At 42.5% G+C, this 576,716-nt stretch overlaps 7 protein-coding genes and 1 pseudogene across 30 annotated transcripts; 4 read left to right on the top strand and 4 right to left on the bottom strand.

Moving 5' to 3' along the window:
* The first annotated feature begins 245,705 nt into the window (after positions 1 to 245,705).
* Positions 245,706 to 299,459, top strand: Fgfr1 (fibroblast growth factor receptor 1). 9 transcript variants are annotated; one of them, XM_042679390.1, is made up of 18 exons: positions 245,706 to 246,092; positions 256,477 to 256,655; positions 284,198 to 284,464; positions 285,759 to 285,848; positions 286,100 to 286,272; positions 287,985 to 288,108; positions 289,261 to 289,451; positions 291,337 to 291,481; positions 293,262 to 293,464; positions 294,217 to 294,362; positions 294,582 to 294,703; positions 295,372 to 295,482; positions 295,864 to 296,054; positions 297,282 to 297,404; positions 297,573 to 297,643; positions 297,922 to 298,059; positions 298,226 to 298,331; positions 298,428 to 299,459. In XM_042679390.1, the coding sequence occupies exons 2-18, from the start codon at positions 256,565 to 256,567 to the stop codon at positions 298,602 to 298,604; spliced, it is 2,469 nt and encodes an 822-aa protein (XP_042535324.1). In that variant the 5' UTR covers positions 245,706 to 246,092; positions 256,477 to 256,564; the 3' UTR covers positions 298,605 to 299,459. The 9 variants fall into 9 exon arrangements, with proteins under 9 accessions (XP_042535324.1, XP_042535325.1, XP_042535323.1 ...); XM_042679391.1 differs by having other exon boundaries at positions 245,707 to 246,092; positions 285,759 to 285,842; XM_042679389.1 differs by lacking the exon at positions 245,706 to 246,092 and adding an exon at positions 246,321 to 246,391 and having other exon boundaries at positions 285,759 to 285,842; positions 293,262 to 293,458.
* A 2,815-nt stretch (positions 299,460 to 302,274) lies between these two features.
* Letm2 (leucine zipper and EF-hand containing transmembrane protein 2) lies at positions 302,275 to 324,947 on the bottom strand. 9 transcript variants are annotated; one of them, XM_042679397.1, is made up of 11 exons: positions 324,869 to 324,916; positions 322,733 to 322,810; positions 320,364 to 320,817; positions 318,460 to 318,603; positions 316,322 to 316,459; positions 315,702 to 315,902; positions 313,454 to 313,573; positions 308,774 to 308,887; positions 304,822 to 304,914; positions 304,455 to 304,556; positions 302,275 to 303,726 (listed from the first exon to the last, which is right to left on the bottom strand). In XM_042679397.1, exons 2-11 carry the CDS (start codon positions 322,777 to 322,779, stop codon positions 303,667 to 303,669), a joined length of 1,473 nt encoding a protein of 490 aa, XP_042535331.1. In that variant the 5' UTR covers positions 322,780 to 322,810; positions 324,869 to 324,916; the 3' UTR covers positions 302,275 to 303,666. The 9 variants fall into 9 exon arrangements, with proteins under 9 accessions (XP_042535331.1, XP_042535329.1, XP_042535330.1 ...); XM_042679395.1 differs by lacking the exon at positions 324,869 to 324,916 and adding an exon at positions 324,403 to 324,499; XM_042679396.1 differs by lacking the exon at positions 324,869 to 324,916 and adding an exon at positions 324,414 to 324,499.
* Positions 324,948 to 330,920: 5,973 nt separating this feature from the next.
* Nsd3 (nuclear receptor binding SET domain protein 3) lies at positions 330,921 to 448,577 on the top strand. Of its 5 annotated transcripts, none has more exons than XM_042679484.1 (24): positions 330,921 to 331,375; positions 366,969 to 367,687; positions 376,180 to 376,251; positions 376,696 to 376,858; positions 385,532 to 385,686; positions 387,286 to 387,801; positions 389,452 to 389,578; positions 397,389 to 397,489; positions 399,607 to 399,652; positions 402,569 to 402,699; positions 403,482 to 403,607; positions 404,194 to 404,320; positions 413,688 to 413,885; positions 414,440 to 414,613; positions 418,087 to 418,233; positions 422,290 to 422,446; positions 425,664 to 425,866; positions 426,408 to 426,520; positions 427,082 to 427,351; positions 436,813 to 436,896; positions 438,636 to 438,777; positions 440,906 to 441,012; positions 441,693 to 441,897; positions 442,737 to 448,577. In XM_042679484.1, the coding sequence occupies exons 2-24, from the start codon at positions 367,013 to 367,015 to the stop codon at positions 442,976 to 442,978; spliced, it is 4,281 nt and encodes a 1,426-aa protein (XP_042535418.1). In that variant the 5' UTR covers positions 330,921 to 331,375; positions 366,969 to 367,012; the 3' UTR covers positions 442,979 to 448,577. The 5 variants fall into 5 exon arrangements, with proteins under 5 accessions (XP_042535418.1, XP_042535417.1, XP_042535419.1 ...); XM_042679483.1 differs by having other exon boundaries at positions 436,813 to 436,929; XM_042679485.1 differs by lacking the exon at positions 418,087 to 418,233 and having other exon boundaries at positions 436,813 to 436,929.
* A 362-nt stretch (positions 448,578 to 448,939) lies between these two features.
* On the top strand, positions 448,940 to 454,733 carry Plpp5 (phospholipid phosphatase 5). Its single transcript, XM_042679419.1, has 7 exons — positions 448,940 to 449,110; positions 449,188 to 449,296; positions 449,539 to 449,629; positions 449,948 to 450,011; positions 450,603 to 450,727; positions 451,321 to 451,491; positions 452,908 to 454,733. The coding sequence occupies exons 1-7, from the start codon at positions 449,013 to 449,015 to the stop codon at positions 453,069 to 453,071; spliced, it is 822 nt and encodes a 273-aa protein (XP_042535353.1). The 5' UTR covers positions 448,940 to 449,012; the 3' UTR covers positions 453,072 to 454,733.
* Ddhd2 (DDHD domain containing 2) lies at positions 454,266 to 487,896 on the bottom strand. Of its 3 annotated transcripts, none has more exons than XM_042679415.1 (18): positions 487,819 to 487,896; positions 486,664 to 486,891; positions 484,460 to 484,650; positions 483,011 to 483,100; positions 482,381 to 482,501; positions 480,054 to 480,143; positions 478,548 to 478,683; positions 476,423 to 476,631; positions 475,849 to 475,916; positions 466,811 to 466,933; positions 464,869 to 464,964; positions 462,568 to 462,681; positions 462,308 to 462,463; positions 461,832 to 461,934; positions 461,541 to 461,711; positions 460,738 to 460,897; positions 457,100 to 457,206; positions 454,266 to 456,481 (listed from the first exon to the last, which is right to left on the bottom strand). In XM_042679415.1, the coding sequence occupies exons 2-17, from the start codon at positions 486,881 to 486,883 to the stop codon at positions 457,125 to 457,127; spliced, it is 2,130 nt and encodes a 709-aa protein (XP_042535349.1). In that variant the 5' UTR covers positions 486,884 to 486,891; positions 487,819 to 487,896; the 3' UTR covers positions 454,266 to 456,481; positions 457,100 to 457,124. The 3 variants fall into 3 exon arrangements, with proteins under 3 accessions (XP_042535349.1, XP_042535351.1, XP_042535350.1); XM_042679417.1 differs by having other exon boundaries at positions 454,266 to 456,418; XM_042679416.1 differs by lacking the exon at positions 487,819 to 487,896 and having other exon boundaries at positions 486,664 to 486,909.
* A 14,823-nt stretch (positions 487,897 to 502,719) lies between these two features.
* Bag4 (BAG cochaperone 4) lies at positions 502,720 to 531,121 on the bottom strand. The gene is made up of 5 exons (XM_042679440.1): positions 530,643 to 531,121; positions 512,550 to 512,654; positions 506,533 to 506,787; positions 505,444 to 505,698; positions 502,720 to 503,839 (listed from the first exon to the last, which is right to left on the bottom strand). The coding sequence occupies exons 1-5, from the start codon at positions 530,913 to 530,915 to the stop codon at positions 503,357 to 503,359; spliced, it is 1,371 nt and encodes a 456-aa protein (XP_042535374.1). The 5' UTR covers positions 530,916 to 531,121; the 3' UTR covers positions 502,720 to 503,356.
* LOC122107627 lies at positions 518,390 to 518,941 on the bottom strand (annotated as a pseudogene).
* Positions 526,342 to 547,111, top strand: Lsm1 (LSM1 homolog, mRNA degradation associated). Of its 2 annotated transcripts, XM_042679442.1 has the most exons (5): positions 526,342 to 526,347; positions 531,385 to 531,497; positions 536,893 to 536,961; positions 540,106 to 540,221; positions 546,589 to 547,111. In XM_042679442.1, the coding sequence occupies exons 2-5, from the start codon at positions 531,452 to 531,454 to the stop codon at positions 546,757 to 546,759; spliced, it is 402 nt and encodes a 133-aa protein (XP_042535376.1). In that variant the 5' UTR covers positions 526,342 to 526,347; positions 531,385 to 531,451; the 3' UTR covers positions 546,760 to 547,111. The 2 variants fall into 2 exon arrangements, with proteins under 2 accessions (XP_042535376.1, XP_042535375.1); XM_042679441.1 differs by lacking the exon at positions 526,342 to 526,347 and having other exon boundaries at positions 531,273 to 531,497.
* The last annotated feature ends 29,605 nt before the right edge of the window (positions 547,112 to 576,716 follow it).

The raw sequence follows: 576,716 nt of genomic DNA, 5'->3' as shown, positions 1-576,716 counted from the left end.
TGGGTTTGATTCCACATAAGAAGAAAAAGCCAGAAATAGCTCTGTGGCTCAAGTGGCTTAAGTGGCTCAAGTGGTAGAGCACTAGCCTTGAGCTGAAGAGCTGAGGGACAGTACACCCAGGCCCAGAGTTCAGGCCCCATGACTGACCAAAAACAGAAAATGTGTTGTCTAAAGGGTAAACAAGTGCAGCCATGATACTCACTGGACACCATGTTAAAAAGAACTATAGAACTTATGGGACGGGATGGGAGAAAAAAACTGGGAGAGATTAAGGGAATGGGTGACATTGTCCAAAAGAAATGTACTCTTTACCTGACTTATGTAACTGTAACTGCTCTGTACATCACCTTTATAATAACAATAAAAATTTTTAATGTTTTATCCAAACCTATAATATGAAGAGCTAATTTGAACTGTTACTCATTGGAGCTGGAATATACTACTTCTGTTCTATCATTGTACCCTTTTTATTCCCCAGTAGTTTAAGCACTGAAAGTTCAGCTTTATCAAAATGCCTGGATCAAGCCATAAGGACATGTTGTTGATGCAAGATGATATCATGAGCTGTAGAGTAACTTGGCAGCTTCTAAGGAAAGTTAACTAACTGCCTGTTAGTTTCACAGTCAGGATGCTTGTGTACAAGTAGGAAATCATCCTATGAAACTGTGCCTATGACCAATGGAAAATTGCCTAACAAAATAAAAACAAAAACAGACAAGACAATGAGAAGAAAAAAAGTCGATCAGAAAAGAAGTGTATAATCCCATACAGTAATGCTAAATATCAATATTCATCAGATAAATGAAAAGTGAAATCCAAATAAGAGGACACTACAGTAGTCACCCACCCACTAACCTGTCATTTAGTTTCTATAGATTCAGACACTTGTGGTCAACTGACATCTAAATACATTACATACAAAACTCCAAAGACAAATAATACATGCCATTATAACTGCATGATGAAAATTTGCCTGTCTTGCTCTGTCAGGCCAAAGATATAAGGCATTCCTTTCTTTAGCATAGTGATACTGCAAAAGCTAACTATCTAGTAGTCAGTGCCTCTCTCATTACTATATCGATTAACCCTACAGTTGTGCTAACACTGGCTTTTAGATGCAAAAGCAGTGTTGTTATTAATGCAGGTATGCTAAAGGGATACCATAATATTCTGTAATGGAAAGGTTCTTACCATGATAAGGAAAAACATCATACGCTGTTGTTGCTCAGTTGTAAAGTAAGAATGAACAAGAAAAACAGTAGCAGATGCAGTTGCAGGCATCCATGGGAAGGTGGGGCAGCATCATAGAACGGACAAACTTAAGGAGCAGAAACTCTATATGCACATTAGAATAAAATTAAAATGACTGACCATACCATGTGATGGTGAGAATCTGGAACAACTTGAACTCGTCCACTACTGGCACAGTTTAAAATGGCTCTAAACTCTTTGGAAAACATATTTTCATTGTTCTAAACTTTTATATACTTATCTGTGAAGTATTCTAGTTTTAGGAATCCACCCAAGAGAAATAAGAGCATATATTCAAAGACTTAAAGGTGAGTGTTTTTAGTTACTTTGGGTACACACACACACACACACACACACACACACACACACACACACACATACACCATAAAGAGCCCAGTCAGAAAGTGATCCGCGCCCACACTTTGCATGGCGGTGTGTCAGCCAGGCCAGCCCGCTGGCGCTGAGCGCAGAGCCGGCAGAAGGACGGGTCCAGTGCGGCCTGGAATCCTGTGGGTCCGGAGGGGCCCCGTGGCCCGCGACCGGGCCGGTTTCCGTTGAACGGCCCCAGGCTCAGGCCGTTCCCGCCCGCGAGCCGGCTGGGTGTCACCGGAGCTCGGGCAGCGTCCCGTCTGGAGCCGATTCTGGGAGGAAACCCAGAGAGCCGAGAAGGCGGCTGAGGAAGGGCGCCGGGGAGGCTCTGGGAAGAGACCCTGCGCGGACCATGGGCGCCGGGGATGCGGGCTGCCCAGCCCCGGTGCCGGGGCGGCGGGAAGATCCACCTGGAGTGGCTGATGCCCGAGGCGCAGGTCTGCCGGCCTGCTGGGGACGCCGCCGTCCGAGGAGCAGGAGGACAAGGCAGACAGCGGCGGAAGCAGAGCCGGAGCGGGCGCAGCGGGCAGAGGCCGCGGGCACGGGCGCGCAGCTCCGCAGGGGCCCGGGCCAGGCCCAGGCTTGGCCTAGGCCATAGCTGGACAGCTCGCCCCATCCCGCTCCCACGACACCCACGACTCCCGCCACGCCAGCTCTGCCAGCCACGCTATAGCACCCGGCTGCAAAGGCCGTGCTCACGAGGCACCTGGGTTGTCAGCTTGACGCTGGCCCCGCGTGCCAGAAAGGCTGAATGGCATCACCCACAGCGGCTCGCTGCTCTGATGATAACAAGAACCACAGCCGGGCGCCAGTGGCTCACGCCTGTAATCCTGGCTACTCGGGAGGCTGAGATCTGAGGATCAAGGTTCCAGCCAGCCCAGGAAGGAAAGTCCACGAGATTCTTATCTCCAACTAACTACCAAAAAGCCGGATGTGGAGCCGTGGCTATGGCTCTAGTGGGTTAGTGGTAGAGTGCTAGCCTTGAGCAGAAAAGCTCAGAGATAGTGCCCAGGCCCTGGGTTCAAGCTTGAGGACCAGCAAAAGACAGAAAGATAAAAAGGTGCACACAGATAAAAGTGCACACAGATTGACTTTGGTTGGTTTAGTGGACAGAACTTTTAAGTAATCAAAGCACCTGGATAATTGAACTTTTTAATTATTTCCCCATGAGCCACAGTGGTTTTTTTTAAAAAAAATATTTTAATAGAAAAGAATATTTTTAAAAGTGTTTTTTAATTTGTAGCTTTTTAGGGATAATTTTGTGTGCCAGACACTTTTTACCTTTCCAGTACTGCAGGACAAAATAGCTGTATTAATAAAAACAATTGCACATGTTTTTCTTTATTCGGAGTACTGTGTATAAAAGATAGTTTATAAATGTCTTTAGATTGTTCTTATAAAGTGTCTTGTAAGTTTCATGTGACTATTCTGTTAAAAATTATACTTTAGGGGCTGAGAATGTGGCTTTAGTGGTAAAGTGCTTGCCTAGCATTCATGAAACCCTGGGTTCTATTCCTCAGTACCATATAAACAGAAATATATATATGTATATATATATATATATATATATATATATATACTTTAGATGTGAATATATAATTATATCTAGATATCTAAAATACCCCAAATGTCTATTAACAGTAAATGAATAACAACATTGTAGTATGTCAATATAATGGAATACTGGTCAAAGGCAAAATGTTTTAAATCTATAAACACATAAAATGTATATGGATATTTTCACAAACTCACTATGTTAAGTGAAATAGGCTGTAATGTTTTTAATTGTATAATGTCATATGTGTAGTTTGGGTTAAGGATAAGCGGCCTAAGAAGTTCAGGAATGGTAGTATTATTGCTATCAATCTTCTGGTGATATATCAAAACTTATATGTACATTTAGTAAAATAATAAAAATTATATTAAGTATAAAGAAAAGGAACATATTTTGAAGGGGAAATGGTGGATTTGTAGATAAGGTCCTATATTGATCATTAGATTCACAAGCACAGTAGTTTTAGAAAAACCACAGCTTAGTAAGATTGTTTTCCAAGGTTTTTGAAATTTTTTATTGGATTATAAACATGATGTACAGAGGGGTTACAGTTACATAAGTCAGGTAAAGAGTACATTCCTTTTTGGACAATGCCACCCTTCCCTTATTCTTTCCCAGTTTTTTCCTCTTCTGAGTTTTTTTTTTTGTTTGTTTGTTTTTTTTTTGCTTGCTTGCTTGTTTGTTTTGGTGGCATCAAGTATTACTAGGCTTGGGCTTGCTTGGCCAGTTGGCCTTGTACCACTTGATTCATGCCTCTACTCCTACTTTTTCCTGGTTAATTGGAGTTGGAACTTCAGAATATTTTCTTCCTCAGGCTGACTTAGACTCTCAGCTTCAATTCTCTAGATCTCAGTCTTCTGAGAAGCTAAAATAATAGGTATGAACCACTACGTTCTACTTCATCATATGTTTTGATGATACATATAGTTTTGCAAATTTTTCTGTCATACTTTTCAAACATCAGTCACAGAGCAAATGACAGACTATGTTGGCTACTAATCTCTAAATCAACCAGGTTTAAGAGAATGATTTCTGTTTGTTTTCCTCTTTCAGGTGTTAGGGTACTTCATGACAGAAGACATCAGTGGTACACTGAAGCACTAAAGTAGCTTCTTCTTCTTCTTTTTTTTTGCCGGTCATGGGGCTTGAACTCTGGGCCTGGGAGCTCTCCCGCAGCTCTTCATCTCAAGGCTAGCACTCTACCACTTGAGCCACAGTGCCACTTCCAGTTTTATGGTGGCTTATTGGAGATAAGAGTCTCACAGACTTTCCTGCCTGGTCTGGCTTTGAACCTCAATCCTCAGATCTCAGCCTCCGAGTAGCTAGGATTACAGGTGTGAGCCACCTGCGCCTGGCTTAAAGTAGCTTCTTGCTGGAAAATTGAATGAAGCGAGAGAAAAAATAGTCCCTTGAGATGCTGGAGAAGGTAAGCACATCTGGACATCTTTGCGCATAACTAACGGTTTAAAATTCATTCTGCTTAAGGTTTTTTAATACATCTCAGGAACTTATAATGATGACAATGGGTATACATTTTTATCATTTTTAAAATTTTGAACTTAAGAAAATTTATCTCCCCAAATACATTTATAAATTACTGATACTTCTGAATATTATTATTATTATGTAGTGGAACCAATGAGTTGCCATTTAACAAAGCAGTTTATGAGTACAATGCATCTCCATCAATGTCACCCCTTATATCTGCAATTAATACTCTCCTTGGTCATGTCTACTTCCCAAACCTCTCTTACAGCTCTCTTCATGTTCTTATTCCTTCAATTAGTCTCCCTCACCTAGTAAAAATACCTATTATTTTCTCTGAAGCTTTTCACTTGGGATTTTTTTTGTCTTCCTTTGCAGGTGTACAAATGAAAATTTTTTTATCAGTATTAATATTTGCTTCCTTCTGTTGTCAGTTTGATGTTGGTTCCTTCTGAATAATCAATTCTGCACTTCCTAGATGCTTATAGAATTTTTTATTTACCAAAAAGTAAAAAAAATTCAGTGAGAAATATCTTAGTTCTTAAAAGACTCCCCATTCATAGTTTTTGATGTTGTTTATCAAGTATCTACTTCTTCAATTGTTACTGCATGAAAATCAGAGTAGTAGTGTGACATGCTTTGGCTGATGAGATTAAGACAATTGTTGACATGCCATTTTTCAGTAGAAGACTTATGAATCACTATATGATTTACAGTTTCTTCTTTTAGTGATTTGTCCATCGTAACAGTGCATAATGGAGCCTCCAGCAGTTGAGCCATGAGAAAGGATAACAGTAGAGCTCTCCAGAGTTTTGGCATTGGGCAAGAAATTACTTTTACGGTGGTGGCAATTTTTTTTTCTACCATTGGTCATTTTGGATGTTTATGTCACTTTCATAGGTCCTATATGGTTATCAATACAGGTAGATGGATCTTGAATAGTCAATAAGATGCATAGCTGTCTGTCCCACGGTGTAACGAATGATTTTGCAGGCTATCTAAGTACCTTGGACCAGCCAGATATTCCCACTGGAATTTAGAGATGAATTTTTGACTCCAGTGTAACTATTCTAACCTTAATGATGACTGGAGATGTACTGTGTTAGTCTTTTTATTTAAAAAGTAGTCCAACAGGCCAAGAATAAAACAAGACAAATATATTTGTATACTACTAGCTCAAAAAAGTTCATTAGTAATATTACTACCAAGCCTCCTTATGCTAGTTGTTAGTCCACAGAAAAATATAATTGGAATCTCCAATCATTTTTCTGAAGTCTTGTATATTTTCTTTACTATTCTATGCTTCCTCACTAGATCAACAAGGTATTTCTCAAGCTAGTCCTCTAGATCAAATATTTGTCTATTCGCATGATTTACAAGATATTAATTTTGAACAATCTTTCCCTACTTGCCTTAAGTGAGATTTTTCTTCTAAGCCAGACACCTGGAATATAATTTTTTAGGAATAAATCATTTGTTTTTAAAGATGTTATCCAATGTCTCCCTAAAACTATTCAATTGATAATTCCTCTTGAGAATTGATGGAAACCAATTCTGTAAGTTACTAAGCATTTTTAGTCATGATATGCTTTTTCAATTTAGTCCAAAGATATTCTGAGGGTGTATTTTTTTCTCTCGTGATTTTAATTTACATTTCTACTTCCAAACTCTCATCTGTGTAATTTTTATAAGACATTTCCTGTATATAAAGATCTCCTTTGATATGTATGTCAAATTTCAGTTTATCAAGTGAACTTCTTCCACTCTTAGCGCTCCTCCTAGCTGTGGTCTTTTGTGTGGTCATGTGATTGAATGGAAGCTACTTCTGATGGGACTGGTCTGGTGCTGGGGCTAGGGCAGAGAGCTTGACACTTAGGACTCCTGGAGTAGGATTATTGCTAGAGTTCATGGAGACCATCTGACCTTTGAGTGCTTCTAGAGTGATTCTGCAAGGAACATCCTGGAATCAGGAGCCAGAGTCTAGTCAGTTGGCAGGGTTCCCTGAATCAGCCTAGTACTGCTGGAGTGCATTGCTAAATCGGGTGTCCATTTATCTTCCCTCTCCCATTATGAAAGTACTCTTTGCACGCTGCCTGCCTCTTGGGGTTGATCCAGCTAAAGTGAGCCTCTACTTCTTGTTTTGCTTCAATGCATCTTCTTACTTTGGTGACATAATCTCATGCCACAATCTTTTACTCTTGTGAAGGTATTTTTGAGTGTAGATAGCTTATGAAATTGATAACTTCATGTGAAGATTAACACTAAATCATTTTATTTTGTCATCTTGAGAACTTTACTCCTAGAGCTAAGATTTTAGCATATACTTGTCTTATTTTTAATCATATTGTGGCATTTATTTTAAAATATTGTTGCAGAGTAGCCATTCAAAATGTATTTAATTTTTCAAGGAACCTTTCAAATGCATCAATTTTAATAACTACAAACCTATCAATTAAATGGCTAAAGCAAGTATTTCTGGATCTTAGATGGTCTTGGTCTTTTAAATTTTTTTTTTGTTGTTGTTGTTGTAATCATAGGAAGTACCTGGTTCCCTAGGCAGACACTGAAAAGAGAAATCAATAGAGCATGAAATAGTATTTTTTATTTGCCCATTAGGCTAACAAATGATGTGTAAAATGCCACCTTACCAATTGCCACTCTTGTATTTGTATAGACATCTGCCTTTGAAAAGCAAAAAAAAAAAAAAAAAGAGTACATAACAGACTTGATTGTATAATTTAGAAATGAGGAAAGGGGTTAAGTCTCACTTTGTCACCCTGTGTAAGGAGTTGCAGTAAAATTCTGGGAGCCAGAAGTGCTTCCTCTTTGTGTCTCTTTGTTCAGTATGAACAGTGAGAAACAGGGAGCTGTCAGAATCACATTAAATCAGGTTGCTTAACAGTACAAATATCACCATAAAGTACTTCTCTGATTATTTTCCAAAGAAAACACAGCCTGGTGGAAAGGACTAAGATTCAGAATTTTATTTTTGTCTTTGAAATGAACTCAACAGAACTTATACCACTTAAAAAAATGGTTTTATATCAGTTAAATAAAAATGCCCTCTAATGTTAAGGAACTTTTGTTTTATATAGAAGTGAGATTTAGTATGCAGCGGCTTTGAAAACTACTGTAGCCTGACATCTATACTAGAACTACATTTCAACAAACTTCCATACTTTCAGATTAGAGATCTTCTAAAATATATTTCAGATATTTAAAACTATAAAAATAATGAAAGTTTATTTGGTACCAAGAATATTCATTAGTATCAGAGAAATATGAAAGTACATATGACACAAAATTAAGAAAAGCAAGGGAAGGAGGAAGGTAAAAGGGGGGGTGAGAATGTTGAAGGGGTTACCCTGATCAAAATGTACTGTATTCATAAATTGCTTTGTTATATGGTACTTTGTACAAGATAATAAAAGATAATAACAGTTGAGAACAAATAAATAACATTGAAATTCTACAGTTTTTCTAATATGAATTGTATCTATTTTGATCTAAAAGGTTGTTTTCTCGGCGGGGGGGGGGGGGGACAGGCAATTCTGATATCAAAGCTTGACCTGAGTCTTTCGAGAATTTTTTAAAAATGAAATCAAGTAAAAAGGATTATCTCTTCTCTCAGAAAATATAAATAGCAGTTTCAAAAGTTGAAGATTAATGAGAAAAGAACAAATTGCATGTAGATGCTTTAATTATGTATCCTGAGTATATGAAATCACCTGAGATGCTGGTAAGCAAAATTTAAATTTTTCACTTTAATTTTGAGTTAATTTTTATACAGAAATCTAAATAACAGGACCGTGAATTACTCTCTTTGATTACATTATTGATCTTAATTATATGAGTCTTTGCAATATAGTCACAATCATGAATGCTGTAACTAAGGATAATTAGTCAAATAGTAAACATGGAGCTTGTAAACTAAAGTTTTTGAAAACCACAATGGAAGAGAAGCCCAATATAAAGTCAAGTAACAAGCAAGATACCATCTCATTTATTCTTTTTTTTTTTGGTCCAGTTGTGGGGCCTGAACTCTGGGCCTGGGCACTGTCCCTCAGCTCTTCAGCTCAAGGCTAGCGCTCTACCACTTGAGCCACAGCGCCACTTCTGGCTTTTTTTTTTTCTTTTTGCTTATGTGGTGCTGAGGAATCGAACCCAGGGCCTCAGGCATGCAAGGCAAGCTCTCTACCACTGAGCCATCTTCCCAGTCCCTCATATATTCTTTAAATCTAGCTTTGTTCACATAGTGTTCAAGTAACAGATTCTTAAGAAGAGCACATTTTATTTATTTATTTATTTATTTATTTATTTATTTATTTATTTATTTATTTATGCCAGTTGTGGGCCTGAACTCTGGGCTTTTTAGCTCAAGGCTAGCACTCTACCACGTGAGCTACAGTGCCACTTTCGGCTTTTTTTTTCCTACTTATATGGTGCTGAGGAATCAAACCCAGGGCCTCATGCATGCAAGGCAAGCACTCTACCACTGAGCCACCTTCCCAGCCCCAGGGTACATTTTATTGATATAGGAAAATCAACAAGATGGTCCCAGAGGCTTTATTAGAAGCAAAATCTCTTGTTCTGAAGTATACTTTTTCTAATATTAATAAGTTCACCCAATTTTTCCTTTAATAATTGTAAGCATGACCATGACACATCTTTCTCTAAATGAACTTATAATTTTTACATACATTGAAATTCTTCATTCATTCTCTTTTTTCATCTCACAGCTGGGGTGCTATCTCTGAGCTTTTTGCCCAAGGCTAGTGGTCTATCATTTGAGCCATAGCTCCATATCTGACTTTTGGGTGGTTAAATGGAGGTAAGAGTCTCCTGGACTTTCCTACCCAGGCTGGCTTTAAACCATAATACTCTATCTCAGCCTCCTGAGTAGCTAGGATTACAGATGTGAGCCACCAGTACCAGACTTGTCCATTAAAAAATGTAATGTTCTATAGCATTAAGTAAAAACCTATTGTTACATCTTTTCCTATTTGTTTCTCATCTTTTTAAAATTTTCAACTTCAAGTAGATGTACAAGAGGGTTACAATTTAACACATACACTTAGGCATCCAGCACATTTTGATCAGTCAACTTCCATCACTCTCTCTCTCTCTTTCTTTTTCTCCCAAAGTCATATCACATTTTCAACTTCCCTTTTCAAATTCATATTAAATGTTATGCATTCCTCATCCCTTTCCATTAATCTTGACCCCCTCCTACTAGCCATTCCTCTCCAGGATAAGGAAGCTTGGCTACAAAAAATATTACACCTTGTATTTATAGTGATCCTTAATGAAGAGTAGCCACCCCTATTGATCCAATGTCTTTTCAATGTCTTTAGGTGAATGCAGACATGAGATGGGTCTTCATGATCTTGGAAGACCTTGGCTAACCAGGGTAGTATAGTACTGGGTGTTTGGCTATAGAAATGGAAAAGGCAAGTAGGATTATTGAGACAGTAGTATAGTTAAAATAAGAATATGACTATGTATAGGGAAAGAGTGTAGTGATACGTAGAGATTTGAATAAGTAAACATCACTCACACACATACTCAATGAAAGAAGAGAGAACTGTCAGAAGGAGAAAGAAACCTCAACTGGAACCTAAACAATAGCCACAAAGAAGGATCAGAATAGGTGGAAAGCAAACAGAGCAGAGCTCAGATCACCTAGCACAAGGGAGCAAAACTGTTGAATCATATAATGTTAGACAGTGGAGTTACCTAGAAAGACTGTAGGCAATGAGGAATAGTTGGGGATATGGGAACACAAGAAGAAAGAAGATGGGCAAGGAAATCTTTCTGCCTGGATTTGGAAGGTGGAGTATATGTGTATGGAGAGAGACAAAGGAGGAGGAGTATAGGAAAGGGATAGAGTATGTTTGAAATTGGTGTGGAATGAAAGGAAATGGATTGGGAGAAGGTGGATAAGGAGGTAAACAGTGCACACTCAAAGAAGCAAATTGCAGAATTCTGTTTCCCTCCCCCAATCAGAAGAGCTGTCACCAGACATAGCTCTGCCCTTCATTGTTTTCTCCCCAGTATTCTGGCTCCCTGTCACTGCTTTTGTTGATTTCCATTTTCTTCTACCCTTTCTTGTTCTAAGATCTAGTCTCATCAATGACCTCAGATGGTTCTTAATAATAAGGTGAGAGTGCGACTTCTAGCTGTTCACCCTTTTACACTCCCTCTCCTTTTAGTTTTAAAAGAAGATGTATGATCATTGCTCCCCAAACCAAAAGAAACTGATGCAGCATATCTATATTTGGATGAATTGTATGCCGCCCTAAATTCATATGCTAAAAGTTATTGAAAACTATTTGACATTAGTGTGAATTTTGGCTTCTATTAATATATACTGATAGAGAAATACATTATTGAAAACTATTAGATTTAGTATGAATTTTGGCTTCTGTTAATATATACAGATAGAAAATACACATGGTTACAGCACTTAGTATATTTGCATTTTTTTAAAAATAAAAAGCATTCTACTATTTGTGGAGATGCCCTAGAGGCAGTGACACTCCAATAGCAATGAGCATTGACAGTACCCAGAATTCCTTGGAGAATCAAATTACTCCAGATTTGGGATAGAGAATTAGAAATGAGCTTGTAGCATTGTGTAATATCAAAAGATAGAGGCAGAGGGGCTGGGAAGGTGGCTCAGTGGTAGAGCGCTTGCCTTGCATGCATGAGGCCCTGGGTTCGATTCCTCAGCACCATATAAGCAAAAAGAAAAAAAGCTGGAAGTGGTACTGTGGCTCAAGTGGTAGAGTGCTAGCCTTGAGCTGAAGAACTGAGGGACAGCGCCCAAGCCCAGAGTTCAGGCCCCACAACTGGACCCCCGCCAACCCCCCCAAAAAAAAGATAGAGGCAGAATAGAAACAGATGTGGAGAGGTTTGCCAGGAGGGTATGAGAATAAATATGAAATAACTATCAGAGACCAAAGCTAGAATGATTTACTTTGATGCTCACAAAAAAAGTAAAAAAAGAATGAAACAACTGTGCATAAATACAAACCAATATTAAGAATTGACTGGACAAGAAAGTTAGTGGAAACAATATTTGATAGGAAATGTAGTCATTACCTTGCTCATGTAACTGTAACCCCTCTATACGGTATTTTTACAATAAAAACGTATTTAAAAAAAAAAAGTTAATGGAGAGAGAGGAGCAAGTCTCCTATGCAGGAGAGAAGATCCATGGAGTAAATCCTTTGAACAATGAACAGACAAGAAGCTGAAATGTAGTTTGGATGGGGGAGAGGCTAGAATGAATGGAAAAGGGATCATGGAGACAAAAATATTTGTAATAATCCATATCTGTGAAAATGGAAGTGGGAAACTTGATATGAATTGAGCAGGAGGGGGACAGAAGATGGAGGAGAATGTTGATGGGGTGACTCTGACCCAGACACATTGGATGCATAAATAAGCATGTGAACTTGTAACCCTTTTGTGTATCAATTTTGAGATTAAAAAAACAAAAATAGACTTTAAAATGATAAATGTAACAATAATGAGAAAAATGGTTATGATTAAAGCACCAGTTCTAACTGCAGCAGGCAAGATCCACTGATGAATGCTAAAATTACGAGGTGAAACTTTTTAAAGAATAGGATATTTGGGTACTTCTAGGATAAGTTTACCAGCAAAATCAAATGTCCAGTGGCAGCTGGACTAACAGAGAGGGTCCAGAGGAGCATGAACAAATCAACAGCATCGCTGCAAGGTCCAGTGGCATCCAGCCGGATCAAGAGGACTGATCTACTCCATGCCAGACCTTTAACACAGTGTTTTCTGAGGGATAGGGTTCCATGGATTAGATGGCAAGCATTAGTATCTTGCTCCCTTGCTCCATTCTTACATAAGCAACTTACAAAGAACAGCTCATTCACTAAGTTCTAGATTAGAGGAGTTTGCTGCAGTTTCCAGTGAATGATTCAGGAGCCCTTCAGCTGTCCCTGATTTGAACCTTAAGGTCTCTATGAGCTGTCAGCCACCCTTTCCCTTGGTGAGAGTCTTAGGAATTTAAAGAGGCATTTCAAAGACATGGGATTAAATGGTATTTTCTTCATAATCATACTGGTATCTATTGTTCAAATCATCCCCAGGTTCTGGATTTTATTCAAGGGTCTGAACTGTACCTCCCAAGGTGATTCTGGTGGGAAGTCAGAAGACTAGAATGTTGATAGGAATGATGATGGTGACAACTATGTTCATTAGGTTTCAGGGACTTCCTTGAGAATTGAACCAGAGGTCATGTGTGGTATCCTCTGGAAAGTACTTGTCTACATTTGGTCCTTTGTTTTTGAGATTTTGTGTGAGACTGAGTTCAAAGATCGTAGGCTGCTTAATGTGGAAAAGCGTGTTTCCAGTTCGTTCGATTTTCTGACTGTGCCATTATTGTCTCTGACCAAAACCAAGTTTGCAGTGAGACTTGTGAGCAAGAAGCTGGGCAGAAAGGTTTGAAACATGTAATTCTCCAGGAAAAGGAGGGCTTTCAAAATTCTGTCAAGAAGAATGTGGCTACTAAGAGATCAAGGTCATTCAAAAGAATCTAGGTATTTTATATCAACTCAATGCTGAAGTTGGATATCTCAGAAATTGACCAGAACCCATCCATCTAAGGCTCAAACGTGCAAAAATCAACAAAACTGAAAGGCTTTGCTTCCAGAAGAGAGCTCTAGGATGCAGTGCTCACTGAGGGTTGTTAGGAAGACAGCTACAGCCCTGGCTGCAGACTTTACCATTGTCCATGTGATACTGGCTTTGCACGCAGAATTCAAGAGCTACATGCCACTTGGGTTTTAAAGGAAAGCCTGGGAGCCAGGCAATGTGTGGCACAATCAGAATACCTGCAGGCAGCACTGCAGTAGGTCATGTGTGAAGGCATGAGGTTGAAGCTGAAGACACAATGGACTCTAGGAACTCCAAATGCTAGGACTATGGAATAGCTGTCAAGAGGAATGATAGGCAACAAGTGTTACAAACTGAAGGGGAAGACCACATAGGCTACAGCAGGCAAGTCCGAGGGAACAGAGTGCCCAGGCCCTTTGGAACTTACATCACATACATCACACACCCTTTGCGTACTGCATCTTATTTGTCCTTTCTAGGCCACAATCCTTCACTTTTGGAACAGTAATCATTATTGTGTTCATTTGTATGTTGTAATGTACGTTACTCCTTGATTTTCCAGGGCCTCCCAACTAGGAACCTGTCTTGAGTGTCAAAAGACTGTGGACGTGGACTTTCAAGCAGAACTGGAAGCATAGAATTGTGAGGATCCTTGAAATGAACTGAATGCATTCTGCATTGAGATAAACATGGGCTGGTGGGGACTGGTAGAAAGACTCCTAAGTGTAAACTAGATGTGGTCACGTGCATAGTTGACAAGAATTGGATTGTGATTGTTAGCTTGGTCAACTGGTTGGATTGAGAAGTGGTGAGAAGATTAGGAAAGTACACCTCTGGAAATGTCTATGAAGACATTTGCAATGAGCTAAGCTGGGAGGATGTGTCCCAAATGGGGGTGATGCCATCTCATAGACTGGGGCTGGATGAAATCAAAGGGGAAGATCAGTACAAAGAATGTGCTGATACCCTTTCTCTTATCTCCTCTCCTTCTGCTGTCTCATTTCTCCTGTGTTTTTGCTTCCTTCTCCCATCTCTCCTCTCTCTTCTGTTGGAATCAAGATGAAATGAAAGGGAGAAAAGCCAGTAAGAAGAACGTTCTCATGTACCTCTTACTCTCTCCTTTTTCACTTTCATCTTTTCTCCTCTTTCCTCTCTGTCTTTTTTCTTCTCTTCTCTGTTTCTCCACTTTTCTCTGTCTCTCTGTCCCTGCCATAATTGACTAAAACTGTGAGCAGATCAAACTTTATTTTCCTTAAGCTCTTTTCTCAGATATTTGTCATAGCAATGAAAAATGGATTAGCATAGTTTCTATACTTCATCTCACCCCACAAACTCCTGAGTCTACTTCAATGCCTATTTCAAGTCCTACCACACATGATACCTTTGTATAGAAATTTTGTTAGTATGCTTTGTTTTGTGAAAACTGCTCCACTCCCTGCAGACCTCATACTTACATGGTTTCCATCCCTCCTTCCTGCGCACCCATATAGCCATTCAGTCCCTCTCACATTCAGGTAACTTTTTTGTTTTAAAATTCTAATCACAAGGACGTTTTTATTTTTATTAATACATACTTTTAACAGAAGAGCCCCTATTTTACGAATATGCATGCTATGCATCTTGATCAGTGTGTTTAAGTTCCTGTCACTGCTGCCCAGGTGAGAGCTGGGTATGGTGTTTGAAGCACTTTATCATGGACACTGGGGTGCTGTTATTGCTCACATTCTGCCTTTGATGATGAGTTCCCTGGGACTGAAATTTCTTGATTCTACTCCTCAAATACTCCTTCCACTTTACAAAAGTGCCTTCTTATGACCTCTAACTTGCGATACTGCTGTCAGTATTTTAAATACATTCCATTGATATGCATCTATCTTCATTTTAATATTATGACCTGAGAGTGAAGCACTCCATCTAGGCATGGTTAAAGGTGACAAAAGAATTTATTTACACTATTTATTTACACTAGAAAAGGGGCCTACAACTACTTTTTCCTGGGCTAGCTACCCAGAACCAAGAGCAGCCTCCACCACCCAACCTAAACTTTCATTAGTTGGTCTGCAAACCTTGGACCTTCAAACCCCAGACCTTCAAACCTCCAAAGCTCTAAACCTCCAAAGGGGAAAGCTTTTTTTTTTTTCCTTTTCCTTCCTTCCTTCTTCTCTGCAGGCCTTTCCCCAGGCCTCTCCTCTTTGCAGGCCTCTTTGCAGGCCTGTCTGCAGATCTTAGGCCTCTCCACAGGCCTCTTTGAGGCCTCTCCACAGGCCTTTTTGCAGGCTTGTCTGCAGATCTTAGGCCTCTCCACAGGCCTGCCCTGCTCTGCTCTGGTAGGCACCTCTTGCTGTCTTTCGCCCCACTGTCTCTCCACTCTCTCCCTCCCTTTCCCCCCAACCCTTGGAAAACGCAGCATATGTATAGGCTCTAAAGGTTTCAACAGCCACTCGTGCCCCTGCCCCAAGCTGCCCACTGTCCCACCACTTAAAAAAAAAAACTTTAATTATAAAGATGCTGTACAGAGGGGTTACGGTTACATGAGTAAGGTAATGAGTATATTTTGTGTTAAACATTGTTACCCCCCTCCTCCTTTGTTTTTTTTCTACTATCCCTTCCCTCTCCCATTTCTACTCCTCTCCCCTGCCTTACCACACACACCACTTCTTGTCACCTCTTGACAACCGGGCCTATGGGGTAGTGATGTCAGCTGGACACCCTGAGCCCTCCAGCGACCCACTTTTTTTTTTATTGTATTAAAATACTTTATATTTTCAAGTGAAAATTACATAGTCATCTCAGTGTTACTTCTTCAAAATTTCATCTTCTATAGAATCAACGTCTTTCAGCGCCAGCTTATTATTTGCATCTTTTCATCTTGCTTTTTGTCAGCCTCTTGTCTTGCTCATTCATTTTTCCAGCTTTTCAATGTTTTACAATGTTCTCCTCGGTCTTCACCAATTCTTCTTTCTCTACAGGTGAAGGTAGAGCCCTTGCTTCCTGATCCTCTTGCTCTTGGGACTCTGAATGCAAGACTCTTGGAGCAAGTTCTGTTTCTTTCTTTGGAGAGGACTTAGGCAGATGACTAGAATGTATTTTTTTTATTTCCAGTTCTCTCTTCTTTTCCTTTAGTTTGCAGTTCACCTGTTCTAGCTTCTTTTGTAGGACTTTGTTTTCTTCCTGAGCCTCATGAACGTTTTCCTTCTCAGCAAGCATTTGATGTTTGAATCTTATAGCACTCAGGTCAAAGTTTTCTATAAATTAAGTCTTCTCTCGGTGTCATATAGTTTTATCTCGGCTGATGCTAGCTTCTTCACCAAATTATCTTGTTTAGACAGGTGTTTGGCTTTTGGGATCCATTTCAGTTTCTGTGAGAAAATTTCTGTCATACACAGTTCATCTTCTATGTCTTTCACTCTGTTCTCCATGGCCTGCATTTTCTCTTGAGATTTTGTTAATTTTTCCTTGAGTACTTTAATCTCATCTTCATGATGAAATACAAATCCTCAAGCATTTTCATTTTTATCTTCAGACTTACTCAGGGCTTTCTCCTGAAGCTTTTTCGAGGCTTTATTTTCTTTTAGCAGTTTAGCTAAATTGACCTGGAGTTCACAAACTTCATTCTGCAGTTCTTGTTGATGCACTTGGTTATCTGATACTTGTTTTTTAGCAGTTGTTTCCCTAGAATCTGTACGTGAAGGACTGACCAGAGAGTACTGGCCAGAAAAGTGTGATGTAGTCCCAAAGTCAGATATGTATCGGAGTGATGTTTACTAATTTGTATATCTTAGTTGGTTTTTGAACTTCTGCACTTTGTGATGCCTCACTCCTGGAAGTGGAGAGCCAGGTTTACCGTTGCTCTCCTCCCTGGGCTGATACAGGCTTTGCCACCCAGCTGTGCTCCAGAGGCCTTCCTCTTGACACCCCTCCCCCTCCAGCGGGCCAGGCCTTGGGTGATGATAACAGCGCAGGGCAGGTTTGGCATCGCTTGGTTATTCCTTTAATACTAAGGAACAAGTCAACATGAGACTTGCAGGCTATCTTCTCAGATGGCTGAGTCTGTATGACAAGCTTGTTTACATCTACTTTAGTTCCTTGCTTTTTTAGAAAGACTTTCTGTAAAATTGGCTGTGGTGAATTCCAATCCCTGACAGTGTTTGGCATTTCAATTTTCCTCCTAGCCTGTGAAGCTCATAGTTTTTGCATCCTGTTCATTCTCTATTGGCAAAAGTTGTCTAAGTTCTTTCAACTGTCATTTTGATTTCAGCTGAATCTTCCTGCCCATCCACAGCTGTTGTTGATGGTCTTCCTTTTCTTTGGTGTTTGTGGGAGTTTGTTCATCCTTTTGGTCTCTCCCCTCACCATTGAAAATCCCCTGGTTATTTGATTTTGTTTACTTCTTTGGTTCATGTATCCCTGGAAGGATTTGTTTTCATCATTTACGTACAACTTTCCCTTTTATAGAGGATGGTCTTGTTACTCTGCCTACCAATGGGCGGAGTCTCAGGGATGGATACTCACTCTGTGAGTCAGTAAGGAGTTAGTGAGGAGGCCCAGCACAGATTACCCTCCTCCACAGCATTGGGAGTGACCCCAGAAGATGATCTTCTGGTAGCCCTGGCCTCCACTGCATTGGGGATGGTGATCACATGCTTATGACTGATGGTCACAGAAAAGCTCTGTGTATTTTCACCTATCCTTCAGGAGCCAAAGTCCCAGAGGATGGCAGCCTGGTGGCTAAGCCTTGGCTCTCTGTACACTCAGTTCACACATGCTCTTGTTGGTGGTTGAATTGTGTTTATCTTGCCCTTTGAGCCCATTTCTCTGTCCCTCTCCTTGGGGGTCAGTCCTTCATCTTGTTAAATTCTACTCTATGTGACGGCTTTCCTGTCCTGGCCTCCCATTGGGAGAAAGGGGGTTTTCTTCAGTCCTATTCTACACAATGGTCTGCGTTGTTCTCTTATTTAAAATAAAAAACTCTCAAGTCACTATGCAAACTTACTAAATCCTAGACCACTGAGCTCATGCTGGTGCTGTCACTCTAGGAACAGGATTCAAAACTAAGTAAATCCTTTGAGGTAAGCTGGGAGGCAAATGTGGGGGGGATGACTCTAGCCACCAGTGGTGCTGTGGGTGGGTTTAGAGCCCCAACTGTGCTGAACCACGTAGCCCTTGCTTTTCCTCCCTGTTCCCCTGTACTTCTCTGCTGCTGCTGGCAATGGCTACAGTTTGGGAAATCACTAGCCTACAAGTGACTAACTTGCAGGGAGTAGTCATAGGAGCTGTACAGGATAAGTTGTCTGTGACTGGCAGGCTGGCAGAAGAATACTGTAGGGTTGTCTTTTGGCAATTGTAGATTCCAGCATTTGACCTCTAGGGTTTTTGGTCAGTAACTCCTGTCCTTTGAAATGCTTCTAATTCTTCTCTGTGACAATTGAAGATGTCTATTACACTCTTAGTTCATGTTTGGTACAGCTGAACACATTGTCTAGCTAATATAATTCTAGCTGGTGAAGGTCAAGGCATATGAGGAGCTGTGGCAGAGAATGCATTGCAAGAAAAAGTTTGCCATGAAGAGTTACCAAAGAAGTATTTCTTGTGTGCCTAACCTTGTTGAAGAGCTGGAATTTTACAAAGTTCCTGAAATCTTCAAATTAATGTGTTAGCTTATATGGAACCTGTTTATATATATCCCGAGAAGCAAAGCTTTTCTACTGGAGGTGTTGGGTTTCTTTTTCCTGCTTGATTGCCTTAGTCCCATCACTGTTCTTCCTCTGACATAGCTTCCAGTGTGGGTAACTACTCTGAGTAGGAATACATATTTTAAACAGCAAAATATGGTCCCTAGTATGTGAGTGTTCATATGGATGCTTATGTATTTTGCTAAGGTTGAATGCCACAGAGTGACCCCTGGAATTAGAGGTCTTACATTCAATCCAAATTTGGGCATTCTTAATATTTCTCCATTGGTTGGTTGGTGTGATTGACCCTACACATATTCTCAGGTTGGCTATGATGGTCCTGGGTGTTTTCAAGGTGGTCAATGAAGCCCTGTGTTTCATAGGTTGCCCAAGCAATACTTGGGGATTCATAGTGATTAACACGGTTGGCCATCTTCAAGATCATCTTGGGACGTTTGCAATCATAGTTGTGGACCTGCCTAGAGCAGCATGGACTGCTGACTGACCACCCACACTTTGGATGCTTTGAGAGCTGGGACAACCCTGTTGGAAGTCTTCTAGAAAGGCCTGGGGATTTTAACCTCTTTGACTGTGGAATTGTCCCTCAGCGCATGGTGTACAACTCAGCCATTCAGCTTAGGAGGGCTCGCAGTGACAAGGAGGCTGTGGAAGGTACTGTTGAGTTGGACCTGTGCAGTTTCACTTTTTTTCCGCTGCCAAATAAGTCCTGGTTGCTAGGAGTCTAAGGTTGGACCTTTCCTTCTTGGATGACTCGCAAGGAGATATTTCCTGACAGTGGTTAATAAGGATATTCTGTCCAGATTTACTTCATCATCTTTAAAAGTAGCACAGCAAAAAAAAAGTAGCACAGTCATCTGACCATTTCTTTGTCCATTATTTGGGGACTCTGAGTGACATACATTTTTATTTGTTATTGGAGAGATCCTATACAATTCTTCTCTTCATCTTGGGAAATAGGACCTGAGGATGGTTATCTGGTGACTGCCTGGGGGCTGATGACAGGATGCTTATGCGTGGTGGTCAGAGAAGTGAATTTATCTAATTTTTTCTGCCCCCGTTGGTGGTTGTCTCATGCCACTCCACTCCAATACTTGACAGTTCAAGGTGAATAACTCATTGCTCGTGGTACACAAGGAGCCTTCACCCCGTTATCAGTACAAGTATCCCTGGAAAATGGTCTGCAGGCTCTCCAGTTCTTGAAAGCTGAAGGTCCAATGTTCTGTGTTGGTGTTAATTATGAAGGTCCTGTGCAGTTCTAGAAGATGGTCCTTTAGTTCCTCTACCCTCCACTACCTGGGAGCTAATGTTCCTTTGCTCCTTCTTGATGTTCACATAGATTCTGTTGTTCCTGGGTTGAAGTCATAGCCCAATGTTCTAGTGGTTTTGTCCTCTCTGGATGGGGCATGATGGTGGGATGCTTACTCTTAATGTTGATTGAGGGAGTCCTGTGCACTTTCACCCCTCTACAGGAGTGGAAATAGCTCCAGAAATGCCCATCTGGTAGTCCTGCCCTCCACTACTTGGAATTTCAGGGAAGGATACTCATTCTTGTGGGTCATTGAAGATTTCCTTGCTCTTCATGAGTGGAAGTAGCCCCAGAAGATGATCCTCTGGCAGCCTTGGCCTCCACCGTATACAAACTGATGGTCACATGTTCTGGACTGGTGGTTTCAGAAGCAGCTTAGTGCATTTTCACCTCCTATCAGGAGTCAAAATAGCCAAGGGGATGATAGTCCAGTAGATAAGGTTTTGGCTCCCAATGTGCTCAGGTCCTGCACACTCTTAGTGGTAGTTGAGTAGTGATTGCCTTGCCCTTTGGGCCCATTTCCCTGTCCTCATCCTTGGGCCCCAAGTTCTTGTTCCTCTTAAGTTTTACTCTATACAGTGGTCTGCATTCTGTTTCTTGTTAAAAAAAAAATCTCTAAGTCTCAAAATAAGTCACAATTCAAACCCACTGAATCCTAGATTGCTAGGCTCATGCTCCAGGGTCACTCTAGCCAAAGGTTCTGAAGCCAAGTGAATTATTGAACCTGTCAGAGCCTAGGAGCCAAACTTATGGGGCTGTCTCTCTAGTCATTTTCTTTGTAGTGCTGTTGGTGGGGCTAAAAGAAATATGGTGGCCCTGACTGGGGCTGAGCCCTATGTCCTTTGCTTGTCTTCCCTTGTTCTCCTGTACTTCTGTGTTGCTGGGAATGACAGTGTAAGTCATCTGTCTACAGGTGACTGCAGGCATGGTCATAATCACTGTACAGGAGAAGTTGTCTGTGGCTGGCAGAAAAGCAGAAAAAAAAAAACTGGAGGAGTGTCTGCAGAGTTCTATATGGCAGGTTCTTGGTCTCTATGGGTCTTGTCACAAATGTTTCTTGTGTCAATTAGAGTTATTTTGTATACCCTCAGTCCACACTTGGTACAGCTGAACACATTGTCTGACTAATATAATTCTAGTTTTGTGACCGTCAAGGCATTGTAGGAACTATAATACAGATTACATTGCAAGCACACTAGTTTGTTTGTTTGTTTTTTTCCCCTTAGGTTTGAGACCAGGACTCAAACTCAGTACCTGATGCTTTCATTCATTGGCTAGGACTTTACTGAGTTATGCCTCCAAACTCTGCCCCCTCCCCCTCTCTCCCCCCCCTCCCCCGCCCCGCCACACACGTTTTCCATGAAGAGTTGTTAAAGAAATATTTCTTGTGTTCCTAGCCATATTCTAAGTACAGGAATTTGACAAAGTTCCTGTTTTGGTTTTTTTTTTGTTTTTTGTTTTTTTTTTTGATCATGTGAGTTGAACTCAGAGCCTTAGCACTGGTTAGCATTCTACTACTTTTGAGCCACAGCTCCACTTCTGGTTTTCTGGTGGTTAATTAGAGATAAGAGTCTCATGGACTTTTCTTTCCTGGCTTAGAACCATGATCCTCAGACCTCTGCTTTCCTGCGTATCTAAGATCATAGACATGAGCCCCCAGAGCCTGGCCCTGTAATGTTAGTTAATTTTTTAGTGAAGGATATAGAACCTGTATTAAAGATTCAAATTAAAGAAGCTATACAAAGTAGGGAAGGCACTTTGGACCTCTTCTAGGGAAGGTATTTGCTTTAGCTCTCTCATGGCTATGTCAATACATCATAAATAACTTAAGGAAAGGAAAGCCTCATTGAGCTCACAGCTTCTAGTGTTTCTATCACTCTAGAGAGTCTTTGGCAGAGTGGTAGCTTACCTTATGGCAGCCAGGAAGCAGAGAGAGAAAATGCCTGTGCTTATGGCAAATCTTTCTCTGCATAGCAGCCATATTTAAATTGATATCCATTTAAGGAAGCATGGATACTAACTCTGGAGCTAGACTAACTTGCTTCAAGTCTTCACCCTCATTAATTCTGCATCTTTTAACCCAGCTTTGTCTACTCTTTAGTTTCTTTCTCTTATCAAGTGAAGGTACTATCAGTGTCAATGAACTGTTGTGATCCGTGCCAATGGATTGTTGTGAATGTAACATAATATTATCACTTTGTACTCAATAAACAATCCCCCAAAACATTAGAGAATGTCACCAACTAGAGGCTCATGGAGACTGAATGACAAGCCTCCCATCTTCACTTCATCAGAATCTGCAAGCAAACTCCTCAGCTGGTTCATCTACATTTTAAAGTTAAAGTAGCAAATTAGTGGATGTGAGGTAATTAGGAATATCTCATGTAAATTAGCATTACTGTCTTCATTTGGTTTTATTCCTAACCTTCAATGTATCCAATATTTTATTTTTATTAATTTGTCAAACTTGGTACTTCCAGTTTTATTATATTTGTGATATTTTGTATTAAATATTTATTTAAAATCAGAGTTTGCCATTTGATTATATGCTCTGCCTCATGGTACACAGTTTCAGTATCATATTTATGGTCCTCATTTTTGTTTAGTAAATAGTAAGCACTCATTTAATCTCAGTCATATTAACAATCCCTACATTTGACACATCTGTAATGGGAGAATGCTGGTCAAAATTAATGTCTTTTCTGGGCTTAGAGAATTTGTATACCTTCTCAGCCAATGTTTCAGCTTGTACTCCATTTCAATCTGTTCTATTTCCTTAGATTTACTATTCATGTAGTGACTTGGGATTAGTCATTTCCACCCCAGTAAGAAAGGTGAACAACATTCTCAAATAAAATAAAATAAAATTTAAAAAAAAAAAAAGAAAGGTGAACAACATCATCTTACCACCTTTAGCAACACTGCAACACAGAGGAAGTACCTTATATAAAAGGGGCATAGTTGTTATGTGAAGAAATCACACAAAAAAAGTCCAGCCTTCGCCTCATTATCTACATACCGAGAAATCCACTACTCACTCTAAATAGACTGAATTAGCATTCTAAAACACAAACGAAATTGGGGGCATACATGGCAATCAGGCACTGCTCCTTTCTCAAATGAAAAACAGTCCATCTCCACAAAGTATGAGTGACAGGGCCAGCTTAGGGTCAAGCAGAAGATGTATGCAGAAGTTTCATGGGCTTCTGGGAACCTACAGAGATGCACAGATGCACCTGATGTGGATGGCTCTTTATAGTTTCTAAGCTTTTTTTTTTTTAGAAGTAATGAGTGTGAGATAAGAAGCTATAATCTATTATTTCCAAATGGTACCCATCACCTAAGATGGCAAATCCATCTTCCCACAGGATAGGAAGAGAGGAAGGGACAGGAAGTGCCACATGCATTTTCCAATTAGAGACTCACTGATGGTAAGTCAATGGTTACTCTAAATTACAAAATTGGTAGTGATAAAAGTGACACAAGAGGAATGGGACTGAATATTTTTACTCTTAAATTATGTGGCATTAAAGTAACTTGTTCTTCACAAATCACTGAACTAGAATAAACATCTTAGAGGCAGCAAATACTAACAAGTGAGCTCTAACCTTTACATTTCCTCCCTCCATATCCTCAACTCTAGAGTTTGGAATTGTAAGGAAGTTACAGAACCATATTGATTGAAACATTTTTGAGACTTATGTGAGGTATACTAGGCATTTGGCAGGCAAAGCTGGAAAACAAATTGTACAGGTAGCTCAGTGGTGTATGTGAATACCAAGTGGGAACAAAGGCCTGCAGTACAGATGTCTCAACCAGGTTCTAGGCTTCTGTAATGGAAAGTGCTGGAAAGTTTGAGGCAGGAGAGTTGTAGAAGGGATGTTCTCTGAGACTAGAAATGGAGAAATTGGTACTTTCCCTACAGAATTTCTGGCAGGAGGACTTACTGTTTTTCAGTGGGAGTGTGTGCACATGCACACGCGTGCGTGCGCGCGCACGCACACACACATACACACACACACACACACACACACACACACACGGCCAGAGGGAAGTAGGGGGGAGCTTGAACTCAGAACCTTCTGGATCAAGGCTTGTGCTCTACCACCTGAGACACAGCTCCACTTCCAGCTTTTTGGTGGTTAGAGATGAGTCTCATGGGCTTTTCTGCCTGAGTTGGCTTCAAACCATTATCCTCAGATCTCAGCCTCCTGAGTAGCTAGGATTACAGACATGAGTCACTGGTGTTCTGGGTTCTGTTTCAATATTTTGAAACAGATTATGTAGGAGCAACTTACTAGTCACTTCTTGGCCCTTGAAATGCCATTTGCAGGTCACAGAAAAGAAGGAGAACTCAGCTGTCCTTGAGAGTTTTATACTAGGATCATCCAGGCTGTTTCTTGGCAGTGGATGGATGTCATGTCCACATTTGTCCAGTAGATGAAGATATTGCTGTTTCAGAAACTTCTTCCACCAATGTTTTCTTGTTGCTGTTGTTTTAAACTGAGTTGATCCTCTGGAGGTTTACATCCTTTGTGTGTGACATATTTCTGAAATGGAGAACATTTGAAGCTCTGAAGCACACCTACTTCAGGTATGAGACTGTAGGTGCGAGACAGTGTGAGGGACATTTTGAGGATGAGAGGTGACTTACCCAATGGTCCAAACACAGTGCCTGGCCTCACCCCATGTCCACACCCAGACAGATTTGGGATCTAACCTATCAGAGGAAGCCCAGAGGAGGAAAAAAATAATCCCCAGGAGCACAGCCCTACCCTTCATTCCTTCAACACATCTGTGTGAAACCTGGATGGGCCAGGTGCTTTGGCTCAACTCTTCTGCTGTGTCTGTGCTGTCTTTGGGTCATAAGCTAAGTGGTCCAAGCCTTAAGGAAGAAGATACAGGAGGAGGTGGTTGCTGCATTCACAGCTAAGAGGAAGCAAAAGGCGCCTTTCACACTCACCTAACATTGGGACCTCATTTCCCACCCAGACCCAAGCTTCCAACACTGTGGAGGAGGGATGTTGGTGGAAGCCCTGAAGGGGGTTAGAACAGAGCTCATACCTAGACAATTCTTTTTTTTTTTTTTGCAATTTTTTTATTGTGATTAAGTGATTACCTAAATTTCTCAACTTTCATGGTATTATGGGATAGGGATACTTAGTTAAAGTCACAAACACATTCCAACCTTCATGGGGTAAATTGTCTTTATATGGTGGTCTATAAAGTTTATGAGTTCTATGAGCTTTGACAATACAATTATTTCTTCCACATCGGGTGATATGTACCTTGCTTTCCTTTGGCTTAGTGTCAGCTGTTCCCTCGTTCCCTCCCTCCCATCGCTGCCATTGAGTTGCTTAGTTCGTTTTGATCAATGTCCAGTGTTGTTGTATGTTTTCCCCTGTTTCTGTGTCCTCCTAGCTTTCCTCCAATGTGCACATGATTAGCATGAAGCCTTGGGACTCCCCTCCGCTGCCTTCACATCCATTTGACATCTGCTGAGTACTGGTCCTGCCCACGTCAGCCCTCTCTTTCTCACTCTCTCCATCCTTTATGCTGTAGTTACATCCAAGCCTCCCATTCTTCACATGTGTCAGATTCCTCTTTTCTCCTTGGCCTTTGCACATGCTGCTTCCTGTTCCTGAAGATGACTTCTCCTCTTCCCCTCTCTTACTTCCTCTGGTTCACTTATTTTCCTGTTAGTTCCTTTATTTGCTCCAGTTTGCCATTGCTGCAGATTTCCTTTTTGCCCTCCCCTTTCTATCGATGCTTGCCCCTCTCACTCCTAGTGGCGCCCTGCACGCTTCCATCACTGCTCCAAACACTCCATCCACCACGTACTCTGGGAATATTCTGAGGGCTAGCCCTTCCTTTCATACCCTTAGCACCATGGGGCTCCCTACAAAATAGACACTCAATTTATGTTGGCCAACTGAATGAGTAATAATGATCAATATTACATTTGTGAAAGAACTTTGAATTCTTGGAGCATAAGATTCTGCATAGCAGAAAACAAGCAAATCTTAGCCACTTCTGGAAGAAATCAGAGGTCTAGTTCAATGTCAAGTTCTTACCCTGTAGGGCCCAGGACTTTACCCCTGGGACACAGGATGCATGTGGGAAGCACGCAGAGCTGGAAGTCTGAATGCCTGGGCTCCAGTTTATGGTCCACATCTATCACTAGCCAGCCATGAGACCTTCACTGATCACAACCCTCAACATTGACAGCAGCTGATCTGTAAGGTTTTTTCCTTATTCTAATGTTATTTAGTTTCATTATGAGTGCACAGAAATGCACACAGAGCATCTAACAAACTTGTGAATTCCAAAAATAGGATATAGAGTCAGCTGCTGGTGGCTCACACTTTTAATCCTAGCTACTCTTGAGGCTGAGGTCCATAGGATTGTGTTTAGAGGCCAGCCCAAGCAGAAACGTCTGCAAGACTGAAATAATCAGTAAAAAGCTGAGTTGGAGGCATGGCTCAAGTGGTAGCATGGCAGCCAAGGAAGCAAGATGAGCAAGTGAGTTCAAACCCCAGCATGGGCAAAAGGGAAAAAAAGAATATAGATGGGAATGTACACCTAAGGCACATGTTTGAACATAGTCAGTTGAAAAATGATCACTTTACTTTTAGACTTCAAGAAATCTTTTTTGAAAATCCAGATTTTTCTGACCCTATGCCAGGATTTGATGGTTCACACCTGTAATCCTAGTTACTTGGGAGGCTGAAATCTGAGGATTCTTGTGGGAAGCCAGCCCTGGCAGTAAGTCTGTGAGACTCTTGCCTCCAATTAGCCACCAAAAAGCCAGAAGTGGAAGGGTGACTCAAGTGGTAGAGTGCTAGCTTTGAGCCAATCAAGAATGTGAAGCCCTGATTTCAAACCCCTGGACTGACACACACACACACACACACACATACACACACACACACACACACACACACACACACACACACACACACTTCCTGAATCTCATTTGTTACCTTGCCATCTGAAAGCTCAATGGAGCAGGTGAGATTTTAGTCATTCTGTGAGCACACTGTGGCTGTAGTGGACAGTCTCCACTGACACGTGGCTGAAGCCCCAGTGGGTCATGCAGGGATGCAGGAAGGCACCATAGGGAAACTCCTGCCCTGTTTGCTTTTCCTCTAGCCACGATCAACAACTCCCATCCTGCTCCAAAAGCAGAGTGCTTCCTAATACCATCAGACCATCCCTCATATCCAGGAGTTGTGTGTCTGGATTCAACCAGCTGCGGATAAAAAATATTCAAGCAATTTGCTCTGTGCCCGTCAGGTACACACTTGGTACACCATTATTTCCTGAACAAGATGGTAACCATTTACATTGTATTGACATCATATTTGGTATGATAAGTCATCTAGAGATTATTTAAAATCCACAGGAGAATCACATAGGTTAAGGACAAACACTACATTGGCTGCAGACTGGGGATCTCTGGGGGGTCCTGGGATCGCTGCCCACAGATGGGTATTTACAGGAGCCATTGCACATTGCCCATTTCTCCACCATCTGTTTAGCGGCACAAACCAATGACCTGGACCTCGTTCTCTCCTCCCCTGTAACACTCAATCTTTCAGCAAACCCTATCCTCTCTTCTCCAAGTGCATTCCCACTCTGACTGTGTCTCACCACCTCCAGGGCCAAAACTCCAGTGAAAGTCATTGTCCTCGCCTCAGAACAAATGCAACCGCCTTGTTCTCCTCCATGTCATTTCCCTGCAGCAGACACATCCAAGTTCTTTGGCTTAACCCTTCAGATTCCTATTGCCATCACAGGAACATCTGAGTGAGGGTATAGCCATCACAGGAACATCTGAGTGAGGGTATCGCTCAAATGGTAGAATGTCAGCCTTCAGCAAGAAAGCCAAATGAAAGCCTGAGGTCCCAAATTCAAGCCCCAGTACCAATGTGCATGCGTACACACACACACACACACACACACACACACACACACACACACACACACACACTTTTTTTCTCTGTGTCTTTCTCTTGCTATCTTTGCCTCTTTCTGTCTCTATAAACAGCTGGGCACCCAAGGGCTCATACCTGTCATCCTAGCTACTTAAAAGACTGAGATCTGAGAATCAGCAGTGAAAGCCAGACTGGGCAGCAAAGTCCATGAGACTTTTTACTTAACCATTAGAAAGTCAGAAGTGGAGCTGTGGCTCAAGTGGTAGAGTACTACCTTTGAGTCAAAAAAGCTGAGGGAGAGTGCCCAGGCCTTGAGTTGAAGCCCTCATACAGACACAAAAACAAGAAGAAAAGAAAAAGAAGCTCCGAACTCCTTACCATGTTGACTAGGTCCTGTCTGTCAGCCAGCCTCACCTGCCAGGCCCTGCACACCAGCCCTTCGGTCCCTCAAACATGCCCTGTGCTTTGTTGTTACAAAGCTTTTTAACTTGCTATGGTCTCTTCTCCCCAACTTCATACTTCAACTTATATTATTGTGGACAGCAGTGCAAATTTGGGCCATATATGCCACATCTCCAAGCACTTAAAACTTGTAAGTCACATGGAAAACAGTTACATAAAATATGTGCAGTCTTCCTACTGTAACAAATCCTTCATCATGGCCACATTAAAAAGTGTGCATTAGACGTATGGTTTTTATGACTGACAACAAAATAGAAAGGACAATTGAATTTAATCAGTACCCAGGCATGTTTGAGGGGTCTGGTTTCTTGTTAGTGACATATGAGTGAGTAATAAAATGGTTCTTTTTCTTCTTCTTCTTTATTGTCTGTCCTAGAGCTGAATTCAGGGCCTGGATGCTGTCCTTGAGCTTCTTTTGCTCAAGACTAGCCCTCTACCACTTGAGCCACAGCTCCATTTCTGACTTTTTCTGCATAGTTTTTTGGAGATAGGAGTCTCCCAGATTTTCCTGGACAGGATGGTTTTGAACCACAATCCTCAGATGTCAGCGTCCTGAGTGACTAGGATTATAGGTGTGAGCCACCAACACCCAGCTGAGACACACATTCTTTATAAATTATTATAGGTTTGTTTCACTGAGCTTACTTTGTGCTTTCATTTAAGTAAAATTGCTATCATCTTCAATTATTTATGTTCTATTAAGATGAGTGATAAGAAAGATGTTTTTAAATGTTATCGTCCTCAAAGTATATGAAATTTAAATAAATTACCCTTCCAAATATAACTGAATTATGAAAATTAGAAAATGATTTTATGGCTTGACATGAAGGTTCAAGTCTACAATCCCAGCTACTCTGGATGCAGAAATGGAGAGGATCACAGCTCAAGGCCAGCCAGGACAAAAAGTTATTGAGATTCCTCCATCTCAACAAACAACCTAAGTATAGTGATGGATGTTTGTAATTCCGGTATGTGGAAGGCATAGGTAGGAGGAAGTCTAGGATGGATCCAGGCCAGTGATATGGCACAAATGGTAGAGTACCTGCCTAGTAATCGTGTAGTCTTGAGTTCAAATCCTATAATGGGAAAAAAATTAAGGGTTTTCATCAAGTTGCTTTTCTCAAGTACTCAAATTTATTTACAATAAGACAAATGCATATTCAAATGAGCACATATGAAAATTGTAATTTGAATTTTAAAATAAAGCTGAAAACATTTTTTGGAACATTGAACTAAGTTATATTAAATGCGCCTTTTAATTAATTCATCTATTGGTGCCAAGAATTGAACCCAGGTCCTTAGGTATGCTAGGCACGCTCTGCCACTGAGCTATCACCCTAGCCCCTTCAATGGTCTCAGTTTTGGTGTTCAATGTCCATCCGAACTGGTAAAGAACTGGTATGCCTGGGCCTTGTAGAGTGATTCAATATGCATACAGACTTGAGAGAAGCATGCATTACTTAGCACTGCAAAATGCCACTCCTATACTGTGAGCACATGTTGTAGATCCCACTCTAATCCTTGAGCATCTCCAGAATACAAAGCAGAGGAGAACAATAACAAAAAGGATGCTCAGAACTCTGGGAAACAATTCTTCTTTGTGCAATCTCTTGCGTAGATGCTGCTGGAGGAGTGAACAAATGAATTAGTTTCCCTTTCTCTTAGCTAAGCCCTTTGGCTGTCCAGCCCAGAAGGAGCTGCCTTAGACTTTGAATGCACTCCCACAACTTTGACGGCATTTGCTTGACCTAGTTGAGAAGTATTTGTCTAATTTGAGTGGATTAAGTAGCAAAGATGCAGGAAGCTAGGGGAGGAAGTAGGAATCTGAATCCCAGGGTAGAGGAGAGGACACTGGGAAAGGTAGCTCTGTTCACAAGGTTACTTCCTCCATGTCTCCCTTGGACCCTCCTCATGGAAAGACTTTCCTGAAAGTTGTGGCTATCCCCATCATTCTCTATCATTCTTTATGTGCTTCTTCAGAGCAACAGACTCCACATGAACTTCCATTATATGCTAGGCCTTGATTGTCTGTTATCTACTCATGTCCATAGGCTCTAAGTAACTCTTTGGTAATGCTTTAAACATCTCTGGTGGTAAAATCCTAAAGTGCAACTGCTACTGAGGAGCATTTGTTTATGTGGTGCTCTCGCATGCCTCCCTATGCACACATTGGTGAGAGTCCCAGGGCCCACAGAGCACAAAAGGCGAGACTAAGGAGAGAGAGGTGTGAGGCTGGGCTCGGGGAGCAAGTGGTGAGGTGGGAACCTGAACTGTCTAAATGTTTCCTCACCTTGAAACTCTCCCCTACTTCACCAGAACACAGGAGGACCTCTGGATCTGCCTGTGAACGCTACACTCTGGTGGGCAGTCCTCATTTCTTCCTCTAGAGGGTGCCAGCTGCACACACATGGGTGCCTTACTCTCCCCGCCTTTATCTAGATTTCAGCCTGACCACCCCAAGGCATAAATTTTATTATTAGCTCTGTATTTTTCTGGAACCTTCTGAATGGACCTCCTGCTTTCTGCTTTTTCAGTCAGATTTCTAATTGCTCCTCTTTCTCAATCTTGACACAACTTTTCTTTTTTTAATTGTCGGTCATGGGGCTTATACTCAAGTCCTGAGCACTGTTTGAGTCACAGAGCCACGTCTGGTTTTCTGGTGATTAACTGGAGATAAGAGTCTCACAGACTTTCCACTCTGGGCTGACTTCGAACTGTGATCTTTTGATCTCAGCCTCCAGAGTAGGATTATAGGCATGAGCCACCGGAGCTCAGTTTACAACTGACATTTTAGAAAAAGTGTGTGTGTGTGTGTGTGTGTGTGTGTGTGTGTGTGTGTGTGTGTGTGTGTGTGTGTGTGTGTATAGGGGATTTGGGGTGAGGGAGGGTTTGTCTTGTGCCCTGTAGCTACATCCCTGACCTCATCACACACTAGCTGTTAGTAATACTCACTGTTCCCTTCAGTTGTGACAACCAACATTGTCACCAGACATCACCAAGTTTTGTGGGATGGGTGGAAAAACGGAGGCAGAACAGGCTTGGTTTGGCAACCACCATGACACATGCTAGAACACAAAGCAACTAAAACCTGCCCAGGGAACCAGGCACTGGTGCCTGACACCTACAATCCTAGCTGCTCAGGAGGCTGAGATCTGTGGATCAAGGTCAGGAGCCAACCAGAGCAGGAAAGCCAGGAGACTCTTATCTCCAACTAACCAGCTAATAGCCAGAAGTGGAGGTGTGGTTCAAGCAGTAGAGAGCTAGCCTTGAGTGTCAATGTCAAGCCAGAGTGTGAGACCCTGAGTTCAAGCTCTGTACTAACAATAAGTAAATATACATAAATAGCTGTACAGGGAGGAGATTTCATGGTGTCTAGATCTGAACTGGACTCCAGAGCATGAAGAGCCATTCTCAAATGTTCTCAGCACAGCACATTGCGCTTTCTGTGGAAACTTTTCTTCCAGTGACATTTAATTTTTTTTCCTATCATCTCCAAATGGTAATTGTTTGCAAATTAAGTGGTGTTTATCCTCCTGGCTATGAACTTAAATGAGTGCAGGGATTTTTCCCCCCTTCTGGTCTGCACAGTTCTCAGTCCCTGGAGCCATTTATCTTTTTTATTGTTGTGTGCTCCTTTGGCTTCCCCTTCCACCAGACAGGCTTAATGATTGGCCATCACTGAATCGCTGGCAGAGTGGTAGCAGCCAACCCCCCTAAGAGCCACAGACATTTCCCAGAGCCTCTGTGCTCTGAGGCCTGGGCTGCTTTTGTTTTGTGTCTTGGTGATCCCTGAATGAAGAAAGTCTTAAGACATGAGTTGCTGCAAAAGGCTTTGCATAAGAAGCAGCAGTAAACAGGAAGTAGACAGCAAATGAGGAATAAAAGTGATCAATCAATCAGCCTGTTAGAATGACTTTAACCCCAGCTCCCTGGGCACCCTGGGGAAAGCCAGGCTGCCTTTACCAGGCAGAGGGAGAGCTTCCAGCCAGGGCTGCAAAGGCCAAGCCACTCAGAGAGCCAAAAATCTGCCAGGCACAGCAGAACAATGGGGCTCCACATGTGTGCGTGGACATCATCACTGCCAAGTTGCAGAGTGCAATGACAATCTTTTACAGCTGTGGCACAGTTGGATAGGGGCCGTGCTGAGAATAAAGGGCACAGTCCCCAGGCATGCAGCCCCACATTCGGCAGCTCCTATTGTACTCTGGACCCTGACAGTCAGAGACATCCACAGTGGACTTGGGACAGCGTGGGCTCTGAGACTCTCACTGTGCCTCAGTGCCAGCTTCTCAGGAACCTGCTGTCCCTCTCAGCCACCTCCTAGTGCTTACAGCTTGAGTGCCAGGGTCTCCTGACCCAGTGCTGCTGCACACAGTACCTGGGCGCTGTCCCTGAACTTTTATACTCAAGGCTAGTGCTCTACCACTTTGAGCCACAGCTTTACTACTGGTTTTTTGTTTGTTTCTTGTTTGCTTGTTTGCTTTTCCCTTTGGTGGTTAATAGCAGATAAGAGTATTGGGCTGGGAAGGTGGCTCAGTGGTAGAGTGCTTGCCTCTCATGCATAAGGCCCCAGGTTCGATTCCTCAGCACCACATAAGTAGAAAAAGCCAGAAGTGGCATTGTGGTTCAAGTGGTAGAGCGCTAGCCTCGAGCCGAAGAGCTGAGGGACAGCACCCAGGCCAAGAGTTCAAGTCCCACAACCAACAAGAACAAACAAACAAAAGAAACCCAGAGTCTCATAGATTTTCTTGCCCAAGCTGGCTTTGAACCATGATCCTCAGATCATGGTAATCCTCAGCTTGTGAGGATTACAGGTGTAAGCTACCAGCACCCAGATTTTATGTTGTCATTTGTGGTCATGGGGCTTGAACTAGGGCCTGAGGTTTTTTTTTGTGTGTGTGCTTTTTTTTTTTTTGGTTGGTCATGGGGCTTGAACTCTGGGTTTGAATGCTGTCCCTCAGCTCTTTAGCTCAAGGTGAGCACTCTACTGCTTGAGCTACAGTGCCACTTCTGGTTTTCTAGTGGTTTATTGGAGATAAGAGTCTCATAGAATTTCCTGCCCAGGCTGGATTTGAACTACAGTCCTCAGATCTCAGCCTCCTGAGTAGCTAGGATTACAGGCATGAGCCACCAGCACCTGGCTTACAGATTACTTTTAAGATAGGGTTTCACCTCCCACCTGGGTGAACCTCATCCACTTCCTTTAGGCTGCCTATCATTGCTAGGAACACAGGCATGTGCCACTTCATGCAGCTTCCCTGTGTAGATATGGCCTCCATAATGCCTCCATAAATTTGAGATGACAGTCATGAGCCAGTGCACCCAGCTACATGCTGAGAATGGATCTCTCAAACTTTTCTGACCAGGCTGGGCTAAAACTTCAATCCTCTTGATCTCACTCTCCAGAGTAGCTAGGACTACAGTTGTGAGCCACTGGTTCTTGGCTTCCTAGACTCTTCTTTCATTTCTTGTATCATCTATACAGTCATTTAGAGTAGAAAAAGCAGTTTTCCCTTCTTAGGGTTCCATCATACACATACACACATATACACATACATTCACACACACGAGCATGTATATACAGGTGCTCATTCCACTGCTACTCAACGTTACAGTAAAAAAGAGGACATGAAAGAAAACTTGTCTGTGACAGGAGTGTGCAGGAGCAATGGGTGGGTGGGGCAGTTGGAGGAGAGACATTTCCATGAAAGTGCAAGAAAGAATGCACGTGAAAATATGGGGATTCTCTTTTTTCTCTTCTTTTGTGAAAATAGTGATTAAAGATACTATTTTTGAAATTATGAATGTATATATTCATGATCGGAAATAAAATTAAAATCCCAGGTAATTTGACTCCCAGTCATTAGCACACAGAATACATAATCATTACTTGTAACCACACAGGGAGGAGCACAGAAGAGATGGACCAATCAGAATGCAGGAGGTGTCTCCTAGGATGTGACACTTAAGCTGAGACCTGAAGGATGGACAGATGTGAACCACCGCTGCCTGGCCTGGATGTATCTTTTTTTTTTTTTTTTTAATGTAACTCATGTTTCTTACTCTATCTGCCAAAGACTTCTCTTTAACTGATCAATGAATAAGAGAAGCAGTATGAAATTACAACTGGAATGTACAGTATCAAATGTGCTGGGTGTGTCATTTTGTACTCAGAGTCTGAGGCAGAAAGACCTCAAGTTCAAGGCCAGTCTGAGCCACAAAGAAGTCTGGAAACAAAACTTAGCTACAAAGAAGACTTAAAAATAAACAAAGCTTGGTGCTCGCAGATGATGCCTGTAATCCTAGGTACTTAGGATCTGAGGATTGAAGTTTAAAGCCAGCCTGGGCAGGAAAGTCCAGGATTGGATAAGAATTGGATTCTTAGCTCCAATTAATCACCAACAAGCTAGAAGTGGAGCAGTGGCTCAAATGGTAGAACACAAGCCTTGATAAGAAAAGCTCAGGGACAGTGCCCCACTCTGAGTTCAAGCCCTAGGACTGGCACTAAACAAACACCACTTACTTATTCAGGGCTACCAGGAAGACTACAGTGATTATGGAAGTGGATACCAAGCTAGAAGAAGAGCAGTTGCCCTTCTACAGGACAAAACTGCCATCTGTAAAGTAATGATTGTTTAGTCTCTATTATCTGCAGCTTACAGAGCTCAGAGGAAGAAAAACATGGAGGTAACCAAGAGGGGTCAGCTTAACAGGTTCTCCAAATCTCTCCCATTTCAAGGCTTCTACTGTTTCCCCTGACATGTACAAATGTCCTGAGGAAGGAAAAGCTAAACAGAACTGAAAGAATAAGAATGTGCACAGCCAGGAAGAGAGGAGTCGTGCGAGAGAAATGAGGTCCATTGCAATTTGAAACTGCTTTGTTTTTCTCTTTTTCTTTTTCATTATCATCTTTTCTTTGTTGGTCAAGGGTAAAGTCTTTTTTAAATGCATTTTTTAAGTGCAGGCATATATTATTGCCAAACAGAGGCAAGGTGCACAGATTTCCCATCAGCTCCCTATCCCCGTCTGTGCCCAGCCTCCTAGAGAGGGGTGCTAGTTACAACTGAGGAGCCCGCTTGACACTTCAGAATTTCCTAGTGTGCATATTTTATGTGAGAGTTCAGCCTCAGATTTTTAGGGCTCACTCTTAGATTTGTACATTTTTTGGGTTTGAAATTCTACATTTTACCTATCCATGTCTCTCTTTTCTTCGTTTCCTCTTCCTCCTTCTCTTTCTTTTTGTAGCAGTAATTCAGGGCCTGGGTGCTGTCCCTGAGGTTTACCATTCAAGGCTGACTTTCTACCACTTGAGCCACAACTTCCCACTTCTGGCTTTTTGGTGGTTAACTGGAGAGAAGAGTTTCACACTTTTCTGCCCAGGTTGACTTCAAACTGTGATCCTCAGATCTTAGACTATGGAATAGCTAGGTTTACAGGCATGAACCATTGGCACCTGGTTTTCTTTTTCCCTTACATTCTTCACTGAGCACTAGAGAAGGAACATTCTTGCATCATCAACCATCTTTTGTGAAGCATCAGTTTGAAGGGTGTTTCTCTGTGGACGCACCATGATGCATTAACTAATCCTCCATTCTTGTCCATTTCAGTTGTTCTCAATTAAGAGTCTTGTACATGAGTCTTTGATCTACATATATCTCTGTTTCCTTAGGATAGATCTCTACAAGTGGAATGTCCAGATCAAAGATTACCCTACAAATGTTAATTAACAAAAAATTGCTTTCAAGAAAACAAATGGAAAGGCAGACAGTTAGAGGCTTGTGTTGCACCATCAACCATGTGACAAGGGAGATTGGAGGCCCAGGCACATGGGCTGGAGGGCTGAAGGGAGAGGCATTTGGGGAGGGTTGGGTATGGAGTGTGCGTGTGTGTGTGTGTGTGTGTGTGTGTGTGTGTGTGTGTGTGTGTGTTGAAAGAAATGGAAAACGACTCTAGGGCATTGAGCTTGTATTTCCTTTCCTGACACTGGTAAATGGGCATGTGCAGAAGAAGTTCTAATTTGAGAGAGAAGACCTCCCCCCTTCCCTTGCTAGTACTAGAGCTTAAACTCAAGCCCGGGTGCTATCCCTTAGCTATTCTCACCCAGAGCTGGTGCTCTACCACTTGAACCACAGCTCCACTTCTGGTGTTTTGGTGGTTAAGTAGAGATAATAGTCTCAGACTTTTCTGCCTGGGCTGGCTTCAAACTGTGATCCTCAGATCTCAGCCTCCTGAGTAGCTCAGATTACATTACAGATGTGAGCCACCAGTGGCATGCAGTTTGTTTGACACTTGTTTAGAGAGCTGTGGGCTGATGCCCCAGGAGCGCTGGGGAAGATCTGGTCTGGAGAGGTAAATTTAAGGGTCACTGCAGAGATAAGACAGTAAAAGCTGGGAGTGGAAGTCTTCCTCAGCATCACAGTGGTCCCAGCACCCTGCACACATGCACACAGGGACTTATGTGGAGGCACAGGAGAGACAAGGGAGGGCTGGCTGTTCCACAGCTCTGTGGAGTCAGGATGAGGAAGGAGGGAAAACCCATTGTGTTTGGCTGGAAGAAAGTAATAGCAATGTGGTGGAAGCACAGTCTGGGGAGAATTGTGGGGGTGGAAGTCAGCGGTTAGGGAAATGGGAGAGAGGACTCTGAGAGTCAGTCACAGTGGGGAGGATTTGGGAGCCAAAGGAGGCAAGTTTGGAAATGAGCTGCAAAGGAAGAGAGCAGGGCATTGTTTGGGTTCCAGCCCAGCAGCTTCTTTCTGTCTTTCCACACCCCAGCCACAGTTTCTTCTTAGTTCTCAATCTAGAGATTATTGTGTTGCTTCATTGAACAAATACTGAGCACAAGACACTGGCACATACTAAATGCCCATTAAGCATTAGCTAGTATTATTATTTTTACTAATTATGAGTCCTTAGGCACAGGATATAGGAAGGAAAAGGACACAGGTAGGTTAGTGGGAACACAGGAAGGAGGGCACTGTCATTGGCAGGGGATGATTAGAAACACAACAGGCCATTTCATCTTTCTTGGCCTGCATTCTAGACCTGCTGAGACACATTCAGCCTGTGTTATGGCAACTTGTCTCTTTAAGACAAAATCCCTTTTGCTCTGCCATCTCCTCGTTGCTTCTCAGGCAGTCTGAATTCTAAAACTCAGCCCTTGGGACCAACGCACAAAAAGGACAGTGAGGACTGGGCAATGAGAAAGATTTGGAGAGAGTGATTCAAAAGAGGAGTCGCAGGACTGGGAATGTGGCTCAGTGGTATTGTGCTTGCCTAGCATGCATGAAGCCTTGGGTTCGATTCCTCAGTACCACATAAGCAGAAGACGCCAGAGGTAGCGCTGTAGCTCAAGTGGTAGAACACTAGTCTTGAGCAAAAGAAGCACAGGGCCAGTGTCCAGGCCCTGAGTTCAAGCCCCAGGACTGGGGAGAGAGGGGAGTAGGGAGGGGGAAGAAAGAGAGGGGGGAGGAAGGGAGCGTGGGAGGGAGGAAGAAAGGAAGAGAGAGGAATCATAGAGGCGGGGGGGGGGGGGGGGGGATAAGCTAATGCCAATGGAGTCACTGTCCCAGATGCAAGCACAGGACGGGAAAACCTAAAAGTCCAGTTTAACAGTCTAGTTTTTCAGGAAGGGATTGGAAGTTAATCTCAGCCATTCAGCAGCAGACAGGATCTAGAGCTGAGCAAAACCCAGAACAAAACCTATGAGACTCTTATCTCCAATAAACTACTCAGAAAAAAAAACAGAACTGGGGCTGTGGCTCAAGTGGTAGAGCTCTAGCTTTGAGCACAAAGAGGCTTAGGACAGCGCCCAGGCCCCGAGTTACAACTCAGGCTAGAGCCCAGGACATGCAAAAAAATCTTAGCTACTCAGGAGGTTGAGATCTGAGGATTGCAGTTTGAAGCCAGCACAGGCAGGACAGTCCATGAGACTCTTATTTCCAATTAACCACCAGAAAACTGGAAATGGAGCTGTGGCCCAAAGTGGCAGAATGCAAACCTTGAGCAAAAGAGCTCAGAGACAGTGCCCAGTCCCTGAGTTCAGGCCCCATAACTGACAAAAAATGAAGGAAAAAAGGAAGGAAGGAAGAAAGGAAGGAAGGAAGGAAGGAAGCAAGGAAGGGAGGGAGGGAGGGAGGGAGGGAAAGAAGAAGGAAAGAAGGAAAAAGGGAGGGAAGGAGGGAAGGAAGAGGGAGGGAGAGAAGGAAGAAAGGAAGGAAGGAAGGAAGGAAGGAAGGAAGGAAGGAAGGAAGGAAGGAAGGAAGGAAGGAAGGAAGGAAGGAAGGAAGGAAAGAAGGAAAGATATGCTGAGAACAGGTAGAATTACTCCCCAGTACTGTGCAGAGAGGTGCAATCTGTTTATTTTGTCTCTCCTCACCCACTGGTTAGAACACCAAAAAGTTCAAACTGTCCAGCCTAGTTTAGAAGATTCTATAAGGTCCAGAGTTGTGGCTTGTGCCTACAGTTTTGGCTACTAAGAAGACTGAGATCTGGAGGATCACAGTTAAGTCACCCAAGGCAGAAAAATTCAGGGGATTTCAGCTCCAAAATAACCAAAGCTAGAACATCCATGTGTTTATTGGTAAACATTTTCTACTGAGAAGGTACGTGCTAGGTCCTGTAATGCCACCATGTTCACTTTAAGTCCTTACAGGGGTTGGTGCAGAGCTTTTTCACGTAGTTAGCCTTGTTCCTAATCAGCATTGGCAGGGGAGGTCATTGTGAGGCTCCTAGAGCTATATTCTCTAAGCAGGCTGTTCTATTTGGAAGCAGGGAAGGACTGGACTGAGACCCAGCCAGAGGTGGTACAAGATAACACTGTGTCCAGTTTGGAGGGTAAATTTTTTCACAACACCTACTTAATTTCTAGAAGCATCAACTTAATTTCGTTAAGGCAAATGGACCATTCTACTTTAAAAACAAACAACTAGGTTACTAACTTATTTATTAACTATCAGAACTGGTTGAACTATTTCTTTTTAATTCCAGTCTTAACACATTAAGAACAAATGTATTAGCCAGGTACCAGTGGCTGACACCTGTAATCCTAGCTCTCAGAAGGCTGAGATCTGAGGATTACAGTTCAAAGTCAGCCATGGCAAGAAAGTAATTAAGCACCCAAAAGCTGGAAGTGGAGCTGTAATTCAAGTGGTAATGTTCTAGCCTTGAACAAAAAGCTCAGAGACAGCACCAGGCCCTGAGTTCAAGCCCAAGTGATACATCGTAATAGTAGGATTACATATTCCTTGGCTGAGAATCTCAAGTACTGTGATTCTACTATTTAGTGGAAAACTCTGGAAGTTAAAACATTGAATATAAGAAAGGGTTTTTTAAAAGGATGGTTAACATTATGTGCAAGGTGACCCATGCAAATACAGATACTGAGTAGTTCTGGAATTTTGGTTTATATCTGGAGCTTGGATCAAATTTTAAAGAGGAAGATGAGATTTGTATGCGAAAAGTAATAAATATAAGGCTGGTGAGAAGTGAGGCAGAATGGAACTTGTCTATAAATTTTCTGATAACAATGATAAGAAATACACTTTATAGACCTAAGATTTATGATATATAAATATGTAGTAATGCTGTAATATATTTAGAGTTCTTAAGTCCATATAGTAACAGAAGGACTGTTGTACTGAGAGGAAACAAATCCATGTTCAATCAAGCTATAAACTCTTCTGCTATGAGGTTAAAAACAGTGAAAGAGAGGCTGGAGGTGTGGTTCAAGTGGTAGAGCACCAGTTAAGCAAGCAAGCAAACAATATCCTGAGTTCAAACTCTGGTACCACCAAAAAATCAAACCAAACCAAAACCCAGGAATCCTTTTGCGTAGAGTTCAGTCTCTGAAGGAAAATAATGCCCGCAAGCCTCTCCCTCCCCTGTCTCTCACATTAAGAGTCAGATTTTCCCCTGCCTGGGCCCTTGCAGAAAGAGGTGTGTGTTGAGAAAGAGTGCATGCTCACATCATGAAGGGCTCCAGACACACCTGGGTGCTCAGGCACATTGCTGTATCTCCTTGGTCACTACTTGCCCAATGGCATTCTCAGGGGGAAAGGCTGTTTCCTCCCTGATCCAGCCTTCCTTGGTTTGACCAAACTCAAAGCACTGCCAAAGGGGTCAACCTGACCCCTGTCCAGTCCCCAGTGGCTGGTGTGTTCCCTCCACCACCTCTCCCCTGCCCCAGGGCTGCTGGTCCCAGTGCAGACTCCACTCCACAGCCCCACTATCCAGCCTCCCTTCCATGTGGTGATTCTGGTTTTCCTCCTCACTGCGGGATGCATTTTCTTCCACAGTAAAAACTTGGGGCTCCTCTGCACACTGATTGCCAGACCAGACTGTCTGAGGTGACCAGCTGTTTTAGTATCCCACAGAGATGACTTTTTGGACCAACCCTGATAATCTTGAGAGGCCTTTTATTTCAAACCCTCCAACTCTAAACACAATGAGTGTAAAAAGTGTCCCACGTGGAAATTGCTTAGGCCAGTTGGGGAATGATGCCAAAAGAGAAACTTTCCATTTCTTTGCTCTCCAAAGTGGACTCCGTGCCATGCATTTGTCATGAGGCCCTACAGATTCTCTAAACAAGGTGCCAAGGCGCTGAATTCAGAAACTCGACAAACAGCAAACACGATTCTAGTTGCTCATCTCAGGCCAGAGAATTGCTAGGAAGGAGCAAAAGAGACCCCACTGCTCAGACCCTACACAGCTCCAAGTGCAGGGACACGAACAGTTCTCCTGCTCAGAGCTCCATCAGATTCCAAGGAGAAAATGAGCTTGGGAATGCTCCCATTAACAGATGTGTGTGGACACCAAGAAATTCAGGTTTTGTTTTAACAGAGTTGTATTGAAAATCAGCTCTAGCCAAGACCTTCCCACCTCAGAAGCCTCCAGCAGGGCACTAAGAGGTAAACAAGCAGTCAGCAAAATCTCCAGTTGAAATGACAGGTGAAAGCTGGTGTCGTGTTCTTTGTTTAAATCAAGAGATGAGGTCAGTTGTGACTGTGTAAGTAGAGATGACAGAGTCTGTTGTGGTGCATTTTAAGTACCATTTAACACAATAAGGCCAGTCAGGAAGGGACAAACTTTATCTTCAAAAGACTCTTCATTGCCCTTAAGTATCTACTATCTTCATTCTGGTCCCCAATTTCTTCCTGTCCTGTGCCCATCCTTGCCAATTACTAAGTAATAATGGCTCATAAGAGATAATGATTTAATGGGTTAATTATCCTCCTTGAACCCCAGATACCCAGTCATCTCCCCATGTTGCTTCTTTTCTAACTTTTTTGCTTCTTTTCAAACAGTATTAGAGTTTGAACTCAGAGCCTGGGTAGGGGGTTTGACTACTTGAGCCACAGCTCCACTCCCAGCTTTTGGTGAATAATTGGAGATAAGCGTTCTAGATTTTTCTGCCTGGGCTGGCTTGGAACCTCAATCCTCAGACATCAGCCTCCTGAGCTGCTAGGATCACAGGGATGTACCACAGTGTCCAATCATATTGGCATTTTAAGTGGGTTTCAGGTACTAATACCTGTAAAGGAATTGTGTGGATTGTGGGACTCCAAATAACAGCTTGGTAGGCAGGCTGTGGGGAGATGGAGGGTAGCTTTTGGGGCAGTGTTACACCTACAGGCAAGCACTTCTACCCCAGGTCCCTGCTTGGACTCTTGTCTTCATCTCTTACCATGTCCTGGAAGGCTTGCTTTCCTGTTCAGTGGAGAGCACTGCTACTTGTTGTTGGCTGAGAACAATTAGCGCTGGCTTTCCTGGGTAAAGGAGAAAAATAGCGCCCCTCTTCCCCACCCCACCCCCAACCCTCACCACTTCTCTGTGCTTGGTCCCTGCCTTTGTAGGACTATTTGCAAACAAATTTCCCAACCAGAAGACCTCGGCTTTTCAGAGGGCCTCCATTCTTGGCTTCTTTCTCCAACATCTCCTGAACTGAGCAGGATTGCAATTCCTTCCAGGTGCATGCTCTCTGGTGGTCTCTGTTGCTCCCCTTTGGACTGATGGTTATTTGCAGGTTAAGGAAGGCCACCAGCTTGTTAATTAGCTAGAAATCAACGTCAGACATGATACAAATGTTCCTGGAAAGAAATTAGCCCAGAGATGTCAATACTATTCTAACTTATAGTAGCAGTCATGGCTACTCCCTTTTCTTTCTTCCTGAGTACAAGGGTTCAACCTGCAACACAAAGGGAACTGTGCCCAACAAAGCCAAACTTGGAGAGTTATAGGCTTCAGAGCCAGAGGCACCAATGTTTTTAATTTGACTTCTCAAGGAGGATCTCATGCAATGCAGCAGTTGAAACACAGTTTTGCATTTATTTTTATTTCTATGCAACATATGTTTATGTAATACTTTAGCAAATACTTCTGCATACACATTTTCATTGGAGTCTTACTAGAATTATTTAAGTAGGAAAGGTGGAGATCAATCTTTCTCTTTTATCTGAAGCTTAGAGAGCCACTCCAGGCAACAAAGGTGATTTCTAAACTCTTGTTCTATTGCTTCAAATCCCTCCTTTTTAAATTTCTATTTTCCAGCACGAGGGTTTGAACTCAAGGCCTTGCGGTTGGTTGGCTTGCTTGTTCAGCCAAGGCTCTACCATTTGAGCCACACCTCCAGACCAGTTTTTTGCTGGGTATTTTGTAGATGGGGGTTTCATGGACTTTTCTGCTCAGGCTGACTTCAAACCACAATCCACCAGACCTCAGCCTTCTGAGTAGCTATGATTGCAGCAGTGAGTCCCCAACATCCAGCAAAAGAAATGCAATGCAGTTCTAGGATTTGAACTCAGAGCCTCACACTTGTTAGAAAGAAGGTCCTAGCCCTGCAAATCATCTTTCATCAGTTCAAATTGACATAGATATTTTTTAGAAATCTGTTGAGTACTGCTTTTTTTGAGGATTATTCAGCCCCTATTTCTGTGATAGTCATTTACTTTGGTTGTGGTGAAATCCATGTCTCTTAACTGGAGGTAAGGAACCAAGATCTAGCCAATCAGTGATTGGTCCATGTATGGGCACATGACCTATGTTAGCCAATCACAGCCTTTTCTGGGCTTTTGCTAAAGATCTTGGAAAGAAGCAATCTCTTTTCCAAGCTTTTGCTGACATGAAGCAAGACACTGCCTGGGAGAAAAGACAAGTTGAAAAAACCAAAACTGAAATGGAGAAGGAGAAAGAATCCTGTAGTTATTATTTGAACCATGGGTACAGCTGTGACTAAAACTCTTCAATGACCCAACAAATTCCTTTTCTGCTTGAGCCAGTTGGAGTCATATTTGTGATTTTGCAAATGAAGGAGGTAATGTCTAATAAAACTTCCATTTCTGTCTCTTCCAGAATTAGAAAATACCTCTCTAAAATTGTTTATTTGCAGTATGCTTTATTCCTGTCTACAAAAGAGGCAGCTTATAAAAATAAATACAAAAGAGGGAAAAAGCCAAAGAAATCAAATGGTACACACACACACACACACACACACACACACACGCACGCACGCACACACACACACACACACAAAGTTTGTTATATATGCACATATAGCAAAACCTTTATATTAAATTTGCAAAATTATTTTTTAATTATAATACCAGCTATTGAAGAGGATGCTGCAAAGTGGGTACTGTTAGAGAAATTATAAGTTGAGGCAATCTTTCTTATTCATATCCAGTACTTTTAGGAGCACATCTGAAAATATAAATAAGGATGTACACAGTGATTTAGGTAGGATTCATAATCATGAAAAATGTTGGAAAACAGCTTGAATAGCTAATAAGATCTATAAGTTTGAATAGCCAATAGGAGCTATAAGTTAAAAATGGTATGTCCAGCCAGGCGCTAGTGGCTCATGCCTATAATCCTAGCTACTCAGGAGGCTGAGATCTGAGGATCATGGTTCAAAGCCAGCCAGGGCAGGAAAAGTCAAGGAGACTCTTATCTCCAATAAACAACTCAGAAAACCGGAAATGACTCTGTGGCTCAAGCTCTCTTCTTGAGCTGAAGAACTGAGGGACAGCGCCCAGGCCCAGAGTTCAAGCCCCGTGAACTCTAGTATGTCCAATGGTGCCGTTGGCTCCTATCTGTAAAGCTTAGTACTCAGGAGGCCGAGATCTGAGGATTGCAATTTGAAGCCAGCCCATGCAGGAAATTCCATGATACTCTTATCACTGATTAACTAATACAAATGAGGGAGTGGAGCTGTGGCTCAACTAGTAGAGTGTCAGCCTTGAGGAAAAAAGTTAAAGGACAATACTCAGGCCCTGAATTCAGGACTCAGTACTGGCACATACACATACACACAAAATTAATAAGTCTACATTATTAAAATAATGACATTGTTAATTTCTCAACCAAGTAATATCCATTTATATGAAATTGTTTTGGAGTAGCATGCTTAAATTCTTTCTAGACTGCAGCAAAATTCAAATGAATTGATCACTCTTACCTCATGCTCTTAAAAAAGCAAACAAACTGGTGTACTGGTTGTATTTAAAAAAGAAAATATAGAAGTGACTAAAATTCTTCCTCTACTCTTACAGTTTGGATGCTCTTACTTAGGTCAAATTTGGCTGTTTCAGATGTGAGGTTAATTGCCACCTATTGGACTGTATAGTGATACACACTGGAGTTTTTAAACAATTGACTAGTATTTGGAGATTATTCTTTGGGACTAAGTTGAATCTCGAAGCATCCTTTATTCTAGACCAATGATCGCCAAAATGTACACCAAAATAAAGTGCTGGCCTATGAGAAGGAAAGTTTAGAACTTCTATTTACACTTATAATATTTCTCTATTTTTTATTTCTCTTCTGTTTTATATTGTACATAATAGGATAATCTGTAACAAATCAATATACAATAATCACTGTAATGTTTCTGACAGTAAAGATATGTTCTTGTTTTTCTATATTTTGTAACAAACTGACAACTTAGTGGCTTAAAATACCATTTTATCGCATTCTCAGTAATGGTGTGATCAGGATTTCATGAAGAACTCTCTCAGGAAGTTTATCTTCACAGCTAGAGTAGTTTCTTTAGGTCTAGTAGACCTACTTTCTAGATGGCTCATTCACCTGATGGGCAAGTTAATGCTGCTATCAGATCTAAGCTCAGCCTGGGCTGTTAGCAGGGATAATCCTGCTTCTTTTCCATATGACATCTCCATGGGGCCACTTGGGCTTCCTCACAGTTAGATTCCAAGAGATCAAAAATAGAAAAGGCCAGTTTCTCAGGACTGCAGGAAGAATATGCTCTAGCATCGTGTGCAGCATGCTTTATTAGTCACAGCAACCCAAGGGCTCATTTAAGATGCAAGGGGCTGAGGTATAGGCCTTTACCTGTCACTGAGTAGTGTGCCATCTTTAATCTATTGCATTCTATGGGATCCCAAATGTCTAAAGATCACTAAGTATGTACCAGCTCCCCACATCCCTCCCCCAGCCTGAGGCTCCCTTACATAAAAAGGAAACATCAGCACCTGTGCTATTCCCATGAATGCAGCTCCGAGAGCTGTTTCATCAGAAATGAGGCTCAGAGTTTTCTTCTAATAGCTTCTTTTCACTACAGTTAGAACAGCTTTAAGAAAACTTGGAGAATGAAACACTAGTGTTGGTGCCACTGCTGGCTTTATCTTCACAAAAAAAAACAAAAAACAAACAGTTTGTCCCAGGTGCCAGTATACCTGTATCTTACTTCATAAAACAGTATGCACAAGTGGCTCACATCTGTACTCTCAGCTACTCAGGAGGCTGAGACCTAAGGATCAAGTTTCAAAGCCAGCCCAGGGAGGAAAGTCTGTGAGATTCTTACCTCCAATTAACTGTTAAAAAGCAGAAGCACCTTACTTCATTGTTGGTGGGAATGTAAACTTGTTCAACCACTTTGGAAAGCAGTATGGAGGTTCCTCAAAAGACTTCACATAGAGCTCCCCTATGACCCAACAATCCCACTTTTGGGCATTTACCCTAATGTTTACAAACAAGACCACACTAAAGCTACCAGCACAACTATGTTTATTGCAGCATTATTTACCATAGCTAAGATATGGAACCAACCAAGATGCCCCTCAGTAGATGAATGGATCAAGAAAATGTGGTATATATACACAATGGAATTCTATGCCTCCATCAGAAAGAATGACATTGCCCCATTTGTTTGGAAATGGAAAAACTTGGAAAAAATTATATTAAGTGAAGTAAGCCAGGCCCAAAGAAACGTAGGTCCCATGGTTTCCCTTATTTGTAATATCTAGTATATGTACGAGTCAAGCGGAAAAGGTCAGATAATGTGATGTCAGGAAAATGAACCCTTAGATGTGTATTTTAATGTTTTTTTCTTTCATGCATGTGTTTCTAACACATTTATAAGATTATCTCTTTGTTGCTTTGTATGTCCCTCCCCCACAGTATAACCCCTGCTTTCACTATATTTGATGTCAGTATAACTTGTGGAGGAGATGGGGAAAAACCAGTTGTTTAAGGATACAGGTGGACCTGTTGCAACAATGAGAAGTACAAGTTGTCATGTCCAAAACGAGCTTTACAACGTTAGTGCGGGGGGGGGGGGGGGGGGAAGGGGGGGAAGGAGAAGGATTGGGATTAGGGGGAGAGGGGGGAGGCTGGGAAGGGATGTGAAGGGTAAACAAAGGAGGAGGCTGCAATGCTTGGTAAGAAATGTACGCATTATCCTGCCCAAGTAACTGTAACCCCTCTGTACAGTATGTTCACAAATAAAATTAAATTAAATTTTAAAAAAAAGAAAAAAGAAAAAGAAAAAAGCAGAAGCAAAGTTATAGCTCAAGTGATAGAATGCTAGCTTTGAATGAAGTAGTCAGGGCCTGGGCCTGCATTCAAGCCCCAGTAATGGCACTAAAAAACAAAGCACAAATGAACAAACAAAAAAACATGTTTGACTAATTATAGAAAGAAATCATTTAGCTATCCAAGTCTTGGTAATTTGTACAACATTTTCTCTTTTACATAGTATACTTTAAACCAAAACATATTGAATACCAACCTAAATAGGATCTAAACATTTTTATGACTGAAAGATGATTGAAACAGTACTCTAACAGAAATGTCCCAGTGTATAAGGGGATACCTGCTTTTCCTTTTTGTAAAATAATCACAAACAGAACTTTTGAGATTTCTCCTATACCACAGAATTTCTCTGGAGAAAGAGAGTGAAGGTAAATTAATTAATCATCTATGACCCTGCTCCCTGCCATTAAGCAGAGAGAATCCTGAGGAAAATCTGGTTGTATGCCAGAGGAGGGTGAAGAGACAGGGGGTAGATTAGAAAAAGTACGATGATATAAGATCATTTTTCATGAGAAAAGAAGGTGATATCTGAAGGAAATAGAAGGGTGGAAAGAAACTGTTTAAATGTGAGTAGGGTGAGGAGAATTCAATATGTAGCCACAAACCTATGAGTTAAGTCTTCATTCAGTAGTTCTCTCCTTTGGGGGGGGGAGGGGGCCTGTACTGGTCTTGAACTCAGGGCTTAGGCACTGTCCCTTAGCTTTTTCACTCAAGGCTAGAGCATTACCATTTGAGCCACAGCTCCATTTTTGGCTTTTTTGGTGGTTAATTAGTATAAGAATCTCTCAGATTTGTCTACCCAGGCAGACTTTGAAAGGCAGTCCTTAGATTTCAGTCCTATGAGTAGCTTGGAGTTGAGGCCAGTAGTTGTTTGTAGTGTAGGTGCATGATTCTGGAGAATGCCAATGTGCACTGAAGATGGACACAGGTTAAGAATCAGTCACTGTCTGTGACACTTGAATAGAAAATGTCCAAGAAATACATATGCCAAACACCATACAGAATGACCATCTTTGAGATGTGAATTCCAAATGTTGTTGTTGTATTTCCTTTTTTCAAAGGGAAACTTTGAACCTACATGGATTTTGCTATTGGATAGACTTGTGTTAGAACTCATTCCACTACTTTGGTAAATTTTTTGTGGATTTATAATTTTGGACAAATTCCTTAAACTTTTATTAATTTTTTTATAGAACTCAGAGCCTCATGTCCCATTCTCGCACTGCCTGCTTGCCTACTGCCAGTGTTCTATTACTTGGGCTCTACCTCCAACCCTGGTTTTTGCTGGTTATTTTGGAGATGAACTCTTGCTGCCTTTTCTATCCAAGGTGGCTTTTTACTATGATCTTCAGGATGTCAGCATCTTGAGTAGGACCATAGGCATGAAGTACCAATACCTAGCTTAGATTTGTTTTTAACTGGTTTACATAAAAACATACAAATTACACATATTAATAAGATGTCATTAAATGTTTCAATAGATGTGTACATAAGTTCCTTAAACTTGTTAAGCTCAGTCTTTTTGTGGGTATAAAGAGAATAAATAGCTGGAAGGATTAAATGAATTAGTCTGGGAAGAACTTTTTGAACAGAGCCTTAGAACTGAATAGGCATGAAATAAATGATTATTGTTGTTATGGTCAATAATAAGGTTTAGTGGATGTCTGATCCTGAAAACAACCATCTTTTCCTACTCACTGCCAGAAACACAAGGCAGTTCCTGTCTGTCTATCTCTCCAACTATACTGTCATAAGCTGGGTTTCCTCTCTATCTCCAAAAATCACACTCATATCATCATCATAAGGAAAGCCCTTTTTGAGTGCCTACTGTGTGTGAGTCACTTAAGTTCTCTGAAAGTGTGATGGAGTAAATGTGACCTTTATGTTGTAGCTGGTCCCTTAAAGCCCAAGGCTCTCAATCCTTAATAAAAAGCACATTAGGGTGGGCTATAATTAGAACGAGGTCCACATGTTCTTAATTCCCAGTGGAGAACACACATTATTCTTCAGGATTTCCATACTAGCCAAAGGTTCTGATGTGGGGTTTGGGTTCCTCAGTGCTGTCATGTGACAGGGCTTTTGATGTGGTTTTTTGTTCCAGTAAGTTAAACTCTGGCATCTCAGAACAGGCCCAGCCTGTCATGCTGAAGATGAATTCTGAGGGCAGACAAGGCAGGATCTGCGTGCCTGCGGGCAGATGGGACCATAGGCTGCAATGGCTTCAATTGCTGGAGGCTGTTCCAGCCTCCACTCACTATTCAAGACTTCCTAGCTGCTGCCCTGCAGCTTGGTTATCTAAAGAAGACATTTTTGGTCTTTGCCCTTTTTAGTGAACAAAACCTCCAAGTCCTCTAAGTCCTGTGTGTTCCAGTGAAGGCAACAGAGGCAAACTTGCGAGAATTAGTGAAGTATCTGTTGGTTCTGGAGTTCTGAAATTGATTGATACATTCTATTAACTACAGAAATAATTCATACTTGACCCAAAAACATGACACTGTGGTAGATATTGGTAGTACTTACCAAAATGCTGTGCTTTTCTCTTTCCAGGTACGTAGGAGACCACCTGCTACAGTTAGGATAAGTCTCATCCTTCAAAGGCCCCTGGGCAGGAGGCTTGGCCCTGATGTGGAATAGTGTGGGATCTTTAAGAGGTGGGACATGCTGCGTGCTGGTGGTTCACACCCCTAATACTAGCTACTCAGGAGACTGAGGTCTGAAGATTACAGCTTGAAGTCAGCCCAAGCCGAAAATTCTTGAGACTCTTCAAGTAAGCACCCAAAACACCAGAAGTAGAGTTGTGTCCCAAGTGGTACAGTGCTATCTTTGAGCAAAATAAGCTCAAGGACAGTGCCCAGGCCCTGATGAAGTCCCAAGATGGGCACAAAAACAAACAACAGTAATAACAAAAGGTGTAGGGCATGATAGAAAGTAGTTAGGTCATGGAGGCAAAGGGAGCACTATTTGAAGGGACCAGTGCCCATGCCTGAACACACATGACTGGTCATAGGAAGGGATTGACCATTGATATACTAGGTGGTTGCATATTCCTGCTTCACCTCCTACTTTTCTGTCAGCTTTTCACACAGCCAGGGGACCCTTGTCAGAAAATGCCATTATTCTGTTTGAACTCTCCAGCCATCATCATTATAAACTATGGTTTTTCTTTTAAAATACTTTTTTTTTTTCAAGCCCTCAGCCACTGGTATTTTCATATAGTAGCACAAAATAGACTAGGACATTAGGCCTTTCCAATCCTCTTGCAGTTAGGCGGATAATGGGTAACTCCACAGCAATGGGAAGTGAGTAGACATGACATCTATCACTCTCAGGTTGAATCACTAAAGCATTGAAAAGCAAGCGAGAGGTCTCATCCCTCTGCTCCCCTGAGGAGTCCAAGAGAACCATGTTGCAGTGTGGGTGGCTCAGCTTTTATCAGCTGGATCCTGAGTGACAGAGGAAACAAAATTCCTTCAACACACATGTCCATACTAGATTTGCAATGGACATACAGCACAGGCATGAAATCAATTTTTTGGTGCCCAGTTTTGGGACCTGTGGTTAACTTATTCTCCCCAGCACAGACTAGCCCATTGCAACTATGACAAACATCTTGAAAACATTAATGATACAGATACTGGTTTGAGAGTCACCTGCAGGACTGGTCTCTGGGAGTAGGCCAATGCTGTCTGCAATGAAAGAAAAGAAAGGAGCAACAATCCAGATTTCTATGTTCTGGGAATCTAGAACATGGAGATCCACCCTGGGATAGCTGCAGACAGAGAAAAATTCCCAGGTGACACTGGAGGTGCTCATACCAGGTACACCAGACTTTAGACTCAGTCTACACAACCCTAAGGCCAGAAAGCAATTCCAGAAGGCTTTCCACACTGGTATTATTGGCACAGATCAGACTGGTGTTGCGTTGGAACCATTAGTCACATTGGCTCAGATATGGTGCCAGCTCGTGGCATCAGTGCCCCACAAAGTGAAAGAATGTTTATAGGTTGCTTCAAATATACTAGATATTGAACAGTGATAATAGTTTCTTAACAGTTTTTTTCTCTTTTTCTTTTTTCCTTCTTTCCTTCTTGTTCCCTTTCTTGCTTTTTATCCTTTCCCTTCCTTCCTTCCTTCCTTCCTTCCTTCCTTCCTTCCTTCCTTCCTTCCTTCCTTCCTCCCTCCCTCCCTCCTTCCCTCCTTCACTCCTTCCTTCCTTCCTTCCTTCGTCTTTTTTTTTTTTTTTTTGGTGCTTTTCTGGGCCTGAACTCAGGGCCTGGTCACTGCCCCTTAGCCTTTTCACTCAAGACTAGTACTCTACCACTTGAGTTACAGCTCTGCTTCTGGATTTTTGCTGATTAACTGGAGATAACAGTCTCACAGTCTTTACTGTCTGAGCTGGCTTTGAACCTCCATCATCAGATTCAGCCTCCTGAGCAGCTAGGATTAAAGGCACGAGGCACTAGCACCAGGTGGTTTTATTTCTCTTTGTAGATCCTTGAGTGTCAATCATGCAGATGAGAGTGAATGGCTGCTCAGTCTGCATCCGATGAACTTGCTATGACAGGTAAGTAATAAACTGAAAGCCACAGTGAAAGGAGTAAGGCCGCTGTCCCATTTGGAAATTCAAAACCACCAAACTACTCAACTTGAAGTCATGCATGTTTATACAAACTGGCCAGCCTGCAATAGGTGGGATTCAGCTGAGTGACTCTCACAGCCAAGTTCCTCCAGAGCTAGTTCTACCTGACTAGAAGAAAGAAGAGAGGGTGGTCAGGTAATCTCATGACTCTGAGCAGGAGTTGCCAAAGAACTCAGACTTTTGTATAAGACTGTCTTTATAATGCTGGGCACCAGTATCTTATGCCTAAAATCTATCTACTCAGGAGGATTCCAGAGGATCGTGGTTTGAGGCCATTTTTGCTTGTAGGTCTGGCTCCAGTGGTACAGCATCTGTTTAGCAAGCAGGCCACATGAACAAATTGTAGACGCTGAGTATAGACTCTAGGAGCAGCAAAAAAGCAAATTAACAACCTCCAAACAAAAACAGACAAAAACCCCACAACACTTGTCTTTGCAGCCATCTATTCTTCTGAACTAGAAAGGATGGAAACACCCAGAAGGGCCTTTTTCAATGCTGATATGAAAGAATTCACTGGGACCAAACTGTATTTTACTGCTTCATGGGCAATTTTGCTAAGGTCAGTAAGAGTATTTATTAAATAAATAATAAATTACTTTCAAAGTATTAAAAAAAAAGTGTCACTGTATTTGATTCCGGTGTCTTGCATCTTGTGTATACACTTTTCTAGTTGGAGAGGGGAAGGAAAATAAGAAAATGCTGAAATAAGGATACAGGATGACCCTTTGTAACAATGAGATGTACTAAACAGTATGTTGAAAATGGATTTTACAACTTTGCTGGTGGGGAAGGAGAGAGAGGAGTTGGAGAGGTAGGGAAGAAAGGGATGGTAGGGGAAAAAATAAAGGAGTGTGTAAACAATGAAAAACAAGGTACCCTTTCTTACTGACTGAAACCTTCCTGAGAAAAGGGATCTTACTACAAATGACTTAAAAGATTGCATCCTCTGTCCAAATGGACTTCCAGGAACCAAGACCTCTGCTTTCATTCGCAGGTATATAGATATAAAAATAATTAAATCAGATGTCAATAATATGAATCCATGTAAACAGAGAAACTTAAAATACAAATATATTTTTACTTTGAAGGATAGTACACTTAAAAAAAAAAAAAGAGAATACCTCACCGGGGTGGCTCCCGCCTATAATCCCAGCTACTCAGAAGTCTGAGGACTGTGGTTCAAAGTCAGCCAGGCAGGAAAGTCCATGAGACTCTTATCTCCAATTAAACACGAAACTAGCTGGAATTGGGGCTGTGATTCAATGGGTATAACAATATCCTTGAACAAAAAAGCTCAGAGACAGTGCCCAGTCCCTGCCTGAATTCAGGCCCCAGGACAGACACAAAAAAGCAGACCGAAAGCCTGTGTTTTAAAAGATAAGACTTCCAACCCTCTCCTCTTCCCTTGATGATTAAATAAAGAATTTGGAGAAGGAAAATAGTATTTGCTGAAAATTCATTAGCTAGAAAAAACCTACGGGTTCTCTACCTTTTAAGTCCATGTAAATAGTGCGGGGATTGGTGGTATATGTCAACATCACAACTATATAGGAGACATACATGGATCAAGGCTTGGCCTAGCTCCTGACAAAAATGCAGCATTCTACCCTCCAAAATAACCAAAGCAAAAAGGCTAGGATCAGGGACATGTGGTAGGGAGCCTACCTAGGAAGCACAACGTCCTAAACTCAAACTACTGTAGAGTCCCAAAACAACAAAATAAATCTGTATTCGTAGTACTGAAAGTATACTTTAATTAATATCCATGAGATAAACACAAAAGCCTGTAGTATGAAATGTGGCACAGTTACATATCTTCCCAGGTTCTATTCTCTAAGGCTGCTCCATTGGGAATATTGGGAACCAGAAGTGGCAGGTGAAGTCCCTCAGGCAGAGCTTCCAGGGAATCCATGATTGAAGCCAGTTCCATCTAGTATTACCACAGACCAGAAGGGAGCCTTGCTTTGAGGAGCTGTAAGTTGCATCTGGTGACTTCACACCAGGTTATTCAAGAAGAAGCAATGGATAGTGCTTGATTTCTGAAAGCAAGAACTAGAATCTTCAAAACCTCAATTGAGCTTATAAAGAAATGAGTGGCTGGGGGCTAGGGGCTCATACCTGTAATTCTAGCTACTCAGGAGGCTGAGATCGAGAACTGTGGTTTGAAGCCAGCCCAGGTAGAAAAGTCTATATATTCTTATCTTCAACTAACCAGCAAAAAGCCAGAAGGGGAGCTGTGGCTCAAGTGATAGAGCACTAGCCATAAGCAAAAAAGCCAAGTCAGAAAGAAAGGCCCTGAGTTCAAGCCCTAATACTCTCACATACAGACAAACCAAAAGAATTAGGTGTAGTCTTAAAAAAGTAAAACTGGGGGTTGGGAAGGTGGCTCAGTGGTAGAGCGCTTGCCTTGCATGCCTGAGGCCCTCGGTTTGATTCCTCAGCACCACATAAGCAAAAAGAAAAAAGCCGGAAGTGGCGCTGTGGCTCAAGTGGTAGAGCGCTAGCCTTGAGCTGAAGAGCTGAGGGACAGCGCCCAGGCCCAGAGTTCAGGCCCCACGACTGGACCCAAAAAAACAAAAAGTAAAACTGTACAAATTAACAATGGAATGGAAGATGAGAGGAGTTTGTGAGCTTCTCGTTTGCTGTGTGAAGGTGATGTTGACTTAATCTTTGTTCCATTCTGGCCCAAGTTGGTGAGAGAATTGTGTTCAGAAACATGAAGAGACTAAAGAAAGAGATTGGATGAGCTCGTGTTCCAAATAGCTTGCCCTTGCTGCCTGAAACATCACACCTGATTGAAGAGCGCCATGAACTCTGCTCCCACGGGACCAGCCCCCAGCCTCCATCCCAGGGCTGAGATTGATGGGCAGTGAGGGAACGTGAACCCTGGGCTTCAGAAGCAGCCTGAGGTCAAGTTGGGATTTGTTTCTGTCCTGCCTTTCAAAGCTGTTTTCTTATAAATGATCCATACTAATGACTTGGGGCTGCTAAGCAGAAGGAGACAGGGAGTAGATGAGTTTCCAATGAACACTCTTTAAAAATGAAGAGGAAGCAGGGACTGGTGGCTCACATCTATAATCCTGGATATTCAGGAGAATCTGAGGATTGTGGTTCAAAGCCAGCCCTGGCAGGAAAGTCTGTGAGACTCTTGTCTCCAGTTAACTACCAAAAATCTAGAAGTGGACTTGTGACTCAAATGGTAGAGCACTAGTCTTTAGCAAAAATGTTCAGGGACAATATCCAGGCCCTGAGTTCTTGATCAATACAAACACACACAAAATCTCTTATGACTTTCACAACCCCACCACATGCAGGTAAAACATGCCTTATTATTTACATTAATTACATGAGGAAAATGGACTTACTGGAGAATAAGAAACCTGCCTAGGGTAATTACTGATGTTAGATTAGATCTAACACTCCAAGTGCAATACTTTTTCCATTCTATTGTGTCTACGAATAAAACATCCTATTGAAATTTTTGTAATTTTACATTAGTAGACTACTTACTAATTTATTTGATGGAAGTTATAAGGAACTAATATTTGTGGAATCATTCATGACTAAGTTGAGTCATTGTATTGAATATCAAGGGCTTAACACAACTTTTCTTATTTATGAGGTAGCTATAATCAATCCCATTTCTATGGATGAGAAAATCCAGACACAGAGAAGTTTTGTAATTGTCCAAAACACTCAGTTAATAAGGAGTGAAGCAGAGATTTGAGACCAGTCAGCACAGCTCCAGAATTGTACTCCCTCTCAACCTTACCTCCATCTGAACCAGGCAGTTTATGTCTTGTGTGTGTGTGTGTGTGTGTGTGTGTGTGTGTGTGTGTGTGTGGGTGTGTGTGTGAGAGGGATATTTTGATGTTGCCTAGGTTAGCCTTGAACTTGCAATCCTCCTGCTGCAACCTCCCAATGGGATCACAGACATATAACATGACCTCTGACCCATGAGTTCTTTAAATGATGACTGATGAACGATAAGTCCAGCTACCAGTATACAGATCCAGTTACAAGGCCAAGAAGCTTAGCATTGTTCAGGTTCGTGTTGACTATGCCAGCCGAGAAGTAAAGTTTCAAATTACCCAAAGAATTTGCTCTTCTCTTGGATGGGATTCTTCTCCTGTTACCTCTCCCCCACCATAGCCCTCCTTACCAACTAAATGATTATTTACTCACAACAGCATCATTCTTCTCTCCATCTCTGCAACCCAACACCATTACAATCTTTCTCCCTCGTTTCCCATCATCCAATCAATTGTCAGGAATTCTTATTTCTTTGTTGTATGATCTCTAGAACCTGCTCTCTCTCTTTTTTTTTTTTTGGTCAGTGATGGGGCTTGAACTCTGGGCTTGGGCACTGTCCCTGCACTCTTCAGCTCAAGGCGAGTGCTCTACCACTTGAGCCACAGCGCCACTTCCAGTTTTCTAGTGGTTTTTATTGGAGATAAGAGTCTTACAGACTTTCCTCCTGGGCTGGCTATGAACCACGATCCTCAGATCTCAGCCTCCTGAGTAGCTAGGATTACAGGCGTGAGCCACCGGCGCCATGGCTACTACCATAGACTAGTCAAATAACCACACAATGTTCTCTCTGGCTTCAGACAAGCTCTGCATTATAGTTCATCTTGTCTGAAAGGCACAGCAATGCTCATCACATTACCTGCTGTGCACTGCTATGGCTAGTGAGCGCTCCATATATCCTCCTTCCTCTCATTTCTCTCCTCAAACCAGGCTCCTCACAGTCCCTACACTGTCCTCTTTTCATCAGTCTATCTTCTGTATGTCCTCTGCTATGTTATCTCTTCCCTCATTCCCATTCTCTGTCCCAGTAACCCTCTAGTCTTCTATGAAACATTATTTCTGTCACTGTGGCAAAGGACCTAAGGCACAGGTTTTCAGAGGTTGCAGTCTCTGATCACTTAGTCCTATCTTCTTGGGCAAGTGATGGCACCATAAATCATGTTGTGAGCACAGGGTAGAGTTGGAGGTCTCGATGTCCCCTTCAAAGGCACAAGCTCAATAACTTAACTTCCTCTGCTAGATCGCCTTCTAAAGGGTCCATCATCTCCCAGTAGTGCAGCAGGTTGCTAATCAAGTTTTAGCACATTGGCCTTTGGAAGACACTTCAGATCTAAACCATAGCATCACCTTTCTTGTATTGTCATTGGTTATATAGAATATGCCAAGAGCTTAGTTTTCATTTCTAGTTTTCTTGGTATCTTATCTCCTTTGTTAGAAGGAAGGCTGTGGTGAGTTCTATCTCCCTATCTGCTTGAGCAGCTAAGGAAGTCATTTCTCTGGTTCCTTACTCATGCCATGGCACATGATTTTCTTAGAAGGTAAGATAAGGAGGGAGAAGAGAAGAGCCATCCCTGGGAAGAACCACAGCAGCTGATCTTTCATATCTGAAGCAATCTACTGGAGTGGAAAGTAGCTCAAGGCAGACCCCTCAGAATACCTCACAAAACAACTTCACCATCAGAGAAGCTGCTGGGTGCTACAAGGCATCTTCCAATACAAGCATGGAGAAAGGCCATTTAAGAAAGGTAAATTTGCCCCAGGCCAAATTTCTGGGGGACTAGCACTCTGGAACCATAATAATGATAATAATAAAGTTAGCATCTAAGTCCGCATTAGAAAAGTGTATCAGACTTTCCAAAGTACATTCCCAAGTGTGAATTCAATCATTATTTCTTTCTCTTCCTCTCCCTCCCCCTCCTCCTCTTCCTCCTCCTCCTCTTCCTTCTTCTTCTTCTTTTGGTGCCAGTACTATAGTTTGAACTCAGCCTTGTCATTTAAAGTGGGCATTCTGCCAGTTGAACCACTGCTCTACTTCTTTTTTGTTTGTTCATTAATTGGTGGTAAGAATCTCTAGGACTGGCTTTGAACCTTGATCCTCAGATCTCACCCTCCTGAGTAGTGTGAGCCACCAGCATCTGGCTCCAATCCTTTTAAATTGGAAGAAGTTTCAAAATCCATCTGCTGGACATAGAGATAACATCTCCTGAGTAATATTGATGTGCTTTACTGACCCACTCCTGCATTCATTGTGCTAGAGACATATTTTAGATTAGGATTTTTGTAGAAATTAATAGTTGCAACAGTTAAGCTGTGTCAAGAAAGATTATTTCCTAGCTACCCTTCTAGTGGGTCACACCTGTAATCCTAGCTACTCAGAAGGCTGAGATCTGAGGATTGCAGTTAGAAGCCAGCTTAGGCAAAAAGTCTGTGGCACTCATCTCCAATTAACTACCAAAAAGCCAGAAGTAAAGCTGTGGTTCAAGTGAGTGAAAAAGCTAAGAAGCATTTCCCAGGCCCTGTGTTCAAGCCCAAGTACCAACACACACACACACACACACACACACACACACACACACACACACACACACACACACACACAGAGAGATGATTTTTCTATACTTCTTTAGCTCTTATGCAACATATGGAGAAACAAGTCTATAGGGAGGCAGGCCACAGTTGTTTCCATGCTTGTAAGTCCTGGCTCTATCTGTAACAACTAGGCCAGCAGGATAAGAAGAGAATGATAAATTGTAGAGGCAGGAAGTTTGTTCACTCCTGGCCTCAAAGGACCATGAGGAGGAGAAGGGAGGCCCATGCCAGAGGGACACATTGATCTTGATATTCCATCTGTGCTGCCTCAGAGGGGAAGATGTGTGAGATACGTTTAAGTCACCAGTGGCCTTTCTCTTCATCTCATCTTTAGGGCTCTGCGTTTCCACGTAGGCTTTCCACACCAGCCTGGGAAGTGGCCACATCACAGTCAACGCAGCAGCACAGTGAGGTTAGGTAGTAGAAGGGCTCAAGTTATCTTGGGAAAGTTACCCTCTGTTCCTGTGTGGTGTGGAAAGAAGTTGGGTCTCCTGAAGATCCTTCAAAGGGTGGAGCATGGATGCTGGTTGAGTTTGGCTGGAGAACTTACCAGAGAGGGATGCCTGTGGTAGGGGCAAATGGTGCTATGGCCAAGGGCTATAAAACAAATTTCCAGAGTCCTGACCTCACTGGAGTCATAACCAGAGTCAAGGAACCCACAATCCGGGGAGCAGGGGGTGGTGGCAGGAGGGAGAGAGGGAAAAGAGGGTAGGATAAAAGGAGGCTGGGCTCTGACTCAGCCAGGAGAGAGAAAATGCACCACCACAAACCACCCAACCCATAATCTTCAGCAAACATGGGCAGAGTGCCAGGAATAGGCCACATGTACATCAGTGGTCACTAGTCCAGGGAGCAGCTCAGATGAACTACCCTTCAACAGACACGGAGACAATCCAGAAAATTCCATCTGGAATGAAGCCTGGCTCTCTCCTTGTATGTACAGGACTATCTTGGTGAGAGAAGGGGAGAGGGGCCTTGAAACCCTGGACATTTGCTACAAAAGAGCCTGAGTTATGGAAAGAAAACTCTGTCAGAACACAAGATTGACTGAGGGTTGGGTTAAACCCCACATCACAGTGAAATGGGGGTAATAGGACTACCAGACGATGTCTCTTAGCCCTCTGTGCTCCACTTTTACAATGGAATGCCTGCTTTGGCGGTCCTGTCATCTAATCTATCATCTAATCCATCTGGGGTTTCTGTTTGTTTATTTTGTTCTGTATGATACTGTGGCTTGAACTCAGGGCCTGAGTACTGGCCGTTAGCTTTTTTGCTCAAGGCAAACACTCTACCACTTAAGCCATTACTCCACTTCTGGCATTTTGATGGTTAACTGGAGATAAGAATTGCATGGACTTTTTTGTCCCAGGATGGCTTGGAAACTTGATCCTCAAGTCTCAGCCTCCTGAATAGCTGGGATTATGGGTATGAGCCAACAACATCCACCCTGATCTTCCTAAGTGCAGGAAAGAACTCATCTGGACCATGGGCCAGCATGGAAGACTAGTGGGATGAGTAGATCTGCAAAAATCAAGTTTCAGCATGAGTTCCATCCATGGGCAAAGGCACCTGAGTAATAAAAACCCAACAGGGGCCAAAGCTTCCCAGCCCAGCTACAGTGTTCTCATCCTCCTGCAGATCTGCAGAGGTGCCCAGGGAACCTGGGTGGAGGTGTCGTAGCTCAGAGCTTCTGGTGTTCCATAGCTCCAGTCATTTCTTCCAGCCTTCATGCAGGAAAATTCTGCGGTGCAACCACATCTGGGGGTGGCATGACTCTGTGTTCCTTTCATTATGCCAAATATTCTCCATGGAACAGAGCTCATTGGATCACGATGGAACAAGGTGTTTCTTTTCTGTTGGTTTTTCTCCCAAGTATCACCTAAGACTGCAACCTTTACTGGCTGCAGTTCCCACTCATCTGTGAAACCACATTCAAAAGAGAAAGACGTTGGCAACCTACTTAAGGTTTTTCCCCCAGAGTGTTCCTTACCTGACTTTAACCAGATGCTGAGCTTCAACTTATCTCTCTCCCTGACTTTCTCGGCATGTAAAAGACACAAGAAATACAAGGAATGCTTGTTATGCTAAGGACTCTCTCCCCCTCTTCCCCCTCCCCTGCGTTTTTTTTTCATTCCAGTACCGGATATACAAGTTCCAGAAGAGGAATATACATCCCCAGAGTCTGAAATCAAATCTGGAATTCATATCCTCTGAAAATGTACTTTATTAAAAGCAGAATCAAGAAAGATTTTAGAATGATTTTATTGGAGAAGTTGATTGTGTAGAGAATGCTTGGAATTAGAGATAATTTTGGGCATGGTTTACAGGCAGCTAACTGTGGACAAATGGAAAAATTGGGCATTTTGTTAACCTTCCTTTGCAAAGATTTAAAACCTTGCCTTTGAACTGGGTTCTCAAGTCAGAAAAGAAAACAAGAAGGTGCAGTAAAGCTCATTCATCTATAATCCCCACAAACCAGAGACCTGATAGCAGTTAAAACTTCATGCACTTTATCATTTTGAGGCTAATCTTTGCAAAAATTTGCATGTGGACACTTAGGATATTTAGTGCAATCCTCACCTGTTGTCAAGGGTGGACAAACATGGTAGGCTGCATGTGTGCAGGCGTGCCTAAGTGTGCTTGTGTGTAAACTCCTATTGGTTGAATTTAAGAGCTAGAAGCACTTGAATCTAAAGAGATGGAATGTGAGCAAGGCGCAGCAACTACACTGGGACACGCCTACAGGCTTGTATTATTGGGGGTCCTCTGAATGGGGGAGTCAGGTACTGATCCATTATCCCTTTGGGGCTCAGTTGATTTTAAATTAGTTGTACCCTCCCCCTGCCACATCATCCTAAATTCCATTAAAGCTCAAGGTATTTCTCTGACATACACCATCATTTCGAGGGGGTCAGCCAACTCAACAAGAGTGAAGTGATTATAGGATTCACATTCTGGTAATAAAAGAAGAGCTAAGCCCTTTAGCCTGTCAGAGGAGAAAGCAAGGACCTGCTGTGACCCAGAAAAAGCCCCCTAGATTCTGAAAGCTCCCAGGACAAAGAGGAGTCAATATTTCTGAGCTAATTCAAAGGGTTGCTGTTACATTGTTTGTGAGGAGGCCTAGAGGAAAAGCCTTGGAATGTCAAAAGTGACTTTCCTGGTGGGGCCATAAGCTGGCTTTCTGCCACAATCAAATTTGAGCTCCATTATCTGTTCTGCCTGTCCTCCATTCACTGGCAATGTTTTCTGAGATTGCTTTATCTAAACAGCTCTCTTTCTTTCTTTGTCAGGATACGTGGGAAGGCACTGTGAATACTCAGATGGCTGAGGTCCTTGACTTCTCATGCCAACTGCTTTTCTAAAGCATTTGAGTTATTGTCTTAATTATAGCAACCATAAAGGAGAATTTAAAATTCCCCCTCCAGTGGCTCTCAGGAGAGACAGCAGTAGGATCATTTTCCAGGTTCCTGTTTTCTGGAGAAAGCTGAATTCTCTCTCCCCTCACTTTCTGTTGCCCTCCACAGGGTTCTGTACCACCCAGCCCCAAGATAGGTGGAAATGAGCATCTGCCTCCAGGGTTCTTTGTAGAAAGAGTGGTTGCTGAGGTTCCAAGCTCCTTGCCTGGGCCCTTCGGGGAAGAGGTTTGTAGTATCTGTCCTGTAAACTGGGATAACAGTATTCTAGTCTACCATGTCATATGGCCTAGAAGGAAACTATGTTTTTTGTGCCTCCCCTTTCCCGCCGGGGGGCAGTTGAGATCACTGAGACATGGCCACCTTGACCCCACCCGTCTCTGAAGAGAGAATACTGTCCAGGGAGCTGGCTGGAAATGACGTTGGTTGTCAAGGGTGAGTCAGTGCTATCCGGAGAGTCCTGGATACAGGCCTGAGACCCTGGCACAGATGTTTGGCCACAGAAGCAGCTCTGCAGATCCACCAATCAGCGCACAACTTCCCAGAAGCATCGCTGCAGACACACCAATTGGTGCACGGCTTCCCAGCTTGTGGCAAACTGCTTTCCAGATTCTCAGGTCTCCAGGAACAACCAGAGACTATCCTCCACATTTGCTCAGGACTGTGTTTTCCATCATTATTCAGCATAGTTTTAAGGCTCCTCTGACTCTCAGCTCAGGTCTTCCTGTTTGCTTCTGAAAGCCAAAAAAAAAAAAAAAAAAAATTGTTCCCCCAAATGCATTGAAACCAGCAGATCCTGAAGAATTAGAGAGGACTATACTAGCTTCCAAGAAGGAACATGAGAAAGGCCTTCTGATGCAGGATCCCCTGGGCCCTAGGCTTGGCCCTGATCAGTGGCTTTTTCATGGTCTTGTCTACCTCTATGTACCACAAACCCAAACACAGCTGACCACTCTCTGCTTATATATTTTAATCTTCTTTTTAAAAAATTGTAGAATAATTTACATGACATGAAATGCACAAACTTTAGACATATGGCTCAATGAAGTTTGACACATATATTTAACTACATTCCAGGTCAAGGCTGGAGTTCCTGCCTGAGGCTCCAGGAGCCTCCACTGGCCTTTCTGTTGTCTACTATTTAAAGGATCATGCATAAGAAATAATACTAAGATTTGCAGCTTCTTGTTGTAACATCCTTGTCACTCTGAGCTTTTCAGCCATGCTATAAACTTTCCTTCCCCAGAATACATTCTCCATAGCCAATTTGAAGCTCTGGGTGTTTAAGCAATTTGCTCCTGTCTACCCAACAGCGAGGAATGGATCAGAGGCTGCTAGTTCGCAGTCCTTCCAGTTTGTTCAGGACACACCCCCACTGTCTTCCTCTTCCTCATCCTTCTCTTTAGTGCTGGTACTTGGACTTAAACCTAGTATTTCGGCTCTGTCCCTTAGCTTGTATCCACTCAAGGCCATACTTGACCCACAGCTTCACTTTCAGCTTTCTGGTACTTCTTTGGAGGTACGTGTCTCACAGACTTTCCTTTCTGGGGCTGGCTTCCAGTCATGACCCTCAGATCTCAGCTTCCTGAGTAGGTAGGATTGTAATGAGCCACCAGTGCCCGGCTTCTCAGTGCACTGTCCTCTGCCTGGCTTTGATAGCAACCCAAACATTGACATTTTCAGAACACAGAGCTCAACGCTAGGGGAAGGCTGAGTAGGATGCAACTATACACCAGTCAGAGGAACAGATGCTTGGAGACCACCTTTGTCCAGGATCCAATTCCAAACTGGTTTCTCATCTGGAGTTACCTCTGCCCAGCGAGTTGTGACATCTGTTCTTACCAAAGCACTGTCACTTCCCGACTTTGTGCCCAAACACAAACGATTGGTGCACATCCTCCTCTCACTTGTGCCTAAGGACCATCTGTGGAGTTCACTGTACACACCCATGCTCAAACCAAGTGCACTTTGACCAAGGATCAAGGAAGTTGTTAACACTAGGCTATTTCCACCCTGTCAACCCCAGACCCTGCCTGCCTAAAACACCTCCTTCCTTAACTTCTTCCTTATCTCCACCATCTGCCTAGACCACAGATTATTGGTTCCTTTGGATTATGAATCTATTATCCAATCTGTTCCCTGTAATCTCTTATCCATTCCAAGATTGACCATTAATCTGTAGATAGCCTTAATGTCTGTGCTTCGCCTGGATCTCCTAGTAAATACTCAACCAAATACTATCAAAAAGTCTCTTTTCCAGCCCCATTGCAGATGGTCCAGACTCAAAGTGGCACTTCCAACTGTTCAGTATTTGACTCCCACTTCCTTTCCAGTCAGTCCACTCCTCTGAAGACCACACCTTCTCCTGCCATCATTTCCCAAATGTTCTCACACCTTTATGTTTATCCACACAGCACTCTGCCTAAGAAATCCCTTGGACCCTTGTTTCCCTCTGGTGACTGCCTTCCCTTCCTTCAGGACACAGCTCAGCATCTCTCCACTTTCTACCCACTAAAATTATGTTGTTTCCTCATTTTTGTTTGTTTGTTTTTGCCATGTCTTTTCTCACTAAGCAAACCATGAGCTATGAATCCTCGGGCCACTGGCAGTGGCTACCCAGAGCACTGGCCCTCATCCAATACTTTCCTGCTAAAATAATATGCCAATAAAAATGTCTATTCAATGGTTTGTTCCTGTACCAGGTACTGTATTAGGAGTTAGTTTTATCTGTCAGGTTTGTTTGTAAAAATGTCTCTAATACTGATTGCTTAGTGTGTCCTCATGACTGAATACAGTGGTGTCTTAGGTTTCAGAAGGGGCAACATGACTTGGTTTGGTAGCTTTCTTTGGTGTGATTTTGTAGTACTAAGGATGATCCCAGGGCATTGCACATGCTACTCAAGTGCCCTATCTCTGAGGCATATCCCCAGCTCAAAATAGAACTTTTACTCAGGTACCAGTGGCTTACACCTGTAATCCTAGATACTCAGGAAGCTGAGATCTGAGGATCAAGGTTTGAAGCAAACCTGAGCAGGAAAGTCTGTGAGAATCTTATCTTCAATTAATTATAAAAAAAAGACCCAGAAGTTGAACTATGGATCAAGTGGTAGAGCACTAGGGTGCCCAGGCCCTGAATTCAAGCCTCAGCACAAACAAAACAACCCCCACACACAACTGTCTTACATTGAGCAGAGTGATCCTTTTCCATGGCAGACAAACTAGGTGTGGATACCTCGGCTTCATTCATCTGAGTGGGATTCTTTTTCATAGTTATCTTTGTGTTGAGTTTTTAAAACATTAATGGAAGCATTTGAATGGTGACTTTGTTTGGTCAATCCTATCCTCATTATGTCTGAAAATGTAAATTAAATTAGATGGTGGGGAATTACCCAAGATATACAGATAATTCACTTTTTCATTTATTTTCCAAGCGACCTCTCATGAGCTTATCTACTCATTTCCAGGCATTTACTTGCCATGAGGAAAGGTACCCTGATTGTGGGGAAAGGACTCAAGCTTGCCCAGATGTATGATGTAGGACAGAGAAGAGACAGCTTTGTACAGAAAGGAGAGGCTATACTTGTGCCTGCAGATTCCCAGTGATGGCTGGGATGTGCTGGCATTTTTCAGGAGACAGGCAGCTTCCAGCCACCACAAATATACTTCTCCATTCATCAATCTCTTTGTGTTGTGCAAGTGCAGACAGAAGAATTTGCTCTAAAGGGCACAAAGCACAATATGATTTTGCCTTCTTAGAGCCATCCTTCAACCTTTCAGAGCATTAAATGCTACAAGACAGACAGCACCTGGTTCAAACACCAGCAAATCAAAGGAGGTAACAATCCACAGTATGGGGAATGACAGCGAGACTTCCAGTACCCAGGGGAGGCCAACAGTAGAAGGGAAAAGAAACCTGGGGGGTGGGGGGGAGGCGGGGGAGAAAGAGGGACAGTAACACCTTTGCTCTGGGGTGAACCAGAGGTCACAGCCTGCTCTTTCAGGGTGCAGAACACAGCAATTCTTGACACACAGACCAGAAGAAAGAGAACCCACTTTTCCTTCCTTTCCTCCCTTCCTTTCCTCCCTCCCTGTATATCTGTTTCTCTCTCTGCTTTCTCTCTGTGTCTTTCTCTCTCCATCTCTTTATTTCTGCTTTGCTACTTTTTGAGACTGGGTTTTACAATGTAACCCAGGCTGGCCTTTATCTGTCAATCTACTTCCTTAGCCTCCTGAGGGCTGAGACTATGAGTTTTTACCACCATGCTCCTCACATTTAGCTTTTCTCAAAAATGAATAGAGGGAGATGATATTTGTCTTTGATTATATTAAAAGTATTTGAAACTGGGTACTAGTGATTCAGGAGGCTGAGATCTGAGGATCTGCTGTTCAAAGCCAGCCTGGACAGTAAAGCCTATGAGACTCTTATCTCCAATTAATCACAAAAAAAGCCAGAAGTGTAGCTGTGGTTCAAGTGATTGAGTGCTAGCCTTGAGCAAAAAAGCCCAGGGACAGCATGTAGGCCCTGAGTTCAAGCCCAGGATCAGCACATACACACACACACACACACACACACACACACACACACACACACACACACACAAGTGAACAGAGATATGTGGCTCAAGTGGTAGAGTACCAACCCTGACAGTGAGCCAAGGGAACACAAAGTTCTGAGTTCAAACCCTGGTACTGAGAGAAAAAAAAGTAGTTAAATTTGACATGTTTACTTCAACTGTCTGCTCTCTTGTCTCCCCTGTCTCAGGTCTCCTCCCTTTCTTCCTCATTTCAGGGTCTTAGTACTCTTATGACCTCTGCCCTTTGACCTCCTAAGTGAGAGTCTGATGCACGCCACTCACATGTCCTCTGGCATCTCCCAAGAATCCCCAAATGACAGGCTCTTCTCTACCTAAGACATTTCAGGTTGACAGAAGTGTGACTTTTTTGGTGGATAAGGATCAAACTCTGAAGGCTTAAATGGGGAAGAGCGCTGCCTTGAGCAGCAAGGGCATTCTTCCAGAGCTCTTTTCAGCCCTCATGAGGAGTTTTAACATCTATGGACAGAGGGCCAGAACCAGCCATTGTGTCTTATTTCTATATGGTTATTTCTCAAAGTAAGTCTATTTCTATCGAAGTTGTTCTCAAACATGCCAGAATTTACATTCATCTGGAAAAAATATTTTAAAATCCTGAAGCTGAGACTTCACACTAACCATTTTAAGACAGCTGGAGCTGTGGCCCTAGCCTTCTGTTTCTGAGGTCCCAGGATATACTCCCCTGAGGGCACAAAAGGAGGCTTGAAAGAGACAATTCTACAAAGCACATTTAGTGATCTATTTACTGATTTGTGTGTATGTGGTGCTAGGGATGAAACTGTGCCCACACTTTACCAGTGAGTTAGCCTTCCTCCCTGCAAAGCATGTTTAAAACCATGATCAACCAAACACTGACTCCCAGTGTCTTATTTCTTATTACTTCCCTTCCCCTTCCCCTTCCCTGTCCCCTTCCCCTTCCCTTCCCTTCCCTTCCCTTCCTCTCCCTTCCCTTCCCTTCCCTTCTCTTCCCTTCCCTTCCCTTCCCTTCCCTTCCTCTCCCTTCCCTTCCCTTCCCTTCCTTCCCCTTCCCTTCCCTTCCCTTGCCTTCCCTTCCTTCCCCTTCCCTTCCCTTCCCTTCCCTTCCTTCCCCTTCCCTTCCCTTCCCTTCCCTCCCTTCCCCTTCCCTTCCCTTCCCTTGCCTTTCCCTTTCCTTCCCTTTCACTTCCTTTCCCTTCCCTTCCTTCCCCTTCCCTTCCCCTTCCTCTTCCCCTTCCCCTTCCCCTTCCACTTCCACTTCCACTTCCCTTTCCCTCCTCCGTCTCCTCCTTCTTTTTCTAACGGCGATTGAACTCAGGGACTTACGCTCTTGCTTGACTTTTTCACTCTTGCTTAACTCTACCACTTGACCCACACACCTCCACTTCCTAGTGTTTTTTTTTTATTATTACTTCCCAGAAACCATAGATTCAAGACTTGATGCTGGTTCATATGATATTTATCCTCATGCTTCTAAATTTTCCTCCACTGCATCTTGATTTGATTCACTACATATTGATATCCACCATGAATAATAAGATTTCCCTCTTTCACTTCACCATCACTGAGCCCCTAAAAATCACACTTCCAAGCCACCTCGTCTTCCCAGTGCAATTATAATTTGGCTATACCAGCATAAATATGATTAGTTTCTTTCGATTATCTTTGTTATTATTTTTATCATTGTTATTATTTGCAGGGTTGGAGCACACTAAGCATGTGCTCTACCACTGAGCTACGCCTCCAGCCCCAACTATCTTCTTTTCATTTCCTTCATTTTTAAGTGCTTATCACTAATTCAAGCCCAAATAATCCCCAAATTATTGTTCTCCTCACAATAGTTGAAATCTCTCAATGAAATGGTTATTACCACCTGTGGCATCCAACCTGGACTAGCTCCTCCTCACCCTGCCCTATCATTTTGGAGGTTTCCACTCTTACATTGGATTTAATGTCTTGGGGTGTGTGTGTGTGTGTGTGTGTGTGTGTGTGTGTGTGTGTTGATCCTAGAACTTGAACTCAGGGCCTGAGTGCTGTCCTGGAGGTTTTTTGCTCAATATTAACACTTTACCTCTTGAGTCACAGTGCCACTTCTTGCTTTGTTATTTTTTGTTGTTGTTTGTTTGTTTTTGTAATCAATTGGAGATAACAGTCTCATGGACTTTTCTGCCCAGGCTGGCTTTGAACCATGATTCTCAGATTTCAGCCTTTTGAGTAGCTAGGGTAACAGGTGTGAACCATCAGTGCTTGATTTTTCCCTCCGAAATGTAAAGGTATTGCTTCTGTATATTCAAACTTTCTAAGTTAGAAAGCTATATTGATGCTTTATAAAATTCAGGAATATTTCTTTCTCTTTCTCTTTCTCTCATACCCCCCCCCCTTGTGAGATATTGTTCTTAATCCCAATATCATGGCAATACACTTGGTGAAGCTCCTATTCTTTGCTGTGTCCAGCACACAGTAGGATTTTCTTTAGGAAACACAAGCCCTAGAGTTGGAGAAACTGAGTTATTTCATCTGTGATTTCTGTATTCTATTAGCTTTGTTCTCTCCTTTTAGATCTACTCTTGTTCGAATATTGAGCCCTAGCATTTGTCCTCTGATTTTCTTTCCCTTTTTTTCCTCTTTCAAAAATTTCTTCTATTTTCCATTTTTATTTTTGCTTTATTTTGCAGGTGATTTCTTCACCTTCTGACTTTTGGTTAAAATTTCATCTCCATTATATTGTTTTGTAACTCCTGTGATCTTTTCTGTTCCAGAACATCGCTTGAGAGAGCAGTGGGCTGTTATTTTCACAGTGCCCACCTTATCTCCTCAGGGACTCCCGCAGTGAGGACGTCTTGGTGAGGCCCATGTCTGGGGCTTGCACACAGAGTGAGTCCCTTGGAAGGTGGATAGAGGATCAGCTCCAAGGAATGAGGAGAGACTCTCACCTGTTGGCCTCAAGCACCACCGAGTAAAAGGCTGAGACCTTTTCTGATGTTTTGGGGACAACAGCAGATATACTTGCAGTAATTTATAACCTTGTTTGTTAAAAATGGAAGTTAAGTAGTGACTGACATGTCAATAATAATTCCTCTCCTCTCTGGGCAGCTTCTCGTTTTACCAAGGGTCCTCCTAAAGCTCCAGTAGAGGAACAGGTTAACACTCCATCCTCTACCCATGCTGCCTCCTGAAACAACTCTTCTCAGGCTGGTCCCACCTGCTAGTCATGTACATTAGTATGGTGCGATGGGAGCATGGTGGAGTGGGGATCAAGAAGTCTGGATTTTAATCTAGGCTCTGCCACCAATTAGTTAAATGACCTTGGACAATTCCATTCCAACTCATTAACATTTATTGAGTACTTCCTATGTAGTAAACATGGTCCTGGGTGTTGAAGTACTGAATTGGATGAGTCATAGTTCCTAGCCCTCGATTGTTTATGATTAGCTAGGAAGAGATATAAAACAAAGCAGGATTTTCTAGACTCACTTATGAAAGTAGTATATGGACAAGTGCCCCGACAGACTATCAGAGGATATAATTAATTCCTGGAAAGCAAACAAAGTTTTCAGTAGTGTTTCAGTAAAGTCCTCATAGAGAAGGTGTCAAGGCCATTTTTATTGTATGTTGGTTTTTAAAATTGTAACAATGTATTATTTCTAGAAAATTCAAACACAATATGATTCAATAAAGAATGAAAAAAGAGTCACTGAAGCTCCTTTCCCATCAAGACATGAATAAAACAAGGTATGATGGAGTATAACTGCAATCCCAGCACCTGGAAAGTTGAGATAGGAGGATTGAGTTCAAGGCCAGCCTGGGCTACATAGCAAAACACTGTCTCAAGAAACAAAAACAAAAGACATGAGTGACTCTATTTTGATGCTTTCTAGATGACACTGGATCTGTGTTATAAAGGACTATTGAGGGTCCTTTGATAGAAAAGTCACAAGACTTAGAAGAAAAATATGGGGCAGGAGAAACACCATATTAAAAGGGAAGACAAGTGCTGGTGGTTCACACCTGTAATCCTAGCTAATCAGGAGGCTAAGACTTGAGGATCTGAGTTCAGTGTTCGCCTATGCAGCAAAGTCTCCAAATAACTAGTAAAAAATTAGAAATGGAACTATGCCTCAACTGGTAGAGCACTAGCCTTGAGCAAAATAAGCTCAGGGCCAACTCCCAGGCCCTGAGTTCAAGCACCAGAACAAGCACACATCACACACACACACACACACACACACACACACACACATCTTAGTTGATTTTGTGTTGCTAAACAAAATTTCTGAGGTTGGAGGTATAAAAAGAATGGAGGTTTACTTGCTCCAATTTCTGGAGGTCCAAGGACATGAAGCATCATCCTTCTAGATTTTAGATGAGTTCTTCATGCTGTGTCACCTCATGGAGGAGAGCATCATGTGGCAAGAGTACATGTGAGAGAAGTGAGCGGACAAGTTTATCTACCCTGCAGAAACAGTGGTGCTAGCCAGCTCCCATGAGACGAAACACCCTGCTAAGAGACATGAGCAATCTTAAGAGGCCTAACCAGGCCTCCTGAGAAAGACAGTAATGTGTTCATGAGGTTGGAGCCCCATAACCCAGTCCTCCCTCCCCTTCCCTCTCCCTCTCCCTCTCCCTCTTCCTTTCCTTCTTCCTCTCTCCCTCTCTCTCTCTCCCTCCTCTTGCTCTCTCTCTCTCTCTCTCTCTCTCTCTCTCTCTCTCTGTCTCTCTCATCAGTTGTGGGGCTTGAACTCTGGGTCTCGGTGCTGTCCCTCAGCTCTTCAGCTCAAAGTTAGTGCTCTACCACTTTAAGCCATAGCACCACTTCTGTTTTTTTGGTGATTAATTGGAGATAAGAGTCTCACAGACTTTTCCACCTGGGCAAGCTTTGAATCTCAGATTTCAGCCTTCTGGGAAGGAATACAGGCATGAGCCACGGGCACCAGTCATCTCTTAAAGGTCCCACTGCCACAGTTGGCATTGGCCTGAGATGCCAAGGTAACCACAGCAAAGGGCTGGATAGACTGGTGCCCAAGTTATAGAAAATTGCAGGGGAATGAGGCCAGAGTGTAAAGTGGCCATCAGAGCAAGATAGATCTCCATAATCAAAGGCTTTTGGCCTGCACTTCACAGCAATTAGGGATTTATTTAAATAGTTCCAGTGAGGAAATAGAGTCAAGTGTGCATTTTGGATTCCATGCAGGTGGCGATATAAAAACTGCACTAAGGGCTGGATGAAATAAGACAGACATCAGAGACACTAAGAATAAAAAAGCAATAGTCTGGGTGAAATGATAATTCTGAACTAAGACACAGCATGAGGCCAGAAAGGGCAGAACAGATTCCATAGACTAGAGGATATAGCTTAGGACTGTGTCAACATTTTGTTAAAATGAACTGAAATCAGGAATGAAAGCAAAGAAGAGTTTCTGAACCAAGAGAAGGGATTCAGGTTAAGGAGCAGGTCTGGAGGAGAGAATAGTGCCAGGAAGAATGGCCGTGTGTGGACCCCATCATCCATAGGCAACTCCCAGGAGGGCACTGGCTAGGGGGACTGTGCTAGACCAGGGAAATACTTATGTGAGACAGTAGAAGCAGAGTACTTTGTCCTAGGAGACTAATAGAAAGCATCTGTACCAAGTAGTAGATATGGAACCCCGAGAGGAAGTCCACGAGCCAAGCACCAAGGGAAGGAGAAATAGCAGATCGTATGTGAATGAAGACAGACACATGTAACTGGTGCTTTAAAAAAAGATGGTTGGTGGTAGGTACTACAGTGGCTCACACCCGTAATCCTAGCTACTAAGAAGGCTGAGTAGATTGTGGTTCAAGGCCAGACCATGTAAGAAAATTCTAGAGATGCATATCAATAATTAACTACCAAAAATCTGGACGAGGAGGTATGGTTCAACTGGTAGAAGGCCAGTCTTGAGCAAGAAAGCTAAGGGAGAGCAGGGCATGGGTGGCTCACGCCTGTAATCCTAGTTACTCAGGAAGCTGAGATCTGAGAGTTGAGTCATACTTACTGCATACAACATGTGTGGGGGCTTAGGGCAGCCACGTTCAAAGGTCTCAAAGCACAAGTCACCTTCCCGATGGGTCTATGCTAATAGTGTGGATGCTTCAGGAGAGCCCTGGGCTCCTATGGGACCAAGTCCAGGAAGAATACACTATGGACCTTCTCATCATTTGTGAAAATGTGAGAAGTTCCTCCCAGCTACCTTCTGAGACACTAGTCAGATTACAAGTGGTCCAGGAAGTTCTAAGTATCCTAAGAAAGCAATAGCATCATCTGGTCAATGGTATCATCTGCTATCTGTGGCCTGCCACCTGGTTTAGTGAGACACTGTGCCCTACCCACTCCCCACAGCAAGAACCAAGTGCGTGTTCTCTTCTCTCCTTAGCTGGTTCTGACTCAGGGCTGCATTGGTAGTTATGTTGACTAAATAGAGACAAATCTGCCCTTTCCACTGTCCCAGGGCCCCCACAATCAATATTGGATCCCTCCACCTTCTCTCACTTATTGCACTCCTTATCCAACCCAACTCACATGCGAAAGAAAGCAATAAAAATAAAAAGAAGAAGGAGCCAGGATGCCAGCACCTCATGCCTGTATTTCCAGCTACTTGGGAGGCTGAAATCAGGAGCATTGGGGATAGAAAAGAAGGAGGAAGGGGAAGGGAAAAGAAGGAAAGGAAAGGGAAGGGAAGAAAGAAGGAAAGGAAAGGAAAGGAAGGGAAAGGGAAAGGAAGGGAAAGAGAGAGGGGCAAAGCAGATTCCATAGGAGTAGAAGGTAGACATGGTAGAAGGCAGGTGTGGTAGGCCAAGCAATAGACCCTCAAAAGATGCCCACATCTAATCCTTGAAACCTTGCCAATGCTTCATTATATACTAGAGAAATTAAGGACCTGGTGATGTATTAGGAGAGATGCCCTGGACCACCCAGATTGGTCCTAAGTGCCATGTTTTGTCCTTACTGAAAGAGATCAGATACGAGAAATGCAGACAAGGTAGCCACAGAGGCAGCCACTAGAGGATGTGTCCCTAAGCTAAAGTGGGGTGAGGAAGGAAGAGAGAGAATGAGAGGAGAGAGATCATATTTCATGCCACCAAGTCTGTAGTGATTTGTGACAGCTGCCTAGAAAATGGACACATTGGAGGAAGGAATTGCAGAGCTCCATGTACCAGAAGGACAGGAGGCCCAAGCCAGAATTAAGCCTGATTTGTAGCACAGTGAAAGTGGAGGGCAGGGGAGGGAAATTGATTGACAGAGACACTAATTGGCTAGGCATCTAAAACATATTCTCTCATTTGATTCCTATAGTCACCTAACAGGAAGAAATTTTTTAATATATAGGCAAGGAGATTAAATTTATAGGCATCTTATTTTTTATAGGCAAGGAGATTAAAGTACAGAGTATTTGGGAATCACAGTGGCCATGAAAATGGACTTCTGGAATATGGAAGGTACATGCATCCCTCTGTGAAATTCTGTTCACACCTCAGTGAGCTCCTGAGGCTCAGGAGGTTGAAGTATTCAGTTTGGGGACTAGAGGAGATGACAGATGATGTTGGAGAAGAGAGGAATACTGATTATCTAAAATAAATGCTTATCTGAGCCTGAGACCAGTGTGTGTGCTCTGAAAGGGTGAGGAATGCCATGTCATTCACTTTAAAGACTTTTGGGACAGTGATCTCAGGGTGGCAAAAACCTCAATGAGGCAGAAAGGGGGAGAAGGGGAAGTTCCTTCAGTGTGATCCTGGAATCTTCATAGAGTATAGTAAAAGGCACAAGAAACAGCATAGAAACCCTTAGCACAAGAGCTTTTTCTTTGTTGTTTTTAATGTATTATGTGATTTTTTTGTTTCTTTTGTATGTTCTTCCCTCTATATCCCCTGTTGTCACTGTTTTGATTTTGGTACACTGCATCTTGTATATATATATATATATATATATATGTACATTTATCTAATTTGGGGAGGGGAATGGGAAAAACAAAATGCTGAAACAAAGACACAGGAATGGCTACTGCCATAACAATGAAACAAAACAAAACCAAAAATCAACAGAAATTAACAAGTATTGGTGAGAAAATAGAGAAACTGGAATGCTTGTGCACTGGTAGGAATATGAAGTGGTAAGGCTGTATCCATCGATTAATATATACAATGGAATTAGTGGAATATACACAATGGAATATTACTCATCCATAAAGAAGAATGAAATGTCATTTTTAGGAAAAGTGGATGAAGCTGGAGATCATCATGTTATACCAAATAAGATAGACTGAGAAAAAAAACATTGCATGTTTTCTTCTCAAATGTACAATCTAGACTTTTTAAAAAAAAAAAAAAAAAGAAGGGACAAAGAAGGCAAAGAAAGGGAATGTATAATATGAATATAACTCAAGTATTTCAATACATGCATGAAAATGTCTTAATAAAACCTGATAAGTGTGCGTGCATGTGCGCATGTGCACCTGTCCTTGGGCTTGAATTCAAGGCCTGGGCACTATTCCTGAGCTGTTTTTTGTTTGTTTGTTTGTTTTGTTTTTTGCTCAAGTCTAGTGCTCTACTACTTGAGCCACAGCTCCATTTCCAGCTTTTTGGTAGCTAATTAGAGATAAGAGTCTCCTGAAGCTGGGCACTGGTGGCTCATACCTGTAATCCTAGCTACTCAGGAGGCTGAGATCTAAGGATCTAAGGATCTAAGGATCTAAGGATCATGGTTCAAGGTAAGCCCGGGCAGGAAAGTCTGTGAGATTCTTATCTCCAATAAATCACCAGAAAACTAGAAGTAGCTGAAGAACTGAGGGACAATGCCCAGACCACATTTGTTATTCATTCATCTGTGGATAGGCACTTAGGTTGCCTCTACCTTTTGGCTATAGTGAATAATGTTGGTGTATTACATGGTGTCCAGATATCTCTGTACATCCCTGGTTTTAAGTCTTTTGGACATATACTAGAAATAGTATTGTTGGATTTTATAGTAATTCATTTTTAATTTTTTTATGGTGGTATTAGGGTTTGAACTTAAGCCCTTGTGCTTGCTAGCAGATACTCTGCTGTAAGCTATGCCTCAAGCCTTTTTTGTACTGAGGATCTTTTACTCTTGTTTGGCTTAATCACAGCTTCATTTCTGTCTTTGTTGATCAAAGTCTCATAGATTTTCTTGCCTGGGCTGGTATCTGACCTGGATTCTAAGATGCTCCATCTTGAGTTCACCATCTTCGCCATCTCGTAGATTAAGGGTTTTGGCCTGTTTCTCCACCATGCATGGCAAGGGCAGCAGTTTGGTAAATCAACTTCTTTTCCTGCCTGAATACCGCGTGGTGTTCTCTTCATCAGCTACCTAATGAAACCTACCTATTTAATATACCTTACAGAATATACTTAATACCATGTAACTATACATCTTAAAATGACTGAAGTTGGAGATAGGGATTTAGCTCACTTGCTTAGCAAGTGTGAGGCCCTGGTTCAGTGCCCCTCCTCCCCTCAACACAAAAAAAGCTTAGATCTAGAGAAGCAGACTGTGGAATCCATGAATCCATGCTGCTGTGGTCCTGGGAAACTAACACATACTTGAGTGTCAGCACCCATGTGAGCACAAAAGAGAGATACTTCCAACTTGGGTGAGATGAGGGGTTAAAACTGAGTTCTCCACATACACCACAGCTGCACTAAGAAAAGCCAGACAGTGAACAGGAAGATATCAAACAAAACTTCACCCTTGGGGAAAAGTCAACCCCCATGTAAACTGCAAACCCAGGTCATGTGCTTCATATAAGTTTGGGGCCAAAATGTCCACTGTCTACTTCAGAAGGGATCTTCAAGTCAAAAAAGTAACAAAAATCGGGCTGGGAAGGTGGCTCAGTGGTGGAGCACTTGCCTTGCATGCATGAGGCCCTGGGTTCAATTCCTCAGCAGCACATAAGCAAAAAGAAAAAAGCCAGAAGTGGCACTGTGGCTCAAGTGGTGGCGCACTAGCCTTGAGCTGAAGAGCTGAGGGACAGCGCCCAGGCCCAGAGTTCAGGCCCCATGACCGGACCTCCCAAAAAAAGTAACAAAATTCAAATCTTAGCCAATGATAGCCCTAGAATGCCTGGATAAGAAAATATAAAACTTCTCTAAAGCATCAACACTGCAGGTCCCAGAGCATTCCCACAGGAAAAAATAAAGCCCAGCTTACAGTTCCAAACTATAAACAGAGAGCTATAATCTACCACCTATAATATAGTCAGCAGTCAAAATAAACAGCAGGATTAAACTCTCTAAATCTTTCCATAGTAGAAAATTAAAGGTCAGGTCTAACTTAATGCCCAGGCTAGCCTGGGCTGCAGTCATTCTACTTCTATTTCTCCATGTTGCTTGGAATGATAGGCGTATTCCATTGTGCCCAGCTTTTGTGCTTCCCCAGTAGCTGGGACAACAGACACACCTCACCACACCCACCCATGGGTTGAAATGGAGTCTCCTGAACCTTTATGTCTGAACTGGCCTTGAATAGTGATCTCCTGACCTCTGCCTCCCAAGTAGCTAGGATTATAGTTCAAAATTTGTGAGTCTCTTTCTTGTTTTGTTTTGTTTTTGTGCCAGTCCTGGGGCTTGAGCTCAAGGCCTGAGTGATACCCTTGAGTGTTTTGCTGAAGGTTACCACTCTACCACATGAGTCACAGCTCTACTTCCAAGTTTTTACTGGTTAATTGGAGATGAGTCTTAGGGACTTCCCTGCCCAGGTAGGCTTCAAACTATGATCCTCAGATCTCAGACTCATGAGTAGCTAGGATTACAGGTATGAGCCACTGGTGCCTGGCCAAAGTTAGTATTTTTAAATGATTTTTAAAAACAAAAAGATATTCTTTTTTTTTTTTGTCGGTTGTGGGGCTTGAACTCTGGGCTTGGGCGCTGTCCCTCAGCTCTTCAGCTCAAGGCCAGCGCTCTACCACTTGAGCTACAGCGCCACTTCTGGTTTTCTGGTGGTTTATTGGAGATAGGAGTCTCACTGTCTCTCCTGCCCGGGCTGGCTTTGAACCACGATCTTCAGATCTCAGCCTCCTGAGTAGCTAGGATTACAGGCGTGAGCCACCAGCGCCCAGCTCAAAAAGATATTCTTAAGAATAGTACAAGACATTATTTTTAAAGAATAGATAAAAATGAGCACGAGACAATATGTAAACATAAAAAATACAGTTTCTGACATTGAAAGCCCAGTGGATTAAATAGCAGATTCAACACACTGATGACAGAATTGGTGAAATGGAAGAGACTAAAGAAATTGTCCAGAATGCTCCATAAGACAGTAGACAGGGTGACTTTTGTGAAGACAGGTTATCAAAGACAGATGAAACAAGCCAGTAGTTATTTCACAGGGCTGCCAGAAGGAGAAAGTAGAAAAGATGTTCTTAAAGCCACCAATATATAGAAATCTCAAATACGGATTCAAATCCCAGCTTCTCCAATTACTGTGTGACCTTGGAAAAATAACAGTTGTAGAATGACATCACAGGCAAATCCCCTGCAATATGTATGTAGTAGTAGTAACAGGAATTATACCCTAACGGTAAAAGATTCAAAGACTCAATGAATCAAAAGTCCCATAAAAGTTCATGCTGAGATAGCTATATGATAATAAGCTATAAAACACTAAAGGTCAAGCTAAAGGTCTTTAAAGTAGCCAGAAAGTGAAGCAAGATAGATTACCTACAAAAGGTCAGGAATTGGAGTTACAACAAAGATCCTTCTCAACAGTAATGAAAGATACCAGGTGAAAAGGAAAAATATCTTCAAAGTACTGACAATTATTATGCAGTAACTGTCCTCAGATTCAGTACTCAGATAATCTACCCTTACCCCTGAGAGTGAATGCTGATATTTTCCAAAGTAGAAGACCTATTTACCCAAAGAACCACCAAATAATATGTTCAGGCAAAGTGAGGGCTGGGCAGGTAGCTCAGTGGTAGAGTATGCGTGTATCATGCATGAGGCCCTAGGTTCAATCTCCTGAACCTGAGACAGAAAATAAGAAAACTGCTTATGGAGCGAAGAGAAGGTAGGCAAAAAGCAGTAGTGTGGAGGATGGGGAGGAGGGGATTGAGGGGAAGAGAAGAACTGAACCTAATGGGAATGGGCTGTGGGGTTGTCATGAACTACAGAAAACTTTAAAGGAAGGAAGAATGATGGTGGGAAGAATAACATGAAGAAAATAAGCTTTGGAGAGCAAAGTAGAATTTTGGAGACATGGGGTATTGAGGAGCTGAGTGGCTTTGGGGCATAGAAACATAGAGACGAACTTGATCGTTTCTGAAGTTCCTTCCAGCACCCACATTCTCCAGCACACTTGGACTCAATGTGCAGAGACTTCCAAAACTTTGAATGATGGACTCAATCTGCAAGGCCACACAAGGCTTAGCTGAAGTCCCGTCAAGAAGGAGAAGGGGCCACTGAGGAGACTGAGCACAGACCAACATAAATGAGACAGACAGCGGACAAGGGCAAGTCCTAAAAAGCCACATCCTGCCTTCTGAACTGCTTTCCAAAGGCTCAGAGTTGAACAGAAATCCAAACATGTCTTGTCTGAGGCACTTTCCCCTTTAATTTTCAAATTGATGTATATTTTAAGAGAAATTTAATCCATGTGGTTCTGAATTCTGTACAACAAACTCCATGCCGGAGGAGCTTTTCCTGAACTTGGAACAACTTGTTACAAGATGATCTTTTGAAAAACAAAAACTTGATTTTCTTTTTTTTTTTTTGAACTTTGTGTCCAGTTTCTATTTCTCCACCCAAGATCCCAGTCTTTTGACAGATGCTAGAACTTGCTGGAGAACCAGGGTGGATTCTTTCTCTTTCTGGGTGTCCAAGGGGAGCCCATTTGAGACATGGGGGTAGGGATAGGGGATTAGTTTTGGTTCAGTCAAAGAAACAATGTGGTCCTTCATGCTAGCCCTTGTAGGACCTTCATTCATTTCGGCAGCACAATGGCAGCATTTGAATTTGAGTTGGCAAAAAGCTCTCCAGTTTCCAAGCTGTTTCCTGAGGTGGGAAGAAGTTCTCCACCCAACCTCATTATACAGTGGCAAACCTCACACTCCTGTTAACCGGAGCCTGGCCCCAAAAGACTCCAGGAAGGGGAAGGGATGCAGCCAGGAGGGACTGCACTGAATTTTTCCTTCAATCGTTCTCAAGTTCTGCTGGCTGAGAGCACACATGGTGCTGGTTGGCCCCTGGCTTCAGCGGTCTGTGGTCTACCTCATTTCCAGGAATCTCGGCCAGCCTAGGGGGGAGCATTGTCACGTATTCACCCACAGACTGCTTTCCAGATGTGGACCCCTGGGAAGAATATCCAGCCTGTTCCTATGGACGCCACAGCTTCTACATATTCTTTCTGCCTGCTAATCATGAAGGCATCCCTTCTAGGCCTATCTTGTTTCAAATTTTCACACTCTCACTTTTGGCATTTTTAAACTGAGTTTGCCCCCGGACTATGTAGACTAGTCCAAAGGAGGAGTCAAAGGTTGTCACTTAAAAAGTACCGTGGAAGCTAAGCCTGACCTCTAAGTCCTTAGACTTCAACCTTGTCTTCCTCCTTCAGGGTTAGAATGGCTCAAATCTCTGTTTACATGTTTGTTGTTGTTGCTGTTGTTTTGTGCCAGCACTAGAGCTGGAACTCAGGGCCTCAAGTCTCTCACTTAGTTTTTTTTCACCCAAGGTTAATGCTCTACCACTTGAGCCACAGCTCCACTTCTAGCTTTATGGTGTTTAATAGGAGTTAAGAATCTCATAAACTTTCCCTGGTTCGGCTTCACATCTCAGCCTCCTGAGTGGTAGGATTACAGGAATGAGCTAACAGCACTTGGCAATCCTAATAGGTTTTTTTTTTTTTTTTTTTTTTTAAACGAAGAACATACTTTAGGTATAACTTTTACTAGCTCCTGGGAAGGGAGGTGCCCACCACTGCTTGGGACTCCTTACCTCTGGATTCATCAAAAATTGCTTATAAACCCAGGTCCAAATCCAAATTGTAAAACATTACAAGCAAGTGCTGATGGCTGTGGAAGACTCCAGTCCATTCAATAAGCCAATTCCCTGCCGCTCCTGGGTCTTCAGCCTTGTGGTTCACCCTGTGATGTATTTTTCTATTCATTTCGGCAGATTCTCCACAGAGCAGGCCACAGAGCTCCAGGGCTGGGAATGGGGTGAAACACAGGCTCCTTGTGAGCCCCAAGCTGCAGCAGCAGGAGATCGGTTTCACCTCCAGGCTGAACTCACAGCCTGATTTTTGGGAAGGAGCCTAATTGATTCTCCTGGTGCAGGCATGGTGGGGGAGCCCTGGAAAGAATGATGGTTGAGGGCTGGCTAGCAGCGCCTGGGGCTCACAGGCACACACTTCCGTTCATTAACACCAGCGCAGTGCCAGCACACACATGACAGATGGGAAGTGAGGGCGACCGAGAGCCAGGCTTCCTGACTTCCTCAGGGGTGCCCTGCCAACCTGGATAATTCCTTGTTCTGTTTACACACACATATCCACCACCTCCACTCGATTAAGGGACCACTTCAGGTGCTGGCAGACCCCCAGTCTGGCTGCCCTGCCTTTTCAAGGGGAAGCTTCTGAGACCCTGGTCTAAAGCATTCAGAAAAGCTAGGCCCTTCCTGAGCATTTCCTGACCTTACAAGATCAGCTTACCCCTTCCCCTCCTCCTCTTTAACTTCTTCCCGTTTCCCCTCCCTTTTTCTTCTTCCCCTCCGCCCTCCTTGTCTCTGACAGTATTTCACGACTTGGGTTATTCCTGTTGATAATAAACCCAGGACTCTTATAGTCACAACCCATCCCAGGATCTGAGGGTCTCCAGCACCCTGGAAGCCCAGCCAGGCCTGGGGCACGATATGCTGACTCTGCCTCTCATTTCAGTGTAGGCTGATCTACAAATACAATGCTCCATGACTGTGGGCAACTGCAACACAGCTAAAAGACAGCAATTCATTCAATAAGCATATATGAAAGGGTATTATGAAAACCAGGCTTGGACACACACACCTGTAATCCCAGGTACTATGGAGCTGGAGGTAGGAGGATTGAAGTCTGTTCAGCTGAGCAACAGCAGAAGACCATATCTGAAAAACAAACTATAAAACAACAACAACAACAACAAAAAAGCAGATAGCAAGGGAAGGAGTGACATTATCCAAAAAGAAATGTACTCTTTCCCTGACTTATATAACTGTAACTCCTCTGTACATCACCTTTATAATAGCAATAATGAAATAAAATAAAATAAAGGCCAAAGGACAAGGCCCCAAGTCTAACTCCCTGTACCACCAAAAAAGAAAACTAACTCAATAGAAAGCTATTCATTGTTAGGCCCAGGGCTGGATGCTGAGGGTACTAAGCACCTGTGGTTGGATCCTTTCTGTGTAAGGAGTTTAGAAGCAAGAGGCCAGAGCAGGTACAGGAAGGGCCCTAAGGGAAATGCTCATGGTCGAAGGGTACATGGCAAAGGGACCATCCGAAAACCTAAGAAGCAGACTCATACATGTTAAAAGTGGATATTCCACTGATGCCGGTGGCTCACACCTGTAATCTCAGCTACTCAAGAGACTGAGATCTGAGGATCAAGATTCAAAGTCAGCCCAGGCAGGAAATCCATTGAGATGCTTATCACCAGTTAACTACCAAAAAGTTGAAAGTAGAACTGTGGCTCAAATGGTAGTATAATCTTGAGCAAAAAGCTTAGGGACAGCACCCAATCCCTGAATTCAAGCCCAAGACCTGCGCGCACACACACACACACACACACACACACACAATCTAGACTCCTGCCAGGTGCAGTGGCTCAAGCCTGTAATCCTGGATGCTTGGGAGGCAGAAAATGGAGTGTGGAGGTTCAAGCCCCTCCCACTCCAAGAAAGGAGTTGGTGAAAGTCCATCTCAACCAATAGCTAGGCAGCATGGTGTCAGGTGTCCTGGACAGTTCTGGGATGTGTAAGTAGCAGGATTGCAGTCCAGCTTAGAAGGGCATAAATACTAGACCCTACCTCAAAATTAACCAATGCAAAAAGGGGCTGACAGTGTAGCTCAAGTGGTAGAGACCTAATGAGAATCTCAGGGATGCCAGGCACTGATGGCTCACTCACACCTGTAATCCTAGCTACTCAGGAGGATCTGAGGATTAGGGTTCAGAACCAACCCTGGCAAGAGAGTCTGTGAAACTCTTACTTCCAATTAACCACCAAAAAGCTGAAAGTGGAGTTGTGTCTCAAGTGGTAGAACATGCAGCCTTGAGCAAAAAAGCTAAGAGACTACAGCCAGGCCCTGAGTTCAAGCCCCAATAGATAAATATTTATATCTATACATCTATCTATATCAGGGAACAAAGACTAGGAAAGGGCATTTTAATCTTCTTGGATGATTCTTATTTATTGGGAGTACTGAGATATACATCATCAATTTATACCAATTGTTTTAACATATAATTTTATTGTTATTAATAAGGCATTATACGAAGGGTTAGTTACCATTTTACACCAAATTTTGATCATTACTTTCAGGTGAAGAGTACACAGAAGATATGACACCTTAGAGGGGATCTGTTTGTTTACTGTTTAAGTTCTGGTTAAATATGCTTGACATAAATTGTGCCATCTTAACCACTCAATTATCTGGCTTAGTGGCATTAAGAACACTGGTAGCAACAAGCAATGTCTCTACCGCCATCCAAAGAACTCCTTTATGTAAGGTTCACCAAAAGGAGACCATTACATGGTTCAGGGAGATAAGACTTTATTAGGGGGAGAGCAAACTGGCAGCGCATGAGATGGAGGTGTGCAGAGCGACGAGAAGAAATAAAGATGGGGAGGGAGAAACAGTGGTTGAGAGGGATTATATATGAAAAGGCAGGGAGGGGTAACCACAGTGGATGTGGAAGTGAGCTCTGAGCCTGAGGAACCTCTCACGATCTGAGAGAGGTGTGACTGGGGCAGTTCAGGAAGAGACTTTAGCGGATGAGGAAGTAACTTCAGAGCCTTCCATCCTTTGCTGACACACTGCTAGGTGATTGACAGGTAATTACTGGTTTCAGGCAGGTGATTTCTGATAAGTCTAGATGCTGTCTTTCATGAAGAGGAAGGAGGAGGGGGCTGTTCTCCCAGGCAGACCTAACATTTTATATTTTGCAAAGCTCAAGCTCTGTACCCATTAATTGATGGCAGGAGGTGGAGGCGCTTGAACTCAAGGCCTTGAATTCTAACTTGGTTTTTTTCTGCCTAAGGCTGGCACTCTACAACTTGAGCCATGCCTCCATTTTCAACATTTTGTTGGTTAATTAAAGATAAGAATCTCATAGCCTTTTTTTTTTTTTTACCTGAGTTGGCATTGAATTATCATCCTCCAGATCTCAGCGCCTGAATAGCTAGGATTACAGGTGTGAGCTACCAATGCCTGGCTGTATATCACTTTGAAGTAGGACACATACACACCCCTACACACATACATACTACTTTTAGAGTACATTCATTCCAGCATAATAGCTGGTCAAAATCTCTCTACTACATCCCTTTTCTTTTAGTTACTTGCAGTAGTAAAATCCTATTGTCTGAATAATGAAAGGGTGACATTGATCAAGATTCATATTCTTTTAAACTGATTTGTTGAATAGGAACCCCTTTGTACAACTATTTAAAGGTAATAAAATGTTGTTTAAATACTGTTGTACGCAATCAGAAAAAACATACGTTAGTTTGATTCATTTTCTTCCTGCTCCCTATTTTACTGACATAATATTTGTCTTAGAGTTCTTAAATAACTTCTTCTCTTCTTCATCTTGGTGTTTCTAGAATCAGGAGAGAGACACTGTTCATCTAAAGCTTGGCTGAGCTGATTATTTTGCTTGTCTAATGACTGAGACAGAATTGGAAAAAGTTTCCAGTTGCTGAGGCTCACACCTGTGATCCTAGCTACTCAGAAGGCTCTGAAGATTGTGGCTATAGAAGGAAGCTAGCCTTGACAGGGAAGTCTATGAGATTCTTACTTCCAATGAACTCCACTAGACCTAGTGATCTACCACTTTGAGCTACAGCTCCATTTCTAGTTTTATGGTGGTTAATTGGAGATAAAAGTCTCACAGAGACTTTCCTACTTGGGCTGGCTTTGAACTACGATCCTCAGATCTCAGCCTCATGAGTAGCTACAATTACAGGTGTGAGTCACCAGCTACCAGATAGTCTTTATTCTTTCTGAGCTGAGAGAATACACATAGTCTTGGAAGTTTATCAACACCTAATCCATGATTTGGGTTGGGTAAGATGGGTGAAGCTCACCCTAAATCTAGGTGGCATTCAGGACTTCCTCTTGCCTGAGATACCTTTTAGTCTTTCTGTTTTTACTCTACCAAGAAGGGTCCTCAGATTTTCTTACTTATTTCAGTGAATAGACAGGTTTAGATAGCCCTTCCTACATCTCCTAATCTTGTAATTTAACATTTACAAAGGAGGTATAGTAGGAAGGAAGTGAATCTGCTTTTTCCGTTGATTTCCTGGATTCACCTTCTGATATTTTTTAAAAAATAATGTAATTTCTGCCTCCTCACCATCTAGCTTGCCTCAGGCTGGGGGGTGTAGCACAAAGATAAGTGACTGTCTAGTGAACACGAGGCACTGAGTTCATCTTAAAACCATGAAATAGCAATACATAGCTTGATGTGGTGATGCCCATCCCAGGACTCACAGAGAGCTGAGGCAGGAGGATCAAGAGTTCCAGGTCAAGCTAATCACTGGTGGCTGAAGCCTGTGCTCCTAGCTGTTCAGTACTCTGAGTCTGAAGATTCCAGTTCAAAACCAGCCATGGAAGAAAAGTCCATGAGATTCTCATCTCTAATTAATCACCAAAAAGCCGTAAGTGGAGCTGTGGCTTCAGTGGTATAGCGCTAGCCTGGAGCAAAAAAGTTCAAAAGCAGCTCCCAAGCACTGAGTTCAAAAATTCAAAAGCAGCTCCCAAGCACTGAGTTCAAGCCTTAGGACACACACACACACACACACACACACACACACACACACACACACACACACACACACACACACACACACACACACACGTGCAAGGTCAGCTTGGGCTATATAGTTAGACTTTTACTTAAAAACAAATAAACAGGGCTGGGAAGGTGGCTCAGTGGTAGAGCACTTGCCTTCCATGCATGAGGCCCTGGGTTCGATTCCTCAGCACCACATAAGCAAAAAAGAAAAAAGCCGGAAGTGGCGCTGTGGCTCAAGTGGTAGAGCGCTAGCCTTGAGCTGAAGAGCTGAGGGACAGCACGCAGGTCCAGAGTCAGGCCCCACAAACTGGACCCCCCCCCCCCCCCCCCGCAAAAAAAACCCAAATAAACAAACAAGCCAGGCGCTGGTGGCTATGCCTGTAATCTTAGATACTCAGGAGGTTGAGGCTGAGATTTGAGGATCACCATTCAAAGCGAGCTTGGGCAGTTAAGTCCGTGAGATTCTTATCTCAATTAACTGGAAGTGGTTCTATAGCTCAAGTGGTAGAGTGCTCACCTTGAGCTGAAGAGCTCAGGGACAGTGCCCAAGCACAGAGTTCAAGGATCACGACCAACAACAACAAAAAAGTCTGGCTGGCTATCAGTAGCTTACACCTATAATCATAGCTACTCAGGAGGCTGAGATCAGGGGATTGTGGTTCAAAACCAGCCTGGGAAGAGAAGTCTATGAAACTCTTATCTCCAATTAACTACCAAAAGGCTGAAAGAAGCAGAGCACTAGCCTTGAGCTCAAAAATTCAGGGACAGCACCCAGACACTGAGTTCAAATACAAGACTACCACAACGAACAAAACAAAACAAGTAATAAAGACGCAGTCCAGTGATAAAGCATTCACCTAGCATGCATGAGGCCTTGGGTTTGATTAGTACCACATAGACAATACTACTACTACTACTAATAATAATAATAATAAATAATTCACTAATTCATTTTCTCCAACACCACTACCACATATAAGATATACTTATATGTTTATATATGATACATTTGTTGAAAAATTATATATGTCATTTTTACTACATGCCAGATATTATAATAGGCAAGCATTTTATCTAATTTTATTAGAAAGATCATGGAAGCTTAGAGAATTCAAAATATGGTGGAACCAAGATTCAAGTGAAGGTCTTTACATATGCATGTGTGTAAAGTGCATTTTGAGCTTTCAATACTGGAACCAGGAGAACTCCACCCACTGTTTAAAGGGCTTAGATTTGATTCTGTAGACAATGATTGTTTTTTGTTTTGACAGTCCTATGGTTTAAACTCAGAGCCTAGGGGCACTATCCTTTAGCCACCAATGTTCTGCTAGGTGATGTTTATGAGCAAAGGTATTTAATGATCACATTTTGGTCTTAGATATTTTGACCACTATTATAATCTAGGCAAGATGTGACAAAGGCCAAAACTAAGGCAATTGCATTGGGAAGTAGTGGAAGAGAGGATGAGGGCTGGAAAACTAGAAAGTTCTCTACCAGACAGGACTGGAGATGCAATTTTGGTGGGGGAATTCTCAACTGATCCCCTGCCCCCCTTCGCAGCTTTGGAATCTGAGTGGTGTCTTACCTCTCACCAAAGCAGAGAATCCTGGGAGAAGAAGGTAAACTGACTGTACTGATGGTGAAGGCAGTGTCTGGGATAATAAACCATTGTATTTCTCTTTCTTCCCTGGTCCACTGGCATCTCAGCCTGCTTCCTCCTGTGACAAACTCTGATACAGTCTAGTCACTTTAACACCACCATCAGCTCTCAGCTGTGTTGAGCAAGTGCTTTGCTAATGGCCACATTTCACCATAATGTCTGTGGGTGACTTCATGGCTTCTGATTCAGACTATTGTCTGGGCTGCAAATGCCACTGCGGGCCATGAGCATGAGCTTCTCATGCTCCTACAGGCACTGCTGTGAAAAGATAGGGATGTCATTCCTTTGCATGTGTTTTCCCAGCTGATTTATTTTTAATTTTGTGCCTGTCCTGGGGCTTGAACTCAGAGTCTGAGCCCTGTCCCAGAACTTTTGAGCTCAAGGCTAACACTCTTTCATATTGAGCCACAACTCCATTTCTGGCTTTCCAGTAGTTAATTAGAGATAAGAGACTCACAGACTTTCCTGCCTGGCTTTGAACCATGATTCTCAGATCTCAGCTTCCTGAGTAGCCTCCAGCACCCAGCCAGCTGGCATTTTTTCACAAACCACACAGAAGACTATGGGTCATATCCAACCAGCAGTCTGAAGACCCCAAGTTTTCACATTGTGACACTCTTTGGAGCTTTCACCCACCACCAGGGAAAATCCATGACTACTAAAAACCCTGAGTGCAGGACAGATGTCATTACTTAAAGAAATTTCCACAACCTGAATGCAAAAGAGTTGGCATGAGTTCAACCCCAGGTAGAAGAGCATTGCGATGAGATTCCCTGGTTCCACTGAGCCTGACACACTACCTTGTGCTTAAAACTAGTGGAGAGGAGGGCTGACCCAGAGTGGAACCGTGCTCCGTGAGAGTGGCTTAAAACCACCCATGTGAATTGTTTCACAGAATTCTCAGGGTGGAGAGTGGCATAGGCACAGTGCTGGCTCATGTTCTCTCAAGAAGGTTCAGGCAAGCTGTTGGCAAGGCCTTCAGTCATCTGAAAGCTTGCCTGCCCTGGATGTCCAACCTTATTCACACAGCCAATGATAGGAAATGATAGACTCCTTGTCATGTGGTCCTTTCCATATGGCTACTCTATCTAGGTCTGGCATGACAGTATCTGAGAGAGGGACAAGTAAAGAGACAGAGACACTCAAGTAGAAACCACAGTCGTGTGTGTGTGTGTGTGTGTGTGTGTGTGTGTGTGTGTGTGTGTGTGTGTGTGCTTGCCAGTACTGAGACTGGAACTTACAGCTTCATATGCTTGCTTGGCTTTTTTCTCTCAATGGGCCCTGGAGGGACATCAGCCTTTTGCTGCTTAATTGAAGAGTCTCAAGACCTTTCTGCCTGCACTGGCTTTGAACCATGATCCTCAGATGTCAGCCCCCTGAGTAGCTAGACTTACAGGCATAAGCCACCAGCACCCAGCTCACAGTACGTTTTATAACATAACATCAGAAGTAGTATACTCCTGTCTCTGCCATATACTATTGGTCACACAGCCCAAGCTTGGTAATGACACAGAGTTTGAAAACAAGGTGTCAATGGGTCTTCTTGGAGCACAGACATCTATTGCACTATGAAAGTTCTGCTCTGTTGAACTTGCCATCTCACAGTATGTCCATAACATAGCTAGAAGAAAAGACAGATCAACCCATGAGCCTTTCTCTTCATTTGTTCTTCCCAACCTTATCACAGTGAAGGAAACATGGTAAATATGTGAAGTTTGTATTTTGATCTCCAGAGGCCCAGCCTCTTCATCCCACTCTGAACATTTCATGCATACTCTAGCCCTCTAAATACTGCTTCAATTGCAATGAGAATCAACATTATACAGCTTAGTACTGTATCGTTTAAAACTATTTTCCATATACTTATATGGCTTCCCAACTCAACTTATGAGAGGGGACCATTTATGAGAGGAGACCATATGTCTTCCTTTGATTTGTAAAGGATCACAGCAGCAGGCCTGATGCTAGACACATGGTTGTTGTTTAATCATGAGTTATTTACTGACTGCCTAACTTAGAGGCCTTCCTCAAATCCTTTTCTTTAGTCTGGGAATTTGAAGAGTATGCAAGGAAAAAACTTGGTCAGATGACTCATTGGTCAAATCCAGAACAGTTGCTTATCCCCCAGCAGGGAGAGAAGGCCAGCTCTTAGAGTCTCAGAAATTCAGAAATTGCTTTCATATATATGTATTTACCTTCAGGCATTGGTGCTTGAACTAAGGTCAGTGTGCTGTCTATTAGCTGCTTTCACTCAAGGATGGTTTTCTACCACTTGAGCCACAGCTCCACCTCTGACTTCTTGGTAGTTAATTGGAGATAATAGTCTCATAAACTTTCCTGCCTGAGCTGGCTTCAAACCATGATCCCAGGATCTCAACCTCCTGAGTCACTAGGATTACAGATGTGAGCCACTGGGGCCTACAAGTGAGCTTTTCTTACACCAAACTGCCCATGAACTCATGAGGCTGTGGAAACTTCTTTCTTGTACAGCCTGGGCCAGTTAAGGTGCAGTTTTCCAGGCAAGTACTCCAAGAAGACATGGTTCTTAATAAGCAGAACTTTCTGAAATCTCTCCATGATTCACATACTGGTTCTGAAATTGGAAGCGTGTCTGTACTACAGAGCTGAAAAGCTACTTGCTTTGTACAATGTTACCAGCAAACACCAGTGTACTGTGTGGATCTAATTGTAATCTGCTCCCTACTACAAGATCATAGAACCGTCTCATTTGGGAAGCTGTATTTAGTCCAGTGCTAGTGAAATTCAGTTGCCTATCAACTGCACTGAGCAACTGACATGGCTAAGTAGCAGCATCGATATCTCAGATGGAAATCTCACCTCCCCCTGTTCTTCTCTTGTCTGGGTTTTCCTGGACTGGTGGGCCTGCTATTTCAAGTTACTCGAAGTGACAGTTAGAAGGCTATACCTTTTGTTCTTTAAGTTGTCTGAGCCCAGCTATTCCTATCTGGTTCTGTATTTGTGTCAACTAGAGAGCCACAAGAGAGTCTGTGAGAAAACACTCTGTCATATCCCATTGCACTCTGGCTCCAATGAATTGCTCTGTAAATCATGCTATTGTTAAAGTGCCCTGGGAAAATGGAGCCACTTTCTGGATTTCACAGCGCACAAGGATATTAATCAGAAGCGAGCACTGCAAGAGGAACATTTATTTTTTTTAAAAATGAAAGAAATAAGAATTACAGTTTTTCGTGTGTTAAGATTGGAGGGATTGGGACCAAACTAGAATATCTTTACTCCTTCATAAATATTCTGATACAGGAACACGTTATCTCCAAACACTTTAAGCTCATTTAGTTTTATAGCTGAATAATATTGAACACCTGCTACATCTTAATGATCTGGTTCGGGCATTCTGGGTAGGATCAGGGCTGGGGATGGGGTAGAGTGTATAAATCAGGTGGAGCCTTTAATTGGATTCCATATTGATCACTGAGAAGATGACAGATAGAAAAGCATCTCACACATATTCCTGAGTCCCACTTCCTCAGTGCTACTTGAGACATTGGATCTAGCTCCACTAGGCTCTAAGCATAAACCTTAGGGAGATTTTTCAGCTTTTTGCTGGGGATAGTGACTGAGAACTGATAATCCATTCTTCACAAAGAAGAGAAGGAAAGGAAGGCCAAATCCTACCATAACAAACTCAATTCTGAAACTTCAGTTAAGTTTGCTCAAAAGATGTTGGACTTGCCTGTCTTTTTGTTGTTCTGATTTCTTGGGTTTGGTTTCTAATGAAATCAGACTTAAAAGTAGAAAGTTTGAGGTCTTCCATGGCCTATCTAATGATATGTGACAAGCACAAAAATAGTACTGTCCTTAAACTCTGATTAGAGAGGAATTGTTTAAATGCAGACATCCAAAACAAAACAACATGTGAAGAGAGTGGCAGCGTTTAACTGATTAATTGCAAAGACAACATTGTCACAAAGGTCAATTTCATCTTAGCCTTGCTATTTTCTCACTTTCTAAACACACAAGGAAATTATAGGTCACTTTAGGCAAAGTGACCTTTTAATATTTTGGTGTAGAATCATTTTGATTTAGCAAATAGACTGTGGGGGATTGGCAGGCTTGGGTGAGAATCAGGGCTCGCTATGTGTTCTTGGGCGATCTACAATTTGTAGAAATGGAAATAATGATGGCATCAGTGTTAGCCCAATGTGCTCCTTTCCTGTAGCTTAGCATGTTCCTTCCCCTTTACACAGCTTAGCATGTTCCTTTCTTAGGCAAAACGAGGCCCACTTAGTAAAGACAGTAAATAATTAGCCTCCAACCCCCTTTACCTTGAGATGGCACTCCTCTGGGGCAGCTACCACTATATAAGGCAGCAAGAGCCCCTTAGAATGACCTTCAGGTCAGGGCAACTTATCTACTACTTGGGCAACAGCCATAAATCCTAGTCTGCCATGATGAAGCCCTTGCCCTTCACATCCACACCAAGGTCTCCTCCTCTTAGCCCCTTCTAGCCCCTCCTAGCCTCGGTAGGTTATATAGGTCACCCCATACAACAGCCACACTTCTCATTTCTCTCATGTGAGAAGGGGTCTGACAGGTCCCTTTACCGTCAATAAACCTTTTCTTTGTTCTTTGTATCTGAATGTCTGCATGGTTTTCTGGCAAAGACTAATATACTCTACTAATTGGTTTCATGAATGTTTTGAGAATCAGTTGAGAAATGTCCAATAGTATTCATATCATAAGCATAATAATGTATGCAGAAGTCACTGCCATGTTATTTCTGTGTGCATACATTTATATAATTGACAGTATGGGATTTGAACTTTGGGCCTCACACTTGCTCAGCTTGCTTGTTTGGCTGGTGATCTATCACCTGAGGCATGCCTCCAATCTAGCTTTTTGCTGGTTATTTCAGAGACAGAGTCTCATAGACTATTCCACTCTGGCTGGTTTCAGATCTTGATCCTCTCAGCCTCCTGACTAGCTAGCTAGGGTGAAGGATAAAAATGAGCTACCAGGGCCTGGCTGCACATTCACACACTTTTGTTTTTAAACTACCATACTTGACATATGGTTTTAGTCATTTTTAGAATCACAATGTATTGTGAATGTTTTGCACATCACTAGTCTACAACATTAATTTCTGTGCTGTGGGGAATGCTTTTAAATTAATGTAGTTAACCAACCTCCTATTGTTAAACAATTCCATTATTTCCAGTACTGTACTCGATAGCATATGAACTGCTATGAGCTGCTGCCCTGTGGAAGTTTCTTGCATACATACTTGGCTATTGCCTTAGAATGACTTCCCAGAACTTGAACCAGTGAATCAAAAGAAGCGCAATTTAAATACTCTAAAAAGAGTAAACACATTTTAGAGAAATAGGGAAAAGAAAAAAGACAGCCTCACCACACTAATACAACTGCTAATGTAATTTGGGTGATTTAGCCATTCCCATGTTTTCATTTTCACTTAGAAGACATAAAAGCTTCAAGCAAAGAATGGACAGATGTTTCTTATTTCTTGCCCCTTTTGGAACTCACTACAATGACAATAAAGCACTAAAGCATCGAGTCACTGTGGAGGAGAATAAAATAGGAGATGGCGGCAGCCAGAGATGTGAAGGAAATGTTGAGAGCTGAAAACAGACCAGATGAGGGATCGCCGCCTCCAAGGATCAGAGGAAAGGAAATCCACCTCATGACTTCAAACCCTCAATGGATTGAAAAGAAGCAGCTCAACTCTTTATGGCCCTGAAAGAAAATGTAAAACTTGCCCTCTGGAGAAACTGAACAGACAGCTCTGGACCAGGAACATGAGGATCACCGGTGCTGTGCTGCTGGGCTAGGATGGGGCATCTTTAGCAGAAGGAGAGTATTTAAAGGACAGTGGCATGCCTAATGGGAGCTGGGGATATATATCCCCAGCTATAGCCCTCCTTTCCCAGCCCAGGGCCCAGACTGCTGGCAGCCAGGCATAGACACCTTTTTCCTGGACTGAAGGTTGAGAACTTGTGTATGAGATATTAATGGTCCCAGAGAAAAGATCAGGCAAGAAGTGTCCTCCAATGGAGCCTTCCCCACATACACACATAGACAATGGGGAAGACAAACAAAGGAAAAATTACCCCATTATTGTATGTAGAGTACTGAGAAAGCCCCTAAGATGAAACACATCAAAACAAATCAAACTATCAAAAAGGAGGGACTCAAATGAAAAAGAAAGGAAGAAATGAAGGAAAGAAAGGAAGAAAGAAGGGAGGGAGGGATGGAAGGAGGGAGGGAGGGAGGGAAAGAAGGAAGGAAGGAAAGAAGAAAGATCAGGGAAACCATTAAAAATTACTAAAGAATCTTGGATTTGGTTGGGCACCGGTGACTCATACCTGTAATCCTAGCTACTCAGGAGGCTGAGATCTGAGAGTCATGGTTCAAAGCCAGCCCAGGCAGGAAAGTCTGTGAGACTCTTATCTCCAATAAACCAATAGAAAACCGAAAATGATGCTGTGGCTCAAGCGATAGAGTGCTAGCCTTGAGCTGAGGAGCTGAGGAACAGCGCCCAGGCCCAGAGTCCAAGCCCCATGACTGACAAAAAATAAAAAATAATCTTGGATCTGAACTGAAGGAGAGTGATGCATGATACAGTCAATGAGAAAAGGCAAACTCCATACATGTCATTCTGCAATTGCAAATAACTATCAGGAGAAAGATCACAACATTTATAAGGAGGAATTTAAATATAAAATATAGGTCATGTATAAAAGACTGAGTTGTAATGGCAAACAAAGATAAAGACGCAATTCTGAGGAAAATTATTATCACACAAATGTTATACCCAGCCAAACTATCAGCCAAGTGTTACCAATATAACCAACACAGTTTCAGAGATCCAAGGTTTCAAGAAACTTGTCCTCTTTTCTCAAGGAAACTATTAGTTGAGTGATTAGCCAAAACAGGGGAGTAAGAGAGATAGATGTGATGGCACAGGCCTGTAACCCCAGCATTTGGAAGGATGAGGCAGGATTATGGGGGTCAAGACTAGCCTGGTCTACATAGTGAAACCCTGTACATACATACATGCATACATACATACATACATACATACGATAAGAAAAAAAGAAATGGTGATGAGAAAGCTGACTACTGTACTTTAGAAATCTTCCAAATTAATAGCTAATGAAGTTAGTAGCTAATGAAGATGTAAATTTCTTTTTTCATACAGCCCTCCAAAGTAAGTATTTCAGGAAGCAGGGAAACTTCATTGTATTCAATTGTTCAAAGACACTCGAGTGACTTTTATCTTGTTGCTCTGGTCAGTGGTCTGTGATTCCCAAACCAGGGCCACCAGCAACATTGGGGAACTTGTTAGGAACATGAACTGTAAAGTTCCAACATCAGACCTAATGAATCTGATACGCTAGGGGCAAAGCCCAGAAGTCTTGTGTTTTAACCTGACTTCCATGAAGTGAGTTTGATTCTTGCTAACATTCAAGAACAGCATTAACCTTTTCTGCATGGTCCAAGTTTAACTGCAGGAACTTTCATGTTCCTGCTTAGCAGAGGGAAAAAGTGTGCAGGTTTGTATGGGCTGAGCCAGGGAGCAGTACATATTGCTCCCACTTGCAGCCATTTTGCAAAGCCTGATCATGTATTAACCCTTAGCTTTAAGGATAAGCTTGGAATGTTGTCTTTAGTTTCACAGACACATATAAGCTACTGTCCTATTACAGTGGAAGATGGAAAGAGCACCACCAGTTTCTGCCCCATGTACCAGGGACTCCAATACAAGAGAGCAACAGACATAAATCCCAAGAAGAGTTTAAACAGACTCTCAGCATGTCTTACTCATCCAGCCCCACAGCCACCAGTCCAGGTGGAAAGAAGAAAGGTGAAAAGCTCCAGAAAGGATCACCAAAGAAAATAACAAACAAGAGAATACCCATGTTTAAATGCATTACAAGAGATGTTGTGAATAAATTAATAGGTACCTAGAAAACAGTCAAATATTATTCTGGGTATGTGGGGGAGGGCGGATGAATGGGAAAGGAAATATAATTATAGGTTTCTATGTGGCTTAGTGGGAATAATATTTATATATAGTCATGATGTAATTATTTAATATTGACCTAACAAAAAATGTGTGTGCAGGGCATTTTAATAATGATAGTTGACAATGGTCATACATCACTTACAATGGGCCAGTCATTATTCTAAGCTCATTATAGAGTCAAATTTTAATCTTCATAATCACTGTGAGGTAGATACTGCTAGATTCTATTTACATATGAGGAAATATAGACTCATGGAAGTTAAGCAAACTTGTAGATTTCTCTGTGTGAGTGTGTGTGTGTGTGTGTGTGTGTGTGTGTGTGTGTGTGTGTGTGAATCAAACCCAAGGCTTTATGCCTGCCAGGCATGCATTTTACCATGGAGCTACACCCTCAGCTCTGGATCTAGAACTTAAGGTCAGATAATTTCTCTCTAGAGTCCAGGTTCTCATTGACTACATTATATAGTCTGTCCGTGGTAGGAAGTTGAAATACAAAACTTAAAATCAATTAAACAGGGCTGGACGCTGGGGGCTCACACTTCTAATCCTAGCTACTCAGGAGACTGAGATCTGAAGATTGCAGTTCAAAGCCAGCCTAGGCAAGAAAGTCCGTGAGACTTCTCCAATTAACCACCAGAAAACTGGAAGTGACACTGTGGCTCCAGTGGTAGAGTGCTCTCTTTGAGCTGAAGAGCTGAGGGACAGCACCCAGGCCCAGAGTTCAAGCCCCACAATTGACAAAAACAAACAAACAAAAAAACCAATTAAACAAGAAACAAAGAAAAGTATGTTATTAACCAAAAAAAGCACAAACATACCAAGAGCAAACAGGTCAAAGAAATGGTCGTGGTGGGCCATACTAATAATTCCAACACTTGAGAGACTGAGGCAGGGGCAAGTTTGAGGCCAGGCCTGAGTTATTCAGAGAGTCCCTGAGAGGAAAGAAGAGAGAAAAGAATAAAAGAAGGATGGAGTGCGTGAAGGAGGAAGAAAGGGAAGGCAGGAAAGAAGGAAGGAAGGAAGGAAAGAAGGAAGAAGTAAAAGAGCTGAAAGTGGTTACTTCTAGTTAGGGGTTAATTGAAAGTTGTCAAGGGACTGATGTTTTTCTTGCTATTATTGTTGTGGTCCCAGCAGTAATGTGTGGCTTTTTAAACCTTTTAAATATTACTTTGATCAAAACTAAATTTTAAGGGGCTGGGAAGGTGGCTCAGTGGTAGAGCACTTGCCTTGCATGCTCAAGGCCCTGGGTTCGATTCCTCAGCACCACATAAGAAAAAAAAAAGCCGGAAGTGGAGCTGTGGCTCAAGTGATAGAGCACTAGCCTTGAGCTGAAGAGCTGAGGGACAGCGCCCAGGCCCAGAGTTCAGGCCCCACGACCAGACCCAAAAAAACAAAAAACAAAAAAAAAACTAAATTTTAAAAAGGAAGATGAAGGAAAGTGTCTAAACTAACTTAAAGCATGGATAAAAAGTGCTCCAGAAGAGAAAGTTAAAAAGACTCTACTATGTCCTGGACATATATTTGAAGGAATGCAAATCAACATACAAGAGAGATATCTGCATAGTTACATTTACTACAATTCTGTTCACAACAATTGAATCAATAGAAATGAATGAAACCAACATTAATAAAGAAAATATAATATGCATGTAAATATATGTATATATGTATGTAAATATATATACATGTATGTATAAACCATGAATATTACTCAGCCATAAAGAAAAATAAAATTCTGTGTGAAAGCCTCAGCCCAGAAGGCCACATGGACACCAAGTCATGTACAGCAAAGCTTATTGTCAGCAAGCTGACAGTCTGACCCTCTTGGGAAGGAACAGCACTTGTCCTTGAGCAAGGTGGTTTATAGGGCTAGGGGGCGGGAGGTGGAGAATTTCACTAGGAGTGGAGAGTACTCTGCAGTCTGGTTTGTGTAAGACGTAGAGTTTGTGAGGTACGTGAGAGTGGGGATTTTTTTGTGGCAGGGCAAAGGGTTACAGTTGCAGCTGCTGCCTGTGTCACCCAGTGAGGCCTGAGTCAGATAATTTTGGGGAAGGGCCTGTGTTACCAGATTTCAGGGAAAGGCCATGCTTTATATCAGGGCCTAAGGTAGCAGAGTGGCTCCTGCGATGGAAGAGGTTAGGCTAACAATATATTTTTCAGGAATGTGGATAAATCTGGAGGCCATCATGTTAAGCAAGACAAACCAAACAACAACAACAAAAGCCAAATCCTGCATGTTAGCTCATTTGTGGAATATAGACCAAAAATGATGATTATGATGATGATGATGATGATGATGATAGAAATGGTAATGAGACATGAATGTAAAAAGGGACTGTCTAGGAGGAGATTGTTGAGAAGGGGTAGGGGAAAGGAGAAGGCATTGAGGGGTGAAGAGGATAAAGGAACATTATATATACACATTATAATATAATCTATAAAATATCTATAATAATCTATATAACATATTATATAAAGATGTATGTATATATATCTTTATCTACATATATGTAGATATATACATGTAGATATAGATATATATATACATATATATATACATATATATGTATATATATATCCTAGCAAATGCTATAAAGAAGGGGAGGAGGAAGGAGAGGTAAAGAAACATGGTGGAGGGATGAATTTGTTCAAAAAAAAAACCCTGCATACATGTATAACAATATCACAATGAAACTCCCTCTTATTACAAAAATAAAATTAAAATAATTTTTAAATATTTCACTGGGCACTGGTAATCCTAGCTACTCATGAAACTGAGATCTGAAGATCTTGGTTTAAAGCCAGTCCAGGCAGGAAATCCATGAAACTCTTTTTTCCAATTAACCATGAAAGAGAAGCCAGAAGTAGAGCTGTGACTGAAGTGGTAGAGCATTAGCCTTGAGCATTAAGCCAAGTGATAGTATAAGGTGATGAGTTCTAAGCCCCAGTACAGGCACACACACACACACACACACAAAATTTTAAGACCCTGTTGGGTAAGTTGTGTGTGGGGAGCAGCAGAGAAAATAGATATAAAAATAGGAATTTCTAGAAAACATGGAAAATTTTCAAGGATATTCTTAAAGAAATGACAAGTAGAAAATAAGACAGCCAAGAGAGAAGGAAGATTGAGTAAGACGGAAACACTACTGCTCCTGATCATGTGTCCTGAGCTGGACACCCAGAAATGAACAACTTCTTCATGGAAATCCTGTAACCCTGTAGTTACAATCCAAGGGGGCATTCCAGTGGCTTCAAGCACTGTTGTTTATATTCTATTTATTCTTTCATTCATTCATTTTGAGAGAAGGTCTTACAATGTAGCCCAGGTTAGCCTCAAACTCACAATCCTGCCTCACTCTGAGGACTACTAGAATTATAGACTGCACCAGCATGCCTGGCTTAGAATGGTTTTAATCTGGGCCTTAAACATGAGACTTCTTCCTCAGTAACCAAGTCAGCCAAGAAAGAAACAACTGATCTTAAACCAGAGGGAGAGGAGAGGCAAAGTCATACTGCATTGACAGTCGAAAACCCTGATTATGTGACAAGGACAGTCAAAGCAAAGCAAGTACCAACACCTGTCAATTATGTGACCTTGGGGCAAGTCAATTTCTCTAAACCAGTTTTCTCTGCTGCAAAGAATAAATATAGCAAAGCATGCATATGTAAAACACATGACACCTTTTAGGGCTGTTTGTCATTTTCCATTTCCTGGGCTGGTTTCTCAGGCAATAAAGCTGAAACCCAAGGAAATAAAGCTAAAACTTTCACAGGCCAGTTCATGATGGAACAAGAATTCGAATCCCATACTTAAGTGACTTTATAGCTATTCTGTCAACTAGGCCTCAAAGAACTCTATGAAATTAGATAGATAGATAGATAGATAGATAGATAGACAGACAGACAGACAGATAGAGGCAAGTGTGTGTGTGTGTGTGTGTGTGTGTGTGTGTGTGTGTGTGTGTGTGTGTGTGTGGCTTGTAATGGGGAAGAAAAACAAGAAATACCCACCCACCCCAACTCCAAGCTCAGTGGCATTAGAAACAAGACCCAAATCTAAGCATTTTAATGTTTAGGTAGGGGCTGGCTCAAATACACATCTGCTGCATGTGAATAGGACAGTGTGGTACAGGAAGTGCAGCTCATGCCTGCAGTGCCAGCTCCCCCTTGCAGCTGTGGACCAGCCCATGTAGGTAAGATCATCACCCCTCTAGGAAGCCCAGGTTCCACTTCCCAGGTGACTCCACAGGCCATACGATCAGAAATGAAAACTAGGATTTCCTTATGACATCACTGGGGGTTGGAGGGTGGGCATGTGCTTGTGACTCCAAGTGAGGAAGACGAACTGATAAAGACCTTCTCCAAGAAGTAATTAAACCAGGAGCAAACCAAGAGGACAGGCAGAGCCAAGGAGCGCCAAGTGGTGACCCCAATACCTCCCGACTACGCTGGGTCGAGGGTGGAGTGGGATGGCGTGGAGTGGAGTGGGGGAGTTGTGCGCCAAAGCCCCTCCCCCGCCCACTTGGGATGTCTTTAAACACAACAGCCCCCCCCCACCTCCACGACCTGGCCCTACTCCTCCCACCCCACGTCCCTCTCACAGCTGGGAGCCAACACCCAACAGGACATCAACCCAGACCCAGGACCCCACAGGCCAACCACACGGTCCCTGTGGCCCCAGAGTCCCTCCATCTCCACTGTCTGCCACACCCTTGAACTAGGACTGGAGACGCTGACAGGTCGAACGCAGCCAGAATAACAGCCATTTGTTCTGCCTATCGCTGCTGGTATTGAAGCCAGATGTGTGTGTTGCCAGCACTGACGGGGTCCATCTGGCTGGGGTTTGGGTTTCCATCGCGGACTTTACCACATCCACCCTGGTCTGCTAGGAGACAGGAGGCGAACATCTGGAAGCCATTGCAGCTGTCACGCTTCAAGGGGATCCTGTACCACAGAGAAGAGAATTCAATACGGAGCTGAGCAAAATTACCCAGCTCGTCTTGTCAGCCTATAGTCCAAACACACACAGGGCCTTGCTAGCACTGAGCACCCAGGCTTCAGGGTCCTGTCCCGACCCCAGAAGGACCTGGTGACCACACAGAGGCTCTGGCCCAAGGTCACATTTGCCACCCAGTGCCAGGATCTTTTGTTGATCCGGGGTAGCTGGAGCTCAAAGGCTGTTCTTTTGATCTGTTTGCTGGGAGTTGTAAATGAAACCTTGCCCAGTCTTTCCCCCACTTCCGTTCACACCCCTTCCTCTCCTTGGCATTCAATTCTCTAGCTCACCCTATCTATTGCATTTTGTCTCCTAGTCCTTTCCCAAGCCCAAAACGAATCCTGATCAAGGATTACAAGAAATCACAATGCTTGTTCTGACCTGGGTCTGTCTTCTCCCTCCAACCCTCTCTTCTAGTTTGTTAATCTCTATCTTTCCAACCCTTTGTGGTCTACCTCAAGTTTATTCCATCTATGAAGCCCTTCCTGACTCACAAGCCTCCACTGGTCTCTCTTTTGTCTTTCCCTTAATTAAGTGTAAGCTCGGAAGAGGAAATACTGGCTTACATATTTCTATCTCCTTCAGCTGTAGCATTGCCCGCTGAGGTACAGAAGCCCTGCCTCTAAGCCCTGGTTGGATACAAACATCAATTAGTATGCTTTAATTACCTTTCCTTTTAACATAATTATCTTTTATCTACTTTACAAATGTTGACAGTACTACATAGAATGTGCCCTGGACTGGACTAATTAATTTGCTATAAAACATCTAGTAAATTAAATGATAATACTGGAAGCCTCCAGTCTTCCATTATGACCATTGACCTTGAGTTTGTGAGAGAAAGAACTAAAAAGGAAGAGAGTTATTTGGGCTTACAATTGGCTGAAGAGCAAGCAGCAGAAGATTACATCTCATAGTGGCTGAAGCAAAAAAAGAAAAAAGAACCAGGGTCCCAGAATCTACTTTCAGAGTTTCTCTTCTTCCCTTATGATCAAACTTCCTTCTACTTGGGCTCTACTTCAGAAGTCCACTACCAAGCTGGGGACCAAACCACTAACACCCAGCTTTGGGGAGACATTTAAGATCTAGTCCATCTTAGACCTCTTCCTGGCAGCAGACAGTGCTGGAGTACTTTTATTAGAATGGAGATTCCCAGTAGAGCAGTTTTATCTTCTATTTTTAGGCCTGTTCTGTGATTAGAGAGCAAGAGTCTCCAGCATTTAGTGTTGCGTACCCAGCACCAGAACAACATGATACATAATGACTTGCAGGAAGCGCTGAGGAAGAAGGCACAGCATTAGTAGCTACAAGATGCAGCTGTGGTGAGAGGGCAGCGTTTTCACTATCAGGACAGATCATGGCTGTAAGCACTGAGAAAGAGTAGGTGTCAAGCCATACACAGAATCTCCTAGCTATTGTCTTTCCTTTGTGCCTTGGTATGTACAGTGCCCTGGTCTAGTCTTGCTGTGTAGGAGGGACAAGAAGGCAGGAACATCCAGACATAAACGAGAGAAAGAGAGAAGATGGAAGGAGATGCTGGCCAATGAAAACAGAAGTGTGTCTCCTACATGTGCCATGTAGGATGTTTGATTTCCATGGGGCTGAGACCAGGAAACAAGAAGGGGATGGGATTCAGTAGACTCAGGGTTCCAGAGGGGCTCTGCTATTCTGTGGGGTGGGAAGGTGCCTTTTCTTCTCTGACCCTCATCTGTAGAAGAAGCACTTGGGGGAGATGCTCTCTGATGTCTGTAATCTCTTACATGAAGAGACCACCTTGGAACCCATATCAGCATATAATTTCAGACGAAACTCCAAGTGCCAGCCCTTGTCTGCCCTGAAGTTGTCCATTCTCTCTCCAGAAAGGAACTTCAGCCATCAAAATCCTGAAATCTCTGCTTCTTTGTAATGGAAGAAGAAACCCTCTGTTCTCTCAGAGAGGACTGCATTGAAATAGGAAGATTGCAGATTAATGACCAAGAAAATCTTTCTCAAGTGGGAATGCGACTTAATTAAACTCCATTAAATCATAACTCCTGACTTCAGTTTCTGGCCTCTTGATACTGAGTCCAGAACTGAATCATTCCTCTATCCCTGTGGCTGTTGAATTCCTCTATCCTTGTGGCTGTGTGAGCATAGGGAATAACCTGCTCCACAGCCACCCTCGAGGGAGTTTCAAGAGATCAGCACTAGACATGAAGAGAAAAGAGCATGGTCATTTCTAATTTCTCTTGGTTTATGAGCAACTTGACAATTTGACTAACTAGTAAACATCCAGGACTGTACCATCCTCTCATAAAAAGCTATTAATGTATTAGTGGGCTAAAAGGAGAGGTTATGTAATCATTGCCTGAGCTGTTAAAGTTCAATCTTCACCCAGAGACACATGGAAAGGAATTCTCTATGCTTTCATTTACAGGACCTGGGTATTTAAGCATCTTACCCCTTTGCTCCTTTCCTGAATCATCTCTGTCTCAAGTCATCAGTCACTTGCTCTGTAAAATGTTTCTCTCCAAACTCCTTCTTTCTCCACCACACTTTACATGCATTTCTCTGTACTAGAAGCTTCTATTCTCACAGAGAACCAAATGCTCAGAGCTGTAGGCTAGGTACCCTCAGGCCAACTCTTCATATAATTAAGCATTTTGAAGGGCCGTAGGAAAGGCCTACTTTCTCAAGAGAAGTTCCCCTCTCCTTAATTCTGCTGTTAGATTCTTTGGGGACCATCACACACACACATACACACACACACACACACACACACACACACACACTTTTTTTTGGGGGGGGGTGGTAAACCAGTACTGGGGCTTGAACTCAGGACTATGATACTCTCCCTTACCTGTTTCACTCAAAGCTAGTACTCTAGTAGTTGAGCCACAATCTACTTCCACCCTTTTGCTGGTTGATTGGAGATAAGAGTTTCTGCTTAGGCCAGCTTCAAATTGTAATCCTGAAATCTCAGCTTCCTGAGTAACCAGGTTACAAGTATGAACCACCAGTGCCCAGCTTACCAGGTCCCTTTTAAACCTTCCTTGAGAGAGATTGGATATAACCCATCTTATTGTCTCATACAAAGGATCTTCTTTTTCGTTGAAGTCCCAGAGTTCTACAAGGTTTATGTGTCACTTGTCATCCAAGGACCTGCTTTGTGATCTTGAGCACATTCTACCCTAGACCACAACTTCCCCATGTTATAGGGAACTAAGAGAAGTTTCATCTTATTGCAGGACATCTGGCTAGATCCAAGAGCAAGCTATGCCTGAAAGGACAGGGAAGAACAGAGTGAACTGTTTTCTTTCTAGCCCTGACCACCTGGTAACAAAGCACCAGAAGTTCTCAGCTTTGTGAATCCTGTCTGTTTGTATAGAGAGGATGACCATGTACCATTCTCTTCTTTGGGTCTCATTAACTTGCTTAGCATGGTCCAGAGCATGGAAGTTAAGGTATAATTGATTTAGTCCTATGCTTACTCTCCTTTAGCAGGACACCAAGTGACTCTGGACATGGTTATATACCTCTCCAGAGGCAGAGAGGAGAATCATGGTTCAAGGTCAACTTGGGAATAAAACTCATTGAGAACCCATCTCAATAAATAGGAGACCAACGCAGGCTGGTCTGGGCAAAAGAATGCAAATCTATGTGAAGAATTAACTAGAGTAGAAAGGAATAGAGTGTTTGCCTAGCAAGAGTAAGGCCTTGAGTTTAAATACCAGCACTGCCAAATAGAAAAAAGGAAAAGAAAGAAAGAGAAAGGTAGAGTTGACACAGGAAAGGAGATGTTTAAATGGATCCATCCAAAGAAATAAGAAGAAATTGGTGGTCTTAAGTACAAAAGATGTCCTGCTTCTGATATTTTAGCAACAAATTTGCCCAGTACTTTTCTGGCAGCTATGGGATAGAGGTGACATGCAACGCTCCTGTTTCTTAGATGAATAGATAAAAATGTTGGCTTTTTTTCTCTGACAGTCACCCCTTGGTGTAGAAGGCAAAACACTGACAGGAAGTCCCCAGTGAATGGGGAAGAGCTGGTGGCTAAGAAGGCTTTGGGAAAAGAGAAAACCTTCAACCTTCCCTGCTTCAACTCTCCAGAGATGCTTCTATAAAATTCCTCTAGGTGCTCAGGCAAGCTGGGCCCAGGCCATGAGCGTGGCTCAGGGTAGGAGGCATGCCTTGTCACTACAGGCCCCTAAGCCTACGTGCTAGTAAGCTCCCAAACTATCCCAGAAAACCCCTCCTTCGACAAAGCAAGCAGAGGTGGAGGTAGCTCAGCGGTGGAGTGCTTGCTGAGCTTATGTGAGATCTTGTGGTTCCATCACCCCAGCACTAGAAAATAATGCATCCACAGCTGGCATCCACAACTCTTGGTCCTCAGATGCTCAAACTGTACAGACAGGATTTATTTAGTCAAGCCTAAGATCAACCCAAATGCCCTTAAGTATTAGTCAGCTTTCCATCAGTATAATGAAATACCTGTGGCAATTAAGTTATAAAGAAAAAAGGTGTCAGTTTGTAGGTTTCTAGTTCATGACTGGTTGGTTCTTCTGCTTTGAGCCTGTGTAAGGGCAGCACATCATGGTAGACAGCACATGGCAGAGCAAAGCTACTCACATCATAACCAGAAAGCAAAAGAGAAGACAAGGAAGGGCCAAGAATCCCACATTCACCTTCAAGGGCACGCCCCTAATGACCTAAAGACCTCCCATGGACTCCACCTCTTAAAGCTTCCACCACCTTCAAACATCCCCTCTCTGGGGATCTAGTAGTTAATACAAAGGCCTTGGGGGCAGGGGGGCGGGGAATTAAGGTCCAAACCACAGTACCTGGCATTAAAGATGGCTCAGCTTGGGCTGAGTCTATGACTTAAGTGGCAGAGAGACTGCCTAGAAAGCTTGAGGCCTTGATTTAAACCCCAGTGCCTGCCACCGAAACATATCAAATAAACATCACTAGTTTGACCCTAAAAATTCTCCCTGTTTCTAGGCTGATGAAATTCTCTTCCTCCCCATTGTTCTTCAGCTTCCCCATTCCCTCCCATTGCTACTTTACAGAGTCTTTTCTCTGTTGCTGCTTCCTCAGATTCAAGCTTTTTCTACCATGGTCCTTAAAGTTGTATCTGTTCCCATAGGAGACCTAGATAGAAAAGTCCCAATGACCCATGCTGCCACTTCACATGGAAACCTAATAATATACCTTACTCCAGACTGCCCAGATTATTTTCTCTCTCCCTCTTTCTCTCTCCCTTATCCTCTCCCTCCTCCTCCTTCCCTTTCTCCCTCCCTCTCTCTCCCCCCTCCTCCCTCCAACCCCTTTTCCAACAACCTTTCTCCTTGTGCCAGTAGTGGGGCTTGAATTCAGAAACTGGTCACTATCCCTTAGCTTTTTCACTCAAGGCTGGCACTTTGCCAATTGGGCCACAGCTCCACTTCCAGGTTTTGGGTGGTTAATTGGAGATAAGTCTCACAGACTTCCCTGCCCAGATCTCAGCCTCTTGAGTGGCTAAGATTACAGGTCTGAGCTACTAGTGCCAGGTTTCCTGCCCTTATTTAGGCCCCAGTTCTTGCTCCATCCTTTGTATTTGGGAGCAGTGACAGATGAGTGTTTTCTTTGTCTTTAGCCTTCTCTTCCACAGAGAACTTTTCTCCAGAAATAAAACTCTGACTGTTCCACTGCATCCTTTGTGGTGCTTCCTCTAAGCACCCTCTACATCAGATCCAAGGCTCCAGTGGGAGCTATAGCCTTTCTTGTGCAGCTGGTCTGAGTTTTGCCGTCTGGGAGACAGGGCTTAGAAGGGCTTGAAGTTAGAACTGAGGCGAATAAAGCTTTAAATCTCCAGCACTTAACAGCTTCTCTGCAGCCTCAGCAGCAACCACATTTGCTTGCTCGCTTCATCTGCACTCTCTATATATCTATGTAATCTCTGTTCGCTGGAGCCCGACTCCAGCCCTGTCTGCACTGCCCTGGTGGTGCTGAGAGAGGGAAGGTTGGACTTCTACCCATAAAAATAGCAGCTCTCCGGAGCACACATGAAGAAATAATTAAAGAGATTAAAGCTGGGGGATAGAGAGAGGTGGGCGGGGGAGGGGCTTAGCCGACAAGACTGGAGTCTCTGGTTTTGCATCTAGAGGGGCTCAGCAGGGAGGATTTTCTTGCTCTTTTCTTCTGTTGGATTCATAGCTAAAAACTGTTGACTCTAAGCTCTATAAAGGCTGAGATGGTACCCTGGAGTTCTTTGTATCCCCCAAAGGATCCTCAAACCAGGCTGCGCCCTAGTGAGTGAAGGAAATTTGATATTTATTGAGGGTTTATGACATGCAGGTACACTGTTAGATACCTCTTGTCCTCACTGGTTATCTATCGGGTATGTTTCCAACTTGAGAAATGACAGCAATGTCTTTCCTATGCCCAGGAGAACCACTGAGTCCAGAGCTGGGATTCTTAGGCTGAGAAATATATTCTAGAACTTTGCCATGTACAGGTCAGTGGATATAGATAGCTCATGCCTGTAATCCTAGCTACCAGAAGGCTGAGATCTGAGGATGGACATTTGACGTGGGGAGGGAGGGTGAGAAAGGGAGGGGAAAGGATGAGAGAGATGTGAAGGGAGGGAGAGAAGGGAAGTGTGAGAGAGAAGAGGAGGGAGAGGGAGAGGAGGGAAGGGAGGGAGGGGGAGATGGTCAGATTCCCACCCATCCTTCCCATCCCATCCTTCCACTCCACTGTGGAACCCAGAGCATGTTCCCTGAACATCTTCAATTCCTCTCAGTAATGTTGTGTCATTTTGGGTTTTTTGTTTTTTGTTTTCTGTTTTGTTGGGGGTTTTTTTGGTGGCCGTGGGGCCTGAACTCTGGGCCTGAGCGCTGTCCCTCAGCTCTTCAGCTCAAGGTGAGTGCTCTACCACTTGAGCTACAGCGCCACTAGTGTTGCGTCATTTTGGGTGAAGCCATCTTGCATATCTTTTGTTAGATTTGTTACAAATTATTTAATTTGTGTGTGTGTATGCGTGCGCATGCACGTGCGTGCACAAGCATGCTGTCAAAATAGGCATAAATTTCTTTTCTTATTTGGAGTCTTGGGGATTGACCTCAGGGGGCTATACATGCAAAGCAAGAACTCCAACACTGAGCTACCCTTTAGCCCTTATAAATAGTGACATTATTAAATTCATATCTAAATTCTGAGTTTATATGAGGAGTCTTTCAGGTACCCATTGTTATCTGTGAAACTAATTTTATTTCTTCCTGTATAGTTTTATTGTTTTTCTTTTTTAATTTATATATTTTTAAATTAGCATTAGGTAGGTAGGGTTTCAGTTCAACATGTCAGTTTATGAGCATAATGCATCTCAATCAATGCCACCCCTTCCATCATTCTCCTCCACCTCTCCCAACCCCATCTATCACCCTAAGCTACTTGGTTCCATTCTTATTTATTTGTCTTGATGCCTTTTGAAAGAGATAATTCAAAGAAGCAATTTTTAAAATGCCTAATATTGTACATAGTTCTGAGTTAATTGAACCAGTCAATAAATGAATAAAGGAGCTATCCCTAGACAAAGAATAAAATCAAAATGTTTGTAAGTATGTAATTCATTTACTTTATGTCCTCCTCTGCTTCAATAGGAAGAAACATGGGGGAGATGAAAGAGAGACAGAAGCCCATACCACTCACTCATTCTCTCACAAGAACTCTCACTGGCTCACTCTTCTGAATGAACATTGGCTACGTGCCCACCCAGTGCCAGACTCCCAAGTGAAAAATCCAAAGCAAGATGATTTCATTTTCTGATTCATCTATGAAGGAAATGGGAGCCCCAGCTCTTCCACCTTCCATGCGCTCTGGCCATCTTGGGACATTGTCCTTGTGGCATTAGGGATAACTGGCCTTGAGAGTGCCCTGACTTTGAAACTCTGCCCCTTTGGCTTTTTCTGGAAATTCAGTAAAGGGTGCTCCTATTCCTAAATGTGAGTTCTCTTCCATTGTGCCTCTAAAGGTAACTTCTAGAGTTAATGCTACTGTAGCCAAGCCTCCAAACAAGGCCAGGGCATAGAGTTGGTCTATTAAGGGCCAACCTAAGATGTTCTAGTCAGTATTTTCCATGGGAAAACTGCATAAACTTCAGAAGTGGGGGCTGCGAAGGTGGCTCAGTGGTAGAGCACTTACCTTGCATGCCTGAGGCCCTGGGTTCGATTCCTCAGCACCACATAAGCAAAAAGAAAAAAGCCAGAAGTGGCGCTGTGGCTCAAGTGGTAGAGCACTAGTCTTGAGCTGAAGAGCTGAGGGACAGCGCCCAGGCCCAGAGTTCAGGCCCCATGACCAGACCCCCCCCCCCCCAAAAAAAAAAATAAGCTTCAGAAACGCATGAAGTTTACTAGACAGTCTTCTTTGTCAGCTGCCCTTCCCCCACTGGGGGAGCTGCCTGATCCCAGCAGGCAGCTGGGCCAGCACAAGCCTGCTCCCCCACACAGACCCAACCAGCAGCCCCAAAGGCAACTTCTCCACTTGTGTCACATGGTCCTAGAGAGTCCTAAAATAGTCCTGGTAGCCAGATTCAACTGGCCACATTGTAGGAGGCTCCCACTGTGAAACTCACAGTTTGTGTGTGTGTGTGTGAGTGTGTGTGTGTATGTGTGTGTGTGTGTGTGCTCACACTGGGGCTTGAACTCAGAACATCTCTCTCTGTCTCTCACACTCTCTGTCTCTTTCACTCTCTCTGCATTTTTACTGGTTAATTAGAGATAAAAGTTATCTAGGATTACAAGAGTACAAAAACTCACTAATCTTGAATTCTACCCACAATACATCTGCATCCTTATCCTAACAATCACAATATAGATATGGTGGAAATAAATGCTCAGGAAAGCTCACTTAGCTTTCCTGTAGTCAAGCTTTTGATAAAGAGTCAAAGCATAATTATCCAGGGAGAAATCTTTCCCATGGGGAGATGGGGTGGTAGGAGGGTGAAGCCAGCAGCCATGTTTGCAGTGAAGGACTTCCCAGATCCCAGTGAGATCATTCTCACCCTCCTGTGTGAACACAATCATTTTCTAGGCTCTTGTTCTTGTCCAGGGGATCAGAGTCCCCTGAGCCCCTGCCAGCCAGGCCTCTTCCATCTCCATTTTCTCTGCTTTTCCACTGCCTAGCTGGAAGCCGAGAGTATGAAAATTGGAGGCATTTCAGAACCCACGTGGCCTCTGTCCCCATGAACAACTGGCTCCAGGTCTGTGAGGCCGGACAAGTGGCCAGCGGCCAAGCAAGCCAGGCTGTAGACACCCTACCCACTTGGCAGCAGAGCAAGGCACCCCCTACCTAGGGTGTGAGGCAGGCTGTCTGCACCAAAGCATTGAACTTGAGCTAATGAGCTGTTGGCATGAATGGGCAATTACTTTACCTCTTTCAAAACCTGCCAAATGTGCTTTTATAGCCATGGAATTGCCTTAAAGACTCGGGCCTGAAATCAAATCCTCTGTGCAGAAAGCAGAATGACTGAAGGGTGCTCCTGGTTCCTGCCACAATCTGGAGCTCTGGACCCAAGGTCTCAGCAGTGCCTAATAACTCAGAGCAGTGGGGCTATCTCATCCTCCAGGCCTCCAAGCAGTGTCTGCAGGAGGGGTTCAGGAGGCTCCCCCAGGGCAGGAACCCCAGGCATTCCTGGGCCAGTGGGCTGGCACAGTGGCTAAGCCTGTCACCTAGACCTGATGCTTTGGCCTGCAGTGTGGCAGGCCAGGCCATTGGTGTCCTAATGGCCTTTGCCCAGCCACAAGCTGTTGTTAAGCCAAGGCTCTGCCTCCTGCCTGGCTCCCGTCAACTTGTGGGCCTGTATGCAGTGGATCACACATCCTGGGATGAAATCCACCCAGAGAAGGCCAAGCAGGCACATAGCTCAAGTACCAAACAGGCTTTCCAGCTGAGCTCCATTCCCCCAGAGCGTCCCTTCAAACGGAGTCTGTCCTCTTCCTCTGCTGACTTTTAAACGTTATTACTTTGCCAGGTGTTTGTAGTGCACCCCTGTGCTCCTAGCTACTCAGGAGGCTGAGATATGAGCATCACCATTCAAAGCCAGCCCAGGAAGATAAATCAGAGAGACTCTTATTTCCAATTAACCACCAAAAATCTGGAAGTGGAGGTGCAGCCTCAAGTGGTCGAACACCCGCTTTCAGCCAAAAAGGCTAAGGGAGAGCACCTTGGCCCTGAGTTCAAACCCTAGTACCAGCACAAAAGAAAAAAAAATCAGTTAAGTAGCTAGCTAATTAGGTAGTGAACTAGTGGTTAGTTGTGTGGCACTAAGGGTTGAGCTAGGGCCTTACACATGCTACAGAAATGTTCCACCTGTTGTAATCCATCTTCTGTTGTTACAGCTGAGCACCACAGGCATGGAATTTATAGGATGTAATTTTTATAAATTAGCTCCTGGTTCTGTAGTCTGAGGAGATGGCGAGGACATTGGCATCTATGTACCTCCTAGAGAGAGCCTTCTCCCTGCCACATGAAAATATGGCAGAGGAGACCAGGTGAGAGGACTGAGCAAATGTGCTCTGTAGTTGTGCTGCCTCTTCTTAGAAAGCCACTAAGGCCATCCTGGGCATCCATCCTTAAGACCCTACCTGCCACAGGATCCATGACCTCATGGAGGCCCCGCATACAGGAACCATGAGCCTGTTGGCTGTGGGGATCACGTTTAAACCTGGGAACTTTTGGGGTAGACATTCAAACTGTAACACCCACTCTGCCCTTCTCTCCAGTCCATCCTTCTTCACCCATTTCCTCTCCATGTTTTCCTATTCTCCTTTCTTTCTTCCCTTCTCCTCCCTTTTCCTCTCCCTCTTCCTTCCTTCCTTTTTTATGACCATTCTGGGAGTTGAACTCAGAGCCTTGACCTTTCTAGGCAGGTGAGCAACCACTTGAGCCTCACTTTCAGCCCTCTTGATGCTTTTTTAAATGGAGGTTGCATTTTTTCCTGAGGCTGAACCTCAGACTGGGATCCTCCTACCAGCCAGCTCCTTTTCACCAGGAGCATTTGTGTTTCATCATGTAGACTTCCAAAGTTGAACTCAGTACCCCATCTCATGGTCCCCCTTCTCCTCATGATCTTTGTGGAGCCCACAAACGCTCACAGCAAGACCTTGGACCCTGTGAGTGCAACAAGCCAGGTCAGGGTGTCTTGCTCTTTCTATGTTTTAAAGCTAGCATGAAGATAACAGGAGGAGGAAATTCCATCTGTGGAATTACCCATTCCGGGCAGGATTTCTCCGGATCTGTCTGCATGTTGAGGAGCCCTGAGCCATGGGTGATGAGCAAAGACTACGGTAGAGTCACCCAGACCTCTATGAATTGTCTTCTATCTCTGTGACTCATATACACACAAACCAGCTCAAGCTTCCCCACACTCTGGCAATTCACCCTTCCTGGCTAGTGTTCTTAACCATTCATCTTTCCCATAGCTTTCACATCCATTTCCAAATAGGCTACAATTTCCCCAAGCATCAGGTACAACTAGGCTAGGCCTCTATTCCCCAGCCCCGGTGTGGGACAAAGTGATACGCACTGTCTCCCATCCCTGCCGCCCCCCCCCCCCCAGCCTGTCTCAGCCTTTCTGCCCCATATTCTTTGAGACCCATTTCCTGTCTAGGCCACTGGTGAACTCTCCCTGCAGCCCAGGGTTCACCTTGTGCCGCGGACCGGGTTCTGTCGGGACGACGGAGGATACCTAGGGGAGGAACCTGGAATAGGATGGGGAGATGGCAAACAGACAACTCACACACATTAGGAGTGGATGCTGAGTGCTGAGTGCTGAGTGCGATTTAATGCAGAGGATAACAAACTTTTATAACAGAAGTCTTCATAAGAAAGGGGCAAAAGGTTACACAATCTTGCTGCAAGGCTTCGTTCTTGGATGGTCACCAGCTGGTCACCTGAAAGGGCAAAAGTTTACACAATCTTGCTGCAGGGCTTCATTCTTAGGTGGTCACCAAGCTGGTCACCTGAAAGGCACTTGTTTCCAGCTTATCTCTAAGAAATATAATGGGTTTCCACGTTTGTCACCAACTAACCATTACCTTATTTCTATAGAGGCCTTAATTATCCCATAAGATTTTTCCTGTTCCTTCTTTAATAGTAAGGTCACGGAGGCCTAGATCTAGCAAGTCTCAGTAAATGAGAGTACCAGGAAGTTCTTTCTCCTAAGTAGTTATCTCAGCAATTGCCATACATTCCTTCTGTTCTAGCCGCGCCTACAGCTTCTTGTAAATTTCTTACAATTCCTTCTGCTGAAGTGACTTTGTGAAACCCCCAATACTTTTATATTTGCTTATGACTTGTCTATTAGCCTCCATAAGAGGGGTTTTAGGTTAGCACTTAACTCTGGTGAGTTAGTCATATTTTTAAGACACTCGTCAGATATTGGAGTCGTCAACACTCTTAAGAAAGAGCTTTGAATAAGGGAACGTTGACAATGAGTAAATACAATGAACAGCAGAAACAGTAAAAGATTAATAGGCACTCTTATGAGGAAAAGAAAGGCAGAAACACATCTTTCCCAGGGGCTTGCCAGCCTTTTTCCAGGAGTAGGCCTCTTAGAAGCTTTATTCTCCAAGGTAGACTTCAGTGAAGTCCCAAAACTTGGAGATAGGTTTCTGTAAAGCCCCATTCTCTGAGGTAGACTTCGGTGAAGTCCCAGAACTCAGAGATAGGTCTCTGAAGCCCCTATCTTGGTCTGATAGATGGTTTCCCATGCTAAGCAGACTCCACTGGAGTCGGCGTGGCAACCTTGTACTGTGTCTGCCCTTTGTTTCCAGACCCCTGGCTCTCCTGGTACATTCCATCCTATCTGACAGCTGCTCCTTGTCCTCAACCTTTGCTGATGACTCTTTGTACCACCACCACCCACCCACCCCCATCCTCTTAGGGTATTCCAGGGCACCGGTCAGGCTATTTCACATCACTATGATTTCTCATCCAGGGTTTGCTTATTTCAACTCTTTTTTGCATTAAATGGCTTCTGAGTGTGGTAAAATATACACAACACAATTTTTCCATTGAGGGCTAGGGTTGCACCTCAATGCTTGCCTAGCATGTGCAAGGCCCTGGGTTTGAACTCCACAAAGAAAAGCAACATCCAGCCATTTTTAAATGTATACATGTTGTGTATAAATGTATAACAACATGTTCATATTGGGACTTTTGCTTAATTGAGTGGTACTTGGTTTTTGTTTTTTGAGACAGAGTCTCACAATGTAATCAAGGCTGACTTTGAACTCACTGTTCTCCTGCTTCCAACCTCTCAAGTGCTGGGATTACAAGCATGTACCACCACACCTGGTATTCACATCGAAAAAGATCTCCAGGACCCTTTTATCTTAAAAAAATAGAAACTATGTACCCATTAGCCAACAGTTCCCTTCTCAGTTTCCCTCAAACACTGCTAGACACTATTCTACGCCCTGTTCCAATAAATCTATGGCGTCCAGGTACTTTATATAATTGGACTCATACAGCATTTGTTGTTTTGTGTTTACATAACAGGTTCATCCATGTGGTAGCAAGTGACAGGAGTCCCTTCTATTGTATCCTTACATCTTTGTTTACTCAACTTATTTTTCTTTTTGTTTGGGATTGTGTGTGTATCTGTGTGTGTGTGTGTGTGTGTGTGTGTGTGTGTGTGTGTGTGTGTGTGTGTGTGCATGCACATATGCACAGTGGTACCAGGGCTTGAACTCAAGACCTGAATTCTGTCCCTTAGACTTTTTTGCTCAAGGCTGGCATTCTATCACTTGAGCAAACCTCTGGCTTCTTGCTGGTTAGTCAGAGATAAGAGTGTCTTGGATTTTTCTTCTTGGCCTGAGATCCTCAGTTCTTACCCTCCCGAGTAGCTAGGATTAAGGTGTGAGTCACTGGTGCTTGTCTGTTTCGGATTCTTTTTAGCTCAGGGCTTTGCATTCACTAGGTAGACACTTTATATTTGTACCAGATCCCCAACCCTTCTTGTTTCTGTTATTTTTCAAATAGAGTCTCATGCTTTTGCCTGCTTTGAACCAAAAGTCTGCCTATCTCTGCCTCCCAAGTAGCTGGGATTACAGGCATGAGCCACCACACCATTCCTCTTTGATGGACATTTGAGTTGATTCTATCTCTTGGCTATTGTAAATAGTGCTGCTGTGAATGCACACATACAGGTATGCCTTTGAGGCCTGCTTTTAGGTCTTTGAGGCCTATGGCCAAAGGGTGGAATTTCAGGATCTTCTGGTGGATTTCGTCACACTTCTCTCATTCAGTGTCATATCTTGAGATATATCTCTGATGACTTCCAAGTTTACATTTCCAGTTCAGACCAGGCCCTGGTTCTTAACATTCACATTCAACTTCCCATATGTACACTTAGATATTATCTAGAAGCACACAGTCACCTAGAACTGCTGTTTTCTCCCCCAAGCCTGCAAATTCCCAGTCCTCGCCATGACATTCAGCGGCAACAGCATCCTTCCATCTGCCCATTGTGACACTGAAACTCATCCTTGATCTTCTCTTTCTGTCACACTTAGCCCCAGGGTGCCAGGAAGTCCTGCTCACTCTGCTTCCCAGCTGTTCAGGCTCTGACCACTTCCATTCACTTGCCTTCTCCATTGCCCCACCCACCATCACCTTCATCTGGTCCTTGCCATAGCCGATTGGTCTCATGTTTGTCCCCATTTCTATCTCTTCTCCATGCAACAGCCCATGCTCTCTTTTTAAAAATTTTAAATCAAATTATATCTACCCTCTCCTTCAAACATTCCAATGAGGCTAGATGTGGTGGCATATGTCTGTAATCGGCTACTCAGGAGGCATAGATCAGTAGGATCCTGGTTCAAGACCAACCTTGGGCAATAAGTTAATAAGACTCCATTTCAATAAACAAACTGGATGTGTGGAATACACTGTAATTCCACTACTCAGTAGACAGAAATCAGGAGGATCAAGGCTTAATGATAGCCTACGTTAAAAAGGTATTGAGATCCCCATCTCCAAAAATAAGCCAGGAAGCCAGGTGTGGGTGGCTCACATCTATATCCTAACTACTCAGGAGTCTGAGAACTGAGGGCCACATTTCAAAGCCAGCCCAGGAAAGAAAGTCCATGAGACTCTTATCTCCAATTAACCATCAGAAAAAAAGCTAGAAGTGAAGCTGTGGCTCAAGCAGCAGAGCACTAGCCTTGAGCAAAAATGGGACAGCACCAAGGCCCTGAGTTCAAGTCCTGGCACACACACACACACACACACACACACACACACACACACACACACACACACCACCAACACCACCACCACCACCACCACCACACTACACCACACACAAGCACACATGTGGTTCCAGCTTCATGGGTGGAATGAGTAGGAGAAGTGCTGATTCTTCAGACAAAAACAGAAGAGCCTATTTGAAAAATAATGAAAGCAGAAAAAGGCAAAAGTAAGGCCCTGAGTTCAAATTCCCATATCACCAGCAAAATTTAAAGCATCACTCCTCCAACAGGGAAATACCACAGGGCTTGAATAAGCAGAGGACCCCTCATGACCTGGCTCCCACGAGCCATGACCTCATCTCTTACTAATGTCCCCTGGTATACCAGTCATCTATGACTGCAGGACAAACTGCTCAAAACAGCAAACACCCACTGTGTCATGGGAGGCCACGCGCTTCACGCCCTCCTCCGGCTCTGGCTGTGTCCATTCAGGGCTCACCTGGGAGTCAATCTCCTCCCAGTGGGCCAGGGGCTGGGGATGGGCTTAGGTCTTCATTACTCTCTGGCTGTTGACCCTGGTGCCTCCTCCAGTTTCTGGTCAGGTAAGTCTTCCCATGACGTGGCTCACCACAGAGCAGGTGGCTTCCATTGAATGAGCAAGGCAAGATAGAAGTCCTTTAGAAGTGGCACTGGTAATATGCTGGGTAACATCTGCTTCTTTTTTATTTTTTTTTTTGGTCGGTCGTGGGGCTTGAACTCTGGGCCTGGGCGCTGTCCTTCAGCTCTTCAGCTCAAGGCGAGCACTCTACCACTTGAGCTACAGCGCCACTTCTGGTTTTCTGGTGGTTTATTGGAGATAGGAATCTCACAGTCTTTCCTGCCCTGGCTGGCTTTGAACCGTGATCCTCAGATCTCAACCTCCTGAGTAGCTAGGATTACAGGCGTGAGCCACCAGCGCCCAGCATCACATCTGCTTCTTTATCTGCATCAGCTCCTGCGCTCATTGACCCTGCCAGGCCTGTGCTGCCTCAGTGCCTTTGCTCATGATAGCCTTGTGTCTGGACAGCTCTTCCCGCAAGGCTTGCTCTCCTCTTCAAGCCTTTGCTCAAATGTGATCAGATGAATGAGGATTTCTCTGATTCTTTCAAATTACAACGGCCCCGCCTCCACTGATTTTCTTGCTTTATTTTTCTCCAGAACAAAATCCCCATCTAACATCCTGTGGGTTACTATCATCTTTGTCTGCCTCCTCCCATCAGGGTACAAGCCCATGAGAGTGGAGATTTTGTTTGTTTACTATATCCCCAGTACCTAGAATCATGTCTTGTATACAACAAGCACTCAATAAACTAACTTTTAAAAAATATTTTTATTGTTATTATAAATGTATAAAGAGATTACGGTTTCTTTCTTTCCTTTTTTTTTGTCTCCATCAATTGTGGGGCTTGAACTCAGGGCCTTGGCACTGTTCCTGAGCCTCACTGTGCTCAAGGCTAGTGGTGCTCTACCACTTGAGCCACAGAGTCACTTCTGGGTTTTTGTTGTTGTTGTTGTTTTGTCAGTAGTGGAGCTTGAATTCTGGGCCTGAGCGCTGACCCTGGGCTCTTCCAATTTTCTGATGGTTAATTGGAGATAAGAGTCTCACAGACTTTCCTGCCTCAGCTGGCTTTGAACTGCAATCCTCAGATCTCAGTCTCCTGAGTAGCTAGGATTACAAATATGAGCCTCTGGCATCAGGCTCACTTCTAGTTTTTGAGTGATTAACTGGAGATCCTCAGATCTCAACCTCCTGAGTAGCTAGGATTACAGGTGTGAGCTGTTGCTGGTGCCCAGCAACAAATAACTTATAGGACAGACATTTTTAACTCTTCAGGTTCAACACTAATTAAAAAATATTATAAAGCCAGGCATCAGCGTCTCACCCCTGTAATCCTAGTTACTCAAGAGGTGAGATCTGGAAGATGGCAGTTTCAGGCAAGCAGAAAAGTCCATGAGACTCCATCTCCAAAATAATCAACAAAAAATTGGGCCAGAAACATGACTCAAGTAGTAGATCACCAGCTAAGCAATCAAACGAAGTGAGCCCAAGCCTCTGAGTTCAACCCTCAGTCCTGACAAAAGATAGTAAGGAGTACAAATGTATAAGGCCAATGAGTGTGGAATGCTTCTGCTAGAACTGGAGGTAGAATCCCAAAGTCCTGCTCCATTCTCTCCTATTCCTTTTTTGAGGGACGCTCTGGCCTGTAAGCCTTAGCTCCTCAGGAGGCTGAGGTCTGAGGATTGCAGTTTGAAGTCAGCTCAGGCAGGAAAGTCCTTGAGACTCATCTCCAATTAGCTACTAAAAAGCTGGAAATGGAGCTCAAGTGATAGAATGCCAGCCTTGATCCAAAAAGCTAAGTGGAAAACGTGCCGGCCTTGAGTTCAAGCTCCAGTACTGGCACTCACACAAAAAGCAAAAACCTTGTTCCATTCCTTTGTTCATTCCATTCGTTCCATTCAGAGAAGTGAGGAAATATTCAGAGGCTCAGAGTCATTATTGTTGTAAAAGACCTTGTTATCACTTAATGAGACCCTTGACCCTACAGTTTTCAGCCATTAAGTCATTCAACAAACATAGTCCCTGCCACATGCAGTGTCAGGCACTGTGCATAGACAGGAAGAGCAGAATGCCTGTCCTCCAAAAGTAGGTGATGTTGAGCTGTGTGTAGCCAAATTCTCCTGAGGACCTCTGAGTGCTGAGGAGTCAGGACTGTCAGGACTGTTTTCTTACGGCTTCACTTCATCCTCTGGCTCCCCCCGGAACAAATCCATTCCCTTCCCAAATGACAGCCTGGTAAGAATTGGAAAACAGTAATTAAGTCGCAGAGAGCGCGCCCTGTAGACTGGTGGGACGCAGGGGACCCCGTGGGCTGCGGCCGGGCACCACTAGGGACTTGGGGTCGGGTCCAGGCCGCGGCAGGGGCGGGGCCGCGGCAGGGGCGGGGCCGCGGCAGGGGCGGGGCCGGGCGGGGAGGGGGCGGGGCCGGGCGGGGAGGGGCGGGGCCGGGCGGGGAGGGGGCGGGGCGAGCCCGGCAGGGGCGGGGCACTGCGGCCTGGCGGCGGGAGTTTTGTGTGTTCTTCGTGTGTTCTTTGTTTCAGACCAATGCAGTCTTCCAAGTAATTGCTTGCCTGGCGCAACGGGGCCCGCCGGGCCTCCCCGCGTAAATCTTCCCGTCAGGGGCAGGTTTTGGCTGTGTTCTGCATGGCCAGGCCCAGCCCAGCAGGTCTTGAATTCATTAAAGTTGAGGCCACTTGGCCGCGGGCTCTGCGCTCCTGCCAGCGCCGGGCTGGGGCACGGGCGGGCCGCTCTCCGCAGAAGGCGCCCGGGGGAGGTGCTGGAGAGGTCACACTGGGGCGGGGGGGGGGGGGGGGGTGTTAGAGGGGTTCCTAGGGAGGGGAGCCGAGGGGAGGGGCAGGACTGAGGGAAGGGGAGGACTTGGGAGAAAAGGAGACTGGAGGGGAGAGAGGAGAGGACCGTCTTCCCTATTTACTGGGCAGCCTCGGACCAAAGAAGAAAGACTTCAAGGAATCTGGGTCTCAGAAGGGCCAGGACTCCTGGGATGGTCAGGCCCAGCTGGAGGAGGAAGCCGATTCTCAAAACACATCTTGAATCCTGGCCGCAGGAGAGAGCAGGGAATGAAAACCTAACCAGAGTGTTGGAAAATTCTCTGCACTGCATGTCTCTGCTTCTCTCTCTCTCTTTCCTCCTCTGCTTCTCCATGTATTTGTTTTCATTTGAAGTGAAAAGTACCTGGGTGCTGGTGGCTCACACCTGTAATCCTAGCTATTCAGGAGGCTGAGATCTGAGGATTAAGGTTCCAGGCCTGCCGTGGCAGAAAACCCCTTGAAGACACTTATCTCCAATTAACCACAAACAAAAAAGCCCTAGAAGTAGAGCTGTGGCTCAAGTGGTAGAGTGCCAGCCTTGAACGTAAGAGCCAAGCCAGAGCACATGGACCTAAGCTCAAGCCCCACTAACAGCACAAAATCACCTCAGTGAGTCATTCACACTCAAGTATGAATTCCACATCCTGCTTTGGATCAGCCTACAGATACTGGTCTTACAAATGTCCCTAATTGCAGGATTGAAGATGAGATAAATGTGGGTAGCATGACTAAGGGCAGACCCTGGGGGAGAGGGAATAAGGGACTAAGTGTTTTTGTCCATCTCCATGTAGACTCCATGGGCAGCTGAAATTTGATTCTGGGCGGGGGCCCTAGCCTGCACCCCCAATCCCATGACAGCATGTGGAAAAGCTTCTGTCTTTCTTTCCAGAGTTGGGAAAGGGGTAGAAAAGGCCACCCTCAGGCACAAAGGACTGACATCTTCCCTCACCCCAACAGAACTGAGCACTCAGTGCAGTACAATGACCTGGACACATTCCCGCCATGACCCAGAAGCCTGGGCCCAGCCTGTGCTTTGCACACATGCTGGAAACAAGAAGTCCCACCTTTCACAGAGGGCCAGGAGGTGAGACCCCCAGCAAGCCTGGTGAATGGCCAGCACCCAAGGAATGTATCTTTTGGACTGTGATGTGTATCTCCCCTGAGAGTTCTTTAGGGTCCTTGTCATCACCATCATCAGCATCAAATGTCCAGATGTGGCCAGGCACTGAGGGCTCAGGTCTGTAATTGTCCCTACTCAGGCTCAGAATGCTGAGAACTGAGGACCATACACCAAAGGTAGCCTGGACAGGAAAGTCTGTGAGACTCTTCTTGTTGTTATTGTTGTTGGTCGTGGGATTTGAACTCTGGGCCTGGATGCTATCCCTGAGCTCTTCAGCTGAAGGCAAGTGCTCTACCACTTGAGCCACAGTGCCACTTCTGGTTTTCTGGTGGTAAATTGGAGATAAGAGTCTCATGGACTTTCCTGCCTGGGCTGGCTTTGAACTGTAATCCTCAGATCTCAGCCTCCTGAGTGACTAGGATTACAGGCGTGAGCCACCAGCTCCTAGCTGTGAGACTCTTATCTCTGATTAGCCACCAAAATGCCAGAAGTGGAGGTGTGGCTCAAGAGGTAGAGCACCAGCCTTGAATGAAACAACTAGGGGACAGTGCCCAGGCCCTGAGTGACAACAGCAGCCTCTCTCTCTCTCTCTCTCTCACACACACACACACACACACACACACACACACACACACATAGAGATGAGCACAGCTCTGGGGTGAGCTGTCATACTGGTGGGTTTGTGACTTACTCTCTGGCCCTGCAGAGTCTGCACAATTGTATTCTACTCCAGCCTCCCTTACTGCCAGGGGTAGTCTACAAACTACTGCTCCAGTAACCCTGTGCAGAGATCTTTGGAGCAATCTAGTAAAGGCTGAGCCAGAATTGGTTGGTGTTCTTTTCTCCAGAGCTTGGCATACTCCCCTTCAAAAAGGAAAGGCTGGCTTTGAAGCCTCCACAGAGCCGCCTAGAACACCACAGCCTGTAGCCCTCAGCTCCTCTCAGTGGGCCTGGAGAATTCCCCCTCCTCCCCCTTCCTGGGTGGGAATCAGAGAGTGTGTCCCATGCAGAGAGCAGGGTAGAGCCAGCCAGCCCTCTGGTGCAGGCCCAGCCCAGGTCTCCTCTCTAAAAGAGGGCAATGGTTTGCCTTGTACCCTACATTTTATGTATGACAGAAAGAGCTGATAATCAATACCATTTGCTGAGCAATGGTTTCTCTGTTGGTCCCTGCGCTGAGCCCTGAATGGATAGCATCACCTTCACTGCTCTTTTAAACCTTATTGCAAAGATAACGGAAATGTGGATGCAGAGAGGTTGTGCAGTTAGGCCAAAATCACACAGCTGGAAGGTGGCATCACTGAGACTCCACTCCAGGTCACAGTGACATCCAAGACCACACATTTCCACATATGGCAAATTAATTTCATTTCTAAAAAACCTTGGAAGCAAGCCTTCATCCACATGTGTACAGGATCAGTCTAAAATAGGGCCAATGAATGTCTCTGGGAGAATTTGGAAAAGAAGTCCTCTGTCCCCTACCCCCTCCCCCAGTCACACATCTGTTTGCTGGGTTTTCTGATTATACACACTGTCAACTTCTAGAAAACAAAGAACCCTAAGGACTGTGGGTGGTTTAAGGCTACCAGTTAAGACTTCTGTGTCCACTAAGCAGTCCTAAAAAGAAGTAAGTTGTAGCATAAGAGAAAGAGTAAGAATGATCCACCAAGACTGGACTAGCTATGTACCTAGTGCTCAGAACTCACAGGCGTGGGACAGTGTGAAAATGGGTACACATGTCTCTATTTGTCCTTTTTCTCTTGCTATAACAAAGTATCTGCCATTAGGTGCTTTATAAAGAAAGGAGGTTAGTGCATATCTTTGGAGGTCTGGATGGCATGGACATCTGATGACTTGTTGAGGGATTCCTGGCTGCAGCACTACATGGAAGACGGCATAAGGTGGGAGTGTTTGTGAGAAGTCTCATGACAACACAGGAAGCCAGAGAGATTCAGGAGTCAGGTGTGCTCTTTTCTAACAACCCACTGTCCCAGGAACGAACTAGGACCCTACAAGAGCTACATGAATCCATTCTGAGGGCAGCGCCCCTCATGAACTAACTGCCTTCTGCCTGGTGCCACCTCTTAAAGGTTCCATCAGGACATCAGAGACCAAGTTTCCACCAAGAACCTTTGAGATCATCCTCAAACCATATCCAAGCCACCATAGCTCTGTGTGTGTGTGTGTGTGTGTGTGTGTGTGTGTGTGTGTGTGCGCGTGCACGTGCGCGCGTGTGACTGAGTGAGAAAGAGAGTATATGTATGTGTCCCCCAGAACAGGGAGGTTAGGAAATAGAAGACCCTCAAGACTCTATTAAAATAGTTAAGGGGGAGAAAAGGAGCATATTATATATTCAATCATTTGCACTGTGCAGTTGATAAATTCAGTAGATCCTGTGCCTGCAGCAGGAGTTCAGATGAGGAGGACGTAGGACAGGAAGAAGGGACTTCATGCAGAGTGAAGGGTCTTTGAAGGCTTTGGGGTGCATTAGGGTGCTGAGGAGGTGCTGACTACGGATACCACACAATAGTCTGTCTTGTTCTAAACACACAGACACAACTTGTTGTCAGGGATGGGAGGAGAATGCTGGGGAAAGCAAAGGCAGGGAACATTGTCCAACAAGAATTGTACTCATTACCTGACTTACGAAATGGTAACCCTTGTGTCCAATACCTTAGTAATAACAATAAAATTATATTTTAAAAGACTTTACAGACAGCTAGGACTCAAAGAATCCTTGGGGATTGGGGACTTTATTCGGCCCTTCCCTGTGCGGACAAGACAGCAGAGCTCAAGAGAAATGAAGTTGCTGTGGAGAAGCCACGTGGCTTCCCTGGGCTTAGTGGTCATTTGTCTCCATGCACCTGAGATTGCTTTGTAGACAAGATCTCGGCTAACCTAGTCACATCCTTGGGTCTTGGCCAGGAAGCCAGGGACAGTGACAACAGCAGTAGTGGTGATCTGGTCCTCAGAATTGTCATTGTTGGAAAGGGACCAGATTCCCCGGTCCTGCTCTGAGATGCTCCAGCTGTGAGGGGAGACCTTGGCCCCCACCTGGCCTCCCAGAGCCACCCTGCCATAGGACTTTGCATCTCAAAACTCGCCCATTTTAAGTGTGTTGTTTGATGAAATCTTAGTAACCATCTTCAGTCCTGTGTGCAGGACCACCTGAAAACAGACATTCTCCCATCCCCACAGAATTTCTGTCCTGTGACATTCACTATAGATACCCTGATCCTTGCCCAGGGAGCTCTCTGTTTGCTGTCACTGCAGCTTCGCCTTTTCTAAATTTCCTGTGATTGAGCTGGGCACGGTAGTGCACACATATAATCTCAGTTTTTGGTGGCAGAGGCAGAAGTGGGCTGCATAGCAAGACCCTTTCTCAAAGAATGAAAAGAAAAAATTTATATAAATGGAATCAGAGGACATGGAGTCTAATGTTTTGATTCCCTTCACTTAGGATATAATTTTTATATTTGTTCATGCTGTATGTACTTTCTGTTATTTCTCTGTCCATCTACTCAGCAGTAAGTATAGTCTGGTGGCTTCTCTTCTGGGCTATATGAATATGATCTATAAAACTTATGCAGGAGGCTGAGATCTAAGGATTATGGTTTTAAGCCAGCAAATGCAGGAAAGTCTATGAGACTCTTATCTGAATAAACTATTCAAAAGAAGCCAGAAATGGAGCTGTGGCTCAAATGGTAGAGCATTTGCCTTGAGCAAAAGAAGCTCAGAGACAGTGCCCATGCCCTAAGTTCAAGCCCCAGGACTGGTACATGTAACAAAAAGCAAAGAAACATCTATGTACAAGGCTTTGTGAGGACACAAATGGTTTTTGCCTTGTCAAAGACCCAAAGTGATCTGACTGAGGTACCATGGACTGAAAATTCTTTTTATTTTGTGCTAGTACTGGGGCTTGAATTCAGGGCCTGGGCTCTGTACCTTAGTTTTTTCAAGACTAGTACTCTACTACTTGACCCACACTTCCACTTCTGGCTTTGTGTTGCTTAATTGAAGAGTCGCATGGATGTTCCTGCCTGAGCAGGCTTCTGTGATCCACAGATCTCATCTTCCAGGCATGAGCTACTGGCACACAACAAACTTAGTTATTTTCAGTACCTAGTTTGTGATAAATCAGTACTGCAACCCAAGAAAACTAATGCCCATAGGAAATTTCTTGAACTCTATTAGCTCTGTCTAAAGAGGTCTGAGATGACATGAACTAAGAGTCTCTGATTGGGTGTTGGGATCTAGGCCACATACTACTTACAGAGCTTGAGTGTATCTACTCCTCCATTTCCCTAAACTGTTCAGAAAGGGTGTTCCAGGAACCCATGTTTCAAAAGTGTGGCATGGATGGACCCAGATAAGGATTACAGTGATTTTTCCATGAGTTATGAGCAAGCTTTCTTTAAGTTGTTTTTATGTTGTATTTTGTTTTTGTTTTTGTTGGTTCAAAACCATCCTCAGCAGGAAAGTCTGTGAAACTCTTATCTCCAATAAACCACCAGAAAACCGGAAGTGGTGCTGTAGCTCAAGTGGTAGAGCACTTGCCTTGAGCTGAAGAGCTGAGGGACAGCGCCCAGGCCCAGAGTTCAAGCCCCATTACCAACAAAGACAAAAATAAAGTCTCATGGGACTTTTCTGCCCAGGCTGGCTTTGAATCACAATCCTCAGATCTCAGGCTCCTCAGTAGCTAGAATTATAGGTGTGAACCATTAGCACCCGGCTTACATTTAATGTTTAGCATCAGTACTGATTATCTTCAGTGTATAGCAATGAGGGCTGGATTCCTAAGTTGGCAAGATGAAAACAAGCAGCACTTCCAGAAATCCCCATTGAAATAGAACTTGTAGTACACAGAGAACAGTTTGCATATGGAGACAGCAAAACTGTGAAAGTGTTTTTGTGACACACTGACATCCATGTAAACACTGAACTCTATATTCTACAAAAATTCTTCCAGATCAGCCAGGCGCCGGTGGCTCATGCCTATAATCTAGCTACTCAGGAGGCTGAGATCTGAGGATCGCGGTTCAAAACCAACCCGGGCAGGAAAGTCTGTGAAACTCTTATCTCCAATAAACCACTAGAAAACTGGAAGTGGCACTGTAGCTCAAGGGGTAGAGCGCTCGCCTTGAGCTGAAGAGCTGAGGAACAGCACTCAGGCCCAGAGTTCAAGCCCCACGACCGACAAAAAAAAAAAAATAATTCTTCCAGATCAAAAATACTAGGATTGTGTAGATCCGTTAAGATGTCACAAATTGTGGCAAATGAGGCTCTGGAGGAAGACCAAGCTGGTAAGGAGAGATGAAAGAAGCTCCTGAACCCAGGAGGGACAGAGAGTCCTTAGCCCTCTCCCAAAGTGAATCAGTAGATATCAGCTCTGTAACTCACCTTATTTCCTTACCTTCATCAGCCACCCTCTTACTTTCTGACTTTGCTGAATATGTCTCACCTTCCTTCTGCTCCTGGGTCCTAGGACATGCACTACCTCTCCCATTCAACCAGAAATGGTGATTGCTGTCAAGTTGGGAATCTGGAGATTCTTCCAGTCAGATTTGGCTCACACTGTGCTCCAGTTTTCACACTAATAATTTCACTGTAAGTGGCTAAGGGGTAGCTGCAAAAAGGGCAAAGAGCACAAAGATGAGCAAGTCAGGTTTCACAGAAAACCCTCAGTGCTGGATGAGCCCAGAGCACAGCCAACATCTAATACCTCCAGGGTTGGATGTCTCAGTTCCTATGGAAGCAAGTCCATGAGTGGAGCTCTTTCATCGTCACAGGACTCTTAGGCTTGTAAATGTTCTCTGTAATGGGCTGCAGTCTCCCTCCTTCTAATTGAGGGTCTTGGATCCACATGCAGTCATCTACTTTGGTCCCTGTCTTTGAACAGGGCAGGTGTAGTCCACATCTGCATAGGAAATAACTAGAAGCCAGATAAATGAATTGACAGAAATACGATTTCTAGCTTCCAGCTGATGTCCCACTGTGTGCAGTGTTTCTGATGGACCTTACAGATGACTGAACCCAAGGGCCTTCGGTCCTCACCTCTCCTAATTGCAGGCTTTGCTTCTACAGCATGTATGTAGGTCAACTTTCCAGGAGTGTAATGATCACCTGAAGGAAATCAACTTATAAAATCTTAGGTGGAAACATTGCATTTAGGTGTGTGGAAAGGGGCCAGAGTGGCAACACATCATGTCAGGAGTGCCTGGCCAAGCACAGCCATTTACCTCATGGTTAGAAGGCAAAGGAGAAGAAGAGGATGAGACCATAGCCCCACCATCCCCTTCCAGGCCCTTCCTCAATGGGCAGAAGGACTCTTTCAAGTCCCTACTTCTTACAATTTCATCATCCTGCAGTAGCACCAAGCTCCTGAGACTAAGACCTTAATACCTGGGACTTTGATAGTGGATATGATAGGTGACCTAGCTTATCACCTTCCCCCAACTCCCAGTGCTGGCCTGTACCCTCCTCCATCCAGCCAGGAGGAAAGGCTAGTTATCAAGTACAGCATGTGGTTTCTGTTATGCCATCAGCACTGACTGGCTGAGGTGTGAATTACAACCCACTGGCTGATGTTCTGCGTTCAGCATCTCCACACCCCAGGCCCCTCTTACTGCTAGCAAAAGAAGGTATTGCTCCTAGCATTTAAGCTGGGCCTCTTGACTAAATACTGTCAGTTCCTTCTGTTGCTCCCCAAGGACACAGTTCCCAAATCATGTCTTCTGACATGGTTTTATGAGTTACTTAGGACTGATAGAGAGAGCACTGTTTCATAGACATATCTACAGCTATACTATAGTGCTCTGTTCATTAATTAATACTTCTATGAATGTGACATTAACCTCCTAAGCAGCCACAGGACACTTAGGAATCTTGGTGAACTTGCAGTCAACTAAATTTGAAAGTTATGAACTTCAGTTTTATACTTTTTCCTGAGTCCAAGGAATGTTTTTTTTAACCTGTTTAAAATCTCAGGGGTTGAATATGGTAGTATATTCCTATAATCCACCTACAGAAGAAGTAAAGATAGGAGGATCATGGTTTAAGATAGCCCAGGCAAAAAATGAAAGCAAAATCCTATCTTGATTTTAAAAACAAAAACAAGTTTCACTGCTTCCATAGGAGGTGGAGGTAGGAAGATGACAGTCTGAGACTATGCCCATACAAAAAAAAAAAATGCAAGACCCTATCTGAAAAACAACTAAAGCATATAGAGTTTGGGGAGTGGCTCAAGAGACTGAGTATCTGTTTAGCAAGTGAAAAGCCCTGAGATCAAACTTCCTTGCCACCACAAAAAAATAGATAAATAAAAAGGAAAATCTCAGACATGCATATGGATTACCTGCTTACCAACTTGAGGCCTTTGCCTAACTACGCCCTGGTGAGATCTTTTTACAACCCTCTGGGAACCTAAGCCTTTCAGTAAACAGCCTTCTGTAGCGTTCTTTATTCCATTCTCATCTTAATTTTTTTCTCTATTGTATTATTACCATTGGATATACTAGCATTTTATTTGTTTTTAAATTCTGTCTTCCTTGATTATAACGTAAACTCCATTAAGGATGGACATTTTTTTTAATCAATTTTTTCACTCTTATTATTGGTGTTTCAGAAATAGGCTCTGTGTAGCTCATGGTGGCCTCAAACTCCCAATTCTATCACTTTGGTCTCCTGCGTGCAGAGATTACAACACCACATTCTGCTTTACTATTAGAACCTCAGTACAGATAAGAGCTCCTAGTGTATAATAACCAGATTAAAATTTGTTGAATTAATAAGTGAATAAAACATAATTTATTTTCTTGCAGTTCTGGAAGCTGGCAAGTAGAAAACAAAGATCCAGGAGATTTGGTGTTTTGTTTCACACAGCTGCCTTACCTTTCACTGTGTACTCACATAGTTTAACCTTGGTGAGTGTGCTCAGAGAGAATGGGAGATTTCTTATAAGGCCATCAAACCTATCAAAGTAAGGCCCCATCCTTATTACTTTATTTCATCTTAATTATTTTTTAAAAAAACCTGATCTCTGCTGGGTGGTGGTGGCTTATGCCTGTAATCCTAGCTACTCAGGAAGCTGTGATCTGAGGATTGCGGTTCAAAGCCAGCCAGGGCAGAAAGTTCATGAGACTCTAATCTCCAATAAACTACCAGAAAAATGAAAGTGGCACTGTGGCTCAAGTGGCAGAGTACTCACCTTGAGGTGAAGAGCTGAGGGACAGCACCCAGGGCCAGGGTTCAAGCCTCACAATCAACAAAACAAAAAACAAACAAAAAAAAGATCTTCAAATACAGTCATGTGGGTGTGCACTAGTCAGATTTCTGTCACTGTGACAAAATATCTGAGGTAATCAACTTAATAAAGAGAATCATTGATTTTAGCTCCTGTTTGCAGAGATTTCCCTCTATGGTCTCTTATCCCTGTGGCCTTGAGCCTATGGCAGCACAGATCATCATGGTGGTTGTATATGATAAAGGAGACCCAATTACCTCATAGCAGCCAAGAAACAAAGAGGCAGGGAAAGGAGCCAATATCCTCTTTAAAGGCACACCACCAGTGACCTAACTTCCTTCCACTAGGCCCCTCCTCTTAAAGGTTCCACCACCTCCCAATAGTAACTCAAGCTAATGATCAAGGCATCAACGCTTGGGCCTTTTGGGGAACATTCAAGATTCAGAAAATAGCAGAACATTAGGGCTTCAATGTATGAATTTGGGGAAAACAGTTCATTCCATACAGTAGAACATTGAAATTCACCTACTCAGATTATTCACACAGATGAAATTGTAGGCTTGGAGTGGTGACCATGTCTTGTACACTTGCCTCCTGAGAAGGGTTACAGACAGTGCCTAGGGATCAGTGAGGAGCCCCATGATCCACCAAACCAGGCTCTGTCCAGAAAACACACAGAGATCCTCTCCATTCTCCTTCCTGCTGAGGCCTCACCCCAAATTTCAGCACCAAACATCCTCCTTGCAATCATCCCAGTGATCTGGTAGGGCCTGGAAGATGGGCACAGTAGCCAGTTCTCAGACAACAGAAGAATTTGTCAGCATTCCAGGAATCCATTGTCAACCTGTGCATCACAAGCCCATCTCTTAGTGATGACAACCGGTGGCTAGGATGGAGCTTTATTTCCATACAACATTAGAGAAAATTCAGGTGCTCACAGTGTGTGGGGGATGGGGTCCTAGCTACGTAGGAAGCTGAGTTCTGAGGATTGAAGTTTGAAGCCAACCTGGGCAGGAGAGAGGAGAAGGAGGAGGAGGAAAGGCAGAGTGAGTGGAAGACATGTTTGTGGAAGTGGCGGCACTTGGGTCAGGTCCAGAAGGATGTGTGTGATGGGAGAGGGGAGGACACTGGATGTGACAGGATGAGGAGGACAGTATGTGACAGACAAGGACTGGGTGAGAGTGAGGCAGGTGTGGAGCTGGGCGGATGGCGAGGAGCAGTGTTTGTGGAGGACCATGAGAAAGAAGTGTGTGCACCAGCACGCTGTCCTCTGCCCAGCTGAACGACTCTGTTCTTTCTTGTTCCCTCCTCACTGAGCCTCCCTCACTGCATTTACAGGAATCTTCCCAAGACTGTGTGCTAACAGCAGGCCTTTTATTCTCCCCCACAGAGCAGGCAGCTCCTCAGATTTTTCTTCCTGTCCTTTCTACCCAGGCTTTTCCTCTCAGCAGCTGCCAATTCTGTGGGGACAGGGAACCCCCACCTACTAATTGAGCCGAGTCCAGGCTTCTTGGGCTCGGTGGTCCGATGGATGGGAGGAGGTTTGGCCAGCAGGTCCCTTCCTTCTTGGATCTGACAAGAAGTGGGCAGGTCCCAGGCAGCTGTGCTGAGCATGGACATTGCGCAAAAGGCCGACTCAGCCCTCCTTCCTGCCAAGGTCAGCAAGCCCCGTTTGTTCCCAGTGGTGTGGGTGTGGGTGTGTCTCCTGGACTCACAGCAAAGTCTGCCAGGAACCTGGGTTCAAGCCTGTGCAGTCTCTCAGGAGCGAGGCAGCCCCTGAGGCCCCTCTGATCTTCAAGCCTGTCCTCCCAGAGCACTTCGTTAGCCACTGAGCAGGAAGACTTAGTAGACAGCATGACTATGTAGACAGATCTAGACTGAGGTAGGGGAGGGGAGGCCAAGGAAAGGAGTTCCTGAGGAGGAAGGAGAAGCATGCAGTGACAGCCACACTTTGGTTGGCACAGCCTCTGAGGGGTTCTGCTCACTCCCATCTCAGCACTGCCAGCACCCGCCACATCACACACACTCTCATTTTATGCTGCTGTTCACACTACTCAAAGACAGCAGCCAGCAGGATGCCCCGAAAGGAGAGCAGAAGCACCCCAGCTTTCTGCTCTCAGAGTCATGGAAGATGATTCTCAGGTTCATTAACATCTCATTATTATTGTCTTCTTTCCTTCCTTCCTTCCATCTTTCCTTCCTTCCTTCCTTCCTTTTTTTCCTTCTTTCTTTCTTTCTTCCTTTCTTTCCTTTCTTTCTTTCTTTCTGTCTCTCTGTCTCTCTGTCTTTCTGTCTTTCTTTCTGCCAGTCCTGGGGCTTGAACTCAGGGCTTGCTCTGTCCCTGAGCTTCTTTTGTTCAAGGCTAGCACTCTACCACTTAAACCACCATACCACTTCTGGCTTTTTCTGAGTGATTTATTGGAGATAAGAGTCTCATGGACTTTCCTGCCTAGGCTGGCTTTGAACCATGATCCTCAGATCTAGCCTCCTGAGTAGCTAGGATTACAGGAGTAAGTCACTGGCACCCACCTCCATTATTATTTTCTTATTCCTTTGGCTTCCTCTCTGCCTGTACAAACCATACCCAGCCCTCTGTGTAGCTCAGGAAGCACTCTAGCCCTGTCTACCTCAGAAGTAGGCATCCTAGGTGAAAGCTGGGAAAAGGATTCTATCCTTTGATTTCCCCAAGTCCCTAAACCCCTAAAGCAATTTGTTATGAGGAAATGAGATAAACCAAAAAAAAATTACAGAAGTGGTGTGGGCAGCCAGAACCGTTGGAGGTGTTTGCTCTGTGCATCTGCTTGAATCAGATGTCTGGACATGCTCCCACAGAGCAGCAATGGTCCCTGCCCTTTGGAGCACCCTCGAGAGTGAAGCCAGGCATCCCTAGCTCTCTGCGGGTGGCACTGAAGAGTATGACCAGCTGGGTGGGGGTCTGAAAGGAAGGGTCTACTGCCGAGCTCTTTGTAAGTGAGACCCGGGAGTCCCATTTAATTAGAATTCCTGCCTAGGATGAAGGCTGTGGCTGCCAGCCCAGGCCTTGAGCCATTGGTCACGGCCCATAAAGGCCACACACAAGTTCCAAGCCTAAATGGGGCCTGTATCCCTTGGGAAGGGACTCTCAGCATTCCCTCTGATCCCCTTCTGCAGTTCTGAGCTCCCCAGGACTCCACCAGAGGCCCATTCTTTGCAGATCACATGCATCATGACACCTGGTGGTAAGGGCCCATTTCGGGGAGACAGAGGTGTCTCCGTTCTCTCCCCTTCCCTTCTGAGAAGCTGAAAAGCCAGAGTGCCTCCACCCATCTTTGATTCCAGTTGCAGGCACCAGCATTCCAACTTTCATCGTGGGGGTTGGCAGGAAAGCCAAACCAAGCTGTCCCACAAGAGCCAGTAGTTTGGGAAGATTTATATCAAATGAATACTTTTAAATTTTGTAATGTTACCAGATACCAATGGCTCATAACTAGAATCCTAGCTACTCAGGAGGTTGAGATGTGAGGATTGTGCTTCAAAATCAGCCCTGACAGGAAGGTCCAGGATACTCTTATCTCCACTTACCCAACCAAAAAGCCAGAAGTGGAGCTGTGGCTCAGGTAGTAGAGTATCAGCCTTGAGTGAAACAGCTTAGAGACAGTGCCTGAGTTCAAGCCCCAGTTCTAGAAAACAAAAACAAAAAGCAAAGTGTGAAATGTGGCCATGTACTGGTGATTCACAACTGTATTGCTACTTGAGAGGCTAAGATTTGAGAATTAAGGTTGGGAGCCGATCTGGGCAGACAATTACAAGATGGTTATCTCCCATTGACCATTGAAAGTTGAAATCAGAAATGTGAGTTGAATGGTAGAGTACCAGACATAAGAGAAAGAGATGGGGGGCGGGGCAAATAAGAGCATAAGATTTTGAGTTTGAAGCCTTGAGTGCAAGTCCCAGTATGGGCACAAACAAAACCAAACAAAAACCTGCAACACACTATAAGTCCATAGCAGGTTTTCTGGCAGCTCAGTGCCCCCATGATGTCTCCTCAGATGCCAGCAGAGACCAGGAACGGTGAAGGGGGAAAGCAGAGGCCCCACAATCCCAGCATCTCAGAGCTGTATCCCCAGAAAAAAATGTGCCTGCCTGCAAATCAGCATGGTGTGACCAAATACTCCCCACCGACCTCTCAGAAGCTGTCTCACTCTTTCAGTTTAACTTCCTAGATTCTGCTAACAGGTTTTCCTGGGAGCTTAGGACATCATAGATTCCCAGTCATTTACACTTTAGAGTGAAGGATTTAAGACTAGATTAATTTAGAGATTTAGGAGGCCTGGGGTTCTGTGAGGAAGGGAAAATGGAAAGTCTGAGCCAAAGGCAAACTAAATCATTTAAGTCCGAAGGAAATTATACTGTGCATTGGTGACAGAATGATTAAGGGCAGGTTGCTGAGTGAGGTTGCAGGGATCTGATGTCTAGAGCTGCCACTTCCTAAACACTAACCAAGATCTTTCTTTTTTTTTCAATCGGTCATGGAGTTTGAACTCTGGGCTTAGCCAAGATCTTTAACTGCCAATGTGCCTTGCTTTCCTTTCATCTGTCAAGAAGGGAATTCTTAGCACCTTTGTCCACTGTTGTAAGGACCATGTCAAGTCAGCCAATGTGAGCATAAGCAAGCACCACACAAACACTGCTATTACACCTACAAATGGAGGCAGGAGTTGGGCAGCCTTGGTCCTCTCTGGACACAAGTTAGCCTTTGGGGGTCCAGTCTTTGAGAGGAGCCTCCTGATAAAGGAAGAACTTCTTTGCTTCCCCAGAAAAAGCTTGTGGAGTGGGTAGGCCCCAAAAGTCCAAAAAAAAAAAAAACCCTCCAGAGAGATGGGGCCCCAAGCTCTCCATTCATCTACCTGCAAAAATTCATTATGTCTGATTACAAACCTCCCATCTCACATGCAAATGTGCTACCGTGCTAATAAATCAATTTCCAACTATTAGGAGTCTGTAACAATCCCTCTCTCCCGGTTCTTCAAGCTTGTTGTACACAACATCTAATTAACTAATAGGTGGGATTTGGGATTTCTATCTCCAGGGAAACTCACCAAATCCCTTTCCCCGAGAGTCTCCTTGGTTATCTTACTGATAGGATCAGCAAGGCCAGGAAATGGCCAGACAATTCGAATGTGGGAATACAGGGCCACTATACTAATGGAAATGAGTGATAAATAAACACATTCAATTTAATTAACTAAAACAATCCATCATTACTCTAACTTAATGTCTAAGCTCTGTAAGGTCTAAGTTTAATGCTACTATTAAGAAAGATCAGTTACAGATAATGTTAATTGAGAGAGGCTCTCCATTTATTCTAGTGCCTCTTCCACTCATATTCTTCAAGATCTAACTCTAACTCATTCATTTATTATCCATCCTTTCCTCAAAACCATTTACTGAATACCTGCCACAGGCCAAGCCCAGAGCTAGGCAAAAGATTAAAATGTGAACTTGTCTTTACTCTCAGGAAGGGTATCAGGTGATCTGTTAGAAGTAAAAAAAATATCAGAAGTTCTAGCCAGGTATGCTGGTGTACAACTGTAATCCCAGCACTCAGAAGGCTGAGAAAGGAAGATGGAGAATTTTTAAACATCCTGGGCTACATGGAAACTGTCTCAAAAAAGCAAAATACAACCTGGGAGCTGGTATCTCATATTTGTAATCCTAGATACTCAGGAGGCTGAGATCTGAGGATGATGGTTTACAACCAGCTCAGACAAAAGTCAGTGAGACTCTTATCTCCAGTTAACCAGAAAAAAGCTGGAAGTGGAGGTGTGGCTCAAGTGCTAGAGTAATAGCCTTGAGTGAAAGTTTGTGGTAGCACCGGGGCCCTGAGTTCAAGCCTCAGCAGCAACACACACACACACACACACACACACACACACACACACACACACGCAACAACTAAAAAAGGAAGGAAGGAAGGAAGAAAGGAAGGATTAAATGTTCTATATATTTTTAAGCTTAACCCCATTAATTTCTATTCTTGTGTTTCCTTTACGATGACTAATGAATGCTGAAGTACAGTATATTTTTTTAAATAAATACCAAAATATTGAGGATAAGTCAAATAGGTTTAGTTATGGGGTGCCTTACCAAAAGTTCAGCCAACCTGGGCGCTGGTGGCTCATGCCAGTAATCCTAGCTACTCAGGAGGCTGAGATCTGAGGATTGAGGTTCAAAGCCAGCCTGGGCAGGAAAGTCCATTAACCACCAGAAAACCGGAAGTAGCACTGTGACTCAAGTGGTAGAGCACTCGCCTTGAGCTGAAGAGCTAAGGGACAGCGCCTAGGCCCAGAGTTCAAGCCCCTCAACCAACAAACAAAAAAACCTTAGCAAGTGCTGCTGCAGGCCAGTGGCTCTCAAAGACATTTGTAGAGGAGAATTCCTTGGGGAGCCAAAACATATTTGTCACCCCCCTGCCCGAAACCTGCAGAATCTCTAGGAAAGACATGGAAACCACACATAGTTTTCAAAAGCTCTAGGCATCTATACACTAAGTCTATTCCTCATTAATGCCTAGTGGAAATTGCCATTCTCTGCCTTCTTCTGGAAGCCCTCCTTAGCCCCTTCCCCTGCGCTCACAGTAACACTGAGGGGCTATGCCATACCACTCAGAACATGTTATAACCACCTTCATTGTGCAGTACTTCAGACATGACTGGAGTGTGAGTTACACTGGAAGCTTCCTGGGACACATTTCACTTGTCCATCCTGAGTAGCTGCGGTAGACACATGCCAGCACCTCCATGCCTGGATCCTCCTGTGTCTTGGTTACCGGATTTGCTGCCACTTCTAGTATTCAGCACCTCTGGGCTTTTCAACTTGGTGCCTCTATTCAACAGGGTGGGAAAAGGGACTGGGAGCTCAGGAGCTAAGCCAGGAAGTTCAATGGTGGCTTTTACACACTGCCTCTGTAGCCATGGTCCAGCCCCTCGCCTCACTGGGCAGGAGTAGGGCTCACTGGGACTTTATACCCTGAATGAGTCTAGGGTCTCACCTCTCCAGACAAGACAAGTAAAGCTAGATTGGGGCCTGAAAAAATGACTCCCACAAAGAAGGATGTCAAGAAGGGACATTATGTCATCAACCAGGTGGTGACCAAGAATGCACTATCAACACTCACTAGCATGTCTGTGGATGGGCTTTAGAAAGCATACCTGGAGTACTCAAAGGCTCTGGAAACTTGCCATGAAGGAGATGGGGTCCCTGGACGTATGCCTCAGTCTCAAAGGACTTAAGGATATCTCACGCTATATCTGTGTGGTTGTCCAGAAAACATAATGAGAACAGAGATTCACCAAGCAAGTGCTGTACTTTAGAAATCTATGTTCCCATCACCACTTTCAAAACTCTAGACACCCAATGAGGACTAGAACTAACAACTGATGGTCAAATGATGTCATTTGACATCTTCCTTATGATCTTTCTGCAACAATGGCTCACCAGGGTAAGAACAGGCTCAGCCCTCATCAATCCAAAGCCATATACCAAGTGACAACAGCAGCTGGCCCCAGAGGAGATCACTATCCCTCCCTTTAGATCACAAATCTCAGCAATCAGGGCTTGGAGAAAGTCTCCAAGGAAAGGCTAAGTGTGGGCTAGAGCTTATCCTGCAGCCAGCGCTAACATGTCTTCTGCAGGACCAAACCTGGAGTGACAGAGACCAGGGAATAGCTTGCTATGTGTGCTTGTCTTCTTGAGCTCCTGGCCTTCATGGTGGGGAGCAATATGAGGGAACCTGAACATTGCTGACAGTAAACAACAATAAAATTCACTGAAGCATGAGGTCAACAAGATTATTCAATTAGAAACAACTCACAGTATATGGAGATCCTGCTACATGTAAGGCACAGTTAGGTCCATTTTGGAACATAAAGCTGAGTAGCTTACAACTCCAAAGGTCTGGCTCCTGATGGGTTTGTTCTATTTGGTTTTGGTTTTGTTCAAGGTAGATGCAGCCTTGCAGTCTTAGATTACATTTCTCTTGCTACCAGTCATAGCTTAACTCTCCTTGGATGATGGAATTTGAAGAGTCCATAAAAAGTAGAAGTCCAGAAAAAAAAAAGAGTAGGGCAGGACTTTTTAAAAACATGACTAGGATTTTTATATTTGAATATTAATATACACATATAAATATATTTATGAAAATATAAGATATATTTGTGTGTATATATATATATATAACTTGTATTTTCAATTTTTTTTTCAGTACTGAGAATTGAATGCTAAGCATACTACCACTGAACTACATCCCCAGGACTTTGCATTTTTGAGACTAGGTCTCAATAAGTTATGCAGGCTGACTTTGAACTTGTGGTCCTCCTGCCTCAACTTCCTAAGTAGCTAGGATTGCAGGTGTGAACCTCTATGCAGGTAGGGTGAGAGCAACAGGTCAATCATCTGCCATTCATCTGATTGTTCCTTACAGTTCCCAAGAGGACAAGTCACTGCACAGTACTGCACAGGACACCAGGGTCTAAGTGAAGGTAGAAGGGACAAGAGGGAATGTGGGTGACTGTCTTTGTTCTGATTTTTGAAAAGGGACAGGCAAGGCAGAGTAAATAGCTGAGGAAGTTTAGATCATTTGAATACTTTTGGCAGGCACTGAGCTGCAGGGGTGGTGTCTACTTGTGCAGTGCCTGACCCTGGAGTGATTTAGGATGCTGTAGAATCATTCTGTTTTGGCACTGATGCTCAAAATAGAGTAGCTTAAGGTCAAAACGGTTGCTTTATAAAGGCAGTTAGTCAAGACTAGGCTCAGCCTTAAAGCGGCAGCCTGCACAACAGTCATCTAGAGCAGGCCCAGCCTCCTCACTGCTGTTGGGGGGTTGATAGTTTTTGATAGTTTTTGTTTTGTTTTTGGTTAGTTTTTGCCAGCACTTGGGCTTTTACTTGGGGCCTGGCATTCTCCTTGGCTTTTCCTCTCAAGGCTGGCACTCTACCACTTGAGTCACACTGCCACACTCAGATTTTTCTGGTGGTTAATTAGAAATAAACATTTCTTAGATTTGTCTACCTGGGCTGGCTTTGAACCTTGATCCTCAGGTCTCAGCCTCCTGAGTAGCTAGGATTATACGCGTGGGCCACAGGCACCTGGCAAGTATTGGACTTTGCACTCAAGGTCTTGCAAATGCTAAGCAAGTACTCTACCTCTTAAGCCATACCCCCAGTCCTTTTTGCTTTTTAGCTAGAATCTCTGTTGCCTGAGGCTGGCCTTAGACTGTGATCCTCTACCTATGCTGTCTATGTAGATAGGATCACAGGCATTCACCTGTGCCTGGCTTATTGGTTAAAATGAAGTGTTGCTGAATTTTTGCCTGGGTTGTCATTGAACCATGATCTTTCTAATCTCTACCTCTCAAGTAGCTAGGATTACAAGCACAAGCCACTGTGCCCAGCCAAGTGTTAGCTTTTATGTAGTCAAATGCATTAATTAGTTTTGTGGGGTTTGTGTCATATTTAGAATGGTCTTTCCTACTAAATAACTTTTGTGATCCTTTAGCAGATGAAGAAATTATGGTAGAATGGGTTCAGGGCTCTATATGTTGGTTAGATCATGTTTACTAATTGTATTAAAATCTTCTGTACTCTAATTTTTGGTGTGGTTCATCTGATAATGACCTAGAATGACATGAAAAAGATCTATTGTTGTAAGGTAACTCAGTCGCAAGAAAACAGAGAGGTCACATTTTGAGAGGTCAAATTGGGAATCTTTTTGGAGAGCCAGAAGCTACAGGTGGACTCCTGTCTCAAAGATCCACAACCCACCATCAAACTTGAACAAAGCTTTTAAAGACAAAAACCATGTTTTGGTGAAGCACTCAAGCCCAATAAAAGCAGAACAAATTAGGAAGTAGCTCCTTTCCATAGAAGGGGGATACGCATCAACCTTTCCATATAGAGGTATACACAGAGGCCAGCAAATCAAATCATAGGTAGGTAATCAAGGATGGGCATTAGCAAAAGCTCTTCTAAGGCTAAACAGTATGACATCTATTCAGTGGATGGCCTCTCTCACTTTGGCTTTTCTGAACTTTGTGGAAAGCCCCCCTCCACCCAGCAAGATGCCAGGATGGCTGTGAAGGGTTACTTAGATGCAGCTTCCTTACTTCACTACCACTGTGACCAGAAAATTAATAAATTTTCCTTCAAAGTCTGTCTCTGATTGTCTGCTGCTTTTAGTTGTTGGTGTGTTTTTTGAGTCAGTGTTTTACTATGTAGCACAGCTAATCTTAAACTTGAGATCCTCAGCTTCCAAGTGCTTGGATTACAAATGTACACCATCATACCCAAAAATGGATATATGTTTTAAAATTATATTACTCATGCATACAAAATGGTCCCTGCTCTCAAACTTGAAATCCAAGAGGAAATACCTAGTAAAAACAAAACAAGACAGTACGTGGTCCATAGAAGATAAAAATAAAAGATATAGGATTTCCAAGGAAAGAAGAAATGTTCTGTGCCTGCTGTGTATTTTCTTTTTTTGGGGGGGGGGTCCAGTCATGGGGCCTGAACTCTGGGCCTGGGCGCTGTCCCTCAGCTCTTCAGCTCAAGGCTAGCGCTCTACCACTTGAGCCACAGCGCCACTTCCGGCTTTTTTCTTTTTGCTTATGTGGTGCTGAGGAATCGAACCCAGAGCCTCTGGCATGCAAGGCAAGCGCTCTACCACTGAGCCACCTTCCCAGCCCCCCTGCTGTGTATTTTTATCCTTCTTAAATCCTAGTGTTTCAGTCATCAGCATGGATACACCAGCTATTCATACAGCTCTGCTGTTTTCATTCAATTCTTCCTGGACATTAATATTTTAGATGTGCTTCTTTCTAGCAGTGTATTTGTGTATATTTTGTCTTTTTCCTCCTATTACAATCTAACAATCTAAATTTCTTATTTTTTTGTTAAATTTTTACTATATTATTATACATATATTTGTGAAGTGTAAGTATGTTGGTAGATGTATATGTTCTGGAATGATTATATCATATCAATTCACATAGCTATCACTTCATATACTAACTTTTGGTAATAAGAATCTATTGTTTTGACAATTTTGAGACATACAATGCATCATTAACAACTGTGGTCACCATGTTGTACTATAAGCCTCGAAAGTGTCTCCCTCCCATACCACTGAAGCTTTTGTATCTTAGGGTCAAACTCTTCCCATTCTCCTCTCCTCCTCTTCTCCCAGTTTCCAGGAGAGGCCTCCTAGCCTCTACTCCTACAAATTCAACTTTTTACAGTGTGAGATAGTGTGGTATTTGAAAATCGGTTTATAGCTGTTGCAAAATATTTACATGTTTTTCTACCATATTTTACTTATGTTCTTATTTACATTCTAATTCAATTTTCTCTATATTATTTTATAAATGTATACTTGCTTTTGCTTTTCTGACTATTGGGTCCCTAGCACCTCTAGCATCTTTAGCATATGTTACAAATTTGGTTTTGAAGTCAGACACTAGTTGGAATTTGGTGTGAAAAAGTACTTTGAGGGAGTAACACTGTAGAGAGAAAAAGGAAATTGAGGTAGCAGAGATGGTCTGGTGGAGGCTCAGAAAGGATTACAGGTCCCATAGTGTCTGCTGGACCAATAGGAAGCCAGGGCCTTGTACATCTGGCCCAACTTCCACTACCTTAGCTGCTAGGAGAATAGCAGGGCCTGGGCTCCAAAGCTGGCACAGATCCTTATGAAACCAGAAGCCAAAAGCTGGCAGGCACCCTCATAGCCAAGCCTGGAGTCCCTTCTAGAAGTGAGAATTAGAAAATCAAATCATTTCTGTGTCTACCATAGCATGAGTGTTTGGCCTCATCCAAGTCCATAATGTCTTCTGAAATTTTACCAATCTCATTCCAATAATCTCAGCTCCCATCTCATGCAGGTATCACACCTTTTGTTACGTCCCCCAATTAGTCATCATTATAATTATTTTATTCAGTCAATGCTTAATCAGATTTTTATATTTTTTAACTTGTAATGCATATATAGGTGATGTTGAATCCAAGGCCTCATGCATGCTAAGCCACACCCTACTGTTGAGCTACTTCCCCAGACCTGTCCATCATTTTGTCTTTCATCTTCATCTTTCTCTTTTCAGTTCTTTAGTTGTTTCAGTGAATGTGCTAGTATTTCCCAAACGTTATACCAGAAAATGTTTTGATTTTGCCTCACACTAGAATAATAATTTAGTCAGGCATAATTTATGCCAACCAGGGCCGGTGGCTCATGCCTTATTCTACCTACTCAGGAGGCTGAGATCTGAGGATCATGGCTCAAACCCAGCCCAGGCCAGAAAGTCTGTCAGACTCCCATCTCCAATTAACCAACAACAACAACAACAACAACAACAAAGCAGGAAGTAGAGCTGTGGCTCAAATAGTAGAGTGCAAGCCTTGAAAAAAAAAAAAAAAAGCTTAAGCACAGTGTCCAGGCTCTGAGTTCAAGCTTCAGGACCGACACACACAAAAAAATGTTTTATCAGCATTCTAAATAATTTACTACATGATATTCAGGTTTCTATTATTACTAATGAGAAATCCGGTAATAGTCTAACTGCTGAAGATTGCTCTGATTGCTTCTAGACTCCCTTCTCATCTCTGAGGTCCTGCCTTTCCACCACAATGTGGCCATGTGGATTGAGTTTCATTTATTCTGCTTGGGACCCATGTGACTTTTAAATCACAACGAGAGCCTCTCATCAACTCTGGCAAACTATCATCAGCCATTATTCCTTTACATATTAGCTTTCCTTCTTCTCTACTGAAGCGAGGCGCTGGTGGCTCACACCTGTAACCCTAGCTACTCAGGAGGCTGAGTTGTAAGGGTGGCGGTTCAAAGCCAGCTCAGGTTAGAAAGTTCATAAGACTCCAATTAACCTCCAGAAAACCAAAATTGGTGCTGTGGCTCAAAGTGGTAGAGCACTAGCCTTGAGCAACAGAGCTCAGGGACAACGCCCCACAACTGACCAAAAAAAAAAAAGATTTCTACCAAATGGTTCTACTTTCTGAAGTCTTAGTCATGTCCACTAACATAGCTTTATGATCAAATGTTTCCACATGAGTTTATTTGGAGCCCATGTTCAGGGAACTCCATCTTTGGGACTCCTGTAAAGCCAGGACCTTTCAGAGGGACCTTGTGTTGCTCTTGCCCATCTCCCCAGGCTGTTGGGATCATCAGCTTTGGCCCACTTTAATGCTAATGTTTTAGCATGAAGATTCATAGACCACCAGGTGATATAAATTAGAGCCAAACTCCACTAAGGTGCAGGCTGTGACTACAAATCCTCAGGGGTACTGTTTTCCTCCAGACCCAAGCCAGAGCAGACAATTATCTTTGCTGGCTTCTCCACCCGGTGAGTAGATATGTTTCAGTCCTTGATTTTACTCACCTCCTAGCTTTAGCAAGGGCCTCAGTGCCAGCCCCAAACAGACCAAAGCTGTATGTCCACAGAGGTGGAGCCCCAACCCACTGTCACCAGGTGTGATCACAAGCCCCACAGTGACCAGAGCTGTCTCAGACTCAGATCACATACTTAGAAGTCTGGAATTCAGACAAATCTTGAATTTGGGCCCTGGAGACTTCTACTATTTTATAAGCTCAGATTTTGTGTTTAAAAGGATGTTTGTTACATCATATTCAGAATATCTAGGTGTTCTGTAACAGAAGAGCTTCCAAATTAAACTAGTTCATTGTACTAGAAAACTAGTTTCTCCTGGTAGCTATTGTTTCCTCCTACTTCACAGCCACATTAATAAAGTCACTGCTTCTTTAGGCAACATGTTAGCTCAGCATCTTCCTTGGCCTCTTAGTCTTTCAAGCCTCTGGGAACGAGTACTTGCCTGGTAGGGCCTAACCTCAAGACCTGGACGCCCATGAATTGACTGATTTGGAGTCAGATCCAGACAGATGCATCTAGAGGAGAAAAGGGTCTCAAAGTATATCATTGGGGGGGGGGGGGGGGGCTGGGAAGGTGACTCAGCAGTAGAGTGCTTGCCTTGCATGCATGAGGCCCTGGGTTCGATTCCTCAACACCACATAAACAGAAAAAAGTCAGAAATGGCACTGTGGCTCAAGTGGTAGAGCGCTAGCCTTGAGCTGAAGAGCTGAGGGACAGAGCCCAGGCCCAGAATTCAGGCCCATGACCGACAAAAAAAAAAAAAAAAGTATATCATTATGACTCAATGCTCCCTCAAAGAGGAAAACTTCTGTTCAGATGAGAGCCCCACAATGGATGTCACTATTGGGAATTGGTAAACATTTGAGGAAGGAGGGAGGCCTAGGGAGAGATCTTGAGATCATTAGAGAGGTGATCTTAAATGGAATGATGATCTCAGTGTCATCCTCTTTGGCTTCCTGGCTGATGAAGTGAGTCATTCTGCTCTACCACAGGCTCTGACCATGATGTGCCTGTGAGAAGCCCAAGGCATGGAGCCTATTGATCATGGACTGAAACCTCCAAAAACGGAAACAAAACCAACCTCTTCTCCCTCTATGTTAAGTATCTCAGGTACTTTGTTATGGTGATGGGAAGAATGCTGACTAATACAATTACCTTAGAAGGGCCAATGGATGCATAAGACACTGCCAGAGACACAGCCTTCTTCCCAGCACCTTCAGAACAACATGCCACCATGACCTAATAGCATGTTAGCCGTGAGCAAATGAACAAACAGCTAGTTGAACAATCCGTAGCCAATCCTGAGGCTTAATAAAGGCTTCAGTTTGAAAGGCAGGCTCTAATGAGCTGCTGCTCAACATTTTTGTCAATGATTTAGACAGCTCAAAGGGAGGTTAGAAACTTGACACATGACACAGTTGAAAGGAACGGGGAACACATTCCAGAAAAGAGCTTCAGGTGACCATTTAGAATAAACCAGATTAAATTTAATAAGGATTAGGGAAAGCCCTAAAGTTGTGCCTAATATACCAATTGTGCATTACACAAGAGTCATGCCCTAAGTTGAGAGCTACTCATTCACCAAGGACCTAGAGGGTTTACCAACCATAATTTTATCCTGACCCTGATTAGTTCTATTTAACAGCGACTCAAATCCTCCCAGCTGAAGGACTTTGCAGTGATTGCTGCCATCGTGGGTTAGATCCTGTCCTACTTAGCCCCATCAATACCTTTTCTCTTGTTACACGAGCTTAGCCCTTTAAGTCTAGGCACACTAGACTTGGTTTCCTGAGCCCTTTCCTCCTGTCTCTCTGCTCCCTGGTCATTTTATACTTCGTGTAACTCTGAAAACCAGGGCATACTAGGGATTCCTCCTGAGAACAGTCTGTGGAGCAGCATGAACATCTGCAAGTGGAGGGAGCGGAAGATAGGTCCTGCATTGCTGCAGCGAGGGTATTAGCTCTAGAGAGGAGAGTGTGGAAAGGGTCAGATGTCTGTCCAACATAATTAATATGCATGAGTACTTACTGTACACTGGGTGATAAGTATTTGGGGCCATACAAAAAGACTTTTCAACAAATGGAGTATATTTCATCCAGCTGTGGTATTAGAGGGGTCCCGGATCTCTTGGGAATGCTGCAGACTTGGTTGCTACTTTGGGTAAGAGGACTAGGCTCATCCAATGGCAAATTCTGGTTTCATAATGCCATGTCCAACTCTCTCTGGCACTAACAAAAAAAAATCCTTACAAAGATGATAGACCACCAGCTACAATTCCAAAATATGACCTGTAAAAACACCTACCTGGGAAAATGATGGAAGGGGTGACATTGGTCAAGATACATTGTTGAATCAATCCCCTTGTACAACTACTTGATGATAATAAATTAAAAGAAAGAGCTGGCCATCAATAGCTCATACCTGTAATCCTAGCTACTTAGGAGGAAGGAAGGAAGGAAGGAAGGAAGGAAGGAAAGAAAGAAAGAAAGAAAGAAAAAGAAAGAAAGAAAGAAAGAAAGAAAGAAAGAAAGAAAGAAAGAAAGAAAGAAAGAAAGAAAGAAAGAAAGAAGGAAAGAAAGAAAGAAAAGAAAGAAAGAAAGGAAGAAAGAAAGAAAGAAAGAAAGAAAGAAAGAAAGAAAGAAAGAAAGAAAGAAAGAAAGAAAGAAAGAAAGAAAGAGAGAAAGAAAGAAAGAAAAGAAAGAAAGAAATCTACCTCATCTGCCTGTCTACTTGCTTCTGGCCCTTTAAACTGACCCAGCCCACTCAGGCTGCACCTGTAAAAGATAAAGACCAGCTGAAAATAACCAGTGTTGAGAGCAATTTCCCAGAATCTCCATCCTCTAACTCGGCTCCAATTCCATCTCCTCCCCTGACACCCCCCCTTGGGCTCTGACATTGCTTTTGGTTATTTGAATCTATTTGTTTAAAGCCTATTTGGCTTTACAGATCATATAGACTAGAGAGGTTTTTTTTAAACCTTCTGGAGCCTCAAAATCGCTTAGAGCATCTCTTTCTATTGTCCATTCATGTATATTTTCTATCTCCTTCTCTTTTCCTCCCTCCTTCCCTCTCTCCCTCCCTCCCTCCCTCTCTCCCTTCCTTCCTTCTTTCCTTCCTTCCTTCCTCTCTCTCTTCTTCCCTCCCTCTTTCTCTCCCTCCCTCCCTCCTCTTTCTTTCCCTCTTTCTTTCCTTCTCTCCCTCCCTTCCTCGTTCTCTCTTTCTTTCCCTCTTTCTTTCTTTCTTTTTCCTTCCTTCCTTCTTTCATTCCTTTCTTTCTCTCTCCTTCCTTTCTTTCTTTTTCTTTCTCTCTCCTTCCTTCCTTCCTACCTTCCTTCCTTTCTTTCTCTTTCTCTCTTTCTTTCTTTTCTTTCTTTCTCTTTCTTTCTTTCTGTGCCAGTATTGGGGTTTGAACGTAGGGCCTGGCTACTGTCCCTTAGCTTTGCCACTCAAGGCTGGTGTTCTACCACTTAAGCCATACCTCTACTCCTAGATTTTTGCTAATAAATTGCAGATAAGAATCAGATGGGCTTTCTTTCCCAGGCTAGCTTCAAACCTTCATCCTTAGATCTCAGCTTCTGAGTAGCTAGGATTACAGGCATGAGCCACTGGCACACAGATGCCTAGAAGATTTTTGAAAGTAAAAATTGTGGCCCCAGAGTTTTAAATTAAGTAGGTCTGTGATGGGACCAGGAATTTGCATCTGACATTCCTGAGTGTCTCTGGGCTGCTGGGCTGTGGCTCACACTGTAGGAACCCCTGCTCTACTCTGTATTTTGCTTTCTCTTTGACAAGACCCTCCAGTTTTACTCAGTCACAGAATGCTACCTTCATATCCCTAGCTGTTGCAGCCTAGCCCCAGCCATCAGGGTCTTTGGATACTATCAATAGAAGCATGCCTAAAATTCCCAGCAATTGATTCCTAGATCCCAAGCTTCCTTGCTCTGCTAAAATACAAGTGTGGCACAGAAATGGAGGGACAAATGATGAACAGTGGTACTCACTGGACACTATGTCAAAAATGAACTATACAACTTGTGAGTGGGGATGAAAGGGAAAAATTGGGAGAGAGAGAGAGAGGGAAGGGGTGACATTGTCCAAAAAGAAATGTACTCATTACCTGACTTATGTAGCTGTAACCCCATTGTACATTCTCTTTATAATAACAATTAAAAAATAAAACAGGCCTCAGGTCTGTTACCATAGATTTACAGGTAATTATTGTGGGGGGTGTTGGTATGTACTAGTACTATGGCTTGAACTCAGGGCCTCACTCTTGCTTTGTTTTTTCCCTCATGACTGGCACTCTACCACTTGAGCCACCTCCAGTGCAAATTTTTGGTGATTAATTGGAGAGTCTCATGAACTTTCTTGCCTGGACTGGTTTCAAACCTCAATCTTCAGATCTCAGATTTCTGCATAGCTAGGATTAAAGGTGTGAGCCACCAATACCCTGCTGTGTGTGTGTGTGTGTGTGTGTGTGTGTGTGTGTGTGTGTGTGTGTATGCCAGTACTGTGGCCGGTGCTCTCATTCAGCTTTTTCTCTCTTGCCTGGAGCTCTACCACTTAAGCCATGCTTCCAGCTGAAGGGACCATTAATTTAAAAGCCCTAGGAATAGTATTCCTTCAAACAGGAAACAAACAACCAAACAAAAAACAGACATAATTTCCCCAGATCTTCTCATATCACATGAGAACTTGACCTAGACCTTAGAGTTGGCCTTATAGTTGGAACTACAGAGCCCGATCAGCTGCTGAAGGTGAACAATAGAAATCAAATATGGATAGGTAACTGACATAAGTCTTATCTAGTGCTAGTCTTGAGCAAAAAAAAGTTAAGGGATAGTAGTAACCAGGTCTTGAGTTCAAGCCCCAGGTCCAGCACAAAATAAATAAGATCCTCCTGGAGACAGATATCACATAAATCCCTCAGAAAGAAAGTAGGGATATAATCAAGAAGTCTTAAATAAACTGTAACAATGAGGTAGCTCTGCCCTGCAGAGAAATAGCTTCATGCAAAAAACAAACAAAAAAACACTTTTAATAAAAACAATTTTTATCAAAAACATTCACCAGAAGATTTTAGTCAAATGATGCAATGCCTTTGAGGTAATAATGACCTTACTTCTGAGCTAGTTCTGATGACCAGATCTTTTAAAAATGACCTTGAGAAAAATCTCTGCCCAAACATTTTCATTTCATTTCATTTCAAAGACAAAAGAGAAAAGGAGAATGTGAGAGTAAAGTAATGATCATTTGCACCTGGACAGACCAGGTTTCATCCCAGAATCTGGAGCGTCTTGTGCACAGATGGGAGAGCCATGGGGCAAAGAAGGGACATAGCAGAGAAACAAGGTAGTATGGTGCAGCTCCCAAGGTCACGCGGAAGCACAGGTGGACTTGCTTCTGCCTGAATGCCTTCCGTTACCCAGCCTCCCTCCCTAGAAGTAGGCTGAGATCATTCTATGCTAGCTTCAGGATCAAAGTCTCTGCTTTTGAAGAGGTTCCAGTAGGGCCATGGCCAAATTTACTGAGCTCCTGCTAGCTACAGGCATAGTACCATCCGGCACCTAGGAGAAGACGACAAGCAAACACCCAGACTCTGATCCTGCCAACATGCATGAGACTGGCTTCTGCAAACAGTATTGGCTTATGACTGACTCTCTTTGTGTAGAGACAGGGTCTGTTAGCCAGGAGCTGAGGGAATGTGGAGAGAGGCCTTTCTCTGAGTCTCTAAGTATAGAAGAGATTTAGAAAAAGCAAAGCATTTTACCAGACATAGTAGATCATGTCCGCCTATAATCTTAGCTGAGACGTGGAGGATCACAGTTCAAGGCCAGCCCAGGGAGAAGAGTTTGATAAACTACTTTTTTCAAAATAACAACAACAACAGTGTCAATGGCTCATGCTTATAATTCTAGTTACTCAAGAGGCTGAGATCTGAGGATCACAGTTCAAAGGCAGCCCAGGCAGGAAAGTCTGTGAGACTCTTATCTCCAATAAACCACTAAAAAACCAGAAGTGGCGCTGTGGCTCAAGCGGTAGAGTGCTGGCCTTGAGCTGAAGAGCGCAGGGACAGCCACCAAGCCCAGAGTTCAAGCCACATGACCGACCAAAAAAAAAAAAAAGTAAAATCAGCTACAGACTAGCCCCAGGCTGTTTTCTGAAATCAAGTCCTGTGTGGTTTCCTCTAAGAAGGTCAGAGGGATTTGGTCACTGGGTTCCCTTTTTCATCTCACCTGGGCCTTTTTTCTAAACCCTCTTCCCTCAGAAGAATTCTCCATCAGCCCTCCAGACAAGGAGAACAAAGCAACTCCTGGATTCTCACCCACACAGCTGAGCTTCTGGGGCAGACCCAGAGGGAGAAGGGTCCCATGAGACAGGTCAGGAGTTCACCTCCATCCACCAGATGTTCATAGGATAAGAGGTTAGACAGAAGTCCACAGAGAATCGCTACCCAAGGGCTCCATGTCTCATAGCATAGTGATGGCCAGCCAGCCTGTGTTCTACAGCAGTCCCCGTGAACATGGCATGTCGAAGCCGGGCGCCGGTGGCTCACGCCTGTAATCCTAGCTACTCAGGAGGCTGAGATCTGAGGATTGTGGTTCAAACCCAGCCCGGGCAGGAAAGTCTGTGAAACTCTTATCTCCAATAAACACTCAGAAAACCGTAAGTGGTGCTGTAGCTCAAGTGGTAGAGCGCTGGCCTTGAGCTGAAAAGCTGAGGGACAGTGCTCAGGCCCAGAGTTCAAGCCCTACGACTGACAAAAACAAAAAAACAAAAAACATGGCATGTTGACCCCCCACACACACACATACTAGCCAAATGACCTGGAAATTGCTACACTTCAGTGCCCAAACTAATTTCAAAAATGCCCTTTAACATTAGAATTGGTGCAAATATCCTGTATTAGCCTGCTAGCTAGAAGGAGGCTAGAGGGCAGATGCGTTGGGTCCTCGTGATATCCACACCTCTTTTCTCCACTTGCTCTTCTTGGGGCCCACTTCCCCCTCCTCCTGTCTGATGGCAGCCAGCCTGTGTAAGGATCTGGTCAATGCACACCGACACTAGATGACTAAAGATGTTAGATACTCAGGAGAGAGAGATTAGAAGGATCGAGGTTCCAGAACAGCCAAAGCGAGGATGTTCCTGAGACTATCATCTTAATGGAAAACAAAACAAAATGGAAAACAACAACAACAGCATGTTGTTATATCATGGTACACACCTGTCACCCCAGAGAAGTAATGATAGGAGGATTTCTGTCCAGATCAGCTTAAGGAACAAATGAGACCCTATCTCAAAGTGGCTGAAAGCTTAACACAAGCAACAGAATGCCTGACTAGCAAGTGTGAATCCTTGAGTCCAAAACCCAGTATTGCAAAAGAACAAGTACTTTTTAATTAAAAGAAAATGGTAGGGTACTTGCATCCTTTTAAGAGACAGTGTCTTGAGATAGAGATGAAATTCTAATAATTTGAGAGGACAAAGCAAAGTGTAAGAGAACACACTGACAGGAACGCAAGGAATCTCTGTGGAGCCCTTGAGGCTTGGGACCACTGACTGCTCTGCCCCTTTGCTACGCCTCCTGCTTCCAAGTAGGGGTGGAGGACATTGCAACGGTCACTGTTACTGAAGAGTAGATGTCAAGTAGTTCTGAAAGGCCCTCGATGTGTGCTCAAGCTGAACACTCTGCCAGGGTCTGCAAGCGTTTCTGTAGGAGAGGCCACAGACAAGAATATGCTAGGCCTTTGATGGCCTGACCCAAGGACCACTATGTGCTAGCTGGCAATCTAAGGTGAATCAATCCAATTTTCTTGTTTTGTACTTTTGTTCCAGGGATCTCCTGAGCTCTGCCTCCCAGCAACCACGGAAAGAACTTGTGGACAGCCACTGTTGATCATCTCTATGCCCCAGGAGTCAGGCTCTGGAGAGAACAGGTCACATCTTGGAACATGAGTCCTGCCCTTCCCTGGCAATCTCAGCCACCAGGTGGAGGCTGCCCAGGGTTGCTGACCCTGCTCATGATCGAACTGCTTCCCGTGGATTCACTTCGCTTTGTTCTGCTTCACGGTGACAATTAGCCCCTCTGCTCTTCCTGTGACACCCCCCCACCCTGGATTCTCGGTGCAGCTTCCTGACTGCCTTATTTCTTATGTCCTGGCTTTTTGCTGTGGTCCCTTCACAGATCGAATCATAAGAACCCCACCTCCCCCATGTCCTGTGTCGAAGCCACAGGGAAGCGTATGGAATGAACCCAGAGAGAAAGCAAGCTTGACAATGCTCTCCTGTCTTTGTCCTTTCTGCCTCCAGAAGATGGGCAATGGTGGCCCCTTCCTAATCCTCCAAGAAAAGAGAATGCACCAACGGTCTTTGAAAAAAGTCTCCATACAAGGTTCTCTCTCCCCTCAGATTTTTCTTTTCTCTTCTCCTATGGCCTGAAGTTTCCACAGTTAGAAATTAACTCCTTTGATTTTCCATTCAAATACAAAATAAGCCTAGGGAAGAAGATAACAGCAGTGGTATTTCAAGGAGAATGTACTTCTTCTGTGAGCATATTTTGATAGGCAGAGAAAGCATTTGAGAGGTCCTGGGAATGAGGACATTGAGAGCTAGTAAGAGAAATCCCTAACGAAAAGAATAACATCTTCGGGTGGAAAGATTCCATTGGGAAGGGCCCAAAGCAAACTTTCTTCTCTCAGAGCTTTATACAAGCCAAACGGATGTGAGACAGGTCTTAAGTCAGCAGAAGGTGGGGGAACAGGGGTATGGTATATCGGGGCAAGCTCTTCTTGGTCCAGAAACCATGGAAGCATCAAAGACACAAAGCAAGAGAAGACCCAGCTCCTGCCTCCAACGAGCTCACAATGTGGATGGAAAAAAAACCCAACTCATCACATGGTCTCACTGTGCTTCTGCTGAGTGATGTCCAAGATGATCTGGCCACCTGACCCCCTGGGGAGGGGACAGAAGAGGACACGTATGCTGGCTGAAGAGAAGTAGCCACCAGGCGAAAGGGGGTGGGGGGTAAGGGGGAAGAGAAATACTCAGCAAGGAAATTGCATGAACAAAGGCCCAGGAAGAAAAAAAAGCAAAGCTCCTTGTGGTTGGAAGGTCATCTGAGGTTGTCAGGATGTTGTGGACTGTGAGGCTGCAGAAGTGTTTGGAAATCAGGACACCTAAAGTTATACTAAGAAGTGTAAATTTGCCAGGCACTGGTGGCTCATGCTTGTAATCCTAACTACTCAGAAGGCTGAGATTTGAGGATCATGGTTCCATGCCAGCTAAGGGAGGAAAGTCTGTCAGACTCTTATCTCCCAGCAAAATGTCAGAAGAGGAGTTGTAGCTCAACTGGAAGAATGTCAGCCTTGAACGACAAAGCTAAGACACAGAGCCTAGGGCCTGAATTCAAACCACAGTACTGGCATACACACACACACACACACACACACACACACACACACACACACACACACACACACACACACACACACACACACACACACACAGAGTTTAACTTTAATAGGACAGCACTGAAGAACCGGGAACATTAAGCAGGGGCTGGCATAGGCAATAGGTATCTGGATTGTTCTCTCTGAAGGCAGGCAGATGGTAGAACAGAGTGGAACAGACTGGAGCCAGAGAGCCAGGAGGAGTGATGGCAATAGATTGGAGATGCAGAGCTGTTTCAAAGCAGGGGCAGAGCGCACAGGGTGAGTGGAAGATAGCATCAGCAGGATCTGGGGACAATACAGGGGAATGCAAAGGAGGAAAATGATACCTTAATTTCTTTTTTTTTGGGGGGGGTCCGGTCGTAGGGCCTGAACTCTAGGCCTGGGCGCTGTCCCTCAGCTCTTCAGCTCAAGGCCAGCGCTCTACCACTTGAACCACATCGCCACTTCCGGCTTTTTTCTTTTTGCTTATGTGGTGCTGAGGAATCGAACCCAGGGCCTCAGGCATGCAAGGTAAGCACTCTACCACTGAGCCACCTTCCCAGCCCTGATACCTTAATTTCTTGCAGGTCCCATGGTGGGTGATGAACCATCCATAAAGATAATATAGGGGTGTGGTGCAGGACTTAGGTTTGACAATTTGGGTGAAAATGAATCTGGTATAGCCAGGATTGCACTTGAAAAATTCTCAACTTAAGCATAAAGTACAGTAGCAAAAATACTTAGGTTGAGTCACATAAAGTTCCTTGGTTTTTTGTTTGTTTGTTTTTGTTTTGTTTGTTTGTCGTTGGGGCTTGAATTCAGGCCCTCTGCAATGTCTCTTAGCTGCCACTCTACCATAGCTTCACTTCTGGCTTTTTGGTGGTTAATTGGAGATAAGAGTCTCATGGACTTTCTTGTCCTGGCTGGCTTTGAACCATAATCCAGGATCTCAGTCTTTTTTTTTTTTTTTTGCCAATCTTGGAGCTTGAACGCAGGACGTAGGCCCTGTCTGTAAGCTTTTTGTTGTTGTTGTTCAAGGCTAGTGCTCTACCAACTTAAGCCACAGCGCCATTTCCAACTTCTTGATGGTTAATTGGAGATGAGTGTCACAGACTTTCCTGCCTGGGCTGGCCTCAAACCATGATTCTCAGATCTCAGACTCCTGAGTAACTAGGATTATAGATGTGAGCTCAGATTTCAGCCTTTTGAGCAGCTAGGATTTTATAGATGTGAGCCACTGGCAACTGGCAAAGTTCTCTGTTATTTATGAAATGCAAATCTACAAATCTCCACATCACACTTGGCATGGGGAAATGTTCACTAACAGAGAAAATAAAGGAACTAGCTAACCCCACAGAAATAAAAGAATTATATCCACCATCTCTTCCTTACCCTGGGATTTCAGCATCTGTAGAATGGCAGGCAGAAATCCCAAGAGCCACTTAAGCCAGTGCTTCTCCAGCCTGGTTTCACACCAGAATCACCAATGTGATTGGAAAAACACAGGCATCTGGGTTGCATGGCCTAAGCATCTTGAATTGTTCAAGTTTTTCAGTGATCTCAGGTGCAGACTGATTTAAACCGTCTCTGTCTTTGTCCCTGCCGCATCACTTGAGCCCCTATAAGAGGAAGGGCAAACACAGGATGACCCATTGCAACAATGAGACTCACAAGACACTATGTTGGAAGTGAACTTTACAACCTGGGGGAGGGGGGAGGGATGGGGGAGGGAAGAAAGGGATGGTAGGAGAAAAACAAAGAGGAGGATAACAATGCTCAATAAGAAATGTACTCCTTACCTTACTCATGTAACTGTAACTTCTCTGTACAGTATCTTTACAATAAAAAGAGAGAAAGGGCAAAGACTGCGTTCCATTTGGGATTTATGGACTGTCAGAGATTCAAACAGCCCAGCACCAGCAGCTCCTGCCTATAATCCTAGCTGCTAAAAAGGCTGAGATCTGGGAATCATGATTCAAAGCCAGTCTGGGCAGAAAACTCCATATCCAATTAGCCAGCAAAAGTCAGAAGTGGAGCTGTGACTCCAGTGGTAGAGCACCAACCTTGAGTAAGAAAGCCAAGTGTTACAGGAAGGCCCTGAGTTCAAGCTCCAGAACTGACACAAAAGAGAGAGAGGGAAAGTGTGCATGTTGGGGTAGGAGAGAGAGAGAGAGACAGAGACAGAGAGAGATTCAAATAAAGATGTTCTCTCCCTTCAGCTAATGACCGCTACATGTGTGTCCAGGCAGCCCTGGGTTCAGCAATGACTCCTGATTGCTGGGTACAGTTGCTGGGATAAGGAAGAAGCTCTTTCAGACAGTGATTCCAGACAGCTTGGCTCTGAAACACAAACAGAAAACAGTCATTCAGCCTCCCAATGTACTCAGCACTGGGGAATCGTTAGGTAGGGATCCCAGGGAGATTTCAAACAAGGGCCACATTTACTAGGCTCCTCCAACCTGCGCTAGAATAGTTATTACTGCAAATAGCTGTTTGGGCTGCCAAGAGCGTATAATTTCAGCTTCTGAAGGAACATGTTCTCAGAGCCTCTGGTATCTCATTTTGTTGAGGCAAATGAGGAAAATCCAGGGCCAAAACTTCAGGCAAATTCTCCCTCCCCACCTCCAGCTGCCAGTTCTTCAGAATCAGGCTTCAAGGTTGTGATAACGGCCTAAGTTAGGATTTGTTCTTTTTCATATATATATATATATATATTTGTAATCTGCACACCCTGTCTTGAAGTAATTAATGATTTTCTGGACAATTTCCCTGGAGCATCTGTGAAACTTACCCCAGGGAATTCTGACCACTCTAGGGCAAAGGAAGCTTTTGGTTCTTATAAGAAAATAAACCTACAAAGAAGAAAGTTTAGTTTTAGCTCACAGTTTTGAAGGTTCCAATTAGTATTGGCTGGCTCCATTGCTTTAGGACAAGTAGTGAGGTAGCAAGCATATCATGGCAGAAGCACATAGAAGAGCAAAGCTGCTGACCAGGATGAGGAGGGAGCAGCTGGGTCCCAGCATTCCCATCAACATTTCACCCCTCAATGACCTAAGCCTTTACACTAGGTTCTACTGCTTACAAGTTTCTACCACCCTATCTGGGCATCAATGGCTCACGCCTGTAATCCTAGCTACTCAGAGGGCTGAGATCTGAGGATCATGGTTCGAAGGCCAGCCCAGACAAGAAAGTCTGTGAGCCTCTTATCTCCAGTTAATCACAAAGAGACAGAGAGATACTCAGAGACACACAGAGACACATTAGAGACTAAGTCAGTTTATATGTGGGCCTATAAAATGGGTTTTCAGGGGCTGGGAAGTTGGCTCAGCGGTAGAGTGCTTGCCTGTCATGCATGAGGCCCTGGGTTCGATTCCTCAGCACCACAAAAGTAGAAAAGGCTGGAAGTGGTGCTGTGACTAAAGTGGTAGAGTACTTCCTTGAGCTGAAGAGCTGAGGGACAGCACTCGGGCCCAGAGTTCAGCCCCTACAATTGACCAAAAAAAAAAGGGAGGGTTTCCAGCTAAGCAACAGTAACAGAATTGCCATCCAAGTCCAAAGTGGAGGCTTCTAAGTATATAGAAAACTTGCCCTGAAGCCGGGCACCAGTGGCTCACACCTATAATCCTAGTTGCGCAGGAGGCTGAGATCTGAGGGTGGCAGTTCAAAGCCAGCCTGAACAGGAAAGTCCATGAGACTCTTTTTTTTGGGGGGGGAAGGAGGGGAGTCCGGTCGTGGGGCCTGAACATCGCACTTGCCAAGCAAGTGCTTTGCCACTGAGCTCCATCCCAGCCCTGATTTTTTTTTTTACAATGTAGCTTTTTTATTTTTATTTTTTTTGGGGGGGGGGGGCGGGTCAAGGACCTGAGCTCTGGACCTGGGCGCTGCCCTCAGCTCTTCAGCTCAAGGCCAGCGCTCTACCGCTTGAGCCACAGTGCCACTTCCAGCTTTTTCTGTTTATGTGGTGCTGAGGAATCAAACCCAGGGCTTCATGCATGCAAGGCAAGCACTCTACCACTAAGCCACCTTCCCAGCCCCCAGCCCTGATTTTTATTTAAAAGGAAATTAATTCAAAGCCTAGAGCCCTTTGTGGAGGCTAAGGAGAAGGGAAGTTGTCACAAAACTTAAACGTTTATATAATTTATTCATTTCTCAGTATCTATGATCTGCCACGTACTGCGCATATTCTGGAATGATAAATAGGAATAAGGCAGCCCTGCCCTCCAGGGTCTTGTGTGGTGTGAGAGGGAGGTGACTGTGGTAGTACACACTCACACAGGTGACGGACAAGCTACATGTGGTGTCGCACACTGCCTGAAGACGTCAAGAAAAGGTTAGGGAAAATGGGCAAGAGTTCACTTCACCAAGACTTCCTGGAATAAGACACTGGGTGTAAGGGATGTCTACTTCATTTTCTGTTGCTAGAACAGAATACCATATATATAATGCACACACACACACACACACACAATGAAAGAGTCATATTTAGCTTACAGTTCTGGGAGTTGAAGTGTGTTGCAGCACATCTGCTCACCTGGGATGGATAGGAGCTCATGGCAGAAGAGTAACAGGCACATTTAGGAGAAAAGCAGGTGTGCAGCAGAGGTGGGGTGAGGGCTTCCAGGCTTGCTTTACCACCCTGTTCTGTGGTAACCAAATCCAGTCACCAGAGTGCAAAAGCTCACTCCCTAGAGACAGCATTAATCCATCTTAATGACTTAATAATCTGTTTTTGTGTATGTCTGTAATGGGACTTGAACTCAGGGCTTGGGCTCTGTCCTTTAGATTTTTTGCTCAAGGCTGGCACTCTACTCTTTGAGTTACAGCTCCATATCTGGTTTTTGGTGGTTATTTGGACGGTCCTGCCCAGGCTAGCTTAGAATGGCAATCCTCAGATTCAGTGTCCTGAGAAGTGAGGATTTCAGAGATGAGCCAGTGGCATCCAGCTTGAATCATGGCTTAAAGACTTGGTTAGGGATGTGGTTTAGTGGTATGGCTCACACTTGGCTAGTATGTATGAGAACCTGGATTCATCCAGATCCTGACTTCATTGCCAGTAACACACACACACACACACACACACACACACACAAAGATGGGATGGGGAGGGGCCAATATGTCTCACCAAGCCTTGACAGGAGTTTTGGTGGGAATGCAAGCAGAGGGATGGCGCGTGCAAAGCATAAGAATCATGCTTTGAGAATCAACTTCTATAGCCTGTGCCCTTAACCTGTGTGTTTGGCTCAGCACACTGCAGAGCCCTTGTGCTTTGCCTCACCTGAGAGGAGGCGCTTTCCTGATGTTACCCTATTGATATTTCCTGTTCATTACACAGTGGGGCCGTGTGCATGTGCCTGAGAAGCTCTGATCCAGGTATGTAGCCTTGGTGTCATCCTCTAAAAATAACTCACCTATCTACTGCCTGCCATCTCACCTGCCCAGACAGACACACATTAGCCAGGTGGCCTTACCAGCAAGCAGAGACAACAGGGGAGGCCTCTGGCCCTGACTGAGTACCCTACGGCCAGGTGTGTCAGGAGCACACAGAGTCACTGGCCTTTGAATCTTCCAAAGATTCCCGGTGCGGAAACTGCGCCGAGTCACACTGTGGCTCAGCTGCTAAAGGAAGAAACTGAAGCTGTCACCGGAACAGTTAGAGGGGGGGAGGGGTGATGCGTGTGCAGGGGCACACACACACACACACACACACACACACACACACTCCATCTTCCTTCAGTAAGTTTACCCTTCTCCTGCTAAAATGAAGACTTGAGCTCATCCTTTGCCCCTCACTCTGGCTGCTGAGTTCTGAAGGGCCCTCTCATGCACTATGGCTTTTCTTTAACAATTCCATCAGTGAATTGTCAACTACAATACATGCAGGAGTTTCAAGGAAGCTATTGCCAAACTGTATACATTGTTATTTAAAAAAAAAAAAAAAAAGGCTAGGAGTCGGTAGCTCATGCCTATAATCCTGGCTACTCAGGAGGTTGAGAACTGAGAATCTCAGTTTTAAGCCAGCTAAAGCAAGAAAGTCCATGAGACTCTTATGTCCAATTAACCACCAAAAAGCTGGAAGTGGATGTGTGACTCATGTAGTAGAGTGCCACACTTGAGCAAAAACTTAGAGATAATGCCCAGGCCCTGATTTTAAGGCCAGAATCAGCAAAATAAAAGGGGGCACTGGGGCTAGGCTATAGCTCAGTGATAGAGCCCCGTCTGTCAGGCACAAGGCCCTGGGGTCCATCCAGGCTTGTACGTGGACAGATGAGGTCCTAAACAGATAGGAAATGTGGTATTCTCCTCCCAGAAAGGTTTTTACTTGCATGAAATCAGAGAAAATTATATGTGACAGAAGAAATCAAAAGAGTCAAGCATAGAAACAAAAGCCTTATGAGTTTAAAAATATAAAAAAAAAAAACATAAATTGGTAACTCCTTGTTCCTCATGAAAATACCACCACTTAATCCTAGAGTTTGAGGTCTCCCAATGATAAGGACCTGATGTCCTTAAACACCACCTTGTCCCCCTTTCTTGAGTACTTCTGATATCCATGGGTCTGTTGCCCTTCACCTCCCCATCCCCAATCCCATCTTCTCAGCACAGCCAGGCCCTCATGAGTTGTTTGGTTTGTTTTTTTGTGCTGGTCCTGGGGCTTGAACTCAGAGTCTAGGTGCTATCCCTATGTTTATTTTGCTCATGGCTAACACTGTAACACTTGATCTACAGCTCCACTCATGGTTTTCTTGCCCCTGCTGACTTGGAACATGGTTCTCAGATCTCAGCCTCCTGAGTAGCTAGGACTACAGGCATGAATCACCAGTGCCAATCCCTCAAGGTTCTGTAGGTATCTGATTCCCTTCTCCACTTTTAGCCTACTCATCCCCAATTATTTCCTGTTGCCCAGCCACTTCCCTTAGTGCTACAGTTATGCAGAGTCAAGGGCATAGGAGTGCAAGCTTGTCTCTTTCATGGAGCAAGAAGGCAATGAGACAATGCTACAATACTGGGAAGAGAGGAGTCAGGGTAGAGGGGAAGGGCAGGCAGCATGATGTATAAAGAGGGGGATATGCGAATGCTCAAACTTTGGAATTGGACTTCTCTTTTAAAATCCTAAACTTCAATTGGCACTGGTGGTTCATGCCTGTCATCTTAGCTATGCAGGAGCCTGAGATCTAAGGATCACAGTTCAAAGCCATAGGCAGAAAATTCTGGGGGATTCTTATCTCCAACTGACCAGTAAAAAAATAAATAAATAAGTAAAACAGAAGAGGAACGTGGTTCAAGTGGTAAAGCACCAACCTTTGCAAAGAAGCCAAGTGGGGGCATGAGGCCTTGAATTCAAGCCCCAGTACCAGCACAAAAGATAAAATCCTAAGCTTCGGTTTCCCCTTCTGTAGAGATGGGCGTGGTAATAATGTCTAACTGAAAAAGTTATTGAAAGGACTAACTTGATGTGAAATGCTTGATATCTATGACCTGGTACTATGATTCTTTGTTGTTGTTTTGTGGTTTGTCTGTCTTAATGAAGGAAGAAATTTGAGCTTAATGGTTCAAGTAGCCTGTCTAAAGCCACACCATTGTCAACAGCAGCAGAGTCAAGATGCAAACCCAAATTGTTCTTTCTCCACCAACCCTGTTTTTTGTTAATTACCACACGATGCTCCTTCACACTTGACCAGACAGTTCAGTTCTTGGTGACATCACATCCTCACCTCTGAAATCCCAGCTCTGGCACTTCAAACACGGAGCTAGGTGAGTGAGACACCTCAACATCTTAATCATCTCCAGGAGTCATCCTTCCTACCCAACCCCTGGGACCCTAATGTTTGGATTGGTCAGCACGTGCTAAGTGAATTAATTGCTGCTCTAATAATGCCAGTGGCTGGCAGGCCTTGGAAGGGAGAGGTTGCAGCCTGCATGAGGTCCACTTCCTCTGCTCCTTCCAGTTCTATGTCTTCAGCTCTGTGGGTGACAATGTCTGCTTCTGCCAAGAAAAGGATCTGGCAAAAGTTTAAGTTCATCACATGAGGTCAGCTGATGACCCACAAGCCTCTGCCGTTAACAGTGATATCCTGTCCTTCCAGTATAGATGGCAGACAGAGGCAGCGTACTCTTGTGTTAGCTTCAGATTGTCTAATCCGAATTCTCAGAGGCCCCCCAGAGCCAGGGGAAGAAGGGAACCGTTAGTGGGTGGTAGAGGGAGGAGCCTCAGAAATCATCCTCACAAAGTTTGTGTGTATCTTACCAGCTTAGCTTTATTCACAAGCTATAGGCTTCACAGAAACCATATTTAAAAATCATTCGCAGTGCATAAAATTGTTTTCTTACAGTTGATATTGATTTTTATGATGCCAACCATCAAGGAATCTTCTCTTCTATAGTAGCTCTTTGGCACATTTTTTAATCTCAAATCAACTACTTTGCAAGTTATTTGCTGATTTTTCCTTTGAAGTCCACAAAAAAATGCAAAGATTTTTGTAAATTGGAAAAAAATTTTTTTCTTGGGATAAAAGTGATACATTGTTTAAAAAATCATCTAAGGTAAAATATTACAGTGACTATGGATATCTCAAAATTCCTTTCCCAATGATGACTACTGTAATAGATGGGTTGTAGCTTCCTTGAGTTCTGATGCACATGTTCAAGTGAATGGGATAGGATATGTGTAGAGCCTTGCTAACCATACAAGTGCACATGTACCATCCTTTTTAGTAGCTACTTAGTATTCCTGTGTGTATCTGTATGTCTGTGTTTGTGTGTGTGTATATGTGTGACAATTCTGGGGCTTGAATGCAAGGTTTGCTCTGTCCCTTAGCTTTTTGGGGTGCTCTACCACTTGAGCAACAGCTTTACTTCTAGCTTTTCACTGGTCTACTGGAGATGAGTCTCTTGGATTTGTCTCTCTGGGCTGGCTTCAATCTGTGATCTTTGGATTCAGTCTCCTGAGTAGCTAGCCAGCTTAGTATTCTATTGAACAAATCAACCTTCTTAAAAAAAAAAAAAAAACTGGTGCCAAAAAAATGGTGCCATAATAACAGATATTTGAGCTATTTTCATGTCTTGCTATGCTAGACAAGGCAAAAAATGGACATCCATTTTGGATTGTTTCCTTAAAATAAATTCTGAGAAGTTCAGAGGTTAGGCCAAAAGAATTGCATGTTTTTCATTTGATGTCCATTTCTAGGTTCACCTTCCTGCAAGGCCTGTTAGGAATATTCACCATAAAGGGCTCTCTTTCCTACATGGTTATCACAACCCTCTGGAGCATGGACCTGGCCAGTGGTTCTGCTGACACCAATGGCGCACTGACTTCTGGGAGCAGCATGTCTTTCCACAGCAGCTGTGCCTTACCACAGCCAAAAGCCAGGCAAATCCTCATCTGCCAAAGCTTCCCCCTTTCCGTTTCTAATCATCTCTTTGCTCATAGAGTCAAAATGTTTCCTGGTTTTTTTTTTCAAAATTAGATGATCTTCATCACATCTGAAAAGAATAAAGACATAATTGGAAAAACTGTATGGCACACACATAGATATATAATATTCCAGTTCCAATATGGGAATGACTTGATAGAATAAGTTACAATATGAGGAATAACTCTCCACAATCCTAAATGGCCACTTCATTCTTTTCATTCTTTTTCTCTTTTTATTGATCCATTGTGTGTATGTGTGCCAGTATTAGTACTTGAATCAGGACTTGGGCGCTGTCCCTTAGCTTTTTCACTTAAAACTTGAATTCTACCACTTTCGTCACAGCTCTACACCTGGATGTTTGTTGGTTAATGGGAAATAAGCGTCTCGTGGACTTTCCTGCCCAGGCTGACTTCAAACCACGATCTTCAGATCTCAGCCTTCTGAGTAGCTAAGATTACAGGTATGAGCCCCAGCACCAAATGGGTCACTTAATTCTTATTTTTAAATTTAAATTAAACTTAAAGCTACCCCCTAAATAAATTCATTTTTCTCAAGTGAGACAGGAGTTTTTTTGCCTTTCCACATGCTATGCTTCTCTGCTCTGTATTTTTGTTGTTAATAGTACAAAGCTGATAGTATTTACTGAGCATCTACTCTGTTCCTTGAACAATGCTTTATAGGGGATATTTTAGGTGGTCTTCACAACAATTCCATGAGAGAGGTGCCATTTGTCCCCATCTTGCATATGGAGAAATGAAGCTCAGGAAAGTTAAGTAACTTCCCCAAAGCCACCATTGACAACCATGCCATCCTAACACCAGCAGTCCCGTGCTGTCTCTCCCCCATGTTTCCTGACCTCCCCTTCCCCACCTTCTCCAGCTTCCAACCACCCCGAAGTGCCCTTTCATCATCCTGAATGCTGTGTGAACTCTGAAGAGCTGGGTATCCTCTTAACTCATGTGATGCCACGTTCTTTTGGTTCCTCAGTCAGTAGAATTTCTTCAGCCCCTTTCACAGATGAAGTCCTGCCAAGTAACAAACCCATAGACCAGCCATTAAGAAGGTGAGGCCAAGTGTATCTTCCACCTAGACTGTGAACTCACTTAAGACAGGGACCTCTGGGTTCTCCACGGCCACCCAGAGCTGCAAGCATGTCTAGATTAATCTATGCCTGCACAGAAAGAGCTGCTTCCTCCCACCACCCTCTCCCAAGTCAAGACCACTGAGTCCTACCTTCCCCCTAGTCCTTACACAACCCCTTCATGCCCTGAAGCATTCTCTTCTCCCCAGGAGGCAGTTCTGGCCAGGTAATTTATCTCTGTCTCCTGTCTTCTTGGGAGGACATGTTGTCCAGCAGGTACCTGATAAAAGCCCATTAGAGCTCCATTCATATGCTCAGCTCTGTGAGCGCTCCATCTCAGCAGATCCATGGGTGGGTGCTTTGGTGTTTTTCTTCTTTCCTAGCAGCAGGGTGGACAGCTAGGCTGTGATTCCAGGTGCTGAAAGCAGCAGAAAGGTTAAACCTGGAGCCCTCTTACTGGGACAAGAACTGCACACAGTTCTTTTCTCCTGCCCAAAGTCTGTAAGACTATTACCTCCAATTAACCACTTTAAAAAGAAGCCAGAGGTGGAGCTGTAGCTCAAGTGGTAGAGTTCCAGCTTTGAGCAAGAAAGGCTAAGGGACAGTGCCCAGGTCTGAGTTCCAGCCCCAGTACTGGAATATAAAAGTCAATTAAATAACTAATTAATGTTTAAAAGGGAGGGGGAAGACTAAGTCCAAAAGAACTGCCACTATTTTCTAGATGCCTCCAGCCATAGGAAGAACAGGCTGGGAGCCCCCAGATCACCAGCACTAAATCCACTTGAGAATGAGCCCATTAGGCATGAGAATGCTGCCACCCTCATTCCCAGCAGAAGACTACTACCTCCCCTGGCTGGGAAAGCCAGCACTTGGGCCAAAATAGCAACAAGTGAGGCCTTCCTTAAGACAGGGGTCATCCCTTCTGCCTGCCAGGGTCAACTCCAGGACCTAGCCCAGAGCAGCAAGCCAGGAAGGAGGGGAGGGAGGGAATAGGCCACTCAGAAGGCTCCTGGAATACTCTCTCCCTTCCTCCTGGCCTCCAGCAGGCCCCAGGCCCCAACGCCCCTGCAGCCAGTTAGGGAGGACTTAACAGCCTTCATCTTGGAGCTACAGAGCAGACCACAGCTACTTGGAATGATTCTGAGCTCCTGCTCGCTGACTTCTGCTTCTCCCAAGCACCTTTTCATCCCTGCTGCCCTGAGCCAGGGTTCCTCCTCTTCCCATGTAGTCAAAGATACGACCTCCCCTTATGGAAAAGAGAACCAAATTATACAGTGAGTGGCATATGGGGCAACAATGGCTCTGCTGCAAAATGTCAGCCCTTGTTTGGGCACCGTGCATCCCTCAAAGCTGTGAAATCTATAAACTGCTATGTCTGTGAAATCAGGTAGGATGACAGGTCTGGCTGAGGAGCGTGGGGTCCAGGGGTTCTAGACACTCTGGAAAGCTCATGGCTCTGCACAGGATGGGATCTCATTAAGAAAGCTGCTGGAAAGAGAACCGGCTCACAGTGAGTTCTTGCCACTCAGTGGTCATCACCAGTGTTCATCTAATTCAGAAATCATAGCTCAAAGCTATGTCCTCTTGGGAGTACCAGCTGCCCAGGTCCACCAATCAGCATCTGACCCTGGAACCCCATCCCACCTCCTCACCTACACTCCCACTACCCAGATTTCCAGACTGGCCACAGATTGACAAAGGGCCCCAGTCCCGGGTAATTGGTGCCAATTCTGCACCAGGAAGGGCTACAGAAGGAGGTGAGCAGGATGGGAAAGGGCACCTGATTGAAGAGAAGGAACAGAAAGAACAGTTTCTTTGCCCTTCATTCTCCCTGGTCTTTGCTATCCTGCCGGGTGCTTTTAGCCTAGAACTCTGCCTGTATTCACCCTAAAGCAGAAAAAGGCATTCTCCTGGTATTTCTTCAAAGCCCCTCAAGTGCCCTAGAATCCCAAGGTAGTTTTGGGACACTCAAGGTAGATAGGAGCAGTATTACAGGAAGTGGAATTCTTGAGGACAAGTATCTAGTTCATTCACTCATTCATAGGTCCACTCATTCACTTGGTTGAACTGCCTAGCACTTGCTACAGGCCTTGGGCCAGGCTGGGGACTGAGGACAGAGAGGTAAGAGGTCATTCTTCTCACTGAGCTAAGAGGCTTCGGTGTGGATACAGAGCAGAGAGTGGCTGCGCTGTGGAGTGGGCTGTGGCTCTGTGCCCTTGGGTCAAAAGCTGACACAACATGACAGGGCTATGTGAGGGTCAATGGAAACATATCCACCGATCTTGAAATGCATGGTCAACCAGGTCAGCAGCTAAGCCTGAACTCAGAAGCAGCTTGTCTGGACAGCGGAGGGAAGGGAGGGTGAGCCCCAAAGTCAGCAGAAGCTGGATAAAGATGGGAGAGAGGCTTAGAAACCTCCAGAAAAACAGAAGACCTGCAAGTGATCGTTCTGAGAATGATTGCTTTGGGGGCAAAAGTAACAAACAGGAAAGGGTCCTAGGCAGGGGCCATGAGTTCAGATATTAGAGATGACATAGCTATGAGAAAGCCAAATTGGAGGGATGACGGACAATTAAGTAAATGCAGAGAAGGTAAAGCAGAACAAAGGAGCAGAGTCAATTGGCTTAAGAGGGAGAAGTGATAGGATGAGTTGTGATGGACCAGCTCGGCCGGAGCACTGGGACCACCCGGACAGGGATCTCGGGATAGGAGTCGGTGAAGTGACAAACAGACACAGCCTCAAAAGAGTTGCATCTGAGGGGCTGGGAAGGTGGCTCAGTGGTAGAGCTCTTGCCTTGCATACCTGAGGCCCTGGGTTTGATTCCTCAGCACCACATAAGCAAAAAGTGGTAGAGTGCTAGCCTTGAGCTGAAGAACTGAGGGACAGCACAGCACCCAGGCCCAAAGTTCAGGCCCCATGACTGGACCAAAAAAAAAAAAAAAAGAGTTGCATCTGAGTGTATCTTTATTGAGGAGAATTAACGTTTTTATACAGTGTGCAATTGTGACATAGATTCTTTATTTAAGCACATAATCAATTTTTAAGAAAAGCAAAGCATCGATGGATTACGTAAAAATTGATGACTATCCCACCACCTGTTTAAGCTAAGTGGTGTGAAACAAGTCTAGCATAATGTTTAATAGAATGCATCATCTATTCTGCCTTTTTATGTTTAATAATTAACAAACCTAAGACATGGCTGTACTTATACTCTTTTTATTTTTTCCATATATTTTCAAGTTCCTTTGAAACCATCCTAAAAACCACTTCCAGGTTGAGTCAGGCATTCTCCGTTTCTTTTGATTTTAATCCCAATATTTGTTCACATAAATTTCTAATTGTTATTTTAAACTATCTTATTGTTGTTTTAATAATAAACACCATAATGGTCTAGATCTACCTAATTTTTGCATAAAATCTAACGAGTTCCAAAATACCCTTTTTCCTTTTACATTAATCCATTTATTTTCATCTTTATAAGCTCCTGTATAAGGCAATGGCTCATTGGTCGGTTCAGGAAATGTGATGTCACTAACTTTATATTTTGTTGGAAACCACCATCTATTTCCTATAACGTAAGCTGGACTAAACTTAATCATAACTGTTGAGGGAATCTTTCTTTTCCTTATATTACCGGGGTCCCTTTTTCTAGAACTCTCTGAGCTTCTGGGATAACTCCTTCTAGCTTAGTTTAATTAATTAATTTTGCCTGTTGTAACATATCTGGAAATTTTAAGTTTCTATATTTACTATGAATGAGCCGCAAAACTGCTTGTGAAGTTGTAGAAGTTTCTGGAGGCAGCGTCACATCAGATGATAGATTAATTGGGGCATTGCCCACATTTAATCTTTGGTCTTAGTCTTTATTACTTAGAGAAGCCATCTCTATTGGACTGGAAAGATACAACATGCTCTGTTCGTGGATCAATAGAAAAATAGCCAAAATGAGAATAAAGGCAACGAATGTACAGCCAAGAAGAATATAGTAAGAATAAAGGTAGAGGCTATAAAGGCGCAGCCAAGGTATGGGAAGCCTTGAACCAACACCCCCTTCCTGCAGGCATGCTTCCTTGAAGCTCTTTGTCTAACAGGATCTCTCACGCAGACTCCTCAGGAGGTGGTGTAGCAATGAGTGGAGAACTGGATACGGGGGCTATTCCAGAAGGCAAGGATACCCAGATCTGGATCAAACAGCAGCAGCATGGATGAGCCATTAACAAAGATAGGGAATACAGGATGAGGAACAGGTTGGTGAGGAATGATAAAAGGCTCAATTTTGAACTTGCTGAGTTTGTGGTACACACAAGACTTTAGAAAACTCTTAGGGCTGTATAGATCTTGGACACCTCACATTTGGAAAACAAAAGCAAAATTGAAGTCAGAAATGAGGCCATCCAGTTTGTGAATGACAGCAAAGATGAATTACAGCAGAACACCATGCTGTCTCTGAAAGGGAAAAGAAGAGGAAGAGGAAACTGGAGAGAGCTGAAAGGAGTCACCCAAGAAAGAGAAGACCAAGTTGGAGAAGGAAGAAAAAAAAGTCTGTGCATTAAGACTTCTCTACATGTAACTAACAAGTCAATTCAAACTGGTCCCAAAAATAGAAGTGAAGTGACTTGAAGGTACATGTGCTAAGAAACACAGAGCCAGAGTTGGCTTCGGGTTCAATTCAATTCAGCTGCTTTCCAATAACATCAAGGACCCAGGTGTTTTTGTTTGTTTGTTTGTTAGGTTTTTTTTTCTGTCCTTTGGCTGTGCCTTTTCCAGGATTAGATCAGTCCAGATTCCCAGGTGTGTTACTTCCTCTCTAAATCCAGGAAAAGAGGCCATCATACCCAGAGATCATCAGAGATACCAGGAAACTTCTTACCCAGAAACTACTAACAAATACTTTGCCTAAGACTCTTGGCCAGAGTTTGGAGGCCCCATCGCAGAACAAATTTCAGTGGCTGTGCTTAGTTTATGCCAAAGTCATTTCCCCAGACTTACAACATGGGATATAGCTGATTTCCCAAAAGGGGATAGATTTCTCAGAGAACAACAAAGAGCAAAGAGGTTGCTGGTCATTCGTGGCTCAGGTCTATAATCCTAGCTATCAGGAGGCTGAGATCTAAGGATCAAAACTCCAAGCCAGTCCAGGCAGTCAAAACCTTGAAAAGTGTGTAAAAAAAAAATCTGCATAAGAACTCAAGGCCCTAAGTTCAAGACCTAGTATGAGCACAGGAGAAAGACAAAAACAAACAAATCTGAGGTGGAATCTAGCTGTATCAATGGTTCATAACTGCCATCCAAACTACAGGGGAGACTGAGACTAAAAGGACCATAGTTTCCTGCCAGCCTAGGCAGAAAATCCACACCACCATCACCTCAACTGAAGATGCTGGATGTGGTGGCATGTGCCTGTTATATCTACTACCAGAAGCCTAAAATACATAGACCATGATCCAAACACAGCCTGGGCAGGAAACAAGACCCTATCTCAAAAATAACCACTGTAACCAGTGCATAAAAAAGCTGGAAGCATGTCTCAGAGCACCTACTTAGTAAATACTAAGCCCTGAGCTTAACAATAACAAAAACTAGAGGCCATAGGACATGCAAATTGAAGATGTGTTTGGAATGGGGGATATAGGAGAGTCCATCAGGGAATTCCTTCTGGAAACTTTAATCGCTGGAAGCAATCAAACTGACTTTAGATAACATGTGTGTGTGTGAGTGGGTGGGTGGATGGGTTCAAGCATGCATGCAGGTGTGCAGTGTGTGCGAACCCATTCCTACCCCAGGCACACAGGATGGAAAAATCCTGGCAGAGAGCTGGAGGCCAAGTTAGCATACTCCTTGGAGAAAAAATAGGAGTCCAATGTATGAAATAGAAGAACAGGAGATCAGAAACTGGAACCTTACTGAGCCTAATGTGTGTCACCATAAAGGCTGGGAATGGCCAGGGGGCTCCAAGAATTGAGTGGCCCTGAGATGGCATTGAGGTTGAGCCCGTCAATGTGGAGTTGTAATGAAGGAACACAGTGAAGGGGAAGCTATGGCCTGAGTCTGGGCAGCCTTCGCAAAGGCTATAGCAGTGACTGCCAATGCGGAGGAAAAATTAGAGCAAGTTTTTAAAGGGAACAAGCTCAGTAGAATGGCTCACACCTTTAATTCCAACTACTTGGGAGGCAGAGGTCCAAAGGATTTTCAGTTTGAGGCCATCCTAGAGTAAAAAGTTCATGAGATCACCACCTCAACAGAAAAAAGCTGAGTACAGTAATACATGCCCAATATCCTAACTAGAATGAGAAAACTAAGAAGGAAGATCCAGGCCAGCCCTAGGAAAAAGTGAGACCCTATCTCAGAAAGAACCAGAGCAGCTGGGTGTTGATGGCTCATACGGGTAATCCTAGCTACTCAGGAGCCTGAGAGATGAGGATCATGGTTCAAAGCCAGGCCAGCAGGAAAATCCATGAGACTCTTATCTCCAATAAACTACTCAAAAAAAAAAAAAAAGCTAGAAGTGGCACTGTGGCTCAAATTGTAGAGTGCTAACCTTGAGCAAAAGCTCAGGACAGTGCCCAAGCCCAGAGTTCAAGCCCCAGGACTAGAATAACAAATAGTAATAATAACAACAACCAGGGCAGACTGGGCCCCTGTGGCTCACAACTATAACCCTAGCTACTCAGGAGGCTGAGATCTGAGGATCGCCGTTCAAAGCCAGCCCCAGCAGGAAAGTCTATGAGACTCTTACCTCGAATTCACCACCAGAAAACCGGAAGTGGTGCTGTGGCTCAAGCGATAGAGCACTTGGCTTAACCTGAAGAGCGCAGGGACAGCGTCCAAGCCCAGAGTTCAAGCCCCATGACTCACTCACGCACACACATACACACACACACACACACACACACACACAAAGCTAGGAGTGGAGCCATGGCTCAAGTGGCTTGAACAAAAAAGCTCAAGAATAGTATCCAGGCCCTAAGTTTAAGCCTCAGAACCAGCACAACAAAATAAAATAAAATAATCAGAGCAGATAGGGCTAGAGGTATTGCCTAACAAGCCTAAACTACTGAATTCAAACCCCTAATCCTACAAAAATTAATTAGTTAACAGCATGAGACAACATAGCTGGAGTGCGGGTAATGCGGAGGCTTCAACAGACAATGGTGTAACCTATTCCAGAACCCTCGTCCTGCCCCATCCTCTTCTGAGGTGCCCAGGGCCTCCCACTGCTGCCCCACTCAGGATGACTAGCTATCAACTGTGGAAGGAAATCGCATCCACACATGTAGGAAACCCTGTGGGCTCCAGCTGCGTCTGCAGGTGGAATGGGGGAAGCTCACAGAGGAAGGAACGGAAGGGAAGGGACACCCCCCAATGAAATGGAGCTTAGCTTTTTATAAGACACAAGTGAAAGAGAATGGAGCCCCAAGGAGTAGCTGAGCAGAAGAACAGGATCTGGAGTCTTCATTTTGGAAGCAGTTCTACAGTAAATGGTCATTTTTCTTCTTGAAGGTGAAGTGTCTGCAGTCTCTGCTCCAAGAACTTGAACCCTACGTCCCATTCCTCATAGACTTTGGCTTTGGTTGAATGGAGAGGCCGGAATCTTTTCTGCAGGAGACCAGACCAACTTTCACTCTTGGCTGTGCTTCCTTGGCCCTGGCTCTGGTCTTGGGGGCGGGGGGAAAAGGAGAGGGCTGAGGGACTGATGGAGTAGGGGGATGAGGCAGGGGGAATAAACAGCTCTTCCTAAGGGACCCTAGAAGAAAGGACTGGAAGGAGGGGTGCTGTGAAACAGCTAAGCCTCTGCCTCTGGTTTCTCCATCATGTCCTCCAGCCTGGAGTTTGGGCTGTGGTCTTACTCCAGGGGAGAAAGAAAAGGAGGAGAAGCTGGTAGAACTCTGTGCTTCCAAGACCTGCTCAGCCAAAATGCAGGCCACCTGTTTGGACAACACGAGCCCCTTGCTACTGATCACATCCACACCTGCCTCTTCCCACAAGTAGAATTTCTCCACTCATCTAGCTGTCCACATCCAACCCTGATGTCCAACAAAAGAGGACAGGCAGCAGAGTGGACAGGTTCAGCCAGCAAATGCTGATGTGACATGCTTTGGTCTTCTCTCTGCCACAGGAGCTGTAAAATCTGCAAAGAACTAAGCTAAACATTCTGGTCCCACAGGGTTGGGGATAGAACTCAGTGGAAGAGCATTTGCCTAGCAAGTACAAGGCCCTGGGTTTGGTCCTCATGATGGCAAAAGAAAAATAAAATTCTCATCCTTATTTTTTAAAAATGCTCAAAGAAATCTCTTCCTCAATCCCAAAACCTCTCTACCCAATCACCAGCAAGGCCAGAAGGTCAAAAGCAGACTTTTTGTTCATACCTTATCCCTCTTCCCCCTCACTGAGCACCAAGAATAAACCTCCTGCTGGGATGAGGGCAGGTAAAAAAAGACTTAATTACAGTTTCTGTTTCTGACCTGCTTCCCACCCCCAGGAGCTATGGTGTTGCCCTATTGGGCTGTGGTAGGGAGAGGACACTGGCTGGATGACAGCACACCACAGGCCAGGTGCCAACCCAGAGAAAGAGTTGGAGCTGTCTCCACAATCAAGCTCACTCATTCTCACAGCATTCCCTGAGCCACAACCAGTAGTGCTTCAAATTCAGTCTTGGAATATTGTGATATCTTTTTTTTTTTTTCTGTATGTGTGCCAATACTGGGCTTTAAAGTCCAGACCTTGTGATCTTGTTTGGCTTTTTTGCAGAAGGCTGGCATTCTTGAGCTACCCCTCCTTTCTGGCTTTTTGCTTGTTAATTGGAGAAAAGAGTCTATCGCAAATTTGTCTGTGTAGACTGGCTTCCATCTGTGATCCTCAGATCTCAGGCTCCTGAATAGCTAGGTATTATAGCTATGAGCACCATGCCTAGCTTGGGATACCTTCTTATCTTCCATTCCCAGGAGTACCCCACCACATTTTCACTGCTCTGTGGCTGCTGGCCAGAACTGCTCTGCACTTACTGCTTCTCCCAGCTATAGCATCTGTGGCCTTGCCTCATGTGGCCTGCCCTTCATGATAGATAAGCCTAGACACACCCCTGGTCTCGCCCCTGGGTCGCCCACCACTGTGACTCACCCAACCTTCTCTCCAGCTTCCAGGGGCAAATGTAAAACTCTGTTCTGGGTGCTGGTGGCCCATGCCAGTCAGTCTAACTACTCAGGAGGCTACCAAAAATCAAAGCTGTGGCACAAGTGATAGAGCATCAGTCTTGAGCAAAAAGAGCTAAGGGACAGTATTCAGGCCCTGAGCTCAAGTCCTAGTACTGTACCAACAGAAGAGCAATAGTTGCTGAGCATTTAGTAGATTTGTCTCTGGGCACAGCTAGCCCTTGGCTATGCTCTTAAACTTTGCAAAGCAGGTGAGGTAGGCCTTTCTTCCCACAAAACCTCTTAATCTCCCCAGAGGTCCGTTAATCCAGCCATCAGATGTTTCTGGAAGCCAGCACAGAGACAGGAGGCAGCATCTACAGAACCATGTGAAAAGTCTTTCTTGTGTGGGGCCTCACCCACCAGAATTCCGTTAGCTGCCTTTGTTGGCCAAGAATCTGGGTTTCCGAATCCCTCCAGGAGGTGGGAGGGGTGATTAAAATGGAGAAGAGAATAAAAGCTTTCACACAAGGTCTAGGATGCCAAGAACAGCTTCAGAGGCCTACAAGTGCTTACAGGACCATCAAAGAGAAGCTGGCGCCAATACCTCTGCTTGTTGACTCATTGAAATACTCTATCTTAGAGTTACTGCCTTTGAAAACAGGTCCTCCATCTGCATCTTCTCTACACAAGGGGCACAACTGCTCCATTCATCTCTTCAGGGAAATCTGTCACTAAATCCATAAGCTGCCTCTGCCAGCAGGCCAGGCAGGACGAGAGCATGCCTGGCCTTGCCCACTGGGATGTTTTAAGAACAGGGCTCCTGTGTTAGCAAAGTCTCAGGCACCTCCTCCCCCTCACACTCTCCCCTCCCTTCTCTTCCCCTTAGCCCCACCCTCTGGCTCCTCTCCCTCAAATGAATTAAGTTAGGGGAGAGGGATGAAACAGGATTTCCTGTTGCTCCTTTGCAACATGTGCATTCAATCATTTTTATTTTGGTGGAGCTTGAACTCAGGACCTGGCCACTGTCCTTTAGTTTTTTGCTCAAAGGCCCACACTCTAGGCCCACACCTCCATTCCTGTCTTTTGGGTGGTTAAGTGGAGATAAAAGTCTCACCAACTTTATAAGCTTCCTGGGCTGGCTTTGAACTGGGAATCCTTACATCTCAGCTTCCTGAGTAGCTAGGAATACAGGAGTGAGCCACTGGCACCTGACTTGTGCATTCAGTCTTGCGAGAGAAAATTGACCAAAGTCACAGTGGCAGGAATAAGGGCACACATGAAGATTCTGACTTTGGGATCACCTGTGTCTACATTGGGATTAGCAACAGCACCTAGTTCACCCACCTCTGAGGACTGTGGGACTGAAGTCAAGCACAAATGTAAGTCTAAGTGCTAAGTGTAAGTCAACTATGCTAATATTAATGGCTGTGAGCTCTGGGGCACAGGCGATTCACTTTAACCTGTGTCCTCGCACCTAGATCAGTCCCTGGAACTACTTAAGTCTTCTGATGCTAGAGCTAAATGACACAGTACCTACAGCACATCCCATGAGAAGCAGAGGAGAGATCTTCCCATGGTATGGACAGTCAGGGACATGGGCTGGGAACGATGATGGAGAAGCAAGGCAAGACTGAGCACACAGGGATGTCTAGCCTGCTCAGTTCAACCAGGAAAATCAATCACAGGTTTATGCTGGGTGAGCCTTAGGACTCTCTCACAAGTGGTAAGAATTGAACTGGTACCCAAAGCTTGGCACATTTTATCCAGAGTAGGGCAAATCAATCCTTGACAGGAGACTGAGGGGAGAGGAGTCAATGCTTTCCTGCTGCCAGGAAATAAAAATAAAACCGCATAGCTCATGGCACATGTGAATGAGCACATGGGACCCTGACATCTGGACTTGGCTGATCTAAGAGTAAGAAGCAGAGATCAGGCAGGCTGCAGGTGGAAATGAGTTGGCTAGAAGACAGAGACCCAGAGAAGTAAATCTGCCTGGTACCAGAGCATCTCTGCTGTCTTGACCCGCATTACTGCCACCTGCTCTGGGTAGCCTACTCTGACCTTTGCTGACCAGAGCTTTGAATTCCCAAGGCACTTATCTTACCTATTTCCTGCTTTTCTATTCCTACTAACATCTGCTACTGAACTAAGTAAGGGCCAGAGAATTAGCATACTGTGTCTCTCTCAGCAGCTACCACAGTAGTTGACAGATACACATTGACCAAATAAAGACAGGAACAAGGGGACAGAGGAGTATCAGAAAAGCCCTGCTGATGCTAAGTCTTGGAAGCCATTTGCCTTGTGTTCTGCACATTCCAAGTCAACCCCAGAACCCAACATGGTCTGGGGGTGGGGGTAAGGGGGCCCCAAGGCATCAGGCCATCCTTGAAGCAGGAAGGAGTTTTTTCCCTAAGCTACTACTGTGCCTGAGCCAATCAGCCCTCTCCACCCAGGCAGGAAAAGATCCTGCCACAACCATCTGCAGAACCACAAATGAGCCTCACTCTCTCCTGCGATTTGTGTGTCAAAAACTCGCCAAGGCTGTAAGTCAGGTGGTAGGAAGCTGTTTCCTGGATTCCTGCTCAAGCAGACACAGAATGTCCTGCCGTGGGCTCACAAATCTGGAAAACCAAGTCTGGTTGAAGATGAGTTGTTTTTTTTTTTTTCACAGACATTAACATAGGGGGCAAGAAGCAGGAAACAGGGAGCAGACTCTTTGGGCTGGCTTCTGAAGGACAGAGGAGCAGCCACCTCTTCCCAGCTAGGGACTAAACAGTGGGGACTTGAAGGCCAGGTGCTTAGTGGGCCTGGTATTCACCATGTGGGGAGAGGGGGATGGATTTTTCCAGTCCAATTTGGCTGAGCTCAACCGGCCACTACCTGTTTTTTGTGCCTGTCCTGGGGCTTGAATTCAGGGCCTGGGCGCTGTCCCTGAGGGTTTTATTGTTGTTGTTTGCTTTCTGTTTGTTTTTTGTTTTGCTTTTCTCAAGGGTAGCACTCTACCACTTGAGCCACAGTTTCATTTATGGCTTTTTCTGTGAGTAATTAGTGTCTATATATAGAGACTTTTTCACCTGGGCTGGCTTTGAACTGTGATCTTCAGATCTCAGCTTTCTGAGTAGCTGGGATTACAGGTGTGAATCACCAGCACCCGTTGCCTCGATTTTTTTTATAGTGAGGAAAACAGAAAGGTGAGGTGAGGGGTATCCCAGGAATGGCAGGATGTAGGTGGAGGCTACTGGTGCTAATCTTGGGAGTGCCACAATTGCCTAGGTTTACCTTTCCCCACAGCTGCACCAGGAGTGATGGTGCAGCACTCCCCTGAGGTGCTGTGGGGTGTAGGCAGGAGAAGAGCAGGGCCTTGGTTGGGGCAGTTGAGGGACAGAAGCTGTTGAATTGATTCCCCCCCCCCCCCCAGCTTTCATTTTTAGGAAGAATGAGAGATGCCCTGTGTGGGTGAGCCAGCCCTCCCTTCCTCCCTGGCACTGAGCCTCTCTCTTCCGGAACTGCCACCCCCTCAGCCCCAGGCTGCCATGGCCTCTGGCTCCTGTTTTCATTCCAGGCTGTGTATCCGGTCGTGGGAAGCAGGTAGGAAGCCATGATTCTGGGGGTTAAATGAAGAAATATATTTAGTCCTCACAGAAAGCCAAATATTAGGTTAGGAGCCAGAAATGGAGAGGGAAAAAAACCAAAGCAAACAGCGGAGGAAAGAAATTCCGACCAAACAAGGTCCCTATTCATTCCTTCAGTCCCAGGTGCTGGGCCTTCAGGGGAAAGCCAGGCTGAACGTAGGACTTTGATGAGACCCCCAGACTCAGATCTATGCCACCTATGAGACCAAGGAACTCTCTGCACTCTTTCCTAAGGGCTGCCAGCAAGGGCCCTGGACAGGTGCCTAAGATGGTCCTAATGCTCTGAAGGAGCCAGATGGGAATGGGAAGGAAGAACAGCTTATTATGTTCCTGGTTTGACCTTGAATAAGTGGCTGGACTTCCTGGGGCCTCACTGGTGGAATGTAGGGTTTGGATTATGATTTCACAGGTCATAACATCCTATTCATTTCTGCCTAAAACAAGCAATAGCATGAGCAAGACTAGCACAGCAGTGCCCTAGAATGAATCCCAGGGAGACACTGTGCTGTGTTGCAACATGGTGCCCACCTTCAGCTTGCTGTGTGTCTTGGCTGTCCATGGTCAGAGGGGACTCCTCTAGAAACCCCAGACTCCCGTGATATACTTCTAGAACATACTCAGACTGCTACTGAGTCATCACTGCCTGATCTGGAGGGATGGGGGGGAACCACAGAACTCAGCCTGGCCAATGGGCAAGCTGAGATCTTTGATGATTGGGGAAGGCTTAAGGGGTAGGTGGAGAGAGGGAAGGGACATCATAGACTTCCTAGACACTTCTGTTCTAGCAGTTGGGGGATATTTACAAAGAGGAGTCCAGATCTCAGGTAACAAAAAAGTTGTTTATCATACCTTTTTTTTATCAGCAGCAGCAGAGGTTAGTAAAAGGGATTAGGGATTGCATTCTGATCAACTTGAACAAAAAGATTGGCTTTCCTTTCTTTTGTGTCTCTCTTCTCTGGGTCTCTATTTCTCATGAACTTGACTTCCTCCACTGCTTCCTCCTAGTTTTCTCAAGAGGGTACAAGGTCTGGGTAGAATCTGGACATTCCTACACCTTGTAAGTGAGAAACATCAACCTGAGGACTGCTGCGTCCTGCACACGAGTTTTCATGTCCACTCCAGAGACCCCTAGCCTAAAGGTGGCCCTGCCTGCTAATTATTCCCTATCCACTCCTGCCTCCCTGGTGCCAACCACACCAGAGACTCACCTGTATCTATCAGGTCCTCATAAGTCCAGAGTCTTGGGAAAGGACATGCACAGCCAATCCCTGGCAATATTATCATATAAAATAAACGCTTAGAAACCTGCTTCTCCCCTACATCCCTTTTAAGCTCTGTGAATTGGACTATCTTCCACCAGTGTGCCAGATATTAAAAAATCATTTATATACATCCAGTCTTATCATTAATCTCTCTGTGTGTGTCATACTGAATGATAATTACAACAATGGGAAGGAAACAAACCAAAAGGCAGCCATGAAACACAAAAAGCCAAACCTAAAATGAGAGGAGGTACCATGGTAATGACTAAACAACAAACAACAGACCTAGATTAGAGCAGAGCTGAAGGTTCCAGGTAAGGTTTCCATAAGAAGATAAAATTGATAGACTATATAATTTTAGGATGTGTTGAGAGAACCTTTACATGACTTGGGCTCGTTAGAAATCAAATAACAGAAAAGTTGGCAAATTAAACAGGAAGGCAATTGTGACCTCCAGGTAAATGTAAAGCTGTGCAGAAAAGAAAAATAATCATAGTATATACTACATTGATCACCTATGGTAGTGTTATAGTAGTCAAAATAACATATGTATATTTGATATTAATCTAATATGGTGCTGGAAAGAGTGAGTGACAAACCCGTGTCTGTGTGTGGTGAAGGAAGGAATGGAAAGAGCTAAAGCTTTATTGTCCAAAGTCTAAATAACAGATGCAGCAGAGAACTGCAGAAGCAGAAATATAAGGATATAATTTAGAAGTAGAGTGGAATGATATAAGAACAAAAGAGTTGAAAAATGTTGCCTCTGAAGTAAAAGAAATTAAGAAATGGAGAGTATGGTACTGATGCTTTTTGCTATTGCTATTGCTTCTTCTTTCTGAGTCAGGGTCTTATTGTACAGCCCAGGCAGTAGCTTGCTCCAGCCTCAGCCTCCTGAGTTCTGGGAGTCACCATGCCTGATGGTATTGATGGTTTTTATAATAAATCTTACAGAAAACTCTAACTCATTAACTCTTTAATAATGTCAATATATAATTTCAAATAAAGATAAAATTTGTAAAATAAAATCAGAAGTTAATGAAACACCTCTCTGCCAAGAAACACAGAAGTGATCAATGGGAAAGTACTGGTCTGGAAAAAAATTTATTGGTCTATGAGTCTAAGCAATAAAATAGGAAAGAGACAATATGAAGGATTAAACCCAGGAACCAGTGGTTCCTTCTGTAATCCTAGCTAGGCTGATCTGAGAATTGCAGTTTAAAGCAAGCCCAAAGAGATAAATCTGGAGACCTACCTCCAATTAACTAGCAAAAAGCTGAAAGTGCAGATGTGACTCAAATGGCCAGCCTTGAGCAAAAAAAGCCAGGCAAGAGCAAAAGGTCCTGCATTCAAATCCCAATACCAGCACACAAAATAATTAAATAATATACATATACAAAAGATTTTTTTTTTGTCAGTTGTGGGTCTTGACCTCTGGGCTTGGGCGCTATTCCTCAGCTCTTTAGCTCAAGGCTAGCGCTCTACCGCTTGAACCACAGCACCACTTCCATTTTTCTAGTGGTTAACTGGAGATAAGAGTCTCATGGACTTTCCTGCCTGGGCTGGCTTTGAACTGTGATCCTCAGCTCTCAGTCTCCTGAGTAGCTAGGATTACAGGCGTGAGCCACCGGCACCCGGCTCATACAAAAGATTTTTAAACACAGGATTATCCATTTGAACAGACTTATTTTAACACATAAATGGACAAATTTCTAGACATAAATCACCAAGACTGACACAGAAATAAGTAGTCTAACTAAATAGCTATGAAGATTTCTGAGTAGACAATCAAATTTCTCTTACCCTGAAAGATATGTGGTTTCAGAAACTTGTTTTCTTGAATTTCTGAAGTACAAATAAACATGCTCTTAAATGTTTTCAGTTCCTGTGTCAGTTATCCTCCTAAATAAATCCTTCTGGTAAGATCTTCTGCAGGACACAGGAAGCTCAGCTACAGTTTACAGTTTCCAGCTTCCCTTGTCTCTAGCTGCACCTGTGTGTTAAACTCTCCCCTGTCTGCCTAACTGGTGATGCTGGGGATCAAACCCACGGCCTCACAGGGGGACAAGCACTCTATCTCTAAGCTACATTCTCAGCTTCCATGTGACTACATTCTTGCATTTGATTGTGAGCATCCATATCTGTTGTATCTGTCTTCAAGTGCTATTGTAACAAAGTACTATAGGCTGGGAGAGGGGGAAGGCTTAAACAATAAAAATTTACTCTCATGGTTCTGGAGCCCAGCAATCCACAATTATGGTGTCAAAGGGAAATCTGTTCATGTTCCTCTTTGCTCACATCATTACCTGGCTGTCATTGCCACTGGCATTCCTTGGCCAATCTCTGTGTTCAAATTCAAATGGGTTCTCCCTAAAAAGAGCCTGAATCCAATCTCCCTTTTTATAAAGACACTAGTTACCTTGGATCAAAAGCCATCCTCATTTAGTGGCACTTCATCTAGCCAATTGCATCTACAACAACCCTATTTTCAAAAAAGGTCAACTACTGAGTTGCTGGGAATTAGGTCTTGCATATACCCTCCACTTTCTGTAGAGTAGGAGACTCTGAGTTCAAGCTTTAGCACTGGCACTCACCAAAAAAAGCAAAATTCTAACAGATTAAAAGGAAAGCTATTTCACACAACTGATAAAGAAAACGCACCTGCTAAAATTCAACAGCTCAGTATGTAAACACGAAGTATATGGTTAAGGTGTAGGAATTATTGTTTATGCTGGATCATGGTACTAGAATTATTCTCCCCTCCCCCCCCCCCACACACACCCTTGCACCGCTGGTACTGGGGCTTAAACTCAGGGCCTAATCACTATCCCTGCCACTTGAGCCACAGCTCCACTTTCCACTTTTTTGTGGTTAATAGGAGATAAGAGTCTCAGAGACTTTCCTGCCCAAGCTGGCTGGGAACCTCGATGCTCAGATCTCAGCCTCCTGAGTAACTAAGATTACAGGCATAAGCCAGCAACATCCAGCTTTTATTTTGCCTTTTTAAAGAATTCTTAGGCTGGTAATGTGGCTTAGTGGTAGAGTGACTGCCTAGCATGCATGAAGCCCTGAATTCAATTCCTCAGTACCACCTAAACACAAAAAGCCAGAAGTGGCACTGTGGCACAAGTGGTAGAGTGCTAGCCTTGAGCAAAATGCTCAGGGACAGTGCCCAAGCCCTGAGTTCAAGCCCTAGGACTGGCAAAAAAGAAAAGAAGAAAAAAACAAACAATTTTTAGATACTGGTAATCCCAGCTATTTAAGAGGCTCTACTCAAGGTTCTACACTAGCCTGGCCAGAAAAGCTCATGAGACTCTTTTCTCCAATAAACCACCAGAAAAAAAAAGCAGAAGTGGAGCTTAGCAAAAAAGCTCAGGGACAGCGCCCAGGCCCTGACCATAAAAACAAACAACAACAAAAAGAATTCTTATCTTCCAAAGTTGAGTAATAAAATATTGGCATAACATGACGTAATGTCTGGGCCTGGCTTTAAATAGCACAGAGGGTGAGAAATGAACAGAGGCAGAGATTAAAAAACAAGGATTGGCCTCAGGCCAACAGTGACTGTGACTGTGAAATGGGCAGACTAGTGTTTTTATCCTCATCTGCCTACTTTTGAATATGTTTAAATTTTTCCACAATGCAAGGTAACTAAATACAAATTCCTTCGTGACTTTAAAAGAAGTAGGAGGGGCTGGGAAAGGTGGCTCAGTGGTAGAGCGCTTGCCTTGCATGCATGAGGCCCTGGGTTCGATTCCTCAGCACCACATAAGCAGAAAAGAAAAGCCGGAAGTGGGGCTGTGGCTCAAGTGGTAGAGCTCTAGCCTTGAGCTGAAGAGCTGAGGGACAGAGCTCAGGCCCAGAGTTCAGGCCCCACGACCGGACCCAAAAAAAAAAAAAAAAAAGAAGTAGGAACAAACCAGGTGCCAGTGGCTCACACCTGTAATCCTAGCTGTTCAGGAAGCTGAGACCCAGAGGATTAAAGTTGGACGCCAGCCTGGTCAAAAAAAAAAAAAAAAGTAAGAACAAACAGTGATCTTCACTGAGAAAATCCCACTATCAAACTTAAAGGGAAAATCACTTTATTTTATATACCAGGACTTGAACTCAGGGCTTCACATTCTTGCTCAGCTGGCACTCTATCACTTGATCCAGGCCTCTAATTTGGCATTTAACTGGAGATGGAATTTTGTAGGCTTTCTGCATGGGCTATCTTTGAACCACGATCCTCCTAGTCTCAGCCTCCTAAATAGCTAGGATTACAGGTCTGAGTCACACCTTGCTTAAAATCACTTCGCTATTAACACTTAAAAGCACTGGCACACTGGCACTGCTGGCTCACACCTACAATCCTAGCTATTCAGGAGGCTGAGACTTAAGGATTGCAGTTAGAAGCCAGCCCAGGCAGGAAAGTAAAATTTTTATCTCCAGTTAACCCCCAGAAAACCAGAAATGGTGCTGTGGCTCAAAGTGGTAGAGTGCTAGCCTTGTGCAAAAAAGCTCAAGGACAGTGCCCAGGCCTGAGTTCAAGACCCATGACCTACGAGAAGATAAAAAGCAGTGTCAAGTGCGAGAGCTGGACAAACAGGCAGGTTATCATGGCTTCCAAAAGTCCTCACTAATGTGACATAAATAATATGAAGGCACAAAGAAAATATCTCCTCAAACACTCAAACCAAGGGCTGGGAAGGTGGCTCAGTGGTAGAGCGCTTGCCTTGCATGCATGAGGCCCTGGGTTCGATTCCTCAGCATTATATAAGAAAAAAGAAAAAAGCCGGAAGGGGTGCTGTGGCTCAAGGGGTAGAGCGCTAGCCTTGAGCTGAAGAGCTGAGGGACAGCGCCCAGGCCCAGAGTTCAGGCCCCACAACTGGACCCAAAAAAAAAAAAAAAAAAACCTCAAACCAATACAATATTAAATCTAATAGGCAAGCTCAGCAAGGAAACCTACCAGAGAAACACTGTAGTCACAGTGACACCAAAAATAACCCACTTTCCAGGAACAATTCTAATAAAAGATGGACAGCTGAAAAAAGTAACAAAATATTACAATGAAAGTAAAGAGACTTGTCGAAGGCAGTTGTTTGTTTTCTGATGCTAGAGACCTATGCTGCCACAAAGCTATAGCCCCATTACTTTCCAAGGAGATCTGAATGCATATACCATGTTATGAACAGGCAGAGACATCTTTTGTAATCACATCAAGGTTAGTATATTAATTCAATATAATCTCAATCAAAATTCCCAACTGGATTATTCTTGCAACTCATCCTAAAATTCACATGCAAGATCAAAGGTCAGGCTGTGGGGGTGGGGCTCAGTGCTGAGGGGAAAGGAGAGGAGAGGAGTGGAGGACAAGGGAAGGAAGAGGAGGGAGAGGGAGAAGAAGAGAAGAGAGGGATTGAATAGAGTCAGATATAGTGTCAAACATACAAGTCACAAAATAAAAAATACAGGACAAAATTAAAGTAAAAGAGGAGAGGAGAGGTGAGAAAAAGAAAAGGAAAAGTGCTGGGCGTTGGTGGCTCACGCCTGTAATCCTAGCTACTCAGGAGGCTGAGATCTGAGGATCGTGGTTCAAAGCCATCCCAGGCAGGAATGTCCGTGAGACTCTTATTTCCAATAAATCACTAGAAAATCAGAAGTGGCGCTGTGGCTCAAGCAGTAGAGCACTCGCCTTGAGCTGAAGAGCTGAGGGACAGCGCCCAGGCCCAGAGTTTAAGCCCCACGACCAAAAAAAAAAAAAAAGGAAGAAAGAAAGAAAAGGGAAGGAAAGGAAAGGGGAGAGGGGAAGAGAGAAGGTATTTATAAATCATAAATCTAGTACTTAGGATATATAATAAACAACAGAAAGGAAAGCAATATAATTCAAAAGACTTGGTTAGACATTTCTCCAAAGAAGATGTATGAGTGACCAATTCACACATGAAAAGATGCTCGGCATCATTATTTATTAAGCATATGTAAACAAAATACACAATGACAATCATTGTTTATTAAACAAATGTAAATATAAACACAATGATAATTATTAAGCAAATGCAAATAGAAAGCAGTAACGATAATCATTATTTATTAAGCAAATGTAAATAGAAAGCACAATGACAATAATCTCTTTTTAAACCATCCATATACAGAAAACACCAAGTGTTGGTAAAATTGGAGCGGTCACACATTGATGATGGGAATATAAATTGGTGCAGCTGTTGTGGAAAACTGCTTGGTGGTTTGTTCAAAAAGTTAAACATCAAATGTCTGAAAACTTAAATATAATGTAACCTTGGAATTCTACTACAAATGCACCTAGTAGAATGGAAAACAGTTGTTCAAACAAAATGTGTACCCAAATGTTCACAGCCGTATTATTTATAATAACCAGAAAAGTATAAACCACCCAAACGTCCATCAACTAATGAATAGACAAAATAAATGTGACTTTTTCATACAACGGAGTATTAGTCATAGAAAAAGAATAGAACACTGACTCATGCTGAAGGGATGGACCTTGAAAATCTTACACAGAATGAACTAAGTCAATCACATACTGATTCAATTTATATAAAATGGCCAGAATAGGAAAACCTGTAGAAATGAAAAGCACACCAGGGGTTGCAAAGGCCAGAGGGATGGGAAACGAACAACTGTCTAATGGGCATGAAGTTTGTCTCTGAGTTAATGGAAATGATCTGGATGAGAATGCTCTGGAGTGTACAACATCATGAATGTACTACTGAATGGAAGCCAGGTATAGTTATTCATCCCTATCATCCTAGCACTCAGAAGACTGAATCAAAAGGATCACAAGTGCAAGCCAACCTGACGTACATAGAAATATCCTGTCTCAAAACACCAAAAATTGGTTTAAAATAATATATGAATTGTAATTCGATTTTTTTAAAGAAAATGATTCTATATCCCATGACAGTATTCTTTGAAAATGAGATTGAAGTAGAGGTATTCTCAAATGTAGGAGAAGTAACAGAATTTGTCATCTGGGACATCTTATAAAATAAAAGCTAAATAAAGTGTTCCAAAGTAGGTTCAGTGGCACCACCTGTAATCTCAGCTTTTCAAGAGGCAGAAATCAGAGAATTATAATTTCAGGCAAAAAGTTAACAAAATCAAGCCAAGCCTGGTAATGTTTGCCTGTCATTCCAATACTAGGAGCATGGATAGGAGCAACATAGCTAAAGGCCAACTCTGGCAAAAATTGAAGACCCTATCTGAAACATAACTAAAGAAGCTTAGTGTATGGCTCAAGAGGTTTAGTGCCTGCCTGGATATCTTGTGGCCCTGAATTCAAACCCCAGTACCACCAAAAAGTCTAGAAAGAGAAAAACAGTAAGCGAATGAAATTGAGAACAACAAGAAGAGAGTAAAAGAGACGAAAAGAGTTTTAAAAAATTAGTTATATAATAGACTGTTTTCTCCTTTATAGGGTTCTTTAAAACATTTTAAATATACATAATCAAATTAAAAGAAAAGCATACGATGTGTTCACGGTGCTTAGAGGATGTGTGATAGAAAATGATGAAAAGATGCACACAGTGGGGCGAAGAGGCCTACACAAGGAGGAAGAACGATCAGAGAGTGACCTTCTTACTGGCTCTTTTTTATTTCATCTAGGCCCCAATCTATGGAATGGCGTCACCTCCATTAGGATACTTCAGTTAATTTTCATTGGAAAGGAGGAGATAATAATGTAGATAATAATTTTTTAAGTATGAATGTTCATAGATTGCTTGGTAAGTTTCTTTGAACTGCATTTAATTTTTCAATAAAGAAACAGTCAATGTTGGCATTTAGAAAAGGTATGTTTTTCTCTTCAGGTTGCAGGAGAGTGAACTCAGGCCTCTTGTACTGGCTTACATACTACTCTTACCACTTGAACCACCCCCTAGTTCTGATTTTGGCTGATTAGTTTGAAGATGGAGTCAGGCAAACGTTTTTGGCATGGACTGGCTTCACAATGTCAACCTCTACCTTTCTACCCACTGAGTACTGCTAATACTATAGACATGAGCCACTGTTTGGGAGCTGAAGAAGATAGTTTTCAATTTGACAGACATAATGGCAGTCATTTCAGATATTGATACGGTGAATTTAAACAGAGGGAGTGAATATAAATGAAAATAAGTAAGCATATTTCCACATAAGGTAGATAGATAGATATCAACAAATGTATACAATAACTTTGTTTCTAATAATTTCCTACTTAAATCAAAGATCACAAACTGTAACATAAATTATAGAACTTCCTTAAAGTGGATTTTTACTCCATAATAACAGAACTATGGCTATTTTAAGCATTATTGACTCTCAAAATCACTATTCTGAGAAAAAGAGACAAGAGAAAGGAAAATGAAATGTAGAAACACTTTTATGATTTATGAACAATTCAACAGGGGAAAGCAGAATTAGAACAGTACCCAAAGACTCTCAGAGATAGGGCTAGACACAGTAGCTCATATCTGTAATCCTCCTTGCTCAGGCAGTGAACATTAGAGAAATATGCTTCAAGGCAAATCCAGGAAAAAGGTTATGGACAAAACAGCTACCTCAAAAATCAGTTGTATGCAGGGCGCTAGTGGCTCACACTTGTAATCCTAGCTATTCAAGAGGCTGAGATCTAAGGATTGCAGTTCAAGACTCTTATCTCCAATTAACTACCAGAAAACTGGAAGTAGAGCTGTGGCTCAAAGTAAGTAGTAGGGCACTAGCCTTAACAGAAGAGCTCAGGAACAGCACCCAGCCCTTCCTTCAAGCCCCAAGACTAAAACAAAAAACAACAAAAGAAGTTGTGTGTAGTGATGGACACCTATCACCCCAGTTACATGGGAATAAGTAGGCAGGAAGACTGTGGTCCTTATTAGCCCTGGAGAAAATGCAACTTTCTACCTGAAGATACTAAATAAATAAAACTAAATAAACAAAAAATACTCTTGAGGATGATGGAAATGTGATTATTGTGATTGCAGTAGCACTTTTAAAAAGTGAGCATTGTGAGAAAAGCATCATTTCTAGCAAAGCAGGTTGCCTCCTTTCGGTTAATCTTGTGAGATTGTTTTTCTGAAAAGTGCCTGTTTTGGCCAGGTGGCTTGGTCCTTGTTAATTACGTTTTAGTTACATACTTGCTTTTCCTGCGGCACTTTCATTAAGACATCCTTGAATTTTAGTTATACTGTAATTAAGCTGCAGGCTTTTGCAGAGTGTGTCCCGGAGTTCAGCCAATGTGAACGGAGGGGCGGGGCCTGCGGGGTTACGGATTAAAAAGGGAGTGGTCTGCCAGTTCTGTGTGCCTGCTTGCGGGATTTTTGGCTGATGGCCCAACCCCTCCGCAGAAGTAAACGTGTTTGCCATGCCGAGTTCCTTTCAAATAAGTGTCCTTATTCCTATGCAACACCCCAGCATCCTGAGCTATTCCTAACAGGCATCCAAAACTCATTAATGTGTATCAATGTGCACCCTGTGTTTCAAGTGGAGCTACATAAAGTGGTTGAAACTAAATCAAAACTTTATTATTGTCCTAGATTTTCAATTTAACACAGCCTTTCAAATGTACAATGCCTTTTTATCAGTGTAATTCTTCTGCAGTGAGGGTGCAGAAGACAGCCTTGGGCTAGGACTGGAAGCATTTCAGAGGACAGGAGTTCATGACAAGACACCCAGGGCCAAAGAGCCTGCATCCTACCACTCCCTAAGACAATCCTCCAGCTTGTTTCTGGGTTATTTTTCTTCTTCTTCTTCTTCTTTTTTTTTTTTTTTTTTGGGGGGGGGGGGTGTTGTTGTTCTGGTATCCTGCTAACAACAGGCAATTTCTTCTGTGTAAGGTACTATGACTATGCCTGGTAAGGTACCTGTAGACAGGTGATTTCCGCGGATGCAGCCATTCCCAAGTTCCCAAGAGCAACAGAGAAGTACAGGCAAAGAAGGGAAGACAGACAAGGGGCTCAGCCCCAGTCAAGGCCATGACACATTTCCAGCAGCCACACTCACAGCACCACAGAGACTATGGGGGGATAGAGAGACCACCCCGGACCCACTTCCCATTGTTCACAGAATTCTGGCTTCAGATCCTAGCAAGAGAGTGAAGGCACGTGCCAGCGCTCGTATACCTAGGATCTTACAGCTGCGGATTGTGAGTATTGTACAGAGTTAGAAGGCGCTTTTCCATCCAGAAAGCCGACGCCTACCACCGCGGACACCGAGGCTCAGGAAGAGCAAGCGCCCGGTCCCCGCGGGGGCCAGGGCGATGGGGCCCAAAGGGCAAGGCAAGCGCCACTCCAGTGCCACCAGGAGCATGCGTGAGCCCAGTGCCCGCAGAGCCGAAGGCCAGGCCACCAGGCCTCCCCCCGCTGGGCCCGCCTCCACGGCGGAGGAGGTGACCCTGCGCGCGGCCTCCTCCACGGGTTCCACCCACAGGGAGCATTTTTCCATCGGCTCCCTAGTGGAGGGCAGGGCCACCAGACCACCATCTTCTGGTAGGCCCTCCACGACTCAGGAGGAGGCCCGACTGCGCAGGCCCTCCTCAGTGACCAGCAAGAGCCCCGGGATCATGGAAGGCGGGGACCCCCGACCTCCATCTCGTGGGGTCCCTGGCACTGCCGTGGAGGTGCAACAGTCCAGCGCCTCCAGTTCCACCAGCAGTGCAGATCACTCCTTCTCTTCCGAGGTAGTGGAGTGGGGAGGCCTCCGAAGATCACCGCCCGGAGCTGCGTCCACTACCGAGGTCGAGGAGTTAGGCCTGGGCTGGGTCCCCTACAACACCATCAAGAGAGACCCTTCCCGCGCCATCCACCCGCGGAGGGCCCAGGACTGGGTGACCAGGCCACACTTCATTGGGCCTTGGCCCATCATTGAGGAGAGGTCAGAACTGCACACAATGTTCCCCGTTATCACCCACCCTGTGCAAGTCTCTGAGAGGCCCCCAAAGGGAGAGCCCCTCAGCCGATCACCTTCTGGGGTTATCCCCAAAGAGGAGGAAGTCACCCAGGGCCAGGACCGCACCATCTCCATGACCCCCGCAATTCAATGTCTCCTCAAGGAGTATCAGGGAGGAGATCGCCCCACCTCTAAACTCCTGCCTGCCAGAGCCAATCGGCCAGCCCAGGACAGGACAAAACGTACGGTCACCAATAGTGTGGTCACCACGCTCAGTCCCCTAAAGCTGGGGGGCCAGGGAGGAGGTCATGTTCCCCAGGCCAAGTCTAAAGCCCGGGAAGTTCAACTTCCCAGCCCTACATCTACCCCAGTGGCTTCCTACACCGTCCATCTAGTGGGAAGCCCCCTGGCGGCAGTCCACACTGCCGGGGCCAATTTCAAATGGGCAGATACCAAACTGCACCAGCCCACCATGAAGAACGCCGACACCCCACAACCCACCAAGAGCGCCCAAACCATCCATGGCTGGCGCATTAAACAAAACGCTGCCTTGGCCAAACTGGCAGCTGAGAAGGCAAAACTACGCAGGAAGGACTTGGCCAAGGCGGAGAACACCTGCTCTCTTGCAGTTACTGGGGTCAATTCCTCTGATATCAAGCAAGAAGCAGGGGCACTGCAAGATCTTCCGCAGTCTGCTTTCCCTCACCATCACACCCCTGAACCCTGCCCCAGCTCTGCCGAGTTCAGGTTGAGTGAACTGTTTCCATCTCCAGATGGACACTTGCACGCCAGGGGCCACCCCAGCAGCTGTGCAAGACGATCGCATGCACACCCGCCGCCAGAAACATCCCCAAAACCTGAACCCAGTTTCAGGGCAAAGTCTGTCCTGGCATTAAGGAAGTCCAGCCAGCAGGAGAGAAAAGTCCAAGTGCACCAGGTCAACAAGGAAATGTTGTTTGTAAAGGGTGTAAACATAGCGGGATACACCCATAGTCCAATTCAGGAGAATCAGGAGAATCAGGAGAAGAAAAGGGGAGACAGCCAAAGGTGCAATACCCAGCTCCCACCAACAGAAAAGAATGGGAGGCCCGTCAACCCCAGCCACCAGTTCCCAGAAAGATCCAGGGGCAAGTGAAGCCAGAGGAAACGCCGAGGCAGCCAGTGAGTACAGGCCACACAAGCACCTGAGAGTACAGGCCACACAAGCACGCCTGAAAGCTGAAACGGAAAACATCATCCGGATAGAGCGCAAGGCACACAGCCAAATGATTCGACAAAGGTGTTGCCGGGAAAGCAAAACACTAGAGCAAAGGAAGAGCCTCAAGCATGGGAGAATCAGAGTTGAGTGAACATGAGGGCTAAACTGGAGAAACTGACCGAAAAATATGAAAACTCAAAGATAACATGAAGACAATTTCTCAAAGAAAAGAGTGTTTAGAAGACAGATGGGATCAACTGAGTTTATCCACAAGGAGGTGCCCAAGACAAAGGGTACAGACAGCGAAATGAACCACCTAGGAACCAGAGACCAAAGCGCAATGACATTCCTAAACAAACTGGAGGAGATGCAAGAACCTTGAAAATATATGAGGAAGTTTTTGCTTGTAGATCATTGGATCCACACATTCCTCTGTCATGAATGCACAAATCGTTTTGGATTCATGACAGATCAAGGCTCTACCAATAGCCATTTGTGGGACTCAAAATCCCTGCTGGGCATAGAATGCCAATGTTTCAGCAAAGCTCCCTCTTAGAAAAGGGTGATCACCTTTGTTTCCCCAAAATTAAGTCATGGCAAATTTCAAATATGAGTTAATAAATTTTCCCTTTCATTGATCTAAAATGAATTTATTTTAAATTAGACTAAAAATGAATACTTCACTGTGACTGGAAGGGCCAACTTTACACTTTTTGAAAGGTATGTATTTTTATGGTTTTTCAAGAAGAATATTCATACTTTTCAAGAATACAATACAAAATTTCTGAAATTAAAAAAAAATTGTATGATGGAAATGGCACTGTGGCTCAAGTGGTAAAGCACTCTCCTTGAGCTGAAGAGCTCAGGGCCTCCGGCCAGACCCAGAGTTCAAGCCCCATGACGAACAACAACAAAAAATTTTTATGAGAAATGACTATGAAAAATAGCATTGAAAATAAAATGCTAATTTAATGTATGCTGTCATGATTTTTTAAATGTTTTATATTTTAAAAAATTATAAACAATGAACTTTATAAATTTGAAAAGTATCTTATTTTTTCATGTAAAATGAATGTATGTAGAATAGGATGACAGATATGAATTTCTTTTAATATGCTTAGTTACAGCATTAACGTTTCTACTATGTAAATATTTTGCTATGCTTTTGTGGAATTGTAAACCATGCAAAATTTCAAAAGTAATTGTTACTTCTATACATGTAAAATTACTTCAGATAAAATTGAATTACAATCTAATTCTCACTGTAAATTTAAATGCTTTGTGAAATGTTGATGTTGCCTTTAAAAATATATTAGTACAAATAATTTAAAGCCTACTTGTGCTTACAATTTTCAAATAAAAAAGTTTGTCTTAGTGTGACAGAACATGTAGAAGAGATGGGATGCAGGGGTGAGGAGAGACAGCCTAGAGGAAGACCAAGTAAGTATGAGGGACTGGAGCAAGTTTCACCAAACAAAGCATAATAAGGACTGTTGAGGAGTCAGACTTTTTAGATAATCTGATGTGTGCTAGGGCTTTCACAAGCTAGAGAAAGGCACAGAAGTAAACTTAGAAGTGTGTTGGGATGTAGTGTAGTATTCAATACTATGACAAATATCTGAGAAAACAGCTTAGGTAGTTTGAGCTGGCTCTGAGTTTTAGTCAACCTTGGTGGAGTGAGAAAACAGCAGAGTAGGGAAAAGAAGAGAGAGGAGAAAGGGAAAAAGAGAGGAGCAAAAATGAGAGGAGAGAGGAGAGATGGGAGCAAAAAACATAGAAGAAAGAGAGAGGGAGAAGAGATAAGAGAAAAGGGATCATACTATTTTTCTTTTTCTTTTTTTTTTTTTTGGTTGATCGTGAGACTTGAACTCAGGTCCTGGGCAGTATCCCTGAGCTCTTTTGCTCAAGGCTAGCACTCTACCACTTTGAGCCCCAGCTCCAGTTTTTGAGAGGTTAATTGAATATAAGGATCTACAGGGATTTTTCTGCCTCGGCTGGCTTTGAACCACACTCCTCAGGTCCCAGTCTCCTGAGTAGCTAGGATTATAGACAATGAGCCATGGGTGCCCAGCTAAGAATATTATTCTTATTGGCTATTCCCATTTAATTTCATCCAGCCCCAGTCTATGGGGTGGTGTCACCCCCTTTGGGACAGGTCTTCCAGGCTTAGTCACTCCTCATTGGGAATGACTTCATAGACGTGCCCAGAGGTGTACTTTCCTAATCTTTTCACCACTTCCCAATCCAACCAACTTGACTAGAGTAAACCATCACAATTCGCCCCTTTCAACTATGTACCTGAACACATCTTATTTAGCCTTAGGAGCCATTTGACCCCTATTCCCCAACAAAGTCTCACATGCAACTCAAAACAGAATCTATTCAGTTCATTTCAAGGGTCCCCACAGTTAGATGCTTCCAGCATTGCTTGAAAGTTCAAGACTAAAGTTTCTTCTGAAATTCAGAGCAGGCTCCTAGTTATGAGGCCCTGTAGAAACAAAAAGCAAGAATTATGTATTACAACATACAATTGTACATAGTAAAAATGACCATTTTTTAAATGAAGAAGGGTGACATAGAAAGAATTGAACTAGCAGGACAAACACTAAATACCTTAGCTTCATAACCACCATCCAGGACATGTGGTATGTGATGTAAGTTCCAAAGGGCCTTGGCTCTCTTCCCTCAGACTTGCCTGCTGTAGCCTATGTAGTCTTTCCCTTCCATTTGTGCCATTCAATGCCTGTGGCTTTCCTTAACAGATAATCCTTATTCTTAGCAGCTCTAGCTTCCCAGAGCCCACTGAAACTTTATCCACCCTCATAGTTTCACATATCACCTACTACAGTGCTGTCTGCAGGTGTTCTGATTCTGCCACACATTGCCTAGTCTCCAGGCTTTCCTTTAAAATCTAAGTGGAGTTGGGTGCTGGTGGCTTATGCCTGTAAGCCAAGCTGAGATGTGGTGATGGTGGTTTGAAGCCAGCCCATGCAAGAAAGTCCATGGGACTCTTATCTCCAATTAACCACCAGAAGACCAGAGTGGAGCTGTGGATCAAAGTAGAACATTAGCCTTGAAGATGGTGCCCAGGCCCTTACTTGAAGCTCTAGGACTGGTACCAAAAAAAATGAGAGCAAAGTAACAAGAAATAATCAAAAAGAAGAAAATAGTCATAATAAGAAATCAATGAAATTGAGTAAGGAACAAATGGCAGACACCAATAACACTAAATACTAAGTTGTTTTTTTTTTTTAACTTTTTAATAAAATTGAAACCTCTAGACAGGATAACCAGAAAGGAAGGGGTAAGGAAGGTGGCAAGACACAAATGATCAATAACTAGAGGGAAATGCTCTACTCATAGGGCCAGATACTGGTGGTTTGTGCCTATCATCCTAGCTACTCATGAAGCTGAGATCTGAGAATCGTAGTCAAAAGTCAGCTCAGGCAGGAAAATCCAGGAGATTCTTGTCTCCAATAATTTACCACACACACACACACACACACACACACACACACACACACACACACACACACACACCATACAAGCACACACAGAGCCAAAAGTAAGAGCTGTAGCTCAAGCAGTGGAATGCTGTCTGTGTGCAAAAACCTCAGGAATAGTATCCAGGCTCCAAGTTCAAGCCCCGGAACTGGTACATGTGTACATTCATGTACATGCGCATACACACACACAATTAAGAATAATCACAAACTGACATGTACTTGTCCTCCCAGCTACCAAGAAGGCTGAGACAGAAGGCTCACTTGAGCCAGGCATTCTAGGCTAGCCTAGGAAATACAGCAAGTTTTCTGCCTCCAAAATAATGATGAAGACACTATAACACTCTACACAATTATATTTCATCTTGAGTAAAATAAACCAGATTTTTTTTTGGGGGGGGGAGGGTCCGGTTGTGGGGCCTGAACTCTGGGCCTGGACGCTGTCCCTCAGCTCTTCAGCTCAAGGCTAGCGCTCTACTACTTGAGCCACAATGCCACTTCCAGCTTTTTGCTTATGTGGTGCTGAGGAATCGAACCCAGGGCCTCATGCATGCAAGGCAAGCACTCTACCACTGAGCCACCTTCCCAGCCCCTAAACCAGATTCTTATAAGCCATAAAGTTTACTTACAGATAGATGAACCAAATCATTTCACATCTATTTAAGAAAGTGAATTCACAGTTTAAAATACTCTGAAAATACCTGATAGTATCCTAGGGCTGCAGAACCATTATAGTATCCTTCATAGGCTGACAGAGCTATCCTGCACTCCAACTGCTATTTCAGTTACATAAATCTTCACGTTAGAACTCAGAAGTGTATAGAGCCTGTCATTTAAAAGGGTTTATCATTTTTGACGGGGGTGGGGGGAGATGTTGAGGTACTCAGAGCCTATATTCTCCCTTAGATTTTTTGCTCAAGGCTGGCACTGTATCACTTGAGCCACAGGTCCATTTCCATAAAAGATTAGTTTTAGTAGTGCAAGTGATAGAGCACAAGTTTAGCAAGTAAGCCAAGCAACTGTGAGGCCTTAAGTTCAAAGTCCTGGTACCAGCAAAAGACAGAAAAAATAATTTTTAAAAAATTGGGACAAGGTCTCTTACCATGTAGCCCAAACTTGCCTTGACCAACTGATTCTTCTGCCTCTGCCTCCCAAATGCTAGGATTATAAGAATGCGCCACCAAACCTGTTTCTCTGTCAAATTTTTAAATTTGAAAAATCAGGGGGCGGGGGGAGGCTTGGAAGGGATGGGAAGGGTAAACAAAGGAGGAGGCAACAATGCTTGATAAGAAATGTACTCACTATCTTGCCCATGTAATTGTAACCTCTCTGTAAGTATTTTCACAATAAAAAAGAAAAAAAAAGAAAAATCAGTGAAGAAGAGGATGAATGAATAAAGGGATGCTGTAATTTAGATCAGAAATGTCCCTCCGAAGCCAATACTTGAAAGGCTTGATCTCAAGAATAGGTGGGAGGTGGCAGAAACTTTAAGAGATGGAGCCTGGTTGGAGATCTTTAGATCACTGGGAGCCTGCCCTGGAATGGACCTGAGGAACCCTGGTCTTGTCTTCCTTCTCTTTGATACATCTTCTCCATGAGATATGTAGTTTTGCTCACCTGTGCTCCTGCTATGATGTGCAGTCTCCCCTCTCCCCAATCCAATAGAATTTACAGTAAGAAAACATTTCATATCTGAAAATGTGTTAAGAGAAAAGGTACAGTGAGGACATAGAGCAGCAAGACTCCTACATACTGCTAGTAGAAGTTCATCTGGTCGACCTTTTTGGAATGGGATTTGAGGCATTGAAGCTGACAGTGAGCCTGGTCTCCAGCAGCAGTGCCCTCCTGAAAGCTTCTGTGCAAGCACAGAAAAGTACATGGTGAAGAAAATCTCTTGCAGCCTTGTCTATATCAGCAAAAGATTTCTTTTTAAGGTACTAACATATTTATACAATAGGATTTTGAATGATTTTGCCTGACACTTTATGCATTTTAAACAAATGAACTTAGAACTATGTAGGGTCCAGCAAGGTATAAGTGGCTCACATATGCAACCCTGCTTCTTTGGAGGTAGAGATCAGAAAGATCATATTTCAAGGCCAGCCAGAAAGTTAGCAAGACCCCATCCCAACCAGTAGGCTGGCTGTGGTGTATTATGCCTGTCAAGTATATGAGAAGTATAAATAGGAGGATCGAGGTCCATGCTGATGCAGGCAAACATGTGAGACCTTATTCCAAAAATAAAGGCTCAAGTGGTAGAGCACCTGCCTAGCAAACTTAAATTCCTGGCATCAAACCCCTATTTCAAGGAAAGCAGAGAGACTATGTAGGATCAAAATTAAATCTCAATAATGTTGAATACAGAAGTAGCCTATGAAATGATACTAGTTGTATAAACTTGAAACTATGCAGAAACATTTTATATTGTTGGTAAATATCCACAGTTGGTTTAATAGTATAAAACATGCTTTGGAAAAATACACACAAGGCAGGATCACCACTAGCTGCGAGAAAGGAGAGCAGCTCAGCAGAGTACACAGGGGCTTCAGTTGCATCTGTCATTTCTTTCCTCTCCTGTCTTTCTAACAAAAACCAAGCAAAGCAACACATTGGAGTTTAATGGAGATGAATGGTAGATTACATTATTCTTTGTATTTTTCTTGGTACTTTATTTCATAATCAAAATAACATTTACACAATAATAACTATCACAGAGGTTAAGAGCCATTAGCCATGAATACCAGAACTAGATTGCCAGGGCTCTAGCCCCATTTCTATCTCTCATTAGCTATAAGATTTTGGCAAATGCATTCTCTTAATTATAGGAAGCCTCAATCTCCTATCTATAAAATAAGGATAAAAGTAGTAGTTTTATTGTTCATCAGCTTCCCATTACTAAAACAAAATACCTTAGGCAATTAGTATATAATGAGAAAAGGTTCATTCAGTTCTCACTTGTAAACAGTCTAATCTAAGATGAACTAGCTTTAATGCATTGGAGCCCATGGCAAAAACAAGTCACATTGTGAGCCAGGAAGGAGAGACAGACAATGGACCAGGATCCCACAACCCCAAACAAAGGCGCATTACCCAAAGACCTTCCACTAGTCCCTCCTCCTAAAGGTTCTACAACCTCCCAACAGTAGCACTTGAGACGAAGTCTTTGAGGCATAGGCCTTTGGGTGACATTTAACATCCAAACCATAATAGTTTTCCTTGTGGTATTTCTGTGAAGATCATATAAATTCAGATGGAAGATGTTAGCTGAGCCTGGTGGTACACAAAGCACTTAAGAGGATGAGACAGAAAAATTGCAAGTACAAAGCTAGCCTGGTAAGGCCCACAGTCTCAAAAACATATTTAAAAAAAACTAATTTTAATATAATTCCAGAAACAAAGCAAATGCAATGGAAGTAATGGGTTTTTGAAACTCAATTGTTAGAGCTTTCCTCAACAGTGTCTTCACATGTCATCTATCAACTCTGGACTAGGAAAATTGGACAGTCCATGCTGACCTTTAACCTTGCTTAACTGTATTGCTTATTTATTTGTCTGCTTTCCTGACTCCTACTTTTTTACTTATCTTTGTATTGCATATGTCTGGCAACAGTAGGAATGGGAGAATCTTTCTGGATAACTGAAAGATCAAACATGGGTGAGGAAATGAATATCTCTTCTTTCCCCAGTAAATCCATTCCCCATCCTCTCTCCTTTTCCCAACACCTCTGAACCCCCACAGACTGGCAAAGATCCAATTAGTCACAGAAGTCCTGACTCTGAACAAACATTCTTCTTACACAATAAAAGTTCAGCTGTAGAAAAATCAAGCTTAAACAAAGGAAAGCAGCCTGGGGTACCAGAGGCTCATGCTCACACCTGTAATCCTAGCTACTAGTACCAGCAAGAAAAATATAAAATAAATTAAGGGAAAGCATTTTCTTTTCTTTCTTTCTTTTTCTTCTTTCGTTCCTTTCTTTCTTTCTTTCTTTTTGTGTCTTTCTTTTTGTTGTTGTTGTTGGTAGTAGGGCTTGAACTCAGGGTCTGGATGCTGCTCCTGGATTATTTTACTCAAGTCTAGTACTCTACCACTTTGAGCCACAACTCTAGTTCCAGTTTTCTTGTGGTTAATTGGAGATAAGAATCTCCACAGACTTTCCTGCCTAAGCTGGCTTCAAACCACCATCCTCAGATCTCAGCCTTCTGAATAGCTAGGGTCACAGGTAGGAGCCACCAGTGCCTGGCCAAGGAAAGCATTTTCAATGGTTTCAGATCCTCCTGCTCTCTCCCTTCACTCCTGGCTCTATTACTAAAGTGAGAAATACTGATGGATGAGGCAAGAACAGAACTCTCCAAAAAGGAATTACATTTCTCAAAAACACAAATCACATTTTCAACCCGTAAAAGATTGTTTTTAATTTACTACAGAAGCTGTTTTGTTAAACCCTATTGTAATTTTTTTTCTTAAGTCGAGAATTCTTTTGTTAAGTAAATATTCAGGTCTTTCTTGCCAAAAGCTTTTGGAATCTTAGCTCTAACTATGCTAATGTTTTGTGGGTTTATATGTTAGATGTCTAGAGCTTAGTTGTTAGTGGGTAAATAAGAGAAGGCACTATCCCTTTGCCAAGAGAGAAGAGGAGGAGCTGGGCTCTGCAGGACAGGGTAGAGAGCGTGGAGAAGAGCTGCAGTCTCACCTCTTAGCTGACTTGGGTGGATGCTGCTAGGGAGGAACCAAGGAGACAACTAGGAGTGAGAACAGGACCTGTCAGTAGAGCCAGGCCTGAATAAAGGTGCAGAGATCTAGCCCATTTCATGATTCCATATGCCAATAGCCAGCGATTCCTGCTGCTCTTGGAAAAGCCATGGAAAACAGCACTGCAGTTGTGGTTATCACCAGAGGACCAACCAGGGCTGGTGGTATAAGTCCATGCCTAGCACTTTGGAGTAAGCTGTGCCACCAGCTCATGCCATTTGACTACATTTCCTGGGATCCTCAACAGCAACATAGGATAAGAGGGCCTATCTCAGCCAGGTGCACGTGGCTCATGCAGGTCATTCTAGCTACTCAGGAGGCTGAGATCAGAAGATCCCAGTTCAAAGCCAGCCTACACAAGAAAAGAGTCCATAAGACTCTTACCTCCAATTAACCATCTGGTAGAGTACCAGCTTTGAGTAAAAAAGCTAAGGGATAGCACTCAGGCCCCGAGTTCAAACCCTAAAACCAGAAAAAAAATCTAAAATAAAAAACAAAGTCTGTCTCAAAAGGGTTTTATGAAAAAAATAAATTAATGTAAAAGACAAAAGATGCTTTTGCTGAGGCCTGTGAATTAAATGTTTTCCAACTTTGTATCTGTGGGCCTTTGATCTGAGCTATTCTCCTGGGAAAATACCTTGAAACCTTGGGTTCCAAGAAAGAGATTCACTGATAAAGGTAAACTGCCCCTCAGTCAATGTCTCCTCCTTATCATCTTAAAGGAAACAGTCAAAAACTCAGGAGATCACCTTGTTCCCATTCTGTTCTAGTAATAAAGTGGTGACAATTCTCCAGAACTCCACCCAGGACAAAGACTGAGATAATGGTCACCCAGGCCACACCTATGACTTGAAACTGTTTTGAACTATGCTGACCTTTGTCACCCCCTGTCCCCAATTCTTCCTATTTAACCTGAAGCCCATGTGTGCACCTCTGAAGATGGCTAAAAATTTACTGAAGACAGTTACCATGTTTTTTATCTGGTATATGAGGGAGAGTGGTTGGACCTAACATGGGACTGCTAGACTTTGAGACTGGGGTCTAAAAACCTAGTTTCATTAATATTGCAGAAAAGTGCTTAGAAGTCAAGTATGGTGATACATACCTGTAATCCTAGAAGTGAAAAGGCTCAGGCAAGAGGGTGAAAAGGTCAAGACTGCAGTTGCTGAGCTTGTCTCAGAAAACAAACAACAAAATACTTAGAACTATGTTTAGAACAGAGTAAATACTATGTAAGTTAAATATTTAACTGAGAGCTAAATAAAGATTATGTTAGATTTCCATGTATCAAATTTATCTGGAACAGGGACACAAATATTATCTTATAAGAGCTGAGAATGTAGCTAAGTGGTAGAGACTTGCCTAGCATGCCCCAGGCCATCCCCAGCACCACAAATAAACAACAAAGTTGCTATCTTATACCTGCAGGTGGTAGGCTAGTTTACCATGCATATTGTATATGTTACAAGTTTGCCATAGATAATGTAGTGGGCCCTCCCTATCTATGCAATACATCTTTTGGTAGAACTGGCATGGGGCAGGTCCTTGTCTAGAACTCTTGAATGTTATAGTCAGAGAGGCCCTAGACCAACTGCAGAGCTCTGGCAGAGATTTGCTGGGGACCCAGAGATGAATTGGAATATCTCCTTGAAGAATCGTTAGGCTGAACCCTTGGGCAGCAATTCCTGTGGTTGGAATTCTGGAGTCTGTGTCTGTGTCAATGTGTGTGACTTTAATTTGCCATAGCACAGCCACTCTGGTCTCAACTCACCCCCACAACTGTCTTCAGAGGAGACAGTCAAAGAAGTAGTGGAATCTCCTGGGTTTGTGACACTCCCAGGGCCAGGAGGCTGCTAACAATTAAGACAGTTAAGACAGGATCAACTAGGAATGGAGCTCAGTGATAGAAGAAAGGTCTAGTGTACATAAAGGTCTAGAGTTGCTTAAGGCCCTGGATTCAATCCTCAGCTCTGGGGAGGGGGGGGGAGGGAGGGGGGTAAAAAAGGGAGGAGAGAAGAAAAGAAAAAAAGGAAGTAAGCCTGTAATCTTAACTACTAACAGGCTGAGATAGGAGGATTGAGGGTCAAAGCTTGCCCAGGCAGGAAAGTCCTTGAGACTTTTTTTTTTTTTTTTGGTCAGTCGTGGGGCTTGAACTCACGGGCTTTCCTGCCCAGGCCAGGCTGGCTTTGAACCATGATCCTCAGATCTCAACCTCCAGAGTTCAGCTAGGATTACAGGCGGGAGCCACCAGCGCCAGGCTTCCTTGAGATTTTTATCTCCAATTAATCAACAAAAACAACAGAGCCAGACCCCTGGTGGCTCAAGTCTATGATCTAGCTACTCAGGAGGCTGAGAGCTGAGGATCATGGTTCAAAGCCAGCCCGGGTAGGAAAGACTGTGAGACTCCTATCTCCCATAAACAACTAGAAAACCAGAAGTGGCGCTGTGGCTCAAGTGGAAGAGCACTCGCCTTGAGCTCAGGGACATCACCCAGGCCTAGGATTCAAGCCTCACGACCAACAAAAAAAACCCTGGAAGTGAAGCTGTGGTTCAAGAGGTAGAGCACCAGCCTTGAGTGCAATAGCTAAGGTCAACACTCAGGCCCTAATTCTAACCCCATAGTGACACCAGGATCAACTAGGATGGAGCTCAGTGATAGAAGAAAGGTCTAGTGTACATAAAGGTCTAGAGTTGCTTAAGGCCCTGGATTCAATCCTCAGCTCTGGGGGGAGAGAAAGTTGAGCTAAATGCTTAGTGATCTGACCCTGCTTTCCATGTTACTCTAATTTTTGAGGGACCTCTCCCCCAGAAAGAGCAGAAAGTAGGTATCCTAGGCATACCGCACCATAACTTGTCCCTATCTTCTTACCAAAACTACATCCAGAAGCCACAAGCAGGCAAAAAAAGAAAAGCAAGGCAGTGGCACACAGACCTTGGTGATCAGAGCCCCTCCCCTCTCCCTTCCTCCTCAGCTTGATACCCATTCTGGAGTGGGTCCCAGTAAGAGCCAAGGCCCACAGCTGTCACACTGGAACATCCAGTGCCTTCTTTTCTATGGCCTTCAGACACAGCTGGTCCTCTCAATCCCAACTCCAATACTCCCATCTGCCTGGACTGATGGCAACTTCAGATCTGCCGATACTGGGCCTCCACTTCCCATCTGGGACCACCCTTGGTTCCCTCATCCCCTGAAAGTGACTGGCTCAAATGGCACAAATATTGAAGAGCTTCCTGCCAGGATCTTGTAGAAGCCAGAAAGAGAAGTCCAGGCCTGGGTGGAACCAGACCCTGAGGGAGACAAAGCAGCTCCAAGCTAGAGGGGGAGGAGATGGAGATGGCCTGCTAAAGACAGAAGTTTGGACAGAAGACACCAAAACCAGCCAAGGAGGGGACAGAAGGAAAGAAAAGGGTGAACAGAAAGACAAAGAACAGGCTGATGAGAAGAGCCAAGAATGCAAATCATTTGCAGATGCTGGTGAGATGCTCAGCCATGATCCTTGGGAGGTCCTGCCACCTTGGGTCTGGTTGTGAGCCAGTGTATGAGAATCCCTGCTGAATCATCAGTGTGTGCCATGGTCTCATCGGCTGTGAGTCATCCGAGTTTGTGTGTCACTCCATTGGTGTACAAGTGTGTGTTTAGGTGTTCAAGCACATGAGGGCTGCCTGTGCCCCAGCCACAATGGAATGTGAATGGGAGCCAGTGCGCTGTCACTGGGGGGGAGGGGACATTGTTTATAGGGCACCACGCTTCGTTCACACCATATATCACACATCACATTTCTGAACACGTTCCAGAGACAGCCATCTGTCCCCTCTTCTGAAACTACAGAACAACAGTGCTGCATTCTTCAGGCTCACAGGGTTGTTCTCCCAGTCAGAGAGGACCACAGTGGGAATTTGTGTTTCAACCCTGCAGTTGACAGGGGCAGAGAAAGCAGAAGCCAACACCTAGGGTTTCAGAGCTAGTTCCTAGCAAAGCCAGGTGTGGATCCAGGTGTCCCAACTTCCCTGATCACGAATTCCCTTGCCAGCACAGAGTGGATCCTCTCTTCCTTCCCAGCAGGGATTTGATGACATCACTTCTTCCAACTAAAATACTCCTGGGCCCTCCCACGGTCTTGCTCTTGTTATAAGCCAAAATGGATGAATAACCCAAACGGCAAAGGTGGGTCCACTCCATGTAGACAGCCAGAAAGGAGAGTCACTAGAGCCTTTCCCAGAGCCTTGCTCTGCCCACCCCATTCAGAGGGAGGCCTGGCAGCCACATGCTTTATTTAGAGCCCCAATTCCTTGTAGGGGGTGTCTCACCACTCAAGTTTCTTGACCTTACCTCTCGACCTTCCTGGTGGCCATTTCATTGCTCAATTTCACTTGTACCCCTGAATATAAAAAGTAATAAAATGAGGTTTGGAGATTGTCTATGCATTTCTATCGCCCATGCCATTCATTCTTCTCAAATGCTGCCATCTTGACCCTAAACTTCAAAGAGATCATGCCAGCCCCAGGATTGATTGTTCTTATTTCATATTAATTAAGTAGCTACTATACCCTCAGCACTGCAAAGAGCCATTCAGTAGGCACAAACACTGCCTGGCATCCCTGGAGAGCAGAGATTTATTATCTCATTTATTTGGACTTCAAAGGCTTTCACTTGGAAAAATAACACCTGTCACTGGCTATGAGGCAGCAGGGATGTTCAGGGCAGGGAGAGGGAGGGAACAGAGGAAATACAGCTCCAGGTCAGATTTGGAGCCAGGATACTCTTATTGTGTTCTGCCTTCAACAGAAAAAACACATCCTGGGGAGAGATAGTTAGGAAGTGTCATCTTCTTAAGGGAAAAAATATGTGATATAGTAAGTGTCCTTTCTCTATAAGCACCTGACCGAAAGGGTAGAACAGCCAAATGTTCCCTTGAACATAGATAAGTATATTCACAGTATTTGATACAATAAAGTGCACAAAGCTCTCTATTTCATGTTAACTACCTGAAAAATGCTTTTTTTTTTTGGTCGATCGTGGGGCTTGAACTCTGGGCTTGGGCACTGTCCCTCAGCTCTTCAGCTCAAGGCTAGCACTCTACCGCTTGAGTCACAGCACCACTTCCAGTTTTCTAGTGGTTTACTGGAGATAAGAGTCTCACAGACTTTCCTGCCCCAGCTGGCTTTGAATTATGATCCTCAGATCTCAGCCTCCTAAGTAGCTAGGATTACAGGTGTGAGCCACCAGCTCCCAGCAAAATTCTTTCTTGATTGACTAAATAGTGGTGTATCCATATAATGGAAGATAATGAGTTATAGCCACTTACAATGATCTAGAGTGCTACATTGTTTTTAGGTTAAGAGGAAAAAGAAAAAAACTACACACACACTGGTGGCTTACTTTTGTTATCTCAACTACTCAAGAGGAGATCCAGAGGATCAAGATTCAAAGCCAACCAGGGCAGAAAAGTCTATAAGCCTCTATCTCCAAAATAATCAGCAAAAAGCAGGGCTGGAGGCATGGCTCAACTGTTAAAGTGCCAGTCAACCAAACAAGCTCAGGAAGCAGGAATCTCAGAGTTCAAACTCCAGTACAGTAAAATATCAATTAACTAATTAATTCAAGTACAAAATATGATCTTATTTTATACTTTAAATGAAAATGGATAGCCTTTTACTATACATACACATATTTCATACTTAAAAGTAGATACATATGTTTGTGTATGTTTTAAAATGTGCATCTGTGTGAGAAATTTTGTATATGAGAAAAATATAGAAGGATCCTCATGACTCTAGTTTTCCAAGAATGGAATAGAAATGGATGAGAAAATTCTACACTGACTAAATTTTTATAACTTTTAATACAGAATAAATGACATTACAAAATAAAGAAAAGTAGTAAAAATGGGCTTGTAGATGCTTCTTGACCACACTCAACATGGGTGCTTGCCCACCTAGTACAACATGTGGGGAGCGAACAGCCATAACTTGGCCTCAACTGCAGTGTCAAAGAACAAAGCAAGGACTATGGCTGTCAGCCCTAAAGACAAATACTCGTTTGCATAAACAAACATGACATAAATGTATTCAACAACTTTGAAATATCTCACTCTGAACAGATAATTAAAACGGCACATATTTCTGGAGACTGTACCCTAACACATTAACCACTGCCCCCCATCCCATCATTTATTCAGGATGTTGAGAATTGGAAGGGATCACAGATCCTTAAATCACACACTGAATCAGGAAGAAAGAAGGAGAAGGCTAGGGCTATGTGCCAGGCAGTAAGCTAAAAGGTCTCCCACCTGTATGTGTGCTCTCGCTCTCGCTCTCACTCTCTCTCATTTTCTCTCTCAGCATGAACTAGAAACACACCAACAAAGCAAGAAGAGACCAGACAAGAGTTGACAGAGTTGGAGCTTAGGGACTCAGGGAAACAGTAGCCCAAAGCCCTACAGAGAGCATCAAGTTAGGGCAGCAGCAATGTTAAGATCTCTCTGGCCCATCTTGGGTCACATGTCCATTTCTGAGTTAATTACCTGGTAACCTGTTCAGTCAGGCTGGGTCAGCTTTTCCCAGATTCACATGGTCAACTCTCTATCACTGTAACATAATACTGAATAAGAAGAAAAGGTTGGTTTTGGTGTTCCGCTCCAAAATCAGGCAGACCCATTGTTTTGGGCTGCTGGTAGGTGCATGAGAGGGCAGTGGCAAAAAGTATAACCGCTTATACCATCAGCCAGTAATAGTATCTACTCAGGAGGCTAAGATATGAGGATTGGGGTTCAAAGCCAGTCCATGCAGGAATGTCTGTGAGATTTCCAATTAACTACCAAAAAAACTGGAAGTGGTGCTATGGCTCAAAGTGGTAGAGTGCTAGTCTTGAGCAAAAAGAGCTCAGGGACAGTGCCCAGGCAAGTTCAAGCTCCACAACTGCCAAAAAAGAGAAAGAAAGAGAGAAAGAAAGAAAGGAAGGAAGGAAGGAAGGAAGGAAGGAAGGAAGGAAGGAAGGAAGGAAGGAAGGAAGGAAGGAAGGAAGGAAGGGAGAGAGAGAGAGAGAAAGAAAGAAAGGAAAGAAGGAAGGAAGGAAGAAAGAAAGAAAGAAAAAAAGGAAGGAAGGAAGGAAGGAGGAAGGAAGAAGGAAGGAAGACAATACAGATCAAAATCCACACTAAAAGGTGGGTGTCAGTGGCTCACACCTATAATCCTAGCTATTCAGGAGGCTGAGATCTGAGGATCACAAATCAAAGCCAGTATGGACAGAAAAGTTTGTGAGACTTTTATCGGAGCTGTGGCTCAAGTGCTATGGAGTATTGTCCTTGAGCATAAAAGCTTAAGGACAGTACCCAGGCCCTGAGTTCAAAGACAGGCACCAAAAAACAACAAAACAAAAAAAACCCACTAAGAGTCCATCTTACTAAGTATAATCACAATGGAAATAATCAGTCTGGGGGTTCCTCAGGAAACTAAAATATGCCTAGCTACCTTATGATTCTACTACTGGGCATATACCTGAAGGTATACAAATCAATATATGAGAAAGATAGCTACATATCCATGTTGTTGCCACACTGTTCACCAATGATGAATCAGCTAAAGTGTCCAACAACAGATGAACAGATAAAGATATGGTTACATATATTCTATGGAGTATTATATAGCCATAAAGAAAAATGAAATTGTGTCATTTTCAGGAAAGTGGATGGAATTGGAGAATATCATGTTGAGCAAGATGACCCAGCTCAAAAAGCCAAATATATAAAGTTTTCACTCATTTGAGAGCTAAACCTGAAAGTACCTATATATATGAACACATGTGTGTTCATACACACACACATACACACACACACAGAACATAGGAGTAGGTAGGGGAGGAGGTGAAGAAGGGAAAAGAAATATGGAAGACAAATAATTTCAAAATACAATGGAACTACATATAAAGATGGCATAAGGAACCTCAATGAAAGCTGTTGATGGATTGGGTTTAGGAATGGAGGGAAAGAAAGCAACAGAGAAAGTTATTCTGAGTTAAACATGTAAACACCCCAGTCTGTAGTCATTTTATTTGTTTTCTCATTTCCATTACATTTAGATCTATGTTAGGTATTTAGAAAGTAATGTGTTTTACAATGTCAGTCATCTTTTCCTTTTTCTTTTCTTTCTTTTTTTTTTTGTCGGTCATGGGGCTTGAACTCTGGAGTCATCTGTTTTTTTGAGGGAGTCTAGAGAATGTGATGGTAGTAGAGTCCTCAGTAGGTTCTTCCATGGTGGTAAGATAGAAACCATCTTAGTCCTCTTGTAAGCCAAGCACTCACTCTACTACTGAGCCTCAACCCTGGCCTTTCAGTAAGACTTGATCCAGCAGGCCTTGCCTTCCTTGCTTCTCCCATAGGGCCTCTCACAGGTGTTTGTCAGCTGTTTTTTGGGTGTCCCTGCCTCTCATATCTGTATTAAAATGAAAATGCTTCTAAGAGAGAAGGAGGGAAGTAATATAGAAACAATGTCACATAGTACTTGGTATATGATAGCCATTGAGACATATGGCTTTCCATTTACTCCCCTTCCCATGCAGAAAGAATAGGAAGGCATTTGAAGACATTAATTCATTTAAGGCATGTAATTCTAATTAGCCTAGGGCTGAGGGTTCATGTCTATAGCCCTAGCTACTCAGGGGACTGAGACCTCACTCACTTTGAAGCTAGCATGGTCAGGAAAAGTCCATGGGACTCATCTCCTATTAACCACCAAAAAGCCAGAAGTGGAGCTGTGGCTTAAGTGGTAGAGCACCAGCCTTCAATGAACAAAGCTATGGAAGAGCTCTTAGAGACTGAGGTTAAGCCCAGTAGCAGCATACACAAAAAAATAATAAAAAGAAAAGAAAGATATACTTCCAGGTATTGTTGGCTCACTAATCCTAACTACTCCTAATCCTAGCTACTCACTAATCCTAGCTACTCACTAATCCTAGCTACTCAGCAGGCTGAGATCACAGTTCAAAGCCAGCAGGGGCAGCAAAGTCCATGAGACTTTGATCTCCAGTTAACCACCCAAAAGCCACAAGTGGAGCTGTGGCTCACTAGTGGAGTGCTAGCCTTGAGCACAAAGGCTTATAGAACAGCACCCAAGCTGGAATTCAAGCCCCAGAACCAGCACAAAGAAAAAAATTCAAGGCCAGGCATGCTGAATATTGGGGGTACAATGATACATAGAATATTTTCATTGTTGTTATTGGAAGTACTGGAGATTGAACCCTAGAACCTTGAATTTGCTAAGTAAGTGCCCTACTACAAAGCTGCATCCCCAATTCTTTTGTTTTGATTTTGTTTTTGAAATAGGGTTTCACTAATTTTCCCAGGGTTGGACACAAACACACAATCCTCCTGCCTCCACTTCCTGAGTACCTGGGATTACAGGTGTGTACCGCCACACAGGGCTTGAGACTTTCTTGAGTCAAGTAGAAGTAACTGAGTGAGTAAAGACACTTTTAAGTAAGTCAGGTATTGGAGCTAAGGCAGGAAGATCTGGAGACAGCCTTGGCTATGCAATGAGACCCTGTGTCAAAAACAAACAACAGATAAACAAAATTAGCCTGAAAATAAGCCACTTCTTGAACAGAACAAATCTCACACCTCTGTCAGTAAAACTTCCTCAAATCAAAGTCAGAAGAGAAAGAAAAGTGCTTTAGAAAGTGGACACTTGTGCCAGGCACAGAGGCTCATGCCTATAATCTTAACTAATCAGGAGGCAGATTTCAGGAGGATTGTGATTCTTGGTTCAAAGCCACTCCTGGCAAGAAGTTCTTGAGACCACCCCCTCCCCCTAGCTCAACCAGTAAAACTGGGTGGGGTTGCTTCCATCTGTCATCCTAGCTATACAGGAATCATGGCTGAGGCTAACAGAGGGGGGAAACAAAACCATACTTGAGAAAGTAACCAGAGTAAAAAGGGCTGGAAACATGGATTGAGTAAAAGGACCTGTCTAGGAAGTTGTGAGGCTTTGAGATCAAACCCCAGTAATACCAAAACAAGAGAAAAGTGGGCACTTTACTTTCATCTTACCCTCAGGATCCAGCACAAGGCTGGAGATGCTTTTAGTTTAAATACTATTAGTTTAGATACTTTTAGTTTAAAAGTACTCTGAACTTTTTCTATTGTGCATCTTACTCTGCTGTGTTATAGAAAAGAACTGTTTCTAAAGTGAAAGCCCAAAAATCACAAGCACCATACACATTCATTTCGAACCTGGGAATTTCTCGAGGCCTGGCATGTGGTATCAGGAATTCAGATTTGGGAGTAATTGTGGGGCTCCTCTTCGCTCCTGCCCAGCCCTAGGACCATCTGTTCAGCAGGACAAGGCTTCCCAAAGGTCAGCCTTCCCCTGGGAACTCTTCCTGTGCAGAAAAAGTAGCTCTGATGACCCTCTCCATCGGAGATAAAGCCCTAAGTGTTTACAGTGTCTGCTTTCTATCCCTGGGGGGGAGGACTGTACCTCTCTGTGCCTGTGTGGCTTTGTGAATGGCTGGCCCTGTTGGCACCTTGAGGCCCAGGAGCCCAGCTGCTGCCCAGCCCCTCGGGGAGGGAGGGAGGCTGTGGACAGGACACCCACCACCAAACAAAGCTATCGGCCCATCTCTGTAGGGCGGCAGCCTCGCCCTCACACCTGCCAGGCAGGCCCTTCTCCTCCTTGCTTCACTTCTTTGTCTGCCTAGTTCTGCCCAGCCCACAGGAGACTCTCCATTCAGGTTTGTGGTTTGTTACCAGACCATGTTTGTGACAAGCCTGGTATCAGGTCAACACTCTTCTTCCAGCTTTAGTTTTCAGGTCCTTTGAATGACAATAAGGGATTGAGGGTGGAGCTCAGTGGTAGAGCATTTGCCTGGCATGCAAGCCCAGGGCCCTGAATTCAGTCTCCAGCGCAGCAAGAAAAAGAGAAAGAGATGGCCGCCAATACAATCTTGTCTGTCTTCTGGATGTTCCTCAGGCATGAGAAAGCAGAAGCAGTATGGGGTGGAGGTTTAGACCTAAGCCTCTGGCACAGGACACACCAGTGATGAAACCTCTCTAATGCTCCAGTGTTCCTTATCAGTGAATTGGGGTCATAACAAACCATACTTGGAAGATTAAATGAGATAATGCTTATAAGAGCTCAGAACTCTGGTAAGTAATGAAGATAGCTCTGCAACCATTCTGTGGAAGACACTGGAATTGGAGGGATTTGGAAGATGGAGCTACCAGGGGCTATGGCGCATACCTAGAATCCAGTACTCAGGAGGCTGGGGTAGGAGAGTGGTTTTGGGCCCAGCCTGGGTAACACACTGAGACACTGTCTACAAAAACAAACCACAAGCTGGGCACTGGTGCCTCATGCCTGTAATCCCAGCTACTCAAGAGGCTGAGATCAGAGGATTGAAGTTAGTAGTCAGCCCAGGCAGGAAGTCCACAAGATTCTAATCTCCAATTAACCACCAAAAACCCAGAAGTGGAACTGTGGCTCAAGTAGTAGAGCACTAGCCTTAGGCAAAAAAGCTCAAAGATGACACCCAGGCCCTAGTTCAAACCTCAGAACTGGAACAAAGGAGGAGGAGGAGGAGGAAGAAGAAGAGGAGGAAGGGGGAGGAAGAAGAGATAAAGGCCATAGAGCTCACAGTGTACTAAGCAAGAATCAAATGAAATAAAATAACAGTAGCAAAAAGCAGATCAGTCAAATTAATAATTCTGGCCCCCCCCCCCAAATACATGTCTTCCCACTGCATGAGTGACTCCTGTTCCTTTCCAGGAGCCATGCCTCCCCTCTAAGCCCTCCCCTCCCCTTCTCTTCTCCAAGCTGGGGATGGAACCCATGGCCTAGTATACATACTCTACCACTGAGCTGCATACCTTGGCCCTCCTTTCTTAACCCCAACCCCACCCCAGCTCCTTCCCTAAGTCAAGGTCAGGCCCTCTACATCATTTTTGCCATGACTAGTGGGTCTCTCACAAGACCATCAATACCTCCAGGGGACTTTGCTAAAAATGTAAAACACTCTGTCCTACCCAGACTTCAGGAACTCTGGGAGTTGACCATGTGCTATGTGTCTTCAGATATGGTTGAAGTTTATGAACCACTGGCCTAGAAAACTTCTCTCAGATCATCCTGTGGTGACTCTTCCTTCAGGGAAGAATTCTTCTTTATCCTTCTCAGAAGTGCACCTGTTGCCAGATTTGTGAGACGACCCACATTTTCCTTGTTGACTTATCCTGTGGTTTGTAAGCAATCAGAAGTTCCTTTAAGAGGCCAGCTTGGAACATCTATCCCATGGGAGCAGTTCCAAACTGAGGAAATCAGATGATCTGGGAGAGCTGTGGGGAGATTTTTTGCCTAGTGCAGAAAGAGAAAGCAGAAATGGAAGAGGTCTGCAGCAAGCAAACTGGCTTCAATAAAGCAGCTAAGTCACCTGGGCATGCTTCACAGCTAGCTTAAAAACCGCAATATTAAAGATACAATTAACACCTGTATTTTAATCTCAATAGTAGCTAAGTACAAATTTAAACAGAAGTCCAAATACAACAAAAAATAGCCCTGGCAGAAAGGACAAACAATAATCTAGAAAGATGTAACAAAGGCAGTTATTGATACCTGGGATGCTCATGATGATGGCTGTTGTCTAAATAATTTGTAAATACATAGACCCTTATAAGCATGATATTGAATCATGATGTTGAATGAGCATCAGCCAGGCAGACACCTCCATGCTCTCCTAAAAAGCAGGAGCTTCCTTCCCAGGGAAGCAAAGAATCTGGAAGGAAGGTGAAAGGCTTGACAAGTGCTTTTTATCTAGAGGAATGATGCTGGAGAGCAGCTCAAGCCCCTGGACCACAGAGAAGGGCCCATGCTGCTGCCTCCAGCCTAGTTCCGAAGGAATAATGCAATTGTGAAGGGCCAGAGAGCCATACATAGAACAAAGGGAGGAGAAGAAAAATCAGTACACAGAACAGGAGGAGGGAGGCTCCTGTGATGTCTGAATCCTGCAGAATGAAAGGAAGAAGGCAGCCTAAATTGGTGGACCTTCACACCCATGGTGGACTAGGTTCAGAAATCTGTCCTGAATCCTATTTCCTAAAACACCCCAAAGTGAAAGCCATTTTCCACTTTCCACCTAGTGGGAGATAGAGAGGCAGGAATGTTACATCACTTACTGGCATTTGTTATAAATGAAAGCATTGGGATTTGAGTCTAGGGTCCCCAAACCCTATGTCCCTTTCAACCACTACAACTGTAGATAGAGGGTATTTCCTAAATAGGAACTCAAGCAGGCTTGGGAGCAGACTAGACCACTTTACCTGGGCTGATGGAGCTGGCTTCCCAAGCCCATTCCCTTGGGAAATAGCCCCTGGAGAAACTTGACTCCTCTCCTCCTCCCCTGAGAAGCGGAGGCTGATGTGTATCTCGAAAGCAATCAGTGAGCCCAGCCAGTGGCCTCCACATACTCAGAAAAGGGACATCCTCAGCAGACAGTGGCAGAAAATGACAACCATGGGCCTCCCCATGCTGAAATCTAGTGTCTTTCCTACTCTTGGTGTGTGGGGTAAGAACTCCCCTTTATTGAGCTACACTTTGAGCCCCTGAGATCCTGGATCACCCCTTTCCCTCTCTCCTTCCCACACTAGATCAATTTTGTTGGAGAATATAAGAGGAGAACTCCATAAATCAAAGTGGTTTCCCCAGCAACAGTGCGAGAAACAGGTTTACTTATGCCAGGTAAATAATGCATGAGCTCAGGCTGAGAAATACAGCAACCAAGTTCATGTTACTAACAGGTTCACTGAACTGACTGGCCAGGCTTCTGAGCAAGAGTCCCAGGGGGTAAGGTTGCAATTCCCCTCTAGCCCCTCCTCTCTGAAGGAATCCTGTCTGCATTCTGGTATTTTCCCAGGTCTGCATTCAGATTTTTTCTTATTTTGTTTTTTAAGCCTCCTCTTCCTCCTCTTTCACCCTTCTTCTCCTCCTCCCCCTCTTTCTTTTTTTCCCCATCTCCATCTACTTCTTCTTTCCTGGTCTCATTGTGCTATTGCCTCCTCCCTAAATCAAGCAGCCTTGAGAACAGAGGGACTAGGCACCCACTCTCCACATGGCCTCTCTCATCCTTAGAGAAAAGGTGTGCTGAGGGGCTCTATTTGTAAAGTCAGGTAATAGAATAGAGACCAGATACTGGTCTGCCAGAAGATAGCTTGCTTCCAAATACAACAGGTATATCTGACAGGCCAGCCAGGTCTCCAGGCTCCCTGACACAGAAGGACTCTGCCAAGAAGAAATGTAAACTGAACCCAAATTGTAAAAGAACAACTTGTGATAAAGACTGTGGGGCTCCTCCCATGCCCTTGAGAATAACTGATACTCAATCTACGTCTTTCTAGTCTCCCCGTAGATGTTTTAACTTGCTCTGATTTGTACCTCCAAAGTCGTAAGTTCTTTTTCTTTTAATTTTGTAAATACTAAATTATAATATAGAAAACCCTTTTTCAAGCTGTGCAGCAACCTTCAATTTTCCACAACCCCTATGCTCCCACCCGAAAGCAAATCACTCATTTTAATGGCTGAAAATTCAGTACAAGGAGAAACTTTAAAACAGTAATTGTAAGCAACTAGAAGATCTTGTTGAGGGGAAAAGTAAAAATTTGGTCCAAGCCCCCAAAGCCCTGTAACCCTCCAGGCTTCTCAGATGCAGTTCCCCACCAACCTTTCCCACTCCAAAGAAATCCTTTGTTTAATTTTGTTAGATGGGTTTTTTTTGTTTGTTTGTGTTGAAGTTAGGTACCCAAAACTAAGTGAGATGAAACCTTTTCAGACCTGTGTAGTAACTGACTGTAATAACAGTGTCCTATCCAACTGTCCCAGCACATGTGGAGAAAGCAATTGGGACTCTATTTACCTTATATCCCCACACTATCTTGTATCCAATAAAAACCATCTAGAGGAATTAGAGAATAAAGGAAAGGTGATGGAAACATTCAGTTCCATGGGGAAAAAAAAATATAAGAAGTTGCCTTGGGCTGGGAAGGTGGCTCAGTGGTAGAGCACTTGCCTTGCATGCATGAGGCCCTGGGTTCGATTCCTCAGCACCACATATGCAAAAAGAGAAAAGCCAAAAGTGGCGCTGTGGCTCAAAGTGGTAGAGCGCTAACCTTGAGCTGAAGAGCTGAGGGACAGCGCCCAGGCCCAGAGTTCAGGCCCCACCACCAGAACCAAAAAAAAAAAGAAGTTGTCTTAATATAGGCAATGAGATGTAGGCAACCATTTCTACTTGTCATGTCTCTGTCAACACAGTTATGGTGTTATAAAATGGTCTGACAGCAGATAAGAGTATAGAACATCTAACTGCCTATGAAAATGCTCCTATTAATAAAGCCAGGTACCAGTCAAACACCAGTGGCTCAAGCTGTAATCCGAGCTACTCAGAAAGCTGAGATTTGAGATTTTCAATTCAAAGCCAGCCTCAGAATGAAAGTCTGCGAGACTCCTATCTCCAGTTAACTACCAAAAATCTGGGACAGGAGGTATGGCTTAATTGTTAGAGCTCCAGTCTTGAGTGGAAAAAAATAAAACAGGAAACTAAGGGATAGCACCCAGACCATGAGTTTAAACCTCACGACTCACATTCTCCCTCTCTCTCCCCCCCCTCTCTTTTTCACACACACACACACACACACACACACACACACACACACACACACACACACACAGAGCCACGCTGTTTGTCAGGAAGAAAGAAAGTTAATTCTCATTGACAACAGAGAAACAGCTCCATAACTGCAAAATAAGGCAAGTCTATGCTGAGTATCATAGCAACTTAGTTGGTCTGAGAAAATTATAGTGATTCTGCATTAAAACCTGAAATCTGAACAGCCAAATCTGTTAGAAAAACTGTGGAAAGGGTTTGGAGTAAGACCCAGAAGCAAATTCAGTCAGGACAACTAAAATATCTCAGCTACCTGTTGAAGCAGCTTAGGTACAAACCTAAGGGTAAAGCAATATTTAGCCTGAGGCAGAAAGAAAGTGGTCAGGGCTGCACATTTGTTTCATAGTCCAAGATCATACATTCACTGCTACACATGATGATGAGCTTATAAGAAATGAAAACACACTCTCTAACAACCAACTGATGAAATCATTGAAGGTATAATTGGAGGGCATGCCACCCTGTCTGCTGGGGATCATGCAAATAAGTATATAATGATTACCCAGCAGGAGTTAGCCCTCAAATGTGGGCTGATAAATGGATGCAAACAATATGATAGCACACACCAAAGAATGCTTTAGAAAATAACCACCACAAAATGTCCTAAGATTGAGCTGTGACAGCAGATCAACAAATCCTGTCCAACTGAGCAAACAATCTGTTACAGAGGATGAATAACTACTGTGGAGGTTATTGACAGAGCACAAAAGTCTTGTTGGAAACATCACCCAATCTATTTAGAACAATGAAACAATGTACATCCCTGGCAAGATAGCTCTAAGAGTTCACTATGGAACCTGAGAAAGTCTGATAGCAAAATCTAATAGTACTCTGGAAGCTTGACAAGTTTTCAGATGCTCATGGCCCATCTGCTGGGTATCAGAACCTGGAACATGTTGGCAACAGTTGAAAAGTCAGGACATCTAGATGATTGCCATATCAATATGACATTCTTGGCCTGACAACAGATTTTTTCACATTGTTGACTAGTATGACAGGGACCTTTATAAAATGTTACAAAAATAAAATTATATTATAAGCCAGGTGCTGGAGGCTCACACCTGTAATCCTAGTTATTCATGAGGCTGAGATCTAAGGATCCTGTTTTGAAGCCAGCTCAGGCAAGAAAGTCCATGAGACTCCTATCTCCAGCCAAAAGCTAGAAGTGAAGTTGTAGCTCAAATGTAGAACAACAGCCTTGAGTAAAAAAGGCATATAAGAACCTGAGGCCCTCAGTTCAAGCCCCAGTAAGCAAGCAAGTAAATACGTAACATTATACTTTAACGTTTCACGATATGCACAATATTTTCAAAGTACTAAGGGAACTAGGAACTAGGGGCATAACTCAATGGTATAGTATGCTTACTGTTTAGAAAGTCCTTGGTTCAATTCCTAATTCCCTCTCCTTCCCAACCAAAAAATGAAAGAAAAAAAAAACCCTATTGTACCTTTTATTAAACTTCTCTGCTTTCTCCCATTTTACTATTCCAAGAAAATGATGGTGCTCTGAGTAGCATTTTTTTTTTTGGGGGGGGGTCCGGTCGTGGGGCCTGAACTCTGGGCCTGGGTGCTGTCCCTCAGCTCTTCAGCTCAAGGCTAGTGCTCTACCACTTGAGCCACAGCGTCACTTTCGGCTTTTTTCTTTTTTTGCTTATGTGGTGCTGAGGAATCGAACCCAGGGCCTCAGGCATGCAAGGCAAGCGCTCTACCACTGAGCCACCTTCCCAGCCCCTGAGTAGCATTTTATAAGAAGCAAAACTAAAGTCCAGCTGGTCCTACTAGCTGGGCCTTCAGCAATTTCAGGCCTACCTTTGTGGTATGGTCTATCCAAGCCCCTTGTGGATGCATCCTACAGACCAGGTAGGTTATCCCAAATGCTTACCTCCACCCCTTCCTGGGCTGTCCCCTATGTTGCCCTGATAATTGAGAAGACTAACTGGAAATTTTGGAGACCTAAGTTCCTGGATACTTGAAAACTTATACTTCCCTTAGTCTCATGTAAAATGTGCAATCCAAGGCCTGGGAGAGACAAGACACTCTGCCCTGCCCCAGGGCAATGCACATCCCACAGGGCTGGCTCTGCCATGGGCTGACTCATCTGACCACAGTTCTGTGCTTCTTCATGAACTGGAGGGTAATTGATGGGTCTGAGGGTGCCAATCAACTTGCCCTCTGAGGCCTGTCTGGGGCCTTGGGTCAGGTCAGCAGCTACTCCAAAACCTGAGGGAAAGCTGAGTGGCCAGAGGGGCAGTGGACCACACAGGAATTGGATGGTACTCACAAGGGGGCTTGATTCTGAGGCACAGAGACCCTCACCCCACAAGCACAGCTTTGTCCCAGAACCAGGAAGAGCTAGTGATGTAACTCAGTGGTAGAGCACCTGCATAGCAGGCCTGAGGCACACCGCATGGCAAAAGAAAAGGAAGAAAACCCAGGCAGACTTCCTTAGAGAGCAAAGGGTATGGAGGGGTATGGACTGTGTCCTGAGCCTCTAATATTCCTCCACTACCATTATCCAGTGGTGTTCTGGACCTGATGGCATTCTACTCACCCCTGCCCCTGGCATATCTCCCAGTTCTTCCTGAATTTTTTCTGCTCTTAAGATATCAAAGTGTTCTAGTTTGAGGGCACGGACCCCCTGCTCAGGCCCCTCCTCCCCAGAGTTTCTCTGCCCTGAAAAACACAGGACACTCTCAAGATTAAACCTCCACAAATCTCACTCCAATTGCCAAGCACCCAACTTGCCCCACAGCTTGAGGAGAAGCCTGAAGGTAGGATGAAGGTGAAGGGATGGAAGCTAAAACTCTGGCCTCTGTCTCCCCTACTCCACCCTGCAGGCCAAGGTACTACCTTTTGCCACCTTTGGGAGCATTCTTCTTGGTACTACATGGCTGTGAAGTTTCCATGGCTCTTTCCCAGACTCCCAAAGGCTCTGTAGAAGTCAGGTGTCAGGGGCTCACACCTGTGATCCTAGTTATTTCAGAGGCTGAGATCTGAGGATCCCGGTTTGGAGTTAACCCAAGAAGACAAATCCATTAGCCACCAAAAAGAAGCCAGAAGTGGAGCAGTGGTTCAAGTGGTAGAGCACCAGCCTTGAGTAAAAAAGTTAAGGGACAGAAAGATCTAATTAGGTGTTTGGGGTACAAAAATGGTTGGTGCCACCTGCTGAGCAGGAATTCAGCCCAGCACTCTGCAACAGTCTCACACCTGTTCTGTTCTGCAGTACCTAGTCCTCGCCAGGAAGGGCCCTTTCCTTTCCAGGCTCAAATTCATGACTTTGGAAACTGAGGTGCACACTATTTTCCCTATTTCATGTGTGTGTGTGTGTGTGTGTGTGTGTGAGAGAGAGAGAGAGAGAGAGAGAGAGAGAGAGAGAGAGAGAGAGAGTGTGTGTGCTGGTCTTGGAGCTTGAACTCAGAGACTAGAAGCTGTCCCTAAGCTTTTGTGCTTAAGGCTAGCACTCTACTACTTGGACTATGGCTCTACGTTCAGCTTTTTGGCGAATAATTGGAGGTAAGAGTCTCATAGGCTTTCTTACTCAAACTGACTTAAAACTGCAATCCTCGGCCAGGCACCGGTGGCTCACGCCTGTAATCCTAGGATTGCAGTTCAAAGCCAACCCAGGCAGAAAGTCCATGAGACTCTTATTTATCTCTAATAAAGCAGTAGAAAACTGGAAGTGGCACTGTGGCTCAAGCGCTAGAGTGCTCACCTTGAGCTGAAGAGCTCAAGGACAGCGCCCAAGCCCAGAATTCAAGCCCCAAGACCGACAAAAAACAAAACAACACAACAACAAAACAGCAATCCTCTCTGGGCATCGGTGGCTCACACCTATAATCCTAGCTACTCAGGAGGCTGAGATCTGAAGATTGCGGTTCAAAGCCAGCCCGAGCAAGGAAAGTCCATGAGATTCTTATCTCCAATAAACCACCAGAAAACTGGAAGTGACACTGTGGCTCAAGTGGTAGAGAGCTCTCCTTGAGCCGAAGAGCTCAGAGACAATGCCCAGGCCCAGAGTTCAAGCCCCACAACCAACAAAAAACAACAAAAAACAACAACAAAACTGCAATCCTCTGATCTCAGCCTCCTGAGTAGCTAGCCACCAGTGCCCAGCTCCTCCCTATTCTTGACCTACAACAAGGCAATGACTATATATACATTATATCAGCCACAGGAAGCCAGGGATGTCCTTTGATCTTGATTTGAAGGGCCTCTGAAGGCATGGAACAAGAGCCACCCAGAGTCAAGCTAGGGCTCCTGAGAGGGCCCTGTATGTGGGACCACAGCTCTGCCCACAACTAGGGCAGCCATCTTGCTTTGGGAGCCTAGCTCTGCCAGCACAGGTGCTCCATGTTCTAGGTTTCCTTTGAAGAAAAGCTTGAGCTGAATGCTGTGCAGCTGAGACTTAAGCCACTTAATGGGATGCAAATAGGCATTTGCTCCCATAAAAATGTATTATGCATGGACTTTCTACTTGATTCACTTGGAAACATCCATCACCTCGACAGAGCCTGCACAACTTTGAGCCTGTGTCAGCAGTTTTTGTCATTTGATGTCTGCTGCCAAACTCATCTCCCTTGGCTGTGGAGTTCTGGGGACTCCAAAGGTTTGGATTGTGGTCTGGATGGTACAGGAAACTACTTCCAGCATCCTCTGAGGTCATCCTGCTCTTAGTATTGAAGGCAGGGCCAAGATGAGGAGGAATGCATTAGGAGTAGACCTGCTCAATTGGGATATCTTCAGAGGGAGCTGGAGCAACTTGATCTCTTGGTAAGATGCCCCAGTGCCCACTGAAGCAAGGAGGTCATACTGGTGAGGGAGAGGGGCAGGGCAGTTTGAATCAGGAAAGGAGGAATGGGTGAAAACTTTCACTTTGGCCCTCCCTCTCAACACATCAGTAAGGGTCAGGATATGGACCCCACATACCCATAACACCTGTAACACTACAACATACACACACAATCACATCAATACTCACATATATACAATATATACGCATTCATGCATTCATTCATGCATGCACACATTCATGTTCCAGAATTATTTCAGAGGCTGCCGATGGAAGCTTGTCTTCATTCGAAGAAGAAGAAGAAAATGATGAAGGAGGAGGAGGAGAAGGAGAAGGAGAAGAAGAAGAAGAAGAAAGAAGGAGAAGAAGGAGAAGGAGGAGAAGAAGGAGGAGGAGGAGGAGGAGGAGGAGGAGGAGGAAGAAAGAAGAAGAGGAGGAAGAAGAGAAGAAGTTGACAACAATGACAGGGATGCGTCTTTCCAGAGTCGCTAGGATACAGACTCTGTGGGTGTCTGGAGATCATTGAGAGACAAATGCCAAAGCTCTGTGGGAGTTATATTCCCTTCTACAATATCTTCTCTTCAATGGAAAGGGGGTTAGGCAAGAAACCTAACAGGAAGAATCAATTAGGCATTGGAGAGATGATGAACTACAAGGCAGGAAAGATTGCTTCTGTCCTTGAAGACTGGGAGCCAAGAAATCATCAGTCACTGTTGATTACATCCACTGTGTGCCACGGCTGAGCCAAGGGCATGAGCTAGGGGGCTGGGAAGAGACACAGAGCCGATCCATATAAGATAGCTCATAAGATAGCTGGGGCAAGATAAGAGCTGCTGGCCTGGGCAGTCCGAGAAGGCCAGAGTCACTGTGGGCTGCAATCAGTAGGGAGAGAAGAAGAAAGAACTTCCAGATGGGAAGATTAGTGTTAGTTAAAGCTGATACAAGGTAAGATTATAGAAGGTGTGAAGAGCTGGCCTTAACTTATTGGGTATTAAGGTTCTGGTCCCTGAACTGCATAGAGATTAGAAGCCTAGTTTGGAATTCACTCTTCCCTCCATCTCTACTTCAACCATACTTCTAAGCTCACTTTCTCCAGATTCCCCCACCCCCTCAGGCTTAGTCAGTGCATAGTCAGTTTTCAATAACTCTGACAAGCAGCAGAATCTCCATGGGCCAGAGGAAGTAATATACACTGAAAGCTATAGCAGTCCGGAAGAGGAAGAAAAAGTATCCACAATTAGGAACAGCTTTGTGGAGTAGCAAATATTGGAGATGGGCTTACAAAATCAAGCTGTTTCACCATCATTGGCTTAGACACAAACGGCTTATACCTCTCTTCACCCCTTAAAAATGCCAAGAACAGAACTAGGCATTAATGACTTCTCAGTTTATTATTTTTGCTCATTCATACTACACTACTGGTTTGCTTGTGTGCTCATTGGAGTTTCTAGAAGGCTTTGCCTTCATAAAAGTGGGAACTCAGCTGGGTACTGATGGCGCACCCATGCAATCTTAGCTACTCAGGAGGCTGAAAGCTGAGGATTGTAGTTTGAAGACAGCCAGGGCATAAAAGTCCCTGAGATTCTTATCTCCAATTAACCAGCAAAAAGCTGGAAGTGGCAGTATAGCTCGAATGGTAGAATGCTAGCCTTGAGCGAAAAAGCCAAGTGAGAGTGTGAGGACCCTGAGTTCAAGCCCCAGTACAAGAAAAAAAGAAAGGACGAAAGAAAGAAAGAAAGGAAGAAGGAAGGAAGAAAGGAAGGAAGGAAGGAAGGAGAGAAAGAGAAAGAGAGAAAGAGAAAGACAGAAAGAAAGAAAGAAAGACAGACAGACAGACAGACACAGACAGACAGACAGACACAGACAGACAGACAGACAGAAAGAAAGAAAGAAAGAAAGAAAGAAAGAAAGAAAGAAAGAAAGAAAAAGAGAGAGAGAGAGGGAGGGAGGGAGGGAGGGAGGGGAGGAAAGAAAGAAAAGAGAGGGCTGGGAAGGTGGCTCAGTGGTAGAGCGCTTCCCTTGCATGCCTGAAGCCCAGCAAAAAGAAAAAAGCCGGAAGTGGCGCTGTGGCTCAAGTGGTAGAGTGCTAGCCTTGAGCTGAAGAGCTGAGGGACAGTGCCCAGGCCCAGAGCACAGGCCCTACAACCGGACCCAAAAAAAAAAGAAAGAAAGAAAAGAGAGCGAGTGAGCAAAGTGGGAGCTCACATCTAGCCCCTCCAAGGAGAGATCACTGGGTGACATCTTTGCACTGTAGATCAGGCTGTAAATGGAGCACAACTTAGAATCGTAGAACTACAGAGACATCATTCTATATATTTCCTTTTACTGCTGGAGAGGTTGAAGATACTATGTGACTATACAAAGTCACAAAGATGATTCAATAAGATGAAATCGAATCCTACATTAAAAGTATGCTTTCGCTGGATGCTGATGACTGATGCCTGAAATCCTAATCAGGACACTGAGATCTGAAGACTGAGGTTCAAAGCCAACCTGGGTAGAAAAGTCTGTGAGACTCTTATCTCAAATTAAACACTAAAAAACCAGAAGTGGAGCTGTGGTTCAAGTGGTAAAATACTAGCCTTGAATAAAAATGCTCGGGGACAAAGTCTAGGCCCTGAGTTCAAGTCCTAGCTGGCACGTGCACACATATACAATATGCTCTCCGCTGGGCCTATTGGTACACACCTGAAGTTTCAGCATTCTGAAACAGAAGAATCATAAGTTCAAGACCAGTCTGGACTACATAGTGAGACCTTGCCTCAAAAAAAAAAATATGTTCAACTAACTTGATAGTGGATAATCATAACAAACACTACCTCAGCCAGGTGATCAACCTCAACAACAACTTTAAATCGTGTTGACATCAGGCCCTCTTGATGCAACGTGATGAGAATTGCCCTTTCCTTCTGTGGTCTCTTCTACAAACCCATAACTCTAGTCTAATCATGGGGGGGAACAGAGCCATAAACCAATATCCCTCAAAACTGTCAAGGTAATAAAAAATAAAGACAGAGAAGTGGTCACAGCCAAGAAAAGCCCAATAAAACATGATGACCAAGGGCAATATGACATTCTACACAGGATCTTGAGAAAGAAAAGATACTTTCAGCAAAAAATATACTGAAGGGGCTGGGAAGGAGTGCTTGCCTTGCATGCATATGGCCCTGGGTTCGGTTCTTCAGCACCACATAAGCAGAAAAAGAAGTGGGGTAAAGGGGGTCATGTGAGAGGGAGATTAGATATTCCGAGAATTAGTCTCTACTCCCATGGCTCTAGAGCCAATCTGAAGGATAGCCTCCCTTGTTCACAGCCAGCTACTGTCACCCATGGGGACCTGAACACACCTGGGGCCTTTAGAAGTTGCCTTGACAACCTATCCTCCCAGGTATGGGGGTGGGAAGGGGGGGACCCTACATGTTCTGAAAAGGACAGGATTCTATGATGCAGAGCTGCCTCCCAGGGTGTTGTCATCTTTATGCTCCCCTGGGTCCCTTTATTATCCAATTTCCTAAGCTCAGTGCTTGGTGGCCAGCCCCTCCTTCTAGAACTGGGCCCTAGTGAGGGGGAGGCAGCCGCTGGGCACTGAACTGTGTGGGCTTGACAGAGCTGGCAAGCAAGCTCAGCATGCTAAATCCAGTGGACCATTGGAGATGTCTAGACAGGAAGCCAGGCTGGGAGAAAAGCAAGGACACTCCCCTAATGAGAGCCCAGGCAGCCTGTGTCACTGCTTCAACAGACCAGGGATGGCTCCCCTGGGGTGGGTCTGAATGCTAGCTCACAATATGCCTTCATGGGTCTACAGAGTGTGTGCCCTGATCCAGCCTAAGTGTGAGCCAAATGCCCCTTCAGTGGTAAGATTCAGGTGAATCTGGCCTAGCGTGACCTTGAGGCTGAGGCTGGGATGATAAACCTGGCACCAAGGCTTCAGAGCCAGGATGATACTAAGAATGTCACTTAATAGCTAAGCAGGGAGTAAGCAGGGAGAGCTTGCTCTGACTGGCCAATGTTGAGTGCAGGGACTTCAATCACATTAGCCTGCCTCTCAGTTTCCCTACTTGTAAAGTGGGCTAATAACATAGGTACCCTACCTGCCTCAAGGGTAACTATGGGATGCAGGTGAAATGACCTGTGATAAAGACCTGTTTCTAGTGTTTGGCAGTCTGTTCTATGAATGCTGTTTCTCCTGAGCAGCTTTGAGGCTGCTCAGTTTGCTGAATTGGGAAATTTGGGTTCTTTAGGCTGCTAATAACTGAATTCCTCAGACTAGAAGGAGGTTTTGGGAGTTTTATTTTTTTTTTTTATTGCTTGTTTTCTGGTTGAGACAGAGTCTCCCTATGTAGCCCAGGCTGGCTTTCAATTTGAGATCTTGCTCCTTCAGTGTTGGGATTATAAATATGTACCATCATTCTCTTCCAGAGCATGATGAAAACCCATCTGACCCTTCTGAAAACCCAGAAACAGGCAGGCTCCGATTCCCACACAGAGCTCAGTGCCTCTTGCCATACTGCTTCTGTTTTGCCAGGGCTGATTTGTCTAGCACTGTTCAGTGCTTGCATCTTAGCTCTTATACCAAGAACCCAGCACCATTTATATTTTAGCACACAGCTATTCCCTGTCAGCTTATCATATCACCAAACCCTCATGCCAGATTCTGAGATCTTTAAGGAAATACAAAAGAGTGAAAGACACAACAGAAAGATGATAAGCAAGCAATCCTTTGGAGCATTGCCAGTGTAGATCGGCAGTGTGCCTCATTCACAGCCCCCTCAGTCTGTTCACCAGACTGTTCCTCTCTCTCATTCAAGCTGCTAGGAGAGCCTGTCTCCTCTGGGAAGCCTTCCCAGCTAAGCTACTGGCAGCTCTTGTAATGGGCCCTGTCTCAACCTCATCCTTGCCTAGGTATAGCTCCTCTGCTTTCCACCTGGAAGGCACTGTGCCATGACCTCACATCTGGCCTTCTGGCTTCTGGACCAGCAGCAACTTCCCCTCCGTGTCTTCCCTGCTTTCCAGTCTGCCCTGATTCCATCATGCACTGGACATGTATTTGATGTTAATACTTTTACTATCACTTGATGTATTTACCTTTCGCTTTCATTTGGTCACAAGCATGAACTCTCTCTACTTCTTTTACTCTGTATAGTTTGTCTGAGGTACTTAGAACTCAGGGGGTCTTGTTATCAAGAAGGAAGAATTGCTTGCCTCGGCCCGTTTGTGGGATCAATCCTGAGGTGACTAGACTCCAAGCCCTAGGGCTTTAGTTCCAGTTCCAAGTTTTATCATCTTTAGCCACCAAACTGAATTCTTGCTTTCCAACTCTTTTACCAACAAATGGCAACTTTTTTTGTTGTTTTTTTAAATTCAAACTATTAGACAGATATGCAGACAAGCCCATTTTTTCTTTCTTAAGACTTTCTACCATCCCTGACATTTTATTATCAGATGATAATATTGTTTAAAAGGAGTCTACAGCCAGGTACTGGTGGCTTATGCCTATAATCCTAGCTACTTAGGTGGCTGAGATCTGAGGATCATGGTTCAAAGCCATCTCAGGTAGGGAAGTCTGTAGGACTCATTTCCAATTAACTATTAAAAAGACAGAAGTGGATTGTGGCTCAAATGATAGAATACTAGCATGAGCAAAGAAGCTCCCAGGCTCTAAGTTCAAGCCTGAAGACTGGCACAAAAAAAGAAAGAAAGAGGGTCTGGGAAGGTGGCTTAGTGGTAGAGTGCTTGCCTTGCAGGTATGAGGTCCTGGGTTTGATTCCTCAGCACCACAAAAGAAGAAAAAGCTGGAAGTGGTGCTGTGGCTCAAATGGTAGAGTGTTAGCCTTGATCTGAAGAGCTGAAGGACAGTGCCCAGGCTCAGAGTTCAGGCCCCATGACTGACAAAAAAAAAAAAAAAAGAAACAAAGAAAGAGAGAGAGAGAGAAAGGAATCTACTGAAATGGTACCATTTGTATAAAAAGGAAAATAAGAAGAGACCTACATAATATCTATATGTATGTATATATAAACACACACACATATGGTTTTGCTGTCCAGTATAACATATCTCTAAAAAAAATACAAATCTTTGTAATTATATGCTCTCTCTGAATGATATATATAAAGATCTGAGAATATAAATTGCTCTTAGAGAAATTATTTCACTACATACATTTCCAATTTTTATTTTATTTTATTTTTATGGCCAGTACCAGGGCTTGAACCCTAGAGTTAAGGGTTTGTTCAATTGGCTTACTTATGGCAACTCTAGTACTTGAGCTATGACTTCAGGCTAGCTTTTTGCAAGTAAATTGGGGTTGGAATCTCAAGGTCTTTTCTGCCTGGACTGGTTTTGAACATTGATCCTTCAGTTCTCTGCATCCTGGGTAGGATTATAGGTATGTGCTACTAGCACCCAGCAAAAACATTTTTATGACTTACTTGATGTATACGAAAACTACCTGAAATAAATATATTTACTGAAATACAATGATAAGTACAGCACCAGTGGTTCATGCCTGTAATCCTAGATATTCAGGAGGCTGAGATCTGAGGATCTTAGTTCAAAGCCAGCCCAGGCAGAAAAGTCCCCATGAGACTCTTATCTCCAATTAACCACCCAAAAACCAGAAGTGGTGCTGTGGTTCAAGTAGTAAAGCATTAGCCTTGAGCACAGAGAGGATAGGGGCAAAACTCAGGCCAAGTTCAAGCCTCACAACCAGGAGTGGAGAGTGGAGTGGGGAGTGAGGGGGAGCTGTAGCTAGAGCTGTGGCTCAGTGGTAGAACACTAATCTTGAACACAAAAGCTAAGAACAGTGTCCCAGTCTTAAATTCAAGCCTCAGGAATGGCATACACACACAAAAAAGTCATGCTTCTAAGATCCAGGCTGACAGAAGTAATTTCAGTGCGTGTATTTTTGTTGTTACTCAAAATTCCATTGAGTAAACACACCTGCTTTGTTGATCCTTTCTCTTAGAAACAAACATTTGCTTATCTCCATCTTGAACTTCCTTGTGGCTACCCCTTGGAGCACAAGGTACAAAAGTTCTCCAACGCTTGTTTTTGGCAGAAGAAACTGCTGGACCAGTAGGAAGACATACTTCTAGCTCAATGACCATTTGCTAAATGGCTTCTTATGAAGTGGTTCATTCTCACCAGTAGCATTCAGGCCTTTTATCCTTTTACATTCTCCCTAGTGCTTGATATTAATAGACTAAATTTTTGCCAATGCAAGTGGTATAGAATGGTATCATATTAACCATAATTAATATCATAAATTGTTATTAATAATAAAATGATATGAGTTTAATTTCTATTTCTTTGGTGCTTGGTAATGTTGGAAGTTATCTTCATATATTATTATTATATATATTATAATTTGTTTTTCCTCCTTTGTGATGATATTCGTCAGCTTTCCATCATGAAAAGGTTTGCTGGCTCACACCTGTAATCCTAGCTACTCAGAAGGCTGAGCTCTAAGGATCAAGGTTAGAAGTCAGTGTGGGCAGAAAAAATCCCTGAGCCTCTTATCTCAATCAACCAACAAAAAGCCAGAAGTGGTATGGCTCAAGTGGTAAAGTGCTAACTTTGAGGGAAAAACACCAAGCATGAATGTGAGGCCTTGAGTTCTTGCCACAGTACTGATATGTGCATTTGCATGCATGTGCATGTGCACACCACACACACACACTTTATTTTGGCTCACAGCTTTGGAGGCTTCAGTTCATGATCAGTTGGCCTCATTACTTTGGGTCTGTGTTGAGGCCACACATCATTGGGGGAACACATAGAGCAAAATTACTCACCTCATGGCCAGAAAGCAAAAGGCAAGAGTCTGGGTCCACTGGTCCCCTTTATGGTTACACTCATCACCCAATGGCCTAAAGACCTCCCACTATGCTCCAACCCTCTCTAAAATTTTGTCACTTCTCAATTCTGCCACCCAGGGAACAAGTCTTTGTTAAGGTTTTGAGAGGCAATAGGCCTTTGAATTTTGAGCCATGTGAACGAACAGACACAGACACATATACACATGTAAACATCTAGGGACAGTACTGTGGTTTGAACTTGGGGCTTTCATGCTTGCTAAGCTGATGTTCTTACACTTGGGAGGCCATCCTCCTGTCCTATTTTTTACTAGTTATTTTGGAGATCAGAGTCTAGTGAACTCTTCTACCTGAGCTGGTTTCAAATTGCAATCCTCCAAGATCAGCCTCCTGAGGAACCTAAGATTATAAACATGAGCCACTGGCACTTGGCCAAAGTATATATTTATTAATACTAGCCTGCAATATCTTATTTCTCATAAACAAAGGGCCCATATTTCCCAAAGCATGCAAGTACCACCTCTGAATAATGTTATGATCAATAAAATTGCTAACAACACATTAGCGAGTGTTGTGAACTGAATTGTGAGTTTCCAATATTGATTTGTTAAAGCCTTAACCCTCAGAATGTAACTGTTTTTGCAGATATGGTTTTTAAAGATGTAATTAAGGTAAAGTGAGGTCCTTAGGGGTGAGTATAGTCCAATTTGAACAGTGTCCTTATAAGAAAAGATAGAGTCAGGCACTGGTAGCTCACACCTGTAATCCTTACTACTGAGGAGGCTGAGATCTGAGGATCAAGGTTTGAAGCCAGCCTGGGAGGAAAGTCCATGAGACTCTTATCTCCAATTAAGCAACAAAAAAGCTAGAACTGGAGCTCTAGCCCAAGTGGTAGAATACTAGCCTTGAACAAAAATCTCATCCACAGGGAGGAAGAGGGAGAAGAAAAGAAGAAGGAGGAAGAGGAAAAGGAGGAGGACAACGAAGATAGAACTAAAGACAACACTATGAGAAAGCCCCATCCACAAGCCCGAGAAAGAGACCAGAAAAGAAGAGAAAAACCAGTCCTAAAAATACCTTGATCATGGACTTTGAGCCTCTAAAATTGTAACACAACCAATTTCTGTTGTTTAATCCCTCCAGTCTGTGTATTGGTAGAGCAGCTCGAGCTGACGAAGTTAGGAAGCAAGGGATCGTCTAGGCAGTGCTTCCACACAACTATTTCACCTATTCTTTCAACATCGAGCACATTCTGGACATTTCATTGTTGGATCCTCACTGCAAGGCAAGAATATCCCTAGTTTTTGTTGTTGTTTTATTTGGCAGCACTGGCATTTGAACTTGGTAGGCAGGTACTGGAGTCACACCTTTGGCCCTTTTTTGCTTTAGTTATTTCTTTTCTTTTTTTTTAGTATATATTTTTATTGTAAAGATACTGTACAGAGGGGTTACAGTGACATGAGTAAGGTAATGAGTACACTTCCTATGGAGCATTGTTATCTCTTCCTTTGTTTTTCCCCTACCATTCCTTCCCTCCCCACCTCCCCAACTCCTCCCTCCCCCACCCTCACCCCCAAAGTTGTAAAGTTCATTTTCAACATATTGTCTTGTACATCTCATTGTTACAATGGGTCAACCTGTATCCTTATTTCAGTATTTTGTTATTTCCCTTCCCCTCCCCAAATTAGAAGAATGTATATACAAGATGCAGGGCACCAGAATCAAATACAGTGGAAACAGGGGTTGCACCGTGGGAGAAGAACATACAAAAGAAACAAAAAAAAAATCACATAGTACATTATAAATATATTAGAAACAACATCAAAAAAGATAAAACCTCTTGTGTCCCTATCTTGGCTTTAGTTATTTCTTGAATAGGATCTCATATTTATGTTGGGCTGCCCTGAATCACAATTCTCCTATTTATGCTTCCTGCATAGCTGGAATACAGGCATATGTCACCATACCTAGCCTTTACTGATTGAGATGATGATGGTCTTACCAGCCATCATGCCTGGTACTATTCTTGGGGAATGCTGGGGCTTACTGTATTTAGATGGAAGCAGAGAATAGCCAGAATGACAAAGAAACTGAAAGCAGCTATTGGGAGGGGAGGGAGGGGAGGCACAGAGAGATTCAGAAGACAAAGCAGACATGACCATCACCTTTAAATGGAATTATGTAGGAGAGGGAATCAATTTTTCCTCCATGGCCTAAGGAGGTACAAGACTATGGTCCAAAGGAAGAAATACCAGGAAGATAGATTTCACTTGAAATCAAATCAGAGTTCTCTAAAGATGGAGCAATATAATTGCGATTTTGTTCTATAGAAGTGAACAACCACTTAAAGCACATGCTGGATGGCATAACTCATGTCTGAAGTCAGGTGCTTACCAAATGGAGCCAGGAACAAAGGCTGTCCTCTGGACTCTAATTCTTTTTTTTTTTTTTTTTTTTTTGGTTGGTCGTGGGGCTTGAACTCTGGGCCTGGGCACTGTCCCTGCGCTCTTCAGCTCAAGGCAAGCATTCTACCACTTGAGCCACAGCACCACTTCCGGTTTTCTAGTGGTTTATTGGAGATAAGAGTCTTACAGACTTTCCTGCGGGACTGGCTTTGAACCACAATCCTCAGATCTCAGTCTCCTGAGTAGCTAGGATTATAGGCATGAGCCACTGGCGTCCGGCTTTGGACTCTAATTCTTTTGTCTTTTTAACAAGTCAAGCTTCCAAAGACGTGGTAGAAAGTGGCTGGACAAGTGATTTCTAATGATGGTAACCTTCATTCAGCTGCTTGGGGACAGAACACAGTGACAAAGAGTCTCTATATAACCTGTGAAATTAAAGAATTGAATAACTCACTTTCCCTTTTCATTTATTTATTTTTTCCTCTGCAATGCTAAGGATGGAACCCAAAACCTTACACAGGCTACCAAGAGCTCCACCACAGAGCCACACTCAGCTTTTCCCTTTCCCTTTTTAGAAGTCTGAAGTCTTACCTCATACATTTCAGAAGCAAGGTGGAAACAATATGGAACCAGTAATTTGTAGAACCTGTTGACCACTGCATCTTACACACGCTTTATCTTTAATCTTTTAAGCTGAGATTCAAACTCCAGTTTACGGAGCTGTCACAGCGATGGCCTTAACTCAATTCCTTATGTGAACATGTGATCCCTAAGTGTGTTGGCTTACTGGGTTTCTAAGTATAATAACAATTACTATTTTTATTTGTTAATCTAGCCTACTGTTTTTCAGTAATTAGCCCAGAATAAAGGATGCTTCTAAAAGAGGCTTTATATGCCTGGTGGGGATACAGAGAGGTCCTTCTCTCCTATTTTCTGATTCAGACAATTAACAGGTGAAGTGGTAAGTTTCTGACTAGATTACTATCTTTCTCCTGCACAATGACAATTTTCACTAGTGCAACTGAGACTTTCTCTGTTCTGTCTTCTCTCTCTAACCACTTCTAGTCCAACCACTTGGGCAGCATGGCTCAGGAGACCAGGGCAGTGCCTTCTGGCCACAACACAAAAGTCTGAATGGGCTCATTTCAAGCTGAAGGATCTATTTGGTCTTCATTGATCAGCATGTACACTGGGCTGAGATCTCTTAAGCTAGCCAGGAAAACAGACGCAAGAGCAGGGAGTACTCTGTTCCCCTGCCCCCCCCCCTTTTTTTTTAAATATTTAATGTGTATGTGCCCAAGGCTAACTTAACCTCTGTTTAAGTCTGAGCTCCACCCTCCTGGGTTGGGACAGAAAACACCAGTCAGCCAGCCTCTGAGACATTAACAGTGCTGAGGGAGAAAACATGAACAGTGCTTTTGCTCAGGGGCTGGAAAACTAGGAGAATCTTTTCCCTGCTGGAGAAAAGAAGTAGAAGAGGGTTCCAGCACAGGAAGAAATTACCCTCTACCTTGACTTTCAGGAGCTTCAAACTCTCCCCTTCTTGTCCTGAAGTGTCAGAACTTAGGTCTTTTCCAATACAATCATGTTCCACAATTCAAGAAGGGAACATCTTTAAGCTTGAAGGTTTGCTAGAGCAAGTTGTCCTCTGTCATCTGAAACCTGGCCTCAAAAATGTCCCCTCCAGGGGCTGGAGGTTTAGCCCAGCGGAAGGGCGCCTGCCCGGTGCATGCAAGGCCCTGGGTTCGGTCCTCAGCCCTGGAAAAAAAAAAAAAAAAATCTAATAAAAATGTCCCCTCCACCATCTGCTCCTACTCTTTGTGGCCACCTCTCAGTTTCAGTTGGCCACTTATGTTTAATCCATCCAACCATCGTAGAAACCATATAGTCAATCGCATGGTTTGAGATAATAGGCCTAATAGGTGGGGAGCTACAGAACAAACAGAAGAAATGCCCCCCCACCCCGGAAGCTAATTTAGATCAGGTGAGCACAATGCGAAGCTGATTAAATACAAAATTTATAAGCAAATATAAAACACAAAGCACATCTAAGATGGAGCAGACCTGGGCACCCTGCTGAGCAAATTGCATTCCTGCTTTTTAGGAGTGTGTGCAGAGGGGGACACAGCCTGCTATAAAGGAACATACATCTCTCAAAGGTTTATAAAGGGAAACCAGTTTTTTTCTGTTTGTTTGTTTTGTTGGTCGTGGGGCTTGAATTCTGGGCCTGAACACTGTCCCTCAGCTCTTCAGCTCAAGGCGAGCGTTCTACCACTTGAGCTACAGCGTCACTTCTGGTTTTCTGGTGGTTTATTGGAGATAAGATTTTCACGGATGTTCCTGGCCGGGCTAGCTTTGAACCCAGATCCTCAGATCTCAGCCTCCTAAATAGCTAGAATTACAGGCATGAGCCACCGGCACCCAGCTGGGAAACAGGGTGTATGGTAATACAGCTGGTTAGAAATGAGGACCTAACACAGTATACAGGAGAGACAGACACAGAGACCGATGGATCACAGAGAGGTCTTTCAATTTCAGGGAACCTGTAGTGTTTTCACACATTCCATTGGTCCTGATGCACAAAATCTCCAGCTACAGAATTCAATGAAAATAGACACAGTGTAGCAGATGTTGCTGAACCTCCTCTATGACCTAGGACACATCCCTGGGCTTGTTAGGCCTGTTTTCTCCTTGATCTAATTGATCAATGGTTTTTAAATTTCAGACCTGTGCAATTTACTAAAGGTTTGAAGAGAGAGAGAGAGAGAGAGAGAATCAGAATCAGACCCATGCATGGAGACAAGTGCTATGCCCATAAGCTACATTGCCAGTCCCCCCTCCCCAAATCTCTACTCCTAATTCTTTCCTCCTCCTTTCCTTCTTTCCTTCCTCCATTCCTCCCTGTCTTCCTTCTTTCCCTCTCCTCTCCCCTCTCTGGTAAAGTATAGTTCTTGGAATTAAATCAAAGTCTTTATGTATGCAAGACAAGCAATCTACCACTGAGCCAACCCCAGGACCTTGGGAGGCTAACTTGGTATTCTACCAAAAAAGAATACTGCAGAAAAATAAAATTACAATCACTATCAATCTAAAAAAAAAAGTAAAAACATTTCAGTAGAGGGGAGCTGGGCAACAGTGTCTCACACCTGTAATTCTAGTTACTCAGGAGGCTGAGATCTGAGGATCGCCATTCAAAGCCAGCCCAGGCAGGAAAGTCCCTGAGACTCTTCTCTCCAATAAACCACCAGAAAACCAGAAGTGGCGCAGTGGCTCAAGTGTTAGACTGCTTGCCTTGAGCTGAAGAGCTGAGGGACAGCGCTCAGGCCCAGAGTTCAAGCCTCATGACCGACAAAAAATAAAATAAAAAAATAGAGGTGACATAATCTTAGAATACTAAGGACCGTCTCTTAATGGAACATAAACTATATGAGATGGATGTGGCAGTACATACTTGTAATCTCAGGAGGCAGAGACAAGATGCCCTTGAGTTAATGCATGTTGAATTCCATTTCTGTATTCTAAGATTCCAAAATGTTACAAGTCTACACCAATAAAGGCAGTTGGTTTGATCTATATGTTTTTTGTTTGTTTGTTTGTGTGTTTGTTTTGTTTTGTTTTGGTCAGTTGTGGGGCCTGAACTCTGGGTCTGGGCACTGTTGCTCAGCTCTTCAGCTCAAGGAGAGCGCTCTACCACTTGAATCACAGTGCTACCTCTGGCATTTTCTGCTTATGTGATGCTGAGGAATTGAACCCAGGGCCTCATGCATGTAAGGCAAGCGCTCTACCACTGAGCCACCTTCGCAGCCCAAGGCAGTTGGTTTTACAGTTTTAATAGACCCTATCCAAGGAGGCTGTACATAGACTCTGGAATTTGGCACTAGATCCACCAGGAGTTGGGGGGATGCTTTTTGCTAAAACTGTCATAGTGATCACAGGGAAGCAGTTTGCCAAACCACCTTAAGAGACAGGCAGTAGAGAGACAGCTGCCTTGGCTGCAAAACTGTGATGGGACTGTCCTGTGGAACTGTTGTCCAGAGACAATGTGGCCCATGTGACAGGCTCTAATGAGCCCCTTCTGAAATTGCACAATGGCCCAGACTCCCTGAATAGGTCTCTCTTCTCAACAGCTACACAGGCTATGCTGCAACCTCCTCTCTTATTTAGCGTCCTGCAATTCTCTTCCCCTCTTGTTATCTTTGTCTTTCATTCACTTTAAGTTTCTTGTCCCCTTTTGACCCCTTCATTCTTCAAGCCTCCTTTTTCTGTTCTGGGACAGAATCACCCTTCCATTATGGTAGGCAGTCACACCATCACTGGAGCTCATAGCACAGCAATTATTCACCCACCATGAACTATTTCCCCTCTTTCTACTGTCCCCTGCTGAAAATGTGTTTAAATTATACTTTTCTCGCAGAGAGGAGTGTAGGGAGTTAGAAAGTATTAATGCGAGAAAATAAAGCGGCACTAGTGATTCATGCCTATAATCCCAGCTACTCACAGGAGGCTGAGATCTGAGGATCCTTCTTTTTTTCTTGGTACTTGTCCTGGAGTTTGAACTCAGGCATTGTTCCTTAGCACTTTTGATCCAAGCTGGCACTCTACCACTTGAGCCACTGTAATAACCCGTGGGGCCCAGATAATAAGCGGGGCCCAATAATCAGCGTGGCCCCGTGGTCCGGCCTGCTGGAGGGGGCGGGGCATCAAGAGGCGAGCCTCACCGCTCCACAGATGGGGCCACCGGACGGAGCAGGGCTGTGAGAGGCTGATGTCACATGCCGCAGAAGGGGTGGGGCATGCTACTGGAGGGGGTGGAGCGTCAAGCCCCACATGGCCAGCTGCCTATTGGGATTGGACAGGGGGCAGCTTGGGGGAGGAGCATGAATGGCGGTTTGAAACCATTCATCGGGGAAGGGCGCAGCCTATCTCGGGAGTTCTGAGGGGAGAAGAGTCCGGAGGAGACGAGAGTCCTGAGGAGGGGAGAGTAAGGGAAAGACTGTTAGTCCAGAGGGAGGAAGGAAGGGAGAGCGAGGAGGAGAGTAGCAGGAGAGGCGGGAGAGACGGCAGGAGGGGAAAGCCTGCAGGAGCAGAGCAGGGCAGGCCTGTGGAGGGCAGGCCAAGCCTCCAGACGCCATTTGGGGCCTTTCTCTAGAGAGGCCTGTGGAGAGGCGCCTCTCGGAGCAGAGCAGGGCAGGCCTGTGGAGAGTGGAGAGGCCTGCAGAGAAGGGAAGAAAAGGAAAAGCCTTTGGAGCTTTGGAGGTCTGAGGTTTGCAGACCAACTAACAAAGGTCAAGAGGTCAGGGTTGCCTGTTGGAGGCTTGGAGGTTTGGTGGTTGAGGCTGCTCTTGGTTCTGGGTCTCTAGCCCAGGACAAGGTAGTCTCAGGACCGCTTTCTGGTGTAAATAGTGTAAGTGAACTTTTGTTCACCTTTCACTGTGCCTCGATGGATTGTTTCGCTCTCCACTTCCAGTTTTTTAGAGGTTAGTTGGAGTTAGGAGTCTCACAGACTTTCCTGGCATGGCTAGTTGTAAACTACAATCCGCAGATCTCAGCCTCCTGATTAACACTGGAGTGAGACATCAGTATCCAACAAGTTTATGATATTCTTATCTCCAATTGACCTTCAAAAAGCCGAAAGTTGAGCTTTGGCTCAATTAGTAGAATGCTAGCCTGGAGTGAAAAAGCTAAGGAACAGAGCACAGGTCTGAGACCAAGCCCTAGTACCAGCAAAAAGAAAGAAAGGAAGAAAGAGAGAGGGGGGAGAAGGAGGGAGGGAGGGAAAGAAGAAAAGTAAAAGAAAAAAAAAAGAAACCCCTGCAATGTAAACTAGTTGTACATGTTGCCATTTTCCCCAAGTTATTTTAATGCTCCATAAGAATGAGCAAAACAGTTTTGTTTTGTTTTTTTCTGAAAGACTGGAACGGTTTGACTCACAGGTGCACAATTGACTATATTTGCCTTTCTCTTTGAATTCCTGCATTTGCAGCAAATGGAACCATGGGTGGTCTTAACTTACCTAACCATGATACTAAGGACCTCTCCTGCCCACATCTTATTGAAGGCAACTCCTAGAACCATCTGTGCAGCTTGATTGGCTGGTTTTAGCTGTCAATGTAGCTGCAAGATCCTTAACAGCTGGGGAAAGGCAGCTCAGTCACTGCTAGCTATTCTTCATCCCATTACCTCTCAACCTGCCCTACCCACCTCCTCTGACCTCTTGGGAATAAAAGCCATGGAAAAATCAGCCTAACTTAATGGGGATTATGGAGCTCTGTGTTTAACAAAGTGTGGTCAGAAAATACGGAGGCTCCTCCTTAGCTTCCTGACAAATTCTCCAGAGGATAATTCCATTGAGGAGGGACAGAAATGGACCTTGGAAGAAGGGCAGCAGTGTCTGTCCAGAAAGGAAGAAGGGGATCAGAGGGCCAGCTCTCTGTCCTTAGCTTTACATCATTCATTTGTTCATCTAGGTGCTGGGGATAGAACCTAGGCACCCACAGCCCAGCCCCTACACTTCATTTTCGATGTAAAGGCTGGGGATGGCACTCAATGGTAGAACCCCTTGCCTAACATGTGCGAGGCCTTAGGCTCAATCCCTAGCACTATAAAAGAAACAAACACAGAATCAATCTGGGTGTGAGGCACTGGGCAAAAGATGCTGGGAGAATGCCAAGCAGGTTATTGAGGAAAAATAAAAGAGTTGAGAAATATCAATCTGTTTCCTTCTTTAAAAAAAAATTAAGCTGGTTCTAGGGCTTGAACGCAGGGTTTGGAAGCTGTCCCTGAGCAATTTAATTTAAGGATTGCACTCTACTACTTGAGTCACAGCTCCACTTCTGGCTTTTTGGGGTGGTTAATTGTAGGTAAGAGTCTCATAGACTTTCGTGACCAGGCTGGCTTCAAACCTTGATCCTCAGATCTCAGCTTCCTGAGTAGCTAGGATTACAGACACGAGCCACCCATACCTGTCCATTGCTCGACTGTCTTTCCTCATCTCAGTCCCTCCTTTTTTCCTTCTTTTTTTTTTTTTTAATGTCAGTACTGGGGCTTGGCCTTGGGGCCTCACACCCTCAATTGGCTTTTTTGCTCAAGGCTGGAGATCTACCATTTGAGCTACTTCACTCTTAGCTTTTTGCTTGTTAAACAGAGATAGGAGTCTCATAGATTTTCTTTCCCTGGGCTGGCTTGGAACAGCCATACTCAGATCTCAGCCTCCTGAATAGCTAGGATTACAGGTGTGAGCCGCCAGCACCCTTTTTCTATCTCTATTTGTCATCACCTATAAAATCTGAGTGCAGATGCAACAGTGAGGAGTTGTGAGATGGACAGAGTTGTGTTGTCTAAAGTGCTGAGCATGGTCTGATATAACAATAGGGGCTTACCAACCCCAGATTGTCCTTACAGAGCTATTGTTCAAACCCCAGATTGTCCTTATAGAACTACTGTTCAGAATGCTAGGCATCCCCATTGGACAGGAAAGCCTGCACTTGCATGAAAAGCCAGTAAGAGAAAGACCACTCCTTATGGCAAGGAGAATAAGAAAGGACTAGCATGGGTCTGGGTGGTGGCATCAGAATGGCTCAGCGAGTGGTAAGCCTGGTACCCAGCCCCAAATGTCTAAAGGATAAACCCAAGCTTAGTACAAGTTGTAAAATTCAAAGATCACTAAGTCAAATCATTGTAGGTTGGAGATCTCTCACATCCATTTTACAGTTGAGGAAATTTAAACTCATAATAGCTGTCTGCTCAGCCTTAAAAGTGGCAAAAGAAAAACAAAATTCATGTGATAAACAGACCAAGGTTTACCTAGTCTCCAAGAGAATATTGGAAAGTCAGGGAAGCAAAATGCTAAAGAGGCCTATAGTTATTCTGCATCTTTGCTTTAGGCTAAATAAAGTCTGATTTAGGTCCTCCAGGGAGTTAAGGAGTGTTAAGTGCCTCCCGAAGCAGTATCACTGATTCTGTTGCACTTACTTTGTCCCTGGACTAAGTACCTTCAGCCAGCATAACTCACCATCTGGACCAAGTTGTCCTTACTGTCCCAGTGTGCTCCCCAGCAATATATCTGTCATCAGTATTGTGTTCTTGCTGCCACCAACACATGATAATCTAATCTGAAAGAAAAAAAGAATTTGGAATGTCTATAGAAACCAACATCATCAAACATCGTGGCTCTCTTCCAGGGGGCTTAAGAAAAAATACAAAAAGGAAGAAGCTACAGTGAGTGGAGACAAATCTGCAGATACATCTTCTCTGAATCTCCATTAAGTCATTAAGACCAGACTTCAAAGCCTCCAGACTACTGCTGCAGTGGAGACGTGACATTCCAGGTGGAAGGAAAGATTTAGTGACAAACAGGGAGACCAGAATGTGTTGGATATTTCTCTTCTTAGATTGTTCTTTCATCACCCCCATATTCAATACTTTGTCCTTGTTTTAAGAATGTTTACTGGACTTAAAGCCTTGATTTTGAGTCACAGTATTAAGATCAACTATTAATTTGGGCAACTAATGATCCATAGTCCCCTCTTGAAAACATGGGGCAGGAGAGCTTAGGCAGGGGCTTTGCCATGGAGCTAAACCCTAGCCTTCCTGTTAATCAATTAATTAATGCCTTATTGGGGCTTGAATTTAGGGCCTGGGTGCTGTCCCTTAGATTTATTTCTCAAGACTGGCACTCTACTATTTGAGCAACAGCTCCAATTCCGGCCTTTTATTGATCAATTGGAGATAAGTCTCATAAACTTTTCTGCCCAGTCTGGATTCAAACCATGATCCTCAGATGTTAACCTCCTGAGTAGTTAGGATTACAGGCCTGAACCACTAGTACCTGGCTTTGCTGGGTCCCATGTAGAGCAGATTAAACACTATAAGCCAAACAAAATTTGGGATGAGGCTAAACTACTAATGAACTATATAAGACAAAACTATTTCTTTAATCATAATACTCCTCATTTCTTTGCTCAAAACTTTGAAAGAGAGAAGGAGATGGAATTCTAAGCAGGCAGAGGGTATGGAAAAAGATAAATATAAAAAATAAACTTGAAACAACCTAGCAGAAAAGTACATTTGATTTGAAAGAATTTTTCCATTTCAATCCTCTATGGGCCTATTCATAACAGAGATATGGTTTCTTAAAATATGATTTCTGCACTGGCTGGTTGGGTCTCCTTAAAAAATGCCTTCTATATTTTTTCTGTCCCTGTTTCACATGAACTCATAATTCCTGAACGTCACCTTCAATGAGACCAGTGGAACTTTAGTAGCTGGGGTGACTCTGACATCTAGTGACACCCCTAAGTGACACTGAGATTTGGACCTCCTGGTGTCAGATTTCAGCTTTTTTTTTTTTCTATCAGTCCACTCTATTTTCTCAACTAGTACACACACCACTGAATCACAAGACCTAACAAAGCCAAACTGTTTCAAGAAAATGGCAGACTAGTACCAAGTCTCCTTTAAAACACATGTTCAAACTATGAAAGATTCTGTTTGGCTTGGTTGGAACTTTAAAAAAAAATGAATTTTTAAAGAAAGAGCAGTTTTAAATTCCCTCCTGGAGACACAGTTAATCAAGAACAGCCTCTTTTTCTGCAGTGAAGTGGCTGGCCACAGAGGCTCTGGAGTCAGCCTGTCTGGATTTGTCAGCTTGCTTCCATACCTCACCACTTGCAGGACCAGTGAGCCTCAGTCTCTCACCTGTGAAATGGGAACTGACAATAATACCTGTCACATTATTGTGGAATTTAATGAGATAGCTGGGATGAAGGTATTTGGTACATTGCCTGCTCATAGTCAACATCTGTTAGACATTAGCTCCTATGGCCTAAGACAAAACACAGGAACAACAAAAGTCTTAAGCAGAGAGATCAAATCTAACATCACTATTTGTATTTTCTACACACTTCTTAGAAAATAAGCTCACATGCTAAGAAACCTATCAGAGACAAACAAATGGATTTAGGAAGGCTAAAGTGAATTGTTGGCTTCTATCTAGCCTTAGCAAGCAGCTTCCTGGAATATCTAAAAGGACTTAACACTTATCCACATTGCTTTTCAAGATAGGCCTGAGAAATCCACCCCCAATGACTTGGCAAAGAAATGCCTACGGACCCCCTCCAGCTGCAGATTGAAACCATATATAGGGCAGTAGTGGAGAGGCTGCCTAGGCTAAGGCCTGGATTTCATCTCCAGCAGAAAGGATGAGGGACATCACCAGAGCAAGAAAAGAAGAAAAGAGGGAAGGAGGAAAAAAGAAGGAAAGAAGGAAGGAAGGAAGGGAGGGAGGGAGGGAGGAATGAAGGAAGGAAGGAAGGAAGGAAGGAAGGAAGGAGGGAAGGAAGGAAGGAAGGAAGGAAGGAAGGAAGGAAGGAAGGAAGGAAGGAAGGAAGGAAGGAAGGAAGGAAGGAAAATACAGTATGGGCTGCAAAGCACAGTGGGAGAGGGCCTGCCTCCTCTTGGCTTGGGCAGGCCTTACAAAGGCACACTGCAAGGTTACTGCAGTACTGCCTGTCATGGAAGAAACAAGGTTTCAGTATATATGACCACAGACATCTTCAGCTCTTTCAGATTAGACTCCCAAAGAGTCCTTGTCACCTGAGCTTCCATGTTCTTTTACCCTTCAGAAAAGGGGCTATCTTATAGTATGTCGGAAGTTGTAGTCACCACAAAGTGAGGGATTGGAAGTGTCTTGTGAAGACCTGAGAGCAGACACTTAAATGTTAACAGGAGCCAGGTGTGGGTGGCTTATAAGAGGCTGAGATCTGAGGATCATGGTTCAAAATCACCCAGGAAGTAAAGTCTATGAGACCCTTGTCTCTAATTAAGTACTAAAAAGCCAGAAGTTGAGCTATTGCTCAAATGGTAAAGCACCAGCCTTGCATGATAAAGCTAAGGGACAGTGCCCACACCCTAAGTTCAAGCCCTAGCACCAGCACAGAAAAAGAAAAAAAATTAGCAGAACATCTTACTGGCCATTTCTTTATAATCTCTTCACGTCCAAAGATAAAATCCCACTAGTCAGTGTAAACTCATTTTTTAAAATGCAATTATTATCATTAGTATTATTTTGCTGATTTCAATAGCAGCAGGTGGTCAGGTCAGGGAGTCTTTGAGCAAGTAGGAAAAGATGTCATTTCTTCTGAGGAAATGTGGCTTACAGCACCCAGGATTTTGGCCAAGGATATAACCTGTTCAACCACATACCCAGGCCTGTAAACATACTCCTTTCAAAAAGTACAAAAGCATCAGGTGTTGGTGGCTCACACCTGTAATCCTAGCTACTTAGGAGATTGAGATCTGAGGATCAAGGTTTGAGCCAGCCAGTGCAGGAAAGTTCGTGAGACTTATCACCAATTAACCACCAGAAAAAAACCGAAGTGGAGCTATGGCTCAAAGAGGTATAGCACTAGCTTTGAGCGAAAAGCTCAGGGACAGCACCCAGACCCAGAGATCAAGCCCCACAACAAACCAACAACAAAAAGTTCAAAAGATGCAAAGTATTTAAAAGAGAAAGTATAAGCCTCTATGCCACACCCCCAAAGAAAAGCCACTATTCATAATTTGATTAGCAGACTTTTAACAGAACATTAAAATTTGTTTGGGGAAGGGGTAGGAAATACAGATGCACTGTGAAAAATTTAACTAGTGTCAACAAAATATAGTCTAAAAGCCTCCTTCCTACCGCTGATCAGCTCACCAGTTGTGTGAGTTTCCAGGCATTCTGTACATAAATAAGCAAGAATAGCTGATCCTCTGTACACAGGATTTATCACAAGGATTCAGCCAAAAATAGAAATTGATTTTTAAAAATCTGCATCTGGGGCTGGGAATGTGGCTTAGTGGTAGAGTACTTGCCTAGGATGCATGAAGCCTTGGGTTCAATTCCTCAGTACCACATACACAGAAAAATCCAGGAGTGGCACTGTGGCTTACGTGGAGTGCTAACCTTGAGCAAAAGAAGCTCAAGGACAGTGCATAGGTCCTGAGTTCAAGCCCCAGAACTGGCAAAATAAAAAATAAAAAATAAATCTGCATCTGTACTAAACATGTACAAATATTTTTTTCTTGTCCTAATTCCCTAGATGGACCAGGTGCTGATGGCTCATGCCTATAATCTTATCTACTCAGGAGGATGAGATTGCAGTTCGAAGCCAGCCTGGACAGAAAAGTCCATGATACTCTATCTCCAATAAACTACTCAGAAAAAGTTGGAAGTGGCACTGTGGTTCAAATGTTAGAGCACTAGGCTTGAACACAAAGAGGTTCAGGGACAGCAACCAGGCCCGGAGTTCAAGCCCCAGAGCCTGCCAAAAAAAAAAAAAAGAAGAAAAAGAAAAAATAATAATTCCCTAGATGATTTAGTATAATTAATGATGCTTGGGATACAGCTCAGAGGTAGAATGCCTGACTAATATGTATGAGATCCTGAATTGAATACTTAGTACTTAGAAAAATAAAAAGCCAGTATGAAGTTAGTTAAAATAAAAAAGCCAGTACATATCACTTATATTGTACTAGGTATTATCAGTAATCTAGAGAGCTTTTGAAGTGTAGGTTATATGCAAACACTATGCCACATTATATAAGAGACTTGGGGCTTCTTGGGTCTTGGTCCTGAACCAATTACTCTCAGATACTCAGGACAAATGTATTATCTACATTCAATAATAATGTATTGTTCGGGAGTAAAAAGCATTAGACCCAACATGTCTGCCCATCATCTGCACAGTCCACAGCTGAAATAATTCATGTACTTCCATAATTGCAAAACTGAGCATCTGTTAAAGCATTCTGATGTATCAATACAGAAGACAAAACAAGAACCTTGTATTGTACATAAAACAGATCACTTGTAGAAAACACACATAACATACAAACACACAGAGATATCAACAACCATACAATATATACAGTCATTCTATGGATATGCAAGAACATCTGTATAATAAATTGACAGAAGAGAATTACTAGATCACAATATATAAGGTGCAAACCTGTTAAGTGTTGACATATTTTATCAAAGTGTTGACATATTTTATAAAATCTGATCCACAGTGGGTTTGAGTGCTTATTCTCCCATCATTACCATTTCCTTACAGTCTTTTTATATCTTTAAGTACTTGTGCAAAGGAGTTTCAATTCAACACATCAATTTATGGGTACAATGCATCTTGATCAATGTCATCCCTTCCATCGTTCTCTTCCATTGCTCCTGACCCCACTTACCCTATTCAAGTTACCTGTTCCATTTTCATATGTACATTGAATATTATGACTGTATTTGCCCACCTTTCCTCTTTCTATTCATCTGCCCTCTGTCCCTTTGACTTCCCCCCAACAGCTTCCTGGTGTTCATTTTGTTAAACTGTAAGTTAGTTGTTTGAAGGAGTTTCACCATTGCAATCCTCCCCTGCATATACGATAGGTTAGTCAATACGTTTATGTAGCATATATATCATTTATTTAGCCTGAGTAAAAGAAATTATGTTTGTTCCCTTCCTCTCTGACCCCACCCACTCCAATATCACCAAAAGTTCTTAAGGAGCCAGGAAAAATCATCTTCAACTAAGTTAGCATATCCTCTGATGGAATTCACTTCAAAGTTCAGTCCTCTGGAATCCCAATCCAACCCTGAAACTTTGATCTCAGTCCCTAGGCCTTGCAGAAACCTCTGAACTGGGTCCTCTACTCCTGGGGGGTTCTCAGAAATGCAAATTGACCACTGTTCTGTCACTGCCTCTTCCATCACCTCTCCAGTCCCCAGTCCTGTGCTGAATGAGTGGCTTTAAGTGGGTGTGGGGAGGGAGGGAATTGGGGTCAGAAGGAATAGAGGGTTAGGGGAACCCTGAAGAAAAACAGAGGACAAAAAAGCCAACTTGTTTGCTGTTAGCAAATGAGAAATAATGAGAATGAAAGAAATGAGAAACCTAAACCTGGCCCTAATGATCTGCTGAGGTTTTCTAAAGCTTCCTTAGCTTCTCCATACACGATCTTATTTTGTTCTTGTTTCACAGTAAAAACTAACAAAAAGGGCTGCTTGTCTTGGGGTACAGTAAGGAAGGGGGAGATTAGTATGAAAAACTTATTCTAGTTTGCAGCTGGTGTTGGGGAAGACCGAATCCACAGAAGATATGGGGGAGCAGGAAATGACACTAAAAGCTAGGGCTACCTAACAGGGATATCTGAAAGATGTGCCTGGTCAAAGATAAGTTCCTGGGTAACAAAGTAATAATGGCTACTTACTGAGCACACACTGTGTGCAAGGCACTATGCCCAAACATTCTGTCTCATTTAATCCTTTCATCATTCCCTAGAAGAACAATTACCCTTGTTCCTTACTGTACTCAGGATACAGCAAAGTTAATGAACTCACCCAACAGCCCACAGCCCAGAGCCTGCACTCAATACTAGCCTCGAGACTAACTCATCCTGGGAAACTTTGATGCCCACCCTATCCACCTCCACCCACATGGTGCTTGCTTTCCTTAATTATTTCAGATGCTGGATTTTCATATTTGTCATCTTTCAGGATTCAGGCATTACTTCCCCTATGAGTCATATTCTTTCCTAATCTCTTCCCCCAAAACATACTCCAGATGCCCTTGGGTGCGGCTGCCTGTAATGGGCCCACAAGACTTTGAGCCCTAGAGGCTGTGGCCCTGTCAATTTTGTCTTCAGATTTACTGTGCCCAGCACACACAAGTGCCCATGCTTTGCCCCAGTGCTCAGTGAATAAACGTGGCTTGGTGGCCAGACACTGAACTGTGGATTCTACTTGCTTTCCAACTCCCAGTTGGTAGAAGAAAGTGAATGAATGTTATTTACAAAACGCCAAGCTAAACAAGACCTTCCCTTCCTCAATATGCTGAAGTTGTGCTGGGAACAGCCAGAGGTCACCAAATGGCCGCCAGATGGTCACTGGCTGCTGCTCTCTAACTCCAGGGGCCTGGGGCAAAAGGCCCACCTGCTCTCAGGGACCTATGACTGATATGCTATTTTAGGGAAAGCCCAGGCAGTTCCCTCCTCCTACTTCCCTCCTGCCATGGGCTCAGAGCCCAGATTGGCCATTCCAAACATCTCAGGAACCACGGTGGGCTGGGCTAGACTGAGCAGGGCAGTGACAAAATGGACAGGATCGGTTTCTTCCTCCCTCACTTCTGTGACTTGGAGGCATGGAATCTGTAGTGCTGACCTGGGGAGTGGGGTGCTCATCCCCAAATAACTAAGATCAGAGGGAGCAGGGCCTGCAGGGATTAGGACCTCTTCCTCCCTGGGAGAAGTGGAAGGATGCCCAAAGCTGGAAGAAGAGGGATGGATGTGTGCAGTCTTTCTCAGCAAAGAGGGCTGAGCAAGCTTCAGGGAGAGAGATCAGTTTCCCTCAGCCTCATTTGCCACCATCCCTTTTTCCCACAGATCAGGGAGGCCACAGGGTGGTCCTGAAGCATGAGGGCCTTTGTTTCCCCCCACTCAGACAACTGGGCCTCCAGGCCTATGTGTGCTCCCCTCCCCAAATCTTCCAAATCTTCCCTGGGCCTCCAGGCCTGTGTTCCCTCCCCCCCCCCCCCCATCCTCCCTGACTCTCCAGGCCCTTTGTTATCTCCCAGGGAAGACTGCATTTTGGGGTGGGAAGTGCCCCCACAGTCCTCCAAGCCAGACTGTAACCATCTAGTTGCTGAGGAGCCCTGCAGTCTGAGCATTTGAGCTTCTGGGAGAGTGGGGGGGGGGGGGGGAGTAAAGAAGCACCTGTAAGGCTTTCCTCAAACCCAGAGTCTGCAGATCTAAAAGAGCAGAGACAGGAAGAGGATGGGAAAACAAGGCAACCAAGACTCCATTATTTAGGCCAGGGTTGGGGATGGCCCATGCTGTCTCTGGCTTGCTCACCTTCTCAGTTCACCCTTACCTGCTTCCCTGTGAACAGCTCAGAGAGGACAAGCACATGGGCTCTTCATTTTTGTTTCTTGATAAACAGAAGAACTGGTTTAACCGTGGGTCTATGCCTCTCAATACCAAATTGGTACTGAGATCTCTCTGTTTCAATCAGGACATATTCTTCAGCCTCATCTCTTGGGTTTTAGTTAACTCCACAAGAAAAGCACTAGCTGTTAACCAAATTTTAGCCGTGCCGAGGATCAATCTAGGGACTCATGCATATTAGGAACTTTACCACTGAGTTACCTTTCCCGAACAGGGATTTTAAAGAAGTAGAGAGGCCAACTCTGACATTCTCCTTTAGCAACAAGGTGGAAAAACAGTGGCTAAGTGTCAACATTCAGTTCTGGATTTTGCATGGCTTGCCTTTCCAATCAAATTTGCTGGAACTGTATCTCCTCCTCTGGTAACCCAGGTTACCAGGTTATCCAGTTAACCCAGATTATCAAATCTCAAATGTGTGCATGAAAAACCTCCGGAGTATAGATACATAGGTAGGACATTTATGTCCTAGACAGTATGGAAACCAGATAGAGACAAAGAGAAAGAAACCAAAACAAAAAGCCAAACTAACAAAGTTATATCAAGCTGGGTGCTGATGGATCAGGCCTATAATCCTACTCAAGAAGTTTAGATACTGGTTCAAATCCAGCCAGGTAGAAAAGTCTGTGACTCTCATCGCTAGTTAACCAGCAAGAAGCTAAAAGTGGTGGTGTGGCTCAAATGGTAGAGCACTAGCCTAAAGTGTGAAAGCCAAAGGAGAGAGCTCAGGACTTGAGTTTAAGTACCTATAGTCTCTCTCTCTCTCTCTCTCTCTCTCTCACACACACACACACACACACACACACACTTCTATTAAGTATGAAAATAGTGGCTATGTCTAGGAACTAGGTAGGGTTTCCAGGGATCCAGGAGGCAGGGTATGGCAGGGGAAAGTGTGGGGTGGATAAATGGGCCCTGATAAAAAGTTAACAGGCTAAAACTAGAGATAGCTTGTAGGAGAAATAGCCTCATAAGCAATGGCAGAAGTTCACTTATGCTAAGCATGAGCTCTATCACTAGCTACACTCTAGCTTTTCTTTTCTTCCTTTTCTTTCTTGCTTGCCTGCTTGCTTGCTTCCTTTTTCTTTCATATACTGGAAATTAAATTTAGGGCTATAGGAAGTAGACATTCTTTCTCTCTCATACTCCCTGTATATTGTGCATAGACTTGATCTCAGAACCTAGGCAGACAGACAATCTAGCACATTTCCAGCCTTTTGTTGCTCTAGTCTTGTGTGTGTGTGTGTGTGTGTGTGTGTGTGTGTGTGTGTGTGTGTGTGTCTGCCAGGACTTGAACTCTACCACTTCAACTTACCTTTTGTTGGAGATAAGAATCCATAGTCTTTTCTTTCTGGCTGGTTTCAAACCTCTATTCTCAGATCTCAGTTTCCTAAGTAGCTAGGATTACAGGTATAAGCCAATAGTGCCAGGGCCCTTTAGTCATTTTTTCAGTAGGGTTGCTCTCAAACTGCCAATTCTCTCTATCTCTTCTGAGTAAGCTGAGTATAACTGTATGCCAATTACTATTCTCTCATCTGCTAGTCACATAGAGAAATAGCTTAGAGATTCTTGTCTTACCTTTGAAGGAACTGGCACAGTCCAATTTAGCATTCAAGCTTCCACAACTTTTTCTGGTTGGGGTGAAGACTAGGGAACCTGGCTACTGTTACCTCACTTCACATAGTGATTCCTATTTGTGTAACACTTTTGATGGACTGACATCTACAATTCCACTTGATTCTCTAGACCCGCACTGTGAAAGAGACCACATGGGTGCTTCTGACTTGATTTTGTCAGCTGTATGACTTACTCAAAATCAAAATGTCTACAAGTGGCAGCGCAGATGGAAATATCCTTCATAATCAGTGTGTGACATATTTCCTACTTTGCCAGTGGCCCCCAACCCACATCACATCACAGTCCCAATGAAGCCTTAGGAAAAAATAGATTTTTGGTTCCTTCTTGGGATAGCTCGTTCCTCTCATCTGAGCCCACCCAAGATTTTGTTTTTCAGAGTCCCCCAGGGGGCTCATGTCCACTGGGATTATAGAACCACAGGTTACATATCACGCTGTGTAAGGACCCAGGGAGAGGCCATTTGAGACCCTTTGTGTGGGTTCCATAGGATACTGGAGGTGCTGTGAGTAGGCTCTGATTAACTGCCAAACCAACAGAACACGTCTCCCACCACTCAGTGCTTGCTGAACATTCCCCGCAGGCTGTAGATCTGCAGGGTCCATCTCCCCCCCGCCCCCCTCCGTGGACCACAAAACCTAAATTATGAGATTATGAGGCTGGGGAAAGCTAAGATCCAAGGCAAGGGGGCGGGGAGGAGAACGAGGTGTAGGGAGAGGTGGTGAAGGGAGAGGAGAAGGAGGATGCCCTACTCATGAATAAAACCAGCTAGTATTTATTGACTGTAAACTATGTGCCAGGCTCTCACTCCTTTACCCTATATGCAAAGTGTTATTAGCCCTATTATAGAGACCAAAACCCACTTCCCCAAGATGCACAACGTCAGGGCCACAGTGCCCCCTCACCTCATCTTCCCAACGGTTAATCTGTCCACATCCTGAAATTCAGACACCTTGAAGTCGGTGCTCAGATTGACGGAAAGGGACGCCCACTGATAAGTGGAAGAAAGCAGGCTGCTGGGCAGTTTAGCCCGCTCCCGGCATCTTCACGCCAAGGCTTGGGAACTACAAGGCCCAGCAGGCCGTAGCCAGGGGAGGGGGCGGGGGAGGGCGTGGCTAGCGCGGGTGTGAGTGAGTCGGAGCCCTGGCGCCTCGCCGGCGCAAAGCGCTCGGAGGCTCCTGCGGGCATTGGTGCGGCGGTCTGGGCAGTGAGCAACAGCAAGCAGGAGCCCAAACGCTGGTCGAGCCGCAGAGCGCTAGGAACCAGGACTGTGCCCGGAGCTGGGCAGCAACGACTGGACAAGCTCGAGACTGTGCTCAACGCATTGCGGCGACCTCGCGTTCTAGGGGCCCTAGCGCGCGCCGCAGCTGAAACAGCCGCGGAGACCGAGGACTTTTCTCCAGTCCGAGGGGCGCCCGGTAGGGCGCAGCGTCCCTGTGCTGCAGTCGGGCTCGCCGCGGCGCCGGGATCCCGCCGGACGATGGAGCCGGGTCTGCTCGAAGCGTGAGGCGCCGCAGATCGGTTCTGGAGAGAGGGGGGCGCGAGGTCTGGAGACCCGGGGCGGCGGACGGGAGCCCTCCCCCCCCGCCCCGCCTCCGGGGCACCAGCTTCGGCTCCATTGTCTCCTCCCGGGCTGGAGGCGCCGAGCACCGAGCAACGCCAGGAACGAAGCGCCAGCCGCGGGGCTCTCGCGACCCCGCGAGGACCGGAGCTGAACCCGGGGGGCGACGAGCCGGAGAGAGGGACGCGGGCACTCGCCCGCCTGCACAAGCCACGGCGAGCTTTCCAGAGTCGGAACCGCTGCGCCAAGTGAGGTAAGAGCCGCGGCGCCCCTAGATCCGGGGCGGGCTTGGCGTCCCGAGCGGCCCCCCGCGCGGGAGCCTCCTGGCCGCGCGCTGCGCCCGCCGCAGCCCTGCCGTGGCCGGCGCCTCCCTCCACTCCTTCCCCGCCCCTCCACCTCCGGGCTCCCTCCCCGGCGCCCCCCCCCCGCTCTTCCCTCCCTCCGCCGGCGTCGCCTGCTGCGCCCCTTCCCCGCGCTGCGCCCGCCGTTCCTCCTGCCGCCCAACTTTTCCGCCAAGTCGCGCTCGGGAGCTGGCGAGGCGGCGGCTCTGCTGTGAGTCCGGGAAGAGCACGGGTGGGGAGAAGGTAGCGGACGCCCTGGGTTCCCTGGGTTCCTCGAACTTGGGAGGGAAGCCGGAGTGGGCAGCGATGTGTGTGTGTGTGTGTGTGTGTGTGTGCGCGCGCGCGTGCGTGTGAGCGCGCGCGGGTGTTGCATTCCACTCCATCTCTTTTGGGTCCCTATGAGGATATGAGGATTCTCCCGTTTCAGCAAGTAACTTTACGCGCAACGCTAAAAATGTTGAGGTTTTCCACCTCCGGGGAAGTGGGGGTCCGAGCGGGGGGCGGAGGGGTGCGAGTCCGTAGTGGAGGCGAAGGTTAGCTTGCTTTGGACTGCGTTTTATGAAGGTGTCGTCACCAAATGGCTGGATCTGCTTTAGCGGAGAGTGAGGGAAAATTCTTCTTAGGGGGTTGGGGTAATGTTTTACTTAAAGGATTTCGGAACGGGTCGGAAGTTTGGAGAAGCGGAGGGTGACGGGCGGATGCTGTGAAGCCGCGGCGGGGGGCGGGGGCCGCTCCGTTCCAATCTGGCTCTTGGAGGTGGGGGAAGGGACGAGGGTTTTCTCCGGTGAGGTTCTTCGGGCAGCCGTGCTTGTTGCTTCTGTGGTCCTGACCCCTCTGCTCAACGCTCCCTCCCCCGCCCCCTCCCCCGGCCTTTGGGGCGGAGATTAGGAAGAGGCAAGAATTTAACATTTGCAGAAAAATTCATCGACACTGTAGATGAGGTTTGGACACAGCACGTACCCCCCTATCAGACAACCAGGCACCGTTTTTGGAGGGAACCTGCTTCTCTTTTCTGAGGCTAGAAGCTGTGAGGGCCCCCCCCCCTTTGAAAAGCATTTCTACGGTCCCCCCTCCCCGTCCCCCATTTCCCAGATGGAGCGGCCGCATCTGGTTCCGTTTCACCCCACACGGGCACACCGCAGCCACATTATTACATCCCTTTCCCTCCCCCTCCCCCTCTCCTAAATTAAAACTTGAGATTCTTCAACTTATTCTTACCACCTCCCTCCTCAAAATTTCTTGAGACTTGGAGATGAGGCTTTGGGATTGGGGGAGGAAAACTTACTCTAGATACCAATTTATTTAGGATACCACCAAACTACTTACTCCCAGCTGCTAGTGGAGGACGGTTGGGGTGCTTCCTAGGTCGTGCCAAAAAGACCTTGGGAAATGGTGTCGAGATTGTAGAGGATAGCACCGGTGAACAGTTCATCGGCTTAGAGGTGGCCTCTTTGGCCTTGGGTCTGGCCTGGCTGTGGACCTGACAGATGTTTCTGGAACCAAAGCATTGCCTTCTCTTCCCTTTAATTATAGCCGGAGTTGAGGGCGCTTCTGCCAGGGTGCGGACCTCGCTGGCCCATCTCCCGCCGCCCCTGGCTGGCTAGCCTGTCTACGCGTCCGTTTTGCACCCTCCCTGGAGGGATCTGGGCGCACAGGTGGGGCTAAGGGCAGGGCCATGGCTGTCAGAGGCCTTTCTGGATGTTTTTTTGGGTGTTATCTGAGTTGCAGTCAGAAACTAAAGCGAGGTGTTTTGCCATTTAAATAACGGCTACAGGTTTGAAAGTGGGGTGAGGGTGGAGTGTCGCTGTTGTTTGAAATGTGCTGTGAGGCCGGAAAGCATTTCGGGATCCAAAATTGCGGCAAGCCAGAGAGAGTTGGTTCCTCTGCTTTCCAATCTCAAATTGAAAACACTTCTCTGGTTTCCTTCTTGGGTCGGTAGTTTGGGAGGCTGTAATGAAATCGCACTTTCTTGAGACATGGTAATTAAGGTGACTGTTTCCTCCGCAGATGTGCCCTGCCCTTTGCACACTCCCCCCCCCCCCCCACCAGACCAGTGCTTTTTTTTTTTTTAAACTATCTAAATTATAGAACCTGTGCTTTGAGACTGTTTAGCAGAAAGTGACCATTTTCCTCCCTTGGCCCAGACTCCCGATTTCCTTTCTGAGGCTTGTTTAAAAGCTAAGTAGCAGGGCCCCTGGGACGGTCCATGGCCTGGCTAATTACCACATGCCTGGGTCATCTCTTCCTTTCAGTGACCGAAGGCCAGCAAGCTTGGCCATTGCCCAATGTCTGCCCTGATGGCTGGCCTCCCTCTCTAATGACTTGTTTACATATTTCCCCCCAGTTGGTTGGGAGAAGCTCCAGGGAGTCCGCTGCTCTAGCTGGGTGACAAGCTCCTTGAAATATCTGTTGCATTTACTCCTAGTCAAAGCTGAGCGTCAGCTTTTTAATGAGGACCATCCGGATTGAGAGCCACTAGGACTCAGACACTCACATGCCAGCAAGAGGGCAGGCGGAAATGTCCATTTCTGAAGATGTCCATTTCTGAAGTATTTTCACCATGTGGATTTAGGCCAAAGTGAGCACCACTTCCTTTGGTTGCAAAGTAGACAACTTAGGGTACTTCTTTTCCTTGGCCTCTGGCCATGGAGGATGTTAGAAAGTTCCATTTACTACCCTTAGAATAGCAAGCAAAGCCCAGGGGGAAGAAATAGAGGAGCATCACAAATGACCTCACTCCCTCCCACCTTGGTGAAGAGGGTTAGAATGCATCCAGGCATCCCTAAGCCTGGGTTAGTCCTGTGAATTAAGCTTTGGGTAGGCAGACTGAAGTCTTAAGGACCAAGGAAAATCCCTGGGTTTTGCTTTCAGTGATGCCGTTTTTTGTTTATTTGAGGTATTGACTTGAAACAAGCCTCCTAAAAAAGGAGATTTATTTGCTCTTGTGAGTAAGCAGTCAGCTTGGGGCTATTAGCACCTAGCTTCTCTGAAGGCTCTTTTTCTTCCCTCTAGTTTTTGTAATTTCTTTAATCAAAATGGCTGTTAGTTCAAAAGCTTCCTATGAAGTTTAAGCCTATTGCTACTGGTGGAAAAGGAGTTATATAAGATTTATTCCAATGTCTTGTTCTGAAAGAGCCTTACTCACTTGAGATGAGTTTCATTTCCTCTTGGGAAATTTGTCTTCCCCAGGGCTCTGTAAAAGGTTTGAATGCACTGGGGATGGTGGGAGTCCAGATGTAGAGCTTTAGAAAAGGCTCTGGTGTTTCCAGAGGGGATTAAATACCAGGCGTGATCTAGGATATTTGTTTTTCCTCTCTAAGGTTAGATCTGCCTTAAACAGTAATTCTCTCCTTACCACTACCCTTGCAGTAAGAAGCTGTGTTTGAGTCCATCCCAAGCCTCCAATAAAATAGCACTCATGGAATAAAAGAACCCAAAGAATATGGCAATAATGTCCCTATATGTTCTTGTCTTTAGTAGGCATGTTTCTAAGTTATGTGGCACTGTTAATGTTTTAATTTATTGATGGATTAGAGACCAAAAAAAAAAAAAAAACCATTTGAGGGCTGGGAAGGTGGCTCAGTGGTAGAGCACTTGCCTTGCATGCATGAGGCCCTGGGTTCGATTCCTCAGCACCACATAAGCAGGAAAAAAAAGCCGTAAGTGGTGCTATGGCTCAAGTGGTAACGCACTAGCCTTGAGCTGGAGAGCTGAGGGACAGCACCCAGGCCCAGAGTTCAGGTCCCACAACCCCCAAAAACAAAACAAAAAAACCATTTGCGACTGGATCTCTTTCCACACTGGCCTCTAAGTGTTAGGATTACAGGCATACACTATCATACTTGGTGATTGCTAATTTTTAAATGCCTCTTATTTGTATGGATATTAGGATTTTTCTTCTTTTGCTGAGACTCAAAATATTAACAACTGACATTGTCTTTGATCTGCCTAAAATTTTATAAACAGAGCTGAATAAGTTTTTTTGAAGTGTTTATTATTTAAATTCCCCTTCAACATGGAGTAGAGATCACTCCCTCTTCCCAAAAGTGAGCACCTTTTGTTAAGTAGTAAATCTTATTCCTATCTAAAGGAATTCATAGTTGAGTGTTGCTTCCTCAATCTTATGGCATTAAGATGTTAGAAAATTTCTGATTTGGAAGAGTAGTTTGTCTCACAAAGTACTGGCTATGGCTTTTCTCCTATATTATTTATTTTCTTGAATATATATTACCTATAAACCTATTAATGTAGCTATATATATAAAGGATAGGTATGTATGTGTATATAATACTCTTTGGGGGGGGGGTTGGAACTGGGGCCTGAACTCAGGGCCTGGGTGCTGTCCCTTATCTTTTTTGCTCAGAGTTGGTGCTCTAGCACTTGAGCCACAGATCCACTTCAGGTTTTTGCTGGTTAATTGGAGATAAGAGTCTCATGGACTTTCTTGTGTGGGCTGGCTTCTATGCTTGATCTTCAGAATTCAGCCTCTGAGTAATGAGACCACTGTTGTGCCTTATATGATTGTGACTTATATGATATTCTTTTTTGGGGGGAAGGGGGCGGCTATAGGTCGTAGGGCTTGAACTCTGGGCCTGAATGCTGTTCCTGAGCTCTTCAGTTCAAGGAGAGCAATCTGCCACTTGAGCCACAGTGCTACTTTCGGTTTTCTGGTGGTTAATTGGAAATAAGAGTCTCACTGACTTTCCTGCCCTGGCTGACTTTGAACCTCGATCCTCAGATCTCAGCCTCCTGAGTAGCTAGGATTACAGGCAAGAACCACCAATGCCCGACTTATATGATATTCTTGATGAATATCTTGAAGAATATTTATACAGGTTGATCATTTTTAATTTAAATCTGAAATGCTCGTCTTGTTAGCTTAGCACTCAATGTTTTGATTACATACCATTTTCTATTTTGGATTAGAAATACTCAACTGGCAGAGCCTCTACAAAATATTCTGAAATCTGAAAAACTATGGAATCAGAAACACTTCTGGATCTAGGCATTCTAGAAAAGGAACATTCAGCCTGTGTTAATTTCTTTAGAGTTGGCTCTTTTCTTTGGTTCACTTACCCACTCAGTCAGTTAACAAATAATGCCAGCACCTGCCATTGGCATCCTGTGTGCTGAGACTCTTGACAAGTAAGCCCTGCTCTGAAGGAGCCTATGGGAAATGGGTGGGGAATGATAGGTAAGGGCACACTATTGAAATAAGTGCAGCAGGACAGGGTTTAGTAATGTGCTTTGTACATGTTGAGGAGTGGGACTCACCCAGCTGGAAGGCCAGAGAAGGCTTTTCAGAAGAGACAGTGTCTGTAGGTGGGGCTGAGAGAATAGGAAAGGCCCAGCCCCTTGTAGTGGGAGAAAGCAAAGAAGAAAGGCTTTCATGAAGATCTCGGAATGACCTCCAACCATCGGTGGTGTAATGAAATGAGCTGCTGGTCTCAAGAGTGTCCAGTAGGACAGCCTGGCAGTAATTTCCTATATTCTAATAGCCACATTTGAAGTTAAATAGCTGAATCCAATTTAGATTTTTTTTTTTTTTTTTTTTTGGGTCGGGTCATGGGGCCTGAACTCTGGGCCTGGACGCTGTCCCTCAGCTCTTCAGCTCAAGGCTAGCGCTCTACCACTTGAGCCACAGCGCCACTTCCGGCTTTTTTCTTTTTGCTTATGTGGTGCTGAGGAATTGAACCCAGGGCCTCTGGCATGCAAGGCAAGCGCTCTACCACTGAGCCACCTTCCCAGCCCTAGATTTTAATATTATACTTAATAATGTTTCTTTTCTCTCTCTCTTTCCTCTTTTTTTTTTTTTTTTTTGTTGGTCTTGAACTCTGGGCCTGAACGCTTTCCCTCAGCTCTTCAGCTCAACACTAGCCATCTACCACTTGAGCTAAAATACCACTTTCGGTTTTCTGGTGGTTTATTGGAGATAAGAGTTTCACAGACTTTCTTGTCCAGACTGAGTTTGAACCGCAGTCCTCAGATTTCAGCCTCCTGAGTAGCTTGGATTACAAGTGTGAGCCACCAGCGCCTGACTCTTAATAATGTTTAATGTTATTTATTAACATTTCTAAAATATCATTGTAACATGTCATTAATATTTTAAAAAATGAAGGAGGTGCTGGGGGATTGAACCCATGACCTCCTCTACCACTGAGCCACAATGCCAGGCTTAAAATTTAAAAAAAATTTAAGTGCTCAAGAACCCCATGTGGGGTTAGAAAGGTGGCTCAGTGGTAAAGTGCTTGCCTTGCATGCATGAGGACCTGGATTCGATTCCTCAGCACCACATAAGCAGAAAAAGCCGGAAGTGGCACTGTGGCTCAAGTGGTAGAGCACTAGCCTTGAGTTGAAGAGCTGAGGGACGGTGCCCAGGCCCAGAGTTCAGGCCCCACAACCGACCAAAAAAGAAAAAAAAAACCACATGTGGCTAGAGGGACCAAGTAGGTCTATAGTATAGAGTATGAAGATGAAGGGTATAAAATACCATTGTTTCATTTTTTTGTTCAGTACTGGGGCTTTAGAAAGGTAGGAAGGTCAGAAGTAAGTTTATCTCCCAAGAATACCACTAAGGAGTGTTTATTGTCATTCCTCATGTAGTACTTAGAAGAGCAGACCTTTCACCATGTTGCCACTTTGAGCCTCATAACCATTTGATATAACCAGCCATATGATTTAGTCCCTCCAACAAGTGGGAAACTGAGGCTTAGGAAGATTAAATGACTGTCCAAGGATGGGAGGGTCATATAAATGAAAGAGCAGGCATTCATTTATTAACTTCTCCAGAGAAGAGGAAGACAAAAACTTAGTCCTGAACTTGTCAGCTAGTTTTCCTTCCATCATTTTTAGATGTTGGTGTTGGTGTTCATAAACTCTTTCTGTTAGAGTTGGGGAGAGGTACAAGGTCGCATGGTTCTAGCATTTTCCATATCTTCTGTTGGATGGACATTTAGAGAGGAGACTCATTTTCTTCTGGATGGCCTCTTGAAAGAGATATCTGTAGTACTTTCATGCATGCTGTCATCACTCCTCATAACCGTCTAGGATGTAGACAGGGCAAATACTAATGTCACATTCCCCTGCCAGTATAAAAACTGAGATACCAGGGGACATTGGGCTCTGAATCCCAAAAGAGGATGAAAAGACTGATGGGGAGCCAGCTGGAAGGTCTCTGGGGAAGCTGATGTGTGCACCTGTGAGGCTGTAGTCACATCTGTCAAGCTGTGAAGGAAGGAAGCTGTTCCTCAGGGCTTTTAAGAATTCATTAATTAGTAGAAAGCAAAGGAGGTGAGGTGGCAGTCCTCAGGATCCCAGGCAGCATGTGGATTAGCATGCTGTCACTGCATTTTCTGTAGTTGTGTGGAATGGGGTAGGTGCCCACTTCTCATTCTAGGAGGCTTTATATTCTTAGCATCTTTGTTTTACAAATAGGAAGCTTCAGGCCTAGAGGAGTAGGGGAGGGAAAGAGGAGAGATTTTTGGTACCTTTTTTGGCAGTGAGTTTGAGGGAAGCTGCTAGATGCATTTCAAATGTACAATCCTGAGAGCTAAAAGAAGACAATCTATAGTCAGCCTATACCTGTAAGGAGGTGGGTAGACTTTTCAGAGGACAGGGTGACTGAATGGTGTTGTAAGTTAATGATCTACTACAGGTCCAAATTGGTTGGGTGTGTTTTGGGGCTGTAGTACCATGTGAGTTTAGGAATGTTCTCCAGTGAGCTTTACTTCTATAATAGGCCTGAAGTTGTGTCCATCCTGTATCCTGGATGGCCCATCTGAGATCTTCTTAGGACTAAGGATCTTTCTGTCCACCAGAGGAATAGGGAATCAAGACCCTTTAATTCATAGAGTTAACTTGGGTCTGAGTCTTTTTCTTTTTTTCTTTTCTGGTGTTTTGAGAGAGCCTTGTAGCCCAGGCTGGCGTGAAATTCTCAATTCTGCCTTAGCCTTCTTCCTGGTATGGAAATCTCTTTGAGGTAGTGCATATTTATTCATTGATTGGTGCTTTGTTGTTGTTTTCCCCTGTGCTAGGCATGAGTTCTGCCACTGAACTGTCTACACCCCAGGTCAAGAGCCAGTTTATTCAATATCTTATTTGTGCCCTCTAGCATTCAGACACCCAGTGTTCCAAGTACAAGTGCTATTGCTTACCAACTATGTGTCCTTGGGCAAAGTACTTAAAGCTCTGAATCCTAGTTTCTCTAGTGCTTAGAGGAGAATAATATACTTCATATTCCCTAGAAATTTATAGGGAGGAATAACAAGGTTTTTAAATAAATATATGCCTTTCCAGCAAACGTTACATCCATTTCTGGTCCTTCTCCTAAATTCAGAAAAATGAAAGAGAAATGTTTACTTTCTGATTTGAAATAATTAAAATTTTAGAATGCCTTGGTGGGAGGAGAGGGGAAGTTACTTGTAGTGCTTACGGATTTCTGATGGCTGAGCACACATGGACGAAGCCAAGAATCCTGGGGGTTTCTGCCAGCCTGGACTGAGTCACAGGAGAGGGGCCCTGCTTGCTCAAGGGGACGCAGGGCTGAAGCACTACATTAGGGCATGTTCCGGGGAAGTGGATTCTCTGAATAACTTGGATGGTTCCCTGGAGCATTTAGGACAAAAGCCACCTGGAAGACAGAGATGGATCACCCCCATGTAGCCCAAACGGTGCCCAGCAAGGTTTGTTACTTGTTAAATGTTTAGCAGTCCAATGAGCCTTTTCTTAAGATTCTAGGGAGCTGTTTTAACTTTCACCATCAGAGACCTGCGAAGGGGCAAGGGTATCAGGATCTTTGCTTTAGCTGGGGTCAACATGAGCCATCTTTGAGTCCTTACAAGAGCACTTGACTGTACAGGGATCTGCCCTTCTCTCTGACCTAACTACTAGACTCTTTTTGTATCAGACATCAGCTGTCACCTTCTATCATTAGAGATAATGGATCTACCTCATAATTCCATGCTCTGAGACCCTTTGTAAATAGCAAGTCAAGGTTGTGTTCTCTCTGAGGGAGGTTGATAGAGAATACCTGTGTCGCATACCATCTTAGAGGTAAAAAGAAAGAATCCTGCAGGGCAAGGGTTGCAGAGCTCTAGGTTCCATCCCCAGCACTGCAAAAATAAACAAATACAAGTACCCTGGAAATATTGTCTTTTAGCTTCTTCCTAGGTCTAGGGAGGTTTATAATGTCCTGCTACTAGTTGCTAACTGGTTGTTAGTTATTTGGCTCCCAGTTCCTAGTTGTTAACCTGTTTCATAGTTGTTTCTCCCGAAGGGATTGGTTAGTACTAAGTGGAGTAGTTGGGAGTGAAATCTTGTCTTGGGGGAGTCATAAACATCTTTATGTCTCCTGCAATTAATTGCACAACACTTTGTGAAGCCCTGACTCACAAAGTGGCTAAATTATTTGGGACTTTCATGAAGTTATTTACTTCTCATATAAATGATCTTGAGGCATATATCTTGGAGAACCTCATGGCAATAATCCCAGCTAGGCTGACACTCAGTGTACATTCAAAATACAGTTATAGATTGAACTAAGTCAGCATTCGATCACTAACTCAGGTATTTACCTGAGATAAACACTTTAAAAGAGGAGATTTGCAACAGCGATACTCACAAGACACTTTGTTGGAAATGAACTTTATAACTTTGAGTGAGGGAGGTTGGGGAGGAAGGTAGGAAAAAAAGAGGGAGGGGATAACAATGTTCAGCAAGAAATGTATTCATTATTTATGTAATGGTAACCCTTCTGTACATCACCTTTACAATAAAATTAAATTTAAAAAGCAGATTTAATATGGATGGAGCTTTCAGCCCAGGGTTGATTGACTTTGGTTTTTGGGGAGCATGTGGCAAGACAACACATGGTAGTGGGAGCATCTAGTGAAAGAAACCTGTCCAGGAATGACAGAGAGGAAGAAGATGTGATTGAATTTCCATAATTCCTTTCAAGGGTATCCCGCACCCAGTGACCTAAAACCTTCACTAGGATTCACCTCTGAAAGTTCTACTGCCTTCTAATCGTGCCTCTCTGGGCAACTGCCTTTTGACATGCAAGCCATAACATGAACTAAAACACCCCCTTACTCTAATTAAGAACGGTAACCTGTGATTCAGTGTTGGTAGGCTCAGTTTTCCTTGTTAGACCTTAAGGAACACTTGGAATTGCTTTAAGCACTTTTGGGCAGGGTGACCAGTATAGCATGCTACACCTGTTTGTTTTGTTGTTGTTGTTGTTTTCTCTTTGCTCCCATGCTCTCTTAACTTAGTTGGTTTTTCCCCCCTTTTCCCCAGAGTCAGCTTGAGAAGGAGGATCAAGCTCAAGGTGGAGTATCCATGGAGGTGTGGAGCCTTGTCACCAACCTCTAACTGCAGAACTGGGATGTGGAGCTGGAAGTGCCTCCTCTTCTGGGCTGTGCTGGTCACAGCCACACTCTGTACTGCCAGGCCGGCCCCGACCTTGCCTGAACAAGGTAAGGCAGCTTAGGGTCAGCCTGGACTCCTGAGTTTGGGAAGCAATGTGGGCTGGCATAGAGGTGATATGGTCAACTGGGAAGCTCCTTTCCTAAAGGAGCCATACTTGAGATTGAGTGTCTAGTTTGAGCCTGGATATAAGCCTTACCAACTTTGTCAGAGGTTGTATGTTCAGGATGGGCTTTTGGTTTTTTTTTTTTCCTGAGGAAAGAGCATTATTAAGACTGTAAAGCCAGTCCTTAACTTAGATGATATAAATGAACAGTGAATTTTGGGGTTAGAACTCAAGTTACACTACAGAAGACATTACAGGGTATGAGAGCTTGATAGTGGCCTCTGGCTTTCAGAAAATTGTTCCAGATATACATCTTCTTTAAGGTTCAGTAGTCATTATCACATGCCAGCCTTTTGCCTTTGACCATGTCTCACAGGCCCCACGAGGGTGTGCCAGGCAGTCTGCTTTAGAGATACTCTATTTGAAGGATTTTGGAGAGAACCAGGAGGTGTGTGGTCATGGGAGCCTACAATAGGTTGGAATTACAGATTATGAGTAACAGGAGGATCGCCCCACTGTTAAAATTGTGAGATGGAAATTTTAGGTACAGCACACCTAATGGCTTTTGAAGGACTTGGAAAATTAATGATTGGGCATTTCTGCTGCCAAAGGGTAGTGTGGCTTAGACTCAGTGGTTGGCAAGTAATGGATGAAAGGCTTGGTTATAAAGCAGTGGTTGTGTTTACAGGGCTGTCAGGGCCTGTTTGGATGATAGTAGTAGAGAAAAGGAACAAAGGCCGTTATGTGAGACTTTCTGGAAGGAGCAGTAGCTAGAGTGGGCCATTCATGTTGCATTCAGTAGTAGAACCAAAGGTAGGATACTGAGCTAGAACCTGCTGGAGACCCACAGTGAGAGACTAACTGTACCATCAGGTAGTGGAGAGAGCAGTGCAGAGATAAGTATATGGAAAGTCGACTGCATTTAAACATGCTTAGTGGAGTTACAGCAAAATGCAGTGGGTATGCAAAAGGAAGAATAGTGCTTGAGGTAGATATAGCATGGAGAGCCCTTTTTTGGGACAGGATCTTGCTAGGTAGCCAAGACTGGCCTCAAACTTGTGCCTGCCTCAGCTTTCTGAGTATTTGGACTAAGGTAGTGGGTATTCAAGGGTGAAATAAAGGGCAGCCCAGGAGTCGCGACATGAACAAGAGTACAGAGAGGCAGGAAGTAGAATGTATATTGGGAACAGTTTGTTGAGTAGGTAGTTATGGAAAATAGTAACACCTGGGAAAATTGCATTTAGTTAGCATTTAAGAAATCTTACGTCATGCTAAGGAAACTATATTTGGTAAGGAAACTGTATTTGGGACACAGTGGGAAATTTGAAAAGTTCAGTGACATGATCTAGCTTTCAGGAAAGTAGTTTGGCAGCTGAATTGGATGATAGGAGTCTGGTGTACCCAAGTTTGCAACCTGCTCTGCCACTTGAAGCTGCATTACTTGCTTTGACAACTTAGTCAAACACAGTAAACCTTAGTTTGCTCATCTGTAAAATGGGAACAGTGATAAAGGATTAAATGTGGTGATCCAAATAAAGCACATAATATGTAAAGAGCTAGTAGTTAATTACTGCTGTCACTGTCACTGTTGCAGGTTCTGAATGTTTAGTTGCAGAGAGTGAGACTGAAAATAAGCTGGTGCTGTGTAATTATAAAGGAAGGAAAAAAAGAGTGAAGACACTTTAGAAATTCAATCTGAAAATAGGGACACATTGGATGTTAATTCTATGAGGCTAGAGGAAGACAAGCAAGTGAATCTATATGGGAGTTTTTGGAAAGTAAAGATTTGGATCAGCCACTTAGGACCCCAAGGGCAGTAAGGGCTTTTTCAAACTTTTTCTAACAAACTCTTGGAAGCCCAAGAATGGAGGGCAGAGAAAGCAACCCATGTAGGGTTTGGGCCCCAGTTCTGTTAGGCAGGAAGGGGCATATCTGGAAACACAAGCCTAGAATTTTAGAGGGGTGCTGATGATGGAGGAGGAAGAGGAAGAGTTACTGAAGTAGCTGGTTGGGGATCTAGTATAAGAAAGCAAGCAGAGGCCGTGATGAAAGTGTGAATCAGTGGTTGAAAGAAAGTCTTGATGAGGACAAAGTAATGATAGTGAACAAGAGAGCAAGACAAGAGCTGTTAGAAAGTTATAGCTAGTGAAGAATAAAGTTATACTTCTAGTTTTACCAAACCACTTTGAGGTATAACTCACATAATATAAAATATGCCAGATTGAGGTGTTCAGTGGGATGTGTTTGCATAAATGTCTATATCCCATGGCACTACCACCTTAAAGTGTAGAACATTTTCATCATCCCTAAAACTTCCCTCATTCCCCTTGGTGTAGTCAATGTCCCTTCTGGTCTGCTTTCTGTCACCACAGATTAGTTTTTCCAGTTCTAGAATTTCATGTAATAAGAGTGTGTATCTGTTCACCTGTTGATGGCCATTTGGGTCACTGTATTAGCTTGTTTATTGCTATAACAAAATACCCAACACTGGCTACTTAACAAAGAGAAGAAGTTTATTTAGCTCACAGTTGGGGAGACTGAAAAACCAAGATTAGGCAGCCTTAGCTGTTTGGCCTGTGGTTGAGGGCACTTCAGTCTGCATTACAAAATGGTAGATATGTCTTGGTGAGAGTATGGGAGAGATCCCCTGGCAAGGCAGGAAGCCAGGGACTCTTAATAACTCATTTTGACAGGAAGGGAACTAACATCAGTTCCTTCTGAGCACAGTGGCCCCCCAGTGGCCTTCATTCTTTTTTTCTGACACTTTGCAACCTTGCTACTCTGAGGATGAAGCAATTAACCTTTGGGAGACAGACTCAACCATAATAGTCCCTAATAATTTTGCCTATGATTAATAACTTACTGTAACATTCATGTACAAGTCTTTATGTGGAAATTGTTTCCCTGAATTGCCTTTGTTTTGATTTTGGCTCCACTTTGTGACTGTTGGCTTTAGGGAAAGTTCTTCTCTGTGTGTCTCTGTAAACTTTATTGAAAATGAATATATGTTCACAAGGTCTTTATAAAGATCAAGTGAGAATGTCTGTGAAGTTCTTGAATCGTGCTTACACATAGTCAGTGAGCAATAAAGAGCTGATCTTAGTTCATTTTCCTGGGAGACCAGAAGACAATCCATATTCTGAGGGGCTTAGAGTGCCTTCAGACACAGCAGTGGGAAGCCCCTGGACTTGGAACAAGAGGAAGTCCTTGGTTTTTTTTTTTTTTTGGGGGGGGGGGGGTCCTTGAATCTCTGGGCTTGGGCACTGTCCCTGAGCTCTTTAGCTCAAGGCGAGCACTCTACCGCTTGAGCCACAGCACCACTTCCAGTTTTCTAGTGGTTTATTAGAGATAAGAGTCTTACAGAGTTTCCTGCCTGGGCTGGCTTTGAACTGTGATCCTCAGATCTCAGCCTCCTGAGTAGCTAGGATTACATGCATGAGCTACCAGCACCCAGCAAGTCCTTGTCTTAACGTGACTCTTCTACATGGTGGATCCCTCATGAGCTTTGTGATACAGCATGTACCCTGCCATCTTCACACAGTAGTTGTGACAGTAACATTGCAAGGGGAAGTCTGTCTTCATAAACACAAAGGAAACTCATATACATAAAGTATATTGTATAGTCTTGGCCACACTTATTATTAAATAATACCACTATTGCTTTTACAAACATTATAATTGGTGTTTAAAGATTTCTCCAAAAGTTGAAAGCAAACCATTCAAATCCCTGCTGCAATAAGAGCTTTGAAAAGGTTGCGCGCGCGCTCGTGTGTGTGTGTGTGTGTGTGTGTGTGTGTGTGTGTGTGTGTGTGTGTGTGTGTGTGTCCCCTCCCCTTGTTGAATGCAATTCTAGCAGTCTCTGCAAATGCTCCTAAGGGACCCGGGAGGGCCTGGAGTTTCTGGCTATCCTCAGAAAGTTGATTTAATAAGAGTTCCAGGAAAACCAGTCTCCCTCCTCCACTTCTTTCCTCCTCAAGTTTGTCATCTTAAAGAGTCTAAGTTTGTTTCTGATCAGGCTTTGAAGTTTGTGGGTAGACTGAAGTTGGGTCATAGGCTGAGGGGCAGAATACTCCTTTCAAAATATAAGTACCACCTTAAAAGACATTTTGAGGTCAAAGGAGGATGTTTCCATATCTCCTCCCCCTAACCACCCCTTCCCCCCAGGATAGGACTTGAGGGAAAAATGAGTAGATGTGTCCAGAACTGCTTGCTGGGTCACTTCTGGCAGTTGGGAGAGGGAGTTCTGCCAGCTTTTCAGTGGTCATGTGGGTTAAACACCCCAGACTTTGGTACAGGGATCAGTGTGTATGAGATCTATAGTGTTGAAATATTTGCCTCTGTCCACAGAAACTTGCAACTCATAAGTGATTTAATGGGCTAGAGTTTTATAGCTCCTCCCACTCACCCAGATTTGAAGGAGTCTGGTGGCCTGCTGAAGAGGGAGAGGTTACATTTAATGGAAAAGCTGAACATTTCCATTGTTGGCTGCAAGGCCCTTGCATGCTGGGTGTGCACCACAAAGCAAGGCTTTGTCTGTGCTCTGCAGAAACCTGCACCCGTGTGAGAGGCCATGGGCATCAAGTTGTAGGGTTCTCCATCATTCTAGAGGTCTCACTCTTGGCCCAAGGGTGTATGCACTGAGCCTGTTGCAGGGGGAGCCTTAAGTATCAGAGGCTGTCCCACTAGCAGACACTGAGGGACCAGAGTTGCACAGCTACTCTGGGACATGTTGGGGATGATTCCTACCCCTCATCTCATCCCTGGCTAAATTTATTGTGAATTTCTAATCCACACTGGATGGTTAGAAGAGGTCCAGAAGGTGAGTGGAATTTGTGTTGCAAAAGGGGATGTGGAATGCTGTGCTTGAGAACAAGGGTAAAGGATTTTTGTCTGTGAAAACCCACATACTATTCTTTCTGAGCTGCCAGCTTTTTACCCCAGGATCTACACTGTGCCACATCCCACTTTCCTGAGATGTGGCTCCAGTGCCTAGGAAAGATGTTTGCAAGTATTGGCGGGAGATGGGGATGCGGGGTGAGAGCCCTCAGCATGGGAGAGAATGTGAAATACTCACATGTCCGCCTAACTGCAATGGGCAAGTGTGGCTGAGCCACTCCAAAGCTGTGTTCTTGGCTCTAGCTTCTGCATTGCTACACCATTAGCTTCACTGATTTTCCACTCTGGCTTTGCCAGCCCACTCCCTGAAGTCAGGGGGGAGGAATTTCTTAGGAAGGAAAGAACAAACGGCTTGTCCACTGGACTTGCTGCCTAGGGGACAGGAAGGGGCCCAAAGAATTGGGTTCTGTCACCAGATTTCTGTGGCTACCTGGGTTGTGGGGACTACAGGGAAATTCTTCTTCTGGAGCCTGGGGCCCCAGCACAGAAGACAGTGATCAGGGCTCACTTCTGGCTGGGTTGTCTGCTCTTGAGCCTGGTTAGGCAGAAGCAGTGAGAATATGTTTGAGTGGTAATGGATGGCCTTAGAGAAGTGAGTTCTGGGGAGTCATTATCCAGCAGGACGGGAACTGAGTCAGAGATCTGAGCCTGACCAGCAGCTGTAGCCTGTTTTTACAGTGCCTCATTACTGTGGGGCTGCTGGGGGCTCCCATTTCCCTTACAGACACCACCTTTGCTCCCTCTTCCTTCCAAAGCCTGGAAATGAGAGAACTGTTCCCTGCTGACCCGAGAGGTCCAGCTGCTGTCTCCAGGGTTCTGGAGTTCAGCTATACAGGCTTTCTGCTCGTTCCAGGGAGAATAGGGAGGTCAGTCACACACAGACTTGACCCACAAGTGCTGTCTTCTCTCTGTCCATGCCCCTTTGATTCTCCCCTTCCTCTGGGTAATTAGTGATTTGGGCTCAAAGCTAACTGCCTGGGTCATAGGGGTCTGGGCACATCCCAAACCCTTTGCTTTAGTAGTGTGGGCCACCCATTAACTTTAGGAATTTGCTCTGACTTCCAGTGGTTGGTAACAGCCAAATTAGGGAATGACTGCTTCGACCCTCCTGGCGTGCAGTAGACAGGTTACCACCAGGCTCAGTGCCTGCCCTTCCTGCTCCCACTCCTAGCCCTTGACTCACACCACCTCTTACCTTTCTACTTGTTAAAACAGAACCTTCTGCCTTCACTCAAGGTTCCTCCCTGAACACTGAGTAAGGCTGTGCTGAGTTTGTCCTCTTAGTTTCAGGCACTGAGAAAGATCTGTTCTGGCATTGTTTGAAACTCAATGCTACTTGTGTATTTGCATAGCATGTGCTATTCTGCTTCTGTGGCACAGCAGAACCTCCTGGATGGCTTATGAAAGGGAATGCCGCTGTTTCTCAGGGTGGGAGTGGACACATTGAGACCCAAGTGGGTGAGAGGGTCAAGGAGTTTAGCAAACTGGTTATGAGCTAGGGCAGGGAAAGAGAATATAAAAGGTCAATAGTAGCAAGTGGTTAACCAACAGGTAAAATTTAGCTTCAAGCTTATTTATCCTTTCCTGTTTCCTTCAGATCTTTACTAATTTTCATCCATCTATCCAAACATCCATCCATCCATCCATCCAAACAAGTCTCTTCCTTTTCTCTTGAAAATAATATGCACAAGCTGGGTGCTGGTAGCTTCTTGTTCTAATTCTAGCTACTCAATAGGCTGAGGTCTGAGAATCATGGCAGAAAAGTCCATGAGACTCTTACTCAGGGACAGCAGTACCCAGGCCTGAGTTCAAGCCCTAGTACCTGCCCAGGCATACACCTATATACACACAGACAAACAAAAGAGTAAAACATCCATGAAAATAACGTACTCTTTGTTTTTGGTTGATTGTAGGGCTTGAACTCAGGGCCTGAGCACTTCTGGTTTTATAAGTGGTTGATTTGGAGATCAGAGTCTCCTGAAATTTCTTGTCCTGACTGGCTTTGAACCATGATCTTCATACCTCAGCCTCCTGAGTAGCTAGAGTTATAATTATGAGTCGTCAGCTCCCATCTAACTAAATAATGGACTCTATACATTATAGGCATACACCACTATGCTCAGTGTGTTTTCTATACTGGGTACTTGTCCTCCTCCTTTTTGATTTTTTTTATCTGCTACTCCATTCTTAGTTTGAGGTTTAGTGTGAGGGCCATTTCTGTCTTGAATTCTTGTTTTGTCTTCCACTTTTTTTTCTTTCTGACTTCTAACCTAATGCTTTACTTTGCCTAATGAAAGCTTTTTTTTTTTCTTTTTTTTTCTCAACTCCTTGCTAAAAATTGTTTCCAGGGCTTCATGTTTGTTAGGCAAGTGATTTATCACTGAACAACACCAGCTCCTGAAGTTTTTGTTTTTTTGAAATGTAATCTGAGTTTATCATAGAAAATGTAGAAAATACAGCTGATCATGGTGGTGTATGCCTGTAGTCCCAGGTACTCAGGATTAGGTGGTGGTGTGGTGGTACAAATCTTATCCTGTCTTTTGGGGCAGCATAAATAGGATTGTATCTGACACTGGCCCTAGGCAAAAGATGAGAGACCTTCACTGAAAAAAAGGAGTATAGGGCTGGGGGTATGGCTTAGTGCTAGAGTGCTTGCCTAGCATGCATGAAGTTCTGGGTTTGATTCCTCAGTACCACATAAGTGGAAGAAAGTTGGAAGTGGAGTTGTGGCTCAAGTGGTAGAGTGCTAGCCTTGAGCTAAAGAGCTCAGGGACAGTGCCCAGGCCCAGAGTTCAAGACCCATGACCCGCCCACACACACAAAAAAAGGAGTAGAGATGTGAATCAAGTGGTAGGTAGAGTGCCTGTATAGCAAACAGGAGACCCTGAATGAGTTTAAGCTCTGAAGGGGGAGGGAGAGCGAGAAAACAGGAAAATTAGATTTGTTGAGAAGAAAAAAACTCCTGTATTACCATCACTCAAAAATAATCACTGTGGACTGTGAATCTCTGATTTTCCTCTCATGCATCAGAAATGGGATATATACAGTGAATGTTGATTTATAGCTTAAGTTTATATTTATCCCCACACAGAAATTTTTTAGCATATTTAATAACTATATAGTATTCTATTGGATGGGTGGCTCTATAGTCCTCTACTGTCATGCAACAGTTTTTTTTTTTCCAAAATTTTTTATTATTTTATTTTACCAGTCCTGGAGCTTGAACTGTGGGCTGAGGCACTGACCCTGAGCTTCTTTTGCTGAAGGCTAGCACTCTACCACTTGAGCCACAGAGTCTCTTCTGGCTTTTTCTGTTTATGTGGTACTGAGGAATCAAATCCAGAGCTTCATGCATGCTAGGCAAGCACTCTTACCACTAAACCACATTCCCAGCCTGTGCAACAGTTTTTATTTGTAGTAGTTTGCACTGCAGCAAACATATTTTACAAATAAAATTTGTCTGTGTTCAGAAGGAAGGTACAGGGTTTTAAGTTTGATCCTACTACCAAATTGCTCCCCAGAAAGGTTGTATCAGTAAAAGTCTTTGAAAATAATACTAAATACTATGTTACACCTCTCCACTCTGTAATCTTTACATTTTTTATGCCTTTATAATCAACCACCCAATGGACCTAGGTTATATTCCCAAAGTTAAGTGAATAAAGTGAGGTACCACGACTAGGTTGTGTAATTAGTTAATGTGAGGAGTAACTGGGTCTTTTGCGTTCTGCACTGTGCTGCATCCTTGTATCAAGTTTCTACACAGAACTTAGATTTGACTTTAAACCCTGAAGCCTCCAACTTTTATCTCACAGGAATCTGGCTTCCTCTTCCTTTGTGGTGCTTGTCTCTTGCTTATCTTCACTGTTTCAGGTGTGTGAGTTACCCTAAAGGGGTAGTTCTCTTGCTAGATGTAATCAACGGAACATAACTCAACCTCCAGGGCTAATGTCAAAGATTCCCAAGACTTAAGATGCTATGCTTAAGTCTGCAGTCCAGTAATGTTTTGATGCCTAAACTACATTCTAAAATGTTGTGTCCAAATGTGGCCAGGTGCAGGTACTTATGGTTCATGCTTATGCCTGGCTACTAGGAGGGTGGTACTAAGACTGTATCTGAGCTATTTTTTTTTTTTTTTAATTATTTTTGTTCGTTGTGGGGCTTGAACTCTGGGCTTGGGTGCTGTCTCTGTGCTCTTCAGCTCAAGGCGAGTGCTCTACCACTCTGAGCCACAGTGCCACTTCTGGTTTTCTAGTGGTTTACTGGAGATAAGAGTCTTACTTTCCTGCCTAGGCTGGCTTTGAACCACGATTCTCAGATCTCGGCCTCCTGAGTAGCTAGGATTACAGGTGTGAGCCACCCGTTCACGGTCATTTTTACTCACAGTGGGGCACACTTAACAACCCTAGCTATTTAGGAGACTGAGATCTGAGGAACATAGTTCAAAGCCATCCTGGCCAGGAAAGTTAATAAGTCTCTTATCTCCAATTAAATTACCAAAAATTATAAAATTTTAGTAAATTTTATAACAAATAAATAATCATTTAAAAGTTGGAAGTGAAGCTGTGGTTCAAATAGTAGAGCCACTAGTCTTGAGATGAAAAAGCTCAGGGACAGCACCAAGTTCCTGAGTTAAAGCCCAGGACTAGCCAAAAAAAAATTTTTTTAAAGCAAAAAGCAGGGATTGAGATTTGGCACAAGAGTAGAGTGACAGCTGATTAGTATAAAGCCCTGAGTTCAAACTCCAGTACTGACCATAAAAGAAAGAAAAAAAAGGATCTTGTGATCCAACAGTGTGAATGATAGTTAACAATGTCACAAGGTTCAAAGACCTGGGACATTATCAGTTTCTTGTAGCTACCAGTATAATGAGAAGAGACAGGTTATCCAATTTTTTCTTAGTTGTTTATGTTTATGAAATTAATGCAAACAATACAGTGTAGTTGAGCTAATCACAGAATAGTTACTGGCTTTAAAAAAAATTTAAATTAAAAGAAATTTTAAATTTTGGACTGGGCGTGGGCATTGTTCCTGAGTTTTTCTGCTCAAGGCTAGTGCTCTACCTTTTTGAGCCGCAGCTCCACTTCTAATTTGCTGGTGGTCAATTGGAGAAAGAGTTGCCTTTCTTGCCTGGGCTGGCTTTACACCATGATCCTCAGATCTCAGCCTTCTGAGTAGCTAGGATTACAGGTATGAGCCACCAGCACTTGACTAATTACTAGCTTTTAAAGGTATATATTATTTGTGGTAACTTGTCTGAAGCACCCCCCAGAAAATGCAGACCTTCCTTGATGAAAGCTGATGAATGTTTTCTTTTGGTTCTATTAGTTGGTCTGTCCATTTTAGGGAGGAAACATCAGAAACATCATGGAATTCTTTTTTTTCCTCCAGTTCTGGGGCTTGAACTCAGGGCCTGGACACTGTCCTTGAGTACTTTTTGCTCAAGGCTAGCACCCTGCCACTTAAGCCACAGTGCCACTTGCTTTTTCTGAGTGGTTTATTGGAGATAAAAGTCTCTTGGACTTTCCTGCCTAGGCTGGCCTCAAACTATGACCCTCAGATCTCAGTCTCCTGAGTAGCTAGTATTACAGGCATGAGCCACCAGTACCTGGCCCCTCATGAATTCTTGAGTGGGCCATTTGACTCTCATGGGAAATAACACTGGTCTTAGCCAGTGTTAACTCTTAAGACTTGCAGATAGAAGAAATGGCTCATTTAAGAAAAAGTAGCCAAAGGGCTGAGAAGGTGGCTCAGTGGTAGAACGCTTGCCTTGCATGCCTGAGGCCCTGGGTTCAATTTCTCAGCACCACATAAGCAAAAAGAAAAAAGCCGGAAGTGGCGCTGTGGCTCAAGTGGTAGAGCGCTAGCCTTGAGCTGAAGAGCTGAGGGACAGCGCCTAGGCCCAGAGTTCAGGCCCCACGACCAGACCCAAAAAAAAAAGAAAGAAAGAAAAAGTAGCCAAAGCTCACATAAAAATAAATACATTAAACCCAGGTTCTATGAGGTTGTCTGAAATTGTATAGGGTGGCTTCATCTCCAAAGTGAAGAAATACATACTGCAGCTAGTGTATATATAAGATGTATGCATTTACACACCTGCTTACGTGTGTGCAGTCATGTGTTGCTGTGATGTTGCGGCGGGGGGGGGGGGGGTGTTCTCTTTGGAGATGTGGGAACAACAGGCTTGTGCTTGTGCCTTCTGTAGCATAGTTTCCTATCTATCAAGGCTCTGTGATGTGTATGTCTGTGTATATGGTAAGCTATGGCTTCTAAGGCCATGATGAGCAAAACAACATAAGATGAAATCAAGCACAAGAGGAAATGGTAGAGCCAGGAGACAGTAAACCCAAGATGTCTGAGGCTGCTGCTGGTGTAGTACAACATAATGTTTTACAGAAAGCCTAGGAGTATACTCTGATGATAAAAAATGTATAGTGAACACAGAAAATGTCAATCAGCATTTATTATCAGATATTATGTACTGTATATAATTGTATCCACCATACTTTTTTTTTTTTTTTTTTGTCAGTTGTGGGGCTTGAACTCGGCCTGGGCGCTGTCCCTCAGCATTTCAGCTCAAGGCTAACACGTTACCACTTGAGCCACCATGCCACTTCCAGCTTTTTCTGTGTACTGGTGGTACAAGTTTTTGTATTTCTTTGTAACTATCACTGTTACATATTGGTCCACTGTTGACTGAAACTTTTTGTAGCATCTGACCTTCTCCTCTCCTTCCATCCTTTCCTTTCCCCTTTATATATGAATTTCTTAAATTGGGCTTACATATTGATGATACTAAATTGAAAATACCATAGGTCAAAAATGTATCTAGTACATCTTAATGTACTGAACATTTGAGGTAGTCTTTTTATCTTAAATGTGCTTAGGACATTTACATTTGCCTTCCACTTGGGCAAAATTATTTTTATACAAAGCCTGGTATAGTGGCACATACCTGTATAATCCCAGCTGTTCTGGTAGTTGAAGCAGGAAGAACTTAAATTTGAGGCCAGCCTGCCTGAAGAACTTCCTAAAATCCTATCTCAAAAAAAATTTTTTTAGAGGGCTAGGGTGTAGTTCAGAATTAGAATATTTGCCTTGCACATGGAAAACTCTGAGTCTAATTCCTACTGTGACTTACAAAAAGTCTAGATTATGAAAAGTGTCTAATATCTCAAGTAATTTATTAAATATGTATCTATCCAGGTAACCCTGGCAAAGCAATAGATTACATAGTATTGTTGTTTACACTGGTCATACTAGTGCTTCCTGGGAGCTGAAGCTCACTGCTGAAAACCAGCGTGATGTATTGGCCTGGATAAAAAAAACATAAAAATGCAGTTTCTATGTAATATATGTCACTTTCCTACCACAGTAAAGTTGAAAGATCTTAGCATGAACCATCCTGAGTTGGCTGGGGACTATGTATATATATTTACACATAAATATTTTAAAGTATCTGGTACATATGTATAATTCTTTTGAATAGATGAATGCACAGGTATGTAGCAATTCTTTTTATTTTGGCAGTACTGGGGTTTGAACTCAGTATAGCCTTGAATTTGCTAGGCTAATGGTCTACCACTTGGGCCACATCCTAACCCCTGTTATTTAAAAAAAAAACCAAAAAACATCCAGCGTTAAAAAATATTTTTTATTGTTACTACAGAGATAATGTACAGAGGAGTTACAGTTACATAAGTCAGGTAATGAGTACATTTCTTTTTGAATAATGGTACTCCTTCCCTCAGTTTCTCCTAGTTTTTCCCTCCTGTCCCCACCTACAAGTTGCATAGTTCATTTTCAACATAGTGTCAAGTACCATTGCAACCTTTGTTCACCCTTTGTGCATTACTGTGCTAACCTCCAGCTTTTAAAAGGAAAATCTAGTAGACAGGCTTGATGGTTCATGCCTGTAATCCAGGCACTTTGAGGCTCAGGTAGGAGGATTTCAAGTTCAGGACCACATGGGCTGGGCTACATAAGGAAAACTTATGTCTTTATTTATTTATTTTTTTTATTGTGAAAATACTGTACAGAGGGGTTACAATTACATGGGCAAGATAATGAGTACATTTCTTATCAAGCATTGTAGTCTCCTCCTTTGTTTCTCCTTCCCATCCCTTCCCAGCCACCCCCCCCCACCCCCCCCATTCTCCCCCCACTCCCCTCCCCGCGCCCCCCCCCCACCAAAGTTGTAAAGTTCATTTTCAACATAACGACTTGTACATCTCATTCTTGCAATGGGTCCACCTAACTTATGTCTTTAAAAACAACAACAACAAACACAAGAAATAGGAAGGTTAGGAAAAGGTGAGAAATAGTTACTTCTACCATGTTTTGAGCTTTGTCATCTAACCCCTGGAGGGTGTATCAAAAACGTTGTCTGTTCTCATCAGTTCTTGATCTTGAAGCAGGCTGGGACCAAACTTGCTGATTCAGACAGGTTCCCAGGATACTGCTGGTCCTGGGATCACACCTAACAGAAACTCTAAACTCAGTTAATTCCCCCAAAGTCCATGTGCTGAGTATTCTTTCTATTTAACCATTTTCAAACAACTTGACAAAGTTAAACAGCTAGTAAATTGGAGCTGTGAAGATGGACCATCCAGGGCCTAGGTGGAGAAAGACAAAACGGGCATGAGGATGGGAGGTGGGCGGTTGAGTCTTTTTTGCCTTGGAGGTATGTGGACCAGAAGGACAGGAATAGGGAAGTGGTCTCAGTACTTTCTGAAGAAAGATACCTTTTCCTGGAATACCAGCCTACTTTAAGCCCTTATCATGACCTTGAAATGCTGATGAGTTTTCCTCCTGCTTAGAAAGCCTTTCTGCATCCAGCAATCTCTGCTCCCTTATGGTCAAGGGCTTATTTTTGGAATTAAGGTTTATTTTCCTTAGGTTTTAGGAATTCACTTTTGAATCTTAAGCATCAGGTTTCTTTAGTCAGTACTAAATGAAACTACCCCTTGGCAGTCAAAATTCTCATGCTGTTATTTGAACACATTCAAGGCTATATTAATGCATGAAGAGTACATTTGGAAGTGGCATTTGTCTTTTCACTGCCATTCAGATTCCTTAGTACCTCTGGAAGATGTGTTTGTATAACTGTTCTCTTGGGATCCTAAACCACAAGCATCAGAAAGAAACAGTGAAGTGAATCCTTGAAGAACACCAAGACTTTCTGCTAATCTGTCTGAGAGGAAATGTGATGAGGGTGAAGGTACAAGTGGCCAGAGGTGGGTGGCCAAAACACAGTCCTCTTTGCTTAAGGACATTTAGACCAGGACTCTTCCCTCCATCCCTCTTTTCCCTCAGAAAAAATAGATCATTACTCATGGATGGGGGCAAGGCAGGATGCCAGTGCCCCTTGATCTAGGGATGCCCAATTGAAACATTGGAAGGGACCTAGAACATCTTGAGTCAGCCATCTTTTGTATTTCTCCCATGTGTCCATCTTTTGTATTTCTCCCATGTGTAACAGGTCTGAGAGGGGGTTACACAGTAAATGGTAGGATTAGCCAAAGATTTCTGATGCACTGAGCCAGTGACAACCACAGGAAGTTCAGCCTGGGTTTAGGGCTAAATAGTTTTTAGAAAGATCTCATTGTGGAAAGCAGGAATCTCTGCTCCAGGAGATCCCCAGGTGGGACCATAGCAATATAGATACTGGGCCTTCTACCTTCTCTTCCTGAGAGCCATCTATCTCGGTTAGCGATTCTGATGACCACCGTCTTCTAACTCACTACCTGCTCACCATTTATGCTGTGGGCACCAAAGAGACTGGAAGGCTAAATGGATTCCTGGCATGTGGGTGACTGGGACATAACTGATACTCTCAGGATTTCATGGTTCTTTTGGAACCAATCTATGCCACCTGTGACTTCAAATCTTTGGATTTCTTGGGCCAATAAGTTTTTCCCTAATGTTTTAAAATCTATGGAAGGGCCATTGACCTACTTTGTCATTGGCACAATTTTAATAAATACTGTTTATGACCATCATCATTTAAATTTTTTATTAGGGAGAAATTTTCATAACAATTTGCCACTTTAAAGGTAACTTTTTTTTTTTTTTTTTGGCTGTCGTGGGGCTTGAACTCTGGGCTTGGGCACTGTCCCTGCACTCTTCAGCTCAAGGCGAGTGCTCTACAGCTTGAGCCACAGCACCACTTCCAAGGGTTTCTAGAGATAAGAGTCTCACGGACTTTTCTGCCCGGGCTGGCTTTGAACCGTGATCCTCAGATCTCAGCCTCCTGAGTAGCTAGGATTATAGGCGTGAGCCACCGGCACCCGGCAATGTAACCACTTTAAAGGTACATTTTTAAGGGACATTCACTTCCTCCATACTGTTGTACAGCCACTGCCATCATGTGCTTCTAGAACCTTTTAACCTTCCCTGACAATTTGGGTCTCCTCCTTCAGCATCTCAGATCACCAGAATACATTATTTCATTTTAATAGATTACTGCCTGTTTTCCTTAATGTAAAAATAAGTTGTTTTGTTATTTGTATTTCCTGTGCTTGAGATGGAACCCTGGGTCCCTGGAGTGCTAAACAAATGCTCTACCACTTAGTTACTATCTCAGTCCAGGGCGTGTCTTTTCTTTAGATTGGAAAAATTTTCACTTTATAAAGTCATTTCTATCCTCACTCTGGTGTGGGCAATGACCCTTCTTAGGCAGGGGCTTGGTGAATTGGGCACTTCAGCACCCATTGTGAGGTAGAAGACATATTCTGAAACAGCTGAGGCCGGGGAGTAATGCTTCAGCAGAGTTAGGGAGCAGCAACTTTCCTGCCCAGCTGCTGGCATTTCCTTCCTCAAACCTGCCAGCAGCTCTGAGCCTGGGGGAGGGGCAGCCTTTCAAGGTCTGTCAAAGTGGGAGAGGTGGGGGCTGGGCAGTACATTGTTTTCTTTAAGGAACCTGGTGAGACTAGAAGGTCAGAACACCTAGCTGAGGGAACTACAGGGTTACCTCTTCCCTGTTGATCCATCTCCTCCTCCCTCCCCCACACTTAATGATCTTTCCATTACAGATCCCAGACCAGGAAGTGCATGACAGGTCGCAGCTGCAGACACATGGCTGGGAGGCCTGGGCCCTGGGCCAGTGGTGGGAGGGTTGGATCTCTCTTTCTAGCAGCAGGACCCCAACACAGACAGAGACAGACACACAGACATAGACACACACACACACACACACACACACACACACACACACACACACACACAGCTAACTAGAGCCCATCCTTCCCACCCCTACCCTCAGTTTACACTCTGCATAAATTGTCCTTACCAGATTTAGGAGCTTCCCATCATTCCACCATTGAGTAGAGATTATGGCCCCCTTATTCAAAATTTAAGTCACAGCTATAGCTTTAGAAACTTCTCCAAGGGCTTGGTGCTGGGGCTTATGCCTGTAATCCTAGCTACTCAGGAGGCTGAGATCTGAGGATCTCAGTTCAAAGCCAGCCCAGGCAGGAAAGTCTGTGAGACTCTTCACTAAACCACCAGAAAACCGGAAGTGGCTCTGTGGCTTAAGTAGTAGAGCACTAGCCTTGAGCTGGAGAGCTGAGGGACAGTGCCCAGGCCCAGTGTTCAAGCCCTTCGACGGGGTTGCAGGGTGAGTAGAGGGGTTGATAGGGGGTGGAAGGCTGGGGGGGGGGGAGCGGGGAGACAAGACCGGACACTTCTCTAAGGGAGTTGCTAGGCACTGTTTTAGGCCTCCCAAATAGTATGTTGTCCTCTCTACAATTCCAGAATACTAGATGCAAAATGTTTCCAGGGAAAAAATAGCTACAAGAGAGAGAGCTTTGGACTGGGAGGTGGCTTAGTGGTAGAGCGCTTGACTTGCATGCATGAGGCCCTGGGTTCAATTCCTCGGCACCACATAAGTGGGGGAAAAAAGCCAGAAGTGGTGCTGTGGCTCAAGTGATAGAGCACTAGCCTTGAGCTGAAGAGCTGAGGGACAGCGCCCAGGCCCAGAGTTCAGGCCCATGATAAAAAAAAAAAGACAGGAGAGCGAGCTTTGCAAATATAGACCTAGATTCAAATCACAGTGAAGGAGCTGGACCCTTCATCTTCCAGTCTCCTTTGGGGATGGCTGGTTCCTCAGGAAATGTTAATTTACCCTAAACTGTGTCCTAGCGTACAGTTGTCACACACAGGCGTTTGTGTCTCCACCACCAGCTGTGTTGTTGGCTTCCTTCCCTGAGTTTGCCAGGGCCAGATTCTTCTGGTGCCAAATGAGAAATGGTGACAAGCTGGTTGGTGGGGATGCTGTCCTTCCCCGTAACTGTCCTTACCTTCCTTCTCAAGTTCTTTCTGGTCATGAGATTGGAGGAAGAAAAGCAAAGCAGATTGGGAATCAGTTTGGGAATAGAGAAAAAATTCTGTACTTTATAGCTTAGTTGGTGGCATTATCAGTAAAAACAATTGGGGCCAGAACTTCTGCTGAGAACTAAAGATGGGGAGATTTTTCTTAAGACAACTCTTGAGTGCATTCCTTTGTTAATCACTTAATTACACCCCTTCTTTGGGCCGGGAGTGCTCTCTTCACAATGGGAGGTAAGGGATGCTATTGCCAATTGGAGGAGGTGACCAAATCTCTATGGTGAAAAATGCACATCCAAAGGAGTCATCAGATGACCCAGGCACAGAAGTTTTAGTTCCAAACTCAGTTCTGATGCAGAGTACATTACCCCTTACCCTAACCTGACTCTCTCTGCCTAAGATTGAGAGAAAATTCTCTTTTGGCCTGGGGCTGCAAGCCAAGTGGGGTTCTGCAAACTTCCTTCTGCCCAGTTCCTAGGGAGCTGATTTTGGGGGGTCGTGAGGCGGGCTCAAGAGCTGAGGCTTTGGCCAGCAAAGGCAGCTCTGTACTAAATTACAGTGACGAGGTGAGACACACAAAAGAACGAAATCTTTTTTTAATAAAAACAAAACAAAACTCCAGCCCCAAGCCCCTGGGCTGCTGAATGGCGATGGCTTCCTGTCAGGATTAGCCCTGCTGCCTGGGCATGTGTGTGCTGCCTTTCTCCTCAGGAAATACCTTTAGTAAGCCCTGGTGGGGTCCCCATGGCAACGCGTGAGGGGACCTGCTGACTGAGGCCTTTCAGCCTGCCATTGTTCCCCAGCCCCTTTGTGGTGAGCTTTATTGCTGCCCCTCTGGCAAACACAGCAGTTTGCACCGTTTTGTCAGGGTGAATGTGGAGTTTTTACATTTTAATGGGCTCTTCTGGCAGTGGTCCATTTGCATGCAAAATGTTCCTTCTTGCTCCTTTCCCTTGATTTAAGGGGAAAAAAAGCTGCTCTAACCAAACCCCTGAGTGGGTTAAGGTACTGGAGTGCCCGAATGATTAGAGAGACCCTGTTAATTGATTGGTGCTCCTGTCTACCCTGACACATACCTGTGCTTTTCTCTTTTCTGCAGCTTCCCTGTGTTTTGGAGACTTGAAGGACTACCTATCTTAGGGCTCCCCAACATTGTAGAATGATAGGTGTTAACCCAGGATTTCTGTGAGATTCACCATTCTGGCTTGGTCTTGCCAGACTTTACTTTTCAATTCCATTTCAGAGCCAGAATAATGTAGTAGTAGTAGTAGTAGTAGTAGTAGTAGTAGTAGTAGTAATAGTAAAACCCTTTGCAGAGGCCCTCCAACCCTGCTGTGCATTGCTTTTAAGTTGCTTTCAAAGCCACCCTGAGTTCCTCCCCCACCTACAATTGCCCTCTCATTTATCTCTGGGGAACTTGTGCCCAATCTGTAAACATTCCTAGACCACCAGTTTCTTTCACATTACTCAAGAGGATGATGGCCTTTCTCCTCTAATTTTCTTAACCTAGAACTCTCAAATCAAGAGGATTTAACAGGGATGACAGAGATTGCGAGCTACTCAGAGACATCATGCTAAGGATTGAGGTCTGTATTTTGTCTATGTGGAGGGTGGGTGGGTGATTCAAGCCCTTTGGTGCTGAGATTGTTTTGACCATTCCTGACCTGAATGAAGATACACATATGGATGAATGGCCAGGTAATGTCATCAAGTGCAAACTGAAGCATGAGCATTTTCAAGTTTAAGAGAAGGAAGGTCTGGAGAACTAGTGAAGATAACTGGAGATGAAGGAGAAAGGGAAGTTAGAAGCAAAGTCTTTTTGTATGGACAAAAGCAAAATAAAAAGCCCATGAATTTGGGAATGGAAGCTGACAGTCTAAAGCTGGGACCTCTGAGGACATGTGATCTTGAGAACCGTTCCAAAGGGAGGGTGGACCAGCCCCCTTGCCTAATGCTCTTAATCTTCACAGTGAAGGCCATCAAAGGTCATCAGCTGTAATCTGTAATCTAGGTTGAGGAGTTTAGGTGACACATGACACCCAGGGAATTCAGGAGAGAGGGCTGTGCCTCTCAGTGTCTCAAGTGCTATAGTAGTACTTGCTGGACAGCCTTGGACATGAGAAGAACATGAAGGGGCCCAATAGATCCTACATCTTAATTCTAAGCTGATCCTTATTTTGTGACTTACTGAACTCTCAAAGCTCCATTTGCTCATGCTTTTCCTGGAACAAAACACGAGTAACATGATCATGAATAAGCATTGCCAAAATAGGGCAGGTCTGCCACATGACAGTGTACCCTCTGCCCGTTTCCTCACCTGCCAGCTATAAGTTAGTGATCATATGACTATGATATGAGCCGTAGGGTTGAAAGAAGGATGGGAACAAGGGAGGATGAACCAAAATCCCATGGGAGATGGCAGGAGATATGGGTGCCATTAGACAAGATCAAAGATCACTAAGCTCACCTCTTTGGAAGTCAAGAACTATAAAAATACACCGAAGGTGTGGGCTGCCTTTCAAAGATAGAGCTGGCCCCGTGGATCCTGGAGAACCATGCCATCTGGGCAGGTCTGATCCCAGCCCTGCCATTTACTGCCTAAGTAGGCTGTCTTGAACACATCCTGACTCTGTGCCTTAGTTTCTCCTCTCTGAACAAAGGCTGGAGTTCGATGAGTTAACCCATGTTGAGAACTATGCTTGGGGGATGGTAGGCTCATATCTATGTATGATAGAGAATAGAATGGGCCTCATAGGGCTTCTGTGAGGGTGAAATGAAATGGTCTGGAAAAGGCTTGGATCTGTGTATGGGACATTTCCATATGCTATGAATATTGGCCAGTATTGATATTCCTGTTTGCACAGTTATTTAGGAATCACTAGATAATGTACAGGATGGCATGTGGCAAATGGCAAGAGCTTTGCAAATAAGTCCTTACTCTTCACTGAAGTTAAGTTGGGGGTTTGGAAATGGAAAACCTCCAGGACAAATTGGTTATTAGGGGACCATAACTGGTGAGAGGTATTGCAAAGTACATTTTTAGTTGTATATTTGCATTGCTTGCGCTACTGTGCATTGATAGTCTCTGCAGAGAGATGTATTCCTGGAAACTTAGTGATTTTGTTCTCATTGCTATCTTACATGTTGAAGTTATATGTTTTACTTTGTTTTTAAAATTTTTTTCTACCATGAACCTGTTGTAAAGGCTATTCACTTAGGCTCTAGTCTTATAAGCCAAAAGCCTCTGTCCAGCTGCCTTTGTTTAGCTCTTTTATTTTCTGGTTGTCTCATGTTGCAGTAGGAAGTGCTTCATATATTCCAAGGTGTTGTGTACATCTTGTCACCCTAGATAGGTAGGCCACAGCACATCTTTGATATTTTTATTTAGCCCAATTCTCTTTGCACAGTGACCAGGGCTCACAGATAGACAATGAGAGCTGTCCTGAAGAGAGAGCTCTCTGTCATCTGTGTTTTCAGGAACTGAAAGGATAACAGGCTCTGTCCATCCCCTCACCTATACAGTATCCATGGCTGGCAGAAACCCCAAGTTTTAGAATCAAGAGCTTAGATCTGATCTGATCTGAAGTCCCCAGGACAAAAGACTACCTGTTGACCTGTTCTGACATAAGCAAAATGCTATCTTATTGGCTTATTGGGAGTTATATGGTAACAGTATTTGGGAGGCAAATAGGGAGAGAAAGGGACTCATACAACACATTTTCATTAAGAATAATCATGTTCTTGATTTTAAGCACCACTGAAAATCCTTCACACGTGTGTACATGTAAGCATGCATGTGTGTGCACATACTTGTCTTTTCTAGCTGCTTGCTTAAGGATTACTTAAAGTGTTGGTCTCTTTCTGTTTCTGACTTCCCCTGGAGAAAAGGAATCAATGTGTGAGACCTTTCCACAACCCTGCAATGTGTCTCAGGACTAGCAATCTCCTCAATTTTAGATTTAACAGCTGAGCCAAGAACCTTGTTTTTTGTTTGCTGATGCTGCTTTTTCTGCTTCCTCTTTCCCTCTTTCTCTTTGTCTCTTTCCCCCTCCTCTGCCTCTTTCACTCTCTTATTTTTGTTTTTTGTTATTTTGTGACAAGATTTGCCCATGTTTAGGCTGGTCTCAAACTTGTAAGTCTCTTGTCTCTTATCTCCTGAGTACTGAGATTACAAACATTACCACACCCAGTTGTTGGCCTATTTTTTGAAAGTTGAGGCTTTGGAAGTAAGGTTAGAAGTCTGAGTCCTCTAAAGATTACATCCTGTCTCTGACTTTTTCATTCTTGGTGATGATGACTTCGGTTGACATTGAAGCACCATACACCATTTTCCCACAATGCTTTTTTAAGCCTGCAAAAAGTTGTGAACATCATATTTTATTTACAGTTAGGCTAGGTCACCATGGACTCCAGATACCACATGGCTTCTAGTCTTCATTCCCCACCTTATCTTTCAGGAAACAAAGTGCATAAAACAAGGGCTTGCCATAAAATTGATTTCCCACTTTCCTTTAGCATCTGTATTAGATAGATAGATAGATAGATAGTGCTCACTGTGCCTGATTCCTACCAGGCAGATTCTGCAAGTGTTAAAATATTGATTTCAAATGGCCAGGCAATAAAAATGGTTTTCCTTTCTTCATCTTTCATGACTAGCTCAATAAAAAAAGCATCAGCTAGCTCATCTCTGCCTGACACCTACAACATATATAACCTGAGCTCATTAGTCTTGACTGAGAAAAGCCAGCTTAGAGGAGCTGGAGAAGGATGAAAAGTTGCCTCTTCTCCAAAAAGGACATATATGTCAGGCTCTGGAAAAACGTGAAGAGATTGGGGACTGGAGTCTTCACAGGCATGGGCTTCTGTTTAGAAATGGCATCCTCTAGCAAGCCACATCACATAGGACAGGATCGGGATTAGGGCAGTGATGCAGATGGCAAAGTCCAGTAAGCGAGCAAGTTATCTGCCAATTCTATCATATCTTTAAAAAAAAAATGTGGTATTATCTCTGCTTTGTAAATGGAGAACCTGACATATACCCCAGGGCAAGGAAAAAAGCCACTAATATTCCTAAGCCCTAAGCTGACTTTTGGTGGCTCTGAAAATTAGCTTTTACTAAATGTTAAATTCACCCCAAAATCTCTTGAGAATTTTTTTTTTATGTTTCTGCCATTGTTAGGTGCCATGAGAAAATTGTAGTAAGCAGTTCCTTTCTGGGTTGCTGCTTAAGATAAGACATGAATATTTTCAACAGTTAAGGAGAAACACTCAGCGTCGGTGGCTCAGGCCTGTAGTCCTAGCTTACTCAGGAGGTTGAGATCTGAGGATGGTGGTTCAGAGTTCAAACCCCATGACCAACATAAAAAAAGAAGAAGAAGGGGCTGGGAAGGTGGCTCATGGTAGAGCGCTTGCCTTGCATGCATGAGGCCCTGGGTTCGATTCCTCAGCACCACATAAGCAAAAAGAAAAAAGCCGGAAGTGGCGCTGTGGCTCAAGTGATAGAGCGCTAGCCTTGAGCTGAAGAGCTGAGGGACAGCGTCCAGGCCCAGAGTTCAGGCCCCATGACCAGACCCCCCTCCCCCCCAAAAAAAAAAAAAAGAAGAAGAAGAAGAAGAGGAGGAGGAGGAGGGAGAGGAAGAGGAAGTAGTAACATTCAGACTCAGGTCAGGTACTGGTGGTTCACACCTGTAATCCTATGAATCGGGAGGCTCTGATCTGAGTTTCATGATTCAAAGCCAGACTAGGCAGGAAAGTCAGTGAGACTCTTATATCCAGTTAACCCCCAGAAAATCAGAAGTAGAGCTATGGCTCGAAGTAGTAGAGTGCTAACCATGTGCATCAAAACTCAGGAACAGCACCCGGGCCTGAGTTCAAACCCCATCACAGATGCACATGCGTTCTCTCTCTGTCTCTCTGTCTGTCTGTCTGTCTGTCTCTCTCTCTCTCTTTCTCTCTGTCACACACACACACACACACACACACACACACACACACACATACACAAGTAATACTCCCAAATATCCATTAACTGTAACTGGAATGTGGTACATTTACACAATGGAATAGTACTGGGCCATTAATAGGAATGGAGTACTGAGACACATTGCAACATGGAAGAAACTTGGCCACATGACACAAAGTGAAAAAATCCAGTCACAAAAGATGATACATAATTCTATAGTATTCCATTGAAAGCAAATATATGGAATTGGCAAATCTATAAATATAGGAAGCCAATCAGTTTCTGGTTGGGGACATGACTTCTGTTTCTTTTAGTAGTAGAAAAAAACGTTGTAAAATTGTGTTGCTTTTACAGCAGAATGTGTAGCTAGCTCTCTACATCTGTAGGTTCTTTATTTGCAGACTCAATCAACGATAGATGGGAAAAGTATGTCTGTACTGAGTATGTGTACACTTTTTTTGATCATTATTCCTAGACATTATAGTATAACAACTATTTACATAGCATTTACATTGCATTATGTTTATAGGTAATCAATAATCTAGAGATGACTTGAAGCATATACAGGAGGGTACCTATGTAAAAACAATGCTATAATATGGGCTGGGAAGTTGGCTTATTAGTAGAGGACTTGCCTTGAATGCTTGAGGCCCTGGGTCCAATTCCTCTGTACCACATAAGCAGAAAAAAGCTGGAAGTGGCTCTGTGGCTCAAGTGGTAGGGCGCTTGAGCTGAAGAGCTGAGGAACAGCATCCAGACTCAGAGTTCAGCCCCCACTCTTCCATATAAGAGATTTGGGCATTGGTGGATGTTGAAGTAGGAAGGTACTAGAACCAGTCCTCACATATACCAAGGGACAAACAGTACAAGAATTTAATTGTATATTTTGAATTCTTAAACCCAATATGGTATGTATTTGATTTTGGTACCCTGGGTATTATGTATACATTTCCTGAACTAGCGAAGGGAAGGGGAACAACAAAATGGTGAGACAAAGGACAAAAGGGGAGCCTATGCAACAGCAATACTCACAAGGCAATACGTTGGAAATGATCTGTACAACTTGCGGGGGTAGGGGGGAAAAGAGAGAAAAATGAGGGAAGGGATAACAAGTTAGATAAGAAATGTAATCACTACCTTAGTTATATAAGGGTAACCCCTCTCTGTACATCACCTTGACAATAAATTTTTTTAAAAATTCAACCTCCCCCCCAGCAATATGGTATGGTAATTGAATAGGAATATGGTTCAAACAGTAACTGTTGTACAGAAAACTAGAATGGGTAAACTAGGGTAAACTGAAGCCTGCCTGAATGTTTCAGTGGTAGACTTTTGAGTAGTCTGGGGCAGGAGGGTACGGGATTGGTGCTGACAATTGTCAGTAGAAGTCAGATTTGTTGTGTAAGGGAAGATTCATTCAGTTAGGGCAGAGAACAGCCAGATCAGAAGTATTTAATGGCAGATAGGAAGGAATATATTGCCAGGTTCCTTAAAGGCTAAGTAGAATTGTAGGTATTGCCCTTTACATAGTATAGGAGCTTGATCAGGAGAATAATACCTCAGCACACACCAGGGGCAAGGAGATTCAGAGTGAGTCCAGGCTCTTACCACACAGAGAGGCCATGTAGGACAAGGTTATCCTAAGATGATACCTGGACAGGGAGAAGATGAGGCAATCTAGAGATACATTTGGAAGAGCATCAAGATCACAGTGATTGCATCAGGAGAAAAGAGAGCTGATTTGTGAGGCTTTTTATAGATCATGTAGAAGAGTTTTCTTTGCACATTCTTGAGATTGGCTGGAAGTTATGAATCCAAACAAGAATCTCCTGGAGTAGGTTTCAGCTAGGCCAGATTTTTGGGCTCCTTTCTCTTAGATGCAAATGCCCCGTGTTCATCTCCAGAACCTGTGGAAATTGGCCATGTGATGTTAGAGTCTAAGAATTTAGTTCATTCTTGACTGATGGCTGTTGTAGGTCACGAGCTGCAAAATATTTAATCAGTGAGGTCACTTGAGGGAAATGAGACTTGATCAATAGGAGTGTCTTCTGTTTTCCTGAACGGTCAAGTCCAAACTGCTTTTTTTTCTGCCCTCATTTGGCAAAACCACAAACTATTAAAAATGGAAAGAATGACTTTCCTAAAGGCCCACAGAGGCTTATTTTTAATCAACTGTGTGTTCAGTTCACCTTTGTGGCATTCCATTTGACTGGACTCAGAAAAACAAATGTGTTGTATGTAACCATAACCCCTCTGTACATCACTTAGACAATAAAATTAAAACAAAGCCAAAAAAATGATGCAACAACAACAAAAAAATGTGTGATGGCCTAACAATTTGAAACCATTTTAAAACAGCACCTACTTCTGATGGCCCTGAAGAGGCCAGGATGTGAGGCCCCTTGGAGAAAAGCCACTTGCAGTTGCTGGTGCCTTCCAAATGTAAAAGTAGACAGTCTGTTTATGTCTGTTTCTCTCTCTTACTGGGATTTGAACTGAGGCCTCAAGCTTACTAGGAAAGCCCTCAATTGCTGGACCTGTGTCTCTAGTCTTCTATTATTTTTCAGATTGGGGTTTACATTTTTGCCTTAGCTTTAGGCCGTAATCCTTTCCTACCTATGCCTCTGCAACTGGGATCATGAGTATGGACCACTAGAAACTGACTGGGTTTTTTGTTTTGTTTTGGTAAGTCAGAGTCTCCATGCTGGGGATCTAGACAACAACCAGGCTGTCCTTAGAACATCTAGGCTGTCTCAACCTTCTGAGAGAACCATGACTTCAAGCTCCCAGTTTTCATTTGTAAGGTTCCTAGCAGAAACTTGTTGAATTCTTCAGAAAGAGTTGACAGGTGGGGGATAGGGACAAAGCTGAATGACAGAGTAAGTCTGTGGATTTGAAAAAAAGTTGAGAGATGAGAAAGGAAATTAAGATAGGAAGACAAGGAGACTCTGCCTTTGTCATTTATTTAGCAACTATTTATTGAAAGCAGCTCTCCAGGTGCTAGAGTTAGATATGGCACATCCCACTGTCTAACCCAAACAAAGGAGTGAGAAGTAGCTTCTCAGAATATCTGACTAGCAAAGGGCTGGGTGCCCTGAGGGACATGGGACAGCTTTGAGTTAGAACAGGGGTGTGTGGGAAGAGTACATACTTTGAGAGCAAGACCCATGACAGATTGCACTTGAGCCTCCAATGATGAACTTGTGGGCCTCTCTAAGTCAGTAGAGACCTAAGTAAGATGGCAGGTATGAGAGGTAACCAGGATGTTCTTTTGGCGAAAGAAGAGATGCGTTTAAACATTCTGAAAGGAAATAGAAACATTTACTTCCTGCTTGTGATGGGATGTTCTACCATTACTGTTGGCACTAGGATGTGTTGGGATCATGGGCCTTGTTGCTAGCATGTAAAAGCCAGCCCAGGAGAGGGACAGGTACTTGCAGAAGCTCCAGACACCCTGGCAGGACCAGGGTTTTTGCTGTTTGTTTGTTTTTTTGCCCAAGATAGAGAAGTTGGGCCAGGGTGATAGCATGTTGGGGGAGGGGGAGGAGGGAGACTGTAAGCCCAGCAGAAAGGGGCTTTGTGTACAGCAGTTTTTGCTGCCAAAGCAAGTGGTGTTGTGGCAGCTGCAGGCGTCCATTCCTAACACAGGCGTGGGTTCCAAATCCTCTGGGCTGACACCTGTTCGCTGGAGGCTCCCCTGAGCTGACCTCTCCTTAGGCTGTCCCTCTCACATGTGCATCTGGCTTGCTGAGTCATGTGAACAACCCAGAGCTGAGCCCCCAGCTTGCCTCCATACGACCAAAAGTGCCTGCTCTCAATTTGGGAGGGGACTGCTGGGTTTGTAAGGGGTGGAGTTTGTTCACAAGGGAAAAGAGCTAGGGCTAGCCCAGCCAAAAGGAATGGGGTGTTTCTCTGGAAAGTGGCTGTTCAGGCAAAGAACTAAGCAGCATGTGGTGGGAGGGAGGCTCTGGACACAAAGAAGTCCTGGAAAGGGTCAACTTTCCCACTGGGATGGAGGGAAATGAAATGTGATCTGCTTAATGCTACTGCAGCTGCTTCCTAACTTTGCCTCTTTCTTCCTTTGACTTTTGGAGGAAGTGGGGTGGAGAAGGGATTGGGGGGTGGGGGGTCCCACATAGCCAGCTGTTTCCGACTGCCCTATATTCTACCTCCTAGTTCCACAGCCTCAAGGTAGTGAGGCGTGGGATGTACAGCTTGCAGTGGCTAGCGTAACTCCCTTTGTCTCTCTCCTCCTCCTCTCCCCCCTTTGCTCTCTTCCTGGCCCCCATGGCTGGCTTCAGCTCAGCCTTGGGGAGCCCCTGAGGAAGTGGAGTCCCTCCTGGTCCACCCCGGTGACCTGCTGCAGCTTCGCTGTCGGCTGCGGGACGATGTGCAGAGCATCAACTGGCTGCGGGATGGGGTGCAGCTGGTGGAGAGCAACCGTACTCGCATCACAGGGGAGGAGGTGGAGGTGCGGGATTCTGTGCCCGCTGACTCCGGCCTCTACGCTTGTGTGACCAGCAGCCCCTCTGGCAGTGACACCACCTACTTCTCCGTCAATGTCTCAGGTTGGTAGCAACACCTTCTCTTCCCTATCCCTTTGGATTCGCTCCTCTGCCTCTCTGTGCTAGCCTTGGGGAAGTGAACCTCCTTCCCTTCCATTGATCTGCCCCTACTCTGCTTCAGACACTGCTGGCCACTAACACTGCTCCCTGCCCGCTGCGTGGCTTAGCTCCCAGGAGTGACTAAGTAGGATGGGCCCCAGATTAGAAATCTGGAACTTCAGAGTAATACCTCAGAGGTAATTGCTGATACCCTTGGTGTGGTTAAGACCTTATGATTTCCCCACCCAGATCTGTGGATGCTGAGTGTGGATGCTAGTGTTCATCCTGTCATGTCCTTGCCATTGAATTTGGTACTCCATTTAGTGATTAAAACACCAGAGCACGTGGTGAGGTCTACCCTGTGATGGGGAAGGACCGAGGTGCATATTGCCATCCCACAGGCTGGGTTGAAACATCTGATGGCTGGCTCCCAAAGCTGTTTGAGGGCAGCCAAACCATCCTGGAGCTCTGTGACTTTGTGAATATGCCTCTTTCTGAATGTGACTCCATCCCACAAAACTAGCATTCAAGGAAGTAGAACTGAAATCTTTATCATACCTTTTGTGTACCCAAGATGTGGACTTAGGACCTCCTTCTAGGCATCCTTAGAACCAGCCCTGATGGAAGGATTGCCTTCTCCATTCATTGATCCCCACGATGCCTGGAATGATAGGGAAAAGTTCTGGTGTGTACCTTATTGCTGACCACTGTATGGAGCTCATTCTTATGCAGAATACACACTGTTGGGAAACAACATTAGCAGCTTTGGGCTCCCCATGTGCTCTGGTTAAGAAGGGCAATTCCCAAGACTTGGCAGATTCATGCAAAGAAGATATCTATTACAGGCTTTGAAAATAGCTTCTAGCCAGAGTGACTATAGACTATCCTGGGTTTTCTTGTGGTTGGTGTCCAAATTAAGAGTATACAAGTTCCCTGGCTGCTATCCTAAGACCCGGGCCACTCAGGTGGTACTGTGAGCTGAGAGGGAGCTTTGGGGTTCATAAACTTAAGAGAAACGATGGGCCCTACTGGAGCTATCCAGTGCAAAGGCTTCTGGGAAAAGTTGGCAGTGCCCCAGGTTGTGGAAAAAGAGAATGGACACTGGAATATGCAGCTCTGTTTCTGTCCCACAGGAAGAGTGTCACTAAGGGAAAAGTGGGGCTGTGAGTCCTTATGGATAAGGGTGTCTGTGTTCATCTCTGATGCATTGGAATGTGTAGGTGTTTCCAGGAAGCTCAGTGCCCTCTTCTTCCTACAGATGCCCTCCCCTCCTCGGAGGATGATGATGACGATGATGACTCCTCCTCTGAGGAGAAAGAGACAGATAACACCAAACCAAACCGTATGCGTGAGACACAGTTTCCTATCTTACTGCCTTTGGGGCCTGGAGTTTTGGGTCTAAGAGGGAGGAGGCCTGGCTGAAGGGGGAGGAAGGAAGCAGAACAGTATAGATGTCCCTCTGACTGTCCTAAAAAGTGCTAGGCATTGGTCACAGGCATGGAGCAGGTGGGCAGGCACCAACAGATTCTACCTGACCCTTGCTCATAAACTTGACTGTTTCTCTACCCCATTTTACCTCTCTTGGCTTTCCATGGACAGCCGTAGCTCCATATTGGACATCCCCAGAAAAGATGGAAAAGAAATTGCATGCAGTGCCAGCTGCCAAGACAGTGAAGTTCAAATGCCCTTCCAGTGGGACACCAAACCCTACACTGCGTTGGCTGAAGAATGGCAAAGAATTCAAACCTGACCACAGGATTGGAGGCTACAAGGTACATCTGTGTGTAAACATGTGTTTGTGTGTAAATGTATGTGTAAAAGCTATAAATAGAGGTATTTCTCAAGTGGTAGAGCACCTGCCTACAAAGCACAAAGCCCTGAGTTCAAACTCCAATACCACCAAAAAGAGGAAGAGATTGAGATTAAAAATCCTTACTCCTTTAATTGTGGGTTTGGGTTTTTTTTTTGTTTTTTTTTTGTTTTTTTTTTGTTTTTTTTTTTTGCCAGGAGGGTGCTGGGCATTGAATCCTGGACCTTGTGCATGCTAATAAACACATACATTGAGCTATGTTCCCAAGTCCCTTATTTTAAATGTTTTCTAACTGTAATGGTAATGTGTTTCCATCTTTTTTCTATGTATGGTTTTTACAGTTAATCATATTGTATATATAACTTCTTGACCTTGTTATCTGTTAGCATGCTAATATTAGTCTTTGTTATGTCAAGCATGACTGAAAATTAGTTTCATGGCTGCCTGATTCCATTATTTTTTTTTAAATCCCATAATTTAATGAACTATTCTGCATTATTAGGTGTTTTCTAGTATTTTACGAATTACATAATATTGCAGCAAATGTCTTAATCAGCATTTTAAAATGTGCTTTCTTAGGACAGATTTGTGGAAATGAGTTAATCAGGCCAAAGAGTATAAGCATGTTAGGTTCTACATATTACCCAATTCCTTTCTCCTTTGCTCCATGCTCCCTTTCTTCCCTTTCCTTTCCTGTTTTCCTTCCTCCTTTTACCTCTGCTTCCTCTCTTCCCTTTGCTCTCACTTTCCAGTTTGTTTTCTTTTTCTGTTATTTTTCTTTCTGGGGCTAGGGATTGAACCCAGAGCATTGTTCGTATCACTGTCACTGAGCTATGTCCAAAGCTCCCAATTACTGTCTTAAAAGGGGAAATCAATCACTTTCCCAGAATATGAGAATGACAAGTTCCCTAGACCTTTGCCAACAAATTTAGTGATCAAAGTGTTTCATTGTTCTCTTGTATTTTATTTTGTTGATTAATGTTAGAGTTTTCATGTGTTAAGAATCTTTTCTTTCCTTTTTTTTTTTAAATTGTCTGTTACTTCCTTTGTTGATAATTCATAGGAAGAACATCTTGATCTTCGAGTTTGGTCATCCTCTTAGAACTGTTTATATCTTGGCTCACCTAGCTTCTCTTTTATGATTATTCTTGTGTGAGAAAAACAAGAGAGCTCAGGAATAAACAGGGGAAAAGCTTTCTGCAAGTTCCTGTTGTTCAGACAGGATGGGATGACATTCCTGTCCATAAAGATTGCCAGTCAAATGAGAGGACAGTGATCGATGGGTTAGTGGAGGTGCAGAGGGAAGGGTGAGAAGAAATCTGACCAGAGATTCAGCTGGAGAGGAGGGGTCAGGGTTTGAAAGGTGTCCAAGGCTGTCAGAGCTAGTAAACCATTCCAGTCACAAGCACAGAGATAGAAAGTTCCTTGTGAGTTTGGGAGAGTTTGTAGAATGTACATTTGTCTAGATCATGGCTGGCCAGTTAGCAGAGTGTATTCTTTTTTAAGTATAAATGAGCCGGAGTAGGGACCCCTATGCCTTGAGCTTGCCCATACTAAAGCACAAGGCCATCTGCTACTGCCTCTGATTTACAGGAATCATGCCACAGACCCCCAAGCTTCCTTCAGTCTCCTCCTTAGACCCTCAATGGTGCCTACTGACATGTATTCCCACAGGTCCGTTATGCCACCTGGAGCATCATAATGGACTCAGTGGTGCCATCTGATAAGGGCAACTATACCTGCATCGTGGAGAATGAGTATGGCAGTATAAACCACACATACCAGCTGGATGTTGTAGGTAAGAAGGCCAAAGATGCAAGAGGATCTTAGAAGAATCAGTGGGATAGGTGAAAATAGTCAGAGTATAATAAAGTCAGGATAGCATCTGACATTGTCCCTCCCCTTTTGAGCCTCACTTTTCTTATCAATAACATAAAGAATGTCAAATAGGAATATGTTTCAAATTTTATATCACTGTGAAGCAGAAGATTCAGTTAGTTGATAGGCTTTCCTAAAAGATGCAGTTGGTACAGTGGTGTTAATAGTAATTATTAATAGCAATTATTCCTTAATGCTAGCAATAGCCCAGGCTCTTTTTTTTTTTTGCCGGTCATGGGGCTTGAACTCTGGGCTTGGGTGCTGTCCCTCAGCTCTTCAGCTCAAAGCTAGCACTCTACCACTTAAGCTACAGCACCACTTCTGGCATTTTCTGCGTATATGCTGCTGAGGAATCGAACCCAGGGCTCACTGAGCCACCTTCCCAGTCCATGCCCAGGCTCTTTAACACACACACACACACGCACACGCACCCTCAAAAAAACAAAGGATCCTATAGGCAGACAGGATCACAGTAGCCATATACAAGAACACATACTCACACTGAAGCCCAGGGAGGTCCAGCACCCTATGAATCCAGAATCCAGGCATCACAGAAGACCCCAGAAAGGGCTGTTACTGCAGCCTGGTCTTTCTAGAGGATCTGAATCCATGCTTCTGAGATCACAAGGTATGGTACCTCATGGTCATAATCTTGCCTTGGCTTTGATGTAACCTGAGAAGGAGATTGTGGTCCTGGACGCCTTGGGGTAAGGTCTGAGATTCTGCTTTAGTCAAGCTCTCAGGTAATACTTGATTCTATACTCCTGGGCCAAACTTGGAACAGCAGTAGTCTAAGAGACTTAATTTTAGTTGAGAAGTAAAGCAGGTTGGAGTTTGGCAAAAGCAAATTGTGTTTATAAAAGCAAATTGCCTTGGGGAAGAGGTTCTTAATGGCTTGGGAACTGGAAGAGGTATTCCTCAGGATCAAGGGATTGAGGCTCAGTAGTAGTACTGGGAAGGACACTTCCACTGGCAAAGCAGAGAGAACATCAATGATGCTCACTGTCAGCATCCTAGCCAGGTATAGGCCACAGCAGGATCTGATGAGCCCGTCCTCTCCCTTCTTCCTCAGAGCGGTCCCCTCACCGGCCCATCCTGCAAGCTGGGTTGCCTGCCAACAAGACAGTGGCTCTGGGCAGCAATGTGGAGTTCATGTGTAAAGTATACAGTGACCCACAGCCCCATATCCAGTGGCTAAAGCACATCGAGGTGAATGGGAGTAAGATTGGTCCGGACAACTTGCCTTATGTCCAGATCTTGAAGGTAAATTTGGTCCCAGTTTTCATGGGCCAGTGTTTGGGGTGGGTGACCAATGTCTCCTGGTGGTTCAAGTTCCCTTAGTACCCAGGGTTAGGGCTCAGCCCATAACTTTCTAGCACATGCTCTCTCCTAGTAGGGTATTTAACCACAAACTAGGTGGTGATTGGAAATGGAGGGCTAGAGTATGGACAACACTAGTGCTGATTTCTACAGAGCATTGAGAGGGTCTCTGTTAGGGCTTTTGGATCAGCTACTCAAGGCAGACATTTGTACCCCTGCTTATTCATTGTTCAAGATGAGAACCTTTCCAGTGGACATTTCTCAGTCTTGGCCTGCTTGCTTCCCATTATGATCCTTTGGCAAACAGGATGAATGAATGATAAGGGCATTGCTGGAGTAGTTGGGAAAGCAAATGCCACATAAATTCTAAGCAGTATGAGGAGTAATGGCATTTTCTTCCTTTTTCCTCTCACTCCCAGACTGTCATTGTCCCTGAATGCTCCATTAATCCAGGGAAGGTAATTGGCTAAGTCTCCAGTGGATCTTGCAACAGGAAGTAACCAGAAGCTGGGAAAGTGGTTGACCTCCTTATCCCAGAGTTAGACCTCCCCTCCCCTGGCTTGGCTGTCCCAAAGATTTACTGGCAGTCCCTTCTTTTTGCCATTGATGCTGTAACTGCCTTGGAGGGAAGGGGCCCCTGTATCCATTCACAGTCCCTGCCCAGTCCTGGGGAGAGGGGGGTTCAGCACAAACAGGACATTTGCTTTGGGGCTGTAATTTATTTCCTTCTTTTTAATTTTCTTCATTAAAAAGACTTAGCCCATTTAAATGTTTTAAAGCCAACTTGTTTTGTCCTACTCAAAGGGGAAGATACAAGTCTCAAATGCCTCCCCTGCCTTGGCTTTCTGGGCCTGCCTGAAAGTTACCTGGAAGCACAATGTGGCTATATCTCAGTATTTGCCCAACTGACTGGTGTGTCGTTGGTTTGTTCCAGCATTCGGGGATTAATAGCTCGGATGCGGAGGTGCTGACCCTGTTCAATGTGACAGAGGCCCAGAGCGGGGAGTATGTGTGTAAGGTTTCCAATTATATTGGTGAAGCTAACCAGTCTGCGTGGCTCACTGTCACCAGACCTGTGGCAAAAGGTAATGGGGAGATGGATGGATGGGAACTTGGTTTAGGTCCCACACTACTGGGGCATGTGGGGAAGCCAGCGCCGACTCTCCCTGTCATTCTACTATGTTCCTAGTGCCCAGAGCCATGGAAAAATACCCGGCCTGGGAGGCTGGTTTGGTTTGGTACTGTGTTGGTGTCTACTGGCTCCCTCCGTGCCTTGTGTGTGTTCCTTGGCTGTATGTGAGTGCATGTGCACATGTTTGTGGACTTGTGGAACCCAGGCTTCTCTGTTAGGAGTGACAACTTCAGGCTGAAGGTTTGAATGGTAAGAGAAGAGGCCAGGCAAACTGTCACCCTCAGGGTGCGTATGTGTGTGTGAGAAAGAGGGAGAGAGGCTGCCCCACCTTCCCTCCTGTGTGAACCCTAACTCTACCCAAAACCAAACAGCCCCCCACCTGTCGGGCTGCATTTCTCCATGCTGCCCACCGCCCGCATGCTTGGCTGGGCCAGTGGCTGCCAGAGTCTGGTGAAGGGTCGTAACCAGCCATCGTCGTCTCAGGTCTGCCGGAGCTCTTCCTCAGGGTCTCACTCTTTTCTTCTAACAGGTTTCGCTGCCTGGTGGTTTTTGTTTGTTCCTTGTTGCAAAGGAGACGCTGGGGAGCATTTCTGCCTTTGGTTTCGTGTCCCTTCACCTCTCTTCCTCCGTTTCTCTGTGTCTCTTGGAGGTCTTATGTCCTGTGCTTGTCCATTTTGCTTCCGTTGTCTCTTTTAGACTGCCGGAGTTAATACCACCGACAAAGAGATGGAGGTGCTTCACTTGCGAAATGTCTCCTTTGAGGACGCGGGGGAGTATACATGCTTGGCGGGTAACTCTATCGGACTCTCCCATCACTCTGCATGGTTGACCGTTTTGGAAGGTATACACTGCACTTCTCTCTCCACATCCTGTCTTTGCCATGGCACAGAGGGCATGCATTGCAAGGCTCAGGGAGACTTAAGAGAGCTGGAAGAGGCAGCTGAAGGGCTGGCTCCTGCCTGCCATATGCCCTTTTCTGCTCCCGCTTTGAAGATTTCAGCCTTTCAGCTAGTTTTGCAGGAACACAGAGACCTTTTACCTGTACCTCATATCTATCTTTCCCTTTAGCCAGGGCAATGCATGCATGGGGACTGGGTTTTACCTGGGCTCTTCTCCAAGGTAGGCTCCTTCCTTCCTGGCCCAGCAGCTTTCCTTGTCTACTTGGTACTGAGAGTCTGAATTACCTTACCTTCTCAGAAGGGGCCATGTTCCTCATCTTCCTGAGCAAGGCACCTGGCCAAATGGGCTTGCTGCTTGTACATACCCATACTGGCCTGCCCTCCCACCTACAGTGGAACTTGACTGCTTGGAGCAACGTTTGTCTCAAGCAGCTGCAGCCCATTTGTCTTTGACTACAGCCATTCCTCTTGTCCCAAGAAGGAAGGTCTGTATGTTGAGCCAAGAAGAAAGGAGCCTACAGCCTATGCTGGGTGGTGGCTGGTGACTGCAGGGCCAGCATGGTTGTTGCTGCATCTCTGAGTGTCCTGCCCGTGGTCTGGGCGCTCCTGTGTTCCATGGCTTCTTTCTCTCCTCTCCCTCTTTTCTCTTCACTACTGCCCAACAAGGTCTTGTGCCCTGTTGGTGGAAAAGAAGCGTTCTGTTTTTATCATTGTCCTGTCTCTGTTCTGTCTGTGCTCCCAGTGAGTCCGTCTTGCCTTTCTCAATATTGGGAAAGGAAAAAAAACAGAACACTTCTCACCACAATTGGCTGTCTTCTTGTTAAGCCTCAGGCTCATTCTGGGATCCGGCCTGAAGCCCCTCTGGGAATGCTCCCAGGGTGTGGCCTGCCCAGTGCTGGCTGGTGTGTTTTAAACGGGAGGACTGGAAAGCAAGGACTGTCCAAGTGGTGGGGCATGGAGGGTCCATGAAATCTGTGTGCCATGTGTCTCCTGTTGAAGGAAATGGAGGAATAACTGGCATAGCTTCTGTGGGAGTAGGTGTGAGTTCTCAAGAGGAGCTGAAAGAAGAAAATCAAATAATGCCCTCAATTCTCCTTAAGTCTCCTGATGAGCCCTAGAGATTTTGCCAGTAGAGTTCTTAAGGACTACAAAAGCAATAATGACAAAATGTCTGTTTTTTCATCCAGTAAAACATTTGGAAATCGAGTTTGGCTAGGTATAAATATTTACCTGCTTGACATGACAGAGATGTTATAGATGCTTAGTCTGGATAAAGGCTGGTTCCCATCCTCCATTTGCCCTCATTGTGAGTACCACTGTGTGCCAGGTGCTACCACATATAGAAATGAGATCCTCCTGGCTCCTTGGGGCAAGCACTTGAGAAACACTTGCCCCCATATGATAAATGTACACATGGTATTGAGACTGCAGAAAAAGGATCTGTGTTCACAGTCTAGCTGAGCAGGGGACTCCAGAAAGAATGAGTGTGGGATGTGTAGCAAGGTCATCCAGTTCAATCCTCTCCAAATTTCAAGGCAGTTTATGAAAGCCTCAGAGGTTATTAGATATATACCTGAATCTCATCCTTCCCTAGGATCTGGTTTGAGTTTCCCTCTCTAAATATACCAGGAGAGGGGAAATTGGTATTGAGGTTTTATGGAGTAGGGCCCCTCATGGACATGGTTTCTGGAGCCTACTAATACTCTGTTCACACTGACTCAGCCCTGGAAGAGAGACCAGCCGTGATGACCTCACCCCTCTACCTGGAGATCATCATCTACTGCACAGGGGCCTTCCTCATCTCCTGCATGGTGGGCTCTGTCATTATCTACAAGATGAAGAGTGGCACCAAGAAGAGCGACTTCCATAGCCAGATGGCCGTGCACAAGCTGGCCAAGAGCATTCCTCTGCGCAGACAGGTAACAGAAAGTAGATGGGGGATTTGCACGCTCACTGACATCTTTCACTGGGCCTTCAGGGCCCTCTTCAGAGTACTCTCACATGCTCCCTTCTCCACTGTCCTTAATATAGCACTTAAGGTGATTGCTGTCTGGCTTCTAGGCCAGACACAATGGCCTAAATTAGGTGCTCCACAGTTAGCTCCATGCTAATCTACCCCATGAATCTTTATTCTCTCCATCCCAGGTGCCAGGCCATCACTCTTTTACCTGATAGGGATTGGGGAAAAGTCCCATAAGGCCCTAATATGCAGTGGTACTGTACACTCGCACCATCCCTGAGATCAGCTATAGGTGCATTGATGCAAGGTAGAGATGTGGACCCAAGTTAGTACCCAGATTTCCTCTCCCTCAGGAAAGAAATGTCCAGAAGGTTCTGAGCTGTGAAAGAGGGAAAGTTCACTGTATTGACACTGGAATGTGTGTCAAGTTAGGAATTCATAATCTGGGGGAGGGTCTTCACAAAGGCTGGGATTAACAAGAAAGTTGTTATTGTGATAACAAGTTATAAAACATCAGGTTGGAAGAGAGATATTTGGTGTGCTCATTTAAAAGGTGAGTAAAATGAAACCCAGAAGGCTAGTTGATGGTGGAAATTTATCAGCCCTAGAACTTGGGTCTTCTCATCTCATGTGATTTTCCTACCACACCAGCTGGGGAACGGCCGTCACCTACTTTTTGTCTTCTTGCTAGAAGGGTGACCCCACTTTTCCCTATAGGTGTCGGCTGACTCCAGTGCATCCATGAACTCTGGGGTTCTCTTGGTTCGGCCCTCACGTCTCTCCTCTAGTGGGACTCCTATGCTAGCTGGGGTCTCTGAATATGAGCTTCCTGAAGACCCCCGTTGGGAGCTACCCCGAGACAGGTATTGTAATCTCTAACTTTGTGATGATACCCTCACTTATTCTAGTGGTAGTTGTGCTTACCTAGATATCTAGGAGGTAAAGTGCATGAGGAGCTTGTAGAAATAATCCTGTCGTTTTTGGCTTTTAGTTAGGTGAAACATGGCAAGGGAAGATGAGATGTCCTGTAAAGATTGACCTTTCTGGCTCCAGTTTTCACTGTTTTCTGTTTTCCTCAAAAGATTGGTCTTAGGCAAGCCCCTAGGAGAGGGCTGCTTTGGACAGGTGGTGTTGGCAGAAGCCATTGGGCTAGACAAGGACAAGCCCAACCGTGTGACCAAAGTAGCTGTGAAGATGTTAAAGTGTAAGTGACATTTCTACCCTTGTAAACTGTAGCTCTTCTCATTTTTTTTTGGTTTTGGGGCTTGAAGTCAGGGCCTGGGCACTGTCCCTGAGTTTTTGCTCAAAACTACTCTACCATTTGAGCTACAGCAACACTTCTGGCCTTTTCTATTTATGTGGCATTGAGGAATCAAACCCAGGGCTTCATGCATCTAGGCAAGCACTGTACCACTACGCCACAGTCCCAGCCTCATGCTCTTCACTTTCTAACCAAACTCTGGACCTCACTCAGTGAATGGACCACCTTCTCTGGTGCTTACCTTGCTCATACCTGCTAACCTGTTGGGGTTACCTAGGAGTGGACTTCAGGATTACTGTAATATTAGCCTTGTTCCTTGGCATCCATCTGGGCCTAACCTTTGTACTCTTTTTGAGATTCCATATCTAGCTGAATTTTCTCCCTGGCCACATATCTCATTACCACATATTTCAGCAGTAGCTCCTCTAAGAGGGAAAAGGAGATCAGTTTGGATGGGAAGTGGCGTTGAGAGAAACAGAGGGATTCCTTGAACATACATCCTCCCCTGAGTTCTCCCTTTCTTCCTCTCTCTTTCTTTTCCCTCCCTTCCCTCCTTTTTTCTCTTCCTCCCTCCTTTCCAAGTCTCACTCTGTTCTCTGGTTTGTGTGAAGCGGATGCAACAGAGAAGGACCTGTCAGACCTGATCTCGGAGATGGAGATGATGAAGATGATTGGGAAACATAAGAATATCATCAACCTGCTGGGAGCCTGCACACAGGATGGTAGGTGCTGAGCGAAGCTAGCTCCCATGACCTCGGCAGGTTTAGGCAAGGACTCTCAGCCCCTCTTGGAGATTGAGAAGTCAGTGTGGTAGAGATTGGAAGGGATTTTCCAGAGTCTGACTGGAGCTCAGTGGTGTTCATCTGAGAACATAAGCAACTTTGGTCTACATTAGTGCCCTTACCTTCAACTTTACTTGGGAACTTTTTGAACTATGTGGGAAGGAAAATATCTCTGTGACTTTCTCTTTAGGAAGCAGAGTAACTATCTTTGCTTTTCTTAAAAGGAGGCAAGAAAGGGAAGCTATGGTCTAGAAACGGTATATATGTGTGGTGTCTTTGACTGGCTGCCCGACTTATGGCTTCTCTATTCTTGTTCCCCAGGTCCTCTGTATGTCATTGTGGAATATGCCTCCAAGGGCAATCTCCGAGAGTACCTGCAGGCACGAAGGCCTCCAGGACTGGAATACTGCTATAACCCCAGCCACAACCCAGAAGAGCAGCTCTCTTCCAAGGATCTGGTATCCTGTGCCTATCAAGTGGCCCGAGGCATGGAGTATCTTGCCTCTAAGAAGGTGTGCTACCTGAACACTTGGTGGTGTGGGAGGAGCTGTCTAGTACTCCAGCCGAACACTGACCCCAGGTGCTTCCCTAGTCTCCTAAAGAAACAGGAGAGTCAGTGTGGCCTAATGACCCTGGGATCAGACTGAGATTCATGTCTGTGCTCTACCACTTTTCATAGCCTTGGGCAGCTGCTTAACATCTTATATTTCCTTTGGGGGAGGGGGCAGTACCAGAGTTTGAACTCAGAAACTTGGACTTACCAGGCAGGAGCTCTGCCACTTGAGCCATGCCTGTAGCCCCTTTTGCTTTCATTATTTTTCTGATAGAGTCTTTCTTTTTTACCTAGGCTGGCCTGGATCTCAGTCCTACTATTTATTTATGCTTCTCACATAACCAGGATAACAAGTGCAAGCAACCACACCCAGCTTTTTATTCATTGAGATGGGATCTCTTAAATGTTTTGCTCAGACTGGCTTTGAATCATGATCCTTAGTCTTATCCTCTTGAGTAGCTAAAATCACACGTGTGAGACACCATGCTCAGCTTTATATTTCTTCAAATGCAAATGATAATAGTCTTTTTTGGTCAGTCATGGGGCCTGAACTCTGGGCCTGGGCACTGTCCCTGAGCTCTTCAACTCAAGATTAGCATTCTACCACTTGAACCACAGTGCCACTTCTGTCTTTTTCTGCTTATGTGGTGCTGAGGAATCAAACCTAGAGTCTCATGCATGCAAGGCAAGCCGCTCTACCACTGAGCCACCTTCCCAGTCTGATAATAGTCCTTATGTTGTAGAGTCATTATGAGGATATGTTAGGCACTGTTCTGGGTGCTTAGTACATGGTATCTTTGTTGTAACCCAAACCCGGTGCAGATGTTCCATGCTTGGGAAGGTTGCTTGGAGCATGTGCCCATAAAACTGAGCAGAAGTCTGAAGGTTTTCAGGGTGTAAAAATCCAAACGCTGAGAGTTTAGGAGGACCAGGAGGAGCCTGGAATAAGGGTTTGCTAAGGTGATGGAGAAGCCTGCAGCTGAAGGTGTTTGGAACAGAGGAAAAGAACATTCTAGCCCAGGGGAGTGGGGTGGGGGAAGGGAGGATGTCCAGAGGCTATGGTGTAGGAAAGAGAAAGGGGTCTGCTCTGGAGTGCAGAATGGTGTGAGAGGACTCAGATAGCTGGGTAGTGAGGTATGGTTCAGGGTCGTTGTTCCTCACCTGCTTCCCACCCCACACTCTGCAGTGCATCCACAGAGACCTAGCTGCCAGGAATGTGCTGGTAACAGAAGACAATGTGATGAAGATTGCAGACTTTGGCCTTGCTCGGGACATTCACCATATTGACTACTATAAAAAGACAACTAATGTAAGTGTCTCCCTGAGCACTGTTCCAACTAGCATTTGCCCATATAGATGGCTGTGCTGTAGCCTGGCTGGGTTGTTGTGGAGAAGCAGGTGGTTAAGATGGGCTGAAAATGTGCATACCACATCCTACACTGGATCTCCCATCCTCACTGTTCCCTGCTGCTCCCAGGGCCGGCTGCCTGTGAAGTGGATGGCACCTGAGGCCTTGTTTGACCGGATCTACACCCACCAGAGTGATGTGTAAGTTTAAAATAAGCAATTTTCAGGAATACATCTAAGAGTATCCAGTACAGAAGAGTCCTGCATTCCCTCTGGGTTGATGAATCTCCTTCCTAATTAGGGAAAGTACCACTGTTTTAGCATTAGAAGCCCATCTTCTCAGTCCTGTCCTCTGTGCTCCCCTTGGAGTTAAAGGCTTATTTGGCGAACCACTAAGAGGTTCAGGATGGATGGACATCTGCCATGCGGGCTTCTGAAGGGATCACTGGAAAGACTACAGTGGCTCTCTGTGCCTACAGGTGGTCTTTTGGGGTGCTTTTGTGGGAAATCTTCACTCTGGGCGGCTCCCCATACCCTGGTGTGCCTGTGGAGGAACTTTTCAAGCTGCTGAAGGAGGGTCATCGAATGGACAAGCCTAGTAACTGCACCAACGAGCTGTAAGCCTGAGCCAGGCCCTTGGGAAGAATGGGCAGAGGGAAGATTGGGCAGAGGGAAGGGAGTATGAGCCTACAAGCATGGCTCTTCCTTGTCACCCTCCCCCAAGCTCTACAGCCCATCAGTCTGCTTTTGCTCTTCTTCTATGACCTCATGATCCCACCACAGGTACATGATGATGCGGGACTGCTGGCATGCAGTACCCTCTCAGAGGCCTACCTTCAAGCAACTGGTGGAAGACCTGGACCGTATTGTGGCCTTGACTTCCAACCAGGTAGGGCTGCCCTGAACTAGACCTTAAACCATTATCATGAGGACACATCAGCTGAATACTGCCTCCTACCCATCATTCTCTCCTCTCCTATTTCAGGAGTATTTGGACCTGTCCATGCCTCTAGACCAGTACTCTCCCAGTTTTCCTGATACTCGAAGCTCTACCTGCTCCTCTGGGGAGGACTCTGTCTTCTCTCATGAGCCACTGCCTGAGGAGCCCTGTCTGCCTCGACACCCAACCCCACTTGCCAATGGTGGACTCAAACGACGCTGACAACCACCCTCTCTGACACTCCCTACCAAAGCTCCATCATCAGCTGTGTCCCTCACCCACAGCTCCCTGCTGAACTCAACTGCCTTCCCTCTTCCCTTTTCCTGCTGGCATGAGCCAGCTGCCTGTGTGAGGCCTTCTTGTGTGGCCTGTCTTCCCCTACCAAGCTCCCCCTTTCTCCTCTTCCTCAGTCTGCTTGTGAGAGGAGAACAGAGGCAGGTACTTGCTGGTAGCCACTTCATTCCCTCCCAAGTTTGGACCAATACTCTTCCTTGCCACCTGGCACTGCCTAGAGGACTGGCCAGGAGTAGAATGAGCAGGCAAGCGGTGAGAGCTTCCTGATAGTTCTTGTGTTGTCAGCCCCTTGCATTATGGTGGCAGGTGCCTTGTCCTCGGGCTACAACAGCAGGGAGGTCACTGCTTCAGGCCTCAGTTGAAGACCCTCTGTTCCAGATAGATGGTGCCAGTGGCTTATTAATTGTAGTACTAATTTGCTTTGCTGACCAAAATGCCTGGTACCAGAGGATGGCAAGGGTAAAGACTGGAGCAGTGATGTGGTCCTGGACTGGGGGATTTGTACATAGCTATGAAAAAACACTAAGTGTATAAATCTGAGTATATATTTACATGTCTTTTTAAAAGGGTCATTACCAGAGATTTACCCATTGGGTAAGATGCTCCTGGTAGCAGGGAGGCATCAGTTGCTATATATTAAAAACAAAGAAAAAAAAAAAGGAAAATGTTTTTAAAAAGGTCATATATTTTTTGCTACTTTTGCTGTTTTATTTTTTTAAATTATGTTCTAAACCTATTTTCAGTTTAGGTCCCTCAATAAAAATTGCTGCTGCTTCATTTTTATATTGGCTGTGTGAAAAGGGAGCAGATGTCCATCGGAAAGGAGGGATGCCAAGGGGCTATGTGCCATCTACACAGAAGGCACTGCATACTCTCCACTTTGCCTTGTGGTCTCTTCTTCAGGCCTTTGGTACAAACCCCCTACCTCTCCAATGCCATTGGAAAGGCAGGAAAAGAAGACATCAGCATTGTGGGCAGGAGCCCCAGAGGAGCTGGGCCAAGAGCCAAGGCCACAGCAGCCTGTGACCACAAATTGTTTCCTCAGAGGAAACTAAGAGTGGGGGGTGGGGGGGAGGGCCTGGAATAGCCAAGTCATAGAGCTGACGAGAGAAAAACAAGGATTATCTAGTGAGGGTCCGCAAGTACCCCCTTTGTATGGGCATGATCTGGCCTGTGCTTGTGTTAGGAAAACTGGTCAACTACAGCAGTGTACATTCAGGTCCCTTGTTTGTCTTTCCTGTCTTCCTGTGACCAGACTGCATTTGTTAGTCTGTTGCAGATCTTGGCTTCCTGTGCAAACTCCACCCATCAGTGCCTCAGGAAAGGGAAGAAAAGTCTGAACGGTTTTTTGTGTTGTTTTTTTTTTTGGGTTCAGGCTGCTTTGAAACTTGCTTCTGCCACCTGCTGGTTGTTCTTGTCCTGGCCAAGTGGATTCTGGCTCTTGGGTACTTCATTGTTCAACAGCCTCTATCCTTAAAGCTTACTTTGGGTGGGTCAACCACTGAATATAAAAGCATATTGAATCTTATGCTTTCATTCTGTAAGGAAAATGAAATTGCTGCTTTAAGTTTATCCTTTCTCAGCTGGGTAATTTTTGGAAGCTGCAGTGTTGGTTACCATTGTAAAATTCTCTTCTCTCTGTAATCATGCAACTGTTGACATATACTACAAATGTATTTGTTTTAATAAGGTATGATTTGATGAACAGAATCAGGAAGTGAGTTTCAGCTCTTAAAATCATTTGCTTTCAGACAAAATGGTAGCATCTTTTCTTTGTAAACCAAGCGATTGCTGCCTAGACCTCACCTTGACATGGTGTTATGTCAGTGAATGAGAATTTATATAAAGGGCTCTGCCTCCTGGAGAGGCTAGAAAAGTAAAAGGCACTAACAGTGATGTCCCTGCTGTTACTACTCAAATCACCCACAAGTTTCTCCGGAGACTAAGTTGGCTGACAAAAGACAGTGAAGTTAACCTGAGAAAATAAAATGGCTATTTTACTTTGATGACTATATGGGGGTCTCTTGGGAAAAGGAATTCAGTTTATCTAATGAAGACATTGTGCTGTCAAAATGCTGAATCTGTCTGGTTTCCTGAGGGTTAAAAGATTAAGGCCTGAGATCACCACAGAATTCATCAATCAATACTGCCCTTGCATCTTTCGTAATTGCCATAGGCTAGAGATCATCAGTCCCTTGGCTCTGCTAATGTAATATATTGATTTCAGGTAAGTAAGATTGAACACAGATGAAGCAAGAAATCTATCTTAATGGTAATGAAGTCACTGTTGATCAGCTACCACTGGATGGAGCCAGCAAGCTAAAAATCTCTGGTAGCACTAAGTAATGTGCCAGTCAGCTCTGAAGTAAAAATTTTGACCTTCCCTGCATGTCCTGGTAGTGAATAGGATTCTTTGGCCTGAAGTTAGCCATGTAATGCATTGATTGACCATCACTGATAGGAATTCTATTATAATTCAAGTACACAATTAGACATGGCACAAGTTCAGGGCCATAAATATTTTAAGTGCCACCAACAGCTATTGTAACAGAATTCTGTGAGATGCAGGCCACATTTAACATTGCTGCAGGTAGATATTAGAGAGGGTCTAAAATATTCCCAGTGAGATTAGCAGCAGCAAGCAGAGCCAGGCATCTGCATCAACAGGTAAGAGTAGAGAGCAATAAGAGGAAGTTTTGCAACAACCTAGCATGACTTTCCATTCCCTCAGCTGATGGGAGCTAGAAAAGCTAAGATCAGGAATGCAGATATTAAGAAGGACTTTGACTGGAGCAAGTCCTCTCAGCCAACAATAGCATTCAGAATCCTACATATCATACTGCCTCCTGGATACATGTCCAAGCACATTAGAATTGTTGGACTTAGTGACATGCTAGTTAGAGATTCACTTATCGTTTTATTAAAGACAGGGTCTCATGTATCCCAGGCTGGCCTTGAAGTTCTGGTCCTTCTGCTTCTATGTCCCAAGTATTTGGGGTTAGACATGTGCTACCACACCTGATTTCAATCTTTTGTCACTCCAGGATGGCTAAGACAGTGGTGTGCCAAAGCTGGTTCTCAGAAACCCACTATACATCACTTACCAGTTCTGCATTTAGTGGACTCATGTTCATAGCCTGAAGTCATCTGGGGGTAAAGGGAGAATACATACATCACTAGAATCTGAAAAGATGCTGCAAATCTAGGCTCTTTTCAGAGCGATACTCACTGTTTACCAGAGCACCATCAGCCAGCATTTGGTATAGGGATAGATCTAACAGCAATGAAACAACAGCAAAGCAATGAGAACAAAGAAACACCCATGACTTTTCTAGGGTAAGCTATTACCATTTGGATGGGGGGGGGGTATCAAGTGTCCTGTGTGCTTTAGTGAAAAGAGATGAAGGCAGACCATGGTCAGAAGTGACTAAGGCCCTTGACCTAACCATTCCTGTTTGGCTAACAAAGCTACAAAGAATTGTCACACAGCCCAGCAGCACGAATGACTCATCCAACTGAAACTGGATGAAACAGGTTAACTAGCTGTCTTTCCCATATTTGACACCTGAGATGTGCACTAAGTAAGATAAGACACCCATTGCTTTAAAAATGGGAATTTTATTGTGAATCATCTAGCTAGATCCGTAGAATGTTGTATTTGCATAGTAGGGATTCATTATCTGGAAGTGCAGTTAATAGGACAAGGTGAAGCTTACTGATAGAGAAGCTTTTTTTCTTTTGGCAATACTGGAGCCTGAAACTTGGCTTTGTGCTTGCTAGGCAAGGGTTTACCACTTGAGTTATGCCTCAAGACCTTTTAAAAAAAAAAAAAAGACTAAGTCTTGTTATGTAGTCCAGACTGGCCTTAAAATTCACTCTTGCCCCTGTTCCTTGAAAACTGGGATTATAAGTAGGCACCAGCATCTTGAAGCATTTCAAGGTGCATTTTCTTGCTGTAAAGTGCTGGGCATTTCTCATGTAAGTGATCAGATAGGACAGATATTTACTCGATATAAATCTCATCTAACTGCTTTCAATTTCACAGCAAATTTAATTTCATTGTGGACAGGCTGACATACCTTCTCCCCTACCCCAGGGAAAAAAAGCTTTTGGGTCAGCAGTATGGCAGTCTTGTCAAGTTGTTTCCAGTATTAATACTGGAATATATTTCCAGTATTACATAATCCAATATTATATAGTCCAGTGTTAATACTAGGATATACACAATACTTGTTACTGGATAGCACAGGGATTATGTATGACTGATTCCCTATGACTAACAGTCTCATTTGTGAAAGACAAACTGACCAAACACATCCAGAACAAATGTGTAAGCCTTACACCCTTCATTTTGTTTCCTAGCACAATGGTAACTAATGAAAGCCATATGTGCTACAATAATGGCCACCTTCCAGACTCCTGTAGCCTCTGTGGGCATAGGAGGTAGATGGATGTCTGACCAGCTAAGCAGCAGCCAAATCATTTTGATTGCCATGTTTAACTTCCCAATTTTTCTGATTAGGCCTTTCTGAGAAATATAGCCATCTTGTCTCAGGGTGCTTTGTTTCCAGGGCACTGTTCCTACTGGTGACCAGTCTGAAAAAGTTGGTCAGGTGTTCTGAAAATGAATTTTGGAGTCCCAAGTTTTGATTAGGGATTTTAAGCCATGATAAGCAAAAGTATCCAGGATGCCAAGCTGCTTCCATAATGTAGCAACAACAAAAAACCTTCTGAAAAGATACACACAAACAGGAAGCTGTTCAAAAACATGGTGGGGATAGGCTTTACATAAAGTTTAGTGTGATGACACAATAGTACAGAGGAATTGGGCTTTGAATTATGTCTCTCTAAATGGTCTGAACTTGGTGTCACTGCTGATCCCTGGAATGGTCACAAGCCCACCAAGTAGAGTAAATGGCTGATCCTCAAACCAGACACGGAGTCTCAGCTGGAGTCCTTCATGGATGTGGTGCTACTGCTGCGCTGGTCCTTAGGCTCCTTTGGAATTAGCCTTGCTGGTCTGAGAGATCTTAGATTTGGCCTGCAGGGTCTAGGTATAAAACATAGGACCATGGGTCACAACTGGATATGTTAAGTTCTTTGAGACTCCCTGTTTGGTTTTGCTGAAAAAAGAACTGACCACAAAGTTATATCTGTGTATAACCTACATTGGTACTAAAAATGAGGAAGACATGCAAGCAGAGCCCCTGTGCCTTTGGGTCATTTTCTAGATGCTTAGCCCATCTTTGTTCACATAGCAACTTGGAATGTTCAAAGCCACACCACAGTTCAATTCTGTGAATTCTCTACTGTTTACTTGTGTCATGCTGTCTGTCTGTCTCCAAATTCCTTCACCCAAATCAGAAAAATAGACACTTAAGTAATTTATATACACACACACACACACACATATACATATTTCTGCTAACATTTAAATTGCTTCCTAGTAGTATTTCCTGACACCAGAGGTCTTTGTAAGAAAAAAAAATAAAACATTCCATCTGGTGCATAGAAAATAAGGACCTTTGTATACTGTAATTTAGTTTTTAGACTTAACATGTTTAAGTCTGGTTCACCATTAAATTATTTGGTAAATTTGTTTTTTTTTTGCTTTTGGATAATGATAAAATACAGTGGTTATGAGATGACTAGAGTTCAACCTACAAGTTCTGGTTTGGATGACAGGACCTGTGCAGCATTTTTCAATAGTTAGAATTCTAGTCTCCCTATCCTTATAGATAATTAACTAGAGGGAAGGGAGTTTTTCTGAATACTTACAGCTTCTTGAGAAGAAGTGATGGATCCTTGGGGTAAAGAAGTAGGTGCTGATGGTTTTATGGGTGTTGATGGTACTGGGGGTAGTTGTATAAATTCTTCACCCTTAAACATCACAACTGAGGGTTGGATTACTGATTAAAACAAAATGTATACTAGGTCTACTATCATGACTCAAGGAATTTATAACAATTGATTCATTCACCAGCGCAGGATTTGAAAGGCAAAATCTGAAATATAACATCAAGTAATGGAGCTACATACCCAGCCCAAAATACTAAACTTAGAAACATGCAGTATAATAAATAAGCCTTAGGAATGCTAGGGGCTTAAAAGAGAAAAATTAGTTAATTCACATAAGTCCTCTAACCTTAGTTCCTTTCAGCTGAGGTGCACGATCTACCATATTCTCTTTAGATTCAGGGGAGGTAGGTGATTTCATAGAAATGTTTGTCTTTGGAGCCTAGGGAAAAGAATATTTTACATAGTATAAGATCTCTGCTGCTCTTTCAGAAATTTGGAGGGTCTTTTACAGTTACTCTGCTTCTAATAGCATTGGTGTAACTTAGTCAAAATTGACACCAATCATTTTTTCTATCACAAATGGTAAATTTGTCTGACAAAAATGGTAGATAATATTTAATATTCATTTAAAATGTTGGAAAGAAGCCAAGCATCAATGGCTCATGCCTATAATCCTCGTTACTGAATAGGCTGAGATCTGAGGACTGCATTCAAAGCCAGCCCTAGCAGGAAAGTCTGTGAGACTTATTTTCAGTAAACTACCAAAAAAAGCTGGAAGTGGAGCTGTGGCTCATGTGGTAAGAGTGCTAGCCTTAACTTAAAAAGAAACTTAGGACCTCAAAGGGAGGGAATGAGAGAGAAAGAGGGAAGAGCTAACACTAAGCAAAAGGAAAGAAATATATATATCACCTGATTTGGAACAAATAGTTTTTTTTTTGTGAGGGGAAAGGTCTGGTCGTGGGGCCTGAACTCTGGGCCTGGGCGCTGTCTCTCAGCTCTTCAGCTCAAGGCTAGCGCTCTACCACTTGAGCCACCATGCCACTTCTGGCTTTTTTCTTTTTTGTGGTGCTGAGGAATCAAACCCACGGCCTCATGCATGCAAGGCAAGCGCTCTACCACTGAGCCACCTTCCCAGCCCCGGAACAAATAGTTTTATTGTTAAAGTTCGTAGAGTTCATAAGCTTTGTAGATTAAGATGATGATTATCTTTGTGAAGGTTAAAATGTGTTTGCGACTTTAGCTAAGTATAACTTACAGTACTGTGAAATTTCTGTAAACACTTAATCTCAATAAAGAAATATTAAAAAAAAAAAAAGCTAGAAGCTTAGGGACAGCACTCAGGCCAAGTTCAAGCCCCAGGATGGAGACACACACACACACACACACACACACACACACACACACACACACACACACACACGCACGCGCTCAGCTGGGCGCCAGTGGCTCACTCCTATAATTCTGGCTACTCAGGAGGCTGAGATCTGAGGATCAAAGTTCAAAGCCAGCCCCGGCAGGAGCATCTGTGAGACTCTTACCTCCAATTAACCACCAGAAAACTGGAAGTGACTCTGTGGCTCAAGTGGTAGAGGGCTCACCTTGAGCTAAATATAAATAGCTCAGGGACAGCGCCCAGGCCAGAGTTCAAGCCCCACAACTGATCAAAAAAAAAAAAAGCTTAAAAGAAGCTCCTGAGAAGCTGGGGGCATATCTCAATAGTAAAGTGAATGCTTAAGTGTGTGAGCCCTGGGTAACACAAGGAAAATGGGGAAGGAGGGATACAATAATAGATTAAATTAGGGACTGAATATCTAGCTAACCTAACTTTAAGAATCACTAGATTTTAAAAATTTATAACCAGGTGCTTGGTGGCTGACATCTATAATCCTAGCTACTTAGGAAGCTGAAATCTGAGGATCTCAGGTAGACAAATCCTGGAGACTTGTCCTTAATATACAAAAAAAAAAGAGGTATGGCTCAGGTGGTAGAACACCATCCATGAATGAAAAAAATTGAATGAGAGCTTGAGTCCCTGAGTTCAAGCTTCAATATTGGCACAGAAATAACAAATTTAAGGCGAGCACCAGTGGCTCACACCTGAAATCCTAGCTACTCAGGAGGCTGAGATCTGAGGATCACGGTTCAATGCCAGCCCGGGCAGGAAACTCCGTGAGAGTCTTAATAAACCACTTGAAAATCGGAAGTGGCACTGTGGCTCAAGTGGAAGAGTGCTAGCCTTGAGCTGAAGAGCGCAGGGACAGCACCCAAGCCCAGAGTTCAAACCTCATGACCTGCAAAAAAACAAACAAATAACAAATTTATGCTCTGTGGAAATAACTTGTGTACTTTGAAGGAAAAGAGTCATGTAAATCCAAAATTCTGTTCAATTCCGTGTTTTTCTTTTTTTTTTTTGGGTCCGGTCGTGGGGCCTGAACTCGGCCTGGGCGCCGTCCCTCAGCTCTTCAGCTCAAGGCTAGCGCTCTACCACTTGAGCCACAGTGCCACTTCCGGCTTTTTTCTTTTTCTTTTGCTTATGTGGTGCTGAGGAATCGAACCCAGGGCCTCAGGCATGCAAGGCAAGCGCTCTACCACTGAGCCACCTTCCCAGCCCCCCAATTCTGTGTTTTTCTAAGTTATTTCCAAAGCCAGAAAGTGACATCTGGATAAAGACTCCCTACCCATCAAGAATAATTTTGAGAAACAGATTTAGCTTGACACTGCACTCCTTCAAAATTACCTTGCTCTTGAGAGCAGGCTAAAAATAATGATTAACTTTGGTCTGTCCTAAGTGGGCCCAGAAGTTAAATCAGGAATTGACTAGCCTGCCTTAATAATCTGCACTACAAAATTGTTTCTAGTTTTTCTAGAACCCACTGTGGACAAAACCAAAACCAGATTACCCTCTGGAAATGAGAGAAGGCCATATGGGTATTTCCTAGAGTAGACTTTTCATGTTGGTTTCAGATAGTTATCTTTGATGTGTGCTAGGAAGGGTCAACAGCATTCCTTTCTTTTTTTTCTTGTCAGTAATGGGGCTTGAATTCAGTGCCTGAGTGCTGTCCCTGAGTGCATCAAGGCTAACTCTGCCACTTTAAGCCACAGTTCTACATCTGGTTTTCTGGTAGTTAATTGGAGATAAGAATCTCATGGACTTTCCTGCTCTAGCTGGCTTTGAACCATGATCCTCAGATCTCAGCCTCCTGAGTAGCTAGGATTACAGGTGTCAGCCACCAGAACCTGGCTCCTCAATAGCACATTTTAAGGTTAAACATATCAGTCCTAGCTCAGGCTGATATATATATATATATATAATCAGTCCTCATTTAGCCAAAGCTACTAAAATAAATCACATGTGCAGCATTTTTCTTTTTCACTCATGAAAATGGAATTATACTGGAAGCAAGACACTCCAGTACTTAGGCCCATCCTGGACTGGTTCTTCATGTGCTCGGCAAATTAGTTACGGAAATAAAGTTGAAGGAAGACAAAAAGTTAAGTCTAGGTTAGCCATTACAAAAAAAAAGTCTGGATACAAAAAAAAATTCAGTTTAAAAGGAGAGAAAGAACAGAAGTGAAATAAAAACAGCAAATAAGGACCACGTAGTTAAAGAGTAAAACTATTAGTAAACTTAGTAAAATTCCTGTGTCAAGCGTAAAGGCAGTAGTACTCCTATGGCTTGCAATAGTCTGGGTAGATTTGTGGGGAGGAGTGGAAGATAGAACCATGGCCTCACACACATAGTTGATCACGAAACTGTACACACATCCACAAAAATTCTGCGTGGCTTTAGAGGACCTTTGGAATTTTTCTAAAATATTGCATAGATGGCAAGGTAGTAGGAGAGAATGGTGAAAGGGGTAAAACTGATCAAGATGAATTATATACATAACTGGACATGTTAAATTGAAATTCCTTTGTTATAGCTACTTGAAGTTTTGTTGTTTTTTTTTGTTTTTTTTTTTGGGTCCGGTCGTGGGGCCTGAACTCTGGGCCTGGGCACTGTCCCTCAGTTCTTCAGCTTAAGGCTAGCGCTCGACCACTTGAGCCACAGTGCCACTTCCGGCTTTTTTCTTTTTGCTTATGTGGTGCTGAGGAATCAAACCCAGGGCCTCAGGCATGCAAAGCAAGCGCTCTACCACTGAGCCACCTTCCCAGCCCCAAGATTTTTTTTTTTAATGTTAAAGCCACTTGGTCCAAATTCCGAAAGAAATGCTTTCCTTGACTGCAAAAGGAGACAAACACTGGTGGAAAGGTTCAGTTATGGAACTCCAGATTTTCTTCCAACCTTGTTGCTTACCTTTATACTTGGTGGTATCTCAATTGGCTTTGGTTTCACATCTATCAGGTAGAAGGTACGTGAGAGGAGCAAAAGAGAAGGAGGGACATTTTCCTTTAGGTGGAGATCCAGCCACTGGAGATGGAAGGACATAAAACATAGTCATCTACTTTTGTTACACCTTCCTCTACTACATGCTGTAACCTCTAGTAGAATAAGGATAAAACCACTAGCCTCCTAGGTAGGCATCAGGGGCTCATGTCTGTCAGCCTAGCTACTCATGAGGCTGAGATCTGAGAATCACAATTTGAAACCAGCCTGGGCACTTAAGTCTATGAGACTCTTATCTCTAGTTAGTTGGCAAAAAAAAAAAAAGTCAATCTTATTAACTCAAACCAATATTAGAATGAGAAAGATTAAGTTTTTAAGAATTGGCCAACTCTTGGAGGGTTTTTTTCTTGAAGACAAGGTCTTTCTAGGCTATCTCAGTCTCCCAAGTGCTGAGATAACAGTGTGATGCTTGGCCTGGCTTTCTTTTTGTTAGTTGTGGGGCTTGAGCTCAGGGCCTGGACACAGTCCCTGAGTTCTTTTTGCTCTAGAATAGCCCTCTACCACTTTGAGCCACAGCACCACTTCCAGGTTTCTGGTGGTTAATTGGAGATAAGTTTCATCCTGCCCAGGCTGGCTTTGAACCACCATCCTCAGATCTTAGCCTCCTAAGTAGCTAGGATTACAAGAGTGAGCTACCAGTGCCCAGGAGCAGGATTTTCACTTTTTTTTTAATTTAATGATATTCAGGGCCTCATGCTATGCAGGTGCTCTACCAATTGAGCCATGTCTCCAGCTCCTGGCCAAACTTTTTAAAAGAAGCATTTTTAGATCATAATTGACCAAAAGACAACTCAAAAAGTAATGTATTTAATAAAAACAAGTCTGGGGCTGGGAAGGTAGCTCAGCGGTAGAGTGTTTGCCTTGCATGCATGAGGCCCTGGGTTCAATTCCTCAGCACCACATAAGCAGGAAAAAAAAAAAAAACCTGGAAGTGGCGCTGTGGCTCAAGTGGTAGAGTGCTCGCCTTGAGCTAAGAGCTGAGGGACAGCGCCCAGACCCAGAGTTCAGGCCCCACGACGGACAAAAAAAAAAAAAAGTCTGCCTCTATCCCTATTCTCTAGCTATCCTTTCCCCTGGAAGCAACCATTGATACCAATTCCACAGACAATTTTCCAGGGTTATCTTATGCACATACAAAAAAATAATAATAAGGGCTAGGAGATGGTAGCTCACACCTGTAATCTAGCTACTCAGGAGGCTGAGTTCTGAGAATTTAGCTTCAAAGCCAGAGAGGCCAGGAAAGCCCATGAGATTCGCTCTTCCTCCATAGTCTAGAGTGCTAGCCTTCAGCAAAAAAAGCTTAGTGTCCAGGCCCTAGGCTCAAGTCCCAGGACCAACACACACACGCACACACACACCACAAAAATCAGGGTCTTATTTAGCCAAATCTAGCTTCAAACTCTATTTTCTTGTCTTGACTACCTGAGTAGTTGGGAACCACAGGCATAAGCCACCACCCCTGCAAATACTGTCTGTCCTTTCCTTTATTTTTTTTTTTATACTGAAATATCTTGGAGATGGATTCATATCAGTAGATTTTAAATATCTGTACCGAATTCTGTTGTATAGAAATGCCATAATTTGATGATTCTCTTATTAATAAACTTCAGTCTCCAGTCTCATTGCTATAAGTAGTGCTGCAATGATACTCATGTCATTTTAGGATAAATTCCTAAAAATAAAATTGCTAAGTCCAAGTGTTTGGCGTATTGAAGTTTAAAAGATAATACCAAGCTGGGTACCAGTGGCTCATTCCTGTAATCCTAGCTACTCAGGAGGCTGAGATCTGAGGATACTGGTTCAAAGCCAGCCAAGTCCATGAGACTTTCCTAGAAAACCAGAAGTGACACCGTGGTAGAGAGCTAAAAAGCTCTATTGAAAAAGCTCAGGGACAGTGCCCAGGCCCTGGGCCCAAGCCCCATGACTGGCAAAAAAAAATAATACCAGCTGGGCGCTGGTGGCTTATGCCAGTAATCCTAGCTTTTCAGAAGGCTGAAGTAAGGATTACAGTTCAAAGCCAGCCAAGGAAAGAAAGTCTAAGACTCTCATCTCCAATTAACGACCAAAAAAAGCTGGGAGCTGTGGCTCAAGTGGTAGAGAGCTACAAAGCTTGAGCTAAAAAGCTCAAGCTCAGGAACTGTGCCCAGGCCCTGAGTTCAGCCCTAGAACTGGCACACAAAAAAAGATAATTCCAATTACTGTTGAGGACTTTACAAGCAATGCATGAGTACTCTTTCTATCCAAGGATCAGAGTTTAATACTCTAAGCATTGCCAATATCATAAGTTAATGTAGTATGTCTTAGTTCTAATTTATGAATAAGGTAAAATATTTCATATGGGTACCATTTTATGTTTGTAAAAGTATTCAGTTGCCAAGTATAGTTGGTCCTGCATGTAAGAGAAAAACTAAAACCTAATAGGCGTTTAAAGGCACAGCACTAGCCCCTATTACAAAATAATATAAAATTATAAAAATAAGAATTATGAGCTGGGAGCATAGCTCAAATAGAAGGGTTCCTGGCTAGCATGCAGTACCTAGTACTGCCAAAAATAAGAGGAGAAAAGGGGAAGGGAGGGCAGAGAGGAAGAGGCAAACAGAATAGGAATAAATTGCTTTGTATTTAAGCAGTAATGCCTTTAGTTAAAATACAAATATGTTATTTGAAGGGCACTATTAAACATCTATAACCAAAGCAAACACTTCTAATTGATTAGGGGAACTAAGTGGAAAAGCAGCTTCAGGTGGGCTACCAGGCATAATCTGGATTTTTTGACAGACTGGCAAGCCTCAGAATTTCTGCCAAGTCCCTTACTGTGCATGGAGTAGGCAAATTCTAAAGTGGCCCACGATTCCCCTATCTCTGGTATATCCATACCTCCACATGTTCAAATACTACTGTAGGTGATACATGGAAGGATTTTGCAGATATAATTAAGATTCTATGGCAGCTGATTTACAAGAAGGATATTATTCAAGTGGGCCTTGTATAATCACATGAGCCCTTTAAATTTGGGGCTAGCTAGGGGTCAAACATGGGAAGTTCAAGATTGGGAACACAAGAAGAATCTGAATGTGAGAAGTCCATTGCTGGCTTTGTAGATGGAAGAGGGCCAAAAGGTAGAAGATGCAGGTGGCCTCTTAATGCTGAGAGCAGCTGGGGGCTGGCAGCTAGTGAGGAAGCAAGGATAAAGTCCTTGTTCCTACAGCTGCAAGGAACTACGTCAGCCAACAAAATAAATGATTTGGAAGTAGATTCTTTGCTATGCCCTTTAGTAAGAAACACAGGCTGTACTGGAAGTGTGAACTAAAAGGCACTGGTTTGGTTTGTTTGGTGCCAGTATTTGGGCTTGAACTCAGGGCCTAGTCATTCTCCCTTAGCTTTTTTTGCTCAAGGCTGGCAACCAACCCCTTAAGCCACAGCTCCACTTCCAGCATTTTGCTGCTTAACTGGACATAAGAGTGTCACAGGGCTGGGAAGGTGGCTCAGTGGTAGAGCGCTTGCCTTGCATGCTCAAGGCCCTGGGTTCAATTCCTCAGCACCACATAAGCAAAAAGAAATAAGCCAGAAGTGGCGCTGTGGCTCAAGTGGTAGAGCGCTAGCCTTGAGCTGAAGAGCTGAGGGACAGCGCCCAGGCCCAGAGTTCAGGCCCCATGACCGGACCCAAAAAAAAAAAAAAAAAGTGTCACAGACTGGTCTGGTTCTGAACCATGATGCTGAAACCTCAGCCTCCTGAGTAGCTAGGATTTCAGGCAATAAGCCACCATTGCCTGGTAATAGGCATTGTTTTAAGCCATTAAAATTTGTGATACTTTGGGCTGGGAAGGTGGCTCAGTGGTAGAGTGTTTGCCTTGCATGCCTGAGGCCCTGGGTTCGATTCCTCAGCACCACATAAGCAAAAAGGAAAAAGCTGGAAGTGGCGCTGTGGCTCAAGTGGTAGAGCTCTAGCCTTGAGCTGAAGAGCTGAGGGACAGCGCCCAGGCCCAGAGTTCAAGGCCCCACGACCAGACTCAAAAAAAAAAAAATTTGTGATACTTTGTAATACTGCTAGAGAAAAACTAGTGTCCTGTTCCAAAATGCCAAGTGTAGCTTATTTCAGTGTCCCACTGCTCAATGAAATAAGGCAAATTAGGTAAGATGGTTTACTTATTTGGATCTTAAATATCCCCTAAGGCCCATGTCATTCTGAAGGCCTAGTCCCTAAACTTGGTGCTGCTGGAGATAGGAGATGGGTCCGAGTGAGAGGAAGGTCAGGTGCTGGAAAATGCCTTTGAAAGAAATACTGGGACTGGGACTATGGCTATTTTTTTTTCCTTTTCCTAACCACAAAGGGATGAACAGACTGCCCCAGCCACATCTCTGTATGATTACTATGAGATCACAGTCCAAAGCAAGAAGGCTAAGTGACCATGGACTGAAAGCTCTGAAAGTGTAAACCAAAATAGATTTTTAAGTTGAATATCTCAGGTATTCTGTCACAGTAACAGAAAGCTGACTTAACAAATTTGCAAAGTAGAGATCTCAAAATGAGGTCTGCATATTGTATGAGAGAGAGTCCCAGTGAAGAAGGCCAGGAATGCTGTTGCTTGCCTCTGTGAACTGTTGTCGTAGCTGTTCCTCAGTAAGACCCAAGGATCTCATCCCTCGGGCCCTACAGGCCGCTTGTAGTTCTGACACACTCAAATCCTTCACCCCTTCTTTGGCAATCATCTGCAAGAAGTATAAGGAATCTTTTGATTCAATTTTGCATAATCCCATATGCCAGCAAAATACACAGAAACATAGAATTGAGGTTTTGACTCTCCCTTGCACTGATTTCTGCAAAGGCCAAGACCGAAAAGTAACAAGGGGACTAGGAAGGCAGCAGTTGAGATGCAGGGTATTCTTGTAACAAATATTAATAATAGAGAAATTCATATAATTTATTCCATATACATACATATATATACATATATGTGTGTGTATATATATAATATACATATACATATATATTATATATATATGTATATTGTCTGTCGTGGGGCTTGAACTCTGGGCCTGGGCACTGTCCCTCAGCTCTTCAGCTCAAGGCTAGAGCTCTACCACTTGAGCCACAGCACAACTTCTGGTTTTTTCTGCTTATGTAGTGGTGAGGAACGGAACCCAGGGCCTCATGCATGTGAGGCAAGCACTCTACCACTAAGCCACCTTCCCAGACCTCTTCCCAATATTTTGCTAACAAGTATTTCCCTTCTCAGTTTATGTTTGGCCTGCTTGTGGCATCCTTTTCTTCTCATAGCCTTTTTTGGGGGGTTTATTAGAAAAAATATTTTATTTGAAAACATTTCAAGATACTACCTGTTGCATGTCCCACTGCTACTCCCCCACCCCGACCCTGCCCACTGCCTCTACCCAAGAAATGCCCTTAACTCTCTAGTCCACAAAACTCCCTCAAAAAATAACCATACTTTCCACTTAATGTGATTCAAATCTATGGTACTTCTGGGATCAATATTGGTTCCAAAGTTATGAAAGCAACATCTTAAATATAAATGGAGTCAGTGGGATCATGTTTTCTCAGTTCCCTGAGATAGAATGCTTTATAGCAGCTGATTCAGATTCAGGAAATATTTTCAGGGGTGTGTGTGTGTGTGTGTGTGTGTGTGTGTGTGTGTGTGTGTGTGTGTGTGTGTGTGTGTGTGTGTGTGTGTGTGTGTGTGTGTGTGTGTGTGTGTGTGTGTGTGTGTGTGTGTGTGTGTGTGTGTGTGTGTGTGTGTGTGTGTGTGTGTGTGTGTGTGTGTGTGTGTGTGTGTGTGTGTGTGTGTGTGTGTGTACTAAGGCTTGAACTGAGGGCCTTAAGCTCTCACTTGACTTCCTTGCTATAGCTGGTCCTGTACCACTCAAACCACCCCTCCAGTCCAGCATTTTGCTAGTAATTAGAGATGTTCTTTCTAGGGGTTTTCTGCCTGGGCTAGCTTTGAACCAAGATCTTCCAGGTTTTGGCATCCCGAATAGCTAAGATTACAGGAACAAGCTACAGGTGTTAAACATTTTGTTTTGTTTGTGGTACTGGTGGTTGAGCTCTAGACCTTACATTTGTTGGCAGGCACACTATAATCTGACCTATGTCCTTAGACCTTTTTTACTTTATATAGTTTTGGAAAAGAATCTAGCCTAGACAACCATTCTCCTGTTTACATCTCCCATATAGCTAAAAAGATAGGCACGTGCTACCAAGCCTAGCTACTGGTTCTTGTTTTATGTGGTGTCTGGCCATGAACCATGAACCATGATCCTCTTGGTCTCAACCTTCTGAATAGCTGGGATTATATGTGTAAGCGTTCATGCTAAGTTATTTCCAGTTTTGAAAGAAATCTAATTAAGTTATAGTCTAAATGGTGCTTTCTGTAAGATGTCTAGGTCTTGCTTTTCCTCCCAGCATTATGTGTTGCCACCCATTTCCTCCCAGTCCAATTTGCCCATCAGAATATTTACTTTGGCACTATCCCCTGAGTGGGGACCAGAAGTGTGGGGATGTGGCCTTGCCAGGAATCTACTGAGCTGCTATTTCCTTCCCAGCATGTCCTAACTGCTTTAGATTAGTCCCAGCTAAGACATCAAATAAAGACTGCTTACAATGGCCTTCTCAATAAAATAACCCCCAGTACAGCAAACAATTCCAAAAAATGAGTAATCAAGGTTCAAGTAAGTTGTCATGGTAATAGTTGTTTAAACCACTCATTTTGTCAGAACCAGTCCATGACTAGACCCAACAGAGAATACTGCAGTTCATCACAATGTTACCTGAAGGTGCTTCCCAGTGCCTTGAAATCCCCTACAGCTATGGTTAAGCTCTTACTTCATCATCTGCTTTTATAGACTTCAGTGTCATCAAGAGCTGAAAGCGGAGCAAATTGTTGGTTCCAAAGGACTGCAATTCTAGCAGTTTGCAAAGGGCAACCAGCTGAGGTCGATCTAAATGCTCCAGGGCTAGCTGATCCTCAAAGAGTTTGGAAAATCGAACTATCTCCTTTGTGCTGGGCCTGTGGCCTGTCTGGACCTGGGCAATGGAACAACAAAGTTAATTAAAATGTATGTCCTACTGAAGATAAACATTCCAGTAGACTATTTGAAAGAATTGTCAAAGCAGTTATGAATTCTACTTACTGTGCAAAAATGGATCTTGTGTTTCAAAGAAGAGTAAAGAAATCTGCCTGAAGTCAAACTAAATCATCTGAAAACTTAGGAGTAGTACAAAAGTTTGACTAATTCCACCATCTTTCCAAGAAGTTAACATTCTCAACACAATTACTTTGGGCTTTTCTGAAAATTGCTGTAAATATTTACAATGTCATATATTTATAACTTAGATTTTTGCAACTAACAAAGATTGTGAGCAATTTGGAAGATCCATGATAACATGAATTTTTCATGTAACTCCAGCCCAGAAGTGTTTCATATGATTGAAAAGACTGACACCTGTTTTACGTAGGATGAGAACTGTGTTGAAGCATCTCCCAATTTGGCTTTGTTCCTCTTTGCCATTTCTGTAATTGTTTCTTGAAGGAACTTTGCTAGCTCCAACTTTGCAGCCATTTTCTTCTTTTGTCTTTCTTCCTTAATATTAGAAGAGGAAAAAGTTAAGTTAGGACGGAAGAAAAAACTGTTACCTTGCTATTGATTATCCTTAAAACAAGCATTGTACTAATGTGCAGATCTAACTGAATGGGTTTCGTGAGAACCAGAGCAAAGCTAAAGTAGCATCTTTAGCTTGTCTCCTTGATATTACATCTATTTCTCATGAATACAATAATCATAGCATTTGACTGACCCAAAATGAAAGGCTTTGTCATTATGAGGAATAAAATGGTATCTCTTTTTTTTTTTTGGCTGGTCATGGGGCCTGAACTCTGGGCCTAGGTGCTGTCCCTAAGCTCTTCAGCTCAAGGCTAGCACTCTACCATTTGAGCCACAGTGCCACTTCCAGCTTTTTCTGCTTGTATGGTGCTGAGGAATGGAACCCAGGGCCTCATGCATGCAAGGCAAGCACTCTAACACAGAGCCACCTTCCCAAGCCAAGATGGTATCTCTTAACCTCAAACTATCAAGTAGCATCTTGGCTGCTACTTGAATAAACACCTGGTTTGAGTAATCCCAGATTCTGCTCTATAAACAAGAAAATAAGAAAACTAACTATCCTAAAATAGTATAGAGTTTAAATAGAAAAGATATAACTATAATTTGTTCTTAAGTGCTATAATAAGTATGAAAAAAGTCACTACAAAGAAGAGAGTTAACTGGATGTCCTATAGATACTACATTGAGTCATATTTTGTTAGTCCTTATTCATCATCAGAAATGCAGTGCTGTTGGATGCAAGCTTGTAATCCTAGCTACTCAGGAGGCTAAGATGTAAGGATCCAAGTTCAAAGCTAGCCTGAGCAGAAAAATCTGTGACACTCTTATCTCCAATTGAACATTAAAAAGCTGGAGGTGGAGCTGAAGTGGCTCAAGTGGTTGAGTGCTAGCCGTGGGCAAAAAAAGCTAAGGGACAGAAACTAGGCCCTGTGTTCAATCCCCATTAGCAGCGTAGCATGCACACTTGCACACACACACAAAAGAAGTCATGAAATGACACGGGCAAACTTTAAATGTATATTGTTAAAAAGAAGTCATCCTGAAAAGGCCATATACAGTAAAAAGACCAGTGGTTGCCATGAGCTGGAGGAGGAACAGAGTAGGGACAAGCAGGAAGAATAGAAGGGGCTTTTAGAACAGTTTAACTATTCTATACAATACTGTGAGGGTAGATATAGACATCAGTACAAAACGGAGAACTGTAACTACCAAGAACGAAGCCAAATATCAAGTATGATATTTGGCTAATAATGATATATCAATATGGGTCCTTTAGTTGTACACATCACTTCACTGATGCTGGATGTCAATAATGAAAACTTAGGTGAGAGGTGGGAATGGTACATTAAACTCTACTCCCTGCCCAATTTTCCTGTAAACTACTTTTTCCTGTAAATTTCTTGACTCTTTTTCTGGTTCAAAGTACAGAATTCTGTCTGAAGTCAAACTAGATCATGAAAAATAGTCTTTTTTTTTTTTTGCCAGTTCTGGAGCTTGAACTCCAGGCCTGGGTGATGTACCTGAGCTTTTTTGCTCAAGGTTAACATGCTACCACTTGAACCACAGCTCTACCTCTGACTTTTTGGTGGTTAACAGATGGTATGAGTCTTAGACTTTTCTGCCTGGGCTAGCTTTGAAACTTGATTCTCAGATATCAGCCTTCTGAGTAGCTAGGATTACAAGTGTGAGCCACCAGCACTTAGTTTAATTTTCTTTTTGCTTTTTGGTAGTGGGGCTTGAACTCTGGGCCTGAATGCTGTCCATCAGCTCTTCAGCTCAAGGCTAGCACTCTACCACTTGAGCCACAGTACCACTTCTGGTTTTCTGGTGGTTTATTGGAGATGAGTTTCACTGCCTTTTTCCTCCAGGGTGGCTTTGAAACATGATCCTCAGATCTCAGTCTCCTGATTAGCAAGGATTAAAGGTGTGAGCCACCGCCACCTGGCTTAATTTTAAGTTAAAAAGAAAAAAAACCTTACCTTTTTGGATTCACTTTCAAAAGTTGATGGCAACATATTTGGGAAGAGTTTCACAAACAGTGGTATCAGAAACTCCATGAAGGGCACAATTACGAATACCATAAATGGAACCAAGCGGAAAACATCAGCACAAGTTCTCAACAACTAGAGGAATGAATGCATAAGAAGTACTCTATTATTTTAGGGCATACCCAAAACAAATTAACCCAAATCAAGCCTGCCTTGGTCCTTACAGTCTTAAAAGAAAGAAAGAAAGACAGGTTTTCTGCTACTCTGTGAAATATTTATGAGATTATCTTCAAGAAAATCTATAACATATCAGGCTGGGAAGGTGGCTCAGTGGTAGAGCGCTTGCCTTGCATGCCTGAGGCCCTGGGTTCAATTCCTCAGCACCACATAAGCAGAAAAAGCCAGAAGTGGCACTGTGGCTCAAGTGCTAGAGCACTAGCCTTGAGCTGAAGAGCTGAGGGACAGTGTCCAGGCCCAGAGTTCAGGCCCCACAACTGGCAAAAAAAAAAAAAGAAAAGAAAATCTATAACATATTATCTTCAAGAAAATCTATAACATATTATTGACATTGCTTAAGGATGCATATATTAATGACATAGCATTAATTAAAATTTATTGGGTTTTGGCTTGCCTGTTTGTGCTGGCACCTGGACTCGAACTACAGGCTTTGCATGCTCACAGCTGGCATTCTGCTGGTTAATTGGATAAGAGTAGGGTCTTACCAACTTTTCTGCCCAGGCTGGCTTTAAATGATCCTCAGTTCTCAGCCTCCTGAGTAGCTAGGATGAGAGGAGTAAGGCTGTGGCACTTGGGTTAAAATTTACTGTTTTGTTTGGTGATAGGATTTTGCTATGTTGTCCGACTGGTCTTAAATTCATGGATAAAACTCATCCTCACACTTCAGCCTCTCCATAGACATATGTTGCTGCACTAGACTTTAAAATTTGTTTTTAAATATGTATATGTTTAGCATATTAACACTTGTACTTATGCATTTAATTTGATACCTCTTAAGTCCTTTGGCAGATTAAAAGCACAATTGTAATCATTCTATAGGCAAATATATTTTAAAAAAATTAAGTGAGGGCTGGGAATGTGGCTTAGTGGTAGAGTGCTTGCCTAGCATGTATGAAGCCCTGGGTTCAATTCCTCAGTACCCCATAAACAGAAAAAGATAGAAGTGGTGCTGTGGCTCAAGTGGTTGAGTGCTAGCCTTGAACAAAAGAAGCTCAGGGACAATGCTTAGGCCCTGAGTTCAAGCCACAGGACTGGCAAAAAAAAAAAACAAAAAACATTAAGTGAAAGTTTGTTACAGACAAACTCAGAAGGAAACTCAGGTTGTGTGAAAGCTGCAGGTATCGCACAATGGTAGGGTACTTGTCTGGCATATGCAAGGCCAGGGGTTCCGCTCTCAGCACTACATGAAAACGAACTCCGGTTCTCACCAGTATTTATCATCCCCACTTTAGTATGTGAATTGGGGAAGTGTCCAGGCAAGCTACTTTGACATTTTTAAGATAAAGTTTAAGATGTGTTTAAAACTTGGCTCTTACCAAACCTAGTGGCTCTAATCCCAGCTACTCAGAAAGCTGAGCTTGGGAAAGGTCAAGACTAGCTCCAGCAAAAAGTTAGCAAGACTGTATCTGAACATAAAAAACTAGATATGGTGGAGCATGCCTTTAACCTTAGGTGCAAGGGTCAAAACTCAAGACCCTCTTCAAAAGATAACTAAAGCAAAAATTGGTTCCAGGTATGGCTCAAATGGTAGAGTGCCAACCTAGCAAGTATGAAGTCCCTGAATTCAGATCCCAGTATTTAAACAAAAAACCCAGTTTGGTTCCAAATAAATCACATTAAATTTCACATTTTCTTCCTCACATAAGATTCTTTCCTACCCTTCGTCTTTCTCGTCTGGTCAGCACCTGTCCATGCAGCAGTCTCCAAACCATTCTAGCAGCAACTTTGGTGTCAATCCAAAGTAAGTGGAATCCGTTATAATAATATTTAAATTCATCAACGATTTTTTGTCTGAAAGATCGTTTTCTTTCATTAATCTTTGTCTCAGGTCTTTTTGTGGACTGAGGACTTGTCTCTTTTGGATTTTCTGGGGTTTGTTCCAGCTGATGTTTACTAGGGCCCTGGTGTAGCCAACAAGTTGATGTGTGTGGCTTTTGGATTAGTCTAGTTCGTAAGTGAAGTCCTTCACTGTCTGACTGACTGATATAGGAGGAGTACTTCTTACTTCTGTAGTTCTTCACATAGTTCTTACTTAAATAATCTGGCAAGTGAAGAAATGCAAGCGATGGAGAATAAGAAGAGCAGGTAGGAAGCACAAAATGGCTAGGGAATCTGGAATAAAAAGCATATTCTTTCAACACAGAGCAGTACAAAATAATTTTTTTTGTTTTTCTGTTTTTTTTTTTTTTAGTGCTGGGACTATAGCCCAGGGCTCACCATCCTGTAAGGCTATACCAATGAGCTGCTTTTACCATACTCCTAAATATAACTTCTTATCCAAGCTTAAGTATAGTATGTTTAATCACTGAATGTGTTCTATTAAAAAAACTAATAAATTAATCCCTAAGTATAATTTGCTATAAGACATTAGAGGTTTTATTACAAATACCTACTAGCAAACATTTTTCTGTTAGAGATTATGTCTGATAGTGTTGTCGCCAAATACTATCATAAAATAGATAGAAGACCTGTGTTTTTACCCATGCTACTGATAATAGGAATTTTTAAGGTACACTTAGTGGTCTCTGTGGTGATTAACCAATCATATAATACTGTTTTTTGTAAGTATTTTCTGTGGTCTCCTTCAAATGAAAGGAACTTCATGCAGAAATGCCTTCTCCAAAATTTCTCAAGAACATTAGGAATAAGAATTAAAATTGAGTACTGTGACCAAGAGTCTATATATTATAGTATGGTAACAACTGACCATCTTCAGTTAAACTGGAAAATAAAAGTAAGACAAGCCAGGCACCAGCGGCTCATGCCTATAATCCTAGCTACTCAAGAGGCTGAGATCCGAGGATCACAATTCAAAGCTAGTCCCAGCAGGAAAGTCTGCAGAATTCTTTTTTTTTCTTTTTTTTAATTGTGAAAATACTGTACAGAGGGGTTACAATTACATGGGCAAGATAATGAGTACATTTCTTATCAAGCATTGTAGCCTCCTCCTTTGTTTTCCCTTCCCATCCCTTTCCATCCTTCCTCCCCCCTTCCCCTCCCCACCCTACCAAAGTTGTAAAGTTCGTTTTCCACATAACTACTTATACATCTCATTATTGCAATGAGTCCACCTGTATCCCTATTTAAATGATTTGTTTTTTCCCTTCCCCTCCACAAATTATACGGACATCCAATACAGTGAAAGTAGGGGTTATACCGTGGGGGAGGGACATACAAAGCAACAAAGAAATAATTTTATAAATGTGTTAGAAACAATCGCATGAAAGAAAAAACATTTGAATATATATCTTAGGGTTCATTTCCCTAACATCAACTTATCTGACCTTTTCTGCTTGACTCAGACATATACTAGTTATTGCAAATAAGTAAGATTCTTAAGCCACAAAAAGCTACAAGGAGATGTGTGGCTCAAGTTGTACAGCCCTAGCCTTGAGTGAAAAAGTTAAGGAACCATGCCCAAACCCTGAGTTCAAGTGCTAGTACTTACACACACACACACACACACACACACACACACACACACACACACACACACACACACACACACGAGTTCTGAGCAAAGAAAGTTACTGGCAAAGAGACTTCTGGCAAAAAAAATGGCTTTTCCATTCTTTTATTTTTAAAGTATGCCACAACATTTTTTTAAAGTAAAAATTAAAAAAAAAACACTCTTAATGGCCAAATTGGAAAGTGTACAGTATATTTGGCACATAGTAAGTTCTCAGTGAATTTTATGAATATATAAATAAGTGGTAATAGGCCTTTCTGAGAGACAGGCATATATCCTAGAACTGTGGACTAGCCTTTTATTCCTTTCTAAATCTGAAAGCCTTGTTTTATATCCACAATTTCAGAGGCATTACCCTGAAACTATCTTACCTGTCCTACACATCTACAAAATTATCAGCCTAATTTCTAAAGTTTAAATACATTAAAATGCCAAGATTCAGCACAGTTAAAAATCAGTGACATTGTATACTAAGCCAATCCTTTCATAAATATACTTTCCATCCAGATGAATGAAGTTCATATACCCGTATGGGAAAGGGACATTTCTAAAGCTTACCTTGTCCGGACAATAGCTAAGACTGAATGATAACTGTAGAAGGCCATATTTCTGTCTCAACTAACCAATACAAGAGACCTAGGCAAAAGAGTAAAGAAGTTAGTATTTAAAACAAAAACAAAAACATGGCTGGGGCTGGAAATGTGGCTTAGTGGTAGAGTGCTTGCCTTGCATGCATGAAGCCCTGGGTTCGAGTCCTCAGTACCACATGCACCGAAAAAGCCAGTATTGGCACTATGGCTCAAGCAGTAGAGTGCTAGCCTTAAGCAAAAACAGCTCAGGGACAGTGCCCATGTCCTGAGTCCAAGCCCCAGGACTGGCAAAAAAAAAAAAGACATAGCTGGGTGCAGGTGGCTCATGCCTCTAATCAAGAGTCTAAGATCTGGGCTGGGAAGGTGGCTCAGTGGTAGAGTGCTTGCCTTGCATGCCTGAGGCCCTGGGTTCGACTCCTCAGCACCACATAAGCAAAAAGAAAAAAAGCCTGAAGTGGTGCTGTGGCTCAAGTGGTAGAGGACTAGCCTTGAGCTGAAGAACTGAGGGACAGAGTTCAGGTCCCACGACTGGATTCCCCCCCCCCCCCCCCAAAAAAAAGTCTGGGATCTGAAGATCACAGTTCAAAGCCCATCCAATTAATCATCAACGCTGGAAGTGAAGCTGTGGCTCAAGTGACAGAACAAAAAAAGCTCAGGGAGCACCCAGGCCCTGAATTCAAACCCCAGGACTAGCAGGTGTGTGTGCACACACACCATCAATTAAAAGGTATCAGGATTTAAGTTTTTAATTATAGCAAGAACAGAAAATTTGCATATTCAAAGTGCAAATCTCCTTCAAGTTCATTCCAACAACTGTAACATTTTCCTAGCTCGTGAGTTGGAGATCTCAGTACATACAAAAGATCTGTAAGATGATGATGCTCATGGAAGTGGCTTGGCCTTCCCATTTTAATTTCTGGTCAGAGATCTGAAATATCTAATAACCTGCAAAGGGGGGAGGGGTAGTATTTAAGAAGGTAAGAAAGATATCCTCATTTTTAGCCTAAAAAAATAATCTGAAGCCAGGCGCCGGTGGCTTTACACCTGTATTCCTAGCTACTCAGGAGGCAGTTCAAAGCCAGCCCGGGCAGGAAAGTCCGTGAAACTCCAATAAACCACCAGAAAACCGGAAGTGGCACTGTGGCTCAAGTGGTAGGTGCTCTCCTTGAGCTGAAGAGCTGAGGGACAGCGCTCAGGCCCAGAGTTCAAGCCCCAAGACCGACAAATATAATAATAATAATAATAATTAACCTTTATTCTATTTGATCAAGCTATCCCAGCCCTTAAGTCTGAGCTAAAATCGCTCCCGTGCAGGTGAAAACGGGTTTTCGCGTTAGTGATTCTCCAGAGCTTTGGATCCCTTTAAGCTTCAAGCCTTTCTCCACCCTGCAGCGTTGTTCAGCTAGGACAGGCGGTACGCAGTTAACTGGGCTTAGAGGGTCACACTGGAACGGAAGACCTCAACCCCTGAACTAACATTCTGATCAGGGGATGGCAGAACCTCTAAGGCAGCCCATGGCGGAGGGCACAGGCTGTAGGAAGGCCAGACCTGCCCCGGCGGTTACGGAGCGACCCAGGCTGGCACTCCCGCCCTGGGCAGCAGCACCCCCTTGGGTTTCTCACAGCCCCACCCCTCCCCTGGGGGTTACCTGCGTGTCTGGCGCGTCACCACGCAATGCAAAACGCGTCCTCCGCTTCCTCAGCCCGCGGCTTTGGGGAGTGGGGTTTGGGTGGGCTGTGGTTGGGGTGAGGTCGCGGGAATTTTCTCTGTTTGTGGGAGATGCAGGGCTGGAGTAGGCCCGGAAAAGACGGCCCTCGGGAGTGATCCTGGTTGTAGAAATCAAGACGAGAGAAGCAGGGCGCATGGCACAGAGTGGAAATTCGGCGGCGACGCGCGGGAAAGGGGGTGTCGTAGAGGCTGAACTCCCAAGTTTGGAGGCTGGGTAGGGGACGAAATCGAGGGCGGAGGAGAGCAAGGTGGGATGGGGGCGCTGACGGGAGTAGGAAGGTGCAGAGGAAACGGGCTCCAGGAGGTGGGACGTGAGCCGCCCACCGGGAAGTAATACCGGGACCACCTCTACTTCCTCCTGGGGCCTGCCTCTACCTCCACCGCCCGCTCCCCGGAACGGCCGCCGCGGTCCTCCCAGTTCTTTCCCACTTCCTCCCCCACCCGACAGCTAGAAAGGCCCCGAGGCCTAGCCTCTATGGCTCCACCTCTTGCCTCTCACCATGACGTCACTGAGTGATGACACCACCATCCAATGAGCTTTCAAATGCTATGGCGCTCCTTCCTGGGAGCCCGCCCTCCAGGCCTTAAGGTCTCACCTTACTCGATAAGACTTCTCGATTGCCTTTAGTCCAGGAAGCGCCGGTGGAGTACACAGCTGACGTTTCTCTGTTTATCCACAGGATGCCAACCCTCCGAGAAACCCTGAAATAAAGGCTAGATTAAAGGGGATCTAATCCTAGTGTAAAGTCGGATAGTCGCTATGGTAACCGTCTTGGTATCACGAATGACGTCACTTTGATGTAGTTTCCTCCTCCCACTCACAACTCGGAAACTGCCTTTGGGGGACCTGAGAGCTGCGGAGGAGATCGAGGGGGCGTGGCAGAGGGGGAATGGGAAGGAAAACAACCCTCTGGCTTCACCAGAACGCAAGACAGGAAAGCCGAGAAATCTTTATATGGCAAAACCTAAATTCTTCTGAGAAATGGTCACTTAACAAGTGTTGGTTATGAACAGTAGTTTGTGTAGAAATCCCAACATCTGAAGTTTATATTTAGCATAGCTGTAAAATAAGTCATAGCACATTTGGGGGCACTTCGTTTCCTTGAATAGCAACAGTCTTGGCCCAGTGAAAAGATACAGAAATATTCTTATTTGCCCGTTCTCTCTTCCCATCCATTGATTTGGCTCTTCTTTTTTCTTTCTTTTTTGTCAGTCGTGGAGCTTGAACTCTGGGCCTGGGCACTGTCCCTCTACCACTTGAGCCACAGCACCACTTCTGACTGCTTTTTGATTTATGTGGTGCTGAGGAATCGAACCCAGCGCCTCATGCATGCGAAGCAAGCACTCTACCACTGAGTCACCTTCCCAGCCCCGGCTTTTAAAGACGAAAATTTAGTGACTCAGCTAACTCCAGACAATAAGGAGTCACTCTCTCACGGAGAATCCTATTCACATGTGAGCCAGTTACAGGCTTTTTTCATCTGGGCAGCACATGTGTGAGGATGGAAGATGGCGGGATTAAATTTCAGTAAGAACTGCAGACTATTTCGAATCCAGAAACCATTTTCAGCTAATAACCAAATAGGATCAACTATGTAAAGTAGATAAAACTTTTCAGTTTAGCCGCTAGAGGTCCCTTTGTGAATGTCTGATACCCAACTTTCCATATAAAGGTTTCATCTCACGTTTTATGTTTACTAGAATTAAAATCTACGCATCTTTTCACATCACTTTTCCCTCCCTGAAAATTCACAGTGGATAATGTTTTAGTTTTAAAGGATAGGTATAGCCTTCATACCCATTTTGCAAACATATCACTCACTGTATTTCCACATACATGTACTTTTTTCTGGAAAAGATTAGAAAGGATACAAAAATATTCCTCTCAATTCATTGGGAGACATTTTCTACTGGGAAATATTCATGCATTGTATTTACTTACAACCAGACACAGTAAAAACTCATTAAGTATTCATAAGGCAGATGAAGGATTCCTTGCCCAGTTTCTGAAAGATGAGCTAGGTTTCCTACCATAGCCATATGTCAGCAATTTTTTGTTAAAGGATGAGGCTAGATAAATTTTAACTTACAAACATCACAAATCACAGCATGAATTATTAAAAAATATTTTTGATATTCTAAATGTGATACACAGAGGGATTACAGTTACGTAAGTCAGGTAATGAGTACATTTCCTTTTGGACAATGGGGGGGGGGCCTCCCCTTCCCTGGCTCTCTTACAGTTTTTTTCCTCCTGTCCTTACATACAAGTTGTATAGTTCACTTTCAATATAGTTTACCCTTTGCCTTCATTTCTGTGACACCCCCCCCCTTTGCCCTCCCAAAGACAGACAAATGAACTAACAAAACAGAAAACAAAAAGAGCAAGAAAGAAAGAAAGAAAGAAAAAAACTAGCCGGGAGCCAGTGGCTCACTCCTGTAATCCTACCTACTCAGGAGGCTGAGATCCAAGGATCGAGATTCAAAGCCAGCCCAAGCAGGAAAGTCCCTGAGACTCTTATCTCCAATATACCACTAGAAAATGGGAAGTGGCGCTGTGGCTCAAGCAGTAGAGCGCTTGCCTTGAGCTGAAGAGTGCAGGGAGGACAGCGCCCAAACCCAGAGTTCAACTCCCACAACAGACAAAACAACAACAACAAAACCTCTTGTTTCCATTTCCTGGAGTTCATTTCCATAAATATTATTTTATATTATCAGAGGCACATAGACATTGCACCTTTGTGTTCCTCCACTAAATATCCTCCTTTGGTCTCTTTGTGTGAATGCCTGTATAGTTTATCATGTACTGATGTATTTTAGATCTAGCTTCCACATATGAGAGAAAACATGCACCACTGGTCTCTCTGATCTCTCAGTCTGTCTCTTTCTTTCCTTCTTTTCTTTTTTTATATGACAATACTTGGGGTTTGAACTTAGGGATTTGCCTTTGCTAGGAAGCACTCTATCAAGAGCCACACCCCAATTTAGCTTTCTTTTCCAGTAGTCTTTGGATATTGGCCTCATAAAAAGGAAAGGTGAGCTAGGTTTTCTACCATAGCCATATGTACTCAATTCTTTTTTCTTTTTTTGGTTCGTCGTGGGGCCTGAGCTCTGGGCCTGGGTGCTGTCTCTCAGCTCTTCAGCTCAAGGCTAGCGGTCTACCACTTGAGCCACAGCGCCACTTCTGGCTTTTTTCTTTTTGTTTATGTGGTGCTGAGGAATCGAACCCAGGGCCTCAGGCATGCAAGGCAAGTGCTCTACCACTGAGCCACTTTCCCAGCTCTGTAAGCAATTCTTTTTTTTTTTTTTTTCCTGTAAGCAATTCTTAAAAAAAAAAAAAATGCGGGGCACTGGTGACTCATGCCTGTAATTCTAGCTACTCAGGAAGCTGAGGTTCAAAGCCAGACTCTTATTAATGACCCCCAAAATCTGGAAGTGGGGCTGTGGCTCAAGTGGTACAGCACTAACTTTGAGCAAAAGAGCTCAGTGACAGCACCTTGGCCTTGAGTTCGAGCCCTGGACCAGTACCAAAAAAAGAGAGGGTATGTTAAGAACACCTCTTACTATTTGTTCAAAGTAATGTCTACCTTCTCTAGGCTTGCAATTTCTTTAGTTTTGGTATAGATTTGCTATATAAAGAGTTCTTGTATATAATTCAAAATAGAAAAACAATTTCTCCGTAATTATGTTAGATTTATCTTGATGACCTGTTGTCTATAGAAGGTGTTGGATGCTGAAAAAATGTTAGTGCCTATTTCCCTAAGACTGGCTTCAGGTCAAAGAAGAATTCTTCATCCATGCTTTTTCAGGAACACTGAATACTTCACAGAATTTCAATTTTAAACTTCTGTTGTTAGCATAACTACTAAAAGCAGCTAAAATTAAATTTCTGGGCACAATTTACCAACTTCTCTAGGGGAGAATCCAGGTGCTAGATCAAAGGGACAGTTTATCACCGAACTAGGTTACAGGAAGGTAGAAGAGGATCATATAGGGGTAGAAGACCAATTTGTCTCTTTCCAGAAAATAGGCAAACTAGGTTCAGGTGCCTTCCTTGGCCATCTGTACTTACGTGTTTATTTTTGTGCCTGTACACTCAAGGCTGGTGCTCTACCACTTCCAGTTTTTGTTGTGTAACTGAAGATGAGTCTAACAATTTGTCAGTTTGGGCTGGCTTTGAACTGCAATTTTCAAATCCAGCCTCCTGAGTAGCTAGGATTACAGTCAGGAGTCATCTGTTTTGAAAAAGAATATTTGTAATGAAAACTGAATTTTATTTATTCCTTTAGCTTGTAGTGTTATACAAAGCACTGGCCATTGGCATTATCTAGGGCAGAAGTGCTTGAGCTTAGAATTTGGAGACCTGAGCAACATAGCAAGTCCCAACTCAAAGTACATTATTATTATTATTAGCCAGTCCTGGGGCTTGAACTCAGGGCCTGGGTACTGTCCCTGAGCTTCTTTTGCTCAAGGCTAGCAGTCCACCACTTGAGCATAACTTCTGGCTTTTTCTGTTTATGTGATACTGAGGATCAAACCCAAGGCTTCATGCATGCTAGGCAAGCACCCTACCACTAAGCCACATTCCCAGCTCCATTATCATTATTTTTTCTTTTTTTTGGGTCTGGTCGTGGGGCCTGATTTCTGGATCTGGGTGCTGTCCCTCAGCTCTTCAGCTCAAGGCTAGTGCTCTACCACTGGAGCCACAGCGCCACTTCTGGCTTTTTTTCTTTTTGCTTATGTGGTGCTGAGGAATCAAACTCAGGGCCTTAGGCATGGAAGGCAAGCACTCTACCACTGAGCCACCTTCCCAGCCCATTATTATTTTTTTTAATGGAGAAAATAGTAATAGGGATTCTTAATTCTCAGTATCGTCATTAGCATTATTATGAATTACACTAAGCAGGGTGCTGGTGGTACTTGCTTGTAATCACGCTTGATCAGCGGGGGCCAGAAACCTCCACTAGACTCCATCACTCCCACTCCAAAGTAATTAAACAGCGAAAGCGGAGATGGAGGTGTGGCTCAAGTAGTAGAGTGCCAGGCAAATGGAAGACCCCAAGTTCAAACTCCTGAGTTCAAGTCCCAGGACTGCCACTAAAATAAAATTCTAACTTCAGTATATCCAATGATGAAGATATTAGGAGTTTCTTGTAACAGTGCCAGATTGGACAGTATCTGGTCTATTAGAGAATAGGACTATCTAATAGTGCTAGTGTCCATAATTCTCCGGAAAGAGCAGAAGACGCAGGTTTCCTCATCAGGTTTCCTTTGTACGCTGGTGTCTCCGTGCTGCCACGCTCTAAGTCATTACCACCAAGCCCCAGGAAATACCACTCGTCTGCACGCCCTTGCAAGACTCTTACTGTGTCATACACCCAGGGCCTTCCATTGTTTTACACATATTTCCTAGAAGGGGGAGGGCTGGAGGTTCGCGGAGTTTGCTGCCTCTGCTCGCTCTAGCGTGAGCGGTCGGGGACCGCGGCCCTCGCGTCACTCCGTGCGAAGGTCTGGCTGGAGCACCCAAGGGCCCCCGCACGTGACGGGCACGGCGCCCTCTCGGTCCCCCGGGGTCCAGGGTGCAGTAGCGCTGACGTCCTCCTGGTTACCCACAAGCCTCCGGGCCGCGCGGTGCGAGCAGGAAGAAGGCGGCGCAGACCGACGCCTGCCCGGGAGGTCCCGGCGCTTCCTGAAAGGGAAGCCGTAGCCGCCCGCTCTCCTCACACTGCGAGCCGGGGGCTTTCCGAGTCGTATGGGGCCGAAAGGGAGACTGCTCCCGCCCAGGTTCAAGGGCTGGATCGCTACCCTGGTCTCCGCAGGCCAACCCTCGGAGTTAGGACGCTCTTTTCTGACAGCTGTCGGACAGACAGCCGCGGCTGAGCCATCCCGCTCGCTCCGGGGTCTTTGGGAGCGCGTACTCAGGGCAGCTTCTTCCTCTTATTTAAGATCTGTAAGCAGGGCCACTCCGAGGGTACCAAATGGCATTGGATACGTGCGCTCACTAGGCACCGGAGAGCACGCACGAGCACGGTTTTACCTGGCAGGCCCAGCCCGGGCCCGCCTCGCCGGTCCTCTAAGTCTTGCGTCCGACCCTTTCGCCCAGTCCTGGGCCGTCCCTTTGCTTCATAGCCCGCGGCGCCGCGTCTGGTCTAGACGCTCACGCGCCCGCTCGTATTTCTGGTTCGGGCTCCGGCTCTTTTCCCTCCCACCCCCCCCTCCGCCCCCGCCCCCATCCTCCCCTCCCCCGTCGCGCGATTGACCGGGCCTCTTCCTCCTTTCGTCCCCAGCGCCCCTAACCCGAGACTGCATTTCCCGGCAGGCACCGCGGCTCGCGGCCAATGAGAGGCTGAGGATTTGGCGGCGGCGCCCCAAGAGCCGGGGTGGGGGGGGCTTTGTGCGCGGCGGCGGCGGTGTCGGCGGCGGCGGCGGGAGCGCGAGCGGGCGGCGGCACGGAGGCGCGGAGGCGGGGGCCGACGAGGCTGTGCGCGGGACGCCGCGGAGAGGTGTGCAGGTTCTGAGTAGAACCCCGAGAACCCTATCGCCCTGTCGGGCCGCCAGCCACACGCTCTTCTCCAGCACCAGCGGCTGCGCGGCGGCCCCCGTCCCGTCGCCTTCCTTCCCACTCCACCGCCCGCAGCCTTCCTCCACCCCGCAGCGCGGCCGGCCCGGGCCAGCCGTGGCCCACGTCGGTGCGGGCCGCCATGGCTGATGCGCCCGGCGCGGGGGAAATCTAGTCCGGGGATTTCATGCGGCCTAGCTTGGTTCCGTCTCCTACCCCCGCGGCTCCGGCAGCTGCCCGAACCCTCGCCTGACTCCGGGCCTCCGTGTCTCTCCTGTGATCGCACTGACACGGCCGGGGGGTTAGAATGGAACAAACTGAAGGTAAAGTGCGTGCGTGTGAAGGTGCGTGTGCATCTGTGTGTATGGCAAGGAGAGGTTTGAAGAGGAATCGGTGGGGTGGGGGCGGCCTAGGGATGGGGCACCCATAAGGAGCGAGACCCGGGGACGAGAGAAGCGGGTGGCCTGAAAGCGTTCGTGGGGAGTCTTATTGGGGAGAGCAGATGGCAAGGTGGGGGGTGTGGAAGGAATTGGGGGGTGGGGCAGGGGAGGTAGGATTGGGATGAGAGATGTAGTGGCTGGGTTGGGAATTGGGAGGGGAGGTGGGATGGGGGCGGGGATATAGGTGGGAACGGGGGAGGGGCAGGGAAAGGGGAGAAGAGTTAGATTTGGCGATTGGAGACATGGGTGGACTGCGAAATACGGAGGTCTGGGGCGGAGTGTGGGAACTGGAAGAGTCTGGGGGAGAAAGAGGGTAGATTTGATACAGAAGTGGGACATCTTACGAGAATCAAAGGAGAAACGAGGGAATGAAAGTGGAGGAAAAGATAAATTGAGAAAGGGATGAGAAATGATTGAGGCAGGATGCAAATAGGAAGATAGGAAATAGATGCAGAAAACTGAAACACACACGATTGGGTTTAAGTGAATGTTGGAAGGGATGGGAACGATCCACCAAGCGTCACTGAGTGGGAGGAAAAGAAGAGGATGGGGGTAGTTAAAGTGTTAGAAGGGGAAAGCCTTTTGTTCCTATATTTGTGTATGTTCTGATGCCTTTTATTTCAAGGCCAGAGAACAGAGAAGCTAGTGGTTATGGGGTTGTAAATTGTTGTGAAACGGGGGCGATGTGGGTGTTAGTGTTTTGAGGGAAGAGAAGATATGTTTGTGTTATGGTAGGGAGACAGGGAGAGGCATGGCCGTAATTTGATGGTTTGGGTGAGGGAGGGAAGACTATTCAGATTTAAAAGGGGCAGGGGCAGCCATGTTTGCTGCCAGGCACTGCAGTGTAAATAAATTCCTTTTCCTTCCCGACATCAGTGTGAATCTGGAAGAGGACAAGCTCACAGTGTTACTCTCCCTTCCCCCTTCTTTCTATCCATGAACTCTTCTTCCCTTACCTCTTGGGTCATTTACAGTTATCCATAACCACTGAAGGATATAGTGGTGTTTTCCATCTTGTGTGTTTTGCTGCTTCCCCCTCTCTTTCCTCTACCTACTGGTTGCAAACCAGGCATGCTGATGTGCTGCAGTGTAAAATTAAAACATTTTAATAAATCTAAAACTAGATTTTTGACTAGCCGAATGAATCGTTATTATTCTTCGTATTGAAAACATCGTGAAAAGTCTTTTAAAATATTGATTGGTTTCAGAAGCCTCCGAAGCAGTCAACATGTTTTCTGCAATTCTTTAAGTAAACAAGGAAATTGCATCGGTTATTTTACTTGGGGCTGTGCTCTTGGCAAAAGCACTGTGGGGGTGAGAAGGGGTAGGAAGATTGCCTGTGGGAGCTTATCTGCTTGCTGTATTTTCAGTGTTGGAAAATTAGAGATGTGTGCATCTTATTATTCTGATAGCTTTTAGTTATAAGGTGATAGGCATGATGAGAATAGTGTTTTTTATTTTAATGAACTCTTCCCTGTCTCTGCTTTCTGGTAGCTAGCTCAGTACACTGTCCCAAATGCCAGTTGAGCGGTGTAGTAGGCATGTAGTTCCTACAACCTTTCATTTATTCTTACAACCTTTCCTTACTCTTTTTAATTTTTATTTTAGTGGAAAGTCAGTTCACTATCAGGAAAGTTATTGTAATTCTTTATTCCAGGGAAACTACTTGGGTGATTTGAAATAGTATTATAGAAGTTTAAAAACTATTTACAGTAGATAAATTGATACCAGGTGGAGTCTGTTTCATTTTCATATTTTAAAGGATTAAATGTCTGCCTGACCTTTTTTTCATAGTTGTAATTGGAGTAATACATACCTAAAACCATCACATTGATAGTGAAACTCTTCTTACAATAGTGGAGGTTCTGTTAAAATTCTAGTTTGATAGAATCAATTCAGTTATACTATATATTGACTTAACTTTAATATTAATGTCCCATCAGTTGTTACAGAGTTTAGGATGTGTTCTTAGTTTAGTGGAAAAATTAAATTGGATAGTGTCAGTACTCAGTGTAAAGAGTAGATTGATAACTTGGACTGTTTTGATTTTAATAATATTAAGACTGTATTTTGTGAAAGTCTATGAAGATCTGTTCCATTCACAAGAGCCATTCAGCATGATTTTTTTTTAGAATTAATTTTTATGGAGATTTTTTATTTCTATTTCCCACTCAGTTGACATGTTATTTGTAATTAGTTGGCAGACTATGTGCAAAGAACTATCATTGCCACAAATTTTAGGAAAATGAGCAATCATTGTATATTAAACTAGAAAAGAAATCAGGCTGGAAGTTTGTATGAGTCATGTTCAGTATTCTGGTTCCTTTCAGATGAAATGGTATTTATTTAATTAAGATTACCATACTCACCTTTCTCTTTTTTTGGTTGGTCGTGGGGCTTGAACTCTGGGCCTGGGCCTGAGCTGTCAATCAGCTCTTCAGCTCAAAGCAAGCACTCTACCACTTGAGCCACAGCACCACTACCTTTTTTTGGGGGGGGTTATGGGGTTAAACTCTGGGTCTAGGCTCAGTCCCTTAGCTCTTCAGCTCAAGGGCAGCACTTTACCATTTGAGCCACAGGGCCACTTCTCGTTTTCTGGTGGTTTATTGGAGATAAGAGTTTCACGGCCTTTCCTGTCCAGGGTAGCTTCCAATGGTGATCCTCTGATCTCAGCCTCCTGAGTAGCTAGGATAATAGGGGTGTGTAGCTAGGATAACAGGCATGTGCCATTAGTGCAAATGTAACTTTTTTTTAAAACCTCAAATAGCAAATGTTCTTAAACTGATCACATTTATAGTTTCAGATAAAGGAAATTAGTTACCTGCATGATGATTTGAATCAGCTGTCCAATCTGATTGTAAAGATAGTAGCTTCTGGAGTTTATGATGATAGTCATAATAACCATATAACAGATGCTGATAGTATTCTTCTTGTGCTGTGCTGTGCTGTGTCTTATAGGTCTGATTTCTTCCTTTCTCTGAACAGTTTATGTTGTTAGTACTTTTAACTTCTTACAAATGGAGAAACCAATTTTAAGTAAAACACAAATGTTATTAAGCATTTAAACAGTCAGTACTTGAGTCCAGATCTTTTCTAATTATAGGACCTAGATCAGTAAACCTTTTCTTTTAGTTTCTTTTTTTAAAAATCATAAGAATACATGCTTGTTATTTGAGACTTCTTCAAATGTTATAGGAAACTGAGAAGTAAATAGTACTTCCAATTGCTCTACACCTTTGAAGTTGCTTTAGTGGCCTCCTAGGAAATTTCTGTGCACTTAAATGTATATTGCTCTTAAAATACATATGATGGGATCATTCTGTCTGTGTTTTGCTCTTTAGGGGAGTATGGTACTGGGAATTGAACCTAGGGCCTTACCTATACTAGGCAAGTGAGAGCAGCACTAGTCCATTTTTATCTTTATTTTGAGACAGGATCTTGTTAAGTTATTCAGGCTTACCTCAAATTCACCATCTTCCTAACTAGACCATTTTTGCTTTTGTTATTTTTCACATGAAGTCTTGTGTTTTTGCTGGGGCTGGCTTCATACCTATGGTATCTCATGTATCTGGAGTGACAGGTACACACTACTATGCAGGGCTTCTTGGTTGAGATGAGGTCTTGCTAACTTTTTGCAGGATTGGCCTAGATCCATATCCTAGGATTACTGGCATGAGCCACCACAACTAGCCCTTACTTTCATGTTTTAATAAGTTGTCTGGGACATCTTTTAAAATTAGCACACATGGTCCTACTGTTTAAGGTTATATAGTATTCCATTATTGGTAATATTGTTATTTGGATTAATGGCTTTTACTATTTTAAGTAATGTAGTTGACCCTAAATTACATTTCTTTTTCTTTCTTTTTTTCTTTTTTTTTTGTCAGTTATGGGGCTTGGACTCTGGGCCTGGGTGCTGTACCTCAGCTCTTTAGCTCAAGGCTAGCACTCTACCACTCGAGCCACAGCACCACTTCCAGTTTTCTGAGTGGTTTATTGGAGATAAGTGTCTCACAGGACTGACTTTGAACCGCGATCCTCAGATCTCAGTCTCCTGAGTAGCTAGGATTACAGGCGTGAGCCACGAGCGCCCAGCTCCTAAATTACATTTCTAGCAATTTGTTTAAATGAAAGATTATCTGACTTACCTTACATTAGAGAGAAAGCAGACTTACAAAAGGTAAGTCTAATAATTTGGTGACAGACTTGTTTCTTGGATCTTTGTATCACATTAGTTACTCTCTTGCAGTGAAAGTATTTGAGCTGTCTGAAAGCTGAAGGCAAGGGAAAATACCCAGAGTTAGCCACGTTTAGTATAATGAGTTGGAAGGGAGTGGGCTGGGATGTAGCTCAGTGGCAAAGTGCTTGTGTGGCAAGTGCAATGTCCTGGGTTCATTCCCCAGTACCAAAAATAAGAGGGGAGGGGGTATAAGTTATAGTGAGGCAAAGAATCTTGTTTATTTATACTTTGTCCAATATTTCATACATGCATCATATGTACAAAATATTCCTACATGCCTAAAGGAATTGTATCTAAGTTACCTTTTTTTGTTGTTGTTGTTGTTGTTGGTCATGGGGCTTGAACTCTGGGCCTGGGTGCCACTTCTGGTTTTCTTTTTTTTTGGGTCCGGTCGTGGGGCCTGAACTCTGGGCCTGGGTGCTGTCCCTCAGCTCTTCAGCTCAAGGCTAGCACTCTACCACTTGAGCCACAGTGCCACTTCCGGCTTTTTTCTTATGTGGTGCTGAGGAATCGAACCCAGGGCCTCGAGCATGCAAGGCAAGTGCTCTACTACTGAGCCACCTTCCCAGCCCCTGGTTTTCTGAGTGGTTTATTGGAGATAAGAGTCTCAGGGCCTTTCCTCCCCAGGCTGGCCTTGAACCTTGATCCTCAGATCTCAGCCTCCTGAGTAGCTAGGATTAGAGGTGTGAGCCACCACACCTGGAGCCCAAGTTATCTTTTTTATGGAGAAGTCAAACTGGGGTTTGAACTCATGCTTAAACACTTGTGCCAAGCCCTTTACCCTTTTTGCTTTTTAACATTTTTTTTCTTTTTCTTTTTTCTTTTTTTCTGTAGTACTGGGATTTTAATTCAGAGCCTCAGACTCACTTTGCTTGCTTACTTGAGCATGCCTCCAATTTGGCTTTTTGCTGGTTATTTTGGAGATAGAATTCCAAGGGCTTTTCTTGCTTCAAACCTTGATTCTCTGGATCTCAGCCTTCTGATTAGAATTATAGGAATGAGCCACTTGTACCCAGACTACTTATTTTTGTTCTGTTTTTTTGTCCGTCGTGGGCCTGAACTCTGGGCCTGGGCGCTGTCCGTCAACTCTTCAGCTCAAGGCTAGGGCTCTTCCACTTGAGCCACAGCGCTCCTTCCAGCTTTTCCTGTTTAGGTGATGCTGAGGAATTGAACCCAAGGCTTCATGCATGCGAGGCAAGCCATGCAAGCCACCTTCCCAGCCCCTGCTTTGGTTATTTTTGAGATAGGGTCTCACGTTTTTGCCTGGACCACATCCTTCTGTTTATGCTTCCCTTGAAGCTGGGGTGACAGGCACACTCCACCATTCTCAGCTTTATTAGTTGAGATGGAGTATTGTCTGGGCTAGCCCCTGCCTTCCAAGTAGCTGGGACTAGAGATGTGAGCCACTGCACCTGGTCTGTGTCCAAGTTTTCTTCAAGTTTGTGTTTTGTATAATGAAGTGGGTTTTGGCAAAAATTTTCCTGTTTTAATAAAATTGTCAGTGCAATAAGATAGCAATGAAATGAAAAAAAAATCAGTGGTCCAATCACTATGTTGGAAAGAAACTTGAGACACCGGTAAAATGGGCTAAAAATAACCAGTTGAAAACAAGAAGGTGAATCATTTTTGGTTACTATTTATTTAAATTATTTCTGCCTATAAGAAGAAAGTATAAGTTACCATGGATACCAAATGGGCTCTTTTAAGTCTTGCCCAATATATTGTAGATACTAGAGAAATTAAAATATTAAAGCTTAAAAAATTGGAATTTCTTACCCATAAAAACTGTTTCTCAATTCAGTGTTGGTCTTTAGGTTTTACTTTATGAAAAAAGAAAAGACATCTATTATTTTTTTGAAGGAGCAACTAAGATGATTTATTTGTTAATAAGCAACATGTCCAATAGTTGAGTTTCTAAATACATTGTGAGTTTTATTTCTGCAGGCTAATTTTTTTTTATTGTGAAAATACTGTATAGAGGGGTTACAATTACATGGGCAAGATAATGAGTACATTTCTTATCAAGCATTGTAGCCTCCTCCTTTATTTCCCATTCCCATCCCTTCCCATCCCCCCCCCCCCAAGCCTCTCCCCTCCCCCAGGCTAATCTTTTTATAAACATTAGTAAAGGTTCAGTTAAGAAATAGATTATGCTGTTGAAGTCTGGTGGCTCATGCCTGTAATCCTGGCTACTCAGGAGGCTGAGATCTGAGGATCCAAGTTCAAAGCCAGCCTGGGCAGGAAATTCCATGAGACTCTTTATCTCCAGTTAACCACCAGAAAACCAGAAGTGGTGTTGTGGCTCCAGTGGTAGAGCGCTCGTCTTGAGCTGAAGACCTCAGGGACAGTGCCCAGCCCACAGTTCAAGCCCCATGACTGACAAAAAAAAAAAGAGAGAGAGATTATGCTGACCATATAATATTTTTTTAAAAGCTTATAGTCTTGTTTTCATTTTTACTATTGACCTTAAATAATTATTAAGTACTTTATTTATTTATTTTTATTTTTTTTGTCGGCGGTGGGGCTTGAACTCTGGGCCTGGGTGCTGTCCCTCAACGCTTCAGCTGAAGGCAAGCGCTCTACCACTTGAGCTACAGCGCCACTTCCGGTTAGCTGGTGGTTTATTGGAGATAGGAGTCTCACGGTCTCTCCTGCCTGGGCTGGCTTTGAACCCCGATCCTCAGATCTCAGCCTCCTGAGTAGCTAGGATTACAGGCGTAAGCCACCAACGCCCGGCTTTATTAAGTACTTTAAACATTTGTATAGTATTTTGTGCTTGCACAATATGGCATGAAAAAAGGTAAAAAGCAAATCTTATGAATTCAGTGAAGTGTGTGTGTGTGTGTGTGTGTGTGTGTGTGTGTGTGTGTGTGTGTGTGTCTTGAACTTAAGGCCTGAGCACTGTTTCTTAGTTTTTTTCACTCAAAGCCACTGCTGTTACTTGAGCTACAGCTTCACTTCTGGCTTTTTGGTCGTTAATTGGAGGTAAGAGTTTCACAGACTTTCTAGGATTACAGGTGTGAACCACTGGTGCCCAACAAACATTCAGGTTTTAGGATGAATGTGTTCTAACTCCTAAAGTCTGTTTTATTAATAAGATATTAAATTTGAAAATGCTCTTCGAATGAGTTTTAGCTTATTTTTAAGTTTTAGGTGTGGATCTCAAGGTTATCGAGGTCTTTAAGGAGAAAATGAATAGGAAAATAAAAAAATTATATATGCTTAGTTTCTGTTTTACCTATATGTAACCCTATGTGGCACATTTGATAGAATTCCTACATAACTTACTTTTTTTTAGTGAAGTTGAAAAGCACAGAATTATTTAATTAAGTAATAAATTCAACTAAGATTTCAGAGTCTCCTCAGAACAAGAAAAGAGTATCATGATATATGTAGGATAGGTTTTCAGATTTTAGTCAGAGTATTTGAAGTATTTTTTCTTTCCCTTTTTTTTGATTGTGTTTTATTGGTCATGTGGCTTGATCTCTGGGCCTGGGCACTGTCCCTGAACTCTTGCTCAAAGCTAGTGCTCTACGACTTTGAGCCACAATGCCACTTTTGGTTTTCTGGTGGTTTATTGGCGATAAACCGAGACTTTTCTGTCCGGGCTGGCTTTGAACCAGGATCCAGATCTTAGCCTCCTGAGGAGCTAGGATTAGAGGCATAAGCTACCAACACCTGCTTATATTTTTTTTTAAGTGTATGTGTGTCCTGACTTCATAGCTTATATTTTTATTTTAAAAGATGGTTAGACATTAAATAATTGTTTTTCTACCATTGGATATAGCTTTTCTTATTTTAATGTAAATTACATGTATACTTCCTAAAACATGTAGGTAAGTATTTTAAATCTAAGAAATGAGTGGCAAAATAAAACATAGTTGCTCAAATTGATTTGGGAATGAAAGATCATATGGTGACCTTTCTAGTGGTGTTTAGCCCACTGCCAAGATGGTATGGTGGTCATTTGTTCTTATAGTGAGTAAGTTCTTATTGTTGTGGCATCTTGTGAAAGTTGAGTCTGAAAAATGAGCAGAAACAATGTAAAACCTTTTGAATGTTATGTAGTATGATACAATCAAGAAAAGCACATAAGTCCAATGTACAGTAGAAACAAATGATTAAGAATTGAATATCTACCACCCTTTCAGAAAAGCAGCAGAGGCAGCTTCATTGCTTTAGCTGGAATTTCATTGGTTGTCCTTATGCTTTAGAATTAAAAATGTTGATGTCCTTTTTCAAAATCAGAAAAGCTTGAAAAATTCATAATCATAAGGCTCCAGCAAATATAAAAATGAGATAAACTGCTTTTTTGTTCATTTCTATGAATGCTGGGATGTAAACCAGGCTTCCTTCACACATGTTAAGCATATACTGTACTACTGAGCTGCACTCCCATCTCCATAAATGGAATAACCAGTTTTTAATTGTTATTGTAAGAAGGGATGTCTGGGTAATTAAAAAAAGAAGCCACTTCCTGACAGTGAGTGTAGGCAGCTGGTAGTTTGGTTTCATATTTACAAGTATATAACAAAAAGTAGTGTGTTGAATCCTGCAAGAAAGTTTCATTTTATACTATTTGTTCCAAGTTTGTCTCTGTTGTACATTCTGTGATTTTTGCTTTTGGATTAATACTGGCTCATATATATGTATATATATATAATTAAGTAATTATATAAGGGAGTTTCAATTCAACATGTCAGTGCATCTTGATCTGTGTCTGAGGTTGCCCCATTGTTCACTTTTTAACTTAAACATGTTATTTCAGGGGCTGGGGAGGTGGCTCAGTGGTAGAGCGCTTGCCTTGCATGCCTGAGGCCCTGGGTTTGATTCCTCAGCACCACATAAGCAAAAAGAAAAAAGCTGGAAGTGGTGTTGTGGCTCAAGTGGTAGAGCACTAGCCTTGAGCTGAAGAGCTGAGGGACAGCGCCCAGGCCCAGAATTCAGGCCCCACGACCGGACCCCCCCCAAAAAAATGTTATTTCATAAAAATCAGCTTGACTCTCTCATTTTCAAGATTGGAACAATTAAAAAAAAAATTTCAGCCTGTGTTTGACCCTTAATCCTTGGTGTCCCTTGAGTATCATCTTTCTGGTAATTTGGCCAGGTAAGCCAGATTTCTTCAGAAGCTAGGGAAATTTACTGGATTGTGCCTCCCTAGCTTTCTAGATTTTTTGTTTGTTTTGTTTTTTTGTTGGTCATGGGATTTGAACTCAGGGCCTGGGTGCTTGTCCTTGAGCTTTTATGCTCAAGGCTAGCACTCTACTACTTTGAGCCACATCACCACTTGTGGTTTTCTGGTGGTTAGTTGGAGGTAAAAGTCTTAGGAACTTTCCTGACCAGGCTGGCTTTGAACAGCAATCTTCAGATCTCAGCCTCCTGAGTAGCTAGGATTACAGGCATGAGCCACCAGTGCCTGGCTCTAGATTTTTTCTTACCTGTTTGGAAAGGTTCTATGTTGACTTTCAAGGATTATAATGGTAGAAAAAGTTTAATGTCACCAACTGTACCTCTCACAACCTGGTAAATATAGTATTTTATACAACTATCATATGAGCTTTGAGAAAGACATTTTAATAATTCAATTACATACATAAATCACAGCTTTACTTAGTTATTATAATCTTGGCTGTTTCCGCCATCTCCCTTTTAAAATGGTCTCTGTAGGGTCCAAATTATTAGAGTGTTTCCTAGTAAATGTAGTAAGACCCTTCTCATTTTGCTCTATTGGATCTTGACTTCCTTTCTGTAATTGTTTTCTTAACCTCCACTAAGGATTAACTATATTTCTTGCTAGTTTTCCCTAAATATAATGAATATATACTTATTATATATAAATTTGTTTTATATATCCATATGTTTATACAAAAATATATTATGTGATTATTTTTAATTTTTAAGAAACAGTTTTAGCTTTTAAGGAACATACATATATAGTTTCCTAATTATATGTGTAAGCATGATTTTAAATAAATGTAAATATGATTTTATGTATAAAGTAGGGATGTAAAAGTATTGAGATGCATATACATGTGTATATGCACATATGAACATATACATATAATTCTTTTAAAAAAGACTGATGGCTCTGATAGTTTATTATGGCCCCATTTATGTAATAAATGCTATGTGTATATTTGTGTATGTATGTATGTTTGTGATGTTTTGGTGGGATTAGGATTTGAACTTAGGGCTTCTGGCTTGCTAGACAGATACCCTGCCACTTGAGCCATACCCCATGCCCTTTGTTGTTTTTCCAGTAGTGTCTTAAGTGTTTTTCTGGGGTTGGCCTCAGACCTTAATCCTTCTACCTAAAGCCTCCTAAATAACCAGGAATACTGGTGCTTACATTATACCTGGCTTCTTGGTTGAAGTGAATCTTGCTAACCTTTTGCCTCAGTGGGCTGTTACTTGCTGTTTTCCTGAACTCTGCCTCTTGAGAATTTTCATATTTTAATAGGAAACTTGAACTTTTCTAGAGTGGCTACTATGGTTTTAAAATATATAATGTTATGAAAGGATTAGTTACTGTACAGAAATTAAAAGCCAGTAAGATAAAAAGCCAGTAAAACTCCCGGCGTTGGTGGCTCACGCCTGTAATCCTAGCCACTTAGGAAGCTGAGATCTGGGGATTGCTGTTCCAAGACAGCACAGGCAGGAAAGTCTGTGAGACTCTGATCTCTGGTAAACTGGAAAGTGAAAACCGGAAGTGGCACTGTGGCTCAAGGTAGAGTGCTGCCTTGAGCTGAAGAGCTGAGGGATAGCACCCAGGCTGAGTTCAAGCCCAGACCAAGTTCAAGCCCCATGACCCACAAAAAAAAAAACCCAAAAAGCCAGCAAAAGCCAGTCAAATATAAACAAAATTAAAATCACCTGAAATTCTACAAGCTGGAAGTAACTACTGTTAATACTTTCAATATTTTTCTTATGTATGTGTATTTTTATAAAGTCGAAACTACATTTGTTACGTTATTTTGTACATGCTTAATATGTTGTGGAGCAAATTTTTTCAGATTGTGGTTTTAAAAACATAATTCCCAGGGTGGGAAGATGGCTCGGTGGTAGTGCTTGCCTTGCATGCATAAGGCCCTGGGTTCGATTCCTCAGCACCACACAAGCAGAAAAAGCCAGAAGTGATACTGTGGCTCAAGTGGTAGAGTGCTAGCCTTGAGCTGAAGAGCTGAGGGACAGCACTCAGGCCTAGAGTTCAGGCCTCCACCACCGGCAAAAAAAAAAACAAAACAAAAAACATAATATCTTTTTACTAGTGCTCCGTAATCTGTTTATCATTCTGTTGGTGGTCCTTTATAATTTGTTGAACAGCCTTAAACATTTAAAAGAATCTATGTAACTTGATTATTTCACTACAATAAATTCCTAGAAATAGTTACTTAAAAGATACATAAACATTTAGATTTTTTTTTTTTTTGGTTGGTTGTGGGGTTTGAACTCGGCCTGAGTGCTGTCCCTCAGGTCTTCAGCTCAAGGCTAGCACTCTACCACTTGAGCCACAGCATCACTTCTGGCTTACTTCTGCTCTACCACTTGAGCTACAGTGCCACTTCCCGTTTTCTGGTGGTTTATTGGAGATAAGAGTTTCACAGATTTTCTTGCCCTGGCTGGCTTTTAACCGTGATCCTCAGATCTCAGCCTCCTAAGTAGCCAGGATAACAGGCGTGAGCCACCGGTGCCCGGCTTTAGTTTTTTATACATTGTTCTTCAGAAAGCTTTTTTGTGTGTGTGTATGTTGGTTATGGGGCTTGAACTCTGGGCCTGGGTGCTGTCCCTCAGCTCTTCAGCTCAATTCCAGCACTCTACAACTTGAGCCGCAGTGCCACTTCTGGTTTTCTAGTGGTTTATGGGAGATAAGAGTCTCATGGACTTTCCTGTTGTGCTGGCTTTGAACCAAGATCCTCAGATCTCAGCCTCCTGAGTAGCTAGGATTACAGGTGTGAACCACCGGAGCCCGCTTTTTTAAATTTTTTGTTGTTGTTGCCACTGCTGGAGCTTGAACTCTGGGCCTAGGTCCTGTGCTTTTTTTTTTTTTTTTTTTTTGCCACCCCTCTACTTTTTTTTTTTTGTGGTTAATTGGAGATAACAGTCTCATAGACTTTCCTACTTTGGCTGGCTTTGAGATCCCTTAAATTGCAGCCTTTAGAATAGCTAGGCTTGCAGGTGTGAGCCACTAGCACCTGGCCAGAAAGGTTTTTTGAAATACAGATTGAATATCCATTATGTAAGTGTTTTGGATTTCAGAGTTTTGGGATTTGGAAATATTTGCATTTGTGTAGATATATATTAAGGTATCTTGGGGGGCTGGGAAGGTGGCTCAATGGTAGAATGCATGCCTTGCATACATAATGCCTTGGATTCGATTCCTCAGCACCACATTAGCAGAAAAAGCCAGAAGTGGTGCTGTGGCTCTAGTGGAAGAGCGCTAGCCTTGTTAAGTGCTGGGGGACAGCACCTAGGCCCAGAGTACATGCCCCACGACTGACCCCCTCAAAAAAATTTTTTTAAAAAGAAAGGTATCTTGGATTAAGACTCCACTCTAAAGATGAAATTAATTTCTGTTTCATAGAATCTTACATAATCACAAAGTAATTATTTGTTGTTGTGCTGGGAATTGAACCCAGAGCCTGTGCATGCTAGGCGTGTACTCTGCCACTAAGCTGCACCCAGCCCAGAGGTAATTTTATGCAATATCTAGTGTACCTTTGTTTTGAGGTCTGGTGTGGAATTTTCCACTTGTGGCTCATAAGGTACAGATATTGAGACATTTTGGATTTCAGATTTTTAGATAGGGGATGTTTACCTATAATACTTTTATTGAGATACATTTCACATATAAATCATCCTGAAGTATAGAATTTAGTGATTTTTAGTATGGTAACAGTATGTACCATCAAACTTTTTTTTAGAAAAGTTAGATGCTACTTACACTCTTGGCAATTATTCTAAAAACTTTATAAAGAATTCGTTTTTTAAAAAAATTTTTTTCTCTGGGGGCAGGGGGAGGAAGGAATGGGAAGGGGAAACAAAGGAGGCGGCTACAATGCTTGATAAGAAATGAACTCATTATCTTGCCCATGTAATTGTAACTCCTCTGTACAATATTTTCACAATAAAAAAATAAAAAATAAAAATTTCTGTCAGTTGTGGGGCTTGAACTCAGGGCCTAGGCGCTGTCCCTGAGCTTTTTTTTGTTCAAGGCTAGCGTTCTACCACTTTGAGCCACAGCTCCACTTTTGGTTTTTAGGTAGTTAATTGGACATAACAGTCTCTTGGCTTTTCTTGCCCAGGCTGGCGTTGAACCAGGATCCTCATATCTCAGCCTCTTGAGTAGCTAAGGTTACAGACATGAGCCACCAGAGCCCAGTAAAAATTCTATGTATTGTATACTTAGAATACAGGCCATCTATGCTAGTCTATACCACTTGCATTCCCAGCTACTCCAGAGGCTGATACAGGAAAATCCCTTAATCATGGGAGTTTGAGACCAGCAAGAACTCAGTGAGACTTTTTTTTTTAAGACTAAAAGTTAAAGTGTAGGACAAAAGATAACACAACAACCAACAACTTGTGAAATACATACTTTATGAAGATTTTAGAAGCTCTTCCATGAAAAGAATGTTGTATATATATCTTTATGTAAAGAAAATAATATGTAACATTTTAGCTTTTGAAACAGTAGGAGGTAGATTTTTTTAAAGTATAAATTCAGTCAAGTTGTCTTTTTGAGAGCTTGTATATGATTTTTTTTTTTTTTTTGGTGGTCTGGTCGTGAGGCCTGAACTCTGGGCCTGGGTGCTGTCCTTCAGCTCAAGGCTAGAACTCTACCACTTGAGCCACAGCGCCACTTCCCGCTTTTTTCTCTTTGCTTATGTGGTGCTGAGGAATGGAACCCAGGGCCTCATGCATGCAAGGCAAGCGCTCTACCACTGAGCCACCTTCCCAGCCCCTGTAAATGATTTTTAATGCTTATTTTCATTCTAAAATGATTTAGAAACACTTTATTTTAGAAAATGTCCCTGGAAAGTCTTCTGCCTGTATATTTGAGTATATAGTGTGCTTGCTACCTTGTGAAAGTGTGGCTTTTGTTTTATCAAGCGAGGTTTTCTTGCTCTAACTGACCTTCACCCCTGAAAGCTGTTCTGTTGGCTCTGTTTGCTTTATGCTATTGAGCAGAACATTTTTTTTTTTTAAGCTGGATGGACAGTGGTGTTTAGGGCATGAGTTGAGGAAGTCTTAAGAGTCTATCCCACTTAATCTCACCAATGAAGAGCAACATTCTTTTCCTTAATGATGGTAAAAACGATTACTTGGAGTTACAGGCATTCAGATTGGAAATGCTTAGAGAGTGCTTAGAGGCATGTGATTGATCAAACATATGTAATATATATGTATATATATTTTTTAACGAGAAATAATATAGTGGAAGCTGAAGGTATAGTTCTGTGGTAGAGTGCTTACCTAGTGTGTCTATGGAAGCTCTTGGTTCATCTGCAGCTTCAAAAAAAAAAATCTGTATGCAAAAGGAACTTGATTGCCTAAAACTCACTTCATAGAAGTTAAAAGTTGAACATTAACTAATACCTGAATGGCATTTATATGAGTGTTTCTTGGCTGGTAAGATAATTCATGCTGGTACAAGTATGAACATGAAGTTAACTTTCCAGTTCAAATTTACTTCCACTGTTACTACAACTCATGGTGGCTCTAGTGGTACCAGAGCTTAGTGTTCTTATGAGAGACAAAAGGCAGTATGAAATCTGAATATATAATGTGAAGTTCTAATACTCTTTTATTGTTTAGTCTGAACCTTGGTGAATATGATTGAACCCATGGAATTGGAAGTATGTTTGGTAGTATGTCTAGCATGTACAAGGCCTTAGGTTTGATTTCCATCACTGGGGGGAGAAGTTGAACCTAACCAAAGTGATAAAACTGATCAGTGAAAGTTATAACAAAACTAAAACCACCCAAACTGATCTTTATAGAAAATAAAAACTTGGCAAGATACACTTTTTTTTAACCTTTTATTTTTAACTAGCATACATTTTTATTATGAGGTGATTTCATTGTGATGTTTTTCTACATGACCTAGTTCACTTGGAATAAATTCACCCCCAGCCTTATTCCCAATCTCTCCCTCCTTTTGTTTTAAACTGCACTTGGTGGGTTTCATTATCCTGGTTTCAAGTATATGTATGTAATGTCCTTTGCTCTTCAGGCATAATTTTAAGTGTAATAAATTGCTTGGTACTTTAAAATGTATTTTTTCTGATAATTGTCTTTTTGCCCTGTTTTACACTATGGAGAATCCAAGCTAAAAGAAAGCATAATTTTAGCATTTCAATTTGTGTGTGTTGGTCCTGAGGCTTAAGCTCAGAGCCTGGACACTGTCCCTGAGTATTTTTTCTTTTTTTTTGGGTCCGGTCGTGGGGCCTGAATTCTGGGTCTGGGCACTATCCCTCAGCTCTTTTAGCTCAAGGCCAGCGCTCTACCACTTGAGCCACAGCACCACTTCTGGCTTTTTTCTTTTTGCTTATGTGGTGCTGAGGAATGGAATCCAGGGCCTCAGGCATGCAAGGCAAGCGCTCTACCACTGAGCCACCTTTCCAGCCCTATATAATGTTATGATGGGGTAAAACTTTTTTTTTGGTCATTCGTGGGGCCTGAACTCTAAGCCTGGGCGCTGTCCCTCAGCTCTTCAGCTCAAGGCTAGCACTCTACCATTTGAGCTACAGCGCCATTTCCAGCTTTTCCTGCTCATGGGTTGCTGAGGAATCGAACCCAGGGCCTCATGCATGCCAGGTAGGCACTCTACCACTGAGCCACCTTCCCATTCCTCAAGGAGAATTTTTCTCTTGCTGTTTCCCTTCTAGAGGTCACCTGTATTCATTGTCTTAATGCTTTTCCTCAGATTTTAAAGACAACTGGGTCATGTCTTCAACTCTTTTTGACTCTGACCCTCTTCCCCTTTTTACTTACATGATTATATTAGGCTCACCTGAATAATATAGGATATTATCTTGGTTGCACAATTTTGTTTTTTTTGCTGTTCATTTATTTACCTCCTTTATTCACTTGTACTGTTGATGAATGCAGCAATGAGCAAAACATAGAGGACATAGTGTCTTTGTTAAATTAGTCTTTCCATCACTGAAGAAAGTAATGTTAACTTTATTTTGCAAATTAAAACGGATAAGGCAGGTACCGATAGTTCACGCCTGTAACCCTAGCTATTTAGGAGGCTGAGATATGAGGATCATAGTTGAAATTAGTCTATAAGAGACACAAAACAGGGAAGTCATTTTACTCCATTTAGGGTTGGGCTTTTTTTTCTATGGTACTGAGGTTTGGGCTTTGTGCTTGCTTGCTATGCAGGTACTCTGCCACTTGAATCATTTCTTCAGCTTCAGCTTCTTACCTTAAACCGTGATAACATTGAGGAAGTTTCTCTTAATCCCATTAAAAATGTCTGATCATTTTTATATATTCGTACAAAAGACAAGGGTATCATGTTATAACATACCCAATATTGAAATATGAATTGTTTGTAGTTAACAGATGATTATATACTTATTAGATTTCTGGTAGAAGCATCATATTAAATGTAGCTAAGTGAAATTTAAAATTTCTTGGGAAAGAAAAAGATTTCTTGTAGACAGTTTATGTCCTTTGTATTTAAGATGCACTTAATAAAGTCCCTTCTTTTTAAAAATGCAATACTCTTTGCTAAAATACATACTGAAAGCTTTGAAAAAGTTTTTGAAAGCTTTGAAAAGGTTTTCTCTCTTACCTTTTCCTTTTCCTTTTTTTGTGCTGATCTTGGGGCTTGCACTGAGGGCCTAGCCACTGTTCCTGAGCTTTTGTGCTTAAAGCTAGCATTCACTTGAGCCACAGGTCCTCTTCTGGCTTTTTTTAGTGGTTAATTGGAGGCAAGTCTCATGGACTTTCCTGCCTACGCTGGCTTTGGACTGTGATCCTTAGATCTTAGCCTCATGAGTAGCTAGGATTACAGGCATGAGCTATCAGTGCCTGTCATGTTATTTTCTTTTAGTGATAGAGTTACATGCTACCAGTTTGGTTTAATGTTGTACATACAGTCACACTGCAGATACTTCCTAAGCTGTATTCATGAGTCTTTTCTCAGGAAGGAAAAGCAAATCTGTGGAGTTGGTTAGTCTAGATTCATACTGTTCAACAGTATGTGGCATCTGTTACTTAATTATATTCATTCATATTAAAGTATTTAATTATTAATCCAGTCTATGACCTCCTCCTATAGTACTCCCTTCTGTTAGGATTGATTTGTTTATTGATAATGTGCCAGATATTGTAGTTGGCTGTGGAGATAAAGATGATTTATGCTTATGTCCTTAATATAAACTTCATTCTTTCCATATTCTCTACCACTTATTTTTTTCCTAGAGAACTGTATTGTGTTTTCATTCACTGCATGTAATCTAGTTTCACAGTATTATTATTATTGTCAGTCTTGAACAGGCTTGAACTCTGGAACTGGGCACTGTCCCTCAGCTCTTCAGCTCAAGGCTAGCACTCTACCACTTGAGCCACACTGCCACTTCCGGCTTTTTATGCTTATGTGGTGCTGAGGAATTGAACCCAGGGCCTTATGCATGCAAGGCAAGTGCTCTACCACTGAGCCACTTTTCCAGCCCATAGTATATTTTTAAAAACCCTTCAGAAGTTTAGATCACTTGGAATTTGTTAGTATTAACAAGCTTGAGAAAGTTTTTTTTGTGTGTGTGTTGTGTCCGGTCGTGGGGCCTGAACTCTGGGCCTGGGTGCTGTCCCTCAGCTCTTCAGCTCAAGGCTAGCACTCTACCATTTGAGCCACAGTGCCACTTCCGGCTTTTTTCTTTTTGCTTATGTGGTGCTGAGGAATGGAACCCAGGGCCTCATGCATGCAAGGCAAGCGCTCTACCACTGAGCCACCTTCCCAGCCCTTGAGAAAGTTTTTAATTGATACTCTTTGAGATACTGATTTATTATTATCAGTCTTGGGAAAGGAGCTCCTTCTTCTTCTACCTTATGTTGAGACTTGTTTCCTAAGCCTGGAAATTCCTGAGGTACCCACATCTTCTTCCTGTCCCCTTAGACTTCAGCCTCTTGACTCTGGATATTTTCCTGTTGTCTAGGACATTTGTCCTATCTGTCTTGTTTATCTCTTACCTCTAGTGATCAGGACTTGATACTGGCACTCAGTATGAATGAAGAATGCATGAACCTGACCAGCAGTGACTTTTGAGCCTCATCCCCAGCACTTTCCCTTTGTGGCCTTTATCCAGTACTATTGTAAGCTGTGTGGTTACATCTGAATTGTCTGTATTTTCACTCTTAGAACTTTAGTGCTTAGTTTCAGTGCCTGTTTAATAAATATTTGCTTTATTATGGAAGCATATCTTTACTCTTATGTATTTAAGAAAACCTGAAGGTATAGTAGCCCACCTGTAATCCCAGCACTGGTAGTGGGGGGTGGGGATGGGGGTGGGGTGGGAGGATCTTGAGTTCCAGGTTAGCTACAGTGAGAGACTATCTCAAAAAAGAAATTCTTGCTTGGTGCTGGTGGCTCATACCTGTAATCTTTCCAAAGAAGGATGGCAAGAAGGGTCATTCTGTCACCAACATAGACAAGTGCATAGGTCCATTGAACTTCAAAAAGCATGTCTTTGGGCACTCAATGAAGATCTAGAACTTTAAAGGAGAGAGGAACTCCATATGTAGGCATTGAGACTAAGTTTAATAGGCTGTTTTGGCCAAAGGAATATGCCCATATTATTTCTGAGCAGTTATCCAGAAAATGCAATGAGGATGAAGATTCATCAAACAAATTCTGGACTTTGGGAAGTTCAGAAATCTAGACTTTCAATGTGGATGAAAACTAGGCACTATTGACTAAATATAGATAGATAGATAGATAGATAGATAGATAGATAGATAGATAGATAGATAGATAGATAGATAGATAGATAGATAGATAGATAGATATAAAAAATAGCACAACAGTAGCTGTGGATGTGGCTCAAGAGATAGAGTGCCTGGCTAGCAAGAACAGGGCCTTAAGTTCAAACCCAGTACTAACCTAACAAAACAGAAATAAAATAAAATCATACCTAATGGAGACAAAAAGTCCCCAATGTTTTTTTCTGTTTCATTGTTTTTTTTTTAAATTGCTTAAGCCTCAGACTTACCTTTTACTTCTTGTTCATTTATCGCACAACGGTCCTGCCTGTGTTCTTGCAAAGTTGCTTAATGAATAAACATCACATAGCAAATCCAGTTTAGTAAGAGTATCTTCGAATAAACATCACATAGCAAATCCAGTTTAGTAAGAGTATCTTCTGCTCATACATTTTGAGTTTCTTGTATCTAAATGGAGTAAAACCACTTTGTTTCAATGCACATTGTCAGTAACTATAAAGGTGAAGGGAGGCCCCAAGGCTGGTTGCTTGCCAGAAGTACTGGCTACTCTAGAGGTTAAAATACTTTGGATCAGTTGAATATAGTTGTTGGATATGAGCTTGGCAACATGAGAACCCTGTCTCAAAATCCAAAGAAAAACACATGATTTACAGTATATCTTGATGGAAAGTGAATAAAATAAAATGCTAGTATAAAGGAAATATATTATCTTCTGAATTGTTTTTTTAAAAAAGCAGATTTTTCCATTTTAATCCAGAAATTAGCAGCTTCAAATTCTTTTTAAGTGGTTATCTTGGAAAATACTTTTAAGTCAACATACCCAGATATGGTTATATAGAACATTATAGAACACTAATATAGAGCATTTATTCACATAGTAAAAGTCTGCAAACCCTTTGTAAAAAAAATCTTTTATTAGTGTAATTATTGAAAAGCCATTTAAAAAATGACTTTCCCTAAGTCGTAACTGTAAGGTTTCATTCAGCCTCAACCAGAATGTTTGTAAACCTCCTTAAGTGATTTGCTGTTTGGTCAGTAACTTCATAATTTTGACATCCTCCAATTTTTATTTAAAAAGCCACAGAAAACTAAAAATGTATTGCATGTCTATAGAGGTATGGTCATATAATGTCTTTTTCTTTGTTATTGTTGGTCATGGGTCTTGAACTCAGGGCCTGGGCGTTGTCCTTGAGCTTTTTTGCACAAGGCTAGTGCTCTACCATTTTGAGCCATAGCTACATTCCCTATTTTCTGGTGGTTAATCAGAGATAAGAATTTCATGGACTTTCTTTCCTAGGCTGGCTTTGAAGCGTGATCCTCAGATCTCAGCCTCCTGAATGTTGGTATGAGCCACAAGCACCTAGCACACACTGATTTTTGAGATAGCAGTTTTGTCAATAATTTTTTGCCTGGATTTGCCTGGCTGCATACAATGTCTTAAAAGCCTGAAAAGTCCAAGTCTTTGTCTTACTATAAGAATTTGAGTAAGGCCAGGTGCTGGTGGCTCACACCTGTAATCCTAGCTACGCAGGAGGCTGAGATCTGAGGATTGCAGTTCAAAGCCAGCCAGGGCAGGAAAAGTCCGTGAGACTCTTATCTCCAATAAACCACCAGAAAACCAGAAGTGTGCTGTGGCTCAAGTGGTAGAGCACTAGCCTTGAGCTGAAGAGGTGAGGGACAATACCCAGGCCCAGAGTTCAAGCCCCATGATTTTAGGGGCTGGGAATGTGGCTTTGTGGTAGAGTGTGCTTAGCATGCATGAAGCCCTGGGTTCAATTCCTCAGTACCACATAAAAAGAAAAAGCTGGAAGTGGTGCTGTAGTTTAAGTGATAGAGCACTAGCCTTGAGCAAAAAAGTTTAGGGACAGTGCCTAGGCCCTGAGTTCAAGCCCTAGGACTGGCAAAAAAAAAAAATTATAAATGGAGAGAAAAATGAGAAAATGCCTACAATTTAGTCAGAAATAGTAATACTGCCATGTTACAGTGGGTAAAACTTTTTAAGATAGCTATAGCTATTAATATATAACACTTGGATGTCATTAAAAGTATTTTATTTGGGAAAAATAATAAAATCTTGTAATCTGTTCTGTATATATTCTTTCTAGGGATAAGATAACTTAAAGTCAAATGGAAGAACCACTTCTGTTTGCAATTTTGTTTCTATTTCTCTGACAAAAATTTGTCCCAGGGGCTGGGAAGGTGGCTCTGGTAGAGTGCTTGCCTTGCATGCATGAGGCCCTGGGTTTGATTCCTCAGCACCATATAAGCAAAAAGAAAAAAAGCCGGAAGTGCCGCTGTGGCTCAAGTAGTAGAGTGCTAGCCTTGAGCTGAAGAGCTGAGGGACAGTGCCCAGGCCCAGAGTTCAGGCCCCACGACCAGACCCCAAAATAAATAAATAAATAAATTTGTCCCAGGATCCATTTTGATCAAGAGATTGTCATTGCATCATGGCACCAAATTACTGCTTTTTATCTATGAGAACTAGATTAGATGTTATCAATTCTACCTTTTATTTTCCTAAATAAAAGGTAAACGTTATTGCTCATTTCCTTTTTGGTGTCGTAGAAACTTGATCAGGTTCTTAGAACCCTGTGTTTGTCTGTTTTTTGTTTTTTTCTTCCATAAGTCCATTTTGTGTGTCTGTATATATATGTGTATGTGTCTGTGTTTGTGTCTGTCTGTTTAAAATATAATTTAAAAAGGCATATATGGGAGTGGAGATGTGTCTCAAGTGGTAGAAATCTAACCTTGAGCAAAAAAAAAACCTAAATGAGAATGTAAAGGCTCTGAGTTCAAGCCCTATACCAGCACTAAATAAATAAATAGGCATTAATAAAAAGGCCTATGACTTATAAAGGAAGAATATTAATTTTTAGCGTTACTTGTGTCTTGTTTAAGAGTAGTTCTTATTTAATAGTTCTTGAGACCTGCTGAATTTTAAAGATTCTGTTTGAGCATGGAAATCCCAGCTACTCCAGTAATAGAGCAGAGAATCAAAGAATGGACTCTCTATAGGTTGAGCAATTTATTGCTTTATCGAAGCTCCAATTTTATGGTAATAATCCAATGTACTGAAAATAGTGAACCATATATTTTATTTATTTATTTATTTATTCATTTATTTTATTTTGCCAGTCACGGGGCCTGAACTCTGGGCCTGGGCACTGTCCCTCAGCTCTTCAGCTCAAGGATAGCGCTCTACCACTTGAGCCACAGCGCCACTTCTGGCTTTTTTCTTTTTGCTTATGGAGTGCTGAGGAATCGAACCCAGGGCCTCATGCATGCAAGGCAAGCGCTCTACCACTGAGCCACCTTCCCAGCCCCAAGTTAACCACCTTTCTACCTCTATTTTCTTCTTCGTTTAAATTTGAGGGAAAATTCCTTTGTGTGTGGTTATTAATACTATAGGTTTTAAATAGGTGTATTGTGTAATTGTTTTTAAAACATATTTTGGTCTTTGATTGGGTTAGTGTAATCCCTGGAAGTTTTTCTCTTCATGCTATTCTTTGGGGACTTTAAATCTTTCAGAGAAGTTTGGCCCAGAACCAAGAAGAGTCTCAACAGTAACAAGATAAGCAGTTGTCAGTCAAATGTTGGCAAGGAGCTTATGGATGCTTTTATATTATTTTATATTCTCCATGGAAAGACTCTCAATAGCTCTTTAAAGTCTTTTGTTTCTGTGTGAGAACTATCCTAAGTTAAAACATTTCAGTTGAAAAGACTGATCGAAGTCCTTCCTTTGAGCTCTCCACTTGGATTCTAAGAGTATATACGTTTATGGAAGTAAAATTACTTCCTGCTCTTAAGAACTCCCTTGAACAGATAATTTCAGTATTACTTCTGAGAAGCATGTGTATCTTTCAAACACAGAGGAAAGTTATGCAGACTAACTTAGCTTCAGTGACTACTTCTTGGAAATGACTTTGAGCTCAAAAGATGTTATGGTCAAGAAAAAAGCATCAAAGAGCACATTGCACGTAGGAGATAACATCAGAAAAAACACACACGTATGAAATCAGATGTGAGCAGTTAATTCCTAGGCATTTAGCATTACTAGAGCATAATGACTTGACAGTGGACAGGCAGGCAGATAGAGACCTTGCTTGGAAGGATTTTTGTGCTCTGACAGTTACGGTATTTGGGTTGTTTTTTAGGCAGTGGAAAATTATTGAAGAAGATTCATCAAGAAAGCAATATGTTTAGATTTACAAAAATCAGAGAATGTATTTGATAGGCAGATGGGTCTGAAAATAAAAATATGCCATTTATATTATATCTTAGAACTACTTTCGATTTTATTTTATTTATTTTTGGGGGGGGTCCAGTCATGGGGCCTGAACTCTGGGCCTGGGCACTGTCCCTCAGCTCTTCAGCTCAAGGCTAATGCTCTACCTCTTGAGCCACAGTGCCACTTCCAGCTTTTTTTCTTTTTGCTTATGTGGTGCTGAGGAATCGAACCAGGGCCTCATGCATTTTAAAAGGCCTAAGTAATGAGATACTTTGAAGTATAAGATAAACTTTTAAAAAATATAATTTTATTGTTATTATTAAGTTGTTGTGTAGTGGGAGTACTATTTCATAAGTTAGGTAATAAATACTTTTCCTTTTTGGGCAATATCATCCCTTCCTTTGCTTTCTTCCAGTTTCTCCCTCCCATCACTGCCCACAAGTTACATAGTTCACTCTCCACATAATTTATACTGAATAGCATGATTGCATTTGTTCCCTTTCTGTGTCCTCTTTTTGCCCCCAAAAAGAAAAACATCATCACCACAAACAACAAAAACCAAAACCCCGATTTCTATTTCCTGGAATTCATTTTAATAAACAGTATCTTAAATGTTCAGAGGAGTTACACCTTTGAGGTCCTCCCCTAAGATTATCTTCCTTGAGTCTGACTGTTTGTGAATGCCTAGTACTGTGTAAGTTATCATGTCTAGATATATTAGAGCTAGCATCCACATATGAAAGAAAATATGTGTATTTGTCTCTGAGCTTACTTAACATAATTTGTTCTAGGCCCAACCATTTCCCTGCAAATGAAATAGTCTTATTCTTTCTAATGGATGAGTAAAATTTCATTGTATATATGTACCACATTAAAATGAAAAATTACAAATGATGATAAAAACTTTATAACTTTTTTTCAGACGTAGAACAAATGAACATAGATATGACATAGTTTATAATAATAGGATATAGAATCCACCAAATGCACATTCTGACAAAGAAAATTGTTCTTGCATTTGTTACAGTGACCAGCACTATAATTCAACATGGGATTGTATTTAATTGATATTTATATTCTCCAGCTGTTCACTGAAAGACCTGACATGGGTCTTTTTCCTCTATGATTTGGCTTTAGGATTCTATAAGCGTTTCCATTATTGCTTCTCTCATGAGTAAGCTGGGAGATAAATATACTGTAAAACTGTCCATGAACAGCATCAATGCAGTTTAAATTTTTTTCTTACTAATCTTGACATTGATCAGAGAAGAATTTTTCAGAAATTATGTAATATTTTATTTATTTGAAAGTACAGGAAAGAATGGGTGGAAAATCAGTACAGTTAAGTTCCTACTGCACTATTAACTCTGGTGAGGAGAGTAAGAAAGTGTGCAGTAGTGTTTGTGTTGCTGTTGTAATTTATTTACTGTATTTAAGAATTGTAGAAAATAAGCTTACTTATTCAGAGTTGATGCTATGGAGTAGAATGTGTGTTTGAATTCTCCAATTACCACATGTAGGACTATGGCCTTGGTATTTCATTTATACAATGGAGATAGTAATGGTATTTCCATAAAGGAGTATTCAGTGGAGTTAAGTATATAACAGTGTAAAACAAAACTATTAGGATAGTATTGATACACAGTATGTCTTCAAATATTAGTCTTACTATTATCAATGTTATCAATATTATTACTACTGTGTTTGTTAATACAAATTAGGCACACAGAATTTATTGAGGACCAAGATATGAAAGTTATTGACAGATTGATTTTTTTCCTTTTTGTCAGTTGTGAGGCCTGAACTCTGGGCCTAGGCACTGTCCCTGAGCTCTTCAGTTCAAGGCTAATTCTGCCACTTGAGCCATAATGCCACTTCTGGCCTTTTCTGCTTATTGGTTCTGAGGAATTGAACCCAGGGCCTCATGCTTGCAAGGCAAGCACTCTACCACTGAGCCACCTTTCCAGCCCCAGAGTAATTTTAATATAGTGAGTAGAAGAGCCTCTAACTTACCCAGCCTGTCTCTTCACAGCCTCAGTGTCACCCTTGCCTCAAATGTCTAACTGTAGTAATAATACAATTAATTCTTGGTTGCCTTGTATTTCACACTATTTACTACTTCTCTTTCTAAGAGATTAATGGGGTGTTTTTTGTTTATTTTTTTAAAATCCATTTTGGGTGTCTAACATTGTACCAAGTAAGAGTAGCCAAGCAAGTGTTGAGCCCTAAACATACCCCCTAAATGCTATTCATGGATTAACTCTTAATTCTTTCAGCCACCCACACAAGCTAGACAATCCCCTAAGTAGCCACAGTTTCTGAATAAAGAAATGTAAGAAGGTTTGTGGATATTAAATAAGCTCCCTAAAGTCATGTGGCTCACATGCCTTTAGTTGGCTTTGAGCCCAGCTGTGTGACTCGGAGCCTGTGCTCTTAGGCACAATGTGCAGTAGAGAGCCTCATTTGTAAGGTCTTGACCCTCAAAACCTTTTCAGTGTGTCTGCTGTTTAAAGGTTCCTGCCAGACTCCTAAATAAGAAATCTATGATGTAGCCAGGCACTGATGGCTCATGCCTATAATCCTGGCTACTCAGGAGGTTGAGATTTGTGGATCATAGTTCAAAGCCAGCTTGGCCAGACAAATCTGTGAGGATCACCTGAGCCCAGAAGTTCAAGACAGACTTGGGCAACATAGTGAGAACCTGTCTCACAAAACCACCTCCTTCATACACATACACCTTTGTCTGATAATAGCCTTTTGTTAGATATATTTTGAAGTCCAATTTATCAATCTTCTTTCTAGTTTATGATATTCGTGTCCTGTGTCCTTTGTCTAGTACAAAGCTATTTCCTGTGTTTTACTGTAGAAGTGTTACACCTTTTTTTTTTTTTTTTTTTTTTTGGGTCTGGTCGTGGGGCCTGAACTCTGGGCCTGGGTGCTGTCCCTCAGCTCTTCAGCTCAAGGCTAGCGCTTTACCATTTGAGCCACAATGCCACTTCCAGCTTTTTTTCTTTTTCTTTTTGCTTATGTAGTGCTGAGTAATCGAACCCAGGGCCTCATGCATGCAAGGCAAGCACTCTACCACTGAGCCACCTTCCCAGCCCACTTTTTTTTTTTTTTGGTCGGTCGTGGGGCTTGAACTCTGGGCCTGAGCGCTGTTCCTCAGCTCTTCAGCTCAAGGCTGATACACTGCCACTTGAACTACAATGCCACTTCCAGTTTTCTGGTAGTTTTTTGGTGATAAGAGTCTCACGGCTTTCCTGCCTGGGCTGGCTTTGAACTGTGATCCTCAGATCTCAGCCTCCTGAGTAGCTAGGATTACAGGTGTGAGCCACTGGTGCCTGGCTATACTTTTGACTTGGATATTGAGGCATATGAGTTAATTTTAATTCTTTTGTGTATAATGTAAATTAAACATTGATATTCAGTGTGTGTGTGTGTGTGTGTGTGTGTGTGTGTGTGTGTGTGTGTGTGTGTGTGTGTGTGTGTGTGTTGGCCGTGGGTCTTGAGCTCTGGGCCTGGGAGCTATCCCTGAGCTCTTTTGCTCAATGCTAGCATTCTACCACTTGAGCCACAGCACCACTTCTGGTTTTCTGGTGTTTATTGGAGATAAGAGTCTCACAAGCTGGGCGCTAGTAGCTCACATCTGTAATCCTAGCTACTCAGAAGGCTGAGATCTGAGGATCACAGTTCTAAGCCAGCACAAAAAGTCCCTGAGACTCTTATCTCCAGTAAACCACTCAGAAAACCGAAAGTGGCTAGAGTGCTAGCCTTGAGCTGAAGAGCTAAGGGACACAGACTTTGTGCCCACACTGGCTTTGAACCGTGATCCTCAGATCTCAGCCTCCTGAGTAGTTTGGATTACAAATGGGAGCCACTGGTACCCAACTGATGTTCACTCTTGTGTACAAACATCCAGTTAATGGTTTCAGTTCCATTTATTGAAATTACTTTGTTTTCCTTCTGAATTAATTTGACAGTTTTATGTAAGAACAGTTGACCACATAACCACAGATGTCATATTTATTTATCTATTTATTTATATTGCTGGTCCTGGGGCTTGAACTCAGGGCCTGGGCACTGTCCCTGATCTGCTTTTGCTCCAGGCGAGCCCTCTACCACTTTAGCCACGGTGCCACTTATTATGTTTTTTTTGAGTAGTTTATTGGAGATAAGAGTCTCACAGTTTTCCTGCCCAGACTGGTTTGGAACCATACTCCTCTGATCTCAGCTTCCTGAGTAGCTAAGATTACAGGCACAAGACAAGGGCACCTAGCTTATTTTTCTTTTACAATAAACCTAACCTATTTTTAGCCAACAAGAAGTTTGTAGGTGAGTTAAGTTGTTTTGAAGGCTAATGTACCCAGAAATTTATCAGGTAAAAGAAGGAGAATGGTTACAACTTCTTTGAGAACAGGAACTCTTCCATTTATTTATTAGTTTAACAGCATTGAGTGTGTAGCATTGAATATCCTTACAAAATATGTAGGCTGGTGAGGGAGACAAACAACAAGAAACCAACCATGTCTCTGAAAAGGCTTTGAAGGAAAGACAGCAGGCTTAGGGAGTAGAATGAGCTGTGGACCTCAGAAGGCCCCTCTTGAGGGATGAGAGCTGGTTAAGTAGGTAGAGCTGTACACCTAAAAATCCTAATTGTTATTCAAGTTGTGGTGGCATAATTATATAATCCTAGCACTTCTGAGAGGTGAGAGATCATGAGTTCCAGGCCAGCTTGGGCTACATAGTAAGACCTCAAATGAACTTGGCACATTTGAGGAACTGAAAAGAAGCCAGTGAGTACAATGAGTGCAGCAGCAAATATTGCTAGATGACCATGGAAGTCTAAGCTGTGGCCTGACCATTCAGAAACTTTCTGGGTAGAAATAGTTTGGATTGTATTTGAGTGCAGCAGGAAGGCATTGAAAGGTCTGTTCTTCGGTCTTGCCTCTTTCAGTAAACCATGTAACACTATCTAAAGTTATAAGTTGAATATTATTGGCACACCAGAAACTGCTCTTGTGATTCTCTTGTGTTCACAGTATTCACATTACCGTCTCCATAAGCAAGTATTCTGACAGCTATTTTAATTTTACCCTGGTTTTGAACTTTATATAAATAAAACTAAACTTTATACTGTATAAATGGAATTATTGTATTTATCATTTATGAGATTCATCAGTGTTATATGTAGTAGTCCTTTTTCTTTATTGTGTTGGACTTTGAGGGGGACTAGTTACATTATTGGATATGTTTTTAAAAGATACACTGAATGTTCTGTGGGAGATAGTGAAGAGACAGAAAAGCAAGAGACTTGAGAAAGTAATTGATAAATTAGGTGAGATTTTATTCAGAGGCAGGATGAAATAGATACATATGAGATACTTCTTGGGAAATAAAATTCAAGCAATTCGCTGATGAATTGTGTAAGAATATGAGTAAGGGAAAATTGTTCCCAGGTTTCTTAGACAACTGATAAATGGACATTTTAATTTTTTTGAAAGGAAAAGACTAAAAGAAGGACCCTTTCAGATAGAATTAGAAATAAGAGTTCATATAAGAGGAGTTGTCACCAAGTGTTTGGGTTATATATGTGGCATAAGTTTAAAAAAAAGTAGGACTTGGATAGTAGGAGCTACCATGTAAAGACACTGTACTGGAGTTAGAAGACCTAAATTACCATCTTATTTAACTTCTGTTGGCCATCATGTGAATCAGGGAAAAAAAACACCTGATCATTTTCAGCTCCATCCTTTCTAGGTAACATGGGAATAAGATTAATTGAGAATAGACTTACAGAAGCTTGATTTCAAGAAGTATCATTTAGCCAGGCAATGAGGGCTTATGTTTGTAATTCTAGTTACTCAGGAGGCTGAGATCCAGAGAACCACAATTTGAAGCCAGTTTACACAGAAAAGTCTGATAGACTCCAGCACCAAAATAGTAAACCTACCCCCCCAAAAAAAAAAACACCAAACAAACAGGGCTGGCAGCATGGCTCCAGTAGTAGAGCACCAACCAAGGGAATGCAAGGTCTTGTATCTAATCCCAATGCCATCAAAAAAGAAAAATCCAATTAACCAGCAAAATGGTAGACTGGAGGTATAGCTCAAGTGGTAGAGCAGCAGCTGATCAACCAAGAGTACAAGGCTCTGAGTTGAAACTCGATACTGGCCAAAAGAAAAAAAGGAAGACAAAATAGTAAATATCTAGAAAACCACCATCTTTTTTTTGGGGGGGGGGAGGGGTCCAGTCCTGGGGCCTGAACTCTGGGCCTGGGCAATGTCCCTCAACTCTTCAGCTCAAGGCTAGAGCTCTACCACTTGAGCCACAGCACCACTTCTGACTTTTTTCTTTTTGCTTATGTGGTGCTGAGGAATCGAACCCAGGGCCTCATGCATGCAAGGCAAGCACTCTACCACTCAACCACCTTCCCAGCCCCCACCATCTTATTTTAGAATATAATGCTTGTTCTTGACATGGTCATAGACATCAAAAAAGAAATCAGAAATTTCAGAAGAAGAAACTATAGGACTTGCTTAGACTTGTTTTATGGCTTAATAGAAAGGGAAGAATTGTTTATTTGTGAGCCTGAGATTTCTAACCTGGGAAGCTATAAAAACAGCAAAAGCAGTGACAAATCTGGGTGGTCTAAAAGGGAAGTTAAGTGAAGGACAGGCTACAGTTTTCATTGTGTGACTCAAAAATATGCTTATCTTTTAGTTGTCAGTTACATTCTGGCAATGAGATTGGGGGGGCGGGGAAGGGGAAAGCACAAGATTAGAACTCAGTTGATTCTTCAAGCTTAATTACTAAAGTTTGATGGTCTCAGGAAAGTCAGTGTCTCAGATATTCAGTGTAAAATATGTATTTTCAGTAAAAATACATCTAGGGCTGAAAGTGTAGCTCAGGTAGAGCTTGTGCTTAGCATTTCTGAGATCTCTGGGCTTCATCCTTAGTGCCACCCCAAATGTGAAAATACTCTTTTTTTTTTTTTTTGGTCCAGTCGTGGGGCCTGAACTCTGGGCCTGGGCGCTGTCCCTCAGCTCTTCAGCTCAAGGCCAGCACTCTACCACTTGAGCCACAGCGCCACTTCCGGCTTTTTTTCTTTTTTCTTATGTGGTGCTGAGGAATCGAACCCAGGGCCTCATGCATGCAAGGCAAGCGCTCTACCACTGAGCCACCTTCCCAGCCCCTGAAAATACTCTTAATTGGAATCCTTCTTGTAATTGTTAAGATGGTCATGTTGTTTCTTACCTTAGTTTAAGTAAAATGAAAAGTAGAGGAGGGGACATTAAACATTTTTTTTTTTTTTTTTTTGGTCCGTCATAGGGCCTGAACTCTGGGCCTGGGCACTGTCCCTAGCTCAAGGCCAGCTCTCTACCACTTGAGCCACAGTGCCACTTCTGGTTTTTTTCTGCATATGTGGTGCTGAGGACTTGAACTCAGGGCCTCATACATGCAAGGCACGCACTCTACCACTTTCCCAGCCCCAGCATTAAACTTCCAAAAGGCTGTGTTTGGAACTAAATCAAAACTATCAGAAACTAGTCTCTACAGGTGTCTGAAAAACTTATTTGGGACTTGTCTGGAAACTGATCTTGTATATGACAGTTAGGGAAACCAAAAATGCATCTTGTTGTCAGTCTTTCATGTGCCTTAAAATTGGAAATATAAATGAAAACTTAAGTTCTGCCTGAACAGTTGCACCATGTATGGTAGCAGAATTTTAAACATTCCCTTTTTATATCTGTTGCTATGAGCTATATACTTTTGCAAAGAGTCAGATTAGGATAATGATTCAGTTTGTAATTTGTTTATACGTAATGATTTCTAACATGTATCAAGGTTGTCAGCAACTGTGGCACGCTGGCTAGGAGGATGGGTGAACTTGACTGCTGAGCTGAATGAAGCCTAGTCAATTGATTATGAACTATGTTTACTTTTCTAACCTTGCTGTGCCTCTAGTACCCTGACTGTAATAAGACATACTATATACCTGCAAGATGTTGGGAGGATTACATGTAAAGTGCTATGTAAATGTTCATAGTAGCTATTAGAGTGGTTATTTTGACAGTTGTCAAGAAATAAAGCACATGAACAAAGCAAATGAATCTTCTAGAGGCTAATAGCTGAGGGAGCAGAAATGGTATAGTGCTAGAACATCATGGACTTTAGAGTCAGACTTCTTCTTATGCAAAGTCCAGTTCTTCCCCTGAGCTTTGTGTACTTTTTAACTTATATACCAGGAATCATAGTGCTTCCTTTGTGGATTGTCAAATAATATATAAAGTACCTAAAGCCTGTCGCTGGTGGCTCATGCCTATAATCCTAGCTCCTCAGGAGACTGAGATCTGAGGATTAGGTTCAAAGACAACCCGGGCAAGAAAATCTGTGAGATATATCTCCAATTAACGCCCCAAACACTATGGCTCAAATGGTCTTGAGTAAAAAAAGCTGAAGGACAGCACTGAGGCCCTGAGCTGAAGCCCTATGACTGGCACAAAAAATAAATAAAATAGGCTGGGAATGTGGCTTAGTGGTAGAGTGCTTGCCTAGCATGCATGAGGCCCTGGGTTCGATTCCTTAGCACCACATAAACAGAAAGCCAGAAGTGATGCTGTGGATCAAGCGGTAGAGTGCTAGCCTTGAGGACAGAAGAGGCTCAGGGACAGTGCCTAGGCCTGAGTTCAAGACCCAGCACTGCAATAAATAAATAAATAAAATACCTGGACCATAGGAGATGCTAAGAAATGAGCATGCTGTCTGTTCCCTACCTCTCAGCTCCCCCAGTGTAGAAATACTGGTAGTTTGATTGTTCTGTGTATTCTTACTTGGAATTTTATAACTTAGAAAACTGTGTTTGCTCACAGCAGAAGAAATAATAATTGTATGATTGGATGGATACACTTTGGAAAGTGTACTCTCAGCATTTATTTCCATATTCCCTTTGCTTTTTGGATTACTTGCTTTATCATTGTGGCAAATCATACTTAAAAACCAAGGTGGTAGTCATTAGTAGTCATAGAATTGAAATGGTGGTATGTAGCTTTAGAATCCTGCACAGTATTCAAGATAGCTACAGTTAGTTGGTACACTAGTAAAAACCTATTTCTTCTCCCCTTTGCTCTACCGCTTTCTAGATGAAATAGTAAAATCATGTACAGAGGATTCATTAATTTTATTTTTTTTTCTGTGCTACTCCTGGGGCTTGAATTCAGAGCATGGACTGTCCTGCTGAGGCTGGCTTTGAATCATGATTCTCAGATTTCCTGAGTAACAGGGTTATTCTACCCCCCCCCCCCCCCCCCCCCCCCCCCCCCCCCCAGTTCTGAGCACTGTTTCTGAGCTTTTTTTCTCAACTAGCACTCTACCACTTGAGCCATAGCTCTACTTCCAGCTTTTCAGTGGTTAACTGGAGATAAGAATCTCATGGATTTTACTGCTGGGGTTGGCTTCAAACCGTGATTTTTAGATTTTACCCTCCTGAGTAGCTAGGATTACAGACATGAGCTACTGGCACACAGCATGTTCATTAATCTTTTGAGATACGGACTTGTCAAGCCTTATGATACATTGGCACACAGCATGTTCATTAATCTTTTATTTTGAGATGCGGACTTGTCAAGCTTTATGTTTACATTATTACTACATAACAATAGCATCTTCAGATATCATCTTAGAGGGTTGCAGTAATTGTAAGATTATAATGCAAAGACTAAATACAAAGATTATAGTGCAATGATCTAATGAAGAATGTCCGTCAGAATCAGCTGACTTAAAAATACTCATACTACCAGATGTGCTAGCTCATACTTGTAATCTTCTTAGCCTGAGTGTAGGCTGAGATCAGTTCAGAGCCATCCTGGGCAAAAAAGTCTGTGAAACTCTTTTTTTTTTTTTTTTTTTTTTGTTGGTCGTGGGGCTTGAACTCTGGGCCTGGGCGCGGACCCTCAGCTCTTCAGCTCAAGGCGAGCGCTCTACCGCTTGAGCTACAGCACCACTTCCGGTTTTCTGGTGGTTTATTGGAGATAGGAGTCTCACGGTCTTTCCTGCCCGGGCTGGCTTTGAACCGGGATCCTCAGATCTCAGCCTCCTGAGTAGCTAGGATTACAGGCGTGAGCCACCAGCGCCCGGCTACATGTTTTTTTTGTTTTTTTTGTTTTTTTTTTTTTTGGGTCCGGTTGTGGGGCCTGAACTCTGGGCCTGGGTGCTGTCCCTCAGCTCTTCAGCTCAAGGCTAGCGCTCTACCACTTGAGTCACAGCACCACTTCCGGCTTTTTTTCTTTTTGCTTATGTGGTGCTGAGGAATCGAACCCAGGGCCTCAGGCATGCAAGGCAAGCGCTCTACCACTGAGCCACCTTCCCAGCCCCTGTGAAACTCTTATATCCAATTAACTACCTAAAAACCAGAAGTGGAGCTGTGGCTCAAAGTTTTAGAGTTCTAGCCTTGAGCAAAAACAGCTTAGAGACAGCATCCAGGCCCTGAGTTTCAGCCCCAGGACTGACATAATAAAAATGAAATGCTTATACTATGGGCCCCACTGCCAATTTCATTAAATTAGAATCTTTAAGAGATGGACCCTGAAACATGCATTTTGTTAGGTTCTTATTTATTTTTTGACCATACTGGGGATTGAACTTTAGGCCTTATGTTACTAGCCAGGTACTCTACCACTTGAACCATGCCTCTAGTCCATTTGCTTTAATTTTTCAGGTAGTCTCAATTTTTCAGATAGTCTCCTATGTTTTGATGAGGCCTGGCCTTCAACCACATTCTTCCTACCTATGGCCTTCCATGTCATTGGCATTATAGGTGCACAGGACACACCCATTTTATTTGTTGAGATGGGCATCTTGCTAAACCTTTTTTGCCTGGGCTGGCCTTGGACCGCTGTCTTTCCAATCTCTGTCTTTCCAAGCTGGTATTACAAGTTTACACCACCATGCCTGACCCTGAAATGTGCATTTGATAAGTACCTTCAGATAATTCTCTTGTAAATGCTATTTATTAAAAACAAATAGATTCTTGGACGCATGTAGAGAATTGGGTATCCTTAGACACAATTGTTATGAGTGTAGATGAATACCATATAGCCGGTAGAAAAGTTTTTCAGCATCCATGAACACTTCAAATCTCTTCTCCTATAGGTATACACACATGCACTAAAAAACAGTCTGAAGAATCTTTTATGTGTTTGCTCTTCTTTTTTTTTTTTTTTTTTTTGTCGGTCATGGGGCTTGAACTCTGGGTCTGGGCGCTGTCCCTCAGCTCTTCAGCTGAGGAGAGCGCTCTACCACTTGAGCTACAGCGCCACTTCCGGTTTTCTAGTGGTTTATTGGAGATAGGAGTCTCACGGTCTTTTCTGCCTGGGCTGGCTTTGAACCGCGATTCTCAGATCTCAGCCTCCTGAGTAGCTAGGATTACAGGTGTGAGCCACCGGCGCCCGGCCCCCATGTGTTTGCTCTTCTGTGTTCTCTGTGTGTCTTTTTTTTTTTTTTCTTGTTTTCTCCCCTTTCCTCTTTCTCCCTTCCCTTGGGAAATAGAACTTTTTACTTTTGTAAGTAAAGTATTTGAAATAAGATTTTGTTTTTGTGATAATATAAAGAACTGGACAAAACATGAATGAATTTAAAGGAAATTCTTGGGAAACTATTTTAGAAAATAGAAAAGAATGTCAAGACTATCTTGCCCTTTTACAAGAAGGATAAAAGTTAGTTGTTAAAGTTATGACAATAATCAGGAATTTTTCCAGACATCATGATCTACTTCTATAATTCCAGCAGAGTGAATGTTATAGGATCTTGAGTTCGGGGCCAACCTGAGCTACAATATTGCAACCATGTCACAAACAAAACAAAAAAAAACTCCCAAAGGATAAAATATACTTACGTGTCAAAATTATGTAGGCTCTCTACTTTTATAACTATTTAATGTCTGTTTATATCTAAATATGACAATTAGGTTCAAAATATTTTTGCTTGATTTCTTTTCAATTAATTGATCTGTAGCCTGTTAGGATATTAATACTTTTTAATCTACACTTTTCTAATTTTAGGCCCGGTGAGAGAAAGGGAAAGTTAAGGATGCTGGAGCAGAACAATGGATTTCTCTTTCTCTTTCATGCAAGGGATCATGGGAAACACAATTCAGCAACCACCTCAACTCATTGACTCCGCCAACATCCGTCAGGAGGATGCCTTTGATAACAACAGTGACATTGTTGAAGATGGTGGCCAGACACCGTACGAAGCTACCTTGCAACAAGGCTTTCAGTATCCACCTACAACAGAAGACCTTCCTCCACTCACAAATGGCTACCCACCATCGATCAGCATGTATGACACTCAAACCAAATACCAACCATATAATCAGTATCCCAATGGGTCAGCCAATGGTTTTGGTGCAGTTAGAAACTTTAGTCCCACTGACTATTACCATTCAGAAATTCCAAACACAAGACCACATGAAATTCTGGAAAAACCTTCCCCTCCACAGCCACCACCCCCTCCTTCGGTACCACAAACTGTGATTCCAAAGAAGACTGGCTCACCTGAAATTAAACTAAAAATAACCAAAACTATCCAGAATGGCAGGGAATTGTTCGAGTCTTCTCTTTGTGGAGACCTTTTAAATGAAGTACAGGCAAGTGAGCACACAAAGTCAAAGCATGAAAGCAGAAAGGAAAAGAGGAAAAAAAGCAACAAGCATGACTCAGCCAGATCTGAAGAGCGCAAGGCTCACAAAATTCCCAAATTAGAACCAGAGGAACAAAATGTAAGTTGAAACATCTTTTTGAGAAGTTTTAATTTTTTGTGTTTAATGGAAATCAAAGATTTTTTTAAGTTTTTATCTATTCAAATGTGAGTATTTCTAGTAATGTATAATCACTAGAAGGTGCTTGGGATATTAGAATTGGTTATGAGTACATATTTGTTGACTAAATGAATGGACATCATTGGAATGAAGAAATATTCTTAAAGCACATTGACACACCAAGAATCTTATGTATGCTTCTTTGCTTAAGAGCCTCAGTTACTTTTACTTTTTTAACAAACTCTTTGTTTTGTTTTGTGCCCGTACTAGGGCTTGACTGAGGAGCTAGTGCTACTACTTAAGCCACACCTCCGCTTCCAGCTTTTTCCTCTGGACTTTTCTGCCCTGCTAGCTTCAAACTACAATTCTCAGATCTTTTTTTTTTTTTTTAATTGTGAAAATACTGTATAGAGGGGTTACAATTACATGGGCAAGATAATGAGTATATTTCTTATCAAGCATTGTTGCCTCCTTTGTTTCCCCTTCCCATCTCCCCCCCTCCCCCACCCCGCCCCCCTAATTCTCAGGTCTTAACCTCCTGAATAGATAGTATTATAGTTGTGAGCCATCAGGGCTTGGCCAAAGGCAAAGAGAAATTTTTTTTGGAGGCTGGGAATATGGCTTAGTGGTATAGTGCTTGCCTAGCATGCATGAAGCCCTGGGTTTGATTCCTCAGGACCACATAAACAGAATAAGCCGGAAGTGGCATTGTAGCTCAAGTGGAAGAGTGCTAGCCTTGAGCTGAAGAGCTGAGGGACAGTGCCCAGGCCCAGAGTTCAAGCCCATGACTGGCCAAAAAAAAAAAAAAGATGGGGGGGGGGGGCTTCATTTATTTCAGAGTGACTAGTTGGTGACACTTAAATTGAACAGTCATTGCTAATGTGTGTACTATGAAGTTAGCTAATGTAGTAGAAGAACTCTTTATTAAAATCAGAGTTAGGGACTGGGAAGGTGGCTCAGTGGTAGAGTGCTTGCCTTGCATGTCTGAGGCCCTGGGTTTGATTCCTCAGCACCACATAAGCAAAAAGAAAAAAGCCGGAAGTGGCGCTGTGGCTCAAGTGGTAGAGCGCTAGCCTTGAGCTAAAGAGCTGAGGGACAGTGCCCAGACCCAGAGTTCAGGCCCCACGACTAGACCACCCCCCCCCCCGAAAAAAAAAATAAAATGAAATCAGAGTTAGCGTTCATATATCTTGATTAAAACTTAAGGCAGAGTTTTATAAAAAGTTATCCTTCATAGGTAACTTAAGCTTCATGCTGCTGAATTTTTTAAAATATCTGAGACTTTAGTGTGTAGTTGCATAGCAATTACATAAATATAAAAATCAACTCTTGAATGAAGAGTTCATGGTATGAATTTTTCTTAGACATTGATTGGGAAAGTAATGTGTTTTTTTTTATGACTTTCCTGATTTTTATATCTAGTACATCTGAAAAACTTAATTTGTTATCTTCTACTTAAGGATATTTTACCTCTTACTAAAACATCTTTTCTTTGGAAACTATGTCCACTACTTCCTGCAACTGAAATGTGACCTTTTTCTGGAGCACATGTCACAATGACTCTACACTGCCACAAGTGTGCTACTTCATCACTTTTTCATTTTACTAACACTGCTTGAATATATTTGATGTGCTGGCACTATCTTTGAGAACTGAAGTATGCAGAGTATGAAAAGCAGATACCTGCTTCAGGGTCTTGTGTTCCTGTGACAGAGACAGAAGATTGTGTGTGTGTGTGTGTGTGTGTGTGTGTGTGTGTGTGTGTGTGTGTGTACACATAGATACACAGGTTCAGAGAGTCAGTTGCTCTGAACAAAATAAAATTGGGTAATGAGTACAGTAATCAGGACACTTCATTTATTCTGATGTCATAGTTTTGCATCTGTAAGATGAAGGCTTTGGACACAAATGTTTTTTAAGTTGCCTCTTGGTTCCTTACGTCATTTAGCAAATGTACCCCACTCAGTCCTCTACCACTTGAGCCACCACCTACTCCAATCCCTCCCTCCCCCCACCCCTTTCTTTCATCAGTCATGGGGCTTGAACTCAAGGCCTGGGCGATGTCCCTGATCTTTCTTGTTTGAGGTTATCACTCTACCACTTGAGTCACAGCTCCACTTTCGGCTTTTGGGTAGTTGATTGGAGATAAGAGTCATACACACTGTCCTGCCCGGGCTGGCTTTGAATCTCAGTCCTCAATTGTCAGCCTCCTGAGTAGCTAGGAGTACAGGTATGACACGTTAGTAGCTGGCTTCAAACTCTTTTTTTTGTGTTAATTTTTAGCTGTGGTATCACATTTTTGCCAAAGGCTGCCCTCAGACTGTTACCCTCTTATCTGTAGCCTCCTGTATATCTGGAATTACAAATCATACTACCACACCCAGCTTATTGATTGAGGTGTGGTCTTGCTAACTTTTTGTCCTGTCTTAGAATCATAATCCTCCTAATTTCATCCTCCATAGTAGCTAGAATTACAGATGTCAACAGCCACAACAGTTTCTTATAGTGACCATCTGTCAAATACATGAACAAATGGAAAGAGAAAGTTTAATTGTATGCACTCTATAGACACATTCACTGTAACACTTCTACATTTGCTCATAGCCAAAAGCAGAGAAATCATCACTGTGACATTGTTGTTTTTCTTTATGTAGTGCAGGGGATAGAATCCAGGATCTCTGCATTTTCCATTCACAGCCAAGGAGCTACAGCCCTAGCTCCACTACAGCATTTCTTATTAGACCTGCATTGAAAAGACGTATGATACACTATGGCTTTGGGAAACCACAGAAATATATAAAGCCTGACAGATGGCTAAAGCCAAATTAGTGTTTAAAGTGTTATTAGTGTCGGAGAACTATCTTCTGGCTGGACTTGCCTTTGTTCATAGAAAATCTGGCAAATAAGGAAATACTTTTATGTACCCTTTGCTACATTTATTTTCCCTTTTATCCTTAAAGTTAGCCAGAATAGAAAAGGAATTGGAAGCTGTGAGAGGCAAGCTAAAACAATCTTGTTTATTTTTCAATCTACTTTCTGCTTTATTAGAATCTAGGAGCCAAGCATAGTGGTGCCCATCTGTAATCCCAGCACTCAAAAGGTTGGGGCAGGAAAATTTCACATTGAGGCAACCTGGTCTACACAGTGGGACTTTGTCTCAAAAAAATAAAATAATGTAGAAAAATTAGAGTCACTTTTCAGTCAATCTGAAAGCACTTGTGTCTTTGTTGTCTGCTGGGATTACCTCCCTATTGCTTAAGGCTTCAGCTAGTTCTTGTATTAGAGTAAATGGATAGAATTTAAGAGTTCATCTTTGGTTAGTGAATCATGCTTAGTATAAATTAATATTTGATTATTTAGGATCTTAAAGTATCTTGAGGTAGAAAGTAGAGGGTTGGTTGCACTCAATTTAACTAGACTACTCTTTTTTCTGTGTGTGTGTGTGTGTGTGTGTGTGTGTGTGTGTGTGTGTGTGTGTGTGTGTGTGTGTGTGTGTGTGTGTGTGTGTGTGTGTGTGTGTGTGTGTGTGTGTGTGTGTGTGTTTTAAGTTCTCTTGAGCTAATAAGTTTAAGTTTGGGGTGACATCCAGGTTTTTTCTTGTCTTTTCTCATGTCCTTTTCTGCCTATCTCCCTTCTTTCTCATCTTCCTTACTCTTCTCTTCTTTCAAAGAAGTTAATGAGGAGGTAAACTCCAGTTAATTGAATTCTAAGTAGTTGAAATGTTTCCACCCTTGGGCATCTGTAAGCTTAAGAAATAACTGCCATAAGTTATGCTTCATCTGACTTTGGACTGTGAAGCCCAAGGTCCTGAAGTTCTGGCTCTGTTAAACTAAGCAGGTGACAGGAATTATAACAGATGAAACTGTGTTGTAACTTTGGTTGTTCTTAAAATTGGGTTTCCTTAATTTGAACAATATCCATTCTGCTTCCTCAGGACAGATGTCTTAAATGTTTTAATTTTTGAAGGTTTGTGCCTACTCATTGTCTTTAGACATTCTCCAGTCCTTAGCAGTTGGTATTTGGAGAGCTGTGACATGAAGGGAAACCCAGAGAAGCATCTGCTTATTCTATACTAGACAGTTCCCCTCCCTCCAGTGGCTCAAGGAAGTCTTGTGTGACTGTGGACCTGGAGAACAAGTTTGAAATGGGTCTCCCCAAGCTGGATTTATTTTTATCATTCTTTCCCCTTCTTCTCTCCCTTCCCCTCCCAATTTCTTTTTCTCCTTGGTAGTACTGGGGCTTGAACTCAGGGCCTCAAGCTCACTTAGTTTGCCTGCTAGGCTAGTGTTATATTTCAGCCACACCTCCAGCCCTGCTTTTAGCTGGTTAATTGAAGATAGTTACAGACTTTTTTGCCTGGGCTGGCTTCAAACTGGAATCAACTAAATCACAGCCTCCTGAGAGGCTGGTATGAGCCACTAGACTCATAAAAAAGCTACTTGGTTATGCTTGGGACTATAGTTCAGTGATGCTTAACTCTATCTTCAATCCCTCTCCAATACTGTAAAGATTCAAAACAAAAACCTTGCTTGATTTTTTAAAAAAATAAAACAAAAAGCCACGTTTTTCTTTTTTTTTTCTTCCCATGTCCTTAAAATCCTACTCAGAAAGGTTTTTTTGTTGTTATTTATTTGTTTAAGCAAACATTCCATACAAAATAATACACTTTAAGCTTTCATCCACAGCTCTTTTCTCAGTACTTGATCTGTAAGTAATTCCATCCAGCTTGAGCTGCTTGGCCTTCTGGAGAGTGGCTATTATTTGGAACAATCTAAGTATATCATCTCAATAATGAAAATGTGTCCAAATATCTAGACAGCAGGAGATCTGAGATCACGACTGAACTTGTATATTTTAAAAATCTACGTTAGCTTTTTTGCCTTTTACCAAATTAGAAGCATGTGGAAATGTTTCTGGACATCTCTCTCCTTGCCAGGTGTAATGTCTCAGGCATGTTAAGTGTAGGCTATATGCAAACACTCAGTGGTCTCTTCATGGTCTTCTTTAGCAGTGGGATTATCCACCAAGTCAGTCTCATTAACTCTTAGCTTGCCATTTTCATTTATCAAAAGTCAGTGACCACATAAATCCTGTTAGCCGAGAGTCAAATGTTCTGTTTTCTAGCTTCAGAGAATTAAATCTTAAAGTTCTTAGAAAAATATTAGCTGAAATTCTACAACCTGAGCCATGCCTCCAGCCCTGCTTTTTGTGAGTTATTTTGGGGAATCTCACAGACTTTTCTGCCCAAGCTGCTATCCTCCAGATCTCAAGCTCCTGAGTAAATAGGATTACAAATGATGTCCACCAAAAATTTTCAACTTAAACATTGACATTAGTTTTTTGTTTTCCAGAAAAATAATGGTTTTGCTTAGTGTTTCTGAAAATCTTTTTGATTATTAAGGGCTTAAAACTCTTATCAGATTTGATGCATATTACTCAACTTAATGAATCTTTTAGGTTTTAACAAAAGTACTAAAACAAATTTTAAAGAATATTTAAGATACTGTAATTTATTTTATTTTTATTTATTTATTTTTTGGTCCAGTCGTGGGCATGAACTCTGGGCCTGGGTGCTGTACCTCAGCTCTTCAGCTCAAGGCTAGCGCTCTACCACTTGAGCCACAGTGCCACTTCTGGCTTTTTTCTTTTTGCTTATGTGGTGCTGAGGAATCGAACCCAGGGTCTCATGCATGCAAGGCAAACATTCTACCACTGAGCCACCTTCCCAGCCCTGTAATTTATCTTAGATACATCCCTTACATGATTTTTTTTTCTAATTTAAGAGAGTTTGTTGTGATTCTTTCAATGTGGATCAGCCAAAAAATATTTAATAAGTTGCAAATACCCATAAATTCATAAATTTAAATTAAGATGACTTGATCATCAAGGACAATTAGCTCACAGTCATCTTTTTTCCTCTGATACTGAAGTAACAGTATTAGGATTAGAAGAGGTGTCTTTAGTCCCTTAGTAGCTTTAATATTTTGAACTTGGCCTCTGTACTTTAGGCACCTGGGGGAAAATGAATTTTATGCTTAGAATTATATTATCTGGGGCTGGGAATGTGGCTCAGTGGTAGAGTGCTTGCCTAGCGTGCATGAAACTCTGGGCTCGATTCCCCAGTACCACATACACAGAAAAAGCCACAAGTGGTGTTGTGGCTCAAGTGGTAGAGTGCTAGCTAGCCTTCAGCTGAAGAGCTGAGGGACAATGCCCAGGCCCAGAGTTCAAACCTCACGCCTGACAAAAAAAGAAAGCTTAGATGCCTTACATGGTGGCTCATATCTATAATCCCAACGTTTATAAAATCGTATCTGAACCAGTAGCTGGACAATGGTGGTAACAAAACTTGATCCTAGTTGTACAGAAGTAAGCATAAAGGGCTAGTTTTGTGCTTCTAGTGGTAAAGCTCCCGCCTAGCAAGTGCAAGGCACTGAGCTCAACCCCTAGTACCACCAGGAAAACAAACAAAAACTTAGATTTACCTTACCACCTCCCCTCTTTGAAAATGACTATGTAAAAATTCCAGTTCTTTCAAATTGACTATGTGTGTGTGTACATGCGTGTGCAAGCCTGTGTGCGTATACTGGGGCTTGAATTCAGGGCCTGGGGCACTGTCACTCAGATTTTCATTTAAGGCTGGTGCTCTGCCACTTCAGACACATCTCTAGTTCTGGCTTTTTTAAATAGGAGATAAAGAGTCTTGGTATTCATCAACCCAGGTTTGCTTGGAGCCACAATCTGGAACTCAGTCTCCTGAGTAGCTAGAATTACAGGCCTGAGCCAGCCACCCAGCTAGAAAATAACTTTGATAATGTAGTATCAAATCAGCCTGAAAGAAAAGTCCATGTATCAAATCAGTGTAAAAGAAACACCAACAATCTGAAATGAAATTTGGAAAGGAGACCCTGTCTTTAATCTAGAAAGGAAAAATATCACCAGTTCCTTCAATCTGTCTTCGATAAGACATCTACAGTATGTACTTATAATCTTGTAGCTGGGTGGCTGATGAAGGAAGATCACAATCTCAAGACTAGCCTGGGCTGTGCATAGCAAGACTGTCTCAGGGAAGAAAAAAAGTCTAGTGATAACTTTCATGGAGACATCATGAGGATTGTATATTAGAGAATGACTCCTTTTTGTGGCTACCATGTTGTTAAGTTGTCCTGCCTTCTTGCTGTAGCTTGATTGAAGAAGCTAAGGCTAAAGTTTTGTTATATCAGTATCAGGTGAAGCTTTGAATGAATTTACACAAACATAGTTATTCTAAACTGCTCTGTTATTATACTAGTGATCAGAAAAAAATCCTGTTTTCATTTGAGCATATATTTCTTTCTTTACTGAAGGACTGTGTTCTTCAGTAGATTAGCAGACATCTAATCTAGTGCCTGTCAACAAGCTGAGTACCTTTTTAGTTTTCTGTGCTATTCTTGGGGCTTGAACTCAGGGCCTGAGTGCTGGTCCTTGAGATTTTTTTGCTCAAGGCTAGTGCTTTACCACTTGAGATACAGTTCCACTTTTTGGTGGTTAATTAGAGATAAGACTTTCACATTTTCCTGCCCTAGCTGGCTTTGAACTGTGATATCAGATATCTCAGCCTCCTGGGCACTAGGATTATAGGCAAGAGCCACTGGTGCACAGCTATGGCACTACTTTGTCTCATCTGGATTACTGCAGTGATGTCCTAATTAAACATTCAGCTTTTCCTCTTCTTTCCAAAATATTGCCTACAGGCCCTCAAAATCTAACCTGCCTCTTTATTTTTGTAACCCTCTCTCTTTCTTAAGAAATTCTGTCAGTGATTGTGACCTTCTTTTTTTTGGGGGGGGGGGGGTTGGTCATGGGCCTAGTGCTCAAGGCTAGTACTCTACCACTTTAAGCCACAGTCCCATTTATGGTTAATTCTAGAGAAGAGTCACAGTTCCTGCCCGGGCTGGCTTTGAACTGCAGTCCTCAGATCTCAGTTTCCTGAGTCACCAGTGCCCACCTAGAAGTGAAGGTTTTTTTTAAAAATATTAATAAGTAACAAGATGTAACAGTGAACTAGAAAACAAGCATTAAGGGCTGGGAAGGTGGCTCAGTGGTAGAGCGCTTGCCTTGCATGCATGAGGCCCTGGGTTCGATTCCTCAGCACCACATAAGCAAAAAGAAAAAAACTGGAAGTGGTTCTGTGGCTCAAGTGGTAGAGTGCTAGCCTTGAGCTGAAGAGCTGAAGGACAGCGCCCAGGCCCAGAGTTCAGGCCCCACGACTGGACCCAAAAAAAAAAAGAAAGAAAGAAAATGAGCATTAATATATAACATCCAGTACTGAGTGGTTGTTATCTTAGTCTTTATATTATTTAGTAGTAAATGTCCCATATTTTCTTTGCTACTTAAGTTTCTTTGACTCTTTTGTATTACTGTTCTATGGTTTATTGCCACTCTATTCTCTTCATCTATACCTTTTTACCTAGAGACCAAATGAGAGGCTGGACCCAACACCAGAAAAACCAAGAGAAGAGCCTGTAATCAAAGAGACTGCCCCGGTGAGTCTTCATCCAGTATTATCAGATCAGATGTGCTGAAGGAGGTAAACATAAAGCAATTAAATTGTAACATACTGAGGTATTATAGCTCCATACTTCTCTAATTCAGAAATTATACTGAAACAGATCCTGGAGCTGATTTAGGTAGATATTATTTTCCATCTAAAAACTGACTTTTTAAAAACTAAGACCATTTTTAAATTGATCATGTGGCTTCTTAAGATACTTTAGTGATAGTTTGTCAAGAAAATCCATCAATTCTGTTTTCAGGTTGGGGGATTAGGCTTATCAACCGCCTTTCTTTCTCCTATTTCATAATTATAAACAGCTATCGGAGAAGAATATAATTGAAGATAAAATTTTAATGTACTTAGTATATAATACATTGTTTCTTTTTTTTTTTAATGTGGTTTTTCTTCTGAAAGAGTTTTCCTTTTCCTCTAGGTTCAGCCAATACTGTCTTCTGTTTCAACAACAGAAGTGTCCACTGGTATTAAGTTCCAGGTTGGTGATCTGGTTTGGTCCAAGGTGGGAACCTATCCTTGGTGGCCTTGTATGGTTTCAAGTGATCCCCAGCTTGAGGTTCATACCAAAATTAACACAAGAGGTAAGAAAAGGCATAAATAAATAGTAAGTAAAAAGTTTAATGTTGCATGTATATATAGGAATACATACATAATACATGATTTTATACAAATGTGTGGATCTCTGAGTTTTTAATAACTAGTAAAATAATTATGGTCATTTTTTTTTTTTTGTCGGTCGTGGGGCTTGAACTCTGGGCCTGGGCGCTGTCCCTCAGCTCTTCAGCTCAAGGCGAGCGCTCTACCACTTGAGCTACAGCGCCACTTCCGGTTTTCTGGTGGTTTATTGGAGATAGGAGTCTCACGGTCTCTCCTGCCCAGGCTGGCTTTGAACCACAATTCTCAGATCTCAGCCTCCTGTAATCCCAGCTAGGATTACAGGCATGAGCAACCAGCGCCCGGCTAATTATGATCATCTTAATTGGCAGAGAACCCTATACCTCAGGCTGGTCTAAAACTCATGATCCTCCTGCCTCTGCCTCCTGAGTGTTAGAATCACAGGTACACACTACATGCCTATCTTCTTTGAACTTCTTTTTCTATCTTTGATTGAAAAGATGGCACACAGACACACATATACACACATACACATACACACACATATGTGTGTTACCAGACAACTACTTTTCATCCTATTAAATTTTGCAGGATACTTTTTCTCCCTTTCTTTCTTTCTTTTTTTTTTTTTTGGTAATAATATTGGGTTTTGAACTTGGGGCTACATGTTTGGTAGGCAGGTACAATACTTCTTGAGCCATACTTCCAGCCTTTCGCTTGCTTTCAAATCTGTAAATTTATGAAGACATCCTTACATGTTTGATATGATAGAGTAGTTTAATTTAAATCTATCTGTAGTAACATAAAAGTTTTATGTTTGGAATTTAAAAATTAAGAAGAGATATATTTTAACTTTATTCTTTGGCTTTGATGTGGATTTGACTCCTAATATTCTTCTGTTTGAAAAGGATTCACTTAGCAACCACAGAAAGTTTAATCTTTGAACCTGTTTCTGGATAAGTCATATGTTGAATTTCCCATTATTTGTGACAATTTCTCATCTATTATTTTTTTCACCTGTGATATTCTGTGTAGTTCTTTGTTCACTATTATAAGCAGAAAAATGTCTACTTATATCTGGAGGGTCATGTGTATGACAGGATCAGCCCTGTCTGTGACACTTTTGCTTTATAGCAAGGAATCACCTTGGGTACAGCAGGAAATGGCTTGAATTTCTCTCCTTTTGTGAATGTTATGCACTGATTAAAGGCCGGGAGAATATAAACATCCACATGACAGAAGTGAAGAATCAACACTGCTGAATGTCTGCTTTTGCTCAAACTACTGTTTGAGTCCTGTATTATCTATTTTCTTATGTGATATTTACAGCAGCAACACGGTTGAGATGGTAGGATTATGCGTATCCTATATTTCAGAAAAGTAAAGTCTCAAAGAATTGTTCTTCAACAGTACTAGCTATTAGAAAGAAATTAGTTGAACTCTTTCTGTCATAATTCACAGAAGTCAAGCAACAGTCCTGGTTTCTATGTTTGTGTAAGAGTATTGAACCAGTCTGTGGGGCACCTTTCAGCTCTGATAATCCATAGTTCTGTGAAAGGGAAAATATAGGACAGGATACTCTAGAAAGTCCAGATCTTCCTAAAGAAAACAACTCCTGTTCATACATGGACTTCCTGAACTCTCCACAAAATTACCATCATGTGAGTTGTGATTCTTCATTTCTTCTCAGGAAAGCATTCTTTTGGGATTATATAACGAGTTTCACATTTAATTCCTTTATGAAATCTGCTAATTTCAGCTTTTTTGCATAAAACAAATGAAAGCACAAGTTATGCCTTGTATGTTTTTTTAAAGAAAATATTTAAACTTAGTTTCATTAATTAACCTAATGTAGTCTGATACTCCCTGGACAATATCCTACTTTAATGCCAGAATAGCTGATTGTTTATATTATAATCAGAAATCCAAGGATCTAGGTTTAAAAAAAAAGTCAAATAATTTTGATAAAAATTTTAGGAGTTGGAAACATTGCGCAGTTGGTGCTACCCAATGAGCAAAAACATCAGGTACTGAGGTTGAGTCATGGACTCTGGCCAATAAATTTTTTGATGTTGCAATGCACCAGGTGACTCATGCCTTTCATCCTAGCTACTCAGGAGGCTGAGATTTGGAGCATCATGGTTCAAAGCCATATTGGGCAGAAAAATCCAAGAGATTCCATCTCCAGTTAACTAGCAAAATGCTGGACCAGAAGCATGGCTCAAATGTTAGAGCACCAGTAATGAGCAAAAAGCCAACCAACACCTTGAGGCCTTGAGTTCAAGCCCCAGTACTGGCACACAAAGAGAATTTATCATTTTAAAACTTAATAATCTTATTGTGATATAAATTTTATGGTAGACAAATTGTACTTTTCAAACATGTAGTTCAGTGATAATTCAGTTCATTCAGTTTCACTAAGCCTCACCACAATCTAATTTTAGAATATTTTAATCACCCCAAAATAGAAATCCTGCATCTATCAGTCACTTCCCACTCCATATGCCCCACCCCATTTAGCTTAAACTTCCCGTAACTGCATTCTCTCTCTACATTTACCTTTTTGTTTAACTTCTTTTATGTCTGTTTTTGAGATTTATCCATGTCTTAGCATGTATTGGTACTTAATCCTTTTTAAATTTTTATTTATAGATTTATTTACTTTTTTTTGTGGTACTGGGTTGAACTCAGGGCTTTGAGCTTGCTAAGCAGATGCTATGCCCTGTCCCCAACCCCTTTGGCCTTTCTTATTATCAAATAATATCCATTATATGGCTGTTTCTTACAGTCTTAAGTGAATTGATTGACAGCTTTTCTGAAAACCAAAAAAAAAAAAAAGGCATTATAGCTATTCTTTTTTCTCTATTGCCTAAATACTTTGTAGAATAGTTTTATACAACAATCATTGGTTTCCATGTTACTAGTCAGTGTTGTTATTAGTCAGATTTAGCATTGATATTTTTCTACACCATTAATAATAGTCTTTGTAAGAGAATGTTAAAAGGTATTTGGATCATATCTATTTTAAATTGTATTTCACTACTTAGACCTCATTTTAAGTTTAAAATTTAATAGAAGTTTTATCTGCCTTAAAAAAAATATTACGTGGCTGGGCGCTGGTGGCTCTTGCCTATAATCCTAGCTGCTGAGGAGACTGAGATCTGAGGATCCTGGTTTGAAGCTATCTCAGACAGAAAAGTCTGTGAGACTCTTATCTCCAATTAACCACTCAAAAACTATAAGTGGTACTGTGACTCAAGTGGTAAAGTGCTGACCTTGTGCACAAAGAGGCTCAGGGACAGCTCCCAAGCCCTGAGTTTAAGCCCTACAACTGACCCCCGCCCCCTCCTCTCCCCCCCCCCCCCCCCCCCCCCCGCCCAAAAAAGAAATCATGTTCATTTAGGGAAAAGTAAAATTTCACAAAAATATATATGGTAGAAAGCAAAAGGTTGCCTATAATCTCCTCCAACTATATAAGCAATGTTTAAAATTTGTGGGTAATTTCTATTCAGTATGTATATTATACTTAAGAGATAAGTAAGTAAAGATTTTTGAGAGTTTTTTTTTGTTTGTTTGTTTATGGTATTATGCCTCCAACTATTTGGGACAGTGTCTTCCTGTATAGCTTAGTCTGGCATCAACCTTGAGATTCTTCTGCTTTGGCCTCGCCCATGCTAGAATCACAGATGTAATGTGTAATAGCTGGTTTCTTCTCCCCTCCTCCCCCTGTACTGTTGCATTAACTTCTTAATAGACAATTTAATGGAGGAGGTGAAAATACAGAAATACAGACAAAAGTAAGATGGTAGTGTGAGTCTGAGTTTTTGTTGGTCAGTCATGGGCCTGAACTCTGGGCTTGGGCGCTGTCCCTTAGCTCTTCAGCTTAAGGCCAGCGCTCTACACTTGAGCCACAGTGCCACTTCTGGCTTTTTCTGCTTATGTGGTACTGAGGAATTGAACTCAGGGCCTCATGCATGCAAGGCAAGCACTCTTCCTACCACTGAGCTTCTGAATATATTGTACGTTCTTTTAATCCTTTCTCCCTGAAAAATGTTTGGATTTCCAAGGGGGCATTAACTTCAGATGATGATGATGATCTTTATGCTGGTCCTGGGGTTTGACCCCCAAGGCCTAGGTGCTGAGCTTCTTTTTGGCTTAAGGCTAGTGCTCTAACACTTCAGCTATAGCTCTAATTTTGGCCTTTTGTTGTTGTTGTTGTTTGGTAGTTTATTGGAGATATGAGTCTCATAGACTTTCCTGTCAGGGCTGGCTTTCAAACTGAGATCCTTAAATCTCAGCCTCCTGAGTAGCTAGGATTATAGATGAGCCACTTGGTGCTTGATCAAAACTCCGATTATTTATAATTAAATTTCTGTTTGGCTCTTCTCAGATTAGACAATGTGGAAATCTAAGTTCTGGGTATCTTTCTTATGGGCTATTTTGATATAAAATTTTAATCTTTCAGAATATAATTCTTTAGATAATCTCATCAATGTCTAATTTATCATGTGTATATCATGTTGTATTTGCAACAGATAATTATATCTTTTTAAGTCAATACTCATTTTTCTTGTAGCGATCTACATTTTGTCTTTTCCTTACCTGAATTTTCATGGATTCTCAGAGATGACTTGTTTCTGATGCTTTTTTCTCTAGAGCAGCATTTTTCAAACTGTCTTTGGTAAAAGACCAGTTTAAAATTCTCTAATCTACTAATACTAAAAAAGCTAATACTTTTATGAAATATTATAAAACTTTTTATTCAAAAGTTCCAAGTCCAATACGTAGTTCAGAACCTGCAATCACGTGCCTAACTGTCAGGACAACATCAAGCCACTTACTCTCAACTCCTGTATTCATTTTGTTCCAGTCTGGCTTGTTTTTTGAGCCATACTTTCAGAGTAAACTACTCTGTAAGTAGCTGTTGTCAGATGTTTTGGTCTCAGGCCCTCTTTTGCTTTTTTACGGCTGTTCCTGGAGCTTGAACTCAAGGCCGGGTGCTGTTCCTCAGTTTCTTTTGCTCAAGGCTAGTGTTCTACCATTTGCCCCACAGCTCCACTATTCTGGCCTTTTCTGAAATAAGTATCTTAGACTTTCCTGCCCAGGCTTCCTTCAAACGTGTTCCTCAGATTTCAGCCTCCTGAGTAGCTAGGATTATAGACATGAGCCACCGGCACCTGGTCCTCTTTTGCTTTTTAAACTTGAGAATTCCAGAAAGCTTTAGGCTGTCAGCATGGTGGCAGATGCCTGTATCCCCAGCACCCGGACAGCTGAGGCAAGGGAATCAGCAGCCTGGGCTATATTGTAAATTCAGGCAGGCTGGGCTCAAAAAAGAGCCACATACATATTAATTCATTTTTAAATAAAGTATTTTTGTTATATTTTATGAAAAATATTTTCTTGAAAAAATTTTTCTCTGTAGTAATAGTTTGAACTGAGGACTTCACACTTACTAGGTAGGGACTATACCTCTTAAGCCATACTTGTAAGTCCTATTTTTTCAAACTTTAATGAGAAGGATGGCATTGTTTTGTACATTTACAAGTCTCTAATATCTGGCTTAAATGAAGATCCTGGATTCTCATATCTGCATCTACATTCAGTCTATTAAGATTTGTTATTTTGATTAAAGAATATGAAGATAATCTTGCCTCACACAGACGTATACTTGGAAAAGGAAAAACTTTTAATATTTTTTTCAGGTAGTTTAATATTTTCTTTATTATTACACCCACCTCAACATGTGGTAGGTGATATACATTATACAGTCTAAAATGATATTAATGAACTTTAGGTACTTTGTATATTAAAATCCATTGATTATGTCCTGTACTTTGAATGGATCTTTTTTTTTTTCCTTGCAGTCATGGACTTGAACTCTGGGCCTGGGCCCTGTCCCTGAGCTCTTCAGCTCAAGGCGAGAGCTCTACCACTTCCAGTTTTCTGGTGGTTAATTAGAGATAAGAGTCTTACAGATTTTTCTGCCCTGGCTGGCTTTGAACCTCAATCCTCATATCTCAGCCTCTTTAATAGCTAGGATTACAGGTGCGAGCCACCGGAGCCCAGCAAATACTTACATGTCTTCTAGTTCTTTTTTTTTGTTGTTGTTGTTGGTTGTGAGGCTTGAACTCTGGGCCTGGGTGCTGTCCTTCAGCTCTTCAGCTCAAGGTGAGCGCTCTACCACTTGAACCACAGCGCCCCTTCCTGAATGGATCTTTTTACCTTTCAAAATATTGTAACCTAGCAGGGTGCTGGTGGCTCACGCCTGTAATCCTAGCTACTGAGGAGGCTGAGATCTGAGGATCACCAACCAAAAAAAAAAAAAAATACTGTAACCTTTTGAATACTTTGGCCATTTGAAAATTCATGTTTTAGCCAGGTGCTGGTAGCTCATAACTGGAATCCTAGCTGAGTAGGTAGGAGGCTATGATCAGAGAATCAAGGTTTGAAGCCCACCCAAGCAGGAAACCCTGTGACTCCTTATTTCCAGTTAACTACCAAAAAAACTGGAACTGGAGCTGACTCAAGTGATAGAGCACTAGCTGTGAGCACAAAAGCTCAAGGACAGTGCCCAGGCCCTGATTTTGAGCCCCCAGGATTGAGGTGCATCCACATGTGTGAGCACACACATGTGCACAAACACATACACACATAAATTCTTGTTTACTGAGTAATCTGTTTTTTTCTTTTTTTTTTTTTTTTGTTGGTGGTGGGGCTTGAACTGTGGGCCTGTGTGCTGTCCCTGTACTCATGAGCTCAAAGCGAGCGCTCTACCACTTGAGCCACAGCACCACTCCCGGTTTTCTAGTGGTTTATTGGAGATAAGAGTCTCGTGGACTTTCCTGTCCGGGCTGGCTTTGAACCATGATCCTCAGATCTCAGCCTCCTTAGTAGCTAGGATTACAGATGTGAGCCACCTGCACTGAGCTAATGTACATCTTTTAAATGTTGACATGTTCTTTTATAGATACTCTTTTAAGGTAAGTTCATAACTTCCTCAGAATATCCTTTGATTATTAGGAATCTGACAAGATTTAGAGAAGAAAGGACAAAATTTTCAACATTGTAAGATCAGACTTAATTATTGGTAGCAAAAATGTTTTCCTTGAAGGTGATCATTACTAAGAGATACCTGATTCCTACTCAGGTTAGAATAACCATAACTCTCCCTAGTCCTACTGCCTAGAAAAATGACATTCCATGAAAAAGTGACCATCCATCATGCAATCAAAATGATCATGCCAGTGTTTTTCCTCTAGACACTATCATCCTTTAGGATACAGAAGTATGTTATTCGTGGTTCCTGTTTTATCACAGAATATTAGAGGCATATATATTCAAGACTCAAGATTTAATTAAATTAATTATTTTTGCTGTCTTATCAAAAACAGTTTCGTTTAAGTGCCATTGTGTAGCTTAAGAACACAGTGGGACTTGGGCTGTTTGTGCACCCAGATTGTTTCTAGTCACGCTAAGATGTCAGCAGTCTGCTTTGCCTTTGCACTATGTGAATGTCAACATAGAAATAATATTTGGATATTATTATGAAGGAGGACTCTCACAAGACTCATGAAAAAAACCTTAAAGCCAGAAGAGCAATTTCATCAATACTTCTTTCTCCTCCTCCCCCTCTCCCTACCTCCTTCCTCCTTTCCTCCGTCTCCTCTCTTTCTCCTTTTCTTTCTTTTTTGTTTTAAATTTTTAGGTCTGAAGTGGAACTTGAACTTAGTACTGATGCATTCACTCAGTAGCTAGTGCTACTGAGCCATACTTCCAGCCCCATTGTCAGTACTTTTAAAGTCTAAAGAAGCTGGGCACAGTGTCAAACCTGTAATCTTAGCTACTCAGGAGGCTGATACCTGAGGATCATGGTTTGAAGCCAGTCTGGGCAGGGGAGTTTGTGAGATTCTAATTAATCACAGAAAAAGCTGGAAGTAGAGCTGTGGCTCAACTAGCAGAGTGCTAGCCTTGAGCAAAAGTAGCTCAAAGACAGCACCCAGACTCTTTTAAGTTCAAGCCCCAGGACTGGCAAAAAAATAATGAAAATAAATAAAGGCCAAAGAAACATTCACATTTTTCTAAGGAAACATTATATATTTCTACCTTAATTTCTTGTTGTGTAAAACTGGAAGCAAAAGCTGAGCACTGGTGGCTCAGGCATGCCTGTAATCATAGCTACTCAGGGGGCTGAGATCTGAGGATTGCAGTTTGAAGCCAACTCGGGCAGGAAAATCTGTGAAGCCTCTTATCTCCAGTTAACCACTAGAAAACTGGAAGTGGCACTGTGGCTCAAGTGGGAGAGCACTAGCCTTAAGCAAAAGAGTTCAGGCAGTGCCCAGGTCCCGAAAAACAAACCCCAAAACTGGAAGCAAGTAAACATCAATTGTGTAACTAAAGTAATCTGATCATTAGAATTTCTTTAAGTAATTCACTTAAACTTTCTGTGATGAGTTTAACCACTAGGAATGATTTTCTTGGTAGTTTAATTTTATCATTGATAGGTATTGAGATATATCTTTGGACAATTCAAAATACTCAAATTTTAAGACAGGCTGAGGAACCTGTATTAGAGACCCTCTTGACAAAGTACATGTGGATATAGATGTTCTATAGTAGTTAATAAAAATTTTTTCTTACAGGTGCCCGGGAATACCATGTCCAATTTTTTAGCAACCAGCCAGAGAGGGCATGGGTTCATGAAAAGCGTGTACGGGAGTATAAAGGTCATAAACAGTATGAAGAATTACTGGCTGAGGCAACCAAGCAAGCCAGCAATCACTCTGAAAAACAAAAGGTAACTGATGGCATATTAACTTTATTATTAATTTAGTATTTTTGTTTATATGTTGCATTGCCTGAGGTTGAATCTAAGGCTTTACATATGTTAGCTGAACATTCTACCATTGAGTTATACCCACAGCTCTCTAATATAGCTTATCTTTGTTTGGTTTGGTTTGGTTTTGAGGAAATTTGTTTGTTTTATGCTAGTCCTAGAGCTTGATATAGGTTCAAATTTGGAAATGAATTCTTGACAATCTAGTTGAAGGATTTTTTGTTTGTGTTGCTGGGTTCTTTTTTGTTGTTGTTTTGTTTTTGTTGGTTGTGGGGCTTAAATTCTAGGTCTGGGTCCTATCCCTGAACTGTTCAGCTCAAGGCTAGGGCTCTACCACTTGAGTCACAGTGCCACTTCAGCCTTTTCTGTTTATGTGGTGCTGAGGAATCGAATCCAGGGCCTCATGCATGCGAGGTAAGCACTCTACTGCTGAGCCACCTTCCTAGCCCCTTGTGTTGCTGTTTTAGGGCTGGCCCAGGGCTTGAACTCAAGGCCTGGGTGCTGCTGGCCCTTTGCTTTTTTATTCAAGGCTAGCATTCTACTACTTGAGCCATACAGTTCCACTTGTGGGTTTTGCTGGCTAATTAGAGATAAGAGTCTTATTGACTTTCCTCCCTGATCTGGCTTTGAACATCCATCCTCAGATCTCAGCCTCCTGAGTAGCTAAGATTACAGATGTGAGCCATCAGTGCTTGGGTTATTTGATATTTTAAACAAAGTAATTATGCAAAAAATTAGTCATTTTTCTACTTTTAAAGCTAAATATTATCACATAACTTTGACTTATATTTCAGGCTTATATTTTATGGGTTTATATACATGAATATTTGTCATATACCATCTCATAGTTCTATTGTTTTCTATCTCAGTTTATCTACCTGAACAATACCCGACTTTGGTCATCCTGTACACCTCTGGTCAAAGTTTTCTTACCTCTGTTGTTAATCTAAGCTCTTCTAATTAAGACCCATAGAACTTGATTGAAGTTTATGTTTCTTCTCATACCTGCTATCCTTTTTCTTTCTTAACTGCTTTCATTTTTTCCTCAGGCTGTCTTCTTTTACTTCATTTTCTCCGTGTTTACATTATGGTTCAGAATACCAGTACATTTCTCAATGTTTCTTCTTTTGGGTAGTTTTGTTACGATGTCCACAAGTACCCTGGACTTAACTGCACCTTCCAGCTATGAAGGAATGGGAGCTTTGCAGTTCCGTGTATAAAGTTAGTGTTTCATTGGCTACTGAGAATAAGTTTTAGTAGCCTTTCTTCTCTTTTGCCTCATTCTTGCTAGAGTAAGTGTGATATGAGAAGGATGTCTCCCTCTTTGAGGACAGTTGTCTAGCTCTGAAGCCCACAAAGGAAGGATAAATAGGATGAGCCTTCATGCCATCTAATAATTAAGTGATTAAAGGTATGGAATTGAGGACATTCCCCTATATGATTAAAGAACTTGAAGATATTCTTGTGGCCTAAAAGTATAAGACACATGGGAAATATATGTTGGTTTGAATATACTATTAGATTAAAGTATTGTATATAACACCTGTATCATTTTTAAAGATTCGGAAACCCCGACCTCAAAGAGAACGTGCCCAGTGGGATATTGGCATTGCCCATGCAGAGAAAGCATTGAAAATGACTCGAGAAGAAAGAATAGAACAGTATACCTTCATCTATATTGATAAACAGCCTGAAGAGACTTTATCCCAAGCAAAAAAGAATGTTACCTCCAAGACTGATGTTAAAAAACCCCGAAGACCAAGATCTGTGCTGAATACTCAACCAGAACAGACCAATGCAGGGGAGGTGGCCTCCTCACAATCAAGTACTGAAATTCGGAGGCAGAGCCAGAGGCGGCATACAAGCACGGAAGAGGAAGAACCACCTCCTGTTAAAATAGCCTGGAAGACAGCAGCTGCAAGGAAATCTTTACCAGCTTCCATTACCATGCACAAAGGGGGCCTGGATTTGCAGAAGTGCAACATGTCTCCTGTTGTAAAAATTGAACAAGTGTTTGCTCTTCAGAATGCAACAGGAGATGGAAAATTTATTGATCAATTTGTTTATTCAACAAAGGTACCTCTTTTTTTCTTATAGGACTTTTTGGGTAGTAAAATGATATTTTTAAAAATGGTTGGCTTTTTGCATTAAAAAACAACATAAGGACATAATTTAAATATCCTTTTGAAACATATAGTCACGTTTACTCTATGAGCAAAAAAGACATAGACCAAAAAAAAGCTGTTTTTCTTCTGCACCCCTCACCCCTTTTGTAATATTCCCATCTGTTGTAGATTAGTCTTGAACTATGCAGCCAAAATTGAGCTTAGCTCCTGAAAGTCATGGAAAAAAACTGGACAGTTTGTCTGTTTCTAGTTTGTATGGTGAGGTTTTTCTGTTGTTGTTGCAAAGTATGCTTCTAATTAAAATCTTTTTTAGTTATCTAAATTAGCCATTGTTATAAAAGTTACTATAATAATTGTACCTGTTGAACTGTTTGGTTGCACCAGTAGTTTTGTTAGATTACTCTTGGCTTTAGACCTCTAACTGCATTTCAGAGAAGTCCCACTACTGGTTTTCCTTTGGTGATAAAGCAGTAATGGTGTAAACTAAATTCCTCTTCTCAGATTGTCCTGAACTTCCATTTAAAGCAGTTATACTTTAGTTTGATGACATGAAAACTCTTTCTTAACACTGGTTATATCATATATACCTTCTTACGACACTCCCAACCCCATCCACAAATCTGAGTTTGTGATTTCAGTTTATCTATATTTTATTCATATTTGTTAAAGAATCCTTTTCCTACTTTTTCTTAGTACTATGCAACTTTTTCATAGTTATATACACATTAAAATAATTACATATATGAATGCCTAATTAATACACTTATATAAATGTTTTTGTAGATTATAAATTATAGATATATATTAGTACTATTTATCTTAAAATCCATTTATAACTTCATGTCTATTCTGTTGCATCAAAAATGCTTAAAGACCTAAGTTGGTTGCACCTTGCTTTTGTCTGTTCTACATTACTTATTTGATCACATTTTAGTCTCCATGAATGACGTATTTCTGTTTCTGAAGACATCTTGGCTTCACTATCTATGTAATAGGGAGATAGTGACCAGAGTTCTCTTACTATAATATATATATGAAGATACATAGATATGTATATTATATATTATGCATATATAAAAAAGTTATTCAAACTAGAAAATATTTTGTTGGGGCTGGGAAGGTAGCTCAGAGGTAGTCTGCTTGCCTTGCATGTATGAGGCCCCAGATTTGATTCCTCAGCACCATATAAGCAGAAAAAGCTGGAGGTGGCATTGTGGCTCAAATGGTAGAGCGCTAGTCTTGAGTTGAAGAGCCGAGGACAGTGTCCAGGCCCAGAGTTCAGGCTCCACAACCAACCCAAAAAAAAACCAGACTTTGTTTTTGACAGAAAACGAGGTGACACAGGTCCAGATTTTAGGGATACGTATAACTTGGTCTTAGACAAGTAGTTTTTATTTTTCCCCCTATATGATCTCATCATACATTTTAGAATATATCCTGATAACTTAATAAAATTATTCGGATAATGGCTAAGATAAATTAACCATAGTAAAAGACCAGACAAATTCAAGCAAATTATTATAAGCTGTCTTTATAAGCTCATGATGCCATTTGCATAATAATCACTTTATTTTTTATTGTATTTTGCCTTACTTTAAAGGGAATTGGTAACAAAACGGAAATAAGTGTCAGGGGGCAAGACAGACTTATAATCTCTTCACCAAATCAGAAAAGTGAAAAGCCAACTCAGAATATATCATCTCCTGAAGCAACATCCTGTCCTACAGGTAGGTGTAAACAAGGAATATATGAATCTTTTCTGGGTGGTCATTGTTGTGTTCAGTTATAACATGATAGCTTTGTTCCTATGAAATTTTTCATTATCAAAAATAAATATAGCCAGTTGCTCACATCTATATTATTAGCTGTTCAGGAAGCTGAGATGCAGAAGACCAAGGTTGAATCCACCCAAGGCTGTAAAGCCCTTGAGATTCCATCTCCAAAATAATGAGCAAAAAGAAAAGTGTCTAGAGCTACACACACACACGCGCACACACACACACACACACACACACACACACACACACACACACACACACACACACACACACTAGCTAAACTGAAATCACTTCAGTACTCATACACATACACAAAGTAGCCATAAATTCTGTGGTTCTGTGGTGGATATAGTGATGCATGTTTAATCTTACACTTAACAGACTAAATCAGGAAGATCATGAGTTTCAGGCCAGCCTGGATGGAGTGTACAGCAAGACTGTCTTAAAAACCACAATAACAATATAAACTATAAAATCTAAATAAACTGAGTACATCAACCATTTTAATTATCTTTTTGCATGAGAATAGCATCTTTGCTTTTCCAGCACTATTAACACATTCGTGTGTGTGTGTGTACATGTGTGCATGTGCACGTGTGTATGTGTGCATGCTGGTCTTGGGGCTTGAACTCAAGACCTGGGCGCTGTCCATGACTTTTTTTGTTTTGTTTTGTTTTTGCTTAAGGCTAGTGATCTACCACTTTAGCCACAGCTGCACTCTTGGCTTTTTTTTTTCTTTTGGTAATTTATTGAAGATAAGAGTGTCATGGGCATTTCTGCCTTGGCTGTCTTTGAACCTTGATCCTCAGATCTCAGCCTCCTGAGTACCTAGGACTACAGGCATGAGCCACAAGCGCTTGTCTATTAGAATGTTTGTATTCCCTTCTTTATCCTCTACTGGAAACAAGATCTCTATTAAATGCCAGTGATCCTTTCATTATTCCTAAGTGTGCAAAGCATTAATAGCTGAGGGGCTTAGGACTTAGCTAATCTAATGTAACCTGTTCTCTGATTAACAGGTACTACAAAATGAAAATCAGGCTAGGTTACACTTACTTAAAAGATACTGGAAGTTGGATGCTGGTGACTCACTCCTGTAATCCTAGTTACTTAGGAGACTAAAATCTGAAGATTGCAGTTCAAAATGAGCCCAGGCAGAGAAGTCCATCACACTTACCTCTATAACCAGCAAAATGTCTGAAGTCAAGGTGTGGTTCAAGTGGTAGAGTGCCAGCCTTGAGCAAAAAAACAGAGCTCAAGGCCCTGAGTTCAAGTCCCAAGATCAACATGTGCACATACACACACATGTGTGTGCATGTGCCCTAGGGTAGATATGGTATTCCATACCGGTGATATCAGCTACTTACAGATTGCCATCCTGGCCAAAGTTACTTAAGAACCTATTTGAGAAACAAGCAAAAGGACTGAGGGTATGACTCAAGTGGTAAAATGGTAATAACTTGAGTTCAACCCAGTATTGCAAAGGTAGAATAGAGTGAGAGAATGCCTATATTCAGTAAGGTAATTTTATACTATTTCACATAACTATTAGGAAAAGTGTTTGGTGTTCATTAGTTTGGTCATTTGGAATCTTAGGAAAAAAGAGTTTGTTTCATTTTGTTTTCTAAAAATTTCTTTGGAATTGAAGAAGTGACTTTTTTTTTTTTTTCGGTCAGTCATGGGACTTGAACTCTGGGCCTGGGCACTGTTCCTGAGCTCTTCAGCTCAAGGTGAACACTCTACCACTTGAGCCATAGTACCACTTCTGCTTTTCTGGTGGTTAATTGGAGATAAGAGTCTCAAGGATTTCCTGCCCTGACTGGCTTTTGAACCAAGATCCTCAGATCTCAGCCTCCTGAATAGTTAGAATTACAGGCATGAGCCACTGGCGCCCTGCTGGGTGTTTTTCTGCCTTTTTTCCCCCTACACTGACTAGTTCTTATACACCAGCAGGGTATATGATTCCATTCAGTTCTCACACTTTGTACCTGTTTGGTTTTTTGTGGGGCTATGTAGTCCAGACTCATTTGACTCCTCATCTTCCTGCCTCCTCTAGGCCAGGCTTCATAGCCTTTTTTTTTTTTTTTGGTCAGTCCTGGGGCTTGAACTCTGGGCCTGGGCACTGTTGCTCAGCTCTTCAGCTCAAGGCTAGTGCTCTACCACTTGAGTCAGAGCTCTAGTTCCGGTTTTTCTGGTGGTTTATTGGAGATAAAATTCTCACGGACTTTTGTGCCCGGCCTTGCTTTGAACCATGATTCTCAGAGCTCAGCCTCCTGTGTAGCTAGGGTTATAGGCGTGAGCCACCAGTGCCTGGCCATAGCCTTTTTTTTTTTTTTTTTGTCGGTAATGGGGCTTGAACTCGGCCTGGGCGCTGTCCCTCAGCTCTTCAGCTCAAGGCTAGTGCTCTACTACTTGAGCCACAGAAACACTTCTGGTTTTCTGGTAGTTTACTGGAGATAAGAGTTTCACGGACTTTAATACCCAGGCTGGTTTGAACTGTGATCCTCAGATCTCAGTCTCCTGAGCAGCTAGAATTACAGGCATGAGCCACCAGCACCCAGCCATAGCCTAGTATTAAAGGACTCCGTCTTCAAGATTACTCCCAGGATATTTTTTTGGTGTGTGTGTGTGTGTGTGTGTCTGTGTGTGTGTGTGTCTGTGTCTGTGTGTGTGTGTGTCTGTGTGTGTGTGTCTGTGTGTATCTGTGTGTGTGTGTCTTCAAGATTACTCCCAGGATATTTTTTGGGTTGTGTGTGTGTGTGTCTGTGTGTGTGTTGTGAAAATACCATACAGAGGGGTTACAATTACATGGGCAAGATAGTGAGTACATTTCTTATCAAGCATTGTTGCCTCCTCCTTTGTTTCCCCATACCATCCCTTCCTCTCTCCACTCCCCCACCCCACCAAAGTTGTAAAAGTTTGTGTTTTGACATACATCTCATTGTTGTAATGGGTCCACCTGTAACCCTATTTAAACAGTTTTTTTGTTTTGTTTTGAGACAAGATTTCACTCTATAGCCTAAGTTGGATGAGAATCCAAGATCTTCCTCTCAGTCTCCCTGAGTGCTGAGATTATAGGCATGTACTATAGCACTAGGATTATATTAAAAAATTCTGACTGACCAGCTATATTTTGGGATTCCTGTCACTCCTTTGCTTCATTCATTTACAAGAGTGGCTCACAGAACTCAGGAAAGTGTTTTTCTTGTTTACCAGTTTATTATAAAAGGTGTTATGGAGCGTATAGACGAGTAGCCAGATTGAGAAGGTGCAGACCAATGCATATAGAAAGGTCTGCAGTGCTTTTATGCCCTCTGGCCTCATTTCCTTCCCAGAAGCACGTTGGGTTTTCTAATCCAGACGTTCTCCAAACCTTCGTGTTCTTGATTTTCATAGGAGATTTATCACAAAGCTATGATTTATTACTAACTCGGTCTCTGTGCAGCTGAATACTGCTTATCATGGCTTAGTCTTTCTGCTGACCAGCCTCCACCTCAGACTCTACCAAAGTTGCTTCATTTAAACAGGAGACATTCTACCAGGAGCTTTGTGTTGGGAGTAAAGACCAAACATTAGAACAAAAGATACACCTAGCAGCCCTGTCACTTAAAGCATTTCAGGGGATTTAGAAAAGGAGCACAGGCCAAATATATATTTATTTTATCATAATAACACAGTAACCAAATACTGTTCTGGAAGAACAAAGTCTTAAGACTTTGAAGTAGTAATCTTCAATCAGTAGTAACTCAGGTACACCTGGGATTGAGTAGCTGGTAAGCTTAAATAAAATTCTAATGTTTATAGTATTTTGGCTAGCTTTCTAACAGCAAATGATGGATCCAGGCACTGGTAGCTTATACTTGTAATCCTAGCTACTTAGGGAAGCTGAGATCTGAGGATCGTAGTTCAAAACTAGCCCAGGTAAAAAAGTCTGTGAGATTCCTTGTCTCCAGTTAACTACCTGAAAATCGGAAGTGGATTTGTGGCTTAAGTGATAGAGCAAAAAAGGTGAGGGACAGTGCCCAGGCCCTGAGTTCAAGCCCCATGTCCAACAAAAAATAAAAGCAAATGATAGGAAGGATGAAAGACAGGGAGACGTGGTATCAGAGGACTTTGGGCACAAATCAGATGGTGCTTACTGGCTAATATGCCTTTATCCCGAATTGAGTTGGGAAAGGAAGCCAAATTTATAATGAGAGAACAAGATCTAGAGCCAGGTCTGCTGATTGTATCACTTCAAAGCACCATATAATAAAATGAAATTATAATGGTGAAAGAATGAGAAAATAGACTTAGATTTTACATTCATTAGCTGTGTTTTGAAATATTTGTTTTTTTCGTTGAATTTTTTTTTTGGGGGGGGGGGGTCCGGTCATGGGGCCTGAACTCTGGGCCTGGGCGCTGTCCCTCAGCTCTTCAGCTCAAGGCTAGCAACCTACCACTTGAGCCACAGCGCCACTTCCGGCTTTTTTTCTTTTTGCTTATGTGGTGCTAAGGAATCGAACCCAGGGCCTCAAGCATGCAAGGCAAGCACTCTACCACTGAGCCACCTTCCCAACCCCCTCTTTCGTTGAATATTAAAGTACCTTTTGGTATTTTCAGTTAAGCCTATCAGTTTTATTACTAGTTTTGTTAACTGTTGTTCATTTGTCTGAATTTAAATGGGATACCTGAGTAGGTAGATCCCAAAACATCTGTAGTCTTTTGACTAGAATTATTCATATGAATAGGGATATTAAATATGTAACACTAGATTAATCCTAAGTGATATACTTTTATTTTTAATGGAATTTTTTTCCTCAACTACTAAACATTTTATTTTCATGTAGTCTTTTATTGTATGATTTAAGATCTACCATGAATTTTCATTTTCTTGTTTTAAATTCTTTGTGTCTGGAAAGAGACAGTGTAGTTCCTTCATTAGGCGGGTACATTAGTTTAGGTTGTAGAATATGACTCAAGCATTACTTTAGGAACAAATGCTCAAGAGCTTTGCTCTTGGTTTAAGTTTGGTTGCCAGCTCTGCTTGATAAGCATATTTTATCTTTTGAAATAACTTTGGTTTTTTGTGAGAACAATTTTTCAGCCAGGCATCAGTGACTTATGCTTGTAATCCTAGCTACTCAGGATGCTGAGATCTGAGAATCATGGTTCAAAGTCAGTCCAAGCAGAAACTGAGATTCCTAGCTCCAGTTAACTACCAAAAAGCCATAAGTAGAGCTGTTACTCAAGTGAGAGCATGCTTAGCCTTGAGCAAAAAAGCAAGGACAGCACCCAGGCCCCAGCAGAACTAACACCAAAAAATATATATACTTTTACTAGTTGAAAGGTCAAAAGGAGACTTATTTCCCTTCAAAAACCAGTGACATGGAGCTGGGAAGTTGGCTCAGTGGTAGAGTGCTTGCCTTGCATGCATGAGGCCCTGAGTTAGATTGCTCAGCACCACATAAGCAGAAAAGAAAAGCCAGAAGCCGGGCACTGGTGGCTTAGGCCTGTAATCCTAGCTACTTAGAAGGCTGAGATCTGAGGATCACGATTCAAAGCCCAACCCGGGGCAGGAAAGTCAGTGAGACTCTTATCTCCAATAAACCACTAGGAAACTGGAAGTGGCGCTGTGGCTCAAGTGGTAGGGCACTCGCCTTGAGCTGAAGAGCTGAGGGACAGTGCCCAGGCTGTCCCAGAATTGAGGACCCATGACCCACAAAAAACAAAACAAAAAAGCAATGACATCATTTGCCTCAGCTTGTGTAAACTTCAGGAAAAAAATTCTTGAGGCTTTTCTTGGTGAATGTAGGGAATACTAAGAATTTGTGGCACTGCTACATTTCTGTGACTTGAGGAATCTGGTCTGCATTCAGACCAGGCTTCTAAGCCATTCTCCAAATCTAGAAATGTTCACTCTGTCTTAGAAGGTGTGTATAATATTTGTTACTTGTTTTAAATGTTTAGAATTTTTTTTTCTATTCCCCTTCAGTGATTGGACTCTACCACTGAGCCACAGCTTCTCTTATAGCTTTTTGGTAGTTAGAGATAAGAGTCCTATGAACTTTACTGGCCAGGCTAGCTTTGAGCTGTAATCCTCAAATCTCAGTCTCCTGAGTATCTGGGATTTATAAGTGTGAGCCACTGGCATCCTTCAAGTATTTTTAAAAGCCCTGTTGGTTAACTCCTCTGTAAGAGAGTCTCATCTGCACTTCATGGTACCATATATTGTCATCCTCAAAAACAAGGTTTTTGATTACTGATAAGCTGTTCCATTTCTTTTTTGTCTCCCCTAGTAGGTAGGTAGAACTTGAATATTGGTGATTATACTTCAGTATTATGAAGCCAGTGGTGTGACTCTCACAAAATTTCCTTCTATTTATTTTGAAATTTTGGTTATAAGCACAATGATTTCATGTTTTACTGTTTTTTTTTTTACTTAGAACCATCATTGAATTCCCTCTTTGTTTTTAATTTTGATTAAAAAAAAGTGTTTCAAATGTTTTAAAATAAGGGTCTCTATAATCCTCTTAAGAGAGAAAAGGAACCAGCTAACACCTTTATTTGTGACTTCTCTGCTGGCAATGATTAACCAGAACTCCTAAACATGTTTACCTGCTTTCAAAACTAAACTGTAAAAACAAAATTGAATCCTCCTTTATTTGTATAATTAAAATATTTTGTAGATCCCAGTCTTGGCTCATGGGCCTTTACTAATAAGCTATTAATTAATTTTGTGCCCCTAAATATTTAAAACCTTTCTTTTTTGGTGATCCAATTAGCATTTATTACTGTTTTGGTTGCATTTATTCAAGTGATCCCAATCAATTCTTGTAACTACCTTATGAATTAGATGTTATTTTTACCCCCCCCCCCCCTTTGTCTAGAAGCTAAAGCTCCACAGATGAAATCATTTGTCCTTGGTCATGCAGAAGTATAGGGTTCTAATCCAGTTGTGCCTGAATCCAAACCCCTGATTTTAACTATGCCATGTAGTCTCTAAATTCAAAGGGAGTCAGGTTGACAGAAATGATTTGAAGGTCAAAAATGCGATATAGAGGAAGTGAACCCCTCACTTTAAAAATACCAGATTCTCCAACAGGAAATGCCCCTGCCTCAGAACAAGAATAGCTCGTTTGTAGCACTCACTCACTCACTCACGTCTAAGGGCTTCTAACTTCTTTTTTTTTTTTTTTGGACGGGTGTGGAGCCTGAACTCTGGGCCTGAGCGCTGTCCCTTAGTTCTTCAGCTCAAGGCTAGAACTGTACCACTTGAGCCACAGTTCCACTTCCGGCTTTTTTTCCCCCCTGTTTATGTGGTGCTGAGCAATCGAACCCAGGGCCTCATGCATGCAAGGCAAGCACTCTGCTACTGAGCCATCTTGCCAGCCCCAAGGGCTTCTAACTTCTGGCCCAGGTACTGCCTTACCATTGACACAGTTCTCTGCTAAATCCCTTTCAGAGCAGAGGGTCCATTTAAGGTCTGAGTATGCCCCTGAGTGGGTCCACAAATCCTGGCTACCATATGAGCCCAGCCCATCCAGGCAGAAAGTACATGCAAGAGGATACCAAAGGAAGCTTGCCTGGCTACCTGGCCTACCACCTTCTGGCTGCCATGGCCTGGGTACATGGGTCCCATCATCTTAAAATCTTTAGTGACTTTTAATTAAAATTCTAAAGTAATGAGTAAGAAAAGCAAGAAATTGGGTCAGATCTTAACTGCACGAATGTCAAGCTATACTTAAGTTTTTGTTCATGTGTTTAAATCATCTCTTAGGCTCAGTAGAAAAGAAACAACAGAGAAGATCAATTAGGACTCGATCTGAATCAGAGAAATCCACTGAGGTTGTGCCAAAGAAGAAGATCAAAAAGGAGCAGGTTGGCTTCCTACATGTAGAGAGTTAAAGCATTGTATATGTAAAATTTGTGGCTTATCTCAGTATCTCAAAAGAAAGAGAAACTTTCTCTGCTTTGAGTTTCCTTTCTAAACTGTCTTACGCTTCTGTCCTGGTGGGTTGCAGTGCCCAGTTCTAATTCAGCCATCCCTGTGATTCTGCTTTAAGCATTTTCACAAAAAAGTCAAGCTTTGGGAGATGGGAAGCCAGTGGTGTGAGACTCTCACAAAATTCCCTCACATTTATTTTTAAATTTCTTTTATAAGCACAATGATTTCATGTCTTCATGATTTTCATTTGGAGCCATCATTGAGTTCTCCCTCTTAAATTTTTTGCTTTTTGCTTTTATAAGCTGCTGGTATGTATTGTTTTTGTTTTTTAAACAAATCAAATTAATTTAACTTATATGCCTGTATTTAAGAAGCAGATAATCATAGATGATCTGGTTTTTCTGTTGGCATCACAGAATTTTTGGAATGATATTTTTACAGTGGAATGGCACTCACCTGGTTATCAGGTTATCAGATAGACAATATTCAAACTTTAAAAAGAGTGTGTTGTGGAGCCATTTTGAATGTGTTCAACCAGTGTAATCAGTGTAGTAACATTCATATTAAATTACCTTTTCAAAGAATCTTTTAAAACTATCCTCCTTTAAATTAAGCTTATAATCAGAATTTTCTTAATTTTTCTTAAAGCTGAAAGTTATCCATTTTTACAATCTGGATGCCTGGCATTAAAATAAAATTCTAATAGTATTAGTTCCAATAAGTTTTATATTTTAAAACCGCTATGGGAGAATGTGGACTTTCTTATTTAAAGTATTGCATTTATAATTTTAAGCTTCCAAATTTAAAAGTTAACTTTGTGGGTGCTCTATGATGTCACAAGCATGTAAAACAATTTTTTTCAAAATATCTAACTAAAGTTAAGTAATATACTGATTTGTCATTTACCATATTAACTTTCATACTTAGGAAATTCCAAAAAAAATCTTTCTAAGCTCTTGCAGACCTGTAGTTTTCATTACCAAAATGAAGTTGTGACTTTGCCACCTGGTTTCCAAATTCAGTCTGTGACCAGTCAATTTAAAGTTAATAAGCAGAATAAGTACAAAAATGGGACAAATTGTTAATGCCACTGTGTTATAGTTAGTAGTAAAACAATATCAGTGATTGTTTAGAAGATTTTATATTTGTATGACTAATTGTATCTTATTAAAAAAAGCATTTCTGTTGTATGTTTTTTACCTGTTGTAAAAAAATAAAATTTTTTTTAAAAAGCTTAGAACAATCCTTAAATATTTACAAAATGTGTTTCAACATGCATATTTCACCACATCTTAAAGAAACATGAAATTCAATTCATAGCTTAATCAGGAACTCCTCCCAACAGCATCCTTTCTCTAATTCCCGTGCTTCAATCCTCAAATTACCCGTGTTTTACATATACATTGGCAGAATAACTTCTGATCTCGCTCTCCTAATGTAGGATCAAGACACTGTTCATAAGACACTCAAGAAAGTACTTTTGCAATATCACAAACTTATTTTCTTAAGTTTGTACTAGCAGCAAAAGTGTTGAGCTTCCAGCTGTATGGAGCCCTGTAGCACTCTCTACAGAGAGGGTCCTGATTCCCAGCAACTTAGCTGTGAGTGCAGGCGCGGAAGGGTCTTAAAGTGGCGTGAGTTACATTAACCTGAGTTTCATAGTAAGTAAAAATTTATCCTAACGTCTTTGGGGCGGGAGGGGTTTATAGCAGCATTGGGGCTGGTTGCAGAAACAACCCCTCTCCTGCCTCCCAGACACTGAGGAAAGTATTCTTGTTCTATTCATATTCCAAGGGCATGGTGGGAAAGATCTTTGCTAGAGAGCATGTGGCTGTGTGTTGTCACTTGGTATTCAGCATAGGCAGCTAGGATTTAAATCCTCCCTGACTTTAAGACAGAGAACTTGACCCATAAGATGGGACTGAGTTTAGTTTTCAGATACATTGATCACTCATCACTACTTAGATTGATGCAAGTCTTAATTTTTTTCCCTGTAGTTCAAGAGTGAAAAAATTCCTTGTTAATGCTGTAATTTTTTTCCCCCAAACAGGTTGAAACAGTTCCTCAAGCTACAGTGAAGACTGGATTACAAAAAGGTGAGTTAATACTATAATGTTGCTTTGCATTTCCTTGACTAAACCAATTCTAAGAATTTTTTTATTTTGTACTTCATGTATTTTTGCCTGTCTCTGTAAATCACTGTTGTTGCTTTTCAGTGTGAAATTACAATATCCCATTTGTGTGTTGTGTGTGTGTGTGTGTTGTGTATGTGTGAGAGAGAGAGAGCGAGAGAAAGAGAGATAGAGGGAGAGAGAAAGGCAGACTTTTAGAGTTGATCTCACTCTGTGCCTCCACATGAAATCTTACTTGTTTTGGTAAATTGGAGAACACCGCATAGACTTGATACTGTTTCCAACTTTTCTCCATAAGATTCTGGGGTTTCACTGGCTTATAAACTAGGGATGTGACGAATCCACTTTTTTTGGTATTCGACTGAATACCGAATAGTAGCTATAAATGTCAAAAATGGACTATGACAAATCAGACAAGACAACTTGATTGAAAAATAATGTTGCCACACTTATTTTTACAGTGCTGTAAAACCTTTCTGTAAATTAAAATGATCCATAGCATACTTATGGCCATTATTAAATGATCATATGTGAATCTATTTGAGATACGCACAAAGGTTAAGAAACCTTAAACTTATATCTGTATTTTCTGTGTGCAATTTGACTACAGTACAAACTCCATGGCATGTTTCATGCATTTTTGGTGAGCTCAAACTGTATTTGTAGTTTACTCTGGGCAAATTGCATTATTTAAAAATAAATAAAAAATAAAACAACAGCCTCTCTGCATTCTCGGGGAGAAGTCTGCAGCGATGGTCTCCGTGGAGATCCTCAGCAGAACTGAACAGCCTCTCGGAGGGAACACTGCTTGGCGGAGCTCCAAGAAAGACATCGCGATCGCTGCGAGATTAGGAGGCCTGATTGCGTTGTGTTTCCACCATTCCACAGGGTCGGCGGACCGGGGAGTGCAGGGCTCTGTCAGATACAGTGACAGCTCCGTCTCCGCAGCGGTTGAGGAAACTGTGGACTGAGATTCCTGTACAATTTCATCCCAGAAACTCCAGAATTGTAGTCTCCATTCAAGATTTCTTTGTCGGCGGCTTGTTAAACAGTTTCTTTTGTTTTTGATTTTGCCAATCATCATTATTGGCCTGGTTTCTTCTTCAAGACTGAACAATTGCTTTAACATTCAAATGATTTTTTTGTTGTTTGTCTTTTTTTTTTTTTTTTCTGGTTTGAGCTGGATGGGTACAGCTTAAATCATGGGTCCAGCCTAAAAACCACCGTTTAATGTACACTGATCAATTCCAACATGGACTGTTTTTTTTGTTTTTAAATAAAGCATCATTTATGCATATCTGCAGGGTTTTGCCAAACAGCTCAAACTGTATACATTGCAATCATTAAAAGCTCTTATTTTTTTTAATATTAGTGCCGTTATGGAGAACAGCATGACAGCTGTCTTCAGCAGTCTGTCATTTTTCTAGTGTTTTCAGAAACTCGTCGGAACTGGCGGTACCTGTGTTTCCCTTCGAAAGCCTCTCAGTACAGCACTCCTCCTATTCCTCTGTTAAAACTCCTTGTTAATCCAGTGATTTTAGGCCAAGGAAATATTTTGTGGTGGTGTTCTGGGTCCATACACCAGCAATGAAGGAAATAGATTTGTGTACTTGTGTTTTTTAATCAGCATTAACATGGGCAGGCACCCTCATTTCTAGATGTCAGGAAGCATTCAGTGAAAACTTGTAGCATGGGATGTGATAACAAAGTTCCAGTAATCTGAGCAGTCTCCTGAGGCCCACATCCTCCACCACAGAACATGGCTATACACCAAGTGCTGCTCCCACCCAGCCTGTTGCGGATCTTCATGGCCTCAGGAGACTTGTTTCTCCATGGTCTCTTCTGGACTGCACACTTCCACCATAGCTTGCTGGGCTGATCTAGATGTCTGTCTGTTGTATGGAAATTCTGGGGGAAAAAAAATCCAAAACACAAACTGTGGGTGGAAATATAACCGTCTCCTTGGTTCCTTGGTATTCACCGTGCCTGATCTGCACATTTCATCGTGGCTGTTTCTGTATAGCCTATACTGCATTAGCCCAAGAGATTGTTGCTTTGTAACTTTTTGCACTATTGTTTTGGCTGGATTTGTATTACACACAGTTTTAAAAAAAAAATTCCACACTATTCTCTGTCTTTTTTTTTTTTTTCCATATTTATTCCTTCCCGCACAAATTCCACAGAGGCTTCTCATCCAGCTCTTCATGATTTGACTGCATTGAATACTGATTGTCCATTTACAGTACTCAGCAGTGTGCCTCCTAAATGGCATGACATGTATAGTGCTGCAGCATTTGTTAATGGTCACAATAAATGCCACTTCACCAAGTCTCAGATAAACAATCATGAACATTCAAAATTTATTGGGGGGACAATAATCAACTAAATCACAAAATTTGGGGGAAAATGGCACTATCCGTGTACGAATCGAATACAAATCAAAGATTTGTCACATCCCTAATAAAAACAAGATGGAGATGTCTCTGCAACCATATTTGTAAACTACACAGTGTGTTGGGTTTTATGTCTTCCCCCTCCAAATCAAATGGTGCTTTGAGTTGCTCCAAATTAATCAGCTGTCCTGCAGTTTTGATACAATTGGTTTTTAGGTTGGAATTTGAGCTGTGTTGACTGAAAATAGTTCTAGAGCTATTTTAGAGCAGGAGAACTGAATTAAATGTTTTAATAGAGCAAGAAAGGTCAGAAGCTCATGAAGTTTTGACTTGCATCTTCAGTATTACAAAGAGATCTGTGCTTTTTTTTTTCCCTCCTACACTAAAGAAAGGAGTTTGGGGAAAGAAAATATTCTCCCACACAAAAAAAATTAAAATGATAAACCTTAAGTATTACTTAGGATTAATTTCAGTGTGTTGTATTAAGGTGCCAGCGAGATTTCAGATTCCTGTAAACCTCTAAAGAAAAGGAGTCGAGCCTCAACAGATGTAGAAATGACTAGTTCTGCATACAGAGACACGTCTGACTCCGATTCTAGAGGACTGAGTGATCTGCAGGTAAATACGTGCCTGGATCTGGGTAGAATTGCCTTTTTTTGCTTTGCAAACAAAAGTACCACAATGCTTTGTCTAGCTTACTTAAAGAAATGAGGGAGATTTCTAAATACTCAAATTTATGGGACAAAAAATGACTGGTTATTTTGTAACTTGTGGTTTTGTTTTTTGAGACAAGATCTTCATCTATGTGTAGCCCAGGATGGCTTCAAACTTTAAAATCTTTGTGCCTCAGCCTCCTGAGTACTAGGATTACAGTTGTGCACCACCACACTTGCCTTTATACATGCCTGAAATTTTACAATTCTCTCACATAGCAGAATTCTATTTTGCTGGGTGCCAGTGGCTCAGGCCTATAATCCTACCTACTTAGGAGGCTGAGATCTGAGGATAAAGGTTTGAAGCCAGCCTGGGCAAGAAAGTCCATGAGACTTTTATCTCCAATTAACCACAAAAAGCTGGAAGTTGAGGTGTGGCTCAAGTGGTAGAGCATTAGCCTTGAGCAAAAGAGCTAAGGGACAATGCCCAAGCCCTGAATTCAAGCCCAAGTACTAGCACCAAAAAGTAAATTAAAAAAAAATCATAGATCATAGTTGGTTTTTTTTTTTTTTATTTTAACTACAATTTCTCCCTCAAACAGCAGGCATATGGTATCCATGGGTTTTAGGAAGAAAAAGGTGTGTCAATATCTACCTGATCTATCCTTACCAGGATTTTCATTGCATGTAACTTTAAGCAGAGTTCTGTTTTGTTTTTCTTTAAGATGTGCTATGTTTTCTATATAGGTAGGCTTCGGAAAACAAGTAGATAGCCCTTCAGCTACTGCAGATGCAGACATGTCTGATGCACAGTCCATGGATTCAAATTTGTCCCGAAGAGGTGTTGGCAGTAGGAAGGACACCGTGTGTCAGGTAGGGAGGAGGCTGATCCTCTGGCTGATCACAATTGCCATCGTGTTTGATATGCTGAAAGAGGGCCTTGTGTTTCTAAATTGTGGTGCTGATTTAAAGGTACAGATCTGGAATTTATTGTCTACCTTTTCTGAGTTGACATTCTTGTCGTTCAAATGCAAGTACCAGTCATCTTTTTTATATTAATTGGAAGTAAATAACAGATGACAGATTTCAAATACTTTATCCTAAATTTGAGCTTATGAACTTTTAAATGTATTTTTACTCTGTTGGAAAAATATTATTTTGTTCCTTGAAGAAAAGCTAAACTATGCAATCACAAAGAAGGAACCATAAAAGATCAAGTATGACTTTGCAGCTTTTTATGCCATGTTGCAATAGCTATGTAGTTCAGAGGGAAGTCCAAGGACAGCCTCTCCAGAAAGCTTGTTAGAAAAGCAAATTCTGAGCCACCCTAGACCCCCTGGCTTAGAATCTGGAGAAGAACCCACTGACCTGTATTTTGCTAAGTTAATAAGCCCTCTGTGGGATTCTGAAACCTGCTAGTTTGAGAAACACTGCTTGCCCCCTGCCCCCCATTTTGTAGATCTGTGAAAGCCCTGGTGACTCTCTGACTCCATGTGAGGGAGAATGCTGCAGACACTTTCACCTGGAATGCCTGGGGTTGACATCAGTTCCTGAAGGGAAGTTCATCTGCACAGAGTGTAACACTGGTAAGCTACTCTAAGGAAATGGAGAGGGAAGAGTGACATTTTCCCTAACATCTGATTCTTTCTTCATCTTGTATAACTTTGTTTCTCTCCTATGGGTATTTCAATAAATTAAAACACCATCCAACAATTTAGATTCCTAGGCACAAACTTCTTCCTACCTGTTTCTATACCATAACTCTAGCAAAACATTAGGAGAAGTTTGTCTTATGTAAAGAATTATACAAGGTATGTGAATTGAATTTTTCAGATAGTTTTGAGATTTTTTTGTGCTCAGTAAATTATTTAAAATCCTTTAATTTTATTTATTTTTTATTTTTTGGTCCATTCGTGGGGCCTGAACTCTGGGCCTGGGCGCTGTCCCTCAGCTCTTCAGCTCAAGGCTAGCGCTCTACCACTTGAGCCACAGCACCACTTCCAGCTTTTTTCTTTTTTGCTTATGTGGTGCTGAGGAATCAAACCCAGGACCTCATGCATGCAAGGCAAGCGCTCTACCACTGAGCCACCTTCCCAGCCCCAAATCCTTTAATTTTAATAGATTAGAATTGTTTCAATCAAAACTGTAACCATGCTGAGTCTGTTTTAGTGGAAAGATAGAGCTACTGGAAATTTTATTTTAAACTTGGATTCACCATTTCTTTCTTATTCTGCTAGGATACTACCATCTGTCAGAAGATCAATTATACACAAAGAGAAACATTTGTTTCTTTTCTATGTAACCCTGGTTAAACTCAGGGAAAGCAGTAATTGTTGATCAGTCTGAAACAGCATAGCAAGTAAAAACCTGATTGACAACATGTAGTGCTGTTTTTATGAGCTATGTATGTGTGCACATGAGTTTTGTATGTGTGCGTGTGTGTGTATACATTGGATTTTGATTTTTCTTTTTTTGGGGGGGGGGGGGGTCTAGTCATGGGCCTGAACTCTGGGCCTGGGCCCTGTCCCTCAGCTCTTCACCTCAAGGCTAGCACTCTACCACTTGAGCCACAGTGCCACTTCTGGCTTTTTTTCCCTGCATATGTGGTACTGAGGAATCGAACCCAGGGCCTCATGCATGCAAGGCAAGCGCTCTACCACTGAGCCACCTTCTCAGCCCGGATTTTGATTTTTTTGAAGGAGGTTTTAAGAGTTAAGTGGATATCAAGTATATATGATATGTTGACCTTCTTGGACATTTTTTTCCCTCTTTATTTGGATTCTCACATTTATTTTTTATCTTATCATTTAAATGTATACCCCAAAAATTCTTTGGTAATTTTATTGAACACTTGCTAAATACCAGGTGCTGGTAATACTGTGTTAGCCTGTGATATTAACATAAGGACATTATGAGGTACATACCATTATTTTTCTATTTTGTAGAAGAGGGAAAATGAATAGAGAATTTAGTACACTGCCCAGTTTCAAAAGGTACTATATAATGAAGGTGGAATTTGAGCCTAGGCAGACTCCAAGTAGCTGATGTTCCATTTCATAGCCATATATCCTACCACATACTAATAACACTATAAATTATACTATAAATGCTGTTTAGCATATGTAGAGTGTATATTTCCCTATCACAAATGCTTTGTTCATCATCACATTTAGATATAAAACTATGACCAATTTGCCACCTAGCAGCCTCTCGGAAAGATAGTTGTACATTGTTTTCTTTGTTTTGTTGGTCTTCCATATATATATTTTTGCCAGTCCTGGAGCTTGAACTCGGTACTGGGCACTGTCCCTGAGCTTTTTTGTTCAATGTTAGTACTTTACCACTTAAGCTTTATATTATTTTAATGTTTTTGGTAATTAATTGGAGATAAGAATCTCATGGACTTTCCTGCTCAGGTTGGCTTGGAACCATGATCCTCAAATCTCAGCTTCCTGAATAGCTAGTGATAGTGGTGTGAACCACCAGTACCTAGCAAGAACTAAGACTCTGTTATGTTAGAGATCTGTAAAATTAAGGCATGTATAAAGGGAGACATGATGATATACAACTCTAATCTCAATACTCAGGAGGCTGAGGCAGGAGGATCTTAAGTTTGAAGCCAGTGTGGGTTACACATGAATAGAGATCCTATCTCAAAAATACAAAAGCAGGGCTGGGAAGGTGGCTCAGTGGTAGAGTGTTTGCCTTGCATGCATGAGGCCCTGGATTTGATTCATCACATAAGCAAAAAAGAAAAAAGCCGGAAGTGGTGCTGTGGCTCAAGTGGTAGAGCGCTAGCCTTGAGCTGAAGAGCTGAGGGACAGCGCCCAGGCCCAGAGTTCAGGCCCCAAGACCGGAATCCCCCTCCCCCCCAAAAAAATACAAAAGCAAAACAAAAAAAACACAAGTTGAAAAATAACTTCATTTTTGAATATTTATGATAGGCAGGCCCTCTTGGTTGCCCACATTTCCCAATAATCCCTTTTCCTAAAGCCCTAGTACTTTGTAACCTGCATGGCCACTTTAAGAGTTTAAATATGGAAGTGGTGCTATGCCTCACATAGTAGAGAGCCCTAGCCTTGAGCACAAAGAGGCTCAGGGACAGCGCCTAGTCCCTGAGTTCAAGCCCCACCACTGACCAAAAAACCCCACATAAACCACTGGAGTTTAAATACGCAATCCTGGTTTGGATTGGAAGGGCCATATGTATTTTCAGTCTTAAAACACTCATAGGGCTGAGCTCTAGAAGACAGTAGAATTCTGACAACAAAGGTGGAGTAGAGTCTCATTTGGCACATACCTATTGGAAATTTAAGAGGAAAATTCATAAACAAATAGTATCAGGTTGGAGGACTTATATTTCCTGATTTAAAAACCAAATCAGCTGGGCACCGGTAGCTCACATCTGTAATCCTAGCTACTCAGGAGGCTAAGATCTGAGGATCGCAGTTCAAAGCCAGCCCAGGCAGGAAAGTCTGTGAGGTTCTTATCTCCACCAGAAAACTGGAAGTGGCACTGTGGCTCAAGTAGTAGAGTGCTTGCCTTGAGTTGAAAAGTTCAGGGACAGCACCCAAGCCCAGAGTTCAAACCCCATGACTGACAAAGAAAAAAAAATCAAAACAATGATACTGGTATGGAGATAATAGACATATACTAATGGAATAGAGTAGAAAACCTAGAAGTAAACCCATGCATATATGTTCAGATGATTGTATATGTGTGTGGGAGAGGGGAGGTTTTGGTGCATGAACTCAGGGCCTAGGTGCTGTCGTTGAGCTTTTGTGATCAAGGCTAACACTCTACCACATTGAGCTACAGCTACACTTCAGGTTTTTGAGTGATTAATTAGGGATAAGAGCCTCACAGGGACTTTGATGCCTGGCCTGGCTTTAAATTGCAATCCTCAAATCTCAGCTTCCTTGGTATCTAGGAGTACAGGCATGAGCCACTGGCACCCAACTTAAATGATTGTTGTTTTAGGGTTTTTGTTTGGGGGGGATTTTTTTTGGTGGTGGTGGTGCTGAATTTGGAACCCAGGGCCTCATACTTGTTAGGCAAGAGGTCTACAATTGAGCCACATTTCTAGTTCTGGTCAAATGATTTTTGACAACGTGTAAAGACCATTAGTTGGGGAAAGGACAATTTTAACAAATGAGCCTAGAAAAATGAGTATATGTGCAAAAGAATGAAGTCAGACATACTTCCTTTCTTTCTTTTCTTTTCTTTTTTTTTTTATTTTGAGTCTGGTCGTGGGCCTGAACTCTGAGCTGGGGTGCTGCCCCTCAGCTCTTCAGCTCAAGGCTAGCGCTCTACCGCTTGAGCCACAGCGCCACTTCCAATTTTTTTGTTTGTTTGTTTATGGGTGCTGAGGAATCGAACCCAGGGCCTCAAGCATGCAAGGCAAGCGCTTTACCACTGAACCACCTTCCCAGCCCCCACACTTCCTTTCTTTTATGATGGCACTGGGGGTTGAACTCTTGTGCTCTTGCTTGACTTTTTTGCTCACAGAGGGTGCTCTACCAGTTAAGCTACACCTTTTCTGACTTTTTGCTGGTTAATTATGAATAGGAATCTCTTGGATTTTTCTACCTAGCTGTGAATCTCAAATCTCAAGACTCTTGAGTTGCTTTGATTAGAGGCCTGAGTCATAGCAACCAGTTTTGTTTTTTTGAGACAGGGTCTTCCTGTGTAGTCTAGCCTCACCTGTAACTTGCTACATAGCCCATTCTGGCCTCAAACCCATGATCTTACTGTTTTTTCTTCCTGCTAATTAGACTCTCACTTTCTGTTATTTAAGACAAATATGTTTTCTGGAAAAGAATCACTTCCTTTTACTACTTTGAACAGAAGGACTGAGATTACAAGCCAGGTACCAGTGGCTCACACCTGTAATCCTAGCTACTCAGGAGGCTGAAATCTGAGGATCACAATTCAAAGCCAGCCTGAAAGGAAAATCCGTGAGACTTACATCTACAATTAACCACTAAAAAAACAGATGTGGCACTGTGGCTCATAGTGGTAGAGCGCTAGTTTTGAGCAAAAAAGCTCAAGGACAATGTGCAGGCCCTGAGTTCAAGCCCCACAACCAACAAAAAAAAAAAGGAAAAAAAAACCCTAATTCATTATGGGAAGGGAGGATACTTTTACCTTTCACAAGCTAGAGGTCTGACGTAAGTCAAAGGAATTGGACAATTCAACAATCAGTCTATCACTTGCACCAGTTAGAACTTAATAGGCTTATTATGATCATGCACATGAAGACCACTCTTATATGGAGTAGTTTATGCATTTTTTAGTTAAATTTATCTTTAAAATGTATATTTTAATTTTATTAACATCTAAAAATGACTTTTTTCCCTCAGGGCTTTTTTTACCCCCTAGGGTAAAACCCTAGGCCTTCCATACACTATGTAATGTTCTACTACCAAATCATATCCTAGCTCCAGAAGTTATTAAAAAAAAATAGTAACTTGCCCCATTTGTTAGGAAATGGAAAGACTTGGAAAAAATTATATTAAGAGAAGCCAGATCCAAAGAAACATAGGTCCCATTATTTCTCTTATTTGCAATAACTAGTATACATCTAGGATAATCTTACCAGACAATCAGAAAAGGACAGAAGCTATGTACATATGGCCATATAAGATGATGCTAAGTGAAATGAACCCCAAGATAGGGATACAAGAGGCTTTTGTCTCTGTTGCTGTTGTTTTTAATGTACTATGTGATTTTTTTGTTTCTTTTGTATGTTCTTCCCCCATTGTCTTCCCCCTATTGTCACTGTATTTGATTCTGGTGCCCTGCATCTTGTATATACATTTTTCCAATTTGGGGAAGGGAAGGGAAATAACAAAATGCTGAAACAAGGATACAGGTCGACCCATTGTAACAAGAAATACAATACACTACATTGAAAATGAACTTTACCACTTGTTGGGGAAGGAGGAATTGGGGAGATGGTGAGGGAAGGGATAGTAGGGGAAAAACAAAGAGGGGTAACAATGCTTGATAGGAAAAGAACTCACTACCTTACTCATGTAACTGTAACCCCTCTGTACAGTATCTTTACAATAAAATATTTTAAAAAATACTTTTCACAGCTATATACATGCTGTGATGTAACTCAGAACTACAAGTTTGCTATAGGAAAATAATAAGGAAAACCCTATTGTGTTTTTTTAATTTTTAATTTTTTATTGAGATTAGGTAATTATATAAATTTCACAAATTTCACAGTATTGTGGCATAGTGATACTTAGTTAAAGTCACAACGCATTAGCCTTCATAAGGCAAGTTGTCATTATCATGATCTATAAAGTTTGTGAATTCTATGAGCTTTGACAATACATCTATTTTTTGCACATCAGGTGAGATTTACATTTCTTTCCTTTTGCTTAGTGTAAGATCTTCCCTCTTTTCCTCTCATTCCTTCCCTCCCATTGCTGCCTTTGAGTTACTTAGTTCATTTTCATCTCTGTCCAGTGCAATAGGCCACTCTGTTGTATGTTTTCCCATTTCCCTCTGATTCTGTGTCTTCCTCCTAGCTTCCCTCAGATTTATGCATACTTATACCATATATGTGGTTAAGAACATGGAGTCATTTAGCAATAATAAGACAAAATGAGTGGAAGTCCTTTGTTTCTCGAGTCCTGTTTACTTTGTCATATCTCCTTGCATTTTTGGCTTTAGCATCCACATATTAGGGAGACCATGTGGCATTTGTCTCTTTGCTCTTGGCTTACTTCGCTCAAAATGATTTGCTCTAGTTCCATTCATTTCCCTGCAAATGCCATTATTTTGTCCATTCTAATGGCTGCATAATATTCCATTGTATAGTACTACAATTTTTCGATCCACTCATCTGTAGTGGGACATCTGGGTTGTTTCCGTATTTTCTTGGCTATTGTGAACAGTGCTGCAATGAACATGGAGGTGCATGTGTCCTTGTATCCTGGTTCCTGTTGCTCAGGGTAGATTCCTGGCTGGGTCCTATTGTGTTTTATTTCTAGAATAAAGGCAACAAAAATATGCAGACATCACAGTTGTAACTACTCATTTTATTTTTTCATGGTAAAGGTAACTACTCATTTAAAAAAATTATAATTCAGCCAATTTCTGAAAATTAGGCAATTTGAAAAGTCAAGGAATAATCTTGTAATTCAACTTACTGTTTTGTAAAGCAAAAACCAATATTGTTTCTTATATTTCCCTTCTGATTTTTATAGGGATAATTGAAAAGAAATCAACAGATTTAAACACTTTTCAAGGGCTGATATCAAAATACCCATTAAATGTAGGACTAGTTGTCATAATTTGTAGTTCTTTCTTTCCAGCTGAGCATTTTTCTGTATTTTATTTGCTTTTTTTGAATCTTGTCCATTTATGTTATATAGTATTCTTATTGATAGTATTTTAATTTTATTTCTAATTATATAAACTTTATTATGAACATATCATAATTAACTTTTCTAACTCATGTCTCTAAATGATTATCACTCTTGTTTTTTTCCCTTTCTTTTTTTGGTGCTGAGAATTGGTCTCCATGGCCTGGTAAATTCTAATAATAGGCATGTGTTCTGTCACTGAGCTGCAGCCCAAGCCTTGATCACCACTCTTAAAATCCTAGACCCCTCTCTATAAATGTATTTCTGGCTATCTCCAGAGTTAGCTATTGTTATCAGTTTCTTGGGTAGTACTGTAAACCTTTCTGTCTGTATAACATTTTTACATATGCTTAACAAAAAATGTGTCATACCCTTGTCCTGTAAGAGTCTCTTTATGTCAAATAGAAGTGCATCTTATTTATTGGACAGTATTTCATAATATGCACACATCATGGTTTATTTATCTCTTCCCCTATGGAAGAAATATGAGGTGCTTTCAGCTTTTTGCAGTTACAGACAGTGCTGCAGTAATCGTTTATTCATGTATGTAAATGTCTTCACCAAGAACTAGAACATGTAGGCTAGAGGATGTGATTGTGCATGCATGCATGCATGTATGTGTGTACGTATGTATGTATGTATGTCCATTGTGGGGCTTGAACTCAGGGCCTGGGTGCTGTCCATGAGCAAGACTAGCGCTCTACCCTTTGAGCCACAGCTCCACTTTCTGATAGTGCTTTTATTGAGAACAATATTGCCTAGTTGTCGCCTAGGATGATAGCTCTTTCCAACATTAATTCCTACCAATTGTGTAAGAGACTACCTTACCTATGCTCTTATCAACAACAGGTATTATCCAACTATTCTTTGTGTTTTAAATCGGTTTCCATTAGCATTTCTCTGACTGCTTGTGAAATCTTACTCAGTTAGCTTTACTTACATAGGTGGTGTGTATTTTCTACATATGTGAACTCTAGAGGACAAAATATAATCCTCAGTCATCTTTTTTCTTAGCCATTTTTGGTTCATGTTTCCCACATCTGCTTTCTTGTACTTGTTTCTTTTTTGTGTGTTTTTCATTTTACCTCGTTTCTGTTATAATTGCCATCATTTTCCCCCCTTTAAATGTTTGGCACAATGACCATTGGAGCCATGGGGGCATACAATTTTCTTTGTTGGAATACGTTCAATTATAGTTTCAATTTCTTCTGACAGTTTAATATTTTAGCACCAGTATTGGTGAGATCTGTTTTTCTAGGAATTTGTTCATTCATCTAAGAATTTAAATTTATTAGTGAGATATATTGATATATTTTTGTCTGTGTGTCTGTGTGTGCTGGTCCTGAGGCTTGAACGCAGGGCCTAGAAACTGTCTCTGAGCTTGTTGCTCGACTAGTATCGCACCACTTGTACCACAGCTCTGTTCTACTTCTAGCTTTTTGGTGACTAATTAGAGATAGAGAGCCTCACAGACTTTCCTGCCTGGGCTGGCTTTGAACCATGATCCTCAGATATCAGCCTCTTAAGTAGCTAGAATTATAGGCATAGCACCTGGCTTTGATGCACTTTTAGTATCTTTATGTTTGTGCAATTTATAGTGATGTCTCATTTTTCATATCATTAATATTAATAAGTTTTCTTTATTCATATCACAGGTATTTATTAATTTTCTCAAATAATGCAGCCTCTTTAATGCTTATCTATACTAGGATTTTAACTCAGGGCCTTGTACTTTCTAGGCAAGTATTCTCTCAGTTGAACTATGCCCCGGTCCCTTTTTATTTTTATTTTATCCAGATAGGGTGTCACATTTTTGCATGGAGCCAGCCTTGGACCTGTGTCCATATCCTGCATGACTGGAGTGATAGGCATGTGCCACCATGTCCAATTTATGTTCTGAGATAAAGGTCTTATTGACTTTTTCTTTGCTCTGGCTGGCCTCAAATTGCTGTCCTTCCATCTCTGTCTTACAAACAAGTGTGATTATAGGCATGTGTCAACACACTCAAATGTGTTACATGTAGGGGCTGGGAAGGTGGCTCAGTGTTAGAGCACTTGCCTTGCATGCTTGAGGCCCTGGGTTCGATTCCTCAGCACCACATAAGCAGGGGGAAGAAAAGCCGGAAGTGGCGCTGTGGTTCAAGTGGTAGAGTGCTGGCCTTGAGCTGAAGAGCTGAGGGACAGCGCCCGGGCCCAGAGTTCAGGCCCCACGACCTGACCCAAGGAAAAAAAATGTGTTAAATGTAATTGTAGAGCTTCTTTTTTGGAGGACAACTCTGAAAGGAATATGTACCCAAGCATGATAACATATGCCTATAATCCAATCAGTCAGAGAACAGTAGGGTCATGAATTCAAGGCAAACCTGGGCTACCTAGTAAGTTTCATGCCATTCCAAACTAGTGGAATCTTGTCTCAAGAAACACCCAGGGCTGTGGCTGTACCTCAGTGGTAGAGGACTTGCCTTGCATATGCAAGGCCCTGGGTTCCATTCCTTACACCCCAAATAAATAAGTAAACTGAATGTTTTAATCAGATCTTATTTAACTATGGTCCTCACCAATCTTTCAGGGGAACACCCATGTTTTTCATGCAAAGTATCTGGTAAAGATGTGAAGCGTTGTTCTGTTGGAACTTGTGGGAAATTTTATCACGAAGCCTGTGTTCGCAAATTTCCTACTGCCATCTTTGAGTCTAAAGGATTCCGCTGTCCTCAACATTGCTGCTCTGCCTGCTCTATGGAGAAAGACATCCACAAAGCAAGCAAAGGTAACATAAATTACAGGAGGGGACAAAGATTTCTTGTTTGAAGTTCAGTGTCAAAAAAATGCATTAAACACAATACAGACAACATCAGGCATTCTCTCTAATTTGTGGTTAAAGGCTTAACTATAAATCTATGAGAAGAAATTCCATGCAAATCCATGAGAAGAAAATTCCAGGGCTAGGGTTTAGTGCAGTGGCAAAAGCACTTGCTTAACAAGTGCAATGTTCTCGGTTTAATCCCCTGTACCAAAAATACTATTAAAAAAGAAAATTTGATATGTTCAAAACTACACTTGAAAAGCCCTTAAACAGGCACCATTTTGGATTATCAGGATCTCTCCAGCATTGGAACAGATTGTTTTTTTCTTTGAACAATCTCTAAATGGTTACTAGGCTTTTATTTAGGATCATATGCATAGAAATGATAGAAACAGCCTGGTGAAGAAAAAGTATTTTATAGTTACTATAATTAATGTCACATGAGAACTCAAGAAAGCCCAACTTCAAAAGACTCCTGTCCAGCTCAGTACAACCCTACTTGACTTGTCTTTACACAGGACGCATGATGAGATGCTTGCGATGTCCAGTCGCCTATCACTGTGGAGATGCTTGCATTGCTGCTGGAAGTGTATCTGTGACCTCCTACATTCTCATCTGTAGTAACCATTCCAAACGGGGCAATCATACTACTGCTGCTATAAATGTAGGCTTTTGTTTTGTTTGTGCCAGAGGTAAGTGTCAACCCTCTTTATTTCCATGTCAGATCATTGGCATATTTCCACTTAGAATGAGTCTCAGCATTGAGAGAACTCAGGCCATTCTGTACAGCCTATCACCCAATGCCAAATTCTGTTCTGTTAAACTCCTGGAGAGGTGCACATTACCAAAAGTCCCTTTTATTTACTTATTCACTTAGAGACAGGGTCTTGCTGTGTGGCCTGAAACTCAGGATCCTCCTATCTAAGTTTCAGGTGCTTGTTCCACCAGGTACAGACATTCAGATTGTTATTTTTTTTCCCAAAAGCTAAGCTAGAATTTTCTTTTTCTTTTTTTGGGGGGGAGGAGGGGTCCGGTCGTGGGGCCTGAACTCTGGGCCTGGGCGCTGTCCCTCAGCTCTTCAGCTCAAGGCTAGTGCTCTACCACTTGAGCCACAGTGCCACTTCCGGCTTTTTTCTTTTTGCTTATGTGGTGCTGAGGAATCAAACCCAGGGCCTCATGCATGCAAGGCAAGCGCTCTACCACTGAGCCACCTTCCCAGCCCCTAGAATTTTCTTTAAAAATAGAGCGCTAAGAAAATAGCTCAGTGATAGGGTGCTTGCCTATCAAGCATATGCAAGGCTCTGGGTTCAGTCCCCAGCACCATCAATATATTAAAAATAAAACAAACATAGAATTGCAGATAAGTTCTTGGTTTTTCTATTTAATATTTCCTTTTTTTTTTTTTTTGGGGGGGGGGGGGAGGTCCGGTCGTGGGGCCTGAACTCTGGGCCTGGGCGCTGTCCCTCAGCTCTTCAGCTCAAGGCTAGCGCTCTACCACTTGAGACACAGTGCCACTTTCGGCTTTTTTCTTTTTGCTTATGTGGTGCTGAGGAATCGAACCCAGGGCCTCAGGCATGCAAGGCAAGTGCTCTACCACTGAGCCATCTTCCCAGCCCTCTATTTAAATTTCTATAATTGAAAGGATTAATAATCTGCAAGTATTTTTGAAGTAGATCTTTCTCATGTCCTCTCTTTAATCTAGAGCTTTCATCTTACTAAGTTTTACTTGGAAGACAAAGCTAGCACAGTTATTTTTCCATTGTTTATGTTGCATTTTATGATGTTTTGGGTCTAGCATTCAGAGGGCTTGATAAGACAAAGCTAAGGTGATTTACTTAAGAGTCAGCAACAAAGACTTTTACTTGCTAGCTATGATACTTAAGTATGCCAAGAGACTGATCAGCTGAAAACACTATGGCCCTGGGGAGGGTCCGCAAGCTTGAGTTTCTTGTACATATAAATAGAGCCTTTTTTCTGTCTCCTTCCTTTCTTTCTTTCTTTCTTTCTTTCTTTCTTTCTTTCTTTCTTTCTTTCTTTCTTTCTTTCTTTCTTTCTTTCTTTCTTTCTTTCGTTATTGTTTTTGCAGGGGGTAGGGGGTAATGGTTCTGGGATCAAACTCAAACTCAAGGCCATATGCATGCTAGCAAGCAGAGCTTCTTTATGATACATGGGATCCAGATTTATCTTGGTTGTATTACAATGAAACTTTTTTCAAAAAAAATTTAGTAAGTATTTGGAAATAAACTAGTATCCTCAAGTACTATTTCTGTTGTTTTTAATGCAAGTGCCAAGTTTTGTATACTTATCTTTGTGTGAAATATTTGAGAGGACTCTTAAGGCCTGTTAGGCCTGTTATATTTTATTTAAACTGTTCTAAAGATGAAAACATTTTTTTGTTTTTGCTTTAATAGTATTGTAAAATATTTTTTACAATTTTTAATTAAAAGATGAAGTCTTGCTATGTTGCCTAAATCATCGTGAACTCATGGGCTCCATTGACCTTTCTACCTCAGCCTCTCGAGTGCCATGACTACAAGCATGTAGTACTGCTTGTATAAAAATACTTGTGAAATAAAATTTTGATAATATAAAGTCTTGTTATTTTGCTTGTGTGTGTGTGTGTGTGTGTACACATGTGTATGTATGTACTGGGACTTGAACTCAGCCTGGTGTATGTATGTACTGGGACTTGAACGTAGCTTGGGTTGTCCCTTAGCTTTTTATGCCCCAAGCTACAACTTCACTTACAGCTTGTTGGTAATTGGTTGGAGTCTCACAGGCTTTCCTGCCTGGCCTGGCTTTGAACCTTGATCCTCAGATCTCAGCCTCTTGAGTAGCTAGGGTTACAGACACAATCCACTATAACCTAGCCCGAGGCCTACTTTTTAAATACAAACTACACTGTCTCCTATTAAATGTGTGGAATTTGTTTGGACATTGCATAACTCTTCTTAGAAGATTCTTATATAATTAGCACTGTCAGGTTCCTTTCCTATCATCTGGTTCAGAAGCATTTCTTGATTCCATCTCAGTAGATGGCAGTATCTAAAAGGTAAAACCCACAGGAAAAAGTAAATGATATCCTTCCTCCTCTCAACATGACCCCTAAATGAAATTGCTGTTGTGATTTGTGTTGTAAAGTTATAGATTTCAATACAGTAACTAGTAACCAAGATAGAGAAATATTCTCTGGTCTCATAGTTGCCTGGATTTAGGAGTGGCTTGCAGTTGAATTAGAAACCTAACTCGGGAAGAAGAGAGGCAAAAAGAAGAATCATGGGTGATTGTAGTAGATTGTGTGTTTTCCTCCAGATAGGAAGCTAGATGGTAGATCCTGCTTCAATAAACCCTTGCATTGTCACAACCACTTTCTTTTTTTTTTTTCCTTACTGTCCTGGGGCTTGAACTTAGGACCTGGACACTGTCCTTGAGCTTTTTTGTTCAAGGCAAGTATTACTCCATTTGAACCACAGCTTCATTTCCCAGCTTTTCGGTGGTTTGTTGGAGATAGTTTTATGAACTTACCTGCCCCAACTGGCTTTGAACCTCGATCCACAGATCTCAGCCTTCTAAGTAGCTAGGGTTTTAGGTGTAAGTCACCAGTGCCCAGCTAAAATCGTATATTGTATTGATAAAGTTTCATTATTTGACAGAGAATGCTAGAATTTACTTGAGTGTTTCTCAAGATATGAGTGGAAGAGATAGGAGACTCAGTTCTGTCTTTGAGTCCTATTGGATATTTTGAAATAGGTCTGAGTTTCATGATTGCTCTTCTAGCTAGCAAAGTAATACCTTGTTTTGTTCTTTGGATGGTCATCATAGTACTTCCAAATGTTAAGGAACATAGATTTGTTTTCCTTCTTGAGTTTTCAGTAATCTTTCAGAGTTTTGGTATGATATCAAATGTTGTGTATGTTTTCAAATGATTCAGGGTTTTCTTCTAGAAAGTGTAGAGGTTTCTATATAGTTATAAGGCATTTGATAACTCATACTACTTTCAGTAACTGTAGCAAGCTTTTCTGTTAGGTCTTTCTTTTTTGTTCATGTCCTCCCTCCACACCCAACTTTCAAGCCCAGCTTCATAATAGGTGTTGGTTTATTTCTTACCTCATGGAATCATGGGTAGTTTCATTGCAGCTCATCTCTTTCTGTTTGTTTCGTATAGGGCTGATAGTTCAGGACCATTCAGACCCCATGTTCAGTTCCTATGCCTATAAGTCCCACTACCTACTGAACGAATCAAATCGTGCTGAGTTGATGAAATTACCTATGATTCCTTCTTCGTCAGCTTCCAAAAAGAAATGTGAGAAAGGTAATAATCAAAATAGTTTATCTCGTTTTATTTTTGCATTTCCTATTTTTTTCTCTTTAAATGAAGGGGGGAAATGTATGCCTGTCAAGCACCATCTGTTGCTTTTGGTAAATTCTGCCTTGGTGGTTGTGACTGTGTCTTCATACGGCTGCAAAATTATTAAAAAGGGCTTAAAATAATTCTGTTATCACATTTTCCATTCTCCTTGAGTTACTTTTCACACATTCCAAATATGTAGGTTATTAAAGTAGCAAGAGTAAGATTTTTTTTTCCAACATATAAGAATGTTTTAAAGGCTCTTTCCCTTCTGCCTGATGTAGAACTAGCGTTTATGTTAGAATAGAAGTATGATGTGTTACTGTCAGCTGAATAATAAGATAGGTTTTTAAGAGAAGGAAATCAAGATACACATACTTAAAAGTTTTATTTTAGAATGCATTCTAACATTTTGTTTCTTAAATATTTGTTAAAATGCTATAAAAATTGCTGCTATTTCCTTACAAGACATTGGTGGGAAAGTGGGCATAGAAGGTTCCTCAAATACTGGATGTTAGAAGGCAGCCCAGCTGAATTGCTGATAGATAATCCATAGGAAATCAAGAGCTGAATGCATATTTATATTCCTCCAGTGGATTTCATCCATAGAAGAAGACATCTGTGTTTAGTATCCCATAGCGTACTGGTAATCAAGAGAAAAACTGATTTAACAATAATGTATTATTTGGGGAGTTACTATCCCAGAGAAAAAAAAGGGTGAGCTTGGAAGGTAAAGGGATTTTCTTATATACGTTTCCCATTTGGATCTGGAGGCCAGATATGGAATCTATAAAGAAAAATTCATGCATGCCTGATATGTATCATGTATGGTATACTAGGTATACATGAAATGTGCTTTCTTTCCTTCTTTCTTTATTTCTTCCTTCCTTTCCTTTTTTCTCTTTTTCTCTCTTTTTCTTTTCTTTCTTTTTTTTTTTTTTTTTTTGTCGGCCGTGGGGCTAAACTCTGGGCCTGGGTGCTGTCCTTCAGCTCAAGTCTAGCACTCTACCACTTGAGCCACAGCACCACTTCCGGTTTTCTGGTGGTTTATTGGAGATAAGAGTCTCATGGACTTTCCTGCCCGGGCTGGCTTTGAACCGTGATCCTCAGATTTCAGCCTCCTGAGTAGCTAGGATTATAGGTATGAGCCACCAGCGCCAGGCTTCTTCCTTCTTATCTATAGAACCCATATCCATCCATACCCTGAGTCCCCTTCCTTCCTTTCTGTTTACCTCTCCCTCCCTCCTTCCCTCCTCCCCTCTTCCCCTCTTTCTTTCCTTTTCCATCCCTCCTTCCTCCCTCTCTCTCTCCCTCCCTCCCCTCTCCCTCCCTCTCTTTCTCTCTCTTCGCTTCTCTCTCTCTTTTTTTTGGTTGGTCATGGGGCTTGAACTCTGGGCCTGGGCGCTATCCCTTCACTCTTTCAGCTCAAGGCAAGCGCTCTACCACTTGAGCCACAGTGCCACTTCCGGTTTTCTAGTGGTTTATTGGAGATAACAGTCTCGGACTTTCCTGCATGGGCTGGCTTTGAACTGAAATCCTCAGATCTCAGCCTCCTGAGTAGCTAGGATTACAGGCGTGAGCTACCGGCGCCCGGCTCTCTTTCTCTTTCTCTTTCTTTTTCTCTTTCTCTTTCTTTCTCTTTCTCTTTCCCTTTCCCTTTCCCTTTCCTTTCCTTTCCTTTCCTTTCCTTTCCTTTCCTTTCCTTTCCTTCCTTCTCTCTCTCTCTCTCTCTCTCTCTTTCTTTCTTTCTTTCCTTTCTTTCTTCATTCATTGTGCTGCCTGTTGGTCATATCTTTGCTCTTTGTCAGATAGCCACTCATGACTAAAAGAAAGTATAACTAAACAAGTTGATTAGGACTCAGTATGTATTGGAAAGGGTATTTATTTTGTTTGTTTTCCATGAGGTCAGATTGTATAACCTTACTGGTGATACTGCCTTCCAAAACAAAGATGGGCATAGGTCTGACTTCATAATTCAGTAAAGTTAGTTTACTGGAGGCATTTTAGGAAATGCTTTATTTTCCTGCTGGCATCTTTATAAAATTAGTTTAATTCAGTTGTTGCTTTGTTTTCAGCCCTCAGTCTTAACCTTGCCATGAATTGAGATTATTTTGAGCCCTCTGCTTAGCTTGAACCATATATTACTTCTCTTGCATCCTAAAGCTGTTTTCTTGCATAGCACCAAGGTAGATTATTTGTATTTTTATTTTTTTTCTATTTTCCTGTGTGTTTTTAACATCTTTATCATGATGATTTTCACTGTTGATTCTGGCTCTGTATTTCCTCTGAAATAGGACTCAATATTTAGGACTTTATAATAATCATTAAAAATGACTGGCCTGAGTTCTATGTCAGTACTGATAATGATAATCTCTAAAACTGTTTGCAAGACCCATGAATCATTCATTTTGCTTTAAATTTACAGAATATTCTCTATCCTCCTCAGAAGCATTCAGGCAGGTAATCTCTGGGCTGGAGAATTCAGCCAATCAGTCTATATTGAGATCTTCAGTCAAAGAGGGGGGGTGTGTGGGGGAGCCCTGATGATTGAAGGAAAAGCTTTTGAGCAGAGGAAATACAGAAATTTAATTCATCACTGACTGCATATAGATTTTTGTTTTCATGTTAATCAGTTGGAAGCTTGAAAGTCTTCAGGAAGACAAAATTTTTTTTGGAAAATAGATGGTAAACCATCAAAAGGTTGGAGCATGTCATTTGATCAAGTCTCATAAAGGTTCTTAACCTTTTGCTCATGAAACCTTAAATTTCAGTATATTCAGCGGTTATAGAGGTAATTTTCCAAAGGAAATATGGATTTGTTTTTGCAGTAAATGTCTTATATTCATCATCAGAAGTTAATCCCTTTTTTGTCACTTGTTGAAATACTAGAAATGCTTAATCCTGACAAAAAACAATTTTTTTGCATTAAAAATTCTACTTCTGCCATACTTGTTTTGGTATCAATCCAGAAATCATTTTGTGTATTTCAAAGGAGAGAGTTTTGAAAGGATACTTAGAGGGATGTCCTAAATATGGAACTTCATTCTACACTGGTAATCACTTAGTTTCACGCTATAAAGCAGTGGTTCTCAAGATTAAGTCTGAGAAGACATATAAACATAATATCTGAACTATTATTATCTAACAGAATAATACATTTGTACAAAATAAGGCAACGTGAATTTCTTTATAATTGGCTATAATTTGAAGAGCTTAATGTGATGTTTGATTATTAGGACTGGGTCTTTGGCATATGCATTTCTGTAGTTATTAAAATAGGAGAAAAAATAAAATAGAAATTGTTATTATTGAAGTGCACAATTGTTGAAGTGATACAATATTTGCAAATATGGGTCTGTGCAAAAGGATCCTTGATAATGAAAAAGTTTCAAACCACTGCTATATAGCGTTTGACTTTCTGTCATCACTGAAATCATAATGATACTCAATCACCAATTAGAGAATCTGTGTTCTCAATGTTCTTTTTTATATCCTCTTATGGAAAAAAAAAATACTGCTGAGCCTACTGCCTATTTCCATTCTTGTTAAGGGGCCTTTCTAATTTTATTATAAAGGGATTTAGTTAATTTTGGCACTGGATTAAAATATAAAGATGTCCATTTCTTATCACTGAAGAAAATTGTTCATTTTTTTAACTTACCCTCATATCTACTCGATCTAAAAATGTTACGCATCTACTGATAATTTTAAGAGTTTTAGCTGCTTGCTAAACTGGTACTTCAATAGTCCATATTTTAGAGGAGTAAAAAGTACAATAATGCTTTTGGTGCTACTCAAAGCTCTATTTCTAGCCACTGACATCCTAAAAAAAATCCCAAAAAGTAGCTAAATATTTTCTTTGGTTTTCTATTTTCTATTTTAATCCATTCTATGGATGTGACTTAATCCCTTTGTTATTGTCCCCCAACTTAAATCAAATGCACTTCAAAGGTAACTTTCGCCTTTCTCTTTTTCTCTTTCCTCTTTTCTCAGTTATTAAGACTGTCTATTTGTTTCAAGGTGGAAGATTGCTCTGCTGCGAATCGTGCCCGGCTTCCTTCCACCCAGAATGCCTAAGCATAGATATGCCAGACGGCTGCTGGAATTGCAATGACTGTAAAGCTGGCAAGAAACTCCATTACAAGCAGATTGTTTGGGTCAAATTGGGAAATTACAGGCAAGTTTTCAAAGGACAAAGAGGAAGTACTTGTTTTTCAGACCAGATTCATAGTGAATGCAGAGCAGCCAAGACCTGTCTTCTTCCTAAGCCAGGAAAGAAACAGGTTTTCATCCTGGGTTTTTACAGCAATGGGAAGTTTATGTTGTTGGACTTTCTTTTTCCTTGGAACTAGTTGCTAGACATTTATTTTAAGTTCTGAAAGTTTTGTTGTTGTTGTTGTTGTTGGTTGAACTCCTGGCTTGGGCGCTGTCCCTGAGTTCTTTTGTTCAAGGCTAGCACTCTACCTTTTTGGGCCACAGCGCCACTTCCTGTTTTCTGGTGGTTAATTGGAGCTAAGAGTCTCATGGACTTTGCTGCCCACACTGGCTTCAAACTGCAGGCCTCACATCTCAGCCTCCTCAGTAGCTAAGATTATAGGCATGAGCCACTACCGCCTAGCTGAAAGTTTTATACTAATGAACTATATTCTACTTAATTTTGTAACAAAAGGTCTTGATTAGTCAGTAGAAATGCTATTTTCTTTGTGCCTTAATTAGATTTATATTGATTTATAGTAAGATTTAGTTTACATCCAGGCCAAAATAGCTCTCACTGGTCCTGAATCTAGCCCATTTTGTTCTGACTTCTAGAAGCCCTAAGAAGTGTGTATAAACATAGCTTTATAATTTAAAGAGAGAATTATTCCAGGAAGAGCCTTTGGTTCTGATTGGTTTTGTGCTTTTTTGTAGTACTGGGGTTTGAACTCAGGGCTTATGCCTGCTAGGTAGACACTCTCCTACTGGAATCAAACCTCCAGTCCTTTGTTGGCTTTAGTTGTTTTTCAGATAGTGTCTTATGTTTTTGCACCTAATTAGTCTTAACTTCCATCCTCCTACCTTTGGCTTTCCATGTAGCTGGGATCACTGGTGCATACCATCACACCTAGCTTATTATTTGAAATGGAGTCTCTCTAAGTTTTTGCCTGGGCTGGATGGGTTTACACCACCATCCTCCAGTCTCTGCCTCCTAAGTAGTTGGGATTATAGGCATGAGCCTAGTTATTTTTCAGCCATGATTTTCTTACCTATGCCTCCTATGTTGCTGTAGTTCTAGCCCTTGCAAGATGAAGGCCAGAGTATTACAGGGTTGAGGCCAGCCTAAGGTACAGAGTGAGAGCTCCCTCCTGTCTGAAAAAAATCAAGGGCTGGGGATCCAACTGTGCAGATCACTTGCCTCATAGAATGGAAAGCCCTAGGTAAATTTCCAGAAGTATAAAACAAATAAAAAGTTTGTTTTTAGCTGAGATCCAGGAGCAGTTGAGAAAGGAACCCATCCCCTTTTCTTTTAACATAAACTTCCACATCTTAATTTTTTTAAAAAAATCAGATTGAAATAAATCAATTAATATAATGTGGAAATAGACTTAAAGTTGTAAAAGACAAATATCAAAAGTATTCACTCCTCCACACTCATTGGAAAATGACAGGTACATTCATTCACACCCATAACCCTAGCTACTCAGGAAGGTGAGATCTGAGGATCATAGTTCAAGGCCAGCCTGCACAGAAGTCTGTGAGACTCTTTATCTCCAAAAAACTACCAGAAAACCAGAAGTGGAGTTGTGTGTGGCTCCAAGAGTGCTAGCCTTGAGCAAAAATTGCTCAGGGAAAGTACCCAGGCTCTGAATTCAAGCACTACAACTGACCCCCCCCGCAAAAAAAAAAAAAAAAAAAAAAAGAAAATTTTTTAAAGGCAAAGAACAGAATCAGTTTGCAAAATAGTAGCAAATAGGAAATAATCCCAGAAAAAAATGTTTAGCCTTACTAAAAAATAACACACTATGAAACAATTTTGTTCTCAATAAGTAGATTGACAAAGATTTATAGGTTTGATTTATGGGCAGTGAAGGCATAAAGGAAAGGAGCAGTTGGATGGTAGTCTGGTATCACATGTTAGAATCATAGGTACACATTTTAACCTCAAGGAATTAAAAAGAAAGTTTTGTTTTTCGTCGGTTGTGGGGCTTGAACTCTGGGCCTGAACGCTGTCTCTCAGCTCTTCAGCTCAAGGCGAGTACTCTACCGCTTGAGCCACAGCACCACTTTTGGTTTTTCTAGTGGTTTATTGGAGATAAGAGTTTCATGGACTTCCTACCTGGGGCTAAATATTTGTTTTCATGTATTTACTCTTTGCATTGGTGACTTTGTAAACCACAGAAGCCCACATGAGGATCATTGGGGTTGGAGCCTCATTATCTGACCCCTGGCTTCCCATTATTTCCTAACTTGTCTAGTTACTAGAAACTGTTAAAAGCTCCTTACAGATAGTTTCATTTAATGACTACTGCAGTGATCAAGTATCTTAGCATGATACTGCTTTGTTTTCATTCTGGCCCTACCCTATATTAAGAGGCATTAGACTTTGAATTGCCAACTGATGCAAAGGCCAAGAAGTGTTTGCCCTGAATGTAGGGTTGCATAGGAGACATTGTTCTAATATAAAGCATTTATCCTCAGAATTATTCGAAGTAAGTAATCCTTAATTCCTCAAAAGATAATCTTTTATTCCTTGAAATGTTCACATATGTTAGTGTGGGGGTGACAGGGGAGAGTGACTTCTAGAACATTACCTAGGTTTGGAATAAGGTTGGTAGCATTCTGGTTCTTGGATTAGGTAGTGGGTTCAGTGTTGTTGTTATTAGACCTTATGACTTATTATTTTTATGACATAGTTCATAAATGTCAAATATTAAACATATTAAGAAAGATACTAAATCAGCTTTTTAGAGCCTTCTTGCTTATTAACCTTTGTTCACCATTTTCTTAATTCAAAATAATTTTTTAAATTTTTTCATTTTTTTGGCAATTGTGGGGCTTGAACTCAGGGTCTGGGCACTGTCCCTGAGATCTTTTGCTCTACCATTTTGAGCCATAGCTCCACTTCTGGTTTTTGAGTGGTTTATTGGAGATAAGAGTTTCACGGGGTCTTGCTTGAGCTGACTTCGAACTGTGATTCTCAGATGTCAGCCTCCTGAGTAGCTAGAATTACAGGTGTGAGCCATCAGTGCCTGGCTAATGTTTTTTAATGATAGATGCTTTGGATTGTGTTTGAACTTTTGTTCAAAATAGCCTGTGTTCAGAATCTGAATAAAAATTGCAAACCATGAAACCCCTTACTTTCTCCTGCCAACCTGTAGAGAATGGTGAGATTTGTTTAAAACTGCTTTTGTTTTCAGATGGTGGCCAGCTGAGATCTGCAATCCCAGGTCTGTGCCACTGAACATCCAAGGCCTTAAGCATGACTTGGGGGACTTCCCTGTGTTCTTCTTTGGTTCTCATGACTACTATTGGGTACACCAAGGCAGAGTGTTCCCTTATGTTGAAGGAGACAAAAGCTTTGCTGAGGGACAGACTAGTATTAACAAGACCTTCAAAAAAGGTAAGCTGGATCGTGTTTGTAGTTACCCAGAACTGAGAAAGTATTGTGGGTTTCTTGATAACCTCATGTGCCCATTACATTTCTGCTACTAGAGAATGTTCACCAGCACTGTGATTGTGCATCAGTAAACTAAAACATATACAGTGTATGTGAAAGGGGCTGCTTTAGCAACATTTCTGTAAATTAAGTTTGAGCTGGAAATCTCTGTCAAATGCAGCGATTGCCACAGAAGAGTAGTAAAGACTTCCCAAAAGAAGCCATACTCTGCCTTTGTACTGAGTTGCTAGGAGTTTGGCTTTCTGGGGAAGAAGGTCAATAGCTGCTGTTGTCATGGCATTGGAGGTCTCTGTCATTGAAATAGGACCTCTTCTCAGAGACATCCACATGCACAGAACATAGTGTTTGGTGAGTTGTATCCTATGTTGTGATTACCAAGACTGGTGTGAGTGGTAATCTCATGCCAGATGCAGAGCATTGAGAAGGTAAGAAGCTAATGTTCTAACTCTATTTTTGTAATTATTTACTTTTGTCTTCTTGTCAGCACTGGAAGAAGCTGCCAAACGTTTCCAGGAACTGAAAGCACAAAGAGAAAGTAAAGAAGCATTAGAGATTGAGAAAAACTCAAGAAAACCTCCTCCTTACAAACACATCAAAGTGAGTCTTTACCCATGAAAACATTGGTATTTCATAGACAAGAAAACACATTTTTCTCTCAGTAAAGGCCATTTGTTTGTTAACTTTCACTAATCATCAGCCAGAACTCTGTGAAATTGGCCAAGAACTTTTACTGAAAGATTCAATGGAAGTCCTGGGTATGGTGCTTTAAGAACTGGGTCTTTGACAAATCCTCTCTACCAGAAAGCACCATAGCCTATGTGAAAATCCATTCATGCTCCTATTAGGTTGGTTATCTTGTCACCAAATGAGAACATGGGTCTTTAACTCACAGACAAGCCTATTTTCTCTCAATTTCAGATTTGAAGTTTCTGCCAACCAGTAAAAGGAGAAATGAGAATTCACATCAGGTTTAGATATTTTTGTCATCTGAGCTCTCTCTTCCTATTCTTAGTTTAATCCTGGGGAAATTGAGGTAAAAAGCTTTTTTTTCTCAAGTCACTAGGCATTAGCAGAGGCCAGAGGAGGTTGGATATTTTGATTTTGTGTTCAAATTGACCTATCTGCTGCTTTGCTGTCATCTGTAATTTTGTTTCCTAGGCTAACAAAGTAATAGGGAAGGTTCAGATCCAGGTTGCTGACCTGTCGGAGATCCCCCGTTGTAACTGCAAGCCTGCTGATGAGAACCCTTGCGGCCTAGAATCTGAGTGTCTGAACAGAATGTTGCAGTATGAGTGCCACCCACAGGTGTGCCCTGCTGGAGATCGCTGTCAGAACCAGTGCTTCACCAAGAGGCTGTACCCAGATGCAGAGATCATCAAAACTGAGCGCAGAGGCTGGGGCCTCAGGACCAAAAGAAGCATTAAGAAGGTAGCTCAGGGATGGAGATGGAGTGGAGAGGAACCACAGGTCCTGTGCCTCATGAGCCTCAGTGTAGGGATAAAAATACAGAGATTTATGGGAAATTTTTGAAAATTCCCATTTGCCACTTTGTGAGCAAAGAAGCTGTGGGAAAGAGGGTGTGATAAAACACAGGTAACCTTTGAGTGTCCTGTGACCAGCCATCAAAAGAAGGGACATTTTCTATTTGAAGTGTTTTCTTACTGGTTAAATGGAATTACTTAAATGTCTCAGAAAAGGCAAAATAATGAAGTTATGAAAGTCCTAGGTTAGCATCGTAGTTCAGTCATTTGGCAGTCTCTTTGTAGCCCCTGGCCTAAAAGCTTAAAGGTTACAGCTCTTGGGTCATATGATGAAAAGCAATTGGGAAAAGTTGAGGCCCGTAACAATTGTGTTTTTTTTTCTTCTATGTATTTAGAGATAACTTTTTAAAGCAGTCACATTAACACAGAAATGAAAACCCATTGTAGAAAAACATTTACATGAAAATCCACATCCTACTATTCAAATACTGGGTCTCAAATTTTAGACTGCCTGACAATCTCCTGGGGTCCTTGTTAGAAATTCGACTAGCTTAATGAGATTATTCACACAGGCCTGGAAACAAGTCCTCTAGTTCACCTCACCCCTCCTTACCTAGTTCCATGTGTACAGAACTTGAAGTACATTCACTAAGAGAAGATAGATCTAATAGGAATATAAAATTACTGACAGGTTTCTATCTTTTTTAAAACTTAATTGAAAAATATCTAATAAGGTAAAGAAAAGTCAGATAATATCAAAAAGATAGTAGAGTGAAATTCCTCCTTCACTGCTACGTTCATGTTGTCTTTACCAGAGGAAGTCCCTGTGAATAGTTTGGTATACAACCTTTAGAACTTTTTCTGTGAAGCGATGAACACATCTGTAAATATTATCCACATATTCTGTATTTGTAGAGTTTTCTAAACATAAACATAATCAAACATACTCTTCCCATGTAAACAAAATACCTGTGGTAATACATGTAGATTTCACCTTATTCTAGTTTATAGGGATTATGGAATGTTACCATTACTATTTAGCTTATTACCCAATACATTTGTATAAGTGTGTGTGTGTGTGTGTGTGTGTGTGTGTGTGTGTGTGTGTGTTGTATTGAACATTCTAGTTTATCTTTGTGCATCTGGTTTGAAGATTTGGGGTTTTTTGGGGGGGGGGGTTGAGGGTTTTATTTTTATTTTTTGGTGATACTAGGTACTGGACTTGGGGCCTTATATATGATAACCAGGTGCTCTGCCACTTGAGCCATTCCCCCAGTTGTTTTGATTTTGTTACTTTGTTTTTGAGATATGGTTTACCACTAACTTTATTCAAAGTGGCCTCAAACCCTAATCCTCATACCTCTACCTTCAAAATAACTGACTACAGCTGTGTACCACCATACCCGACCTTTTTTTTCTTTGTGCCAGGTAATATTCTGAGCACTTAGAAAACAATAATGAACAAGACACACATAGCCCTTACTTTTGTGGATCCACTAGAGGAGACAGAAAATAAGCAGCTGATATTACACCATTAAATGCTGTGAAGATTAACAGAGCTGTACAAATGGGCAGGAGTGGGGCTGGGAAGGTGGCTCAGTGGTAGAGCACTTGCCTTGCATGCCAGAAGCCCTGGGTTTGATTCCTCAGCACCACATAAGCAATAAGAAAAAAGCCAGAAGTGGCGCTGTGGCTCAAGTGGTAGAGCGCTAGCCTTGAGCTGAAGAGCTGAGGGACAGCGCCCAGGCCCAGAGTTCAGGCCCCATGACCGGACCCAAAAAAAAAAAAAAAAAAAAAAAGGACAGGAGTTGGCTAACAGTGGCCTGAGGAGGTGACATTTGATTGATATGTAGTGTTGAAAGCTATGCAAGTACATCTAAAAGAACATGCTATATCAAAGGAAAGATAAATCAGCTTGGAGAAGAGAAGTGAGAGGTGGGGTGATAGAAGATAAGGTGAGAGAGATAGCCAGGCCCTAGGACTTAGGGAGCTTTATATGCCATGGGATAAGAAACTTGTGTAGGATTTAGTAGGAACTAACTTGATCTGATTTTGTATATTCCAGTGCAATTGACAGTATTAGCACAAAGTAGCAATGTAAAACCTGGCACACATTATCTCACAGTTTATGTGGGTTAGCAATCCAGGCAGTCCTTAACTGGTTTCTTATTTAGGGCTCCACTGGGTTGAAAGTATCATCCAGGGCTGACTTCTCATCTTACCACTAGGGAAAGATCTCTCTGTCCATATGGCTGTTGGTGGAACTCTGTTCTTTGTAGTTATAACCCTGAGATCTGCGTGTTGTTTCTTGATTTGGGTTGTTGTTGTTGTTTCTGTATTTCTTTGGGCAGGGTCTGCTCTCAGCTTTTAGAGGATGCCTCAGCTCCTTATCACCTGGGTTCCCAATGTCGGAGGGAGTGACCATCCAGCAAGATAAAACCAGAGTTTTCACGTCACAAACTCACATGAGTACATGCATACGCTCACTATTGCCAAGTGATGCTGATTAGACATTAACCCTCCATAGGAAGGAACTGCACAATGGCATGAATTCCTGAGGGCTAGAATTAGGAAGAGCACCTCGAGGTCTATCTGCTATACTATTGCTTCAAAAGACAGCTTTAGCCCAACACAGGTGGCTCACGCCTGTAATCTTAGCTTCTTAGGAGGTTGAGACCTGAAGATCCTGGTTTGAAGTCAGCCTGGGCAGGAAAGTCCATGAGACTTTTATCTCCATTAAACTGCTCAGAAAAAGCTAGAAGTGGTACTGTGGCTCAAGGGTAGAGCACTAGCCTTGAGAGGAATCTCAGAGACAACCCTTAAGCCCTGAGTTCAAACCCAGACTGGCCCAAAAAAGGGGACAGCTTGGAATGTGGAGGACTTAGGGAAGAGTATTAAGTAACAAAGAGAAGAAGACCCAAGAGAGGGGTGATATCAGGTAGGACTGCTAAGCCTACAGTTGACATTTTGAAGGTAGAGCTAACAAGCTTTGCTGTCATTGAATATGTAGATTAGAATGCTTGGTTAAATATTATTATTTAATACCAAAACTTAGCCAGGCACTGGTGGCTCAGCCTGTAATCCTAGCTATACCCGAGGCTGAGATGTGAGGATCATGGTTCAAAGCCAGCCCAGGCAGGAAAAGTCTGTAAGACTCTTATCTCCAATAAACCACTCAGAAAACTGGAAGGAAGTAACGCTCTGGCTCAGGAGGTAGACCACTAGCCATGTGCTGAAGCGCTGAGAGGGACAGCGTTCAGGTCCAGAGTTCAAGACCCAGAACTGACCAAAAAAAACCCAACCCCGTGTGTGTGTGTGTGTGTGTGTGTGTGTGTGTGTGTGTGTGTGTGTGTGTGTGTGTGTGTGTGTGTGTGTGTGTGTTACCAAATGATATCACACATACAAACATGCATATGAGTTTCATGAAATTTCTGGGGCCATCCTGATGTTCCCACCTTTTAATAGTATCTGTATCTATCCTAATAGCTTATTATTATTATTATTATTATATTTTATTTTTAGTGGTGCTGAGATTTGAACTCTAGGCCTTTCACTTACTAATAAGCATGTACTCTACCTTTTGAGCCATACCCCTATGCCTTTCTGATTGAGTTAATTTTCAAATAGTGTCTTGTGTTTTTGTCTGGGTCATCCTAGATCATAATCCTCTAATTTACACTTCCTATGTAGCTAGAATCACAGGTGTGTGCTTCACCATACCAGCTTATTGATTGAGACTGGATCTCACTAACTTTTGCTTTGCTAACCTGGAACTTTTGTTTTGTTTTGTTTTGGGTCCGGTCGTGGGGCCTGAACTCTGGACCTGGGTGCTGTCCCTCAGCTCTTCAGCTCAAGGCTAGCACTCTACTACTTGGGCCACAGCGCCACTTCGGCTTTTTTTTTTTCCTGCTTATGTGGTGCTGAGGAATCAAACCCAGGGCCTCATGCATGCAAGGCAAGCGCTCTACCACTGAGCCACCTTCCCAGCCCTGACCTCGAACTTTGATCCTCTCAGTCTTCACTAAGCTGAATTGCTGAGAACATGAGCTACTGCAGCCAACTAAAGTAATTTATTGGATTAGTAATACAGGGAAGAAAAAGGAAATACAGTCTGTATTTTCTTTTTTCTTTTTGGTCAGCCATGGGGCTTGAACCTGGGTGCTTTTCCTAAGCATTTTTTCTCAGTCCTAGTTCTCTACCAGTTTGAGCCACAGAGCCACTTCTGTTTTTCTGATAATTAATTGGAAAAGAGTCTGACAAACTTTTCTTGCTCAGGGCTGGCTTTGAACTGTGATCCTCAGATCTCAGCCTCCTGAGTATTACAGGTGTAAGCCACTGGTGCCCGGCTGGATTTTTTTTTTCTTTAAGACCTGAGGGATTGTTAATGCAATGTAATTTAGTCTTTTATAAAATAACTAATCAAGAATTTAAAAAGCATAATCATAAAAATTTTGTAGTAACATTAAAAAGATTTTGGGGTACATTTACAGTAAGGAAATCAAATATAAAATTGGGTTGTAAGCTTGGCACTGGTGGCTTATGCCTATAATCCTAGTTACTCAGGAGGCTAAGATCTGAGGATTGCAGTTCGAAGCCAGCCCAGCCAGGAAAGTCTGAGACTCTTATCTCTAATAAATAAATCTCTAATAAATACTCAGAAAAAGCTGGAAGTGGTGCTGTGGCTCAAGTGGTAGAATGCTAGTTGAGCACAAAGAAGCTCAGAGACATCATCCAGACCCTGAGTTCAAGCCCCAGAATCAGCAAAAATAAATAAGTAAATACAATTAGATTTTACATGGTTAGTCATTCTCCCCTCTCATCCCTTTCTTCCCCCCTTCCCCACCTTTATTTGTATGTACTGTGCTGGGGTTGGAGCCCAGGGCTTTATGAATGCTAGGCATATATTTATATTTTAAAAATATAAATACTTATATTTTAAAAGCATATAATTATATTGTTATTCAGATGTTGTACAGAGGAGTTACTGTTTCATAAATTAGGTAATGAGTACATTTCTTTTTTGGACAATGTCACCTCTTCCCTTTTTCCCAGTTTCTCCCTCCTATCCCTACGCACAATTACATAGTTCATTTTCCACATAGTGTATTCTGGGTATCATGATTGCATTTGTTCCTCCCTCCCTTTCTGAGCTCCCCCAGCACTCCCTACAAAGAATAGCAAAGAAAAACAGCACTGGAAGTGGCGCTGTAGCTCAAGTGGTAGAGCGCTCACCTTGAGTTGAAGAGCTGAGGGACAACGCCCAGGCCCAGAGTTCAAGCCCCACGACCGACAAAAAAAAAGAAAAAAGAAAAACAGACTAACAGCAACAAAAACCCATGTTGCCGTTTCTTGAAATTCATTTCAATAAATTGTATTTTAATAAATGCTCACAGGATTCCTCCCCAAGAGTTTCTTCTTTTAGTCTGACTGTATGAGTGCCTAGAGTACTGTATAGGTTATCATGTCCAGTTATATTTTAGATCTAGCTTCCACATAGGAGATAAAAGATGCACCATTTGTCTCTTGGAGCTTGGCTGAACTCACTTAACATGATTTATTCTAGGTCCATCCATTTCCCTGCAAATGACATAATCTTATTCTTTCTAATAGATGGGTACAGTTCCATTGTGTATGGGTACCCTGTTCTATTGATCCACTCATCTGTTGTAGGGCATCTGGACTGTTTCCATAACGTAGCTATTGTGAATAGTGTAGCAGTGAGCATGAATATGCAAGTGTTTTTTATCATATACTGATTTGTAATGTTCTGGATAGATGCCCAAAACTGGTATGACTGAGTCATAGGGAAATTCTATGGTTAGTTTTTTGTTGTTGTTGTTGTTTTGGGTCCGGTCGTGGGGCCTGAACTCTGAACCTGGGCGCTGTCCCTCAGCTCTTCAGCTCAAGGCTAGCGCTCTACCACTTGCCACAGCGCCACTTCCGGCTTTTTTTCTTTATGCTTATGTGGTGCTGAGGAATCGAACCCTGGGCCTCAGGCACACAAGGAAAGCACTCTACCACTGAGCCACCTTCCCAGCCCTCTCGTTAGTTTTTTGAGGAACCTCCAAACCATGGCACCTGGCTCCTATGCCTATTTTCTAATGTTTCTCCTACTCCATCTTGCAGTAGTTTGAAAGTCTCAGGTCTGATGTTGAGTTCTTTGATCCATGTTGAGTTGATATTGGTGCATGGGGATCAAATTTTAGTTTTCTACATTTGGATGCTCAGTTTTCCCAATGCCAGTTATGAGAGAGGCTATCTTTTTCCACCCTACGTTTGTGGCTCTCTTGTCAGATACCAGATAACTGTAAGTGTGTGGCTTTATTTTTACAACCTTTGACTTTTTGAGATAGGATCTGATATGTAGCTCAGGCTGACCTTGAACTTACTATATAGTCAGCCCCTTTATATTCACATATAACAGATTCCTGAAAATGTGTACCAGGGTCAAACATAGTTTATAGTGTTCTTTTTCAGCAATGGTTTTGGGGATGTTATGGCCCATTGAAGCTAAGCATATACTTGATTACTGATCTACACTCATGACCTCTTAACAGAAACTTTAAAAAAAGAAAGTAATAAGCCAACTATTGGTAGCTCACAACCTGTACTTCCAGCTACTTGGGAGCTGAGGAAGATTGCAGTTCAAGACCAGCCTGGACAGAAAAGTTTGTGAGACTTGGGTTAATGGCACTTGCCTGTCATCTCAAGCTTCATGGGAGTCTGAAATTGGAAGGATTATGGTTCTGAGCCAACCCAGGCAGAAAAGTCCATGAGACCCCATCTCAGCAGAGGAAAGCTGGACAGGGTGGTGTGCACCTATCATCCCAGCAACCATAGAAAGTCTGAAATAGGTGGATTGTAGTCTAGATGCAAATCTAGTCAGGAAGTAAAACCCCATCTCAAAAAGAAAAAAAAGGGCTGGGAAGGTGGCTCAGTGGCAGAGTACTTGCCTTGCATGCATGAGGTCCTGGGTTCGATTCCTCAGCACCACATAAGCAGAAAAAGCTGGAAATGGCACTGTGGCTCAAGTGGTAGAGCGCTAGCCTTGAGCTGAAGAGCTAAGGGACATCGCCTTGGTCAAGAGTTCAGGTCCTACATCCAGCAAAAAAAAAAAAAAAAGAAACAGCAAAAAGCAAGGTTGTAGGTATAGCTCAGTTGGTGAAGGGCCTGCTAGCAAGCACAAGGGTATGAGTTCAAACCTCAGTACTGCCAGTACTGAGATGTTAAATTAAAGCATGTTGTTTTACTGCAGTCTTTTTTATTTGTTTTGGACTTTACTTGTTTTTGGAAACAGGGTTTTGCTGCATGGCCCCCAGCTGTCCTCAAAGCTCAAAACCACAACCTCCCTATCTCCTTCTCTTAATGCTGGGGATTACGGGTGTGCACCAACATGCCCAGCTTTGCTGCAGTCTCTGAACATCATATTGTAGCATTTTTAAAAATTTCTTCATTTGGTAATTTTTCATAATTGAGTTCATAATGTTTTAAAGTGTGGTAAGCACTTTCTTTGAGGCTGAAGATTTTTGTCACTTTTAGAACATTCAAAATATTTCTATTTTTGTTCACAGTGGTATATCTGTGAATACACTATTCTTTATATCTGCTCTTAGGACTTGAATTTTTCTACATTTGCTTCATTTCCATATAGTAATAAACACAAGCCATTAGAAATGGTTGTAAAGGTTTGTTGTTTGTTTTCTCTGTGTGTGTGTATGCTTTGGTTGTGCTGATTTTGTTTTTCTTTTTTGTTTCCTTGTTTTGGTGGTAATACTAGCATTTGAGCTCAGGGTCACTTTTGAGCATTTGGTTAGTTTTGAGATAGCGTCTCACTTTTTGCCCATATACACTTCTGGACTGGAATTTGTATTATACTTCCCATTGTAGCTGGGATGACAAGCATGCACTACCATGTTCAGCTTCTTCCATTAAGATGGAGTTTCATGGACTTTTATGCCCAGGCTAGTCTGTAACCACACTGTTCCTGATTGAAACCTCCCAATTAGCTAGGATTATAGGTGTGAGTCACTGGTACCCTGCTGGTTTTCAAACTGTTGAAGCCATAAAATCATTTCCTCAATGAAATCTTACCTTGAAATCCAATATGCAATATGAAGTAGAGCTGATACTCTGCTTTACCAATGTCCATGAAAGAAAATGTGCCATAAACTAGCCAAGAGTACATAGTACGAGATAGTACAGGCAAGATGGAACGTTCTTTTATCCCCCTGGTCCCTCACTTTCAGAGTAACACCATAAAACAGTGCAGAATTCTCCAGTGGCAGATCACAAAGCTCAATGTGTAGGAAAAGCCATCTGGGACCAACAGTGCACCGTACATGAATATACAGACCAGCCTGTATCTTTGTAAGAAAGAACCGTGCCATGTCCATACTGAGGAACACAACTCCACAGTAAAAAGCAGATGTTGACACATAACACTTTGGGTGGTCTTAGCCTGAGTTTGATTTTGTTGTTGTTGTTGTGCTTAAAATAAAACACAGCCCCATTGGATTACATATTGAATAATTCAACTTGAAATAACAAAATTCTAGTGATGGAGAGCAGCTTAGTTGCATGAAGTAGAGGAGGGATCGGGAATGGATAGGATGTAGAGAAGTGCTAAAGGACCACTTCTGAATGTTGAGTGTAACAGTGGGTACTGTACTTTGTGTGCACACATACATATACATGTGTGAAAATAATGTAGCATTATGCTGATTATATAAGATGTTATCACTGGGGATAGCTGAGTGAAAGGTACAGATATCTCTGCACTGTTTTTCTAATTTGGTATAAATTCTTCAAAGTAAAGAGTTTAAAGTTAGATGACAGTGGCTCATGCCAAGGCTGAAATCTGAGGATCATGGTTTGAAATAGCCTGGGCAAGAAGGTCTATGAGACTTATTTCCATTGAACCAGAAAAAAAGCTGCAAAATGAGGCATTGTTCAAGTGACACCAGCTATAGGAAAAAAAGCCAAGCTTTTGAGGCCCTAAGTTCAAGCCCCAGTACCAGCACTAAAAATAAATAAATATATTAGGAACAGTTTCAGATATTTTTCAGCTTTTATCCTTTCTAGACCCCTTTTTCTTTGCTACTCTAGCTGTAAGCTATCAAGATCCGTGAAACTACAGTCTCGAAGATGGGGCCCAACTACATCGTTATACATCAACTTTACGATTAGTTTTGTTAGCAAGAAAAGGCAGAGTGACACCTTTTGAGACACTTATCCTGAAAACCAAGGCCTTCTAAATGCCCATGAATAAATAAAAACCATTTATTTGTAGCATTGAAATTGTATTTTCAGGATTCTTTCAATTTGTTGTCTTGGATTCTGCATGTGTTGAAATTTGTGTTTGTAATGTTTATATCAGTTTCCATTGACATATTTCATGCTTCTTGGCAGGGTGAATTTGTAAATGAATATGTTGGTGAATTAATTGATGAAGAAGAATGTAGACTACGAATCAAGAGAGCACACGAGAACAGTGTAACTAATTTTTATATGTTAACTGTTACCAAGGTAAAATTGCTTTTTTGGGGGGGGTAAGAAAAAGGGACTTTTTAGACTTACGGCTTTAAGTTGAACTATTTCTTTTAATTTGATGCTTTCAAGCAGATGAGATTTTCAGTAGCCAGGGTGCTGTCTGCTGTGATGCACAAATTATATCATGACTGAAACTCTACATGTTGTGAGAGATAGCCAGACGCAGGGCCAGCATCTCTGCATTGTCATCCCTGAGCTTAGTCCCAGCTCTGTCGGTCACTGAGCCTGGGCCCCCGTTTCTTTATCACTGATGGAGAGAATCAGTTTTGACTCCCAAGGTATAAACTCCCATTAAATTTCTGATTTAGCAAAAACTAAATTGTTCTGTATAAACTGTTAGGGAAACAATGAGTTGTCATAAGAAAAATGACAGTAAAAATACTAGTCTAGTATCATGTAATTTTTACACTACATCTCTGGTTACACTTCATTTTCTCAATAGTATTCTGATTTATACAGATAAGAAAATGAGATTGAGATGTGATAAGAGACTTGTTGAATATCTTGTGGAAATATTAAGAGCCAAGACCAGTGCCTATATTTCCTGTGTTCCAGACTATTTAAAGGTTTGATCCCCAGCACCACCAGAAAAAATAAAATATTTATTGGCATATAAAAATACACAAATGCCATAGACACATTTTACACACACACACACACACACACACACACACACACTATTATGAGTAAAATAAATAGCTTAAAATACAAATACAGAAATCATTTTTACAAGGTGGTTTTTTGGTTGGTCATGGGGCTTGAGCTCAGCTCTGAGTACTATCCCTAAATTTTTTTGCTTGTGTCTGCTGTTCTACCACTTTGAGCCACACCACCACTTCTCATTTTCTGGTGGTTAATTGGAAATAAGAGTCTTGGGGACTTTCCCATCTGGGATTCGAACTGCGATCCTCAGATCTCAGCCTCCTGAGTAGTAGCTAGGATTACAGGCGTGAGCCACCGGCACCCATCTTAACAGGCATTTTAACTGCTGTCACTGTTGTAAAGTTTTGCAACTTTCATAAACATATGTTACATGAGCATAAATGAAGATGCAGGCTTTTTGTAGTACTCAGTCTGCCTCTTGACTCCTATCCTCCCTGCTAGAGGCCCTGCAGACAGCTGATGACACTCTGGATGCTCAGGCCTCTCTGAGCCTGTCAGGAGTGTCAGCATTATGCTCTCTACTGCGTGGAACTGCAGTGTAGATGAAAACAGAAAAAAACGGGCAAACACGGCAGTTTATCCACACAGTAGCCTACTTAGCAAACCTTCAGGTCTTCATTTCTGTCTTTGTGGTTGAACCTTGTCTCCCCTATACCAGTTTTCCTTCCTGCTCAGAGCAGGAAGGCAAGGCTGGAAACAACACTAGAGGAGTTATCTGAACTTGGAGAAAATACATCTGAGTCCACTTATCTTCAAGTACCATTTGTCTGTGGTCTGTTTCTCTAAGCATACTTTTAAAAAAGTTAAGTTCCACTTTGCCCTAATCACTTGGCTTGACAGTCATCTAGTAGACTGGTAACTGCATGAGGAGTGTAGGTCAGGCTTTTAGAGTTGGCAGGCATGCAGCATCTGGGAGCACAGGCTGCTGCGCTGTGGCCCTGGACAGACTGGGTGAGTTTCTGCAGTAGACTTACACTGAGTTTTATGTCAAAGGCATCTTTTTTCTTTTCTTCCTGAAGGACCGTATAATTGACGCTGGCCCAAAAGGGAATTATTCTCGTTTTATGAACCACAGTTGTAATCCAAACTGTGAAACACAAAAATGGACAGTGAATGGAGATGTTCGAGTTGGACTTTTTGCTCTTTGCGATATTCCTGCAGGTAAAGAAAGTTAACTTGGGGCTAGGAATGTGGTAGAGTGTTTGCCTAGCATGCATGAAGCCCTGCAGTCAATTCCTCAGTACCACATAAGCAGAAAAAGGCAGAAGTGGCACTATGGCTCAAATGGTAGAGTACTAGCCTTGAGCAAAAGAAGCTCAGGGACAGTGCTGGTGCTCTGAGTTCAAGCCCCAGGACTGGCAAAAAAAAAAAAAAAAAAGGAAAGAAGAGAAAAGAAAAAGTTAACTTGCTCCCTGGGACCCTTACTAATAGGGAAGGCTGACACTCAAGTATTTATTCAAAAAAGATGGCATGGCCAGGCGCCGGTGGCTCACGCCTGTAATCCTAGCTACTCAGGAGGCTGAGATCTGAGGATCGCAGTTCAAAGCCAGCCTGGGCAGGAAAATCTGTGAAATTCTTATCTCCAGTAAACCACCAGAAAACCAGAAGTGGCACTGTAGCTCAAGTGGTAGAGCGTTAGCCTTGAGCTGAAGAGCTGAGGGACAATGCTTAGGCCCAGAGTTCAAGCCCCACGACCAACAAAATAAATAAATAAATAAATAAGTAAAGATGGCATGTTAATATTTGGAATTTGGGTGTTATCTGCAAATGAGAAGTAAAATACTGTGTCCTAAAGAAAAAACATAGCAAGAGCCAGGCAGGATTGCATATCCACTCATTAAACCCACTATTCTGGGAAACCAATTCCTGACTCCTCCAAATTGTTGCTGTGTGTATGATGTAACCAGATGTCATAAGCTGTTGTTTTCTGTCCATCCTTCCTTCCTTCCTTCCTTCCTTCTTTCCTTCCTTCCTTCCCTCCTTCCTTCCTTCCTTCCTTCCTTCCTTCCTTCCTTCCTTCCTTCCTTCCTTCCTTCCTTCCCTCCCTCCCTCCCTCCCTCCCTCCCTCCCTCTCTCTCTCTCTCTCTCTCTCTCTTTCTTCCTTTCTTTCCTTTTTTTTTTTTTCTTATGTCAGTCATGGGGCTTGAACTCTGGGCCTGAACACTGTCTTTCCCTCAGCTCTTCAGCTCAAGGCAAGCACTCTACCACTTGAGCCACTGCACCACTTCTGGTTTTCTGAGTGGTTTATTAGAGATAAGATTCTTATGGCCTTTCTTGCCTGGGCTAGCTTTGAACTGCAATCCTCAGATCTCAGCCTCCCAAGTAGCTAGGATTATAGGCATGAGCCATCAGTGCCCAGCTAACACATTAAAAATAATTTGCTTTTGTTAGCATCAACTGACTTTGTGTCTTCAACTTTTGAAAGATCTTTGTTTCATACTATACAAAAGCCTGGGAAGCTGGAGCTATCACTTTTCATTTGTCCTTCCCCTTAACCTGTACTTTTGCAGGAAAATTTAGGTTTGTCTTTATTACGTATATTTAAAAATGGACGCGAACAGAAAAAACACATTGTGTTTTTTGCTGGTACTGAGATTTGAATTCAGGGTCTCAAGCTTGCTTGGCTTGAGTACTGTCTCTGTCACTGGAGCCACACCTCCAGCCTAGCATTTTGATGGTTATATTAGAGATGGAATCTCAAGGACTCTTTTGGCCTGCATTACTGGAGATTGAGCCCAACGCCTTGCTTGTCTACCATCCCAGCCCTAATTTATTTTTACTTTGAAACAGGGTCTTGCTAAGTTACTAGGCTGACCTGGAATTTACCTTGACCTTGTGATCGTCCTGTCTTTGCCTCCTGAGTACCTATGATTGTAGGTGTTTGCCACCATACCCTGTACTAAGACAGATTTAAACTCTTTGGGAACTCTGGATTAGTCAGGCCCAGCTGGAAGACAATGTAGGAAGTCCGAGTTTGAACCTTTGAGTTTTCGGTTTATGTAGTTAGCCTTCATTTTTAACTTTGTTGGGTTCATTATGTAAGGCATTAATTACTGCAAATAACATTGTCATAGTTAGCTTCAGTGGTTTTCTTGAGCATAGATCACAAATTCTTAGCCTTATTAAATTGTTTTCAACCACAGTCAGGGTATTTAGTATTTAGGGTATTTAGTATTCTTGTACTGGGTGGATGGGGATGTTAGAATTCTGTTAGTTCTTTAGTATGAGTGTGGCTTCATTTCTCTTCATCGTGACTTAAGTATGAATAATTATTTCTCTTACATTTTAGGGATGGAGTTAACATTTAATTATAACTTGGATTGCCTGGGCAATGGCAGAACGGCATGCCACTGTGGGGCAGATAACTGCAGTGGTTTTCTAGGAGTGCGGCCAAAGGTCAGTTGTGCAGAGGGCACGAGGCAAGGGGAGATACAAAATGGAGCTGTGGCAGCAGCTTATATATGACTGTCTCACAGAAAGGTGCTTTATGTTGCAGGCTATCAGTACTTTACCAAAGGTTAGCCACTTCAGCTTTCTAATGAAGTCTATTTTAGTAAGGCCTGTTAAGTTCTAAAATCACATTTTGAACTTACTTGTGTGTGTGTTTGTGTGTGTGCGTGAGAGAGAGGGGCTTGGGGAGGGTGCCTCAAAGTCGGGGCCTGGGTGCTGTCCCTGTGCTGTTTTTGCTCAAAGCTAATTCTCTTCCATTTTGAGCCACAGAGCCACTTCCAGTTTTTTTGGTGGTCCTGCTTGGGCTGACTTTGAACTGCAATCCTCAGATCTCAGCCTCCTGAATAGCTAGGATTACAGGCGTGAGCCATGGTGCCTAGCCAAACTTACTTTTATAATGATGGATGTTGTGGTATTGTCTAAGCATTAAACTTGCTTCAGTTAACCATCCCCCTTGCAATGAAAGAACAAAGCACTATTTGGAAGTCAGTGAAAGTCTTGTTTTTCTTGGGGTGTTTTTAACAGCTAAGTCCATCTCCTGTTGGTAGGAGAGTTCTCATTTCTGTGTGAAGCTTCCCACACTGGGGGTGGGTGACCACTGAAACTGAGCTCCTTCTCTTCTGCAGACAGCATGTGCGTCAACAGCTGAAGAGAAGGCAAAGAATGCTAAGTTAAAGCAGAAGAGACGGAAAATCAAAACAGAACCAAAGCAGATGTATGAAGATTACTGTTTTCAATGTGGAGATAGTGGAGAGCTGGTCATGTGTGACAAAAAAGACTGTCCCAAAGCATACCACCTTCTATGCCTTAACCTGACTCAGCCACCATATGGTAAGTTAGACCTTCGAGTCTTTCTCTTACATCTTTGCCAGATGTGTGTACCTTAGAATGCAAAATAAAAAAATGTTAAGTAAGCTGAGCACTGTTGGCTCATGCCTGTAATCCTAACTACTCTGGCGGCTGAAATGTGGGGATTGCCATCCAGGCAGATAAATCTTATCTTCAATACCCAGCAAAAAGCCAGAAGTGTGAGGGAGTAGTAGTTGTCGTGGTAGAGTGCCATCCTTGAGCAAAACAGCCAAGCAAGGATGAGAAGCTGGGCTGGGAAGGTGGCTCAGTGGTAGAGCGCTTGCCTTGCATGCCTGAGGCCCTGGGTTCGATTCCTCAGCACCACATAAGCAAAAAGAAGAAAAGCTGGAAGTGGCGCTGTGGCTCAAGTGGTAGAGTGCTAGCTCTAGCCCAGGCCCAGAGTTCAGGCCCCATGACCAGATCCCCCCCTCCCAAAAAAAAAAAAAAAAAGAATGAGAAACTCTATATTCAAGCCCCAATACTGGCACACACATTTAAAAAAAAAAAAGTTAAATAGAAAAAACAACATAGTCAACAAAAGTAGGCTACTGAGAAACCTGTCGTACAAATCTGGGATACTACACAAGTAGCAAGAAGGATTCTTTAGTTCTGATTGCCATAGGTAGGCAGGTCATCGTTTGGCCTCTGTGGTCAGAAGCTCACATCATTCTAGATGATATTCCTAAATGTCTATTTGGCTAAATTTGGAGTTGGACACACTTGGACTCAGTCTCCAGTCAGGGAAGAAGGCGGGGTTTTGGTCTTTCCTGTGTAGTGAGGACAGGCACTAATGGGTCTTTCCTCCTCTCCCCCGGCATTAGGGAAGTGGGAATGCCCGTGGCATCAGTGCAGCAAGTGCGGCAGTGCGGCCATTTCCTTCTGTGAGTTCTGTCCACGCTCATTTTGTAAAGAGCATGACAAGGGGGCTCTGGTTCCCTCTGCGCTGGAAGGCCACCTTTGCTGCTCCGAACATGACCCCCTGTCTCCCGTGTCATCGGAGTACTGGAGCAAGATCAAGTGTAGATGGGAATCTGGAGATCATGGAGAAGAAGCAGGAGAATAAATGGATCATGATTTCCTCCCCTTCTCTTTTTATTTAAATGAAATGAAGAGAAGCAAGCAAGCAGATAATGTGTTAAAAAGAAGAGACTGTGTAGTACAGATAGCCTTTGCCATCAGAACTGCCTTATTAACAAAAATAGGAAATGGTTCCACAGGCAGAAGTAGTTGGTATGTCTGGTTTTCCTGTTATATTGCTTTGGGGATTCTTTGTGGAGGGTTAAATTCCCTTGGTTTTTCCTTGCCTTTTATTGTACTTCAAATCTTTTGCAGAGTGGGGCAAAGAAGTGTCTTTGCTTTTAAAGAAAAAATTGAAAAGGAAAGTTTTGTTAATGAGATGGCTTAAAGTCTTAAATGTGCTCCTTGGTTATAGAAAGCAAAAGTAGCATTCCTTTATCTTCATTTTTACAAGTTTCCCAAAGTGTGTTTCAAATGGTCTAATGAGTGTGTGTGTGTGTGTGTGTGTGTGTGTGTGTGTGTGTGTGTGTGTGTGTGTGTGTGTGTTCAGTAAGGAATTGGAGGGAAACCCTCTAGAAAAGGGTGTGACCACTTTTTGTACCTCTTTCCTGAGCGGTAGGTGGGGGTTGACTTCTTTCCCTTCCTTGTCTTTCGCAGAAGAGCTCTGCAAGTATTAAATCTGGCCTCTTGGAAACCAAGGCCTCACTGCCTTTGTGTTCTTAACCTAGGTGGACTTTGTGATATGGTATCTGTACCTAGAAAGGCAGCTGGATGGATTTTTTTTCTAGAAGGAGGAAAGAAATGAATGTGCTCACTGATTCTAAAATATCATCCACTAGTAGTGGGCTTTTCTGATACACTGCAGATAGTTAACATGAATGCACAGTGGAGTGTCACTCCCATCCTCTGGATGCAGGATGAGGTAGCTAAACAGAGATGCAAGGCACAAACCAGAAATTGGATCTTAGAAGTCCCATCTTTTTTTCCAATTTAGTATAGACCCATTCAGACTTAGAATTAATGGCATTTTGTTTTCTGTGTATTTCCTTGTTCCAGTCAGACATTTCCTTTGCCAACTGACCATTCAGTCATGTTTCTTGGCAAAGCTACACAAGTGAATTGGAGTTGGGTTCGAATGGATCTTTTTGTGGGGGTTCCTAATAGGAACGGGGTAAAAGCAGTAGGACCATCCTCACATTCTATGTAAACAATTTTTTAGTATTACCTAATAGTTAAAATTACCCCTGTTTTATAAGGGGAAGAAGTTCTACTTTTACAGGGTATATAAAAGCTATACAAACACTTCATCTTAGCAAGCATGTGGAGAAAGCTCCCAAGAAAGTCAGTGTTAGCCAAAAGAGTTGACTAGGATGTTTGAATCTTACAGACCCAAGTATATTGGGTATTTGTCTACAAAATCACCACATTTATTGCTTAGGAGTGTGTATATTCAAGTATTCCTTGTATGAAATCCTTAGTAATGATTGTTATTACACCATATAAATAGAAGTCTAGGGTTAGCCTGAGTGAATATTAACTTTCTCTGTGAATTTGATTGCTTACAGATGCTGGTACCTGGTAGCATTTATTTTCCCTTAACCTAGTTCCCTTACGAACTTCAGGAGGGTGGATGCTCTCCCACATTCCTTCAGTTGTGTTTGTTCCATTTTATTGTCTATTTAGAGCTCTTTCTGGAAAGAAAAAGAGCTATTTGTGCCTCTCTTTTTTGTATAAAAATGTGCAATTATACTGGATTTTCTCTTACAAAGAATAACAGCAACAACACTACAATTCCTATATGTAAGCTCCTAAACTGCCATTTGCCTGATTATAGTAATTAATTCTGGGGAGACTTATTTGGCCTCCAGTAATTTTGATGATTAGATATGATCCCCAAAGAAAGAATAAAATGGAAAATTCTACACATTACCAAGTCTAATCATAAAAGTAATGTGAAATAAACAGCTCATGAAAACACTAGACTTTGCTCTTGAGCAGTTACATGTAGTTTGATGTCCTTTTAAAAATAATTTAAGAAAATCTAGGTTTTATTGTACTAAAGTCTTATTTTATATAAATATATGATAAATATATGTTTTTTTAAACTTACTAACAAGAATTTCCTTTAATACAAATGCAACTCTTGTTGGAACTATCCAAATGATATTGTATCTTGTTTTCTTTTCAAATTAATGCTATTTAATATCTGATGACTTTTATATAGTGAGCCCAGGTATCATGTACTGCAAATACCTTAGGTTGGAGTGCTTTTATGTAGCTTCTGCACTGGGCCACATTTTGTTTTTATATCTGTAACAACTCTGCTCTGCAGAGACTTTTTAAAAAAATTTTTTTAATGAATAATAGGATTGTTCTGTCATTTCAGAAATCAAAGTAGAAAACTAAATAGCTAACCACAACTCCAGTGTTTGAAGGTCTAAACAATGGTTTTGGTCATGCCAGGGCCAAGGACCTCCCTGTTGACCACTTCCATAGATCATGAAAGCAGCAAGCTAGTGGTCTGTGGGTAGACACACACATGTACTGTGCTTGCCTGTTCTGCTTAATCAGCCTCAAGTTGCTGTTTGTTCATTTTAAAATCTACATGTGACCATAGCGTAAGTGGTTGGTTTTTGTTCCTGCCCCAAATGAAGTAACTTTTAAAGCAGCTTGGGATCATGGTGGTGTTTTATAACCTCATGTGGATTGCTTGGAGGGAGAAGTGAACATAACATTTTTGATCATCAGCAAAAACTTCAGAAATTGGATGACTAAGAGTTAAATATGGAGCAGGAAAATCTTCCTAGGCACTGCAGGGAAAGCAGGACTGGCATGTGCACATGCGTGCGTGCACACGCACACACACTCCAGGCTCTGTGGTCTGCTGAGCAAAAGGGAAGATGCCCTTTGCCCCTAGCATGCAGAAGCAGCTGGGGGCTTCATTTCAAGTCAGCTCTGGAGATCACAGTCAGGTAGGGTTTATTTTCATTTTTGTTTTAAAGTTCCCACACTGTTTCCTCACAAATAAGATCTGGCATAAGCTGTTGAATGGACTGAGTTTTAAAATCATGGAACATGAAGATTGCTGTGTAAGTCAGTAACACATCTGAACACTGAAAAGATAACTGGAGAAAGGGGAAAATGCTGCCTCCCCTTTCCTGCCACTACCATGTAGTATGTAGAACCATGCCTGTAAATAATGTAGGACACAGATGGTATCGCATCATGTGATATAATCTCAGATGGGACAAGATTCCATGAAATAGCCTCCTTTTTGAGTTGTTTCTTGCATGATGTATTGCAATCAGGGTCAGACCCAGATCTACAGTCCAGAATGGAATCCCCGTACTGCCATGGACTGTTGCTTATCATCTTTAAATGCAAAGCTTTTTTTTGAGCATTCACCATAAAGAAAAAGTACTGCCAGTCACACACCATGTCCCTAACAGGGTAAGAAGACAAGTAGCCCTGAGTCCTTACAAGCTTGCAAAGCTTGTCTTTGCAGTACTTCATGCAGTAACAGTGAGGTGATGTAAAGTTGTTTTGTTGCTGGGCAATGCAGACTAGAATTAATTTTTACAAGGCTGTTGTGTCTACTTCCCTCCACTTGTCCAAGCTGCTGCAAACAGGAGGTGATCAAATGGACCGATTTCCTTCAGTTTAGGACCACCTCGAGCTGGTCTCTGGTTGTTAACAAGCAAAAGGTAGAACTTGGCTCCCTTTTTAGATGGAGTAGGAAATAGATATAATTAGGCAGCTCTGCAATGTATTAACCAATATTGAATAGTTGAAGATTTGTATTACTGAAATCTCATCCTCCTTTGCCTGGGATGGGGCATCAAGGGTTCTGGAAAAGAAAAAGAGTTGTAAGAGTAAGGGAGGGGAAAGCTGATGTTTACCACGGGTACGATGTAGTCACCTTAACACTGAGACCTCTGCCTCATTGAATTCAGGTTTTTTAAGTACTTGAAGCTCTTCAGATGCTCTTTATTTTATAGTTTCATTTTAAATGTATGAACTACAAAGCATTGTTTTGTATACTGTTTTAAAAATATTCTAGTCTCTTAACCCTCCTTAACTGGGATTAAAGACCAAGTTCTTCAAATGGGGGAATATATTCATAGTTGATATCTTAGATTTATTGTCTACCTTTGAAGAAGAGACTCTTGCATGGATACCAGCAGCATTTTTATGAAAATTTCCTAGTAAGTTTCTTATTTTGTCTATCTGTCAACCCTTTTCCCAAGCACCTCTTTCCTTTTAATAAATACATGCCTGTGTTAGGGAAAAAATATTGCACTTATGTATGTTACACTCCTACAGTGCTGTGTGTAACTTTCAAAAACACATTTCCGTTTTCGTGGCTTTTTGTCAGTCCATTGAAAATTGACAAATGTGAGCACTTGTGGTACAGATGTATGAAGGGGGTAGAGGAAGAGAATTACCAGTCCTCATTAGGCTCTAAAAGTCATTAACATGTAAGTAAAAAGGGAAAACAGGATAGTTGCCAAAGTCATTATTGAGTCCTCAGTTTTCCTACGAAATCGCTCCATGGTAATGAAGCACCCTTAGCTTCCCTATGCCCACAGCTGTGCCCACAGCCTCTTCATGTGTTGCAAGTGGCTCACAAGCGTCAGCCACATGGCTTGTACAAGATACAGAGTATTTAAAAGATAATCTTGTCCATTTAAAAGTGGGCTGAATAAATTTGCTTTTTTGCTGTTATTAATATTTTTTTTTAAATCTCATTGGATGGAGGTATGGCTCAAGTGGCAGAGTGCCTGCTTGGCATTTGCAAGGCCCTGAGTTCAAACCCCAGTACCACCCAGAAAGAATTTTTTTTTAAAAAAATCTGTTTTGTTACATGCCCTATGTGGAGATGTTGTTGGCACTAATTAACCAAGATGCTAAATGATTACAAGTGACTGAAAAGATCATCTTTTTATATTCAAGGGTGTGTGCATTTGGAATTAATGACAAATTCATTTGTACCCACAGTAATGTTGCACAACAGATACCTACAGATTCCCTTTTCATTTTTTTCATATGCTTTACATAATGGCCTTTGTAAAACTGTTATTTCTGTAATAAACTTTATAGATCCTATGAAATGTTATTTTGCCTAAATCACTTGAGACGAGTCTAATAACAAAGCATCACTATCTATCCATTAATGTCAGAGTTTCTGTGACTTGCCTAGAAGCTCTTGACACTAAGGGATTCGTGTTAATTCTCCCTGGGAATGTTCCACTAGGGGCATTACTGTACATGACTCCATGCTGCCACATCGAGTTCAAGATGTCATATTTTGAGGATTTTGATTGGCCTGTTTTATTGCAAAGTGTGAAGCGTGCAAAGCTTGGTTAACCTGTATATAGCTAGCTTATTGTGGACTAGTTATAGTGCACTTAGGATTGCCTGTAATATCTAAGCTTCTAACTGATGTTGTACTAGTAGGAACATGTCATTTTTGTACATTATATTTACTGAAATGTTGCCTTTTTTATTTTACAAATACTTTGGAATTCAAACGTGTTTTCAGGTTCTGTGAGGATTGATTTGGAAACGTTTTTAATGACATTCCACTAATTTCCGATTTTGCTTGAGATCAACCTCAATAAATTGTCTTGTATGTTCCAAGTTCAGTATGTGGGCTTGTTCTTCGCCTGTAATGTCTTGCTACCACTCACTGGGGCAGAGGCTGTCACCAGGGCCATGAGGTGACACAAAACTGCCCGTCTCAGCCGGCTTTTCTTCTTTCTGTACTAAGAACCCGAACCTTACAAAGTGACCTTGCCGTGGTTGACGATACCCCTGCTTTGCCAGGCACCCATGATGCTTCTATGGCACTGGTTTGAGACCCAAAGGCGGTGTGCTGCGTGGCCGGAAGCGGGCTCCCTGTGGACAGAACCCGGGGACCGCGCGCCTGGCTTTTCCTCTCTGGGAAGGTGGCGCTCGGCCGCACGCACCGCTGCCCCTCCCACTTCCTGCTTCCTGGAGACTCGGCCGTCAGCCGGCCCTCGGGACCCAGGGCCGCTCTCCCCCTGGTCGAGCTGGGCTGCCCTCGGCGCGTGCCTGCCATGTCGCTGTGTCCGTCTGTCCGAAGCGGCGTGCCGGGGACGGCGGTGGCCTGTGGGGTCGAAGTGTGCGTGCGGGTCGTGCTGTTCGTGGCCTTCTTGTAAGGGCGTGCGGGGCCCGGCCCGGGCGCGGCGGCTCCGTGCGCTCCGCGGGAGCTCAGGCCCTCTGTTCCCCCAGGGTGACCGAGCTGCTGCCCCCCTTCCAGAGGCGCATCCAGCCGGAGGAGATGTGGCTGTACCGGAACCCGTACGTGGAGGCGGAGTACTTCCCTGCCGCGCCGACCTTTGTGCGTGGGGGCTCCGCGTCGCACCCTGGTGGCTAGCTGCTCCGCAGCGGGCAGGCCGCCCGGGCTGGCGGGGGACCGGGGGACGGGGGGGGGGGGGGTCCGCCGGGAGCCCGACCCGCCGCCCCTCCGGAGGAAGTTGGCTCACGCAGCCGGGCCAGCAGCAGGCCGGCCCGCGGGCGCGGGGCGCGGGGGCCCGCGCGGGCTGCCGCTGGAGCTGTGCTGTGCTGTGTCCCGCCTGTCAGGTCATCGCGTTTCTCTCTCCGCTGTCTCTCATCTTCCTGGCCAAGGTTTTCAAGAAGGCTGACGCCACAGACAGCAAACGAGCCTGCCTTGGTAAGAGCTAACCCTCCTGCTGCTCCTGGTGCCGGCAGCGAGATGGCAGTGATTGGGGGGTTCAGCCAACCATGCTACGGAGTCCTAGATTCCTCTGTCTCCCTCTACCCGAGACGGACCGCTGGCACAGTAACAACCCCCTGGTGAACAGGCTCTACCACACGGGTGTGCCTAAAGGCACTGGCTTCTTTCCCATTCGTGTCTTGGGCCTGCTCAAGCGGTGGTCCTTGAGGGCCTCATGGTGGTACACAGATTTTGTTGGGATTCTGTCTCGGGGTGAGCAGGGCCCACAGCACTAACAGTTGCTTTGCTTTCCAGCAGCCACCCTTGCCCTCGCCCTGAATGGTGTCTTTACCAACACAATAAAGCTGATAGTGGGGAGGTGAGTGACTCGTCAGCAGCCAAGGCCTCATCTTTTTCTCTCCCTTTTTTTCTTTTTTTTTTGGCCAGTCCTGGGGCTTTTCCTCAGGGCCCAGGTGCTATCCCCCAGCTTTTTCACACAAACATGACCTCTACCACTTGACCCACAGCTCCACTTCCTGCTTTTTGGTGTTTATTTGGAGCTGAGTCTCATTGGACTTTAATGTCAGGCTGTCCTCCCCATCTATTTTTTTCTTTTTTTCATTCCCCAGAAGCTGCCTGCTCTCTCTTCTATCTTGAACGTAACGGCTAGCCTTATTACAGCCTTTTGGCATTTGCCACCAAAACCACAGCCACCTGTGGTGTCTGGCATACCTCTGAAATCACCCGTGATTACCTGTGATTGCCCTGAAATGTGATCGCATGCTAGAATGACTTTTCTTCTTTTCCTAATTTAAATATTGGCCCCAGGACTAAGGCTGTTTTTCTCTTAGTGTGATTATCCCAATCCAGTTTTAATATTATTTTGTCTGGGACATGTGACTAACATATACAACTAAAAAGTACTTCAAGTGTGAATGATGTTTGCTTAACCTATGCTTATTTTTTCCAGGCCTCGCCCAGATTTCTTCTACCGCTGTTTCCCAGATGGGCTAGCCCATCCTGAGTTGATATGCACAGGGAATAAGGACGTGGTCAATGAGGGCCGCAAAAGCTTCCCTAGTGGACATTCTTCCTGTATGAATTTCATATGGACTCTGTTTCTATTCTTATTTCATTACATTTAATGGAGAGCTGGTAGTGGGAGGAATATCTAACCCCAGTTGCACTGTGCCTAGCAGTGGGAATCCCTACAACTTCACTAGTCTTGAACATTAGTATAAATATTAGCACACAGGGTTATTCTCATGAAATCTGCACATTTTATTACTATGTGCTTAAATCCTGGAACCTAGTAGTATTCACAAAAAATACTAACCTTTACTTTAGTTACTCTGTAGTCAAGTATGCTGAAGCTTTTTATTATATTTCTACCTCATTTATAGATCACAATAACCCAATGAGATACTATTATTTTTATAATTCCCATCTATGGAAAGCAAAAGTAACCTGTCCAAAGTTGTGTAACTTGCACTCCCAAAACTAATCTCAAGTAAAATATTACTGAATTTATGACACAAAATGTCCTATATTTTTTCTTTCCTTTTTCCTTATAACTGTACACAGAAGCATACAAAAAGAGACAGCGCAAACTCTTTTGCCCTGGCCTCCTGTGGGGAGATGAGTAGTTTCCAATAGGACACACATTAGTTGTGGGTTTTCTCTTCTAGTTGCGTTTGCTGGCCTGGCCTTTGCCTCCTTCTACCTTGCAGGGAAGTTACACTGCTTCACACCTCAAGGGCGCGGGAAATCTTGGAGGTTTTGTGCCTTTCTGTCGCCCCTCTTTTTTGCATCTATAATTGCTCTGTCCCGCACCTGTGACTACAAGCACCACTGGCAAGGTAAGATGAGCATGCCTCAAGAGTGTCCATGTTTCACTCATCTTTATCCTTAGAGACTGGCAAAGAGAAACTGTTTACTCACCAAGCATCTGTCCAATGAGAATAAGTGTGTGTAGATGATCTGGGTTCTGTACTATGTGCATCTATGGCCAGATGAGAGGCAAACTTTACCCTTTTAAAGAGATTACCAAAATAGAACTTGTGATGTCTCCATTATTTGAAGCATGAGACTGAATTGAATCTGTAAAAAATACTTTTAAGCCAGGCATGGTGGCACCAACCTGTAATCTCTGGACTTGGAAGGCTGAGGCAGAACTGGAAGTTCAAGGCCCCCTGGACTACACAGGGAGATTTCTAAGGATATTGTCCAAAGATTTTCATTCCAAAACAAAATTCATGAGACATAAAATTATAGTTAAACCAAAGAAAGGTAATTTGAACGTTATAGTAAAACATCCAAATTAAAAAAAAGTATTGCCAAAGAAAAACCGCAGTTGAAGTCTGACAAGCTGGCAGTGTTGCTCGGAGGCCTCAGGAGCTATATCTTAATAAGCAGAGAAGCTGGGCACCAGTGGCTCACCTCAAGATACTAGGAAGCTGAGAACTGGATAACTGCAGTTTGAGGCCAGCCAGGACAGGAACACTCACTAGGTTGCATCTCGTTAATCAAAAAGCCAGGCTAGTGGCATGACTCAAATGGTAGAGTGCCAGTCATGCAGACAAGCTGAGCAAGAAAGCCCTGAGTTGAAACCCCAGAATCAGCCAAAAAAAAAGAAATGAGAGGTAACTCCTGAGCCTGACTGTAGCCTATGCTAGCCTCAAACTCTCAATCTTCCTGCCTCAGCCACCTGTATTAGGTTACAGGCTGTGCCACCATGCCCGGCCAGAACTCTTGAAATGGTGAAAACAGGTCAATGAATAGCACTACAAGAACATTTGTTATTCTTCTGAATTAAAATTAATTTAGTCCACTTTGAACAACAATTACTGACTAAAGGTATGGGGGGTTTTGTTTGTTTAAACTAGTCCTGGGGCTTGAACTCAGGGCCTGGTGCTGTCTCTTGAGTTTTCTTGCTCAAGGATAGTATTCTACCACTTGAGCCACAGTGCCACAGTGTATGATTGGAGATAAGTGTCTCCTGGACTTTCCTGCTTAGACTGGCTTTGAACCATGCCTCTAGGATTTCAGGTGTGAGCCACCAGCATCCAGCTTTAAAAGTGTTTTTACTGAGTACTTTGTAACACAAACGATACATTTAAGAAAGCCTAAAGAAACCATAAATGTAGAGTTGAGGCTTTTTCAGCTCCTATACATATAGTATCCTCAAGGATCAAGTTGTTTAATATTATGTGGCATCTAAATATGATTGAAGAATCTAATTGACTACAAAAAGATTTTATTTCTTCTCTCCTCAGATGTATTAGTTGGGTCCATGATTGGAATGACACTTGCCTATGTGTGCTACAGGCAGTATTACCCTCCTCTGACTGATGTGGAATGTGATAAACCACTTCAGGAAAAACACATGCTTCCCACTGCTCAGAAGAAACCTGGTATTCCTTACTGTATGGATATTTAAAAGTCGAATTTATCTCAGTGGAGAACAGATGAATCACCCCTCCTAACAACCATACACAAGACAGGAATTTCTGGCCTTTTAACTCCTTCCAAGGTACAGATGACACAGCCTACTGTATTGGGCCTTCTGTTATGCACTTTGCCCTACTTCACATGGATCTATCATGAAGACTCCAGGCCATTCTCCACCTCTGAACGCCACAAGTTCTCCAACGTCTGGTCCATCAGACTGGCATCCCCAAATCCTGTTTTTCCATTCAATCTCAATGCTTGCTCTTAGAAGCATCTTGTCACAAAACAGACTACATAGCACCACTTTATCCTAGAAGCTGGAGTTAAAAATCACTGAAACAATTTCTGTTTTTCATAACTTGAAGTCTTAAACTCTGGGGCCTAATCAACTGAAGTTTGAATTTGTTTACTTTCTCTAGTGATAATTCTATCAAGCTTTAAGGGAGAAAATGTCCAATTTTGGTTGATGCTCCACTGCTGAACCTATGTTATCAAGTCCAGACATCTGATACTGTTTTCCATTTTGTTGAATTACCATGAGAACACAGTGAAAAAAATGGTGAGGACTGTGATTTCAGCACTCCCAGGTAATTCTACCTCATTTGTCTCTGAACTGTGCTCAATTTCTAGCCAGAGTCAACTCTGCCAGTGGACCATTTGTTATGTGGAAGACTCTGCGCATCTTTTCCTGTCTTCTCCTAAGGAACAACTGTGTTACATTATGAGAGCAATACTGTAGGATCTATCACTGCCTTTCTCTTTTGTAACTATACTTTAAATATGATTTTGTCTTACGCTTATCTTTCTACAGGATACGTTCAATGCATCTTCTTTAAGTCAACATGATATTCAAATAAATGGTGAATATGTACTTTTTTTTAAAGTACTGCTGTAGGGCTGGACTGTGAACACTGGCGCCCCATCACACATAAGTGATCAACCTGCTCTCTGTAGCACTAGTTGGCATTTATACGAACGGAAGGACCATTTCTGAATTGACCTTGTAATTTCCACACTTTAACTTTTGAACTATATTTGCCTATGACAATGAAAATACTAGTCGTGGGAACATAACTTAGTATTAGTTCTTTGCCTGAAACTGTAAACTTATTTTGGTAAGACATAAGAGAAGCAAATAGTTACTGCACTAATTTTCCTTGTGATAAATGAGGCCAAGCAAAACTAGGCAACTAGTCAATACAGTTTTATTTTAGTATTTACTAAAGTTTTGTATATAATCACGTAAAAAACAAACACTTCAAAAGTGCAAAATATTAGAAAGCTAATCAGTGCTATCAACTTTCCAAGCAAACAGTGACTTATTGAAATAAACAATCTTAATTCTGCAGCTAGGAGTACGTAAAAAATAATGTTACATTGGAGTCTAAAAATAGGCTTGGTCAGAGATTGCACATGATACAAGTGAAGCAGTGCAAATGATGCATGACTAAATAAAGAACTTCAATTGAGCTTATTAATGTGTGTACTATGCAGCCAGAATTCCACTAGTAGAAGGATGAGATATTAACCACCAGGAAAGGAGCCTTCCATTCCACTCCAGTGGTTCCCTTAGTTCTGCGGGTGTTAAGCTGTCCATCTTTGGTTACGTTACAGGACTCAACTCTTAGTTGTCCTTTGGTTTATTCTTAAACAACTAGTTGAAGACATCAGCTTGACAAAACTCTTACTCAGAATTTATATAATAATAAAAATAAGGAATTCCGTTTATCTGAAACTTAGCAGCTTACTTGTTCAGCATTTAGTCCATATGCAGATGATAAGGAAAGGCCAGGCTTGCCTGTTACCTAACCCTCTCCTCCATAAACATGGTGACAATAATTAACCTCCTTGTCTATACAGAAAAAGCTAAAGACCATTACTATCTGAGGGATGGCTTCAGTGACTATTAATACCAGTGCTTTGGATACCATGATACATTGGCCAAAATATTTTATAAATTACAAAATATAGGTTGCCTACTTCTGCCACTTGAATCTCTGGAAATCCAAGAGGAGGCCTAAAGGGCTCATAAAGAGAACTGAATGACAATAAATGCTGCTAAAGGGAAGAAATACCTACAGCAAAGTTGTGAGCAGATGCTTAGGAAAAAGTTTAGCCTATAGTCACCTGTGTTCTGCAAGGTAAATCTCACTGTGCATGCTCTTCACTGACAGTAACTGTGGTAGCTGCTCCTGGAACTTACAGGCATAGGGTCGGGGTTTTTTCAGAATAGGTATGTCCTCCTAGTCAGATGCATTTGCTCAACTAACACTGCCTGTGCCCACAGCCTTTCAAATAAGCATTCTGCTTAATGGTACTGATACTTACAAAATGTTTTTGAAGTAAACATCACAGTACCACCTTTATCCAAGTGGGACTGGTAGGTGATTTCAACTGTTTCACAAGATACCCCCTAGAGATTTCATTTATAACCTAAGTAGCCAGTAAAGGCCATGCAATGTCATGTTCATCAGCTTTTACAACTTCACCCTCAACACAAGAATACAAGTGTTATCAAAGAACTACCTAAAATCTCACCCCAAATCCCACAATTTGAAGTATGGTATAAATGGGACGTCTATAATAGATAACATCATTGCTTTATACAGATGTACCTACTGTAAATTAAATTCTCCACTTTAGACTTATAGCAGCTCAGTCATAAAAACAATGAATAGTGTCAGTTTCCCTAGCAGTAGTCCAGTTCTAAGAGTGTAAATAATGTTCTTCATGGTAGCTCACACTTGTAATCCTAGCACCAGGAAAGCTGAGGCAGGAGATTACAGCTTCAATGCCAACCTGGGCTACATAACATAGCAAGATCCTGTCTCAGGAAAAAAAAAAAAAATTCTTATCCAGCTTCATTCCAGTCTATCTTGTCATAAACATGAAGGAAAGAAACAAGGTAAACCTAGTAGCCTTCCTCGATACCCACCTAGATTTAGCATTCAGTGCAAAAAAAACCCCCCCAAAACAGGTAAGTGTACCTTTAAATGCCTTCAGTATTTCAAGACTCTGCTCCCAAATTAGAATATCATTTTCTAAAAATAAGCAATAATTTCCTTGAAAAAAAAACAACTAACCAACCCTAAACCAATCTAATAAAAAATAGACCATATTCCATCTCATGAGATCAGCAAGAAGTGTGGCACCTAGTATCACCGGAGAATTAGATGATTCAAATGCCCCCATAAAGAGTGGCAAGTAAACACTTGAAGTCGGTGGTAAAATGGAAATAGCATCTTCCCCTTGCCTTTCCACTCAATTCCAAAAAGGGAGATCATCTTCCAAAGACATGGTGCATAACGAGCAGACAACATGCAGGAAATGATGCAGCTGAGGAGAACATTTCAGCAACGAACAGGTGGGTTTTCAGGGGAAGGACCCCTCAAGGTCCATCTAGGGAAAGAGTAGAAGAGGTCACGCAGTCACAACCGGAGGCAACCAGCAACAATACAAAATGCTACAGGCTTTCTTGTTTCACATCAGAGAGGGTGAGTATTATAAAGCTCAGAATGGGCTATCCACTGTTACTTGCCAGAGTAACTCTTGGATAATCAAAACTGTTAAGATTCTAAGTTTAAATCTTAAAAGATGTCATTAGACAAAATCCCAAGCACAATGTTGTTAAGTGGGCAGTTGAACACTTTCTCTAAAGTTTAACCAGTCTCTAGTGAACAATAGCTTAAGGCTCCACAATTCCTTTTAACATGTTAACATGTAAGCACTATACTGCATACATGACATTTTAAAACTTACATTAAACCAAGTGCTGGCAGCTTGTACCTATAATCATAGCTATTCAGGAGGCTAAGATCTGAGAATTTCAGTTTGAAGTCAGCCTGGGCAGGAAAATCTGTAAGACTCTTATCTCCAATAACCACCAAAAAAATCAAAAACAAAAACAGAAGCTGAGCTGTGGCTCAAGTGGTAGAATACCAACCTTGAGTGAATAAGCTAATTAACAGCCCTGAATTCAAACCCTGTACTGGGGAGAAAAAAAAAAAACCAACTTACATTAAACAACTATAGATGGATCATTTTATTGTAAGGGCTGATCAAGAAAGATACCCTGGGTTTGGTAGATCTCTTTGAGAACCAACAATACTGTATCTTCAGACTCCCTGTAAAAGGAAAACCTTATGTTGAAAAAGGACAGAATGAATATCTGCTGAATGCTTTGCATGTATTATTTTACTCCATACAATTGCCTTGAAGCACATTTTTCACTACTCCAAAAATATGTAATCCAGAGGTGACATAATTAGCAATGGTTTGGAAAGTGATCTAACATGCTAGAACTCTAGCATGTCTGGAAACAAGCACTGCCTTACAGACATAAAGCTTAAACATTTCTCTAGATCTATGGTTCATTTTGGGTCATGAATTTAAGAATCTAATGAGGTCTATAAACTTCTGTCCAAGAAAGAGAAAATATATTTATTTAATCAGAACTACACACTGGATTTCAGTGGTTTTATAGACTACCGTCCATCCCACCCCCAAACTCCAAACACAGATCCCAAGAAACTCCTAAATCAACAAGAGAAAATTAGGTATACCAGATAAATTTGTATATAAACAGATCAATAAAAAAGGACTTTCAGAGCTGGGAATGTGACTTATGATAGACAGCGTGCCTAGCATGCATGAAGCCCTGGGTTCAATTCCTCCGTACCATAAAAACAGAAAAAGCTAGAAGTGGCACTATGGCTCAAGTGGTAGAGTGCTAGCCTTGAGCAAAAGAAGCTCAGTGCCTAGGCCCTGAGTTTAAGCCCCAAGACTGCCCCCCCCCCCAAAAAAAGGACTTTTCAGACATAGTCCCATTAGGTATAGTAGTTTAACAATATCAAATCTATTAATAGTGTTGAAACAACTGAGAAAAAGACATGACCTAGATCTATCCTTAATCATTATTAAGATAAATTTAAGCTATAAAACATTACAATAAACTATAAAGATTTTTTTAATAAGGAAGACACAAATTATAAAGACCAGAAAGCAAAGACCAAAGTAAAAATTATGTTTTTTACTTGGCAAAAACCAATATTGTTAATACCAGAATACAAACTGAGGAAAATACAGTACTCAATCCAATACTGTCAATATGAAGTAAAGGATGTAGATAACACCTAGAAAAGGAAATTAAAATGACAAGAGGCTCAATTTTATTCATAAAAGGAATACAATTAAAACTTATAGTGTACATGGGATATGTATATTTAAAAACTATAAAATATCACTAACAGAAATTAAAGATGGTCTAATGAAAGACACATTTATGGCCCAGAAAACTCAGTCTAACACTCAGAATTATTAAAATGTCAGCTCTCTATAGATAAAATGCAATTAAAGCTGCCTGCTGGTGGGTGGCTCATACCTGTAATCCTAGCTGCTCATGAGGCTGAGATTTAATATTGAGCTTCAAAGAGAGTTTGGGGAGGAAGTCTGAGACTCTATTTTTCCTTTTCTTTTTTTTTGCTGGTCATGGGCCTGAACTCTGGGCCTGGCCGCTATCCGGGAGTTCTTCAGCCTTCAAGGCTAGCACCCTACTTGAGCCACAGTGCCACTTCTGGCCTTTTCTGCTTATGTGATGCTGAAGAATTGAACCCAGGGCCTCATGCACACAAGGCAAGCACTCTACCGCTGAGCCACCTTCCCAGTCCAGTCTGAGACTCTTATCTCCAATTAACTATCAAAAACACATGAAGTGAGCTGGGTGGGGTGGCTCACGCCTGTAATCCTAGCTACTCAGGAGGCTGAGATCTGAGGATCTCCGTTCAAAGCCAGCATGGGCAGGAAAGTCCGTGAAACTCTTATCTCCAATAAACCACCAGAAAACTGGAAGTGGCGCTGTAGTTCAAGTGGTAGAGCACTAGCCTTGAGCTGAGGAGCCGATGGACAGCGCTCAGGCCCAGAGTTCAAGGCCCACCACCGACCAATAAAAACCCAACAACAACAACAAAAAACTAAAGTGGAGCTGTGGCTCAAGTAGTATACGTGCCAACTTTGAGCGAAGTGAGAGACTGAGTTCAAGCTATTTGTCTTTATGACAATAAAACACCATCTGGGTCATTGTGGTCTTATAAACTTTGAATTCAGGTAATGTAAATATGTCATTTTTTTGTTTTGTTGGTCGTAGGGCTTGAACTCAGGGCTTGGTTGCTGTCCATAGCTTTTCCACTCAAGGCTAGCATTCTACCACTCTGAGCCACTGCACCACTTTCAGTTTTCTGGTGGCTAATTGGAGATAGGAGTCTCACAGTCTTTCCTGCCTGGGCTTGCTTTGAACTGTGATCCTCAGATCTCAGCCTCCTGAGTAGCTAAGATTACAGGCATGAACACCAGCGCCTAGCTGTCATATTTTTATTCAAGGTTTGGCTATTGTATTTTCCAGTATATTTTAGAATTAACTTATTAATTTCTACAAAGACATTTGCTAAGACTGGTATTTGTCGCTCATCTATAGATCAATTTAGATTACTTTCTGTGCCCATACTAGGATTATAGGCATGAGCCACCTGGCATCTACCAAATATTTGTAAAACAATTAAAGAACACAGAAAAAGACAGAAACAAGGTGGGCATAGTAACACATGCCTATAATCCTAACACCTGGGAGACTGAGGCAAGAGGACTGTAAGTTCAAGGCCAACCTGAGCTATATGCCAAGACTCTGAAACAAAAACAGGGCTGGGAATGTGGCTTAGTGGTAGAGCGCTTGCCTAGCATGCATGAAGCCCTGGGTTCAATTCCTCAATACTACATAAACAGGAAAAGCCAGAAGTGGTGCTATGGCTCACATAGTAGAGAGCCCTAGCCTTGAGCAAAGAAGCTTAGTGACAGTGCTCAGGCCCTGAGTTCAAGCCAAGGAAGGAAGGAAGGAAGGAAGGAAAAAAGAAAAGGCAGGCCCTGGTGGCTCATACCTGTAATCCTAGCTACTCAGGAGGCTGAGATATTAAGAATCATGGTTCAAAGACAACACAGGCAGAAAAGTCGATGAGACTACATCTAAATTAACCAAGTAAATGCCAGACTGGAAGTGTGGCTCAAATGGTAAAGTGCCAGCTATGTGCAAGAAAACTGAGTGAGAAGAACTGAGTTCAAGCCCCAGTACTGGGCACCCACAAAGAAAGAGAGAGAGAGAGACAGAGAGAGACAGAGAGAGAGAGGGGGAGAGGGAGAGAGAGGGAGTAAGAGAGAGAAGGAGAGAGAATGAGAGAGAGGAGAAAGTAGAGGGTAGGGGAGGGAGAGAAATAGAAAAGAGGCTAAGATCTGAAGATTATGGTTGGAAGCCAGTGTGGGCAGGAAAATCCATGAGACTCTCATCTCCAATTAATTAACAAAAAGCCAGAAGTTGAGCTGTGGCCAAAAAAAAAAAAGCTCCAGTAAATAAAAAAAAGGGGCTGGTAGTATGGCTCAGTGCCAAAATATTTGCCTGGCATGTGTGAGACTCTGGGTTCAATTGCCAACACTGACAAAACAAAACAAAAACTTAGAAGTCTGGAAGTGACACTATGGCTCAAGTGGTAGAGTGCTCCCCATGAGCTCAGGGACAGCGCCCAGGCCCAGAGTTCAAGCCCCACAACCGACAAAAAACAAAACAAATCAATTGTCAACACTGAAAGACAACAAAGCAAATAATCAAAACTCACCAGTAACATAGGTGGCTTTGTAAAGCAAATAAATATTCATTAAAACTTTCAATAGGTTTCTCCTGTAGAACATAGTCTATGCGCTGGCCTCCATTAAGCATTCCCACATTGATGGGGGGGTCTTCTTTCACTGCCACAGGGGGCTCTTCGGTGTTAACATCTAAATACAGGAGAGCCACTGTAAGAACCTAAGTCTGCAGGATTTCATGTTACTTCCCAGCAGATTACAAGTTTACCTTATGATGAGACACTCTATTCAGAAAGCTCTCTTCCCTTGCATTTTCTTCCCTAAAGTTCTTGCTAATATTGCCCAATTGTTTTTTGTTTTTTTTTTTTGTGGATGTGTTCTCAACATATCCCATTACTTGCACCAGCAATAGCTAAATCATTCTGCTAAGCTGGATGTAAGCAGGGACAAAGCTCTTTGGGAAATTGCAAACTAAAAGTGAAACTGAACAGGCAACATTCCAGCTATTCCCCAGACAGGAAAATAAAAGTGACCCACAAATATACAGACATTTATCCTATAAAAACAAGGGATTTCATGGAGCAGACTCTTCACATCACTCCCGTTGTTCCAAAGTGGGGAACATTTTCAAGCCTAGTTAAGTTTCTCTTGACATTTTTTCTCACATATAATATCCTATTACAATTTATGGTTATTACTATAATAGTTAAGGTGAGCAGAATTGAAGATTGACTGCACTTCACATAAAGGGAAAAGAATATTATAGGTGTAAGAACTCCACATCGTGGAGTTATTTGGCCTGATACCAATAATCAATGTGTGCAGTGTCACTGACCACTGGACTTTTCCAAACTTGACTCAGATTCTACTTCAGTTTCTTCTGCTGTTTCTGAAGCTTGTAAGGCAGGATATGGAGCTCTTGTGAAAGACTTCCAGGCCATCCGCAGTGAACCTAGCAAGTTGTTCTTAAGATCCATACTCATCCTGGTTAAGCCCTCTCTCAGTTCTGAAACATATAAAGAATATCAAATGGTATACAAGACAACATAGCAAGACAAAATGAATGAAGTCCATGTAGTTCATATCAGCCAAGTCTAGAATTATCAAGTTCCACATGCAGACTTACCTAAGTGCATTCGCTTCCTGCCTTTATGATGTGGGATCAGCATTGGTTCAAATTCTACTCCGGGAACTACCATTGGTTCAATCCTATAGGCCACAGGATCAAACTACATTGAGGGGGAAAAAAAAACAAAAACAGCTCTATTTATCCCTGCTGAACAAAGTCTGAGAAACTGTGTCACTTAGGTCAGAGTAATTATAAGCTTGAGGTGTGGCAAGGCTCAAGACATAGAGTATCTGCCTAGCAAGGGCAACACGCTGAGTCGACATTCTAGTACTACCAAAAAATAAAAAGAATATCATAAGCTTAAAAAAAAAAAAGAATGCTTCTTCTGCCCCATCATTTACAGGTCAATACTATTACAATTAGTTGTTCCATTATTAGACTAGACTAAAATGAATCAAACAATGTAAAGTCACATGCTATTTACCAATAAGCTCTAATATTCAGAAAAACCATGACAGCTGTACAATGCTTACAGGATGATAAATATTGAAGAAACCATTGCATGTTGGAAATCTGTAGTTGGGATCAATCCTTTTTAGTCCTCGAACAGTAAGGAACATTCCGATAGGTGACCCAAAGGCAAAGAATATTTCTGGTTTATATTTGAGCCGGGGATATTTTACAGACACCTGAAAGAACAAAACAAGAACATCTCTCATTAAAAACAAAAGTTACATCTGTTTCTACCATACAAATGGTAACAAGAAAAAAAAACATGACCAAAGAGAATTACCTGCCCAATGCCAACATCTAGATAGTCATCACTTCTGCTATCAGAACTGCTGCAGAATTCAGATCCTTTGGGGCTATTAACCTCAGAAGCAGATTGTGTTGGTCTATTAATACCCTAAAGAATAAAGAATAGTTAAGTGTGCTACTATATAGTAAAATAGCCAAAGTCTTATACAGGTTTCTCTGCTTTAAAAGGGTGTGTGCAGAAATTTTAAGTGGCAACAAATAAGGTTCCCTTTCATTATAACAGACATTCCTGTGTGCTATTTAGGCAGCAGTTGAATCTTCAGGCAACCACCATGAAAGAAAACAACAGAACACTAAAAGAAATGTTGAGGAGTTCTCTGAAATGCTGTGCCTCTCGAACCAAGACAAGTAAGATGTTGCTATGGGTACAGAATCTATTACAAACTAGACCAAGGAATTGGGACTTAAAATAGAATTGAGCCAGCTACAAAAAAAAAAAAATGTTGAAAAAAGTTAATTATTAAGATATGGAAAGAATTTTAACTGAACATAGAAAAGTATAGTTACAACACAAACCTTGAAAACACTATACTACATGCAAGCCAGCCATAAAAGGCTACATATTATATGATTTCATTTATATGGAATGCCTAAAATAAGAGAAATCACAGATAGAAAACAGACTAGTGACTGATAGAGGCTAGAGGCAGGACAAATGGGGAGTGACTACAAATTAGTATGGGATTTCCTCTGAGGGTATTGGAAATATTCTGAAATTAGACAGTGGTAATGGTTATAAAAATCTAAGAATACTGGGGCTGGGAAGGTGGCTCAGTGGTAGAGCACTTGCCTTGCATGCCTGAGGCCCTGGGTTCAATTCCTCAGCACCTCATAAGCAAAAAGAAAAAAGCCAGAAGTGGCGCTGTGGCTCAAGTGGTAGAGCACTAGCCTTGAGCTGAAGAGCTGAGGGACAGCGCCCAGGCCCAGAGTTCAGGCCCCACGACCGGACCAAAAAAAAAAAAAAAAAAATCTAAGAATACTAAAACCTACAATATACTTTAAAGGGATGTATTTTATGGTATAAGGTGTGAGTTACATCTCAAGAAAGCTATTCTAGGGGCTGGGAAGGTGGCTCAGTGGTAGAGTGCTTGCCTTGCATGCATGAGGCCCTGGGTTCAATTCCTCAGCACCAATAAGCAAAAAGAAAAAAAAAAAGCCAGAAGTGGCGCTGTGGCTCAAGTGGTAGAACACTAGCTGAGGGACAGCGCCCAGGCCCAGAGTTCAGGCCCCACTACTGGACCCTCCCCCCCAAAAAAAGAAAGCTATTCTAAAAAAAAAAAAAAAAAAAAAAAATATATATATATATATATATATATATATATATGTATGTATGTATGTATGTATGTATAAATGATAGGAGTCATGAGGAGCTAAGACTTCAAAACATACCATTTTTAAGGATATGGATAAAGAAAATGTAGTTGACTTCTAAAAGAACCTAAAAAAAAAAATAAATCAATGATCCAAACTTTGCGCTAGCCAGGTATGGTGGTATGCACCTGTAGTCCCAGGTACTCGGGAGGCTGAGATGGAAGGATTACTTAAAGACCAAGAGTTTGAGTGGGGCACCAGTGGCTCACATCTGTAATCCTAGCTACTCAGGAGAATCAAGGATCTGAGGATCAAGGTTCAAAGCTAGTTGAGGCAGAAAATTCTGAGACTCTTTATACCAAAAAACAGGTAATGAAGGGCTGGGAAAGTAGCTCAGTGGTAGAGCGCTTGCCTTGCATGCATGAGGCCCTGGGTTCTATTCCTCAGCACCACATAAGCAGAAAAAAAAAGGCAAAAGTGGCACTGTGGCTCAAATGGTAGAGCGCTAGCCTTGAGCTGAAGAGCTGAGGGACAGTGCCCAGGCCCAGAGTTCACGCCCCACGACCAGACCAAAAAAAAAAAAGCCTGACTTGAGTGAAAAAGCTAGAGCATGAAGCATGGAGTGCAAGCTTGAGCTGAAGGAGAGCGTCCAGGCCCAGAGCTCAGACCCCAAGACCGACAAAAAAAAGCCCAGGTAGTGAAGGTGTGGCTCAAGTGGTGGAATGCCAGCCTTGAGTGAAAAAGTTAGAGTGTGAAGCATGGAGTGCAAGCTCCAGTACCTTCACATACAAAGAAAAAAGAACAGGAGTTTGAGGACAGGCAGAGCAATACATCGAGGCCCCACTGTAAAGAAAACAAAAACCTGTTTAGCTCTCCAAATAAACACCACACAAAACATAAAGGTACACACTATATATGTCAAAAAATTGTTTAGTAAAAAAAACAAGTCATAATATATACATACCATTGCACTTGTTCTGGTCCCAAAATAGTTTAGTAACTTCTTTCTTGGTCCTAAGGGAATTCCCATTTCCTGAAGATCTTTGTCTGTACATAAAGCCTAATCACAGAAAACCAAACTATCTTATTTCTAGGCAAAATAAAATCAATTAAATGTCCTATTCCCTGAGAGAAATAAAACCTAGGCACATTGCTTACTTTTTTTGCGGGGGGGTGGGGTGGGGGGGTGGGGGGGAGACGGTGTTTGATGCTAGTTCTGGGGTTTGAATTCAGGGTCTAGTGCTCTTGTCTGGCATCTGTGTATGTGTGTGTCTATGTACATGCCCATCCTGGGGGTTTGCACTCAGGGCCTGGGTGCTATGCCTGAGCTTTTATTCTCATGGCTGGTAATTGAGCAACATCTGCAGTCCAAGTCCTAGGCACTTTGTTGTTCTTTACTCCAAATTGCTCTGACTCTCTAGTGGTACGATGTCATTAATAGCTTGATTGTTTTGATCATAACATATATATGAGTAGGAAGAATCAATTTTGTAATATAAATAACATTGTGGTTTTGTTTAAAAAAATAAACAAGTCTAGGAAAGCTAGGCATCTAGTGACTTGGAAAACCATGTTGGATTTCCACGTTCACTTAAAATATCACCTTCCTAAGGATTATACTCCTACTAATGGACACAGGCAGTGAGAATATACAACAAAAACAGAAGCGTAACAATTAAACTCTCAATTTAAGTAGCATATATCTTATAGGCAAGACTTCCCTTGCCTTCTCAAGACATGGTTAATTGATCTTATTAATCATTTTTATGCTACTGTGTACCTGTTAGTTCTCATAGCTGTGATTATGTTTGTGATTATGTAATGTGTCTTCCCCAGTGAAATACAAAACCTTTTAGGTCAGGAACCATGTCTGTGTTGTTACTAGTCTATCCTCAGTACTTGACACAGTATGCTAGTCATAGTAAATAAGCATTTACTAAATACCTGTTAAGTGAATGTCTGTATCACAAACCAGAAAAGAACATAACTAAAGTTGGAAAAGAACTAATAAGCAAACAGCAACAACAGCTCTAGATATGTACAATAAAGACCTGAAATAAGCCTGGCGCCAGTGGCTCACGCCTGTAATCCTTAGCTACTCAGGAGGCTGAGATCTGAGAATCGGGGTTCAAAGCCAGCCCAGGAAGGAACATCCATGAGACTCTTATCTCCAATACACCACTCAGAAAGCCACAAGTGGTGCTGTGGCTCAAGTGATAGAGTGTTCACCTGGAGGTGAAGAGCTGAGGGACAGCCAGAGTTCAAGCCCCACGACTGACAAAAAAAAAAAAAAAAAAAGAATGCGGCCTTAAGTGATTAACTGTTTCAGCTTTTTTTTTTTTTTTTTTTTTTTTGTCGGTTATGGGGCTTGAACTCTGGGCATAGGCGCTGTCCCTCAGCTCTTCAGCTTAAGGCTAGCTCTCTACCACTTGAGCCCCAGTGCCACTCCCAGTTTTCTGAGTGGTTTATTGAAGATAAGAGTCTCATGGACTTTTCTGCCCAGCAATTCTCAGATCTCAGCCTTCTGAGTAGCTAGGATTACAGCATGAGCCACTAGGCTCGGCTTATTCTAGCCCTTCTGTTTTCACTAATCTGCACTATTTAGTCTGACTTTGTTCCACTGATATATAATTGCGAAATCATCTCAATATGGCTCATCTAAACTTTGAACTGCCACATAGCAAAGATCACTTTATATGATAAAAGAAAATAAACAATGATAAAGAATAGTATTAATGATAAAGAATTTATGACTAAACCCCTCTGTACAGTATTTTCACAATAAGAAATAAATAAAAATTTAAAAAAAGAATTTATGACTAATGTTTCTAATGAGCAGGTCCTTAGTAATACACATGAAAATACAGAAAATGCTTTGACACTAAATTTTAAAAGATTATTGTTACCAGAGCTTCCTTATCTACTTTCTCCTTCTCAAAGATACTAAAATATTCGGAGAGGTGAAGTCTCTTCAAATCTTCCTCTAGTGTTCGTGTATCTCCTTGATCCATAACGGTAGAGGGTGAACCCTATAAAGTAAATCATAAATCTCATATCCTCAAAATTTATTTCTTTTATAAATACCATTTTACTTTATAAAATACAGTATATAAAATTCTCATGGTAATACATCTTTTTTTGGGGGGGAGGGTGGGCCAGTCGTGGGGGCTAAACTCTGGGCACTATCCCTCAGCTCTTTAGCTCAAGGCTATCACCTTATCACTTGAGCCACAGCACCACTTCTGGCTTTTTTTTTCTGCTTATGTGGTACTAAGGAATGGAACCCAGGGCCTCATGCATGTGAGGCAAGCACTCTACCACTGAGCCAACTTCCCAGCCTCTACATCTTTAAATATTAAATGTTATACAAATGCAAATGAAGAATGATCTCTAAATTTTTGCAGTTCCAACTAAAAATACTTTTTTGTGTGTGGCAGTACTAGGCTTTGAACTCAAGGCCTCATGCTCTTGCTTTATTTTTTCCACTCAAAACTAGTGCTCTACCCCTGTAGCCAATGTATACTTCCAGCTTTGTGTTGGTTAAGACTTGTCTTCCCCTGCTGGATCTGAGCCCCAATTCTCAGCTCTCGGCCTCTTGAATTTAGGATTACAGGAATGAGACACTGGCACCTAGCTTTAAAAACGTATTTTTACATGAATGAGTAAATGATGTTCCATCACCACTAACAAGCATTTACTGACAAAAAGCCCTTATCTTGGGGCTGGGAAGGTGGCTCAGTGGTAGAGTGCATGCCTTGCATGCCTGAGGCCCTGGGTTCGATTCCTCAGCACCACATAAGCAAAAAAGAAAAAAAGCCAGAAGTGGCGCTGTGGCTCAAGTGGTAGAGCGCTAGCCTTGAGCTGAAGAGCTGAGGGACAGCGCCCAAGCCCAGAGTTCAGGCCCCACGACCAGACCCAAAAAAAAAAAAAGCCCTTATCTAGAAAAACTCAAGGTCCAACAGGAAAAACACAACACTTAAAAAGTGTCATATTTGAAGATGGCGACGGGGCAGTAGGGAAACGCCACAGCTCTCTCCAACCAAAAAGAGAGTTCGAGTTCCAACCTTTAATCTCCCCAAGAGACCGACAACAACAAAAAGACGAACACTCAGAGAAAAACCAGAGGTGGAAAATAACAAAAAAAGAAAGAGAGGAAAAGAAGAATTTCAGAACAGAGAAGAGCGAAGACCCCTCCCCCAACCTTTACTGGCCGCGCGGCAGTGCGCCAAGCCGCCGGCCAGCCGGCCCGGCAGGGGCTGCCGGAGCCACAGAGACACAGGGGGCTGCTTGCAGATCACCAGGTACCGGATTGCAGAACAGCGGATCGCCAGGAACAGAGAAACCTACCAGCCGGGAGTCTCCAGGAGGATCCCACCCCACCCATCACTCTCCACCGGAGCGGAGAGGCTCCATCCCGCCAAAGCCGCCCGGCACCAGCAGCGCCATAAAGGGACCTGTCGCGATCGCAACGACCCGGCGGGGGGCCGCCCAACCCAGCCCGCAACCACCCCAACTGAACTCGGACTGCAACAACAACTGACGGACTGCAACAACAACTGACGACCTACAGGGTGAGTACCCATCAGGGGACAGGGAATCCATCAAGGGAGACCAGAGCTGGAGGGAATCCCCAGACCCTGACCTAGACTCCCTACCCCAACACCCGGACCACAGGACCCACTAAAACTGGGAACTGTTCGAGAGCCCCACCAGCCGGTGGAGCACACTCTGCTGGCCAGGCCAGAGCAAGAGCGCCCCGGGAAGGGAGCTTAAATGCTCAAGCCAGGAACAGTGCCCCTGGGTCAAGACTACCAACAGTAGAAGAAATTTGAACTGTGTCCTCCAGGCTGCATAACCAAGGTGGTATACACATTAGCACAGGCCTAACGAGCGCGCTCCAGGCTGGGGCCGGAACCAGGCCAGGGGACCGGCGCCTGAACAAAGCAAAAAGGGTCAGAAGTGGGGCTGTGGCTCAAATGGTAGGGTGCCAGCCCTGAGCTGAAGAGCTGAGGGACAGCACCCAAACCTAGAGTTCAAGCCCACAACCAGCCCAAAACAAACAAAAACACATCAGGAGCCCATAGCAGACTCCAGTATTTGGGAGAGTGCATCCAGAGCATCTGATCTTCCCAAGAGCACCCGCAGGAGCAAACACAAGCAGTCTAGGCTGCTCAACCCTTCCAAAGGCGGGAATTGCTACAGCAGAGAGCTGAGAATCCTAAGTGAATAGCAGCTGGAAATAGGCTCCCAACAGAATCCAGATCAGACACAGACTCTCTCTACCAATAGAGAATCAGCAACCAAGCAAAGACAGACACACCAAAACAAGATTGAAGAGCAGTCTCCTGAACCCCCATGCGAAAATCACAGAGAAAAATCACAAGGTTTACCACTACCCAGGACAGCAAGCTCACCTCAAAAGCCAGCAGCCACGCAGGGGAGAGCCCCAGTGGGAGCAAAGCAGGAATGGAAGACAAAAACTACATCCAAGGGTTGCTGGAGGCAATGACTCAAGAAATAAAGCGAGAAATGGATCAGAAATTGAAAGAGCACAAGGATGAACTATCAAAAGATATACAGGATATCAAACAAAAATTGGATGCAAAAATAGAAGCTGCACAAACCTCAGTAAGAAGTGAGATAAACGCCAAATTAGAGGTAATGCATACTGATATCACCTCATTGAGAGGTGAGATCAGTACTCTGAGAACCAACATTGAATCCATAAAGGGATCCATTTCCATCATGCAAACCACAATAGAAGCCACGGTCAACAGAGTGAATGAAATGGAAGGTAGAGTGTCAGATACAGAAGACAGAATACACCAACTGGACCAAAAAGTGACAGATATGGAAAAATCACTCAAATTAAACCAAAGGGAAATTCAAGAGCAAGCAGATAATGCTAAAAAATTTAACCTTCGCATAATCGGAGTGGATGAAGGTGAGGAATTCCAGAGCAAGGGAATGCAACACCTATTTAACAAGATAGTCAATGAAAATTTTCCCCACCTCAAAAACGACCATCTTAACTACATCACAAAAGCTTATCGAACACCCAACAAGCAAGATCCCAGGAGAAACACTTCTAGGCACATAATAGTAACAATGATGGATCTGAATAATAAGGAAACAATCCTGCATGCAGCAAAAATGAAGAAGGAGCTATACTACAACGGGAAAAAAATTAGAATCACTGCAGATCTCTCCACACAAACAATGAATGCAAGAAAAGCCTGGGAAAGCACCATACGAGCCCTGAGAGCCAATAACTGCCAACCCAGACTGATATACCCGGCAAAGCTAGCATTCACATTCGATGGAGAACTGAAAACTTTTAATAGCAAAGAAAAACTAAATGAATACATAAACATTAAGCCAGCATTACAAAGAATTCTAAGAGGGGGGACACAACCTGAAGAAAGCAACCAGGAACTGGGACCTGCCCCAAACAGGCATTACTCAAAGTCTAACTGAGCAAGCACAGGAGGAAAGGAAAGAAGAAAAACTTAGGAAAACGGAATGGCAGGGACAACAATGCATCTCTCTATACTTTCTCTTAATATAAATGGGCTGAATTCGCCAATTAAAAGAAAACGAACTGAGGACTGGATCAGAAAACAAGACCCATCCATCTGTTGCCTTCAGGAGACCCACCTCTCAGCCAAACATACAAACAAACTCAGAGTGAAGGGGTGGAAAAGGATCTACCAATCAAATTCCCCCAATAAGAAAGCAGGTGTAGCTATCCTGATATCTGACAAAATAAACTTTTCATTAAAATCAGTACAGAAAGACAAGGACGGACATTACATATTAATAAAGGGAACAATCCAAGAGGAGGATATAACCATCATCAACTTATATGCCCCAAATATCGGTGCACCCAGATATGTTAAACAAATGCTCTCAAACTTACAGAATAAAATAGATCCCAATACGATAATACTAGGAGACTTTAACACGCCACTCTCACCAAAGGACAGGTCTACCAACCAGAGGATTGGCAAAGAAGCTACCGAATTAAGTGAGGCCATACTTCAAGCGGAATTAACTGACATCTACCGAGTATTTCACCCTAAAACAACACAGTACACATTCTTCTCAGCAGCTCATGGAACTTTCTCCAAAATAGACCATATCATAGTTCATTCAAGGAACTTAAGCAAATACAAAGGGATCGACATAATCCCCTGTATCCTATCTGACCACAGTGGAATCAAGCTAGCTCTCAATAACAAAGCATACCGCAGAAATTTCTCTAATACATGGAAATTGAACAGCACACTCCTTAACAAGGCCTGGGTAACAGAAGAGATCAGAGAAGAAATAAAGCATTTCCTAGAACTCAATGAAAATGAAAACACCTCACAAAGAAACTTGTGGGACACAGCAAAAGCAGTCCTGAGGGGCAAATTTATTGCCCTCAGTGCCCACATCAAGAGAATGGAGACAGACCAAGTAAATAATCTCATGTTGCAACTAAAACAGCTAGAAAAACAAGAAAAAATGGGACCTAAAGCTACTAGACGAAGCCAGATAACCAAATTGAGAGCAGAGATTAACCAATTAGAAAATCAGAAAACCATAACCAAAATAAACCAAACAAAAAGCTGGTTCTTTGAAAAAATAAACAAAATTGATGGCCCGTTGGCAAGATTAATTAAAAAAAGAAGAGAGGAAACCCATATTAATAGGATTAGGGATGCCACGGGAAACATCACAACACGTACCCAAGATATCCAAACAATTCTAACAGACTACTTTCAAAAGCTATACTCTCTAAAGGAAGAAAATCTGGCGGAAATGGATGCATTTTTAGAGAAATACAAGTTACCCAAACTGAGCAAAGAAGAAGTTAACCAATTAAATAAGCCAATATCCTATAATGAGATACAGGAAGCTATCAAAAGTCTTCCAACAAAAAAAAGCCCAGGACCAGATGGATTCACAGCAGAATTCTATAAGACCTTTAAAGAAGAACTAATACCCATACTCCTCAAGCTCTTCAGAGAAACAGAGAAGGAGGGAGCTATCCCAAACTCATTCTACGAAGCCAATATCACACTCATCCCCAAACCAGGCAAAGACCCAACCAAAAAGGAGAATTACAGGCCAATCTCCTTGATGAACACAGATGCAAAGATCCTTAACAAGATTCTAGCTAACAGAATCCAGAAACACATAAAAAAAATAATACACTATGATCAGGTAGGCTTCATCCCAGAGACACAGGGATGGTTTAACATACGTAAGTCAATAAATGTAATCCAGCATATCAACAGAGCCAAGGTCAAGAATCACATGATTATCGCCACAGATGCAGAAAAGGCCTTTGATAAAATTCAACATTCATTCATGCTAAAAGCTCTGGAGAAAATAGGAATAGAAGGAACATTTCTAAAAACAATAAAAGCCATTTATGACAGACCAATAGCCAATATTATACTTAATGGGGAAAAGCTACAACCAATCCTCCTAAAAACAGGAACAAGGCAAGGATGTCCACTGTCTCCACTCCTCTTCAACATAGTCCTAGAACCCTTAGCCAGGGCAATAAGGCAAGAAAAAGACATTAAAGGGATCCGCATAGGGAAAGAAGAAGTGAAACTATCCCTTTTTGCAGACGACATGATACTATACCTCCACGATCCCAAAAACTCCATCCCCAAACTTTTAGAAATCATAAGTCACTTCGGCAAAATAGCAGGATACAAAATAAACCCACAAAAATCAGTTGCCTTCCTATACACTGATAACGCACAGGAAGAGAGGGAAATAAAGGGAGCAACCCCATTCACAATAACCTCCCAAAAAATAAAATATTTAGGAATTAACCTAACCAAAGATGTAAAAGAACTATTTAATGAGAACTATAAAAAGTTAAAGAAAGAAATTGCAGAAGACACTAGGAAATGGAAAGACCTCCCATGCTCCTGGATAGGCCGACTTAATATAGTAAAGATGGTGATACTTCCAAAATTAATATACAAATTCAATGCAATTCCTATTAAAATCCCAATGACGTACATCACTGAAATACAGAAAACAGTCCAAAAATTTATATGGAACAACAAAAGACCTAGAATAGCCAAAACAATTCTAGGGGATAAAGACAATATGGGAGGGCTATCCATGCCGAACTTCAAACTCTACTACAGAGCTATAATCACAAAGACAGCATGGTACTGGCACAAAAACAGACCCGAAGACCAATGGAACAGAATAGAAGATCCAGATATAAATCCACAGGCCTACAGCCAGCTGATATTCGACAAAGGAGCCAAAGACATACAATGGAAGAAACACAGCCTCTTCAACCGCTGGTGCTGGGAAAACTGGGCAGCCACATGCAGAAAACTAAAAGTGGACCCCAGCCTATCACCATGCACCAACATCAACTCAAAATGGATTAAAGACCTTAACATTAAACCTGAATCTCTGAAACTACTGCAGGACAGAGTAGGAGAGACACTTGAACTAATAGGCACAGGAAGGAACTTCCTGAACAGAGTCCCAGGGTCACAACAAGTTGGAGAGAGACTCGACAAATGGGACTACCTTAAAATAAAAAGCTTCTGCACAGCTAAATCTATCGCAACTAAGCTAGAAAGACAACCAACTAATTGGGAAAAAATATTTACCAGCAATATATCAGACAAGGGGTTAACATCCTGTATATACAGGGAACTCAAGAAACTAATCCCTCCCAAACCTAACAAACCAATTACTAAATGGGCAAGGGAACTAAAGAGGGACTTCTCAAATGAAGAAATAAAAATGGCAAAGAAACACATGAGGAAATGTTCATCATCCCTGGTGGTGAAGGAAATGCAAATAAAGACAACCCTGAGATACCACCTTACCCCAGTCAGAATGTCCCACATCCACAAATCAGCCAACGACAAATGCTGGAGGGGATGTGGAGAAAGAGGAACCCTATTACACTGCTGGTGGGAATGTACACTTATACAACCACTTTGGAAAGCAGTCTGGAGGGTCCTTAGAAAGCTAAAGATTGACCTCCCTTACGACCCAGTCATACCACTTCTAGGCATCTACCCTGAACAACAGGAACCAATATACAAGGACACGTGCACCTCCATGTTTATTGCAGCACTGTTCGCAATAGCTAGGATATGGAAACAACCTAGGTGCCCCACCACAGATGAATGGATCCAAAAATTGTGGTATCTATACACAATGGAATATTATGCAGCCATTAGAAATGACAAAATAATGGCATTTGCAGGGAAATGGATGGAGCTAGAAGGAATCATGTTGAGCGAGGTAAGCCAAGAACGAAGAGACAAACGGTACATGGTCTCCCTCATAAGTGGATGCTAAATCCAAAAGGTTAGTGATACGACAAAACTAACAGGACTTAAGAAACAAAGAACTCCCGCTCATCTGGTTGAACCACTACTAAATATCCTCATGCTGCTGATCACAAATATGGTATATAACATGTGAACACTGTTATATATTACAGACTGTGGTAGACAATTTGCTCCAGGGAAGTTAGAATGAACTTGTGACTTTGAAATTATGTAATCATTTAATCACAATCAAAAAAAAAAAAAAAAAAAAAGAACCTCGGGGAAGGGAGGGAGGGAGGGGATGGTAGGGGGAAAACAATGGAGGGGGTAACAATGTTCAAGAGGAAGTGTACTCATAACCTCACTCATGTAACTGTGACCCTCTGTATAGTAGCTTTACAATAAAAAAAAAAAAAAAAAAAAAAAAAAAAAAAACAAAATGCTTTGAATAACCAGAAAAAAAAAAAAAAAAAAAAAAAAAGAAACAAAGAACTCCCGCTCATCTGGTTGAACCACTACTAAATATCCTCATGCTGCTGATCACAAATATGGTATATAACATGTGAACACTGTTATATATTACAGACTGTGGTAGACAATTTGCTCCAGGGAAGTTAGAATGAACTTGTGACTTTGAAATTATGTAATCATTTAATCACAATCAAAAAAAAAAAAAAAAAAAAAGAACCTCGGGGAAGGGAGGGAGGGAGGGGATGGTAGGGGGAAAACAATGGAGGGGGTAACAATGTTCAAGAGGAAGTGTACTCATAACCTCACTCATGTAACTGTGACCCTCTGTATAGTAGCTTTACAATAAAAAAAAAAAAAAAAAAAAGTGTCATATTTGCTAAGTTACAAATTAATACTATCAGTGATATATGTTCATAGGACTTTGTTTTATAAAGATATGTTTAGGGTAAGCCAGGTGCCAGTGGCTCAGATCCTAGCTACTCAGGAGGCTAAGATCTGAGGATGGCAGTTCGAAGCCAGCTTGGGCAAGAAAGTCTGTGAGATTCTTATCTCCAAGTAACTGCCAGAAAACTCGAAGTGGCACTGTGGCAGCTGCTAGCCTTGAGTGAAAAAGCTCAGGAGGGACAGCACCCATGCCCTGAATACAAGCCCCATGACCCACCAAAAAAAAAAAAGATAGGTTGGAGGTATAGCTCAACTGGTAGAACACAAAACCCAAGTTCAAACACCAGTATCACCAAAAAAAGAAAAAGATACATGTTTAAACATCAAACCCCCTCCCTTTGCTTTCAAACAGAATTTCTGTAAATCATCCAATTCTTTCTTCATTTCCTTACATGCAAACTCCAATTAGCTTAATGATTCTACAATTCTATTAATGTGTCAATAGTGCTTTATTTATGGAAGGAAATAAGATACTAGCTATGGCTAGGTTATAATATCACACTTATCTGTAGAAGCTGATTACTATCCTGCTTCTATCAGTCAAGAAAAGTTAAAAGTCAGACAAATAAAGTTAAAATGAATGTAAAATAATTAGTTAAAATAAGTGTAAAATTAACATCATGATATGAGTCTAACTTCAGCCAAAAACATTCATCTAAAATTTTTACCATGAAATACTATAAGAGAATCTATCTAAACGGCTAAATTACCTTTTTATTGTCAATATCCTCCAAAGAATCTTTCTGATTTGTTAGGATATCAAACAATATAAGTGAACCTACAAGTAAAATAGAAGAAAGGAACAACTTCTGAGCATTAGCATTAAATAACTGTCTTATTCTTTTTTTTTTTGTCAGTTGTGGGGCTTCAACTCTGGGTCTGGGTGCTGTCCATGAGCTCTTCAGCTCAAGGCCAACACTACCACTTGAGCCACAGTGCTACTTCTGGTTTTCTGATGGTTATTTGGAGATAAAAGTCTGATGGGACTTTCCTGCCTGTGCTGGCTTTGAACGTGATCGGATCTGAGTCTCTTGAGTAGCTAGGATTACAGGCGTGAGCCACCAGCACCCAGCAAAATGATTGCCTTTTATACAAGAAAAAGTCATAAGCCAATAAAAAAGTATCTTTTCAATTTACCACCACCCTTCTAATGCCTTCCAAATTCTTCAGCACAGACCATTTCTAGATCTGTAAATCTAGAAAACTCATAGAAGACATCGTGTTTCAAAGCCAGTGTCCTTTCAAGTGATATTTCTCTCTGGTTACAGAGAATTCAAGTGTTACCTAAACTATGACCAGCAATAGAGACACCCCCTTTGAAGTTAGGATTCCGCTGCAGAAAAAGTGTGTATATTCGGTTCATCTCAGAAGCTACTGTGTCCACAATAGTCTGACAGTAGGTGGGGCTATTGTAGAAGAAGACATCCAGAATAGTGTCATTGGTGAAATGCCTGAGGCGGTTAATGCTGGGTAGGGTTATCCGCTGCAGGTCTCTGAAAAAAGAAATATATTATAAGCAGGAAAACCTAAATACATTCTACAGCCAATTTAAATTATTATGTAGTTTGGTGTCTCAGCTTAGACTCAGCTATTTAATAATAGAAGAGATGATCAACATATAGGAAAAACAGAAGACAGGACTGGAGTGAGGCTCAACTAATACTCACTAGACAACATAGCTTTTTCAAGTATAAATTGCAAGAAAATATGGGGAGCTGGGTGCTGGTGGCTTATGCCTGTAATCCTAGCTATTCAAGAGGCTGAGATCTGAGCATTGCAGTTCAAAACCAGCCAGGGCAGAAAAGTCAGTAGACTCTTATCTATAATAAACTACTCAGAAAAAGCCCAAAGTGGCTTTAAGCACAAAGAAGCACCAGGACAGCGCCCATTCAAGCCCCAGGACCAGCAAAAAGCAAAAACAAACACAAGAAGAGAAATATGGGAGAAAAATCCCAGGAATTGGATCCCAGTTTAAAATATGCATATGTATATATATGCGTGCCATATATTTTATTCGACAATTGGACATTTTAACACTGATTGGATATCTGATGATATAAGAATATTTTTAGGAAACTTGGGAAACCAAGACAGGATCTTAAATTTGAGACCAAAATAGTCTACATTCAGAGACCATGATTCAAAAATGCCAAAAAGAGCCAGGCACTAGTGCCAGTGGCTCAGGCCCATAATCTTACCTACTCTGGAGCCTGAAATCTGGGGATCAAGGTTCAAAGCCAGCCAGGCACACCAATCTAAGAGACTCTTATCTGCAACTAACTAACAAAAAACGAGAACTAAAAAAAAAAAAAAAACGAGAACTAGAGGTATGGCTCAAGCAGTAGAACCTCAACTGTGAACAAGAAAGCAGAACGAGAGGTCCTGAGTCCAATCCACAGCACAAATGGAAAAAAAAAAATTAAGTCTGATAATGACAATATGGATGTGTGTGTGTGTGTGTGTGTGTGTGTGTACACTGGGGCTTGAATTCAGGGCCTCACACTCAGCTTTTTCACTCACAGCTGGAACTCTACCACTTGAGCCATTCCTTCAGTCGGTCATTTTTGTTGGTTAATGAAATGAAGGCTTTCAGACATTTCTGTCCAGGCTAGCTTTGAACTGATATCCCCAGATCTCAGACTCCTGAGTAGCTAGGATTACAAATGCGAGCCCCAGCACCTGACTTCAATGCAGAAATTTTTTATATGCTTTTTATTGTAAAAGTACTGTACAGAGGGGCTACAGATACATGAGTAAGGTAATGACTACATTTCCTATTGAGCATTGTTACCTCCTTTGTTTTTCCCCCAGCATGCCTTCCCTCCCTACCTCCTCATCGCCTCCCTCCTTCCCCCCACCCCTGCCCAAGTTGTAAAGGCAATGCAGAACTTTTTTTTTTTTTTTGGGTCCGGTTGTGGGACTTGAACTCTGGGCCTGGGCGCTGTCCCTCAGCTCTTCAGCTCAAGGCTAGCGCTCTACCCCTTGAGCCACAGCGCCACTTCCGGCTTTTTTTTTTCTTTTTTGCTTATGTGGTGCTGAGGAATAGAACCCAGGGCCTCTGGCATGCAAGGCAAGCGCTCTACCACTGAGCCACCTTCCCAGCCCAATGCAGAACTTTTAAAATCAGAAAAAGGTAAGAATTCCAGGTGTCAAAGGCAAACAGAACTTATGTCTGGAAGAAGGACAACAATGCTAACTGCTTAAACCAAATTCTATTGTATCAATTATATTTCAAATTATTAATACTAATTTAATTCTGAGAGGTATTTTTTCCTTTTTTCCTGTTTGAGCAAATATTTTTTAAATATACAGTGATAACAAAAATATCCTTAAAAAAACCTAATAAACAGAAAACAATTATAATCACAGGGTACAAAGGCATAATTTGAGGGTACAAGATATTACTCACACATCCACACCAGTAGAATGTAAAGGACTGTGCCAGTTGACTGGAAGAAATTCTATTCTTCCAATCTGCTGATTTTCTTGGGCTTTCTTAAAATGTGTCTGTAGCAAGTTCAAGGAAACACTGCGAAAATCATTAACTAGAAAAAAAAAAATTAACTGATGCATTAGGATGCAGCAAATCACATAATAATATATTGCCTAATTACATCTGCTTAAATCACATATTCAAAGTGACAAACAATAAAGTAATATTCAAGAAAAATTAAGACTACATACAGGAAAAGGTATTTCTTTAGTATAAAAGTTGCTTTCACCATATAACATTTCAACAAATGAAATACTAATATCAAAACTTCTATGTCATGGTAATTGTTTCAAGTTTAAAAAAAAAAAAAAAGCCAGCTGGCTCACACCTGTAATCCTAGCTACTCAGAAGGCTGAGATCTGAGGACTGCAGTTCAAGCCAGCCCAAGTAGAAAAGTCCATGAGACTCTTTTTTGTTGATGTTGTTGGTTATGGGGCCTGAACTCTGGGACTGGGTGCTGTCCCTCAGCTCTTCAGCTCAAGGCTAGCGTTCTACCACTTGAGCCACAGTGCCACTTCCGGCTTTTTCTGCTTATGTGGTGCTGAGGAATCAAACCCAGGGCCTCATGCATGCAAGGCAAGCACTCTACCCCTGAGCCGCCTTCCCAGCCCCTCCATGAGACTCTTATCTCCAATTAACCACCAAAAGCCAGAAATGAAAGTATGACTCAAGTAGAAGAGTGCTAGCCTTGAGTAAAAAGCTCACAAACAGTACCCAGGTCATGAGTTCAAGCCCCAGAACTGGCATAAAAAAGCAAACACTATTATGTATCAGTTTACTTTGTAGTCATGTTCCTATACTAACTTTTTAATTTTTAAAAGTAATCATTAACCAACAATTTAAGCTAAAAAAATTACACTGTTGTTCAAAATTTCCATCATATTGATCTTAACCTTTAAGTATATAATTCTAGTTTGTGCTTAGAAGTATTAGTCAGTAGAATAAAACCCCTAACTGGGGCAGATTTTGAACACTACCAAGATTTAGAGGGTATTACGTTTAAAAAATCAAGTTATACTAATACCTTAAAATTTCCAATTATAACATCAAATAGCTTATCCCAGTATGAATTACAAAAATGATTAAAACTTCTGTTATTCATTTAAACACTATCATTGTTATGGTTCTCCTTAAATTAGAAATGGTTAGAAATAGGACTTTACATCATGAGAAAATTGTATAAGTATTAAAGAGCTTGTTCGCTCAAAAATTACTGGCTAAGAATATAAACTGTTAGCTCAGGAATTTACTAGCACTTTAAGTCTAAGCTCTGAGGCTTTACTGCCTTGTCACTAGTCTTTAGCTCTATAAATCTTCTTACACAGCTAAGACAACAGACCAAAGGCGATGCTTTATCTCAGCTCACAGGAGCACTAATACTGACCCTTCAATGATCTAATTTTATATGCTTTGCAAACTTACCACATTGTACAATGCTCCGAAAGCGGAGATCACAAGCTGGTCCAATTCCATGAACTACAAAAACCAAGTGATCTATTTGTAAAGGTTCCCCTGTAAATAAAAGTAAAAAAGAAAAATTATCCTATATAGTCAAGTATTCAAAGAACGAACATTCACAATGAACAAGCTATAAGTAAGCAAGGTAAAAGACAAATGAATAAAAGACAAAAACATTCCTATATTAAAAACTTAGTAAAAGTATATTGATTCTATTCTCTATATCAAAATAAGTTGTGAAAATTTTTACAACTTTTCATCATGAAATAACTACATACATAGAAAACTAGATGATGTAATATAGTAACTCTCATGTGCTGTTTATAAACTTAACTCTTAAATAATTACCATAGTGGCTGTATTATTTTCTTTATGTATGTATATATCCACACATACATTTATTTCTCTGAACCATTTGGAAGCAAGTTACGTATGTCACCAGATTTCATACAACCTACCTCTTTAGCCCTTTAATATATGTATTTCCTCCTCTTACATAACCACTGAACAATTATCAAATCCAGGCAATTTAACAATGATAATTTTTTTTGTTTTTTTTGTTCGTTTTGTCCCAGTTTGAACTCTGGGCATGGGCACTGTCCCTCAGCTCTTCAGCTCACGGCCAGTACTCTACCGCTTGAGCTACAGCGCCACTTCCAGTTTTCTGGTGGCTTATTGGAGATAAGAATCTCATGGACTTTTCTGCTCCAGCTGGCTTTGAACCATGATCCTCAGATCTCAGCCTCCTTAGTAGCTAGGGTTACAGGCGTGAGCCACCAGCCCAGCAGATAAAAATTCTTTTTTTCTGTCATGGGGCCTGAACTCTAGGTCTGGGTGCTGTCCCTCAGCTCTTCAGCTCAAGGCTAGAGTTCTACCACTCGAGCCACAGCACTACTTACAGCTTTTTCTGCTTATGTGTAGCTGAGGAATTGAACCTAGGGCCTCATGCATGCAAGGCCACCTTCCCAGCCCCAATAATATATTTTTAACTAATTCCATTTTTATCAACTATCCTAATAATGTCTAGTATGATTTTAAAGTCTGTAATTTTTGTTTCTGTTGATTTATTTAAGAGACATGGTCTTACTATGTACCTCAAAATAGCCTTGAATTCATTAGGTATCTGGATATAGCCTACTCTGGAATTAGATCCTCCTGCTTTACTCTCCTGAGTGTTGGGATTACAGCAGTATACTACCATGCCAAGCTTTAAACTCATTTTTTTTTATTATAGTAAATTATAGTAAATTATCTGAGCATGGCAACACACACCTGAAATACTGGTTACTAAGGAGACAAAGACAGGAGGTATCTGGAGAACAGTCCAGGCAAAGGCATAATAATATCCTATGTAAAAATCAACCCACCAATCAATAACAGTAAGTCAAAAACATTTACCCAAGAGACAAATCATCTCTTTTGCAAGATAAAAGACATTTTTTAATCAAATTTGTGTGCAAAACCAATGATATGACTCTAGTGGATAATCAAGTTCCAATGAAACTTTTAGTTGAAAACCTTCAGGGCCAGGTATTACAGTATTATATTTCTAGTCAAAATAAAAAATAAAATTTGCAGCTTTAGCTGTTTTTCTAATAGAGGCTTGCTTTTTTTTAACCAAGGCCATCCTTGGACAATAACCACAGTCTTCCTACCATGCCTCCTGCCTAGAACAGCATACTACCATACCTTAGCTTTTTTTTCCATAGCTGGCCTCAACCTCCATCCTTTTGCTTCCCAAGTAGCTAGAATTACAGTTGTATGCAACCATACTTTGTTGTGGTCTTCCCTAACGCTTATCCTCTATGCTAGCCTCAAATCATGGTCATCCTAGCTTCACCTCCCAAAACAGCTGGGGTTACAAACAAACAAATAATATTGCCAGGCTCATGCCTGTAATTCTAGCTATTCAGAAGGCTGAGATCTGAGGATCACGGTTCTAAGCCAGCAGGGCAGAAAAGTCCTCATGAGACTTTTATCTCTAACTACTCAAAAACCAAAGTGGTGCTATGGCTCAAGTGGTAGAGCACTAGCCTTGAGCACAAAGAAGCTCAGGGACAGCACGTAGGCCCTGAGTTCAAACTCCACAACAGACAAAAAACAAAAAAACCTTAGTAGATGAAATGACAGTAATCTTAGCACACAATAAGCCCATCTTATTAAAGATCATTTTAAGCCTTGAAGGAGGAATCTAAAAAAAAGAAAAAAGAAAAGCAGTCAGAATTTAAGGAATGAAATACTTGTAAGTATTTCAGAAGAAAAAGCATTTTGGAAGAAAAAAAGAACCTCACCACAATGGATGTCAACAGAGATGTTTTCAACCCCTCTCTTCACTGTTCTTGGTCGACCTTGCTCAGTGGGTGTTGAACCCCATTCATCAGATCCAGCAATTGGCTGGTAATGTACCATGAGCTTTAATGGAAAAGATCAGAGCAATATAGTGTCCATTACAGATATCCAACTTTTAAAATATATAGTCAAGTCTCAACTGGAATTCGATATGAAACACCTACAGCTTGAAATGGGAACTCTGAAAATATATCAAGCTATAGATCATTTGATAATAAACCTAACATGAAAGACACGCTCACATGTGTTGGTGATTTTCTCAACATATAATGACATGACTTTCCTTAACATAATTATATTGTATGAGCTGAGTGGAGTAAATAAAGGTAACAGTTTTTTTTTTTGGTCCAGGACATGATGCTTTTGGCTCATTGCCTAGTGTTCTACCAACTGAGCCATATCTCCAATCTCAAGTTTTAAGTGCAATCTTAAGTTTTAAGTTATGGTGCATTTACTATTAGTAAAATTTACTAAATGTTATCCTGTATAGGAACCATATGGAAAGAAAACAAGTTTCCCTTAGTAATCAATATTTAATCTCAACATCAGTGAAATGCTTTAATGCATTTTACCTTTGGATTGTGTAATATAATAATTTCTCTGTTGGGAGACTCCAGTTTCTTTTTCCATTCATCCAAGGTTACGGCAAGCATGTAAGTTTCCTTAAAAGAAATCACATTTCATTAGATTTCTCTAACAGCTTTTTTTATTATTAAACTAAGACTTATTACAAGAATACTATTATTGAGTCCTCATAAGAATATCACTTTCTGCCATGCACTGGTGGCTCACACCTGTAATCCTAGCTACTCAGAAGGCTGAAGTCTAAAGATCAAACTTTGAAGCCAACCCAGGTAGGAAAGTCCATGAGACTCTTATCTCCTTCAGTTAACCATCAAAGAGCCAAAAGTGAAGATGTGGCTCAAGTGGTAGATTGCTAACCTTGAGCACAAAATCTTAGAGTCAGTACCCATGCTGAGAGTTCAAGCCCCAGGACTAACACTCAGAAACACACACACATTAAATAAATTGTTTTCCTCTGGAAGAATAAAAGGACCTTTCACTAAGCAAGCTCTCTTCCACTGAGTTGAGCTACATTCCTAGCCCATTAAAATTCTTTTAAAGTTACAACAACAGATAAAGGTATTCTTCTGTAAATTCTATATATTCACTTTATAAATACCAGCACTCAGGAAGCCAAATTAGCAGGATTCAAGTCAGCCTGTCACACTCTACAGCAATAAACAAACTAACAATAAGCCAATAAGATAAAGAAAAAAAATTCTCAATTTTACTGTGTAGTCAATTTTTTTTTTTTTTTGGTGGGTCGTGGCGCTTGAACTCTGGGCCTGGGCGCTGTCCCTGTGCTCTTCAGCTCAAGGCGAGTGCTCTACCACTTGAGCCACAGCACCACTTCAGGTTTTCTGGTGGTTAATTGGAGAAAAGAGTCTCAAGGAGTTTCCTGCCCAGGCTGGCTTTGAACCATGATCCTCTGATCTCAGCCTCATGAGCAGGAAGGATTATAGGCATGAGCCACCGGCGCCTGTGTATGTGCCAGTATTGGAGCTTGAACTTGTAAACTTACATTTTCACTCATTTTTCCCCCCTTGGCTTTTTCTGCTCAATGTTGGCTCTCTACCACTTGAGCCACATGTCAGTTACATTAATGTGATTGTGACATTAATGTTAATGTGGCATTTATCAATAACATTAATGCCCTTTCTACTCAAAGTAAATACTAGTTTTCAGAATAATAAAAGTCAAGATGACTAATCCTGTGGTCATAGTTTAAATAATATCAATAATTGCTATAATGGAAAAAATTTTGTTTACTAATAACTTAAAATCTGAGATTTAAAACTATTTTATGCTGAAACTAATTTACAAAAAGTAGTACTATAAAGTGGAACATAAATGGAACCAAACTTTTTCTGGAAATTTCACAAAATATGTCAGAAAAGGAAGAAAAAATTACTAAAGGAAAAATAGAAAATGATGAGTACAAAACCCTCAAAGGATACCTCTAATACTTGGCTGAAGTTCTCCGAGTAGGGAACATATTTATTGTCTTTGTCCCCCTTGTAAAACCAGGTACATCGCCTCACTTCTGATGCCAGTTCATCCCAGTACACAGCATACCGCATCCTCTCCCCCAGATGAACATCGTACCTGCCCCCATCAGTGGGGACAACTCTCCCATTACAGTCTTTTCCTATCAAGAATTGCAAAGTGAAAAGAATTATATACTTCACAATAAATCTCCTAAAATACCATTGTAAATTACATGCTAAGTAACATATTTCTACTTGGCTAAACATGAAATGAATGGAATTCAGTCTATTTGGATTACTACTTTTCAAGTATCAAAACCCTTCTTGGTTTGAATAACAAAAAAATACTATCCAGGGCTGGCAAGGTGGCTCAGTGGTAGAGCGCTTACCTTGCATGCCTGAGGCCGTGGATTCAATTCCTCAGCACCACATAAAGCAAAAAGAAAAAAAAAGCTGGAAGTGGCACTGTGGCTCAAGTGGTAGAGCGCTGGCCTTGAGCTGAAGAGCTGAGGGACAGTGCCCAGGCCCAGAGTTCAGGCTCCACTACCGGACTCCCCCCCCCCAAAAAAAAAAACTACCCAAACAGTTTTGTTCCCTTAGAAAATGAAACACTGAAATGTCCTTTTTCTTAAAAATAGATAAAATGACTTCGCTGAATTTTTTGCTTGAGGGATCAAAAGGAAAACTCACAACAACCATCATAATATAATTAGATAGTATTCTTGTTTCATAAGAGAAAAAAAATGGCTGGGCACCGGGGCTCACACCTGTAATCCTAGCTAGTCATGAGGCTGAGATCTGAGGATTGCGGTTCAAAGCCAGCCAGAGCAGGAAAGTCTGTGAGACTCTTATTTCCAATAAAACACTCAGAAAACAAGAAGTGGTGCTGTGGCTCAAGAGGTAGAGCACTAGCTTTGAGCTGAACAGCTGAGGGACAGCACCTAGGCCCAGAGTTCAAGCCCCATGACCTGGACCCCCCCCCCAAAAAAAAAGAGCGTGAGAAAAAAACTAGTATGTTAAGAGAGTTCATTCTTCTATAATACCCTACTCTACATATATTCTTTGTTGTTGCTGTTGTTTGTGAGGCATGAACTCTGGTCCTGGGCGCTGTCCCTCAGCTCTTCAGCTCAAGGCTAATGCTCTACCACTTGAGCCACAGCACCACTTCTGGCTTTTTCTGCGTATGTGGTGCTGAGGAATTGAACCCAGGGCTTCATGCATGCAAGGCAAGCACTCTACCATTAAGCCACCTTCCCAGCCCTCTACATATATTCTTTAGAAACAAAAACTAAGTTAGAATATTGAATTATTATTGTATTATTGAGTAAAAAGAGAATATGACAGATACTGTTTCAAGATACAAACTAAATTCTTGAATATTACAGATTAGCTGAGTAACTCATATGGAACTTTGTATAAAATGCTGTAAAAAAAACTACTTAACAAGGGCTGGGAATATAATTCCATGGTAGAGTGCTTGCCTAGCAAGCACTAGGTTTAAACTAGATCCTAGGTTTAAACCCCAGCACAACAACAACAAAGAAAGAAAGAAAGAAAGAGAGACAGAGAAAGAAAGAAAGAAAGAAAGAAAGAAAGAAAGAAAGAAAGAAAGAAAGAAAGAAAGAAAGAAAGAAAGAAAGAAAAGAAAGAAAGAAAGAAAGAAAGAGAAAGAAAGAAAGAAAGAAAGGTAGATTACTTAATAAGAAAAATCTACTATTTTTTTTTCTTTTGTGCAGGTCCTGAAGCTTGAACTCAGGGCCTTAATGCTGTCTCTGAGCTTTTATTCCTCAAGACTAGCACACTCTACCATTTGAGTCACAGTTCCATTTTGGCTTTTTTGATGGTTAATCAAAGATAAAAGTTTCAGGAAGTTTCTTGCTCAGCATGGCTTCAAAGATCTCAGAATCCTGAGTAGCTGGGATTACAGACCTGACCCACTGGCACCCAACAGGAAAAAAATCTATGTATTTTTAAAGAAGTTATTAGTATATATTAGCTATATAAATGGGGATTTCATTGTGCTAGTTCTATGAATGTGTATGTGCCAATCAACTTCCTCATCCCCCATCACTCTCCTGTAAAGTTTATTTTTAACAGTACTAACTATAAGGGATAGCTATTACATTATACTTGGAGAGACCGCCTTGGTTTCAAAGTTATCACTGTCATCTTACCGGAGCCATATGCCTCTTCCAGCTGCTGAGAATCCTCAGAGTTGAAAGGAATCCACGTCTCTTTAGAATCTATTATCTTACAATAAAACCAATGTGGAGAAACTGGTTCATACAAACTGCCAGCATCCATGTCTAACAGCTCAAAGGAACTACATGAGTTTGGTGATGGGGATGGATCTGACTGGGACAACTGTTCCTGGTGTGCTTCCACTGATGACATTTTGCTTTCTAAAAGACAAGATAAAACTATCAAGAAAATTATTTTCCCTTTATTGACACTAATTATTCACAAGTGTATAGTGCGCGTGCTCTCTCTCTCACACACACACAGACCTAAGTCATTTTAAGAGGCCATTTGTGAGAAATTTAAGAGGGCTACATAAAATAAAGTATTTGGTTCTATTAGAACAACCACTTTTTCTTAGACTCCCAATTCTCTTAGAAGGCAAAGTACTAAACCAAGTTGGTAGACTATGTCCTGGTAACACCTAATAAGTTCTAGGCTCTGGATCCCTTATCATTACACATTTACACGACTCCTGGAATCTCCAAATACAGACAATACAACCATACATTTAAGAAACAGTCGTTTTGATTGGTCCTTAACGTGAGCTTAAAGACAGAGATGCAAATTCAAAACCCGAACTCTTGTTTGAGGCCACCGTGTGCACGCGAAGCCTCACTCCCCAGCGTCTCAGGTGAAAAGCAACAAGGGACCTTACTTAAAAGCCTCGGCTGAGGAGTTTCCACCCGCGGCCTCCATTCGTTAAGGACCTGCACGGGCGGACGTCAAGGTCTGCAGGGACCTCCCCGACGGGAGAAAGCAGACAGGCGCGCCCAGCCCGCGCAGATGGCGCCCCCGGGTCTTTCGGCCCCTCACCCCCCGCACGGCACAACAGTCCCTCCGGTCCTAAGGCCCGTCCCTCGCGCCTCGCCCTAGGGCCCCATCACCACCACGGCTCCGGAGTTCGGGGTCAGGACGCTCCCGCCCCGAGAACCTTTTGGTGCCTTAAGGTGCAGCCGACGCCGGGAGCCTCGGCCCCTTCCCCGCAGCAGAGGCGAGCTGCTCCGCGCCCCCGGCTCGGGTCCGCGTCTTCCTCCTCCGGGGTCTGGCCGCCCCGCCGCGCCTCCCGCCCCGCACGCCCCGCGACTCACCTGGCGGCGCCCCCGCCGCTCACGCTCCCCCGCCCTCGCCGGGGCGGGCACGGCATGTCCCCGCGATGGCCTTTTCCCCGGGCACGGCCGGGGCGGGGCGAGGCGGGGCGGAGCCTGCGCCCCGCCGGGCTCGCCCCGAGCCCCGGGCTCCGCCGCGCTCCCAGCGGGCGAGTAGCGGGCCAGGTTTTACCAGAGTCAAGGTGAGGGAGCCGCGAGCGCAGCGCGCCAGCCGCGGGTGGGGCGAGCGGGACGGCGAGGAGGGAGCCAGAGGGAAGTGTCGCGAGAAGTGCCGAGGATCGCGCGAGACGTGGCACCTCCTGCGGGCAGGCGCCGGGGCGCGGGCATGCGTGGGGGGGGGGGGGGCGCGCTCCGCAGCGTTCCTGGCCGTGCTGCTGAGCGGTGGTTCGAGTCTGGAGGCCCGCGAGTGCTGCGGGGAGGTTCAGCGAGAGGAAGCCACACCTCCCCGGTCTAGAGGGGAGCGGCCCCAGCGTGCTGTGGCCAGGGTCGGCGGAGCGCGGGGTTAGGGTGGGATGGGGCGGGCACCGGGGCGCCCCGCTCCCGGGGGGGAACGGACGGGAGGAGATCCAAGAAGGACCTCGCGTGGCAGAGGAAAGCTTCATCCCCGAAGCCGCGGCCATTGCGTGCGAAGGATGGGAACCCTTCTCTGCCAAGGACTACGTACACATAACCTCCTTGGCGGCGCAAACTAAATGACCGAAGCAGGCAGATGGCCGCGGGCAACCGAGGAAAAGGACACGTCTTTCCGCCTGGTACCAGATGATAAGCGCCGGGCCCCACTTTCCCGAACTCACTAGCGGCTGCCCTAAAAATGTCAGTAAAAGATGCCGACGGAGCCGGGCGCCGGCGGCTCACGCCTGTAACCCTAGCTACTCCGGAGGCTGAGATCTGAGGATCACGGCTCAGAGCCAGCCCCGGCAGGAAAGTCCGTGAAACTCTTCGCTCCATAAACCACCAGAAAACCGTAAGTGGCGCCATGGCTCAAGCGGTAGAGCGCAGGGACAGCGCCCAGGCCCAGAGTTCAAGCCCCACAACCGACACCCCCCCCCCCCCCAAAAAAAGATGCTGAGCCGACAGCAGGTGAGCAGGTGAGCTGCCACGGAGCTACAGCGACAGTTCTGTCCACAGACGCCCTCAGGGAGGTGAAAAATTTGAAAGCATTTCCCAATCGGGGCTGAGCAGTGCGCCTGCCCAGCTCTCCCGAGGGTTTCTTTTTGGGGAGGACCTTAGTCCCTTTATTATTAAAAAAAAAAACACTTTTATTATTTCCTAACTAGATTATAGGGCAGAGGTTCAAGGAATCTATTTCTCGGGAAACTGGAGAAAAGGCCAATGAAAAAGGAAGGGAAAGGGATAACAAAATGGGGAAACAAAGGGCAAAGGGTGAACCAATGCAAGAGCAATACTCACAAGACACCAAGTTGGAAATGAACTCTGCAACCTGGGGAGTGGGGGAATTGAGGAGAAGGAAATTGGGAGAAAAACGAGGGAGGGGGTAACAACGTTGGACAAGAAATGTACTCATCACTTTATGTAACTGTAAGCCTTCTGTATATTTCCTTTACAACAACAACAACAAAAAGGAACCGGGCGCCCGTGGCTCACCTGTAATCCTAGCTACTCAGGAGGCTGAGATCTAAGGATCGCAGTTCAAAACCAGCCCGGGCAGGAAAGTCCATGAGACTCTTATCTCCAATAAACCACCAGAAAACCAGAAGTGAGCTGAGGCTCAAGTGCTAAAGCGCTCACCTTGAGCTGAAGAGCTGAGGGACAGCGCCCAGGCCCAGAGAGCAAGCCCCACGACTGACCAAAAAAAAAAAAAGGAAATTTTTGTAACTCGCAGATTTTCTTTAGGGTAAGAGCCACACGCAAATTTCCACATTTTACTTTCCTCCCAATGTTTGAGTGGGGTGGTTTTGTTTTGTTTTTTTGTTTTTGTTTTTTTTTTGGTCCAGTTTTGGTCCACTTGAGCCACAGCGCCACTTCCGGCTTTTTGCTTATGTGGTGCTGAGGAATCGAACCCAGGGCCTCAGGCATGCAAGGCAAGTGCTCTGCCACTGAGCCACCTTCCCAGCCCGGGGGGGGGGGGGGGGGGGGTGGTTTTGTTATTTGGACTTAGAGGTGTGTGTGTGTGTGTGTGTGTGTGTGTGTGTGTGTGTGTGTTGGGGGGGTGGGGAGAAGCATTCAGGCAGGGTCTTGCTGCATGGCCAGCCCAAATTGGGCTGGAACTTTTAATCCCTGCCTGCCCTACAAGTGCTGGATGACTGGCATACACCACTACTTCTGGTTTCTTTACACTTTCATTATTGAGGACCTTAAAATGCATTGCTTATATAGAATATATATCACTAATGTTACTACTAGAAATTGAAACTGACAAATTTAAACATTAAAGCATCTAAAATAACCATTTTTATGAAAAATACAACTTTTAAAAAATCAGTGAGAATGTCAGTTGCATTTTATTTTTGGAAATTGCTTCAATGTCTGGCTTAATCGAGTACCACTGGATTCTCATATATACTGAGTCACTGGATTCTCTTATATACTGAGTTCAATCTATTAAGATCTCCTAGCTGGGGGTACTGACCAGTGCCTTTATATCCAGCTATTTGCAAATCTAAAGCAGGAAGATGGCTTTAGTCCAGGAGTTTGAGGCCAAACTAAGCAACATAGGAAGATACTACCTCAAAATAGAAAATAAAATTGCTGTGATGATTGAAGTATATGAAGAAAGGCTGGTTTTTCTCAAATATGAGTTTGCAGAAGGAAGAACTACTTAGCAGCCATTTCAGGCCACTCATGGAAGTAAATGCCTTAAGTCCCAGCACTCAGGAGGTTAATTAAGTAGGAGGGTCTTGAGCTCAAGACCAGATTGAGCTACATAACTTGATTCTATCTCAATAAAACACAACAAAAAAAGAGAAAACTTTTTCGAATTATTGAATTATTGGATTTTGAAGCTGGGACTTGTGCATGTGAGACATGCTCTACTACTAAATTAGACCTCTAGACCCAATTGTGGATGGATGGATTGATTGATTGATTGATGTCGGTTGTGGGGCTTGAACTCTGGGCCTGATTGCTTTTCTTCAACTCTTCAGCTCAACAGAGTGCTCTACCACAGCCACAGCCCCACTTCCTGGGGATATTTTTTTAACACTACACTAAAAAGTGCACTGATAGTAGAGGTGGTTATTTTGAGTTGGTTGGTTGGAACTCAGGGCCTAGGTCATGTTAGGCAAGTCCTCTACCACTGAGCTACAACTTGGCTCCACAAAAACTGGTTTCTCAAATGTGATTTACTTGAGATACAGAACTTTTTATATTCTGTGTGGGGGGTGGGGTGGGTGGATGTTGGTACTGAGGCTTGAACTCAGAGCCTGACAATCTCAATATTTTTGGGTAATAGGTGGTATTTAGCACTTGAGCTATGCCTCCAGTCTGACATTTCGCTAGCTAACTGATGAAAGAAACTTTTCTGCCTGTGCTGGCTTTGAATCTCAGTCTTGGATTTCAGTCTCATAAGTAGCTAGGACTACAGGCATGAGCCACTAGCCTCCAGCCCAAAGCCCCATACTTACATGGAAAAATGATAAAAAGGGACTTTACCAAAACACACTATTGCTCAATAAAACATCCTGTTAAGACAATAAAAAAGACAGGCTAAATATATATTTTTTTAAAAAAGGCTAGGGCTGGGAAGGTGGCTCAGTGGTAGAGCGCTTGCCTTGCATGCATGAGGCCCCGGGTTCGATTCCTCAGCACCACATAAAGCAAAAAGAAAAAAGCCGGAAGTGGCACTGTGGCTCAAGTGGTAGAGCGCTAGCCTTGAGCTGAAGAGCTGAGGGACAGCGCCCAGACCCAAAGTTCAGGCCCCACGACTGGACCCCCCCCCCCAAAAAAAAAGCTAAGAGGTGTGTGTAGGGATGGGAGGGAAAAACAGAGAGCAAAGGAAAGGGTGACATTGTCCAAAAAGAATTTATTACTTGATTTATGAAATGGTAACCCCTCTGTACATCACCATTATAATAAAATAAAAGTATTTATTTTTTTAAAGCATCTAAGAGATAGTGCCTAGGTTCTGAGTTCAAGCCCCAGTACCAGCACCAAAGTAAGGGTGTGTGTGTGTGTAAAAGACATAGGAGGTAACTATAAGACCTACCAAAGGCCAAATAAGGACAATTTGAGAAAACAAATAAAATTAGATCATAATCCAACCCAGGTGCGGTGGTACATACCTGTATGTCCCAGATACTTGGGAAACAAAGAAAGGTCATAAGTTATAGCCTGGAAAAAGTTAAAAACAAAACAGAGCTGGGTACCAGTGGCTCATGTCTGTAATACTAGCTACTTAGGACTGCAGTCTAAAGCCAGTCCAAGCAGAAAAGTCCCTGTAAGACTCTTATTTCCATGTAGCCACCAGAAAACCAGAATTGATGCTATGGCTCAAAGTAATAGAGTGCTAGCTTTGAGCAAAAGAGCTCAGAGACAGCTCCCCGGCCTGAGTTCAAGCCCCACTACCAACAAAAGACAGACAGACAGACAGACAGACAAGGAAGGAAGGAAGGGAGGGAGGGAGGGAGGAAGAAAGAAAGAACGAAAGAAGGAAAGAAAGAAAGGGAAAAAAGAAAGAAAGAGGCAGGCATGAACTCATGCCTGTAGACTCAAGTTCTCAGGAGTTTTGAGGCCAGTCTGGGCAAAAAGACCGCCATCTCAACAAAAAAGCTGGGCATAGTGTATACACCTTTCATCCCACCTACTCAGGAAACCTAAGATGTGGTCCTGGTCAACATTGGACAAAAACTTAATACCTTACCTGAAAAATAACTCAAGTTACTGGTTTGGCAACAGTGCTAGAGTACCTGCCCAAGGCCCTGAGTTCAAAAACCCCAGTACCACCCAAAAGAAATAAAGACAAAAGGAGGCTGGGGGTTGCCTGAAACTCTTAAATCCCCAGAACTAAAGGGGAAAAAAGATTAAAGTTTTAAGATAAATACCCTTGAATCCATAAATGTATGTAAACACAAACAAGAGAAAAGACAGCTGTCTCTTGCAGGGACATTCCAAATAATTTTATAAGGAGAACATTCCCTCTTCAAAAAAGTAAAGCATAATTCCCTATTACATATAGTAACTCCTCCAAAGCGTATAGACAGTCCTCAATTTTTGATGATTTTTCAAGTTTCCAGAGTGTGGTTGCGAAACCACACTTAAATTTTATCTTTTCATAGACTAGTGGTATGATACTGGGGAAGCAGCAGCAAGCTGCAGCAGCCAATCAACCGCATGACCACAGGGGAACAACCCACGTGCTACAGTGCACTGTGTGCTAACTAACGTGTTTAATAGGTCAGGTTTATTGGATGCATTCGTTACTTGATGTTCTTTTTTTCTTTAGTGGTTTTTCTTTGTTTGCAGTACTGAGTCAGAACTCAAGAGCCTAGACCTTGCTTAGCTGTCTTCCTTAGCTGGTACTCTACCACTTGAGCCACTACTCCACCCCTGCTTTTTTACAGGGTATTTTGGAGGTGATGTCCCATGGAGTTTGCTTCTTGGGCTGGCTTTGAACCTTCATCTTCCAGATCTCAGTCTCCTGAAGAGCTAGGATTCCAGGCTTAAGCCTTTAGAGCCTAGCTGATTTAGGTTATATTTAATTTATAATACATTTATCAGGAAATAATCCCATCAAGGAACAGCTGTAATATGAAAATAGAGGAAAGAACTCTACAGTGGAGAAATCTGACAAACTCTAAGGTTAATATCAACAATAGAAAGCCATGCTGATAAATATATATACCTTGATATGATTGATGAGAATGTCACTTCACCTCTATCTTCTTCCTCCCTAAAGCCCCAGGGAATTTTGAGAAAAGTAACAGCACTGGGCTAGAGCTGTAACTCTATGGTAGAACAACTGCCTAGCAGTAACAGGCTCTGGTTTCCATTCCCAGCAACAAAAAGAAAGGTTGAGGGGCTGGGAAGGACGCTCGGTGGTAGAGTGCTTGCCTCGCATGCACGAGGCCCTGGGTTCAATTCCTCAACACCACATAAACAGAAAAAGAGGGAAGTGGCACTGTGGCTCGAGTGGTAGAGCACTAGCCTTGAGCTGAAGAGCTAAGGGGCAGTGCCCAGGCCCACAGTTCAAGCCCCATGACTGATCAAACAAAAAAAACTTTTGAAAAAAAAATAGAAACTGTTACAGCTTAAGAGGCCCCTAAAGATGTATGATGACCAGGTAAAATATGATGCCCTGGCTGGAATCCTGGAAGAAAAAAAAATCTATCTATATTATGTGTACATATATATATGCATATGTATATGTAAATATACGTGTGTGTGTATGTGTGTGTGTATCAGTAAGAACTAAGGAAATCTAAGATATAGGTTTTTGGTTAATAAGAACATATCACTATGGGTCCATTAATTGTAACAAATGTTCAACATCAAGTTAAGGTGTTAATTAGGGGGAACTGGGTGAGGGGTTCATAGGAATTGTGTATCATAACTTTTTGTAAATGGAAACTATTCTTAAAGCTTACTACTAAAATAAAGTTTGTTAAAATAAACACAGTTAGAAAATGGCCAAAAGACTTTCACAAATATTTCACAGAACAGGGTATGTGTGGGCAAATAAGCAAGTGAAAAAACGTGCAATATCATTAGCCATTGAGGAAATGCAAACTAAAACACAATCAAGTATCAACATAAACCTTTCAGAATGGCTAACAGGAAAAAAATGATAGAAAACTCCTACCTGCTGATGGGAATACTATGTGGTACAGCCATCTTGGAAAAATTCATCTGTTACTAGCCAGTTGCCAGGGCTCATACCTGTAATCCTAGCTACTTATGACCTGAGATCTGAGGATCACAGTTCGAAGCCAGTCTTTGCAGGAAAGTCTGTGAGACCTTTATCTCCAATTAATCCCCAGAAAACCACAAGTGATGCTGTGGCTCACAGTGCTAGCCTTGATGAAAAAGCTCAGGAACAGTGCTCAGGTCCAGAGTTCCAGCCCCACAAGTGAAAAAAAAAAAAAAAAAAAACACTATTCATGCAACCATTATACAACTAAGAAGTGCACTTCTATGGATTATTCTGTTCCACATAAAATAAAAATATGTCCACACAAAAACCTGTGTATGAACGGCTTTATTTATAATAGCTGCCAACTGTAAACAACTCAGATATTCTTCAGTTAATAGATTAAGAAAATTGTGGTGCAGCCATATACATAGCTACCATTTTGTTTTGTTTTTCTTTCTTTCTTATTTTCTTTGGTCAGTCGTGGGGCTTGAACTCTGCATCTGAGCGCTGTCCCTCAGCACTTCAGCTCAAGGCTAGTGCTCCAATAGTTGAGCTACAATGCCACTTCCAGTTTTCTGGTGGTTTACTGGAGATAAGAGTCTCATGGACTTTTCTGCCCTGGCTGGCTTTGAATTGCAATCCTCAGATCTCAGCCTCCTGAGTAGCTAGAATTACAGGCGTGAACCACCGGCACCTGGCTTTGTTTTTCTCTTGTAATGCTGAGGATCAAAACCAACCCCAGGACCACGAGCAATACTAATTGCTCTACCACTGAACTATAACCTGTCCCCACACTATTACCAACAGCAAAACAGTAGCTACTATTACAGGAACAACTTAGAAATGAATCTCAAGAGAATTATGAAGGAGTCTTGCCAGGTACTGGTGGCTCATGCTTTTTTTTTTTTTTTGTCAGTCATGGGGCTTGAACTCTGGGCCTGGGCATTGTCCCTGCACTCTTCAGCTCAAGGCGAGCACTCTACCGCTTGAGCCACAGTGCCACTTCTTGTTTTCCTGCCCGGGCTGGCTTTGAACCGCAATCCTCAGACTCAGCCTCCTGAGTAGCTAGGATTACAGGTGTGAGCCACCAGCGCCCGGCTTCATGCTTTTAATTCTGAAGGATCATGTTTGAAGGCCAGCCCCAGCAGAAAACTCTGTAATAGTAAAAGTCTCTTATCTCCAATTAGCCAACAAAAAGCTATGGAGGTATAGCTCAAGTATTTGTACACCATCTGTAAGCAAAAATCCAAGTGAATGCAAGTTCCCAAGGCTCTGAGTTCAGGCCTCAGGACTGGCATGCACACACAAAAGTTCTCTAAAAGCAATGTTCTATATGAGTCTACCTGATAACACTCCTGAAAAGATAACATTTAGAAATGAAGAATAGATGAGTAAATGGGGGTTAAGAGGGGAAGCATATACTATCAAAAGTCACTAGAAGAGAGCCTGGTGCCAGTGGCTCATGCCTGCAATCCTAGCTACTAAGGAGACAGAGATCTGAGGATGGAGATTTGAAGCCAGCCTAGGCAAGAAGTCCATGAGATTCTATCACCAATTAATCACCAAACAGCTGAAAATGGAGATGTGGCTTAAGTAGTAGTGTTAGCCTTGAGCAAAAGCAGCTCAGGGACAGTACCCAGGCCCTGAGTTCAAGTCCCAGGACTGACAGACCAACACACACACACACACACACACACACACACACACACACACACACACACACACACACACACACACACACACACACACACACACACGTCACTGGGAGGTAACTGAGGTCTTGATTATGTCAATCTTAAGATCTCAATTGTGTCGTTGCAGCTAATTTTTGACATATATTATCCTAAAAGGAAATACAAAATTTCCATATCATTTCTCAAAACTCAAGTGAACCTAAGATTAGATCAAAATAAAAACATTAATTGGAGGAGGAGTGTAATTGTAGAGATGGGAGGGAGGGGATGGGAGGGGAAAAACAAAGGAGGAGACAACAATGCTTGATAAGAAATGTACTCATTACCTTGCTCATATAACTGTAACCCTTCCTCTGTACAATATTCTCACAAAAAACTTATTAAAAAAACTTTAATTAAAAATACAATATTCTGTTAAATTTGGGAGTTCAAATAATCAAAAACATCTTTAATACTGGTATATGCCAAATAGTACATGAGTCATATTGATACTGAGAAAATTATTCATTGAAAGTAGATCAAGGTGGCACACACTTGTAATCCCAACACTTGGGAGGTTGAGACAGGATAATTAGGAATACAAAGCTTAACTCAAAAAACAACCTTCTCCTCCCCCCTCAAAAAAAAAAATCACTGCCTGAAATTCAAATTTAACTAGGAATCTTGTATTTTATCAAGCAATATTACTCTTGGCCTTAGGCTATAATATCAAGTAACTACAAAACACAAGGATACAAGGAAACAAGTATGTCTAATACTCCTACAGAAAAGCCAGTGTAAACCATTCTGGTTTCTACACAAGAGTGAAAATAATCCAGTCACAGCTTCTCAATTTTTGGTTAAAATATCTATACCAGAAAAAAAAATACAGAAAAAAATACAACAGAGATCTAACTTAGCGGACTAGTTTTCTAGCACATATGAGTCTCTACGTTCAATCTCCAAAACTGGAAGAAAAAAAATTACATTACATTACTGAATGAGTGGTTCACACCTGTAATCTTAATCAGGGGTCTAGAGGAACTGGTTAGAAAAAGCCATGAAACTCCATGTCCAGAGTAACCACCAAAAAAGCTGGTAAAGCACCAACCATGAGCAAATACAGGCCCTGAGTTCAAGTCCTTATTACAGTGCGTTCTCCATTATGATAAAAACCATGTAACACAGTAAATGAACTTACCTTGTGATCAAAACCTACAACTAGCTGAGATGGTGGTTACACATCTACAGCATTCAGTAGGCAGAGACTGGAGGATCAAGAATTTGAGGCCAGCCTTGGCTAAGCAGTGAGACCTTGTCTCAAAGAAAATAAACAAACAAACAAAAACAACAACAACAGAGAACTGGTGGCTCATGCCTCATCTGAGGATCGCAGTTCAAAACCAGACTCAGCAGTAAAGTCTGTGAGACTTGTCTCTCCAATTAGTCACCAAAAAGCTGGAATGGGAGCTCTGGCTCAAATGGTAGAGCACTAGCCTTGAGCAAAAAAGATCAGGGACAACGCTCAGGCCCAGAGTTCAAGCCCCATGACTGACAACAACAAAAAGCAAATTTCTCATGCACTTTTTTCCAGGAAGCTCTTAGAGAATAATGCTCTACCAAAATGAAAAAGACCCAGGACACACAGAAAACCTAAAAAAAGAATTTAAAAAAATGGGGAGAGGGGAGGGAATCCCTAGTGTTAGATGAGAAAAATTTTCAGGACAATGTGCACCAAAACAGTCCATTCCTCCAGTCAAGGCTCCAGGACAGACTTCCTTCGGAATTAGAAATTAATAAAATGTATGTCTTGAGCATCATGGCAGAAGACTTGGGCAACTAATCGAAGGGTTAAGGTCAAAGTAGTGATCAGTGCATACGTGAACAAAATAAGATAAATGATTAAATACAGGAAGAAAAAAAATACTTGTTCAGGAAAATAAATCAGTTTATTACAAGGTGAGCTCTGGTCATCATTTTTATAGAAATTACCATTTGATTTATTGAGAAGTGAGGAGGATAGGATTGAGATGCTGTGTGGTAGGAACAGAGTCAAGTCTCAATTTTCATGCTCTATAAAAAAAAAAAATCAGTTAAAAATACCGACAATTGCCAGGCGCCAGTGGCTCTCGCCTGTAATCCTAGCTACTCAGGAGGCTGAGATCTGAGGAACACGGTTCAATGCCAGCCCAGGAAGTTAAGTCTGTGAGACTCTTATCTCCAATAAACCACTAGAAAACTGGAAGTGGCACTGTGGCTTAAGCAGTAGAGTGCTCGCCTTGAGCTGAAGAGCGCAGGGACAGGACCCAGGCCCAGAGTTCAAGCCCCATGACCGACAAAAAAAAAACACCTACAACTGGGCTAGGAAGGTGGCTCAATGGTAGAGTGTTTGCCTTGCATGCATGAGGCTCTGAGTTTGATTCCTCAGCACTGTACAAGAAGAAAAAGTAGGCGCTCAAGTGGTAGAGCACTAGCCTTGAGCTAAAAAGGTGCGGGACAGCGCCCAGGCTCAGAGTTCAGACCCCACAACCGGCAAAAAAGACAAAACAAACAAAAAACAAAAACCTACAGTAGAAAAATCTATGGAAAATCAGCTAGTTGTGGTAGCACATGCTTATAATCCTAACAATCAAGAGGCACAGGATTGCCAGCTCTATGGCAGCCTACATAGTAGGATACTATCTCCCCAAAACAAACAATAAAAAATGAAAATGAAATAAAAACAAGAATAACTTTGAAAAAGGAAAAAGCATACTATGTTATTTATAAATAAGGAGAGGGACTAGAGTATACGTGGTATAGTGCAACCTATCAAGTGTGAGACTCCTGAGTTCAAACTCCAATGTGAACAAGGGGAAGCAAGTGCCCTTATACGGAAGAGGTGAAACTGTTCAAAGTATACTATATAAACGCTTGGAATTATCACAAGGAAATGTCCTCATTCTATTAGTACTATTAATGTATGTCCATTTAAAATTTAATTTTAACATATACATTTTACAATTTTAAATATACAATTTTAAAATATACATTTTACAATTAAGGTTTTGTTTTGTTTTCTGTCAGTTGCAGGGCTTGAACTCAGGGCCTGGGTGCTGTCCCTGAGCCTCTTTGTGCTTAAGGTTATAGCACTCTACCACTTGACCCATAGCACCACTTCCAGTTTTCAAGTGGTTTACTGGAGATAAGAGTCTCAGGGGACTTTTGTAGCCAGGCTGGCTTCCAACTGTAATCCTCAGATCTCTGTCTCCTGAATAGCTAGGATTACAGCAGCCAGCACCCAGCACATTTTACAACTGAAAGTGGTTGTCTCTAGAAAAGGAAAAATAAGATTGGGATCAGAATGATGCTTTTTACAGAACTGATTAATTAAACTTACAACTTCTATGAATTAAGGCAAACTCGTACTGAAAAAAATTAAAGATGAAAAAGAAAAACTCCATCAACTACCCACTTCTCTCCAATTTTTTTGTTAAATACCATCTTAATCTATATTCTTCCCCTTTTTTGTGGGGGGTAGTACTAGGACTTAAGTTCAGGGCTATGTGTACTCACTGGGCTTTTTCTGTCACTTAGGGCTGGTGCTCTACCAATTGAACCACACCTTCAATTCCAGCTTATTTTTATGCCTGAGTAGCTTTCAACCACAATTCTCACAATTCTGCCTCCTAAGTAGCTAGAATTTTAGGCTCTTCAACATTTAAAAATTCTTCTTTCCTTTTATTTATGTAAAACAACTAAAGCACATCTTCAAACCCTATCATTTTTTTAAAGCTAAAATAATTCTGTACCAACAGGTGAAAACAAACATAGCCGATGCACTAGGGACTGTATTTATACTTGGCACAACAGTGGCTTATTACAAAGAAACCATCGCTGGGTTTATCATGCCAGTTCTGGGTAGCTTTATTCAAGATGTTGACACAAATGATCCCCCAAAGTAATATAAATTTTGACACTTTTAAAAAGTCCAGATGTGAAGTTTCAAAAAAAAAATTCAGTTTGAAGTCAAAAGGTAAACCAGTTCACAATAATACAATTTTCCTTCTTAAATTCACTACATTTTCTCAGACAGGTTACTTAGTATTCTTTGACATGGTTATTTGGAGTCATTTTAATTTGACTTGCATTTTTTAAGTTCTAAGTTTGTACCTATCCAGAATATATCTTATTATAATTAAAAATATAAATCCAGAAGCAACAACAACTCTTCCTTATAGAAGAATTCCAATTATTAAGTATAAGGAAAATAGAAAATCACTATCAGAATACCACTGTTTTAAATGCCACAAGCAAGATCTGCCAATTAATAAAAGTAGTTAGCAGAAGTGTAAGCAGAAACAGGAAGCTGCATAGTCTCAAAGTATCTAGCAAATATTTAGTAATTATAAAGGAAAACATAGTAAGCATACAATAGAAAATCCAAGCAAACACCACCTTAGCATCGCGATCAAGATTAACAACACCAGAAACACTTTTACACATCCTGTTATGTATAACATACTATCACAGACTGGAAGACAAAACAAGAGACATGACAACTTAGTTCAAGATGGGACTCTGGATGGGATCCCAGAACAGTAAAGGGACATTAGTAAAAATGTCTAATTTTAGCTCTACTAGAATAGCATTGTAGTAAGGTTAATTTCTTGATTTTGACAAGTGTTTTACAGCAAGATATCAAAACAAGATGATAGCTTAAGAATATACAGGAATTTACTACTTTTACAATTCTCCTATAAATCTACAATCATCTCAGAAGTTTGAAAAATAACTTTAAAAAGATAGACACACATTTATGTTTGTACATACCATGTACACACACACATATATAAAAATCAAGAACTCGTGGCAATTGGCATTTGGGTATTCATGTTCTCTTCTGAATCAGTCATTGAATCACTAACAACATAACTTTAAGGTTCTCCCATTCCTTATTCTCACATTTAACTGTGTAATTTTCTTAGAAAATCTTTTTGCTATATTAAGCCAAAACAAGAGAATCACAGAATAAGATTATTACATTATCTTGGAAACTCATACATCACAGCTGTTAAGGCCCAGCCAATATTTTTAGAACATTTCTTCTCATCACCTAATATGAAAAGAGGAGCTGGTTGATAAAGTCAGTATCATTAACAGGCTTGGAATTCTAAAAACAAGGAAAAACCCAAAATATATACATTGTCACTTGAATACCTTATTAAGCAATAGCTGTTTTTCCAAAAGCAGATGTTGTATACTAGACTTTTACTTAACTCTCTTCAAAAACAGCATATGGACGGACACTAAGCAAGACCAGTTAAGACCCTTTCAATACCTTTTCTTCCTCTTCTTCTTCTTCTTCTTCTTCTTTCTTCTTTTTTGTCAGTGTGGGGCTTGAACTCTGGGCCTGGGTGCTGTCCCTCAGCTCTTCAGCTCAAGGCAAGCACTCTACCACTTGACCCACAGCGTCACTTCCATTTTTCTGAATGGTTTATTGGAGATAAGAGTCTAATGGACTTTCCTGCCTGGGCTGGTTTAGAACCTTGATCCTCAGATCTCAGCCTCCTGAGTAGCTAGGATTACAGGCGTTAGCCACTAGTGCCCAGTTAATACCTTTTCTTATTTTAGCTCTAGAGTGATTATCAGTAGTTATAATCATCATTTATGAAAAAGGAAATCCTATAAAATAAACAATCAGATCTAACCTCTACACAAAGAAAGTAATGAATTTCTCTTTCTGGCTATGGCTGATCATTCCCTGAGCATCAATCTCCTTTCCCCAATTATTTTAAGTAACAAACAGCTGAAATCGGACCATGGGATTCCTGAATAGTAAAATTAATATTTACATGGAGAACAGTATTATCAAATAATCACATTTATTACTTTTTGTAGGCATTCCTACTCACTGTGGCATTTGATTTTATTAATCACAAGGCTCTCTATAGAAGCAGCAACAATGAAAACATAAACTTTTTTTTTGTCAGTTGTGGGGCTTGAACTCTGGGTCTTAGCGCTGTCCCTCAGCTCTTCAGCTCAAGACTAGCACTCTACCACTTGAGCTACAGCGCCACTTCCAGTTTTCTAGTGGTTTACTGGAGAGAAGAGTCTCAGGGACTTTCCTGCATGGGCTGGCTTTGAACCATGATCCTCAGATCTCAGCCTCCTGAGTAGCTAGGATTATAGGCATGAGCCACCGACGCCCAGCAAAGATAAAACTTTTTTAAAAGCAATTTTAAAGTGGATCTTTATCCAAGTACCATAAAAAAGTAAAATGTTCACATTTTCACTCATGTCAATATCATTTTCAATTTCATGTTCTACTAAGATGAAAAGTAAAGTGGGAAGAACTAACTTAACAAGCTATACAAAAAGAGAGACAATTTACCTCAGGAACTCACTACACACTGAAATATATTCAAATGGTGAAAGGCTACCAATTTATTCAGAATTTCCATTCTATCTGACTGTCAATAGTCTCTTGAGTAATTATATTGAACATATTACTACAAAATGTACTAAGAAGTAGAGAATAATACTGTATTTGTAAACTGCAAATAACAAAGCAGAGGTCCAATAAGGCTAACATCTAAGCTGTAATTTACATTTGAAGTCTATGCTGAAAGCAGTCACAATGTACAAATGTGACAAGTAATCCACAAGTTTACAAAAACAAAACCTGCTTGTCTCAGATTATGTCCAGTCTCATCTGGTGGGTTTCTGACAGCCTTTACTTAAAGTGAATGTTCTTCCCATTAGTTAGAAGCAGCTTGCAAATAGCCATAGGTTTCTTAAGAAGGAATGAGTCTACTTGGCAATACTGGTAATTCCATGGTTTCCTATTACATTCATTCGTCTGAAAACTGAAAAAATTCACAACTTAAATGTTCTTCCATTTCTTTGCCAGTTTTTCAAGTTTTAAATCAAAGGAAAGTTGGAATGTATTGCTTCTTGACATCAACAGGCATCTCAATAAGACAGTAACTAACCAAAAATCATGAGTTCTTTGGCCAAGTTTGAAATAGGCTTCCCTTCATTCTTCCACTTTATCCTTTCACAATCCTTTTTTTTCTAATTTTTCCAATATGGCCTGGATCTTACAAACAGCCTCTTTCCTGGCCTGCCGGACAGAGTCCTGTCCCCCAGTTTCAACAGAATCCAGTTCTAAAAGTTCCTTTGTTAGCATTTCTTCCAGAAGCCAGTATGCTTTGTCTGTCTTTTTTCCTACAAATTCTTCTACTTCTTGCTCAAGATACTGAACCTTTTCCAGCACGTGAATAATTTTTTTAATACTTGGAGGAGTACCTTCATCTGAAGATAAACACTCTTCAGAAAGATTATTCTGATCTTGATTGCTAGGATGTTCGTTATTGGCATTACCATACAGCTGAGGCTCTGCACTGTATTGGACTTGGGAATCCAAAAGATCTGAATTATCACTGTTCATTGTCCCAGCAGATTCATACTGATGGACACGGCAAGGAAAGCTGTGTCGACTCATACTTTGATCTGATTGGTTATAGGCATATGAGGAATCCTTGGAATTGGCGGGAGACACAAAAAGGAAAAAATCAGAGTTATACCTTCAAAACAGATATTGATGATATTCAAGTCTATGGTTTAATTTAAAATTATACCATAGGCTAGTAACATTGACATTGGTTATTGTCTTCCATCTATAGATTATTTGAGGCAGTAAAATACAATCCTTGATGGGGTTTCATATTCAGATAATATTACAACAAATGGAAAATGAGACTTTGTCTTTAAAAAAAGATAAAAGTATAAAATGTCTCTTAAAAAGTCTATGGCCAGGGGCTGGGAAGGTGGCTCAGTGGTAGAGCACTTGCCTTGCATGCATGAGGCCCTGGGTTCGATTCCTCGGCACCACATAAGAAAAAAGAAAAAAAAAAAAAGCTGGAAGTGGCGCTATGTCTCAAGTGGTAGAGCGCTAGCCTTGAGCTGAAGAGCTGAAGGACAACGCCTAGGCCCAGAGTTCAAGCCCCATAACTGGACCCAAAAAAAAAAAAGTCTATGGCCAGCCAGGCGCCAGTGGCTCATGCCTGTAATCCTAGCTACTCAGAAGGCTGAGATGTGAGGATCGCGGTTCAAAGCCAGCCCGGGCAGGAAAGTCCATGAGACTCTTATCTCCAATAAACTACTCAAAAACCAGAAGTAGTGCTGTGGCTCAAGCGGTAGAGTGCTAGCCTTGAGCTGAAGAGCTGAGGGACAGCGCCCAAGCCCAGAGTTCAAGCCCCATGACCAACCAAAAAAAAAACCAAAAAACAAAAAAACAAACAAAAAAAAGCAGTCTATGGCCAGGCGCCCATGGCTCACATCTGTAGTCCTAGCTACTCAGGCTGAGATCTGAGGATAGCAGTTCAAAGCCAGCTTGAGCAGGAAAGTATTTGAGACTCTTATCTCTAATTAACCACCAGAAAACCAGAAGTGGCACTGTGGCTCAAGTGGTAGAGCACTTGCCTTGAGCTGAAGAGCGCAGGAACAGCACTCAGGCCCAGAGTTCAAGCCCCATGACCGGACCGCCCCCCCACACACAAAAAAAGTCTATGGCAATGTGATTTAGTGGTAATGTTTGCCTAGCATGTGTGAAACCCTGTGTTCGATTCCTCTGTACCACTTAAACATGGGAATGTGTGTGTGTGTGTGTGTGTGTGTGTGTGTGTGTGTGTGTGTGTGTATTTTTTATTTTTTTTTTTGTCGGTCATGGGTCTTGAATGCTGGGCCAGGGCACCATCCTTCAGCTCTTCAGCTCAAAGCGAGCACTCTACCACTTGAGGCACAGCACCATTTCCTGTTCCACATAAACAGAAAAAAATAAAAAGCTGGAAGTGGTACTGTGGCTCAAGTGGTAGAGTGTTAGCCTTAAACAAAAGAAGCTCAGGGACAGTGCCAGGCCCTGAGTTCAAGGCCCGGGACTGGCAAAAAATAAAAATAAAATAAATGTGACTCATTAAAAAAAAGTCTATGAGGAAAGAAAAGGCAATAAAAGTAACATAAAACCATCAGTAGTAGCCACCAACTTTTGCAGTTAGTTCCCATTTAATCAGATCAATGCAAAAACTTCCCATGTTGTGCTCTCAATTACTCAAGAGAGCAACATAATAGCATTTAGAAATCTACCTTTGGCTGTTGGGGTGGTGGTGAAGGAGGTGGTTGAGGAGAGCTACCAGCAGGCCATGGTGAAGCATTTTCAGTAATGTAGAGATTCCCAGGTGGTGCTGAGGGCGTAGCTGAAGGCCAGGGGTAACGGGCACCCATCCCATAAGCACCAGGAGAAGCCCACGTATCCTCTTGTGGTCGTACAGTCGGCCCTGATTGTGGAACACTTCGATTACCATCCCCATAAGGATAATGGGGCAGGGTCATCCCAGGATTCTAGATTAAGAAGAGCAGACATGCTGGTCATTGCTAAAACAAACAAACTAATAATACTCTAGGAAAGGCATATCCTGAGATGCTAACAGCTCTAAACCATAGTTTAAACCATAATCTGTTGCCATAGTAGAACTGATTTCTCCAAGCCTGCAGAAGCAGATCTGGTGATAAACCCTGACTTAAAATGTAATGGATGCACGGGGGCTGGGAAGGTGGCTCAGTGGTAGAGCACTTGCCTTGCATGCATGCGGCCCTGGGTTCGACTCCTTAGCACCACATAAGCAAAAAGAAAAAAAAACCAGAAGTGGCACTATGGCTCAAGTGGTAGAGCGCTAGCCTTGAGCTCAAGAGCTGAAGGACAGTGCCCAGGCCCAGAGTTCAGGCCCCATGACCAGAGACCCCCCCCCCCCCCCAAAAATGTAATGGATGCAGTATAATAATTTCTCACAGGCACTATAAACAAATTTCCTCCTATGTTATATCTAGAACTCCTCTTAAAAATAAGTAAACATGGTATCATTCATAGAATATTAACAAATACCAAAAAAAAGTTAAGACAAACTATGGAAAACTAAATACTTCTTTTGCTATAAAAATTTTAATGATTGTGATACTCAGCCAGTCTATTTACCGCAAAAACTGTTACAAGAAAGACATTATCAATATATTAGACCCTGTCTTCACATCTAAAAAAATTAAATATCTAAAAAAAATTAAATAAGTCTCTGAACATGTAGAATGTTTTCTTAAATCAGCAATAATGTAAATAAATACCTTTCTACTGTTTACAATTTAAAATGCAGACCAAGTTTTTACTAACAAAAAACTGCTCACTTGTGAAGTAGGATATCCTGGAACCTGCCCCCTAAGAGGCGCTGCTTCAGTCTGACAGTCCTGCTGGGGATACATCCAACGAGAGACAGGAGTTGGGCTGTTGCCAGGTGAACGGTAAGTGCTTGGAACTTCTGTAGAGTAATTGGTCTGAGGATAGCCAGATGTATAGTAAGCCCCAGAGTATGAGGCAGAATTTGCTCCAGGGCCAGCAGAGTATGCTGGACCATATGCTCCATTTGTGTAAGAATTCAAACTCTAAAAAAAAGCAAAATTGACAGAAAAAAAAGAGTTAAAAGGCAGAAATGCCCTCACTTAATGTTCAACTTCAAAAACTTTGGGAAGAGATTAGTATCTAGGGAAAATATGAACTACCCAAGCAATCTGTGACACATTCTTTCTGTTATGATCACATGCCATCTACTGAATTGAGGCTGTAACTGACTCTAAGAGTCTGTGATGTAACACAGGCAAGTAGACTGTGATGAGAGATGAAATGACAAAGTGATAGCTTTAGAGCAGTGCTTCTCAAATTTATTTCCTTAAAAAAGATTTCCTTAAGTATACCTAATAAATATACTTCACAGATAAAAGTCTGTACCCACAGATCGGAGAGTGAATTCTGGGTGAGCCCAGGGGAATAGATAAAGAAATATCATGATATAATAGAAGAGAGACAGATAGAGACAGAGAGAAAGTATGACTATGAGACAGACTACCTCAGACATATGCTTTGTATGTAATGGCTCATAGCCTTAGTTGCTCCTGAGAAAAATAGAAGATCATAACTTATCTTGAAGTAAATTTAAATGAGATAACGTAAATATAAGACTTGTGGCACAAAACGCACTTGTGATATTTTTCATTTATATATACACACACACACACACACACATACCTCCAGCCCTTTTTACTGTTTTAAGTTTTCATTACCATATATTAGTCATATAAGAGGCATTTAATTGTGACATTTCCATACATGAAAACAAAAATATATCCTGGTAATCATCTTCAACCCCTCCATCACTCTTCCCTGTCCCCACACTCTTTTATAACAGTTTCAACAGGTATCATTGTTTTATCTTCATACATGCAAACTATGTTGACCATATTCACACTCATTCATCCTCTTCATTAGCCCCCCACAGTCTGTCTGGCATCCTCTTCAACATTGCTCTGGGTTTTGTCTGTTTTAGGGACAGGGTCTCTCCCTTTTCTCTCAGCCAGCCCAGACAGCGATCTTAGTATTTACACTTCCCACTATAACTGGGATAACAAGTATACGCCATCATAAAAGCTGTTTCTGTTAAGATGGGGGTCTCTAAAACTTTTGCATGAGCTCATCTAGAACCACAAAATTCCCAGTGTTGGCCTCCCAAGTACCTAGGATGACAGGTATCACTACACCCAAATGTGTTTTGGCCAAGCTGGACTCAAAGCACAATCTTCCAGATCTCTGCTTCCCCAGTAGCTAGAAATAAAAACATGAGACACTGGCACCTGGACAAGTTTTTGAGACAAGAGTTGCACTATGTGGGGCTCAGTGGTAGAGTGCTTGCCTTGCATGCTTGGGGCCTTGGGTTTGATTCCTCAGCACCACGTAAGCAAAAAAAAAAAAAAACAGTTGCACGTTGCACTATTTAACCCAGTCTCAATTTTACACACACACACACACACACACACACACACACACTTGCAAATCAAATTCAGCTAACACATTTGAAGGATCATGTACCATAAAAGTTGGTTTCATTCCAGGGATGCAAAGATGGTTTGACTAAGCAGAAATCAATAAATGTAAGACAGCACAGAAAAAAAAAATCACATGATCATCTTAATTGATAAAAAGGCTTTTGACAAAATTCAACATCTTTTTTTTTTTTGTCAGTAGTGGGGCTTGAACTCTGGGCCTAGGCACTGTCCCTCAGCTCTTCAGCTTAAGGCTAGCGCTCTACCACTTGAGCCACAGCACCACTTCCTGTTTTCTGGTGGTTTATTGGAGATAAGAGTCTCATGGACTTTCCTGCCCAGGCTGGCTTTGAACCATGATCCTCAGATCTCAGCCTCCTGAGTAGCTAGGCATGAGCCACTGGCACTCAGCTACAATATCTTTTTATGATAAAAGCTCTGAAGAGGCTGGACACTGGTGGCTCATACCTGTAATCCTAGCTACCAGGAAGGTGACATCAGAGGATCATAATTTGAAGTCAACCCTGACAGGAAAGTCTGTGAGACTCTTATTTCTAATTACCTACCAAAAAAGACAGAAGGGAAGCTGTGGCTCTACTGTAGTAGACTTAAAAAAAAAAGCTTAGAGATAGTGCCCAAACCCTGAGTTCAAGCCTTTGGACTGGTGCACATGCATGCATGCTCGCATGCACACACACACATGTTCTGAAGAAACTAGGAACAGAAGGAATACACTTCAACATAACAAAGGCTATATTTATAAACCTATGGCCAAACCAATAACATACTTAAACTCAGTAACAAATCAAAGGTGTCTTCTACTCTCCCAACTCTTTATTTAATATAGTATTGGAATTTCTTTTTTTTTTTTTTTTTTTTGGGTCCGGTCATGGGGCCTGAACTCTGGGCCTGGGCGCTGTCCCTCAGCTCTTCAGCTCAAGGCTAGTGCTCTACCACTTGAGCCACAGCACCACTTCCGGCTTTTTTTCTTTTTGCTTATGTGGTGCTGAGGAATCGAACCCAGGGCCTCGAGCATGCAAGGCAAGCGCTCTACCACTGAGCCACCTTCCCAGCCCCTAGTATTGGAATTTCTAACCAGAGCAATAAGGGACAAAAAAGAAAAGAAATTCAAAGGAAGGAAGAAGTCAAATTGTCACTTGTTATGCATGATATGATCTTATACTTAAAAGATTCTAAAGATTCCAACAAAAGAACTCCTGATCTAGTAGAACAGTTTTGGCAATAGAGCAGAACATAAAATCAACACTCAAAAATCAGAAGCTTTTCTATATACCAACAACAAACATGCTGAAAAAGAAACATTTCCAATAGTCTCAAAGTAAACAAAATTCCAGTATAAACTTTACTAAGAAGCAAAAAACCTTTACAATGAAAACTGTAAAACCTTAATGAAAGAAAGTGAAGGGCCAAGCACCAGTGGTTCACACCTATAATCCTTGCTACTCAGGAGGCTGACATCTGAGAAATATGGTTCAAAGCCAGCCCAGGCAGGAAAGTCCATGAGATTCTTATCTTCAATAAACTACAAAAAGAGCTGAAAGTGGAGCTATGGCTCAATTGGTCAACCACTAGACTTGAGTACAAAAGTGCAAGGACTGTGGCCAAGCCCAGAGTTCAAACTCCAGGCCTGGCAAAAATACGAATAAATTTTTTTTTTAAAAAAAAAGGAAGGAAGGAAGGAAGGAAGGAGGGAAGGAAGGAAGGAAGGAGGGAAGGAAGGAAGGAAGGAAGGAAGGAAGAAAGGAAGGAAGGAAGGAAGGAAGGAAGGACAACAGAATATAGAAATACCTTTTATGCTCATGGATTAGAGAATGATTATCAGAAAAATGGCCATACAGCAATCTACAGAGTCAATGCAATAGCTATCAACATCCCAATGGCATTCTTTGTAAAAATAGAAGAACCAGTATAAAAATTCATATGGAAGCATGATAGATCCCATATAGCAAAAGTAATCCAAGCAAGGTGCAGTGGTTCACACCTGTAATCCTAGTCTCTCAGAAATTGGGATCCATGATCTTAGTTTGAAGCCAGACAAAGCAGAAAAGTCCATAAGACTCCACCTTCAAAATAGCCAGCAAAGCTGAAGGTATGGCTCAGTGGCAGAGTGCCTGTCTAGCAAGGCTAAAGCCCTAAGATTAAACATAAGCATTGCCAAATTAAAAAAAAAATAAAATAGTTGTTGGGAATGTGGTTTAGTGGTAGAGTGCTTGCCTAGCATGCATGAAGACCTGGGTTTGATTTCTCAGTATCACATAAAAAGAAAAATCTAGAAGTGGCACTGTGGCACGTGGTAGAGTGCTAGCCTTGAGCAAAAAAGAAGCTCAGAGACAGTGCTGAGGCCCAGAGTTCAAGCCCCAGGACTGGCAAAACAACAACAACAAAAAAAAAAAAAAACAGGCTCTTTTGGAGAGTGCCTATCAGCAGAAGATAGGGAAGGTAAATGGAGGTGAGTGAAAATGAATTATGAAGTATTTTATACTTAAATATGCATATATATGGAATATGGAACTAGGACAATGAAACCAGTTGAAACTGTTTTAAGAAGGGGGGGGGGGCAAGAAAGACTTTGAAGAATGGAAGAAACTGATGCACTATATTATATGCGTATATGGGAATGTCACAATGAAATCCCTCTTGTTCAACTAATGTATGATAATTAAACAAAACCAGTTGTAGTTAGGTGTGGTAGCTCACTCTTTAATCCCAGCTACTGGGGAGGTGAAGTAGGAGTAGTGGTTCAAGGCAATCTAGGCAAAAGCTCTAGACTGTATCTGGGGGGGAAAAAAAAAGACAAAAAACCCTAAAATAAAAAAGAAGGGAATATAGCTCTATTAGCAGGATACTTGTCTAGAAAGCATGAGGTCCCTAGTTCCAGTAACAGTGCCCAGGCCCCAAGTTCAAGCCATACACAGAAAAAAAGAAAAAATAAGAAAAATGTTGAAGTCCTCCTCACACTTTCTGATTTCAAAATTCACTACACAGCTACAATAATAAGAACAGTTTGGCATCAGTACTCAGGACAGACATACAGATCCACAGAATAATGAGTGTCTAGTGTCTTACTCAATGAGTAAGAACAGAGTCCTGAGATGTACAGCTACCAATATGAAAAAAAAAAAAAGAATAAGAGGTTGAACTTCACATAGTAATTCAAAGTGGATCATAGACCTAGAGTAAATGAAAGAACAAAATTATTTTTTTAGTTCTTACAAAAAGAATTGAAATAAATGTTTATGACCCTGGGCTAGTCAAAACCTTCTTAGAAATAACACTAAACGAAAGAGCAACAGAAGAAAAATAGACTTCAAAAAATTTAAGACTTTTGTAATTTAAGAAAAAAAAAAAAAGCCGGGTGCCAGTGGCTCACACCTGTAATCCTAGTTACTCAGGAGGCTGAGATCTGAGGATCGTGGTTCAAAGCCAACCCAGGCAGGAAAGTCCGTGAGACTCTTATTTCCAATAAACCACCAGAAAACCGGAAGTGATGCTGTGGCTCAAGTGGTAGAGTGCTTGCCTTGAGCAGGGAAGGGGCCCAAGCACAGAGTTCAAGCCCCACGACCAACCAAAAAAAAAAAGAATAAAAAAAAAAAAATGAGCCAAGTGCAAGTGACTCCCATCTATAATCTTAGCTACTCAGAAGGCTGAGATCTGTGCATCACAGTTCAAAGCTAGCCCAGGCAGGAAGTCCATGAGATTTTTATATTCAACTAACCATCAAAAAGCCAGATGTAGAAGTATGGCTCAAGTGGTACAATGCAAGCACGACTTCAAACCCACATATGAAAAATAAAATTTTAAAAAATGAAAAAATTAAGAAACAGAAGATCCAAGAGCCAATGGCTTACTCCTGTTATCCCAGCTATTCAGGAGACTGAGACCCAGAGGATCAAGAGTTCAAAGCCAACCTGGTCAGAAATTCTGTGCAATTCCATCCTTAAAATAACCAGTCAGCTGGGTGCTGCTGGCTCACACCTGTAACCCTCGCTACGTATGAGGCTGAGATGTGAGGATCACCGTTTGAAGTCAGCCCAGGCAGAAAAGTCTCCAATTAACTACTCTAAAACTAGAAGTAGAGCTATGGCTCAAAGTGGCAGAGCTCTAGTCTTAAGAAAAAAGAGCTCAGGAGCAGTGCTCAGGCCCTGAATTCAAGCCCCACAACTGACAAAAAATAAAATAAAATAATCAGTACAACAAACCAGGGCTGAAATTGTGGCTCAAGAAGTAGAATACCAGCAGAGTCAAGAAGATGAGCAAAGATGAGGCCCTGAATTCAAACCCAAGAAGAAGGGAAAAAAGGATAAGCATACCTGGCCTGGCAACTCTGGCCTCACAGGATATGTACTTGGGTATGGAGCCCTTGGGCGTGCAGAATTCCAGTAGTTAGAATTGTAGCCAGGATATGGTGGTTGTTCCTAAGAAAAAGAAGATAAATTCACCATTAATAACATTTAAAAAAAATACATATATGTAGGGGTTGGGAAGGTGGCTCAGTGGTAGAGTGCTTGCCTTGCATGCATGAGGCCCTGGGTTCAATTCCTCAGTACCACATAAGCAAAAAGAAAATAGCCGGAAGTGGCGCTGTGGCTCAAGTGGTAGAGCGCTAGCCTTGAGCTGAAGAGCTAAGGGACAGTGCCCAGGCCCAGAGTTCAGGCCCCACGACTGGACCCCCCCCCCAAAAAAAAAACCCCAAAAAAACAAAATTTGTTTCTATGAGGTGACTCACAAAACCCACATTTGATTGCCTTTATCCATCTCTATTAACTACCCCTCACCACTAAAGGGATTTTATGTGTGTGTGTGTGTGTTGTCCTTTTTTGCATGTGTGTACTGGTCCTGGGACCTAGAAGTCAGGGTCTGGTGCTGTCCTTGGGCTTTTGTGCTCAAGGCTAGCACTCTACCACTTTGAGCCACTGATCCACTTCAGGCTTTTTAGTGGTTAACTGGAGATAAGAATATTAACAGACTTTCCTGCTTGGGCTGGCTTCAAACCGTAATCCTCAGGTCTCAGCCTCTTATACCAGAATTAAAGGGTTTTTGGGTTGTTTTAAGACAGTCTTGCTGTGTAGTCTACGCTATTGCTTTAGTCTGGTTGTGGGGTGTTTGTTTGTTTTTTACTGTGCTGGAGATTGACCTGAAGGCCTTATAACATGCTACATTAGTAAAGTGCTCTACCATTGAACTACAGCCCCAGGGAGTTTTTCATTTTCTTTTTCTAATATCTGTATCTTTTTTTTTTTTTTTTTCTGGTTGTGGGGCTTGAACTCTGGGCCTGAAGCACTGTCCCTCAGCTCTTCAGCTCAAGGCTTTTCTGATGGTCTATTGAGATAAGAGTCTCATGGGCGGGCACCAGTGGCTCTCGCCTGTAATCCTAGCTACTCAGGAGGCTAAGATCTGAGGATCACGGTTCAAAGCCAGCCCATGCAAGGAAAGTCCTTGAGACTCTTATCTCCAATAAAACCACTAGAAGACCAGAAGTGGCGCTGTGGCTCATGAGCATTCGCCTTGAGATGAAGAGCTGAGGTACAGCACCCAAGCCCAGAGTTCAAGCCCTAAGACCGACAAAAAAAGAGTCCCATGGACTTTTCTGCCCAGGCTGGCTTTAAACCATAATCCTCAGATCTCAGCCTCCTCAGTAGTTAGGATTACAGGTGTGAGCTACTGGTGCCCAGCTAATACCCGTATCTTTTAACTATTACTGTGAAAATACAGATTTCTAATTTTATCAGTATGCTTATTCTTTTTAAGTATAATACTTACATGATGGTAACAAAATAATGCCAACAGTGTTGAAAATTACTAATATTGCTAAAATAATTCAAGGTTTTCATGTTTTGTTTTGTGTTCTTGATCTACAGGATATCCCACTAAGGATGTGAAATTATTGCTTTAAGTTTGCTTAGGGGGTCTGGAGTGTGGATGAATGCTTGTTTGGCATGGATGAAACTGTGAATTTGGTTTCCAACTCTACAAGAAAAAAAAAAAATCACTTAGAGGCTGTGGATACAGCTCTGCTAGATTACTGCCTTAGTATATAAAGAAAGCCTGGACAGGCTGGGAAAGTGACTCTGTGGTAGAGTACTTGCCTTGCATGCATGAGGCCCTGGGTTCGATTCCTCAGCACCACATAAGCAAAAAGAAAAAAAAAAGCCGGAAGTGGTGCTGTGGCTCAAGTGGTAGAGCACTAGCCTTAAGCAGAAGAGCTAAGGGACAGCGCCCAGGCCCAGAGCTCAGGCCCCACAACTGGACCAAAAATACAAAACAAAACAAAACAAAGTCCTGGATTCATGTCCCAGCACATAAATGGACAAAATTAAGAGTAAATAACAAATTAAGATTTAAAAGGTTTTACCTAATTATGTGAAATAGTTACAATGTCCTAAAGTCACGTGTACAAAAGCCTCCTCTCCCTTCCTTCCCTTCCTGCATCTTCCCAACCATTGCTCCTCACGCAAAAAAGAAAACAGTTCAAAAAGCAAAGGTAAAGCAGGAAAATGAAGGCCTAGCAAGAGTGAAGCCCTGAGTTCAAGCCCAGTACAGCCTTAAAAAAAAATAGCAAACAAGAAATCCTATCACATTAATAACTACACACAGAAAATAATTCAAATAGCTTTAAATTTTTCTTTATTATTATTGTAATGTGATATAGAAGGATTACAATTACATGAGTCAGGTAATGAGTACATTTCCTTTTGTACAGTGTCTTCCCTTCCCTCATCTCTCCCATCTCCACTCACAAGTTGTAAATGGTTTACTTTCATCACAGTGTCCAGTGTCAAATAACTCTTGAACAGTCTTCTGAATGGGTATCTCAGGAATACATATTCTACAGGCAAAATAAATGTGAAGAAATCTAAGGGAACAGCTATTTGGGAGGTAGAAGGATTCCTTGAATCTAGGAGTTTTGAGATTAGTCTGGGCAACATCGTGAAATATCCTCTCCTCACCACCTCAAAAAACAAACAAATACACTTAGAATATTATTAGCAGTGATATTAGCAGTGTAATTTTTAAACTATTTTGTGTGTATGCAGAATAAATGACTACTGCAATTTTATGGGAAATGGTTTTCATGTGGGTGGTGAAATGCGACAGACAAATTCAATAAAATGTACAATAGGGCAAGTTGGAGAATAACTGAGTGGTGATGGATTTGGATTGGAGGTAGCAGTATCAACTCACATTATAGAGCATAATTCAGGCGAAACAGCCATACAAATATGGGTAGAAGTGATAGTGTGCCCGCCCAAGAGATTTAGCTGTCACTGCAGACACCACCATCATGAGAACTGTTAAGAGAGAAAACACCCAGTCCTTCAGAATTATATTCAAGGTTATCTCTGTATGTTTCACAGATACCCTTTATCAAGTTGAGAAAATATCCATGTGTAACCAATTTATTGGGTGTTTTTTTTATCATAACAAGATGTTAATATTTTCTATCTATTGAGATACAGTATAATCACAGTTTTTGTCATTAGTCAATTGATGTAATTTATTATATTAACTAATTGTGTGTGCTGATATCAGAGCTTGAACTCTGGTCCTCAAACTTGGTTTTTCTTTCATTTTTTCCTCCCCTTTCCCTTCCCCCTCCTCACCCCTCCCCCCCCCCCCCCCCCCCAGTCAGAACCTGGGGGTAGTCCTGAGCTTTTTTGGTCAAGACTAGCAGTCTACCACTTTGAGCCATAGATCCATTTCCAGTTTTTTGGTGGTTAATTGGAGTCTCATGGACTTTCCTGCCTGGGATCACTTCAAAATTCCATCCTCAGATCTCAACCTCCTGAATAGCTAGGATTATAGGTATGAGTTACCAGCGCCTAGCTTTTAATTTGGCTTTCTTGCTTTACCAGTTGAGCCATGCCTCCAATCTGGAATTTTACTTGTTAATTGGAGAGGGAGTCACACAGACTTTTCTGCCCAGAAATAGCTTGGAACTACAATCCTTCAGGCTCCTGAGTGGTTAGGATTATAGGCTTGAGCACTGGCACCTGATTTTGAGTGCCTTATTATTAACCAGTACCAGTGGTTCATGCCTGTAATCAAACCTATTCTTGTAGTGTACAGGTAATGGACCCTCATTCAACTGCCTGCCTCAAGGTGTACGTACACTTTCCTAATAAGTTACTTTTTTTGCCAGTTCTGGGGCTTGAACTCAGGGACTGGGCACTGTCCCTGAGCTTTCTACCACTTGAGCCACAGTGCCACTTCTGGCTTTAATCTGTTTATGTGATACTGAGGAATTGAATCCAGGGCTTCATGCATGCAGGCAAGCACTCTACCATTAAGCCACATTCTCACCCCACATAAATTACTTTTCAGGAAGGGTGATAATGAGTTTGAACTCAGAGCCCTGTGCTTGCTAATAAGCAGGCATTCTGTCTGAGCCACACTTCTAGCCCTTTCTCTCACTTGTTATTATTTGAGGTAGGATCTTGGGTGGTTTTTTTTTTTTTTTTTGTCTGGTCGTGGGGCCTGAACTCTGGGCCTGGGTGCTGTCCCTCCGCTCTTCAGTTCAAGGCTAGCTCTCTACCACTTGAGCCAAAGTGCCACTTCCAGGTTTTGTCTTTTTTGCTTATGTGGTGCTGAGGAATCGAACCCAGGGCTTCATGCATGCAAGGCAAGCGCTCTACCACCAAGCCACCTTCCCAGCCCCTGGGTGTTTTGTTTTTTTAACCTGCACTTGTTCCTGGCCTCCTATTTCATGATTTCTGCTTTAGCTAAACTGACAGGTATGTACTACTATACTTCTCTTACTCTGTTGAGACGGGAGTCTTTCAAACCTTTTTGCTTGGACTGGCCTATTTTAGAACCTTAACGTTCCCAATCTCAGCCTCTGATATAGTTGGGATGACAGATGTGTGCTACTGTGCAGCTGTCTGTTGATAAGGTATTTTGTGTTTTGCCCAGACTGGTCTCTAACTTTGATCCTCCCAGTCTTAGGCTCCCAAGTAGCTAGGATTATAAGTGTGAGCCACTGTGTCTACATAATCAACTCTTGTTTCTGGTATGCCTCTACTGGGACTTGAATTCAGGGCCTAGGGCTATCCTTCAGCTTTTTTGGTCCAGGCTAGCACACTATCACTTGAGCTACAGCTCTACTTCCAGCTTTTTGGCGGTTAATTGGAGGTAAGAGTCTCACAGACTTTCCTGACTGGGCCAGCATTGAACTGTGATCCTCAGATTTCAGCCTCCTGAATAGCTAGGATTACAGGCTTGAGCCATTAGCACTGGGCTGGGTTTTCTTTAATATTCAATCTCATGTACTTTGAGTTATATACATTTCAGATTTTATTCACCTAACACACACCTGGTTGTGACCTTGGTCACTAGACAAGGAAAAGAACCAGGGAGGCAGCAATGCCCTGGAAGACACCTGAGAGGGCAGGTGTGCCTCTTTACCATACTCCACACATTTTTTTACTCTGAGGTTTTAAATGCAGTTTTGTAAGGTCTACATAAGTATAAGCTGCCTTACCTCTGTTGTGTACAATTGTAAGGCTGTGTCACTAAAGATTTTTATTGGTTTTTCATAATCAAAGGTATTGTATAAATATGCTTTGTGGTGAACTACAGTAGCAATAATTTCTGTACACGATCAAGATTTTACCGCAGCATTTCTTTTCCTGTTCTGTTTTTGTTGTTGTTTCCTTAAGGGTTAGCATTAACAAATGGCAAGGATTACGAAAATCAACACAAAGATTTTAGAAGGGACTTTACAGGACACTGATTTGTGATTCTGTGGATGTGACACTATCGGATGTGATTCTAAAATCTTTTATTGAGCACTGTCAAATTTGTAAAGCTTCAAATGGATGGATATATTATTTATAATGCCCTTCTAAATTTGCTACAATAGATGTGAAATTCTTAACCTTAATATTGTCTTTGGAATGTTGAGAATTCTGTTTCTGTTATATTTTATGGTTGGCGCATTGTATTACTGCAAGAAATATTTGATTTTCACAGTGCAAAAGTTCTTTCAAATGCATGTCTTTTTTTTCTAAATCCATTTGTTTTAAAGCACATTTTAAATGTATTTTTCTCATTCAGTAAAAGTTGTCTAATTGAAAAAAAAAAGAGGTAAGGCAGGTTATACTTATGTAGTGAAAACATCATCCTCATCTGTCATCTGCTGTCAGATTTTCCTTTACAAATCAGTTTTTTCTTCATGGTGACACCTGCGTGCAGTTCACTGGCTGTCCAGACACAGTCTACAGCCTAAATGTGTTAACACTATCAAAGAAGAGGTCCACCATTGTCTCCTTGCCTGAACATGCTGAGCCAGTCCTAGAGTTTTCAGCAAGTTATGCAGATCTTGGTGAGGCAATACTAGATATTCCTCATTACAGTAGTTCTTGCTTTTGCCACAGGTCTCCATGGCACTGGTTGTGTTAGTTGCAGCCCTTTGTCAGGGAGAGGATGCTAATGTTGAGAAAATAGAACCTCACATCCATTTGGCAGGGAAGGTTTATATCCATAGTGTGAAAAAGGCTTCAATCCATCACTGCACTTATACCAGCAGAGGCCATCCTTGCCTCAGGGCAGTGTTCAGATACGTGTGGATCCAGTGGAGGCCATCCTAGATAGTCTTCAGGGTCACCTTCCAGCCAGTGGTCTGCTCTAGCTCAGGTTCCTGGCCCCAGATGGCTGCAGCCAGGACAAACGGAAGGATGAGTACAGGCCTCAGGGACCAGGCCATTTGCAAAGCTGGGCAGCCACTCCTGGCTCACCCTTGCCAGGCCCACCCCAGAGCTCTAGGCAGCAGTGTGGTTCCTGGGCTGGACCTCAGGCTCCAAGGCTGCCTCTTCTTCCCAGTAAGCTGGTAGCACCGACTGTTTTTCTTCTGTTTTTTCTTCTTTTAAACAGTGTTCAGTTTCAAAGGGACCCAGATCCACAGAGCTCTTCACTCTGTCATGCCAAATCTGAAACTTGGCATTGTTTTTAATTTACTTTTATTATTATTAGATTGTGCAAATATTTGTATTTGTATTTTAATATTGTTAGCAACAAAGATTTTCCATATAAAATAAATGCAATTAACACTAGAAAAAATTTTTTTTTTTTGGGTCCGGTCCTGGAGCCTGAACTCTGGGCCTGGGCACTATCTCTCAGCTCTTCAGATCAAGGCAAATGCTCTACCACTTGAGCCACAGCACCACTTCCAGTTTTCTGATGGTTATTTGGAGATAAGAGTCTCATGGACTTTGCTGCCCCAGCTGGCTTTGAACCGTGATCCTCAGATCTCAGCCTCCTGAGTAGCTAGGATTGCAACATGAGCCACCAATGCCCGGCTTTGTGAAACTCTTATCTACAATTAACCAGCAAAAAGAAATGAAGGTGAGGGCCAAGTGTAAAGCATTAGCCTTGAGAATAAAAACCAAGCAAGAGTATAATGCCCTGTGTTAAAGTCCTAGAGCCAGCAAGTGCACACATATGCACACATATACACAAATTCTATTATGTAGAATTTAAATTAATCAGACTATGAACTCACATGCTTTGTATTTAAAAATACTTGCAAATGCTTAATTTATAATGGTCTAGAAGGAATGACAATACAATAACCATTGTACAACTGGCACTCAATTTGGGTTCCAGCTCTATCAGGCCCTTCAGTTTTCAGATTCTAAAAAGACCAATCTATTGCCTTTATTCCCTAGCATAGAAGCTGCGGCTGTTTACCACAGTTACTACTGTTTTTTCTTTTTCCACTTTTCAGATATCCAGTACCTGTTTAATTTCCAAATCAAATTATTTCTTAAAAAAATAATGTGTTTACAAAAAAAAGGTTCTTAGCATGTGAAAAAAGCCTGGATTCAATTCCCTACAACAAAACCAAACCAACGTTTCTGTTATCCAACTTGTATCTGACTTATGCAGTTTCTAAACATTACTCTCTATTTAAAAAAAATTAAAATCTCTTAAAGTAGTAGCTGAGTATAGACATGGGCAAGTTTCTGTTGTACCAGAAATCAAAAGAAGCTATCAAAAAAAAAACAAAACCTAACAGGTCGTATCCAATGGAATTACTACAAGAACCACTTCCATTGGCATGACAGGTAACCAAATAAGCACTTTAAAACTGACCATAAGCCGGGCGCCGGTGGCTCATGCCTGTAATCCTAGCTACTCAGGAGGCTGAGATCTGAGGATCATGGTTCAAAGCCAGCCCGGGCAGGAAAGTTCGTAAGACTCTAATCTCTAATAAACCACTAGAAAACCGGAAGTGGCGCTGTGGCTCAAGTGGTAGAGCGCTCACCTTGATCTGAAGAGCTGAGGGACAGCACCCAAGCCCAGAGTTCAAGCCCCACGGCTGACAAAAAAAAAAAAGGGGGGGGGGGCTGGGAAGGTGGCTCAGTGGCAGAGCGCATGCCTTGCATGCCAGAGGCCCTGGGTTCCATTCCTCAGCACCACATAAGCAAAAAGAAAAAAGCTGGAAGTGGCACTGTGGCTCAAGTGGTAGAGTGCTAGCCTTGAGCTGAAGAGCTGAGGGACAGCGCCCAGGCCCAGAGTTCAGGCCCCATGACCAGACCCAAAAAAAAAAAAAAATGACCATAATAGGGTAGGTGACAGTGGCTCATGCCTGTAATCCTAGCTACTCAGAAGGCTGAGATCTGAGGATTATATTGCAGTTCAAAGTTAGCCTGGGCAGGAAAGTCCAGGAGACTCTTATTTCCAATTAACCACCAGAAAAGGAGCTGTGGTTCAAGTGGTAGAGTGCTAGCTTTGAGCACAGAAGCTTAGGGACAATGCCTAGGTCCCTGAGTTCCAGTCCTAGGATTGGCACCAAAAAAGGGCCATCTGTGACTGAAAGACATTTGGTACTGAATTTTGTGTGTGTGTGTGTGCGCGTGTGCACACGCGCGTGCGTGCATGCATGCACATGTGCTATAAAAATGAGTTTGTGTGTGTGCTATAAAAATGAGTTCATATAATTATGACCATACTTTTATAAAGAGTAACACAATTCTTTACTCTGTAATTTTAACAGGACTTAGTATGAAAAATAAATCTTAAAATGCTTATCCTTGGCCACACCTAGTTGGTGGCTCACACCTATAATCATAGCTACTCTCTGAGGATCCTGGTTTGAACCCAGTGGGAAAGGCAATGAGATTCTTATCTTCAATAAACTAAAAAAGAAAAAAAAAAGCTGGAAATAGCACTGTGGTTCAAATGGTAGAGCACTAGCCTTGAATACAAAGCTCAGGAACAGCCCCAGGACTGGCACCAAAAAGAAAAAGAGAGAAAGAAAGAAAGAGAGAGAGAAAGAGAGGAGGGAGGGAGGGAGGGAGGGAGGGAGGAAGGAAGGAAGGAAAAAAAAAAAGGAATCCTTAGCCTAAAATTCATTTTTAGAAAAATGATCAGCCAGGCACTGCTGGCTCATATTTGTAATCCTAGCTAGTTGGTTGAATGAGAATGGGAGGGCTGCAGTTAAGAGGCCAGCTTAGGCAGAAAAGTTCACGAGACCCCTTCTGATCCTATAACTGGGCTTACTCATCCTGCCATCCTAGCAATAATAGGAGGCTGAGGTCTAGAGGATTTTGGTTGGAACTCAGCTCAGGAATCGGGATGTAGTATCATGAGCCTTTAATCCCCTACAGTGATGGAAAGCCTAAAATTGGCAGATCAAAATAGTCATATCACAGTCTAAGTACACATTTGTAAAAAGCAAGACCCTATCTCAAAAATAAACAGCATAAAGTTGGGTGTTAGTGGCTCATACCTGTAATCCTACTCAAGAGGCTGAGATCTGAGGATCCTGTTTCAAAGCTAGTCTGAGCAGGAAAGTCTGTAAGACTCTCATCTCCAATTAATCACCAAAAAGCCAGAAGTGGAGTTGTGGCTCCAGTGGAAGAGTGCTAGCCTTGAGCAAAAATGTTGAAGGACATAGCCCAGGCTCTGAGTTTAAGCCCCAGGAGTATCAATTAATCAATAATCAAGCAAGCACAACAAAAAGCTGAGTTCAAATTACAGCACTGCCAAAAAAATAAAAAATGATGGATCAATATCGACATGGTGGTTGTTTTGATGTTTACATAATTGGAGACACTAGTCAAAACTCAGAATGCTAAGTGTTAAATCTACTAAATGTATGCTACACCATAATTTACTTAAAAGAAAAATATAGGGCTGGGAAGGTGGCTCAGTGGCAGAGTGCTTGCCTCACATGCATGAGGCCCTGGGTTCAATTCCTCAGCACCACATTAACAGAAAAAGCCAGAAGTGGTAGAGTTCAAGTGGTAGAGTGCTAGCCTTGTGCTAAATAGCTCAGGGCCAGCGCCTAGGCCCAGAGTTCAGGCCCCACAATCGACAAAAATAAAATAAAGTAAAATAGAAAAATAAAAAATATACTCTAAACAATAATAAAAATTTCTAGGTTAATTTAAAAAAGACAGTCTTTGTCTCCCCGCCCCCATCTCCCACCCTTTTAGACAAAACAGGACAAACCTAAAAATACCTTCAGTAACAATGAAAACTGTGATTCATTACCTTCCTAAGCTGACACTAATACTTACAGGAAAGTGGTTAAAGTAAATTCTATTCTATAAGCTAAGTTGACAATTTTATCATATGTCCAATTCTTTATAAACTTTTACTTGTTGACTAAAATACAAACTAAAACAAGGCTAACAACAAAAGGTTTCACAAATGGTAGAGAAGTTTTATATTTTAAAAAATGGATTAAAATTATACAGGATAACTAGGCCAAACAAGACAAGCAAGTATAAAATCCTGAGTTCAAATTCCAGAGTTTGATTTTTTTTTTGGTCCTGTCGTGGGGCTTGAACTCTGGGCCTGGGCGCTGTCCCTCAGCTCTTCAGCTCAAGGCTGGTGCTCTACCCCTTGAGCCACAGAGCCACTTCCGGCTTTTTCTTTTTTGCTTATGTGGTGCTGAGGAATCAAACCCAGGGTCTCTGGCATGTAAGGCAAGCTCTCTACCACTGAGCCACCTTCCCAGCCCAAATTCCAGAGTTTGAGAAAAAAATTTCTTCTTTTGAGATATAAAACCACATCTCCTATGAAGGCTGGAGTAAATTTTTTTCATTTTATTTTAGAACTAGTTAGGAGAAGTGGCGAACTAAAGCTGCAAGACTTAGTACTAAAGCATGTGCTTAGCATACTTAAGGTCTCAGGTTCAAGTTCCAGCAGCAAAAGAAAACAAAATGTATATATGGAGGAGCCAGACACCAGTGGTTCCCACCTGTAATCACAGCTTCTCGGGAGGCTGACTGTTGGGATCCTGGTTCAAGGTAAACACAAGCAGAAAAGTTCTAGAGACAGCCTTCTCAATGAAGAGCTTGGTATAGTGACACATACCTGTTATCCCAGCTATCCCCATAGCAGGGATGATCAGGCATGACACAGGATGATCAGGCTCAGTCATGCACATGGGCAGGAAGCAAGACTATTTCAAAATTAACAGCAGAAATAGGGCTGGAGCAGTGGCTAAGGGGTTTGAACATCTGTCTAGCAAGAATGAGGGTCAGAATTCAAACCCCAGAATCATGAGAGGAAAGAGAGAGAGAGAGAGAGAGAGAGAGAAAGAGAGAGAGAGAGAAAGAAGCAAATATGGTTAAATTCAGAAAATGACTTTATCTATCATCCTAGCAAGTCAGGATGCTGAGATCTAAGGATCTAGGTTAGAAGCCAGCCCAGACAGACAAATCCTTGAGACTCATCTCCAATTAACCAGCAAAAATGTGGCTCAAGGGCACAATACCAGCCATGAATGAAAAAGCCAAGCAAGAGTATACAGACCTGAGTTCAAGCCCTGGTACACACACACACACACACACACACACACACACACACACACACACACACACACAGTGAAGCCCTGGTACACACACACACACACACACACACACACACAGTGAAGCCCTGGTACACACACACACACACACACACACACACACACACACACACACACACACACACACACACACACACAGTGACTTTCCAATATTCCTCTGCAAAGTATCATCAGCCCAATAAATCTAACAGTAGAGAAATCTAAGTGGTATTGATATTATATAAATTTGCCTTTATACCCTGAAATTACACAAAAAATATTTGAAAAGAACATTATAAGTTATTTGTATATCCAGTGGTACAACTCCATTCCAAAATCACTAATAATTCACTTTATGCTTCACTCTTGAGCATTTTTTTTCAATCGAAGCCAAGCTTTTTGACAATTTCTGTCTTCCCCCAGGCACTTGGTTATATTTACATACTCAGTGATTCCTATCCTACAATCCTCCCCTCTAATTCAATTCAATCTGATTTTCCCTAAACCATACTCCATCCTTTTGTTCATTTTCTTCCTGACACAACAACTCATATTCCTCTGTTTATAAAGACACTCAAGTCACCTAATCCTTAAATTTCTTCCTTAAATCCGAACTCAGTGACTGTTTTTCTCATTGGCTAAAAGCTTCTAGAAGAACACTTTATACCAACTGCCTTCTCATCCAAACCTCCCATTCATTACTTTATTTTGTTTATTTATTTATTTATTATCAGTCCTGTCCTGTCCTGTGGCTTGAACTCAAGGCCTGGGCATTGTCCCTGAGCTTTTTTTTCTTTCCTCAAGGCAAGCACTCACCACTTGAGCCACAGCACCACTTCTGACTTTTTCTGTTTATGTGATGCTGAAGAAATCAAACCTAAGTCTTCATGCTAGGCAAGCACTCTACCACTAAGCCACATCCCCAGCCCCATACTCTACTATTTTAAACTCCATAACTAAAATTAACAGTACATTTTAAATTACCAAATCTAGCATACTCTTTTCAGTTCTCATATCACTTCCCTCCCAAATAACTGTCTATACTTGATTTGTACTTTGTGACTTCCTGATTCTCCTGTTATTCAAGTATTTGCTCTTATCACCTTTGATTCCCTTTTCCCAACCTCATTCTAGAATTTCAAAGAATTCCCTTAGCAACATTATCTAGTCTGACACTTGATGATTCTCAAATCCCCATCTCCCTCCTGACTGTGTTCTACAGACAACTGATTGCCACAAAATCTCCATGTTTTTTGTGGGGGTAGGGGGTGGTTGGGTCATGGGCCTGACCTCTGGGCCTGGGTGCTGTCCCTCAGCTCTTCAGCTCAAGGCTAGCACTCTGCCACTTGGGCCACAGCGCCACTTCCAGCTTTTTCTGCTTATGTGGTGCTAAGGAATCTAAACCAGGGCCTCATGCATGCAAGGCAAGCACTCTACCACTGAGCCACTTTCCCAGCCCTGCCACAAAATCTCAAAAAAGAAAAAGGAAAAAAAAAAATGTGAGTTTTTTGTGGTTGCTTGTTCTGGTTGTTGTGTGTGTGTATATGCATTCATCCTGGGGCTTAAACTCAGGGACCAAGAGCTTTTACTCAAGGGGGGCACTCTACCACTTCAGCCACAGTTCTACTTCAGGATTTTTTTTAAGTTTACTAGCAATGATCTGATGGACTTTTCTGCCTAGAACTTTGAACTATGATTCTCAGATCTCAGCCTCCAGAGTAGCTAGGATTACAGGCATGAGTCAATGGCTCCTGGATGCTTAATCAATCCAATATTGTATCCAGAATTTGACACCCAGTAAACATCTAACAGGTCTCCAGAAGAAATGGAAATATAGTTAATTAACAGGAGAGAATTTCGTTGTTATATCTCCTAACATTTATACTATATCCTTAAAAAATCTTATCCCCAGGGCTGGGAAGGTGGCTCAGTGGTAGAGTGCTTGCCTTGCATGCATGAAGCCCTGGGTTCAATTCCTCAGCACCACATAAGCAGAAAAAGCCAGAAGTGGCGCTGTGGCTCAAGTGGCAGAGTGCTAGCCTTGAGCTGAAGAGCTGAGGGACAGCGCCCAGGCCCAGGTTCAGGCCCCATGACTGACCCCTCCCCCCAAAAAAATCCTATTCCCTATAGCAACCTCCTTTATCCTTTCCATCATCCTAACTCCTTCCCAATAGTTCCCAGAAAATACTTCTTCAAGCTCCTCTCTTAACTGTTAGATTTTTTGGTATCAAACTAAACCAGTATTTTCCCATAAAAGCCTGTTCTTCCTTTTTATTTCTGTGCATATGAAATATTGAAACTTCAGAACTGTCTTATGTTTCTTCCACATCTTCCACCTCAACTTATTATTCTACCGTTGAAAATACCTTTCAAATCTACACAATTTAAGCATCTCAAAACTAAAATGGGTAGCTGCAAAAAAAACAAAAAACAAAAACAACTCATAAAATGTTAACTGCATGCCTGTAATCCTAGCTACTCAGGAGGCTGAGATCCGAGGATCATGGTTTGAAGCCAGCCCAGGCAGAGAAAGTCTGTGAGACTTTGATCTCCAATTAACTACCAAAAATGCCAGAAGTGGAGCTGTGGCTCAAGTGGTAGAGTGCTAGCCTTGAGTAAAAAAGCTCAGAAACAGTGTCCAGCTCTGAGTTCAAGCCCTAGGATTAGCACCAAAAATGAAAAAGAAATGTTGACTTAAGGATCTAAGTAGGGGGGCTAGGAAGGTGGCTCAGTGGTAGAGCGCTTGCCTTGCATGCCAGAGGCCCTGGGTTCGATTCCTCAGCACCACATAAGCAAAAAGAAAAAAGCCGGAAGTGGCGCTGTGGCTCAAGTGGTAGAGCGCTAGCCTTGAGCTGAAGGGCTGAGGGACAGCGCCCAGGCCCAGAGTTCAGGCCCCATGACCGGACCCAAAAAAAAAAAAAAAGAATCTAAGTAGGGCTGGGAATGTGGGTTATGGTAGAATGCTTGTCTACCATGCATGAAGCCTTGGGTTCGATTCCTTAGTACCACATACACAGAAAATGCCAGAAGCGGGTGTGTGTGTGTGTGTGTGTGTGTGTTACTGGGAAATGAACTCAGGGCCTTAGTGTGTGTGTTACTGGGAAATGAACTCAGGGCCAGAAGCGGGTGTGTGTGTGTGTGTTACTGGGAAATGAACTCAGGGCCTTAGTGTGTGTGTTACTGGGAAATGAACTCAGGGCCAGAAGCGGGTGTGTGTGTGTGTGTGTGTGTGTGTGTGTGTGTGTGTGTGTGTGTGTGTGTGTGTGTGTGTGTGTGTGTGTGTGTGTGTGTTACTGGGAAATGAACTCAGGGCCTTAGTGTGTGTGTTACTGGGAAATGAACTCAGGGCCAGAAGCGGGTGTGTGTGTGTGTGTGTGTGTGTGTGTGTGTGTGTGTGTGTGTGTGTGTGTGTGTGTGTGTGTGTGTGTGTGTGTTACTGGGAAATGAACTCAGGGCCTTAGTGTGTGTGTGTGTGTGTGTGTGTGTGTGTTACTGGGAAATGAACTCAGGGCCTTAGTGTGTGTGTTACTGGGAAATGAACTCAGGGCCAGAAGCGGGTGTGTGTGTGTGTATTACTGCGAAATGAACTCAGGGCCTTAGTGTGTGTGTGTGTGTGTGTGTGTGTTACTGGGAAATGAACTCAGGGCCTTAGTGTGTGTGTGTGTTACTGGGAAATGAACTCAGGGCCTTACACTTTGTCAGTCCTGGGCCTTGAATTCCTGGGCCTTGAACTCCATTTCTGGCTTGCTTGCTTGCTTTCTTGCTTGCTTTCTCTCTTTTTCTTTCTTTCCTTCCTTCCTTTCTTTCTTTCTCTCTTTCTTTCTTTTTCTTTTGTAGCTTAGCAGAGATAACAGTCTGAAAGACTTTCTTGCCTGGGCTGGCTTCAAACTGTGATCCTCTGATCTCAGCTTCCTGAGTATCTAGGAGCTACTTGCTAGCCACCAGCACCCAGCTAGATCACACTTTTTTTGGGGGGGCTGGTCCTGGAGCTTGAACTCAGGAGCCCAGGCACTGTCCTTGAGCCTCTCTGTGCTCAAGGCTAACACTCTACCACTTGAGCCACAGCTCCACTTCTGGCTTTTTCTGTTTATGTGGTACTGAGGAATTGAAGCCTGCATAAAGATGCAGGCTAGGCAAGCACTCTACCACTGAGCCACGTTCACAGCCTTAGATCACATTTTTTGTTTTTAGTTAGTCATGGGGCCTGCACTCTAGGCCTGGGCGCTGTCCCTCAGCTCTTCAGCTCAAGGCTAGTGCTCTACCATTTGAGCCACAGCAGCACTTCCGGCTTTTTCTGCTTATGTGGTACTGAGGAATTGAACCCAGGGCCTCATGCATGCAAGGCAAGCACTCTACCACCAAGCCAACTTCCCAACCCTGATATTACACTTTAAGTCCAAAGATTTTTAAAGTCTCCTCAGGATCTTGGAGGTATAGCTTGTACAATGCTTGCCAAGTATGTACAAGGTACTGGATTCCATTACCAGCATTAATGGAGAAAAAAAATACATGTCTTTTACTTTTTTTTAATATGACAGATTTGATAATATAAAAATTAGCAAAATATAAAACAGCAAAAGCAAATAAAGAAAATTGGGAAGAAAATTGCAACATCTGTGATAACATGTGATTTTTTTTTTTTTTGTGGGTCCTGGGGCTTGAACTCGGGGCTTGGGTGTTGTCCCTGAGCTCTTCAGCTCAAGGCCAGCACTCTACCACTTGAGCCACAGCGCCACTTCCGGTTTTCTGGTGGTTTATTGGAGATCAAAGTCTCACGGACTTTCCTGCCTGGGCTGGCTTTGAACCGTGATCCTCATATCTCAGCCTCCTGAGTAGCTAGGATTACAGGAGTGAGCCACCGGCGCCTGGCATGTGAATCTTTTGTATTAATTTTCTATTACTATGTAAGAATATCCAACACTTAATTTTAAGGCCATCCTGTACTTTTTAGAGCTTCTACGTTATCTGAAAGGTAAAGTCCAAACTCTAAAGTTTACAAATAATACACATTACAAATTGTTTTATTTCCAACAAATCCAGAAAGGATCACCCACCCTATGTAAACACCTATAAACCAACCATACCTCGCAGCACCCTACACAACACACACACAAAAAAACCTTAATTGTTGTAGCCTATACAATCCCTTCCTAGCTCTATCTCAGAAAACACACTTTCACTTTGATAATACAGCAAAATTCAAGAGAAGTCAGCAGTTGAAAGTTCCCCTCCTCTTTCCTTTCAACTCATTTTTAATTTGGGTACTTACAAGCCAACCATTTCATCACTAGACCATGGAATTGAAATCAAACAGCCTATTTATTCTAAATTGAAGTACAGAAAACAAAGCTCATTCTTTGCAGTTAATGTCTCACTGCAACTTGTTCTCATATAATGTTTAAAATATAGTAAGCATACCATAAAACGTACAACTCAAGTACACTCAAAGTTCACTCATGTTGTAGCATATATCAGTATTTCACTCCTTTCTATAGCGAAGTAATATTCCATTGCATGTTTGTTATATTCCAAAATAAGTACCATATTTTGTGAATCCACTCATCAGTTGATGAATATGTAGGTCATTTCTACATTTTGACTATTCTCATTAATGGTGCTATGAACATGCATGTTGTAGCTCTCATGTGAACATGTTTTCAGTTCTATTGGGATATACCCAATCCAGGAATGGGCCTGCTGGATCACAGACTAATTCGATGCTTAATGTTTTGAGGAACTGCCCAATTAATTTCCAAAGCACAGTACCATTTTATAACCTTACCAGCTGTGTATGAAAAATGTCACTATCACATTTCCAACAAATGACAGTGTCCTACTTCCTGAACGAAGGAGGTATGGTACCTTCCTATAATAACCTACGACTAAGAAATATGCCATGCATATATGAGAATGAAACAAGTCCAAATATAAAACAAAGTGATTTAACCTCTGACCTTTCTTCTTTATTGGCAAGTAGGGATGCCTGTAACGACATTTACCTCGTGGCCGTGAAGATTAATAAACAATCCACGTAAAGGTGCTGCACCACATTATTTGTGATTCACCCCCGCCCCCCCCCCTCCCCCCCCCTCCCCCCCCCCGCCGCCGCCAGGCTCTGGGAGCAAAGGGCTAAATGCCCAGATCCCTCCCCCTCATTCAAGCTCCATCCCTGAGGGAGGGGCTAAGTGACGACTGGGGCTGCAGTCACCCTAGCCACGCAGGAAAAATTGTTAAAGCTCGCGCGGAGGGCTCTGGCACTCCAACAAGACATTGCTTCCGGGAAAGGGACCACTAGTTTGCTACTAAGCAAAAAAGAAAAGTCAGTGCGAAGGGTAAAAAGTCAGTGCAGGATCTTTTTCCTTTCTCCCCCCCCCCCCACCCCGCCCTTTCTTGTAGTAAGAGGCACCGTCGTTGCAGCCAAAGCCGAAATGGTGGGGCAAAGGGAATACCAGCAAACCTGCCCCAGCCCCCTCCCGCCTCTCCCGCCGCCTCTCCGGCTCCCCCTCCCGAAGGAAAACAAATAGGAAACCCGAGGCATTACAAACCCTAGACGTATAAACAACCGGCCCTCGGTAGGCTCGGGGACAGACCGTGCCCAGCTCACCTGGTGGCTTCCCCCAGCTCGGCTTGGCTCTGGCCAGGCGCCTCCCGAAGGATAGTAGCCATCGCCACCTCCGCCTTCCCCGGGCCAGGTGGTCTCAGCCGGGCCGCCCCCGCGCACCCGCCAGGAAATGGGAGGCTGAGGAGGCTCGGGGCGAAGAGGTGGATATAAGGGCGGAGGAAGGTGTACCGGCATATCTCCTCCCCCAGGCCCGTAGTAGCGGCCGTAGGAAGGACCTTCACTGGGGCCGTAGCCCGAGCGCCTCAGGGCCGACATGGGCTCTCCTGCCCCGAAGCCCTTCCCGCCCCCCACGGCCGACCCATTGCGCAGGCGCCAACTGGAGGGCGGGACTGACGAGCTGCGCAGGGGTAGGACGCCAGCAGTCAATCCCAGGAAGATCCCGCCCCTTCTGTTTGCCAAGGTGGAGCGTTGAGCGACGGCCACGGAAGAAGGAAAGCAAGAAGAGCCTCTATAGTCCTTAAACGGTAGGACGCATTTTCCCATAGGCCACCCAATTTAGTCCCTCTTCCCACGTAACGATGGGGGGGGGGGGGGACACGGTGCCACCGGACCGCACGATTGTCCCGCCTTTTCCGGAGGCTGGGCACGTGTACCGGAAGTGGGTGGGGGCAATAGGCAGTTGCTTCCGGCAAGCCCCGGCGGCTGAAAGCCGGGGCTAACTTGTGGGTCGGGGTCGCGCGGTTTACGTCTTCGTCGCCTGCAGGCGACGACTGCCGTGGGGGAGGGTGGGGAAGAGCTGTCAGAGGTGCTGGCCCACGCCGCAGTTCGTTACAGCTTTACCTCAGTTCAAAATGAACTACATGCCCGGCACCGCCAGCCTCATCGAGGACATAGACAGTGAGTAGCTGGTCTCCGGGATGAGTTGCTTCTCTGCGGGCGGGCGGTAGGTAGGCTCTGACCTCTGTTCCGATGCTCCCCGTTGACCTTCTCCACAGCCTCAGGACCCACCGCTGGCCCGCCCCTGAGCCTGCCCCCTCGGGGCTGGTGAGCCACGAGCCGTGGAGTCCTTCGTGGCCTCGAGGGTCGCAGCCGCACCCGAGGCCCGAACGCGAAAATGACCCTGCCCCACTCGGGCCCACCGTCTCCCACCTGCAGTATTGCTAAGTACCAGGTTGTTAGCAGTGGGAGGATGAGAATACTCACAGCAGTCACTAAGCGGGGAGGGAGAAGTAATAATAAGACAACAGCGGTTAGGTTTAATTAGTAAACGTAGGTCTTAACGCTGCGTGGCAGTTTGCAGGTTATTAGGTGTGGGTCGTAAAAACCACTGCCTCACGTGATACTGACTTTCCTAGAAAGCTAATCCACTTCAAACATGTTTTTTCTTTGACACAATTTTCTTTTGTTTTCACTAAGAAGACTTCCCATATTCCTACTTACTGCTCTGAAGAGTTCAGTCCTGTATAAAAGAGGAACCACTTACTGTCCTTTCTTTTCACCGATTTTGGAGCCATACAGAGATGATTAGCTTTGGCCTGTGCTCAAGGAATACGCGCAAAATTGTGAAGCATTCTGTATTTGTTTTTGTTTTGTCGGTTGTGGGGCTTGAAATCCAGACCTCAGCTCTTCGGCTCAAGGCTAGCACTCTACCACTTGAGCCACAGTGCCACTTCCAGTTTTCTGGGGGTTAATTGAAGAAGAGTCTCAAAGACTTTCCTGCCTCCGTCGGGTTGGCAGGCTTTGAACCGCTATCCTGAGATCTGACCCTCCCTGAGTAGCTAGGATAACAAGCCTGAGCCACCTGCAATTAGCTTCCTTTTTTTTGTTTTTGGTTGTGGATCCTGATCTCTGGGCGCTGTCCCTCAGCTCTTCCGCTCAAGGCTAGCGCCCTACCACTTGAGCCACAGCACCACTATTGGCTTTTTTTTTTTTTTTTTTGTCGGTCTTGGGGCTTAAACTCTACCACTTGAGCCATAGCACCACTTCCAGTTTTCTGGTGGTTAATTGGAGATAAGAGTCTCATAGACATTTCTGCCAAGGCTGACTTTGAACTGCCATCTTCATATCTCAGCCTCCTGAGTAGCTAGGATTACAGGCTTGAGCCACTGGCGCCTAGCTGCTGCTTTCTTCTTTCCACCTCCGTCTTGAATTCAGTTCAGGGCCTGGCACTGTCCCTGAGCTTCTTTTGCTCCAGGATAGCACACTACCACTTGAGCCATAGAGCTACTTCTGGCTTTTTCTGTTTATGTGATAGTGAGGAATCGAACCTAGGGCTTCATGCATGGTAAGCAAGCACTCTACCTACCACTAAGCCACATTCCCAACTCGGTTATCTGACATTTTTTTAAACCTAAATGACATGTTTTGTTATTGAAGGCAAATGTAGTGGAAATTGGAGCAAATACATTGGACTTTATCTTCATATATATGTGTGTGTTTATACACACACACACATATTCACACAAATAACAACACATAGGAAACAATATGTAAGCCAGACACCAGTGGCTCATACATGTAATCCTAGCTACTTAGAAGGTTGAGATCTGAGAGACATGGTTTGAAGCCAATTATGGCCACAAAGTCCAAGAGATGCTATCTCTAATTACCAGCAAAAATGCTGGACTGGTAGAGCACCAGGCATGAGCAAGAAAGCTGAGCAAAAGGACAAGTGGCCTTGAGTTCAAGCCCTCATACCTGCACACACTCAAAAAAATGTAAAGATGGCTAGGCACTGGTGGCTCATGTCTGTAATCCTAGCTACTCAGGAGGCTGAGATGTGAGGATCCAATTCAAAGCCTGCAGGGCAGGAAAGTCTGTGAGACACTTATCTCCAATTAACCACCAGAAAACCGGAAGTGGACCTTAGCCTTATATAGTAAGAGCACTAGTCTTGAGGGAAAAGCTCAAAGGCAAGAGCAGCCCCCAGGTCCTGAATTCAAGTCCCTGACCCCCCCCCCCCCAAAAAAATGTAAAGGTGTAATGAAATAATTGTATTTTGGCAGCTTGAGGATGCCCTATACCCTCACCTCTTTATGTATCATATATATGTATACAATTATTCATAATTACATATAACTCACACATAATATATATATAAATTTTGTTCTTACATCCTCTACCGCACTGTCCCTGAGATTCCTTTTGCTCAAAGCTAGGACTCTACCACTTGAGCAACACCAACACTTCTGGATTTTTTTGAGTAGTTTATTGGAGATAAGAGTCTCAAGGACTTTCCTGACTAGGTGGCTTTGAACCATTATCCTCAGATCTCAGCCTCCTGAGTAGGATTACAGGCTTGAGCCACCAGAGCCCCATTTCCATAATTCTTTTAAATTCCAAGCCCCTCCATTACTGAAAAGTTTGAAACCATTTATTATTCATCCTTCATTCCCCTATACTTACACATTTTCCTCCTCTGTCTTTCTGTATTTTCACCCATCTTCTCACTTAAAGAGGAAGTCTTCTTCCCTTTTGTTATCCTTAAATGGAAACTTTTTCCATATAATTTTTTCTGTCATGTTTTCTGTTCCTTTCTCCGCATCCTTCCCTTCATGTATATTGTCTGTCATCTCAAGTACTTTTTCAATTCTCTCCCCATTGAACACCCATCCCTTACACACTTTTTTGAGGGGGGGGCAGTCCTGCAGCTTGAACTCAGGGCCTGGGCACTGTCCTTGAGCTTCTTTTGCTCAAGGCTAGCACTCTTACCACTTGAGCCACAGCTCCAGTTTTGGCTTTTTCTGTTTATGTGGACTGAAGAATCAAACCCAGGACTTCATGCATGCTAGGCAAGCACTCTACCACTAAGCCATAATCCCAGCCCCCCTTATGCATATTCTTGAGTCTCACCTCTATTTTCTTTTTTATTTGTGCCACTACTAGAACTTGAACTCATATCTTAGGCACGCCCCCTTAGCTTTTTCACTCAAGGTTGGCACTCACCACTAGAGCTTTATTCTCATTCCATTTTGATTCCACCCCTGACCATCTATTGCAGACTGCCTTTTATTCCCTGCAATCTAAATTTTACTGTCACCACACTACTAAAGTTGCTTTCTTAAATCATAATGCTAAGACATTCTGATGACTTTGCTCTGCGGCAAATGTGTTATTATTTCACTTGGGTTCTTAATTCTGTTCTCTTGGTTGTTCTAATACTGGTTCCTGCTGTTTACCTTCTTGTTTCTTGCTATTCTCTCAGTTAGGTGGTCTGAGGCAAACGGTTGTCCTGCTTCATTCTCTAACTCTCTAGGAGACCTCCTAGATGAACTTTAAACTTTTCTTGCTTTTATCTAGATCAGTCTTTGTGTTTTCTTATTCCTTTTATAATTTAGAAATCAAATCCAAATTGAGCCTGCCCCCTCCCAGTACTTTTCTGAATTTAACTCCTTTCCCTCCCCTCCCCTTTCCTTTTAGCCAGACATTTGAATATGAACAATTTCTTTTCCTCCTACCTAATTTGCAGATTTTCCTCACGTGTCCCGTGGCCCATCATTATTACCTCAAATACCACCTCCACACATATAATGTGCCCCTGAAGGCTTATATAATTTGATTTTTTGCTTATAGTGCTTAATTACAGCTCACAGAAGACTATAAATTCCTTCAGTGCAGAATCACTGTCCCTCAACTATACATAGAGAAAATAGTCGATGCATAGCTGAAATTTTGCTGGCTTTTCTGATACCTGGCTTATTGTCATCCTTCAATGTCTTCAGTTACCTCTTTAGAGAGATTTTTCTTTGCCAACCTCTGTTCTCTACTTCTCTGTTCATGTCATTATCCTATTCTTACCTATCTGTTATTCTATTATACTTACCACAGATAAGTATAATGGAAAGCTACCATACGTGGCTTTCTTATTTTCCTCCCACACTGAATATAAATTCATAGGGTTAGTGATCTTCAGGCACCATAACAGTATATAGCTCTCAATAAATATTGAATTTTACTCCAGGTTATTATCAAGTCCCCTTAAATGAGGCAGTTTTAATTTTTATTGGTACAATGGATTGAACCCAGAACCTTTGGGTTGCTAAATTTAGGCTGTGTCTGAGTTATACCTCTAGCTGCTGGATGCATTATTTTCATTTAAAACTTCCCTTGGCATTCACTATGGAACAGAGACCAGGCAGGGAGAGACATACATGGCAAATCCTTCAGCAGCCTATGCACCCCACCCTTCTTACCCGTATTTTACAAGACTTGAATTCAGATCTGTGTGGAACGGAGTTACAGGTATTATCACTGAGCTGTACTTCCTCATGGAATGAGAATGTGCCAGGTCTGAGTGGCAGAGACAGGCAGATTGGGAGGACATGGGTGGAAAACTTGCATGGGGCAAGGCATATTAAAATGTGGGTGATCCATAGGTGGAGCTGTGGTTCAAGTGGCAGTGTCAGTATTGATCAAAAAAGCTAAGGGATACTGCCTATGTACAGAGTTCAAGCCCCAGTACTGGCACATACACACACACACAAATGTGGGTGATCAGACAGGACTGGGACTGTGGGGGCACAAAATACAGTCATCAAAGGCTTTCCTAAGGTCCCTTGGAAGGAGAATGGAGACCTGTGAAAGTGAGAACTAGCAACCCAAACTGAAGGACCAGAACTGCAGCCCTGCTAATTCACACAATGAAAATAGAGGGCCCCGGGAGTCCAGGATGCCCTGACAAGTGATAATGTAAAGATTTGTAAGTATATGTCTCATTAGAAAAAAAAAGTTGAGGGAAAATATTTCCAGAATTAATAAAAATCATCTAGTCTAAATATCTCAATATACAGATGTATGTGACAGGGAGAGGGTTAAAGGGTTAGGCATCAGGCTCTGGTGCCAGTCATGGCACCACTACTCTGATTCTTTTTTTGTCAGTTGTGGGACCTGAACTCTGGGCCTGGGCGCTGTCCCTCAGCTCTTCAACTCAAGGCTAGTGCTCTACCACTTGAGCCATAGTACCACTTCCAGATTTTTCCACTTATGTGGTGCTAAGGAATTGAACCCAGGGCCTCATGCGTGCAAGGCAAGCACTCTACCACTGAGCTACCTTCCCGGCCCTACTACTCTGATTCTTTTGACCTCTAAGTTTCTCATCTAAATCCCAGACTTCCCTGTTCCCCGCTCCTCTCCTCCCCCTACCCCCACCCCCATTTTTTCAGTGAACTCTATCCTAATGCGTTGGAAGAGGAAGTGACATAGCTTAAATTGTTACTAATGATTTTCACTGGTAGTCTGTAAACTCACTGAAGATGACTGCTTTCATTTCAAATATCTTTTTTCTTCTCCCTAGAAAAACACTTGGTCCTGCTTCGAGATGGAAGGACACTTATAGGATTTTTAAGAAGCATTGATCAGTTTGGTATGTAAGAACTATGGAAAATTTAATTGTTTGGATAGTAAGAGCCACCAATTGCATTTTTTGTTATTTCATTTTTTTGGGGGGGTGGGGTGGGATGGGGGTCAGTCATGAGGCTTGAACTCAGGGCCTGGGTGCTATTCCTGAGTTCTTTTGCTCAAGGCTAACACTCTACCACTTTGAGCCACAGCTCTACCTCAGATTTTCTGGTGGTTAATTGGAGATGAGAGTCTGATGGACTTTCCTCCCCCCCAGGCCAGCTTTGAACCAGGATCCTCAGATCTCAGCTTCCTGAGTAGCTAGGATTATAAGTGTGAGCCACCAACTCCTGGCTTCATTTTGAAATTAATTTATATGCATTTCTTACATGTCTAGCATAATGGATCTGTTTTGAATGAGTAAGTCATTATTAAATTGTGATTAGATGATTCAAAAGTTTGTATATTTTATAAATTCCTGTTTCTAAAACTGGTTTACACTACAGCATTTGGATTCTTTAGTTTCCCATTAGAGGGAGCCAAATGCTAGAAAGAAACTCAGTCAGGAAGTGAAGCTATGGCTCAAGTTGTAGAACATTAGTGTGAGCAAAAGAGAAGCTCAGAGATGGTACCTAGGCCCTGAGTTCAAGCCCCAGGATGGCATAAACTCAGTCCACTGAAAAGGCTGCTCATTTATGCATTGGCTTGGATGAGGTGACTCTTCAAAGCACTGCCTACACTGAAGGTAATTCCTCTCTTCCAATAAAAACTAAGAAGATATGGAGCTGGGAAGGTGGCTCAGTGGTACAGTGCTTGCCTTGCATGCCTGAGGCCCTGGGTTCGATTCTTCAGCACCACATAAGCAAAAAGAAAAAAGCCGGAAGTGTCGTTGTAGCTCAAGTGGTAGAGCGCTAGCCTTGAGCTGAAGAGCTGAGGGACAGCGCCCAGGCCGAGTTCAGTCCCCATAACCAGACCAAAAAATAATAATAATAAAAACTAAGAAGATAATACTTCCTGAAACTTTTTAGGGAACATTAAGGTCAAGTTTTGCAGAGGACTATATGAGACTTACAAATCTCAATCTTTGTTTTTAGTCTTCATCTTTTTTTTTTTTTTTTTTTTTTAATTTCGTTTGTGGGGCTTGATCTCTGGGCCTGTGTGCTGTCCCTCAGCTCTTCAGCTCAAGACTAGTGCTCTACCACTTGAGCCACAGCTCCACTTCCATTTTTCGGAGTGGTTTATTGGAGATAAAAGTCTCACAGACTTTCCTGCCTGGGCTGGCTTTGAACCTCAGTCCTCAGATCTCAGCCTCCTAAGTAGCTAAGATTACAGGCATGAGCCACTGATACTTGGCTAGTCTTCATTTTTCTAAAGTAGGAGATATTCTTCTTCTTTTACAAGTAACTGCTAAATTCACATCAACATTTGTTGAACTTCTACTTGATCATAAGGAAAATAAACAAAATGGAAACTTAAGACTTACAGAAGATAGAAGTTGCACGTGTTGGCTTAAGTTTATAATCCTAAATACTCAGGAGGCTGAGATGAGGAGGATTGTGGTTTGAGACCAATCCACAAGACCACTTGTCAGACAATAGCTGGGTACAGTGGTATGTGCCAGTTATCCCAAGGCAAATTGGAGGCTAAGATTGGAAGGTTTGCAGTTCCAAGCCAACTGCAGGCAAACAAAATTGTAAAACTCCATCTTGGTGAAAGAAGGTGTACATGGTGATACATACCTATTGTCTCAACTATGGCAGGAAGCATAAAATAGCATCATGGTCCATTCTCAGGCCCTAGGGTAAACAAATTAGATCCTCTCTCAAAACAAGCAGTGTAGAAAATGGCTATAGGCATGGCTCAGTGATAGAGCACTTGCCTAGAAAGTTCAAGACCCTGAATTCAAACCCCAGTATGTCCAAACAAAACACTAGTTATAGGTAGGCACTGGTGCTATAATCCTAACTATTCAGGAGGCTGAGATCTGAGAAGTGCAGTGTGAATCCAGCCCATACAGGAAAACCCGTGAGACTCTTTATCTCCACCAGAAAAGTTCAATGTAGAACTGTGGCTCAAGTGGTAGAGTGCTACCCTTGACGGGAAAAAACCACACACACACACACACATACACAAATCAAAGGCTGGGTACTGTGGCTCACGCCTATAATCCTAGCTTCTCAAGAAGCTGAGATCTGAATGAAGATCACAGTTTGAAGCCAGCCCAGGAGAAAAGTCCCTATGAGACTCTTAGTGGGGCTGTGGCTCAAAGTGGTAGAGCTCTAGCCTTGAGCAAAAGAGCTTATGAACAGTGCCCAGACCCTGAATTCAAGCCCATTACCACCAAAAAAGGCAAGTAGAACTAGTTGAAAGAAGAAAATTATTCTTTTTTTTTTTTTTTTTTTTTTTTTAGGGGGGGGATCCGGTCGTGGGGCCTGAACTCTGGGCCTGGGCGCTGTCCCTCAGCTCTTCAGCTCAAGGCTAGCGCTCTACCACTTGAGCCACAGTGCCACTTCCGGCTTTTTTCTTTTTGCTTATGTGGTGCTGAGGAATCGAACCCAGGGCCTCATGCATGCAAGGCAAGCGCTCTACCACTGAGCCACCTTCCCAGCCTCCAAGAAAATTATTCTTAATAGACTAATATGATATTACAAATTTTCAGTCAAAATCACCAGAGTACTTTGAGGGATGACTAGTGAATATTGAACCTATTCTCAGGTTATTATCTAACAAATAGGTTCTTTCTACATTATAATCCATGAATACTTGCACTGGGTTAAATAAAGCCTACTACTGAAAGAATTTAACCTTTAATAAAGCATCATGTATACATATCCACACAATAAAAGAAAACTCTTTCTTCCCAAAAACCAGTTTTAACCTCAGTGATTATTCAGGTTCAAGTTTCCAAGTACCTATTCATTTATATTTTCTTACAGCTATGTTGATAGTAGCAACTAACTAATAAAGGAATTTGCTTTCACCATCATCATGAATTAATACATTATTACCTCAGATACTCTGAATGTTTAAGTTTCCTAAGTAGTAGGTATATCCTATACAGTAAAATTGAAGTTTTAGTTTTTCCCATAATTAGAACCAAATTCTTGAGCTATGGACTTAACTTGGTAAATGAACTAAATACCTGTTTTTCTTCTCTATACATTTACAGCTAACTTAGTGCTTCATCAGACTGTGGAGCGTATTCATGTGGGCAAAAAATACGGTGATATTCCTCGAGGGATTTTTGTGGTCAGAGGAGAAAATGTGGTCCTACTAGGAGAAATAGTAAGTAAAAACTGTTAAACTTCTAATGTTCTTGATGTTTGTGCTAGTTAGGGTTCTTGTCTTCTCAAGAGAGAGAAAAATTTAGCTGGGTGATGATGGTTCGCACCTGTAATCCTAGTTACTTAGGAGGCTGAGATCAAAGGATCTCAGTTTAAAGCCATCTTGTACAGATCAGTCCAGGAGACTTACCTCTACTGACTCATATCTCCAATTAACCAGCAAAAAACTGGAAGTATAGGTATGGCTCAAGTCTTGAGTAAAAGAGCTAAGCTAGAGTGTGAGACAGAATTCAATCACCAGTACCAGTGCAAAAGAAAGAATGGAAAAGAAAAATATTTTCCACTTTTTATCCAGCTTTTGCCAGGTACCCACTGAATATGGAAAAAAAAGCTATAGTTTCAGAGGGAAGCTACAGAGCTTAATTTTGACAATTTGATCTTATTAGTAAAAATATCATTGATTTTATTAGATATAAAAGATAATGTTCTACACAAGTATGTTCATTTAAGTGGCATTTGAATTATCTGTATAGCAAAAAGTTGAAAATCTTGATTTTTGTATGTTGATTTATAAAAGTATGATTTAGGGCTAGTATGGCTCAGTAGAGCATTCGCATCATGTCTGTAATTCCCTGGCTTTGACCCCTACACTACAAGTGAAAAGTATGATTTCCATATATTGAAATGTTTTGGAGGCATTTAATCTATTATGAGTAGTTTATCATATCATAAAGACAATTTGCAGTATTTGAGGGAAACATTGCATATACATTTTATTGCTCATATTTTTTGTATAAAGAATGACTAATTCTTTACCTGGCTGCTCAGGCCTATAATCCTAGATATTCATGAGACTGAGATCTGAGGATCTTGGTTTGAAGCCAGCCCAGGCAGGAAACTCTGTGAGATTGTTATTTCCAAGCCACCAAAAAGCCAGAAGTGGAGCTGTGGCTCAAGTGGTCGAGAACTAGCCTTGAGCAAAAAAGCTCAGGGGACAATGCACAGACCCTGAGTTCAAGCCCTAGAATCGGCACCAAAAAAGAATACTGTAGGAAAAGCCCTTCTGTTATGTATCCTAGAATGGAGCTCACCTTTACTTGGATTATTGGCTCACAATAATAGTGTGGACCAACCTATCTGTGTGTCTGTGTAGAAAGATCACCTGGCAAGTGAAAAATTAAATCTGATCTTCTGATATGCTGTTGCTATGAGTCTGTGCATTGTATATGCTTATACATACAAACTATTAGCAATATATTCATCTGCTGGAAGTACTCTGATACTGGTTTTTTGTTTGGTGCCAGTCCTGGGCCTAGAACTCAGGGCCTGGGTGCTCTCCCTTAGCTTTTGTGTGCAACACTAGCACTCTACCACTTGAGCCACAGCTCCACTTCTAGCTTTTTGGTGGGTAATTGGAGATAGTCTCACAGAGTGTTCTGCCTGGTGGCTTCAAACTGCAACCCTTAAATCTCAGCCTCTTGAGTAGCTAGCATTACAGGCCTGAGCCACCAGTGCCTGGCTCAGATACTGTTTGTTTGTTTGTTTTTTCTTTTTTAAAAAACTATCTTTTAAAAAACTACCTTTGATCAAATTCTGATGCTTTTCATTATTAGGTTTGCCAAGAAATTGAAACCTCCTATGAAAGAAGTTGAAATTAAGAGTTGGGGGGCTAAGGGTGTAGATTTTCTGCCAGGCATGTAGGAGACTCCTGGGTTTGATCTACCACTGAAAGCAGAGAGAGAGTAAGAGAAAGGCCAGGCCCCAGTTCATATCTGTAATGCTAGCTACTCAGAAGGCTGCAATCTGAGAATCAGTTTGAAGCCAGCTAAGGCAGGCATATCTTTGAGAGTCTTACCTCTAGTTAACCAGCAAAAAACTGGAACTGGAGGTATGGCTCAAGTGGTAGAATGCCAGTCTTAAGCAGAATAAGCTAAGTGAGAGTACAAGGCCCTAATACCAGCACAAAGAGAGACAGAGACTGGAGTGGTGGGGGGATTAAGAGGCAATAACCAGGACTGATTTTTACAAAAAACAAACAAAACAAAACAAAAAAACCAACTTTGGCATTTACTTTTTTATTTTGTTTTTAAACTTTCCAATAAAGTTTCTCAATACCTAGCCACATCTTAATTCAGTTTATACCAGTATTTTTGGCAGATAATTCTCTTAAGGTCAGATTGGTTTCAGAGACCTCATGTTGGAGAGTTAACTACAAATAACATCAAGACTATCAGTACTTCCCAGATGCTACAGTGTAATGTGTAAAATCTCTTCTTAAAATATTTTGTAGTTTGGCCAGACACCGGTGGCTCACGCGTGTAAGCCCAGCTACTCAGTAGGCTGAGATTTTTAGGATCTTGGTTCAAAGCCAGCCCAGACGGGAAAGTCTGTGAGATGCTATTCTCCAATAAACCACCAGAAAACTGGAAATAGAGCTGTGGTTCCAGTGGTAGAACACTAGCCTTGAGCTGAAGAGCTCAGGGACAGCACCCAGGCCCAGAGCTCAAGCACCACAACCAACCCCCGCCCCCCCAAATTTGTAGTTGTTATATTTAGTTCAAGTGATCTTTCTTGCATGTTTAAGCAGCAGAATTTCCAACTTGTATTATATAAAGGTTGGAATAAAGCACCTAGTACCCCAGAGAGGTAGAGGCTAGTGAAAAACTATAATTATCTGCTTATTCATAGGACCTAACCCCTCTCTGGAGAGTGGATTATGGGTTATTTTTGAAACGTTTTTTCCAAATTCAGTTTCTCAAGAGGAAATACTATTTTTATTTCCAGAGAAAGACTTTAGTATGTATACATATTCTGTATAGGGGAGGGTTTTTTTCTTTCTTTCTTTCTTTCTTTTTTTTTTTCTTCGGTCGTGGGGCTTGAACTCTGGGCCTGGGTGCTGTCCCTCAGCTCTTTAGCTGAAGGCCAGCACTTTGCTTCTTGAGTGTCAGCCCCACTTCCAGCTTTTTCTGCTTTTGTGGTGCTGAGCAATGGAACCCAGGGCCTCATGCATGCAAGGCAAGGACTCTACCACTGAGCCACCTTCCCAGCCCCAGGGGAGGTTTTTTTTGTTGTTGTTTTTTTGTTTTTTTGGTGGTATTGGGATTTAATTTCAGCCTCCTGCTTGCTAGGTGTGACTCTGCCACTTAAGCCATAGCCCTAGCTAGCACTGTTTTAAGACAGGATTTGTGTGACTAAGTCTGGCCTGGAACTTCTGACCACCTGCCTCAGCCTCTCACTACCATCTCAGCAGATCACACCCCATCTTAGCTTTAGTTTTATATTAATAAATATTAATAAATACAATAGACACAACAGACAAACTTTGTGTACCTGTTACATTTGTGTAAAGGGTACATATATGGTAGATAAAGTGTAAATGTACAAAGAAGTGAACATGCGTCTGTTCTTGATGATTCATAGTTTCCTGGCATCTCTTTTGTAAGGAAAAGTGTTATTAAGTGGTTGTACAAAAGGCTTACAATTCCATTAATCAGGTTATGAATGCAGTGTTTCTTGGTCTATGTCACCCTCCCTTATTTTCCCCCAAAATCCCCCTCCTGCCTCTACTGTCAAGTTACATAGAAATTACTTATTTTTATATGAGTTTGAGTTGGAAGACTGAGGAGTTTCACAGAAGTAGTACTGGAGGAATATATACTTAGTTAAATGAATCAGCAGTCAATTGGAAGAAATTATGTACCAACCCCAAGAAAACTCATACCTAGAAACCAGTTGTGCCCTAGATTTTGACTCAAAGATGATGAGCACAGCCTTAAGTAATAAAACTGATTCTTGGGAAGCAGTAACATAACCACATGAAAAGCTCGGTGGATGACACAGTGAATATTCTCAAGAAGCAGTTCATTAAGCTAAGAACACTGTCTTCTTCAGTTGTTTCTCATAGGTTATAAGGAAAGTGTTGAGTGATAATATATATTTTTCTGGGTGCTGATAACTTTTGACCCAGGACAGAGGGGTGACTTACGCAACTTGTGTGGCTTTCCATCTAACCCTCTAGGGTAAATCCTCAATCTGATACTGCAAGTGCGAGTTCTGAGACCTTGGCAGCATATGACAATTACTCTCCAGCCTGGAACAGCTGCACTCTGTGTGTCAATGCCTTCCCAAACCTTATCGTCAAAAGTCATAGAGGAGGATAAAAAATAGGAACCCAGCCAGGCAGAATGGTGCATGCTTGAAATCCAGCACTAGAAAGGCTGAGGCAGGAGGATCATGAGTTTAAACCAGCCTGCACTCTACATAGAGACCTTTCCTAAAAATGAAATAGGAATCTTTGTATATGCTTTCCATTTTACAGAAACCCAGAATAATACCTGTATGTTCATTTTAAGGAGAATAAAACTGGTTATGAAATGTTTATAAGGTGTTCGAAATAAAAATATTAAATATATTATACTGTATTAAATAAAAGTCATAGCCTTTGCATGATGAGTTTTTTTTGGGTTTTTTGTTTTTTGTGGGTTTTTTGTTTTTTGTCAGTCGTGAGGCTTGAACTCTGGGTCTGGGCACTGTCCCTGAGCTCTTCAGCTCAATGCTAGTGCTCTACTGCTTGAGCCACAGCACCACTTCCCACCATTTTCCGCTGGTTAATTGGAAATAAGTCTCGTGGACTCCTGCCCGGACTGGCTTTCAACCGCGATCCTCAGATCTTGGCCTCCTGAGTAGCTAGAATTAGAGGCATGAGCCACCAGCACCTGGCCCAACGGTAGCTTTTTTTTTTTTTAAGTTAATATCTACCTAGAAAAATTCTTAAGTATATTCACCAAAATCTTAATCCTCCACACTGCAGTTATAGATTTTTTTGTGGGGGGGAGGCAGCAGTCACTCATGGGGCTTGAACTCAGGGCCTGAGCACTGTCCCTGAGCTCTTCTGCTCAAGCCTAGCACTCTATCACTTTGAGCCATAGTGCCACTTCCAGTTTTCAGGTAGTTAATTGGAGATAATAGTCTCCCAGACTTTCCTGCCCAGGCTGGCTTTGAACCCTCAGTAGTTAGGATAAAAGGCATGAGGCACCAATGCTTGGCTATGTGATTTTCTTAAAAATTTCTGCTTTTCTCTCTATATTCTAAATTTCCTATACAGGGTACATATTTTTAAATAAGGAAAAATAATTTTTTTAAGTAAAAAAAATTTCTGATTTGGGCACCTGTAGCTTGGAAGCTACTCTAGAGGTTGAGATGCTTAGTCCAAAGGCAGCCCTGGCAAATCCAAAAGACTTTATTTTTTTTTTTTTTTTTGGTGGGGGGGGTCTGGTCGTGGGACCTGAACTCTAGGCCTGGGCGCTGTCCCTCAGCTCTTCAGCTCAAGGCTAGCGCTCTACCACTTGAGCCACAGCGCCACTTCTGGCTTTTTTCCTTTTTTCTTATGTGGTGCTGGGGAATCGAACCCAGGGCCTCATGCTTGCAAGGCAAGCACCTACCACTGAGCCACCTTCCCAGCCCCCCAAAAGACTCTTATCTCCAATTAACTAGCAAAAAGCCAGAAGTAGAGATAGGGTTCAAGGAACTCGAGTGTCCTTGAGTGAAAAAGCTAAGCTACAGTTCTCAAATAGTAATTAAATACATTGGGGCCAAACTGGTTTGATAACTTATCTAGTCTTCTGATGTTATCTATAGATTTGTTGCTATGGAGGGGAATAGAATTTTGTGTTAAAAGTTTAGGTATTCCCAATTAACACAAGAGAAGTACATTATGCCTTTAAGAGCTTCAGTCCCCAGAAATGAAGCCAACTTTAAAAATGTAAAAAATACAAATCTGGGCACGGGTGGCTCATGCCTATAATCTGAAGCTGAAATCTAAGGATCACAGTTAGAAGCCAACCCAGGCAGGAAAAGCCATGAGACTTTTACCTCCAATGAACTACCAAAAAAATAAAAAGAAAAAGGCCAGAAGTAGAGCTGCTAAGTGATAGAGCACTAGCCTTGAGCAAAAAAGTTCAGGGACAGCATCCAAGTCCTGAGTTCAAGCCCCAGAACTGGTACCAAAAAAAATAAAAATACAAGAATTACCTAAATTATCTCAGCTTTAGTAACTTTCTTGGATTTTGCGCAGTTGAGGAGATAGCTGTCCCTAGTTGTACTGTTTTAGAGAAAACTTAATCCTGACAAATGTATTAATCTTGATAAACAAGCTAAGCTGTACATACTGATGCTGACACTGGTTACCATTCCAGATAAAGTGTTCTACAATGGTCATTTCTTTGGCTATCCATAGAAGATGGATGTTTGAGCGTGATACTAGTTAAGAAAAGCAACTAAAACCTGTGTAGTGATCATTTGCCTTTCAATCTATAAGGTTTTCTATTCTTGGTCTTCATGGGAAGTTTTAAAATCTGACTCTTTTACAGGACTTGGAAAAGGAGAGTGATACACCTCTGCAACAAGTATCTATTGAAGAGATCCTAGAAGAACAAAGGGTAGAACAGCAAACCAAATTGGAGGCTGAGAAGCTGAAAGTTCAGGCCCTTAAAGATCGGGGTCTTTCTATTCCCCGAGCAGATACTCTTGATGAGTATTAAGCTCTTTGCTCAGAGGTTATTTCTCTTAGTGATCAGGGATTATGTCACTGACGGAAAGTAACATCCTGATCACCTCATACATTTAACCAGAGACTGTAATTTTGAAAGATTATTTTTATTGTTAATTCTTTCACATATGTAATATGAAGAAATCATGGGATTTTATTTTACTTTGTTTAAATAAGAAAAATCATTGTTTAAGGAAACAATGAAATGGACTTCTTTCACCACATGTCCCTGCAGAGCTGGGACACGTATTGCTTTTCTTTGTATTGCTTTTCTTCTCCTAGAGTAGAGTTTATGGGAGACATTCTGTATTTCTTTGTAAATTGTAAATAAAATATGAATCTCATTTTCCCAAATGAGAGTTATCTTCAGTGATTAGACAACCCAGAAAAGGTGTGAGCAGGCCACATGCTGGGATTTCTCCTGCCATCCCCAAGTAGCTGGTTACTGAGGAAGGAATATTTTCATATCAATTTTCTTGTGGGTTCTCCCTACTCTTTTCATGTTTTGGTATGATAACAAATTTTACCTTATCTGAAGAGAGTTTTCAGTTAAGTTTTCAAGTAACTGGTTGCAACAGAAGCCTCATGTTTGAGAAATCACTTCAGTCCTACCATACCCACAAGTATTCCAAGGAAAGTTCTCATGATACCCAGCATTTTCCTGAAGTGGTGGCTTTTCTGAACCTTCTAATTTAGTTAAGGTTCCTAGTCACTTGAGTTAGGAATCAAGCTGCTTTTGTTCAAATCATTAAAAAAAAAAAAAAGGCAAAAACAGTGTTTAGCAACCTACAACCCATAATGGTATGGTTGTTGAAGAGTAGTGATTATGTGAGTGTATCAGATTGTTTTCTGTGTGCTTGTTTTGTGCCTGTCCTGGGGCTTGATCTCATCCAGATGAGCTTCTTTTACTCAAAGTTAGCACTCTGCCACTTGAGCCATAGCTCTGCTTCTAGCTTTTTGGTAGTTTATTGGAATGAGGACGTGCAATGTAAAAACTGGTTTATTGGCACATTGGACATGAGTAGGATAGTCATCCTCTTGATCCTGAGAGATTTTTAACTGTAGTCCAGATATTTGCTTTTTATAATCTCTTGAGCAAAGATGTCCTTTTCATAAGACATCTAGCCTATATGTATAATATTAAATATTCTTAGTTTATGAGCTCAGGTATTGTTAAGAACTCCCCAGGTGGCTGGAAACCATTTGACTTTTGAATAACTTATTAAGTTGTCTTTTATAGTTGATACTTTATGAAGAAATAGTACTTCTTGGGCTCAAGACATAGCTCAGTGGTAGAACACTTGCCTAACATGTGCCAGGCCCAGGATTCCATCCCAGCACCACAAGAAACAAAGTTCTTAATTATGTAGTGTTTTATGTATAATTTTACTGTTTAAAAATCCAGGATTTGTTATCCACATAGAGCCAAAATATACTATCAACACTCTTTAAAACTTGTCTGAGTACAATAAGCTACTTTGGGCCAGCACAGTAAGCATGTGCTTTTGTGAGCCCACTGTTTGAGAACATGTGATGTGTCACATGGTATGTGATCTTTTCAACATCATCACACCATTCAACTACAATAACACATGGGAAAGAGACCTACTTACCATGGTAAGTCCACACTTACCTATTGGCTTTCCAAACCACACCAGGTTTCAGTCATCATGGATGACTGAATTACATCCAAGGGATGAAACTGCCTGGATGACTCTGCTTCCTTCCTCTTAGTCCCCAGGCTGCTTAACGTAGTGTCCTCAACTGCCAGGCTCCAAGCTGCAGATACTAAAACCCTAGGCTATCATTGGTACTGTCTTTTATGATGAACTACTTCAGTTCAGACTCAAAGTTTCTTATAATTGAGCTTCCTGTGAGACTGCTTACAGAGGAGAAAACCATGGAGAACCTATCAAAGCTTCATTTCTGACTATCTTTACTCCAAAATAATTGAGCATATCTCTTACTCTGTTCCTTTTCTACATCCCTAGGTCCTTGACCTTAGATTGTGTGCGCTCAGCTGTTGAAACCACTATTTCTCCCCTCTGCTCTGATTAACTCCTATAAGGCTTTGAATAGTTAGTGGAGCCAAATGCTCTTCTATCATCCATTGAGGAGGATTCTTATGCAAGCCATGTCAGAATGAATTCTATCGGGCCTATTTGAAGAGGGTTGCAATGGCAGAGCCCAATTTAGACAGCAAAAGGTGCGGTGTTCCTAACACAAAGGACGTGCCCCTGCTGTGAGCAGTTCCTAGACTTTAGGATCTATATACCAGATTCACGCAGCACAGCTCAAGAAATGGGTCCTAGAAATTGTCCCCAGAAAGAAAATAGAGGAAAGGCAGTTAATAGTTCTCCATCCCTCAGTCTTGCAAAAAAAAAAAAAAAAGGTATGAATATACACATGTTTTATCTTTAGAGTGTTTCATTGACTTGAAAATTTGCTCCAAGATGACCCCCATCCAGCTCCCCTTTGCGTGTAAGAACCAGCAATCTCAGTGACAAATGAAGAGGGCTGCAGGCTGAAGCTTTAATACTGAATCAACCTTCCACATTTAAACTTAGTTAAACCAACTCTGAACATAATCAAGGAAAGAGTAGGAGAAGAGACACTTGGTCTGAACTTCACCTTGCAGTTAATTAACGTGAGCTGAGCACAAATTTCATCTGTGACAGACAAGCTCAACAGCATACATGCTGTACCAAAGCAACTGACTTCTGAAAACAATACCCAACCTTTTAGGCCTATGTTAGCTGGGAGAAGGGAAAGTTTTAACCAAAGAGAGAACTGTGGTTGGCCTAGTTTAAACATAAGTTACAACCTACTGAATTAGTGGTATTAACTAATACTTTCTATTTGAATGGAATTTAATACAAAATAATGCATCACATAATAAAATTAGGTTGTATGTGAAACTTGTTACGTATCTTTGTGCATTTCCATTTCTGGAAATGTAAGCAGAGTTGCTTACATTGTGGGTTGCTGTCATAAATATTTGAACAACACTACCTTAATTTTTTACTAGGTTTTTATATGCTTATGGTGAATAGAAAAGGGAAAAACATGAGTCCATTTCATAGCTATTATTTCAACCCTGAAGACCACTAGACCCAGAATATTTAGTCTTTGTGCTTACAACATACTTCACACCAGGTGAAAGTTGTTCATGCTTGTAATCCTAGCTATTCAGGAGGCAGAGATCTGAGGATCTCAGTTCAAAGCCAGCCCAGGCAGGAAAGTCCTGGAGACTCTTATCTTCAATTAACCACTAGAAAACCAGAAGTGGCACTGTAGCTCAAGTGGTAGAGTGCTCACCTTGAGCTGAAGAGCACAAGTACAGTGCCCAGGCCCAGAGTTCAAGCCCCACAACAGACCAAAAAAAAAAAAAAGATTGTTTTAGGGCAGGGAATTGGCTTAATGGTAGAATGATTGCTTAGCATACATGAAGCCCTGGGTTCAATTCCTCAGTACCACATAAACAGAAAAAGTTGGAAGTTAGGCTGTGGCTCAAGTGGTAGAGTACTAGCCCTGAGCAAAAGAAACTCAGAGACAGTGCCCAGACCCTGAGTTCAAGCCCTGGGACTGGCAATAAATAAAACCAGAAGTAACATTGTGGCTCAAACTGTTAGAGCACTAGCCTTGAGCAAAAAAGCTCAAGGACAGCACCCAGGCCCAGAGTTTAAGCCCCATGACCAACCCTGACCACTGCTCCCCCCAAAAAAAAAATCTCATCAGATAACTTCATAAATCCTTTCTTTGCACTTTCAGATTGCACCTTATAATGGTTTCTAGGAACCATTATGGTAGAGCACTTGCCTAGCTTGCAAGAAGCCCTGGGTTTACTCCCCAGGAGTAAGTTTCTTTGAGCGTAAGTTCAAACAAAAACAAACCCATTACCTATTTTTTTTTTTTTGCCATGTTTTGCCAGGCAACTCATGATCTGATATAAACTTTGTCTATTGTCCCTTGTCCAGCTCCAGAATGTGAACCCTTCAGGATGGGATTTCTATCTATCTTATTCATTCTTGTATCCCCAGCATCTAGAACAATGCCTGGTATGGATTAGGTCTCCATGTATATTTGTGAAGGAAGGAAAGGGAGGAAGAAAAGGTATAGGGAATTCAGAATGGCAAACTAAAGTGCTTCAGAGACACAGCAGAACAGCAGAAAGTGAGAACAGCTGGGCCCTCTTGAGTAATCAGGATTCATAGAGATCCGTATAACAAATGCAGAGATGTTCCAATATTGGAGGCAGCCTTCACTGGAGGCCACTGCTCTCAGGTGTGAAGAGTCTGGAGATAACTTATATAAACATTTCCAGAAAAGCATCCCAGAGAAGAGACCTCCTAGGTCTGGCAATAAATTTAATGATTTGTAGTAGCCTGGATTTCTTTTTTAATTGTAATAGAATACAAAATAGAGTGTATCATCTATTAAAGCTTTTTTCAGGGCTGCTGGAGATGCTGTCTGCTGCTTGTTCTCTTTCTGCCTGCCAAGTGGAATTGGGCTACAGTGCCCACTCCCATCTCACAGAAGCAAGCTGTTGGTTCACAGGCATTTGCCTTTCTCAGTTAAGCTGGTCTTGTATTGACCCAAGATCAAAGTAAACTTATGACCAACTGTGTACTGAACACCTGTAGCCCAGTTACCAGGAGGCTGAGGCAGGAGGATCATTTGAACAGAGGAGTTTAAAACTAGCCTGAACAAGATAGTGAGATTAGATCTTCATTTTTAAAGACATAAATGAGCACCACGGGCTCATGCCTATAATCCTAGCTACACTCAGGAGAATGACGTCTGAGGATTGTGGCTCAAAGCCAGCTCAGGCAGAAAAGCCTATGAAACTGTTATCTCAGTTAACCACCAAAAGAACTGGAAGTGGAGATGTGGCTCAAGTAGTAGAGTGAAAGCCTTGAGCAGAAAAATAAAAATAAAAAATGAGGTGATAGTTCCTAGAACTTGAATTCAAGCCTAAGAACTGAGACAAAAAAAAAAAAAAAGTAAATTCTCTCTCTATTCCTGAAGAACCAGTCCTAATGAAGCCTATCTGCTGCTTTCTTTTCCCAAAATTTTCCTTCCTGTTTAATGCCCATGTTCTGCCAGGGCTACCAGGAAGCAAAATAAAATCTAAAGCTGCCTTTCTCCTGTCTACTCCAGTGTTTTGCCTCTCTCGGTCCTCCCACCCCCACCCCAACCTCTTATTCTCTGCCTGTTTCCTTGTTCTCCTAACTCTTGCAGCTCAGCAGTGGTTGTTGCCACTTGGCCAGACACAGAAGAAAATGACCTCAAGTGCTCTTGCCTTGGAAACAAGAGCATTGAGTGGTGTGTCAAGGCCAAAGCAGACAGTTGCTGGGGGGCCAAGAGAAAGAGAGAAGGCCCAAAGCTGGACAGATCTCAAGGCCAGGAATCCAGATGTCCTGGGACTCTAAGACTCAGTTATTTCTAGTTGGGTTTATGGAGATGCAGTTTACAATAAAGTTCACTCTTTAGCGTGTGGTTCTTTGAGTTTTAACAACTGCCTGTAGTTGTGTAACCACCATCACAATCAAGAGATAACAATGTTTTCATCATCCCATCCCATTGTTTAACTCCTTCCTCTTTCCTTTGTTTCTTAAAACCACTGGCCTCTTTTCTGTCCCTATTATGTATGTTAGCATCTAACTCAGACTTTTCTTAAATGGTTTATAGGTCACATAAAATATCTGAAAGGTTAAATTCATTCCTCCTGCCTTTAGCTTTCTCTTCTGGTTTAGCCTATTCCAAAAGAGAAAAAAATATGTAAGTTTGTAACTGTGTTCTCTGTCAGAATTCCTGGACAAGGAAATCTAAAGTATAGTTTGCATGGGGCATGCTAGTGTGTGTACTCTAATCCTATAACTCAGGAGGCTAAGGCAGGCGGCTCAAGAGTTTAAGACCAGAATCACAACAAGACTATCTCAAGAAAAAAAAAAAGGAAAAGGGAAAAAATATATATATACATATAGTAAAATTTTGTGTGTATGACAGTCATGGGGCTTAAACCAGAAATAGAGCCTATGTGCTGTGCCTGAGCTTTTTGCTCAAGGCTAGCACACTCTGACTTAATCCATAGCTCCACTTCCAGCCTTGAGCCCAATGCCAGTGGCTCACATTTGTAATCCTAGCTACTCATGAGGCTAAGATCTGAGGATCCTGGCTCAGAGTCCCAGGCAAGAAAGTCTATGAGACTATTATCTCCAATTAACCACCAAAAAGCTAGTATAGCTGTGGATCAAGTGGTAGAGTGCTAGCCTTGAGCAAAAAGGCTCAAGGACTGTGCCCACACCCAGAATTCAAGCCCCAATACTGTCACACACACACACACACATTTATGTAAATAAATATACATGTATATCTTGGGGGATTTTGTCAGTCGTGGGGCTTGAACTCTGAGCCTGGGCACTCACTGTCCCTCAGCTCCTCAGCTCAAGGTAAGCACTCTACCATTTGAGCCACAGCGCCACTTCCAGTTTTCTGATGGTTAATAGGAGATAAGAGTCTTATGGACTTTCCTGTCCAGGCTGGCTTTGAACTGAGATCCTCAGATATCAGCTTCCTGAGTAGCTAAGATTATAGGTGTGATCCACGGCTGGCATCCAGCTTCATTTTTTTTTTTTTTTTAACTCTGGCTTAGCTACTTGCAATGGCAGATGAAACAGGAACAGAGGGCTCTACCGTAATAGTTAAGTGAATCATCTATCATTCTAAAAGAAATTGAGGGAATACAGTTTGCCAGCTGGGTATTTGTTATAAGCAGTAACTGTTGGCCTTATTTTTCTGAGAGAGGAACATGAGGTTTGAGAAAGTTAGGCAGTCTAACCAAGAGCACCAGCCAGCCTGCCTGGTTTTACAACTGTTGCTTCACTTGCCATAACCTGTCAGTCTCTCCCTCTCTTCAGGAATGAAATCAGGCAAGCACCATATTCTTGTACTGTTGCAAGGGTAAAATCAGTTTTGTGAAGAGCTTAGAAGATGCCTGGACTCAACGGACTCACTGCCATAATCTGCCAATTACCCCGGGCCTGCCAGACTCTTAGGATGTATATCCTCTTTTGTGAAAATAAGGATGACACTGTGAGATCATGGTGACCAACTCAAACTAGAAACAAAAGGGTAGAGTTCCAGGAAATTAACCACACAGGAATTACATAGCACTGTGTTAAACCACAGGGTATCCCACTAATTGAAAGGTCTTTGTGCTTAAGGTGTCTGCAGGTACAGACTAGTGTAAAGTTGCTATTTCACCCTCAATCTCAACCACCCTCACCATCCTAGCTAACTCCAAATCATACTAATCAGATGCAAATGACCTTCCAGAAGCTTCTTATAACACTCCTCCCTTCCCTCACCTCTCTCCCCTCTGGGATCTGTTGTACAGTTTTAGCTATAGCTTTACATGGTTTTCTGTGTCCTGGTCTTGAGACTTGAACTCAGGGCCTGGGTTTTGCTCTCCATCAGTTTTTTTGCTCAAGGCAAGCACTCTATCACTTGAGCCACAGCTCTACTTCTGGCTTTTGGTTGGTTAATTAGAGATAAGGGTCTCATGGACTTTCCTGCCTGGGCTGGCTTGCCACCATCATCAGATCTCAGCCTCCTGAGTAGCTAGAATTACAGGCGTGAGCCACCAGCGCCTAGCTCCACTTAGATTTTATTTTTTTTATTTTTATTTTTTTTTATTTTTTTGTCAGTCGTGGGGCTTGAACTCTGGGCCTGGGCACTGTCCCTCAGCTCTTCAGCTCAAGGCAAGCGCTCTACCACTTGAGCTACAGCGCCACTTCCGGTTTTCTGGTGGTTTATTGGAGATAGGAGTCTCTCGGTCTCTCCTGCCTGGGCTGGCTTTGAACCGTGATCCTCAGATCTCAGCCTCCTGAGTAGCTAGGATTACAGGCGTGAGCCACCAGCGCCCGGCTTCCACTTAGATTTTAAAGGAAAGCCTAGAGACCAAGCAATGTGTGGCAGATTCAGAACACCTGCAGACAGCGCTGCAGTAGGTGATGTGTGAAGCTATGAGGGTGGATAAAGTTTCAGTGGACTCTAGGAAACTAGAGATGCTAAGAATAAGGAATATTGGTCAAGGAAAGCCACAGGCATTGAGTGGCACAAACTGAAGGGAAAGACCACATAGGTTACATTAGGCAAGTCTGAGGGAACAGAGAGTCCAGGCCCTTTGGAACTTACATCACACACCACATGCCCTGGATGGTGATCATAAAGCTATGGTATTTAGTGTTTTCTCTGCTTGCATAGGTCCTGGAGTTTGAATTCTGGGCTTGTTCACCGTCCCCGTGCTTCTTTTTGCTCAAGGCTAGTGCTCTACCACTTGAGCCATAGTACCACTTCAGGCTTTTTTTTTGTTTTTTAATTGGAGATAGAAGTTTCTCCAACCTTTCTACTCAGGCTGGCATCCAATTGTGATCCTCTGATCTCAGCCTCCTGAGTAGCTAGGATTATAGGTGTGAGCCACCAGCACCATGCTTGGACTGGAACTTTTGAGAAATATTGGAAGCATATAACTGAGGACTTTTGAAATGAACTGAATAGATTCTGTATTGAGATGCATGTGAGGGTTGGGAATGTGGCTTAGTGGTAGAGTGCTTGCTTAGCATGCATGAAGCCCTGGGTTCCATTTCTCAGTTCCACATACACAGAAAAAGCTGGGAGGCCAGGCACTGGTGACTCATGCCTGTAATCCTAGCTACTCAGCAGGCTGGTATTAATATAATTTTAAAAGCAGCATCCACATTTCACAAAGCATTTAAGATTGCACTGAGAATTAGATTGCAATTCAATTTTTCCTGAAGAAATTTTATATGTACATAAGTAACAACTACTCTTGAAATTTTACATGATTTACAATTTCTCAAAAGCGTAGCAAAATATTAACATATTAAAAATGTTAATGTTATAACTAAGCACATTAGGAGATTAATATCTGTCACCCTACTTTACATGCGCTCATTACACATGAAGAATAAGAAATACTTTTGAATGTTATTTGTAAAGTTTATTATTTATAATTTTTTTCAAAATATAACAAAGTACATTTTTACAAAAATTTGTGACTGAATATATATTGAAAGCATTCAATTGTCAATGCTATTTTTCATAACCTAATTTTTTCATACAAATTCTTAATTTTTTTCAGAAATTTTGCATTGTATTTTTTGCAAATTCTTTATTGTGGTTAAGTGGTTACATAATTTCACAAATTTCACAGTATTGTGGGATAGTGATGCTTAGTTAAAGTCACAAACACATCTTAACTTTCATGGGGCAAATTGTCTATCGTGGTCTATAAAGTGTATGAGTTCTATGAGCTTTACAGTATAGTTATTTCTTCCACATCGGGTGATGCTTGCATTCCTTTCCTTTTGCAGAAAGTCAGCTGTTCCGGGGCTGGGAAGGTGGCTCAGTGGTAGAGCGCTTGCCTTGCATGCTCGAGGCCCTGGGTTCGATTCCTCAGCTCCACATAAGCAAAAAGAAAAAAGCTGGAAGTGGTGCTGTGGCTCAAGTGGACTTTTTTGAAACCAGACAGAATTTCCTGCAGCCCTGCATGAGCCTCACACCATCCCAGAGGATTGAAGTTAGTCTTCACAGCTACTCTGAAGATTGAACCCAGCACCCAGCTGCCAGCCAACCAAGTATGCATGCACAAGCCAGTGGCCAAGCACTGGCCACCTGTGGGGTGAAGCCGGGGGGCCCAAGTGGAAAAACTCCTGTACACTCGCAGGAGCCCATCCTTTCCAAAGCCTCATTCCCATCCCAGATGCCCAAATCTAGCCTTTCTAGCCCCTGCTGCAGACTGGACCAAGGTCTTTTCAGCTAGCCCTGGGCTAGCCCTAGTGTTTGCTGGCCCTGGAACCCAATGCACTAGGCTTGGCCAAGCATGTGCCGCCACTTGTCTGGTATGAACAGGCCAATCTTGGGCCATTGCTCTGACGATCCTTGAACCCAAATGCATAAATCAAAATGAAAGATCACAAGATTGGGGCTGGGAAGGTGGCTTAGTGGTAGAGCGCTCACCTAGCATGTATGAAGCCCTGGGTTCAATTCCTCAGTTCCACATAAACAAAAAAAGCTGGATATGGCGCTGTGCCTCAGTGGTAGAGCATTAGTCTTGAGCAAAGAAAGGAGCTCAGGAACAGTGCCCAGGCCCTGAGTTCAAGTCCCAGGACTGGCATAAGAAAACAAAACAAAACAAAAATTACAAGATCCATGAGCAATCAAGACAACAAAACAAATCCAAAAGCCAACAACTACCAGAGAAGGACCCAGTGAGAGTGAAGAAGAGATGAAGGACAAAAGAACCATCAAATAAACGATGACAGAATTGGCCAATGAAATAAAAGGGGAGAGGCAAAAACCATTTCAAGAGTAGGCTGGGAAGGTGGCTCAGTGGTAGAGTGTTTACCTCGCATGCATAGGCCCTGGGCTCAATTCCTCAGCATCACAAAAGCAGAAAAAAGGCAGAAGTGGCCCTGTGGCTCAAGCGGTGGAGTGCTAGCCTTGAGCTGAAGAGCTGAGGGACAGCACCCAGGCCTAGAGGTCAGCCCCCATGACCCACAAAAAAACAAAAAAAAAGTACAAAGAATAAATAACAAAGAAAATCCAGCACACCCCAAAAGATATGGAGATAATAGAAATGCTATACACTTCATTAAAAGATGAAATTAACACTATGAGAATTGGTGTTCAAAGTATAAAATATGTTCACTTTCCATAGTGCAAACCACAGTAGACTTTATAGGTAAGAAAAAGTGAAATGGAAAATAAAATATCAGAAATCAAGGACAAAACAGAGGAACGAGAACAGAAAGTCAAAGGTATGGAAAAAACACTCTGAACCTACCAAAGGGAAATTCAAGAATTGGCAGACTTGGGCTGGGAAGGTGGCTCAGTGGTAGAGCGCTTACCTTGCATGCACGAGGCCCTGGGTTCAATTCCCCAGCACCACATAAGCAAAAAGAAAAAAGCCAGAGGTGGTCCTGTGGCTCAAGTGGTAGAGTGCTAGCCTTGAGCTGAAGAGCTGAGGGACAGAGCCCAGGCCCAGAGTTCAAGCCCCACGACCAGACCCAAAAACAAAAAAGAATTGGCAGACTTGGCTAAGAGTCAAATTTATGCATAATTGGGATCAACAAGGGGGAAGAAAAATTCAATAATAAAGGTATTACTTATTTGGTAAAATAATAACAATGATCTTCTCCAATCTTGAAAGCAAATCTCATCCACTTAACAGAATCACATAGAACCCCTAGTAGACAGGACCCAAGAAGAAACACTTCTAGACATTTCATAGTTAAAAACATTAGACATAAAAAACGGGAATTGATTTTAAATGCAGCAAAATCAAAGAAGGAACTATATTACAATGGAAAGATATTGGAATCACTGCAGATCTCTCCACACAAACTAGCAAAGCAAGGAGAGCCTGGAATGCTATAATCCAAGCCCCGAAGACCAAAAACTACCAACCCAAACTGGTGTACCCAGCAAAGATATCATTAACATTTGATGGTGAGATTAAAACTTTCCATGAAAAACAAAAATTAAAGGAATTCACAAACGCTAAACCAGCATTACAAAGAATAGTAAAGGGAGGTAAACAATCTGAAGAAAACAATCAAAATCAAGGAAACACATCAGACAAAAATCACCGAGACCAATTTAGTAAGCACAGGAAGAGGAAAGCAGCAAAATTCAAGAAATCAAGAAAATGGCAGGAGGGCTGGGAATGTGGCTTCATGGTAGAGTGCTTGCCTACATGCAGGAAGCCCTGGGTTTGATTCCTCAGTACCACATAAACAGAAAAAGTCGAAAGTGGTGCTATGGCTCAAGTGGTAGGGTGCCAGCACAGAGAAGCTCAGAAACAGAGCCCAGGACCTGACCCTGAGTTCAAGCCCAGAGTGGAATCAAACTAGCTCTCAACAACAAAACAAACTGCATATAGCACTCAAACACACAGAGATTTAATAACACTACTGAATAACAACTGGGTCATAGAAAAAATTAAGGAGGAAATTGGAAAGTTTTTACAAGTCAATGAAAATGAAAACACATCATAACTGAACTTCTGGGCTATGGCGAAAGCAATGATGAGGGGAAAGTTTATAGCTCTAAGTACACACAAAGAAAACAGAAACAGCTTAAGTAAATAACCTCATGATACAATTGAAACTACTAGAAAAACAAGAAAAAATCAAATATAGAACTAGCCATAGAGAGATAGTAAAGATTAGGGCAGAAATCAAAGAAATAGAAACAAAAAAAAACTATATATAAACCCAATGAAACAAAAAGTTGTGTTTTTTTTTTTGTTTTTTTTTGCCAGCCTGGGGGCTTGAACTCAGGGCTTGGGCACTGGCCCTGAGCATCTCTGTACTCAAGGCTAGTGCTGTACCACATGGACCATAGGGTTACTTCCAGCTTTTTCTGTCTATGTGGTACTGAGGAATTAAACCCAAGGCTTCATGCATGCTAGGCAAGTACTCTACCCTAAGCCACATTCCCAGTCCCCCAAAATCTGTTTTTTTAATTAATAAAGTTGATAAGCTAATTGTGAGATTAAGGAGAAAAAGAAGCAATTAGTAATTACAACCTAAATTCCAAGATATTCAAATGATTATAAAGGACTACTTTAAAGACCTATGCTCACAAAAGAAGGAAAACCTAGCAGAAATGAACAAATTTTTAGAAACATCCAAATTGCCTAAATTGAACCAAGAAGATATAAAGCAGCTAAGCAAACCAGTAATACTCAGTGAGATAGAGGAAGTAATCAGATGTGTTCTGGCAAGGAAAGTCAGGCCCAGATGGATTCAATGTTGAATTCTTTTAAAGATGAACTAATACTAGACCTCCTCAAGCTTCTTTGTGAAATAGAAAGAGGGAGAAATTCCAAACTCATTCTGTGAAGCCAATATCACACTCATCCTCAAACCAAGTAAAGATCCAACAGAGCAATTTCTCTGATGAACACAGATGCAAAGCTCTTCAATAAAATATTAGCCAACAGAATACTGAAACAAATAAAAAAATCATATATAATGAACAAGTAGGCTTCATCCCACAGATGCAAGGCAGAGTTAACATATGTGAATCAATAAATATAATTAACCATGTCTACAGAGCCAAGAACCATAACCACATGATCATCTGAAAGATGCAGAAAATCCTTCAACAAAATACAACACCCATTCATGTTAAAAGCTTTGAAGAAATTAGGAATAGAAGGGATATTTCTTAAAATAATAAAGGCTACATAGAGCAGACCAATAGATAACATCATGCTAAATGGGAAAAAACTAAAACCATGTCCTTAAAATCAGGAACAAGGCAAGGATGTCCACTATCTCCATTCATCTTGAATTATTAGCCAGAGCAATAAAGCAAGGACAGTACATAATAGGGATCCACACAGGGAAAGAAGAAGTCAAACTCTCCCTGTTTGTAGATGATCTTATACTTAAAGTACCTTAAAAAAAAAAAAAACTCCCACTCCCAAGCTCCTAGAGCTGATAAACCACTTTGGCAAAGTAGCAGGATACAAAATTAACCAACAAAAATTGGTAGCCTCTCTGTAAGTCAACACTGTACAAGAAGAAAGGGAACTCATGAAAACAACCCCATTTGAAATAGTCTCAAAATAACAACGTAGGAATTAACCTAACCAAAGATGTAAAAGATCTTTATAGTGAAAACTAGAAAAATCTGAAGAAACAAATCAAAGCGGACACCAGGAAATGGGAACGATCTTCCATGTTTATGAATAGGTAGAATCAATATTGAGAAAATGGACATCATGAAAAAAAAGATAAACAAATCCAATCAAATCCCCATCAAAATCCCAATGATGCTCTTTACTGAGATAGAGAAAACCGAACAATTCATATGGAACAACAAAATACCTAGAATAGTCAAAGCAATTCTAGGCAAACAAAGCAATGTGGGCAGTATCAAAACACCAGATTTCAAACTCTACTACAGATCCATAATAACTAAAGCAGGGTTGTATTGGCACGAAAATAGACCAGAAGATCAATAGAACAGACTAGAAGACCCAGAAATAAAACCACACATTTATAGTAATCTGATACTGAAAAAGAGCCAAAGATATATAGTGGCAAAAAATGTAGCCTTTTCAACAATTGTTGCTGGGAAAACTGGGCAGCTATATGCAGCAAACTAAAAGTAGATCACTACTAGCCACATTGCATTAAAAGTGGATCAAAGACCTCAATGTCAGGCCCAAAACTCTGAAAGAACTGCAATAGAGAGGAGGGGAAATATTAGACCTTGCATGCAGCAAAATCAAAGAAGGAGCTATACTACAATGGAGAAAAAAATCAGAATCACTGCAGATCTCTCCACACACTGCATGCAATGAAAGCCTGGAAAAGTAACATCTAAGCCCTGAGAATCAATAACTGCCAACCCAGGCTGGTATATCCAGCGAAGCCAGCGTTCACATTTGATGGAGAAACTAAAATTTTTAATAGTAAAGAAAAACTAAATGAATTCATAAACAATAAGCCAGCATTACAAAAAATATTGAGGAGGGAATACAATCTGAAGAAAACAATCAGGATTAGGGATCCACATCTGACAGATATCACTAGGAGGCCAACTTAGCACAGGAGAAAAGGAAAAAAGAAAAAGTTAGGAAAGCAAGAAAATGACAGCAAACACAATGCACCTCTCCATAACAACCATAAATATTAATGGACTCAATTCACCAATCAAAAGAAAAAGAACTGCCCATTGGATCAGAAAACAAGATCTATCCATTTGTTGTCTTCAAGAGACCCATCTCACAACCAAAGATAAAAAACAAACTCCTAGTGAAAGGATGGAGGAAGATCTACCATGCAAATGATCCCAGCAAGAAGGCAGAAGCTGCCATCCAGATATCTGACAAAATAAACTTTTCACTAAAATCAATACAAAAAGACAAAGAAGGACACTACATATTAATACAGGGAACAGTCCAAGAAGAGGATATCACCATTATCAATTTATACTCTCAAAACATTAGTACACCCAAATACATTAAGCCAATACTCTCAGACTTACAGAAAAAAATAGATCCAAATACAATAATACTAGGAGACTTTCATACTCCACTCTTACCAAAGGACAGATCTACCGAACAGAGGATTGGTAAAGAAGCCTCTGAATTAAATGATGTCATATCTCAATTGGACTTAATTGACATCTACAGAGTTTTCCATCCAACAACAACCCAGTACACAGTTTTCTTAGCAGCCTATGGAACTATCTCCAAAATAAATCATATCATAGTTCATAGAAATAATTTAAGCAAATACAAGGGGATCAACATAATCCCTTGTGTTCTGACCATAGTGGAAGCTAGTTCTCAATAACAAAGCACATCGTGGAAATTACTCAAATACATGGAAACTGAACAGCACACTTACGAGCAACACCTGGGTCACAGAAGAAATTAAAAAGTTCCTACCATTCAATGGAAATGAATAAACATCACAGAGAAATCTATGGGATATGTCAAAAGCAGTCCTGAGGGGCAAATTATTGCTCTCAGTGCACACATCAAGAAAATAGACAGGGGCTGAGGAGGTGGCTCAGTGGTACAGTGCTTGCCTTGCATGCATGAGGCCCTGGGTTCGATTTCTCAGCACCACATAAGCAGAAAAGCCAGAAGTGGCACTGTGGCTCAAGTGGTAGAGCGCTAGCCTTGAGCTGAAGAGCTGAGGGACAGTGTCCAGACCCAGAGTTCAGGCCCCATGACCGGACTCCCCCCCCAAAAAAAAGAAAATAGACCAAGTAACTAATCTCATGATGTAACTAAAACTGCTAGAAAAGCAAGAAAAAATTGAACCCCAAGTTACTAGGTGGCGAGAGATAATCAAAATAAGAGCTAAAATTAATGAGGTAAAGACTAAGAAAACTATAAATAAAATTAATAAAATAAAAGGCGGTGTTTTTGAAAAATTAATAAGATTGATGGATCTCTGGCAAGATTAACTTAAAAAAGAAAAGAGGAGACCCAAATCAGTAAGATCAGGGATGCCACAGGAAAAATTACAACAAACATCCAAGACATCCAAATGATCATAAAGAATTATTTCCAGAATCTATACTCACTAAGGAAGGAAAGCCTAGCAGAAATGGATGAATTTTTAGAGAAATACAAATTGCCCAAACTAAACAAGAATAAATCAATCAATTAAGTAAGCCAATAACTTACAATGAGATAGAGGAAACAATCTTCCAATAAGGAAACACCCAGGCCCAGATGGATTTACTAAGGAATTCTATAAGACCTTTAGAGAGGAAATGATACTCATACTTCTCGAACTCTTCTATGAAATAGAAGCAGAGGGAGAAGTACCAAACCCATTCTATGAAGCCAATATCACACTCATCCCAAAACCAGGCAAAGATCCAACCAAAAAGGGAACTACTGACCCATCTCTTTGATAAAGAGATGCAAAGCTCCTCAATAAAATTTTAGACAACAGAACCCAGAAACCTACCCAAAAAAGCATACATTATGATCAAGTAGGCTTCATCCCAGAGATGCAGGGCTGGTTTAACATATGTAAATCTTAATGTAATCCATCACATCAACAGATCCAAGGTCAAGAACCACATGAATATCTCCACTGATGCAGAAAAGGCTTTTGATAAAATACAACACCCATTCATGTTAAAAGCTCTGGAGAAAATAGGAATAGAAGGAACATTCCTTAAAACAATAAAAGCCACACAAATAAAATTAAATTAAATTAAAAAAAAAAAAAACAACTAATGAACTAACAAACAAACTAAATGATTTTCCAAACGTTATTTGGACAGAAAGCCAAATGGATACATTTAAATTCCTGACTGATCTATGATTAACCACAATAAAAGTGTACCTCTTATTGGCATATATGAGATAGAAAGAACTGAAACAAACAAATTAACCTTTCTTACTTTTGACTGAAAAAATGTTAATTTTTGACTAATATTTTCAGATTTATAGTCAGAGTGTTATCCCTTTATATTATATAGCCTACAATCTACAAAAATAAAGCTATCTCTTGTAAAACAAACAAAAAAAAACAATAAAAGCCATATATAACAGACCAATAGCCAATATTATACTCAAAAGGGAAAAACTAGAACCAAATCTCCTAAAATCAGGAACAAGGCAAGGATGTCCACTCTCCACTCCTCTTCAATATAGTTCTGGAATCCTTAGCCAGAGCAATAAGGCAAGTAAAGGACATTAAAGGGATCCACATAGGGAAGGAAGAAATTAAACTAACCCTATTTGCAGATGACATGATATTATATCTTAACAACCCCCAAAACTCCACTCCCAAACTCCTAGAACTTATAAATTACTTTGGCAAAGTAGCAGGATACAAAATTAACCCACAAAAATCAGTTGCCTGGGCTGGGAAGGTGGCTCAGTGGTAGAGTGCTTGCCTTGCATGCATGAGGCCCTGGGTTTGACTCCTCAGCACCACATAAGCAGAAAAAGCTGGAAGTGGCGCTGTGGCTCAAGTGGTAGAGAGCTAGCCTTGAGCTGAAGAGCTGAAGGACAGCGCCCAGGCCCAGAGATCAGGCCCTACAACCACCACCACCACCAACAAAAATCAGTTGCCTTTCTGTACACCAACAGTGTACAAGCAGACAGGAAAATCAGGGAAACAACCCCCACAATAACCTCAAAGAAATAAAATAAAGTATCTAGGATTTAACCTATGCAAAGATGTAAAGGACCTATTTGGTGAAAACTATAAAAGCCTAAAGACAGAAATCAAAGTGTACACCAGGAAATGGAAATTCTTTCCATGTTCTTGAATAGCAGAATCAATATTGTGAAAATGGTCATACTGCCAAAAATACACACAAATTCAATGCAATTCCCATGAAAATCCCTACGACATTCTTTACTGAAACAGAAAAAAGAGTCAAAAAATACATATGGAACAACAAAAGACATAGAATAGCAAAGCAATTCTAGGCAAAAGAAACAACATAGGAGGTATCACAATACCAGAATTCAAGCTCTACCATAGAGTCATAACAACAAAAAAGCTTGGAAGACCAATGGAATAGATTAGAAGATCTACAAATAAAATCATATACTTACAGGCAGCTGACATTTGACAAAGGAGCCAAAGACATACAGCGGAAGAACTACTGGTGCTGGGAAAACTGGGCGGCCACATGCAGAAAACTAAAAGTGTACCCCAGCCTGTCACCATGCACTAACATCAACTCAAAATGGATTAAAGACTTCAACATCAAACCTGAAATTCTGAAACTACTGCAGGACAGAGTAGGAGAGACACTTGAACTTTTAGGCCAGGCAGGAGCTTCCTGAACAGAGTCCCAGGGTCACAACAAATTGGAGAGAGACTCAACAAATGGGACTACCTTAAAATAAAAAGTTTCTGCTCAGCTAAAGACATAGTAGCCAATTAATGGAGAAAAGACTATCTATCGGCAATATATCAGCCAAGGGCCTAATTTAATTCATTATATACAGGGAACTCAAGAAATTAATCCCTCCCAAATCTAACAAACCAATCACTAAATGGGTAAGGGAGCTAAAGAGTCTTCTCAGAAGAAGAGATAAAAATGATAAAGAAATACATGAGGAAATGTTCACCATCACTGGCTATAAAGGAAATGCAAATAAAAACAACCCTGAGATACCACCTTACCCCAGTCAGAATGGCCCATATCTTATATTCAACCAATGACAAATGCTGGTGGGGATGTGGAGAAGAGGAGCCCTATTGAATTGCTGGTAGGAATGTACACTAGTCCACCCACTCTGGAAAGCAGTCTGGAGGTACCTCAGAAAGCTAAATGTAGACCTCCTCTATGACCCAGCCATACCATTCCTAGGCATCTACCCTGAGCAACAGGAATCAGGATACAAGCACCTCCATGTTCATTGCTGCCCTGTTCACAATAGCCAAGATATGGAAACAACATAGATGCCTTACTACAGATGAATGGATCCAAAAATTGTGGTACCTATATACAATGGAATATTATGTAGCCATTAGAAAGGACAAAATAATGGCATGGAAATGGATGGAACTATAACAAATCATGTTGAGCCAGGGAAGTCAAAATCAGAGAGCCAAATGGCACATGGTCTCCCTGATAAGTGGATGTTAAATTCAAAATGCAAGGAGATATGACAAAGTAAACTGGATTCAAGAACAAAGTACTTCTACTTAATTTGTTGTATCATTTGTAGATGACTGCATGTTCTTACACTCATATATGGTATAAAAATGTGCACATCTGAGGGAGGCTAGGAGGAAGGCACAGAATCAGAGGAAAACGGGAAAATATACGACAAAGAGGCCCATCATCTGCATTGGACATTGATGAAAATGAACTAAGCAACTCAAGGGCAGTGATGGGAGGGAGGAAATGAAAGGGAAAGAGGGAACAGCTTACACTAAGCAAAAAGAAAGAAATGTACAGATCATCCAATTTGGAAGAAATAGTTGTATTGTCAATATTTATAGAACTCACAAACTATAGACCATGATAATGATAATGTGCCTCATGAAGGTTAAAATGTGTTGTGTCTTTAACTAAGTATCACTATGCCACAATACTGTGAAATTTGTGAAATTTATATAATCACAATATCAATAAAAATTATTTTTAAAAAAAGGACTTAGAAGTATAAGCAGGAACTTTCTGGGTAGAGTCCCAAGGGCACAACAGATAGGAGAGTGAATCAACAAGTAGGACTACACTAAAATAGAAAGTTTCTACACAGCTAACGACATAGTAACAAAACTAGAAAGACAGACAACCAACTGGGAAAAGATTTTTACCAGCAATACATCAGACAAAGGCCTAATATCTGGTACAAAGAGCTCTGTTATCTATAATATCTGGTCTGTCTTCAATTCCAGAAACTGTCTTCTATATCGTCTAATCTGCTGTCATGAATTTCTGATATGTTTTTCTTTTCCTTGACCCTAGCTGATCATTTTTTGGTGGCTTTGATCTCTTTACTGAAGCTTTGTTTTAGGTCTTGTATGGACTCCTTTACTTCCTTGATTTGACTATCTGTGTCTTCTCTCATATCCTTGAGCTGAATGACTATTTTTCCATTGGACTCCATTTCCTGCTCTTAAAATTCATTTAGCTTTCTGTGTTTTCATTCCATGATTTCCTCTAACCATCTTTGGTTAATCTCATGCTCAGGCATAGCCTTGTGCTGGCTTTCTATTTTGTCATTCAACATATTTATCAGCAGTGTTTTAAAAGCATTTTGAGTACTATCTTCTAGGTCTTTCATTGACTGCTCTATTGCCTGCTTATTTTGTGTGTAGGTTGAGGTTGCTTGACTTGCCATTTTTCTTGTGTTTCCATGGTTTGTTCTACCCGTTTGGAAAGAAAAGCAAGTCCCAAACCACAACAAAACACAATATAGAGTGAAAAACAACCCAGAGCCCTATCATTGCACAGACTTTTTTTTATTGTGAAAATACTGTACAGAGGGGTTACAATTACATGGGCAAGATAATGAGTACATTTCTTATCAAGCATTGTAGCTTCCTCCTTTGTTTCCCCTTGCTCCCCCCCCACCAAAGTTGTAAAGTTTGTTTTCAACATAACGACTTGTACATCTCATTGTTGCAATGGGTCCACCTGTATCCCTATTTAAACGATTTGTTTTTTCCCTTCCCCTCCACAAATTATACTGACATCAAATACAGTGAAAGCAGGGGTTATACTGTGGGGAGGGACATACAAAGCAACAAAGAAATAATCTTATAAATATGTTAGAAACAGTCACATGAAAGAAAAAAGCATTTGAATACATATCTTAGGCTTCATTTCCCTAACATCAACTTATCTGACCTTTTCTGCTTGACTCTGACATATCCAAAAATTCATCTGGAACAATAAAAGACCCCGAATAGCAAAAATGATCCTCAACAGAAAGAACAGTGCTGGAGGAATATCAATACCAAATTTCAAACTCTACTACAAAACCATAGTAATCAAAACAGCTTGGTACTGGCACAAGAACAGACCTCAGGACCAATGGAATAGAATTGAAAATCCAGAAATGAACCTACAGACCTATAGCCATCTAATCTTCAATAAGGGAGATAAAAAAAAAAAATAGAACGGAAGAAAGACAGCCTCTTCAGTAAATGGTGCTGGCAAAAATGATTAACTACTTGTAGAAAATTAAGCTAGATCCTTATATATCACCTTGCACAGACTTTTAAATCAGAGGTTTTAAATCATAGGTATCCCCTTATCTAAATACTCCTTCACTTTGTTTGGGGAGGGGTATTTTGGTGCTGGAAAGGAGTCGTAGCCAAATCTGTTTTTAGGGATAAATGAATCTGAACCAAAAAGATAACTTGATGAGCAAATTAGAGTAAAAATGGAAACAAATACAGTCTAACTCACAGACAGATCAATGGAATAAAGAAAAGGAGGAAGGAAAGAAGGAACAGAAATAAAGGGAAACAAGTCAAAGTGAAATTAAAAGGAATGGAAAGAAATTAAATGAAAAATAAAGGAGGGCTGGTAAGGTGGCTCAGTGGTAGAGCGCTTGCCTTGCATGCCTGAGGCCCTGGATTCAATTCCTCAGCACCACATAAGCAGAAAAGAAAAAAGCCGGAAGTGGCGCTGTGGCTCAAGTGGTAGAGTGCTAGCCTTGAGCTGAAGAGCTGAGGGACAGTGCCCAGGCCCAGAGTTCAGGCCCCACGATCAGACCCAAAAAAAAGAAAAAAGAAAAAGAAAAAGAAAGGAGCAAATAAAAAGAGGAGTGGGGCTGGGAAATGTGATTAGTGGTAGAGTGCTTGCCTGGAATTCATCAAGTCCTGGTTCATTGCCTCAGTACCACATAAACAGAATAGGCGGGAAGTGGTACTGTGGCCCAAGTGGTAGAGTGCTAGCCTTGAGCAAGTGTCCAGACCCTGAGTTCAAGCTCCATGACTGACAAAAAAAAAAAAAAGAATACAGTAGTAAAGGAAAGAACAGAAGGAAGAAAACTAAGACCTAAAATCTAAAAATAAAAATAATTAATTAATTAAAAAATCAATATATTAAAATTAAAAAATTAGAAAAGAGAAATAAAAGATTGAGAATCAAAAATATAGCCAAAATTAAGTATGCAGACAACTAAGAGGCCTAGCAAATTAAATAATTAATTAAAAATCAATATATTAAAATTAAAAAATTAGAAAAGAGAAATAAAAGATTGAGAATCAAAAATATAGCCAAAATTAAGTATGCAGACAACTAAGAAAGAGGCCTAGCAAATTAAATAATTAATTAAAAATCAATATATTAAAATTAAAAAATTAGAAAAGAGAAATAAAAGATTGAGAATCAAAAATATAGCCAAAATTAAGTATGCAGACAACTAAGAAAGAGGCCTAGCAAATTAAATAATTAATTAAAAATCAATATATTAAAATTAAAAAATTAGAAAAGAGAAATAAAAGATTGAGAATCAAAAATATAGCCAAAATTAAGTATGCAGACAACTAAGAAAGAGGCCTAGCAAATTAAATAATTAATTAAAAATCAATATATTAAAATTAAAAAATTAGAAAAGAGAAATAAAAGATTGAGAATCAAAAATGTAGCCAAAATTAAGTATGCAGACAACTAAGAAAGAGGCCTAGCAAACACCATAGACTGTATATCTAAGACTAAACACAACAGAAAAAGAAAGAAAGAAAAATAAAACCTAAGAACAACAACAAAAATAGGTTCTTCAATTTTGGGAGGAGCTTTTCTCTCCTGATGTCTGATATGCAGTCTCTTCTGAACTTTCTGCTTCCATTGCTGTGTTTTGCAGCTGTCCTTGTATCCCAGGTCCGGGCAGCATGGAGATGGGGGGAGAGGGGGGAAGGAGTTCATCTTCACAGGTAGGAGGTATCTGTGGTGATGTAGGTATGGGTCCTCACTGCTTACATGCAGGGGTTTAAGCAAAGTTGGATTCAGAATTCTTCTTGAGGGGGAAGGTGGCTCAGTGGTAGAGCGCTTGCCTTGCATGCATGAGGCCCTGGGTTTGATCCCTCAGCACCACATAAGCAGAAAATAAAAAAGCTGGAAGTGGCACTATGGCTCAAAAAAAAAAAAAAAAGAAGTCTTCTTGAAATGGCAGTATGGCTGTTACCAGACTCCCCTACTCAGGCCTGACTGAACCTTACTTGTAACTCAAAGAGAACAGATGAATTCGCAAATCAGTTTGTTTAAGTGGCAGGAATAAATTTCTGCCTTACAAACTTGGGAGTCTTTGCATGTCTCTTTCCAAACTAGGTCAGGTTTCAGTGGGAGGTGGGAGTGTCTTTGTGGGTTAAAACAGGTAAGGAGGTGGCTGTTATCGGCCCCCTACAATCTCTGCAGAATGCTTGGGTGTGGCGTATCTGGAATCAGTAGTCTCCCCTGCTATGTGGGGGCTATCTTCTGAGATCCTTCTTTTAGCCCCACCTGAAATTGCTTTCAGCCTTTACAACCTGTCCACCTTTTTTTTGGGGCGGGGGGGATGAGATTGTAGAGACTTTTGATTTTGTAAACTAAGGTGCTCTGCTGGCCTCAGGGGGGGCTGCACTTTGATTGCCATGATCTTCCTTGCTCACTGATGAGGGGTTGGCCTGCCTCCCCTGGGTGGGGCTGTGTCTTCCCTCTGTTGCCACTAGAGGGAGGTGGTGCAAGGGTATCCGATTCCTTTGCCCTTTTCAATAATGGTGCTGCTTCTCTGTGAAGTGTCTCCAGCCAGGTGTTGCGGCAGGCTTTTTGCCACTTTCAAAATTGACATTATTCTCCTGGAGGGGAAGGGGTTGGGAGGGAGCGGGGATATCTTTTGTGGGGTGCTCATGCTTTCCCTTGTGTTTCAGGCAGTCCGCAATGTGACAGGTTGTCTCTGTGTCCACCTTTGGTCAGCTGGGCTCCTGTCCTTTAAATTCGCACAGAAGGTGAGGGAAAGCTCCCTGGCTCGCCACCACCACCACCAGTGGGAGCTTCATTGTCTTCTTAAGCAGACAGTTTATAGGTATCTTCTTTGGTGTATATCTCTGTATGATTATAGCCTATTTGATGTGACTCTCTGAATGTGGAAAGCTTGATGGGACCCTAAAACTCTGCTTCTTTGGAGAGAGCTTACTTGATTCCCTGTTCCTTTTCTGCCATCTTTTGTTGATCTGTAACTTTCCATTTTTTAGATCCATTTGCAGTATTACCTATATGGATTCCAAAAATATGCATAACAAACTTCAAAGTCATTCTTTACCATAGAAATTTTCCACAAATTATCTCCAATCAAAAAGCTTCCTCAAGGCCTGGGGAGGGGGCTCAGTGGTAGAGCACTTGCCTTGCATGCATGAGGCCCTGGGTTCGATTCCTCAGCACCACATAAGCAGAAAATAAAAAAGCCGGAAGTGGTGCTATGGCTCAAGTGGTAGGCGCTAGCCTTGAGCTGAAGAGCTGAGGGACAGCGCCCAGGTCCAGAGTTCAGGCCTCACGACCGGACCCAAAAAAAAGAAAAACTTCCTCAAGCTGGACACCACTGGCTCATCCATAAATCCTAGCTACTCAAGGAGGCTGAAAGCTGAGGATCATGGTTTCAAGCCATCCTGGTAGGAAAGTCCATGATATTCTTATCTCCAATTAATTGCCAGGAAATCAAAAGTGGAGCTATGGTTCAAAGTGGTAGAGTACCAGCCTTTAGCAAAAAAGCTCGAAGCTCAGTTCAAGTCCCACAAGAACAACATTTTTTTTTAAAAAGAGCTTTCTCATCTATTTTCAAAGCTTCTGTGTCTCCTCCAGGTTGTTAGGAATGACTGAGTGCGCTCTGGTCTCTGGTTCGTAGGTGGTTCATTTCGCTGTCTGTACCCTTTGTCTTGAGGACCTCCTTGTGGATAAACTCAGTTGGTCCCATCTGTCTTCTAAACCCTCTTTCTCTTTGAGAAATTGTCTTTGTGTTATCTCTGAGTTTTGATATTGTTTTTTCAGTTTCTCAAGTTCATTTTGTAGATCACCTACCAGTTTAGCCCTCATGTTCACTCTAATCGGAGTCTCCCATGCTTGAGGCTGTTCCCCTGCTTTTGTGTCGGCTTTGCCTGGGTGCAGTTTAGTATCTATGCTTTCCCGGCAACACCTTTGTCGGATCATTTGGCTGTGCGCCCTGTGCTCCATCTGAATGATGTTTTCCATTTCAGCTTTCAGGCGTGCTTGTGTGGCCTGTACTCTCAGGTAGTGTCTGTCTTCCACTGGCTGCCTCGGCGTTTCCTCTGGCTTCACTTGCCCCTGGATCTTTCTGGGAATTGGTGGCTGGGGTTGATGGGCCTCTGGTTCTTTTCTGTTGGTGGGAGCTGGGTATGGCACCTTTGGCTGTCTCCCCTTTTTCTCATCACGGTTCTCTTGAATTGGACTGTGGGTGTATTCCGCAGTGAGTTTGTTTACACCTTTTACAAATAACATTTCTTCGTTGACTTGATGCACTTGCATTTTTCTCTCCTGCTGGCCCGACTTCCTTAATGCCAGGACAGTCTTTGCCCTGAAATTGGGTTCAGGTTTTGGGGATGTTTCTGGCGGCGGGTGTGCATGCGATCGTCTTGCACAGCTGCTGGGGTGGCCCCTGGCGTGCAAGTGTCCATCTGGAGATGGAAACAGTTCACTCAACCTGAACTCGGCAGAGCTGGGGCAGGATTCAGGGGTGTGATGGTGAGGGAAAGCAGGCTGCGGATCTTGCAGTGCCCCTACTTTTTGCTTGATATCATAGGCATTGACCCCGATAACTGCAAGAGAGCAGGTGTTCTCCGCCTTGGCCATGTCCTTTCTGCGTAGTTTTGCCTTCTCAGCTGCCAGTTTGGCCAAGGCAGCATTTTGTTTAATGCGCTGGCTATGGATGGTTTGGGCGCTCTTGGTGGGTTGTGGGGTGTCACCGTTCTTCATCGTGGGCAGGTGCAGTGTGGTATCTGCCCGTTTGAAATTGGCTCCGGCAGTGTGGACTGCCGCCAGGGGGCTTCCCACTAGATGGACGGTGTAGGAAGGCACTGGGGTAGATGTAGGGCTGGGAAGTTGAACTTCCCAGGCCTTGGGGTTGGCCCGGGGAACATGATTTCCACCCTGGCCCCCCAGCTTTAGGGGGCTGAGTGTGGTGACCGCACTGTTGGAGACCGTGTGTTCTGTCCTGTCCTGGGCTGGCAGATTGGCCCTGGCAGGCAGGAGTTTAGGGGTGGGGCGATCTCCTCCCTGATACATCTTGAGGAGACGTTGTATTGCAGGGGTCATGGAGATGGTGCGGTCCTGGCCCTGGGTGACTTCCTCCTCTTTGGGGATACCCCTAGCAGGTGATCGGCTGAGTGGTTCTCCCTTTGGGGGCCTCTCAGGTGCTTGCACAGGGTGGGTGATAACTGGGAAGATTGTGTTCATACCTGACCCCTCCTCAATGATGGGCCAAGGCCCAAAGGAGGACGGCCTGGTCACCCGGTCTTGGGCCCTCCGCGGGTGGATGGCGCGGGAAGGGCCTTTCTTGATGGTGTTGTAGGGGATTCGGCCCAGGTTTACCTCCTCGACCTCGGTAGTGGACGCAGCTCCGGGCGGTGATCTTCGGAGGCCTCCCCACTCCACTATCTCGGAAGAGAAGGAGTGATCTGCACTGCTGGTGGAACTGGAGGCCCTGGGCTGTTGCACCTCCACGGCAGTGCCAGGGACCCCACGAGATGGAGGTCGGGGGTCCCCGCCTTCCATGATCCCGGGGCTCTTGCTGGTCACTGAGGAGGGCCTGCGCAGTCGGGCCTCCTCCTGAGTCGTGGAGGGCCTACCAGAAGATGGTGGTCTGGTGGCCCTGCCCTCCACTAGGGAGCCGATGGAAAAATGCTCCCTGTGGGTGGAACCCGTGGAGGAGGCCGCGCGCAGGGTCACCTCCTCCGCCGTGGAGGCGGGCCCAGCGGGGGGTGGCCTGGTGGCCTGGCCTTCGGCTCTGCGGGCACTGGGCTCACGCATGCTCCTGGTGGCACTGGAGTGGCGCTTGCCTTGCCCTTTGGGCCCCATCGCCCTGGCCCCCGCGGGGACCGGGCGCTTGCTCTTCCTGAGCCTCGGTGTCCGCGGTGGTAGGCGTCGGCTTTCTGGATGGAAAAGCGCCTTCTAACTCTGTACAATACTCACAATCCGCAGCTGTAAGATCCTAGGTATACGAGCGCTGGCACGTGCCTTCACTCTCTTGCTAGGATCTGAAGCCAGAATTCTGTGAACAATGGGAAGTGGGTCGGGGTGGTCTCTCTATCCTTCCGTAGTCTCTATGGTGCGGTGGGCGTGGCTCCAGGAACTGTGAGGTCATGACCTTGACTGGGGCTGAGCCCCTGGTCGTCCCTTCCTTCCCTGTACTTCTATGTTGCTCTTGGGAACTTGGGAATGGCTGCATCTGCAGAAATCACCTGTCCACAGACACCTTACCAGGCATAGGCATAGTACCTTACACAGAATAAGTTGTGTTTTTGGCAGGATGCCAGAACACCCCCCCCCCCCCCAACAAAACAAAACCCAGAAACAAATTGGAGAGTTGTCTTAAGGGAGTGGTAGGGTACAAGCTCTTGGGCCTCTGGTGGCTCTTTTCATGAATTCCTGTCCTCTGAAATGCTTTCAGTCATAGCCTGGGTCAATTAAGGCTATCTACTGCACCCTCAGTGCAGAAGATACACAGTACGTTTGAAAGAATATAAGTTGAAAAAAAAAAAAAGAATATAAGTTGAAAGTTCCAGGGACAACTATTTGTAGCTAATAATAAATCCTTGCTTTATTAATTTTTTTCTGTTGGTCTTGGGGCCTGAATTCTGGGCCTGGGAGCTATCCCTCAGCTCTTCAGCTCAAGGCTAGCGCTCTACCACTTGAGCAACAGTGACACTTCCAGTGTTTTCTGCATATGTGGTGCTGAGGAGTTGAACCCAGGGACTCATGCATGCAAGGCAAGCACTCTACCACTGAGCCACCTTCCCAGCCCTATTATTTTGTTTTCTTTCAATCACTTTATGGTGTTTCATTGAAACAAGCTTTACACATTAAAGTGTATTATTTGATACTGTATGAGGGTCTATTTAAAATGACTGTAATCATAAAAACCACATAACCTTTATTTTCTCATTAATTCATTCATAAATTTATTTATTTTTGCTTTTCGGGTGGAATCTTGCGTTTCCTTTTCTTTCTTTTTTTTGGGGGGTGGGGGGTGGTCCGGTCGTGGGGCCTGAACTCTGGGCCTGGGCGCTGTCCCTCAGCTCTTCAGCTCAAGGCTAGCACTCTACCACTTGAGCCACAGTGCCACTTCCGGCTTTTTTTTTTTTCTGCTTATGCGGTGCTGAGGAATCAAACCCAGGGCCTCAAGCATGCAAGGTGAACACTCTACCACTGAGCCACCTTCCCAGCCCGAATCTTGCGTTTTCTTCAGGGGTGGCCTGGATCACAATCCTCCTGCCCTTCTTTACATATCACTGTGTTGATAGGTATCCTCCACTATGTAGAAATAGTATGTGTGTGTGTGGGGGGGGGCTGAACTCAGGGCCTGAGTGCTATCTCTGTTCTTGTATTTTTAATTTAATTTTATTGTAAAGATGCTGTACAGCGGGGTTACAGTTACATGAGTAAGGTAATGAGTACATTTCTTGTGGAGCATTGTTACCCCCTCCTTTATTGTTTTCCCACTATCCCTTCCCACCCCCACCTGTTCTTTTCTTTTGGCTCAAGGTAGCTCTGCCACTTAAGCCACAGCTTCACTTCCAGAATTTTGGTAGTTCACCTCCAGAATTTTGGTAGTTAATTGGAGATAAGAGTCTCATAGATCTTTGTTTCTTGGGCTGGCTTCGGACTGGGATCCTCAGATCTTAGCCTCCTGAGTAGCTAGGATTACAGGCGAGAGCCCAGCTAGAACTTTTTTTTTTTTTTTTGCCGGTCCTGGGGCTTGAACTGTGGCACTGAGTGCTGTCTCTGAGCAATTCAGCTCAAGGTGAGTGCTCTACCACTTGAGCCACAGCACCACTTCCAGTATTCTGGTGGTTATTGGAGGTAAGAGTCTCATGTACTTCCCTGTCTGGGCTGGCTTTGAACCGTGATCCCCAGATCTCAGTCAGCTTCCTGAGTAGCTAGGATTACAGGTGTGAGCCACCAGCACCCGGCCAGATCTTTTGAGGTAGATGTTTTACCAACAACCTTTTGCCTGATTCACCCTGAGCTATGTTCCTTGATGTTCACCTTCTGAGCCAGTAGGATTACAGGAATGAGCCACTGTACTGGGTTCTATCTCCAATCCTAGGGTATGGTTGGACTTCACTATAGATTTGTTTATAAATTATGAAATTATTTATGCATTTTATTTTCTTCTCTCTTCTCAGAATAATGATCTTGAGCTGGGAGCCGGTGGCTCACACCTGTAATCCTAGTTACTCAGGAGGCTGAGATCTGAGGATCTTGGTTCAAAGCCAGCCCAGACAGGAAAGTCTGTGAGACTCCAATTAACTACCAGAAAACTGGAAGAGGCACTGTAGCTTAAGTGGTAGCACGCTTGCTTTGAGCTGAAGAGCTGAGGGACCACACCCAAGCCCAGAGCTCAAGCTCCACAACCAACTAAAAAAAAAAAAAAAAAAGCTGTTCTATTCACTTTTCTAAAAGTATGTACCTTATGTGGAAACATACTCTTATTTTTAATTACTAAACAGGAATTAGGTGGTTAGATTATATATTTTTTAATATTTTTAAGGAATTGCTGGGCTGGGAATGTGCCTTTGTGGTACAGAGTGCTTGCCTAGCATGCAGGAAGCCCTGAGTTTGATTCCTCAGTACCACATAAATAGAAAAAGCCAGAAGTGGCACTGTGGCTGTAGAGTGCTAGTCTTGAGCAGAAGATACTCGGGGAAGGGCTGGGAAGATGGCTCAGTGGTAGAGCGC

This window comes from Dipodomys spectabilis, unplaced genomic scaffold (genome assembly GCF_019054845.1).
Source record: "Dipodomys spectabilis isolate Male_0828 unplaced genomic scaffold, ASM1905484v1 ptg000052l, whole genome shotgun sequence".
NCBI lineage: Eukaryota > Metazoa > Chordata > Mammalia > Rodentia > Heteromyidae > Dipodomys > Dipodomys spectabilis.
This window is presented reverse-complemented; position numbering and strand designations above follow the sequence as displayed.

Coding starts and splice junctions, on each gene's coding strand:
- Fgfr1 (XM_042679390.1), top strand. CDS start 256,565: ATGTGGAGCTGGAAGTGCCTCCTCTTCTGGGCTGTGCTGGTCACAGCC. Junction 288,109..289,260: donor ATACCAGCTGGATGTTGTAG/GTAAGAAGGCCA, acceptor CTTCTTCCTCAG/AGCGGTCCCCTCACCGGCCC. Junction 293,465..294,216: donor CTCTGCGCAGACAGGTAACA/GAAAGTAGATGG, acceptor TTTTCCCTATAG/GTGTCGGCTGACTCCAGTGC.
- Letm2 (XM_042679397.1), bottom strand. CDS start 322,779: ATGGCCTTCTACAGTTATCATTCAGTCTTAGCTATTGTCCGGACAAG. Junction 320,818..322,732: donor TTAGCTATTGTCCGGACAAG/GTAAGCTTTAGA, acceptor TTTTTATTCCAG/ATTCCCTAGCCATTTTGTGC. Junction 318,604..320,363: donor CCAGACGAGAAAGACGAAGG/GTAGGAAAGAAT, acceptor TCATTCCTCTAG/TTGTTGAGAACTTGTGCTGA.
- Plpp5 (XM_042679419.1), top strand. CDS start 449,013: ATGTCGCTGTGTCCGTCTGTCCGAAGCGGCGTGCCGGGGACGGCGGTG. Junction 449,297..449,538: donor TCCCTGCCGCGCCGACCTTT/GTGCGTGGGGGC, acceptor CCCGCCTGTCAG/GTCATCGCGTTTCTCTCTCC. Junction 450,012..450,602: donor ATAAAGCTGATAGTGGGGAG/GTGAGTGACTCG, acceptor TATTTTTTCCAG/GCCTCGCCCAGATTTCTTCT.
- Ddhd2 (XM_042679415.1), bottom strand. CDS start 486,883: ATGTCATCAGTGGAAGCACACCAGGAACAGTTGTCCCAGTCAGATCCA. Junction 476,632..478,547: donor CATTCTACTGGTGTGGATGT/GTGAGTAATATC, acceptor TTCTTTTTTCAG/AGACCTGCAGCGGATAACCC. Junction 460,898..461,540: donor AAGTTTGGAAAAGTCCAGTG/GTCAGTGACACT, acceptor TCCTGTATTTAG/ATGTTAACACCGAAGAGCCC.
- Lsm1 (XM_042679442.1), top strand. CDS start 531,452: ATGAACTACATGCCCGGCACCGCCAGCCTCATCGAGGACATAGACA. Junction 536,962..540,105: donor AAGAAGCATTGATCAGTTTG/GTATGTAAGAAC, acceptor ATACATTTACAG/CTAACTTAGTGCTTCATCAG. Junction 540,222..546,588: donor TGGTCCTACTAGGAGAAATA/GTAAGTAAAAAC, acceptor ACTCTTTTACAG/GACTTGGAAAAGGAGAGTGA.
- Bag4 (XM_042679440.1), bottom strand. CDS start 530,915: ATGTCGGCCCTGAGGCGCTCGGGCTACGGCCCCAGTGAAGGTCCTTCC. Junction 512,655..530,642: donor GAGCTGGGGGAAGCCACCAG/GTGAGCTGGGCA, acceptor TCTTTTTCTTAG/GAACAACCACCATATCCTGG. Junction 506,788..512,549: donor GGCCAGAGTTGCCAGGCCAG/GTATGCTTATCC, acceptor GCTTTTTTTTAG/AGTTTGAATTCTTACACAAA.
- Nsd3 (XM_042679483.1), top strand. CDS start 367,013: ATGGATTTCTCTTTCTCTTTCATGCAAGGGATCATGGGAAACACAATT. Junction 399,653..402,568: donor GAAGACTGGATTACAAAAAG/GTGAGTTAATAC, acceptor TGTTGTATTAAG/GTGCCAGCGAGATTTCAGAT. Junction 425,867..426,407: donor TAACAAGACCTTCAAAAAAG/GTAAGCTGGATC, acceptor TCTTCTTGTCAG/CACTGGAAGAAGCTGCCAAA.